The following is a 576,716-nucleotide window of genomic DNA, read 5'->3' as shown; positions in this document are numbered from 1 at the left end:
CTCTGTCTCTTCTCCTCTCATCAATGAGTGGTTTAGACAGGTTGGAAATTAGTATGTGTTTCTGTTATAGAACTCCCAACAGATCCCTCTGTATGAGAACCGGTCAACAAGACTTAAACCATACTGTCTAAATATAAAAACTTGGAGAATTTGAGATGTGGAATCCAAAACTGAAAGTTGAAAACATTTGAAGTGCAAGCACTAGAATGTTGAAACACAAAGCAAGGACCTGGAATCTTTTGATACCTTATTTAAGTAAACTAGGACAGGGAATCGGAGTGCTGGACTTCGAATGGGCCTATCCAGACTGTTCTCAGCCCTGAGATTGAGAGAATATTAAGCAACTTATCTAAAATCACACAGCTTTTCCGTGGAGGAAGAGCTGAGCTTTAAACAAGTCTGCCTGATTCCAAAAGGCATTTTGTTTCCACTATACCAATGTGCTAAGAGCAAGTAGTCCTGGAGGAAAACCAAAGACCCAAAAGAGTGAGTGATAAACAAACATACCCCGAGCGTCCTCAAGGGGGTGGAAATTGCTTCTCCCTGGCCGCAGGAAAGGTGGTCCCAATCCCTAGAGGCTATTTTGAAGGTGGGTAGCTGAAGCTAGTTCCTTTCAGTTCACTTAATCTCTCTGGGCTTCTGTTTGCTCCTCTGGAAGGTGCCAGGTGGGTGCTTGGTGTGTGTGTGGGGGAAATGGGACTTGGAACAGTAATGGTCTCATCTCCAATAGTCTCCAAACTGTGCAGCTTATTTATTTATTTATTTTATTTACGGCTGCGTTGGGTCTTTGTTGCAGTGCGCGGGCTTCTCATTGCGGTGGCTTCTCTTGTTGCGGGGCACGGGCTCTAGGTGCGTGGGCTTCAGTAGTTGTGGCACGTGGGCTCAGTAGTTGTGGTGCATGGGCTTAGTTGCTCCGCGGCATGTGGGATCTTCCCGGACCAGGGCTCGAACCCGTGTCCCCTGCACTGGCAGGCGGATTCTTAACCACTGAGCCACCAGGAAAGTCCCTATTTCTTGATCTTTTAAACTTGATGGGACAAACCATGGGCCTCACATAAATTCCCACTTTCATGTAACATTGCCAGTAGTGTGACATTTTTATCTTTCATGCTGGCAGGAAAAAAATGAAGAGGACCAAGTTCAGACACATGGGCGGGGGCGGTGAGCCTTCTTCTAGTCTCACCCCGCAGAGAATTGTCTCCGGTCTGTTCTCTGGTCTCTTTCTAAGGTCCTGCGGAGAAGAATGAGATCATGTCTGAAAAGGGAACTGAGCTCCTTGGAGCAAGAAGCTAAATAACTCCAATGCCTACAAGTGCCATTATCTGTCTTCCATTTCGAAGCCTGATTCAAGGACCAGATTGAGTTTATCTTTTAAAAGAACTGGTCAGCTCTCAAGTCAAAGAGCTGAGTCCTCTTCTTTTCCTCTTCTGGGTTTTTGAATGGTGTCGAGAGCCCCTCCTGCCATGGCAATGGGAGCTGTGGAAGACTGAACCCGGAAACTTGGGATGGAAAGGACCCTGTGGAGATGGCAGCCTCTGAGGGACAAGAGAGTCGTCATCCTGAAGTAGACGGAAGCTGGTCCTTTGCACCATCCTGACATTGCCCACTGCGGCTAGGATTTTAGGGAGGTGGCGTGACAGGGAGCACAAACGTTGGCTCTGGTGTCGTGCAGCCCTCAGTCTGAATGCCAGTTCTGATACTAACTGGCTGTGTGACACTTGGCAGGCTGATTAACCTCTCTGAGCCTATGTTGTAGGACGGTTGTGTGGATTATATCAGAGGATAAATCATTGGAAGTGCTTGGCACCTATTAGATGCTCAACAAATAGAAGTCATTGTGGCCTGTTTTAAGTGTTAGTTTCTTAGCTCTTGTTCCATGTGCTCCATTGGCTGCTTCTAAAGATGTGGTTTGTCCATTTGGAAGCGTATGGGTGAAAACAAGCTCCTATATGTCAGGCTTACTCAGATCTGGGAGCATGAGGAAAAACCTGCCTGGAATTTTCCTTGTACATGTGGCTCTTCTCTGCTCAAGATGTGATGATAATGGAGGGGAGAGAAATTTGCAGGTAGAGAACTGGGAACTGGAAAACCTGGATTCCCACAGCCCCGGCACGCAGAGAAACTCTGGGCCAGTCATTTCCTCTTGCTGGCTTTGGACATCTGCTCTGTCACATGGGTTCCTGAGGACTGAAACCTTACTGCCGGAGCCTCCTCCCCTGGGGTAATACAAATAGGGTGTTGTCTGCCAAGCCAAGTGCGATCTCTGGATGAATCACCCAGCTCACCATGCCTCTGGGAAGGTTGGGAAAGGACCGCTGTGTGCAAGGGTGAGGAGGGACAAGAACATAGAAAGACAAAGCTGCAAGACGCCGGTGCATCCTCTACCTTGGGCATTTTGCCGAGAGCTGGGCCATTGGCCACCTTTCAACAAATCCCCATGAATCAAGAGAGAGGCTAGAGGGACCTGGGAGCTCACGCCTACCTTTGGACAGGTCACTCCATCTCACTGGGTCCCAAAGTCTGTATCTGTAAAACGAGAGGGTTCAATCCTCTCAACTCTGCCGCTCTGATTATGTGCTCGAATGGGAGGATGCTGCCCTCGGTTCCAAGGGCCCGGGGGCAGCAGCCAGGAGCTCTGAGGTGGGGCTTCTCTGCTGCTAGAAGCCTGCTCAGAGGGAAAGGCAAAACTCATGGCGAACTGAGGTTTTCTTTGCCTCTCTTGTGGTTTTCTTCGCCTCTCTTACAAGCCATGGACGAGAGAAAGAGCTGACAGGGAGAGGAATTCTGCAGGAAGTGGGTGTGGTGCATTGAAGGGAACCCCTCTCCCTTTCTTGTTTAGCATTATTTTATTTTCTCAATAAATATTTATTGAGCACCTACGGTGAATTCGGTACTTGTTCACATCAGTGTACAAAACACATAAATCCATGTCATTGTAAAACGTCTGCTCTAGTGCAGGGAGACAGACAGTAAAAATAAAAGTGGAAAATCACATCTTAACAGTGTTTCTTGCTGATAAGGTCTAGAAGAGACACGGGATCAGGGATGTGACTGTGGGGTTTTGATGGGGGGCAGTGGTTATAGTTAAAATAGTTGCCTTTTGAAGGAAGATTGGAAGGATACTGGCTGGCCACGGGGAGAACATTATTTAGAATATAACTACATATTAATATTCACAAAATGCTCTTTAATAATGATATTCATTAGTGCTACTTGTTTGTTAATAATGAATAAATGAGCCATCCTCTGTTCATTCTTGTTTTGTTATTTTTTTTTCTTTCATAAATGCTTCTGCAGCTTTGTGTGTCCTCGGGTGTCCAACTTTTTTCTCTTTGTCTCACTCTTCTTATGGGTGTCCTTGCTTCTTCCCCGGTCACCTGGGATTTTTCCATCCCGGGTCTTCCTCCTGCCTCGCCCCTCCCCCTCGCCCCTCCCCCCTCGCCCCTCCCCCTCGCCCCCGCTCTGCTCCAGCTCCCTCGCCAGCCTGTCAGTTTCAGTCCGCTGCGGGCAAACCGAGTGGAACAGCCAGGCCGACGCGGGCGAAGAGGAAGGGAAAGCCTTGAGCAGTCAGATCGCATTGCAGGTGCACCCGCCCCGAGTCTGGGCGGAAGTTCCGTTCAGCTCTCGTTTCCAAAGTGTTTGGGGCGCTGGGGACAGCGCTGCCTGGGGGAGGCTCTTCTCCCCTTTCTGATGAAGCGGGCCACCTGGAGGAGAGGCGCTCCACCGCAAGCCCCTGCTTCTTCAAATTGAGAATAAGGGTAATGATACTATTAATCATCATACTAGCTCAGGGTTCTTGTAAAAGTTGAATTTTAAGAGTGGGTGACAGTGTTTTGGCAGGTCCTGTGCTAAAACTCAAGATATCATTCCCCATTCGGGGCTGGAGGCCCTGTGCTGGGTTCCTAGGGGGAGAGCAATGACCAGACCGCCCTGTGGCCTGCAGGAGTTTGTGTTTCCCCATGGGGGAGAGAGATAGGTGTGCCACTCGCTGTAGCAGAATGTAGGCTGTGATAAAGCCACCTGGGAGCTCTGTCCTGGCCTGAGGACTAGTGACCACCCCTTCTTGGTATTGCACTGGAGTAAATGTAACTGTGACCAGTATATGCTCATGTTCTGGTAACGACTGGATTGAAAAGGTGCAATTTAAGGACATGTGTCCATATGGGATGGGACTTCAGTTTCACATAAGGAATCTGGTGACCTGTCATGCCAGGTATCACTCAGAATGCTGAGCCTGGCAGGATGAAGGCAAAAGGGCTGAGGATGTGTTAAGATGCTGGGGTGAAGCCCACTCCCTGCCCAAAGGTCCTCTCCTCACTGATGATCATTACAGATCCCCATATAGCTGGTCCTTCAGACCCCTTGATGAATAGGGTATATTTTTACCTTCTGTTCCAGCAAAACACTTATAGGGAAGCATGTTTGTCATTTGTATTTGTTTCTGAATTACCTACTTGTGCTCTGTACCCATTTTCCATTGCTTTATTTGTATTTTTTTCTTTGTTGGGGCACTTAATATATTATAACTAATACCCCTTTATTGGCTTGCTGCCAGTAGTTTTTCAAGTTTGTCGTATTTTTTCTCATACCTTTTGGGGGTATAGTGGGTGTACAATAAACTGCACATATTTAAAATGTTCAACTTTATGAGTTTTGAAATATGCATAAATCAATGAAACCATCATCACAATCAGATTAACATGCATTTTTATCACCCTCCAAAGAGTTCTTGAGGCCCTTGGTAACCCCTCCTTTCTCTGTCTTCATCCCCAGGCAACCTCTTGATCTCCTTTCTGCTACTATAAATTAGTTTACAATTTCTGGAATCTTATATAAATGGAATTATACAGTATGTGCTCTTTTTCATCTGGCTTCTTTCACTCAGCGTAATGATTTTAAGATTCATCCATGTTGTTTCATGTGTCAAATGTGTTCTTTGTTGCTGTGTAGAAGTCCATTGTATGGATATACCACAATTTGTGTATCCATTCACCTGTTGATGGACATGTGGGTTGTTTCCAGTGTGTGACTATTAAAAATTGAGCTGCTATGATGATTTATGTACAAGTCTTTGCATGTCGAGTAGGATTTTGACAGCTAGAGATGAAAACATATTTCAGACAGAAGGAGTACATGACCACAGAGAGACGAAGACAGGATGTGGACAGGGAACGGGGTGGTAGCAGTTTGGGGTAGCTGGCATGCAGGATATGCACTCAGAGGGCGAGGGGAGAAGAGAGCAGGTTGGGGTCGGATCTCAAAGGGCTTTGGAGTGTATGCCTTGGGCTTTATTTCATTCTATACACAATGAGGAGCCATGGAAGTTTTTCTTTTTCTTTTTTTATTGAAATATGGTTGTTTTACAGTATTGTGTTAATTTCTGCTGTACAGCAAAGTGATTCAGTTATACATATATATACATTCTTTTTTTAATATTCTTTTCCATTATGGTTTATTATTATTATTTTTAACATCTTTATTGGAGTATAACTGCTTTACAATGTTGTGTTAGTTTCTGCTGTATATATTATTATTATTTTTTTAAGACAGGACAGACACAATTGGAATTCCAACCCTGTTCAGATTAACGTCCCCTCAATTCATATTTTGCTGAATAGTTAAGCTAAATGGTCAGTTTGCTTTTTTATTTTTTTGGCCATGCCGCATGGCATGTGGGATCTTAGTTCCCCAACCAGGGATTGAACCCCTGCCCCCTGCAGTGGAAGCACGGAGTCTTAACCACTGGACCGCCGGGGAAGTCCCGGTCAGTTTGCTTTTAATGTTAGCTTTGGGAAACATTTACTTAAGCTGAAGTTCGGAGCTAGCCAGTAGCAGAGTCTCAACATCATGGAGGGAAAGGAAAGCCCTCGTCTCCTATGTTCCCCACTTGTATAATAAAATAATTGTAATGAACTCTTCCTTGTCCAAGTATCCCTTAAGTAGTGGAATGTATATACTCTAAACGTTGGTAAAATGTAAAAATGGATTTCTGGTAAATAAATTCTAATTTCTTATTAACTTCTATTAAAAAATTGGAGCTGTATTATGTAGAAAAATGCCGCCTTATAAAAATCATCCTTATAAAGTGAATGAGTCAGGGTCCCAACAGGAAAAAGGCAGCACCCTCGAAATGGGATAAGTCAAAGGGACTTAAAGAAAAAGAGCTCCTTACATAGGTGTGGGGCTGTAGAGCGGCTGCAAGAGACAGTGACATAATCAGAAATGACAAGTGGAGAGAGTGTTACCGGAGCCTGAAGGGAGAGCTGTGTAGAGTAGGCCTTCCTTTGTGGAGGGACACATTCAGCTCGAGATGACCAGAAAAATAAACATCTTGACCACATTCTCATCTTTGCCAATGGCTAACCCCAGCTAGCAGCCAGAGATCATGGTAAGCCTTCGATACGGTCCATGCAAGTAGAAAGTAGGATGGAGAAGGGTGAGAACTTTTGGGAGGTGTGTGAAGTCAACTTCTGTTACATTTGCCTCCCCCCTCCCCCACCCCCATCCTGACCCACTCTCCATCCTTCACTCTGCTTTGTGCCTCAGGGTCACCCATGCCCTCTGGTTTCTGGTTAAATTTGGCCAACAGGGTGCACCACCTGGAAGAATGGCAGGCTGTTTATTTCCCTGGCTTCTTCCTAGCTGCATTGCTATGGCTGGCTGTGTCCCTGTACCAAAGGCCACAGTTCCTATTAGGGAGCATCTCTTTATATAGCTACTTTCCTGCAGGCAACCCATACTTCCTCTTCTCCTTTTGGCTCCAGGAATGGCAATGGGTTCCCACTGTTGGTAGCCCTGGGGTACCATGCCATCCCTGGTTAGTTTCTTCTAATCCTAATGACTCCTTTATAAAATAGTTGCTTCTTTCTTTCTCTTCTTTTACCTGGCTTGAGTTGCCATTCATTTCCTGCCGGGACTCTGACTGATAAAAAGTCAAAAACACGTAAAATTCCACCTGGCCGTCTTGGTATGTGAGGTGATTCTGTGCACCTGGGTGAACTAACAAGGCGCCTGGAACAGCTGGCCCATTCCACTATCTCTCCGGGCCACTGGGGGCCTCAACTCTCCCTACAGATTGTACTAGAGCCCCAGGGACTCTCCCACGTCTGCCTCCTGCACCTGACTGCTCCATCTCACTTGATCACTGTTGGGAACCCTTCACTTCAGGCCTGATTCTTCCACACCCAGCCCTGTGCTTCCTTGCATAGGACTAGAGACCCTCAGGTCCCCTTTGCTTCATGCTTGTCGTCTCCTCCAGCCCAATCCAACTCGTGTTGTGCGGAGCCGAGAGCTTTCCTTGCAAGACAGGGGAAGGCAGGCCATATTTTAAAATAAGACTTGTTATTACAGTTTCCCGGATCAGTGTACCAGCTGATAGGCACGTAAATTGCATTGGCCATGTTGACTAAAGATCATAGAAGAGGAATAGTGGGGGGAATTCCCTGGTGGTCCAGTGGTTAGGAGCCGGCGCTGTCACTGCCAGGGCCGCGGGTTCGATCCCTGGTCGGGGAACTAAAATCCCATAAGTCGTGCAGTGAGGCCAAAAAAAAAAAAAGGGAGGAATACTGGGTCAGTGGTTGCATACCTGTTCTAATTTATCTTTTGACAGGTGGCTCTATCTCTAATTCCCAGTCTACTTTTCTTAATTGTGCTGACATGTTCTTTGCTGCAGAGTTTTTGTTCCCCTTGGAATCAATCAGCTTGCTTCTCACCCCATCTCTCCTCACCCAGGGCCCCCCGATATTCCTTGTCTGGGTTAGGCTTCTGGTAGAGTTGCACAACGAACAGTTTCTTTTGTGATCCCTGGTTTTCATCAATTGATGGAGGGGTTAGGAAAGGCCAGATGTTGATTTTTTTTTTTTTTTGGCTGTGCCACGGGGCTTGTGGGACCTTAGTTCCCCGACCAGGGATCTAACCCAGGCCCCGGCAGTGAAAGCGCCAAGTCCTAACCCCTGGACTGCCAGGGAATTCTCGAGATGTTGCTTTAATATTAGTGAGTTCATAGTCCTTGTGAGGCCGGGTACCTGGTTACACGAAAAATACAAACAACAATAATAAAAATGTTAAAGCTATTTGAACCTGAAAATGAGTGTAAAACAGAAGTATGTTTATTTATTCAACAGATATTTATTGAATACCTACTATGTGCCAGGCGTTGTTCTGGGTACCAGGGAGTGAATAGTGCCCATGAAGCCTTTATTGCCAGCCTAACGGTGCTAGTAATAGGCTGGTATCCATAGGCATAATGAGATATTAATGGCTTATTAATGCATTAGTAAGTCCACTAACCAATTAAGTCATTAATTAAATTAGGGACCGTTTAGCACATACAGTGGAGGTTTATTACGTTCGGTAAGATTAACTCTGAGGAATGTCGGTCTATTGCTGCAGTTTATTTAGAACCCCAGCACCTGTTGGATCTGCAATCTAGCATGTTACCATGAAACCTGTATTGTTAGGAAGACAGGCTTTGTAGTAAGAGAAGCTGGTCCTCAGAGCTTGACTCCGCACTCATTACCTGTGTGATTATGGGCAAGTGAAGTAGCCACTCTCTGCCTTAGTCCCATTGCTGGTCCAAGGGAAATGACTGGAGTATCCACATCCTAGGTAGATTCTTCCCATATGGTATTTGATTATGTGCACAGTCTTATGACCCTATGGTCTCTCCTTGAGTTATAGTTATTTTTGTACACTTTGCATCTCCTCTATCAGATTGCATGTACCTTGTCTTAATCCCTTTGAGCTGCTACAACAGAATACTATCAACTGGGTGGCTTATAAAAAAGAGAAATTTATTTCTCACTGTTCTGGAGGCTGAGAAGTCCAAAATCAAGTTTTCAGCAGACTCAGCATCTGGTGAGAGCCCACTTTCTGGTTCACAGACGGCAGTCTTCTTGCTGTGTCTTCACACGGCACAAGGGGAGAGGGAGTTCTCTGGGGTCTCTTATAAGGACACTAATCCCATTCTTGAGGGCTCCACCTTCATGACATAATCACCTCTCAAAGACACCACCCCCTAATACCATCACATTGAGAGGTAGGTTTCAACATATGAATCTTGGAGAGACACAAACATTCAGTCCAGAACATACCTCTAGGGCAACTGTATTTTTCATGGTGCTTAACATAGGTGCTTGACTGGTGATTATTGAAAAATGTGAAATAGTTACTAACACTTACCAAGTGCTTACCACCTGTTAGGTGGCACTGTCCTGACCCTTGACGTATGGAAAGCCCTATGAAGTAAGAGCTACTATTTATTACAGTTTTACAGTTGAGAGAATGGAGGTACAGAGAGTGTTAAGGAACTTGACTAAGATTATAGAGATAGTAAAAAGCAGCGTCAGAATTTGAACCCAGGAATTTGGTTCTAAAGCCCACGTGCTAACTACTGCACTAAACTGTCTCCCAGAGAGGTCTTTAATGGAGTCCTGTACTAGGGCAACAGGGTACAGACATAGGGATCGATAAAGATGGCTACACAGGACCTCACATTCTCCACATGGGGGAGGGGCCCAACTTCCTTGTGTCACTAAGGCATTTCATTCATTTGGCTCCAGGGCAGGTTCAGTGGCCGACATCTGCATTTGAAGAAGTTGCTACTGATTCCTTAGAGGAGATTCTTTTGTTCTTCTTCCAGTCTGCAGATCTACCCAGTCTCTCTTACAGTCTCCCCCATGCTTTAGAAAAAATTCAGAGCTTAAATTACACAATGGAACAGAGTGAGTCAAACTAACTGAATATGTGCCCATGATCTTCTAAGTTCTTGTCAACTTCTGCTCCAATCCCGGGAGGCTCGCCAGCTCGAGAGGCAGTGGTCTAAGACTATGAGCTGGAGCCCAGATACTTGGCCTTCTCTGTGGCTCTTTTTTCACTAGCCAAGGGCTGTGCACAAGGACTTCAACCTCTCTGAGCTTCATTATCTATTTGTATAATGGAAAGACCTTTCCCAGCTTGGCACTTCTGATTTCATGTCATTTCTGTCCTACTTGCCTGACTGTATTCCCCAAACATTTATTTGGAGACTATGTCCTAAGCACAGCTTAGTATAAGTGAGATATAATTTTTCACCTTAAAGAACTCCTGGTCTGGTGGATCTAGAGAATTGATATGCTGAGAAGGGGATAATGAGGCACCAGAATAAGCTGAGGTGCCAGTTAAGAATGCAGATTCCTGGGCCCCACCTCCAACGTATTGAATTAGAATCTCTGGTTCTTATTGCACAATCAGGTGGAGAACGCTTGCTGTGCTGCTGCATTTGGATGATGGTGGTGATGGACCACAGATGGAATGCCCAGCAAGAGGTAAACGCCCCACAGAGGATGGCATTCATCCCTGTACCACCTTCATGTTCTTTGCCATAACTGTGTGAGCCTGCTCTATTATTTACTTAATAATTTTCTTTAAATTTATTCATTTAAAGATCTGAAATATATTTACTGAAAATGAAAACTTTATGCCAGAAATGTAGATGGTAAGCAAATACTGCTTCATAATAGAAGGCAACTGTAGAGGGAGCACAGTGGAAAAAAAAAAAAAGGTTATGCAATGCCAGCTAGATACTGCTAAGGGCTATAGCCCACAGTGTCCCAGTTAAAGTGGGAAATTAGCAAGAGTCGGAGAGGTGGGCACTTATGCTCAGAAACAGAAGCCTAGTCACTGAAACGGAGGTCAGTTTCATGTCGTTAATGCTAAACACTTCAATATTGAATAAGAAGAGAGATTTTCAAATTGATTTTCTTGAACTTCCTTCAGAAAACATCTTACATAAAGAACAGTGTGTAAAACAGATAAAAAGTAACAACAACAAAACAAAAAACAAAGCAGCTGCTCCGAAAAAAGCCAGGGTAGGGGCCCATTCCCTACTATGTCAGAGCCCAAAGCAGTCAGTCTGCACTTTGAGAAACAGTGGCTTTTGGGAACCAGGGGCTCCTGGAGGCCTTGCTGAGTAAGCAAAGTTTGAGGACTTGGGCACAGTGACAGGATTCTGCAGTCTTTGTGGCAGCAGGAGGGGCATGAGGTAGATGAGGGAGAATCTGTAAAGAGGTTGCCATACCTGTAGTGAGGAGAGGGTTATGAGATTTCTGACCTAGGAGTGAGGCTATTTTATTTTCCTGTGCTAGTTTCTTTAAGTCTAAGGAGACGACAGGACAGTGGTCTCTTGGACTAGAGCAAATAGTTGGGTTTGCCCTTTGGGTCAGGTGGGACAAAGAAATCCAGGCATGGTGGTTAAGAAAGCTGAATCTGTATTTCAGAGTATTTGTAAAGGAAAGAGTTCCTGGAATTTGGGGTTATCTCTGGCCTGGCTCCTGTTCCTTCACTGTGGTAAATCAGGAAATCATCCAAGCCCAGAAAGAAACATCACATGATCATTCTCAACACATCTTGGGAATCTTTTTTTTTTTTTTTTTTTCCGGTTACTTTTTTTTTTTTTTTTTAATTTTATTTATTTATTTATTTATTTATTTATGGCTGTGTTGGGTCTTCGTTTCTGTGCGAGGGCTTTCTCTAGTTGCGGCAAGTGGGGGCCACTCTTCATCGCAGTGTGCGGGTCTCTCACCATCGCGACCTCTCTCGTTGCGGAGCACAGGCTCCAGACGCGCAGGCTCAGCAATTGTGGCTCACGGGCCCAGTTGCTCTGCGGCACGTGGGATCCTCCCAGACCAGGGCTCGAACCCGCGTCCCCTGCATTGGCAGGCAGATTCCCAACCACTGCGCCACCAGGGAAGGCCCACCGGGAATCTTTTATGACAACTAATGGGAAGCCTTTTTGACTCTGGGAAAACATCTAGGGTGAATCAGTGTGGTCAGTTTTGGAGGAAAACCAGAGTTAGACTAAGTTGTAATTCTCACCATGAGAAGTTTAGGCAACTCTCATGGATACGGTGGCATCCCACCCAGATCCCCTTTTTGGGGCTGATGCTCCAACCCTGGTCACTAGGAACACTGGCTTCGAAGGGCTCAGAATTGTGTCTTTCGCTGAGATTTGCTCTGGCAGCAAGAAACTGCATCATCCAAGGTTCCATCCTCCCCAGGGAGCGGCCTGCCCCATGACTGGCTAATACCGGGATACAAAGGCCGGGTCCCTTGCCTTCAAGTTGGGACAACCCTGAAGGGCCTTCTTAGCTCCAGAGCCCTCTGTAGGATTGATTCAGGTTTTAGTTGCCATCTCATCTTGCGTTAGCTCCCATCTTCCTGTATTCTTGGTGACATCATGATATGAAACCAGACAATGGAATTAAATAATATTAAGTTTCCAGGAAAGTGGAATCTCCTGAGGAATAAGGATGTCTCCATGAAACAAAACTGCTCAGAGATGCAGAACCTCTCCCTTAAGCCTCCTGTATAGGGTGGCTCTTCCTTGGGGACAAATAATAAAGTCTAAGTCAATACAGGTAACACCTGAATGTGTAATGCACACACACACACACACACACACACACACATAGTTCAGATATAAAAGTAGCATCCCCATGACTAGGTGTTCATCTGTGTGTACATCTGTTCCAGACCCGGTTTATATTCCGCCCCGATTTGCTCAGCCTCACCTACCCTCTAGTTCTTGGCTGTCTGATCAATGAAGAACCCCAGCTGCTTCCTCTGTCACCTCATCTCCTAATACTGCCATCTGTCTCAGCCTCCCCTGAGCGAGGGCCAGACTTTGGCAAGGCCTCCATAGCGTCTGCTGTAGCGGTAGCCACAGCGGCTCCAGTGCCCAGGGATGGCCCGACGCACCTACAGAAGCTTTGGTTTTAGGGGAAGTCCCAGATCCCCACATGAGATTCGGTTTTCCTGGAGGAGCTGGATAACATAACCTGCAAGTTTGGGGGGTTGTGATGTCCCATTGGCTGAGACAGGAGACAGGAAGGAACAACGAATAGATGACTCCTTTCTTCTCCCCCTCCTGGACTGTTCCAGGTACCCTGACTCCATATGGTCTTTCTGGAGACTTCCGGTGTGTCTGAGCAGCTGGCTGTCTTGTTTTGTGACGCTGCAGCCAGCTTGGTAATTACCACTCCACATTTGTCTCCATCCTTCCCTGCCTCTCTTCCCTCTCCCCCCTCACCCTGGTGGCCCTGGGATTGCATCGCTGGTAATGTGTTTGCACCTAAGATTTGATGCAGACCGCTTTCTCGGGGACCCGAGGTAAGGCAGTGTCTGAAAGCTTTCCTGTGCATTTAAATGAATATGTTATATTTCAGTACTGTGTTTAGCATCCAGCTATGAAAGGAAGTACCAACACGCGCTTAACAACTGAGCTGAACGCGTGTGTCACAATTGAATGTGTGTGTTAACATCTGAACAATTGTGGGAAAAGGCTAAATTGGTATCCAGAGCTGTAGGGTCAATCCATGTTAAAGTTGGTGTATTAGTTATCTATTGCTGCATTACAAGTCACTCCAAAATACAGCGGCTGAAAACAGCGAATATTTATTATCTGACAGTTCTAAGTGGGTCAGGAATCTGGGAGCAGCTTAGCCAGCAGTTCTGGCTCAAGGTCCCTCACGAGGCTGCAGTCAAGTTGTCAGCTGGGGCTCCAGGTTCAACTGGAGGAGACTCTGCTTTCACACTCACTCACGTGGCTGTCGGCAGGCCTCAGGGCCTGGCCACGTGCGCCTCTCCATGGGGCTGCCTCAAGCGCAGCCCCCAAAGGAAGCCATAGTCTTTTTATAACTGAATCTTGGAACTGGCATACCATCATTTCTGCCATACTCTATTCATTAGAAGTGAGTCAATATATACAGCCCACACTCAAGGGGAGGGGATTACACAAAAGTGTGAATACCGAGGGTGGGAATGATGGGGGGTTATTTTAGAGGCTACCACATGGGTATACTATTCCAATGGTAACTTATACCAACTGTCTCTGCTAAGTCTCGGAGAAATCCCCTCCTGTCTTATCCCAAGAGCTTCTTGGATTTATTCTAGAAATCATTCTGATTGAGCTGAATAATTTCGGCTGTTTGTGTTTCCAGTTGTGTGGGAGCTGAAAATCTGTGTTGGTGATGGTATTTCGGTAAAGGCTGGGAGAAGCGTGGCATTCATGTGGGAGCAAAGATGAACAGAGCCCTGGAATGCCACAAGGACAAGTCATCCTCAAGTGTCCTGGGAGTGAAACCACGGGCCTGAGCAATGAGTACTGGACTCTGCAAGCTGCATGACCAATCTCGCCTTTGTGTTTGGGAAGCAGAAAATTTAATGCAGCACCTCTCACCAAGACCTACTGTCTCAGTATTGCCATGGGTACCATCAGGGATGCACAGATGAGTTAAGACAAGCTCTGTCCTCACAGAATTTATTTATATGAGCTTAGAGCTCAGAGGCGGAGGTCAAGGCTACTCGCATAAATTTGGAAAGCATCAAGCGATAGGAACACTATAGAGGAGTGAGTGTAGATAGAGCCCAAAGAGGTTGAAGATAGCACCCGGGGCACTCCAATACTTAGTGACTGGTGAGAGGTGGGGCCACCAGCATAGAAGAATGGGAGGTCTCATCTTATTTGTCCCTAAGCAACATTTGACCCAGCCAGATCAGTGGTTGGTTTGGTTAGTTCCTGGTTATAAGAGTGCCTTTGGGGGCTTCCCCGGTGGCACAGTGGTTGGGAGTCCTCCTGCCTGTGCGGGGGACACGGGTTCGAGCCCTGGTCCGGGAGGATCCCACATGCTGCGGAGCAACTAGGCCTGCGCGCCTAGAGCCCGTGCTCCTCAGTGAGAGAGGCCACCGCAATAAGCCCGCGCACCCCAGCAAAGAGTAGCCCCCGCTCGCCGCAACTAGAGAAAGTTCGTGCACAGCAACGAAGACCCAGCGCAGCCCAAAATAAATAAATAAAAATAAATAAATTTATTTTAAAAAAAGACTCTTAAAAAAAAAAAAAAAAAAGACCACGTCTGGATCCTCCTGCAGCCAACTCCAGACTCCCAGACCCCCCGGTTCAGAATAAACACGGAATAAGGGAGCTCTCAGCAGCAGTTTTTTTAAAAATAGGCTTTATTTTTCAGAGCAGTTTTAGGTTCAAGGCAAAACTGAGCAGAAAGTACAGAGAGTTCCCACGGACTGCCCCTCCTGCCGCCCCCTGCATGCCTCCCCCATTACCAACACCCCCATCAGAGTGGCACATCTGTTATAATTGATGAAAGTACATTGACACGTCATTATCACTCAAGGTCCAGTGAGTTACATTAGGGTTCATTAGGTGTTGTACGTTCTGTGGGCTTGGAAGAATGTCTAATGACATGTATCCACCGTTATAGTATCATACAGAGTACTTTCACTGCCCTAAAAATCCTCTGTTCAGCAGTGGTTTTTAAAACCTCTTTTTAAGAGCAAAGTGGAAGGGCTTGGGGAAGTAGAGGAGCACCACCCTGCTTGTGGCTTCTAGAATTATCCCAGATGTGGTCCTCAGTCTCACAAAGAACACTTTGAGTGACCGCTGTCTACTGGAGCGGAGTTCCCAGCTGCCACTGCTGCCCCTGGACCCTGGATCCAGTAGCTGTGGCTTCAATCTTGCTCACACTCACCCTTGTTTTTTTGTTCCATTGATAGCACGTGGGGATGTTTATTGGCTTTTGAGTCAAGCTATCCATGTTTAAATGTTTTCTAAAAAGCATGTTATCTATCAATGCTATGAGTTGGAGCAGAAAGATCCACCAAATTTTGAACTTATTGCATCATCTTGACTGCAAGTTTCTGTAAGGTCTTTTTTTGGAGCTAGATTTGCTTTCTTTTGGGTATGAATGATCCCCAAATCTCAGATCCCAAGAGTTGAGCCTGATAACAGGCACAGGAAGTCTGGATTTTATTTAGGTTATACCAGAGGCAGGTGACCCTTATGGGTGAGAGAATATTGATTCTTGATTGTGAAATAAGAAAAATAATATTTTGTTTTGCATTGAGTTTCAGTGAAATCATAATGTGATAGTGCTTTATAAATAATGTGATAGTCAAATGCCCTGTGAATTACAGTTGTTACTAAAGAAGGGTCATCAACAGGGAGGGGGCTCTTTGCATAGATTTGCTTCACAGAAACCTAGCGTACTCATTCTAGTTTCTTCAAGCAAAGTGCAGTAAGCAGAACCGTGGGTTTAAAAAATGCACGTTCATTTCTCATTCATCCTTCCCCTTAGGGTCTAGTGCTGTAACCAGATATGGACCCAAGGCCATGCCAAAATGAAGGGGAAACATCTGGCCAATTTAATCAATTCAATAAATGCATCCTTTCAAATTGGTCCAGAAATTTGGAGCCCAGACCTCTAGGTAAATGTCTGGCTAAATTTTTGGATTCAACTGATGTTTTGGGGTTGTGTAGACACTACTTAAGAGATCAAGGGTCAAGCAGCAAATGGAGAGTCTAATTGGGATTAAAACTTGGAGTCCTTGCATTGAGGGAGGCTCAGCTCACTACCTGATTCCTAGGTGGTGCCACTGTTGGATGGAAGCTGGGGAGAGAGAGATGAGACCTGCAAGGGGCACATCCAGTTCCTTCTTCTGGGCATTAGTCAGGGAACTCCTTTCCTTTTGGTCCCTGCCCTCTGACTCTTCCCAGCTCCATTTTACATGTCACGAGTGATGGATCACTTCCTAGGGATGCCCTTTCCTTAATGCACCATTCTCTGGGGAACTGTTCTTTCCTGCTCTTCTCCATGGAAGTCTCCATTTTGGTCAAGGCCACCCTGGGGGAGCTCAGCCTATCGAGACCAATCTCTTCTCTTTTCCAGAATCACTTTATGACTGAGACCAAAGACAGGCTCACAGGCCTCACACAGCAGGAAGGAAGCTCAGGAAATAGAAGCCAGGATGATTAGGGGAAAACTAAGAAAGGCAGGGGGAAAATGAAGAGACTTCCCCATAGCATATTATCTCTATTATGATTATTATTATCATCTGAATCTCTCATGGCAATTTATTCCTTTTGACCTCTGAAATCTAATGAGATAGTGGATGCAAACCTCCTAGCATTGGACGTGACACAAGTTGGCGCTCTTCTTCCAGGTGTGTCTTCTTCCAGGATTCTCTGCATTGCTCACAGTGCCTCGAAGGAAGCCGATGCTGGATTCAGTCTCTTGACTGAATAAAGAAGCTTCATTCTATTTGACATACCAGCAAACAAGCTGTTCAAAAACGGTTCTCAGTTAAGAGCACTCTTTGCCGAGGAAGGGAAACCATGGCCGCTCACGTCACTGCATGGAAGGGTAACATGGGGCTGGATGTCTGCAAAGACAAGCATAGCCCTTTTCTCCTCGCCTGGAAATCCAGGTGGATGTAGCCTTCCTGGATTTTTCAGTGAGTGGTGACAGCTGCTCCCTGCATTACATCTCCATCCACCTACCTCTGCCCCTAATCAGTTGCCCTAAAAAATTTCACTCAGAGATCTCATAATACCTAGTGGCTAAGCAAGATCCTGACCCCTTTTTCAGAAAGCTGCCTCTCCAGACCTGCTTCCTGCCACTCCAGGGCCTGAGATATAAAAGACCTGAAGCTCATGCAGTTGAAAAGACTTACCCAAGTCAACCAATCAACAAAGAAGCACAGGGACTTCCCTGGAAGCACAGGGGTTAAGAATCCACCTGCCAATGCAGGGGACATGGGTTCAAGCCCTGGTCCGGGAAGATTCCACATGCCGCGGAGCAACTAAGCCACTGCGCCACAACTATTGAGCCTGCGCTCTAGAGCCCGCGAGCCACAACTACTGAGCCCGTGTGCCGCAACTACTGAAGCCCACGTGCCTAGAGCCCATGCTCCGCAACACGAGAAGCCACAGCAATGAGAAGCCCGTGCACCGCAGCAAAGAGTAGCCCCTGCTCGCCGAAACTAGAGAAAGCCCGTGCGCAGCAACGAAGACCCAATGCAGCCATAAATAAATAAATAGATAAATAAATAAATTTATTTAAAAAAAAACAGAGAAACACAGCTGCAGTCAGAATCCAGGGCTCCAGACTCTCCATCCAGTGCTCTTCCCATTTTACCTAACCTAGTGCCCCTCTTCTTTTCAAAATATGTAACCCACAAGAGGTTCCATTTCCTTTTGTTCTTAGATGACTGTCTATTAAAAAGGGAATGAATTAAATTAACTTCTAACAAACTCAGCATAAATGACATCTCCCAGAGATATGGCCACTTTTCAAGGTCCCCTCAACATGGTAGGTATCTCAGGTGCTACACCAGGTTGGACAGGGGAGTGTCTTTTGAGGAGGAGAATTCTTCCTGAGGGGCGAGAAGAAGCTGTGGGACAGCTGGGAAGATGGCCAGGGATCTGCGGTAGGTGGATGGGTTCCAGAATTGAGAGCCCGGCTCACTTATCAGCAGGCCGCCAGGCAAGGGTGTGTCAGAGTTTTTGCTTCATCATAGTTTAGGCTGAATAGCCCTCTCCCCTCAGCTAATCTGCAGTAGTTTGATCTATTTATTGCAAGTGCAGGTCCCAGAACTGACCTGCTTGAACATTATTATTATTATTTTTTTAATTTTTATAGCTACTTTATTTTATTTATATTTATTTTTGGCTGTGTTGGGTCTTCGGTTCGTGCGAGGACTTTCTCTAGTTGCGGCAAGCTGGGGCCACTCTTCATCGCGGTGCGCGGGCCTTTCACTATCGCGGCCCCTCCCGTTGCGGAGCACAGGCTCCAGATGCGCAGGCTCAGTAGTTGTGGCTCACGGGCCCAGCTGCTCCGTGGCATGTGGGATCTTCCCAGACCAGGGCTCGAACCCGTGTGCCCTGCATTAGCAGGCAGATTCTCAACCGCTGCGCCACCCGGGAAGCCCTTGAACATTATTTTTGATCATTCCTTGGGTCCCATCTCTGGAGGTAGAAAGGCCTTGTACAGACCACATTAAGGTGGGACAGGAAGAGCTTTGGAAACAGACAGCCCTTGGTTCCCATTCTGGTTCTCCTGACCTGCCAGCTAGATTAGCTTAATAGGGATAATGATACCTGTCTTGCCGGGTTGTTGTGGGATTACATGTTCTGTATGTACATACTAGGTGTTTCATAAATGATAGCTATTATTGTCATGAATATTGTTAACTATGTAATCTTGGGCAAGTTACTTAACCTCTCTGAGCTTCTCCTCTGCAAATTAGGGATATTTTTAATTTTAACGTAGTCAAATTTATCAGCCTTTTGAGGTATGAAGATTCAAGCTTCCTATTACTTTTTTTTTTATAAGTTGGTTTATTTATTTATTTATTTTTGGCTGTGTTGGGTCTTTGTTGCTTCGCGCAGGCTTTCTCTAGTTGCGGGGAGCAGGGGCTACTCTTTGTTGTGATGCCCGGGCTTCTCATTGCGATGGCTTCTCTTGTTGTGGAGCACGGGCTCTAGGCACGCGAGCTTCAGTAGTTGTGGCACGTGGGCTCTAGAGCGCAGGCTCAGTAGTTGTGGCGCATGGGCTGAGTTGCTCCATGGCATGTGGGATCTTCCCGGCCCAGGGCTCAAACCCGTGTCCCCTGCATTAGCAGGCAGATTCTTAAACACTGTGCCACCAGGGAAGTCCCCCTATTACTTTTATATTGCTGTGTACCTTTCTTGTCTCAAAAGTTTTTTATAGACATTAGCATCACATTGTAATCCAGAGTTTTACTTGCATGCTTCCTGTGATGACTATGAAATATCCAGTGTTTGTTCTGGAACCGGATGTGCCTGTGTGTCCTGTATTCTATGGGAACCATGCCCAATAGGTTCACATCATGTCTATGAAATAGGTGTGCTAGAATTATTGCATTTTATAGATTAGGAAGTTGCCTCACAGTGGTTATGTTTTTTGCTTATGGCAGACGTGTTAACTTCTGCCTTGCATCCTTTGACTACAAAAGGGCGAGAAAGCTAAATACTCATTCTCCCAGCCTCCTTTGCAGCTAGAAGTGGTCATCTGACAGTACTGGCCAATGAGACCTAAATGAGAATCTCTGGATGCTTCAGGGAAAACCCTTGTTTTCTTAATAAAATGGACTACAGTGACATCCCTTCTCCTTTCTATCTTTCTTGAATGCAGATGTGATACCTGGAGCAGGTGCAGCTATCCTGAGACCATTAGACGACAGAAAGCCAGCAAACTAAGGATGGCAGAATGGAAAGATAGACCTGGAATTCCTGGTGGCATCACTGAGGTCTAAACCCGTAGAAATAACCATCTACCTCTAGGTGCCTAACACTCTAAAGTGAAAAGCTATATGGACATCTTGTGGGGGGAGTTGTGAGAACCCTCCTTAAGCCAAGAGAGGGTCGCAGAACTTCTTGGCTCTGTCTCAGGGCAGACAGTAAGGGGCAGCTGAGCATACGAGCAAGTTTGCTTTCTTTGCCTTACTGAGAGTTTTGAATGCATTTCTAGGACAAGCTCCACAGAGGGCCCTGCTATGAGCTGTCCGCTAGGGTGGTGCTGATATTGGATATTGTGTAGCCTAGCTAGTGCGAAACCTGGGCGCTGTATCTGCAGCTGCCACAGCATGGCAGCAGCCAGGAGAGGACAAGGGATGTGTGTGTGTGTGTGTGTGTGTGTGTGTGTGTGTGTGTGTTTCTCTCTACCATTCCAGTGATTCGTCCCTGACAACTGGGAGAATTCACTGCCCATGGCATTTCCAAATATTCTTCACTACAAAGAAAGAACAGGAATCTGGTGGGGACGGAGGGCTAAGGGCTCTCGTGGGGCCCCAGGTCAACTGTGAGAGAGCCCGACTTATTTTCCAGCCCGTTTGGTTCAATGTGGGATACCACAGGGGGTCTAGGAAGACTGATCACGTGGTTTCATTCTGATTTTCAGGTAGGCGATGAATAAAATTCTGAAGTATCTCAAGGAACTGTCCCACCAAGGGCTTTCTGGGGCACACGCTCCTGAAAGTACATCTGGATGCCAGGGATGGCCTTCAGGCTTTGATTTTTCTTTTCAGGACCCCAAGGATTGGACCTTTTGCTCATCTTTTTCCTGTCCCGTCTTGTCACAACCTTACCAAACAGGACATAGTACATATTTTTCCCCCCTTACTTCTCATCCCTCAGTAAATGCACAATCCTAAGGATTTTTTTTTTTCTGATAATAACTACAGAGAAACTGACTTGGATAAAAACAAAACAAAAACAAACAGGTCAGTTGCTAAGTTACGTGAAGTCTTAGAAGCTTTTGAGAAATAGCTGGTACTGATCTTGGTTGAAATCTAAATGGGACTTCTTTTGACTCTACTTAACCCCTTTCTGACCCTTTCACTGACCCATCTCTTGGATTTCTTTTTCATCCCTTGAATTCTCTTTTGATTCATTGGACTGGTGCTTCTGTATCTCCCAACCTCCTTCTCATTCAGCCTTGCCCTGTAGGAAGGGGGCATTCTACATTATAGAAAGTGTGAGTTTCTGAGGATGATCTTAGATGGCTTTTGGGAAGAGGAATATGCTTGGTCCTTATCTCCTCACCCTGGGCTCTTTCTTGGAGTCCCATACCATGCTTATAAATGGATGTATCTTTTTCTTTGGGAGTCCATGACCTATGCTTGGTAACTTAAAGAGAGAGTCTTAAATAGCTATACATCTGGATTTAATTGTTTCCCTTTTTTCCCTCCCTTTCCAAATCACCAAACTTTGCCCATCTTTCAATTTCCCATCCAAGTTCCATCTTTTCTGTGAAGGCATTCCAAGAACTCCAGCACAGAAGAACAGCTCCTTTTGGCACTTAGAGTCAGGATATGCAAGATCACTTGATTAACACTAAATCGCTTGTCTATTACATTGCTCCCAGCCAGAATGTCTCTCTACCTAGTTAAGAATTCACAGATGCCCCTCAGGTAATTGAATTAACAGAACTTTGAAACATTCTGTATACCAGCACTACAAATCTTGAGATGAATAAAGAAGGATTTCATTGTGATTTAGGTACACTCTCCAGACTTCCGGTGCTCACTCACCCTTTTTTCCGTCTGTCTCCAAGGTGCTGTCTACTAATCCATTTGCTCTCTCCTTATCAGTCTTCCACTTGCTTCACTTGACCCTTGGGTCTTAGATTCTCTTGTAGCCACCAAGTTATGTGTTATTATATCTTTCTACAGATCCACTTTCCTCAAAGGCAGGACTCTATTTCCTTTCAAGGGTGGGCTCCCTAACCACTGGGCTTTCTTTACAGAGCTCATTTCTCTGGCACACAGACAAATTGTACTCCACCAGATATCTGTGGGGTGATCTTCCAGTCACAGACTGTTTGGGAACTTCACCTTTGTAGAACTCCAGATTGAACAAAAGCTTCATTAGTGGGTGATTATCCACCTTACAAAGGATTCCTTTAGATAGCAAATTCCCAGAATGGGCTTAAAATAGGTTTAATTTAATCCCAGTCCAATTCTACACCTCGTTCAATAACACGCTGATTGTTAAAGATGAGGTACAGTTCTGCTTATTTATAGACTAATTGCTTGTTTGTCCTTTTAAACCCCCTACTTCTTACCTAGTAGATCACACTTCTGTTTTCAAAGTCTTCAAGACTCACTTCTGTGGGAAGGCTATTTTCTGATAAAAAGGAGTGCCTTGGGGGAGGCCCAGCTAAGTCCCATTGTCACTGTTGCCCATGATCAAACAGAGGAAATTACCTCCACCAAAGACCCCCCCAAGACACACAGCCTCTCCCATCTCTCTTTTCAGATTCTCTATCTCTGTCTGTCTATCTCTGTCTCTGTTTATGTATCTCTCAGCATAGCCAATCAGCAATTTTAAAGTTCACTATTGATTTTAGTCTGGGTCTCCGATTCCCCACTACCAAGGTAGTGTTCACCCCACATATGGCGTTTGAGATAGAGAAAGACTATGGTCTCATTGCCTATATCCACTAGCAAAACTAGATGAAGGAACTTTTCCTCCCTTCTGCTGAAACTTTACCTGAAATTCCACAATAGATACCACTGCATATTCCAGTGCACATGACCTGTGGTTCTCATGCTGTGGTTGTGTCTATAGCATTCTGGCTAATCTGGTGGGAAATGAAGGTAATTTGAAGAAAAAACTCAGCTTGTCTATACAAGTGTTGCTTGAGTGTTTCACTTATCAGCTGGATGTATCGGATGAGGGTCTATCCATAGGGGTTTGTTAAGAGCTGTTTCAAAGGATGGTTTAACAAATCGTTGCCATAGCCTCCTAACTGGTCTTCATAAAGTTTTATCTCTCTTTTTCATGAAAATTTCTCCTTTTTAACTGTGCACCTCAAACTTTAATGTGCATATGAATCATCTGGGGAGGTTGTTAAAATGCAGATTCTGGGACTTCCCTGGCAGTCCAGTGGTTAAGACGCTGCACTTCTACTGTTAAGGGACACGGGTTAGATCCCTGGTTGGGGAACTAAGATCCAGCATGCCGGTGGCTTGGCCAAAAAAAAAAAAAAAAACAAACGGATTCTGATTTAGTACATTTGGGATGGGAATTGAGATTTGTGGGGGTTTTTGTTTTGTTTTTTTATTTCTAACAAGCTCCCATGTGATCTTGATGATGCCAGTTTGTGGACCACACTTTGAGTGGCAAGGCTCTATAAACTGCTAGAGTGAACATTCTGAATGTGAACCTGACCATGTCACTTTCCTACTTGAAATCCATTAATAACCCCCATCACTTCCAAGGTTAAATCCAAAATCCTTAGATGGCATACAAGCGTCTTTAACTTCAGCTCCTTGCCTATCTCTCCAGCTTTATCTGTCACTTGTGTTGTTTCCAGAACTAGTCAAGCTCCTCCTCACTTTGGCACAGGTTATAGACCCCACTGACCTAGCAGACTTCCACCCACCCTTCTAGATTCATCTCAGTTACTGGCTCCAGGAATCCTCATCTGTCATCTCGAGGTCTCTGTGCTCCCTCAGTGCTCCCCAAGTACCTGCTGTGTACTTCAACTACATATTGCATGCCTGGAAAGTTTTGTCTATGTTTCTTTCTCCCCATTAGACAGTCAGTTACTGTGGGAGCATCAGTTATATTCCCTTAATCTCAGACTCTCCATACCCTGGCACAGTGCTTGGCACACTTAATAAATATTTGAGTGGATGTATAGAAATGAGCTCGTAGTTTTGTCTTCTTGTTCCCTACATGGTACTTGCTCAGTCAGGGTCAACCTGTCTCTGATTCTTGTCTGCCAAGCACTCATTCTCGGAAATCCTTGTTCAACCTTCTATCTGGGGGAGATGAATCTGATGCCTAGGAGTCATGTCTAATTCCATGGTCTGAACATTAGCAGCAGTTAATTCATTGCTGTTGTTTGGAAAATGCTAATTAATCAACATGATTTGTCTGGTGCTCAAGGGAAAAAGTCAAACTGCTTTAAAAGCAGCATTTACCTCAGGTAACTGAGTTCTGTTAACTAAGGCAGTAGGTCTCATCCCAGGCTGCCCATTGGAACCACTTGGGGATCTTTCAAAAAATACTGATGCCTTGGCCCAGCCCCCAGGAATTCTGATTTAATTGGTCTGAATTGCTCTGGAGGTAGGGTCTGGCATCAGTATTTTAAAGAACTACCACTGAAATCACTGTACCAAGTTAAGCATCATAACTCTTTTCTTGATAAGGAGTTAACATTTATCTGATGGATTATCCAACTATTGTTCCTCCTAAGAAACTTTTTTTTTTTTTTTTTTTTTTTTAAAGCACTGTGAACACTTGCATGACCAAGATCAGGTTTAATTATTATTATTATTTTTTAATTATTTAATTATTTATTTATTTTTGGCTGTGTTGGGTCTTCGTTTCTGTGCGAGGGCTTCCTCTAGTTGCGGCAAGCGGGGGCCACTCTTCATCGCGGTGCGCGGGCCTCTCACTATCGCGGCCCCTCTTGTTGCGGAGCACAGGCTCCAGACGCGCAGGCTCAGTAGTTGTGGCTCACGGGCCTAGCTGCTCTGCGGCATGTGGGAGCCTCCCAGACCAGGGCTCGAACCTGTGTCCCCTGCATTGGCAGGCAGACTCTCAACCACTGCGCCACCAAGGAAGCCCCCTGAGAAACTCTTGATTTAAATTTCTTCCTGACATAATTAGCAAAAGTGATAAAGTTCTTATTTCAACTTATTCAGTAGCTCTCACTTAGTTATGCTCTATGCAGTCTATAATTTTACTAAGAGGCCTTTTGAATTAAAACCCTTTCTTATCAACTCTAACTGGGTTTGAATCAGAAAGAAGGGAAATCAGCTTCGGGTTGTTTTACATCAGCTCTGGAGGTGTTCACTGCTTATCTCTCGAATGGACACAGGTAAGGGAGGAGTTCAGGTGAGGGCAGGGGTACAACTTTTAAGCTTTGCCTGGCTCAGTTTGGATGGGGTGATTTCTCTGAAGCATTTTGCAGTCTTAGAGACACCAGATATGATTTTGGAATTAACTATAATTTTGAAAAATAGCTGCTAATGATATTCCTCCCTTGGCACAGAGAATTGACAATAGTGCTTATAAAACATTACCATGGAACCTTGCAGAATCAGAGGTGCTTTCATAGGGGGTCTGGTTTCTCTTCAGAGGGGATGGATTTTAATGGGGTCAGGTCTGGGAAGGTCCCCTTTACCCCCTGCTTTCCTCAGTTGGCATATATAGGTCAACAGGGTCCTGGGAGCTACCATCCCATAAAGGGGCGTTTGAAGGAGATCCATAAACAGCAGCTGAGAGCACTCTTGCATGTTTCCTAAGGCTGTAATGCTTTCCAGCAACAAACCCATTGGTACAAAGGCTCAGTGTGAGGGAGAGGACATAGGCTGGTAAACTCTTGGTCAACAATTGGCAGTTTAAAGTCACTCCTAGTGCCTAGTCTGGTTCCAAGGAGGGTTAGCTTTTAGGCTCATACATATTCCCAGAAGATTTCCCGCCTCTGACTTATAAAGGTGACTCCTGAATAAGATCAAGAGTTTTAAAGTGGTTTTGACTCAGGCTGGTAACACCTTGATAATCCCAGAAAGAAAGTTGAGAATTTTTTTTTCCTGGAAAATTTATAGGAAAACTTTAAATGTAACCTCACTAGATATAATTTCCTTGAAGGTAGGGGGCTATTTTGTTCTTTTTTTGTATTCTTCTCTCTACCCCTTCCCCACATTGCCTTGTATATTATGGATACGCATAAATGATAGTAAATAAATACAGCTAAAATTTTTGAGCATTTATTATATGCCAAGTGCTTTGTATACACCCTCTGATTAAATCTTCCCAGTCACTCTGAGAGGTAAGTAATATTATCATCCATTTTACAGATGAGACTATTGAGCCTCAGTGAAGTTAAATAACCCCAAGGCCATACAACTAGTGAGTGACAGAAAGAAGATTCAGCCTGGATTTTATGTTTATAAAACATTTGCTCTTAATTCACCTGGTGTATCTTAAATGATCCTGGGAATATCTCAGTTAGAGTCATGGGGTGGGGGAGGTGATTTGTGGAAATGCAGATTTCTGGGCTCTACTCCCACGAAATGCTGATTCGGTTGGTTTGGTGTGAGGCCCGGGAATCGTCAGTCCCGTGCTTGTTGAATTGCTTGGCACACCAACCCGGCTCTCTTGATGAGAAGGCATCCATGTCTTTGTCTCATGTGACTGTTGGCAGGACACCCCAAATGGTTCAAACCTTGCAAGCCCAGACTTTCCTTAGCAACATTAAGCCCTCTACACAGCAAGAAGAGTCCTTGTGTAATGCAAACACATTTCACCTCAGTCTCTTATAAGACAAGTAGCTTCACCTGTTTGCTGAAGTGGGCCCCCCATCTCACTCACATCGGTATTAATGTATAAATCACATACAATGAGTGAAAGCTCTTGGAACATATCAAGAAGTTCCTCAGTACCTCTATCACTGTAAATTGTGCTCTTGTACGTTTTTTTCAAGTGTGGCATTTCCGTCAGCCTTAAATGTTAATTCTGCGTCGCTTTATAAAGGTGTTGGTTCAGATTCTCAGGTAATGTGAGCTTCTTCCTTCCTGTGAGTTCTAGAATGTGACTTAAGGAAGAATCTTAGACTAGGAGCAATGGAAGGAAACTCTGGATCCTTTCCTGACCTCCCACCTGCCCTGTGCCTGCTGGAGGGGAATGGCTGTACTTGTCTGCTCCATTAGGGGGCGCTCACCCTCTCCAGAGCCTGTGGAGCCTGTGGGTACCATTGGTTGACAACTCTAGTTAGGCTTTAAAAAAAAATACATACATACATACATATATATATATAAATATATACACACACACACACACATATATATATATATATATATATATATATATATAAATTCAAACCGTGAAATGTATCATACACATAAAAGTGTATAAAATGTGTTGTGTACTGTTGAAGAATAAGAGTAGAACGAACACTTGTGTATATCCCTTACCAGGTTAAGGCATAAAACATGATCAGACCCCAAAGCTTGGCCTGTGCACCTCTCCAATTAATTCCCTGCCTTCCTTCCTCCCAGCGGGGTCTTCCTTCCGGAGTTTTGGTGTTAACCATTTCTTGATTTTCTTTATATGTTACCATTTACATGTGAGTCAAGCTCTTTCTATTATAGAGTCTCAAGACAGAGGTCACTAGCACGAACTCAGGAGCCAAACTTCCTGAATTCTCATCTCACTTGTGCAACACTGGGAAGGTGAGTTATCTTCTCTCTGCCTTGGTTTCCTTATCTGTGAGATCAGAGGAGTAATAGTTTCTGCTTTAAAGGGTCGTGAGAAGTAAATACATTTATGTTGCAAGCCTTTATAACAGGACCTGTTAGATAATAAATATTATGAGAATGTCATTGTTTGTTTACTTTAAGCTGATGTCTACCTTCCTGTACATCAGTGCTTCTCAGTCATCTGTGGTAAAGGACGTAAAAAAATTCCAGGACTTCCCTGGTGGCGCAGTGGTCAAGAATCTGTCTGCCAGTGCAGGGGATATGGGTTCGAGCCCTGGTCCGGGAAGATTCCCACATGTGGCCAAGCAACTAAGCCCGTGTGCCACAACTACTGAGCCTGTGCTCTAGAGCCCGTGAGCCACAACTACAGAGCCCGTGTGCCACAACTACTGAAGCCCACACGCCTAGAGCCCGTGCTCCGCAACAAGAGAAGCCACTGCAATAACTCCCACGCACCACAACAAAGAGTAGCCCCTGCTCACCACAACTAGAGAAAGCCCGCTCGCAGCAACGAAGACTCAACACAGCCAAAAATAAAATAAATAAATTTATATAAAATAAATTCCAATCCATTGTGGACTGATAATTTTGTAAAATATAATAACATTGAATAACTGGAAAAATGGAATAAAAAACCCAAACATGCAAAATTCAAACTCCAATTTTTTATTATTAGAGTCAACAGAAATAAAATTACTATGTCAAATTGCTATAAGTGTTTTTAAATGATTACTTGCAATTTCTGTACTTACTTGTCATGAACTGGTAGCACACAACTTGTGGACGGCCACCAGCTCAGACACAATCCAAGGTGCTCTGTTCCAGATCTCTGCCCACTGATTTCTGCCTAGTCCTGCAAGAGGCCCATTCCTTGTGCAGGAAGCAAGTTCTGGCAGCCTTTCATCGTATGGTCCACAGAATGTTGTTTTTTTTCTTTCCTTTTTTATTTTTCATTTGTATTTTTAAAAATCGAAGTAGAGTTGATTTACAGTGTTTCAGGTGTACAACAAAGTGATTCAGTTATACATATAAATATATCTATTCACTTTCAGATTTTTTCCATTACAAGTTATTATGAAAAATTGAATATAGTTCCCTGTGCTATACCGTAGGTCCTTGTTATCTATTATCTTGCTTATCTATTTTACATATAGTGGCATGTATCTGTTAATCCCCAATTCCTAATTAATCCCTTCCAACATTGTTTTTCTTATAGCTGGCTTTCACCTGCAAGAAACAAAAACGATTTTAAAGTAAACAAACATACTTAATAAGTGCAGATTATCACCAGAGACCACAGTTTTCTTCTTTTTTTTAAGTCAAGGTATAACTTCCGGTGTTAAGGAAATTTCCCCATAAAGACAAGCAGCTATAGGAGAAGTACAGAGCTACATTCTGAGTTTTCTGACTCAGGAATAAGACAAGAGCAAATTTTTAGTTTTCTGCATCTTGAATTTGATTGTAAACTCTTTGAAGCCGCCTGTGTCCTTTTCCTCCCCTCTCCCCTGTTGTGCCTTAAGTCCTTGTGGACACAGTGGGCATTCACAACACAGCTCTTAAGAGACTCATGAATGCTATGACATTGAACCCTGGGAGCTTGCCAGCATTCTACCATTTTTGGCTATAAGAAGGCAATTTCATATGGTCCAAAGGCAATTTCATCTGGGGCCTCTCCCTGCAGATCTATTGAGTAATCCTTTCCGGGGAATGGAATCTTCCCATTTCTAGGAGCTCAGAGAAGTGTTGAGTCCTGGGTAGGGAAGCACGGCCTCATCTGGCCTCTGCAGCCGAGCTTTTCACAGCTGCTGCCCAAACCCAAGTCCAAGGACCAGCCCTCCCCCATCCCAGGTATCTGTCAAGTAAGAGTCTGTTTCAGCTTTCACAATGGATAAATCCTGTCTGACGTGTGAACAGTTAAAGGAAAATTACTCATGACACTTGTTAGAGATGGTAAGGAAGGCTTTGTTCAGAGGGACTACCAGAGTGGGGTTTTACAGTAGGATAGAGAGATGGGGCCCAACTCTGAAAACAAGAAGGAAAAGTGGAGATTTCTAGCCAAGGAGCAGGGTAGGGGTCCGTGGATGGGAAATTACTAAGAGGAAACATTGGGAAGAGCTGCATTCTTGCTAAACTGACCCAACAGGATTCTTTCTGAAGGCAGGCCCAGGGGAGCTGATACCACTCAGGGGGGTGTTGGTGGGGATGAGGAAATGTGATCAGATATTGAGGGTGAAGATTCACTCTAAACTCACTTAGCAGCATTCTTGCTAAAACTGGAATCTACAAGGACAGAGGTAGAAGCCCAAGGCTGAGCCTAGCTGAGCAGAGAGCTCAGAGAAGCCTGGTTAAAGCTGGTCAGAGAGAGACTCTTTGTCTGAACGTAACCGTGTAACCGTGTTGATTGAAGTCAGGGGTCCAGGGTTCTTTCCCAAGCTCCAAGCTCCATTGTGAATTTCAGCTCGAGCTGTCCTGTCTCCTAAATACAATATTTCTATAGCCACCCCAATACATCTACACTTGACTAAAATCAAGATTTAAATTGGACAGCAGTTCAGAGCTTCTTCTGAGCTAGAAAAATCTGACATATATGTATGTGTGTGTATATATATATATGTATGTATATATATATATATAATATATTTATTTATTTATTTATTTATTTATTTGAGCAGAGAGAGGTTTATTGCAGGGCCAAGCAAGGAGAACTGGTGGCTCATGCCCAAAATCTGATATTTATTTTTAAACTATTAATGTTCACATAAGACTAGGGGTCAGAGGCTCTGTCCATCTGTTGAGAAAATAACTGTTCTTATTTCTAGCAATTGATCAGTTCGGGAGTGGGGGGCAGTGGGTAAAAATCACAAAGGCTGTTTGAATTTCAGTCAAAAATCGTCAATCTATTTACCGTGGATTAACATGGGTGTTTTCCGGAAGGCCCCAAGAGATGAATTTTCATCATCATCCCATCTGAAAGAAGGGACATGTCAGTTTCTGCCTGCCAAAATCTGCCTTACAAAATTCATGCCTGCCACTGGCCCTCAAACTGCAGGACAAGCCACCAGAAGCTGTCCCAGGTTACTGATCCTGTGATCAGAGATGGGGGCCTGAGAGCCCGAGCAGGGCCACTCGATGGGAACCTCAGCCTCTCTCCTTTGTGGGCCTTCTGCACACACATGAGACTTGCACACATGTAGACACAAACACAGAGGTCACCCACAAACATGTACAGACCCACACTCACACCAGGTGCACTGCCACCTACCCCACTGCTAGCAGGAAGGGAGTATGAACAGAAAGACGGTTAAATCCAATCTCAGCTTAATTGGCAGACAATTCTCAAATGGAGTAAAAGTCTGGGCAGTGGAAGATCTGAATCTACGGTAGCTATGTGACTTTGGGGCAGTTACTTCACCTCTCTGGGTCTTAGCTTTTCCATCTGTAAAAGGTGAGTGTTGAAATAGCACAGTAGTTCTCAGACTTTCACTTGGGGCAGAATCACCTGGAAGGCTTATTAAAACAGAATGCTGGGCCTCACCCCAGAGTTTTCGACTTAGTCTGTGTGGGATGGGGCTCCATAATTTGCATTTCTAACAAGTTTCTAGGTGATACTGGTCGGGGGACCACACTTTGAGAAGCATAGGAGTAGAGGAACTCTCTTGTTTTTATTAGGTCTGAAATTCTTCAACTCCCGGGCAGACGTCGGGACTAAATATAACTCTAAGTTGTTGTGGTTCTCAACAAAGGCTGATTTCGCCCTGCAGGGGCCATTTGGCAAGGTCTAGAGACATTTTTGATGGTCTCGAATTAGGGCGTGTTGTTCCCAGCATCTAGTAAGTAGATACTAGATCCCAGAGATGCTGTTAAACATCCTACAGTGCACAGGACAGTCCCCACCACAAAGAATCACCTGGTTTAGAATATCACTATGGCTGAGGCTCAGAAACCCCACTCTAAGTGATCTCATTCAGCTGGGTTTGAATTTGTATAAGAACGGTAGACATTGGAATACACTGCGTGGTAAGATTGATGTTGACTTCTCATTTCTGGGAAGGAAACGGTCCACAAAAACTACCCGACATTCTCTGAGCTAGAGTTTGCTCCTTGCTTCTGGACCTCACTCAAGGCTGAGCAGGACAGTTTTGACTCTCAGGAAGCTTGCAGATCTCAGATCCCAGGGAAGCCGCCCAACAAAGCACAAGGGCTGGCTCCCAGCAGGGCATATTCCCAAAGCAACATCCATCCAGGATCCGGCAAGCCTTGCCCTGGATTAGGACAGCACTAGGTGTTGATTGCATTGTGTTCCCTTTCTCTGCTTCCAATTCACAGGCTAGAGAATGAGGGCAGCCCTTGTGGGTTCTGATTTAGGGACATATCAAGTCCCTAAATTTGCAGAATATCATAAGCCAGAAAGACTGTGTGTGTGTGTGTGTGTGTGTGTGTGTGTGTGTGTGTGTGTGGTGAGAACCACATATTCAAACCATTCCCTATTTCTGCACCTCATCCTGCCAATTACAATCTGCTTGGTGGTGTGAAACTGACAGCCGGCAGCAGTGATGGAGACAGGAGAACGATGAACAAGGGCTTTGTGCATTCTCAGCTTTAGAGAGAATGTTCAGTGGGGCGGACAGGCACGTAACTGGCAGGCTTAGGAATCAGTAAAAACCAAGAACTGGAAGTCCTAATTTATCGTCTCTTTCAATACAAGGCTAGACACAGGCTATTTAATATAATGCATTGTTTACAAGTGGAGGAGAGTGGAAGTTATTGATGCATTACAAATGCAGGCAAATGCATCTCATAAGCCAATGGGTAGGTAATAACAATTGCAGAAGACTAAATTTGACTTTAATCCCCTGAAGAATGGCATGCATACAGCTTAAAATGATAAAAGCTGGAGGGGGTCTGGGGAGAGGGAAAGAGGGAGGGAGGAGACCAAGGGAGACTGAGGGAGACAGAAGGAGACAGAGGGGCGGAGAGACAGAGAGAGACAGAAAAAGATAGAGGAATGAGAGCTGATTTTCTCCTGGGATTATGCATTTCTCAATTAGGAAATAGAATGGAAACTGAAAGAAAAGATTTTTTTAAACCTTGTTTTGATAAACAAGCATCACGCTTGGCAGGGTGTTTTCGGTAGCAGTTCTGGTGTCGTGGTCAAGCAGCTTGGTCACTTGCCAATCCCTTGGATAATCCCAAAAGCAGAAATAGAAAACAAGTCTTCTTTTGATTAGTGCATGTAGGCTGTTCCGTGTCCCCTTCCCAGGGTCGTTCGCACCATGGCCACATTGGCTGGGTGTAAACAAGCTTGCCCAGCCTTTGTGGTTAAAATTCCCCACTGTTGACACCTAGTGCCCGATGCTTTGGACATAACAGGTGTCGCGTGAACATTGGCTGAGTGGACATGGGGTGATGCAGACACCCACAAAGAAACGATGTAGCTGGACTTCAGATTTCAGAGTCTCAGCAGGGAAAGTGGCTTTGGAGTAAGCAAAATAGTGTCTATTTCCCACCCAAGCTGAAATCTCCTCTGCAATATTATTGACAAAGGGGTCCAAATTCTGAGTGAAAAAGCACATGATAGTGGGCTGAGGTAGCCCACTCCTTCACTGAATGGGATTAAGAGCAGTCAATGTTTATTGGGTGCTTACCACGTGGCAGTCACTGTGCTAAAACCTCCATGTGGTGTATCTCTATGCTCATCTCCAACTTAGGAGGTAGTAAGCAACATTTCTTTTTAAAGATGTGGAAATTGAGGCATGGAGAGTTTTCACAGCTGGTGCTGGTGGAGAAAGCTGACTCTGTAGGGCATCCTCGTAACGAGTGAGGATGTCCTTCCCATGTTGACCTGAAGCTTGCTTCCCATTCCCATCCAGGGTCCCCGTGGGCTGGTGTGCCCAGTGCTGGATTTCCATTATCAACATAGTTCACATTTGCTTGGTTTATGGATGTGTTTGCAGTGTACCATCTGCCTTTTCTGGTGATCCAGTGGCAAACAGAGGGAGAAAGAAGATTGGCACTGGAAGATCTTTCTATGACAGCTTTCTGAGTGTGACAGCCAAGTGCATCCAGCCTGGGTCATGGAGCACAGAGAGTCCCTGGTCATCACCGCAAGAAGCCACTATTTGTGGATCACTCGGAGAGAAACAAATGAACTTATTCTGGAGAACAAACAGTGGTCTCTGACCCCATATGTGTGCGTAAGCTGGTTGAATCCTAAGGGGAGCCAGTAATGTCACCTCTCTAGGCGAACCCCAATCTGGTAGGCCCTGAGTAAACATTTGCTGACTATCTGATCTGACAGTATTCCAGCTGATGGTCATGCCGCCAGCCTGTGTCCTCAGAAGGGCTAAGCCTGGAGAAAGAAAACATTTTTTATTTGGGAGAATGATCTTGACCATTTGTCTATGACTTTGGGTAATTAGACCTCACAGTCTGGGATCCTATTCCCTTGCAGCTGGCTTGTATTTTTGTGCTTGGTGTTTGCCCTTGAGGTGCCCTTGGGTGTTTGCCCTTGAGGCACGATGGGGGTCTTTGCTTGCCCCTGGTTTCCTATGGGAACCTGTGGACAAGCCACTTCCTCTCTCTGGGATATGTAAGCCTTCCCTGGATGTTTCAAAAAGAGAAGCTAAACTATTCCATGATTGGCATGCCCCAACCATTTTGATTATTTCCTTTTCTTTCTGAGAGCCAGTTCTTCCTCTTTTTTTAAAAAAATTTTTATTGGAGTATAGTTCATTTACAATGCTGTGTTAGTTTCTGCTGTACAGCAAAGTGAATCAGTTATACATCTACATCTACATCTACAGTTATACATCTATCCACTCTTTTTTAGATTCATTTCCCATATAGGTCATTACAGAGTATTGAGTAGAGTCCCCTGTGCTATTGACATATACACACTACTATACATAAAAAAGATAACTAATACGGACCTACTGTAGAGCCAGTTCTTCTAATGGCATCTTTTTGCAGTCAAACAGGTTTGAAAAGTTGGAGGAATCTTTGTCCTTGCTCCTGACTCTCACACATCCAACCAACCGCCCATCCTAGTGACTTTATCTCGGAAGTGTCTCCTAGGCCAGGTCAGGTCTTCATGATTGCTCATTTGAGCAATGGCAGGAACCTCCGAAATGGTTTTCTTGCCCCCAGCTCTCAATCTGCTTAGCTCCTGCACAGGCAGAGAGAACTTGCAAACGCAGCGTTTACTGGTGATGATTAGCAGAACACCTTTTACCGAGGAATGGTGAGGGAGGTGCGATGGAGCTATGTGACAGTATTGTTGTGTGCTATGGGATGCAGACATCATGGTCACTGCCATCATTTAATGAGCACCTACTACGTGCCAGACACTGCTTCACATGCTAGTCATACATAATTTCTAATCTTTTTTAGCAGCCTTGTGGTATTGTTGCCTGTATTATCATCTCTCTTTTGCAGATAGACAGCTGGGGTTCCGGAGAGAGCCGGAGCTACAAAGTTGGTACGTGGCAGGGCCAGGAATCGAATCCATCTTTCCGGCTTTAAAGCCCATCCCTCTTCCCCCTCCCCTTTTGCCACATCACTGTCGTTCCAGAAACAGAGTCAGAGGTGGAAAAAGGAAACAAATGCGGAATCATCTGCAAAGTTATTGACAAAAAAGGGTAAGGACTTTATTTTAAGAATTTATTTTCATTAGGATTTCATGTGGGATTTATTTTCACTTCAGCTGCCATGTGGTCATGAATATATACCTTATTTAAAGTTGATATCGTCAACAGTTATAAAATTGGTAATGTGGGGACTTCAGAGATCTCTCTTTAAAAGTGAAAATATGTGTACGTATATCTTTTATCCCTTTTGGGTAATTGGCTCCTCCTAATTCCTCATTCCTACTCAGTTCGGTGAGCAGAGTATTTTCAGAATGGAGAGCGGTGGGCAGGGTGTGGGGAGCCCCAGCTGGACGGAGGTCCGAGAGGCAGAATGGTACCCAGCGCTGCTTCTGGGGTCACTGGCTCCAAACGAGAGAATAATGCTGCTGTGTGATTTGTCATGGGCGACTGTGTGCCATGCATTTGTCTATAGCCATAAGAGTCTGCTCCCCTTGAGGGTAAAACAATAAGACATAACGTTTTTAATTTTGCAGAGCTGAAAAGCCTTTTAGGAGGGTTGTCCAGAGAGCCAAGAAAAAGCATCAGTGATTTTTTTTTTTTTTTTTGCTCTGAATGTTCAAATCCCGGTAGCTGAATATCACGACTTTCCTATATTCCCAATGCCTAGATATTCTTTATAGGTTGTTAAGATCACGTGCAGCTAATTTAAGTCATTTGGAAATCATTTCAGGTACAGGGCCAGATATTTGGGGGAATATTAAAAATTCTCACTTGGAAATGAATTTTTATGTCATATTTTAAAATAATTGTGGTAAACTCTACATCACATAAATCCCACCATTTCAACCACTTTATTTAATGCAGTGGCATTAAGTACATTCACCTTGTTGTGCAAACATCACCACCATCCATCTCCAGAACTCTTTTCTTCTTCTCAAACTGAAACTCTGTACCGTTTAAACACTAACTCCCCATTCCTCCTTTCCCAGCCGCCAGCAGCCCTATTCGACATTCTTTCTCTATGAATTTGACTACTTAGGTACCACATATAATTGGAATCCTACAGTGTTTGTCCTTTTGTGACTGGCTTATTTCACTGAGCATAATGTCCTCAAGGTTCATCCATGTTGCATCATGTGTCAGAATTTCATTTCTTTTTAAGGCTGAATAATATTCCATTGTATGGATAGGCCACATTTTTTATCCATTTATCTATTGATGGGCACTGGTTGCTTCCACCTGGAAATGGCTTTTACAACAATGTTTTAATTGAGAACTCATAGAGACGCTCTTTTAAGCTTGCTTTATGAGACCATCAGATACATTTTGATAAAAATACTGTTTTATAGACTCAGCATCCAAACATTTCCTTTAGGTTTGTAGTCAGGTTGCTCGGATTTATATCTAAACCAAATCAGGGGCAAAATATTCTGTCATTTGGATACATTTCATTGCCAGGTATAGATTCTGCCTACGGTAACCCACCCTCAACCAAACCTTAGAAAGTAAAAGTGTATAAAGGCAAAAAAATATGATTATTTTTTAAAGCTCATGTATCCTTGAAACTTTGATGGTCTTAATTGAGTCCTTGATACAATTACAGTGTTTTACTAGAGTCAGAATGCAAGGAGAACCCACTTTAGTTGGAGGCAAATTTGGCAGGTTTGTTCTAACATAACAGAGGATGTGAAATGGTTAAAGAATCAAATCTAGGGTTGCAGGCAGGGAGAGTGTGCCAGAAGTAGCAAGCCAGCAATGTTTTTGCAGAGGTGGGGAAGAGAAACATTTCTATTTGGATTTGTAAATTATTATTCCTGTCAAAAGGAGCAAGCTTATAAATGCCCTATCTTCCTCTAGGATTTTCGGGCAACCCAGAGGTTTCAGAGATATTCAGGGAGAGGTAGAAAGCCACGGTCATGTAGGAGAAAAAGCCAGTCCCAAGGTGACAAATGACTGGCAAATAGACATTCAACAGAGAGTGCTGGGAGAAAAGCAAGCACTCTTCTGTAACTACAATAGATGAAGACTCTTTTGAAAATCTGAAGCTAAGAGACAGACATTTTCTGAAATTAGTGATAATGACACTGATATCAGGGAGTAACCATTCTGGCACAGAATGGCATGGAACAAGAACAGCCTGGGACACAGAGGATCAGTGGAACCTGGATTACATGAGAATAAAATAAATCCCCACAGGACCAGACAAAGACAATTCCCCGCCACCTCTGACTACATCTTTCCACCAGTTCCCCAAAGAGGGGAGATTAGAAGTTAACATCAGAACCTGCTGTACATTTCTTATTGTTGTCAGTTGTATAATTATGTTTAAGTTAACTGTACATTAAACTGTATGTAGCTCTCATTCCACAGGGCAGATTCCAATCAATCTCTTTGTCGTCTTCATAACGCCCTGAGTTAGCCTCTTCAGGTGTTCTTGTAGATTGATTTGTGGACCAGTTGGAACCTTCTGACTTCTGCAGGTGAGATTCTGGTCCAAGTATTGTCCTTATGGAAGATGGATTTAGCCTGGAGTATTCCTATCTGCGTGCGCTGACCTTGCCAGGCCACTGTTTATGGAAATGACAATTTAGCTGCAGTTTCCTGCCTCAATAGATTTCTGTGGTCTACCTTTTTTTTTCCCAGCTCTTTCTTTTTTTTTTTTTTTAAATATTTATTTATTTATTTGGCTGCGCCGGGTCTTAGTTGCAGCATGAGGGATCTTTGTTGCTGCATGAGGGATCTTTAGCTGTGGCATGTGAACTCTTAGTTGTGGCATGCATGTGGGATCTAGTTCCTTGACCAGTGATTGAACCCAGGCCCCCTGCATTGGGAGCACGGAGCCTTAGCCACAGGACCACCAGGGAAATCCCTCCATCTCTTTCTTGATGCTCCTAAAGATCTCCAGAGATGCAACGCAGGAGTGGGGAGGCATATACTGGATCAAGAACTGAGTTCCTCAAATGGTTTTGCTCTTGAATAGGAAATAAGAAGGGGAAAGGCCAGGTGGGCTAGTAATTGCCACACTGACTCTGGGAAGTGGGTAGAGGCCATTTGAAATGATAATGCAGCAGCCTGAACTCGGGGCAGAGGACATCTACAGCTGGCTGCCAGTGAGCCACTCCCTCTTGAGGTACAACCCTTAAAGCTTATTAAAGCAATTAGTCTTTTGAGTTGTCTAAATCTTCCTCCCCAACACCTGTTTACACACCCTGGTGCAGAGCGGTTGCTCAGCTAAGGTAACTGGTCCCTTCGGCAGGGCTGTCCTGTGCCAGCCCATGTTCTCCTGGGTCACTGCCTCAGAAGCCAGCATTCCTTGGTGGTTTCCATATACTGAATCACTTAAAATTATGTTTCTCCCCAAATTATTATTATTTTTTTATGGGGAGGATCAGGGGTGGGAAAAAGGAAGATGGATGAGGGTAGGCTCATTTTCCCTAAAGTAAGAACTAGCTGCCTTTTATTTTTAGTTGATTGCTCCGGGGCCTGGCTTCTGGGACAAAATACGGTTTTCGTCCATCAAGCTCTGAGTCACCGTTGGTTGATCACCTCAGATGGGACCTCTTCCTTAGCCTCTGTTTTGACATCTGTTGATTGGAAAATTCCAGGTCCTTTTTCTGTATACGTCATAGGGATATAGAACAACCAATAAGGCTGTGTTCTATACAACCAGTATTTGGGGGGAAAGAGTCTAAACTCAATTTTCTGTGACGTTTTTCATAGATGCAAATGGCAACTTGAGAACATTTACACCTCGGCACCCTCTATTACATGTGACAGAACTACAGTACAGGACTTGACAAAGGTCCTAGGGAGCTTCGTGGCAGGCTGGCTCTAGGACTCAAAGCCTCCAATTCTGAAATCATGCCCCCACCCCATTATACTTTGCTCTTTCCCCATTGCCTTTGTTTAACGTACCTTGTCAATTCTGAAATCCTAGACCTTTAGGCTCCCGTGTGCATCGCTCAAAAACGATTCTATGTAGATTTGAATGTAATTAAACTTGCTTTTCCTTAACAATGTGGTAAGATTGACATTTTTAGCAGCTTAAGTCCTTTTTTTTCTCCCCTGACAGATTATTTTCTTTATTCAGAGAAAGCTTGCATTCTATTTTGAATGCTGGGAAAAAGCAGGTTTTTTTTTTTTTTTTTCATTTGGAGTTTGAGGCAATTAGAGCTACAGATTAATTTCTCACATTAAGAAGAATGTTTTGTCTTTGGATCCGCACCTGCTCAACCCCCATTTCTAGAGATTTGTAGGTGGTAGTACTAAAGAGGGAGAGGAAATACTTAGCAGGGTCAGAGGGAATCACTAATGGCTAATCAATAATGGTGGAGTACTTCAAAACTCTACAGAGACGTTGCATAGTGTTGTGGAAAATGATGGAGCTTAGTTGTGGTTTCACTTGTGTGGGGTTACCGGAAAGAGCCAGAACTGACCATCAAGCAGCAAACATCTCCACCTATATGTCTTTTAGTCCCTTCAAACTCAACAACAAATTCATGTGTGCCCCTTACCTCTCTGTGCTATCCCCCAAACTTGCTTCTCCTCTTGTATTTCCAGTCTTTGTTTTCTTTTTAAAAAAATTTATTTATTTATGGTTTATTTGGCTGCGTCGGGTCTTAATTGCAGCACACAGGATCTTTGTTGTGGCACACAGGCTTCTCTCTAGTTGTGGCATGGGCTCCAGAGCGCGCAGGCTTAGTTGCTCCGCGGTACGTGGGATCTTAGTTCCCCAACCAGGGATCGAACCCACGTCCCCCTCATTGGAAGGCGGATTCTTAACCACTGGACCACCAGGGAAGTCCCCAGAATGTTCTTTTCTGTATCGACCTCTGTCACACCCCAGCTCACACCTAGCACCCCCAAGCATTCTCCTCTTCATTTTGTCCCCAAACTTTCTCTCCCCCTTAACCCCTGGTTAAACTCCACACTCCCTTTTGCCACCACGATAACTTCTACTTTGGGACACAAGCGTTGCCTCGCTGCTATCCCTGGTTTACCTGCCTTTTGGCTCTACCAGAGGTGAACTCTTTGAGGGCCAGGACTAGGTGGCTTTCATCTTTAGAGCCAGAGCTTTGCCTGGCACACAGGGAGCTCAGTCACTAAGTGTGAGTACACGCACGAACTCATCAGAGGGAATAAAGGCTGAGAGGCACTTTGTAAACCTCAAAGTGCAGCAAAGATGGAAGCATATTACCACTATTTAATAAAACTGAAAAATCTAGACAGTCTTCAAATTTTACTTCCCTATGAACATCTATCTTGATGTTCCCCAAGACAGAATCAATGACTCCTTTCTTGGGACTCTCTCAGTAGGCTGTGTTTGGCACTTTTTCCAGATTGCTTTATGCAGATTACCATTTCATGCACCTGTCTCCCTCACTGGCTGGAAAAGTCCTTTAGGAGAGGGATGTGACACCTTCAACCCCAGGGATCCTGGCTTGGACCCACCTCAGCGTTTTGACCATTAATATTAGTGGATTTCCTGCCCTCCTTTCTCCCCGGGGCAATATCTTTATCTGAAACTATCTTCTTTCCTTCCTTGGTCTCAGAGGAAGAAGGCAAACCTATTCTATTCTCCTGTGCCCTTGGGAGTTGAAGATGTAGGTAGATCTAGAGCTTTCTTTAATCACGGACAGCTCGTGTGTCCACAAGTCGGATAAAAACAGAGGCCACTTTGCCTCTCTGGAGAGGCCTTTATGCACATGACTTTCTTAGCAAAAAGAATGAAGAGAAACCAGGGACCAGGACTGGGGAGGAGCAGGACAGAAAAGAGATCCTGGGCTGTGTTGAGGAACGGACTTGGCTGGCACAGACCTCCTGAGTAGCCGCGGGAACTGGGCCAGGACCTGCTGGTGTCTGTGCAGAGCCAGAAGCACCCTTGATGGAGAAGGGGCTGGGCCTGGGATTGCCTGGACTTAATCAGATTGTGCAAAGCCTTGTAGGAGCAGCCTCCAAGCTGACCTCTGTGTCTAGCCTGAGATTCGGTGCTTGCCTGAGATGAACACGAATAGTGTTACCCTGTTTATTGGTCCCGCCTGCCCGTGATGGGGAGGCTGCTGTTTTCCTCAAGATGGAGGCCTGTGTGAGGACTGTGAACGGATGACCGGCCCAGGGAGGAGGCTGGGGGAAGCGGAAGGGCCAGGGCTTCAGCCACAAACAAAGCCCGAAGCCTTGGGGATGGCAGATGGAGTTGGCCAGCGTGGTACGGATTCACAGGATTCTGGGGGAGAAGAGAATCATAGGGATCACACAGTGTATCCTTTAAGGTACAAGCACCCTTAAGACGAGGCCCGGAGAGGTTAAGTGACTTGCCCAAAGTCATTCTGATAAGCAGAGCTTTAACGAGATTGCAGGTCTCACAGCTGACAGGCTAGTGCTCTGTCCACGCTACCACAGATTGGGCATCTGGGTACCACAGATTGGGCATGGAGGTCAAACCAAGGACAGTCTTTCATCCTCAAGACCTGGGAGCCCATGGATGGGTCAGGAGAGCAGCTGGTTTGGACCAAGGAGATATGAAGATGGGGCGGAGAGTGGGGCGTGACATCTCTCAGCGGCCCTTCTCTCCAGTGATAGATCTTATCTGTTTTATCCAGCAGCTTATTAGCTCAGTTCTACTATGACTTGCTAATTGTCTACTCAGGATGAATAAGGCTGATTTACTCCTTTCCTCTCCCCTTCCCTTCTCCTTCTTTCCCTCCCTCCCCCTCCCTCCCTCCCCCCTCCCTTCCATCCTTCCATCCATCCTTCCTTCCTTCCTGTGTTCTCCCTTCCTCCCTGTCTCTCTCCTTCTTTCCCTCCTTCTTTCTTTCCTGAGCACCACGCTCGCATCAGACATTGTGTACTGTTGATCACAGGTGGAAAAGATCAGTTTCTGTCCTACGTGAACACACAACACAATATAGAAGGGAAGAGATGGGCAGTGGTTGGGTCCTGATGGGGGATTAATCTTTGACCTGAGGGCTCCTGTACATGGAAATAATAAAAGAGAACTTCTAAGATAACTCTGGAAATAAAACAAAATGCTCTTAAAGGCAACCCTCACAATTTGATGTGAGAATCACTCACATATGATTTAATCACATATATGTTTCCCTCTCTTCCCTGACACCTCCATGAATTTATTTATTCATATTTGACCTTCATTGACCTTTCACCTACATCCATGCATTTTTACAAACAACAAGTAAGCTGAAGGACCACACACACAGATACACGGTTACGGAGTGACAGCCCTACACAAATACACAGCCCTCCACCAATATTCATGGGCATAAATGTATACAAGTGTCAGCTTAGGTAGGGACATGTACACACAGATACAAGCAGAACTACATAAATATACATACATACATACAGGAAGAAAGCTGTATTAGCATTTGCTTAACAGTGTCGTGGTTGAGAAAAAGCAGGCCAACGAGAAAAACAACAACACAACAAATTTGAAGAAAGGTGGCCAGGTTTCAAATGATTTACAACTCTGATTTCCTCGATCTCACAGCAGCGCTCATTTGGAGAAAACGCTTTGGAAAAAGCTGGGATCCTTTTAAAAGAAGCAGTAGGAATCTGGTTTGTTCTCTCAGAGGAGAGGAACCCAGTGTGTGCACAGCTTTACCTGGGCTCCCTCAGCACCTGGTGCATGTCTCACTAGAAACCTGTTCTCTGCTGTCACCACCGGCTTCCTGATTTGCTTCTTCTACTAGACTGTGTTTCTTAAGGCACCCGCTGTCATAGGCATCTTGGTGTTCTGAGCCCCTAGCACGAAACCTGCTTCATAGAAGAGGCTCAATAAATATTTGTTGACTAATCAACATGAGAAACCAAAAGAAAATGTGATACACACACACACACACACACACAATGGAACACTATTCAGCCATAGAAAGGAGGGACTTCCCTGGTGGTCCAGTGGGTAGGACTCTGCGCTTCCAATGCAGGGGGCCCGGGTTCCATCCCTGGTCAGGGAAGTAGATCCGCATGCATGCCGCAACTAAGAAGTCTGCATGCCGCAGCGAAGATCCTGCGTGCCGCAACTGAGACCCGGAGCAGCCAAAATAAATAAATATTAAAAAAAAAAAAAAAAAAAAAGGAAAGGCTGGCATTTGTGACAACGTGGATGGACCTTGAGGGTATTATGCTAAGTGAAGTAAGTCAGACAGAGAAAGACATATACTGTATGATCTCACTTATTTGTGGGATCTAAAAAAGCCAAACTCATAAAACAGAGATCAGATTTATGGTTGCCAGAGGTAGGGGGTGGGGGAATTTGGTGAAGGTAGTCAAAAGGCACAAACTTCCACTTATGAGATAAATAATTCCTGGGGATATAAGGTTTGGCATGTTGACTGTAGTTAATAATACTGTATTATAGGGACTTCCCTGGTGGTCCAGTGGTAAAGAATCCGCCTTCCAATGCAGGGGACGCGGGTTCCATCCCTGGTCGGGGAACTGAGATCCCACATGCTGTGGGGCAACTAGGCAGGCGCACCACAACTACTGAGCTTGCACGCCTCAACTAGAGAAACAGTGTGCCGCAACTACAGAGCCCATGTGCCACAACTAGAGAGAAGCCCACATGCCACAACGAAAAGCCCGTGTGCCACAGTGAAAGATCCCACGTGCCTCAACGAAGATCCCATGTGCCACAACTAAGACCCGACGCAGCCATAAAATGCCATGAACAATTTGCCTCTTACTGGGTTGGAAGTAATATTTCTAAGGTCCCTGCAAGCACTAAGATCTATGGATTTCTTTCCCTCCTTAACTACCATGATTGTTGTAAAAATCAAATGGTACAAATACAGGCTGAACATATATTACATTTATTTCATCATGACTTGGTTAAGGAACAGTATAAAAATAAAAGAGAAGGAATTTTATTAAAATCTTTATAAGCACTATCCCAAGTGTACTGCTCTAATATGTGCTATTATCCTATATTATCCCCTTTAAAATGGATTTTCCCCTACAAACCTGCATAAATTTTGCTTTATAGCCATTTGCCTTCTATTATCTATATATCATTAAAACTTTATTGCTTTAATACAAAATTGTACACTCCTTCTGATTATAACCAAGCAAAATTATGTGTTCACATGGACAAAAGCCAGAAGAGAATAAGCCTTGAGTGAGAATAGCGAGACTCAGGGTAGTTCTTTTTTTTCTCCTTTAAATGTTCCTTGAATGCTATTATCTAACATTTATACAAGACTATAATTTCCTATTGATTCGATTTGAAAACAATTTTTTTCTCTAACTAAGAAGAGTTTAAAACCCAGCAGAGCAACCCAGAGAGCACTGACCCATTCTGGGTGCTGTTGGGTCTCAGTGAAGCAGGCTGAGGGGTGCCCTTGCATGTGCTTCACGTGCTAGAGGATGCAGAAAGGACTTACCTGCCCCAGGTGTCCCAGCCTCCGGGGTCCAGGATTTCAGCTTCAGAAGGGCCTCAGAACTCCCTGGAACTGACCTAATTTGGGGAAAGCATTGGGCAGGGAGGGCTAGGCAGGCTCAGTGGTCAGTCACTGCCATCAAGGCTCCTTTGCACCCCTGTTTATGTCCCTTATTGGCTCTGCAGACCTGATACTATCATTTTGCCATTCTCCCCCATTCCCCCTCCCCCCCCCAAAAAAAAAAGGTTTTGGCTCTGCAGACCTGATATTATCATTTTGCCATTCTCCCCCATTTCCCCCCCCCCCCCCCAAAAAAAGGTTTAACACAAACAGCAAAGAATTCAGTTCAGTCCTGGCTCTGCCACTAACTGTTAGCACGTCCTCTCAGAAAATTACTTAACTTCTCAGGGTCCCAGTTTCTTGCACAGAAAAATGGAGTTGTTAACTAGGTGATCTCTAAGACCTTTTCATTTTGGGTATGCCAAAACTCTATGATTCTAAGAATGAGAAAAAGACAGTCATGCATTTTGTTCACCAGGCAGAGCTTTGGGGCTCAATCCAAGAATACTCTGGTTGTGGAGACCAGAGAGGTCCCAAACCCAGAAACTCGATTTAGGCACCAATCCAATCAAATCAACAGGACCTTAGTATTAAAGACAGCATTACTAGATAAACTTAGACTTAGCAATTAAAAGATAATTCTATTATTAATTCACAAAGCAAGGAACTTCCAACTTGTTATGCAAATACACAGCACAAGGCATCCAACACACGGGTTTGCAAAGACAGGAAGGCAAGGCCCTCACCTGGAGGTTGGGAAGGGGTAGAGGGAGTTGGTGGATATTGGGCAATTTTAAGGCAAAGTTCCAGAAATCCAATTCAAAAGCAGACTTACTGGTGCATGCTATGGTGCGAATGTGTTGCCCCAAATTCATATGTTGAAATCCTAACCCCCAGGGTGATGGGTTTTGGAGGTGGGGCCTTTGGGAGTGATGAGGTCATAAGGGTGGAGTGCTCACGAATGGGATTGATACCCTTGTGTAAGAGGCCCCAGAGAGCTCCCTTGCCCCTTCCAGCACGAGGACTCAGTGAGAAAATTCTGAGGAGGCTGGTTTTCACAGGACACCAAATCTGCCAGCACCTTGATCTTGAACTTTCCAGCGTCCAGAACCGTGAGAAATAAATTTCTGTTGTTTATAAGCCTCCCAGTTTATGGTATTTTGTTAAAGCAGCCTGAACGCACTAAATCCAGTTCTGCACTCAGCTTGAACTAGGGGCTCTAACAAGTCATCAGACTGAGATTGTTCTGTCTCTCTGTCTCCCAATCCTGGTTCCTCCATGCAGGTTTCACTCCGAGGCAGCCCCTCCTCTCAAGGATAATTCTATAAAATCTATAAGCTTAAAATCAGGAAACATTATTCACATTTTTATGATCATGTAAGTATTGTTCAGTGATGTTCAAAGCACCACACGTGGGTTTATTCTCTGTGGCTGTGATGTCATCCCCCGTTTTCTCTCAGCGGAGATTGTGCCTAACATTTAGTTCAAACAGATAGTTAATTTTTCACACTCCACTACTTGTCTTTATTATATACTCACTTTTTTCAAACTTTAAATCCTATGTCTATTGTTGTTGTTATTATATTGTATATTATTATATGTTCTTTCTCTTTTCCTGCATACTTTTACAATCTCTTCATTCTTGGTATTCTGAAATTTCATAATGCCATGTCTAGGTAGGGGTTTCTTTTTTCATCCTTTGAGCCTTCACTCAGGGGCTCACTTTTAAATCTAAAGACTTGTGCCTTTCTTCAGCTTTGGTATGTTCTCTTATATTATGTCCTTCATAATTTCTTCCCTCCTGCTTTATTTGCTATCTCTTTCCAGAACACTTGTTAATCTGCTGTTGAACCTCCTGGGTTGATCTTCTCACTCTTAAAATTGCTCTTATATTTTTCAAATATATATATATATATATATTCTTTCTATACTCTGGGAGATACTCTCAAATTTACCTTTCAATCATTCTATTGCACTTTAAAAATCTCAGCAACCATATAGCCAGATTTTTGAATTCTCAGAGCTCTTTCTTATTCTTTCATGGCTCGTTTATTCATAGAATGTAATTCTTGGTTCTACAGATTTTGTTTTGCTTGTGTTTTTAGCTCTCTTCTGTGCCCTGAATTTTTTGGGGGGGGGGGGTGTTGTCATTTTTTTCTGCTTGAGTTTTTTCATTCACATTGCAAATATTTGTTGACATTTAATACCAAAGCAATAGAGACTGAATTGGGAGTCTGAGCAGAGAAATGGGATTGTGACCACCAGGCTTTTGAAAGGGGCAGGTGGGGAGCAGGCTGCTGTGCTGGGGGACGTGTACACGGAATTAAACGGAGGACTCTGCCCTGTGGTGACACTGCTTAGTAGGTGCCCTAATTTCCCCCCAGACAGTGTTTAAAGTCGAGAATAACTTTAAAAAAAATTAAGAACAACTGAATTTTTGGCAGGGGAGAAATGCCTGGTTGTGGCCATCCTGCTCCCTGAAGTAGGTAGGGAAGGGTTGGGGTTAGGGTCACATATCTAATAGGCAGGCCCTCACTTGCTCCTGGAGTTCTAAGCGCTAGTTCTCACTCCTGTGCTCATGTCACCTGCTGTCTCAGAATCTAGAGTCTTTCAGGTCATGCAGGTCCCTTCATCACATTCTAGGAGGACGCTTCCTTTGTTTCCTTTCCTTGGTCACCATTCTTCCATCTGCCTTACGTCTTCCAGCAATTTATTAAAGCTCTGAACCTACTGTTGGCTCAATTCTTGGTCCTTGTGGGTTTATACCTTTGAAATTATTTTACCATCTTTTCCACAGGATCTTGAGAGGGGCAGAGTTACCCCTGTGTGCTTGGCACCACACCCTGAAAGGTCCAACTTTACACTGATGTTAATTTTGCGTAGAGATGATGCTCTCGGTTTTCTATTGATTATGGATGTGAAGAGACTTCGAGTTTACTTTCAGATGCTCTAAGGCTGGAAGGAAACTTGGGCTTTAATAAATACATCCCATCCACCTCTTACTTTCTGTATCAGTCATGGTTCAATCCGAGAAGCATGACCACTAGGTATTTATTTATTTATTATAGGAATTTGACCTCACACAATTGTGGGAGGTGACTAAAAGTTCTCTCCATGGCTGTTGTCTTTGATCCTGGGATTTGAGTTCTGCAGAGTGGGCAGGAGAGATACATGTAACGCAGGGGAGAGTCAGGACAAGATGGAACCCAGAAGCATGAGCTGGAGCCCACGAGGATGGACTAAAATCTGTGTCTGTTCTTGCTGCCTTTGACCTTGATGGTGTGGATGTTCCGCTGAAGAAGCTGGTGCCCTTCATCACAGAGGTCAACACACATGTAGTCAGGACACAGAGAAGCTGAATGAGGATCTGAGGAAGACAGAGAAGCTTCAGAACTGACCTCTGCCCACACCAACAAGCTGATTCAGCAGATAAACTTCTTGGTCCCCTGCACCGACCCGCCCAGCCTAAGAACAAATATGGAAGCTTCTTTAGTGCCACCCTCCCAATTCTGCAGACCTGCCCCAGTTGGGAACTTACAGGGTAAGGAATTTTAGGAACCAGTTCCGTTTTGTCAAGTTGACACACTGCAAAGCCACCACACTTTCAGATTCGAAAAATTCTGCTCAGAGAGAGGATGTGAATTATTCAAAGCTCAATAACTTTTTTTAGTGGTAGAACTTGGACTAGAAACAGGTCTCTTGATTATCAATTCAAATACCTTTTAAAAAGTTTCCCCCCTTATTATAGATATCATACATTCTTATTAAAAAATTAAAGAACAGAAAAATTGGGTAAGATAAAAGATCACCCATAGTTCCATCATTTAAACTCAATCATTGTTAATATTTTAGTGTATTTCCTTTTATTCTTTTTCCTTGCATATCGGCCTGTATTTCCAGAATTACACTATACATACATATATAAATATTTTCTTATGCATTAAAATCTTTATCACCATCATAAAAAATAATTTATTTAACTATCTGTCTAAAAATAGACATTAAGGATATTTCTAATTTTCTTGCTACTACAAATAATACTGAGTATACAAAAAATGCTGAGTATTCTTGTTTATATATACTTTTATTCCCATGTTATCATTATGAGAGAATCTTAAAACTGAAAGCAAATACCCTGATATTGCTTTCATCATAGATTATACCAATTTACCGGAATACTTGTCTTCCTAAACATTTGACAGCATTGGATGTCATCTTTTAAATATCTTTGTTATCAAATTTTACCTTGTCATTGTTTCAATTTGTATTGCTTTGGTTACTTGAGAGGGTGAAAATTTCACCTGAGTTTTTAAAGCATTTGTATTTAATTTTGGTGAATTGTTTGTCTATCCACTTGTCAATTGAGGATCTTAATTTTTTGTATTGTCTTTTACTATATTAAATATATTAACTCCTTGTTATTTTGTTACAGATATATATTTTTTTTCCTGAGTAATTTGGTGCTCTTAGTCATAACCATACGAGAACAATGGGCCCCTGGGAACAGAAGCACAGCCATGTGGAGGGTAGGGAACAAGCTGACATTTAGAAATATTCTGGTCAAGAGTTCTGATTGGTGTTTGTTGAGGCTGCTGTTGTGAAGCCCAGATGAGTCATTAGGGGTCAAAGGTAACCCCTGAGCAGATTAGCAAGGCCAGGGGGGGACCAGGGAGAGTACAGAGGGTGGTGAAGGGTACAGGCTCTGGAGTGCCCTTAAAATCAGGAAAAGTGTCTGGTGAAGTGTATGTGATGGGAACAGTTGGAGAAAGTGACTCTGACATCTTAAAGTTTATAGGCAAGGGCTGTCCTCAGACTTTGGAGAGAGCTTATTTGAAAAAGCTCAGATGACAGATGGATGCAATTCCATTCCCTAGGATGAAGGAAGCTGCTCAGAAACAAAATTATGACAACTGCATATAAGAGGATCCTAAAAATTTAAACTTGGAGGAAGCAGCCAAAATATTTTGGTTTTCAATGTATGGAGAGCAGTGGGAAATATGTTTGGATAGGGATTTTATTCTTGGATGACCAAGGAATTCTCTACACATTGAATGGGAATTTGTATCCTCATCTACATAGCTTGTATATATCACATAGCTTGTATATATCACATAGCTCATATATATTGCAAATACATCTTTTAAGACATAAAACATAAATGATTAAGGTGAGGGTATTCCCTTACCCTATCTGAAGAAGGCTTTATTTGTTTTGGAGAGGACTGTTGAGGAAAGAGGTTCTGACCAGATTTGAAGTATTTGAGAAGTAGACAGGATAAGAAAGGGGATTTTACTAAATGTAGCTGTAGACTATGTAAATTTCCTTTAATGTTCCAATAGAAATGAGTAAATAGTGGTATCCCGTCTTGTTTTTTTATTGTCTGTTGAACCGTACCTTTCAGTAAAGAGCTCCAAAACTGAACCATCTGTGTCGCAGTTCATAAAGGTTGTGTCTTTTTTCAAGACACTTTTGGGACTTATTTTTAGAAAAAGAAAAAAAAGCAAATTCCAAAAGTTTTCATTATATATGTTAAATAGGATTAGAAAGACAAATTATTGTTTTATCTTGAGATGAAAAACATGGAGATTAATCTGAATTTTGCCTGTAACCTCGTTGTATAGAAAAGTAAGGTGCGATAGTATACAGCTTTGTACTCTTTTTTTAAATGTATATATTTGGCTGTGCCGGGTCTTTGTTGCGGTGTGCAGGATCTTTTATTTGCGGCATGTAGGATCTGACCAGGGATCAAACGCAAGCCCCCTGCGTTGGGAGCGCAGAGTCTTAACCGCTGGACCTCCAAGGAAGTCCCTATAGTTTTTTTTTTTTTAACATCTTTATTGGAGTATAATTGCTTTACAATGCTGTGTTAGTTTCTGCTGGATAACAAAGTGAATCAGCTATACATATACATATATCCCCATATCTCCTCCCCCTTGCGTCTCCCTCCCTCCCTCCTCATCCCACCCCTCTAGGTGGTCACAAAGCACCGAGTTGATCGAGTTGATCTCCCTGTGCTACGTGGCTGCTTCCCACTAGCTATCTATTTTACATTTGGTAGTGTATATAAGTCCATGCCACTCTCACTTCGTCCCAGCTTACCCTTCCCCCTCCCCGTGTCCTGAAGTCCATTCTCTACTTCTGCATCTTTACGCCTGTCCTGCCCCTAGGTTCTTCAGAATGATTTTCTTTTTTTTTGTTTTTTAGATTCCATATATATGTGTTAGCATATGGTACTTGCTTTTCTCCTTCTGACTTACTTCACTCTGTATGACAGACTCTAGGTCCATCCACCTCACTACAAATAACTCTTGAAGGGCTTTGCGTATTCGCTTATTTGCGCCTCATTTCATTTCATAAAGAGTTTGAGCCTTCCTGTCTTTGCCCTGCTGCTTCCTTTGCTGGGAATAATTCCCTTCCTTCTCTTCTCCATCTGGTGAACTCCTACACATAATCCACGAGCCAACTCACTTATCACCTGGTCTATGAAACCTTCCCCAGTTCACCTGAGGAGAATGAACTCCACCCTTCCTAATGTATGGCTGTAGCATTGGATTGTTAATGGCTTCTACTAGATTACAAACGCTCTGAGGTCTCATTTATCTCTACATCCCCAGCATCTAGCATAGAGCCTGCAGAGTACATGAGGGACTGAAGCACAAAGCACAGGTGAATGGATGGTCTCTTTCTCTGTGTTTCAATGTGGAGGGACTTAGAGGAGTAACACTCTGGCCTCCCCTCGCCCTGCCCCCTCCCTCACGCCTCCTGTGGGAGGACGATGACTCCTCTGATAGGCTTGGGCTCCTCCGTCAGCCTATTTTGCAGGCAATCTGCCTTGACTGGGTGGAGAATTTTAATTCTGGGGTGAAGTACGAGGAAGTTCAGTGTGGCCCTGAATCTGAACCAGCTGCTATCTGTAATAAGTCTGATGAATTGATCTGCATCTGGCTGACTCCCCGTGTCTCTCACCATTGGTTACTGACTCAGGAGCGGAAGAGATGCGTTATCTATTGCTCCCCAGCTAAGCCCCCAACATCTGCCATTTGTACAGTGCTTTACAGTTTACAAAGCACTTCCATATCCATTATTTCAAGGGCTGTAAACGAGGTAACGAAGGGCTATGGGAGTTTTGGGGAGGAGTGTTAATTTCAGTTGGGGAAACCTCGTGGAGCTGCCTGTTCGTGAGGCTAGTTCAGCACAGATGTTGGGCTGGAAGGTTCCTGAACTCTGCCCCTCCCAAGCCCTTACAAAAAGAAGGGAACCGGCAGAGGGCATTAGCCCATTTCCAGAATTTGCCTCATCCGACATCTAGCTTGCTTTTCTGGTCCACCGCCTACCTAGTGCATCTGCCCCTGATTTCTTACTTCTATTGGTTATGTACTGGCATTTCTGATTCTTACCTCAGGAAGTCCTGGCTTTGTCAACCTCTTTGGACATGCTATTGTGACATGACCTGGCATCCTCTGCGGGTCAGGACCTGAGGATAACTCTGGATCATGCTCTGTGACTAACGTTCCTTTCCCCTATCACACCCTCCCAAAACACACCATAAATCAGCTGACGCCAGACACCTTTGTGCTCTAATAGACTATCATCTTTGGACTTAATAACCTTAAGGCAACTGGGTCCCTTTGCTCAGTCACAGCAAAGGCTTCATGACATCAGAGGTATTGTCACACCTGAGGCGCACACCGGGTGACTTTGTAGTCACCCTCAGTTTTCCTTAGGATATGGGTCCACCAATAGACACTGCATTGATGTGAATGTGCTAAAAGGTATTCTGGAACAAACAGCTTCCATAAAATTGCCAAATTCTAATTGACATTGTTTTTCCAAGTGTTAGAGTACAAATTGAATTTCAAGGCAAAGGGGAAAAATTAGAATTGGAAGTCAAGAAAGGGAATTTGCTAGCAGAAATGAAGCAAGTCAATCTAATTTCGAAGGCTGTCCTGAATCAAGGGTAAAATAATAAACAGCGTTTGTGAAAAAAGAGAATCTAATATTTTTATAAGGAGTTCAACATCTAAGGGATGATAAATGGCACTTGAGAGGAAATGCTGCATTAGATAAATTCTGTCTTGACACCGAACCCTTTTACATGCCTGTAGAGCTGGTCTTGTACATCTGTTGTAGCCCACATACCAGTCTGTCCCTGGTAGTAACTGAAGGGTTATTTTGCTGAGAAAAAAATCTGTTTGACTTAGAAGCTAGGAGAAAGGAGAGGGAAGCTCAGAGACTGGAATCCAAATGAGTAATAGAAAAATTTCAAATGCCACCACGATGGGGAAAAGATGAACAAGTCTGTGATCATTGACACCTCTTCTTACATTCAATTCTGTTCTATATGATCTTCCCCCCCAAATTCTTAGCCGGGATTAACATCATTTAGGTCTATTTGGAATCATGATAGAGAATGTGACAAAGGAAATGTAATCAGTGGAACGCACTGTTGGGTGAAATTACCTATGGAGATACAAACCTGTGGAGATGGGACACTGGTGGTCCTGAGTATCTGTAGCCCTTCCCTGATAACGGGTGCTGATGGGGCAGAAAGGATGAGGAGGGAGGGACTGAGGCCCAAGACGGGAGTGTATAGGTTTGGGTGGGTAGGGAGTAAGGGGCACATACATGTGCTATATGTGTGTGCACACTTACGCACGTGAGCACGTGTAGAGTGAAAATCAGAACCTGAAAGGTGGGGTGAGCTGGTGCGTCAGGTGATGTTCTGGCCAGTAGTTTCTGCTGCAGCATCTCCTTTCTTTGCTTCATGATTCAGCTTCCTTTGTTGGTGATTCCCCTTATTCATTAAAGCTTCAGAAGAGATGTATAAAGCAATGCAGTCTTTAGAAGTGCCACTTGCTGTTATCAATTAATGATCAGTAATGGCTGCTCAACAAACAGGCATTTATGATGAGTACCTCAGTGTGAGAAGTTGGACAAAATGATCTCTTGGGGTCTTCCCCGTGGATGTAATCGATCTAATCAAACCTTTAGACTGAGTTGGAGCACAGAATGGAGCGCTTATCCCCTGTTTTGAACTGTTTTGGAGGAACACATCTTATCTCCCCAAATGGGGGGGCAGAGACAGTTACTTTTTATCCATCTCCATAGCAGAATGGAGCACATAGTAGGTAGTCAGTAAACACTAACTGACTAATTTAAGATCTTGTAACTCCAGATGTTTATAATACCAGGACACTTAAAGTTGGGTCAGGTCAACGAAGGACTTTAAATACTAATCTTTCAGGGCCATTATAAAATGGATTGAGTGTACTCCTCCGGGAAGCTCCACAGACAACATCTACTGCTTTAGATCTAGAAGCCATTTTATTTGTCTTGTTGTTAGAATGGACTTAAGTAAATGAATAGGTCTTTTTTCTCAACTCTGATTCTGTATTGGTCTCAACCCTGACAATGTATGATACAGAAATGTGCCTTTGTCCCTAATAAAGGGAGTTTCTTGAGTTAGAGATACTAATCAGTTTTAGCAGATTTTAGAGATGTGTGACCCAGCATTAAAATTTTTAATAATTGGGACTATGGAAGACATCTTGGTACAGAAGGCAGAGTGAAACTGGATCCCAGAATCTTCCTCCCACGATACCTAATGAACAAAAACATTCAAAAGTAAAAGCTAAATAAAACACCAAAAATTAAAAAAAAATTACTAGCAGTATTTAAACAAGAAAAAGTGTATCATCTGATACCACAAACATGCAAATATTACAGCTAAGGGAGGAGGTTCTGGCATAGAACCTAACCTTGAAGCTGTACAGTTGGCCTTCTATATACATGGGTTCCACATCCACAGATTCAAGTAACCATGGATCAAGAACATTACTTAAAAAATTCTGGAAAAGTTTAAAACACAAAACTTGAATTTGCTGTACCAGCAACTATTTGCATGGCATTTATATTGCATTAGGTATTATAAGTAATCTACAGATGATTTAAAGTTTATAAGAGGATGTGTATAGGTTATATGCAAATACTATGCCATTCAACATAAGGGATTTGAGCATCCTGGGATTTTGGTATCCGTGGGCGTCCTGGAGTCAATTCCCCACAATTCCCCACAGTTCCCGAGGGGAAACTCTATACATCCTCCCGAAGGTGATGCTATAAATCGAAACATGCTCAAATCTGGAGATAGTCGAATTGAGGGGGCGTCTTTATACTATTACTGGGATCAGGGAAATGGAGAGAGAGAGGAAGTGAGCAAAAAGGCTCAGTCTAACCATTAGGGATACATCCCAAAACAAAACAGGCAAAAAGTTCTGCCCTCATGGAGCTTACAGTGTGGAGGAGAAAAATGCAACAAATAAAACAAATAAGTATTTTATGGTGTTCTAGAAGGTGATAAATGCTACGGAGAAAACCAGGGCAAAGAAGGGGATGACAGTGTGGGAGCTGAGGGATGCCATTTTCAATAGGGTGATGAGGGAAGGCATCATGGAGAAGGTGATGTTTGAGTGAATCCTGGAAGGACATAAGGAAGCCAGCTATGCAAATAATTACAGAGAGCACATTCCATGCAGAGGGAGTAGCAGGTGCAAAGACTGAGGTCGGAGGCTGCATGGCTTGTTTAAGAAACAGCAAGGAGACCAGCATGCCTGAAAGTGAATGAACAAGGGAAAGCATAGCAGGAACTGGGGTTAGAGAGGTAATAAGCAGCTGGATGAAGGAGGGTTCAATTTTATCCAATTCTTTTTCTGCACCTGTGAAATGATTATGTGAGTTTTCTCCTTTGATTTCTTAATGTAGAGGATTATGTTTTTATACTTGTCTATGTTAAATGTCCTTACCTTCCTGGGCTAAGCTAAATTTGATCATGATATGTGACATTTTTATAATCTAAATTTAGTTTGGTAATTTTTTTCCAGGACGTTTGCATCTATGTTCTTGAGTGGGTCTGGCCTGTAATTTTATTTTTAATACTGCCAAAGTCATACTTGCCCTCATGGAATAAGTTAGAAAGTGTTCCCTCATTTCTCACAGAAATTATTAGCTTGGATTTACTCCTGTGTTTATCAATTTCCTTGTTTTCATTTCCTTGCATCTCACACCTCCCTCCTAGGGTTATTTTCTTTCTTCCTAGAATACATATTTTAGGGGTCCCTTTAGTAAAACACTGTTGTTATGAAGTATCACACTTTTATTTATTTGAAAATGTCTTAATTTCACTTTCATTTTTGAAAGATAGTTTTGCTGGGTGTACAGTCCTCAGTTGACAGTTATTTTTCTCTCAGCACTTTGAAGATAGTATCAAACTTTAAATATGACACGATTCCAATTTTGTAAACAGACTGGGGGTAAACACACAAACAGTCAAGAACATAGCATCCACATGATTGAAGTCATCTGTCTGTCCCTCCTCAATCCTACTACCTTACCTCCCCAACCAGAAGGCAACTCTCTTGAATCTTGTGTTTACCATTCCCTTACTTTTTAAAAAAAGTTGTAGAACTAAGATCAAACAACTATGAGAATTATGGTGACAGAACAGAATATAGGTATTACTACATATATTTCCACTGGAAAGAAAAATAATATAGCCAACAAAAGTAAGAAGATGAAAGGAAATATGAGAATGCCATTTTCCTTAACTTTCATTAGAGACAGTATTGCTTTTGTCTAAAATTAAAACAAATATAGATCTTAAATGAAACGACTCCAACATCTTTTTTCCTTTAACTTTTTTCCTTATGATTTCATAAAATATCCCTAGTGGTGAAAAATATTTATCTAAACTTCAGCAATTCCTTACGTTTCACTTTATTTTCTGTTCTTTCTGTAAAATGAAAGTAAAATGAAATGTAATGCTTTTTAATAAAAATAGAACTTATGATCCTATTTTTATGAAAATATTTCTTCCATTTAGTTTATATATGATGGAGAGCTGCCTGGAATGACGTGGACTTTCATATTAATAATGATTTATTTCATGTAGTGGTGTTTGGGTTAAAATATAACCTTATCTTTGTATGTTCTATGAATTCTTTGCTACTTGTATGTGTCATTAAAAAAGTCATTTTAAAAAAAAATGCAGCATCAGCAACTTCACAGGGCATTGCAGATTTAGACAAACTCCTCCTCCTCGTCTACTCCTGTACTCATGGCCTTAACCCTCAGCTTCACTTCTTTTCTTACTTTGGAGACGAGTCATTGTACGCAGTTAATTATATCTGTAGAATTTCATATCCTCCGGGTTCTGCCCTGCAGCGTTGCTATAGACAGACTGTTTGTGACCCTGGAAATTCATATGTTGAAATCTTGACCCCCAATGTGATGGTGTTATTTGTTGGGGCCTGTGGGAGGTGATTAGGTCACGAGAGTGGTACCCTCATGAATGGAATTAATGCGCTTTATAAAAGAGACTCCAGAGAAATCCCTCACCCCTCCCGTCATGTGAGGACACAGTGGCTGGCTATGAACAAGGAAGTGGGCTCTCACCAGACACTGAATCTGCCGGTACCTTGATCTTGGACTTCCCAGCCTCCAGAATAGAGAAATAAATGTCTGTTGTTCGCAGGCCACCCAATCTGTGGTATTTTTGTTATAGTAGCCTGAATGGACGGACGCAGGTGTCTAGTCTGCCCTAAGCTGGCCTTCTGGCTGCCATTTTCTTAATGTTGGAGTTTTACATTGTTTCTGCTGAGGTTGGTGATTTTAACCTGCCATCATTGTTCTTCTACATAAATCTTTGTTCATAACTTTGATTAGATCTTGGAATAAAATCTTAGAAGTAGGGTCAAAGCATATGACTTTTTTTTTAAATGCTCATGATTTTATATAGGCAAATTGATTTTCAGAAAGGCTATACTGGGGGCAGAGTCAAGATGGCATACTAGGAGGAGGAGGAATTAGCATCTCCTCACAATTAGGGCACCTACAGGCACCCGTGGGGGACCACGGGTGGAACCCCCAGTGACCAGGTAGGACGTGGCATGTGGGGGGAGTGAGGGGGGAGGAGAAGTGGAGGCGGGACAGGACTGGCACCACTGACTGGCAGCTGGGGGAGGGGAAGGGATCCCACGCCCGAAGGGGGAAGTTGGGGGACGATTGGGAGGGCAGAGGATCAAAAGGGAGCGTGGCCAGGTTTCCCCTGCCCGCTTGGGCCCCCAGGAACCTGCTGAGATCCCAGGTCTGATCCTCAGCCCACCTAGACCCCCTCCAGCCACGTGGGTCCTAAGGGAGTGGGAGGGAGGGAAGGGGGAGCAAAAGTAAAGGCTGGACCTACGGGAACAGCACTCCTGAGGGGCGGCTGGGGGAGGGGAGGAGTTCCTACACCCAGCAGGACCCACCCTCGGTTAGCGGTCCAGTGGGGATGGGGGAGACCCTGGGGGTGATGGGGGAGGGGCACGAAGGAACAGAAGGGAATGCGGCCAGTGCTTTCCCTGTCCACTTAGGCACTGGGGAGCCTGTTGGGCCCCCAGGCCTAATCCTGTGCCCTTGGAACCTCCCTCCTGCTGTGCAAAACCCAAGCCCCACCCCTACACGCCCACCCAGGGCCCCACCTCTACACTTGGAGACCCCCTCTGAGACCCCCTCCAAGTTGCTTGGCCTAAACCCCACCCACACACCCTCACTCAGGGCCCCACCTCCAAACTCCAGAACTCCACACTCCAGAGACCCTCCTTTCGGCTTGCTGCCTCTCTCCTTCCACGCAGGTCCTAAGCTGAGGCCCCGCCCCATGCTCAAATGTCACCCCCCCACCCTCCTAGGTCCCGCCCAACCCTAAACCCCGCCCCTGCCTAAGTTCCACCCCTGCCTGAACTCCACCTCCATAGCCAAGGCTTTTTTTTTTTTTTTTCTTTTTTCCTCTTTTAGATTGGGGTTCTGTTTTACCTTGTTGATTCATTGTTGTTGATTCTTTTATATTTTTATTTTTCCTAATAAATCTTGTATTTTTCTAATTTTATTTTATTCTTTATATTTTGTTACTGTTCTCTCCTTTTGGCTTGTCCCCCCGCCCCTTTTTTTTCTTCTTTTTTCTGTTTTGGTTTTATTTTACCTTGCTGCAGTTGTTTCAACTGTACTTTTATTTTTCCTAATATATTTTTTATCTTTCTAATTTTATTTTGTTTTTTATTCTTTGATACTGTACTGTTCCTTTTTTCTTTCTTTCTTTCTTTTCTTTCTTTCTTTTTTTTTTTACCATGCCATGAAGTTTGCAGGATCTTTGTTCCCAGGCTGGAAGTTGGACCTGAGCTCCTGTGGTGGGAGCTCCGAGTCCAAACCACTGGACTAACAGAGAACCTCAGACTCCAGGGAAAATTAATCACAGTGAGGCCTCCCGGAGGTCCTCATCTCAGCACCAAGACCCGGCTGTATCCAACAGCCTGCAAACTCCAGTGCTGGATGTCTCAGGTCAAACAACCAGTAAGACAGGAATAAAGCACCACACATCAAAAAAAAAAAAAAAAAAGAAATGACAAAAAAATATGTTACAGACCAAGGAGCAAGGTAAAAACCTACAAGACCAAATAAATGAAGATGAAATAAGCAAACTACCTGAAAAAGAATTCAGAGTAATGATAGTAAAGATGATCCAAAATCTCAGAAACAGAAAGGAGAAAATACAAGAAACATTTAACAAGGATCTAGAAGAACTAAAGAGCAAACAAACAGTGATGAACAGCACAATTACTGAAATTAAAAGTACTCTAGAAGGAATCAATAGCAGAATAACTGAGGCAGAAGAACAGATAAGTGAGCTGGAAGATAAAATGGTGGAAATAACTGCCAGGGAGCAGAATAAAGAAAAAAGAGTGAAAAGAATTGAGGACAGTCTCAGAGACCTCTGGGACAACATTACACACACCAATATTCGAACTATAGGGGTCCCAGAAGAAGAAGAGAAAAAGAAAGGGTCTGAGAAAATATTTGAAGAGATTATAGTCGAAAACTTCCCTAACATGGGAAATGAAATAGTCAATCAAGTCCAGGAAGCACAGAGAGTCCCATACAGGAAAAACCCAAAGAGAAGCACACCAAGACATATATTAATCAAACTATCAAAAATTAAATACAAAGAAAAAATATTAAAAGCAGCAAGGGAAAAATAACAAATAACATACAAGGGAATCCCCATAAGGTTAACAGCTGATTTTTCAAGCCAAAAACTCTGCAAGCCAGCAGAAACTCTGCAAGCCAGAAGGGAGAGGCAGGACATATTTAAAGTGATGAAAGGGAAAAATTTACAACCAAGGTTACTCTACCCAGCAAGGATCTCATTCAGATTCAACAGAGAACTAAAAATCATTACAGACAAGCAAAAGTTAAGAGAACTCAGCACCACCAAACCAGCTTTACAACAAGTGCTAAAGGAACTTCTCTAGGCAGGAAACACAAGAGAAGGAAAAGACTTACAAAAACAAACCCAAAACAATTAAGAAAATGGTAATAGGAACATACATATTGATAATTACCTTAGATGTAAATGGATTAAATGCTCCAACCAAAAGACATAGACTGGCTGAATGGATACAAAAACAAGACCTGTATATATGTTGTCTACAGAGACCCACTTCAGACCTAGGGACACATACAGACTGAAAGTGAGGGGATGGAAAAAGATATTCCATGAAAATGGAAACCAGAAGAAAGCTGGAGTAGTAATTCTCATATCAGACAAAATAGACTTTAAAATAAAGACTATTACAAGAGACAAAGAAGGACACTACATAATGATCAAGGGATCAATCCAAGAAGAAGATATAACTATTGTAAATATTTATGCACCCAACATAGGAGCACCTCAATATATAAGGCAAATGTGAACAGCCATAAAAGGGGAAATTGACAGTAACACAATAATAGTAGGGGACTTTAACACCCCACTTTCACCAATGGACAGATCATCCAAAATGAAAATAAATAAGGAAACACAAGCTTTAAATGACACATTAAATAAGATGGAGTTAATTGATATTTATAGGACATTCCATCCAAAAACAACAGAATATGCACTTCTCAAGTGGTCATGGAACATTCTCCAGGATAAACCATATCTTGGGTCACTAATCAAACCTTGGTAAATTTAGGGAAATTGAAATCATGTCAAGTATCTTTTCTGACCACAACACTATGAGACTAGTTATCAATTACAGGAAAAAATCTGTAAAAAATACAAACACATGGAGACTAAACAATACACTACTAAATAAACAAGAGATCCCTGAAGAAATCAAAGAGGAAATAAAAAAATACCTAGAAACAAATGACAATGAAAACACAACAACCCAAAACCTATGGGATGCAGCAAAAGCAGTTCTAAGAGGGAAGTTTATAGCAATACAATCCTACCTCAAGAAACAGGAAAAATCTCAAATAAAAAACCTAACCTTATACCTAAAGCAATTAGAGAAAGAAGAACAAACAAAACCCAAAGTTAGTAGAAGGAAGGAAATCATAAAGATCAGATCAGAAATAAAAGAAATGAAGGAAACAATAGCAAAGATCAATAAAACTAACAGCTGGTTCTTTGAGAGGATAAACAAAATTGATAAACCATTAGCCAGACTCATCAAGGAAAGAAGGGAGAAGACTCAAATCAACAGAATTAGAAATGAGAAAGGAGAAGTAACAACTGCCACTGCAGAAATACAAAGGATCATGAGAGATTACTACAAGCAACTATATGCCAATAAAATGGACAACCTGGAAGAAATGGACAAATTCTTAGAAAAGCACAACCTTCTGAGACTGAACCAGGAAGAAATAGAAAATATAAACAGACCAATCACAAGCACTGAAATTGAAACTGTGATTAAAAATCTTCCAACAAACAAAAGCCCAGGACCAGATGGCTTCACAGGCGAATTCTATCAATCATTTACAGAAGAGCTAACACCCATCCTTCTCAAACTCTTCCAAAATATAGCAGAGGGAGGAACACAGCCAAATTCATTCTATGAGGCCACCATCACCCTGATACCAAAACCAGACAAAGATGTCACAAAAAGAGAAAACTACAGGCCAATACCTCTGATGAACATAGATGCAAAAATCCTCAACAAAATACTAGCAAACAGAATCCAACAGCACATTAAAAGGATCATACACCATGATCAAGTGGGGTTTATCCCAGGAAAGCAAGGATTCTTCAATATATGAAAATAAATCAGTGTGATAAACCATATTAACAAATTGAAGGAGAAAAACCATATGATCATTTCAATAGATGCAGAAAAAGCTTTTGGCAAAATTCAACGCCCATTTATGATAAAAACCTTCCACAGAGTAGGCATAGAGGGAACTTACCTCAACATAATAAAGGCCATATATGACAAACCCACAGCCAACATCATTCTCAATGGTGAAAAACTGAAACCATTTCCACTAAGATCAGGAACAAGGCAAGGTTGTCCACTCTCACCACTATTATTCAACATAGTTCTGGAAGTTTTGCCACAACAGTCAGAGAAGAAAAAGAAATAAAAGGAATCCAAATCGGAAAAGAAGACGTAAAGCTCTCACTGTTTGCAGATGACATGATACTATACATAGAGAATCCTAAAGATGCTACCAGAAAACTACTAGAGCTAATCAATGAATTTGGTAAAGTAGCAGGATACAAAATTGATACACAGAAATCTCTTGCATTCCTATACACTAATGATGACAAATCTGAAAGAGAAATTAAGGAAAGACTCCCATTTACCATTGCAACAAAAAGAATAAAATACCTAGGAATAAACCTACCTAAGGAGACAAAAGACCTATATGCAGAAAACTATAAGACACTGATGAAAGAAATTAAAGATGATACAAACAGATGGAGAGATATACCATGTTCTTGGGTTGGAATCAACATTGTGAAAATGACACTACACACTACTACCCAAAGCAATCTGCAGATTCATTGTAATCCCTATCAAACTACCAATGGCATTTTTCACAGAACTAGAACAAAAAATCACACAATTTGTACAGAAACACAAAAGACCCCGAACAGGCAAAGCAATCTTGAGAAAGAATAACAGAGCTGGAGGAATCAGGCTCCCAGACTTCAGTCTATACTACAAAGCTACAGTAATCAAGACAGTACTGGCACAAAAATAGAAATAAAGATCAATGGAACAGAATAGAAAGCCCAGAGAAAAACCCATGCACATGGTCACCTTATCTTTGATAAAGGAGGCAAGAGTATACAATGGAGGAAAGACAGCCTCTTCAATAAGTGGTGCTAGGAAAACTGGACAGCTACATGTAAAAGAATGAAACTAGAACACTTCCTATCACCATACAAAAAAATAAACTCAAAATGGATTGAAGACCTAAATGTAAGGCCAGACATGGTAAAACTCTTAGAGGAAAACATAGGCAGAATACTCTATGACATAAATCACAGCAAGATCCTTTTTGACCCACCTCCTAGAGAAATGGAAATAAAGACAAAAATAAACAAATGGGACCTAATGAAACTTTAAAGCCTTTGCACAGCAAAGGAAAACATAAACAAGACGAAAAGACAACCCTCAGAATGGGAGAAAATATTTGCAAATGAAGCAACTGACAAAGGATTAATCTCCAAAATATACAAGCAGTTCGTGCAGCTCAGTATCAAAAAAACAAACAACCCAATCCCAAAATGGGCAGAAGACCTAAACAGACATTTCTCCAAAGAAGATATACAGATTGCCAACAAACACATGAAAAGATGCTCAACATCACTAATCATTAGAGAAATGCAAATCAAAACTACAATAAGGTATCACCTCACACAGGTGAGAATGGCCATCATCAAAAAATCTACAAACAATAAATGCTGGAGAGGGTGTGGAGAAAAGGGAACCCTCTTGCACTGTTGGTGGGAATGTAAATGGATACAGCCACTATGGAGAACAGTGTGGAGGTTCCTTAAAAAGCTAAAAATAGAACTACCATATGACCCAGCAATCCCACTCCTGTGCATATACCCTGAGAAAACCATAATTCAAAAAGAGACATGTACCACAATGTTCATTGCAGCTCTATTTACAATAGCCAGGACATGGAAGCAACCTAAGTGTCCATCAACAGATGAATGGATAAAGAAGATGTGGCACATATATACAATGGAATATTACTCAGCCATAAAAAGAAATGAAATAGAGTTATTTGTAGTGAGGTGGATGGACCTAGAGTCTGTCATAAGGAGTGAAGCAAGTCAGAAAGAGAAAAACAAATACCGTATGCTAACACATACATATGGAAACTAAAAAAAAAAAAAAGGTTCTGATGAATGTAGGGGCAGGACAGCAATAAAGACACAGATGTAGAGAATGGACTTGAGGACACGGGGAAGGGGAAGGGTAAGCTGGGACGAATTGAGAGAGTGGCATGGACTTATATACACTACCAAATGTAAAATAGATAGCTAGTGGGAAGCAGCCGCATAGCACAGGGAGATCAGCTCAGTGCTTTGTGACCACCTAGAGAGGTGGGAATAGGGAGGGTGGGAGGGAGATGCAAGAGGGAGGGGATATGAGGATATATGTATGCATATAGCTGATTCACTTTGTTATACAGCAGAAACTAACACACCATTGTAAAGCAGTTATACTCCAATAAAGATGTTTTAAAAAAATAAAGGCTATACTTTTTGATGCTTTCACTAGAGGTATTTATAGAAGTGCCTCTTCCATAATAACTCTCTTACCAACAGGAATCATTTTTTTGTTTGACATCTGTGCCCATTTGATAAGCAAACGTGATATTTAATTGCTGTTTTAATTAGCATTTTTATTATTAGTGAGGTTGAATGTTTTTCATATGAGGATCGAAGTTTTCACATTTCCGTGTAATTTTATAAGTGGGCAGACAACACCATCATATTTATTTTCTAGAACTGTAATTTGGGTGAGAGTGTTGCAAGTGGGTGGCTGGCGGAGCCTGATGTCAGGAGTACCAAAAGGAGACCTCGGTGATTGTCTGCTGATGGATGATGAGGGCCTAAACCAGGCAGGGAAGCAGGAGATCTGAAATCATTCCATCTCCACCTCTGACTTTTCAGGCTTCCCAATTCCCTGTTACATTTTCCACTTTGAAAAATTAGCACAGCAGTAATGCTTTGACCCAATTAATCTCACGATGCTCCCAATCTATTTAAATTTGGGGAGAGATTTTATAATTCTCATGAGAGGTCCATTTCTTCACTTCCCAGCTAGAGAATCAGTAATTCAGAAAGGAGTTTGTCTGCAAGATGATGAATTTTGTCCCCCTATGATTCCTACACTGGGAAAATGGAAAGGGATTCTGTGGATCCAAACACACTGAAGAAATACATTGATCTGCTACTGGCTTTTGCTAGTATTGGTTAGTCTCTTGGCTTTGACTTTAAAGTCCTTACATGTTACACTTTCAAAACAGAGAAATGAAACATACATAGTCAGGTTTTAGCCAGAGCAAACCCTGATGAAAAAAATGACCAGCCCTCTGTAATTCTGAGCTGAATTGTAAATCTTTGTTCTCTGCAGACTTCAGATAAAAGGATTCATGTGGGTTGGTAGATAGGGTGGTTTTAATTTGGATCAACTGGACTTACTGCTGGATTTTACACCAGCCATGCTGAGAGGCAGGGTCTTTGTTTTCAGCAGTTATCAAACTAAGCCTAATTAAACTTGCTTGGCTTTGATGTGCTGTAATGTTTTCCATAATTTTATATTCTGAACCATTTTCATAAGTCCTTGTTTGAAATCAAGGATAGACTATGGATTCATTTTACATCTGCCATGCCGTGATTTCGTATGTATCTAATCAGGTTTTAAGATGCTTACTCTGGGTTGTTAGACTTCAACATTCTTCTTCTTGTGTTTTTGCAATTTGGATGCTTGGAATTGTTTTTAAATAAAATATGCTAATATATTAAATACAATAGATATATGTGGAAGCAAAGTGCAAAGACTTTCAATCCTACCAATTAAATAAAGATCTTAAACCATAGAATACACTCTTCCATCTTGTAAAATGCAATTGATTTCCCTTTTTGTTGTGTTGTTTCTTAAGGGGACTCTTTTTTTAAAAAAAAAACTCATTTGGCCCAGTTGACTCCATGTATATTTCTTTTGTGTAGATGAGTTAAACAAGGTACTTCATTGTCTGTTTTGTATTCACATGTTGTTCATTACCCACTTAGTGGGGCTGCCATTAGATCTCTCTTGCTTTATGGGTGCTAGCATAGAAGATTGAGTGTTTTTTAGAGAGAATTTTTCTTCACCATCAAATAGAAATAATTTAAAAACACATTTACTTCATTCAGCTAGTACCCTACTTGGGGTTCTTGTTAGCCTCTGTGTTCTTTGCTGCCTTTAAAAAGGGACTAGCTGTTTTTGTTATTTTACCCTAATTTCCTGTGGCTTTTAGCCTGTCAGTTGGAATGGGCAAAGGCTACAAAACCTGATCAATTATGTGGCATGAATTCCTCCTTAAGCCCACATGTGAAGGGGACTTTGATATGAAGACCCTTTTAAGCATTTCTGAACAAAGTAATGCCTCTCTCTTTGAGATTTGAGAAGTATTATTTTTATCTGTTTCAATAAAAAAATCAGGAAAACTTGGAGCTAAATTATTATCAATGTTAGAAAAACTTTGTATTGCTGGGCACACTTTGATAATATTTTTGTGTTGAAGTATAATACACATAGAGAAAAGGCATGTATTGTAGGCCCACAGCTCAATGTATTTTCATAAATTGAGCATACCTGTTTAACCAGTACTCAGATGAAGAAAGAGAACATCACCAGCACCCCAGAACATCCCCCCATGCTCCTAACCAGTCATTGCTCCCCCAACCCACCCATGAGTAACCACTTTCCTGACATCTAACAACACAGCTTGGTTCTGCCTGCTTTTGTGCATTACGTATTCAATACATGAATTATACAGTATGCACCCTTCAATGTCTGCCTTTTTTCATTCAACACTATGTGTGTAAGATTCATCAGAATTGTTGAGTGTAGGTGTAGATGTTCATTCTCATTGCTTTGTGGTTTTCTACTGTATGACTATACCACAATTTATTTATCTATTTTCCTGTTGAAGGACAGTTTTACATGGTGGGAGTGAGGGTGAGAAGGCACAGGAAGAGGGGTCAAATGACTGCACGTTTAATATCCTGTACCAGTACCCCATTAGCAGGAATTGTAAGTGAGCTAAATAGATTTGGTTCTACCCTTTAAGTGCTTGTTCATTCTATATAGTAAATACCTTGAGGACCTGGACCAGCTTTGTTTATCTTCCTCCTCCCCACTAACTCAGCGCCTCCTACAACGGCACTCCAGTGAAAGCTAATAGGGTTCAAAACAGCTTGCCCAAATGGGGAAATAATAAAATGCAATTAAGAGGATGTAAAACATGCGACATGAAAAAAATAGTGCAGCATATATACAATGGAATATTACTCAGCCATGAAAAGAAACAAGACTGAGTTATTTGTAGTGAAGTGGATGGACTTAGAGTCTGTCAAACAGAGTGAAGTAAGTCAGAAAGAGAAAAACAAATACTGTATGCTAACACATATATATGGAATCTAAAAAAAAAAAAAATGGTCCTGAAGAACCTAGGGGCAGGGCAGGAATAAAGATGCAGATGTGGAGAATGGACTTAAGGACATGGGGAGGGGGAAGGGTAAGCTGGGACCAAGTGAGAGAGTGGCATGGACATATATACACTACCAAATGTAAAATAGATGGCTAGTGGGAAGCAGCTGCATAGCACAGGGAGATCAGCTCGGTGCTTTGTGACCACCTAGAGGGGTGGGATAGGGAGGGTGGGAGGGAGGGAGATGCAAGAGGGAGGAGCTATGGGGATATACGTATATGTATAGCTGATTCACTTTGTTATACAGCAGAAACTAACACAGCATTGTAAAGCAATTATACTCCAATAGAGATGTTAAAAAAAAAAAAAGAAAAAGAAAAAAATAGTGCAGGACCTTCCAGAAGGAGAGCCTGCTAAAGGATAGAGAAAACGGAAGAAGCTATGACATAAAACAGCATAAAACAAACTTACTTATCTTGCTATCACATAAATGAGCCTAATTAAATAGACTTTGCAGGGCTCTACTAAATCCTCTGATAAAATGTATAAATAAAACAGTGCTTTGGTTTGCTGTTTTCTTGTTCGCTGCTGCACAGTAACTTCCCCTGGTCCCCCATCTTTGATCTTTTAAATGTGTGTTATTCAAGTCACATGATTTTTTTTTTTCGATCCTTAAAGTAACAACTGAACGGAAGAAACCAACAATTGTATAAAGTTGATGTTCATCACAGCAATGTAAATGTTTGGTATTTCAGTCAGTTTTGCTTTTCTAGTTTGCTTTTTGCCTCAGGCTTTACTGTGGATTCTACAAATTCTAGGGTTTTTTGTTTTTGTTTTTGTTTTTGTAAAACACATGATAACTTCTATTCTTTTTTTCATTTCTTTTATTGACTTGATTGAAGTTGCTCCACAATCTCAATAATCAGTACACTAATACATGAATAATTGTTGCCGTGTCCCAGCAAGTGGTAGTAAGATAATTGTAGAGCTAATACCAGTGCAATACATAAATTATTCATTAAAGCATATAGTGCCTATTTCAGCGTATTGCTGCACTCTGCTAGCAAAAGCATCAAATGCTTTATTGGAGTCTCTCATTTTGATTAGAAAAAATTAAGATGGCCCATTCTTTCTGACAATTTTTACATCTTATTCTCTTTGCATTTTTTTTCTGGTAAAATATTTATTAAAAAACTGTAGTCTATAGAGAATAATCAAACACTGGAAAACACCAGTAAACAACACTGAGTAGTATTCAAATAATGTAGTATTTGGCTATTCTAGTAAATTTAACAGTACTACACAGAATCATGTGTTGGCACTGCCAATTTAAGAACTTAGTTTGCTTCCAAAACTTATTTCTTAGAATATCACTTGTAGGATTTATATAATGTGCCCTATGTATTCAAACTTGGTAATAGTCATTTTGTTTGCAAGCACGATCTACTGTTAGTAGGAGACTGGTCCCATGAGCACACACTTATAACAGGGCAACTCTGGGCAGACTGATGACAACTGTGACCATTTTCCTTCTACATATCCTGTCCCGGTTCCCAAAAATGTCAACCTGATCGTGTGCTCTACCTGTCAGCACTTCCTGCTCTTGCTTTTAACTTGGTGTCAGTGGATTGCTTCAAACCAGCACCTTCCTGTCTGATGATGGTTAAGCATTAATTCTCACAGGAGAAATCCCATTTTCTTGACTTTTTTGACTGACTTTTCCTCAGACTCAGAAAAAGGGCCTTAATATACTCTCAGGAAGGAGCTCTTCCTCAAGGCAGGCAGGCGCACTGGCTGGGCCTTAGAATGACACCTTAGTATTTAGAGCGCTGGGACGCTTCTGAGCACAGTGGAACCTCTCTTGGGAGTGGTCCTCCAGCCCGGCTCCTTTGGACTCTGAGTTCCATGGAGAGGTGGGGCTGAAGGAAGAACACAGGGGAATGTCTTCACTGTAAGCTCTGTAGCATAGTAAGTTCTATAACACTGCAGGACCAGTGGTGGGAGGCGGGGCTGGCATTTTATGAGCATCAGGAGACAGTACACATGGTATTGACGTTCATACTCTCTTAGTGAGCCCCAGGGGTAGAGGCAGAAGGGAGACGTTAACTTCATGTGGGCTTGTGAGTAGCTATGTCTGGGAGGCGGGTATCTCTACTGGATCAGAAAAGTATGAAAATTGGGAGAACTCCCTAACACCATACACAAAAATAAACTCAAAATGTATTGGAGAACTAAATGTAAGACTGGACACTATAAAACTCTTGAGGAAAACATAGGAAGAACACTCTTGGACATAAATCACAGCAAGATCTTTTTTGATCCACCTCCTAGAATAATGGAAATAAAAACAAAAATAAACAAATGGGACCTAATGAAACTTCAAAGCTTTTGCACAGCAAAGGAAACCATAAAACAAGATGAAAAGACAACCCTCAGAATGGGAGAAAATACTTGCAAACAAATCATCGGACAAAGGATTAATCTCCAAAATCTATAAACAGCTCATGCAGCTAAATATTAAAAAAACAAACAACCCAATCCAAAAATGGGCAGAAGACTTAAATAGACATTTCTCCAAAGAAGACATACAGATGGCCAAGAAGCACATGAAAAGCTGCTCAACATCACTAATTATTAGAGAAATGCAAATCAAAACTACAATGAGGTATCACCTCACACCAGTTAGAATGGGCATCATCAGAAAATCTACAAACAACAAATGCTGGAGAGGGTGTGGAGAAAAGGGAACCCTCTTGCACTGCTGGTGGGAATGTAAAATGATTCAGCCACTATGGAGAACATTTTGGAGGTTCCTTAAAAAACTAAAAATAGAATTACCATATGACCCAGCAATCCCACTACTGGGCATATACCCAGAGAAAACCATAATTCAAAAAGACACATGCACCCCAATGTTCATTGCAGCACTATTTACAATAGCCAGGTCATGGAAGCAACCTAAATGCCCATGCACAGACGAATGGATAAAGAAGATGTGGCACATATATACAATGGAATATTACTCAGCCATAAAAAGGAACGAAATTGGGTCATTTGTAGATACGTGGATGCATCTAGAGTCTGTCATACAGAGTGAAGTAAGTCAGAAAGTGAAAAACAAATATCGTATATTAACGCATATATGTGGAACCTAGAAAATGGTACAGATGAACCAGTTTGCAGGGCAGAAATTGAGACACAGAAGTAGAGAAAAAAACATATGGACACCAAGGGGGGAAAGCGGCAGGGGGTGGTGGTGATGTGATGAATTGGGAGATTGGGATTGACATGTATACACTGATGTGTATAAAATGGATGACAAGAGCCTGCTATATAAAAAAATAAATTAAATTAAATTAAAAAAAAAAAAAAGACTCTGCACTCCCAATGCAGGGGGCCCGGGTTCGATCCCTGGTCAGGGAACTAGCTCCTGCATGCCACAACTAAGAGCCCATATGTCACAACAAAGAACAACACAAAACAAAAAAAAGAGTTGCTGCCTCTCAAGAATTATGCCAAACAGTCCACCATGTTTTACCTTTGTATATAATTTTTTGGCTATAAGAGTCTGTTCAGAGCACAAGGCACCGTCTGTACCTTCTGACTTCATTAGAACAGTTACCAGAGATGCTGTACATAGTGTAAGCAAGATGATGGAGAACTACTTTCAGGAGTGGTAGGATGATCCCCTCATACAAGGCAGTGTATGAGTAGTCATGTTGAAATCTTGTGAACGGGGCTTCCCTGGTGGCGCAGTGGTTGAGAATCTGCCTGCCAATGCAGGGGACACGGGTTCGAGCCCTGGTCCGGGAAGATCCCACGTGCCGCGGAGCAACTAGGCCCGTGAGCCACAACTACTGAGCCTGAGCGTCTGGAGCCTGTGCTCCGCAACAAGAGAGGCCGCGATAGTGAGAAGTCCGCGCACCGCGATGAAGAGTGGCCCCCGCTTGCCGCAACTAGAGAAAGCCCTCGCACAGAAATTAAGACCCAACACAGCCATAAATAAATTTTAAAAAAAAAAAATAAATAAAGGCAGAAATCTTGTGAATGGTTTAATTTCCTTAAGCAGTTTCTCATAGGCACTCATCAATATTTTTCCCTCCGCATTAATCCTTCAGGCTTCATCAGCCTGAAGAGAAAATGACCTGTGGAGGTGACACATTATAAGCCAAGGTATTCAGTAGTAAATGACTCAAGCCATTCATATTCATATTACTGTAGACAAGCATACAGGTCTAAGTACTAAGCAAACATTTCACCAGTGCATATGTAACTCACACACGGAAGGAGGCATGAGAGAGTAAAGCAGTTAAACCCCATGGGGCAACGGGTGGCTGCTTTTAACTCTAGTTGCAGTGAGGCAAGAGGCTGGGCGCGGTGAGTGAGGGAAGTTTCATGGTGGAGACAGGGCATAATCGCAGGAAGAATGGCTGCTGCGTGATGGGGGAGTCTTTCAGGCTGCACTTGGAATTAAAAGCCATTACACCATCTAAGGACGTGCAGAGGCTGTGCAGAGTGAGGGCTGGTAGTAGAGTCCTTCGGCGTTGAAGGGGAATTACCTCCATAGCATTTTCTACATTTCTTGGTTTTGTGAAAGGCAAACAGGGACAGAAATCACTAGAGCAATAAAAATGCTCTTAATGTTTTTGAGGCACAAATCAGGTAGAGTGAATTTAGAGCAGTTGCAACTAGATGGCAACTAGGAGCACTTTGAAACCAGAAGGCGAATGGACTATTATAAAACCTGCAGGGAAAGCAGGCAGCAAGACACATCTATCCCCCAGACGCCCAAGCCAGACCCGGAGTCACTATTCACTCCTTCAGTTTCCTCCTCTCGCCCTCAAGTGAGTTGTTTCTAGGTTTTTTCTCTGAAGAACTATGTTGCTATGGATATTATATACATATTTCCTGGTGCATTTGTGCAAGAATTTCTATAAGATGATGCCAAATTGTTTTCAAAAGTGAATGGGCTGACATAAAAACCAGACACAATGCATGAATCTTGAATTAGGGGGAAAAAAATGTAAAAGACATATTTGGGACAATTGGGAAATTTTGAATACAGAATGAGTATTGGGTGATACTGTGGAATTATTGTTAATTTTAAAAATATGAATGGTATTGGAGTTATGTTTGAAAATGTCCTTTCCTTATCCTTTTTTAAAATAAATTTATTTATTTATTTATTTTTGGCTGCGTTGGGTCTTTGTTGCTGTGCATGGGCTTTCTCTAGTTGCGGCAAGCAGGGCTACTCTTCATTGTGGTGTGCAGGCTTCTCATCGCGGTGGCTTCTCTTGTTGTGGAGCATGGGCTCTAGGCACGTGGGCTTCAGTAGTTGTGGCACACGGGTTCAGTAGTTGTGGCTCACAGGCTCTAAAGCACAGGCTCAGTAGTTATGGTGCGTGGGCTTAGTTGCTCCGTGGCATGTGGGATCCTCCCGGACCAGGGCTCGAACCCGTGTCCCCTGCCTTGGCAGGCTGATTCTCAACAACTGCACCACCAGGGAAGCCCCCTTTTCCTATTCTTTAAGAATATTTAGGAGTGAAGTGACAAGATAGCTATGGTTCATTTTCTTTTCTTTAAAAAAATTTTGTTTTAATTGAAGTATAGCTGATTTACAATGTTGTGCTCATTTCTGCTGTACAGCAAAGTGACTCAGTTATACACATGTATACTTTTTTTTTAATATTCTTTTCCATTATGGCTTACCACAGGATACTGAATATAGTTCCCTGTGCTATACCTTAGGACCTTGTTGTTTATCCAAATGGTTCATTTTCAAGTGGCTCAGCAAAACAGTGTATATATGGAAAGAGACAAAGAGAGAAGAGAGAAAATAGAGGAGAGAAAGAGAGAGAGAGAGATTGAGGGAGGGGAGGAAGCAAATGTGGCAAAATGTTGGTGGACCATTTACATATGCTTACTGATACAGCCACTATGGAGAACAGTATGGAGGTTCCTTAAAAAACTACAAATAGAACTACCATACGACCCAGCAATCCCACTACTGGGCATATACCCTGAGAAAACCATAGGTCAAAAAGTGTCATGTACCACAATGTTCATTGCAGCTCTATTTACAATAGCCAGGACACGGAAGCAACCTAAATGTCCATCGACAGATGAATGGATAAAGAAGATGTGGCACATATATACAATGGAATATTACTCAGCCATAAAAAGAAATGAAATGGAGGTATTTGTAATGAGGTGGATGGAGTTAGAGTCTGTCATACAGAGTGAAGTAAGTCAGAAAGAGAAAAACAAATACAGTATGCTAACACATATATACGGAATCTAAGGAAAAAAAAAAAAAAAAAAGGCCATGAAGAACCTAGTGGCAAGACGGGAATAAAGACACAGACCTACTAGAGAATGGACTTGAGGATATGGGGAGGGGGTGGGGTGAGATGTGACAGGGTAAGAGAGTGTCATGGACATATATACACTACCAAATGTAAAATAGATAGCTAGTGGGAAGCAGCCGCATAGCACAGGAAGATCAGCTCGGTGCTTTGTGACCACCTAGAGGGGGTGGGATAGGGAGGGTGGGAGGGAGGGAGATGCAAGAGGGAAGAGAAATGGGAACATATTGTATATGTATAACTGATTCACTTTGTTATAAAGCAGAAGCTAACAAAAAATAAATAAATAAATAAAAGGTTGTGAGAAGAAAAGGAAAAACATGTTTGAAACAGGGTCCAGTTAGGAAAACAGAAACCACTCTAGGTATTTCAAACAGTGGGATGTTAATACAAGGAATTGGTTCCAAAGGCATTGGAAGGGGTGGAAGAGCAAAAGGAAGGAGGTGGGACTGGAGGACCAAAAGGGTCAGTGAGACCCAGAGATCAGAAGATGCGGGTGCCCTGGAGCTCAGCCCGCAAGCCAGTGCTGGCTGCGGTGAGACATTCTTGCCGTTGGTTCCAGATCCACGGACGAGGCACGACCTCGAGCAGAGCTGGAACTGCTGAAAGCAGTACTGCCTGTGCCCAGGCTGCTGCCATGCAGATCACCTCCTCTCCACCGTCACCACAGCTTCATTAGTAACTGCCCGCAAGGGCCAGAGCCAGAAGCAGAAAGCTGCCCTCTTCCTCCTGGCTTTTGCTCTCCACCACCATTCTACTACCTGCTGTTTTCTGGTTGCTCTTTCTTGTGCTTCGGGCTCCATTTCATCCTTGTCATCAGGACCACTGTGTCCCTGCCTGTCCTCTTCTCACTAAACACACTGCTCCCAGGGTGACCTTATCACAGCACCATTCCTTTCTTTCTTTTTTAATTTTCATTGGAGTCTAGTTGATTTACAATGTTGTGTTAGTCTCAGGTGTACAGCAAAGTGAATCAATTATACATATACATAGATCCACTCTTTTTTTTTTAGATTTTTTTCCATATAGGCTATTACAGAGTACTGAGTAGAGTTCCCTGTGCTACACAGCAGGTTCTTATTAGTTATCTCTTTTACATACACTAGTGTGTATATGTCAATCCCAATCTCCTAATTTATCCCTCCCCCACCCCCCCTTTATCCCCTGGTAACCATAAGTTTGTTTTCTACATCCTTGGCTCTACTTCCGTTTTGTAAATAAGTTCATTTGTACCCTTTTTTTTAGATTCCACATATAAGCAATATCATATGATATTTGTCTTTCTGTGTCTGGCTTACTTCACTCAGTATGACAATCTCTAGGTCCTTCCATGTTGTAAATGCACAGCGCCATTTCTAATAGCAAAAACACGATTCTGAAATGACTCAGGGGTTCAACAGTACAGCACTGGATAAATATAAGTTATTCTTTAGGTGGAATACTATGCACCATTTGGTGAAAACGGCACTGTACATCTGTTGACATTGAGAGATGTTTATGGTATTGCTTAGTTAATAAACCATGTTATAATATTGCACATATAATGTGGTCTCATTTGTGTAAAAAATAAATATAAGTGACACTTGAATGAATGTTCACCAAAATATTAACAATCTTTATCTCTGGGTGGCAGAATTCTGTGTGATTTAAGCATTATTTCTGCATGTCAATAGTTGCTAGTTTTTCTACAAGGAACATGTATTTCTAGTGGAATGAAAAAGAAATATACATGGTATAAAAAAAATCCTCTTAGGATATGAATCACAGTCAGCCAGTTGACTGCATAAAACTCTGCAATAAATATTCAACCAATCATTTCAGGTGCAGTCAGCTCCGCTCAGGGAAGGAGCCCATGCTCAGTTACCTCCCAGTCTTTAAAGACAGATTTTTTAAAATTCTGATAGAAGTCCACTTCTTTTTTTTTTTTTTCTTTTTTTCCTGGAAACTTGTACTACAGAAAAATAATAAACAGATAAGGAATGATCAGCCCTTAAATATAGCATTATTTCATTGTTGCAATTATTGTAAGGGCCAACCTCACTGCAGAGTGTGGGATGCATTCAACCCACGGGAAGGCACAAGACACCAAAGCTCTCACTTTGAACTGCTTGTCCTGCCCCTGGACATATGGAACAGGTACCAGAGTTTAAGCACTTAGATGAATGTTCTTGAAGCTGTGTGTTCAATGATGTTATTTTTATTCAAAGCCTTTTTGGGGAAGTCTTTTTTTGATCAGTAATAATGGCGGTCATTTGGTTAAGCATGGGCTCTGTGTGACTTTTCTATATGTGTTTTCTAATTTTAACCATCCTGTGAGATTGGTGACGATCTGATTTTACTGAGAAGGAGACAGGCTCAGAGAGGTCAAGCCACTTGCTCAAGGTCAATTAGTAAGTGACAAAACAGATTTCAGAACCTTTCTTCCTGGCTTCAAATCAGGTGTGGAAACTTGTCCAAGCTGTGTCTAGATCCACCAATCTACAATCTATCCTATATCTTTATGGCCAACCATGTTTTGACCTAAAACATTAGTGCCCAGTTTAATCACCTGCTTTATTCTCCATGTTCTGCTCAGAAAGACCTCAGCGTTGAAGAGTTGCCACCAGAGGTAATAATTAAAAGAATGTACATCAGGGGATTTCCCTGTCAGTCCACTGGTTAGGACACCACGCTTTCACTGCAGGGGGCATGGATTCCATCCCTGGTGGCGGAACTAAGATCCCGCAAGCTGCACAGCGCAGCCAAAAAAAAAGAATGTACATCAGGTTCTGAAGACCTGAATCTTTGAAGAAGCATCCCCAAAATGAAACGAAGAACAGCCAATCATCAGAACTGCTGTTTAACCTGCTAAGAAATAGCTGTGAAGAGCATCGCCTATTTGAACAAGTAATTCCAAGTCTTCTTGTGAAAGACAATTTGTTGTTTTCTTTAACACTTTATCACTTTTGAAACTAACATGACATTGTAAATCAACTATACTTCAATTTAAAAAAATCCCCCCACCCTCCCCCGCCAATTCTATCACTTTGAGAGTCTGAATGGAGTTTTTTAAAAACCCACAGCTTTGAGTCAGAGACATTAGACTCTGTCCCTTAGCAGCTGTGTGATCTTGGGCTTGTCACTTACCCTTTTTGAGTCTCAATTTCACCATCTTTGAAGCAGGTCTTATACCAACTTCATTAAGTTGTTTCAAGGATTAGTACTGGGACACCCAGTCTTTCTCACCTGCCTTTGGAGTCATTCTTCATGGAGCACGAGTGCTGAGAGGTCCTCCTACTCTAAAGTAGTTTTAACCATCTATGGCTGATTAAATCACAGAGGTAGCATATTTTAACGTAAGTTTTATATACGAAATGAGGCACCAAGTTAACAGCCCAGGAAAACAGAAGGCTTATGTTCTTCCACATAATAAACTGTGAAGAAATGAGTCGGGCCAGCTTTTCAGCCCCTCCAGGAGCACGGTGTGCCTGGAAAACACCACGGACACGCAGTCTTCTTTATGATACGGTGTTGCTCTGACTGAGGAATGGAATGCTCCGGATCATCCAGAAATTTGCTTGAACCTGTAGCTAAACTCTCAAATAGCCAGGTCTGTTCAGTTCAGCACTTGCACAGGAATTTTATTAGGTGCCAGACACTGGGTTTTAAAGGTTCAGAAATAAATAAGACCACTGTCCCCACCAGAGTCCTCAATATGGGGGAATGACAGAGGCACAGGCAGATCCCTTTAATTGTCCTTGGCAGAGCCAGGAGAGAAGATTGCCCAGGATGTGCTGTGAGCCCAGAGAGATGTTTAACTGATTTGCATACAAGGAGTGGGGTTGACAAAGATCAATGTTATCAACAGCAATCGGGCTTCAAGAATATAACACAGACATAAGACAGGGAGCAAAGACTCCTAATTTCTCCAGAGAGTTAGCCCCATCCCCATAGCTACCTCCCACATGGGTGTCAAAGGAGCTGCTCAGCCAACACAGGGCAAGGGCACAGCTCTGGGAATCTGAGGAGGAGAATAAGTGCTTCACTTCTTCTGCAGCATCTGCTATAAGACAGACCCTGAAGGGGAAAAGTGAGCAACGCATGGCCTGCCTTCCAGAAGCTTACAGTCTAGTGGAGTGGGTTAGTTCCCTAGAGCTGCCGTGACAAATTACGAGCTGGATGGCTTAAAAGCACAGAAATGTATTCCCTCACAGTTCTGGATGCTAGAAGTCCAACAAGGTATCTGTAGGGTCGTGCTCCCTCTGAAGCTCTAGGGAGATCCTTCTTGCCCCTTCTTAGCTTCCGGGTGTGGCCAGCAATCCTTGGCGTTCCTTGGCTCGAGCTGCATCACTCCAATCTGCCTCCATTGGTCCATGGCTTTCTCTCCCTGTGTCTTCATGGCATCTTCCCAGGAGCACACTAGTCCTATTGGATCAAGAGCCCATCCTACTCCAATGTGACTTCGTCATATCTAATTACATCTGCAAAAACCCTATTTCCAAAGAAAGCCACATTCGGAGGTGCTGGAGATTAGGACCTCAATAAATTCTTTGGGGGCCCTCAATTCAACCTTTAACAGGGAGGTAAGGTGAACGCACAAGTATGAGGGTGTGTCATCACTCCTCCAGAGCCCTGCCTCTTCCCTCCCTCTCTGTGCCCCTTCCCCAGCTTCTGTGTGCCCGCAGGTGTTCTGCTTACATTTTCAGAGCTCCCTGCCCTGCCTGGGAGTTCACATCCCCCAGAGCAGCCCTAAGCCCCTTGGTCCAAGAGGAACAAACTCAGGTGTAATTTAGACTCCACTGGAGATTGGAGGCTGAGACTGGGACTTGCTTGCAACTACACCTTGTGTGGCTTCTTCTCCTTCCCACTCCCAACTCCCCATCCCCTTCCTTAATAAACCAAGTGCAGCTGAGTCCTCACCTAGGGGTCTGCTTCTGGGGAACCCAACCTATGACAACAAATAAGTGTAACACTAGGCAGAATAGAGCCAGGCCAGGCAAAGTGCTGAGGGGCTTCAGGGGAAGGAGGGAAAGAGCATGTTTGGATGAAGGAATCAGGAGATTGGCTGGTAAATGGGATTAATAATGCCTAAATTACAGGGCTGGTCTGAGGAGCAAATGAGCAAAACATATGTAAAGACCTTCCCAGCACATAGTAGCTGCTCAACTAATGTTAGTTCCAGTTCTCCTTCTTTTCAAAGGAAGGATGTTGTGGATGGGCCTGGAGTGGCACAAGAGTTTGGCAGGTGGAGGAAGAAGGAGCATGGAAGGGAGTGTGTGCTTTTTTAGAAGGGAAGCAGCCTACTTTGAAGTGAGCATGGCATCCCCACCCCCTAGCATTTGGAAGAGCCACTGAACAGTTTCCAGTGACCTCTCCAAATGCATTTCTCTGGTTGGATCTGGGTAGCCAGGGAGTTGGGGGGTAGGGGTTTTCCTCTATTTTTAGGGGGGACGGTTCCCCAAGGATGTACTATTAAGATCCACCCTGTTGTGTGGTGTAGAGACGGAAAGGCCTGGGATCCTGCCCTACTCAATAATGCTGCTTATCTCTTGGGTTTGTGTCTTGCATCAGTGAAATGAGGTGGTGGGGCTACTTGCCTTCTCTCATGTTCTGAGATCTTCAGTGAACTCTGCTCTCTCGACTGAGCTGGACTTTGATGTGCTTAGTAGAAATATTGCCCTGTATAGTCCTTTTGTCTAGTGGAGAGCACTGTATCACCTTTTGAAAAATTATTATGTTTCATCAAGTGTGTCGTCCAACTTTTACTCTATTTCCCCCTACCCCCACCTTTTGGCACCTCCTTGCCCTCCTCTTTAACCTCCTCCTCCAGCTGGAACCAAGAAGAATCATTTAGAATTGCCAATCATCGGTTGATTACTCTTTAAGGTGAAGGAATTTAGGTTAATTTGTTACCTATTCTAGACATTTGAAAGTAAAACCTTCTGACTCTGTGTGCCTCCTCTTAAAGGGATTTAAAGAATCCACAAGCAGGCAGGAACTTCCTTTATTTTTAATTCAGGAGATTTGCCATTATTTCTAAAATCACCCTTTGATGCTCATCAGAGAAACCTGGGGTTACACCAGGCTGAAGCCTACTGGGACGGCTGCAGCTGGGAGAGGCGGGATGGGCTGATCCACCCCCTCTCCTCTGTGTGGAGGAGGCAAGTTGCTGCACCTTTGATGGTCTGCAGCCCAGACACCTGCCAGTGGGGGAACAAGTGCTGGGGCGGTAGAACCCAGCTCCCATCTTGCTTGGGCCTGAGGTGGCTGGCCGCCCTCTCCCTCTGAAGCCTCCCTGGCCTAAGCCCTGCTCCTGTCTGAGCTCAGGGGCAGACCCCAGCCTTTTTCACCACCTCTCCACTCTCTGATTCCAAGAATGCAGACAGAGCCTTTCTGGATTCTCTCTCCCTCTCTATGCAACTAAAGCTGGGAAAAAGTTCTCTCCATTTCTGGGGAGGCCACCCATATAGCCTCCGGGTCCCAAGTTTCTGCTGCCCCAAGCCCAGTGCCACTCAGGACACCACGGAGAGGAAGCAGAGAGCAGCTGACTCTGCTGTTTAAGGACATCTCAGGTAAGAGGGAGGCCAAGGGAGGTACAGAAACAGCCTCAGTTCTGGGCACCTGGGAGACCACACTGCCTGAGCTGAATCCTGTACCTTGTATGAAAAAAATGTCCTCAGTATTGATGCTGACTGTAGTGGCCATAAAATAAGGAGATAACAATTATAAAAATATGTGCTGGCTGGAAGAATAATCCTCCTCATGGCCATTTACATTACTATCATTCAGGTTACACCAAAGTGCCCATAGAACATAATAATACTTAGGTATATATAATTTTTTTCCTGGAATCGGATAACTTATTTGTTTGTTTTATCTTTACTGAAGTATAGTTGATGTACAATATTATATGTTACAGGTGTCAATATAGTGATTCAAAATTTTTAAAGGTTATACTCCATTTATAATTATAATAAAATATTGGCTATATTCCCCGTGTTGAACAATATACCCTTCTAGCTTATTTTATACCTAATAGTTTGTACCTCTTAAGCCCCTACCCCTATCTTGCCCCTCTCCCCCTTCCCTCTCCCCACTGGTAACCGCTAGTTTGTTATCTGTATCTGCAAGTCTGCTTCTTTTTTGTTATATTCACTATTTTGTTGTATTTTTTAGATTCCACTTATAAATGATGACATACTTATCTTTGCCTTTCTCTGAGTTATTTCACTTAGCATAATACCCTCCAGGTCCATCCATGTTGTTGTAAATGGCAAAATTTCGTTCTTTTTTACAGCTGAGTAGTATTCCATTGTGTGTGTGTGTGTGTGTGTGTGTGTGTGTGTGTGTGTGTCTGTATAGTCATCTGTTGATGGACACTTAGGTTGCTTCCATATTTTGGCAATTATAAATAATGCTGCTATGAACATTAGGTGCATGTATGTTTTCAAAGTAGTGTTTTTTTTGTTTTGTTTTTTCAAGTATATACCCAGGAATGGAATCACTGGGTCATATGGTAGTTCTCTTTTTAGTTTTTAAGGAACGTCCATACTGTTTTCTATAGTGGCTGCACCAATTTACATTCCCACCAACAGTGTACGAGGGTTCCCTTTTTTCCACATCCTTGCCAGCATATGTTGTTTGTGTCATTCTGACAGGTGTGAGGTGATATCTCATTGTGGTTTTAATTTGCATTTCTCTGATGATTAACAATGTTGAGCATCTTTTTGTGTGCCTGTGGCCATCTGTATGTCTTCTTTGGAAAAATGTCTATTCATATCTTCTGCTCATTTTTTAATCAGGTCGTTTGTTTTTTTTTGATGTTGAGTTGTATGAGCTGTTTATATATGTTGGATATTAACCCCTTACTGGTCATGTCATTTGCAAATATTTTCTCCCATTCAGTAGGTTCTTTCTGTTTTGTCGATTTCCTTTGTTGTGCAAAAGCTCTTAAGTTTAATTAGGTCCCATGTGCTTATGTTTGCTTTTATTTCCTTTGCTTTAGGAGACAGATCCAGAAAAATATTGCTACAATTTACATCAAAGAGTGTTCCACTTATGTTTTTCTCTAGGAGTTTTATGTTTTCTGGTCTTACATTTAGGTCTTTAATCCATTTTGAGTTTATTTTTGTATATGATGTTAGAGAACGTTCTAATTTCATTCTTTTGCATGTAGCTGTCCAGTTTTCCCAGCACCACTTATTGAAGAGACTATCTTTCCTCCAATGTATATTCTTCCCTCCTTTGTCATAGGTTAATTGACCATAAGTGCATGGGTTTATTTCTGGGCTTTCTATCTTGTTCCATTGATCTATGTTTCTGTTTTCATGCCAGTAGTATACTGTTTTGATTACTATAGTTTTTTACCAGAGTCTGAAGTCAGGAAGCATGATTCCTTCAACTCTTCTTTTTCAAGATTGTTTTGGCTATTCGTAGTCTTTTGTTTTTCCATACAAATTTTAAAATTATTTGTTCCAGTTCTGTGAAAAATGCCCTTGGTATTTTGATGCGGATTGCATTGAATCTGTAGATTGCCTTGTGTAGTATAGTCATTTTAACAATATTAATTCTTCCAACCCATGAACACTGTATATCTTTCCATCTGTTTGTGTCATCTCCAGTTTATTTCATTAATGTGTTACAGTTTTCTGAGTACAGGTCTTTTTCCTCTTTAGGTAGGTTTATTCCTATTTATATATTTATATTTTAAATATTATTTATATAAATTTCCTATTTATATATATATTTTAAGTGTTTGGATTAATATGATTTACACTTAACTCTGTAAACATACTCAGCTTTCTGTTGCCATTCAACCTTTTCTCCTAGCTTCATTGAAATATAATTTACATACAACAACAGTCCTTCAAGATATAGAGCATCTTCATCACCCAAAAATTGTTCCTCCTGCTGCTTTGTAGGCAAGCCCCTTCCCCAGTCTCTGGCCCAAGACAACAATGATCTGCTTCTGTCACAATAATTTACCTTTTCTAGAATTTTGTATACTTAGAATCATACCGTTTTTAGTTTTGGTGTCTCATTTATTTTATTTAGTAGAAACTTTTTGAGACTCATCCATGTTGTAGGATTTAATAATATTTCTTTTTTACAGTAAGTCCCCTACATATGAATCTTCAAGTTGCAAACTTTCAAAGACGTGAACTTGTGTTCATCAATGTCAGGCTTGAGTGACATTGCAGCCTGCCCTCCATCTTCTATTGCTGACCATCCTTCAGCTCTACCATCTCCCACCTCCTCTCCCTCCTCCAGTCAGTAACTCTTCTTGCCTGTTCACTCGATGCCAGCCCCTGTATGTCAGCTGTTGTCTGTACTACTGTACTTTCCAAGGTACTGTACTGTAAGGTTAAAAATGTTTTCTATTTTTGTGTTTGTTTGTTTTTTATGTATTATTTGTGTGAAAAGTATTATACACCTATTACAGTATAGTACTATATAGCCGATTGTGTTAGTCGGATACCTAGGCTAACTTTGTTGGACTTACGAACAAATTGGACTAATGAATGTGCTCTTGGAATGGAACTCATTCGTATGTAGGGGGCTTACAGTATTTCTAAGTAATAGTCCATTTTATGGATGTATCACAATGTATTTAATCCGTTTATCAGTTGGTGGATATTTGGGTTGCTTCCAGTTTGGGGGCAATGCACATAATACCTGAGCGATGCACATAATACATGTACATGTCTTTGTGTGAGTATATGTTTTCACTTCCGTTGGGTAAATACAGGGCGACTTCATGGGTGTGCACCATGGGCATCGGCCCTCAGAAGGGCCCTGCACTTGGTTTAGTGTTCCGCTTTGCTGTCTTGAGCAGTTGTACCCTTTTGCATCCCCACCAGCAACTTACGAGAGTTCCAGTTGCTCTGCATCTTCATCAGTTTCTGCTGCTGCTTTCTACCATAGTCATCTGTTCAAACCTTTAAAACTAGAGGAGGAGTTAGTATGTTGCAAGGGTCTTATTGCTCATCCATGAACAACTCCCGCCCTCCATCTCACCTTTGGACTTGGGCTTCCATGAGTTCATAAGACACTAAATAAACTGGTGGGGATAGGAATAGCAGAATTCACAGAATCATGAAGTTTTACAGTCATGGTCCTCTCTTTGTTCTCACGCTGACATTGTTATTATGTTGTCTAATATCAGCAGTTGTACATTGGGAATTTAGGCACAGGAATGTTTTCCAAGCAAATAGACCGAGAGAATTACATTGCTTTTTACCTGTGATCAGCAGCAACTTTGGAAAAAGTTATTTGAGTTTTCCTATAAGGATAATGTATGTTTGCCATATGGCTGTGGCCTTTTAATTTGATAAATAAACAAAGAGTTAAGCAGATAGCCCCTTTTCAAGTACAAGTTCTCCAACAATGGAGTCAGCACCAGACTATGTTTATTACATTCTTTGTGTCAGAAGCTTATTCATTAAGAATAAAGACTTCCCCAAATTCAGATGCTTCACATATAATTCTTTACCCTTATCTGAAAGTCAGCTATCCTGCTCCAGAAGAAAGTAGATTGATCTGACGTCCTGTGCTCTTCAAAAAGCACATTTGCTGCAGTCACAGCCACACTGTGATTTTGTAAGTATTTCCATAAAGCAACAAAAATATAATTTATAAAATGAGTTGCTTCTTCATAAGAAAAGATGAACCCCTACATTTTTCTCTATTTTCTGTGATTTCTTAAAATACCATAATAGAAATACTTCAGTTCTTTAAGTGTCACTCTGGCTTGCACTTTTGGACACATTTTAAGTGCAGCAAAGCTGTCGCAAAATAACAGTGAATGAACTTAATAGACCCACATACAGAAAATGTAATTCACTGAGGCAGAAAAAGAAAAAAGAAGAAATGGAGAGATCTATCACTTTCATGGATAGGAAGACTGAAGATGTTTGTTTTCCCCAGGTTATGACATAAAAATAAAAAGATTCCAATCAAAAACCCCTAAGGATTTGGGGGAGCAATTGAAAAACTTATTCAAAAAGCTGCCAACAAGAATGAATAGGGAGAAGAACCAAAACAATTTTGAAGAAGAATAATAACAAAGGAATACTTACCTTATTAAATGTCAAAATATTTTATAGAAAGTGCTTGGTCTTATGGAGAAAGCTCTGTTTTTTGTTTATCTGACCATGCAGGGTTTAATAAAGACAATAATAAATATTTGAGCAGAAATGTGGGGAAATAGGTATATATTTTTCTACTTTTGAACATTTCAATAAGGGAAAACTGAACAATTGCTTGTTCTGGTTGGGCTGAGGGTTTTTCCCACAAGGGTCAAATTCATTCCAATACTATCCTTGTGTGGATAGCATCCTTTCCTTTAGGATGGTCTCCACTGATTGCCTGAAAGTGACATGGACCTTTTAATGTTAATAAAGGGGCTTAGTATCTTTCCATTAGTGCATTCCTTATAATGCAAAGATGTTCCGATTGGTTCCAAGAGCAGATGTATACTGAGAGCATTTAAATGATTGAAAAATAAGTGTATTGTTGATACCTAGATTAACAGACAGACTTGGTGAATCACAAGAGCTGCATCCATAAGCATCCTTCATAATTTCTGGCTACTCATTTTCATATTAACTGGAATGAATTTCTTTTTAAATATATAAGATGGAAGATGAGAGGGGAAAATTGACTTATTGATAGAAGGGAAACAATCCTCCCCCCTCAAAGAATTAGGTAGCTTTTTAATTTAAAGTTCCAGTAGATGAATAATGTTGATATTTCCCAGGAGTGACCTTGATTGGAATTTCCCGTCAGTCTGAGGTAGCCAGGAAAAGACAGAGGTGCATTTTTCATAGCTCCATACTGGCCACTCTCATCCCTCCTCACTTTCCGTCTCGTCGTGCTGGCCGGGTCCGGGGTTCAGTGCTCTGAACAAGGGTGAAGATAAGGAGTGACAGCTTGCCCTGGGCAAGAGTGACTCAGCAGTCTGACTTCTGGTGTAGGATATTAATGCAGCTGGACATACACTTGGTGGAAATATTTATTTTTAGAACTATCCATAACATCTTCCCGAATCCAGATCTTCAGATCTCGCTCTGGGTCTCCCACCAGTCACTGGACCCCAATGTCATTTCCAGGCGCTGTTCTGCAGAAAACGCTAGGCTGGCTTCCTCCTATTCAGCCTGCCAGGTGATCTGTACATAATCAGGTGTATATAAGAATGCATATTTATTCATTTGACATTTATTTAACACACCTCTTCCGAGGTGGTTATCACAATATCTTGGTCAGGCTCTATCTCATTACCCCTGAACAACAAAATATTATTGGAGCACTTTCTGCCTAGGAAGGTCTGAGAAGGTTCCTGAGAGGCTGTGAAGTTTGGGTAGAATGTGGAAAGGTAATAGGAATTTACAGATAGATACAAGGGCAAGATTATCCTTGGTCAGGGATAAGCTCTTCCTTTCCCATGGCACTGATGCTGATCTGTTCCACATTGATATCTCCAGCCCTGATGTCTCATCGTATTTCAGATCTGTACCTCCTGCTGCCTATGGGACATCAGTTCATAAGCCAGAAATCTGGGAATCATCCTAAATTCCTTTATATATCTAATCTCTTATATCCAAGTCACAAAGACTTGTTTATTCTACCTGTTAAAGATTTTCTCAAATCCATCCCCACTTCTCCACCTGTATTGCCACTAACTTCATCTGGAAACCGTCATCATGTCTTGCCTGGAGTATATTAACAGTCACCTAACTGGCCTTCTAATTCTCGTCGTGTGTCCTTTCAACCTGACGAAGTGAGGGAAAAGGCCCATCTCTTGAGCATGTGCTGTGCCACCCTCGGGAGCCTGTGCTTGCTTACTGACTGAGCTGCAGCTTTCAACACTCTCTGTTCACAACATCCTCTCTGGCCATCCCGAATTACCTGCAGGTCCCCAAATATGACTTGTGTTTTAATACGTTGCACTGTGGCATAGGTCCCCATTAAACGGAATGGTCTTGGCCTTGTGATCTGAAAATTCCCATCCTCTCTTCCACATTCTGTCCCAACTTCACAACTTCTCAGGAACCTTCCAGGGCAGAAAGTGCTCCAATAACACTTTTCTGTTTGAGGCTAATGAGATGGAGCTAGAGGGGGCACGCTTGCACCCTGGAAAGCAGACTCTGTCTCCTCTTTGCTGTCCTACGGAAGGCTGGCAGTGAAGGTGGTCTTTGGTTAAGTTAAACGAGCACCTGAAAATTTATTTGCCAACCCTGGGGTCCCCATGTCCCTGCTGTGATCCACCTTGGGGCAACATGGCCTTAAGTGTCATGCATGACCCAAAGATATGAATATTGTTGGGTTTTGCCGAAGGTAGGAGACAAAGTTACATAACACACTTACAGCTACATTATTTTGTAATTATTATTTTGAGCTGATTCCAAAATGAACTTTGACTTTATTTTTTGGTATCCTGTGTATTCCGGGAAGGAATAGTGCCCATTTCCCGGTGTCCAGTGTGGGATAAAGGAGCCCAGGGAGGGTCTTCCTGTCTCCAACTCAGCACAGCTACTGTAACACTTAGACTTTGTATTTGTTCCCATATCAGTTTGCCTGTATTCCCTGAGAATACGGGAATTGCATTGGTTTTTCTAGCCTATGAACACTGCCTGGCACATGGTGGGTGCTCAATAAACCTTGTCTTATTATACAACTGTAATAAAATAATATAGTTTCTCTTACTCCATCACCCATAGCCTTCATTATGTTGCTCTTGATATTAATGTGTCCCTGAGGTGAAAATCATGACAATTTCTCTTGGGTTTTTAACACCTACACATTACTTAGGTATCATGTCATCATAACATCTCAGAAGAGACACAAGAAGAAAATAGTGCTCGCGTTTGTTTGGCCATTAGTTGATGTTGTAGTTACAAGGGAAAGCCACCAGATGGCTTAAGGAAATGAGTTTATTTCCGATTGAGATTTTAGCCGAGAAACCTAGGACCAAGAAGTAAAGCATGATTGGAGGGAACTCAAAAGGCTCTCTGTAGTGAACCCCAAATAACCCACAAACCCTCACTTACCAGTGTCACCACCTGACTTCAGAAATGGGTTTGTAGAGGCTTTGCAACCTTCAGAATGAAAAACACCAAACTGTGTATCATCCTTCCAGCGTCTACATGCTTTAAGAATTACAGAACAGTTAACTGAAATTCAATTTAATTCCACAAATATTTATTGAGTGCCTAAGTCCCAATTACACCTTCTGAGAGGCTTATTGAAGCATATGACACAGAAAGCACAGCTTACTCAAGACGGAAAATGTGCAGGAGACTAGAAGTAGAAATGGATGTCTTTTTCTCTTTGTGTACACTAGTGCTGGTTACAGTTTCAAGGAGAAATGCTGGCAGAAGATAATTGTGACCTAGAAAATTTTTGCATATTATCTGTAGGCAGAATAGGTAAAAGACAAAACAAACAAAGCAAAACAAAACTTTAGATGACCACAGTATTTCTAAATCAACGCGTATTTTATATGGTATTTGTATATGAGAATCAGAGTTGAAATTGTTAGAGTAGATTGAAACATTTTAATGAAGTAATTTAAAAATAAACCTATATATAAAAAGATCTGGGATGATGTATACCAATGGTAGAATATGTTCAAGTGACTCTTTTATACTCTAGATGTTCTGTACTGTGTGAAGTTTTTGGAACAAGCACGTGTTTATTTATAATTTGGGAATGTAAAGAATGAAATATAAACCTAGTTAAAGAGAATTGCATTCATTTATTTGACAAATATACTATGCGGCAGGCACTGTGAAAGAAGCATAGCTTCAAGATAGAGTATGGGGACTTCCCTGGTGGCGCAGTGGTTAAGAATCTGCCTGCCAGCGCAGGGGACACGGGTTTGAGCCCTGGTCTGGGAAGAGCCCACATGCCACTGAACAACTAAGCCCACGAGCCACAACTACTGAGCCCGCACGCCTAGAGCTGGTGCTCCACAACAAGAGAAGCCACCGCAATGAGAAGCCTGTGCACCACAACGAAGAGTAGCCCCCGCTCTCTGGAACTAGAGAAAACCCATGCACAGCAATGAAGACCCAACGCAGCCAAAAATAAATAAATTAATTAATTAATTTTTTAAAAAGCTATGAAAGATATAGTCATGAATTAGAGATCCTAATTTCTATTTATACTCACATTGAGATAGTTAACCTTTTTTTTTTTTTAAGATTTATTTATTGATTGATTGATTGATTGCTATGTTGGGTCTTCATTTCTGTGCTAGGGCTTTCTCTAGTTGCGGCAAGCGGGGGCCACTCTTCAGCGCGGTGCACGGGCCTCTCACTATTATGACCTCTCTTGTTGCGGAGCACAGGCTCCAGACGCGCAGGCTCAGTAGTTGTGGCTCACGGGCCTGATTGCTCCGCGGCATGTGGGATCTTCCCAGACCAGGGCGCGAACCCGTGTCCCCTGCATTAGCAGGCAGATTCTCAACCACTGCGCCACCAGGGAAACCCGAGATAGTTAACCTTTTGAGACTATTTAAAAATTATGTCAATCTTCAATTCCTGCTTTTTAATATATTAAATATATTTAAATAAATAAAATAAACATTTAAAAATATTTTTAAATGCTTGCTTTTTAAAACATATTAAAAGGGCTCTTCAGAAATATTCAATATCAAATCATTTTTAAACTTCTGAACAAATTTGAGGTAGGTATAAAGGAATTCAGCAAAGATTTCTGAGGACACACACATCTTATAATTATTGTTTAGCAATTTAAAAATATTTATTTGCTAATGAGAATTGAATAAAAGAAGCCCAATAAATAGGAAACCATTCCCTTTACAAACATAACCTAAAATTGGACAATTAACCATTGAAAGCACTGATTTCTTCTGAAGGTGCAGAACGAACATTTTCTTTCTTTGATAAAGCAATTTTATCTTCTTATTCAGGTTTTGAATAAACCAAAGGAGATAAAAATCTAACTTAATGAGGTAACCCAGTATTTGAGATTAAAAGAAAAAAATTGAACTGGCTAAGATAGTTCACTTACCTTTTCTTTTTACCAATCTAGAATTTATCTTTGCTGTAATCATTTTTTTTGTTAAATAAACTGTTTACTTTCTGATTAAAAAAGTGATACATGTACAGTCTAGAAAATTTAAAAATAGAAAAGTATAAAAGAAAAAATAAAAATTACCCACAGTCCGATTACAGAGAGAAAACCGCTGTTGGCATTTGGGTTACAGGCACACCTCGGAGATACTGCGGGTGGGGTTCAGACCACCCAATAAAGCAGATATCTCAATAAAATGAGTTGCATGAATTTTTTGGTTTCCCAGTGCATATAAAAGTTATATTTACACAATATTGTAGTCTACTGAGTGTGCAATAGCATTATGTCTAAAAAAGCAGTGTACGTATCTTGATTAAAAATATAACTATACCCCAATTAAAAAAAAAACACCCTGTACCCATTAAGTAATCACTCCCCATTTTCCCCTGCCCCCGACCCTGATCAACTGTAATCTGCTTTCTGTCTCTGTTTTCCCAAATCTATGAATTTGCCTATTCTGGATATATCATATAAAAGAAATCGTGCAATAAAAAAAATATTGCTAAAAAATTCTAAACATTATCTGAGCCTTTAGTGAATTGATATCTTTTTGCTGGTGGAAGGTCTTGTCTGGACGTTGACGCTGCGGACTGATCAGGGTGGTGGCTGCCGAAGGCTGGGTGGCCGTGGCGATTTCATGAAATAATACAGCAATGAATTGCCACATTGATCGACTCTTCCTTTCACAAACGATTTCTCTGTAGCGTGCACTGCTGTTTGATAGCATTTTACCCACAGTAGAACTTTCAAAACTGGAGTCAATCCTCTCAAACCCTGCCACTGCCTTATCAACTAAGTTTATGTCATATGTTAAATCCTTTGTCGTCATTTCAATAATCGATTAAGTTGCCGTCTTATATGGGTGCAGTTCGTGGTGCCTCAAAACAATTACAATAAAGATCACTGATCACAGATCAACAGGACAAATATAATAATAATGAAAACATTTTAAATATTGTGAGAATTACCAAAGTGCGACACAGAGATACGAAGAGGAGCAAATGCTGTTGGATGCACGATGTCACAAACCTTCGATCTGTAAAAAAAAAGGCAATACCTGCAAAGTACAATAAAGTGGAAGACAGTAAAATGAGGTATGCCTGTATTTTCTTTCGTTCTTTTTTCCTATGACTCTAAATATGACATATATGTAACTGGATGTTGAGGGAAATCTCACTTGTTTCCCTGGAGCTGGCAAACAGGACCCAAAGCTTAGGACAGAGAGCCATCAAGACCCTATGGTAGAAAGAGATCTTCAAACAGTTGGGTTCTAACTGCTCATCCAGAGCTTATTAAGGATGACCAAACCTTTCCAGTGTATATAAGCAAAAGGCTGATAGAGGGTGAGGGAGAGGCATCAGAGTCTAGAAAGGTCTGTCCCATGGGGAGGACTCCACTATCCCTCCCTCCAAAGCTAAAAGGAGTATCAGCACTTTCCCCCTGGGGAAATGATGCTGACACCCTGTCCTTGTAGACCTGCCCTGTACTTCTCCTAGCAGGGAGAAGGAGAATGGAGAGGTGGCCGAGTTGAGAGAGGCGTGGTCTGTCTGTTTGGCAAGGAGAGAATGGATGAGCTCCTATGGGACTAAAGGACAGCTTGGAAGGCAGCTTAGCTTGATTCAACTTGTCTCTACAACACCCAAGAGGGTCTCCTAGTGGCCAGGGAGTCCTAGCAGCCACACATCGAGGACTGTACCTCCAGGCCAGGAGCTGGAGAGCATTTCCTGGCCATGGAGCTCCCACGCAAGATGCCATGCCGTGAAGATGCTCCCTTGAGCATTTAATCAGAGTGTCCGAGCGACACTGCTCCCCAGGGACTTCTGTGCCAGTGGGCGTGAACCCGAGAAGCCAGTAGAGAAACCTCAGGATAAACACAGTGCGGTCCACTTGAGGAAGGTGTGTCCCGTTTCCCCCATCCTTCTTCCCAGTCCCCAATCCTAAAAGAACTTGATCCCAGAAAAAAAGGGAGAAGATAGAAGAATGAAAAGTGGATCCCTCGCCGCCTTCATGTCTTTTGGGAGGGAAGCCGTGTTTGTTCTGGGCTGAGAGTGAGAAAGGGAGTGAGTATTAAGGAGACGTGAGTGAAGTCTCTAAGTATGAACCAAGTGGACTGAGGTTTTAACAACTGGAAATGAGCAGAAAGCTCAGGGAACCCTGCAGGCGTCAGACAGGGCTGGGAGGGAAGAGCTGGGCTAAGACATTATGACGTAGTCTATGTCTTCTCCTTTACACTTCAGTTTTCCTCAAGGAACTATATTACTTCTACCATTAGGAAGCAAAGAAAGTTAACCATGCTTATATCCCCTCAGTTCAGACCAATCAATGAGTTATAAAGCAGTCTTATTATTTTTTTCTAAGTAAAATAATACACTATAAAAGGATTGCAGAAGAAAATTAAAATTGCCTATATTTTTGCCATCCAGAGATAACTACTGTTAACACCCCAGTGTATATTCATCCAGACTTTAAAAAAGCACTCTCAAAAAGGATAGAAAATAAAAGGCAGAGCAGCAGAGGTGTCTGGGTTATAGTCATGAGTGAGTAATAATTAAAAAGACAAACAAACCCAGGTTGTAAAAATGCACTTTAGAATCTATTAGGAGATAAGAAGTTCTAATTTTGTTGAATTCTGGTGAGGGCCGGTATAAAGTTACCTTGGGTGGCACTACAGGTAGCTAACATTTTAAAATATGATAAACTAGATGGATTAAATAAAATTTGTCCCCAGCCTTTTAATTTTAAGCATTAAATTCTCTGGGTTTCTTGAATGACAGTGGAACTGGAAAGTCAGCAATTTAGTCATGGGTCAGAAAGGAAAGAAAAAACTAATTCTTTTTTTTTTTTAATTTTTATTGGAGTATAGTTGATTTACAAAGTTGTGACAAATTATTTTCGTGCACAAACACAGAACAAAACAAATTTGCAATTATCACATGGTTACTGTAGGGCGTGTCTGAAAATGTTACTGCAAGCAAGGAACAGAGAAGTAGAAATTAACTGAATAGTACCCATGACTAATTAAAGCTTTATAAAATGCTAAAAAAAAGTTCTCTCTTACACACACACACTTAAAAATAATAAAACTCTAAAATGACTGTATTTTGTTAAAATAACATGTTGAAGAAAAAATATGTACTGTACCCTGGGTCAAAAGTGTCTCCAAGAAAGATAGGTTTAACTGACTGAATTATCTTCATACAAGTAATTAACTGAATTATTGTTGATAACGAATAGTCAAATAAATAAGTTATTTGATAATTAAGCTTTAAAAAGCCTATGTAAATCAGCTTTAAATTAGATAACACTCCACCATTCACTATCTCTTCATTTAACATACACTTACTCTCTGTGTGGCTAGAAGTGTTGTTTTCTGGACTATGAACCAGACAGTCAAGTTTATCAAACCTGGACAACTTGGCAATATCCCCTTTAGATTCTGGATGAACTTGATGAACTACCCATCAACAGACAGGTCTGCCTAATGCCCTCTCAGCTTAAAAAGTTGGTGACTCAATGCATTTCGAGAAGTTGTGACTTGTCTCCCCTCCCCCTTCAACTTCACAGATGACAAAAACTAAGAGACATTATATAACTAGTCAAAGGCCACAGAACTAGTTAATCCAAAACTAGTATTATAATGCAGCACTCCTCTTTTGTACTCACTCACTTGGCTATTTATTCATTTAATCTTCAAATGTTTATTGTCTCTCCAGTGGTGGTCCAGGCTTCACGGCTCGTCATGTCCCATAACAAAGAGAAATAATAATAATAGCTATTAGGCATTAGGCACTATATTAGGTACTTTCACTTGGATTATCTTGTTTAATGGTCATATAATCTTAGCAAGCACTTAGAGAAGAAAAGATAACGTTGATAAATTACAGTATCCTTAAAAAACCTTCTGGAGGGTCAGGGTTGGGGGAGGTAAGTAGGCAGAGCACAGAGGATTTTTAGGGCAGTGAAAATACTGTGAGTGATATTATAGTCATAGTTATATGTCATTATACATTTGTCCAAATCCATAGACTGTACAACACCAAGAGTGAACCCTAAGGTAAACTACAGACTTTGTGTGATTATGAGGTGCTAATGTAAAAATCCTTGGTAAAAAAATGTACTATTCTGGAGAGTGATGTTGATAATAGGAGAGTAGTCTATGCTTGTGTGGAAACAGAGGGTGTATGGGGAATCTTTGTACCTCTCAATTTTGTTGTAAACTTAAACTGCTCTTTAAAAAGTAAGTCTTACAAAAAACATCCCAAAGAGATATCCTGGCTATTCACAATAGCCAGGACACAGAAACAACCGAAGTTTCCACCAGTGGATGAATGGATAAAGAAAATAGGGCATATACACACAATGGAATGTTATCCAGCCTTTAAAAAGAGAGAAATCCTTCCATTTACTACAACATGGATGAGCCTGGAGGACAATATGCTAAGTTAAATAAGTCAGTCATAGAAAGACAAATACTGCATGATTCCACTTATATGAGGTACCTAAAATAGTCAAACTCATAGAAGCACAGAATAGAATGCTGGTTTCCAGGGGTTGAGAGGTGGGGGAAATGAGATGTTCAATGTGTGTAAACTTTCGGTGATGCAAGAGGAATAAGTTCTAGAAATCTGCTGTACAACATAATGCCTAGGGCTAACAAGGTGTTATTGTGCACTTAAAAATTTATTGAGGGTGGATCTCATGTTGTGTTCTTACCACACAAAAACAAAACAAAACAAAATAAGACAAAACAAAGAGACATAAGAAATTTTTGGAGGTGACGGAAATGTCTGTTACCTTGATTGTGCTGCTGGTTTTACAGCTGTTTGCATGTGTCCAAACTCATCAAATTTATCCATTAAATACGTGCAGCTTTTGATATCAGTTATTCCTTGGTAAAGCTATTAAAACAAACAAACAAACAAACAAGCAAACATACAAAAAAATTCTACCTGCATCCTTTGGGTGACTCTGGTGTGTGTGTGTGTATGCATGCATGTGTGTGTGTGTGTGTGTGTATGAAGCAGTTTAATTCATATACTAACTGGAGAACACTTAGATAACAAAGTAAGAGATAAGTCCTATTTGCAATTAGGACCCATCAGACATCGAGGAGAAGTGGTAAGGACTTCTGGAGGGAATTACGCAGTTGGTTCAAGAGATGCTATGATTGATTCATGCATTCATTCAACCAACATTGGCTGAATGCTGACTGTGACCTTGACAGGCACTAGGATACAACAAAAAGCAAAAAATGGACACAATCGCTGCCTTCCTAGAGCTCACAGCCCTAGTGGAGGAGGACAATTTTCCAACAGTCACCCAAATAAACGTGTATAATAATCATAGCTAATATTTACTCAGGGCTTCTTATGTGTCAGACATGATTTCAGCCACTTTTCCTGTATTAACTTATTTAATCATCACAAAGAAAAAACAAAAACAAAATTAAAAAAAACCTGTGAGTTAGGTACTACTATTATTATCCCCAATTATATTTAAATTATATGGAGGAAAGATTTGTGGTGATATGAGATCATTCCTTGGGGAAACTAACCTGGCCTGTGGGTCGACCCCAGGAAGACTGAGAAAAGATTGTCAAAGGCTGCCCTACCTTGTGTCCAAGGTGGGCAGGGTACTCACCAAGAGGTAGGAAAGTGCTGGAAGTGTATTGGTTTGGGACATAGGTGAATTGTTGGCTGAAGGCGAGAGAGTGAAAATGAACATTTATTAAGTACTTACTACTTCTTACACGCCGAAGTCTGTGCAGTACTGAACCCTGCCCCTGAATTGTTCTCTGACCCAACTTGAGGGTTCTGATCCTGAGTTCCGTAAAGGCCGGGGGTGGGGGGGGAATGGCGACGGTTCAGAGATGAAGTGCATCAGGTTACCCGTAGGGGAATCTAATTAAAACGAGGTGACCCCTGAGCCCTGGGGAGTGGCAGCTGCATAGGGTTGGCAGTGTCAGATGCTCTGATGGTGGCAGCAGGAGAGTGGCATCTGTGGTGGCAGAAGGGAGGACACCGGTGGCAGCTGAGGTGAACTCACAAATCACCTGGGACCCTGCCAGGGAAAAAGCTCGAAGTTACTGCTTATTGGATGCTCCCAAAGGCCATCACGGTTTGGGGAGGTGTGAGTTACACACCTGAAGGTTTCCCTGCTTATTCTCTTACAGCATCTTTGACGCTTTCTGGTTTCCAAGCATTCAGATTGTTACTGCCTGTGTTGTCTGCTCAGCACTGATGCCACTCAAAAGTTTACGAGTCCCCCATGGGAATCATTTCCATCTTCAAAAATTGAGCTGTTGCTTCATGTGCTTCACCCCCTCTGCAGCTTTTGATCCTTTTCAAGATGTGCTTGGTGTAGGAAGGTGAACTACTGAAAATTAGGGCTTAATTTAATTTGACATAAAACAAACACACATGGATTAACATGTTTTTAAAGATCCAGTTATAATTCCTAAGAATGATGGATTATTACAAAGAGAAGTTTTGAATTATCTTGATTCCAGAATCCAGATTTTGAGGGTCCAACGAATACAGATGCCATTGGATACACCGTATTTCCTGCTCTCTGCGTGACTTCTGGTATGTTCCAAATCTCTTTAGATTCAGCAGTGATAGCTGTAGACAAATTAACACTGAGCTTAGTTTTAGTTTTGGATTCAGTGTGCTACGTGAAGTGGGTGAAAGCAGTTGAAAATGTCGTTAGATTTCAAACACAAGAGGCGTGTTTATGGAGGGCTAGGACAATGGGTGTACGTATCGGCCAGAACAGTGGTTCTCCAAGTTTGGTGCCTGGACCAAGTTTCAGCATTCCCTGAGAATTTATTAAAAATGCTAAGTCTCAGGCCTCTCCCAAAACTACTGAGCCCGACATTCGGGGTAGGGACAGCAGGCTGTGTTTTAACAAGCCCTCCAGGTGATTCTGGTATATGTTGAAGTTTGAGAACCACTAAGCTATTCAAAACCATAGCAGCTTAAATAAAATCCAAGTTCATTTCTCGCTCATGTACTAGCCTATGAATAAGCCATCTAGGGGTGAAATGGCAGCTCCATGATGCCGGGGACCTAGGGTCACTCCACCTGGTCACTCTATTACTCTCACAATGCGGCATCCATCACTCGGTTTGCAGTGGTTACTCCAGGCTACCTCTCATACCTGCGTTCCAGCTAGCAGGAGAAGAGTCAGAAGGAGAGCGTGGCCTGGGGATTATCACTTACTGTGGCTGTCACTTTTGTGGCTTGAGGTGCGACAGCAAAACTAGCAGGACTTTCTTTTTCCTTCTTCACAATTTTACGGGCAGAAGATTCGTTCTTACCGAAGATCTTTGCAACCTCAGCATACGAGTTTTTTCCTTGCTTTGTTAAGTCGAGAACTTTCACCTTTTCACTTAAAGGAAGTACTTTATGGCTTCTCTTTGGCACATCTGAATTGCCAACATCACTAGTCTTGCCCTTTGGGGCCATTAAGTAAAATAAGGGTTACTTGAACTCAAGCACTGAGATACCTTGACAGTTGATCTAATAACGGAGTCGGCTACTAAGTACCTAACAGATGGGATACGCTGGACAAAGTGATGATACACGTCCCTGGGGGATGGAGAGGGATGGCGAGAGAGTTCATCGTGCTACTCAGTACAGCACACAATTTTACATGTATGAATTGTTTATTTCTGGAATTTTCCATTTAATATTTTCAGACCGCGATTGACTTCAGGAAATCGAAACCTTGGAAACTGAAACTGTGAATAAGGGGGGGGAACGACCGTATTGTTATTAATGTTATTTCTATTTTTCCTCTTAAAACTCAGTAAAATAATCTCTGCAGTAAATTAGCATACTTAAGACAGCTCTGAATCTTCTATAGATAGACCATAAATAAGGCCATGTGGTTTTAACTCTGCCAGTGTAAAGTGGCGTATTAAGCTTTCTATTATTCATTTATAAGGGTGTCTCTGCCTACTTAAGTGGATTTTTATAAAAAGACCAAAAAAGCCTTATCTCACTTTGAGTCCACCAGAGCGTCCCTGCAGTTATTCATGGTTCGATAAAGAATGGAGACACAGCTGATATGCCTCTTGGAGGGGACAAAGCCTCACCCTTTGCATCATTTGTCCTTGAATTCATTTTCCACACCTGTGACAGCTCTTTTTTCAGCCCTGGAGCATGGCCCCCCATATCCACGACCTGCAACCCTAGAGGTTGAGGAGCTGTTGTCCTTCTCGAAAAGCCCCAAAGCCCTTTGTGTCCAGGGCTCTGCTGTGGAGAAGAGTGAGCACCCCTGGTCTGCCGTTTGGTGCCAGGGCTGGGATGTCTCCCTACTGCACTGAGGCCCTTGGAGTCCTGGAAAGGCTGGACTCTTCCACCCGGTTGGTGTCTTGCATATGGCGTGAGTTCAAGGGTATTTACTAAACAAGGGAGGGTTTCAGCAGAATCTGCATGTAGGGGCATTGCAAAAAGCACATTTAAAGCAATACATCAAAAAAAATCATTTAACATATGTAACTGAGAAGCAGGTATGTTCTCAATAACTTAGCTAAATGTCATACCCCTACCTTATATAACAAGTCATTTCCCAATTCTTACTAACTGAAAATGTCTTCATATATTATCTGACTTTTCAGAGAGTATGTTTTTCTTCCTTAGTGTTTTTTTTTTTTTTAGTAACCCTGACACATAGTTTTATGAAAGAAAATTAATTAGCAAAATAACTTGGCACTGAAGTTTCTAAGTTTATTAAAGTTTTCAGTAGGTAACTAGGCTCATTTTATCAGTGATGTATACAACTTACTATTAGGATGGAGCTTAGAAATTGAGGGGTGGCACAATTTGATAAATTCTCTGGAGAGACACCTTTCCTTGCCCTCCTCTTTGTTGAGCACTAGTCTCCAAACCCTCAGATTCTTCCCCAGTCCGTGAAGATGTTTCTAAGACCCCCATCCCCACGTGCATCCGAGGGTGGGAGGAGGGAAGACCTCTCATGCCTTAAATCATGTCTTTTACTCTTTATAGTCTACCTGGGGAGAGGCGGCTTGGAACAATGTGCGGTTAGGAAAGCTGAGAGGGGAGGACAAGATGGAGCCCATGGGAAAAAGAGCAAAACTACTTATTAGGGGCTGATCTTTATGCAACGGGGGTGGTAACGGCTGGAGGGAGGACAGGGATGTCTATTGATGGAGTGACTGCTCTGTGTCAGGAGCGATCACACACGTTACCTCAGTGGTACTTGGATGTCAAGGGTTAGCAGGATTGGACCAAATATTTTGGTTTTCCACGTTCTATTTTGCCAGATGAGGGCCTTAGAAGAACAACTGCTATCTCATCACCACCATAGGAGAAGGAAGGACTTTTCGACACCAGAAAAGTCAGGGTATATTATTGTGGACTAAAAGATAGCTTTTCAAATTGAATGAATATATGTTGCTTATCAAAAACTTAAGACACTATCTTTTTTCTTGTACTTTGCCATTTAGTGGTAGATTGGTACCGTACAAGGTTTCATTTGCGCACGTGGTATCCCAGGAAGCAGGCAGCATCCCTACTCCTAGGCAGGGCAGCTACCCCTCTGCATGCTTCCATAAACCCCATGTAATGAGGCCGAAATTTAAACAATGACTCAGATGTACAGAAAATGTTAACTGCCCTGTTTTCTATAACTGATCTCATCTTGCTCTTATTGTTTCTAATGATGGAGGAAAACACTTGATCTTGACAAATAAAAGTGTCTTCTTGGCGTCTTTCAGTTTTAAATAGCCTATTCGGGTAACTGGTCAGTCTTTCGGGATTCTCTCCAGGGCTTTCCCTACTCCTTTCAAGGTGCCATCTGGGTACTGGAAGAGCTACGTGTGCTCCTGGTCTTGTGGTCTTCCACTGAGGTGTTTCTCAGCCTTGGCACCTGTCCTGAGCATGTGCATTGGTGTAGCTTGGACTCCTGGCCACCGGGCTCCTGCTCGGCTGAGACACAGCTCTTCCTGTCCATCCTTTGGGCATTAGGCTGGCTCCTGCTCCCAATAACTGAGGACCTTGCTGTTGCGCCTGGTCACACGTTGCAGCACTTGGGTCTCCTTACTCTAACTCCAGGCTTTATCAGGGTCATGGGTTCTCTCTGTCCTTCCACACCCCTGCCCCTCATGGGAGACCTGGCAATGCCCTCCTTCTTTCCCCACACCCAACACAATTGTGCAGGATCCTGTGAGGCTGCCCTCTGGTCTGCCAGCCTTGGCCCTGCCCTCAGTCACTGCTCCTCTGCACACACACAGCATTGCATGCCTTGCTGAAGGCAAGAGCCTTCGAGAATTTATAGTCTCTTTAGACCATGGCTTTCAAACTTCTTTTGACCAGGAGCTACACTAAGAAATATATTTTAAGTTTAGACACAGTGTATGTACAACACACACGTGTATGTAAGAGAAATAAAAAATACCCCCAATTATGTAGATCCTTCCTACTTGTGGATGCACTCTGATATTTCTTATCTAGTCTAAGTCATTAAAAAACACATTGTTCCAATCTACTACACTGATATATTTTTCTTTTTTTTAATCTTTGTTTATTTATTTATTTGTTTGGCTGCACCAGGTCTTAGTTGGGCACATGGGGTCTTTAGTTGTGGCATGTGGGATATAGTTCCCCGACCAGGGATCGAACCTAGGCTCCCTGCATTGGGAGCGTGGAGTCCCAGACACTGGACCACCGGGGAAGTCCCAAGACTGATTTCTTTATGCCCCGATGGCTCACTGTCCTAGGATATGCCCCAGGAAGTGAAGCACTGGCTCCCAAATCTTCAGATTCTTCCCCAGTCCATTTAGAGGTTTCTAAGAGTCCATCCCCAAATTCATCCCAGGGTGGGAGAATAAGATAAAGTTGTTTGATCTTCTTTCTCATCTCTTAAGTCATGGCCTTTACCCTTTCTAGTCTAGGGTTTATTTTAAGGCCAGTCCTCTAGCTTTGGTTCTTATTATGTAAAATCAGTTGTGGGAGTTCCAAGAAAATCCTTTCAACTCTGATAAGCCCTGTTTTCAAGAATATTGTCTCCTTATCTCACCATGAATTTTAAAAACACTTTAAAAGAAACAACAAGAATTTTTTTGTCTAGTGGTTTCTGTGGGTCAGGAATCTGGAGGCAGATTAGCTGGGTGGCTCTGGCTCAGAGCCTCTTATAAGGTTGCAGACAAGATAACACCTGAAAGCTTTACTGGGTCTGGAGAATCTGCTTCTAAGATTGCTTACTCACCTGGCCGTTGGCAGGAGACCTCCATTCCTCACCATGTGGGCTTCTCCATTGGGCTGATTGAGAATCTTCATGATGTGACAGCTTGCTTCCCCCAGAGGGAGTGATCCAAAAGTGAGCAAGAAGGAAGCTGCCTTGCCTTCTATGGTTTAGTCTCAGAGGTCACACACCATCACTTCTGTCTTATTCAATAGAAACAAACACTAAGTCCGATGAAAATGTCAGGGGAGGGAAACTGGACCTTTAAAAGAATTTGTGGGAGAGCGGAGTCAAGATGGCGGTGTGGGAAGAAACCGGGTTAGCGTCTCCCGGCAACTAGGGCGCCTGCCGGCTGCTGATGGGGGACCCTGACGCCCAAGGAGATGGGAGGAACCCCCAAGTGAACTGGTAGGATATGGGGGGACAGAGGGGAGAGGAGAAGTGGAGGCCAGACAGGATCGGTGCTCAACATAGTTTTGGAAGTCCTAGCCATGGCAATCAGAGAAATAAAAGGAATACAAATTGGAAAAGAAGAAGTAAAACTGTCACTGTCTGCAGATGACATGATACTATACATAGAAAATCCTAAATATGCCACCAGAAAACGACTAGAACTAATCAATGAATTTGGTAAGGTTGCAGGATACAAAATTAATGTACAGAAATCTCTGGCATTCCTATACACCAACAACAAAAAATCAGAAAGAGAAATTAAGGAAACAATCCCATTTACCATTGCAACAAAAAGAATAAAATACCTAGGAATAAACCTGCCTAAGGAGGCGAAAGACTTGTACTCAGAAAACTATAAAACACTGATGAAAGAAATCAAAGATGACATAAACAGATGGAGAAATATACCATGTTCTTGTATTGGAAGAATCAATATTGTGAAAGTGACTATACTACCCAAAGCAATCTACAGATTCAATGCAATCCCTATCAAATTACCAATGGCATTTTTTACAGAACTAGAACAAAAAATCTTAAATTTTGTATGGAGACACAAAAGACCCTGAATAGCCAAAGCAGTCTTGAAGGAAAAAAGCAGAACTGGAGGAATCAGACTCCCTGACTTCAGACTACATTACAAAGCTACAGTCATCAAGACAATATGGTACTTGCACAAAAACAGAAATATATATCAATGGTACAGGAGAGAATGCCCAGAGATAAACCCACTCACATATGGTCACCTAATTTATGGCAAGGGAGGCAAGAACATACAATAGAGAAAGGACAGCCTCTTCAATAAGTGGTGCTAGGAAAACTGGACAGCTACATGTACAAGAATGAAATTAGAACACCACTTAACACCATACACAAAAATAAACTCCAAATGGATTAAAGAGCTAAAAGTAAGACCAGACACTATAAAACTCCTAGAGGAAAACATAGGAAAAACATTCTTTGACATAAACCACAGCAAGATCTTTTTTGACCCACATCCTAGAGTAAGGGAAATAAAAACAAAAATAAACAAATGGGACTTAATTAAACTTAAAAGCTTTTGCACAGCAAAGGAAGCCATAAACAAGACAAAAAGACAACCCTCAGAATGGGAGAAAATATTTGCAAATGAAACAATAGACAAAGGACTAATCTCCAAAATATACAAACAGCTCATGGAACTCAATATCAAAAAAACAAACAATCCAATTAAAAAATGGGTGGAAGACCTAAATAGACATTTGACCAAGGAAAACATACAGATGGCCAAGAGGCACATGAAAAGATGCTCAACATCACTAATTATTAGAGAAATGCACATCAAAACTACAATGAGGTATCACCTCACGCTAGTCAGAATGGTCATCATCAAAAAATCTTGAAACAATAAATGCTGGAGAGGGTGTGGTGAAAAGGGAACCCTCCTGCACTGTTGGTACGAATGTAAATTGATACAGCCACTATGGAAAACAGTACGGAGGTTCCTTAAAAAAGTAAAAATAGAACTACCATATGACCCAGCAATCCCACTATTGGGCATATACCCTGAGAAAACTATAATTCAAAAAGACACATATACCACAATGTTCATTGCAGCACTATTTACAATAGCTAGGACATGGAAGCAACCTAAGTGTCCATCGACAGATGAATGGATAAAGAAGATGTGGCACAGATATACAATGGAATATTACTCAACCATAAAAAGAAACAAAACTGAACTATTTGTAGTGAGGTGGATGGACCTAGAGTTTGTCATACGGAGTGAAGTAAGTCAGAAAGTGAAAAACAAATACCGTATGCTAACACATATATATGGAATCTAAAAACAAAAAAAGGTTATGATGAACCTAGTGGCAGGACAGGAATAAAGATGCAGACGTAGAGAATGGATTGAAGACACGGGGAGGGGGAAGGGTAAGCTGGGACGACGTGAGAGAGTGGCATGGACATATATACACTACCAAATGTAAAACAGATAGCTAGTGGGAAGCAGCTGCATAGCACAGGGAAATCAGCTCGGTGCTTTGCGACCACCTAGAGGGGTGGGATAGGGAGGGTGGGAGGGAGGCTCAAGAGGGACGGGATATGGGGACATATGTATGCATAGGGCTGATTCACTTTGGTGTACAGCAGAAACTAACACAGTATTGTGAAGCAATTATACTCCAATAAAGATCTATTAAAAAAAAACAATTTGTGGACGTATTTGAAACCTCCATAATAATTAGTATATCTTTTCAGATAACTAACAACACAAGATAGTACAGGCTATGTGCTACCCGAGTGATGCAAGTGGTGAGTGCTATGGGGCAACCTAGGCTCAATGAATAACCCTGTTTCCTTGTGCAATCAGGGAAGGTTGCACAGACAAGATGAGTCGTGAATTGAATGGTGAAGAATAAGGTCGGAAAACCAGAGAGAATCAGGCAGGCATTCCAGTTGGTATAGACAGAGTGAAGAAAAGACACTGCCCTGCTCAGTGCTCTATTTCTGGATCGTTACATAATAGAAGAAATAAACTTCTATTTTGTTTAAACTGATGTATTTTGGGTCTTTGTTATACCAAAGAGGATGCTTAGACTGCATCCTAAAGAACATACATTGTTAGAATCTGTTGGAAAATCAGAGCATAATCACAAAAATAACACTTCAGAGCAGTGCGTGCCCAATGGGGAATATGGACAAAAAAAGACTCTCTCAGTGTGGAGAAGCTCAGAAGGTTTAGGAGATTCTGAAGAAAACGAAACCTTAGTGATGAAAATGGCATCACTGAAGGCAGGAATATTAATTCTCTCCTAAACCAAGCAACCAAGCAACCAACCAGCCAACCAAGTAACCAACCTCAATGTAACTTTTCTCTCAACTATTCTGGTAAATGAGATAAGAAACCCCTGTTTTATGAAAAAAGGTATTTTTTCTTTTAAAAATTAAAAAAAAAATTATAATAAAAGTAACACAGCCATGGGAATACTTGAGAACACTGGAATAATATGTACCATTTCAAACCAGAAGTTTAAAGAAAGTGAAAACCAGTCAACCATTACCATGAACAACAACAAAACTGCAAACATTTTTTCTAGTCTTTCTTCAGTGGGGGTGCAAGGGGAGGTGTATGCACTATTATATGTGTACTACATACTACACATATACATACTGTAGCTTTGTTGTGGTTTCTTAACATTATGTAAGTACTTCTCCTTGATATGAAAAATTCTTTGGTTTGTGTGTGTGTGTGTGTGTGTGTGTGTGTGTCACGTGGGATCTTAGTTCCCCGACCAGGGATGGAACCGGCGCCTAGTGCACTGGAAGCGCAGGGTCTTAACCACTGGACTGCTGGGGAAGTCCCCAAATTCTTCAGTTCTTAATTTCATACAATCAACCACAAAACACAGAAAAAGAAAACACAGACTATTTCCTTTGACAGAAGAACGATCTTACGACCTAGAAGGGACACCTTGTAAAGCTTTCAGGAAAGGCCTGTAGAACCTACTTCGTATAATCTCATAGCAAAACCAAATAAATCGGAAGTAAAACCCGAGGCACACTACCCAGACAGAGCCCGTATTACAAAACAAACACTTTGACCGAGGTTTTAATGTTACCTGTCTGGCCATATTCTACAATACAGTAGGTCTAATCCTCCTGTCCTCAGGTTACAATCCAGACCACATGAGCACAAAGAGGTAACTAAACAACATAGAGAGGTAACTAAATCCACCGGGGAGGCTGGCTCAAAGCCTTCTCATTTCTCTGGGTGCTAATCTGAAGTTCCTTCCTTCATGAGACTATCCGCCCACTTTGGCAGAACATTCGTGTAAAACCAAAATTTCACATATGCAACTCCCAAGTCACCCATCTGCCTCCACCCACCTTATTTTTGGGGTTGAAAATCTGTCACAGGAGCAAATGTTACGTCCCATGATTTGAGAGCCAAGAATGATCCAATAGAACCCTTAAGTTCACCTCAACTGCGTTAATGGGTTATCAGTGCCTTGTTCCTATTTTTCCCCTTTGTGTTTATCAGTATATTATTTCCATGTGTGTGTGCATATATATATGTATATATAAAACATTATATTGAATTATCTTCCCTATTCTTAACTTTTTGAAAATTGTGCTTAGTTTTCACTTTGGATAATCATCTTTTTGATAATTTATCATCATAATGGCTCCAGTGGAAACAGATATAGTTACTAGTTTGTAAGGCAGGTAGTCGTACAGTTTACTGGGCACACCGAGCAATTGTTAAGGAGATTGTGAAATGCGAACGAACTTTAAAGTCAAAAGCCGGGCATTATTTTTTTGGCCCCTGCCGCTTCACGTACTCTATACCGCCATTAGTACACTTGTCTTCCGCCCGGGAACTTTGCACCGAAGGGGAGCAAGGAAAACTCGCAGGTGCGTCCCCGGACCCGGCCCCACGCCAGGGCGAGAACACGCCCTCGGTCCGGGCCCGCCCGGCCCGAGGCTGAGGTAATCACTCGATTCCGGTGCGGGGGCAGCACAGCCGGCCGCGCACGTGCCCCCGCTGACCCGCCCGCCCGCCGGCCAGTGCACCCGGCTCCCGCCGCCCCGCGCCGGCCGCCCACTCCGCAGCGGCGCCTCGGCTCCCGACCGCGCCGGTCCGCCCGGCGGCCCCTAGGCCAGCCACCCGCCCATGCTCGCCGCCACCAGGACGGCCCACCAGCTCTTCCAGAGCCTCTTCTCCGTCCGGAGAATGGGTAACTCCGCCTCCAACATCGTCAGCCCTCAGGCGGCCCTGCCGGGCCGGAAGGAGGCGATCGCCGTAGCGGGTAAGGACGCGGGCACGCACCGAGGGCGCGGTCGTCGCCGCTATGCACGCGCATCCTCTGGCCGCCGGAAGGGAGCCGGGGGCCAGCTTCGGGAGGGTCGGCAGCCGGGGTTCTGCGCAGGCGCGGAGAGCGCTGGCAGGGGAGGGGGCCAGGGTTAGCTACTCTTTCTTTGTTTGGGTTCTCACCAGCTAAAACAACGCGAAACGCGTTGACTGGACCTACTACGGTGGTGTAATTCACCTACAGTGCAAATACCCCGGCGGCTTCAAACTTGGGGCGGGAAAAGCACTGACCCAATTTTCGCCCTTTCCCACGGTGTGCATCCCCTTTCTTTTTGGCACCGGCCGCTGGGATGCTGGCCACTTGCATCGTTGCTGCGGCGTTGTGTTGTCACTGGAAGCAATGGAATGGTACAGAACGATGAATACTGCAGTTTTGAAATTGTTTCTCACTTCACTGTTCTGGTTGTAGGAATTATCCTTAGGCTACCATTATCCTCCAGGACTGCCTGGTTTCCCCCAGTTGGCAGGAGCTGCCCCTGCCCCTGTGCTCCCGGGTTTGCCTGTGTGTGTCAGCCACGCAGAAGAGCTGTGCTTCCCAAACTTAAAAATAATTTTCTAATCTCATACCAATACTTCTGGAGAATATAATAAAATATGATAAAAATGGAATGCTAGAAACTACTCTAAAAGTTTCGAAAGCATAACTCTAATTTATGTCCCAGCCCCTTAGAAGGTCGCAGATAGCACGTGTCCACCAACCTGAGGACCATACTTTGAGAAGTATTACCTTGGTGCATTGCTTCTCATAGTGTAGTCCCAATGATATCTTTTAAATACGCCCTTCCGGTGATACTAATGCACTCGGTAGTTTGTAAACGGCTGCCTTAGAGGTGTTGGAGGATTAAGCGGTGATTAATCTTTTACATATGGCTCGATGCCAAGATAAATCCTGCATTTACAGTTTTCTAGGGATTCTTCCATCTTTCTTTTCCTTAAAGAATTGTTGAGTATATATAGGAGGAGGTCGTTCTGAGGGTCTGTGTATCATACACAATACTCAGTATGAGAATGGAGAAGGTAGAGGTTTTTGGATTTGAGGCAGTTTAGGAACTGGTGCTGTGTGACCTGTTTCTCATTCACCTACATTAGCAGTTCTATTTCCTGTGCCCCACATCACTTCACTCCCAACTCATTGATAGCCTTAAAAAGCTTATTTTTGACTCAAATTCAGAGAATGAGTTTTGAAAAAAAAAAATCCCGATTATCTTTAACTCTGTCTCTAAATTACATAACCCCATTATCTAAACTTTATCTTGAAAGAGAATTCTCTTTTAACAAACAAGGATTCATAAATGGATATTTAAAGGCAATACTTCTCAACGCTGAACTTTCCCAACTTGTATGAAACTTCCTCTTTACACGCTACAGTGTCTGTGGTATGTCCTCCTAGACATCTAAAAACAAACAAACCAAAAACTCCTGATCAGATTTCCAAACTGGTTCAAGGTTAAAACTGACCACAATTTAGTTCTCCTTTATCTTAACCAAAGTCTTCCCACTCAATTCTTTAGTATATAAATGACACTTTTGGTAAAAGATTAACATGACAGAAACAAGCCAACGATTTCTTTTTCTATCCATCTAGTAACTCTGACTGCAAAACCTCAGGACTTGGTGCTTGTCCAGGCTCTTCTGCCTTTTTATATAGCCATGCATACATTGCTGTATCTGGACCAGTGAACTGTTTTTTTTGGTGTAGGGCCAAGCCTATAAGGCACATGTCCTTTTTGTTCAGCTGTTGTAACTTCCACCCCCACAAATACTTAAATTTTAGATTGTGGCCTTTCCTATCTCTACCCCTGGTACTGCTGCCTTGACAGGTTGCCGAAGGTTCTGATTGGCCCAAGAAATGGGCAGTGTTACCTCTTTGGTGGGTTTTCAGTGGCTGTAAGATAGAAGCTTAGGGACTTAATAATATTGTTTTGAAAGTTAAATTCATCTCTACTCCAACCTCCAATCTGTTTAACAGCTTTTCACCTTTCTATATTACCTCTGTTTATGTCTGTTGTTATTTGCACCCTACCCTAAGTTAATTTATAAAGGTAACATGGTTTCAAGAAAAATACTAATGATATTTTTATTTTATTCTAGAACAGGATGCACTAATTTAAAAAATTCATATGGAAAAATAAGCAGGAATAGTTAATGGTAACTGTAAAAGAAGAACAAAGAGGGACACCTAGCCCTTGCACATAGTAAAAGTGAAGCTTAATAATTTAAACAGTGTGGGACTGGTCCATGAATAGATAGGTCGATAGAAAGATCAGAAATTCTTAAATATGTATGAGAATGTAGCATATGATACAGGTGACCTCTCAAATCAGTGGGGAAAAGATGGAATATTCAATAAATGGTTATGGGACAGCTGAGTAGCCATATGGAAAACAAACAAACAAAAAACCAAAAAAACCCCCACCAAAGTTGGATCTGTACTTCACGTCTTAAACCAGGAAAAGTTCCAAAAGATATATGTTGATAATAGCTCACTCTTATTGAGTGTTTACTATATGCCGGACACTGTAGTAATTGATTTACATTTACTAATACGTTTAATCTTCACAACAACCTGAGGAGGTGGTAACTGTTATTATCCCCACTTGTAGGTGTGGAAACTGAGGCCTATAGAGTTTAGGTGACTTATACAAGGTCATATAGCTAATAAGTAGTGGATCTGGGATATGAATATAGGCAGTTTGCCGCTAGGGTTTGTGATCTTAACTACTATATGTACTGTTTTTTCATTTAGTTAAATGTACAAAATGAAATAATTTAAGGATGAGCAAGGGAGAATTCCTTTAGAAAGGAAAGCCTTTCTAACCATGACTTGAAAATCAGAAGACTTAAAAAACTGATAAATTAGATCACAACAAAATAAAAATCTTCTGCAGGCAAAAATTACCGCAAGCAAATTCAAAAGACAAACTGGGGTAAATATTTGCAACTCATATCGTAGGTGAAGGACTAATCTCCCTAATATATAAGAAGCTTCTAGAAGATAATAAGAAAACACCAACATCCATTAGAAAAATAGACAAAGGTTATGAGCAGTTTACAGAAAAGGAAGTATAATTGGCTCTTAAACATATAAAAAGATGCTCAGCTTCATTCATAATGAGAATGCAAGTACCATTTTTCATTCTTCAGACTGGCAAAAATCCAGAAATTTGATGATCTACTTTGTTGGTAAATCCTTAAGGAAGAAGACACTCTTGTACATAGCTGGCAAGAATGTAAATTGGCTCAACTCTTATGGAAGGCAATTTGGCCATATCTGTCAAAAATTTAAATGCGTATACCTTTTGACCGAGGAATTCAATTCCTGGGAATTTATCCTACAGATATACTTGCATTCGTGCCAAATGATGACTGTACCAGGTTATTCACTGCAGCTTTGCTTGCAGTAGTCAAAGACTGGAAACAACCCAAACGCCCATCAATAGGGGCTAGTTAAATAAATTATGGTTCGTCCTCACAATGAAATATGCAGCTGTAAAAAAGAACATGGAATATCTATATGAATGGGTATGGAGAGATTGCCAAGATATAGTGTTAGGTGAAAAATGCAAGGTCAGAACAGTGTTATATGTTAACTTTTGTGTGAACAGGGAGGAAAGTAATAATATTTATGCACAAAGAAACTTTGGAAGGATAGATAAGAAAGTAATGGCCACGGAGAGGGCAATGCAGTGAGCTGATGGTGGAGGGGAGACACAGCTGGGAGATTTGACTCCGTGCTTTTTTTTTAACTTTTCGTTCTTATAATGTGACTGCATTATTGAATTAAGTAACTCCACTTTGAAGATGATCTCTTTCTGCTGTTTTTAGTCTAATTGACCACCTTTCTATCATCTTTTTTCATCCCTATTTCAAGTTCTTTTTTTTCCTTTTTAAATTTTGCTCTCTTTTTCATGTCAAGTTCTGTTTTTCTTCCCCAACTTGCTTTTGTAATCAAAATCCACATTTTGGCCTGATTTAAAAATCTAAATTTAGAGGGTGAAATTGGAATAAGTTAATCCAAATCATTTTACATTTCATAAATATTCATTTTTATTGAAGTGTCAATTGTGGTGGCATCATTTATACAAAGAAAAGATCCTTGGGGACAAATTCCTTCCACTATTATGTAGAAGGCATTATGTGTATTTCTTTTATTTTGAGTGATGTACATAGACTTTTAAAAGAAAATCATAGAAAACAAATTTCCTTTTAGAAAAATTTTCACCAGTGTGTGATTAACTTCTAAATTGTAGGACACAGAGCTATTATCTCTCCTCTTTGCATCCTGTCTAAAGCTCTTTATTTTACCCTCTGTTTCAGAATCCTCAGTACTTCCCTGAAGTCCCTGGGATAAGGGTATTCCATATCTCCCACCATCTGACCGTTACCTTCCCAGCCTTTTTTCCTACTGTGCCCCTATAGAACCCCATCTTCTGGCTAGCATGTGCTTCAGTGTTTTGCCTCTGGAAACGTTCATGTGATTTTACCCAAGTGGGTTCCACACTCTAATCTTTTCATTTAGTCATTCATTAAATGTTTATTAAATGCCTGCTTGGGTAAAATATTGTGTTTTCCATATATCCTTATCCTGCTCTTCCTCAAAACTTGCCCTGCTTGAATTCCATTTCTGTTATAAACCCATCCTTTTCCTCTCCAACCTAAGCAATCCCTTTCTTCTCTACTAGACAAATAATTTTGAACTATTTTATGAATCCTTCTATCAGATCTTGCGTTGCTACTGAGGTGCTTTTTTGCTACCCAAGTTATTAAATCTCTGTCGTATTGTAGTAGGGGCGGGGTGGGTGTGCAGCCGTTATCATGAGCCCTTTAGCGCATCAGTTAGAGGTCCCGCTCCGCCAACAGTCGGCCTGCCAGTGGTCCTCAAGGCAGACAGTGCAGTGAGAGGCCGATCGTGGCCGTTTCCCCGGAGCCCTCCAGGCCCTCCGGCCTCGGGGCTGGCGGGTGAGCTGGGGGCTCGGGGACAGGCTGAGGGCTATGTCCCGCAGAGCCCCAGAGCCCTCGCCACGGCTGCCTGCTGGCCGGGCCCAGGCCTTGAGGCAGCAGCGAGCCTCTCCCCCGTCCCCACCTCTGCCACCTAACGGGGGTGGCTGTCTGCATGGGTGGCAGCCCACGGAGGCCTCAGCCACTGGAGTATACGGACACTGCCATCCAGGTAACCGCTTCAGCCAGCTTCAGTCTCTCTGTTCAAGTTTCAAAAATTGGTCCAGCTGAGATCAGTTGTCTACCCCTAGGAGGTGGCCAGAGGTCAGGGTTAAGTTGCAAGGACATTGCACGGCATTACTTCAGGTCCACCTCTGTGGTGGGGCTATTCTCAAAGAAGGGCAGTTGTTGTGAGCTGGGAATTCACCTGATGGGTATTTGCTACAAGAGGTATTACGTTGATCCTACACAAATGATTTTCTCCAGTTTAAATGCAAAGCCTGAGGGCCGGCTGGATCCTGGGCGCCTTGCCTCCTCAGTGATGACGGCTGGGCAGGGTCTGGGGACCTGGCCCTGAGGGCGACGCCAGCTGAGATCTGCCTCTTTAGCCTGGCCTGGGCACTGGCAGGAGGACCCAGACTGGGTGCTGGGCGAACGCTCCCGGGCAGGGTAACCGGCCCGCGCAGGGACCCCCTCCTCTTAGCCAGGGCCTGGGCCTCGGAGGGCGGAAGTTGGGCCTTGGGACCTTGCCCTCTCTTGTCAGGGCAGAGAATAACATTTGTTTTGGTGAAGGTTTACAGGAATGTTGTGACCTGACGTGACCCAACCTCAGGAACAAAGGATCTGACACCAAGAAGTTTGCAACAGCTAACCACGCGCCTCCCTCACCTTTCCTATAAAAGGGCTTTGCTGAAAGCGTTCCGGGAGTTCGGGGTTTCTAAAGCATGGGCCGCCTGTCTCCTTGCATGGCCCTGCAGTAAACCTTTCTCTGCTCCAAACTCTGACGTTTTGGTATCGTTTGGCCTCATTGTGCGTCGGGCACACAGACTTGTGTTTGATGACATTATCTCCCCGTCTGAGTGTGAGCTCCCCGGAGGGATGTCTGTCCAGAGTGGGGAGCCGTGTTTCACTCCTCAAAGGGTGGGGCTGGACCGTGTTTGATACTTATTTTATCCTGTACTCTGGAGCGCTTCACAAAGGGTCCTGCCTGCCTGCATCAGACACTCAGTAATGTTTTGTGGATATTGGGGGAGAGTGTGGTTAATGCCTGAAAACAAAGACCAAAAAGGTGGTTTTTTTATGTGACCATCGTGTGACCAATGGTGACACAGAGAAGCTAGCAAAAACATAATATGTTTTATCTATGGGATACATATTCTGAATTTTTTTTCCACTGGTGGTGGTGGATTTGTGCTGATTTCAGAATTGCCTCTCAGTCACTCTTGTGACCAGTGGTAAACTTTTCGACTGGCCAGGATGGATGATGGGAAGCCCCTTGTCTTCAGTCTCTGAGCAGGGACGTGCTAGGGACCTGCAGCGGCGGTGGGGAAAAGGGTGGCATGCGCAGCGCAGCCCCTGGGGGGTCCCGTCCTGCTCCCCTCTGGTTCAGGGGACACAGCGAGCCCCTGTATCCGCTGGGGAGGGAGGAGAGTGACGACAGCTGGGTGAGGAACGGGAAGCTGGTTGGGTGAGGAGACTCAGCCTGTGACATGGGTCCCAAGAGAGCCAGCAGCCTCCAGGCCCTCAGCAAGGACCAGAGTGAAGGCCTCTTTGCCGAGCTTGGTCTGGCCCCTTCACAGACCCCAGTGGCCTGGGAGCCATCACCCCTGCTGCCTTGGCAGATGACCAGGCCCCTTCCCATACTACAGCAGCTGGCTGTAGCCCCTGCCATCCTGTGCCAGCCCGGATCTCAAACTCCGGCACTGTACGAAAGACTGAATTCTGCAGAAGATGGTTTCAGGGTGTCAATGTGAGGAAGAAAAGTTGTGGATCTTCTACATCCTATTCTTTCATCTTTCTTCCCTCATAAATCTGTAGTTTGTCTGAGAGCATCAGAATATCTAATGTTTTATGAAATAGTAGCATTAGAGTACAAACTACTTCAGGGCAGGATTTTGTCTTATTCCTTGTGTCTGGAACACAGTAGGTTGACAATAAATATTTGCTGAATGACTGTAGCATATTATGTTGTGAGTTCTTTGATGGGCAGGCCCCTCAAAGCCATACCTGTGTTATGATACAGAATAGATAGTCAATAGCTGTTTGAATGGGTTCTAGGTACTTTCTCCATAAGCACCTTAGCTGTAGACATCTTTGCTGCAAGCATTTTTTGCTGCAGAACTAATTGGCAGTTTTGCTGTGAAAGATAAAATAACTGGTTGACAATTTTTGGTTTGACAGTTTGGTTTTAACTGGTTGAAATGCGTTAGCATTTCTTCCACTTAGTGACATTATTGATGGCTTTACTGAGCTGACAGATGACAGTGATTTGCCCCAAGAGTAGGTTTTTTAGTTTGAAACACACTGCATTGGAGGAGGAAGAGGCTGAGGACCTCAGAGGTGCAGAGTTGAACCCACGTTTCCCATAGAACTTTGGAACCTCTATCAACGGACGTGTGACAACATGCTAAGAACACACAACAGAGTAGAGACTTTCACAAGGAAACACAGAGCTCAGTTACAAATACGCATCCTAGTGTTTGGAAACTGATACCTCTCTTAATGAAGGAAGAAATTTTAGGGAAAATTTGTCTGATGCTGAACAAGGAAATGAATCAACAAGCAAGAATAAAGTATAGAACGCAATGAATGAAAGACTTGGAAGACGAGTTTTCAGGTACAACCCACAAAGTAAAATCAGTTATCTGGGCAGTATCGCCATGATTCTACACTGCTCATGTTTTATTACGTCCTTTTTAATGTCCCTCTTTTATTTTTCATTATTTTATCTTTCAGGGCAAAATTGCCTTATGTCCAATTAGTTAACCCAGTGGAAATGTTTGTGGCAAAAATGCATCAGGCAGCGTTGTCTCTGGCAAGAATGCTTATGATGAAAGCACTAGACACGGGTTGAGTAATGGAGAGGAGAATAGCACATTGAAGAAGACAGGAAGGGTGGGAGCCTGGGGACTTGGGATTGCCACTGTTTGCTGGTTTCCGTGTTAATAGTTTTTCCTATCATACCAGAAAACCGTATTACCTAGATAGCATTTCAACAGCCAAATGGAAATGTATGTGATAAGGAGTGGGCCATATTTGAAGAATTGGGCATCAGTCCACCCTTGGTACGTGATGGCAGCCTCCTTAGCTGTCACTTCTTCCTTCCCGGAGTTCAGAGCACCAGCCCAGGCTCGGCTGCGCAGAGCTGAGTTTTCTCCATGCTGCCCAGACCTTTGGTTACGTCAGATTTCTAGTAGGCCGTGGGTTTGTCATCATGGGGTAGTTCAGTCATTTTAGCTTGTGTCTATCTCCTCACCAACTTTTTTTTTTTTTTAATTTTTATTTATTTATTTTATATATGGCTGCGTTGGGTCTTCGTTTCTGTACGAGGGCTTTCTCTAATTGCGGCAAGTGGGGGCCACTCTTCATCGCGGTGCGCGGGCCTCTCACTATCGCGGCCTCTCTTGTTGCGGAGCACAGGCTCCAGACGCGCAGGCTCAGTAATTGTGGCTCACGGGCCCAGCTGCTCCGCGGCATGTGGGATCTTCCCAGACCAGGGCTCGAACCCGTGTCCCCTGCATTGGCAGGCAGATTCTCAACCACTGCGCCACCAGGGAAGCCCCTCCTCACCAACTTTTAAGCTAAGAGATGGTGAGAGGTTGGGAGAGTCTGACATCTGCCTTGTCTTTGAATAAGTGGAATTGGCATTTGCTGGCATCACCCCTGTCGTTGCCTGCATTTTACTGCTCTACTCTTTGTACCGTCTTCTCCTGGCTGGCTGGCTAGCTTCTTCCCAACCACTCTCATCTGTGCATAGCTCCTGAAAGCTAGATCTCATCTTGCAAAAGTTCCGCTTCCCATTTCCAAATTCTTAGAGGATATGTATGTCCTGCCATAACCCCAAACTCAGTTCTAAGACCAAACTTACCATTTTCCCTTCAAAACACTGGATACATATTTTAATTTCCCCATTTCTGTCGTGGCACTACTCTCCCCCAAACCTTAGCCACATTCATCTTCGATCCTTGCCTCTGTATTTAAACTGGTCCTCTTCCAGTAAGTCTTGATTGTTCCTTGCGTTCTGTATTAGTCAGGGTTTTCCAGAGAAACAGAACAATATATATATAGTATGAGGGACTGGAGCACATGATTATGGAGGCTGAAAAGTCCAAGATCTGCTGTCTGCAAGCTGGAGGCCCAGGAGAACTGGTGATGTAATTCAGTCCAACCCTGAAAGCTGAGAACCAGGGGAGCCAATGGTGTAAGTTCCAGTCTGAGTCCTAAAGCCCGAGAACAAGGAGCATCCGATGGCAGGAGAAGATGGATGTTCCAGCTCAGACAGAGAGAGTGAATTCACCCTTCTTCCGCCTTTTAGTTCTAATCCGATTGGATTGAATGAGCACCGCCCCCCCCCCCCCCATATTGGTGGGATCATCTTCTTTACTCAGTGTACCAACTCAAATGCTAATCTCTTCCGGAAGCACCTTCACAATGCACACGGAGGTAATGTTTTACCAGCTATCTGGGCATCCTTTAGCCCAGTCAGCTTGGCACAGAAAACTAACCATCACACTTTCCTTGTTCGCTGCTTTCAGTCTTCCCAGTCTGTCGTGAGCACCACTACGAGGCATCTGTTTAAACCTCAGATTTCTGTCACTGCTAAGAAAATAGCGGTAACTGTGTGATCTGGGTGATGACTTTCTTCATCCTGGGGTTAGACACATTCTTTGACTTGCTGCTAATCTCAGTGTTCCTGATCTCTGCTTCCACCGCTGAGGCTGACTCCTACTCTTAGTACCTTCCTCTGGGAAGCTTGCTTTTTTCCTCACAGCCCATCTCAATCTTCCTGGACCTTTCAAGGCTAATCTCAGTTCTTCCCCTTCCATGCTGCCTTTTTGGGGACTGTTTCAGCATAGATTGCTCTTAGAACTGGAGGTGGAGCTAGGGCTTTGAGGCCCTGTTTTACACTTTCATTCCAATGTGTCTTCTTTGGGACGTAAAGGTTGAGTTCCTTTAATGTATTTGGAGCTCAGAGATTGCCATTGTACTCCCTTGCTTTTCCTGAACTTCTAACCTGGTTATGGTGCCCTGTGCGCATGACCAGAGCTCTTGGATTACAATGGTCAGGCTGCTTGGTCTTCTGGTAACTTCCTCTCTGGATGTCCTATCAAAGCGTTCTTCCCATTTGGTGAGATACTTGACTACTTTGATCATGATGCTGTTAAAATAAGCTGAGGCATATTAAAACTTTTAAGAGTCTATTTGAGCAAAAACTGATTCGAATTGGGCAGCATCCAATCTAGCTGAGAGAAAGGGGCTCTGAGGAGCTGTACAAAATGAAAGATCTTTATAGCCAGAAGGAAGCGGGAACAAGGAAGTTGTACTAGGCAGGGTGGTCATGGCAAGCTTACTTTTCTCTAGGGGATGGCAGGAGGTCTGTCAGGCAGATTCAACTAGTGCTCATGAGGCGATTCCTGATTGGTTCTTAAACCATTTCTCTCTCATTTCTGGGAGACCCCAAACTGTAGCCAAGGTAAATCTTGGTTTGGTGACGTGGGGCTTAGCATAAGTGACTTTATTTGGGGTCTATTTTTTGTTTTTTTGTTTTTAAACAATGCCAAATGCTTGATTTTACCTTGACCAGAGACTGCCATAGCCTCTGAACCAGCTGGGACCTCTTCTGTAAGCTGGATCGCTTCTAAAATGTTGAATAAGGTTATTGCCCTTCACAGAGAAGGACATGGTTCCTTACATTGCTGTAGGACTTCTGTACCATTTCATGAGAGCATATCTACAGAGTTTCTCAGCAGGGTATATTTCTCATCCACTAGCTTGTTGAATAAGTGTGGTAAATTTACATTATAATAGAGCAAAGACTGGTAATAGTGAAACTGGAAGAAATGTAGAGTTACAATATGTTTTGATGACTATATTATCATTATATTTTTAAAAAATGAGGAATAAAATTCAGAAACATTGAATGTCTTCCCAGAGCATGTATATAAAATGAATTCTTTTGAAAATATTACCATGGTAAGGTAATAACGTTAGTGTTGAATTTTCCTCTGGAACTTTTTCATATTTTAGCTTTAATTTTTTTTTTTTTAATTTGTAGTTTACTCTTAGGTAATTTATAGTTTGCTTAGGTCAAACGCAATGTGAAAAATTAAAAAGCATTGTTCACACGAGGCCAAAAATTATTCTTTGGCCAACTGAAGAGAATTTGATATTTTAACAGACGTACTGCAGTTAGCAGATGAAAAGAAAACCACATTAGGGTTTGCCGAATGAATCAGCCAGCTTTCCAATAGAGTCCCGGAGAAAACACTGCACGGCTGCAAACCTCCATTTCCTCATCTCTTCTTAAGAACCAATTCTCGAAGAGCTACGTCATCTAGCAGGAAGCCCAATGTAACAACTCCTGCTTGGTCCCTGGGGTTCCTGGCCCACCACTTAGCATTCCTCGCACACCGAGCTGTGTGCATTGGCACGAAGCAGCCACACGGAGCTGCCCGCTCCCCCCACCGAGGCTGCAGCCGGCCTGATAACAGCCCTGCTCACCAGCTCACCAGGGTCTCTCCCTGACAACCGGAGGCAGGTTGCCGGGAAACCACATCCCTCCAAGAGGAGACCCTGCACCCAACTGCCTCTGCATGTAAAAGAGGTTGGAGGAGCCCCTTGCAGATAACTTTATTTTCAGAAATTTAAAAAAATATATATTTTTTTCTTTTTCAGGATTATGCTCATCCTAAGAAGTGCTGTGGATTTATTTTGATAAATGGAATAAAAGGGAATAATTATTTTCTGATTAGGTGTTGGATGAGTAAGATTATATAGCTGTTTGCTGCAGTAGTTTGGGGGAAACATATAGGAATAAGCTATATAAATTTAAATATGAAGTTCCAGGGGCAAGATATGAACCAGGGGATTTATACGAATATGATGGAACTTAAGCTTTAACTATTTTGGTTCATTGAAAGCCCGATGATTATTTATTTCAGAATAAGGAGATTGATTAAAGAGCTGAAACCTAGGTTTCTTTTTCTGTGTATGTTTGCTTTGGAACTTGTAGGATGGTTGATAAACTAAATTGATATAATTAATAAAATGAAGATTCTCTACTGTATACTCTCTTAGAAAGGAACCAAAGGGTCTTTGCTCTCAGCCTCTGGTTTCTCTTCCCAGGAAGTCTGGTAATAGGCTATTCTCGCTGGTCCTACCCCCAGTCTTGACATGGCTTCTCTTTGCTTCAGGGCCTTTTTTACTTAAACGTTAAATTTTTATTCATATTTTTGCTCAAAGTTTGATCTGTAAGTTTTTAATCATTTTTATCCTCTTCTCCCAACTTCCCAAGTAACCACTGTCCAAAACCAAGAGAGCATTCTTCAGTGCCTTTCTCTATATCCATAAAATGATATGTAAACACTCACATTATTTATTGTTGGTATTTTATAAAAATGAATCAACTTATATTCTCTGTATCTCACTTTTCTCACTTAATAGTACATTATGGAAATATCACCAAGTCACCTGGTATATCTTAACATATTCTTTTTAACAATATTAATAGGCTTAATTTTTTGGAGCAGTTTAAGGTTTACAGAGAAATTGAGTGAAAAGTACAGAGAGTTCCCATATACACATGCCCCTCCTCCCCAAGTTTCCCCTGTTGTTAACATTTTGCTTTAGATGGTACATGTTACAATTGATGAGCCAATATCAATACATAATTATTAAGTAGTCCATACTTTACATTAGGGTTCATTCTGTGTGTTTTGACAAAATGACAGGTATCCGCCATTACAGTATCATACAGAATAGTTTCACTGACCTAAAAATCCGCGTGTTCCACCTAGTCTTCCCTCCTCCCTGATGAACCCCTGGCAACCGCTGATCTTTTTACTGTTTCCGTAATTTTGCCTTTTCAAAAATATCATATAGTTGGAATCATATAGTATGCAGCCTTTTCAGGTTGGCTTCTTTCACTTAGCAGTAAGCATTTAGGGTTCCTCCATATCTTGATAGCTCATTTCTTTTCAGTGCTGAATAATACTCCGTTGTATGGATTTATCACATTTTGTTTATCCATTCACCAGTTGAAGAGCATCTTGGTTGCTTCCAAGTTTTGGCAGTTATGAATAAAGTTACTGTAAACATTCTTATATAGGTTTTTGTGTGAACATAAGTTTTTAACTCCTTTGGGTGAATACCACGGAGCACAATTGCTGGATCATGTGGTAAGAGTATGGTTAGTTTTGTAAGAAACTGCCAAACTGTGTTCCAAAGTGGACCATTTCACATTCTCATCAGCAGTGAATAAGATTCCTGTTGATTCACATCCTTGTCAGTATTTGGTTTAGTCAGTGTTTTAAATTTTAGCCATTCTAAAGGTATGAAGTGGTATTTCATTGTTGTTTTAATTTGCAATTCCTTAATGACATATGATGGACATCTTTGCACATGCTTATTTATCATCTGTATATCTTCTTTGGTGAAGTATCCGTTTATGTCTTTTGCCTACTTTTTAATTGGATTTTTAATTTTCTTATTGTTGAGTTTTAAGAGTTCTTTTTATATTTTGGATAGCAGTCCTTTACCAGATATGAATTTTGCAAATATTTTCTTCCAGACTGTGGCCTGTCTTCTTATACTCTTGATAGTGTCTTTTGCAGAGAAGACATTTTAAATTTTAATGAAGCCCAGCTTATCAGTTTTTTCTTTCATGGATCACATTTTTGGTGTAGTATCTAAAAATTCATTTCCAAGTCTAAGGTCACTGGTATTGTCTCATGTTACTTTCTAGAAGCTTTATAGATTTGCATTTTAAATTTTGAGTTAATTTTTGTGAAAGGTGTAAGGTCTGGGTCTAGATTATTATTATTATTATTTTTTTGCATGCGAACATACAGTTGTTCAAGCACCATTTTCAAAAGACTATCTTTGTTCCATTGCATTGGCTTTCCTCCCTTGTCAAAGGTCAGTTGACTATATTTGTGATTGTTTCTGGGCTCTTTATTCTATTCTGTTGATCCATTTGTCTGTTCTTTCACCATTACCACACTGTCTTGATTATGGTAGTGTTATGGCAAGTCTTGAAGTTGGGTAGGATCAGTCCTCTGTCATTGTTCTTCTTCAATATTGTGTTGGCAGCTCTGACTCTTTTGCCTCCATATGAACTTTAGAATCATTTTGTCCATATCCACGAAATAACTTGCTGGGATTTTGATTGGGATAGTGTTGAATCTATAGATCAAGTTGGGAAGACGTGACATCTTGGCAATATTGAGTCTTCCTATCCATGTGCATGGAATATCTCTACATTTATTTAGATATTCTTTGATTTCTTTCATCAGAATTTTGTAGTTTTCCCCATATAGATCTTGTACATATTTTGTTAGATTTAAACCTCAGTATTTAATTTCCTTTAGTGCTAATGTAAATGGTATTATGTTTTTAAATTTCAAATTCCAGTTGTTCATTGTTGGCATATAAGACAACATTTAACTTTAGTATATTAACCTTATGTCCTGTAACCTTACTATAATTGCTTATTAATTCTAGGAGGTTTTTTTTTTTCAATTCATTGTGATTTTCTACATAGACAATCATGTTATCTGCAAACAAAGGCATCTTTATTTCTTTTTTCCCAATCTGTTTACCTTTTATTTCCTTGTCTTATTGCATTAGCTAGTACTTCCAGTATGATGTTGAATAGCAGTGGTGAGAGAGGACATCCTTGCCTTGTTCCTGATCTTAGTGGTAAAGCATCTAGTTTCTCACCATTAATTATCATGTTAATGTAGGTTTTTTGTACATGTTCTTTACCAGGTTGGGGAAGTTCCCCACTATGCTTAGTTCGCTGAAATTTAATATGTTGTTTTTAATGGTTGCATAATGGCTCATGGTATGTATGTACCACAGCTTATTAAAATAAACAAAGCTAATCTTTTTATCAGTTATTAAGGGTTTGGCTCCAGTAGCGCTGTAGATATGTTTATTAATCATGGTATGTGATATACGTACTGTAAGCACTTATGAATACCTTCCCTGTAAATCTAGCCAAAGGAGATAAAGTCGGTGCCAGGTTATGCAGTGCCTCAAAGTAAGGAGTTTGGATCAGAATGGAAAATGGGAAAAATGTAGGTTCTGTGGTGATGCATACTCTGGGGGGAAATCAGAGGTTCAGACACGCAGATGCTTACAGTCTGTCTATGAAGTATAAGCATCCTATGGGTCTTGGATGCTTGCTAGTACAATTTGGATTGGTTTCTAGATACAGCTGGGCAGCCAGGTTGTGGAATTGTTTATTCTGAGAACTTAAAGGTCAGTTTGCATCTAGAGTTACAACCTGGGTACATTTAATGAACTGGACTACAAAGTTTTATACCTTTACTATAAACCAGGGGTTGGCAGAATATGATCTGTGGGTCAAATTTGGCCTATAGTCTGTTTTTTTAAAAATTAAACTTTTTATTTTGAGATAATTATAGATTCACGTACAGTTGTAAAAAATAATACAGAGAGATTCTGTGTAGCTTTTACCCAGTTTCCCCAATGGTAACATCTTGGAAATCTGTTGTGCACAATTAAGATATTGACAATGATAGAGTCAATATACAGAACAGTTTTGTAACCACAAGGATCCCCTGTGTTGCCCCTTTATAGCCACTCCCACCTCCTTCCTTCCCTCCCCACCCCCCATCCCTAATACCTGGCAACCACTAATCTATTCTCCATGTCTATAATTTTATCATATCAAGAATGTTATATAAATGGAATCATACAACATATAACTTTTGGGGTGGCTTTTTTCAGTCAACATAATTCCCTGGAGATTTGTTGAAGTTGTTGCACGTGTCAGTGTCAATACTTTGTTCCCTTTTATTGCAGAGTAGTATCCCAGGGTATGAATGTACCACAGTTTGTGTAACCATTCACTCACTGAAAGACATCTGGATTGTTTCCAGTTTTTGGCTATTATGAATAAATCTGTTACGAACATTTGTGTACAGTTTTTTTATGTGAACATAGTTTTCATTTCTCTGCGATCAAGGCCCAAGAGTGCAATTGCTGGATCATACGGTAGTCACATGTTTAGTTTTATAAGAAAATGCCAGAATATTTTCCAGAGTGGTTGTACCATTTTACATTCCTATCAGCAGTGTCTGAGTGATTCAGTCTCTTCATCCTTGCCAGCATTTGATGTTGTCACCATTTTTTATTTTAGCCATTCTGATAGGTGTGTAGTGATATCTCATCATGGTTAAAATTTTTATTTCCCTCAAGGCTAGTGATGTTGAACACCTTTTCAGGCGCTTTCATGTCATTTGTGTATCCTCTTCAACGAAATGTCTTTGGTAAAATGTTAGACATTTCTATTCGGATTATTTGCCCTTTTACTGCTCATTTTTTAAAGTTCTTTATATATTCTAAGTATTAGTTCTTTGTCAGATACGTGGCTTGCAAATATTTTCTCCTAGCCTGTAGCTTATTTTTTAATCTTCTTAGTAGAGCCTTTGCAGAGTAAAAGTTTTCAATTTTGATGAGTTCCAATTTATCAGTTCTTCCTTTTATGGATCGTGCTTTTTTTAAGCCTAAGAACTCTTTGCCTAGCCTGAGTCCAAAGATTTTCTCCTATTTTTTTCTGAAAGTTTTATGGTTTTACATTTTACATGTGAGACTGTGATCCATTTTGAGTTAATTTTTGTTTAAAGTTTGAGATATAGTTCGAGGTTCCTTTTTGTTTTTTTTGGCCTATGGATATCCAATTGCTGAAGCACCGTGTTTTGAAATCCTGTGTTCCAAACCTTAGGGGAAAAGCCTTCAGTCCTTCATTGTTAAGTGTGACGTTAGCTGTAGATTTTTTGCAAATGCTCATTATTGTAATTCCCCTCTATTCCTAACTTGCTGAGAGTTTTATTATAAATGAGTCTTCCACCACCCGTTTTTGTAAATAAATTTTTATTGGGACACAGGCATGCCTATTGGTTCGTCTGCTGTCTATGTCTGCTTTCACAGTACAATACCGGAACTGAGTATTTGTGACAGGGATCATGTGACCCTCAAAGCCTAAAATATCTATTATCTGGCCTTTTATAGAAAAGGTTTTCTGACTGCTGATGTAGTTTCACGACATCTTCCTTTTGGTTCCTCCTATCTCTTGATATTGTAAGATGGTTACAAACTCTTAATTACTCTACACATGCATCTTCCATTGCCCAAAACTTAGACCCTGAGTTGTTGGCAGTGCCCACCTCAAAAGAAAGCAGAGTATGGATGTGTGTAGATCTGGCTGACTTCCAAAGGGCTCCCCTACTGTAACATGTCTGTATTTCTATCAGCAGTAGTATTTTGGGTAGTTCTTATCTGGTAACTACTGTTAGCTCCTTACCTTGACCATCCACCTGAACAAATTACTTGCGTTGCACTGGCCCTTCTTTCCTGCCCAGATTCCCTGACTCTTACTGTATGTTGTCTGCATTGCTGTGTTTGAGAATGTTTACACGATGGGATGAATCATGACTTCAGTGATCTCTAAAGGGTCCAGTGGAGCGTGGCATTCTAAACTCAGTGACTCTTTCCATTGTAGGTACATATTTATTATGTTCGTTTTTCTAAGGGAGTTTTAAAGTTTTGACAAGTTGTTGCTTTGGTTGAAAATGAGGACCTGGATAAACGATGACCTGAGTCCTTAAGTTAGGAGATAAGCGAATATGTTCCTTTGATCACTGAAAGGTAAACCACTGTGGTTTTGCACTTATTGATTATTAATCCTGCATCTCTGCATACACATTTTGGTCAATTTCCTTCACCTACTCTCTCTAGAACATGCCTTGACCAATAATATCAATACCTCTGTTTTTTCTCTTCACCAAGCTTCCTTTTACCTATTACCACCTCTGCCCTCAGCAGTGTCTTCTCTTACGCCCCAACACATTTGACCCTCATCTCTTAGAACCTTGAGCATTTTTTTCTTTACTATTCATTGGGTTTGCAGTCTTATTCTTTGAAGACATCTTATATTGTTGTCTTATTGTTTAACTTTATAATACTGATTTAACTTTATATATTTCTCTATAACAGTATTTTAAGTTTAGTGAGGGCTTATTTACTTATTCATATAAGTAGTATACAAATTTGTTTAAGTAGTTTATTTGTAAAGCTCTATACCTGTGCATGTTTATGTTACACATTAATTATTAGTTAAATGAATGAAAGAATGATTGAGCTAATATTCTGTGTAGTATTAAGTTTGCAAGTTGTCTGTTCAATAAAATCCTTTTAGTATGGTACAGGTCAATAGATAGTAATATTAATGAATCTCAATAAATGGATGTTCTGTTTTTAACTTACCTTCCAGCACAAACTATCCATCTTTAGAAATTTGATTATGACCGCTTGTGAGGACCCAGTGGCTGACTTTCATAATAGTTGTTAGAGGAGATCCGAGCTCTTAGCTGCTACACTGTGATTTGTGTTTAATATTTATGGCAGAGAAGTGTCTCTGCAAATATGTGAAAATATTGGTGGGTGAAGGAAATGGTTCCCAGTGTGACAGAGGAAATATCTTAAAAAGACCTGAAGTCATCTCCACTTTTCCCAAGGTTGTGTTTACATAAAAAAGGCATTGTATTATGTTCTAGAATCAAGAGATGATTTTATGATTTAACAAGTTCCACTAAGAGCTTTTGTAAGGTTATCAGTACCAGCATAACTACTACAGAGTTCACATAGCAATTTTAGTCTCTGGATTTATTGAGCTTGCGGCATTCCTTTAGTATCATTCATATTTTTCTGCCAAGGGTACCACTTTCCTCTCTTGACTTAATCCCAAGATATGGAAACTCATTTACGCTGCAGCGTATGGTGCTGGGAAATGAACGCCTGTTTATTATCTCTCTCTACAGGACCGTTCATGACCATAGGTAGATGTTTGCCACCTCGCTATCAATAGGCAGTATTCAGAAATGTATTGTTTAGTGAGGGGCGAGTTGGTTGGGTGGAAAGCACAGGCATTTAACTTTCGGACAGTGACTCTGAACTTCACTTCATGTGCTTACCAGCTGTGTGACCTTGAACAGATTTGCCCCAGTTTTCTCATTTGTAAAACGGAAACAGCGGCACCTGCCTCAAATGGATGTTCCTGGGAATAGATGAGGTCATGGGGAAAGAGCCAGTGTGCTGGCCGGCTCTCGACAGATGCGCAGAATGCTTCGTTCGCAGTAGGATGTTCCAGTGGGGACGTTTAGGGAACAGCTTCCTGCTGTGTCGCTGCCCCTGTCCTGTAACAGTGGCTGTTGGCTGTCTTATCCGCATGCTCACCAGAAGAGCTGCGGTGTGGGTCAGGGAGGCTACCCCGGCCACAGGCCCGTCGTGACCCCAGACTCGACTTCATTTCCTTTCCTGGGCCAGCCTTCCTTCCAGAAGGATGGGCGCTGGATCCACCTGTGAGGCAGGGAGGTTGATCACTACTTAAGGCCATACACCTCTCAGAGGACTTTGGGTGGCCAGCACGGGCGTGCGTGTACCCAGCCTCCACCCCCCACTCCCTGGAGATGCATCCTTCCTGACTGCCCGCTCCGGCCTCTCACAGGTGACCTGCTTTCTGGTCGACGAGCTCCCTGTCAGTAGAAGCGTTCGAGCAGAGCCTGGGTGATCCATTTATTTATTTATTTATTTGGCTGCACCGCACAGCATGTGGGATCTTAATTCCCCGACCAGGGGTCCAACCCATGCCCCCTGCCTTGGAAGTGCAGAGTCTTAACCACTGGACCACCAGGGAAGTTTTTTTTGTTTTTTTGTTTTTTTTGAAGTACAGTTGATTTACAATGTTGTATTAGCTTCTGGTGTACGGCGTGGGTGACTCTTTATTGGGGTGTTTGTGGAGCCCTTGGCAGCAGTGGCGGCTGCGGTTGTTGCTGTTAGAGTGCCTCCCAGCTCTGTGTTCCCTCTTGCAGAGGCCAGCGCCTTTCCCCAGGGTGTCTGCACACAGCTGCTCCGAAGTGCGCAGCGTCAGCAGGAGAGAGAAGAGGAACTTGGGATGGAGTGTGGTGGAATCCCAACACTTAAGAGCAGAGGAAGAAGAGCCACTAGGGATACATTGAAAAGGTTGTTAGAGAAGAGAAAGGAGTACTCAAGAAACCGAGAGGGCAGAGACTATGGAGAAGACAGGATCGTCAGCCGTAACCACTGGCTTTGCTGGGAGTGGGGACGGGAGGGCAGGAGCTGGGGACTGGGGTTCGGTGGTCAGGAAGTGGAGACTAGAACGGATTCCATCTTCTCTTTCAGCAAGGTTGGCTGGAGTGGAAAGGAAATAGGGCAACAGTTAAGTTCAAAAGGGAGGTAGTTTTAAAAGATAGGAGTGACTCAAGAATGCATACATTCTTAAGGGGGAAGATATGGGAGGATGTTAGAGAAACGATGTCCACTTAAATTTGTGCCGCTTTTTGTCATTTTACATGTGGCTTCTTATCTGCTTGACGACCACTCCTCTTTTGTTCTTTTATTTCATGGTTATTTTCCTGCTTCCTCTTCCTTCCTTACTCCCTCCATCCCCCCCTCTTTCCCCCTCTTTTCCTCTCCTCCTCTCTCCCCTTGTGAGGTTTGTCTGTTAATGGATTGCTTACAATCCTGTCCTTTTGGGTTTCGTGAGTACCACGAGGGGTCTGGGGGTGGTGCCTTCTTATTGTCCATTTAGGAAGAAACTCCTGTTGGCCATTGGGCCCAGCCATCCATCTGCAGCTTTGTGTTAATCCTTCCTAATGCTCTTTACCTTGTAACTGCATGATTTACATGTATCAAGCCACGTCTCAGGGCATTGTATTCGCCCTGTGTTGTTACTAAGTTTTTCACTTTCATGCTTAGTTCTTTGAAGGTTTTGGGATGCAAGCCCAACCAGTTTTTATCAAGAACAGTGGCACAGGAAATGAAACACACAGAATAGTTTTTTGATTTAGAATTGATACAAGGCCATTGTGGGAAAAGTTAGTTACCACTTTCCAGTAAGTATTTTGTAACTGTCCTCTTTGGAGGGGGAGAGGTGAGCAATGAAGATGTCTCTGCAGTTTCGTTACTTCCTCTCTGTTCCTCTCCTCCCCCTCTCCCTTTCCTCCTTCTCCCCTCCCTCCCTCCTCCTTCCTTCTCCTCCTCCTCTTGTCAGCCAGCATGATATTGAGTGTAATAAGCCATGTTGGAGACAGCAGTGGAAGCCATAACATGAGAGATGCTGGGTATGGGCAGTCTTTGTAGGCATATGCTACGTACACCTGGTGCCCTGGGTGAGAGTGATAGGGTGGGTGCTGTATGCTCACCAGGGGTCATCTCCCCCTGCACCCTTGTCTAGGAGCTGCTTCAGCCCCCTTCACAGGGCTCCTGCCAGAGCTAGACTGTCTACTGTGACTGCCCTGTCACTGCTGGTTCCCTGGGGTAGGATCTGACCTTCCCAGGGCTTGGGTGCCTCTCTTCTAGGGACAGGAGGTGGAAACTGCAATTAAGGAGCTGACCGGGAAGCCCACCCTGCCACAGGGCCCTGGGAGGCTGTAGATTTGCTTCTCCACGGCCTCACCCACAGACTTTGAGCATTTCCCTCCAGGCATGTGGCATGTATACATTTAGGTTTTGAGAACCAGATGAGTGGTAGAACCTGGTTCAGCAATCTGGTCTGGTTCTTCTTCTTCTTTTTTTTTTTTTTCTAGAAAAATAAAGCTCTCTATTAAAGTAGCATCACCAGTTAGAGCATTCCTGGCTAGAAGAGATGATATTTGCAGAGATCCAAGCTCCTGGTATAAACTGACAGCTTTGTTGTTAAGCCCAACTATTATCGAGTATTGCATCATAAAAGCTTGACCCTTTCTTTTTTCCTACTTCAAGGAAAACTTTTACTAGTCTTCTATATTTTGCATTTCTGAAGTTAATAATCACAGGGTTTATGGCTTATACAGCGACTCCCACGAGCCAGCTAAAGCTTTTCTCGTATGGCCACTTTTGTTCTGCTCACCAAATCCAAGGTGAGAAGCCACTGCAGCCCCTCGGAGTGACCACTGAAGGTAGGCTCATGCTTTTGGGGTTTTGGCTATGCCACTAATGCGCTGTGTAACTTTGGGCAATTTACTTACCTTCTCTGGCCGCAGATTGGCTTATCTATAAAAAGGGCTTGGAAGCAAAGTTCCTGGAGGTTCTTTTCTATTCATGCAAAGACTTACAGTGCTTTCTTTGCATTATGCTTACGATTTCCTCTCTTACCTTCAGAATTAATCTCCTTCCTCAGAAGCTTATTAACTCCAGCTCTGGGCCCTGCATCTTTCTTGCATATTGCATAGTTGTACTTGCATTTTGCCCCTTTTCTCTTCTGTTCTTTTTTCCCCTTGAGGAAAAGGCAGAGAAAGGGAGAGAAAATGGAGCCATGCAACATGGTTGCAAATACAGTTACAATGTTTCCTGATGGCCTCTTTCTCAATCTAGAGGAAGTTACTTTGGCAACTGTGAATCCATCTCTCTGCCTCCAAACTAACTTTATCCTTCCTTATTTTATTTTGGTGGGACAGCTTCTTACAGAGTAAAAAAATCTATATATCTGGTTTTATTCTTGAAAATTCTTAGAGACCAACCTTTTTTCCTATATCTGAATATTTGAAAGTATAGTTGAAGCAAACCCACGGGAGTTTAGAAGTAGAAGTACACCGTGGTTTTCTTAATGAGCAAAGTCCTTCCCACACAGACTGAATGTGGACCTTGTTCTTTGCAGACTGTTGGTCCTGTAGTCGCCTGTAACTCTGTCTCCTAAATGTGAAATTTGTCTACAGTTTTTCCTTCCAAAGTCTAGTGCCCTCTAATTACTGTGGCCAGGTCTTTTGCAGTGCCCATGTGGCCAGCCCTTGTCCTATAAACTGTCAGTCTGGAAAGAGAAGTAGTTAATGGGCTGCAGAGGCAGGTTGAGGTTGGGTGCTGGGGAAATGCTTGGGCAAGATGTCACAACACAGATCGAAGCAGAAGTAGCGCTGGGGCAGGATAGGGCCAGGTCAACACTGCAGGAGGTGGCAGACCTAGGTAGGGCTGTGCACAGATCCAGTCTGAGGGCAGTCCCAGATCACCGTCAGGAAGGGGTTGATCAGGAGGCATCACCGGGGCTAGTCTGAATGAGACCATGTGTAGGGGTCCTCCTTTGAAGCTGCTGGCACCCCTTTGGTGGTCTGAATCTCGCCTAGCTGACTGTATAACTACTTGCATTTGGGGGCCTCCTCCTCTTGACTCAAACCTCAGTTCCAAACCACAGAAGTCCAAAGCCATCCTTAAGAGTCCTCTAAATTCTGTAGTGTGTGTGGGATGCTTGTGTTGTCTTGGTTACCTCTGCCTCCCGGTTCCTGCATCCCCAGGTACTCTCTCTTTTTCACACCGAATTGACCGCTTTAGCATTATATCTATGGAACCCCACATAGCACAGGTGAGGATGTTGCAGACTTTACTGAAGGTTGGGGCAGAAGCGCTGGAGGAGGGTCTGACTGCACAGGGCAGAGCCAAGGGGTGAAAACCCTGTGCACAGTCCAGCTCCCCAGCACCTTTGGCCAGCCCTCCAGGCTGCTTCCCGACGCAGGGCCAAGCCTACACCTTTCTGGTTCCTCTCGCTTCCCCCACTGCTCATTCCTCACTTCTTTTTTTCTCTTTTTATTAAGATTTTTTTGATGGGGACCATTTTTGAAGTCTTTATTGAATTTGTTACAATACTGCTTCTGTTTTGTGTTTTGGTTTTTTGGCTGCAAGGCATGTGGGATCTTAGCTCTCTGACTAGGGAGCGAACCCGCACCCCCTGCATTGGAAGGCGAAGTCTTAACCACTGGACCACCAGGGAAGTCCCTCATTCCTCACTTCTTTCAGCCTCTTTCTAAGAAAATGTAAATCTTCTCACACGGAACAGATCTAGCGCTTCTCTGTGACATGGGTTCCAGCTAATATCCAGATCTAAGGGTCTCACCTTCTCTTTCAAAAACCATATCACGTTGTTTTCTCAGAGACCAAGGACTTTTCCTGCGTTGATCTGGGATTAAATTTTGTAGTATTGGAGCTTCAACTGGCTGCCAAATGAAGTAGATTTGAGACTGTGGAGAGGGGATGGTAAAGAGCGATTGGGTCTAGAGGGCCCTTCTTCCCACTGAGGGGTATTTGTGAACCTCTTAGTCTTGTGTACATTTTATCAGTCTCCCCACCTCCCTCTGGACAGTAACATCTTTGAAGGCAAGGACTGTTTCCGCTTCATTACCTTATTGCTGTGTTGCCAGCAAGGTGCCTTGAACATAGTAGGTATTCAGTAAATACTTACTGAGCAAATAGATGGGTCAGTGTGGTGCTAATGGATGATTTAAAAAGTTAATAATTTCTTCTCTTAAGGAGTTTATAGTTCAGTCAGGAAGACAAAGATAGCATAGATGAGAATAGTTAAGCCAGGAACCTTGTGGCACTGATGCGAGAGTGAATTTTTTAAGAATTTGGAAGTGCTTACTGTTATTTACATTCTTCGTTGTATATATTGTATTTATTTATTTTTAAAAAAATTGTTTATCAAAACAAGTTTTAGGGCGAAGAAGTAACCTTTCAGATTTTTAAAAAGTAACTCGAGTAGAAAAAAATAATTTATATTGCTGATTAGAAAAAAAATAACAAATATATAGCTACCTGCCCTAGTTTAGCTCAATTTAAATTAAAAATAATTAAAGCACAAATAGAAAGCTTTTTAGAAACAATATTTTGTGTCTATCTTGATATTAAGGGAAATTTGTATTTTATTTTATTTTATTTTTTATTTTTTTTTAACATCTTTATTGGAGTATAGTTGCTTTACAATGGTGTGTTAGTTTCTGCTTTATAACAAAGTGAATCAGTTATACATATACATATGTTCCCATAGCTCTTCCCTCTTGCATCTCCCTCCCTCCCACCCTCCCTATCCCACCCCTCTAGGTGGTCACAAAGCACCAGATGAGCTGATCTCCCTGTGCTATGCGGCTGCTTCCCCCTAGCTATCTATTTTACGTTTGGTAGTGTATATATGTCCATGCCACTCTCTCACTTTGTCCCAGCTTACCCTTCCCCCTCCGCATAGCCTCAAGTCCATTCTCTAGTAGGTCTGTGTCTTTATTCCCGTCTTGCCACTAGGTTCTTCATGACCTTTTTTTTTTTCCTTAGATTCCATATATATGTGTTAGCATACTGTATTTGTTTTTCTCTTTCTGACTTACTTCACTCTGTATGACAGACTCTAAGTCCATCCACCTCACTACAAATAACTCAATTTCGTTTCTTTTTATGGCTGAGTAATAATAAAAAGAAAATTCAGACTCCTATCCAACTTATCACTAATTCAGACACATTTTTTTTTCCAGATTAAAAACAGAAATGTAAATGCATATTTCCAGGGATTTTTAAAGTGCACCAAAGATTATGAATTTCATCTTAGCATCAGCAAATGACGATCGAGTTTTAATAAGGTATTTTGAACTTAGTACATCTAAAACTCAGGTTAGTTTTGTTTTCTGGCTAATTATTCTAATGGGGAGATATTTCCATGGAGGTATTCGGATAAAATATTGTTTTGGGGTGTGTGACACGTTTCCTTGTATTTTTAAAATCTCTTGGGTATTTTAAGGGAAATTTAATCCATCTAATTTTGATCTAAAGATAATTTACTCACAATAATGGAGAAATATTTGATATCCAGAGAAATCTATTGATACTATTAAAGCTTTTCTCCTGGGAAATAAGAAATCATATTTTTTCAAGAGTAAATCACAAACCTACAATGTTGAATTTTTCTACTTTTTAAATGAAGCCTGAGTTTAGCATCAAATCAGTCAGTACAGATCAGTTATTTTTGTTCTTAATTTTTTTAGTCTTTCTTTTTCCATGCATAGAACATTTTCTTCAAGGAGGTTTTCTTTTTTTCTTATTCTGACAATTTTATCTGCTATCTTATTTTTTTTTCAAGCAACGCTTTTGGAAGATTTAAGGTAATAAAACAATTTTGATGTCTGTGGATGACTGGTGTCTGTGTTCAGGATATTTCAGACCTGTCAGAAGCTTGGAAATGCCATTTGAATGTGTTTCTTAATTTTAATTTTAAAACACTTTGGGAACTAGATACCAGTCCTAAATGCATATTTTGAATTTAAAGAAGGAGGTTTAGGGCAAGGTACAGCCAAATTTCCTACTCTTGAAAGACCTGAAATCCATTTACAAATAAAAAAAAAAGAGGTCATGATGTCACTGTTACGTTTGGAAGTGAAATGTGGAAGAACTTGGACCGTGTCAGAGTGTGAGAGGGTCTTCGGTGGCAGCCCAAGAACCTGGGGCAGGGTCTGGTGTTTCAGCCACCTGGCCGCTCTGAGACGCTGCTTCTCCAACACCTCTGCCTTCTCTCTGGGCTTGTCCTCACATCCAGGGGTGACTTCTCCTGGTCCCCTATGGATGGTGGTGTCCCCAGCTCTGCTCTTTCCGGGATAGGCTTTGCACCTCTGACTTGGGCCTTAGCCCTGTTTCCCTTCTCCACTGGAAGCCCCTGGCCGGAAGTCTGGGTGGGGGGCCCAGCTCTTCCTCCACAGCCCTCTGCTGCCCTCTGCTGCCCACGGCAAATGGCAATTAAGCCCCCAGGCCCAGCTGGCCCATGGGCTCTGATGCCTGGGCCATTGCAGTAGTCTCCTGGCCTCTCTCCTTTAGTTCAGCAAACAAATCATAGCCAGATAAATCTTCCTGAAATATCATTTTGCATGAGAATCAGCTCAATTGTAGTGGTTAAGTTCATAGACTGGAGACAGACTGCCTGGGTTCAGTTCCAGCTCTGCCATTTATTTATTTATTTATTTTTAAAAAAATTTATTTTATTTATTTATTTTGGCCGCATTGGGTCTTCGTTGCTGTGCGTGGGCTTTCTCTAGTTGCGGCGAGCGGGGGCTGCTCTTCGTTGCGGTGTGCGGGCTTCTCATTGCGGTGGCTTCTCTTGTTGTGGAGCACGGGCTCTAGGTGCGCGAGCTTCAGTAGTTGTGGCTCGTGGGCTCTAGAGCGCAGGCTCAGTAGTTGTGGCGCACGGGCTTAGTTGTTCCGCAGCATGTGGGATCTTCCCGGACCAGGGCTCGAACCCATGTCCCCTGCACTGGCAGGCAGATTCTTAGCCACTGCGCCACCAGGGAAGTCCCTCTGCCATTTATTAACTATGTGACTTTGGTCAAGTTGTATGACCTTGGGCAAGTTAGTTAAGCTCTGTATGGCTCAGTTTCTTAGCCTGAAAAATGGGTTGATAATACCCTTATGAGGTAGTATTATTATTATGAGGATTAAATGAAATAAAATGAGAAGTGTTTAGAACAGTGTCTGGCATATAGTAAATGCTAAATAAATATTAATTATTGTTATCATCCCCTCTATCCCCCCTTCTAAGATTTACTGTAGACCAACATTTTCCACAATGTGGGACTCCTAACACAGGGTGATATTAAATGGTTCAAGGGTATGGCAGTAAATGACACTGAACCACGGTGAGAAAACTATTACTTTTTTCAACTATCCTGATTGTATCAAGGTGAAAGTGTCAGTTTGGTGTTTGAATGTTGACTGTTTCTGACCCTTCTCCAGCACTTGTTAATCTTTCTTCTTAAAAGAGATAGGCCTCCAGCTTAGGGACAGCTTCAGGCTTCCGCAATTTAATAACACCCATTTTTACAGTATTTAGTATGTCTCGCAAATAATGCTGGTTTTCATTGTCTAGTTGTATTATAAAGTCTCCTTTAGGAATGAATCTAGGTAAAATAAGCGAGTTTAAAGAATGTTAGGCCAATAATGCACAAGTCATGCTATAATTTTAAATATGGCAGAAATCATAAACGTGGTGCCCAGATGCCTGAGGTTTGAGGAAACACCATGAGAGGGCACAGGCTTCGGGCTTCATGGCTGTCAGGACCCTTTCTGTTCTCACGGGCCTCTGTTTCAGCCAGACTGCCTCACCGATTGCTGACGCGTCTCGCTCATTCCCGCCTTTGGGTTTTTCCTCAACACTGCCCTCCAGGTTCCACTTTTCTGATTATCATTCATCCTGCAAAGGTTAGTTAAAACTAACCTCCTCCGTAAGGCCTCCCCAACACCTCACTCCCCGTCTCTCTCCTTCCTCCAGACTTCATCACGTTCATTGCCTGTTCCAGGTATTGGGCAGTCATTTTTTGATGTGTGATATCTGTTACGTCCATGTGCATCTTCTGTTTCTGCAACTGGAAGAAAGGGGCTGAGAGCTCCTTCAGGGTGGGGACAGTGTCTTGGTCAGTCTCCCCTTTGGGGCCTAATACCGTGTCTTGGATGCAGAAAATGTTGCTAAACATGTGAATTGTTCCGTATTGAGGTATCATTTATATACCATAAAATTCACCTGTGCTGAGTGTACAGTTTGATGATTTTTAATAAATTGATACAGTGGTGAAACAGTCAATGCAGTTCAGGTGAAAACACTTCCATTAGCCCCCAAAGTTCTCTCCCGCCCGTTTGCCGTCAATCCCCTCTCCTACCCCAGACCCGCACCGCAAACGATCTGCTTTCTGTTTCTGTAGGTTGAAACGTTCTGTCTTTTAAATGTGTTCCACAGACATGGAGTCATGCTATGTGTAGTCTTGTCTGGCTTCTTTCCCGCAGTACAGTGTTTCTGAGGTTCATCCGTGTTGTTGCGTGTGTTAGTAATTTGTGCCTTTCTATTGTGTGGTAGTGAAAGGTAGACCGCATTTTGTTTATCCGTTCCCCACATGGTGGACTTTTGGATTGTTTCCAGTTTTTGTCTGTTAAGAATAATTCTCCAGTGAATATTCATGTGCAGGTCTTTGTGTGGACGTATGTTTTCTCACCCATAGACTTAGGGGTGGAAATTGCTGGTTCCTGTGGTGAGTATAAGTAGAACTCTTAAAGGAACTGTGAGGCTGTTTACCATTGTACGTTCCCATCACAGCGTATGAGGTTTCGGTTTCCAGCATCCTTACCAGCACCTGCTGTAATCTTTTCCCCCTTAGCCTTTCTAGTGGGTGAGGGAGGATGAATCAAGGATGACTCTTGGATTTTCAGTGAGCAACTGAGCGTTTGGTATTGTCATTTAATGGAGGCTGAGAGAGGAATGAACTTTTCTGAGAAAAATCAAGATTTCTGTTTTGGCCAAGTGGACTTTGAGGTGCCTATTAACCATTCAGAGGGATTGTTAAGTAGGTAGTGGGATGTATGAGGCCACCTGTGTTCATTGGGTCTTCCTGAGTTCCTTAAGTAATGGAACCTGGAATAGTTGCTTCAGTTTTCTGTACTCTAGATATGTGTCTGATGGTCTGGACAAGTCACATAACTTCTTTTGATGTCAGTTTTCTCATCTGTAAAGTAAAATAACACCTGTCTTCCTCCAAAGGTTGGATGAGTGAATGAATTAAGGAATGTGAAAGTGCTTATTATCATGATTATTATTATTAATGCATGATTACCTTTTGTTTATTTCATTTTTGTGTTCATGGTGGCTTCTAACCCCATAGTTTGTACATAAGCAAGTGCTCAGTAAATACTGACTTAATTAATCAATGAATGCAGGTAACAACTAAGTGTGTAATGTTAGAGAAGGGAGAGAGAGGAGAAATAAGAAAGAAGGAGAAAGAGAGAGGGCAGGAGAGAGGAAAGAGAGAGTGGTTATAATTTGGATTGGCTTTAGGAAGGATGGCCATCACAATTTCACATTCGAACTTTGTAGAAAGGCAATTTATCTTTTATATCATGACACCAGGAAGGAACATGGAAGAGTTAGGATTTGGGGAGATGTTTAAATAATATTTATCACGTAAAGTGTAATATTTTGTAAGTGTCTTATCTTCATACTAGACTTTAAGCTTCTTGAGGGCTGGGGTGATTTGTGATGTGCCTCTGGATTCCCCAGAGTGTTAGCTTACTTCTTCAAGCATAACGTGAACACAACAAATGTGTATAAAATGATTGAGTATACTTTTTAAACTTCTCTCTTCATTCTAACTAGAGTAAAATGTATTTGACTTTTTGTTGGTGGGTAGATGACCCTTCAGCACGTTCTTTCTTTCCCGTGTCTGTAGGATGTTGTGGACATAATTCTCTCATAGCTGATGGATGACCTGAAATTTTACATACCAGCTGTTTACATACCAGCCCCATGACGGCAGGGGCTCCATGTCCTCAGCACACGCCTGGCACGTAGTCATTGTTCAGATAATGCTTGAGAGAGTTAGTCCTGAGTGGATGACTGTATTCAAGACTTAATGAATAGCTGGGAAAGAAGACCAGATTCATGCTCTTTGGGGTTTCAGATTATAGATCTAAAGATATAAATCTAGGGAGCAAAGGGAAGTAGGTAAATGGTCCAGTAACTCAGTTTTCTATCTTGTGGACAAGGTAGATATAATCTCGATATGGTTAGGCTGTAGCTCCCCATGACTGTCTTACATTTCAGATGACAACATTAGCTCATACTGTAAATATTCTGAGAGGGCTACAACCTTAGAAGTTATTGTTACCTTAGCTCATTAGGGAGTATTTTCCCAGATTGGCTTAAAGTAAAGGATTTTAAATTTTTTTTTAAGAAAAACTTCTTTGTCAAACAAAATCTGTGTGAACCCCATATACACACATCACAAAAGCAGAACTACTCTGGTCGATGCAGGCGTGATGCCCTGGAACCTTGCCTGTTTATCTTTTCTTTGTCCTCTGTGAAAGCCCTGCAGCATCTCCAAGGATCCCTGCAAGGAAGTTTGAAAAACCACAGGTTTAGAGGAAGTCTGTGCATTTTGACCCCCTGTTTCTTCTGCTACCCTCAATATACTTCTGCTGAGTCTGTAGAAAGACTTAACCATGCTACTATCTGCAACCACTAACTTGTAGGTTAGATAAAACTTCTGACAATCAGTCCCTTCTGACTGTACATTCTATCTGAGAGCTTGAATCAGTAGAAGATTTTGAGGCCACCAGTGAATCAGATAAACAGTACACACATGATCAATATCTCGTGTGGGTGCAGAGAGTAGTGTCCTATTTAAGTGGGTAGCTGGGAGAGGGAACCACAAGGAGGTGGAGGAGAGGCAGGGATTAAAGGGTTGAGTCAGATCATGGGTTAGCACTGAGAAGGCCTTGGTAAGACCTCTGGGATCAGACTGCATGGGAAGAGCTAATGTATAGTGTTTCCTTTATGTAAGGGGCTGAAAGGGTTTTTGAGGGTTTACCATGGGGTATAATCATTTACAACACTCAGAAATACTGGAAAGATGGACTGCACCGTTTTTGCTTATCAAGATATAATTCACATACCATAAAATTCACCATTCTATAGTATATAATTCAGTGGTTTTTAGTCTATTTACTAGGTTGTGCAACCATCACCACTAATTCCACAACATGTTCATCGCTCCAAGAGGAAACCTTGTACCTATGAGCAGCCACTCGCTGTTCTTCTCGCTGCCCAGCCCCTGGCAACCACTAGTCTTGTGTCTATGGATTTGTCTATTCTGGACCTTTCATATAAATAGAAGCATACAATATGTGCACTTTTGTGTCTGGCTTCTTTCACTTAGCATAAATTTTTCAAAGATCATCCATGTTATAGCATGTAATAGTGCTTCATCCCTTTTTATTGCTGAATAATATTCCATTGTATGGATAGAACACATTTTGTTTACCTATTCAACAGTTGATGGACACTTGGATTGTTTTCACTTTTTGGCTATTATGAATAATGCTGCTATGAACATTTGTGTACAAGTTTTTGTGTAGAAATATGTTTTGATCCACTGTGACAATCTCTGTCTTTTATTGGTGCATGTAGATTATTGATGTGCAAAGTGATTATTGATATAGTTGGATAAATATCTACCATATTTGTTACTATTTTCTATTTGTTGCCTTGTTTTGTGTTCCTGTTTTTGTCTTCTATTCTTTTTCCTGCCTTTTGTGGTTTTAATTGAGCATTTTGTATGATTCAGTTTTCTTGCCTTTATCAGTATATCCGTTATACAACTAGTCCAAATCCACTTTCAAATAACATCATACTCCTTCATGGGTAGTGCAAATACCTTATAATAACAAAATAATCCTAAATCCTCCTTCCTGTCTCTTGAATCATTGCTGTCATTCATTTCACTTATATTGTACATTAGCATACATCAGCATATATACATATATGTATATACATAAGCATATATAATTGAGTACATTATTGCTATTATTTTGAACTGTTATCTGTTAGATCAGTTAAAAATAAGAACAATATAAGTTTTTATTTGACCTTCACTTGTTCCTTCTTCAGTGCTCTTCCTTTCTTTATGTAGATCCAAATTTCTAATCATGAAAGGTGTTGTTTTTGGTTTTGTCAGATGCGATATAAGTGGTTTCTGTCCTTTATTAATATAGTATATTACCTTGATTGATTTTTCTCTGTTGAACCAACCTTGTATTCCTGGTATAATCCTTTTTATGTGTTGCTACATTCAGTTTGTTAGTATTTTGTTCAGAATTTTTCATCTGTATTCATAAGGGATATTGGTCTGTAGTTCTCTTGCAGCATCTTTGTCTGATTTTCTGTATTGTTTTTCTATTCTCTATTTCATTTATTTCCACTCTAGTCTTTATTGTTTCTTCATTGGTTATTTAGGAGCATTATTTAATTTCCATATATTTGTGATTTTCCCAATCTTCTTTTCCTGTTATTGGTTTCTACTTTTATTCCACTGTGGTTGGAGAATTACTTTGTATGATTTCAGTTCCTTTAAATTTATTGAGGCTCGTTTTATGGCCTAACATATTGTTTGTCCTGAAGAGTGTTCTGTGTGCATTTGAGAAGAATGTACATTCTGTTGCTGTTGAGGACAGTACTGTATAGATGTCTGTTAGTTCTAGTTACTTTACAGTGTTGTTCAAGTCTTTTATTTCCTTGCTGAATATCTATCTAGTTATTTTATCCATTATTCAGTTGTGTACTTAAGTCTCTGACTCTTTTTGGAGAATTGTCTATTTGTTGAATTGTCTATTTCTTTAATTATTTCATTTTTTGCTTTATGCATTTTGGGGCTCTTAAGTGTATTTATGTTTATAATGGTTGTATCTTCTTGATTAACTGACCCTTTTTATCATTATAATTGTCCTTATTTTTCTCTAGTAATAATTTTTGTCTTAACATTTATTCTATCTGATCTTAGTATAACCACTCCAGCTTTCTTTTGGTTGCTATTTGTTTGGTATATATTTTTCCATCCTTTTACTTTCAACCTATTTGTTTCTTTAAATCTAAAGTGTGTCTCTTATAGAGAGCATATAGTTGGATCATTTCCTTTTATTCATTCTGCCAGTCTCTGTCTTTTAATTGGAGACTTTAGTTTATTTAAATTTAATTAAATACTAATAAGGTTGGGTTTACTTCTGCCATTTTGCAATTTTCTATATGTCTTTGTCTTTTTTGTTTCTTTGTTCTTCCATTACTGCTTTCTTTTGTGTTAAATAATATTTTTCCATGGTAACAATTTAATTCCCTTGTTGTTTTCTTAGTGATTGCTTTGGGCATTACAGTTAACATCTTAATTTATAACAGTCTAATTCAGATTAATACCAACTTAATTTCAGTAGTATATAAAAACTTTGCTCCTTTGTAGCTCTGTTCCATCCCTCCTTTATTCTCTTGTTACAAATGACATCTTCATACATTATGTGCCCATCAACATAGACTTATAATTATTGCTTTATGCTGTTGTCTTTCAAATCGGATAAAAGAAAAAAAAAGTTACAAGCAAAAAATATATTTCTACTGTCTTTAACATTTGCTTCTGTGGTTACCTTTACTTGCGCTCTTTATTTCTTCATGTGGATTTGAGTTGCTGTCTAATCTCCTTTCTTTGCAGCCTGAAGGAAAAGTTCCTTTAGTATTTCTTGTAGGGCAGATCTGCTGGTGATAAACTCTGTTTTTGTTTATCCGGGAATGTCTTAATGTCTCCTTGATTTTTGAAGGAGAGTTTTGCTGACAGAATTCTTGGTGGGTGGTTTTTTCCTTTCAGCACTTTGAATGTGTCATCCCACTGCCTTCTGGCCTCCATGGTTTTCAGTGAGCAGTCAGCTGTTACTCTTATGGAGGCTTCCTTGTACTTGAGTCACTTCCAGCTGCTTTCAAGATTCTCTCTTTGTCTTTAGCTTTCAACAGTTTGATTAGAAATCGCATATCCACCGTTACCCTGCCCATCAGTCCCTATCTGAAAGGATAGTATGGAACACTTTATCGTTAGTACTTTAATCTGACCCTTATGATATCTCTGTAGCATTTCTCTCATCTATCAACTTTATGATTTAGTAGCATGTGGTTTTGTTTTTCATTATTATATTTCATAGTTTTATAGAACTTCAGAGTGATATTTATGTGACTGATCCCCATAATTCATTCACCTAACAGACTTGTTGAGCCCCTGAATATGAAGGGCTCCATGCAAGACTTTCAGTTTTCTTAGGTAGGTGACAAATGGTCCTGCCTGTGAGGATGACACATTTGATTGGTAGAGGACACATACTCAACAAATTATTATACAGTTAGCATGAAGGTGTACCAAGTATAAACAGAGTGTTTTGGGAGCGCAGAGGAGGAAATTACTGATTTTTATATTTGATAGAAGAGCAAACGAAGGATTATATAGATCAAGCAATTTAAGACCTTGAGGTTACCTAAGTTAGAAGGACTGAGCCAAGGACTAGAACCTACTATTCTGGGTTCTTCCTATGAAACCATGTATAGAGTTTGGCTATTCTGTATTTTCAAGCATCAGAGGTAAAAATGATTTCTTAAGTGAAATATCAGAAAATGATTTGGTAGATGTCAGTGCTGTTGGTGCCCAGATTTGGATACCATACCCAAGTTTCCAGTTTTCAAATATATTATTTGATCCACAAAGGACAGGTACATGTGTGAAGCACAGACCGGCTGTTTTGCTTCAAAAGATGTGCATGCTACAAATAAAAATAAACAGTATTTATTTATACTTATTAATTGTACAAGTATGAATTTAGTTAACAAGTGGCTGTGTTGAAACTTGATTTCAAAATATGAAAAGATGCTTAATTTTACTCAGTCCACTCTTTTTTTCCCTTTTAATTGTGTTTTGAAAATAATTCTTTCCCCCCTTCATCTCCAGTAAAATTTTGGATAAGTACAGTTTATATTAGAGTTTCCTTGAGCATAGGAATTGCTGATCAGTCAGAACTCTGCTCTTTTCCCTTAGGATAAAGCATGACTTATTTGGGCATACAGTTTTAATTTCAGTCTGCATGCCTCCTTTTCTGTTCTCCCATGATTCTTTGCCGCAGGGCAAGGGAAAGCAAGCCTTATAAAAAGAAATACAGTATGTGGTGCTTATTAAAGTTACATACATCTCTTCTCACAGGAGAATTTTAATTTACTGCAGGTTGTGCATATGTCGCATATGGACATTTCTAGGGAACAGATTCCTTATCGCTGAACAGCGAATGGCTTCTAGTACTCCATTATTGCTCCGGGAACATGTTAGTAATGATGATGAAAGGTAGGCTACCATGAAATCCGTAAGGTGATTTGGCAGAAGTCGATGCTGTTGGTGCCAGGATTTGGGTACCGTACCACAGTTTCCTGTTTTCAGATGTATTAATCGATCCGCAAAGGACATCTTTTGGAGACAAGAATTCCGACAGGCTGGCACAGGCTGGACCTCCGCCAAGACTGCTCGGAAGGTTGCCATACTGGGAGCAAAAGAGTGAGAGGGAGAAAGAGAGAGAGGGAAGGGGGAGAGAGGCAGAGGGAGAGCTGAGGAAAGAAAAAAGGCAAGACTTGGCACAGCACAGTCAAATCAGCTTCTTTTGTCTGCTTTCTCGGCTTGAGCTTCAGGAAAGAAAACCGTCCTGGGGTACAGAAAACTCAGAACTTTTGGGTGTTCAAACTTAGAAGGCTTTTTAAGTCTCTTGGGCTATTTGAAAGTGTTGGCACATACAATGACGTTTAGTCACCAGTATTAAGGGAAATAAAAGCCTTTTTCAAAATGAAGCTTCCACAGTGTCCATGCATTTGGGAAATACTGTATTTGATTTTTTGGCATGTATGAGATTATACTATGAGAGACAGGATTGACAATATAGAAGATGGCAAAGGCAAATTTCTAATTAGAGAGACTTAATTTTCTACAAAATAAACTTTGTTCATCAGTACAAACCTGCTTTCAAATCCAATCAGACCTCCTTCGGAATGTGTTCAGAACGTAAGTTTTTAGATTTTATTTTATTTCGTTTTTTCCCATTTGTAGACATTCACTTTTTAAGGACCCTTTCTAAGATTTTATCAACACAGCCAGGAAGTCAGAGTCAAAGTTGTTTTATCCATGTGTTTAAGAAAACGTTTTCTTAAAGCAACAGCTTTTATTTCTGCTGCTTCATGCTGTCCTAACTACATCCCCCAGCAATGAGTGACAACACCGAAGACCAGAAAGGCAAGCTGAAGACACCAGACTTCGCTTGAAGGGCAAACAAGAAATGTGAGCTTGGTCATTATTTTTGTGTGTGTCTTTGCTCTGAACCAGTTTTTGGAGGTGGGTGGGGAGGTGGGTGGGGAGGTGTATGTGTCTAAAAGATGTGTGCGATTAGGGAATTCTCATTGTGAGAAGGAAATGATGAAAGGTAATTTTTATGATGTTGGCAGAAATGGCTGGGAATGGCAGAGAATAGCAATTTAAATCTTTGGGATAAGAAGTAGTGAGCTGTGTTTGCAATACTTGGAGAAAAATTCTATTGTTTTTAGCTGATTAGATTGTATAATTAAACGATGACTATAGCCTGCCTCTCTCAAAATGTTTTAAGTAGAAGGAAAATCTAGAAAGTTCATCAATTTTCTTTCCAATACTACCTGGTGTTTTACTTAGGTATATGCCTGATATCTAATTTCTCAACAATAAATACTTCCTATTAGGCCTGGTTATGGTTGGATTGTGATAGTTCTGCTCTTAAAAATCAGCATTATTATAGGAGAGGTTCACTGTAAGGCACGTACTTTTGTCGACCACCCTCATTGTCAGTGAGGATTCTGTTTCTAAAGAAGAGAGTTTGAGTGGTAGGATTAGGTTCTGACTTCCTGTAATAATATATTTTCTTTTACATTTTATATACTAAAAGAATACAGGAAATTCATATATATTCACATAAGCACTAATCATTTTGGGCAGTATAAAACACTGCTTCAGGATCCATGCTTTTGTTTTGAGTATGTAATCATGGATCTGTGAATCCTTTGAGAAAAGAATTTATTTTGTTGTTTATAGCTTGATATTACTGTACGCCTTAGACAATGAATTGTTTTAAATGGTTTTTATGCTATTTTCATGACAACATCAGCAGTTCTGAGGATGGCATTTAGTATATAAATACGATTTTAAAATATGTGAAATTCATTACAGGTGTTTGCATAGTCCAGCTTAAGTAGTTCCTTCAACTTTTTTACTAATCAACATTTTGATCTTCATTTTATTGAAATCACTGGATGTTCATTTGGGTTGCCAAAATGACAACCTTTGTTTTCTAAGCTTCTTTATACACCACCTCGCTGATGCTCTAAAATGGACGCCAAGACATAAAAGACATGCTGATAGGCACTGGAAGGGATGTTTGCGTGGCTATGGTCTTCCCTTTTGAACTGATCACAGGATCATTCACGCCTACACTAAAAACCAACGATATAGGAAACAAAAGGAAAGTTCAGTAAATAAGTTTAAATTAGAGCTACATTTTAATACAGACCGTCTTATTACCGATTTATATTTACTTTCATTTACTTCTTAAACGTTTGACATAACCCCTGGTCATTTAGGTTTGCTAAATGTATAACTTCTTTTGTTTATTTAAGACTATTTTCCCTTTAAGGTAAAAGAATTATTTGTTAGAAGTTATTTCATAACTTCTTTACAGCGAACTCAGTAAGAACAAACTTATATCCAGACTATTTTATGTCCAGCTATTTTCTAACAGTATAATTAAAAATTAGTGAATTGAAAAACAAAGATATCAGAACATACCTTAAAAATAATAAATTTTTCGCTACTCGTAAAGTTACATGTTATAGTGTTTATTAGACTTAAGATTTGATAATAGATATTAGCTGTTATACCCAGTAAAGTTTCTTACTAATATATTCTCTGTGGCCTACTTGTTATATATCTTAAAGTGAAAAAAGTCCTGTATTAAGATGCTCCGTGTTAATTGGATATAATAGAGACTCTTTGTATAACCTTTTTTCAAAGGTGTGTTTAAGAAGTGGTGTTGATTACATTGTCAACACGTGCATTTAAAGTTTAATGTAATGTATTCTTCTTTACATTTAGACCTTTCATTTTACAAACACGTTGACATTTAGGTTATAAATTATTTCCAGATTAGTATTAATATTTCAAATCTTATTTTAAAGTGTGTAAATACTAGTGATATGATTGTAAGTGAACTCTATCTCAGCGTTTATTTGTTGTAGTTTGTATTATATCATATTTTGAAGTAGAATTATTAAGACAGAAATAGATTAATATTTAACTGCTTCTTGATGCCTATTATTAAGTCCCATTTAGATATACCTGAACATACAAGTGCATAATGCTGTAAACTAATGCAAACCTCTCAGGGGGCTTTAGTCCAACATTTTATAATTATTCACTCATTTATTCATTTATTGAACAAATGTTTATTGAGTACCCACTCAAGTATGCTAATATTTTATTGATTTTGGGTAACAGGGAAGGAAGCCACATACATGGTTGGAAGAGAGAATAGATTTCAAATAGAGCCACAAAAGCCTAGGGAGAGAAGAGCACTACTGTAATGAGATTTATTTCACTAGGTTAAAGTATGTTCACGTTTGTCGTACAATATACGTAGTGTCGTGTTTGTTGTAAAACAATCAGGAGATTAGTGGTAGGTAGTCTGTACAGCTGTGAGAATTCTGTTTTACAATTATTTAGGTTTTTGCACCTTATTGACCAGAAACCTTCAGTTGTTCAAGTCTTTGATGGACGTGTAAAATAAGCAATTCAAATGTTGAGAGGAAGAAATTAAATAGGGAAGATTGAACCACCGGTCACATGCTAGAATTTTATATATGTCCAAGCAGGTGTCATTGAACCTTTGAAGATGTAGCTACAACATAAATAATAGTCGCTTCTTTATGAGGGATTTTTTCCCTTTCCTTTGTTTTCTTTTGTGAGAAAGAGGAAGAAGAGGAGGCCAACCCCACATCCGTAAGCCAGCATGGTCCTTAGAAAGTAAGTTTGCTAGAGGGCGGTGTACTTTAAATGGACCAATCAGTTCACGTTCTGTGTTCTCTAGTGTTTCGTTTTGTTTCAGTTTTTTCCTAAGCTTTGTTCACTAACATAAAGACTCATAGGCATAAAACATCTCGTGACTCTAGACATAGGGGAATATTTAACTTAGTGGTCTAACTTTATGCCACGCAGTTGGTCTCCAGTATGAAGAGAAGGTATAGGTTCATATTCTGAAGAGGAGATAAAAGTCCCATGAGCCAGGGAGCTGAGCTTGGAGGCGTTTGTGGTGGCCACGACCTGTGTCAGGGCTGGTGGCCGATGGAATGGAGATGAGAAATGTTTCAGCTGCAGGTGTGCGCTGCTGAAGTCATTCCGCGAGTGTTCCCAAAGGCGCTCTGAGCCGGGCACCATGTGGGATGTAGGGGATACAAAGATAGACTCTCTCTGCCCGTAAGGGATTCATGGTCTAGTTGTGGGGAGGGGGGAGATCAGAATAACTGACAACTGTATAGCCCTTCACAGTTTACCAAAGGCTCTCACCCGTTATCTCGTTTAATCCTGGCAACAATGCCCGGCACAGGAGCCGGTACGTAATGGCCGCCCCAGAAGGATTCATGGAAGGAATAAGCCAGGTTGTGAACCAGTTAATTGTCTTCTTGAGTCTTATTTGATTAAGAGAATTCTTCCCCTTCATGCTTTTATCTTGAGTCTGTGTTGCTGGTTACAGGTTTAGGGGGGTGAAGTGTAGGGCTGCATTCTTCGTGACCAAGTTAGAATCCCTGTGTTTGCCACTGCGGACAATACAGAACAAGGACTTGACTGGTCACAGCGGCCCTGACCAGTCCTTCCGAACAGCCCTTCCCTCCGTCAGCCCTCCATCGTCTCTCACTCTCCCGCTCCTAGTTTCCCCGAAGCTCCCAGAACCGTAACTTAGGCCTTGGTGGAGTGGCCTCAGCATGGAACAGACCAGCGTGAGTGTGGGAAGAAGGCTGGGGGCACTGCTGAGTGGCTGGCTTCAGTCCTGTCACTAACTTTACTAGGCGAGTGAGGGTGGATGTGGGGTCTTGGGGTTAGACTGGAATATCAGAAACGGCCAGCTTCGAGGGTGTGTGAGACATGATGAAGGGTTGCTGAGGCCAGTTCATGTTGAACAGCATCTTTCCAGGTCTTTCTCCAGGGGTGTTTTGAGGCCCAGGAGAGGGAGGGGCAGGTCAGGACCATTGTGAACAAGTGTGTACTGCAGGGGTGTGCCCTGTGCCTTGGTCGGCCAGAGGAAGGTACTAAGTCATTGCAGGTGTGAGCAGTAGCCCTGGAGAGAATGGGCATGGGTTGAGTCCAAGCTTGGAGTTGGAATAGCAGGAATGGTAGAAGGTCTGAGGGTTTGGGGTGGGGAGGGCAGCATTCCAGCATTTGATGTTGGGGTCCAGCTGGGGTAGGAGATGTGATTGGAAGAGCTCCAGAGAACATGGTGAAATAGGGAGAGGTGAGTATATAGAAATTCTGGTAAAGTGAAAGAAAAGGTTCAGAGAATACTGAAGTTAGTAGTTTATTCTGCAACCCAACAGGTTGTGACTAATAATAATAATACCAACTGCAGATCCTCTCTTAGTTTGGTCATTGGTTGTGTTAAGGTTATTTTATTTCTTTAAAAGCAAGGGTAGAGAAGGAAAAAGTTTACCTGTTTGTGTTCTGTATTCCACAAGGTTATAAGAATTTAAATTCTCTCTTCTATTTTACAGTTACGAATCTCTTGGTCCTGTATAATCAGAATACCCCTAATGTGTGGATCTTGACGTTTTATGGAAAATATTTTGGTATTATAGTTCGGCTTTTGAGGAATTAGCCCCTCTGTAGTGATGCCATCCTTTTCATCCCATATGTCAAAACCATTTATATCTCTTTTTTCATTAGACACTGTAAGTGATTTTCCCCTACTTGAGAAGATCAAATTGTTCTCAGACTCAGGACTGCTTTATCCTGGTGCCTTTGAAACAGTCCTTTACCGTCATGGCTTAGAGGGAATGGGGTTCGGAGTCTCACCAGCCTCAGGTTGAAGTATGACTCCATTTTATACTTGTTGAACTTTGGTCAAGGTATATAAATTCAGCTTCTTCATGTATAAAACAGGGATCATGCTACCTTCCTCAAAGGCTGTTGGGAGGAGAGATAAGGAAATATATGCAAAGCTCTTAGTATAATATCTGGTACATAGTAAGTACTCAGTAAATGCTAGATATTGTTATTTTTTAAAATTGTGGTAAAAATACGTAACATAAAATTTACCATCTTAACTATCTTTAAGTGTTCAGTTTGGTGGCATTAAGTATATTCATTTGTTTTTTTTGGTGCTGTCACCACCATAATCCATCCACAGAAATATTTTCCTCTTACAAAACTGATACTCTGTACCTATTAAACAACAACTTCCTGTTCTCCCTCCTCCTAGGTCCCTGGCAACCCCCATTTTACTTTCTGTCTCTATGAATTTGACTTCTTTAGGTACTGCATGTAAGTGGTATCATACTGTATTTGTGACTGGATATTTCACTTAGCATAATGTCCTCAAGGTTCATTCATGCTGTGGCACGTTGTCAGAATGTCCTTCCTTTTTAAGGCTGAATAATATTCCATTGTATATATATACCACATTCTGTTTACCTGTTCGTTTGTCGATGGACACTTGGGTTGTTTCCACCTTTGGCTATTATGAATAGTGCTGCTTTGAGTGTGGGTGTACAAATATCTGTATGAGTCTCTGCTTTCAATTCTTTTGGGTATATACCCAGAAGTGGAATTGCTGGGTCAATAGGCAGTATTAGTCCTCACAGCAGTTGATGCTTTTGAAAAGCTTATTGTAAACTGAAATGCTGTAAGTTGAATTAGAATTTCCAGCATAGATAATGGTAAAATATTAGACTTGACTTAAGAGCTCATGACGTCTAACTTTTTGTGGAAATAACCCAAACGCCACATTCGTCATCTGTAAATTATTTTATAGTATGGAGTTTTGCATGGTGCGTTAATCAGGACAATGCTCTAATGACTCACATAAAATAGTATTTGTACATTATCATGGAATAAAAAGTCATATTTCATTTTTAACACAAAGTATTAACATTACCATTAATGCATTCTTACCATTTCTTTTTTTTTTTAATCGAAGTATAGTTGATTTACAATGTTGTGTTAGTTTTTGGTGTACAGCAAAGTGATTCAGTTATACCTATATATATCTATTCTTTTTCAGATTATTTTCCATTATAAGTTATTACAAGATATTGAATATCATTCCCTGTGCTATACAGTAGGACCTTGTTGTTGCATTCTTGCCATTTCTTTTTAGAAATCTTTCTTTAGCCATTCTTTTAGGACAGGTCTGCTGGAAACAAGTCTCTTGGTTTTCCTTCATCTGAGAACGTCTTATGTCCCTTTTTTCCTGAAGGATATTTTTGCTGGATATAGAATTCTGGGCTAATAGGTTCCCCCCCCCCCCCCCAGCACTTGAAAAATGTTGTGCCACTTCCTTCTGATTCTGTGGTTTCTGATGAGAAACTGCTGTCATTCCAGTTGTTTTCCCTTCTAGGTAAAATGTTTCCCTCTCTCTACTTTCACAGTCTTTCGCTTTGTCTCTGATTTTCAAAGAGTTTGATTATGATGTGTCTTGGCATGGATTTCTTTGGATTTATCCCACGGTTCACTCAGCTTCTTGGATATGTAGGTTTATGTCTTTTGCCAGATTTTTAAGGTTTTCAGCCATAATTTCTTTGAGTCCATTTTTAGGCCTGCCTTCTTTCTCCTTTCCTTCCTGGACTTGGATGATACGAATGATAGATTTTTTTGGTTATGGTCCTACAGGTGCTTGACACTGATCATTTTTTTTTTTCAGTCTGTTCTTTCTTTATTGTTCATATTGGGTAATTTCTATTGTTCCTGTCTTCAGGTTCACTGATTCTTTCCTCTGTCACTCTCATTCTGTGATTGAGCCTATCTAGTGAGTTTTAATTTGTATTTTATCTGCCATTTCTTCGCTGAGACCTTCTATTTTTTCATTTGTTTAATGTGCTTGTTGAAACAGTTTTATGATAGCTGCTTTAAAATCCTTGTCGGATAATTCCAGCATCTGTGTCATTTTGGTGCTGGCATCAGTAATTGTCTTTTTGCCATTTGGGTTGAGATTTTCCTTGTTCTTGGTATGATGAGTGATTGTGATTATATCCTGGATGTTTGGGGTGTTACGTTATAAGACTGTGGATCTTGCTTAAGTCTTCTGTTTTAATAGAACTCCTCTGAGTCTCTGACAGCAGGGAAGAGGAGGCACTCCCTCATTACTGCGAGGTTGGGGAGGAAGTCCAGGTTCCTCATTGGCCTTTATTTACAGCCTGGGTGGGAGGGGTACCTTGTTAACTGCTAGTGGTGTTGAAGTTCAGGTTCCCCTAGGTGATACTGTTATTTATATCTTTTTGTACTTGGTAAAATAACCTGAACAGTCCCTGAGCTGTGTATTCCTTAAATTTAGCTTATATTGTTGGTGCTACTTATATTTGATAATTTATTTAATGATATTTAAATTCTCAAATTAAAGACTAGGTCCTCTCTAATCACTAGCTTCCCTAAGATTGGTATGTGTTTACCATGAGCACACCGAATAAAAGATTTTATGTGAAGAAACAAGATTATAGTTTCCAGTTTATTAACTTTGAAAATTTATCTTTAAAAGGAGGGAAAAGCCTGCCTGTGCAAGGTTTCCATTTTTCCTGTTAATAACATGCTAGATTTTATCAGACTTCTGTAACTTATTTTTAGAAGAGGTCAATATATTAGAAATAGAATAAATGGATATGACTGGTGGCTTTAAAAATTTCAGTGGTAAAGTATTTCATTTCATTTACTAACTTAACACCTGTGGTTTCGGGTAGATGATGCAGATCTTGAGGATGATGCATTTGTCTTTAGAAAAATAGATTTTTAGGGTTCTTAATGGTCACCTGAGGTAGAGTAATGACAGTACTGAAGCCCAGGACTAGATCACTTACTAAGTAGGTGATCTTGGGAAAATCTCCAGAACTATAAAGGTTGACTTTTCTTCTCAGAAAAATGGATGTCATAATACCTAAATCAAAAGGTTGTTAAGAATATTAAATGAGGCAATATGCCTGAAAGCAATTTAACTGATAGATATTACACAAATATGAAAGATAGTTATCTAGTCAAGCTACTTCAAGCATGTGACTGATGGGTAAAGATAATGTACCTGATTCTGTATGATTTCTAGCTCTGTGTGCCAGTAGACCATGGGTTACACATATATTTTTAAAATGCTTTAAAAAGTTTTAATTATGAAAACCTTTCGAACACACAGTTAAGTATTTAACAAAAAGAATACCCATGCACTCATTATCCAGAACTAGCAAATGCCATATTTATTTGCTTCAGGTTCTTTTTTTTTTTTAAAGAGAATGAAACCTTAGGGATATAAGTAAAACCTTATTCTCTCATCCCTGAAATGGGTGTAGAACATTTCCATGTACATTTTTGTAGTATTATTGAATACATATATACTAAATAATGTACGAGAAATATAGTTATATATATATAGCCATAAACAATGTAACTTGTTTTACATAATTTAAAATGTATATAAATGATTTTATACTGTTGCTATCCTTTTGCAAATGAAATTGGATATTTTTGAGATTTATCCATGTTGCTACTGTAGGTCTGATGCTGCAGAGTATTTCGTTTTAGTTTATCCATTCTTCTGTTGATGGACATTTAATTTTTTGCCTTGTGCTGACTGTGCTATAACCGCCAACTGGCACATGCCTTTTACACATATTTGTGATCTCTAGGGGAATTACCTAGAAATGGAGCTGAGTTGCCAAATATGTCAACTTTACTCAGTATTGCCAAGTTACTCTTCAAAGCATTCATACCAGGTAACATCCCTGCACTAGGGCATCAAAGTTCTCATATCTCTATATCACCAATACTTGGCGGTATCAGACTTTGAAAATTTTATCAATCTAATGTACAAGAAATATATTGCTGTTACTTTTGTTTGTGTTGCTGATTACTTATGAGATCGAGCATCTTTTTATGCTGACAGTCTAGATTTCCTTTTCTGTACATTCTCTCTTCATACCCTTTGTACATTTTTGTTTTGAGCTGTTTTATTCTTATTAATTTGTAGTCTATTTCATATACCTTTTGGGGGGTACATTTTATATACCAAAGTATATACCAATCCTTTATTATATGGGTTAAAAATATCTTCTCAATGTTTGGCTTGATTTTTAATTTTCCTTATGGTGACTTTTTAAAAAATAATTAATTAATTAATTAATTAATTTTTGTCCGCATTGGGTCTTTGTTGCTGCGTGTGGGCTTTCTCTAGTTGCTGCGAGCAGGGCTACCGTTTCTTGTGGTGCGCAGGCTTCTCACTGCGGTAGCTTCTCTTGTTGCGGAGCACGGGCTCTAGGTGCACGGGCTTCAGTAGTTGTGGCGCACGGGCTTAGTTGCTCCGCAGCACGTGGGATCTTCCCGGACCAGGGCTCAAACCCATGTCCCCTGCATTGGCAGGCGGATTCTTAACCGCTGCGCCACCAGAGAAGTCCCTATGGTGACTTTTGAAGTAAACTATTGGTATATGTTTGAAAAATTGGAATGCTTTCAGTTTTCATTTTCAAAGATGATTTTAATGATAATATTTACACCCCTTGCTTTTGGACATGGCAGAGAGGGCTAGTGGGACTAATGTCCCTTTGAATGTTCCAGAATTTTATCCCTTTAATTAATATTTAGAGGATAAAGTTTTTATTTGTGGTGTAGATTTTTGGTCAGTGGAAATCTTTGGGCAGATTCCCAGTTCCTCAGCTCCAGTTCTTGAATTAGTGACTGCTGGGAAGTTTTATTTTGCTGTTTGCAGAGCCTCCTGAGCCCGCCGGTAAGATGGGCACGTTCCTGTTGCATCAGCAGCATCACCAAAGAGGAGCTCTCAGACCCTTAGAGAGAATGTTCTGTTGATCTGCTTACACTGATTTCTATACAGTGAATAATCTCGGTGCAATAAGCACTTTCTCCTTTCCCTCACCAGTCCTCTTGCTAACAAAATAACTTAATTGAGAAATTCAAACTGTTGGGGCAAGGGAGATTGAGTTGTGGCTGAGGCTCCTTGTGTATCTTTTGTGGTGCAATCAAGTAGCACTTATTCCCCAACTTTCCATAGCCACCCCGCCTAAACAAAACCCACCTAATCTCCCAAATCGCTTTGCAAAACAAAAGAACACACAGAAGGTCCAGAAACCGGGAGGACTGAGGCGGATGGTGAGTGTCGTGTGTGTGTGTGACACGCCCTCTCCTTTCCCTGCTCCTTGCGATTTACATGGAGCTGTTTGGAGATTATGTGTCTGTTTTAAAATCTGCTTGTGAAAGTGTGCTCCCAGGGCAAGCTTGGTTGTTCAGGCCATGTGGCACCGCTGTCTGTCGGATGGTGGTTCATCCATAACTGAGGGTAAAGTTCTAGGTAGAAGTTAACAGCAATACTGCACTTGCAAATCCAGACCTTAAGGCAAGCATCCCGACCTGGACTTTTCAGCCTTGCTTTTTTTTTTTTTTTTTTTTTTTTTCCTTCCAGTTTTATTGAGATATAATTGACACTGTATCAGTTTAAGGTATACAGCATAATGATGTAACTTACACACACCATGAGATGATTACCGCAGTAGGTTTAGTGAACGTCTACGATCTCATACAGATACAACATCAAAGAGATAGAAAAAATATTTTTCCCTTGCGATAAGAAGTCTTAGGATTTACTCTCTCAACACCTTTAATGTGTGACATACAAGTGGCGTTAATTATATTTAGCATGTTGTACATCACAGCCCCAGTACTTACTTATAACTGGAAGTTTGGGCCTTTTGACCGCCTTCATCCTGTCCCCCTCTCCCCATCATCCCCCCACACCCACAAATCTGATCTCTGTTTCTGTGATTGATTGTTTTTGAAGTATAATTGACCTACAACACTATGTTAGTTTCTGGTGTACAACACAGTGATTCAGTATTTCTATACATTTTAAAGTGATCACCACCAGACTCACCTTTCTTAAGGGCAGTGGCCACGTGCTTTGCTCAATGCATGTTTGCCTTATTACACTTGTGAGCTATTTAGTGCAGTGAATGAGCCTCCCAACAGCACAGAGGGAAGCCAGCTACATGTCCTCTCGTTGGCTAAGCTTTGACATTTCTTCCTTCTCCCACTTACTGAATTCTTCCCTGGAATCAGCATTTGACACCAGTCACCATCTCTGTGTCACTTCTCCACTGTTTAGAAGTTTGGGGAAAACTTTAATAAAGAATATGTGAAAATAACGACTATCTTTTGTTCAGTTAGAAACTTTGTTTTCTCTACATCTACAGCCTGTTACTGCAACGGTGTGAGACACACACACACAGTACACACAGCACACCCATTTCAGGCGTGCAAATTGAGGCTCAGAGAGGTGAGGTGCAGTGCCTGGCCTAGTTAATGACAACACTAGGGCTCAATCAGGTCTTCTGCCTCCAAATCCCTTGTTCATTCCATTATTTGGCATTTGTTCACTCTGTGATGGGGTCACTAGGCGGAGAGTAAGCTGCTACTATTGTGGTAGCTCTTCCATATACCACTTGGGGCTGTGTACTGAGGTTAGTCCTCTGCCCTTCATTCATTCATTCATTCATTCAAGCACTCAATTCATCATTCATTTAATATCTGAGTGTCTGTGAGAGCTAAGCGATGAGGATACAGTAATGGATAAAACAGAAACAACACCCTCTGCCCTCATGGAGCCTGTAGTAAAGTGGTGAAGAAAGACCACAGACAAGTCAATTCAATCAAGTGTAATGATGGGTATGACAGGAGAAGAGGGTCCTGTTTAAAAAGTCTTCTTTCCCTCTTCAAATAAAGGGAGAATAATTAATATCCATGTACTTTAAAGAACATGGACCTCTTCAGATGTGAGACTCTTCTGCCTTTTTAAAATATGACATCGAGTATGGAGCCATAAGATAAACAAAGACGTCAGAATTTTAGAATCCTAGAGGTCATTTAGTTTGCCTCCTTGTAGCCAAACCAATGGGAATCTCCTTTCTTAGCCTCCTGAGAAGCAGATCCTAGACTCTCTAGGCTGTAGTTTCCCATGCTAGACAGCACCTAGCACAGAGGTGAATGATGAATTATTCTGTGTGTCTCTGGCTCAGAACCTTCTCCACACTTAATCTCCATCTAGATTCCTTTTAATGCTTCGGAATCACAGATCAGTGTAGATGAACTTTGTTTGGCTATTTCTGGGATATGTGTTAGGAAAAGAAAAAAAAAAAAAACAACCACGAAAACGCAACTTGCAGTTTAAATAAAGAAAAATGAGTTTTACTTCCAAGAGAGCTTATGCCATTTTCTTAATGCTTATTCTTCTTTGGAGAGCTCATTATTGAACAGAGCGTGACAGTAGTTTACTGAGGTGCATGTGTCGTGTCCGGGCCAGGGGATGAGTTAGAGCACTGATAAAGGCCAGAGCAGTGGGCAGAACTGTACCTGAATTACCCCCAGATAGTTGCCAAGCTATTCTGCTTTTTTAAAGACCTCCAGAGAGCATCCCTAATCGACTCTAGTTTCCCTTTTCTGTGTTTAATAACCTTCGCTGTCAGGAACGTCTTCCTCCTGTTTAACCCAGTTTTCCCTTGCCACAGTTCAATCCCATTTCTCTTGTTGTCCTTGGTGGCGAAAGAATAGCAGGTCGTTATCTTCTCCATAGTATCCTTAATGTTCTTGAAGGGCCTGGGGAAGTTTTCCCTAAGTGGGCACTTCTCCCAGTGAAATAAACATACTCCTGTTTCCCCTCCCTGACCCCCCTTCTCTGGGGTCTTATTTGGAAGTATAATCTCTGACATGTTGCTCTGAAGTGTCTGGTCCAAAGAGTCACATCAGGCCTGTCTTGAGACATCCGTCGATTCCGTCTTTACTCAAAGAGCAAGATCCTTGTCACCTCCTGGGCTATGCGTTCATTCGACGTGGCTGCGGTCTGTTGTCCCCCCTCCAGATGTGAGGTGTGAAGGGGGCAGAGGCTGAAGGGGACGTGACGAGGAGTTCCCCTCTCTGACTTACACCTAGAGGGAGGGACCAGAATGCTTCTTGCCCCTCCTGGTCCTTCTGATAGTCTATCGATTGTGCCTGCTGGTTTCTCTTTTCCACAAAAATGTTTTATTCTGATTGACATTTTGGTACATTTTGGATTTCCGTTGGCCTCATCCCGAGAACAATATGGCACATCAGTAAAGTTGGCATTATCCTGTTACCCGTGCTCTCCTCACTCTTGATTCAGTTTTACAGATGCCGCAAGGGAAGTTGGAACATAAACTTTGCTATGTAAGTGATGAGTGAAGGTGTCTTTCCCATCAGATTCTGTACAGTCCTCATGAGGGGGTGAGATTGATTTTGTATCTCCCCAGCACTCAGCAGAAATGCCCGACGCGTTTTAAACAGACTTCGTGACTCTTGGTTGGTTGTCAAATGAGTTACTGGGAAATTGCCTTCATTTTGTGTTTTTAGGTTTCTGTCTCCTCACCCCTTCTACCTAAACATAAAAGCAGCTCCAAGCCTTCGCCCGGCTGCCGGTGCAGGCAGCCTCCCACCTCGGCTGCCAGGCTTTTAGCAGATGAAATAAAAATCTATTTATAGCTGGTCTCTGATGGATTTCCTCCCTACCTGTGGTAGTGCTCCATCAGCAGGTGTACTGAACAGATGGAGAGGGGTTTTCATTTTTTTCAGTTCAATTAGATCAACTCTCTGGGTTCAGACCAGTACACTCCCTTCCTCACTTAGTTTCTTCTTCTTGGCATTAAAATTGTTGAGCATGGCAAAACACGAATTAAGACCAGGAAGTAAAACGCATATAGCGCCTGCCTTTCAGATAAATACTTCGGCAGAGAGACCGCATTTGACATCAGATGAAAAATCAGTTTTAACCCCTTTCTTCCTAGTGCTCAACTTTATCGTTATTTAAGTTAATATTTGGAGTGCTAAAATGCTGGAGTATAAACGCTTTCTTTTTTCTTACGATGTACTTTTAGCATTTGAACTTAACACATTTTGAAATATACTGTTTTTGAGGTAACACTTTGTCTCTGATAGTTCAGTGGATATTACAGAGAATTTTAATGAGAAGCTGAAGTCGCTGATTTCATGAAGCTCATTTGATATTTTATGTCATTGACAGTTGACTTGTCCAGGATAGTTAGTGATCCCATGGTAACATGCAGTCCCAAACCAGCCTGAATGTGACCTTACCTAGCTCTGGGTTTTACCGTCACCAGTCCGTGAAAGATAGGTCACCACAGTTTCTGGCTTCAACATATCCGTAAGTCCCTTCTACTTACCACGCTGGCCCCTGGTACGTTGTATCATCTCTTGTTCCAAGGATCCTAGATTTCAGTTCATTCCTGGCTCTCAGATGTAAGGCCGGCCTGACTGCCTTGTTCACAGACTTTACTGAGCTCCTGCCCGGGGCTGTGACGTTGCCTGCAACGAGGACCACGTGTCTGCCCCGCTTTGCTCCCTCAGCGCCATCAAAATGATGTAGTTAATATCCATTGGAAGCTGGGTTTGAAGCAAGCAAAATTTGGCCTATTTCAGTGTATTTTTTGTTCAGATTCTAATAGAAGCAGGTTCTCCCTCTCCCCCTCTCCCCCGCCCTCCATTTTATTTTACTCAATTCTTAATTATTTCTGGATGAGTTTTTCAAGGATATGCATTATCCAAATGTGTGGCTCATTCTCTAGGCTCTCTCCCATTTTACTGCTCACTAAGATTCATATCGGAGGGTGTCTGGAGCCAAAAAGAAATTCAAATAAGTCATTCTCATTGTTGGCTAGAAGTGAGGTGAACAGTTTAGATAGGAGAACTGATATGAACACGAGCCACCACTTCTCACCCGCATCATTGTCTGATGCGTCCATCTGAAGAGTCCCTTTAGTTGTGTTAATATGCGCTCATATTTGGATGATAACTGAAATGTTATCTAGCAAAACCACTTCTCTGATCCTTCCACATCCTTTGCAGAATCTGTGTCAAATGACTGTCTTGGTTTTCACAGTAAAGATCTCACTTTCTCCCTGGCTGGCTGACCCATGCAATCTTTGGTTATTCTGTTGAGCTGTGCTGCTGTGATCTTTCTTCCTATACTTTCACCTGCTGATACTCCTTTTACCTCTTGGGGTCATACAGAACAGAATCTAATTCCGACACATGGCAGCCTTTCACATCTTTGAAAAGTGTCCCTCTGTATGCAACCATTTATATATGACATGATTTAGTTACATGGCTTTCCTCTAACCTGCTCCGGCTCAGCTACCTCTTTATTATGGAGTGTCCTCAGGAGAGCGACATCTTACCCAGGTGCAGTCTGACAAGTGCCGAGAGATCCGGACCATCGCTGTGCTCGTTAGAGGTTAAGCGAGTCTGATGGCTTCCTATTTGCTTGATTTGACTCAGTAGAGCCTCTTATTCCCCCAGCAGGACAACGGGGTCTCTGCCATACCCAGGGACAGGCGGGATGTTTCTGCTCTGTGACAGATTCACTTTGATCATTTGGGCCTGGCTTCAGTCATTCCTTGGTACCCACTCTGTGGCCGTGTGATTATGGTGCATGAGTGTATGGCGAATGGTGTCGGATGGGTGCTGAATGACAAATTTGGGGCCGTCGTGAATGCTGATGTGGCCTGTGAATGTGACTCACCCACCTCCCCGCTGGCTCCTTCCCTCACTGCAGTGCCGCACCACTGCCTGTTTCCTCTCCCACAGGACCTCTAATCTTGTCTCCTTTTAAAGACGTTGCGAAAGCCCAAACAGTAGGATGCTAGGCTCTCAAAGTATATAAAATAGATCCCCAGATTGACTCCATTTATGATTTTTCCATCTTTTCTCCTGTAGTGAGTAGTGTCGTCATAGGGAGGGACCATCAGACAGGTTTTGGGGGGATTTTTCTTCATAGCATTAATGTGCCATGGCTTATTTCCAAGGGGAAGGGTATGTGGTTGGGTTGGAAGTGTCTGAATGTGGGAACGCTCGGTGTCCCCAGAAGTACCTGGCACGTGGTAGTCACTCAGTATGTATTTGTTGAATGAATGAATGCAGGAGCTTTGGTTCCACGCTGTTGCCGCCATTGTTTCAAAAGCTGTTGTGCCACAAGAGTGGCAGAGTTTCCTCATTCGGGGCCTCCTGATGGGTCCCCACCTAATGACTGCACTTGGGTGGCTGTAGCATAAGGGTCTCTCAAATCTCTACTAATATGTCAAACCCCTAAGCTGTCTTAGGTGAAGCCATCTCGCTCTTAGACAAATAGTTGCCTCATGTAGATTCAGTCATACTTAATGTACATCAAATAATATTCCTTCAACAGATATTTTTTGAGTATTTACCGTGTGCCAGAGCTGGGGGGTACAGTGGAGAGCAAAATATTCAGATCTCTGTCCTCAATATAGTGGGAAAACAGACCAAATGTATATTATGTATGTGTCTGTGTGTGTGTGTAATGTATCACTACAAACTGTAAAGGCCAAGTGCAGGGTGCTGTGAGGACATTTTATTTATTAAGCTACTACTATGTGCCAGGCATTTTGCTAAGTACTAAGATTAGACAGAGCAAGTATGTAAAAAAGAAAGAGAAATTTAATTAGATGTAGTTTGTCATCAGGAACTCAAAACCTAGCTGCAGAGAAATATAAACAATTATGATACCATGTGAGATGTCCTATGAGAACTATTATGAGCAAAGAGTTACCCAAACACAGAGGTAGGAGTGACCACTTCTGTTCTGCAGTCAAATTGACATTTGAATTGGATCTTAGATGATGCGTAGAATTGCATCAAGTGTAGAAACCAGAAGGAAACATTCCAGTCAGGAAGCAGAAGCAAAGACACAGAGACAAAACTACTTGGGGTATCAGGTCTAACACACAGTCCTGTGTGGCTAGAGTATACATTGATGGGTGGAGTTCTAGAAAGAGATGGTGTAGTTTGTTGAAGACCTTGCTGTACAAAGTTGGGATCCTTGCCGTGGAGGCAACGTCAGATGCAGAGGACGTAAAAGAACACTATGTGAAATGTTATAATTTGAAAATCTTAGGTTAAATGGATGATTTACTAAGAAAATAGAAATTACCAAAATTGCCTTTGGAATAGGTAGAAGAGCATAAGTAGATCAAGAACAAGGAAAGAAATTGAGAAAGCCATTAAGAAATTAGGCTCTAATGTGCCATTGGGATCTCACGTGGTTTTAAAAGCAAAGTGTATGAACAGAGAAGGCCTGGGTTATTTAAAATCTTCGAGAACACAGAGAAAGAAGGGAAACGTCTCTGTTCATGTTATTAGACTGGTATAATCTGTTAAGGGCAGTTAAAATAAAAGCCCCAATGAGATAGTAGCAGTTTTTAAAGAGAACTTCTTTTAGTTCCTCTGTGGAGCCGGTGCTGTGCTCATGCACTGGGTGTTTCACACACGTCATCGCATTTAAGCCTCACATTAGTGAGGTGCATAGTCTGTGATTAAAGAGGGGAAACTGAGATTTAGTGAGTGCTCCCTGCCTCTGAGTGTACAGCTTCTTACACCTAACGTTGTGTTGGTTGTCGTTTTTTTCTTGGTCAGATTTGCCAGAAATTTTTCTGCTTTATTTTTCTTCTCGAAGACTCAGTTCTCAGTTTCATTTATTCATCCTAATAGATTTTTTCTTTCTCGTTTGCATTTTGACTGTTCTAGAGAACAGTCAAAATTCATTAGTCAGTTCTGACACCTAAGTCCCAGCTTTTATCCACGATCCTAGACTGCCCCTTAATTTAAAAGAATAATTCACCACAATTAGGTAAAGTTTACTTCAGAAACACAAAGAGAGTTCCATATTAGGATAGCTAGCATTTTAATGGATCACATTAATTTGATAGAGAAGAAACTCTGTATGATCTTCCTGGTAGTTTCTCAAAGCCATTCGATTTAATTCAGCATCTACTTTTTCCTTAAAAAAAGAAACAACAGCTCTTTGTAAGTGAGATATAGAAAGTGACTTCTCTCACATGATAGAGAGTATCTACAAAGAGCCATTAGCAGTGCCATTTATTTGTTGGTGAAAAAAAGCATTCTTACTAAAGTCACGACAAGATAAAATGCCTGCTATCACCATAGTTATTCCACCATGTTTTAGAAATTGTAGCCAGTGCCATTAAACAGTATAAAGAAATAAATACAAATATTGGAAAGGAAACAAAAACATTATTTTCAGATATAACCATCTGGAAAGCTCATGCAAAGATATTTATTGAGCATCTATTTTTTTTATTTTTTATTTTTTTATTTTTAAAACTATTTTTGGCCACACCACACGGCATGTGGGTCCACCATGTGCTAAGCTCCCTGTCTTGCAAAACTTATGATGTATTGGGGAGGACATTTAATTAAACATACAATTCCAATATAGTGTTTTAAATTCCACAATGGAGAAGACACAGAGTACTATGGGAACTATCCTGTAGCTGGGGTTATCTGTGCCTTGGGGGATTGGGGAAGTTTTTCTGTTCTTCAAACTTGCCAAGTTTATTCCTGCCTTTCACTCCTGCCATTCCCTCTATCTAAAAACTCTTTGCCTTGAACTTTTATGGTGGTCCCTTTGAATCACCCAGGTCTCAGCTCAGGTGTCTTCTTCTCAGAGAGGTCACTCCCGACCACCCCGTCTAAAAGCAGCCCCTCAACCACACCAGTCACTCTTTCACATCAGTCTGCTTTATTTTATTCACAACAGGGTCATCCCCTGCAGTGGTCTCATCTCTTTGGTACTTGTTTATTTCATTTTCCACTCCCAGCACCTAGGATGTAGGAACATCACAAGAGTGTAGGTACCTTGTTGGTCTTGTTCACTGTTGTAGCTTCAGAATGGAGAAGTGTATCTTCACCTAGTATTTAGCTTACTAAATATTTGCTGAGTGAATGTGCAGGAAGAGAGCAGGTGTCGACAGCAGATGGCAATTGGCCAAGAGGACAGGGCCTGGGCCAAGTGGGGCTCTGGATGTGCTATGGACTGAATATTTGTGTCCTTCCAAAAGTCATATGTTGAAGCTGAATTCCCAATGTGGTGGGATTAGGAGGTGGTGCCTTCGGGAGGTGACTGGGTCGTGAGGTCGAGGCCTCTCCCCATGCTGTGAGGTCGGGAGGGATGCCATGGGCTGGGTTCCAGGGTTGGGTGGCCTGTCGGCTGGCCTTAACAGGGCCCCAGGTGGACTCCCTGACTGGGTGGGGTGCTGACTGTGTTCTGCAGTCAGGTGGGGTCACTAGTTAGACTCTGTAGTCACCTCTGATTGCACGAGGTCGCAGGCTGTGTATCACAGGGCGGTATCACTGGTTGGACTTCGTGATTGCGCAGGGCTACGGGTTGGGTTCTGCAGTGTTCCTGTTTGGGTAGGGTATCGGGTTGTGCTCCTTGCTGGCTGGTGCCGCTGGCTGGACTCTGTCTTTAGGCAGGGCTGCAGCAGGGCTCTGCGGTCGGAAGGGGCCTCAGGCTGTGCTGTGCAATCAGGTGGGGGTGCAGGCTGTGTCCCAGTGTTGGGTGGGTAGCAGGCTGGACTTGGAGATCAGGGAGATTGCTGGCCATGTTCTGCTGTTGGGCGAGGTCACTGGCTGGGCTTTGTGGTGGGGAGGGGCCTTAGCTGTATCCTTCAGCTGGGTGGCTCTAGGGACTGTGCTCCATGGTCAAGTGGGGCCCCTGTCCAGGCTCCTTAGTCCAGTAGGGCCACAGGCTATGCTTCCCGATGGTGCATTGGCTGGGCTCCCTGCCCGGTAAGGCTGTAAGCTGTGTTAGGCGGTTGAGTAGGTCCGTAGGCTGAGTGAGCTCTGCTGCAGGGCAGGGCAGAGTCACTGTTCAGGCTCCCTGGTTATGCGAGGCCAGAGGCTATACTTAACAATTGGGTGGGGCTGCTGCATTCTTTCCCCGCCTCACTGGGGCTGTCGGGTGGGCTCCGCGGCTGCCTAGGTTCTCTGCCCGGGCTTCCTGGTTGGGTGAGAACGGAGGCTGTGTCAGCAGTTGGGCAGGGCTGCAAATCGGCTCCCCTGCCTGGGCGGGGCCGTAGAACAGGCTCCGTAGCCAGTCCAGCCTATGGTCTGGTGACCCAAGTCAGGTACAACTGCCAAGCAAGCTCCCTGGCCAGATGGGACCATGGCCTGGCCCTGCAGATGGGCAGAGCCGCTGGTTGAGATGTCTGGTTGGGTGCCTCTGTGAGTAGGAATGTGGTCTCCCATGATATGAGGGCTGATGGCACCATCTCTCTCTGGTCTCCAGTGGTCAAGCCCTGCAGATTACCCCAATGATCCCCCAAGAGGTGAGACCCAAGTGGGCCTCCCAGGAAGTGTCCTCCAATGCTGGGGGAGCTGGATGTCCACCTTGGGCTCTCTTTTTACCCCTGGAGAAAACTCTAGGCCCAGGGAGCCCTCTGGGTGTGGTGGTGTGCCAGCCAGGGGGAGGGACAATGTGGTTAGAGTGTAGCTGCACCTCCTACTCTTATTTATTTTTTTAAATTAATTAATTAACTTATTTTTGGCTGCATTGGGTCTTCGTTGCTGCGCGTGGGCTTTCTCTAGTTGTGGCGAGGGGGGGCTACTCTTCATTGTGGTGCACGGGCTTCTCATAGCGGTGGCTTCTCTTGTTGCGGAGCACAGGCTCTAGGCACGTGGGCTTCAGTATTTGTGGCACATGGGCTCAGTAGTTGTGGCTCATGAGCTCTAGAGCGCAGGCTCAGTAGTTGTGGCGCATGGACTTAGTTGCTCTGTGGCATGTGGGATCTTCCCGGACCAGGGCTTGAACCCATGTCCCCTGCATTGGCAGGCAGATTCTTAACCACTGCGTCACCAGGGAAGCCCCCTCCTACTCTTCTAACGTGGTCCTTCTTGGACTCTGTGGTCCAGGGGGTGCTTCAGCCTCACCCCTGGGCGCTGGGATTTTCATAATGGTGTCTTGTCTATGGTTAGTTGCTAGCTGGTCTTCTTGTGAGGGAGACTGAAGTCAGGAACAACCTGTATCTCCTTCTTGATGATGTTACTCCAGTTTTGTTTATTTGTTTTACGTGGGATAGACTTGAGCTGGTTTTAGTGCTGAGCAAGAGGTTGAGGTTGAAGATACAGAAGAGGGGATGGAGGGATAGTCTTTGGAGAACTGGGATACAGAGCACAGGGATTAGCCTGAAGGAAATGCAGAAACAGCTCTCCCCTGTAATGGGAGGGTAGGAAGAGGGAATTGGTGCAGAAAGTGAGGTTTATAGGCTTGGTAAAAGGAAGTGGGAAAGTCTTCTTCTTTGTGATGATGTTATCTTCTAAGAGTGAATGGGAGGTGGGAGGGTTGGGTTTGAGTAAAGTAGTGCACAGGCCATTAGAAAGAGAGATCTGACTAGGAAAACATGGAAGTTAGCTGGGTACTCAGTTAAAGGTGGAAGGCCATGAATTTATAGTGACAACAATCTGTGGGTTCAGGTGATTCTCCCTAGAAGCGCCTAGCTGCCCATGTATATGCATGTTTTTTAAAAATTGTTTTTTGTTATTTTACTGAGATATAATAAAACATATTATAAAATTCACATATTATAAAATTCTCCATTTTATACAATTCTGTGATTTCTTAGTATATTCACAAAGTTGTGCAGCTATCACCAGTATCTAATTACAGAACATTTTTATATCCTGGAAAGCAACTGTGTACCCCTTAGCTGTCATTCCTCATTCTCTGCTCCCCTCAACCCTTGGCAACAACTAGCCTTCCTGTGTCTTTGGATTTGTTTTTTCTCGACTTTTCATTGAAATGGAATCATAAAGTAAGTGGCCTTTGGTATCTGGTTGCTTTTGCTTAGCATAATGTTTTCAAGGGTCATTCATGTTGCAGCATTTATCAGTACTTCATTCCTTTTTATGGCTGGATCATATTCCATTGAATGGATATACCACAGTTTATTTATCCATTCATCAGTGGATGGACATTTGGATCGTGTCCACTTTTTGGCTATCATGAATAGTGCTGTTGCGAAGATCCATGGACAAGTTGTTACATGGACATATATATTTTCAATTCTCTTGGGACTATAATTTGGAGTAGAATTGCTAAGCCACATGGCAACCTATGTTTAATTTTTTGAGGACCTTCTAAGGTCCTCACAGCAGCTGCACCATTTTACATTCCCGCCAGTAACGTACAAGGGTTCCAATTTCTCTACAGCCTTGCCAACACTTGTTACTGTCTATCTTTTTTATTATAGCCATCTTAGTGGGTGTGAAGTGATATTTCATTTCAAGTGCATGTTGAAGGTGAGCACTTGGATCAACCCATGGTTGGGATTTTTCTAGAAGACTCCATGGAAAAAGAAAGGCTTCATGCTTGAGAGTGATGGCAAGTGGATGGTTGAAGTGATGGGCCAGGGAGCGAATTATAGAAATGTGCAGGACTTATGGGAAGGAAACTATAAAACTTCACTAAAGAGTGTAAAGGATGCCTTAAATTAATAAAAGGCTCAATATTGTAAAGATGTCAATTCTCTCAAAATGAAATATAATTCCAGCAAAACTGCCAATGAAAATTTTTTGAAGGTTTTACTAAAATAGTTATAAAGTTTAACTGGAACAATAAATGCATGAGAATACCCAAGATATATTTGTAGAAAAAATATGTATTTGGAGGAAAAAAAGGAACAATAATGACGACTTATATACCAGATATTAAAACATATTATAAAGTTAGTGAGCAATGTGGTTTTAGCAATGGAATAAGCCAATGGTTAGATGGAAAAGAAGAGGAGATCCAAGTTCATATGGGGATTTATTATAAGACAAAGATGACATTGCATCATCAGAAGTGAAAGGATGGTTGATTTCATAAATGGTGTTGGGGCACTATATTAAAAAGGTAAAGTTATGCCCCTATCTCACACATTATAGCCAAATAAATTAGAGATAGATTAAAATTTATGAGAAAAAATGTATCCATTACATAAGAAGATGTATCCAGAACATTAGAAGAGAAACTTCAGCAGTTGTGTGGGGGTTACAGTTTGTGGAATGGTCGGAGGACCAGAGACACAGAGAAGGTCATGTGAGGACCCACAGGGAAGAGGGCCACGTGAAGACACATAGGGAAGATGGACCATTCAGAGACACTCAGGAAAGGGCCATGTGAAGACAGGGAGGATGGACCATGCAGAGACACACAGGAAGGAGGCCACGTGAAGACACATAGGGAAGATGGACCATGCGGAGACACAATGGAAGGAGGCCATGTGGGGATGGAGGCACAGATTGGCGTGATGCAGCTACAAACTGGGGAGCGCCAAGGATTGCCAGGAGCCACCAGAAGCTAGGAAATCACAAAGGAAGGATCCTTGCCTACAGCCTTCAGGAGAAGCACGGCCCTGCTGATACCTTGATTGTGAACTTCGGGCCTCCGGAACTGCGAGAGAATAAATGTGTTTGTTTAAGCCACCAAATTTGTGGTAATTTGTTACTGCAGCCCTAGGAAACGAATGCAGTGACTATCAGATTTGGTTTGACGGAGGGAGTAGTCAGAAACATTACTGAGTTTTCTAAAAGATTAATACCAGAAGCTGTGTTTGATTATTCAGTCCTCCTAAGGAGGACTGATGAATTTGAAGAGTCTGGACTGGTCCCAGAGGGGCAGGAACCTTGTCTTAGTCACCACTTGTTTCCTCAGCATTTAGAACGGTTAGAACAGAACATAGCTGACACTCAATGACTCTTTAATGAATGAATTAATAAATGGAAGATATGCAAAAATACAGTGCATCAATTTTTAAAACAATGAAGACACTGATTTAAAAAAAAAAATGAGGCTGTGGTGGGACAGTAGGGCCAGAATAGCTGTAGTTCCCATAGATCCTTCACCTTTCTTTAATCTGTGACCCACGGTGACAATAGAAGGAGGAGGTGTCAGTTCAGACGTGGAGCCGCTGCTGTGACCCAGTGCAGCTGAAGTAGTAACCTGGATCTCTGCTGCCATGGCACATGGCTTAAAGCCGTGTGTCCGAGAAGGAAAGAACCATCCTCGCAACCAATGACATTAAAGCCCAAGTTAGATTATAGTATTAATGTACCAAATAATAGTTCATTAATTTCATCTATTGAGTAAAAATGTATTCAGTTGACAAGCAGTTACTGAGCACTTACTGTCTGAGTACTGTGCTAGGCTCTAGGGTACAGAGATCAAAGCTATAGTCCCTGCCCTTAGGTATCTACTGTTTGTTGGGGGCTAGAGGCCAGACAACTAAACACATAATTTTGATAGAGTGTGATAACATGTCATTGTTATAAGCCTGGGATGCCACAGGAGCCTAGAGCAAGGTGTGCCAAGGTGCAACTAGGCATCTTAGACTTCAAAAAAGATTAAGTTCTATTTGGGCTGTATATGAGGGAAAGGCTTGGACATTGGCAAAACAGTTGGTTCATTTGCCTCATGGAATAATACGAGAGGTGCTGAAAACACACACCTGCCCCAAAGAGCTCTGGCCGAATAATGCCTGAAATTGTACCTTGGGCAATTATTTTTTTGTCTTAGGCTTTCCAGGAGTCCTCTTTCAGAACACGGATTCCTCTGTAGGACTTTGTGAGGTATTCTAACCAGGCATTCCTGCTTTGTTGGGAACTGATTTCCCAAGTTGGTTTTCAAGGGAAGAGCCAGTGACAAAGGATGGAACACAGTGAGTCTAGAGAAAAGGATGAGTCTAGAAAAAGGATGGAGAAGAGGGCTCCCTGGACCCAGAGAGAGCACTGGGCATTTCAGGATTTAAGAACTGCCAGGGAAGAGAGGAGAGAGCGCCTGGAAGGGGCACCAAAGAGAGTCTGGAAAATCCATAGCCTTCCCTTGGGCTGGGTCTGCCTGGCACTATTTCCCAGCACTCTGGACAGCTGCAGTGTGCATGGAATGGAGAGCGTGGGCTGTTCTGTCCTGTGTGTAAGTGTGAACACATGGCTCTTCTCTTTGGGAATGGAGAAAGAGACTGGCTTTCTGTAAATGTGAGCTTCTATATTCTGGGTATTAGAATGAATCTTAGTTATTGGAATCATGTCTTTTATTAATCCAAGAAAGTGTCTTGTATATATGGATAGCCAAGTAATTTGACAGTGCCGACGTGAATAGAATCAATACCTGTACTCACCCAGTTGTCTTAAGATCGAACAAATACATTTCAGGGTTTTTGGTCGTAGTTGTGACTGTTACTTGCTGGTATTAAAATATTTTAATTTTTGATACCTTGGACTCTCTTTGCTCTGATGAACCAGCTAGAAATGGTGTCAGAAGAAACCTATTTTTTTCCTCTTTTTCAGTTGTGAATGAATCTCTGATTGCTGTGATAAAAGAAAAATCTTGGCTCCCAACTTCCTTGCTTGAATGAACATGAATGTAACATTCCATCTTGATCAGGAGAACCAAAGGCTGAATGTAAACAAACACATGCGAGCACTTCACTCAGGGGAGATGTTTAATTTTCACCAGTCAGGAAAGATGCAGACACCAAATTATAGGTGTTTACAGAATTTTAGTGAAAGTTTCTGGTGATTTTATTTTTACTGGGTTTTAACTGTCCCCCGGGGCTAAGTTGGTTGGCAGATTTGAGCTTTAACTTTAGCTTTTCTTATTCCTCACTCCTGCGTTGGAGTAATGTTTTTATTTCTTTGCCTATATAGCCTTGGCAGGTATAATCTGCCACTGCTGCACATCCTTGATTATAGGAAAGACTTTAGAAATAGTGACTCTTTTGTTCATTTATTCAGCAAACACAGACTGAGTATAAGTTATGTGTAGTGAACTATGGGAAATGCTAAGGGGAAACAAAAGTATGTAAATCCTGGGTCCAACAATGTATAAAGGACCCTGGATGACATAAATAATCACAGAAGACATATCTTCACCTCAAGTGATTTATAATCTCATGGAGGAAATACTATAGGCCTTAATGTCTCTTCTTTCTTCAGAGACCTTCAGCAGCTCTCCGTTTTCCCCACAATCAAGTCCAGACTCTTCCACCCCGTACTCAAAGTTCTCTACAACCTCACCCCAAACCGTCTTGATATCCTCACCTCCTACCGCACCTCCCCATACCCTGTGCTTGATCTTTCTGCCCTTTCCCCAGATTCTACGCTCTTCCCTGCTCTTGTGCCTTTGAACCTTCTATTTTCTTTGCTTAGACTGCCCTTTTTTATTTTCACTAGCTGGTGAACTTCTACACATTCTTTCAAATAGCTCCTCTTGTGAAACTCGTATCTAATTCCCCTCTCTCCCTCCAATGGCAGGGTTGGTCTCTGGGCTTGTGCTAGGACATCTGGGCTGTAGGATCACTTTTTGTAGAAGTCTTTGGCGCCTAGAATATCGGAAGGCAATGATCCTCGGCTTTCCTGGCTCATCCCAGCCTAATTTGGCCCCCTCCAGGAGAATATCAGTCTTTATGAAGGCAGGTTCTAGAGACCCTTGAGGAGAATCCCCCTATTCCTAAGACCCCTTGAATCCCCTGTGGATGTGGAGGACCCGGAGTGTGCCTTGTAGCTCTTGTACATTTGTGTAGGCCCTTGTTCTGCTTCGTTGTAGTTCATGGTTTGTGTCTACGCAAGCATTCTATAAGAGCAGATAGTGAATTACAGCTCTTAACTTCATGGCGATCCATTATCCTGGATGTTATTTCAGGTGTGTTTTAGTATCGCTGTATAATTTGTCCATAAAATGCATGTTCTCATAATAAAATAGGAATGGTGTCTGTTGAAGGAAAAGGATTTCTGATGAACAAGATGATGACAGGACACTATTGGAGCCTGTTATTTAAGTCCTTGTTGGTCACCTTCATTCACGTCTAGAGGAGGGAGTGAAGGCCATTTGGCTAATTGTGCTTTCTGTTGCAACCTCAGAGAATGGTGATTCATCCTGTACTTGGGAGTGGTCTGCAGGGGGCTGAATGATTGAAGTGTAGAGTGACTCTAGCATAGAAAAACAGGCATGGCAAGGTATTTTCATATGTATTTGGTTCTCTGATAAGCACTCAGGTTACTGAGATGATTAATACAAAGCCTTGCCCTTTTGGAGAGAAAAACATTCAAATAAATGTGTGAAAAAGGTGTTGAGTGCTCTCATAGAGGCTTGTGCTTGATTGTTGGAGAGTATGGAGCTGTCAGTGAAGAACAGCCTTAGGGTAGAACAGGAGATGGCGTTGAGGGGAGGACTTCCCAGAATTTGGGCCTTGAGTAGAATACTGAGAACAGTAGAGCCTTGCAATAATCTCTCTGCGTAGTGGACGAAGGGACTGTCTCGGTCAGAGTCCTGGCAGAAATACAGTCAAGGTGGATAATTGGAGAAAGCTGAATGAAGGTAGTATTTACAAATGTGTGGGCAAGATGATTAAAAGCAATCAACAAGGGATGGTAGAGCCCCCAGGAGCTAGCAACAACTTTACCGCTCCTAGACCCAGAGGGGCAAGAGGAGGGAGCAATTAAGAGGATGGAACTGGGGTTGTTGGAGAGGATCACCCTACAGGAATGTGCCCTTCAGTGCCCTTCAGGAGAGGAACATGGCCACTGCCAAATTCTGGCCTGGCAGGGAGAGACAGCCAGGGGAATACACTCCCAGCAAATCTCTATGCTGTCCAATCTCCCAGCAATGTCTCCCATTGGCTAAACTCAACTAGAAGCCACCAATCAAGGGAGCCCATTGATGCATAGTTGGTACAGCACATGAACAGGGTAGAGAAGAATGGAGAGTGGTTCTGGAAGAGCAAACAATATCCAGCAGAGGAACTTATTTGGCACAAATGAAAATAACATTCAGCAACATTGATGGCTCTGCTCACAATTGACACCATGAATTTGTTGTTGTACCAAATAGGAAGGAGATGGACTTTTCAGTGAGCAAGGTGAGCTTTCTCGTCAATTGGAAGAGATTTGCACTAAGACCTGTAATCTGCCTGTTGGTTTCTGACCCTAGCACTATGGAATGTGTACAGAGGGATAGTGACACAAAGGGTTAAGGACCCACCTCTCTATGTATAGCTCAATCACACCAGAAATGCATCTACAACTTTTTGGATGCTTATATGTTTTAGTCAGTACTACCTCAGTTCAGTTCAGTTCAATTCAATTAAATTCAATCCAAAACATTTGCTCGACGTCTATAATTTCCTTGAAACCGTGCTAGATCTGCTCAGGACACCAAAATGAGAAGGCATAGAACCTTTCTTCAGGGAGTTAGACTACAGTAGGAGAGATGATTATGTAAACAAATTATATAAATAAAGCATGAGGAATATAAAACAGGACAGTAGAACTCTCTCAACTGATTTCTACCTAAAAGACTCACTGTATTAATTTATAAGGCTTATTCTCTCTTAAACTATTGTGGCTGATGTATTGCTAGACTGAATGCTTTCGGTTGGGTGTCTGTGTCTTCATGTATCTGTACACTTCTGTAATTTGTGTGCTTTACCAAGAGTCTGCTGTGTTTGTTCCCAAACTTTTTTATGTCACTTGTGCTTGTTACTATGTTTATGCAATTTAATTATATATTAGGCAAACCAACAAAATATAAGTGCCAAAAAAGAAGGTTTAGTTTGCGTTAAAATTAAATCAAACATTTTGGGAAAAGTTAATAAAAACTAGGCACTTTAAAAAATGCCATTGAAATAGGTATGGGTAGGATAGCCCCTCGTCTCCTGAACCTGGCAGCGAGACGAACCTGGCCCCTCGTCTCCTGAACCTGGCAGCGAGGATCTCTTGACACAGATAAGTTTGTTGATGATGAGCATGATTAAGATAGTATCTTCTTGGGTTTCTAGATTTTTCTGTGAGGTAGGAGTGGGCAGTGACATGAGGGGGTGGGGGCTTGGGGAGGGTGAAGAAGGTTTGAAATAGATAATGTAGACTGTGGGAGAGGGAGCTCATTGGAGACATATGGAAAGGTGGCACTGATGGTCCGCCTGAGGCTGGAGACCATCGCATTGTCCTGGCACCAACCTAAGTGACCATGTGACCTCCTCCAGCAGTGGCCAGGAGCTGGTGTAGAAGTGGAAAAATAGATGCTTGTAGCCATCCAGGTGTGGGGTCTTGTGGGGCAGTTGTGGCAGAAGTTTAAAGGGAAAAGATGGTTGGACGTCAGGGCAAAGAGTGATGGAAGCCTTTCGTTGGGAGGTGCCATCTTCTAGTAACTCTCAAAAATGACGAACACAAAGGCGTAGAGGAGGGGCACCTGCTCTGTGTTCTCTAGGCTTTTTAGGAGACATGGACTTATCCCCTGGGCAGCACACAGGTGTGTCTACAGGAAAGGGAATGAGCATTGTTCAAAAACAGCTGGCCCACAGCTGTTATCATGGCCAAACTGGGAGCGTCTGCGGTGTACCCAGCACACTGTTGTTGGTGGTGTAAACAAACATGTTAAGGGCAAGGTTATTGCCAAGATGTTAATGTACGAGTTAAGCATATTAAGCACCTTCAGAGCCAAGACAGCGTCGTGAAATGCTTGAAGGAAAATGACCAGAAAAAGAAGGAAACCCAAGAGAAAGATACCTGGGTTCGACTAAAACACCAGCCTCCTCCGTCCAGAGAAGCACGGCTTGTGAGAACCGATGGAGGAGAGCCTGAACTGCTGGAACCTGTTCCTCATGAATGCCTAGCATGATAGGTGTGCATTAAAAAAGACTTCTGAAAAAAAGTGATTTAAAAGATGAATTGTGATGTATATAGTCTTCTTAGGAATGAAGTGGATCCAGAGGATACAGTGAGGCCAAGGGGATGGAAGTCTTGATGAGGTTAGAGAGCACGTGTGATGAGAGGGGATGTTCTGTGAGGCTGTGGTCCGAGGATGGTTCACTGGCGCTTGGGATTGCAGGGATGGAGGACTTTCCGGCTTGGGTGTCGCTGGGGCGCCATGGGTGATGTAACTGAAGCAGCGGTAAAGGTCAGTGGAACTGAAGTCATCTAGGAATGTAGAGGCAAGGGACTTACAATTCATTCTTTGGAGACAATTGAGAGCACCTCAAATGATGCCAGGATTTGGGGTGGAAGGGTGGATGGGGAAACAGTTGGCAAAGCCATTGACAGTAGTGGGAGCAGTTCCAAGGAAGCCAGTAGGGAAGAGGCATGGACCCCAAAGGGTTTTTCACTAAGGAGGGGAATGATGGTTTCACACTTCTGATCTCTACGTGAAAAATCAGGTCTCTTCTTCTATAAGTGAAAAACTTATGCCTGTAATTGGGCAAGGTATCTGCTCCCCTTTGAGCAGGCATCGGCCTGATATATGCGTGCATCTTAACAGAAAATCCGGAAGTGACTTTCGTGCCATATTTGGAACTAAGGCTCACTTCTTGCTCCTGTGATTCTACTTTGATATTAAATAAGTTTTCCTTTATAAGACATCAGTCAGTAAATAGAACAGAATGTATGGTTAAATAATTAAAATTACTTTCATCATTACAGTTGTAATATGCCTTGCCATTTCAAACCAAATATCCACTTAGCATTCCTGAAATTTTGCAAGAGATCTATTATTCAAGGGTGCAGAGATGATTTTTTTGGTTGAGTTAAACATTTTTATGGATTAGATATGAAGTAAAAATAATTGAATTAAATTGGACGGCATGAATAATTCATGACGTGTAATTTCACATCAGTTCTAGCGTAAAAATAAGGCTCTTGGTTTATGTGCTGGGAAAATGTATTTTATTATTTAGAAAGGTAGTGAACATTTATTATTTTGGAAGATAATTCACTTTATGATTAAATAGAGATATTAAATTGTAAGATTGAAAGAAAGCATACAATTCGAACTAAGGCTTTGATGCAAGTCACCACTTCCATCTACTTGACAAAACACTAGTTGCTATGTGTTGGTTGTTAGTGATTTCAGAAGATCTGCCTCCATAGCCTTCTAGATCTTAAGGATAAGTCCAGTAATCATGCCAGAACATTCTAGGGAGTGTAAAGGCTGCCAGGTGTTTCCTTTGAAGAGCAGAGCACAACTTTCTGGCTAGGTTTGTCTTCTGGGGCTGGGCCCTCAGACCCTTGACTACATGGGAGACGTCCCTCTCCTTCGTCCTGCTTCCCTAGTTGCAGGCTGAGCACCTCTCCTTTTCTGGTTACACTTTAAACCCTTGCCAGGGGAGAGCATGCAGTTGGGCCACTGGGCTGGCTCCTGCTGTGGGTAGAGAGCTGGCCTTTTGCGATTTGAATCTGGTACTGCTTGGGGACAGCTTGTTAGAAAACCTGACTGTGGGAACCGTCATTCCCCTTAACGCGGAAAGTCATTAGTTAACGGCATCACTCATTCATTCAAACACATTTGCTGTGTGCGTACTCTGTGTGTAGCCCAGGATACTGGGACATCTGGGTGAACAAAGCTTGGGGAGTTCCTCACAGGGTTGGACGGGGTCGTATTGTGGGGCTGGGGGCCAGGAGTAGGGAGGCACAGATAGAAGTTTCAATAGAAAAGTGAACCTGGATAGTCCAGCACTTGGCCTGAGCCTTGAAGGGGAGTAAGGAGTTAGCTAAGAAGAAGGAGAAGGGAGCAAAGTGGGGACATCCCAGGAGTGGGAATAACCTGCACAGTGGTACCGGGGAGAGAGGGGATCGGTCTGGACCTGCTGGTGGTTGCTGGAGGGAAGTAGCCTGGGGTGGGGTGGGGTTGGGTGGGAGATGAGGCTGGAGAACTTCAGGGCCGGGTCATGAAGGACCTCAGCTACCAGGCTAACGAGCTTGAACTTGGTTCTGAAGGCCAAGGGGGAGCCATTGAGTGACACTGAATGATAGATACATTCTGTGGGCTTCAAAGTCATCTGAAAGACTCTAATGAAAGTTCTTCCTCCTAAACATTTTTGGCTGTTCAAAATATCATTTGGTCCACAAGGTATTATATTTTATAATAGATGATGTGGTATCTGCCATGATTTAATGATGACCAGATGTTCATTCCCAGAAACTGATACCAATAAGTGTCATTATTTATAGCAATGTCCCATCCTCTATTAGGTTACTAGAGCTTTTTGGCCATTTTTATAGTAAGACAGCCATTATCTCCTTCAAAAGGCCTTTGCCACAACTTGTATGATTTGAGATTAATCAAAGGGTCTGGTTTCCTACAGAACTTGGCCAAATTTGGAGGAAGCCTCTGTATTTATATATCTTTAAAAGGAAAGAAAGGAAAATCCTTGAAATCATGCTACTTCCATACTAAGAGGACTATCCCCTACGTAGGAATCCCAGGTTCCTGTAATTAATAAATTAACAAATACTGCTGTGAGTGGAGCTGTGTCTTAGGTTGAAGTTGCTGAAGCCAGACAAAACAGAGGAAAATGACAGACAGAATGGGCTCCATTGCCCAGTGTTTTAGTCACTTTTTCTTTTTTAAATAACTGCATTGTTTTTGTTAAATGATGCATGCTTACTCTGAATGAAGTCAAATAGCACCCCAAAATGCAAAGAAAGTAAAAATCACTGAAAAATCCATTCCCTAGAGATAACCACAGATGATACGTTGGTGAATGTGACTTCCAGACATTGATCTAGGATTCATAGTGTTGTGTTCTTAGTCACTCACAGTTTGTAAATCCCAGCGTGCTTTGTCCCCTCTGTAGAATATCCATTGTGATTTTCTAGATTTTTTTTTTAAACTCCTCAACTTCAAAATGGAAAACTATTTTCCGTTTTGTTTCTTCTCTTTACAGTGCTTGGCTTGTTTTATAAACAAAGAAATAATACACACACACACACACACACACACACACACACAGAGTATGATGACAGGGAAGGATAAACGGAATTGTTTGTAATTATCCTTGATTTGGATAACCCACTTTAAAAAATTTATTTATTTATTTATTTAATTTATTTTTGGCTGTGTTGGGTCTTCGTTGCTGTGCGCAGGCTTTCTTTAGTTGCAGCAAGCGGGACTACTCTTTGTTGCGGTGCATGGGCTTCTCATCGCGGTGGCTTTTCTTGTTGCAGAGCACGGGCTCTAGGCTTGCGGGCTTCAGTAGCTGTGGCTTGTGGGCTCTAGAGTGCAGGCTCAGTAGTTGTGGCACACGGGCTTAGTTGCTCGGCGGCATGTGGGATCTTCCCGGACCAGGGCTCGAACCTGTGTCCCCTGAATTGTCAGGCGGATTCTTAACCACTGCGCCACCAGGGAGGCCCCAACCCACTTTTTTATTGTGGTTAAATATACATAATATAAAATTTACTGTTTAAAACATTTTAAGTGTACAGTTCAGTGGCACTAAGTATGTTCACAATGTTGTACAGCCATCACCACTATCCATTTCTAGAACCTTTTCATCATCCCAAGTGGAAACTATGGCCATTAAACAATAACTCCCCATTTCCCCCTCCCCTGAACCCCTGGTAACCTCTGTGTTACTTTCTGTCTCTATGAATTTGCCTATTCTAAGTCAAATAGGCAAATAAGAATCAGTGTTTGTAAGTGGAATCATGCAGTGTTTGTCCTTTTGTTTTATTTCATTTAGCATAATGTCTTCAAGGTTCATCCATGTTTTAGGATGTAACAGAATTTTATTCTGAATAATATTCCTTTGTATGTATATACCACATTTCATTGGATAACCAACCCACTTTTTGAATTTGGTTTAGAGTTCACGCTTGTGCTTAGTGGACCTTTACCAGGGTAAATTTGTTTCACAAGAGTAGATGTCACTAGATGTCACCCGGAAGGCATGGCCAGAGGGTGATATATTAAATGCTATTCTTAGGGAGCCTTCCTGAAGCTTACTATTTAGCATTAAAACAATCAATGCAAATTTGATACTGGGTTTGAGGACACTTGTTATATTTATTGGTAAAAGAGAATTGAGTAAATTAGCAAGTATTTTAGCTAACTTGATTAAAATTCAAAAGGTTGTTAAGTAGAAGAAATACATAATTTAAAAATGTCAGAGTTAGAAATTCAGATATGAAAACTGAATATTATTATCTTTATGGTGTTGTAGAAATTCAAATCTTACTTAATGTCAGATTTCTTTAAATCCATTTAATCCATTCAGGAGGAACGGATTTTTATTGCCCACATGTGGAATGATTTCTCTTTGCATGTGGGCATGCTGCCAGCCTAGTCTTTTCATCTAGGGCAGTGTCCCTCAAACTGGAGTGAGTCATGGACCCTTCCGTGGACTGAGGTGCGGTGGGGAAGAGGAGGAAAGCAGATATATTCTTCCTCTTGATGCATTCTTCAGGAGATCTTTGAGGCATTTCTATTTTAATTCCAATGATAGTAAAACCTTAACATAAACGTATTCAGGATCATGTGGCATTACTGGATTTGCTGTTTCTGATTTTTACTATCTTTTAGTATATCCATCCGTGACTTGTATTAATTTATAATTCTTCTGAGGCATAGCTCTTGAGGCTGGTGTGGTTCCCTTAGCTAGTAGCTGAGCCTTGAAAACTCAGCATTCACCTCTCGGCTTGGCTTTGTTGTCTGTACAGGTATATTTTATGAGGGAAATTCCGCCTCTGGTGATATTCCAAATTTAGGTCAGTCTCCAGAATGGGAAGGGGGTTACTGTATCTTATCTTTTTCCTTTAGACAGTGCTAAAGACCCACTGAAAAGTTCTTTGCTCTCCAACTCTTCCTGTTTATCAGAGATACTGTTCACCACCTCACTTATTCATCCAGCAAATATTTATTAAATGTTCCCTATGCAATGGACATGTTGTAACAAATCAAATCAAAAGCTTGTTATGTTAATTATATTTACATTTATTTTTTTCCAGGACAGGAGTTGAGCAAGACATTCAGGGCTCCTTGGTAAACTTCCATATGCCTTTACTGTCAGCCCTTCTTAGGCAGCAACAATGTATTACATGTGCTTTTTCTAAGTCTTAATTTTCTCATTAGTTTGCAGGGGCCTTCCACACCCCCAGGGGGAGAAGACTGCATTGTAACATCCCAGTTCTATTCTGCGCAACCAGAGGGGCTTTGCGGCTAATTGGCGGGTTCCATCAACCAGAACGTCCTGTGCTTCTAGATTCTGGCTGCCTGAGACTGTACCTGTAAACAGACAGTCAGACACGAATTTGCTGCAGGTTCTTTCCTGCCGTGGACACGCCTTGGCGTTACAGTTACTCTGTCGTTGTTTTAGCGTGATGCTGGCTCGGCATGGCCTGGTGGAGGCACAGATGTAGAGCGCAGCCAGCACGGCTTTGGCGTGAACAGGCTGCCTCCCCGGGGAACACTTACTTGGCCTTAAAAGAATTAAAATATACGTCTTCCACGGTAGTTGAGAAAATTAAAGGAAATAATGTATGCGTAAAATGATGAGGTGAAGAAATGGCTGTGGCAGTAACTCAGCACAATCATTTTCCTTTGTTTGCCCGCAAGCCGCTGCCTGTTCCCCCGCCTTGAGCACCAAGGAGCAGGACTTGGGGGAGGAGAGAGAGAAAGACCAGCTGAGATTTTTATCACAGAATTAGAACACAGAGTTCACTGGGTAGGACTGTGCACGTCGGAAGGGGTAGAAGTGCCGTTATTTGGAGATTTTAGGTTTTTCTCCCACCGTGCCCCCATTTTTGAGTCCCAGGAAGCTCAAGAAAAGCAAAGACACTGGCTATTAGGAAAAAATAAAGACCCTCTGTATTTGTAAATGGCAGAGTTGAATCTGTGTCCATACCTGCCCTTACCTGTGAAGGCAGCGCACACCTGGCTAGCTCACAGTCACCGGTGACAAATGTCCATTCCACTCTCCACATCTCCCGTTTCTTTATTTCGTTATCTCGCTAGTGACCCATACATATGTGTAACCCATGACATAGAATATGTAGTTGCAATGTGGATTGTAAAGCATGTGTATCCCCATTGGTCCATGCCCCAGCAGCACTCACCTCCCTCAGGAGAAGCCGGGTGACGGGAATGTTGGAGGGTGCCTTTCTGGTCATCACAATGCCTGGGGATGGCTACTGACTTTATCGGGGATGCAGGACATTCAGCAGAGGGCAGGACAGCCCCCCGCACGAGAGAACCATCCTGCCCCAAATGCCACAGCACGCCCTCTGAAAAACACTGTGTGTTTACAGTGTGGGAAGACTCCTCAGCCACTCTGTGAACTAGAGACTGTTTATAATTCTATCACAAAGGATAACACATTGTCAGGGGAAGTGAGAGAGCCTGTGCCTCGACTGATGTATTACTTGGGTGACAATAGATTGACTACATCTTAATCTCTGCTGTGAAATTCTAGAGATGTTAATTCTGACCTATATGGGAATATTATTTCAGATTTTAGGGCGTTGCTCTCACTGTTCTGTTAATATAGATATGGGTGAAATAAGGGTTGTTGCTGTTTGGATTTCTTCCCCCCAGACATTCTTTCATTGGGAAGCCATTAGATAAAAATTGGGTAGGCTTTGTGGACAAGGCATTTGACCAGAAAAATAATCTTAGCGTCACCGTGAACACATACAGAGACGGCACACACAAAGAAACTTTGGAAGGCTCTTTTGATACGACATAGGGAAACCGACAGTGCCAATAATAGCACAGGGCTATATCTCTCACAGTGCTTTTGAAGGCATAGAAAGCAAATGACAATTCCAGCAGTAGCTAAGATATATTTTGCAGTGGCTGGAAAGAAAGTGGCATTCTTATAGGAGTCCAGGAAATTGTCTTTGAGCTTTCGAAGGCACACAGAAAGCTAATGACACCTCAGAGGAATAGCGTTCTCAGGTTTCAGATGCCACAGATGCCAGCGATGCTAAAGCCAGAATATAAACCCTTTCTTATAGGGCCTTTAAGAATCCTCAGTGTGCTTTTATTAGCAGGCTGAGTGTGTATATAGAAATGTTAATGGTCTGTGGAGCAAACTCAGCTTGTTTTTGCAAACTACAGAACTGTAAGAGTTATCCGAAAGGACACCCATTCTCCTTCCTTCCTTTGTTCCTTTGTTTCTTATTTGTTTCTTTCTCTATATAATAATAGAGCACCTATCATGTGCTGGGTGCCTTGGATACAAAGGTGAATCCAACGTGGATTTCTCTCTGCAGAAGCTTGCCATCTAATATGGGAGAAATATGTGTGTTAATATCTACCACGCAAGGTAGAAGGCGATAATGATGCAAATAAAGCACAAATTAAATGGAAGTTTAACCACAGAAGAAATTACTTCTGGCTGATAGGATCAAAGAAAGTGACAGAGAGGAAAGAGTGGAAATGGTATTCAGCTGTTTTCAAGCATACATAGGATTTGGGCAGGTAGCAGTTAGCTCGCAGGGAGAAAGAAGAGGGTGTTGTAAGGGAGGGCACCCCAACCGGTGGAAGACCACTGCAGAGGTTTGGGCAGGCGTGGTGTGAAATGGGCGGCAGCTAAGGGTTAGGAGGGTCCTGGCATATACTTCTGACCATTCAGAGAAGGAGCCTGTATTTGCTGTTATTAATGAATGATTTGGAGTTCTGGTTCTCACATTTTGATGTGCCATAGAAATTCCTATGGAACTTGTTAAAAATTCCAGTGCCCGGGGGTCCCTCTGCACCTCACCGCTTAGAAGAGCTCAGGGATCCTGCCATCCCTCCTGCCGTGGCCAGCGTGGGCCCCGCAGCCAGCCGCTGGAGCCCCTTGCAGTGTGTGTCACCGAGCTGGGACACAGCACTGGGATGCCAGAGCAGGAGGGAAGTGGAAATTACTTTTTTTTAAGAAGTGTAATCCCCCAATCTCCTCTTAAGCAATTACAGTAACGTCTCATATTTTATTTAATTTTCTTTTAATGGAAAAACCAGTTATACTAAATGAAAGCAAATGACTGGTAAAGAAGATCTGAATGATGCCTATAAGCCTTTTATATGATTTTTTTTTATTGAGGTTTTTGGTCTCCTAATTGATGAATAAAGGGAAGATGGGGAACACTGGCATGTGTTATGTTCTGTCAGGGTTCAGAGAGAGTGGAATTATTCCCACCTTGCCAATAAAATTCTCAAGGTTGATTGCTGTTTTTAATTGACCTGAGCAGTGCTTTTCAGTGAAGTGACACTGGTCCTGAGCATTCTGTAAGTAGGGAATTGTACCTGAGGAGGTGAAGTGTCCTTCTTCACAAATAAATCTGGGCTTTCAGATTGCTTATTTGATGTCAGTGATGGCAGATCATGCTCCACTGCGGTCCTCCCAGGCCACTGTCTGATGTTTTTGTCAGAGGGTACCCTGTAGCATCTTTGGCCCTGATTGGGCCTCTTGCCCCCAAGCCCAGGGTGTGGCTGTCATGGTGTATGTTGTGTGACCCACCCGAGTATGGAGAGCATTCTGCCAGCCAGTGAGCCCTGCACTCACGTCTGAAACACCGAGGGCTGCTGTTCCGATAGCTTGAGTTAGAAATCCTCCGCTCCTCAGCCTGTTCCAGCCCACCTCGCCCTGCTGACATGTCCAGACAAGGCACTTCCCTGTACATGTAAAAGCCCAACCACAATCCTGTGAGTATGTAATAGTAATAAGCATACTACTTACTGTTTACCGAGTGCCTGTTGTTTGTCACAGACTGTGCTAGGGTCAGAAAGGTTTAATGGTTTACCCAGAGTCAGAAAGTAAATAGGTGGCAGAGTCAGTCCACTAAGACATGGCTTTTGACTCCCAGTCTGGATGAATCCCACCCTTAGGGGAACGAGGCCTTGGCCATTTACTCTCTGCCACGTGGGCTAGGATGCCGGAAGTCTCCACAGCAGGCCTGGCCTCACATAAATTGTACTTAAAACAGGCGGAATGTGGGATCCTGCCTTGGAGCTGAGTCCTACAGGCGTGCTGTTTAAAAGCGTAGAACCGTCCGGCTCTCAGGGAAGCAAAGCCATACTGGCTGTTTATATTCTGAGAAGATACCCATGATCCCTGGGTCTGTGTCAGCAAGACCTACGTTTTGAATCCTGTTTTTCACGGACTGTGTGGGGAGGGGGCGAGGGTGGTTGGAGGGGAGGGGATTACTGTTGATTGAGCACCAGCTGCCTGGGGCCGAGTGCTGTACATTCCGACCCGGCTCAGCGTGGCCTCACGACCACTGTATAAGATTCGCAGTATTCACACGTTTTAGAAATGAGCCCTGGCTTCGGGGCTCCCCACTCAGGGAGGCGCTTCACTTGGTCCACAGCCAGGCCCCGCTTTGCTTGCTCTGGTACTTCAATGCCAAGGTCCTGGCCATGGGCATGACTGGGTCCTAGGTTTCTCCCCTCTGACCCTCCAGGAAAGATGTGTTAGAGACACACTGTACCAGGGTCAACCGGCCTAGGTTCAGACCTGGGCTTCACTGTTTACTAACCATTCGGCCCTGAACCTATGCAAACCTTAGTTTTATTATCTCTAAAGGAGGAAAAAATACCTAAGTTATAGAATTATCATTAGGCTTCAGTGAGAAAATTGATGTGAAGTAGGATGCCCACAGTCTGGCACATGGTGAGTGCTCAAGAAATGGTGATGGCAGTTATAACTGTGATTCCTTGAGGCTGAGAATATATATCCTGACCCATAAATCCACCTCTTTGGATCCTGTCTGCAAAGAGCATATGTGATGATAAATTATAAAATGTCTTTCCCACGCCATCTGGTTTCCTGCGTTCACTCTTGTACTCTCTCTACCTTCCCGTTGTTTGGTTACAGGTGAGTTTCACAGACGGCCAGATGCAAATCTGTAGCTGTTACCATACAAGAAAACTGGCAAAAGAATAGCTTGCCACTTCCTGGTGGTCACGAGTTGGAAAACCCAATACAACGCTTTAAATTTTTCAGCATCTCCTGTGTAGTCAGCGTTCAAACTGGAGGTAAATTCTTTTCATGGCCAGATAGTTGGTACAAAAAGGGAGTTAAGAATTTTTTTTTTAATTTTTATATAATTTTTAAAGGTTACTTTTCATTTACAGTTATTACAAACTACTGGCTGTAGTCCCCATGTTGTATAAATCATCCTTGAGCCGATCTTATACCCAATGATTTGTACCTCCCACTCCTCCACCCCTAGATTGCCCTCCCCTCCCCACTGGTAACCACTAGTTTGTTCTATCTATGAGTCTGCTTCTCAACAAGGGAATTTTAATCGTTACCTGTGCTGGCCTTGCTCTCAAATACCGGTGACATTGTGACATATCCATGCCTGTGTCACACACTCCAAGTCACTTTCAGGGGTCCTCTGGTTCGAGGACCCTTTTCTAAGAGGCTCATTTTTTTGCACAATCTCTGGTCTAAATTTACACTCGGCCCACGGTCATTTCCTGGACAGCGGGTTAGAACTCTGAAGCCGGTGGTCCAGAAAGGGCCCGCTGCTTTAGAGAGGGTCTGAGTGAAGTGCGGAGGAGGGAAGGCTTTTTCTGTGGCAGAACAGAGCAGCAAAACCAAGTGTTTGGTTGAAATATGTCTGTGATGAACCCACTTTAATTTTTGTTTAAAAATGTCATTACATTTTCTGTTCAAATGTTTTATAAGCTGTATTCTGACTACAATGGAGGCTTTCTAAGAAATCAATCCCAAAGAACTCTTGCTGGAATATTCTGTATCCAAGGCAGGCTATAAAAGTTAGAGCTGTTGCTAAGGGAACCAACGGAGGAATTTAAATGTGTAAATCTCGCTATTATATTTAAATTTCATGTAACATCTGGCCCGAGCTTTACTTTGAGGTGAAGAGGAAAACGAAGTAGGAATTATAACAGACAAAGACTAACGAGATGGGCACCATCATTTTTTTAGAACTCTCTACCTTTTGTGTTTATATTTTACTCTTTTAATAAACAATTCTGTTTTTCTTTTTAAAAAGGGCCTAGATATGCTCTCCCTGGAGAGGTACCCTGCCTTTCAGGCCAAGGCCCTCAACGAAGGCAGTTTCTGTTGCTGGGGGTTGCTTACCTTCAGAGAGAGGCAAAGTGATGAGGAAGAAGTAGTTCTCCTGTGCTTTTACCATTGAAGCCGAAATCTCTAGAGTGACAGAAGAAATTCCACAGTTTACTTGCTGTAATTTTTTTCTTTTTTTTTCGCCAGTTCCATTCTACCTAAAATGGTCTTTTGGACTCTTAAAATACTAAATAGAAAGAAGTAATTTTCTTGTGCTGAAAAATAGAGCAATTCCAACAGGTAATATTAATGATTAGTAATACTGAGTTATGACTAATATGCCGGGTATTATCCAGTTGACCCTTGGACAACGCGGGGCTTAGGGGTGCTGACCCTCTATGCGGTTGAATATCCATGTATGACTTTACAGACGGCCCTCCACATCTGCAGTTCCACATCTGTGGATCCAACCAAGCAAACGCGGACCGTGTAGTACTGTATTTCTATTTATTTTTTAATTTATTATTTTTTAAAATTTATTAATTTTATTTTATTTATTTATTTTTGGCTGCATTGGTCTTTGTTGCTGTGCGCGGGCTTTCTCTAGTTGTGGCGAGCGGGGGCTACTCTTCGTTGCGGTGTGCGGGCTTCTCGTTGCGGTGGCTTCTCTTGTTGCGGAGCACGGGCTCTAGAGCATAGGCTCAGTAGTTGTGGCACGCGGGCTCAGTAGTTGTGGCTCGCAGGCTCTAGAGTGCAGGCTCAGTAGTTGTGGCACATGGACTTAGTTGCTCCGCGGCATGTGGGATCTTCCTGGACCAGGGCTCGAACCTGTGTCCCCTGCATTGGCAGGCGGATTCTTAACCACTGCGCCACCAGGGAAGTCCCCTGTAGTTCTGTTTAGTGGAAAAAGTCCATGTATAAGGGGACCAGCACAGTTCAAACCCGTATTAGGAATTTAATATATATTATTGCACTTAAATTTATACTATGATAAGACAGAGGTATGATTCATGATCCCAAGCATATAAAATGCACACCAGCTGAACAGAAGATGACAGCAATGTTCTCCACATCTGTGTGCCCCTATGCTAAAAAATATTTAGACTGAACCATATGAAATTGCTGTTTTGTGAGTAGAAAGTGTCAAATATCGGCAATTTCATGTGGTTCAACACAGCACGCGTTTCCTTGGGTTATATCTGACGTTTCACAGGCATAAAAAACGTGGGGTTTTCCACAAATGTATAACCACGCAGGAAAGAAAAAACTCTTAAAGATTCTATCTGATAATCACGGATCTGAAGAGCTAGACAGTTCCCAGGGTTTGTGTGGTGGCCCTGCCTGGCTTTACAGAAGTGGGGTCCCGGGAGGTAAGGAGACTTGCCTGCTGTCAGGGGTGAGTTGGTGCCGAGTGTGAGGCTGGGATGCGGGCCCATGCAGAGTCTGTAACACCTGCTCAGCCTTCCCCTATTGATTCTTAATTACAGGCCATCAAAGCTAACATTGCCAGTGATGTCTCTAACTTAGAAGTAAACTCCCTGTGGTTGGTTGTACCAGGCACAGGGTTCTAGGCAGTAGGCTGTCCTGTGGCGCAGAAACGAGTGCGGGGGAGGGAGTTCGACATCCTGTGTGGAGGTGACGGAGGATGTCAGCTGACGGTCAGGTGAGGAGGGGGCAGCTAGCCCGGAGCAGGGCCTGTGGGTGCCCTTCTGGGAGCGCCAGCGGGATGGACGGCGTGCACATGAGTGACCAGTGGTGTGTGTTAGCCTGAGAGGAAATCCGCTCCCATCTCAAATCCTTGTTGTACACTGAAGAGGGTACACACTTAACAACCAAACGCGTCCTCTTTGCTGGGATTCCGGGTATCTCAGTAAATCATCAGTGGTGTCTTCTTCATTTTGGCGCCAGCTTTAGGAGATAGAATTTCTGCCTTTACTTCCCACTTTTACTCAAAAGTATATTTTTTAAAAATTCGTTTTCCATACTTGTGTGTAAAGAAATTGTTTTATGGTTTTGTTCAATTTAGGACGTTCGAGGTGCCTGCCATTTTTCATGGCAGTCATCTGAAAGATCCTTTTGACATTCAGAAGTCAAGTGCCTTCTCTGAGAGCCAAAAAAAATACATACTTGGAATCAGCATTAAAAAAAAAAATCCTGTGCCTGTTTCATTATAAGAGGATGGTGGTATACTGGGAAATGAAAGAATTCAGTGAAAACTCATCTTATCGTAAGTGAGTTAAGCCATTAGAAAGAATTGACCGTCAGCTTAATAGGAATTAGTCATGTGACATTGGAGCTAACAGTTAATGCAGCAGTTTTCAATCTTTTATAAAGTGGGAAAACTCTTCTCAATGGACATCTTGGAACCTTATGCTTAACACAGACAGAAGCAGAGTGGCGATTGCAGAGGAGGAGGGAGACCAGAGTCTGGGCAGTGCAGCCCGCCCCTCTCTTCCTTAGGTGATCTCCTCCTCAGAAACTTGCACACCATTGTGCTAATGCATTCATTACCTAGATACAGTAATCCCGTAAGTAAGCCTAAGTGTTATAATTTTCTAGGCATGTTTTTATACATCATTTTATATGACTCTGGAGAACAGACAGCGAAGGCCGTCTTATCCCCGTTGTCCCCATTTTTCGTAAAAGGAAATTGATGATCAGAGAGGTTAGTAACAGGTCCAGGGCCAGACAGCTAATATGTAAGGCAGCAGCGTGTGGAATGTAGTTCTTCTGACTCTTAGTTTAGGGCTCATTTCACTGAATCATATAGGGTTGTACGTGGGCGAAATAAAAATGTGGGCTTTTCTGAATTGGTTAAACTCTTTCTAGAATGTTCTGTTCAGTGGTGGATGGTAAACAGAGGATGCTGAGACTGGGGCGACTGGGCTATAGCCCTTCTCATTGTAGATAGAAGGAAAAGATTGTAAAAATGGACCTCGCTTTGAGAGTTCATTCATTGGCGTGAACTGCTTTCAGTAAGTGCACGAGATGCTCAGCAAGGAGGGGTTTGAGGCCTGAAGGCTCGGGAGCCGTCACACAGGGTATGAAAGTCACAGCGAAGGGAGAGAGAGAAGGCAGCCAGGCTTGCACTTCCCGTAGCCCCAGAGATGAGCATTCCTGGCTGAGGGAACACATGCAGCCCACCAATTTTCAAGATACAGCCTTTGTTCCTTTTTCAGGATAAAAATTAAAGGCTGCTTTCATGTTTCCACTTCTCAAATATGTCAGTTTTTTCAATGACAGTCTTTCATTCAATATAGTAGGTAATCTGAACTGTAAGAATATTGTCTATCTCCCCATGGGACCAAATTAAGCTATTTGCCTTTTGAATGGAATAAAAGGCTCTAAAAATATTTTTGTTCCCCTCCTGAATCATTTTTGGAAAGAGAGGTTGCTCGCCATTGATCTATTTCATAATATTATCTGGGTAAAAGCCACTTTGCCGAAAACACACCTACCTGAATGGAACGATGCTAGCATAGAATTCAGCCCAAAGGGTGGAAAATTTAGCGAGAGAGATTTGGGTTCAACCTGACAGCAGCAGCAGCAGCAGCAAAGTCCCCACAACAACAGAGCTAGTCACCAGGAGCAGGTGGCCTTGTGGTCCCAGGCTTCCCATCCCCGGAAACGCGCAGAGGATGCACGCTGCATCCACAGTCCTGGATCAGTGGCGCGTTAGACCGCTCCGTTCTGTTGCGATCCGAGATTCTGTTATTTTAAAGGTTTTCATTGTGCTATCACTTCAGAATGAGTGCTTTGACTTTCTTGCATTTGAGTAGATGAGGCTGAAGGTTACTTAGGTTTGAGTTTCTTATGTTTCATGAGTTTCTCACTTTTGGAATTTTCTCAGAAATAATCTGAGAACATTATGATGTTAATTGGACCAGGTTTGCTAATATATTTTAAGAGCATGTAATCCGCGAATTAAAAAAAAAAATTGATCTGAATATTGGATCATAAAACAATAGTCTATATACTCTTTATTTTAAAAATATCATTTTTAAGTCTTGGAATGACACTGGTGTGGATAAATTTGTCCTCCTTGTAAAAAGTAGAGAGGCGCTGCTGAAAGTTGTGTAAAGTGCCCGTATTTTCTACTGATTTGCATAGGTTTTCAGAGACTTTCTATTTTTATTTTTGATTCATTTTCAGATTTCAAGTAGTTTTCCTAAATGTTTAGTTTTGCCTTTATCAGCTTTAGTCCTTAATGGTCTGTAATAAATTCATGTTTCAACGTACTAAGGGCACAGTATTACAAACAACAACAAAAAAAGAACAAACAAAAAGCCCCTAAGTGAACTCTTTTGTAATATATGTAATTTTTCAATTTATCTATTTTTTAGTTTGGATTTTCTTGCAGCAGAGGTAGAGAGCACTTATTCTGCCGTAAGTCACTGATCCACAGGAAGAATGAATCAAGGTCTACTAAGTAAAGAGAAATTTAATTTCTTTAAGAGAGAAGAGCATTCTACTTCTTTGCCTTAAAAAATAAGAACAGGGAACATAAAACTCTATTTAATAAATGCTAGAGATTAAAATTAAGAGAGATTGAGGATGAAAATAAAGAGGAAAGAGAGGGATCACAGAGAGAAACACGTATACACACACACACACACAGAGAAACAAAGGTAAAAATGAAGACCTAGAGTGAGAGTCAGAGACAAAATGGAACAGACACTGAAAGATGAACGTACAGGGACATATACAAGGCTGGTAACCTGGAATCCTTCTTGGAGGCCAGGCAGGCAATGGTGTAACATAACGAGAGGTGTGGCAAATGCGGGGAATTGTGGAGAGCCTGTCCTGCCTAAAGACACTCAAATCCAACAAAACAAAACATTAGGAAATCCTTCTGTCCCCTGCTGGCCACCAGGTTAGACCCCTGGGTTATGAACACCCGCAGAAATGAGAGCTAACATTTACTGAGGGCCTACTCTGTGCCAGGCCTTATTTCATGTGCCTTACTTTTAATGACTATCATCCTCCTAACATCCTTTGGAGGCACATGCTACTGCCGTTATTCCCATTTCAAAGGTGAGGAAAGTGAGGCACAAAGAGGTTGGGGACTTACACAGCTCGTACGCAGAGGAGCTAAAGTTTGAACTCAAGGAGTCCGGCTACAGAAAGGGTTGTGTACACAAAGGAAAATCCACATAGACAGAGACGTGCAATGACACTCATATAGGCCCAGCCATCAGCCCTGTGCCTTCACCCAGCCTCATAGAAGTGCAGACTTGGAAATGGCAGAGACAAAGAAAGCATCTCGGAGAACACGCAGGAACCTTCGAGCTAGGTTTTCATGGAATAACATCCCAACCTTCTGACTTTTGCCATGCACATAACTTGTATCATGATTTTAAAGTGGTAGGTACGGCTGTATACCTCTTAAAGGTATACAGATAAGTGGGGCCAGGGTAAAGGAGTCACCCCCAGCAAATGCCTGCCTTTTAAACAATTTTTATTTTTTTATTTTATTTTTTGGCTGCGCAATGTGGCGTGTGGAATCGTAGTTCCCTGACCAGGGATCGAACCTGTGCCCCCTGTGGTGGAAGCGTGGCGACTTAACCACTGGACCGTCAGGGAAGTCCCACTGCTTTTTTTTTTTTTTTTTAATTTTCTTTCTTTCTTTCTTTTTGGCTGCGTTGGGTCTTCGTTTCTGTGTGAGGGCTTTCTCTAGTTGCGGCAAGCGGGGGCCACTCTTCATCGCGGTGCGCGGGCCTCTCACTGTCGCGGCCTCTCTTTTTGCAGAGCACAGGCTCCAGATGCGCAGGCTCAGTAGTTGTGGCTCACGGGCCCAGCTGCTCCGCGGCATGTGGGATCTTCCCAGACCAGGGCTCGAACCCGTGTCCCCTGCCTTGGCAGGCAGATTCTCAACCACTGCACCACCAGGGAAGCCCCCCTTGCTTTTTAAATTTAAAAAAAAATGTTTTTGATTTGTTTGCCTGTTTTGACTGAGTTTGTTAGAGATGATAAAAACTCGGCAGCGTTTTTTTTTTTTTGCCAGGTGAAAATGGCGTTCTAGAGGATCATCATGGTTGTGTTGTACCCAGCATGTGGTACACACTCAATAAGTGTTGAATAATCAAATCACAACGTTTAGCAGTTCTTTGACCACAGCCGCCCTCACAATTTTCAGGATGTATTTACATGCGCTATTTACTAATTATCGCAGAAACTTCTTGAGGTAAGCAAGGTAGATGTTGTTATTCCCATTTTACAGATGAGGAAACCAAGACCCTAAGGGCCAAGAGACTTGACCAAGGCTCACAGCTGGGGAGTGATGTAGCTGGTACCCAAGGGCTCTGCCTCTAAATCCAGGTTCTTTTCACGAGGCTGCACTGCTCTTCAATGATTTAAACTGAAAGCCATGGATAAATCTCGAGGAAAAAGTGTTTTCTTCTAGAGTTGTAGCATTTCTGAAAAATGTGAAGCTCTGATTTTTTTCCCTCTGTCTTGGAAGGCGGAATAATAAATATCTGAAGTGTTTAAATTTCCTTAACCCCCTTCAGCCTTTAACCCCCTTTTATTTACTTTTATTTTTTTAAAAAATCTGATTTTATTTTTTATTTTTATCACTATTTTTTATTTTATTTTATTTATTTATTTATTTTTGGTTGTGGTGGGTCTTCATTGCTGCGTGCCAGCAACGAGTGGGGCTACGCTTCATCGCAGTGCACGGGCTACACTTCATCGCGGTCGCTTCTCTTGTTGTGAAGCACGGGCTCTAGGCACGCGGGCTTCAGTAGTTGTGGCACGTGGGCTCAGTAGTTGTGGCTCGCGGGCTCTAGAGCGCAGGCTCAGTAGTTGTGGTGCACGAGCTTAGTTGCTCCGCGGCATGTATGATCTTCCCGGACCAGGGCTCGAACCCGTGTCCCCTGCATTGGCAGGCAGATTCTCAACCACTGTGCCACCAGGGAAGTCCCCTTTAACTGCTTTTAAGAGGATGTTTAGGACGATGATCTCTCTATTTATTTTAAATGTCTCTCTTTTTATTCCTCTGCAACTGAAAGAGAACATTGAATATGATGTTTTCATGCTGTAGATTTTTCCTAGGCTGTTTGATAAGATTTGTTTTATAAAGGTTCACCACCAAAATCAATTGTAGTAATAGCCACAAGAGTTTTAAAGTGATATGGACCAATGCAAATTTTTCTATTGCACAGTTTTGAAATTATGTTGAGTAGGTGTTGGAAAGCAGCATTATTTTAAGACTATGTTCTTATTTTTCAAAATCTTAATTGAAAATTAAACATCATTGGGAACAAAGGAGATATTTACCTTCTTTTTCCTGACCCTCACTCTGCTCTTTTATTTGTTCATCTCTCCTGCAAATTCAGAGAACATTGTTATTTGGAGAGGTGAGTATCATACTGGGACATGCTTCAACGCCCCCCCAACTCCCTAAATCAAGGAATTAAGCATTATTTTATCAAAAGACTGATATGAAAGGAAGATTCCCTTTGCCGTAATTTTATTTTGTCCTCTCCTTTCAGGGGAGAGAGGGGCTGCAGCGTGCTTACTTTTTTTTGCTACATCTCCTGTGCATACATATCTATCCCCATATTATCTGAGACCAACTGAAGAGGGAACGTTTAGAAAAAAGAGAGGAAAGCTAATACAAGTTGAAAGTAAGATGCTTGCATCTTAATTTTAAGAGAACACAGAAAGCCAAATGCTTTCAGAAAAGGGCCCCTTCATGGAGTAATTTGCCTGGTATGGCATCAGTTTGTTGTATAATTTCAGCCCTGTTACTATGGAAACCTGCTTTAGTGTAGCAGTGATTGTTAATCAGGATTTGTCGTTATTCCCCTTTCATCAAGAGGCTCTATATCCTTATGGATTAAATCACAGTTCTCATTGACAATGGCATAGATCAAACATTATTGCCACACATAAAACCCTGGGCCGCTCCCTGTCATTTCCCCCCATTACCGGGAGCCTGCATGCCAGCTGAAGTGTAACTTTTACAAGGGAATCAAGGCTCCTCTTGGCTCCTCTGCTATCTGCCCTCATGACAGAATGCCAAGTAGCTGAGGAAGAGGGCTACTTTCATTTAAACTCACCCTGTGTCGACGGGAAAGGCAAGCACCGCGTCATGTCTTTGCAAACCCGAGTCTGCAGACATGCAGACCCAGGCAGGAAGTTGTTTCAGGGTGACCACCGACTTCTCCAGTCGTTTTCCCGTGTTTGCACATCGTCAGGCACTTAACTGAACTCTTCTTCTTGGAGCAGCCCGCTTTCCCTTTCGTTGCCATTGATTTTCTAGAGTCCTAGCTGCGGCCTTGCTCTAGGAAAACTGTGTCAGGATGGGGAGGCCAAGCTGCTACCCCAGTTACTATGGCTATTCTGTGGTAAACACCGGAGAACCCCATGAGGCTGTGGCATGACCTCTGCCCTTCCCACTGTGGAGAGTTGGGCAATGACATTATCTGGATGGGGAAGTTCACAGCGCTAAGGTAGAGTGCCTGACTTAGGAGTGCCAGGTGGCTCCCATCCCTGGGCAAGTCAGCTTGCAGGAATATGGGAATGACAGAGCTCTAGCTACCCGTTGTTCTGGTTTCAGAGCCCTCACCAGCCACTGTGTGCCTTCTGATTGCTAATTGATTTGTTTGGGAGCAAGAACCTTTCAACGGTGCTGGTTCACACATAGCCCCTGGAGCCAGTCTGCCTGGGTTCCATTTCTGGCCCTCCCATTTACTAGCTGTGTGGCCTCGGTAAGCTTTTTAACCTCTCTGAGCTTCCGTGTGTAAAATGAGGATAATAACAGCACCTCCCCCATGGTCGTGAGGATTAAATAAGCTAATGTTTGCAAGGCGCTCAGACTAGCGGCTGGCACGTCATGAGTGCTGAATAGATGTTTGTACATAAATGGAAAAGAAACAACATTGTGCTTATGTGTATTCAAAATATATTCCAGATCAGATTATCCAAATATTAGTAAGGTGTTGAAAACAGGGCTCCCCTCCCCCTCTCCACTCATCCCCCACTTCCCGCGCCCTGCTTTCTCTCTTTCATCTCTGCAATGTGCCCAACCCCCAAGTATAATTCTGATTGGCTAAATTAATTCTGCAGCATCCTGCTGTGAATAATTATGTTGATCCAGTATGTATTCTGATGCCTTTTTTTTCCCCTTAGCCTAAATTATAATGTGACAATTGCAGCTCACAGCTGGCTCATCAGAGGTGGGCAGTTTGGGAATTGGCGCATCTGAATATGCTTCTCTGTTAACCCTCTGCCTTGATTGCTTAAGACAAGACATATGTAAACCCCATGATTATTGCCATTTGTTTGGACTTTGCAAAGGCTCTGCCTTCAAACATAAAGCTGCTAGGTTTGTTTTGGGGGAGGGGGCATATAGACGTCCCCTCCCTCTTTCCCCTCCCCCCCTTTCCCTTTCAGACAATAAATAGCTGTCAGGCTTATGTCAAGGATGAAATTATAGGTGCACATGAGGCCTTGATTACATTGTTTTGGAGAGATTGCTATTAGCATACTGAAATGAAGTCTAATTTTTCACTGACGGAGCTGAGTCAAAACTCAAGTGACAGAGGCAGGGCAGACAGTGTGAGAGAAGAAAGATCCAGTCTGAGCTCCTGTTCCACATGGGGGGGGGGGCTTCTCCTTATGGGACCAAACAATAAACACAAAATAGTTAATATGAAAAACATCTCGTTGGAAAAGTAAGGCTGACTGATCAAGGACGAAATAAGACATTTGGGTTAGATAAGGTTCTCTGTGAAATTACCGTGTGTGATTTTCAAGTGTATTTAATCCATTTTAAGGCAGCGTTGAGATTATCCAGTCAGCCTGTGTGTTAGCTGAAGAATGTACCGTCTTGATTTTTTATTTTGCTTGCTGCCCGCGTAATTCATTTCCTCCTGCTACAGTCCCCATGCACGCATCCTCTGAACACGAACGCTTATGAGCACCCGATCTGCAGGGTGAGTGCCCTTGCTGTACTTTTGCCATTTTTATCCATTCTGATGATGTGAACACGAGGCTTGTTCGTTTTCAAAATCCTTTATTTAAAGAAAAGTTCTTTGCGTGTGGTTTCCCTGAGATGTTTGAAGGACTGGTGCCTCATCTGAGGGTCGATTAATAATTATATGTGTTTTGTTATCACTGTCTCTGCTCACTGTGGTGCAAATTTTTTTTTTCTGTTTTATTTATTTGTTTTGAATTTTTGGGTTTTATTTATTTTTATACAGCAGGTTCTTATTAGTTATCTATTTTATACACATCAGTGTATACATGTCAATCCCAATCTCCCAATTCATCCCACCACCACTACCCCCCCTCCACCACTTTCCCCCCTTGGTATCCATACGTTTGTTCTCTACGTCTGTGTCTCTGTTTCTGCCCTGCAAACCAGTTCCTCTGTACCATTTTTCTGGGTTCCCACTGTGGTGCAAATTTAAAAATCACACACACACATATAAACCATGTGCATGTATGTGTGTGCATATAAAGATTGTGGCATTGTAACTGGAAAGGTTATTCCATACCGTTGTTTCATTATTACTGTTATTAAAGGGAAAGAAATGGAGATTTAGTGTGGATGGGAGAAAGAAGAGGGTGTTCTTCAATTTGAAATCCTGTAACAGCGGAGAAAATGTGTAGACAGACCGAATTTTTATTTATTTGGAATATGTATTTTAAGTGCCCATCAACTGCAAGACACTGCGCTGTAATTCTTACTTGGGGTTCAGAGGTGGATTAGAAATGGTTCCTGCGGTTCCGGAACATGTGGTCTAGACGGGGGAGAATGCTTTTGCCCACATAGCTCTAGTGGAGCCAAGAATAGTGGGGCTGGAGAGGAAGAACTGAGGTTTGCTTTGCTACCTACTGTTCAGGCGATGCCAAAGTAAATTGAAGAAGAGGAGGAATCAATGAAAGTTTAATGGAGGAGATTGTATTAGAAGTACGGGGGGAATTTTAAATAGAGAAACGGAAGAAAAACCTCCCAAGCAGAGTGAAACATGTAAACTGGTGAGAGGTCTGGTTTGGCTGGAGGTTCCCACCCTGGCTATGCTTTTGCGTCACTGGAGAGCTAGTAATACTGCCAGAACATGGATGGACCTAGAGATGATCATACTAAGTGAAGTAAGTCAGACAGAGAAAGACAAATATCACATGATATCGCTTATATGTGGAATCTAAAATATGACACAAATGAATTTATTTACAAAACAGAAATAGACTCACAGGCGTAGAAAACAAACTTATGGTTACCAAAGGGGGAAGGGGGGGCAGGGATAACTTGGGAATTTTGGATTAACAGATATACGCTATTATATATAAAATAGATAGACAAGGGGACTTACCTGGTGGTCCAGTGGTTAAGACTTTGCCTCCCAACGCTGGGGGTGTGGGTTCCATCCCTGGTCAGGGAGCTAAGATCCTACGTGCCTCGCGGCCAAAAAAACCAAAACATGAAACAGAAGCAATATTGTAACAAATTCAATAAAGACTTTAAAAATGGTCCACACCAAAAAAAAAAAATAGACAACTAGAACCTACTGTATAGCACAGGGAACTATATTCAATATCTTGTAATAACCTATAATGGAAAAGAATCTTAAAAAGAATATATGTATGTAAAAAAAAAAAGACTGCTGCCTGAAATCTATAGAGACAGAAATCTAGAAAGTAGATTAGAGGCTGCCTAGGGCAGGGGGAGCTGGGGGAAATAATAATGGATATGGGGGTTCTTTTCGGGGTGATGAAAATGTCCAAAAATGGTTGGATGGTTGCACAAATCATTAAAAAAAATCGAATTGTGTACTTTAAATGGATCAATTGTATAGTATGTGAATTTAGGCTCACTAAAGTTGTTATAAAAAATAACTGCAGCCTGGTTCCCATGCTGGACCAATGAGCTCAGAAACTCGGGCGTGGCGGGTCCTCAGATGACTGTGTCAGGTCCCCCTGGGCTGCAGCGTAGGGTAGACAGAGGAGCTAGCCACTGGGGATGCAGGCTGGAAGGCTGGGTGGGCTTATCTTAGAGAGCCTTGCAGGTCCTGCTGAAAGGTTTGTGTTTCTACCAGCCAAAAGGAACCATTGACAGTTTTGAAGTAGGGCCTTGGTGCCTTTAGACTGTTCTTTAAAAAGCCGCTCACAGGTATGTGGAGGATGGTTTCTGGAAGCTGGGAAGCCAGCTGAGGCTATTTTAGCTTGCCAGCAGAGAAGCACAGCAGCCCTCACCTGAGCGAGGTGGGAGAGAGGCTCTGAGGGATACGCAGTTTTCCAGGCTGTGTTTCTGGAGGGACTGGGGAACCAGGCCAGACAAGGAGGTGGAGGTGCAGGGAGGTGCAGGGAGGGGCAGGTTTGCAAGAGAGGACACGCAGAGCTTTACACATGCCGGACTCGAGGGAACAGCTGTCCATCCACAGCAAATGCTCCGCAAAGAGTTGGAAATATGGCTGTGACCCCAGAGAAGAGGCTGGTCACAGAGAGTTGGGAGTCTGCAGACAGGGGCCTTGGACCATCTGCTTCCACAGTGACTCACTCACCTGGCTGTGGGCAGGAGGACCCAGCCCCTCACCACGGAGGCCTCGCCCTTGGCTGCCTGCGTGTCCTCACAGCGTGGCAGCTGGCTTCCCCCAGAGCGAGCCACCCACGATCCAACAAGCAACCGAACGAGGCAGAAGTAAGTCACAGCGTCTTTAGTGACCTGGTCTTGGAAGTGACGCTCCATCGTTTCTGCAGGATGCTGTTGTTCACACAGACCAACTGTGATGCGGGGTCGGAGGGGACTGCAGGAGGTGTGAGAACCAGGGGCCGCTGGGAGCCCCCCTGGTCTGGCTACCGCACCCCGATTCCCTGACAGTTGTAAAAGGAACAGCGTGGTCACTGACACTGAAAGCTGTGTGACGAGAAGGTCCCTCAGGTGTCAGGCAGGTACAAGCTCAGTGCAAGGAAGCCTGTGCTTCTTGGGGGCACCCCTATGTGCAGAGGCGGGAAAATAAAATGAACAGGGCCCTGTCTCTCTGGACTGTCACTCCTGGGAGTTTATTGTCCCCCAACTCTGAAGGGCCAGCAGGGCGGAGCAGAGATTCCGGACCCCAACAGTTGTCCCCAGTGGCCGGCCATGATGCACAGCTCCAAACGGAAGAAAAATAACTTTGGAGAGACTGGAAAAGGAAGTAAGTTCTTCCATTGTCTGAAGTATTGCCACCAGTACCTGTCCGTTTTGCCACATTGCGAAGTGACTGCCACTAAAAACGCTGCCATAGCGGCTGCCAGGAAAGGCTGAGTGAGTGATCCCAGGCCGACGTCAGATCTAAGCCTGGTGAACTAGGGTGGGAGTGGACAGAATGAATCTTTTCAGCTCTATGGCATGTTCAGTTTTATCCCATGAAGCTGGAAAGGAGAAGTCTTTTTAGAATAAGGGTTACAGATTTATTTCCGGGGACATAGGGATGAGATGAGCCTTCTTAAATGGTGTGGCCTCTGATCCTTTAAAATGTATGTGAAAACTTAGCCCTAGTGAAATTCACCTTATTTTTTTTTTTTCTACTTTCTATACATGTTTATTCTACTTCAAGTAACAAAGCTACGAAGTTCCATGTTGAAGTTCACCCTCTTTTAATTTTGGGGTCAGGGCCGAAGAGTTTGTTCCTATTCAGAAATGAAAAGTGTTGCTTTTAAAATTAACAATAGGAATTTGTTTGTATTTAAAAAGTAGTGGGGGTCTTCCCTGGTGGCGCAGTGGTTGAGAATCTGCCTGCCAATGCAGGGGACACGGGTTCGAGCCCTGGTCTGGGAAGATCCCACATGCCGCGGAGCAACTAGGCCCGTGAGCCACAACTACTGAGCCTGCGCGTCTGGAGCCTGTGCTCCGCAACAAGAGAGGCCGCGATAGTGAGAGGCCCGCACACCGCGACGAAGAGTGGCCCCCGCTTGCCGCAACTAGAGAAAGCCCTCACACAGAAACGAAGACCCAACACAGTCAAAAATAAATAAATAAATAAATAAACTCCAATCTCTAAAAAAAAAAAAGGTTGTTAAAAAGTAGTGGGGACTTCCCTGGTGGCGCAGTGGTTAAGATTCCGCCTGCCAATGCAGGGGACACGGGTTCGAGCCCTGGTCCGGAAAGATCCCACATGCTATGGAGCAACTAAGCCCGTGCGCCACAACTACTGAGCCCACGTGCCTCAACTATTGAAGCCCGCACACCTAGAGCCCGTGTTCCGCAACAAGAGAAGCCACCGCGATGAGAAGCCCGCGCACCGCAATGAAGAGTAGCCCCCGCTCGCCGCAACTAGAGAAAGCCCGCACACAGCAATGAAGACCCAACACAGACATAAATAAATAAATAAAAATTAAAAAAAAAATAGTTGTAGATGGAAAAGGGAGAAAGATAAGAGTGGGTCTCAGAGAGAGGGGACTCGGCGCAGTGAGGAGCCGGGGGCGGGGGCGGCCAGGAGTGCGTTCATCTTCGGTAAATGGTTGTTTACGCCACCTCTGTCCTGTCTGCCTTCCTAGACCCCCAGGTCCCCTTTGGTCCCTCTCCTCAACGAAAGGAGGTCTCACCTTCACTGCCACATGAACACCTCTCTAGTACTCGCTAATTTCCATTTTTTATAAAGAGACAGGAAGGCTCAGAAACTTTGAGTAGGCTAACATTTTAATACCATTGTTTGGTTTTCATTGTGATGTAGCTATGTGAGACCTGCTTTCTGTTTCTGGTCGTGGAGAGGAATTCTCTTTGGAAGATAAATGTGTATACATCTCAAAAGTGGTTTACGTGACAGCTATCACATAAATAATATTACAGCTGGCAGAAATCATGAAGGTGGCAGTGAAATGACTGAAATTTAGGAAACACCACCTTAGATCCTGTTAGTTTGGCTTCATTCGTTGAGTCACAAACAGGTTGTCCCAGGCGGCTCCAGCTGCCACAACAAAATAACACAGAATGGGAGTCTTAAACACCAAACATTGATTCCTCACAGTTCTGGAGGCTGGGAATTCCAAGGTCAGGGTGCTGGCATGGTCTGGTTCTTGGTGATGGCCATCTTCTGGTTTGCAGACGGCTACCTTCTCACTGTGTCCTCACATGGTGCAGAGTGAGCGCTGGTCTCCTCCTCTTTAGAAGACACTCATCCCATCCTGGGGGGCCCCACCCTTAGGGCCTCATCTAAGCCAAATCACCTCCCAAAGGCCGTACCAACTAATACCATCACACTGGGGGCTGGGGCTTCAACATATGAATTTTGGGGGAACGCAAACATTCAGTTTATAGGACGGGGGTTGCGGTATCTTTGTGTCATGGGAAATGGCACTCTGTAAGAAGCACTGGGGTTGGTGTCATCACATCTTAAGTGTGTGGCTACTGACAGATCATTCAGCCTCACTTTCCATGTCTCTAAAATGGTATCACAACACCTGTTCAGGACTGTTTTGAGGCACAAATGAAGTAACACTTGTGCAGGTTGCATCACTTAAGGCTGGTAAAATGCCCCTCTATTAAACTTGGTTTTTTTCATATATGCAAGATGACTGTTAGAATAAGCTATTTTATATTTTTAGAGAAGTTTGGAAAATATTTTAAAATACATTTTAGATCTAAAATCTAAATCTAAGATGCATTATGGAGTGATATCAAATTGCCATATTTTAGTTTTGTCTTCTTGATTTTCAGATGATACTACTGATACCCAGATCTAACTCCTTTTCGTGTAACTTAAGAAGGAGTTATGGACTCCCTTCCTCTCCCTCCCCCTGGCTTTTTCTATGGTTTGCTTTTCATTCTGGCCAATCATGTTCCCTTCCCCCTCAGTCTTTAACTTTATTAAACTAGGAATTTACTCACGCTTGCTCACTTGTTTTATTTTTATGTTGGAGAAGCAGTGAGTCCGGGATTGGGGCGTTCCTAAAATGTGTTTGTGTGCAACCTGGGCTGCTGTGGCCCGGGAGCGGGCAGGCCACCCTTCCTCTGCTCTGCGGAGGGCGACGGTTGGACGCTGGTCTGCACCAGTAAATGGTGTCACTCCTTTCTTCCAGCTCGGTTGCCTTTGAGTTCCCACCCTGTGCTGAGAGAGGGGAGGGATGAAGGCAGAGAGACGGACCCGGGCGCAAGCTCAGGGCAGTTTCTCTGCTAGTATCTGGCTGCCCCTCGGGAGATGCAGCAACAGCCTCTGCAGTGCTCACGAGGTGGGGGAGCCCCAGACCACCACATAGCTGGGACTGCCAGGTATTTCTGGAACCCAGTGGGCGAAGGTGACAGGGCAGGGTCTCCCAGGAGACCTCAGTCTGTAACAGCAGTTTTGTTGATGGACAGACAGGCAGGCTGTTAAAACTGAGCCCATAGTATTCATGATTGTTTCTCATGAGTTGGGGATTTTTTTTTTTTTTTTTTTTGGTAAGGAGAGCAGTTTAAAAGAAAACACTGAGTTTTTTGCCACCTTTCTCTGTTATTTAACTCAGCCCATTGGTAAGTGCTGTATTTTTCTACTGAATGTAGTTAAACCACTATGGGAGGCTTTCCCACTCTTGGATTATGATTACTCTGCTAGGCTGGGGAAAGAGTACCCTAACGATAGAGGAATGCTTTAATACAAACGTTCAGTTTGGTACTGTGGGAATGTCGAGAGCCAACGGAAATGCAGAAAAGCTCTCTGAGTGAGTAATCGGCAAAGAGGGAAAAATGGAGCTCGATGTGGCTTTTAGGATGTCCCCGGCTTCTCAAAGCTCTATTCAAATCCAAGTGAGAGGATGACACAGAGATGTTGTTAATTACATCTGTGAAGGAAGTGAAACAGTGCAACCAGCTCAGAGCAAAGACCAAAGCAACTTCAGAGAGAAAATCAGTCTTTCATATTTGTACAAATATGTGTACTTCAATGATAATTACCATAGTCATTGTTAACTATTGCTACACTATATTAATTATCTATTCAATGATAATTAAATACAGAATTCTAAACATCATCCCCAAACAAATTACCTTTTATCAATTGAAACAAACCAATTAAAAATTTCAAAATGCAACCATGTAATCAACAGCTTAATACATGTTAATTATGACCAAAATTTCAATTAATGCGTTAATATATGACCTCAAATCTCTGGGAACAAACAACAAAAAAAGCAGCCTCATATAGCAATTATGGCCCAGTTTGACTGACAGATATCTGTGAGTTTGTTTTTGTGTCTGGCTTGGTAATTTGACTTATATCAAAAAAACCCGCCTGTTCCCTGCTCTATTCTGAAGCCACTGCATAAAAAGCTCGCAGGGTTGGAAAACACAGCTTTCTTCTCTTCAGCCCCTGCATCCTGTCTTCCTGGCACTTGCACTGTCAGTTGTGTCTTTAGAGCATCGTTTCAGCTGCCCCAGGAACCCGCGGAGGGGGTGGCACAGGCTGTGATCTCTTCATTTTGCAGATGAGTAAGGTGTGGAACGGACAGGTTCATGGCACTACCTGAACATGCTGGTGTAGGTGGTGTCAGCGAGCCCTAGCTAGCGTGTTCACGTGTGAGATTGCAGGGCAGAGGGGGGACAAGACGTGGCTGGGAATGCATCGCATGCTGTTTGTTCCTGTTGGGAGCCGCCGTGAGGAAGGTTAGAAGAGGTAGGAATCACGCATGGCAGCTTGTGAGGGTGTCAGGAAGGGCCTCGTGGTAGAGGCTGGTGGATGGAAAGTGTTTGGACAGGAACAGATCGGGAGTGGAGAACATCCCACCAGAAGGAAGGATTGGGTCAGGATACAAGTTTGACTGGAGCTTACAATCGTTGGAAGAAAAGCGGTGATGAGATAAGTGTGCCTGGGAAGATGAACATATCAATCTTATTTCTTTTTCTGCATGTGCCACTTGATGAGAAGGCCTGAAGTCAAGGATGAGGTCACTTAAAATGTTACCTGGCCTAGGGACTTCCTTGGTGGCACAGTGGTTGAGAATCTGCCTGCCAATGCAGGGCACACGGGTTCGAGCCCTGGTCCGGGAAGATCCCACATGCCGTGGAGCAGCTAAGCCCGTGCACCACAACTACTGAGCCTGCGCTCTAGAGCCCGCGAGCAACAACTACTGAGCCCACGTGCCACAACTACTGAAGCCTGCGCGCCTAGAGCCCGAGCTCTGCAACAAGAGAAGCCAGTGCAATGAGAAGCCCGCGCACCGCAACGAAGAGTAGCCCCCGCTCGCCGCAACTAGAGAAAGCTTGTGCACAGACATGAAGACCCAACGTCGAAGACCCAATGCAGCCAAAATTAAATAAACAAATAAATAAATTTATTAAAAAAAAAAAAGTTTACCTGGCCTTTTTATCTGACTTAAAATGTGTTAACACAACTACACAGCATCAGTGTCCCATCATTTGCCCCCTATTTCCTTGGTTTCTTATGACCAATTTATTGTGAGACTATGTTTTATTCAAAAGAAATCTGGGGGTGCTTCTAAAATAGTTCTTTTAGTATGTACATACTTCCACTCTGAAACATGGCTCACTTAACCGCACTGGCAATCTTATTATGTGAAGTTAAATTGTGAGCATATTTTTTTGTGTATTGAAGTGGAAAATCCCCCTGGAAATTCAGCAAATTGGACTTTAGCTTGAATAGGATAGATGAAGAATAGAACTCAGTATATGTAAATAAATGTATATTTGTGTGTGTATAAAATGTTATATACATACACATACACAAACACATATGCATACATATGTGTATGTAAATAAAAGAAATAAAATTGGATTGAGTCATAAAAGTATAAATATGTCAAATATAAAATCTATTAGAGAAGGAGTTTGTTTTTATGACTCAGAAGGGAGGTGTAATAAAGAAGTATTTTTAAGACCAAGAACTAGTGTGTGTCAATTTCTTTTTGCTCAGTTCCTCATCTTTTTGACAGGAAGATGAGTCACTGGATTTGAATCATAAGGCTGTAAAGAATGCTGGGGCGAACTTATTTCAGGCTGGATATTTGAGTGGATTGGGGAATCATCAAAACAAATATTTCTCTTCAGTTTTTCAGATTCTGTGCATCTCCTGCTGGGTACAGAAGTATCTTTAAAATAATTAATAAAGAGATCATGCCATCTGTACATTCTATAGGAGGTTGTTAATAATGAGTGGAGGAGCATGAACGCCCACTTTCATAGCAGCATTATGCATTGTGGCCAAAAGGTGGCAATGCCCAGGTGTCCGTTGAACAGATCTGTACATACGATGGTATATTATTCAGTCTGAAAAAGGAGGGACATATTGATGTACGCTACAACATGGATGAACCGTGAGGACATTATGCTCAGTGAAATAAGCCAGTCACAGAAGGATAGATATTAGATGATTCTCCTTTTATATGAGGTACCCAGAGGAGTCAAATCCATAGAGACAGAAAGTAGAACGAGGGTTGCCAGGGGCTGGGAGGAAGGAGGAATGGGGTGTTATTGTTTATTGGGTACAGGGTTTCAGTTGTGAAGATGAGAAAGTTCTGGTGATGGTTGCACAATAGTGTGAAAGTACTGAATGTCACTGCGCTGCACACTTAAAAGTGGTTAAGATGGTACATTTTATGTTATGTGTAATTTACCACAATTGAAAAAGTGAGTGGAACATTTTATTCAGGACCTGAGAAAGCGGAAGCCTGAGAAGGTGGCGTGGCTAGATGGTTGTCTGGGATGGAAGACACTGGGTCTTTCTTCCAATGAAATCATTCTTTTCACTATGTCTTCCACTTTCATTTCCCTCCTAATAACTCATCCTGGCTTTCACCTCTTCATTTACCCAAACGATCTTACTCCCTCACGTTTAGTCTTCTTTACCCTCAGTGAACACGCACACCAGTATCTTTCTTCTGCTTCAGTCTCCTAGTCTCTTTTTCCCTTCTTAAGGCATGAGACCAACAGTTGGGTAGACATCTAGTGATGATTCTTTTGGCTGAAAGTTACGGTTTTGATGTTGGTCACTTCCCAAAGCGACAGCAGCTGGTAGCACCGGTGAGGATATTGCCCACGGTCAGAGAAGCACACGAAATGCATTGGCTGCTTTTCCATTACTGAAAAAGTATGGCAACATCCTTGTCGCTAAGCATCCTTGCTAAACATGCTTCTGGAAGAAGCAAGTGAAACAGACTTAGAAAAAATTCGAGAAAGGGCATGAAATTGGTTTTTGAATCTTGTATTCTCAATCGCAATCTAAAATTCATTTTTTTTAGGCTCAAGGGTTTAGGATGTTTCTTGTTGATGTCACTAATGAAAAATTAGGTTTAACACCATACAGAAGGAACACAGCAGTGTTGTTTTTTTTGTTTTGTTTTAATGATTTATTTATTTATTTATTTTTATTTTTGGCTGTGTTGGGTCCTCGTTTCTGTGCGAGGGCTTTCTCTAGTTGCGGCAAGCGGGGGCCACTCTTCATCGCGGTGCGCGGGCCTCCCACTATCGCGGCCTCTCTTGTTGCGCAGCACAGGCTCCAGACGCGCAGGCTCAGTAGTTGTGGCTCACGGGCCCAGTTGCTCCGCGGCATGTGGGATCCTCCCAGACCAGGGCTCGAACCCATGTCCCCTGCATTGGTAGGCAGGCTCTCAACCACTGCGCCACCAGAGAAGCCCAGCAATGGTGTTTTGACCATTTTCTTGTGGGTAGTCGATGCCTTGTAGTCAAAGTTTAAATCAAAACTACTATGGTTTTGGCCTAAGAAATCTGTACTTTCAGAGATAGTCATGGAGGAGACGAAATAATAGTCTGGGATCCTCAACGCATATTATATGTTTTATTTGGTGAAAGTAGAATGCAAGGAAGGATAAGACCTGATCTTGAGGAATGAGAAATGGTCAGAGCCCACTCATTAATTAAATCTGTATGGGTGGGGACACATGGTTTCCAACCTTGCAGAGGAGTAGCTGTGTTACCAAGGTCACAGTAGATGTGACCACCCAATTAAAAGCACTAGTTACCAAGATGCTACCAAAATGTGCTTCAGTAAGACGTAAACCTCAAGGCTATGTTTGTGTTTTATAGGAACAATAAATTCCCATTTTAAATAGAACAGTTTCACTTCTTGTGAAAGAATGTTAAAGCATGGGTCGGACTTATTAACTGTTTGAAGGTCATCTTAAGAAGATTACTTGTGTATTGAAAAGGTTTTTAATTTTTTTCTTGGAAATAGTGATCTATTGTTTCGATGGAAATTGGATCCATGGTCTTTAAAAGCTCTGTAATGTTGACTCACAAAAGCTTAATATTACCTATTTAAATATCGCAGGTACTGTAAAACTTAATGTGAAAGTTAATTTTCATAGAGTTTGATTCTTATATGTATATATGTATCGGTACTATCTTAAATTCATATTTTGAGAGAAAAAGTTAATTTTATGATTAATAGAATCATTGAAAAGATCTTTTTTATCCCAAGCTTGCCAAAGAGCCCTATATTTAAAGAATTATACCCACACTGGATGCAGTTTAATGACAAAAGGACTTCTGTTGGTAGGGATATTGGTGATGAAATTCTGAAACTATCATGTGTTTGTTTAGGAGAGAGCAAATGAGTAAATGTACTGATGTGCTGGAAACCAGAATTTCTGCTGCAGATGAGGGAGGGACACAAATATGGAGAAGGGGGAATGTAAGGAAGGGTCTCATGGTATTGGATTTGAGTTGAAAGTATCAGTATGAACTCTTGTTAGACAGACAGACAGACAGACAGACAGACAGACACACACACACACACACACACACACACACACACACACAGCTGTAGCTACTGAAAGAGCCTAGAAACCGTGTCATGCCAGTAGTAATGAGCAACTCTAATGCCTGGGTCTTGGTTTCTAAATCCATATTCCACTGAAAGAAACCACGGGAGAGAATGCAAGCCTGAGACATTTGGTTGTGCCAGAAGCAAGAAAGTGCTAAAAGACTAGTGAGGTCATGTCAAGGGACCAGCTGAAAGGGACACTCAGGAGCCAAACTTGGCACCGTTTCAGTATCCAAAAATTTTTTCATGGTCCTGGATTCTAACACATTACATTTGTAAAAAACAAACCCATGAGTTAGCAGTGATGAGAGAGGAGCAGGAAGGTGGGAGTAGGGAGAAGCTCTACTTAGAGGGGAAGGTTAGCTAACAAATATAGAAGGGATTATGGAATTGCAAAAATCATCATTTTGTAACACCAGTGTCATCACTGACTCAGGATGGATACTAACGCTGCTGCAAGAAAGGTCGCTGATGTTGAAGAACAGCGTGTTCTCCTGTCCTCCACGGAGCACTGAAGTGGAGAGACTGGCTGTCAGCACCTTGACCAGATGGTCGGGCTTGACATCGCGCATAGCGAGAGCCCTGACGTGATGGAGTGGGGGGTACACGACTGCCGCAGGACTGGCCTGGACCCCTTTAACAATTTAATGTCCTGAAGGACAGAGGGAAGTGCAGGAGCTGTTTTCGATCAGGGAGACTGAAGAGAGAGAACAGCCAACAGCAGTGAATGAAACTTGGTTGGATTCTGGATCAAACAAACAAAATAGCTATAAAGGACATTTTTGAGGCAACTGGGGAAATTTGAGTATGAACTTTATATTGGATGATGATAGTGAGTGAATGTTCACTCTTTAAAAGTTGTGGTTAGATGGGAGAAGGTCCTTGTTTTTGAAGGATGACTGTTGAAGTAAATAGGGTGAAATTTCATGATGTCTTAAGCCCAATTTTGGATAGTTTAGCAAAAGGAAAACGTGTATATATTCATATCAGAGAGAGAGAGAGAGAGAGAGAGAGACAGAGACAGAGAGAGACAGAGCGGGGCAGGGGGAGAGAGGAGGTTTGCCAGGATGTGAATAGCTGATGAATCTGGGTGAGGCTATGTGAGTGTTTAATGTACTATTGTTTCAGCATTTCTAGTTCTGTTACTAATGGTGTGACCCGGGGGGCCTTAGTCTTCTTGACTATAATCATTGGTTGGTCTAGTTGATATCTCAGTTGGTTCAAGGAATTAAGATAGCATCATGACACTTTCAAAGAATTTTTAAAAAGATCACTGTGGCAGAAATAGGGATTGGGGGCAGGGATGATAAGGAGGGCTTGGGAGGAGAGTCGTGGGAGATGGCTTCAGAGAGAGGCGGCGCTAGGTGGTTAGGGGTCTGTAAGCCATCTCAGAAGCTCCAACTTAATTATAAGGCAAGTAAAAGTTCATGTAGGGTGTGTGTTTTTTCACTTCAGAAATTTGAGAGCAATTCTCTAATATCACCAAATATTAGAGTCAGTGTCAAATTTCCCTCACATTTTCTTCAAATCAGGATCTAAAGAAGGTTCATGCACTACAATGGGTGAGCAAGTCTTTCTCTCTCCCGTTCCCTCTCTCCCTCCCTCCTTTTTAATAACAGCTTTATTGAGATATAATTCACATACAGTTCACCTATTTAAAGTGTACAATAGTGGTTTTTAGTATAGTCACACAGTTGTGCAACCATCACCATGGTCAGTTTTAGAACATTTTTCATCACCCCCAAAAGAAACCCTGTACCTGTCAACAGTCATTCCTCATTCCCTCTCAAATCTCCCCCAGCCCTAGGCAAACGCCAGTCTACTTTCTGTCACTATGGATTTGTTTTCTGTGGGCATTTCATATAAATGAAATCATATAATACGTGGTCTTTCGGCTTCTTTCACTTAGCATACATTTTCACAGCTTGTCCATGCAGTAGCATATTTCAGTGCTTCGCTCCTTCTTATTGCTGAGTGATATTCCTTTGTACGGATATACTGCATTTTATTTATCCACTCATCAGTTGATGGACATTTGGGTTGTTTCTACTTTTCGTGTATTATGAATAATACTGCTGCAGTCATTCATGTACAGGTTTTTGTGTCTTAAAGTTGTTTTAATTTCTCTTGGGTAAATATCTCAGAATGGAATTGCTGGGTTATGTGGTAGCTATGTTTATTAAACTTTTTGAGGCATTGCCGGACTGTTTTTTTTTTTAAGTCTGCTTACCCCTGCACCATTTTACAGTCCCACCAGCAGCGTGTTCCATCAGCAGAGGGGTCCAATTTCTCCACACCCTCCCCCAACATTTATTATTATCTGTCTTTTTTTTAAAAGCCATCTGGTGGGTGTGAAGTGGTACCTCTCTGCAGTTTTGATTTGCATTTCGCCGATGGTCCCTTGGAGGGTTTTAAGTGGTGGAGTGACATTATCTGATATGGAAATTAGAATGTTCACTCTCACTGCGTTGTAGAAGATGGGTTAGAGGGGTAGAGGAGATAAGCAGGTGAAGCAAGCCAGGAGACAGACCAAGCTAGTGAAAATGAGGACGGTGGGAAGTGCATGGATTACAGGGCTAAGAAGTACAGGAATTTGGGATTGGTTGGATGTGGGGCTGGGGAATGCTTGTAACTGGATTCTCCTGCCTGGGCAACCGGGTGGAGTGAGATGGCGTCCGCTGATGGCAGGCACAGAGCATGGTGGAGAGGGGAAAGCGGTGGATGGCTTGAGTTTGAGGTGACGGTGGTTACTGTCGGGAGGGCAGATCAGGAGCGCTCTCTGGGCTGGACATGTGTACTTGGGAATTGTTGTTTATCAGAAGTAACTCAAGACTTGGGAGTGGATGAGATTGTGAGAATGAGAAGGGGCCAGGGTTTGGACCGAGTGTGTTGTTCTAGAAACACAGAAGGGAAGGGAAGAAACATTTCAAGATGGAGCGAGTGGTCAGTACCCTTCAATGGTCGAATAAAAGAAATAACGATTAGGGCCTTCCCCAGCGGTCCAATGGTTAAGACTCCGCCTTCCAATGCAAGGGACGTGGGTTCTATCCCTGGTCGGGGAACTAAGATCCTACAAGCTGCAGGGTGCAGCCAAAATAAAAAAAAAAAAAAGAAATGACAATTAAGAATCCACTGGATTTAGCACCAAGAAAGTTGGTGGGTGTTATTTGAGTGATTAAGGAGAGGGAAGGTGAGGAGTGGCCTGGGGTGTTAGTGTAACCACAGCAGGGAGTGTAGTGAGACAATCCCTTTGGAGAACTTGGCTTTGAATGAAGGAAAAACAGAAGCTGCAGCTGGAAAGAGGTGAGTTAGTTTCTTTTTAAGTTGGGGTTTGTTGGAGAATCAGTTGATAAGCTGATGGGAAGAATCTAGCAATGAGGGAGCCGCTGAAGATACAGGAGAGAGAAGGCACCATCCACTGAGATGGGCCCAAGGGAAGGGAAGGGGGTGGGTGGCGTCCAGCACCCAGGTGTTCTGAGGCAGCAGGAAGGTGCCTTTCATTGTCACAGTTTAACCAGCAACCACAAGTGTTTTGCTTTGGCATACATGTAGGCTATACTGGTCATATAAACTACTAAGTGTTTCAAATGGTGGGTTCTGAGTATGCTGAAAGCTACTGTCTTGACAACTCAGATTAGCTGATTTCCTCTGGTGAAGCAGGTGAATCTCCTATACAAACTAGCTCCATAATCTCAGTGCAACACTATTTAACTAAATCCTTTTTATAAAAATGGAAGCTGAATAGATGCTCTTCATTAGAAATTGAAATGAAATCTAAAATATGCACTCAAATAGGAGTTTTTCTTTTTTCTACCCCAAAATATTTGTTCTGCCTGGAGCATTTCAAATGAATTTGACAAAATTTGTGATGTATCTACTATATGGTTGAGGAAGTGCAAGGGAAACTGGAGGTGTGAGACCCTTTCCTTACCCTCAAGGAGGGGAGATGTGGAAAGGAGAGCAAGGCATTGTCTGTGCCAGGTCCCAGTCCTTGATGCTGGAGCACAGCAGTGACAAGGACAGGATGCCTGCCTTCAGAGGTCCATAGCATTCTAATGGGAGGGAGGGAGGGAGGAAGGGAAAGAGAGAGGAGGAGAAGGGGAGAGGGAGAGATACAATTATGGCTTGGCAACACAGCATCTATCAAAATTCATTATTCATTTAATTAATATTGAGTGTCCACTCTGTTCCAGGTGCTGTTGTATAAGTACTGGGAATCCAGCAGGGAATAAAAGATAAAAAATTCTGCCACCATGGATTTTATATTCATCTGGGATGGGGGCACCAGACTACAAACATTAGGCAAATTACGTATTATGTTGGAAGGTTATAAAACAAGGAAAACCTAAAATCATAAGAGTGGGATTGTGTTGCGGTATAGTTGGGGGGTGGTACAGTTTTAAATAGGATGGTCAGATGAGAAGACGAGGCATTTGAGCAAAGACTTGAAGGTAGTAGGAGAGAGTGTCATGCGGCTATGTAGGGGAAGGACATTCTAGTCATAGAGAATGTCAGTGCAAAGGTCCTGAGGCAGGATTATGCCCAGTATGTTCAGGGAACAGTCAGAAGGCCAGTGTGCCTAGAGAGAGTGAGGGAAAGGTAGAGTAGTGGGAGATGAGTTCAAAGAGGAGATGCAAGGAGTTGGGTGGGGGAGGGATGGGGCCTGGTTATGTTGGTTACTGAAGGCCATTGTAAGGATTTTGGTGTCCACTCTGAGATAGGAACTTACTGGAGGGTTTGACCCAAGGAGTGACAGGATATGACTCAATGGCTTAAAAACATCCCCCTGGCTATTGTATTGAGAATTTACTGAACTAGAGATGGCAGAGGTGGTATCAGGGTGACCAGCTGGGAGACTAGAGCAGTCATCCTGGTGAGAGGTGATGGTGGCTTGGGCTGCTGAGGCGAGTACTGGTTGGATTCTGGATTTATTGTGAAGGTACAGCCAATGGGATTTTTTGACAGATTGGTTGTGGGGTTGAGACCCAAGGGAGGAGTCAGGAATGACCCTTGGTTGGTCGCCTGATCCAGCGGAAGGAGAGTGGTGGTATTAATGAGTGAGGATGGCTACCGACCTGGAGGTTTGGGTGGAGGATCGGGCCTGTAAGTTTCCGATGTCTGTTAGAGACCTAAGTGAGGATGCTGAGCCAGGGGTGTGGACTGAGTAGTCAGCCCGTGGGGACGAGGAGTTCAAGGCAAGGTCTGAGCCATAGATACAGACGTGGGGCACACTCCCACCCCTGCAGGCAGGGGGATGTGTCAGTTGCACATGGAACACACACCCTACAGGAAAGGAGTATTAGAAGGATGACAGAGTCAGCTCTTTAGTCCTTTTCCTCCTACTACATCACCAGGTCAGAGACAGTTTCAGGCTGGCACGGGGTCGGATGACCTCTCCATCCTTTCCAGGTCTCAGATGGAAGGATCAGGGAAGGGGCGCCAAACCTTCTGTCCTGGGGTGTGTGTGGAGGGACCTTAACTCATTTCTAGAGCCTAGTGATGCTTTCCCCCTTCTAAAAACTGCATAGAAGCGCTATTCTCACTCAATACAGAATACAGTGACAGAACTGCCTTTCCTTCAATTTGTTGAAATTTGTTCCAGGATAACATCTCTGTCAAAGCTTTCTAGTAAGTAGATTTGTGTGTGTATATGCTGGTGGGGAGACGGGAGAGAGGTTGCCTCGTGTAAGGCAGAGTTTAATTGGCATTATCTCTTAAAATCTTATTTCCAGAAAAAATCTTGTAAACATGCTGTTTGGATTTAAATGACGGGTGGACCATATTTGAAGAAGAGGTACACTGAGAGAAAACTGCCTCCAAATACTTAACTTTTTTTTTTTTTTTTTTTTTAGGAGATACAGTCCTAATTTGGAGGATATTAATTCTTAATGGACATTTCGTTGTTAAATTTGGTAGAAAATGCATATAAAGTTTCCCTTGGTTTTCCCCAGGAAGACACCTTTATGACTTGAAATCTTTTAAAACCCTTAGAGACACTAGTCACTATAATGCTGAGCAGAGTGTTGAAATCAACTGCTTTTCTTTTCATTCTTTGCACTTTGTCAGTTGAAAATGTGCGAAGAAGTCCATTTGAAATTCTCTTTGGGCCACTTAATTCAGCTTCATTACAGTGGAAGTGGGATAAAAATAATATCAAACAAACCCAATAGGTGACTAGAAATACAGCTGGAGTGAATCAATGGCTTTATTTTTCCATGTCATGAATTCTGCCAGAGAAGGTCCTTTTTAGCTAAAACTGTAGACCACCTTTTACCTGTGCAGGGTTAGTTAGAGTGGAGGGGCAAATAGATTTTAGTTGTTAAAAGTGTGACTCCAAGAAGTCACTTGAATTCCAAATAAATAAATTTATAAATTCACTTACGTTCTAGAATAAATGGAAGTAATTATGACTGCATTAGTGCAGCATTAATTAACATTGCTAATTCTTTGTATGCAATTATGTCAAATAATAACACTCATAAAATGTAAATATCAAATGAATAAGAGAGGCGCCGCCCTTCTCTTTTTAACGCCACCGTATTACAGCGTCAGATTATGAACGCGAAATATCATCAAGCTTCCAGACACCTACTTTCTAAACACAGGCTGTGTGAATTCTAATGAAAACATGAATTCTGCGGTATAAATTTTCTCTGCCGCCTGGTTCAATGAGGGGCTTCCCAGAGCATTGCTGAGAATATTTATATAATTAAATATCATCTGTTTCCCCATTTAATTCCTGGTGTCTTTTTCCCCCCCTGGCTGTTTTTTCACTGTTTCCTTGGGCAGGAATGGCCGCAGCTCTGATGGATTATCTTCATTAGCTACTTGGGGTGATGAGTCCCCGAGTAACGCTGAACTTGATTTACCGTGTGCGAAAGCCGAACCTCTTGTGGAAGCTCTAAGTAGGGCAGGTTTTATGCAGCCTTAAACTGGGGTATTTGAAGAAGAGAAAAAAAATAAAGTTGTTCTTTTAGGAAACAGTTTTGGGATGTACTTTGGTCTCCTGGGAGAGCCTCCTTTTACGTGATATCAATAGACTGCTGATGTTGAAAATACTTTTTGATAAAGAAAAGGTGAATGAAGAGCATCATGTGCTACCGAGGAGAACACAGGGGGCCTGGGCTCTGAATCTGGGGGTGCTGCGGACACGAGACACAGATTCTTGGGTCTTGGGAAGCAGGGGAACTGGACTGGAGACTCTAAGGCCCCTTCCGGCAAGAACCCGGCTCCTGGGCAGGTCACCCAATCTCTCTAAGCCTCAGGCTCCGCATCGTGAAAATGGGGACACACCACTCATTGCAAGTTACTTGTTAGAGGATTGTCGTGAGGATTAAATAGGAGAACGTGCTGAGAGCAGCTGCACAGCGCCCGGCCTCCAGACAGAGGAGTGGTCTGCCGTGGAACAGGGCCCCAGTTATTCCTGTAGCTCTGAGCCAAAGCTCTCATTCAGTTTACATTTTTGGAAAGGGTGCTGGCAGAATTAGGCTTTGGGGGTGTGGTGTGTGATCTTGAGTGCGTCCTGCTATCATTATGGGTATTTAAACACCCATGGGTGCCAACATTGCTTCTCCTTTAATTCATAGGTGTCTGCTTTCTGTGAGGGCCCGGGTTCTGCTGCGAGGCCCCTGCTGCTGGGCTGGGCATGTGCTGGGTGGAGGGATGGGCAGCTGCCAGCGGCCAGCTCCCTGGAAGGGGACGGAGGGGCTTCTATTGTGGGCCTTGTCCCCCTGTGGTGAAGGGGCATCTGGAAGGGAAATCTGTAGTGAGGATGGTTGGCCTTAAGTACCAAGTGCAAGATAAGACAGACCAAGAGAACAATTTCCTTTTATACCCCCAGGCCTGGACCCAGCAGCCTTAATCTCCCCTGTGGGTTGAGAATACAAGGTATATTCTAGCACGTGAATAATCCATTCCTAAGCCTGAGGCTTCCATTGCTCTAGGAAGAGTTGCTCTCTTGGCACTGCTGCCATCTCATTGGCTGCAGGATGTTCCCGTTATTTCCATGGTTGTGCCCTGCGCTTCTTTCCCCAGAGACCTTGGAGAAGGGGAGGGAGATGGAAAGCAATGGCCTGGAGGTGGGATTTTGGGCGCGGGGGGAGGCGGGGCGGGCACAGGGGCTTCTGAAGAACAGAAAAGACGGAATGCAGAATTCAGTAGCCTCCTTGGTCAAGGCCACTTGTAAATGGCAGTAGTGCAAATGGCAAGAAAGATCTCCAGAGAGCCTGGCTGGAACCTGTGTGCGAGCACATGTATACACAGATGCACCCATAAAGTGAAGGTAATAATAGCAGCAAGGGTGGCTTATATTTATTGACCAAGTTCTATGTTTTAGACATTGTTCTAAGTACTTTATATACACCATCTCATTTACTTCTCACAACTCTCTGTGGGTAGGTACTAACATCATTCCCATTTGTAGATGGGGAAAGTGAGGCTCAGAGAGGTGTAGTGACTTGCCCAAGGTCACACAGGTCGGGAACCAGGATTCAAAGGCAGGCACTCTGAGTGGAGCTCTCACTCTCTTAACCACGACTGAAGTGCGAGTCATGAGAGTTCACAGTGTCATGGTGCCTTAGAACCAGGAGACTGGTGTGCTAAGAACCTAGGCTGAATCTTTAGGTGTTACTTAATTTCTCCAATGTAATTTCAGTTTTTTCTTGGATACAATAGTACCCACTTTACAGGGCTGCTGGGAGAAAGAAGCGAGGTCAGGTGTAGGAAACTGCTTAGTATCCTTTTAAGCAACTGCAAATGCTTGTGCCATTTAAATTGTCATGAGGCTGATGATCCTTGAACCGCAGCTGGTTATCCTGCCCTTTACCTTGGGGGGTGAGGTGTTAATGCCTTACGTAGCTGGAGAGACAAATCAGATAAAGCCAGTACGTACCTGGAAGTTGGAAGAAGTGTGAAATCAGTATGGCATTGGGTAGAAACAAAATTCTGTCGCATCCTAGTGTACTCTGAGATCAAAGGACCATCTATTTATTGATAGGAGTGAGACACAGGATGCATAATGTGGGAGCCAGAGGCGTCATCAAGGGGGAAGGTGGGCCTGGGTAAGAACCTTCAGCACATTTCCTGGGGTCTGTGTGCAGCCCTCCTGCCTGCTGTGTGGCCTGCCTGGATCTTGGACGTCTGCAGAGCCCAGAGACTTACTTCCAAGTGGAACCCTGGATGCATGTTAAGGTCACCTGGGGCTGGTATCCGTGTTGCTCCCAGTCTCCTTGCCCCCTAATTGAATCAGGCCCTCTGCCGGAGACACTGGGTCAACCTCGTGTGCTCCTAGGGTTGAGAAGCCCTGGCTGTATACACCTAACCTATGTGAAGAGGACAGGGTTACGCAGAGAAGTCAGTCTCATAATAGCTGCAAAAGAGCGGCAGAGCCAAATTCCTTAACTCCTGGTTATCAAGCCTTTTCCATTCTCCCCTTTCTTCTTCTCTCCTCTCCATCCTCTTCCAGCATCGCCCTTGCCCCTAAGCCCCCCTCTCTCACGCTAGGAATTAAAATGTTTTGTCTGGAAATAAGCAGACTTAACAAACACGGCCGGGGCTCCTGCTGCAGCTGCGTTCAGTGTATTTGGATGCCAGCAATGCCAGCTTTCACATGGAGATTGGTGTCCAAAGGCACCTGATATCTCTGTGTCCATTTCCATTGTGCTGAACATCACGTGGAAACCAATCAAATAAAGATCTTGGGAATGAAATATTCAACATACGATGTTATTAACATATAAAAGACTTATGGGCAAATCACTTTTAAGTATGACAAGGCTTCAAAATGTGTTTCATTTGAGTACAGGGAGAAGGATTTTGGGGGGGTTGTTTATCAGCAGTGCCATGAGGAAGGCTTATTTCTTCCCTTTAAATCTGGGTGAATATGCATGTGTGCGCTGCATGATAATAACAATCACACAGCCAGGAGATTAGCTGAGCTTGTGCTCTAGTGATTCTCTCATGCAAATGCAGAGTGCGAAGAGCGGGCAGGGGAGGTGCGTGCAGCACCCTGTGCTTATCTACTCCCAACCTTCGTGTTGTGCCCTAGGTGTGTGTCAGCGACATCTGAACGTGGAGCCTGGGCAAAGTTAAAAGCCTACATAGCTGGAACCTTGCATGAATGCTGACCCACTTTCTTTTATTGTGAGACGTACAAACAGAAAGAGTACATGAAATTTAATGAGTAATTATGGCTACCCATGGAACTACCCCATCCCCCCAAGGAAGAGAACATTGCCAGTGCCCTAGAAGAGCCCCCTATGTCCCCTGGTGTTGTTTAAGAAAACTGGGCATATAGAACGGGCACATAGGTGGCCAGGAATGGAAAAACTCTGTTAGGACTTGGCAATGCCACTTCTTGACCGAAAGATAGGTCCTTTCTTTTCTTTAGAGGATCTTTAGGAGGCAGTAGGAAGTCTGGAACCCAGCTGTGAGTTTGAATCTCATCTTTGTGACCTTGGGCAAGACACTTATCCTCCATGTGCCTTAGTTTTCCTGTCTGTAAAATGGGGATAATAAAAGTGCCTATTTCACAGAATTGATGTGAGGATCAAGTGTGTTAATACATGTAAAATGCCTAAAACAGTGTCAGGTACATATATATTTATAGCTACTGCTATTACTCCTTTTGTTAATAGTCTTGGTTCTATATATTTGTGTAATTTTATGGGAATTCTCAGTCTGGCAAATAATATCAACGTATGTAGATTGCTGTGTTATTCTGGTCTATCCACATCACTGGGGTGATATCATCCCAAGCCAGCTCAGATGTCACTGGGTAGGCCTCAGGCATGTGCATTGTTTCTCCCTCCACTCCCATGCAGAACATTGCAGCTTGGCACAAAAATAATTTCTAAGAGAATTCTAGAGCATGAATGTGATTGTTGGGAAATAGGGAGGAAAAAACTAGATATTGATTGAATAGCTAAACGGTGCCATTTAACCCTAGAGAAAAAAATCCCTGTAAGATAAGGTACTTTTAGTTCATTTTACAATTAGGAAAATGAAATTCAGAGAAATGAAGCAACTTGCTGAACCACATAGCTAGGAAGTGGTTCAGCTGGGATTCGGACACGCGTCTATTTTCAGAGACTTAGGGGGCCTGAAGCTCACTCAGTCCAATCTCCCACCCATGCAGGAATACTTTCTTCCACATCCCTGCAAAGTGATAATCCAGACTTTGCTTGAACAAATCATAAATTTAGAAGAGCATGACATCTTGACTATGCTAAGTATGTATCAGTACACCTGATTTATTGTTTCCAGTCACAGGAAAGGCTAATTGACTTCAAGGCATGTATAGATATTCACGATCAAAAGATGTACAAATTATTTGCTATTAATTACTATGTGGTATGGGCAGGATGTGAGGTAGAACCGAATACAGGGAATATTGTAAGTATACTTTTGCATTTGTATGATTTTTCTCATAACCTTCTCTCATGGTGGCAGGAGATAGCTCTCTTATCTGGATGCTCAAATTGAGACATCAGCCGTAACAACCTACTAGGGCTTCAAAGTGCTGTAGAGAAGACAGTGGTGGAATCCTGAGTCTTTGTGGCTATCGCTGGGGACTGATGTATTCCCTCACTTCTTTATTAGTCTGACTGTCCAACGGAAGAATTTATACAATAGGAAAACTGGCAAGAACCTTATCATATTCATCAACGTGCATTACTATGTAAATCACAGCTCTTTGCCTCAACCGTGGGATGTTAGCAGAAAGATTGATTTAGCTGTGTGTGTACCCTCTGATTTTCATCCATTTCTCAGTTTCCTGTGTTGGTGCCACTTTAGTTTATGAGAGTTTGCTTAATTCAGAAATACCCTATATGAAAATAACTGAAAATGGATCATGAACCTCAGTGTAAAACATAAAACCATCAAATTTCTTGAAGGAAACATTGGAGAAGATCTGTGTGACCTTGAGTTAGGCAAATATTGCTAATTCTTAGGACACAAAAATCACAAACTATAAAAAAAAAAAAAACCCAAATGCTAAATTGGACTTCATAAAAAGAAATGTGTTCTTCAAAAGAAATTAAGAAAATGAAAAGATAAATCTTGCACATATTTATTCCTAATCACTTCATTTTGTTTGAGGCTGTTATAAGTGATACCTTAAAATTTTTTCACTTTCTAACTTCTCATTGTTAGTACATAAAAATTAACTTGATTTTTATGTATTGATCTTGTATCCTGAGGCCTGTTAAACTCACTTACTAGTTCTAGTAACTTTTTTGCCTATTCCTTGGTATTTTCTATGTAGTCTATCCAGTCTTCTGTGAATAATGATTTCTTCCTTTCCAATCTAAATGCATTTTATTTCTTTTTCTTACCTTATTGCACTGGTTAGGACCTCCAGCAGATGTTGAATAGGAATGGTAGAGTGGATAGCCTCACCTGGTTTTAGATCTTAGGGGAAAATTATTCACCATTAAGAATGATGCTGGCTGTTTGCTTGCTAGCCTCTAGCTAGGTTTTCTGCCATATACTTTTACTTCAGGCATCTCAATGGAGACATTGTAGCCTCCTAACTGACTTTTCCCTGATATCTTTAACATTCTGCTGAAGGGTAGTGAAAGGGAAAGGCTGGACCACATGTAGTCTAGTTAGAAAAAGCTGCTACTTGGGAGTCAGTTTTAATTTGTTTTAGAAATATTTGATCTTTCTTTCCCATGGACCAGTGCAGGCAAACTCCCCTCGGTGTGTCCTTGTTCTTTTCTCCCTCTTCTCACTAGCCCTGAAAAAACTTTGAGAGCTAACATTTTATGAGTGTTATTCCAATTTAAACCTTAGTTTTTGAAAATAGAACTTAAAGAAAATGAACAGTTCTCTACATTTCCTTATATTTGTAATAAGAATTCCTATCAACTTTTAACCCTCTAGTTTCTGTGAGAGAAAACAAGGGCCTTATATATCTTTGTTGATAATACCATCAAGTAACTGGTATTAATGAGCAAAACTGTAAGAAGAAATATACTTTTTTAAAAAAATTAATTAATTAATTCATTTTTGGCTGCGCTGGACCCTTATTGCTGCGCACTGGCTTTCTCAAGTTGCGGCGAGCGGGAGCTACTCTTCATTGTGGTGCGCGGGCTTCTCATTGCGGTGGCTTCTCTTGTTGTGGAGCATGGGCTCTAGGCACATGGGCTCAGTAGTTGCGGCACATGGGCTTAGTTGCTCCGTGGCATGTGGGATCTTCCCGGACCAGGGCTCGAACCCGTGTCCCCTGAGTTGGCAGGTGGATTCTTAACCACTGCGCCACCAGGGAAGCCCCAAGAAATATACTTTCTAATTTGTCAGTGTTGTTCTTCCCCCAGTGACTAGATTGCTGCACATTTGACAACACTGGCAGCAACAGCAAACTACTGCTATGGAATCACCCAGTTAATTAAATAAAGATTATATTACTGGGAGAAGCTAAATCATCAGCTCAACCACGTGAAAACACTTTTAAAATAATCTTAAAAACGTCTTTGCAATTTGTTTAGCTTGTAGTAGAATTTGTGCAAAGTATCAATCATTGGAATAGCATTATAGTTCTGTTAGCAACTACTTGAAATCAGAAAGTATTTTATCTATTGTTTAGATTTTGCCAAAGCATTTCTTTTATAATGTTATTAGGTGTTGATGTGATTCTTATGGGAAGAGACAACACGGTATCTGAAGTCTGAAGTAGGCAACGGAATCAGAGGAATTTAGGTTATGGGATGGGGGTATATAGATAATGTCCCAAATATAATGATAGTAATAGTAGTAGTGGTGGTGCAGTAGTAGTAATAATAAAAATAATAATAAAGTTGAGAAACTCCCTCCCAGATTTCCACCTGGACTGGGGAGTACCCTCCAAGGTGGGTGGGGTCAGAGGGATGGAAGTACAGCAGAGCTAGGGACATACATTCTTCCCATGCTAGTGTCTGAGAAGGTGACAGGGACAAAGGCAGTGGGACCTGGGAGGAGGGGTGGCTGGAGTGACAGTCACCCTGCATGGGAGATGATGCTGGGCTACTGAAGGAGCTCATGGGTTTCAGAATAGCAAAGGAATGACATTTTAGGAGTGCTCAGAAGGTGTTGGTTGAGGTTGGAGGGACAGAATAGGCAAGAAGTGGGGCTAGGTGGAAGGCCACAGCTGCTGGACTCATTTCTGGGGTGGACTTTGAAGCCCGAGCAAAAGAGTTCGATTTTGGTCATTTGGTGGGGGTGGGGGGATGGGGAAAGAGGCAAGAGACAAGGATAACACGAAGCTTGTAGCTTGGATCACTGGTTGGATGGTAAAGTATTAACTAAGAGGCAGGGGTTAGGGAGGGTGCCAATTAAAGAACCACTTGATGGAGGGAATAGAGGATGGGCTAAAACTCGGGCTAAGGAGGCAAAAGAAATAGGCCAATTTGGTACTGGGAATGGACGTTAGAATGGACTTCTGGAAGAGAAGCTAGGGCCATGGTGTTACTTGACAGGAAGAACTGGTTCACCAGAGAGGGGAAACCAAGGAGCCTTGGAGGAATAGAGTTGTATTCTACTCAGAGGCAAAGGTATCAAGCAGCAAGAGACTCTGGATGTCTGCACTCACCTTCTCCTTAAGTGGAATCTTTTGCTCATTAATCAGGCCATACATTTCAAGCACCTATTTCCTGTGCCAGGCATAGTTGCTTTGTTACAAAGATGAATAAAAGAGTCTCCATGGTATGTGTGAGAAGGGGACAGACTGAACAGCTAATTACAAATAGAATATACCAAGTGGAAATTACCCCAACAAAGGTAGGAATAAAGGGAGCTGACATTTGAGTTGGGTCTCTAAAGAGCTTGGAAGGTGAAGGGGAGAGAGGAAGGGGAAAGAAGAACATTCTAGGCAGAAATAAAGAGTATAGAAAGGCCTTTTAAAAGAGCGTACTACTTATGCAAATAGATGAGCGTGGAGGGAGAGTTACTTTTTTCTCTCAGCAAACTCTGTCCCTCATGAGCCCTTTTTCTACGCAGAGTCTTCCTTGATACAAACTGTTTTATTTAAAATATTAGTACCTTTGGTTTATGCATATGGTTTTCAGCTTTTCAGAGAGAAGGTGGTAAAATGCCAGGGCACCTCTTGAGCTGAAGGGTCTCTGTGCTTGACTATATGTCGTCTTTGTTCTCTGGCCTGTGAGAGATTAAACATGGTACCAGCAATGCCACACCTGGTACTTTGAAATCAAGAAGTCACTCTGGTGAAGAATCTGAGGGTATAGTTTAGACAAGTTGAAATGGCCACTGTCATAGCTTAACTTGGTCCAGCAAAGAGAGGGGTCATTGTCAGTAGTTGGTGTCGCCTTGTTTCTACACTGGGCCAAGTAGTCTCTTTCCGTCCCTGCACTTGAAAGAGTCACCCCTCGGCTGGTTCCAGGCATTGCCCACAAATGGAGGCTACAACTGCTCTCCAGCATCTCCCTGACACCTCAGACTGAGCCCTCCTTGGGCCCCATGCCCAGGAATCTTTCCGCTTGTCTCTTTTCTGGGCTTGCAGCCAGGCTCAACTTTTCAAGATGCTGTCTTCCAAATCCTGCCTTGATTAACTCAATCTGCAGCCCCTTCTTTGTCACTGTTTTCTTGTCACTCTTTTAGTTTTTCCTGCAGTCATCTGTGTTCATAGTCTGTCCCATTTTAGGCATTTGCATTTGCAAATGACTACATTTCCATCTAGCTCACAGGAGGCGGCTTCTGTCTACTGCAGAAAGAGGCACACCTGGACCGCGCAGAAAGCTGAGGCGCTGGGCGAGTCGTCCCAGGTGCTGCGGGTCTGATTGCCTGGGCTCAGCATCCGAGCCGAAGAGGAGTAGTCTGGGCAGATTTCCAAGACAGGCGCTAGGATGGAGGACTCCCAGCCCCATGGTCGTCGACAGAAGATTTCATTTCGGGGAAAGGAGTTAGAAGCAGCTGGAGCCCTCTGCACATTACTAAGAGGGATTTGGGTACTTGTTAACGGACATATTGGTGAGGGTGTGGAGAGGTGGAAGTAGAGAGCTTGTGCCCAACCCTGTAAGAGGGGAGAGGGTGTGAGGGAATGCAGATGGCGGAGCTTATGGTGGCAGCTAGAAAAGGGAAAGCAGGCCAAGTAGTCCCAAGTAGTGCATGGGGCGTATGCGTGAGAAAAGAGATGACTAGGAGTGGACTCAGGATGGAGGAAACCCGGATTGACCAGTAGCAACCGATGTGTTCGGCGTTCATGCAGCCATTCTTTCCCACGGCGCTTCCTTCTTGGATCTTATGACCTTGTCCTGGATCTCCTCTTGCCCCCGCTGATTGCTTCTTCTCCGGGCACCTTACCAGCTCACCTCCCCCTCTTGCTCCCTTTCTTGAACTCAGACCCCAGCCCGAAGTCCTGCATTCTTCTCTGTCTTTCAGGCCCCCCATCACCTATGCTCCTAGCTTCAATTAATACCTTTGTGGCCACAGACGCCCAAATCTGTGTCTGCATTCTTGACCTCTCGTTTAATCCTGCTCCCAATCTGCATTGCTTATTGGACATTTCCACTGGCTGCCCCACTGTCATCTCCGACTCAGTGTGCTGTACTCAGACATCTAATGGGAGGAGTCCAATTAAGTGACCTCTAATATCTCTTCCAGTTCTCAATTTCTGTGGCTTATGTCAAAAAACAAAGTCATCACCTTCACCTCTTTAAATAGCATTTTCTTCTGTTTTCTGGTTTCTGTCAGTAGAGCTAGCGTCCCCAGACTGGTAGACTGATGTTTTCTCTCTCTTCACTGCCTTGTTGATCTTGCATCTAGCTCTTCCCCTTGGGTCCACGTGGTCGCTACCAATTCTGAGCTTTTTCCTAAACATCTGATCTCTGACTCACCTGGTCTTCTGTGATCCACCCTGTTAGCCCCAGCGCCCGTCAACACTGTTTCCACCATCCATGTGACTGGGTCTTGTTTCCTATTTAGCCCTTGGTCCTGCAGCTTTTCCGTACTTATCTGGCTATACTCCAGCCACGCCAGAGTGCCTTCCACACTGCAGAAACAGGCCCTTCTCCTCAGTACGCATGAGATGATGCCACGATGGTCACAGCTCACTTCCTCCTGGAAAGCTTCCCAGCCTATATTGATCATCCCATTTTTTCCTTTGTTATTCTAGAACTGATGATTTCTACTACACAATTTAACATGAACAATATATGTTCATTGTTTTCTATTTCAAGTATATTGGTCCTATTTCTCTAACTTGAACATACACTATTATCAAATCAAATCACAGTGATCATTTTTCTTGTCGTCGCCCAAATGCCGAGAATGTGAAATAGGCTCAACAAATGTTGGTTAGTTGACAAGTGATCACTGAGATTCTGGGTTGAAGAAAAATTTTAGTCTAATGAGCTTAAAACTCTGGGTGGGAAGTCTGGTGGAATATACCCACCGTTTGGGGATGGTTAAAATGACTGTCTTGAATCTCTCTTCCCCTTTCTCTCCTACATTTCTCCCATATTCCTGCCAATGGCAGTTAATCTCTTTGTCATCAATCTCATGTCCTTCCCACTCAGATTAGTAGATATAATTAGTAGATACTAATTAGTAGAGTAGTATCCTGTAAACCAAATGTTTACAGGATACAGTCTAACTCTTTGTTATGGTATTTAAAACCTTCCACGATCTGGCTTCTGCCTTCCCACTTTCTCCAGCCCGACCTCATACTTCTTGCCCAGCCGTACTTCACGGTGACCCAGCCTCCACGTGGTCTCATCACTGTGCACACGTGGCATCCTCTGCCTGGAACGTTGGTAGCCCCTTTCTTCACCTGGCTTAATGCCTCTCCCTTTCAGGACTCATCTCTGGCAGGCATTCCTTCCAGAATTTTTCCATGACTCCATCTCCTCTGGGTTAGGTGCTACAGTAGTACCCTGGTGTGGTCCAATTTCACTCTGCGTATATTTCTATCAAATGTGTACCACATTGTGTTATACTAGTTGGTATACTGACTTATCTCCCTAATAGTCCTAAAGCTTCTGGCTGGTAGGGATAGTGTCTCATTAATATTTGTATCCCCAGCACCTAGCGTGGAACCTGATTTATTGAAAAAACTGTTGAATGAATATCTGTTTTAGCTTTTTATGTTGAAGATGTTTGGTACCGTTTAGATCCAGTCCTTGTACTTAGATAAGCATCGTAACTGACGATTGAAGGTCCTTCAAACTGGTGATGTACTCAAGGAGGCATTTTGCTTTCCCCTTTAGTCTAGGTAGACAAAACTCTGTTTTGTATTTTTAATATTTACTTCTGGACTTATCACTCTATCAAGTTTATTTATATTTGATTCATTCCTTACAACTGCTGTAGCAGAATGGGATAAGGCAGCAGCATTTCTTCCGTTCCATTTTGTCTCTTATCAGCATTTTGTTCTTCACGTATAGCTTTGCCTGAGTCATCAGTATTGGGCTAATGGACTGGAAAGGCACAAGTTGAATGGTAATTACTTACTCTGTTGCTGATAGGCCAGATGAGAATAGGACTTATTAGATCTGTAATAATGGAAATCTGTGTTTAATGCAGATCTTTTAAGCAGTTTGAAACGATCTCAAATCCATCTCTCTTTGCCATATGTTAAAATGTCACATTATGGTTTTAAAATTCAGGAAGAGAACTGAAGTTTCAGAAGAAGGCTGCCTGTGGAAAAGTTCTCAAATCTGTCCTTTCTAAAATCAGAAGGATTTGTTCATCTCAAAGCGAGCCTCCACAGAGACCAGCCCTGTCTGAGCAGCCCCCCAGGGCAGGGCGGTTCCCGGAAGCAGACGGCCTCAGTTCACTGAGGACCTAGGGACAGACAGGGTGGAGGGGAAGCAGATTTAGAGGCTCCTGGGTGGTGCCTGGGGGCCCTCCTAGAGGCATAAGGCTTGACTTCAGAGAATGTACCCAAGTCAAGAGTTCCTTAGCCTCAGTGCTCAAGGTGGGCCCCAGATCTGAATGCTCACACTTGTGTCATTAGCCTATCTCCTGTTTCAGCTGTGGAAAACTTGAGCATTTCTACCAGTACTGATTTCTTCTTTCTCCCTCTCATGTGAAGAATAAAGACAAGAAGACGTCTGACCCAAGAAACTGCCGCGACAGGTGCTTAGAAATCATAGTCCGTCCTCTTCATTTTGCAGACCCAGAGACCAGATCAGTGACGGCAAACGGCTCACCTGAGGGCCTGGGCTATTAACGCCGCAACAGGGTGGAGGCAGAGTCTAGCCCCTGCCCAGAGGTCCTGCTGTCACTTTTATTTTATTGTCTTTTATAAATTTATTTATTTTATTTATTATTTTTGGCTGCGTCGGGTCTTCGTTGCTGCATGCAGGCTTTCTCTAGTTGCAGCGAGCAGGGGCTACTCTAAGTTGCGGTGCGCGGGCTTCTCATTGTGGTGGCTTCTGTTTGTTGCGGAGCACGGGCTCTAGGCGCGTGGGCTCAGTAATGGTGGCTCGTGGGCTCTAGAGCGCAGGCTCAGTAGTTGTGGAGCACGGGCTTAGTGGCTCTGTAGCATGTGGGATCTTCCCGGACCAGGGCTCGATCCTGTCTCCTGCATTGGCGGGCGGATTCTTAACCACTGCACCACCAGGGAAGCCACTGCCATCACTTTTAGAAATATGTTCCAACAGGGCCTTTGGACCAGCCCAGCAGCTGTGTTTTCAAGTTATTTCCACTAAACTGTATCCTTCTTCTTGACTGGGAAATGGCCCTGCGTAATTTAGCTTCCTCTCTTAGAATAGAGTCTTGTCTGGAGACTTATGAATGGGGGCTGTAACCTCACCGTATTTCATAAATGAAGCAGGGTCTTAAAGGCGTTATTGTTTCTCAACAGAGACCTTAGGAGTGAGAAATGGTTCTGCAGACTGGTCCGGTTTATCATGTGCTGCTTTTCTCTTTGGTTCAGTGAGTCTCATGCCTCTTTGCAAATGGTAGATGTCCTGAGTGGTATCATTATGCTGTTGGAGAACTTGGTGCTGGTAAATTGCAACAAGCATCTATCTCTTCTGGTTTTGAAAACTTCACAGCATTCTCAGACAAAGACAGGTTGATGCTGATTCGTTGGTGAGGGATTGCTTTGGATCCTGTGACTCTAAATTACTATGTACTTCAACAGCTTGATAGACTTGATGTAACTGGTAAGGTACTCTGATGGATATAGTGGGGGATAAAAAATAGGATTTTCTGAACTCAAGGTGCTCGTACATACTATATTTACTTGTGTACTTTTCTTTTTATTCTTGAATTTTGATACTTTTTGTTGAAAAGTTTTTTTGAGTTCAGTGAGCTTGCTAGGTGCACATTGCTTTACAATTTTTAGCAACTCCTGCTTTGGGAGAAAATGGTCACATTTTAGTACTTACTCTAATGGCTGTAGAAATAATGGTGTGATGTGATATATCAGCATTGACTTAAAAGTTGCTCGAGTGTATTTGCCCCGTGTTTTGGTGACACGTGCACAATTAGGGAAATTTGAGGTCTTTTTTGGTAACAAAGTTCTCAGCTTATATCTGGTATTTGTTGATGAACTTTTTCCAGCAGTAATCTATGAACAGCCCTGAAATTTCTTAAAACCAGTCTTGGAAAGAAGAAAAGCTATGGATACCTTGGATGCATAGTTGAAAGTTCATGTTACCTGCATAGTATCTTCCTCATTTGTGAGGAGGTCTGTCTATGGCTGAGGTCGATGAGGGTTTTGAAGAACTAGAGGGAGTCTTCTGGGTGCCCAGCTGAGAAAACAGAAATAAAGAGGCAAAGAGACTTCTCCAGAATCACTTAGAACTAGGTCCAGAACCTGGGTCTCCTCACCTCTGGGCCTGTGTCCTTTCCACCACTTCACCCACTTCTTCTATTCCAGAAACATAAACAAATATTTTACATCTGATCACCTCCTAATGAGTACATCTATTCCCGAGACTGGCAAACTTTGTGATTCTATCAGAGCAAGCAATCTTATTTGTAAAGAGGCTGGCTAATTATCCATGACATTTTAACTGTCTGCCTTGTCCTTGAGCTAAGAGTGTGAAAATCAGAAGACTCAGGGGTGTATATACTTAGTTTAACACACTCTGACAGTAAAAACGAATCTGAGCTGTTCAACAACAATAACATTCCAAGCAGGAAAGTAATTTTAAAAACCTGTTAACTGCATTATTGCTAATTTGGTATCACAGGAACTACCAGAGTTGTAAGTATAGCAATGAAGATATGATAGACATATTTTGTCTAAGAAAAATGAAAAAAAACATACATTCACTTTGCATAGACATCGATGACAGTAATGGTCATTTTAGTAACTCAGGTTTTGTTTCTTCAGCTGAAATTCAAAGTAACCCAGGGGGATAAGAAGGCTATTATGTTGAAGGATTGGGAGCTCTTGATTTTATCAAGGATTGGAACTAAGTTGAGATACTGCGGGAGGTTTGACTAGGTAAAGCGGTAGGGGAGATGCCTGCTGTCTGTGATTTGAGGAGAGCAGGATGGCACCAGGATCTGTACCCAGTGCTCAGACGTGCTGCCCAATGAAAAGATTCCTCCATGTAGGCTTCTGTTTCCTGGTAATTCCGCTTTCTGTTTTTAGTAGAAGGACACATCTCTTAGTACTTACCCCTGGTTGCAGGTTTCTGGATGTTCTGTTGATTTAGGGACATTAGAAAGCGTTAAAATCCCTTCTCCATCCCAAGCTCTGCCTTGGCCATATCCAGTTCACTTTTATGTCTGTGGTGAGTCTGTGCCCCACCCTTTGTCCATTTGTCATGGCTGCCCCCCAGGTCAGCGGTATCTTTGGTTAATTGAAAAAAATATATTATTTTTAACTCTATAGTATTTTTATTCTATAAAATGATTATTATTTTTTGCCTGTATAGTAATGTGATGATAAGACAGGATCACCATTTATTTTTAAAAATATAGCAACATTTTCAAGTTTGAATCAATCAAATCTTGTAGGAGCTGCAAACGTTTAGATCTGCACACTGAATAGATAGCAAGGACAGAAGCCCAGGTGTTCCACCTGGGCCTGAAGCCCCCCTGGAACCTGTCCGGGACTGGTTTCCAGCATCATTTCCTCTCCCCAGGGCTCACTCCTACCCAGCCACACTGCAGGCTGTCTTTTGAACATGTCACGACTGTTACCCTCACAAGGTCTTTCCAGGAACATTCTTCCCGCAGATATTTGCTTGACTCACTCATTTCACTCAGGTTCACTCTCTAACTGGGGGACTCTTGGCTCTGGGAGATGGTCTCTTCACCCTTCTGGTAAAGGGATAGGGCTGAGTGGTGTCTATGGTTACTTTCAGCTCACACAGCCCCTCATTTATAATCACAACGCTCGCTGCATCTGTGCACTTCAGTCATTCTGAAAAGAAAGAAGGTTTTGTCTGGTCTTGGCATATCTATTTTTGTTGAATGGCTGCTTTCTGCCTGGTTCTGGTATGTTCTTGTCTCGCTTTCTTCTGTGTGGACATTCCTGGTTTCTAGTCCAGGCCCGAATATGCCACCCAGCTGATGGGACACGTTAGTTAGTAACATGGGCTTGTTAAATCCTGGTTTCTCATACATGTAATGGAGCTGATGCCGACTTTGTGGGTGGACGTGAGATATTGGCAGTAGAGCCCTTGGCACAAGGCCTGGTTCCTAGCCAATGCCTGCCTCGTTCCCTGTCCCCTCCCCCAAGGAAAGGTTTCTCTATGCAGAAATATGAACCCCTAAGTTGTGTACATTTAATATGTTTGTTTGGTTCATATCAGATACTGTTTGAAATTATTTTGTAGCTTCCTTCTGTTGAATGCATTGAACAAACGGACAGGAAACCAGATGTTTTCAGAAGACATAGGATCAAGAGTTGTGCTAACTTGCTCTGCATGCTTCTTTAACACTTCCAAAAATTGCTGGGTTTTCGAGCCTGTCACATCCCTTCTCTTTAGCTGACTTCCTGAACTCAGTCTCTTGTTTGTGACCTCTACGTTTCCATGCTAGTCTTCCTCTATGGGCTTCGCTATCAAACTCACAGTTAATCCAGTAAATATTTATTGAACAGTAGGTGCTGTCCTAGGTACTGGGGATAAGTGAGAATAAGATGGATAATATCGACACCCCCAATAAACTCCATGCAGATGGGAGGAAGGCAGAACATAAACAGAAAGCAAATATACAATTTCTTACAGTGCTAGATGTTACAAAGTAAAATAATGCAGGAGAAGGTATGAGCAGAGAGCAGAGGGGATGCTCTTGTAGAAAGGCTGGTCAGGGAAGGCCTCTCTGTAGAGGTTGGATTTGAGTAGAAACCTGAGTGAAATGAGTGAGTCAAGCAAATATCTGCGGGAAGAATGTTCCTGGAAAGACCTTGTGAGGGTAACAGTCGTGACATGTTCAAAAGACAGCCTGCAGTGTGGCTGGGTAGGAGTGAGCCCTGGGGAGAGGAAATGATGCTGGAAACCAGTCCCGGACAGGTTCCAGGGGGGCTTCAGGCCCAGGTAAAGACTGAAATGTATCCTAGACATGATGACTAGCCTCCAGAGACTTTGAAGCTGGGGATGATGTGATTGTATTTACATTTTTTTAAGCTGAGATATAACATTGTGTGAGTTTAAAGTGTACAGTGTGTTGATTTGATATATTATTGTAATTAGCTAACAACTCTATCATGTCACGTAATTATTATTTTGTGGTGAGAACAATTAAAATCTACTCTCTTGGCAACTTTGAAGTTTATAGCACCGTATTGTTGACTATAATCTCTATACTGAGCGTTAGATCTCCAGGACTTATTTATCTCCTAGTTGCAAGGCTGTACCCTTAAATAACATTTCTCCAATTCCTCCACCCCGAGCCCCTGATAACCACCAGTTCTACTCTCTGTTTTTATGGCTCAGCTTTTTTAGATTTCACATATAAATGATATCAAAATTGTATTTACGTTTAAGACAATTACTGTCTTAGTCAGTTTGAGCTGCTGTAATAAACTACCGTAGACTGGGTGGCTTAAATAACAGACATTTATTCTCCTAGTTCTGGAGGCTGGGAAGTCCAGGATCAGGTGCGGGCAGATTCAGTTCCTGGTGAAGATCTCTTCTTGGCTTACAGATAGCCACCTACCTTTTCATTGTGTCCTCACATGGAAAAGAGAGAGTAAGCTCTGGACTCTTTTCCTCTTCTTATAAGGACACTAATCCCATCACAGGGCCCCCACCCTCATGATCTCATCTAAACCTACTTACCTCCCAAAGGGCCCACCTCCAAGTGCCATCATACTGGGGATTAAGTTTTCAACATATGAATTTGGCGGGGGTGGGGAACAAACATTCAGTCTATAACAACTACAAGGTTTGCTCAGTAGAGTATAGACTGGGTGGGAGAGCCCACAGAGAGGGCAAGAGTGGAATTGGCAGGCGTTTTTCTAGCAGAGGAAATTAGATGAACTAGTTGGGTAGTGACGGAGCTGATGAGATGTGGTCATTAAGCCGGTGGGACTTCCTGATGTCAGATAGAGATGGTCTTTCTAGAGCATCAGTGCCCTGGAGGCCTTGCTTCTCTCCTGTGCATCATGCTTTTGCATGGGAATGGCCTTTTCTCCGTGCCCATCTGTCTTGGTCTGACAACGTGATTAGTGTGCATTTTGTGTGGGTGTGGGTAGGGGAGATTAACGTAAGAAAATACTTTCTCTGCTCCTCAAAATATAGATATGTAGGTGAAATGCAGTGTTGCGGTGGGGAGAGGAGATACAGTTCTCTTGGCCCATGACCCCATCTACAACTTCACAGCTGTTTTCTCAGCCCCTACTCCAATTCCAGGTGATCCTTCATATGATGTAGAGAATTCCATAAGAACATCCAAAGTGAGAGGCAGAGATGCAGTCTGTCAAGACCACGGATACAAACAAAGCTATGTGGATTAGTTACCTATTGTTGTAATAAATTATCCCCAAACTTAGTAGCTTAGAACAACACACATCTATTATCACACAGTTTCTGTGGGTCGGGAATGTAGACGCAGCTTTGCTGCATCTTCTGCTTCAGGGTCTCTCACAAGGCTGCACTCAAGATATTGGCCAAAATTGAGATCTTGTCTGAAGGCTCAACCAGGGATGGATCTGCCTTCAAGCTCACTTATGTGACGTTTGGCAGGATCTGATTCCTCAAGGGTTGTTGGGCTGAGGGCCTCAGTCCCTTGCTGGATGGAGGCTGCCCTCAGCACCTTGCTGTGTTGGTCTCTCCAGCCTGGCAGCTTGCTTCAACAAAGCATGCAATAGAGAGATAGTCTTCTAGCAAGATGGGAATCACAGTCTTCTGTAACTTAATCACAGAAATGATATCTCCTCAATGTTGCTGTATTCTATTAGTTAGAAGCAAGTTACTCAGGGAGAAGGGATTACATAAAGCCGTGAAGACCAAGAGGTGAGGATATTTGGGGGCCATCCTAGAGGCTGCCTGCAACAGCTGTATATTGTGGCTTCACTCAGTATATTAGAGCGGAAAGGACCTTAGAGATCATCCTGGACCCTCCTCATTTTTTATAGGTGAGGAACCTGAAACTCAAAGAGGTGAAGTGACTTACCCAAGGCCACAGCGACTCCGAGGTAGAGCTGGGACTTCTGACTTTCAACCCAATGAACTATAAGTGGGCAGATTGTGGCTTTTAAGTTTGCAGTTTCAGCCTCAAGAAGTTTTATCCTTCTGTGCATTTTAAATGCACTGCCACTGCATGGTGACCCCAGGCCTGGATCTGAATGGGATGTAAATGGCCTACCTTGGACTTTGTTTGAAACTCAAGACATAGATGCTCTGCCTAAGCTTATCCAGCTTAATTCCTGTGTTTTCTATGCTTTTTCTCCCCTTTACATCAACATGTCTAAACTATATAACATAGTTTAGAGGGAGTCTTTAAAACAACATGCTCCATGATCCAATTAGCCATCTCACCTGTTTTTAACATTTCTCTTATAGTCTCATTTAATGCTGTAGACCATCATGTTGAGAACCCTCAATTCTATAGTTTATCTTGAATCTTAACTCTGTGTTTGCACTTAGCTCTTGAGGCTGCTTGGCTCTCTAAACTTGGCACTGTGTTGGCCCCTTGAGTCTTGGCTGTGAGTGTGTCATTTTAGGCTGTTGTCACACTAGGATGTAGGAGGCCATGGAGACAGGTTAGTTATGCTCAGGACTAGGATTGCATGAGAACTAACGGAAGACACCTGAGGCATGTCACCTGGAACTTGCAGGGTGAAACGTGAGTGATCGGTCAGGAAGTGGGAGGTTCAGAAAATGGCTGTGGTGCTCCCTGGGATCTACTGATGAGAGCCAGGATCCTACAATGAAGAAGTCAGAGCAGTGCTTGGGAGTCTATTGAAGCATTAGTCACAGCAGACCAAAAGTCTGGGAGCTCGACACAGCAGCAATCAAGGCAGAAATGGTTTAAAGTACAGAAGTTCAGATTGAGCAAAATAACCATGCTGATGAGCAGAGAGCAAGAGCCAGGCCAATTCATAGCAGGGGTATTTGTCCCTCGGCTTTTTTCCCTTTTCTTTACTTTTTATTCTTCAGTGGAAGCTCAGACATAGATGTAGAGGCCTTGTGTCTTTTCTGCTAAGTGGAGAGGAGGAAGGTGTGGCATCAGAGGAGGCAAAACTGAGCCTGGTGCTGTTGGAATTGGTAGTGTTATTGGTGTTGGTGTTGGTGTTGGTGGTGATGGTGGTAGAGGTGGTATTGGTGGTGGTGCTGGTGGTGTTGGTGTTGGTGGTGATGGTGGTGGAGGTGGTATTGGTGGTGGTGGTGGTGGTGGTGGTGGTGGAGGTGGTATTGGTGGTGGTGCTGGTGGTGATGGTGGTGGAGGTGGTATTGGTGGTGGTGCTGGTGGTGATGGTGGTGGAGGTGATGGTGTTAGAGTTGGTATTGGTGGTGCTGGTGGAGTTTCAGTTTCCTCACTACTCTCTGAAATGATTCCCAACCTCTAGGTCCCACCACTCCCTCCTTAGAGATTTATAGACTACAAACCTCTTTCCATGAAGTAGAAGGAATCAGTTTCCTGTCCCTGGGAACAGCACACCTTGATAACTATGTTCTCTCTAGATGTGGAAGGTTTGCTTACTATGTTATATTTAGTGAAAATAGCAGAAAAGCCCTTATCTCTTGCCAGGCTGGGATTAAATGGCTTGGTTTACATTGGATTCTAGGGTTTTTTTTTTTTTAATACTTCCCTCCCCTTGCCAGTTCTTTTAGAAACTGGCGAGAAAATCTTTAAAGATGAAGACATAATTAAAGAAGTATTGGAATCCTTAGATTTGTCTGCTGCTTTAAGCTTACCATGTCCATCTTCCCATACGTTTTCACCTGACCCACTTAACAACCTTGGTCAGCAGGTAGAGCAGGCATGGCTCAAATGTGATGGATGAAGAGATCTAGATTCAGAAAAGTTAGGTGATATGTCAAAGGACATACACAGCTGTAGGCCATACAAATCATAATTGTATGCAGCCAAGATTCCTACCTAGGTCTTCCCCCTCCAAATCCCATGCTCAAATCACATAGAAAATAGCCAGAGTTTATCACCCAGCCTATGAACGAAGAGAAAGCAAGGATGAACCAAGGGAAAGACAGTAAATGATGTTGAATAAAACATGAGAATAACAGTTTGCATACATAGCCTTATGATTTTTATTGCAGGGCTAAGACCTGATTTTTAACTGTTCTTTCCTTGTGCCTTCTGCTTTTTCTAAATATTCCCGACATTTACCATGAAATCCTCTACCTGAAGGCTGCTGTTCTCTCCTGCATGGCCCCTGTTCCCCTCTCATCTCTGGAGATTGGCTGTGCCCTTAGTGCATGGGAATCCCCCTGTGGACAGTTGGTGATTGAGGGGGTACAGCTGGCTGCAAGGGCCGGTTCATCAGAATGCATCATGACCGGGGCCTGCCAGTTATTAGAATTCATTATAAACTATTCAGAGTCCCAGGAATCTCATTTAGTTCTCACTCAGCAGCTGGAACATGCTACCAGCTGTGGATCTAGGGTATCCCCCAAGGACTTTACCTAAGCGTGGGGGACAAATAGGTCAAATGATCTGACGATGACTGGGTGAGGGTAAAGCAGGAAAGCCTGTTTCTACCTTAGAATAGATGTTTTGCAGATGCCACTGAAGGAATTAATTAGAGCTGTGGGCACAGTTTAGCCCTTGGCCTCTGATGGACCAAGGAACACTCCAGAGTGTCCTTGGAGGTTATTGGAGAGAGGGAACAGAGAAGGGAGAGAAGTAAACAAAGGGAGAGTGAAGAGAGTTGTACATGCTACCTTTTCCATCAAGATCTGGCCCCTGATTGCCTTCTCTGTTTCAGCTGCTGTGACACTTTTCACTGAATCCTAGATGATGGCCTGAACTGACCATTCACTTATTCCTCTGGACCTTTGGGCCCTCTGTTCTCTCAATTTCAGACATTTCCTTTCTTCCCCTGTCTTGCACTTGTGGAAACCTGCTCTTTCAAGGCTCAACCCCAGCAGGCCAGGTACTTTCATGTGGATTTTCCCCTCACAATTCCAGACATGATTCCCTCTGATTTTTTTCAAGTAAGGAAATTGAAGCTCAGAGGGGTTATGTGACTTGCTCAAAGGCACGGTTCTGGTGGGGAGTGGAGTCCTCCGGCCATGGCTTTTCCGCATAATACTGCACTTGTGTCTTACTGGTGCTCCCCTTCTTCTTGATATAATCCTGTACTGGCCCTGACTCAGTGGCGAGGTTAGCCACTTTTGACTTCTGTGCTCCTGGCCCTTCATCATGTAGCCCTTTTCCTGTATATCTACCTCTTCACTAAAGAAGGGTAAAAACCACGACCTCACATGTGGTCCTCGGGTGCTCTGCCTCTTAGAGCTTTGCTCTAGGGCAAGGGTTGGAAAACTTTCCTATGAAGGTGCGAATGGCAAATATTATAGGGTTTGCAGGCCTTACAGTCTCTGTCACAACTACTCCTCTCTGCTATTGCAGAGTGAAAGCAGCCATAGACGACAAACAGATGAATGAGTGTGGTTGTGTGCCAATAAAACTTTATTTAATGACATTCAGTTTTGAATTTCATATAATTTGCATGTGTCACAAAAATTTTTTCTTCTTGATTGTTTTTCAGTCATTAAAAAAATATAAAAACTACTCTTGGTTCATGGGTCACCCCAAAACACGTGGCAGGCTTTGGCTGGTGGGCCTTAGTTTGCCAACTCTTGTTCTAGAACTAATTGGGTAGCAGTCGTTTACATTTTGGTAATATTGTCACTGTGTCGGTTCTCCCGGAAGCACTGACAGTATAAGCCTTTAACTTCAGGTGAAAGGTTTTGTCACCTCTTAAAGGGATTTTGGGCAGCTGTGGCTATGATGGTGGTGGGGTGGGAGAGGTGATGCCAGGGGAATACCTGCCTCCACGTAAAAGAAGGTCAGTCCTGCTGTGCTCCTGTGTCTCCTCAGTGAAAATGGTAGATTTAAATCCTATATGTCGTTTATCTTTGAGCTTGGTATAGAGAAAAAGGTCTTGCTTTGGTTTTTGTAAAATTACCAGGCTTAGATCTTTTTGTGTGAGCTGTCATCAGTCATTGTGATTGTTGATCTTGTAAATTCATGCTTTTTAGTGCTGGCAGAAGGATTGCTTTTGTTTCTGAACAATTTCATGCAGTGTTTCTTTCAATAGGGACTTGCATTGAATTTCAACTTTAGCTATAGTTTTCATCTCAACTGGATTTTCAAGACATGGGCAACTGCCGTTATGCTACAGAGGAGTGCTTTGGAATCCTTTTGGTGTCAAAATAAAAAAAAATCATCACCAAGACCAATGTCAAGTGGCTTCCTCTAGGAGTTCTATGGTTTCAGGTCTTACATTCAAATCTTTAATGCATTTTGAGTTGATCTTTGTGTATGGTGTAAAATAAGGGTCCTGTATCATTCTTTTGCATGTGGCTGTCCAGTTTTTCCAATACCATTTACTGAAGATACTATCCTTTACCTAGTATATATGCTTGACTCCTTTGTTATAAATTATTTGACCACATATGTGTGGGTTTATTTCTGGGCTCTTTATTCTGTTTCATTGACCTATGTGTCTGTTTTTAATGCCAATATCATACTGTGTTGATTATTAGAGCTTTTTAATGTAGTTCAAAATCAGGACATGTGATGTCTCCAGCTTTGTTCTTCTTATTCAACATTGCTTTGGTTGTTTAGTCTTTTGTGGTTTCCATACAAATTTTAGGATTGTTTATTCTATTTGTGTGAAAAATGCCTTTAGAATTTTGCGAGAATTGCATTGAATCTGTAGATTGCTTTGGGTAGTATGGACATTTTAGCAATATTAATTCTTCCATTTCATGATCATGAAATATCTTTCCATTGATTTGTGTCTTCTTCAGTTTCTTTCATCAATATCTTAAAGTTTTCAGTGTATGGATTTTGTTTTGGCTATTTTAAGTCTTTTGATTTTCCATATAAATTTTAGAATTAACTTGTCAATTTCTACAAAAGCTTCCTGAGGTTTTCATCAGCATCATGTTGAACTATAGATTAATTTGGGGAGAATCGACATCTTAAGGATACCAAGTCTTTCAATCCACAACCGTGGTCTAGTTCTCCATTTATTTAGATATTATTTAATTCTCTCACTGTTTCATGGTACAGGTGTTATACATATTTTGTTAAAAATCTACCTAAGTATTTCACGTTATTAGATGCTATTGTAAATAATATTACTTTTTTCATTCTATTTATTTGTTGCAACTATATAGAAATAGTTTATTTTTGATATTGTCCTAGTATTCTATGATCTTGATAAACTTAATTATTAATACAAAGAAGTTTCTTGATAGATACCTTGGGATTTTTTATTTACACAATCACGTTGTTAGCATATACAGATAGTTTTTTCTTTTTTTTTCCTTTTGGTATGCTAGGTGTAGGTTGCTTGTAGATATTCTTTATCAAATTCTCTTCCTAGTTTACTGAGAATTAAAAAAAATCATGAATAGGTGCTGAATTGTGTCAAGTGCTTTTTTAGCTTCTGTTGAGATGATCATTTTTTTTCCTGTTTGTTAATATGATGAATTACATTGATTGCATTTTTTTGAATGTTAAAACAACTTTCAATTCCTTGGATGAACCCCATTTGCCATGATTATTATACTTTTAAAATATAGTCCTGAACTAAATGTTTATTAAACGTATTTATTATTTTTGAGCCTATGTTCATAAAGGGAAATTTGTCTATAGTTTTCTTTTTTTATTAAGTTTTTTCATTAATCAATTTATTTATTTATTTATTTATTTAGGCTGCACCAGGTCTGCCTTGTGGCACGCGGGCTTCTCTAGTTTTGGTGTGCGGGCTCTAGGGTGTGTGGGCTCAGTAGTTGTGGCACGTGGGCTTAGTTGCGGTACGTGGGATCTTAGTTCCCTGACCAGGGATCGAACGTGGGCCCCCTGCATTGGGAGCACAGAGTCTTAACCACTGGACCACCTGGGAAGTCCCTGTCTATAGTTTTCTGTGTCTTTGTCTGGTTTTGTTATCAGGGTAATGCTGGACTCATAAAATCAGCTGTGAAAGTTCCCTTCTCCTCTATTTCTTTTTAAATTTTTTAACCATTAAAAAAAAAATTGAAGTATAGTTAATTTACAATGTTCTGTTAGTTTCAGGTGTACCTTCTCCTCTATTTTTGAAGGAATTTACGTAGGATTGGTATTGTCTCTTCTTTAAATGTATCTAGAATTTCCCAGTGAAACTATATGAGCCTGGAGTTTTCTATTTCAGATTTTTCCATTTCTTTTGTCAGTTTTGGTAATTTCTAGCTTTCGAGGTATGTTACTAATTTATTGCCTCTTAGCTCTGAATACATCATTCTGAATATGCTCTGTGATAAACAAAGGAATTTCTGTAGTATTTTTCCTTTACTGTGAGCGTGGTGTTAAGCTGTTTCAGTAGAGGGCGCTGGGGAGACTTTGTGGAAGGAGGGAGCCTCTCCTGCTGTTTCTGGTGTGGCCTGGGTTGGCGGGCTGTGTGTGTGGGCCTCTAGTGGCGCCTGCCTCAGCCACCGGCCCAGAACTCAGTCCCTCTGTGACTTTATAGTCTTGGCCTGGTGATAACTTTTCTGCAACCCTCTTGACAAGGAAACCAGAGCCTCTGTGCTGTCCACGTACTCTGAGTCCCTGCAGATGATCTGAGGCTCCTGCGTGCCCAGGATCCCATTGTGCACTCACGCCACTGGGTTCTGATCGCTTACATTCTGAAAGGTAGCCTGTTGTTTGCCCTGTATCTCCAGATAAGCTCTGGCCTACAAACCCGTGAACTTCTCTGCTATCCAGTGGCTTAACTGCACCTTCTCCAAGGAAGTTTGAATCCTTCCAAGTCTGTCCTTCCTTAGGTATGTTCAGTCCTCAGGTAGCATAGAGTTTCCTTAGATTATATAGTTACTTTTTAATTATGGTTAATATTCTCTATGTTAGACTTCCACTGTTTGACCTACTGTGTGGTTTCCATCTCCTGATTGGACCCAGACCGCTACACAGGAATTTCTTGTAAGCACTACTTGGGTTGAGACATTTTGTGATCTGTGGATTTTGTCCTCATTTCAAGAAGGGTAGGAGATATTGCTATGTATTTAACTGGTATTTTTCCTCCTCCCCTCACTCACCTCATCCCCCCCATGTGCTTTAATCTGAGATTTAACTAAAGTGACAGGTGGGGGAGACCAAGTGTGTGGTGAGTAATATTTCTGTAAGAACTGAAATTCAACAAACAATGAGCCAGGAACATGGTTTCCTATGTCACTGAAATGACTAGCTCAAGCTTGACCCTTCCCGTGTCTCATGGTGGTTAGCAGAGATGTTTGGAATTTCTTTTTTATTTTTTGGCTGCACCACACAGCACGTGGGATCCTAGTTCCCCAACCAGGGATTGAACCCGCACCCTCTGCATTGGAAGCGTGGAGTCTTAACCACTGGACCACCAGGGAAGTCCCTGGAATTTCTTAATGCACAGTAAGGATCCTTCTATTTTGCTGCTTGGAATAGAGGTACTATGACCTTAAACTGCTATGGATGAAGTGTCCAAGGCTAATTAAAAACCAGGTTTAATATCAGCAACAATTTTCATTTTTAGCTTTTATTTTGATTCCCATAGAAAAGGGGAAAAACTGTGTTTCTTATAGGTACTACTATGGGTAAAAATAATCCAGCTGTCTTCTTACTTCCATCTAGTCAAAGAAAAAAGCCCCCCAACTCAAGCAAACAACCAATCAAACAACCAAGCAAAACCCCATCAAAATACAGAAGATTTTCTCCATTGCAGTTAAGGCCTTTGGCATGAATTTAACTTTAGCTTCCCTGGGAATTTTGGAAAAACGTTTTTTTTCATTGTTTTTTTAAGCCCTATGAGGCAAAGGTATAACTTCCCCAAACAAAACAGCAGGAAAAGCAACTAACAATCCTCTGGATGATGCAAACGAATAAAGATTGCCTGAATTATTGCAGAAGTGCTGAAAGCCTTATTCTGGTATTTTATACACTATTCCTAGACTTTAGTGGTTTAGGAACACCTGTTTTAGCAATCCCAGCACACTAGAGAACAAGTTGGTGGAAAAATAAAATTACATAGAGGTAGTCTCCAAGTTAGAAATAGATCATCTTCCAGGGGTTGATTTGTAAATCAGTTAGACTGGAAATACCTTTTTCCTTTATAAAGGTGAAAGTTCTATATAGCTTTATAAAAGATGGTTTGAGTTCCTGCCGTATAATCAGTAGTTGTCCTTTGCTAAAACTTACGTTATTTCCCCTTTATTAGAACATGTTATTAGTTATCTACTGCTATATAATCAATTATCCCCAAAGGTAGCAGCTTAAAAGAACAATCATTTATTATCTCACAGTGTTTTTGGGGGGGGCTGGTGGGTAGGGAATCGGGGTGTGGCTTAGCTGGGTGGCCCTGAAGCCGGGCCCCATGAAGCTGGAATCAAGATGTCAGCTGTGTTGCGTCTTCTGAAGACTCAACTTCAGGAGGATCTGTGCTCTAGCTCGCAGAGGCCTGCCAACAAGTGAGCTTGAGAGCAATCCTTTCCCAGTTGAGCCTTCAGATGAGACTACAGCCCCAGCCAGCACCTTGATTCCAACTTGTAGGAGACCCTGAGCCAGAACTACCCAGCTTTACATCCTCAGCTGTGATGAGACCACTGAATTTAAATTGTACTTAGCATTTGAGCAGTGAGATTTCCTCCTCTTTTGGGAGAAAAAAAGTCTCCTTTCTACAATGATGAATAAAGTGGAGATTTCTTTCTATGGTCAAGTTAGTAGCTGGACAGGTTGGGGAAGTAGGGAAATGTTTTCTTTTGTCCAGATGTAGCTTACAGCCAACTTGGCTGGTGTGAAAGCGTGTGTTCTTAGTGTTGCAGGGTAGAACTTAGAATATATTTTCGCTCTGAGACAGTATCTCATAAACGGTGGTTAGAATCCTAGAAAGAGTTATATTTGAGACTCATTATAGGTTGAGTAGGCCCTTGTGGGCTAGCTCACCACCATTTATAACAGCATGTTCATGAGAAAATGGATTCTATATCCCAGATGTCCATCTCTTAAACATGCTTTTGAAATGTGACTCATTTTAAAGTTGGGGACTTGCCTGTATTTCATTAGCTCCTCTCCAGCTACCTTCCACACAATAGTTTACATTTTGAGTTATCAGCCTTTTGGGAAGATAAAGTGGCAGAAAATAGAGATGACTATAATTTACTCTTAGCACTAAGAGCCTGGCAGACCTATCAAGGCATAATTTTACACAAAATCAGGTTTTCTGCAGGGCCTGCACTGAAGTCCCTTTATAGTTGAGTTATACCAGGTCACAGTCATCTCCTTTTGTAGAATTCTAGGGTCTTAATCAGGTCCCTCCACAATCACTCGATAAGATTTAGTACATGAGAATGTACTAAAATGAGAAATATTCTTGGCCTGCTTTATATCCCCACCACCCGCAACCCATATCTCTACGAAGCTGATGGCCTTCCAGCTGGGAGAGACCATCATTCAGGCCCTGGGTGGGCTCAGTGGAAGGCTGCTTGCCTTGGCCTCCCACGTGCTTGATATTTTCAGACACGACTCTCATTTTATTCAGCAATGCTCCAGTCAGTCATTAGAGAATTCATCTCGGAATCAGCCCGTCACTTGAATATCCAAGGATATGCTTGAGCCCATATTCAAGGACGATTACCCAACAGGCTGTGCTCTGCCCTCTCTAGTCCCTGTCCCTCCATTAAGTCAGGTGACCAAAAGCATGCTTGAAGAGCCACCCTGTCTCCACTGAGCTTCCCTGAGTTAAGATGTTCAGTTTTATGTCACTCTTTCATGGTGGACAAGTATAGAAAACATCATAAAATGACTTTCTGTGTCATTTGTAGAACTGTACTTGAAGATTTTGTCCATCATATTTCCTAATATGAATATGCACTGGGTTGTCAGATGTCCCTTAATCAGCCATGTGACCAAACCTGCTCTCTCAGGACGCCAGTCCTTGGGGGACATCTTCAAAGTGGACTAGCTACCTGTGCTGTTGCTCTAGTAAGAGCCGGATTCAAGAAAATTTCACTGGCTTTTTGGAAATCAGTGGAAGGTTTCATAGTAAAAACCTGATTTATCTTTTTTTTTTTTGAGGGAAATATAGGATGTTTCAACTGCTTTTAAAATTATGAATGGTGAGCATAATTCCTGTTCAGTAAATCTAAAATAGTTTTTCAAATACCCTTTTCTTCTGTTGTGGAGAAAAGTTACAAGGGAGAGAGAAACAGAAAGGATGAGGGACAGGAGGGACAGAGAAATAATTAAAATACATACCAAATTCCAGAAAGGCAAAGTACTGCTGATATACCAGTCTGCTTTCCTCCCTCCCTCCCTCCCTGCTTTCTTCCCTTCCTCCCTCCCTTTATCTTTCTCTCTCTGCCTCCTTCCCTCCCTCGTCCCCTCCCTCTCTCTTCTTTGCTGTAAAATAAAGTCAAACCTAGAAATACCTTTTATTTTTAGGTAAATAATATTTTAATACCATCTAAAATTTGTAATGGTTGATCCTCTTAAAATCCTTTTCCTTTTGAAAGGAGGACAATTAACATACTGCTTGGAGAAGGCAGATCAATTTCAGAGAGGAAATGGAGTGATAACTCTGTCTTGAGGCCTTTTAAGATACTATGAACTACCCAGAATTTTAAAGCCTGGTAACAGTTCTGCTGCTTTGAGATACAAGTGGAATCATCTTGGGTGTTTGTCCTGAGCCTGGATAAAATGTAAGCATCAGGCTGATCTGAGCCCAGGGGCTGCTTGCCCACCACTGGCCACTCCTGTGTCTCAGCAATGCCCTCAGCCCTGGGAAGAGGCTCTCAGGCCGCAGGGGTAATCACGGGGTAGCAAAGACTGGGGACATTTAAAATGTTTTTTATTTCTATTTTCAAGAAAGTAATGCATCACATGGAACAAAATTCAAAAGTTAAAAATAAAATATTAAAAAAAGAAATTGTAGCATATTATACACATTACCTTGCCTGTTGATTTTTCCCCCCAATTAACAATGCATCTTGTAGATAGTTCTATGTCTTTACCTGTAGAGTTACCTCATTCTTTATAATGGTGCATATTGTTCCACATTATAGACTATTTTATGTAAAAGGTTGGTACCAGTCTCTTTACAAACAATCCTGAAATGACTATCTTTGCACATGAACAAAATGTATTGTAGGAGCTAATCGGTGATGGATCTTGTTAATGGTCAGTGTTAATGTTCCATCTCCTTATCAATATTTTATTCCCCTCAGACTCTTCTGTCTCTTTCTCCTTACCACCACCAACAGTAATAACTTAATAAATTGAAAATGTATTGATTTAAATGGAAGCCAAATTGACATCCATGTTTATATCCATGACTGTTCCTCTTTCTTTCTAATTAAAGTCCCGTATTTAGCTGTATCTCCTTCATTTCTAATGTCAAAAGATAATTGAGACAAGTTCCCTGTAAGGCTTGTAACAACATATTCCATTTTTGATTAGGAGCTTCCACTTAGAAATAAAGTCATAATTCGTTTTCATGAAAGAACAGTCACGGAAAGCAGATAGGTCTGGCCTTACCCTGGTGCCAGCCTGCGTGGTGCGTTGAGGAGGATCTTGTGGGGGGAAAGACTGGTGTTGGTCTGGGACAGATTGCAAGGGGAGGTCTGGCCCGTCAGGCTCAGCTGAGCAGAGGGCCCCATCATTTATCACTGTCACGGGGGTGGAGACGGGGGTAGGGGAGTCACTGGACCATTCCTGCCCATCGGCGGCCTGATAGCAGACGCGCTTCACTCAACCTCCAGGCAGATGCTGTGCCATCAAGGGGCTCCTTCCTGCTGGAGGCCGCTGACCCGGTCACAAGGAAGGAGGAAGCAGACCACTGCTTGCTACGGCGCTTTGCTCAAGCCCTGCGCCGCTTCCTCTCAGGGTGTGTATACAGTGTGTGTAAGAGCGTAATCAGTGGTCTTAGAGGCATACACGGAGGCTCCAAAGTGTTACTAGACACTGATGATGGGATGAGAGCATACCTCTGTGGGGCTCATGCTTTAATTACATTTCCAGGACTTGGATGCTCTGCACGGCGCTGATCATTTTCATACGGGCAAACGCTGTCGTAGACGTGGAGGGGACTAAAGCAGCCCAAGCCGGGGACACCAAGTCTCTGAAGGGCAACGGCTTTTACAACAATACTAAAAAGTATGATCTCTGTGTGATCCTTTATAGATACATTTAACATTCATCTTCAAAATCTAAAATATGTTTTAGGATCAATAGGAAACGTACCTTAGAAATCATTTTGGTGTACAGCCACCTTTATTTATTTACTTATTTATTTATTTTTGGCTGTGCTGGGTCTTTGTTGCTGCGCCTGGGCTTTCTCTAGTTGCGGCGAGCGGGGGCTACTCTTCGTTGCAGTGCGCGGGCTTCTCATTGCGGTGGCTTCTCTTGTTGCGGAGCACAGGCTCTAGGCGCGCGGGCTTCAGTAGTTGTGGCTGGCGGGCTCTAGAGCGCAGGCTCAGTAGTTGTGGCACACGGGCTTAGTTGCTCCGCGGCACGTGGAATCTTCCCTTACCAGGGCTCCAACCCGTGTCCCCTGCACTGGCAGGCGGATTCGTAACCACTGCGCCACCAGGTAAGTCCCTACAGCCACAGTTTTTAACACAACTGTTTTCAACACTGTTATTCACGGAGATGTCACATTCATCAAGCTGACATGTGGATTTTAATCCTTCAAGTAACCTTATTTTAAATGGAATTTCTCATCTCAAGACTGTCTAATTTTGGTAGTCATTAGGAATTACATGTGTTAAGAGGAGGCAGGGAGATTTCATAAAAGTCAGGTGGAAATTTTTCCATCAATTAATATTATATACTTATCACAGATGCCTAAATTAGACATGGTTCTTAAATGTGGTAATTAATAACAGTATTACACGAGTGAAAATGGAATTCTAAAAATGAAATGAATGATGACGGAATGCTTTTCTTGGGATAATGCAGTGTGAATCGGGAACTCATGCTCGTCTGATAATCATGGGGTAACAGGGGTACCCTGTGTTAAAGAGCTGTAGGCAGTGCCGCTAACACAGGAGCCTCCGTAGGTGTACCTGGTCAGCAGCTCTGACAAGTGCGGCAGGCGCATTGCTGGTCAGTGAAGGATGAAGAGAAGGCAGGCGCTGTCTTACTATCTTACTGTATGACCGACAGTAAGCCCGGTGCCTGGCACATAAGCGATGTTCAATCATTGTTTTCTGAACTGTGATGTTATTTGGATGGAATATGGATCCCTGTGCCTGGACTTGCTGGAGCAGCTATGTCCCCGCAAGTCCCTCTGTCAGCCTCCTTTCCTCCTTCCCCCACACGCCTGCCAATGGGTTCATAAGCTCCGGAGCCCTGCGCATCTCGGCAACAGTGCCCTCGTCAGGGGATTTAATAGGGCAGTCATGCAGCTGGGTCGAGTTGGTCCTGAAGTCCCTGAGCGTCTCCAGAGCTCTTCACCCAGGGGGCCTTGTGTTAAGGAACAAGCGAGAGTTCAAGGTACTCAAAACCCTGGAAAGAAAAGGGTCCTTATGCGACCAAGCAGGAAGTGATCTGCTCATCGGTTTTTCTCACTTAAGAGAGTTTCAGTGGTTTCTCTTGCTCTGTCTCCTTCTCAAAGAAAACAGAGGAATGGGACTAAAAGGAAAACGTTTAGATTTGTACAACTTGAAAATATACCTAATAGGATCTAGATTTCCTCTTTTTTCTTGCTATTCTCCACTTAACTCTATATTATTACTATTTTCTGACGCCGTGGAAGAAACCTTTTTATGATCATACTTTTAAAATTATGAGGTAATATTGCATCTGAGGACTGTGCCACAATTTACTTCATTATCCCCCTTTTGTTGGGCCATATAGGTTTTTTACGGATTTTCACTATTATAAACAATTCTGCTATAAACATCTTTGGAAACCTTTGCCTCCCTTCTGATTATTTCCGAAGGTAGAAATAATTTAAAAGCTTTTGACATTCTTGATGCATATTGCCAGACTACTTTCCAAATAGATTGTAGCATTCCCACTTCTATGAACAGTATATGAGAAAGCCCGTGTCTCTACACCCTCACTGGTACTTGGCGTTGGTTTTGTAATTTTGCCATTTTCACGAATTAAAAATAGTATCTCATTGTGTGGTTGAGCATCTACTCATGTATGTGTTTGTTATTGACATTTAATTTTTTATGTGTAATCTGTCTTCCTATCATTCTCCACTTTGTCTCTGGCCGTGGAATCACTGTCTTTTACAGAATCATGGAAGCCTGCTTGGGAACGTACAGAAATAATTCTGACACTGGTTTCTAGGGCATCTGGTCTACCTCCTGGCCTCTCATTGTGGGCATCCCTGTGGTCACTCTGCTTTACTCTCCTGTGCCGTCTTGTGGGGACACAGCAGGATCATTCTGGGCCAGTTTTTCTTAGGAACAGGAAAGGGCTGATGTCTGAGGCCTTGTGCACTTGGCGTTGCTGTTCCGGGATTAGAGTCACACTTGTGGTCTTGTGCCCTGAGCAGACCTCAGAAAACACAGCAGGCACATCACAGAAAGTAAAAATGTCCTCTGCTTGCATAATGCTTTATTTTTAAAACATACTGTCATCCTCAGCTCACTCTTCTGGCCAGAAATCTCCTCTTAGGCTTTCTCTCAATAAGTTTGTTGATTAGATGGATCTCCTTGAGTGTAGGGTCTATGGAGTTTATCTTTCTTCCCACAGCAGCTAGTACCTGGCACGTACTAAACACGTAACTGCTAGTGGGTCTGAGCCGTAATAAGCTCCACCGTTTGGAGCTGATGCCTCACCAAACGTGTCCTCACTGGGGCTGAGCCCAGCCTTGCTCTGCCCTGTCCTGCACCGTCACTGTGCCATTCGGGCTCTGCTGCAGGGGGACCCCGGAGGTGCAGGGCTGCCTGAGCCCGAGGAATCACCACCTTCACTGGCCAAGAGCCGGTCTTCAGTTTGTTGTTCCTGGAGCAAAGGGAAAAGGCATTAACTGGAGGAAGGACAGCGGCTGGGGCATAAGGATAAAATCCTCAATGACAGGTGAATTTTTGTTTCCGTGCTACAATCTAAGATGTTCTCATCTGATCTTCCTGCCTTTTCCATCACGTGTTTTTTGCTTTTAGGGCGGCTCCCACTTAGATACACGGTCACCGGCCACCATGGGAGGCAGACAGTGCGGGCTGGCCCTGCGCTCCCCCTGCAGCCCTGGGGGAGCGCTCGCCTCTGGGTGTTCCCAGCAGGGGGGCACCTTCGGCTCACTCCCGCCATTGCCTTTGCTGGGGGCGCCTCTCCAGCCGCTCCTAGCCACGACTCCCCCTGCCTCTAGTCGCCTGCCTCACCAATCGGTAGGAAGGACTCCAGCTTCCTTGGACACAGGATGGGTGGAGAGCAGAGGTCGGCCCTCCCCGTAACTTGCCCACCGCCATGGAACTTCCCCCCTCCCCCTCCTCACATACAGAGTACGCCCTGGATTAACGTTCACCTTAAAACCCCATAGCCAAAGTAACAGGCGCTGTAAGGAACAAAAATATGATAGAAGCGCAGTGCCTCTGGGCAGAGGGGGCCGCAAGCATCATCACCTGACCTCTCCCGGTGCACCTGCCCTGTATCTGGGTGACTGGGCTTCAGCTGCATCCTCCGGACTCCTGCTGCCCTTTCTTTACAAATCAACAGTCGTCAGTTCATCCTTACAGCGCTGTGAAGGGCACCTTGGCAGGACCGGGGCCCAGGATGCTTAGTCAGTGTGATCAAAGGACCCTCTGCTGGAGACAGAGCCTCGGCCAAGGCTCGGGCTTGTGGGCCAGATATGAACCCGCCTTAGTTCCAGTCTGACTTGTCCTTGAGACACCAGGGATTTGGGATCTAGAGAAAGAGCCACAAGGAAACAGACAAGGGGAGGGGCTGTGAGACCATGCTTGGTTTTGGGGCCTGACAGGTCTGTGTTACCTTATTCGTGAAATAAATGCACTCTTACTCCAGCCCCAGACTGAACCTAATCGCCACCGATGAGCTTCATGGCGGCGTGAATGACTGATAGTAACACAGGACGAGTATGCGTTGGGTTTTGTGGGGTGACTAACACGACGGGGGGGCAGGCACCACTAGATGGTCTGCAGCTCTGAGGCTTCAGTCCGATATACAGCTGTTCCAGTCCTGGGATGATTCTGCGCCCAGCAGTGGACCCGGACTCCCAGGACAGCAGCAGCAGTTCCTGGGATCTCCAATTAGGTGGTGTCGCCATGGTCACCCAGACTGGAGGGGTTTGGCCCTACAGGAGAATCCTGAGGATCTGGGGGCCCACCCTCCAGTCCTCCACTTCCCTGCCATTTACCTGTAAGTCCCCCCGACAACCTTACCCAGAAGATAGGAATTTTAGCTCTCAGCTTGAGCACAGGACGTGGTGCTAATCACCGGTTGGTTTATGTCTGCATTTGCATTACTGCAGGTGCATTATTGAACTGTTTTATTGTATTTTTCTGAAGGAAGAAAACAGTCATAAAGTCTGAAGTGCATTAGACATTCATAAAACAAAACAAAACAAGAAACAGCGTCAGCATCATCTTCTAAAGCTTTTGAAGTGCCCCCCAAATCCCCTTCAGAATCTCTCCGATAGTTGACTTTGACCCAATCGTGCTCTAATTAACCTCGCTGCTCCTCGAGCACTGGGCTTTCAAGATAAATGGAAATCTGTTCCTCGTCCTCACATGCCCTTGACTGAGGACACGTCATGGCCATCAGTAGAGGTTGTCCTCCTGGAGCGTGGGGCTTTAGAACAGGCTCGCACGGAGCCCAGCCGGCCAGATGGGCGGTATCCAGCCTGCTGTGGCCAGGCAGCAGCTGTCCCTGTCACAGACCCCCTCCTGTTTCTGTGTCATGCTCTGCTGGTAATCAATAGTTAGTGCCCAATCAATGAGTGACTTTTCTGTTTAGTCAGTTTGATTGTTTCTGTGGTGAAATGTGCCACCAATTTTGAAAAAAAAAATTACAAATGCTGATTAGGTTCCCAGGTGAGTCTCCCCACCCCCCAGTCTTATTTGACCTTTAGAATATGTTTAAAGTGTCTCTGGTTCTTTGGCCCCCAAGTCCTGTACTTGCCTCAACAGAGTTTCAATGGGAAAATGCCCTCGGTTTGCAGGACTAGCACTGCCATTGCTTGGTTTTTAACAACTCCCCGTTCTTTCCTCATGGAATGGAAGGTAGCAGTCAGATTTCCCTCCATTCTTTTATCCGTAAAGCTGTATAGAGTTTTGGAGATTTTCAAAGCATCTTTTTAAAAATTGCAATGTATTATGTAGAAATGAGAAAGAAAATGGCTTTTCTTTGTACCATCTTTCTGTTTTATTCACTTAGACCAGGAATAACAAAGTGATTTCATCACACATGCCCCCCCGAAGGAATAAGAGACCCTGTGGGGTGCTAAGTTGAGAAAAGATTTTGTGGTCATATTTGGGGATCATGAAAGTCTGCTGTGATTGATTAATGATGTCTGCCACGGGCATGAAGGTGGAGGAGAAGTAAATACGTGCCATGTATTTGTCATTCCTGACTCAGATCTTGTGAAAAACAAAGTTCACGTGTAGATGGTAATACTAGCCTGACAGTTAAGTAATGTGTACTGCATGCCAGGCGCCGTTCTAAGTGCTTTGCATATATTAACTCATTTGATTCTCACAGCAACCCACAAAGTAGGTACAAATGAGGAAACGGAGGCACAGCGAGGCTAAGTTGCTAAGCCAAGGTCGTACAGCTAGGAAGTGGAAGGGCAGAGATTCAGGGTCAGGCAGTTTTGTTCCTTAGCCCTGGATACTGTGCTGTCTCTCCTTGGCTAATGCTGTGTCTTTGCTGTCCAGGGACTGAGGTAAGGCTCAGCTCTGGTTCAGGAGAAAATACAAAATCAAGTTAACAGGGCGTGTTATCTTTGGGCCTCAGGCTCTAGAATGAAAGATAAGACAGAGTCCCGGGTAACTTTGGCACTGAAGAGAGAGTTGCATGTGAATCCTCCTTCCTCTCTGGGTAGCATTTCCAATCTCTCCACATCCATTTTCTCAGATGAGAGTAGGTGGATGGGAAGGGAAGAGGAGTGGCGTTTAAGGACTAGAACAGAGGAGTTCCTTGATCTCCAGGCCACCTGGCTGGGGAGACTCTGAGTGGCCATTTTCAGTGATCATTTTTGTGTGAGGGACACATGTACATATAAAGAGAGATATATGTTTAGCGTATCAAATAATATATCTTTCATAATGGCTGAAGAGAGACTTTTTAGTAGTTTGTTTTCCTTCGTTAATTTAGCAACTATTTATTGAACACCTATGCTGGGTCCCACAGTGTGCTGTAATTGTGGAAACAGTGAACCAATATGAGCCCTGCCTTCTCTGAGCTTGTAGTCTACTTGCTGGAATAATGACTAAGTGTAATGTGCAGCTCTGACTGTAGTAGAGGTAATGAGGGACTGAGGTGGCCAGACCATGTGGGTTTTTGAAGCTGCATTAAGGAGTTCTGACTTTAGCCTAAGAGTGGAAAGCCATGGAAAGTGGGGGAGAGGGTCGGGGACTTTGTGTTACATAATCAGAGTTAGACATATATACACTACCAAATGTAAAATAGATAGCTAGTGGGAAGCAGCTGCATAGCACAGGGAGATCAGCTCGGTGCTTTGTGACCACCTAGAGGGGTGGGATAGGGAGGGTGGGAGGGAGGGAGATGCAAGAGGGAAGAGATATGGGAACATATGTATATGTATAACTGATTCACTTTGTTATAAAGCAGAAACTAACACACCATTGTAAAGCAATTATACTCCATAAAGATGTTTGAAAAAAAAAAAACTACTTAAAAAAAAAAAAGATAATTGTGGCGACACTGAGAAGAATGAATTAGAAAGGGGATGTGGAAGAGCTAGAGGTGCTTGTAGGAGTCCAGGCAAAGAGGCCGTAAGAGTTGGGACTAGGGTGGTTTGGATGGTGAAGGGAAGAAGTGGAAGGATTCTAAAGGTATCTGGAAGGCAGAATTAGCCAGATTTGGTGATAGATTAGATATGGGTAGCAGGGAGAGAGAATGGCCAAGGATGCCTAGAAAGTAGGAGGATGGTGGTCCTATTCCCAGGGGTAGGGATGCTGGAAGAGGGTCAGGTTTGGAGTGGAAGGATATCCTGCTGCATTGGAGGTGCTTTTGAGCTGTCCCAGAGGAGATGTCAAATAGGCCACACTCTTTATGGTAAGTGTGTAGTGTTTCGACTGGACTATACTTAAGTCCTGATGGACTGTCCTGGGAAACTAAGTACTGCAGAAAAAATGTTAGAAATCTATAATTTTGTTGACTTTAAAAATCCAAACAAACATATTTTCATCTAGGAAATAAGACTCTGACAATGACAAAGACAATTGATAGAGATAAATATCTTGCATAATCTTCCTAGGTATTTTTGTTTTTGCATATTTCTCTGCCAGTCTTTTCCCATAAGCATTCATATTTTTGTTAGTTGTTATTATAGTCTACATTCAGCGTGTAATAGGATTGTTTTCACTTACTGTTATCCCAAATATTTTTTCACATTCAATATATCTCTCAAATTCTATATTTAAAATGTTGCATGATATTCCATGCTTGTGATAAATCATGAATTATAATTTTCTAAGCTATTTCTCTGTTTCTGGATATTTAGTTGCTTTAAAGATTTCTTTATTGCCAGTAATACTTTAATAAATATTTTTATGTCTACCACCTTTTTTTTTTTTTCTCTTGCATTTTTCCTTAGATTAAATTTTTATGAGCGGGATTAGTGGGTTAGGGTTTGAAAGGGTTTACACCTCTTGATATGTGTAAAGGCAAACGTTTTAAAACCTCCGACAGGGGCTTCGGGGTCCTAACTGCAGAACAGAGCTGTGGCCTCCACGTGGAGCCCCGTCACATTCCTTTGGATTCAGTAACCAGTGGTCCTAACCATACGTGAGCACTGGCCAAGGCCCCAGGGCCACCTGTGACCTCTTGCATCTGCTGGTGGTGCCAGTTAGAGCCTCGAGGCTGTGAGGCTTGTTCTCTGGTTCAGCCTGGCTCCTCGCCTTCTCCCAGCTATTCTGTTCTTCAGGTAGTGCCACCATCCCTCAAGAGTCCGGGGAAGCCGCTGAACTGACGGTACCCTGAAGGGATCGTCTAGCTAGGCTGAGCCTCGTAAGCCTGCAGGTTCTAACATACTTGCAGTGGTGCCGCGGAGGCTGCCTAGGGTCCCCATGGATTTGGGTGGGGTTCTCAAGACCTTCCATGACCCGGTGCCTGCCTCCCAATCCATCCTGAAGCGCCATTGCTTCTCAGCATGTCTCCTCTACTGCGCCCAGACTAGACTCTAGTCTGGCCCAGGATGCTGCCTTGGTTGCACCTCCTCCTGGCTCTCACTCGAGTTGCTCCCTCACCCTCTGCCTTTCCAAACCCTGCTCCTCCTTTTAGACTCGACACTAGTTGCAATTCCTCCAGGCCCTGGCTCTGCCTTGCAGCTTGCTGTCCCTCTGCTGCAAACTCTTACAGAACCTTTAGTCCCCACTCCAGGACTTAGCACACAATGGTAAGCTTTCCGGTAAAGTTCGCTCTTGAAATTTTTTACCTCTTGAAGATAATTGTATACTCCTCGAGGGCAAGGACCATGTCAGTCTTCCCCTCTAAACGCCTCAGAGCCTAGCTTTGGTGCTGAGCCCTGTGCCAGAGCTCAATAAATCGAATGTGACCCATGAAATCAAAATATAAGTGCACCATGATGCAGTGTCAAAGTGTTTTAGCCATTCTTTTCTTATGTATTTTCAACATAAATGCCCATATTCAAACATTCCTGAGGATCTTCTTAGACTACTCGTAGATGGACCATGCTCAGATCTTCTCTATCTGGTTGCAGTTTGGGGGTTATAAAAATAAGTTAATGTTGGAAAACAAGCTGGTCACTTTTTTTTTTTTTTTTTTTTAAGATTTTTAGAAATTTCATGTAATGTCTGAAACATTTATATTAACATATTTCCATACATATTTCCATACAAATACAAATATAAGATTTTTAGAAATTTCATGTAATGTCTGAAACATTTATATTAACGTATTTCCATACATATTTCCATACAAATACAAATATAAGATTTTTAGAAATTTCATGTAATGTCTGAAACATTTATATTAACATATTTCCATACAAATAACCCAATGAAAGTTTAGTATTAGTTGTTTTATTTTTTTATACTGCAGGTTCTTATTAGGCATCAGTTTTATACACATCAGTGTATACATGTCAATCCCAATCGCCCAATTCAGCACACCACCATCCCCCAAACTGGTCACTTTTTATTTCGAAGTCCTTGATACGCACTCGGGTGGGAAGGATGATTGGTGGAGGTGACGAGGGTGGATGACGAGTAGTAAGAAGCACTGGAATGAAAGTCTGTCTGGTCTTTAAAAGGCAAGCGTCTCTGGCCCCTGGAACAGTGCTTGACTTATGAAATGATGTCTTCTGCTATTCCGGTTCTTGAAAAATTGGTCCCAGGCTTACCCTGCTGTCTTTACAGCTCACTTTACTTCTGATCATCAGGAGTCCTCAGGGGAAGCCACCTCAGTGCGCCCTGGAGTCCCGAGCTCTCCTTGTTCTCCAGGGTACGGCCCGGCACACAGGGGACCCTCTGGCCGGGAGTCAGGAGCTTCCAGGCTGGGCTGGCTCTGCTGCCCCCCCCGCCCCCCCCCCCGCCCCCGCTCTGCTGCACGGCTCTGCACGTGCTTGGGTGTGGGCGCGCTCACTTGTAAAATGACATGCCTGAATCAGGCCATCTCTAGGCTCCTTTGTAACTGAGATTAAAAACAAAATAGTTGAAACTCTCTTAAGAGGGTGAGCTTGGGTACCGTTGCTAACTAAACATGAGAACTAGGCTCTCTGACACATTTAATGACATGTGTTAGTATGTGTGTAGAACTTTACACTTAACTTGCATTTCTTTCTTTCTTTCTCTTCTTTTTTTTTTTTTTTTTTCTAGCCAAACATCATGTCAATGGCAACAGAACAGTTGAACCTTTCCCAGAGGGAACACAGATGGCTCTATTTGGTAAGATAACAACTCTGAAAGAAAACCCAAATTGTGTGCAAAGCCTAGTGCCAAGTTTCTGAGTTTTAGCAAGTGTCCTCAGGGCTTCAAAATCTGGGCTCTTCTAGATATTTACAAGTTGTTGCAGCCAAAAAACTATCAAGTTCTTAGTATATCTGGGATCAGAAAAGCTCATTCTATAGAATTTAGTATGCTTTCCTTTCTCACTTTGCAAATCAAATATCAAACTGTGTATTTACTATTTCTTATGTCCACACTGTGAATTAACCTGATAATTTAGGAGTTGAGTTTTTCTTTCTCAGGAAGGATTTTTTTTCTATATATATGTATATCTTTATTAAAGCTGGGATTCAAGGAGTTTTGAGATGTTATTCCACAAAAATCAATAATCAATCTAATTGAATGGTCTCTTTCTCTTCCATTATGAATTGAGCATATTCCTTTTGTTTGTTTGTTTGTTTCTTCTGGTTCCTTCCCCTTAGCCTTTAGACAGATTCTATGATCTCTTTCATCCTAAAAACCTGAATTCCCCTTTCTTCATGCCCCCCTCCAGCTTCCATCTTCCCCTGGTCCTGATGGAAGCCTCCTACAAGGGTTTTTGATGTAAAACTGCTTTAGGCATTCAAGTGTCTTTGAGCCAGAAATTAGCCTCCTGACAACACTGTCTCTAAATTAGCATATTCAGGATAAAATGTTTCCCTAATCCCAGAGTTAGTCATCACTGATGATTAACAGTTGGAGAGTTATGAAACAGGGACCCACTTCTGCCTAGGTGTTTGTAAATCTTGCTCTGTATGGGCCGTCACCTTTTAAAATGTACTGGTCAGTGATTAGGAGTTATTATGTTCAGAAATTTAAATGGAGAATTTGGTTTTTGAAGAAAAAAAGCATCGGTGGTCACTATAAGATGTCTGCTAACTATTTGATTTGTTAACTTTCCTCTGAGAAATTATGTTCAGATGATGCCATTTTACCTAAGTTGTAGGCCTAGCACAGTGTCTGTTACCAGGGGACAACAAATGTCACATCAATGTTCAAGGGTTCTTTTGATGATTTTTTTTTGTCTTTCAGATTTGTGAACCCCTAGAAACTAGGTTCCATGTCATACTGGGAAATGTAAAATGAGACTGACCTGTCATAGATTTCCCCCTGTCGTGGTATTGGAGGAAAGCCTCCTTCCCAAAGGACTGATGACATCGTTTGCCACAGAATTGGAAATATCAGTGAATAAAGCTCCGTGGCGAGATTATTATTACTATTATTTTGTCAAAGATTTGGTTTAGAGTGGCTTTCCTAAAAATCCTAACCCAAGGCCTTTATTGTTTGACTCTGGGCAAGCGACTCCCCCCTCCAAGCCTCAGTTTTCTCACCTGTAGAATGGGAAGGCTGACGGGGTGCTCTGAGACCCTTCCCTTGGCTTCTGCATCTTCCATACTTGGGGCTGAAGGCTCATCTGGCCTCAGGCAGCCCTGGGAAGCCCACTGTGAATGGCCAAGGGGTGTGGTTTTAAAAGAAATGAATTCTGTGCATAATTTCTACCAGTGCAGAACTATACAGATGATAAAATAGAATATCTCTTGACATCTAAGGAATTTTGCCTTATTAGAACTGCTGTTTGGCTCTTCCAGATACTTAAATGAAGGCCTCTGTTTTCATTAAGTGCATGCAAGCATTTTATATTTGTGTTTTCAAAACTGTCCTCACTTGATATGGCTTGTCCACCTGGCCTGCAGTGGAGTGAGGGAGTGGATGGGTTTTGGGGTGAGCTTCTGTCATTTGGGTTGTTTATAGCTGTACTGAAAAAGTCAAACTAAGTGCACCTCTTTGACGTATCTTGGGCATTTAATCCTCTCAGCACCTTGTAAGGCTGGTAGGATTACATAATCCCCTTCTCAGAGAGCTCACATGATTTATCACAGGTCCCTCAGCCAGAGATGGTGGAGCTTGAATTTGAGCCCAGGTCTAACTGACCGGAAGTCCGTGCTCTTTTTACCATGTCCCCTGACTCTTGGCCTGGTTACAGGAGTCCTGGGAGAGTCTGGTAGAGTCAGAAATGCCTTTCAGCTGGATCCATGCACAAAAGCATGATTTCCAGCCGAGCCAATTTAGCAAATTGATTTGTGAATTTCTATGCATTCCCAGAGTGCTCTGAAGGACTCTCGAGACACAGCTTTTGCCAGGAAAATACTGCTTGGAGTGACGTCTCCTACTATTTATCGTTTTCCCCCATTTGATTTTAGTAGCAGGTATTAATGTGCAGGAGAATGTCTTACATTGACTTGACTGTGAGATCACCAAAGCAACAGTGGCACTTTCTACTTGTCCAGACTCATTCTTCAGCCTGGGAAGTCAGTATTTCATGCCAAAGGAGTATCACCAGTTTCAATTTCATTATCTATTGGTTAATCATTTGAATGTACCTTACAGAATGCTGTCTGAATAGAAACTTTTAAATTTAATCCACTCTGAAAGTGGCCACTGAACGAATGGCCATTAGCATTGAGCTTAGGGTGGATGATATAAGGAAGGGTAGAGTGAGGGTCAAGGGCAGGCTCCATTCTGAAAAATGTATGAATGTGTTATTATACCAAGTGACCAGAGAATATATAGACGGCTCCTTAAAAGCTCTTTCTGGCATGTAATCTTCACAGATTATTTTTAAAACAAAAAGACGTTCATTTTTTCAGGTTTTCTTTCATGGCCCAGTCAGTTTTATCCCTGCCTTGTTTTCCTGTGATCACGGTTCTTCAGCCTTTCTGTTGCCCTTTTCTCTCCTCTGCACTTTAGGACAATGGTAATGAGGGTAATAGGCCTGCTGTCCCGGTGGGCTTCTACTCGTCTGTGTGTGATGCTCTCTTTCAAGTCAGTGGGAGCCCCTTTTTTACAGGCCGGAGAAGCGGAACCGAACATGTTGCAATTACTGAATGTCTTTGTTCCGGGTGGCTGAGTGCCCTATGTCCGCCGTCCCTCTAATCCCACCACAGCCCTGTGAAGTGGGCATCACTGTGCTCTTTTAGAGACGGAGAAACTGAGGCACCCAAAGATGAAAGCAATATGGTCAAGTAGAGGGAATGCTTTCTCTCTCCGGCACGAGGACATCCACGTGACACTTGCCAGCATGCCGTGCCTGACCTAGAAAGGTCCTCTCCGGCTTGAGATAACTTCAGGACGGTGACATCCTGTTGGCGGAGGGTCCCTCCGTCCTCGCAGGGAGCAAGCCTCCGGCCTCTCTGTGGTGGTCGTTCTTAAGCACGGAGCAGCTATTCACTTTATTAAAAGTACTCCATAGTCAGGAAGATTTATCATTTCCAAGTAAAATAGACATTTATTAATTGAGGAGAGTGCAGAGAAGTCAGGGGTTGGGGGCTCCAGTCTTAATTGGTGAAGATTTTTAGTACAGTTTGAAAAAATGAAATACAGTTTTTTAAAACTTTCGAGTTCAGTACTTGACCATAATAACACTTATCATCCAAACTAGGATACTTTTGAGAGTGAAAAGGGTGCTGGTAAAAATTATGTTAAAATAATGAGGTACACACCTGGAGGACTTCAGGCACATGGGATATAATGTCGCCCTCTAATGAGAGTGTATATTATAAGACATTGTGTCAAGAATAATAAATACACATTGAGTAAAGTTGAAATTGAAAAATAATGAACTTAGAGATATAAAATGAAATAAACAAATGAAAAAATTCCAATGCAGTAGACTTACATTATGTACCGTATAGCATCAACACCAGTAGTTACACAACTTCCAGGATGTTACTCAGTAAATATTGTTATATTCTTTCTGAATGACTTGAAATGAACAGTTAATTCATATTTATGAAACCTGGCTGGTAGCACTTCAATAAGAGATGGGGAATTATCTGATTATACCCTTGCAATTCTAATATTGTACTAATACTGTCCAGTGATGTAGGGTAATGAACTCTCCATCAGTAGAGGTATTCAAATGAGAGATCGTTCCTACCCAGTTGGGAAGTGGAAGTAAATAGCCTTTAAGATCCTTTCTTCTCAGTTAATGAGAATTTTCTCTGTTTCAGAGTGTTAAACCTTTTTGGAAAAATTACTCCTAACTCTAAATTCTTTGATCGTATCATTTAGAAACCCATATCCAGGCTGTTTAGTGAGAGGTAAAATTCTGCAGTGAGAAGCTGTAGTGGTCAGGAATTGGTGGGTACCAAGCAACCACGGCAGAGGTACCTCTGCGAATTCTTAGGGTCGCGGTAGGGTTTAGGCTCCTACTAGCCTGACAGCGATGGCTCTGGGAACGCAAACCACTGCAAAACCTGTTCTCTGTGTCAGGTTCTCTTGGGCTCTTCAAACAAGAGGGAGCAAAAGACAATCCAAGACATCATGAAAGTGTGCTATGATCTTGTTACACTTCTCTGTTTTGAGCCAGGGGGCCAAGAATTCGCTAGACTCTTTCCTGACTAGCTGTGTGGAAGGACTGACTGATCCCAGAGCAGAGGCCAGTGGCTGTCAGAGGCCCATAGGCAGGTCTCACGCTGGGGGACTCACCTTCTGTACCCCAAGGGAGAAGAGATCAGTGTCTGTAAGATGAACCAATCATAAGATATTTCCCCCCCCCCCGACTTGAATTAGAGGCGAATTAGAAACAGCCACAATTACTTTGTCTGCCAGCCAAGAAAACAGCATTGAAAGCAGCAGGCAATACGTCCGACTTCAATGGAAAATATATTGGTGTCTCATTGGCTAGGATCCAACATTATGTTGGTAAATAATCAAATCCCGGTGTGGCATATTTCTCCCTGAACCTTGACTGAAAACTATTGAAGACCATTCTGTGAGCTGTGGAGCTGCAGTCACTCATTCTAGGAAAAAGGCCAGAAAGAATGACTTTGAAATGTGTTTGTAATTAACTAAACAGTCTAAATTCACAAGATCGTTAGAACAGCAGGATGCTCACTGGCGCGAACTTCTTAAGTGAGGAGGCATTTGGGGAAACAAAAATAGGCCTTCCTTGCATGGTGATCTGAAGCACCTTTAAGGGACAGCAACAGGTCATCTGGAGACATGTTGCAGGACACATTTTATTTTATGTACCTCTTTTGCGTGTGTGATGATCACATTTCCTTTTTGAGTATGGAAAGGTCTGATGATAATATAGGCAAAGGGGAAGAGACTTTCCAGAGCCTGTGTTGAAAATTCCTTTTGGTTTGTGTGGCACTGCACGGGATGGCCCTGGTCCTGCTCGAGAAGGCACAGGCGTGGTGTTGGAGAGGGTGTCCTGGAGTGGAGAGGGTGACAGCGTGGCAGCAGGAGTGCGGGAGGGGATTTCTGTGCCAAGAGAGAGGAACTGCGCCCCTAGTAGGAAGGAGTGGGTCAAATAGTGTCTGACAAAGTAACACTTGTCTGGAGAGCACGTATCCATCAACCTCAACTACGTGGAATGCTTGTAAGAACCAGAAAGTAAGCACGCCCTGCCCACCAAAAGTTGCGGAGAAGTCCCCAGAGAATTCAGAATTCACTGAGGTCTTTGGAGTCAGATAGATCCTGGTGCGTGACTTGAGACAAGTTTCTTGGGCCTTGCTATAAAATGAAATAAGGGAAAATTAAAATATATATAAGAAATGGCAAAATAACATACATTAGAATTAGGTGAATATTAGACCAAAGAAAAATATGAGAAGTAAATATGCAAAGAGGGCATGCTATAATACTATATAATTTATAAAAATTGGCCACAAATGTGGCTCTGTATTTCCTAGCAGCAACGTGAAGATCAGTTGGTTGTATGATTGGTTTCAGTTTTTTAGAATTGTGGTAAAATATATATAACATAAAGTTTACCATTTTAACCATTTTTAAGTGCACAGTTCAGTGCACTTAAAAAGTGCATTCACATTGTTATGCAACCATCACCACCATCCGTCTCCTGAACTTTTTGTCTTTCCAAACTGAAATTCTATACCTATTAAATAATAACACTCAATTTCCCCTCCCCACAGACCCTGCAGCCACCGTTTGACTTTCCTTCTTTATGAGTTTGACTACTCTAGGTACCTCGTATAAGCAGAATCCTACACTATTTGTCCTTTTGTGACTGGCTTATTTCACTTAGCATAATGGCCTCAAGGTTCATCCAGGCTGTGGCATGTGTCAGAATTTCCTTCCTTCTTAAGGCTGAGTAATATTCCTTTGAGTGCACATACCATATTTAGTTTATCTATTCACCTGTCAACGGACACTTGAGTTGCTTCCACATTTTGGCTATTGTGAATAATACCATTATGAACATGAGTGTACAAATATCTCTTTGAGACCCTGCTTTCAGTTCTTTTGGCAAATACATCCCGAAGTAGAATTGCTGGATCATATGATAATTCCCTGTTTCTTTTTTTGAGGGACCCCTGCATACCATTTTCCACAAAGACTGAACCATTTTGCATTCCCATCAGCAAAGCACAGGGTTCCAATTTCTCCACATTCTTGACAACCCTTGTTATTTTTATTTGTTAATAGCCAGCCTAATGGGTGTGAAGTGGTGATTTTCAGTTTTACTTAATGATCCTGAAAATCTACATGATTGGGGGAACCGTAAAATTTCTTGATTCTAGAACCAGAAAGAAATTTCTTTCAGGGTACTTATAAGGAGGACACTGTGATGTAAGACAGTCAGCAGTACTGCTGACAGCACCCTCAGCGTGAGCACTGAGAGGAGATTCATGAGCCCTCGGTCGCACCACTCTTGTCTTTGGGCTCCTGACGTCCACCAGGAACAATTCTGTCCACCTTCCCCCACGGGTGCCACAGTGTGCTTCCCTGGCTTAACCCAGAAAAGAGTTACTTGTATTGTATCTAAAACAATCGATGGACTAGATAACTTTTAGGGAATTTTCTATCAATATTATTTCTTTCAGTGGAGTTTTAAAAAATATTTATTTTTTCATTCTTTATTGTGAAAAATTTCAACCATACATAAACGTAGACTAATATAGTGAAGCCTCACTAACTCAGCTTCAGCAGTTATCACTCAGGGCTAATGTGTTTCATCTCTAGTCCCATTCACTCTCTCTTCTTCATCCCAGGTTATTTCAAAGTAAATCTCAGATATCAGATCATTTCATCCAGGAATACTTTGGCACATACTTCTTTTTAAGAGCAGTTTTTAAGAAAACATACCACAACGCCATTGTCACACCTAAAAAAATAGTTCCTTAGTATCATCAAATATCCCATGAGTCCATATTTCCACTATCGTCTCATAAATGTTTTTTCAAACCACCTGTTTGAATCAAGGTCCAAATAGAGTCCATACACTGCAATGGGTTGATATAAATAGTCTCTTTTAATCTCTAGGTTCACCTCTCTCTCTCTCTTTTTTTAAAAAATAAATTTATTTATTTATTTATTTTTGGCTGTGTTGGGTCTTCGTTGCTTTCTCTAGTCTTGGCAAGTGGGGACTACTTTTTGTTGCGGTGCATGGGTTTCTCATTGTGGTGGCTTCTCTTGTTGAGGAGCACGGGCTCTAGGCACACGGGCTTCAGTAGTTGTGGCATGCGGGCTCAGTAATTGTAGCTTGCAGGCTCTAGAGTGCAGGCTCAGTAGTTGTGGTGCATGAGCTTAGTTGCTCCGCGGCCTGTGTGATCTTCCCGGACCAGGGCCCAAACCCGTGTCCCCTGCATTGGCAGGCGGATTCTTAATCACTGCCCCACCAGGGAAGTCCCTCTCTCTCTCGCTCTCTCTATATTTTTCCTTATAATTTATTTGTTTAAGAAACTAGATCATTTATTCTGTACCGTCTCCTTCAGTCTGGATTGAATGAACATACTTGAAAAGCCTCTGTATTTTCTACAAATTGGGAGTTAGAGGCCTGATCCGAATCTATAGGTGGGGTGTGTAAGCCGTCCAGGAGACATTTAATAACTGGTTCTCTTTCTTTTGGTGAAGTTAGCAGCCCCTAATGATCGTTGCCTTGACCTATTATTTTATTAGAAGCTGCAAGATGGTGACATTTAAATTCTTGCATTTCCCTTTATTTATGAACTGGAATATTTCTAAAAAGAGAAGTTTCTCTTTATCAACTATTTGGTTACCTTGACCTCCAGTTGATTAGGAAAGCAGCTTTGTTTTTTTCCTGGGTTTACCGTTTTGCTCCGTGTATCTGAGCATGGGTTAAATGTATATTCATGAGTCAGAAGCATATATAAGTATAGTTGCTTAAGTGATGGAAACCTCTTTAATTTGACTGAATGACCATTTTCACTTGGGCATTTAATCAAATTGTTGAAATTTGTAACCATTTGGTCAAACGTTTGAAAATAGAGTCACAGTAGACAGATTGCCTCTACAGATTTGGGTAAAACAAAGAAATAGGCACATAGTCAGGTGACAGAAGGTTATGTCTCCAGCAAAGCTGGATCTAAGGGGCAGACATCTTCTCTCCTGTTCTCGCCCCAGATCTTGTGACCAGGGGACGTGCTCCCGTGCACACTCCAGTCTTGAACCTCAGCAGCCCAGGGTGAAAAAGCAACTCCAGAGAGGGCCTGAGGGCTGGGGGCCGGCTTGCTTCTGGATGTGGCATGCTTTCAGAGTATCAAAATGATGAAAATGGCTAAGCAGCCAAGAAATCACGAAGCCTCAGGAATGCTGCCCACTGCAAAGACGTAACAGCTGGGCTCTCTCACCTGGAGCTCTTTCTCATGCTTTTGGCTTAATATTGTGAATGCGTAGGAGGGTAGCAGGAGACATGTTTATCAGAGTGCGTTTTCTCTGCTTTCCAGTTTTCACAGACAGAATAGGTAAAACTATCTGTGGTTCTCACTGCCAAACATTGTGGAATTCAAGATGGGAAACTATTTACTGGCTCACTTATGTTTTTCTCTCATTTTATTTTCATTATTTATTACTTCATGTGTTTTTGTTTGTTTGTTTGTTTTTGGTAAGTTGTCTCAAATTCTTTTGGAATGATGCAGTGTATAAATAAAGTAAATAAAAGTAAAGTAATTCCTATGAATGCAATTTCTTACGTCCAATACAACGTATAGTTTTTTTAAGGAAATCAAAATGAAACAGTGCCAGTTCTGTTTTTGCCAGGGATAACTGGAAATGTTAGCACTGAAACCCTAGGAAATGAGATTCAGTTGAAGTGACATGTTTGATCCATGCTGAGAAACGATCGTTTAGCTTGGCAGGCCTTTGGCCAAAATAGTGTGAGCAATGATGAGAGCCCCTGTGAACTTTTCCTAAATTCTTGTGTCTGGAGGAACAGCAAAACCCCCGGTGTCCATATACACCAGGAGCTATTCCACAAAATACCTTTCATTTTCCCCTTGTGTCATCAGTGCCCCAAGACTTAGATAAAGATCGTAGTTGACCAAGACCAAGTTTCCTTGTTGAGCCCAGTGACACTGGGACCAACAGTGGTGCTTGCCAGATGGATATCCTTCTGGTGTACATCCCACCATATATCCTTCCAAGTCTCAGCTGTGATCCCAAGACTCATGATAATATGGAAAGAATTAACTGATAGCTCATGGTAGACCTTATCATGAACAAATGTGGCTTTCCAGATGTGGCTTTCCACAGTCATGCCTACTCAGGAATCAGTGCTGTTTTGTTTGTGGGAAAAAGACATTTTATTTTTTTAGCCACATCTCTGGTCTCCCCTAAAACCCCCTGTGCAGTCCATTGAATCTCGAATGCCTTTCTATGTGATGACCCTTTTCCATTTTCTTAATTTCCATAAGATGGTCACTTGTCAGGTCAAGATGAAAATGTCTCCATGTGGAAGGCTGCATTCATCTTGCTTCTGACCACCCATGTGTCCATTTAGTACTTGGGAGAATTTCTTGTCACCCTCTTTTCCACCAGGCTTCCTTTTGTTGGTGTATGACCTTTGTCTAGGTGGCAGTGACATTTGCATTGGGAAGAGCGGAAGAGTTTGTATTCACCTCGTAGGGAACATTAAGGGAGGGTGGATTTGGGGCGGGCCATCTGGGGAAATTTCAGGAATATGATGGCACTAGGAGCTTGGAGTGAGAACTGCCAGTGGCCTGTCAGGAATGCAGGGGAACTGCTTCCTAGCCTTCCTTTCTTCTGGCTGAATAACTCGCGATTGGCAAGTATGTCCTTTGGCGAGGCCTTACCTTAATAGCTTTGTAGTAGAAGTGTGCAAAGGTGACCTCAGGACGGAGAAGGCCCTGTAGGCACAGGTTCAGCATCCGGCCTTGCTTTCCCACATGGAAAAAATGAGCTGGATTCCCAAGCAAATAGTACGTGCTTTATTCCTGGTGCCAATACAGAGGCCTTCAGTGACCCACACCAACATCTGGAAACAGGTGCACCAGCTGAATGGCAAATAGCTCTCCAATTGCTGTTAATGCATTGGTAACTGGACTGAAATTTCATCCCTGTTTTTTTTTCTTCTATGTAGGACATTTTAAATCTACCTAGTAATGAAGTGGCTGTAAAAACAATGCCACCACCAACAGCCAACTTTTACATTTGGGTAGTAAATTTCATATTATAAAGTGTTTTCATATATATAATTTAATTTTTTTCTTTGTGTTTAATTCTGAGAAGACTGAGGCTCAGAGAGATTAAGCGCCTGTCCCAAGGTCAGGCTACTTAGTTAATGGTAGAACTAGGTCTAGCGCTCAACTAATTTATTCACTTACTCATCACATGATTTATTGTAGCAGGAGACAAACAGAAAAAATACCTCCCTTCAAGGAACTTACACTCTAGTAGGGTAGGACAGAAAACAAGATAAATAGGTAAAATATTTGTTGTGGGATGTCAGATGTGGGATGTGCTATTGATTAAAATAAAGCAGGGGAGGAGAAGAGGAAATGCCTGGTTGGGGGTGGGGTGAGGGATTGCAATTTAAAATAAGACAGTCAGGGAGGCATGAATGAAATGGTAGTCTTTAATCAAAGACCTAAAAGAGGCGCGGGAGGTTACTATACCGAGATCTGTGGGAAAAAACATTCTAGGCAGAAGGACTACAAGTGCAAAGGCCCTGAGGCAGGGGTGTGCCTGACATGAGGCCTGTGTGCTGCAGTGTAACAAGCAAGGAGGGAGCAGTAGTAGCTGAGGCCAGAGATGAAGAGGGAGTTAAATCATGAAGGGCCTTTGGTAACTGTGGGGACTTTGACTTTGACTTTGCATGCCAAGGGGAGCCTTTACAGGATTTGGGGCAGAGGAGTAACGTCATATGACCTATTTTTTAAAAGAATCACTTTTGCTGCTGTGTTGAAGATAGAATGTTTAGGATGGTGAGAAAAAAAGCAGGGATGCCATTTAGGAGAGTGTTGCCTCCTAGCCTAGTACTTCTGGCTTGAACACACACTGTCTTTAATTAATAATAATAATAATAATAATAATAATAATAATAATGATGATGATGATGATAAAGCTTAACTTGCACTTGTGTATCTTTCTTAAATGCTATATCTTTAGACTTTTAGAATTTTTCTATCCCCATATATTAAACATTTAAATGGTCCTTTAACCTGATACATTAGCTAAAAACAGATACAAATCCTTTGTAGAGAATATTTAGATATTATTGCTCTACTTATAGATCCATATTACTTGCATTTCTAGATGGAATGGATTGAATTAAACCATTCAGAATCATGTTGAATGTGTGCATTGGATTGCATTCAAAATGGGTTGTTCCACAATACATTGAACAGTTTGTTTATTTATTTATTTATTTATTTATTTTAATTTTTGGCTGTGTTGGGTCTTCGTTTCTGTTTCTGTGCTAGGGCTTTCTCTACTTGCGGCAAGCGGGGGCCACTCTTCATCGCGGTGCGCGGGCCTCTCACTGTCGCGGCCTCTCTTGTTGTGGAGCACAGGCTCCAGACGCGCAGGCTCAGTAATTGTGGCTCACGGGCCCAGTTGCTCCGCGGCACGTGGGATCTTCCCAGACCAGGGCTCGAACCCATGTCCCCTGCATTGGCAGACGGATTCTCAACCACTGCACCACCAGGGAAGCCCCACTGAACAGTTTAGAAGCACTTCAAATTGTACTTCTGGTATATGCAAAGTGTGCAAGGGAGCGCAGGTCAAGGGACTGTGGTGATGTGATTTAAAATGTGAAATCAATGCTTAAGACTAAAAACTTATCAACGAAATAAATCAGCATTTACATAAATCTCTTAACTCTTCCATCTCCCAAAGCTCTTGGGATGGAATGTCAGATATTTGTTATCAGCTGAATTTGGGTTTAAATTGTAAGTCAGCAGATTTCTGAAATTGAGTAAGTTTCTGAACCTCCAGCTGATAATAATTTTATCTCTAGACAAAACATTTTTTAAAAATTCAGCTGTCTGAAGGGACTGGAGAGCACCCAAATGTTGGATCTCTGGGCAGCACCTGGAGGGAACACAGTTCTTGAAATAAGGGAAACAAGCTTGGGAAGCACCACATTTAACCAGCCTTTTCCCTGAGGGCACTTCCTAGTTCACAGTTGCTTATTTAAAAGAGAGAGAGAGAGAGCGCAAATAGAAAGTGGCTAGCGTACTAGGCTGAAGAAGCAGGGGTTGAGTCTAAGGGCTGCTAGAGTAGCTGTAAATCAATGGGAAACATTCTGTAAGGAAGGAGCAATAGAGGGGGGGAGCCCCAAACTCTCTGTACCAAGTCCCCTCAAACCTGTGGCTGGCTCTGTGCATGTACAGGGTGAGACTCCAAGGAAACCTTGGAGAAAGCAACCGCTAAAAGGCTGAGATTTCAGCAGGTGCTTGGTTTTATGAGAACGCTGGAGTTCAGGTCCTACTAAGTTAGAGAGAATTGTAAACACTTTAGGCTTTTCCTTGGAACTCTAGGAAGGCCATGTCTTAGGAGTAAACCCAGGATAAAGGGTTACATCTTAGGGCTAAGGGGAAAAAGCAAAATAAACCCATTCTTGTAAAATCTAACACTGAGCTTCCACAGGATCAAGATGACCCAGATTTAATTGCTTGCCAGGAAAAAAGTCAACATTTTTTGGAGAAAAGTTACAAAATTTAGCACATATCATCCACAGTGTTTAATATGCAATAAAATTATCAGACATGAAGAAACAACAACAAAAAAGATTAATAGTTAAAGAAAAAAAGTCAATAGACGCAGGCCCAGAGAAGAGTCAGATGTTGAAATTAGCAGACAAGGACTTAAAACAGATATTATAAGTACGTTAAACAATTTACAGGAAAAGATGGACAGAATGAGGTAATAGAGTAATATAAACTATACTAGAGAAATGTAAACTATAAAAAAAGAAATAGAATTTCTAGGACTGAAAAATATAGCATCTGAAATTTTTTTAAAAAAGCTATTATTGGATGATCTTAACAGAAAGGACCTTACATTAGAAAACTGATCAGTGAACTTGAAGACAGGTCAATAGAAATTATTCAAACAGAAGGACAGGGAGAAAAAATATTTTTTTAAAAAATGAAGAGAGCCTTGGTGATTATGAGACAATGTCAGTTGGTCTGATATATGTGTCGTTGGAGTATCAGAAGGAGCCCAGAGAGAGATACTGGGCAGAAATATATATTTGAGGAAATAATAATTTTAAATTTGATGAAATGTTATTGGGAGGTAATCAAGATGAATACCAAATATGGAGGGTCAAAGGCAGGGCTCAAATCAGGACCAAGGAATAAAGAGTTTTGAGTGGGCATAAAGATTAAATAAACATAGATGACTATACAACAGGGAAGGTCCATTTTGCTCAAAGACCACCGCTGTTTCCACTTCCCACTCCAACTCCTTTTAGAAGGCATTGTTCCTTCTCCTCTGGTTCCATGGTGACAATGTGTTGAGATGGACTTAGACCTAAGTTCAAACCCTAGCTCTGTTTCTCACGAGCAAATCATTACAATCTGCATCCTGGGATCATCATTTATTAAACGAGAATAGTGGTAACTTTCTCACAAGGCAGGTCTCAGTGGGATAGGGCGTGTACATCTTATAGGGTCGTGCTGGTCATATAGTCGGCACTCAACAGATAGTAATTTCTTTCTTCTGCTAAACCTTTTCTCATTGTGGTTAGCTGGCATCACTACCCACCCAGTTAGCTGGGTTAAGGAAATTATAGTTTATCTTAAGAGCAACAAGAACCATAGAGATGATAGGACCATGGTTGGATTTTAGAGAGATCACTCAGGCTTCAGTGAGAAGAATGGATTAGTATGATGTGTGATAAGATTTGAAAAGACCAAATTGGAGGCTATTGCACACACCCCCTCTTTACATCCTTCCCAAACAGCTGTATTATCTCCTTTTCTGTCACAAGAGACCCTGCTTTGTGCATTAAAACCATAGCCTCAGTCATTACCAGCAAAAATAAAATCTGGTTCCCCTTTCCTCAAGGGCAGGGATGCTCTTCAAAGGGTGAGGGATGATGGTGGCCTGGACCAGAGTGAAGGCAATGAACATGAAGCCCAGTGGACAGATCCAAGAGTCCCCCTGCTAATCTGTCATCGTCTTTCTATCATCTTCCTAGGGGATTGGATTACATCCCTGACAGAGATGCTTCTCAAAGTATAGATATGACCACATCATTCCTTTGCTGGGAAATCTTTGTTTTAGAAGGGTAATCTCCACTCCTTAGTTTAGCATTTAAGACCTTGTAGAACCTATTTCCGATCTATTCAACTAGCCTTTTTTTTTTTCTTTTTAAATACAACTTCTCACCCAGCTGTGGGGGGCCTCATCCTAGTTTTCTAACCACTTCCCACACTTTCACACCTTCAGCTGAAACCCTGCTCATCTTGGAAGCCTCAGCAACTTTTCCTCAATCTTTCCCCACAACTCCTCTTTGTGCCTTTGTTCATCAGATAAGATTTACCACCTTGCGTTATGAGTAGATATTGAATTGGTTATCTCCCACTGTCTGCCTGCTTTTTGATGATGGGAACTGTGTCTTATTGTCTTTGGGTTACCAGGGCTGAGTCTCAAATATAGGCCCTTAGTATACATATTTGTTAGATGAATCAATGGATACTACTCTGCACATCTGCAGTGGAAGTGGGAGAAACTTTTTTATATTCTGTTATTTAATTTACACAGAGTTGAGTAAGAGATGTAGAGAGAGACTTTCAGAGGAGGTCTCAGGGGACTTGTGGAAGCTTTTGAGGGATTTAGCAGTCAATGGCCCAGTGCATTTTATAGAGGATGGTTTTTCTCCTCAGTGGTGTACACGTGTCACCAGCCCAGTTTTCTGGATACCTGCTGGATGAATGACATTCAGGGGGCTCCGAGAGGAGGTGGAGAGGACGGAGGTGCTAGGCAAAAGGAACTAATGTTTATTGACTGTCTGTTGAATGCCAGGCAGTGCTGAAAGGAAGATATTTTCAAGGCAGAAAAAATGGTTGAGAGATAGGAAAGTGAAAGAGGAAGCAATATATCCATGCCAGAAAGAAAAAAATGTAAATGACAGTGGGGCATGCCAGAGGAAAGATGCAAGTTTCCAAATTCCTCAGATTCACTGGACCAGTAGCCTAGGGTATAGTCTATGATGCCATTAGAATTGCCTTGTTGTGTCTGGACCCTGTGGATCTTGCCATGAGATTTGGTGTAAGCTAGTGGCCGAGATTCACAGCTTCTGCTACAACAGAAGTCTTCTGGTAACACAAAAGCCTTGGTTTTCACTAACTGCCCTCCCAGCTATACCATACCATTCCTTCTTGATGAAATGGAATGATCCAGGCTGACCTTAGCTTCCCTATGTTTTTCTGCTTCTCCGGAAAGGTAAGAAGCAGGTCATATTGTACATTGTGGTTGCAGATTATTTGGGGGACCTTTCAGGAAGACTTCTTCATCTGGGATTTCTTTTCCGCCTCCACATGTCCTACATTTTCTCTTAGGAGTCAGCTGGAACTGAAGGCATTCTGCTGTGTTAATCAACACCCACTGGCAAATGTCATGGTCATTTGTTCACTGAAATTCCATCAATCTCTTACCCAATGTAGAAGGGAAAACAAAATTGCAAGTACCTAGAGAAGGCAGGGCCCATGAACAGATATATGTAGGAGATAGAGAAATACTAAAGGATGCTTCCTAGGAAAACTGAATGCTATTTTTTTTCTTAAGGCTTTCTTTTCTTTGCCCCAGGAGAGCTGTTGAACGTATTTGTCAGGCCCTGATAAAACGCACAGCTCACTCTAAGCCAGCTTTGTCTTCAGCCTCACGTTCCCGTCCTCGGGAGGAGTTTGCTTCTCCTGCATTGAGGTGCTGCTGTCTGTCAGTCATCGGTCATCCTCTAGTCCAGCTAGCAGCCACTTGCTTTCCAGCAGCTACGAGAACTGTGCTGCTTCCAGTGAGCTGGCTTGGTGAAGCCGGGGCTTTCACAGCGCTGGCGTGGCCACGGTCATCCTGTCCGGCGAACCCACAGCTTCATCAGCCCATACTTGGGGAGCGGTGTGGCTCCGCTGTCCTTGAAGGGGTCCAGACCCACTGGGCACACTCTGAGGAGAGCCGATAGTGAGTGGATTCAGAAATATGTGTAGTGAGGAGCAAATGAAGAAGCTTGTAATCAGCTTACAAGAGCTGTCTTCAGATGATCAAAGGGCTGACAGGTTGTCACGAGGAAGAGGGGCTATGTATGTCCTGTATGACCTTGAGGGAGAGGATCAGAACAAAGGAGGGAAAACTCTAGGGTTTTGGCTCAGTGTAGGAAAGAGCTTCCTAATCGTCACTAGATCTGCAGAGGTGGACTGGCCTGCTTCAAGGTTGAGGGCAGTTCAACCATTTGCCATGATGCTTTTAATACTAGCAGGGCATTTAAGCGAGATGAGAGGTCAGGTCCCTTACAACCTTGGAATTCTGGTTCTTGAATCCTCTTGGTGAATAAAGACCTACTACTCTTCAGAGGCTATTCCTAGGGTAGAGGGTGAAACACAACAACATGTATAAAGAACTTGGAGCTGCATTAATCACAGTACAGAGGCACAGTGGAGCATATGTGTCTATATGGGCATGTTTTAAATTTGGGAAGAGACTGCGAAGAATACTTAATAAAATTAAGGCAGCATTAGGAATTGATGTGGACAGAAGGTAATTGTCACTAAACACTGAAAATATCAATCGGATTCTGATTGCTGTATGGTTTCTTTTCTAGCAGAAGGTATTTAAAAATTTTGTAGTTTTCAAGTAAGTTGTGATAAGGAAAGCATCTTGTTGAATTATTTAATATGATGTAGGTTTGCTAAAAAGCAAAGCTAACATAGGAAGTGTATTGCGACTTCATTTACATTTCTACCTCCTGTATTCATCTTCTTTGGGAGAGTCATGGTGTTTTAGAGCTGAAAATTATCTTCAAATCCCCCTTCTCCTGCCCCCTTCTCTGCTGGACAGCTGACCAGCAGTGATTTACCCCAAGCCATGCACAGCCAGGGTCTGTGAATGTGTGTCTGTGGCCAGAGCCTGGCCGCCTCTTGTCTGTCTCAGGTCTTCTGAGTTGCCTTTCTAGAATTCAGCCAAGCACGGTCCCCATCTCTGCCCAGGTTCCACCTTCTGATAAAGGGCTCACACCTGTCCGATTGTGGCTGGAATTTGGGTTTCAGTTTCTTGCCCTGGTGGGAGCTCTCATCTGGACCAGATGTGACATCATCAGAGTCATAACATCTGGATGTCATCCCTGTGCCTTTAAAGAGGACAAGGAGCCACAGAAAGGAGTGCCTTGAGAACGTGTTGGGAGTAGTGCACTGTGCCTTTGCTGTTGACTCTCCGTATACTTTATTTATATACAGTAAAATCCCATTACAGAAAATGTAATTCCAGCAGAGTGCTCCATAAAATCATGCTGTTTTCACGAGATCCACATGAACTGCCTCTTATTTACCAGGTGCCACTGAATTCTCTGTAATGGATAAAGTGATGCAACAGAATCACCCTTCAATCCTGCATCTGTAATCAGCAGGCTCTTAACTCAGGCTGCTCCACAGTGTCCCACGCAGACCAGCTCCTGACATTGTTGCTAGGGGTGCAGCATGGCGCAGTGGAAAGAACATTGGCTTTGAATCCCAGGCATGCCTGAGTCGGAATCCTAGGTCTGCCTTGGTTCCGTGTCTTTGGGCAAGTGACCTAACCTCTCTGAATCTCCATTTTCTGATCCTTCAAGTGGGGCTAATGCCATCTTCCTGGTAGGGTTATTGAGAGATTCCACGTGCACACAGATACTCGTACAACATGTGGCTCCCAGCCACACTTGAAAAAGGTAAACTCCTTTGTACCTTTCCCTTCCCTTTCTTCCTTTTTCTTCTTATAATGTAAAGGATACCAGGTTATGTACTGTTTGTAGGAAAAATTTTATTTGCTCACCGATCACAGTCACAAAGTCACATTTAAAGTTGAGGAGAAGAAGAAAAGAGGAAAACAGTTTTCAATTCTTATTATTATTCTCTCCAGAGAGCCCTCAGACCATTCAATGACCAAGCTGGATGTTAGAAGTAACTTAGTTCTACTCATTTTTTCAGATGACACATTGAGGCTTAAGACACCCCTGTGAGCGGTCAAGAGGCACATAACTCGCAGTACGTTCTTTGTGGGTCTGGAGTGACAAAGACTTGGCTGGTGACATTGGGCAGGAAGGAGGCAGTGAGAAGGCAGGAATGTGAAGGGCCGTTAAGCTTTGAAAAAAGTGATGGGCTGAGAAGTAGCTGTTAGAGAAGGGAGGTCTGAGTTGAGTGGTGGTAACCAGAGAGTTATATGCTCAGGAAATGGGGAGACTGGCTCAGAGAAGTTCTGAGAGCTCTGGCAGAATCCAGAGAGGCTGTATATGAGACCATGAGGCTCTCTGTTTCATTTGAGAGTGGAGGGGATGGCTCTCGGGTTCTCCCACAGGACAGTGTGACGTCTCAGAGACCAAGGGTGACAGGAGAAGCAGCTCTGACCTTGGGTGGACTGAGAGAGGGAGTGTTGAGTGTGTGCACGTGTATGTTGGGAGGGAGAAGGTGGAGCAAGCAGGGAAGGTGAGAGAAGAGAATGGAAATGAACACTTATTGAGTACCTACTGTATGCTTGACACTTTTTCTGTGTTATTCATGAAATCCTTTCAGTGACTCTGTGATTAGTAGTATTTCTATTCCTAGTTTATACATGAGGAAACTAAGACTTAAAGAGTATAGGGCTACAGCACAAGAATCTAGCCAATATTTTACAATAACTGTAAATGGATTATAACCTTTAAAAATTGTGAATCACTGTATTGTACACCTATAACCTATATAATATTGTACATCAACTATACTTCAATTAAAAAAAAAAAGTAAAGAAAAAAGAGTATCAGGAGCTTCCCTGAGGCTGAATAGGTAATAAGTGTTTGAGTGTATAGGCCTGGCTCAAACTGACCGCCTTCGGTGCTTCTGAACCCATGTCTCCAACAGCTCAGGAATTTGGCAGAGCAAGGAAACAAGTGAAATGAGAACTTTTTTTTTCTTTGTTCAGCACTACATTTTCCCTCCATATAATCATCGGGTTTCCACTTCAGAAGCCTCAGGAAGATCTGAGCTCTCCATAAACTGGCACTATGGTTTCTAGGAGTACCTCCATTATAAAGTCCACCATAATTATAAAAGATGGTCCATTCAATTTTCAAAGAATTCCAGTTCAATTCATTAGACACCACCCCCGCCCCCTGCCCCATGCAGCCTAATACGGCAAGGTGCCATGATAGGTGATAGAAGGAAAACCAGGTCCAGAGAGGCGGGCCCTGTGTTCTTAGTTCATGGTGCAGGGAGCCAGCAGTCATCCCATCAGGCAGACCATGTAAACGGCCGAGTGCAGAGGCTTGGACATGCCTTGGGGTTCCAAGAAGAGACACTTTATGTCTGAATGGCGTTCTGGAAAGACTTAGGGAGAAGGTGATATCTGAAATTACTCAGGGCGGGTCGGCAGGGTTTCCAAAGGTGGAGGTGGGTGGAAGATGCAGAGCGTGAGCGGATAACGTGACGGCCAGCGAGGGTGGAATGGCACAGAGTGTTCTGGTTTGGCTGAGGAAAGGGTATAGATGTTAGAACTTTAATAACCACCTTAATCGTGTTGGTTATAACACACGCGCATTAGAGAAAATTTGGAAAATATATAAAAACACAAAAGGGAGCAACCAGAGGCAACTATTATTCTAATATTTTATTGCATTTCCTTCCAGACTGTGTATCTATCAATCTGTGTGAACATTTAAAAAAAACTTCTTTTTGATTATGACAATTGGAATACATACTTCTTGTGCAGAAATTTGGAAAATACTGGAAGACTATAAAGAAGAAAATAAAAGTCACCTGTAATCTTACTCAGAGTTAATAACCACTATTAACATTTTGATTTATCCCTTGAGTCTGTTTGTCAAAGTGTAAACAGACTAAACAAAACATGAATGTATTCTTCATACAGTTTAATATTTTGCTTTTTCCCCCTTAACATTATTTTGGATATTTTTACATGTAATCAGATAATCTTAGAAAAATGGATACATAGTACTGTACTCCAGATTACGGGTGGACCGTCATTTATTAAATACTTTCTCTACTTTTGAATGTTTAGGTTGTTTTAAATTTTTTATTATTATAAATAATGCTGTTAAAATATTTCTGGAAAATCAATATTTGCCAATTGAAAAATTTTTCCTACAACTGCTTCATAGGAGTGGAATCATAGGATTAAAAGGTGTTATTAATGCTTAAGACTCTTGCATGTTACCTACTCATGGTTTTTTTTTCTTTTTTTAAAAATTTATTTATTTATTTTTGACTGTGTTGGGTCTTCGTTTCTGTACGAGGGCTTTCTTTAGTTGAGGCGAGCGGGGGCCACTCTTCATCGCGGTGCGCGGGCCTCTCACTGTCGCGGCCTCTCTTGTTGCGGAGCACAGGCTCCAGATGCGCAGGCTCAGTGGTTGTGGCTCATGGGCCCAGTTGCTCCGCGGCATGTGGGATCTTCCCAGACCAGGGCTCGAACCCGTGTCCCCTGCATTGGCAGGCAGATTCTCAACCACTGCGCCACCAGGGAAGCCCCCTACTCATGGTTTTAAAGAAGACAAAGGACACGTTGGAAAGTGTCTGTGACGGAGATTGACCTGAAAGCAATGGGTGGGAGTCAGGGAGCAAAGCTGAGGTGGGAGGACAGTTGAAGAGGCAGCAACTGGCCGGAAGCAGGCTGGTGATGGGAAAGGGATGAGAATATGAGGGACAGATAACAGGACACCAGGAGACTGTTGAGGCTGAGACACATAAAAGGGAAGAAAAATGGTGATTCTCACCTTTCCTGTTAAGGGTCTGGGAAAATTCCAGTGTAATTAAAACAGAGACATCAGATGAAGATGCTGGCTTGGTTGGTTAATTAGGTATTAGATGTTTTGAATTCAAGGTGTCAGGGAGCCTTCCAGGTGGAGATACCCAGCAGGGAGTTGGAAATGCGTCTTTCTAAAGCTTTCTTAGGTGGATGGTCAGGGGTTAGACCTATGGGTTAAGAGCCATTTCCAAATAGAGGATATGTGGTTTGAACTATATAGAAAAAGGCTGCTTTAAATGCAGAAAAAGGAAAGTGTACCTTACAGCAAGTTAAAACGGGCAAGGTGACTTTGTGAGCTTGAGCTGTCAAACTGCAAACGAGTTGGGGAGGAGGGGTAGTATGTGATCTCAGAAGTGGGATGGCTGTGTCACACTCACTCTCCCGTCTACCTTTCCGGGATCCTAGTCGTGGAGGTAACCCTGGAAATGATTGCGAACGTGGCTGTGTTCTGAGTAAAGTCTAAAAGTAGGGAAAAGAGCTGGAAGAGAGGGAATATTTGGACAAAATGTGAAAGGAACATGGGTGACTGCACACGTACTGTTGAAAGCCCAGCCTCCCTTTCGGTTTGCAGTCTGACGGGATGGAGCACTCTTCCTAACCCACCTGATGTCTGAAGGCTGTTACTCAGTGACACCCGTCGCAGGCAGAGCGGGAGAAGGGGGCGTGCTAGGGAGCAGAGCATGGAATGTACTAGGGAGCAGAACTTGTTCTAGCCAGTTTATGCAGAGTCCTGAGGCAGGGAAGTAAGACTGCCTTCAAATGTGCCAAAGTTGTAGTGATCAGCTTCTCATTTATTTTTAGAAAAACAGCATTTCAAAAATCACAGATCTTTACTCATCAGGTCAAAAATTGCAGTGTGAATGCAAAGGGCTTTTTGAAAATTTTGAAGTTTCTTTAAAGTTCTTTCTGAAGATTTCAGCTGAGTATCATAAATGCTAAGGGAAAATAAAGTAATTCCCAAAAGTATTAAAAAATCCCATAGCCACAGATAATATTCATGAGAAATGACTGGTAAAAAGTTTGAGTATAAATGCAGGAATCTTAAAGGTAACTCTAAATTTTAAAAAATCCAGCAGGAGTTTGGAAAATTTTTATCAAGTAACAAGTTTTAACGATTGTAGTCTGCAGACCGTTGGCATCAGTATCACCTTGGGATGAAATATTCTTTAAAGAACGATTTGGTTATATTCTGTAAAAGACACCTCTTATGCTCCAGGGCTCTGGTTCACCCGTCTCTTGCAGTAGGCCATAAAATAAGTCTCAACAGATTTCAAAAGAACACAATAAAGACCATGTTCTCTAAGTACAATGCATCAAAATGAAAAGCTAGTGTAAGAAACAGGCCATATATTAGGAAACTAAATTGTACACCCTTAACTAATCCTTGAGTTAAAAGGAAGTAACTTGGAAATTATAAAATATTTTAAAAAGAATGATGAGGAAAGTACTGCATATTTAAATATGTGGGATGTATTTAAAGCAAAACTTAGAGGAAAATATATAGCCTTAAATACATTTATCAAAAAACAAGAACACTTGAAAATTAAATAAGCTAAGTATTCATATCAAGAAAGTAGGAAAGGAACAGACTAAAAGTAAACTGTACAACAGGATAACCATAAAGAAAGAGCAGACATAGAAAACAAACCAAAAAAAAAAAGAGGATCAGTGAAAGCCAAGATTTGTTCTGTGATGAAAACGTCTAAAAACAGAAATAGAAATAGGAAAACTTGAATAAACACATAACAATGAGACAGTTAGTTTTTCCTAATCCCTGCCTTCTCCTCTCCAAAGACACAAGGTGTAGGTGGTTGAGAAAGTTTTACTGTAACTCCAAGGAACAAATAAATTTTTCTAATGCAACATTACATAGGAGAAAAAAAAAGAAGAAAAGAAATGTTAACCGGTCCATTTTATGAGGCCAATATAACCTTGATTCTAATTCTGGACAAGATAGTATAAGGAAATAAAATTACGACGTATTTTCCTTATGAACATAAATGAAAAAAATTGAAATAACATATTAGGAAAAGTAATTCTTCAATATTAAAATGCATCATGAGTAGGTAAAGTTTACCGAAGGATGGTTCAGAAAAATTTATAAATGTAATATATTACTTTAAGAGATTACAGGATTTGGAAACCCTGTGATCATCTCAAAAGAATGCAAGCATTGTTAACACTCAAATCTCATTCATGGCAAAAAGCTCTTTCTTTACTACTAGGAATGGAAGGAAACTTTCCTAACCTGAAAAAAGAGTATCTGCTGAAAACCTACAGCTAACCTCATCCTTCTTGGAGCATTCTCTCTAACATTAGGATGAGACAAGGCTTCCCACCATCACCCCTGTTTTTCAGCATTGTGTGGAAGGTCCTAGCCAATGCAGTAAAATGAGATAAAAGAAGAAGAATAAGAATTGGACAGGGAGATATAAAACTGTTAAAATAGGTTAGAATCATCCTTGTCTCTCTGTTTCTCTCAAACCCTGCTTCCGACCTGTCAGGAAATCCTCTTGGTTCTACAAAAAGTATCCCAAATCTGATGCTGACTTGTGACTTCCCCAGCTATTCCCAGGTCTGACCCACCAGTATCTCTCACTCGGGCTATAGCAGTAGTTTCCTGAGCATTCCCTGCTTCTGAGGTTAGTCCACTCCAGTCTGTTCTCAGCAGAGAACAGCCAGAGTGAACCCTGTAAAACATGAGTTATGTCATTCCCCTCTCCTGCCCAGAACTCAGCCATGGCTATTCATTTCCCTCAGAGTAAAATCCAAAGTCCTTACAGTAGCCCCCGAGGCCCTACACGAGCCGGCTTACCTGATCTATGTCCCGCTGCTTGCCCCTGCTCGCTCCACCCAAGCCATCCTGGCTTCTTTCCTGCCACTTAAGCATAGCAGGCATGTTCTTGGTGCCTTTGTAGTGATGCTTTTCTCTGCCTGGAACACTGCGTACCCCAGATAACTGAATGGGTGACCTCCTTACTGCCTTCAAGTCTTTATTGAAGTCACCATCTCTTTGAGGTCCACCCCAAGACCTTATTTAATATTGCACCTTCCCCAGCACTCCTGATCCCTCTGACTCTGTTCTACTTTTCTTTTCTTTTTCTTTTTTTTTCTTTTTCTTTTTTTAATAGCTCTTTACCTCTTACTTGCTATATCGTGTGCTTATTTATTATTTTTAGTGTATATTATTTGTCTTTTGCCACTAGAGTGTAAGCTCTGTAAGAGGTTAGGATCTTTGTTTTGTTCACTCATGTATTCCATGTGCCGAGAGCACTTCTTGGCACATGGTAGGCAATGAATAAATATTTATTGAATACGTGAATGAAGGGCAGTGTGTTATTAGTGCAGGAACAGACAATGAATGGAATATAACAGATAGCCCAGAAACAGGATCACTCATAATGATGTAGGATAGAGATGACATTAGAGATAAGTAAGGAAGTAATAGATTATTTAATAAATAATAATTTATTTTGGATACTTGGCTATCCATATAGAAAAAAGTAAATTGAATTCCTACTTCATAACGTACACAAAAAATTATTTCCAGATGGATTAGCAACCTAAAGTGAAGATCAAAACTTTAAAAGTTCTGAAAATATAGGATACTGTCTTTATGACTTTAATGTATAGAAAGAGTTCTTATGCATTATATACAAAAAGCACAAATTATAAAGGAAAATATAGAGAAATTTAACTACAATTAAAATTTTAAATACTTGCACGACAGTAGGCATCATAAATGAAGGTAAAAGGCACATCAGATACAAGATGATATCTGCAAACATAAAATTGACAAAAGAATTAGTGTTCTGAATATATAAAAACTCCAACAAATCAACAAGAAAAATATAATAAGCTAATAGGAAAATGGACAAAAGAAGTTTACAAAAGAGAAAACATGAATGGCCAGTATACAATATGAAAAGATGTTTAACCTTACTGGTAATTAGCCAAGTATATGTTAAAATCACAATGAGGTAAAATTCTGAAACATCTCATTGGCTAAAATTTATATAACTTGTAACACCAAATGTTTTCAAGGCCCAAGAGAGATCTCCTACACTGCTTGTGGGTCAGTTCCACCTGGCAAGCTCTTTTTGCTTGCTTGTCCCTGGACGCAAGGAGCCAGAGTGCCTAGGCGACAGCAGCAGCATATAATTCAGTGGACTCTTGCTGTGTCCCCTGATGAACCTGTACCCTTTTGGGGACCAGGACCTCTAACTCTACCTACAGAGCCAAGAGTTCTGGGACAGGAAGTACAAAGTCTCCCAATGGGTCATTAGGAATGATGGTAAGTGGAGCCAATCCTGTTTTCACCCCTTTTTTCTAATACATGTATTTTTCTTTTTTGGGACACAGTACCCCAGTATCTTTGGGGTCATTGATTCCCTGCATATTTAGTGTTCCGAAAGTTAGCACTGTACCGTCACAGAGAATTGTCCCTGAACTGGTGCTGCAACTGTGCCTCGGGGATGTTCCAGTGCTTAATCAGAACGGCAGCTTCTGGGTGGTGTGGTATATAATAAGATAGGTGGAAACTGTAGTCATGGGTTCATTGCTGCATCTTTTGTGCTGTAAACCGGGTCTCCTGGTCTGAAACAGTGTTATATGTAACAGTAGTTGGCTGAGATTCTGAAAGCAGGAGAGTGAAACCCACACTTGGAATATGTCTGTTACTGTGAGAACAAACCACCGGCCCTTTCAGCATGGAAGGAACCCAGGGTTTCCCCTTTGCCACCTAGTGGTTGGTTGTTCCCCTTGAGAAATGGTGCTGTACCAGGTGCTTGGAGATGATATTTGGTGATGGCAATAGTGCATAAAACTTGGTAAGTGGGAGTCCACTGTTGTGCCAATGTTGACTCCATCTCTGCCACCATGGCCACTTTGTTCCTGTGCCCATCATGCCAGTACTGGGGTGGCCAATGGAACAGGCTGACCAGGCTGACCAACAAAGCCAGGTCACTTTGTCAGCTTTGTTGTTTAGTGCCTCTTTCTTGGTGGGTGCCCGCTGACTGGCTTTAACATGTGATGCAGATATCTTCATAGCACATACTCACTCCTAGGTCCATCCACATGTTTCTACCTCAGATTTCCTTGTTCCTGATCTTTCAGTATTTTTGTTTCTGGATTCTCACTAGCCAGCCAAGCCATTTTCTAAAGGCTTGATTTCTAAAGTTGGGCTATTTTCCTTCCACATGAAGTGGGTAACTGGTGCACTGTTTGAAGGTCACCAGTTGGAAGGATTTTCCTTTATCACTATTTATTATGGCCACTCCTGAGTGAGACTACATTGTGGCTGCTATGAATTTTTGGCTTGCATCTGTACATAGTAAGCCAACCATTTATAAACCAAAATCCAACCTTTTTCTTGTCCTTCAGCTGGTTGTATAGCATCCCCTTACATCCATAGGTGTGAACTGAGGGAGTGGTTTTGGTGCAACCCTGGTGGACGCTGTGGGAGTCTGGCTACTTATTCCTACAAGACCACTTGGTCCTGCTTATGTATGATTCCAGACGCACAGCTTCTATCTTGTGATGGATTGCTGTTGCACTCTTTTGACATTATGATTTGGTGGGTCTTACAAGACTTAGATTTTGGTGGGCAGTTTTAGCCACATGGTCTCATAGCTGGGCACTCTGCAGTAAGTATCACTAGTACCCAAGTGATGGTCTTGAGGTACCTATTCTCATTTAAAGAAATGAGCCTTCTTGGAGAAATGGCTGATTCCAGACATGGGGTAGGAAATATACAAGCCTGGAACATCCTGTCATACCAGATAGCTAGGAAGCAATAAGAGACTATTGAGAGTATTTCAAAAGGGACTCAGGAGACAATTTGAAGAGGCTCTCCCTAGCCAAAGATATGACAGGTAGAGCTTACAAGAGAGAGGTAATTGAAAGGGTGAAACATATCAAATATGTTTAAATAAATGCGTTTATAATGATGTTTTAAAAACTAGTTGGTCGGACTTCCCTGGTGGCACAGTGGTTAAGAATCCGCCTGCCAATGTAGGGCACACAGGTTCAAGCCCTGGTCTGGGAAGATCCCACATGCCGCGGAGCAACTAAGCCTGTGTGCTACAACTACTGAACCTGCACTCTAGAGCCCATGAGCCACAACTACTGAGCCCGCATGCCACAACTACTGAAGCCTGTGCACCTAGAGCCCATGCTCCACAGCAAGAGAAGCCACTGCAATGAGAAGCCTGTGCACTGCAACAAAGAGTAGCCCCCGCTCGCTGTAACTAGAGATAGCCTGCGCACAGCAACAAAGACCCCATGCAGCCATAAATAAATTAAAAAAATCTTTAAAAAAAAACCGAATTGGTCAACCTTGGAGTGGGCAAGTTCATCATCTTGAAGACTGCTAAGTAAATGGACATACTCCAACATTTATCTTCCCTTTATTTTATGAACTGTACCACTGAGTAACAAAATAATAGTTGAGGGGAAGCTTTTCACTATAAAGGTATTTCAACTAATGAATGAAAAAGAAGTGAGAGAATTGAAAATCACCATTTTGCAGCTCTCAAGGAATTAACACATCTAAGCATTGAGCATCAGTAGATGCTAACATCACAAAAAGAGAGACGGCCAGACATTATGTGCTTCCTGATCAAAGAACATAGAAACCAGTCTGTAAAGACTGGAAGAAGTGTTTGCTCCTTCAAATGCACAGACCGTAGAATGTATATATGTATAACTGAATCACTTTGCTGTACAGCAGAAATTAACACAACATTGTAAGTCAACTATACTTCAATAAAATAAAATTTTGAAAAATGCACAGACACTAATGCAAGGCTACATGGATCATGAAGAATCAGGCAAACATGACACCGCCAAAAGAAATGAATACAGCTCCAAAGGCAAAGAAACGGAGATCTGTGCTTTGCCTGACAACAAATTCAAAATAATCACCTTAAAGAAATTGAATGAAATGCAAGAGAACACAGGTAGACAACTAAACAAAATCAAGAAAATGATGCATGAATAAAGTGAAAAGTTCAATAAAGAAATAAAACCATAAAAAGAGCTAAACAGAATTATTGGAGCTGAAGAATACAATGGAATGTTGAAGTTCAGTAGGGAACTTCAACAACAGATTTGTTCATGTAGAAGAATGAATCAGTGAACGCAAAGACAAATCATTTGAAATTAGCTAGTTAGAGGAACAAAAAGGACAAAGAATGAAAAAGAGTGAAGAAAGCTTATGCGAATTATGTGATACCCTCAAGTGTTTGAAAATTTCTATCATGGGAGTCCTAGAAGGAGAAGAGAGAGAGAAAGGGGTGAAAAGATTATTTAAAGAAATAATAGCTGAAAACTTCGCAAGTCTTGGGAGTGATAATGACATGCAAGTATAGGAAGCTCAAAGGACCCCAAGCAGGATCAACCCAAAGAACATTACTCTGAGATACATTGTAATTAAAATGTTAAAAGTCAAAGGCAAGGATAGAATTTTGAAAGCAGCAAGAGAAAAATGACTTGTCCTATGCAAGGGGATCTCCATGAGGCTATCAGTGGATTTCTCTGCAGAAACCTTGCAGACCAGTAGATGGTGGGATGGTATATTCAAAGTGCTGAAAGAAAAAACTGCCAGATAAGAATACTATACCAAACAAAACTGTCCTTCAGAAATGAAGAGTTAAAGACATTCCCAGATAAACAAAAGCTATGGGAGTTCATCACCACTAGACCTGCCTTACAAGAAATGTTAAGAGAGTTCTTCAAGTCGAAATGAAAGGATGCTAAGTAAACAACGTGAAAATATATAAAAGTATAAAACTGACTGGCAAAGGTAAAAATGCAGTCAAATGCAGAACACCCTAATTCTGTAATGGAGGTGTGTAAATCACTTTAACTCTAGTAGAAAAGTTAAAAACCAATAATATTAAAAATAACTATAGCTGTAGTAACTTATTACCAGATGAACAATATAAAAAAATGTAAAGTGTGACATCAATAGCATAAAATGTGAAGCAAAGAGAAGTAAAAGTATAGAGTTTTTGTACATAATCGAAGCTAAGTTATCAGCTTAAAATAGACTATTATATCTATAAGATGTTTAATGTAAGCCTTATGGTAACCACAAAGGAAAAAACCTATAGTAGTTACACAAAAGACAAAGGTATTAAAGAATACCATTACAAAAGACAAATTATGAAGGAAGACAGTAAGAGAGGAAAAAGAAAAAAGGAAGTAAAAAAAAAGGCAGTCAGAAAATAATGAGTAAAATGGCAATAGAAAGTTCTTACCTATCAATAATTACTTTAAACATAGATGAACTAAATTCTTCATTCAAAAGACACATAGTGGCTGAATGGATTAAAAAAAAAACAGTATTCAACAATATGCTGCCTATAAGAGACTCACACTAGCTTTAAGTACACAAATAGGTAGAAAGCAAAGAGATGGAAAAAGATACTCCATGCAAATGGTAACCAACAGATAACAGGAGTGACTATACTTATATCAGATAAAATAAACTTTCGTTCAAAATTGGTCACAAGAGACAAAGAAGGTGACTACACAGTGGCAAAGGGATTAATTCATCAAGAGGATATAACAATTGTAAATATGTTTATACAGCATTGGAACATCTAAATATTTAAGGCAAATATTAACAGAACTGAAGGGAGAAATAGGCAGCAATAAAATAATAGTAGGAGACTTCAATACTCCTCTTTTAACATCCGGTAGATCACCCAGACAGAAAATTAATAAGAAAACAGAAGATCTGAATAACACTAGAAACTAAGTATAACTGACAAGACATATACAGAATATTCCATCCAACAGCACCAGAATACACATTCTTTGCAAGCACACATGGAATATTCTCCAGGGTCGATTATATATTGGGCCACAAAGCAAGCCTTAACAAATTTAAGAAAACTGAAATCACATCTAGTATGTTTTCCAAACACAACAGTATGAAAGTGGAAATAAATAACAGGAGGAAAACTGAAATATTCAAAAGTAGTGGAAATCAAACTGTACACTCCTGAGTTAAAGAAGAAATCAAAAGGGAATTCAAGAAAGTATTTTGAGACAAATGAAAATGAAAACACAAATACCAAAACTTATAGGATGCAGTTAAAACATTCCCAAGAGGGAAGCTTATAGTGATAAATGCATACATTGAAGAAAAAGAAATATCTCAAATAAACAACCTTACTTTACACCTTAAGGATTTAGAAAAAAATAATCTAAGCCCAAAGTTACCAGAAGGAAGGAAATAATAAAGATCACAGCAGAAGTAAATGAAATCAAGACTAGAAAGAAAACTGAAAAAAATCATTGAACTTAAGAGTTGGTTTTTTGAAAAAGATAAACAGAATTGATAAACCTTTAGCTAGACTAACCAAGAATAAAGGAGAGAGGGCTCAAATAAACAAAACTATAAATGAGACATTACAACTGATAGCACAGAAATACAAAGGATCATAAAAGACTGCTGTGAAAAAGTATACACCAACAAATTGGATAACCTAGAAGAAATGGATAAGTGCCTAGAAACATACAACCTACCAAGACTGAATCATGAAGACAGAAAATCTGAGCAAACCAATTAAGGAGACTGAGATAGTAATAAAAAAACCTACCCCTTCAGAAAGACCCAGGACCAGATATCTTCACTGGCAAATTCTGCCAAACATTTAAAGAAGAATTAACGCTAGTCCTCAAACTCTTCCAAAAAAACTGAAGAGGAGGAGACAGTCTCAAACTAATTTTATGAGGCCATCATTACCCTGATATAAAAGCCAGATAAAGATGCTACAAGAGAAGAAAACTGTAAGCCAGGATCACTGAATAATGTAGATGCAAAAATTCTCAACAAAATATTAGCAAACCAAATTCAACAGCATATTAGAAGGATCACACACCATGATCAAGCAGGATTTATCCCTGGGATGCAAGGATGGGTCAACAGCTGCAAATCAGTAAATGAGATATATCACATTAATAGAATGAAGGATAAAAATCATGACTCTCAATAGATGCAGAGAAATCGTTTGCCAAAATTCAACACCCTTTCATGACAAAAGCTCTCAAACAAATTTGAGAGGTATAGGAGAAACATACTTCAATGTAATAAAGGCCAAATATGACAGACCCACAGAAAATGTCATAGTCAGAGGTGAAAAGCTGAAAGCTTTTCTGTTGGGATCAGCAACAAGACACTCTCTATACTCCTATTCAACATAATACTGGAAATCTGATCCAGGGCAATTAGGCAAGAAATGGAAATTAAAGGTATCCTATCATAAAGGAAGAAGTAAAATTGTCTGTCGATGACATGATCTTATATATAGAATACCCTAAAGACTTCACCAAAAAACTGTTAAAAGTTATCAATGAATTCAGTAAAGTTACAGTAATGCAACATATGAAAATCAGTTGCATTTCCATACAGTAAAAATGAAATATCTGAAAGAGAAATAGAGAAAACAATCTCACTCACAACAGCATCAAAAGCAATAAAATAATCAGGAATAAATTTACCCAAAGAAGTGACAAATATTTATACTGTAACCTATAAGACATTGATGAAAGAAATTGAAGAAGACACAAATAAGAGGAGAGATATCTCATGTTCATGGATTGGAAAGATTAATATTGTTAAAATGTCCATACTACCCAAGGCCATTCTATAGATTAAATGTAATTCCACATCAAACCCAATATCAAAATTCCAATGGCATTTTTTACAGAAATAGAAAAAATAATCCTAAAATTTGTATGGAACCAAAAAAGATCCCAAAGAGCCAAATCAATTTTGAGAAAGAAGAACAAAGCTGAAGGCATCACACTTCCTGATTTCAAATTATACTACGAAACTATAGTCATCAAAACAATATGTTACTGCAATAAAAACAGACACATAGACCAATGAAATAGAATAGAATAGAATAGAATAGAGAGCCCGAAAATAAACTCATGCATATATGGTCAACTAACACTTGACAATGGAGCCAAGAATACTCAGTGGGGAAAAGTCTATTAAATAAATGATGTTGAGAGAAATGGATATTCACATACAAAAAAATGGACCCCTATCTCACACCACTCACAAAAATTAACTTGAAATGAATTGAAGACTTGAATGTAAAGATCTGAGACCATAGAACTCCTAGAAGGAAACATAGAGAAAAAAAACTCCTTGACATTGGCCTTGGCAATGATATTTTGGATATGACACCAAAAGCACAAGCAGCAAAGTGAAAATAAACAAGTGACATTACATCAAACTAAAAAGCTTATGCACAGCCACAGAAACAGCAGAATGAAGAAGCAATGGAATGGAGAAAATATTTGCAAACCATGTATCAGATAAGGGGTTAATATCCAAAATATATAGGGAACTCATACAATTCAATAACCCCCCCTCAAAAAAAAACCTCCAAATTATCTGATTGAAAATGGCAGAGGACCTGAATAGACATTTTTCTAAGAAGACTTACAAATGGTCAAGTACATGAAAAGATGCTCAACATCACTGATCATCAGGGAAATGCAAATCAAACCCACAATGAGATATCACTTCACATCTGTTAGAATGGCTACTGCTGAAAAGGCAAAAGATAACAAGGATGGCAAGGATGTGGAGAAAAGAGAACCCTAGTGCACTGTTGGTGGGAATGTAAATTGGTAAAGCCATTATGGAAAACAGAATGGAGGTTCCTCAGAAATTAGAAATAGAACTACTGAATAATCAAGCAATCCCACTTCTGGGTATATATCCAAAGGAAATGAAATCAGTATCTCGAAGAGATATCTGCACTCCCCTGTTCATTCCAGCATTATCAGCCATAGCCAAGAGATGGAAACAACCTAAGTGGCTATTAACAGACTAATGGATAAAGATGGTGTGCTATTGATGTGTATATAAATATGTATATGTATGTGTGTGTGTGTATACACACACACACACACACACACACATATAAACATAATGTAATATTAGCCATAAAAAACAAAGGAATTCTGTCATTTGTGACAATGTGGGTAGACCTTTAGGGCATTATCCTAAATGAAATAAGTCATACAGAGAAAGACAAATTCTGTATAATTTCACTTACATTGGAAGCTAAAAAAACAGACAAATTCATAGAACAGAGAGTAGAATGGTGGTTTCCAGAGGTTGTTGGGGGAATTGTTTACAAACTTCCAGTTATAAGATGAGTAAGTTCTGGGGATCTAATATTCATCATGGTGACTATAGTTAATGATACTGTACTTTATAGTTGACAGTGGCTAAGAGAGTAGATTTTAAATATTCTCACTACAAAACATTGTAATTGTGTGAGGTGATAAATGTGTTAACTAACCTTATTGTTTTAATTATTTCACAGTATATATGTGTGTCAAATATGTGATGACGTTATAAATGTCATATGTCAATTATATACCAATAAAGCTGGAAAAAAACTTTTAAAAAGTTAAAAAAATTACATAGTACCACCTATAGTTTTGCCAAAGGATGAAACCTGAGGTTGATCACGCCTCTGGATCCAGCAGCAAATTTGCAGGAAATATTGAGGATAGAGGAACAAGTTGAATTGCACCACAAGAATGCAATTGGCAAAATCCACGCTGTGGGAAATTCTGCAGGTCAAGTGGCTCATGTTTTCTTCAATAGAGAAATTAAAAGGAAAAGAATGGGGGAACCTGTCAATTGAAAGAACTTTAAAGACATAATCAGATTTTTAAAAATGAGCAAGACCGAAGTATAGTATCAGGATGGATAACTTGAGTGATAAAAATATAAAGAAGCATAAGGAAGTGAATACTATAAAATTCAGACAGTGGTTAGTTTTGGGGGGAGGAAGGGAGTTGTGACTGGGGTGTAATACAGGGAGGGATGTCTCGGGTGGGTGGCAAAGTTCTAAATCTTGACCTGGGTGGTGGTTAGTAGGCCATCTGAGTAATAATAGACATTGAATTTTGCATCTGTTTTGTGTGGTTTTTCTGTATCTGTTTTACTTTATAATAAAAGGTTAAAATATAAAATATTTTAAATAAAATAGTGCACACTACATCTTCTTTGATGATATTCATGTTGTTTACTAGACTACTGTAAATTCTGAGAAATTCTGCCATTAATAAACCTTGCTTTGTTTAAACACACACACACTCGAAGCCAAATAAAAGAATGCTTAGGTTATACTGGAAGCCACTAGATAAAACATCTGATTGCTTCAAGGAGGAGTTTTATTCTTAGAGCTACTGCTTATCCTAAGTTAAGTACCTTTCTAAAAATTTTGACATTGGTTATATAACAGTTCCCTGGAGGATTATTTCAGCCACACATGGCCCCCCTTGGAGACCTTTGTCCAGCTGGAGCTAGTTCATTCTCCCTGCTATCAGAGGTCTTATCTTGATCCTTATTAAACATAAAAGGGGGTTAAATATCTCTCTACCTGCAATAAATTTTTGTTTGGTCATTTTAAGTTTTATATCACGAGGATGTAGTGAAGACGTAAAAGATACAGACTCTGGGGCTGTCTGTGTGGTACTGTAGACAATGGTCAGGATAGGCTGGTTGCTAAAATAGCTCGTTATATACCATGTGTGGAGAATACTGAAGGCGTGCAGTACTCTTCGGTACCGTCACTGTTAGTCGCTGTGAGATACAGAAATATTTTATTCGGTGAACTCCTCATACTTCTGAACTTCAGGGGCTACGGTGCCTCAGCTTGGCACACCGCACGGCTCCTGGATGCCTTTGTGGCCTTTTATGTTCAGTAATGCTGCCCAGCTCCTTTTCTACCTGTCCTTCTCCAGATGCCCTGTCATCATTCCTGTGATGGTTAATTTTATGTGTCGACTTGACTTGGCTAAGGGATGCCCAGAAAGCTGGTGAAACGTCATTTCTGGGTGTGTCTGTGAGCGTTTCTGGAAGAGATTAGCATATGAGTCAGTACACTGAGTAGATCAACCTCACCAGTGCGGGTGGGCATCGTCCAGTCCACTGAGGGTCTGCACAGAACCAAATGGCAGAGGGAGGGTGAATTCACTCTCTTTGCTTGAGCTGGGACACCCATCTCCTCCTGTCCTTGAGCGTCAGTGCTCCTGGTTATCAGGCCTTCAGACTTAGACTGGGATTCACATCATTGGTTCTCAGGCTTTCAGGTTTGGACTAGAATTATAGTACCACCTTTCCTGGGCCTCCAGCTTGCAGACTCATGGGACTCCTCAGCCTCCGTAACTGTGGGAGCCAATTCATCATAATGAATCTCTCTGTATATATATATTTGTATAAATCCTGTTGGTTCTGTTTCTTTGGAGAACACTGAATAATATGATTCCTCATCCCAGGAATGCAGGGAAGTAAAATGAGCAGTGAATCCTTGTTTCAGAGACTTGAGGATAGTCAATTTTTATAAATACTCAGTAAATATTTAGTTATATTCACTAGCAGCAAACAATTCACTTGTAAACAGGAAAAATGGTATCTAGTGGTGTGTAACTTGAACAATGCATATGCTTATGTTTTTCCTTGAATTTTTTTCTTTCCCTTAAAAAATGTATGTATTTTTTGTTCTTAAAGTAATGTAAGGACTTCCCTGGTGGCGCAGTGGTTAAGAATCCACCTGCCAATGCAGGGGACACGGGATCGAACCCTGTTCCAGGAAGATCCCTCATGCCACGGAGCAACCCAGCCCGTGCACCACAACTACTGAGCTCACGTGCCACAACTAGTGAAGCCCGCGTGCCTAGAGCCCATGCTCTGCAACAAGAGAAGCCACCGCAATGAGAAGCCTGTGCACCACAATGAAGAGTAGCCCCCGCTCACCTCAACTAGAGAAAGCCCGCACGCAGCAATGAAGACCCAACACAGCCAAAAAAAAAAAAAAAAATTCCTGGCTTCTGAAAAAATAAATAAAATAAAGTAATGTAAATCTATTACATACAAACTTGAAAAATGAAAAAAATATTTGTATATTCTCACTGCTATAATATAATCATGATTATGATTTTATATATTTCTTTCTAGTCTATTTTGGTATGAATTTTTTTCATAGTTTTGTAATAAAAACATGCATATAACTGTGATTTTCCCTTTTAAATTTAGCCTTAGGTAATTATGATATAATTATATACATATTTCCATATTGCATTGTTATCACAATAGTAATTTTTTTACTGCATTAAACTTCATCATTTGGCTCCATCATATTTTTTAACTGTTAACCTACTTTTGGTTAGTATGTTTCCCATCACAGTTGAGCAAATATATTTTTTATAATGTATAACATCGTGCACATTTCTTTTTGGTTGTTGCTCTGAATTCTTAAAGTAGTATATTAACAAGTGTCAAGAATTTCAGTAAACTTCTATCTAATTTTTCTTTTAGCTCTGTCATCGAATCTAGCAAATCTAGTGATTGTTAAAGTAGGAGGAATATATTAATTTGCCAACTGTTGTTCTACCCACGATCTTAATTATATATGACTTAATAAAGCCATGTAAAACTTGAGTGAGGCAGAAATCTTGTTTACATCTAGGAATTGACCACAGAATAGCAGTTGTGGACAGTTTAGAAACTCATGGTAGAAAAATGAAGATTCTTTATTTGGAGCCCAGGAAAAGTAATGCAGCATTTTAGATGTGTGTAAGTACGTGCATCCTTGGGAGATGGTTCTTAGTTTTCATCATATGTTCAGAGGAATCCAATAACTAACCACTGGTGTGAGCACGATGTTTGCTAGGTGAATGGAATGCCATTTTTGTGAGTTTCTTTATTTGTTGTTCCCTCTTTCCCTGCCTTCCCCTGTCTCTCTTTCCTTATTCATGATGTTCAGTACTCGAACTCAGAAAAAGGTTCTTTTTGGTGAGCACCGATTTATCCCATGAAAGTTTCTAATGACTTCAAAAATGTAAAAAAACTGAACACATGTGAAATCGTTAATCAAATACTGTGTCAATCTGTTTTGATTTGGGGAAGTTTTCCCATTTAAATCAGTAATTTAGTGTTACCTTCCTTTGTTAGAATTTTTAAAGAAAGCACGACCAGGATGCTGATCATTAAATAAATTTCTACTATTCCTACAACTTACTATGTTTTGACAAGTCCGTAATGAACTGAGTGTGGAAATCATTCATCAAATGCAGTTATTCTTTTGCTGTGTTATTTCAAAAGGTATAGCTTTACTAACTCCACTAAAATTTGAGGCTTTCGAAGTTTTTGCACAACTAAAGCAAAGAGACATTCTGTGAAAATAACCTTAAATAAAATTCTTTTTAGATGTTAAAAACTCTACTTCTTTAAAGGATAAAATCTTAGTCATTTTTGATTACCAGATGACAGGAACAACTTCTCTTTTCTAGTGTAACAGGGCTTCTGATATGCAATGACCACCTTGTTTTTGATAAAGGACTAATCAGTATCATATTTTTTCTTAGGAATGGGCTGTTTCTGGGGAGCTGAAAGGAAATTCTGGACCCTGAAAGGAGTATATTCAACTCAAGTTGGTTATGCAGGAGGCTACACTCCCAATCCTACTTATGAAGAAGTCTGCTCAGGTAGGAAGAATTTGCTGTATCATATAAGGAACAAGGACGGACTTGTCCCTGTTGGCGGATGACAGGATCTTTAAAACGGAAATAATTTTTTTGTGTGTTTTCTCAGTCTTCTCTTGCCCATTTCTATAAATATACTTGCTGGCCTTTCACTTCATATTTTTAGAAGATAATAGCCTTCCTACGGAATGTGTCATTTAGCTTTTGTTGCAGAAAAATCACCCTGAAACTTAATCGCTAAAGCAATCATTTGTTACCTTATGATTCTGTGGGTCAGCAATTTAGACTAAGCTCAGCCTGGTGGTTCTTCTACTGGTTTCATCTGGGTTCATTCATGTGATTCCAGTCAACTGGTGGGTTGCCTGGGGGCTAGTTGGTCTTTGATGGCTTCGCTCATACATCTGGCAGTGGCTGCTGGCTGTCACTTCCTCTTGCCTGGGGTGATGGGGATGATGGAACGTATGTCTTCACACACTGGCCTGGGTGAATTCACGTGATGGTGGATGCAGAGATTAGGAGCAGTTAAGAGAGGACAAGCACCATTCTGCTAGTACTTTTCAAGTCTCTGAGTCACATTTACTATTGGTCCCATTGGCCAAAGCAGGTCACATGGTGTAGCCCAGAATCTGTGTGGGAGGGACTTCCCAAAGGCAGGTGTACAGGGAGATGTGAAGAAATTGGGACCATCACCACATCAGTCTATCACCTGGGACAAATATGTCATATACCAGACTTGTTTTCTTGAGGGAAAGACACTAAAAATCAGGCTATAATGAAGGGATTGGCAAACTGTGGCTTGCAGGCTAAATCCTGCCTGCTGCCTGTTTATATAAAGTTGTTTTTTTTTAAACACAGACATGACTATTTATTTATGTTATCTGTGAATGTTTTCATGCCACACTTGCAGTTGAGTGGATGCATCTGAGACAGTATGGCCTGTGAAACCTAAAATGTTTATGACCCGGCCCTTTACAGAAAAATATTTGCTGACCGGGATAGGCAGTTGCCTCCATGGCAAATTCTAGCTCAATTACCAGATAACCTTTCTGGAATTTGTTTTGTTTTGTTATTTCTGGCCTTCAAGGATTTCCTTTTACCTTTCTGCCAGCTCTGGTCGCATTTAAAACACATTATTTTTCTCTTAAAATTTTTTTTTCTTTTTAAATATAAAAATGGTATATATTTAAGGTGTACAGCATGATACTTTGATATACATAGTGAAACGATTACTAATAGTCAAGCTAATTAACATACCCATCTCCTCATGTACTTTTTTTGTGTGGTGAGAGCACCTTTGATCTACTCTCTTAGCAAATTCCAAGTATACAATACAGTATTATTACGTACAGTCACCATGCTGTACCTTGTATCTCTACAGCTAATTCATCTTACATAAATAAACGTTTGTACCCTTTGACCAACATCTCCCCATTTCCCTGGGAACCACCATTCTACTCTCTGCTTCTGTGAGTTCAATTTTTTTAGACTCCACTTATAAGTGAGACCGTGCAGTATTTTTTTTCTGTGTCTAGTTTATTTCACTTAGCATAGCGTCCTACAGGCTCACTCATGTTGTTGCAAATGGCAGGATTTCCTTCATTTTTTTAGGCTGAATAGTGTTCCGTTGTGTATGTGCCACATCTTCTTTATCCCATCATTGATGGACATTTAGGTTGTTTCATACCTTGGCTATTGTGAATAATGCTGCAGTGCACATGGGAGCACAGGTGTCTCTTTAAGATACGGATTTCACTTCCTTTGTGTGTATACCCAGAAGAGAGGTTGCTGGATCGTATGATGGTTCTGTTTTGAATTTCTTCAGGCACATCCATACTGTAAAACACATTTTTTTTTTAAAATTTTATTTATTTATTTATTTTTGGCTGTGTTGGGTCTTCGTTTCTGTGCGAGGGCTTTCTCTAGTTGCGGCAAGCGGGGGCCACTCTTCATCATGGTGCGTGGGCCTCTCACTGTCGCGGCCTCTCTTGTTGCAGAGCACAGGCTCCAGACGCGCAGGCTCAGTAATTGTGGCTCACGGGCCCAGTTGCTCCGCGGCATGTGGGATCTTCCCAGACCAGGGCTCGAACCCGTGTCCCCTGCATTAGCAGGCAGATTCTCAACCACTGCGCCACCAGGGAAGCCCAAAACACATTTTTTAAAAGAATATTTTATTTACTATCTTAAGAGTTCTTAATAGGAGAGTTTATCTAATATACAGTCCACCACATTGACAGAAATGGGATTTTTGAAAAATATGTAAATAGTTTTATCGTTTAAAAATAAAGGTTTGCATTGGTGTTATTTGTGGAGGGCCCTCTCAGCTCTTTGAGGGCACTGCGAATGTAGGCGGGGGGGGAATTGGAGTTTGGGAGTTTGTTCGATAATGAGCATGTCGATTTGTTTGCTACAATATGAATTCTGATTTTGAAATGAAATTTGAACTGTGCAACAATGAAAATATCATGAAAATATACATATTCTTCTTTTTCTTGCTTCTGGAGAAGAAATGAAATATTCTGATCGGTGTTGAGAATGTGGAATATCGAACAAATACGTTAATGGTTAATCCATTTTTTTCCTCTGCTTCTGTTTCAAAATTAAACAAATGCTTATGCAGAACTATAAATAGAGAGATTCAGATGAACCCTGGAGATTACCCAGGTGTATCCTCTTAAGTCTTAGGAATGGAAATGAATAGATTCCTTCCTGTAATTGCAGACATGACTTAATAGCCTAAGAGAAAAAGTTGCTAAGAAAACCTCCAGATATCTACTGCTTATACTGTTACTGTCTACCAGCAAAATGTTAATCATCAATTAGAATATCGTGGTTGCTGGTTTGCTCAGACTCTCTCCAATTCAGTTCTTCACCGTAACAAGAACAACATGATAATTGGCCTTTGTTGAACTCCTACTATGTGCCAGACACTGTAACAAGCACTTTTTGCATCTTTGCTTTTTTCCATCTAATCTTTCAAACAGCCCCATGAAGGGCCTCAGTTTCTGCTTTTTTACAGGGGGAGTGTTGAGGCTCAGAGAGAATAACTAACTTACCCAAGGTCATATCTCCCGATCTCATTAGCTCTCAGCTCAAAACTTATGCCATTGACTGTGGTGTAAGTCACCCAGCTGTCATCACGGCCCAGCCATTCTCCATCCACCTATTTATGCTTCCCTCCTCCACACATTCTCTTTCATGTATACTTTTGAATCTATCGGTGTGCTTTTTAATGATTACTGTAAGGAAAATACCAAGCAGTTTTTTTGGGTCTTTCTGATGTTTACAAGGAAAAAGGAAAAAACCCTTTTAAGATACAGTTCATGCAGACATCTGGTGCGTTAGAGGCCTGTAGCAACAGTGAAGTACAGAAACCACGGAGGTTGGTAAAGAACTCTCTATTTGATGTGAACACTACCTGCTAAGTTAGCGGTGGCATCCGGAAGCATGGTTGTCATGGAAACTTGTTCCTGATTGGAAAAAGATAGTTATAGGGTCTTATCCAGACTCAGAAGGAGAGATGATTTCTTTCCCCAGGCTTTTTTTTTTGTTCTGATCATGAAAGGGAAAAACAAAAAGGCAGAGAGAAGCTGTGATAGAAAGATCTCTCTAGCACAGAAGTGGTGGAGCCTTCAGATCCCTGGGAATAGCGGGGAAGGAGAACAAACAAGGTCCCCAGCTAATTAAAGATTTTTGACCATGGAGAGGGATGGGGGAGACAGAAAGCAGGTTATACTGGCTAGGCCTCCCTACTGGGGCCTCGGGTGCTCAAAGCCTTGTTGAACAAGTCAGCCCTGGAGGGGTCTGCCTTGCAAGAAAGAAAAACCCAGGCTCTGCTAAGATGTATAATCGTTGCTGAGGTTTCATGTGAGAGAAATACTAGTCTATGCTCCAGTATTTGCATTAATTTCCAAATTGCTTACTCTTGTGTTTGCAATTAAGCTTATAAAACTTTGGTCCCAACCAGGAGTCTTTTGTAAAGGTATTCCTTTCTTCCTTCCTTCTTGCCTTCCTTCAAGAAAAGAAGCCCAAGGACCTGGATTGTGTGGCAACTGCCTTCTCTCACGGAGCAGGACGCCTGAGCCTGAGGTGCCATTGGGTTTTTTGGGGGCACGTGCCAGAATTATAGGGCTAGCACTCAGGAAGGGGTTCTCAAAACCCACTGGGCTAGCTTTACCACTCCCTTCTACCCTGACCGATCATCTGGGAGATGCTTCCAGAGTCAGACTTGTGTCAGAGCTTCCACAAGTATTGTCTTGGTGAACAGATTGGTGATCACAAGCCATGGAACCAGAACCATTGGCTGAAGTTGGTCATGCCTGCTTGCTAGTGGGTATGCATGTGAATGTGAAAGCAGGTGTGTGTCCAGACAGGCTGCATATTAATGTCTGAATGGTGTTTCTGTGTGGCTACAGATGGGCCAGCGATTGGAGTTGTGCTTAGGCACGTGGAAAAGACACATGACTTCTAGTAACAGCCAGGAGAGGAGGTGGCCCCCACGGTGACATTTATTAACGGCTCACCAAGGGGTCTGTTACATGCTGGGTGATCTGTGTGAGTCTAGAGCCTAACACATGTAGAAGACCCATGGGGAAAACAGTTCCTCAAGCATTTGCAAAGTTGCCTTTTGGGAATGAAGTATAAAATAAGCCTGTAATGCATCAGAGCCAAGATAGGCAATCACTTAGAAGAGAGCTTGGCTTCTGGGTCTTTGGGACCTCAGAGTAACCTGACGGAATGCCCTGACGTATGTGAAAGGAAAAGAAGAGAACCTTAGCAGGGAGGCTGGTCAGCCAGGTCCGCCAGGCCGGCCTGGGAAAGGGGAGGTCCTGCTGGCCCCCCACGGGTTGCTCTGTAAGGTTTGGCTGCTGGACAGACTCCCAGAGCCTGACACCATGACACTTTTAAGTTCTATCACTAACTCGTCTTGTTCTGATACACACTCTGTAGAAACTTCTCGTCTTTTGTCCTCCTGTGGAGGTTATTTACAGGAAGAGAATGCAAGGAGACCAGGTCAGCCAGACAGTTCTACTTCTCGTTTCAAATTCAATGAAATGCTATTCTGAGATGTATATCTCAGTCTATTGTGAGTTTAGTCTACACAGGTCATTCTCTCCATATTCAGTTAACCTTGGGTTACATTCAGTGTAGAAATGGAACTTGACCTTCAGAGCTGGGAGTCAGAAGCCTGACTGCCATGATTTTCCAAAGGCTGTGATTGCCTCCTTGCATTTCCCTAGAGTCTCCGCGTCCCTCACATGTCCATCCTTTCATTTAAACCTGTTTTAAAAGTGACCACCCTCCTATAATAGGCACTTAAACTTCCTTTCCTCAGATTCATCAATTAGTGCTGGAGCCCCAGACTGAGAAACTTGCATCTCTCAGGTATTTTAGGCCTGAATTCTGAGTCCTCTGAGAGCTGCCCACCACCAGCTCCTGCACCAAGAACCCAGTCTCAGCTTGCATGCAGGGTCGCGCTGCTCACAGCCACTGTTCGGCTGTTTCTCGTTGTGCCTCAGATCTGTCTCTAAGACACGGGCTGAGAAGTAATTTAAGTCTTAGTGGCCATCATTCTGTTCCTGAAATGATTTCCAAGGATTCATTCATTCACATGGTATTCCTTAACAGCTCAGTGTATATGCCTGGCACTGGAGAACCCATAAAAACCTGGAAGGGAACAGCCAGGAAGAGCCTAAATTTCGTGTAGGCTTTCCTGATGAATTAAATTCACCATTGATTGGGAATGTACTGCATGCAAGACATTGTACTAGGTTCTTCATATCGTTGTATGTGATAGCAAGTTGAAAAATGCTAGTACCTGTCTTCCAGAATTCTTTCTCTATAGTTAAATGAAAGCTTGATCTTTCACATTTAAAGAGTTGTGCTGACCCTGGCTTTAGACACATACACACACACACACACACACACACACACACACACACACACACACTCACACAAACCACACATTTGTTATGCAAACCAACTGATTAACTGGCATGCTGTTGCTCTCCTACGTTCATTTTAGAAGTAATTGAGCTATTCAGTTTCTTGAATACCCTGATAGAGAATTATTCTTACATTTTATAATAACGACTACACAGATGAAAATATGAAAAGACATTCTGCAATGGATAAGCATTCTGGGTTAATTTCAGTGCATTAGCCTAATACACAAATAACCCCATTTCTGGCAAGAAAACCCAGGATGTTCATTCACTGGGTAATATCTTTTCGTATTTTGCTTACAGATGTTCAGAACAATTCCATGTTTATCAGTCTATTCAAAAGCTTTTAGAAATCTGCACAGCCAAGTGGCACCAAAACCAGAAGCATGAAAGAGACTGTACAACTTTCTCTCATAAGAGAGATTTATACAGTCACCATGGAAAATCTTGAGGCCCAGACGCTTTTCTTTATCAACAGAATACTCTGGTGGATTTTCATGCAACGTGTTCGGTAGAAGTCTCGAGCAGGAGCCAGGGCCTGGGAGGAGCAGAGGGTGGGAGGCTCCTGTCACCTTCCGGTGGTGTCCATGCCAAGGCTGTACCACTCTTTGGACTCAGCTGCCTCTCTTGTAAAATGGGGGCAGTGCTGCTTTATGAAGCCCATAGGTTTGTGGTCAGGTTCTTATTTGAAAATAAAATTATTTCATATTGGGAGTAGGAAATCCAGGACATAAGCTTTCTATCACTCTAGCTCTTGTGTATATTAAAGATAGAAGTGATGGGTCAGGAAGCATCGCTTGGCAGGGGCCTGGGCTCAGCCCACAGAATGTGCACGTGGCGCAGCAAGCAGAAGCCGTTTTCTTCTTTTCCTCTTCTGTGTTCTCAGTAGGTCATATCCACCCCCCTCTCCAAATGCAAATCCTTATTTCCTCGATGCTTCAGAGCTCTAACAAAGCATTGAATAATTTCCCCACTAATATAAAAAAAACTCAATATACTTTTTTAGTTTGACAATTTCTGAAGTGTTTGGGTGGATGTGCATGTCTATGTATCTTGCTTGAGATTAATGACCCCATTCTTTTTCAAAGTAGTGATGAGTTCTGTTATTAGCAGATTTTACCAAGCAATGTAAAACTCTTTCTAAATTCCTTGCAGACTACATTAAATCTCTCTTTAGTGCATAGTAAGTCTTATTGTACTCTTTTCAATGTCAGTCAAGGTAAATTACTAAGTTATTGACATATCCCTGAAAATGCCAGAATTCTGGTGTTCAGTTCTTGCTATAAGCAATTTGATCACTTTTTGCTCCTCTTATATTAGACATAAAATTAACCTTGAACTTGTAGCAGGCAGGGTGAAAATGCTTACCTCTCTCAAACCACCAGGCAGAAAGCAAGCCCGGAGGTCAGGGGTCCTGTGACTCCTAGTTATAACCTGGGTTCTAGGATCAAGTACAACTTCTCCACGCATCATGCCCTTTTAAGTGAGGATGGCGATCAAGAATTCAGAGTGGAGGTGGCTGTTGAGTTTGAATTAAGATTTTGAGAGATCAATTATCATTTCAGTTAGGCTGGAATTTTTTTTTTAATTGAGTACTGGGGTTTTAAAATAGTTCTTCTGTCCGCTGGATGCTCTCAGTGCTGTGTGCTGTAGCCGGGAGCCGAGCTGAGGGTGTGACAGCAGAGCGTGCTGGAGCCTCTCTTGTTAACCAATGTGCTGGCATCTCTCGTTTCTCCTGACCTCGGAACCAGAAAGGAAGTCATTCGACCAGCAGGTGTTGTTGCCTTGCCCTCTTTCAGAGCTTCTGCAGGTCTGGTTTCCAGCCTGGGCTGCGGGCCGTGGGGCCTGCAGAGTTGGGAACAGTCTGCAAATTGATTTGTCCACCAGGCAGGTCCTGAAGGTCTGAGAAACCATCTCGCTCACAGCTACTTCGGATTTTCAGTCTGTAAGGGAGATGACATTGTGCAAATGAAAGACACATTCATGCAGTCTTACTGAACTCAGAGCAGCTTTTGGTCTTCACCAGTATGCCCTTCATCCCTGGATTCTAGAACCCCAGAACGCCTGTACTTGTGCAGAGGCCTGACAAAATCACGTGATCTCTCGTGCTCACACAGCCGTTGAACCACCATGCTGATGGGTTGTCCAAAGTTCCCAAAGCTGAAACAAAATAGACATGTGTGCCCTTTGCTAGAGATATTTTGAGTTTGCTACAATAATTCAATACAGCATTAGACATCACAGAGGAGGAAGAAGATATTTCTATAGCTTCAAAGGGCTGACAGCTGGCAAACACCAAAACATGAGGCAGCACAAGACCTCCCTCCTCAGGTGGTGAAGGAAGCATTCATGCCTTTCCTTCCCTGTCGGGTTTAGCAGCCAAAGACTCCAGTATGTCAGTGTCTGTTGTTTGTCATTTAAGAGAAGAGGTGGCAAATGAATTTTGATTCTTTGTGGAGTCTCTGAAGATATTGCACGTTTAGTATATTCTTCATATGTCCTTGATGTTTTCATTTTCTCTAGGTTGTTTAGCTGTTCCATCACCTCTCTCCTTGAGCAACTTAATTCACTGCTGGGAACAGGTGTAGTGGTCAAAGATCAACAGACTTGACAGACTCTAAGAAGTTAAATGTGTCAATATTTCAGCATATCTGATGGTAAAATTCGAATAGTCCAATTAAATGAAAAGGAACAATAATAAAAACATTCTTTATACTCATCCAGTGCTAGAAATAAGTTGTTCTTTCATTGTTTCGGGATTATATTCTCAAGGATTTAGGAGGGAGGTGAAGAGGACTTTGCTATAGCAAGCAGTTCTTAAAACATAACTGCAAAAGCAATTGATGAATGTGCCTACACTGTTATTTTCAAATCACATATAATGGAGCCATAATATAGTATGAGAAAAAAACCTTATAGCGGGTTGAGCATCTCTAGGAATTTTATGTGACACTTTGGGTCTTAATTACTTCATAATGACTGGCAATTTTTAAAGCCTGAGAATTAGTTTTCGTTCTTTCTTTTTCCTTTACTCCTTTCTTTCTTTCTTTCTCTTTCTTTCTTGTCTAAGTTACATTAAAAATAAATATCTGGGTCAATTGCTGTCCCATCTGCCAAGTTGAAGCTGCAGGGGACTCGTATGAAAACACAGTCACCCATCATGTGAGCGAATCACCCAGCAGGAACGGAGCAGCTTCGGAAGAGGTCACTGCTGTGTGCCAGGCCTGCCTCAGATTTGCTGGGGCCTCATCAGCATGCGAATCAGTCACAGGCCACTGAGTCCTCTCAGCTGTGGGCCAGGCTTTGCTTAATAAATCCTGGGCTCTGATGCGTGGAATTGCAGGGTCTGTCGGGGGGCGCCGAGGGACAGAGCTGACCTCAGCCTCTTCAGGCTTTGCACATGGGAGCCAGTGCCCCGTCTCTGGGGCAGAAGCTTTCTGAGGAGGATGCCTGCCCACAACAGGGTCGGGCCGTCTTACTTGTAGCTGTCTCCTTCCTCTTCTTCTTGTCATATTCTCTCCCCACTTCTCCGTCCCTTCCCTGTGTTTCTTCTTCTTTCCTGTGGTTAAGGATACATTGCTTTTCTACTCCAGTACTATTATAATTACAGTAGTCCTAGAAAATCACAAGAACTGGTGACTTACATGTTGCCCATCTTAGGTTTAGAACAGTTTATAACACAAAACTCTCAACAGATATTATTATAATAGTAGCTTATGTTAATTGCTAGTTTATAAAATCTACAAAACATTTCCAGAGGCTGAGCTTTGTCACAGGCCTGTGAAATAGGGCAGCGTTGTTGCCTCCACTTACAAGGGTGCCTCTGGAGCAGAAAGTTACTTGGAGTGTCACCCACTAGTTAGAGGTCCCAGCCGTCTCTTCTGATGGCATTTCTTTTGAAGAAAACAGAGTTTGTATTTCAGACTGTGTCCTTCTAAGCTTTTTCTTTAAGCATTTCCAATAACTGCATTTTCACATGCCTTTCTTGAGCATTTTAGGATACTTCAAAAGATATTAAATTAAGCAATGAAGTTCTTGTAGGAATAAACTAGATTTTAGAGAATGGTTTATTAAAAAATGTCTGGTGGTCTGAAACTATTTAGATGAACTTGACCTATAGAAACATGGATAACACGGATTTCTTTTTCTTTTCATTGGATGTATCTTAGAGGTCATCTGTTTCAGTAAGTCTTGAAACTTTTGGTAAGCATTAGAATGTTTTCATCAGATAAAGATTTTGCACAGAAGTCTATTATTAAAACACAGTGTCCAAGGTACTCTGATTAGTAGAGGGGGCTCCCCCTACCCTGTCCTTGTTCTTCAGGCCAAGGAGGTGCTTCCTTGGGGCTAAGTCTAGAAAGCAGTTGAGGACCAGGGACAACTTCACCCTGGGCTGAAACATACATTGAAAAGGAGAAGACCACCTGACCACATTACGCACTAAAGGAGAAGACCTCCCGACCACATTACACACTAAAGGAGAAGACCTCCCGACCACATTACGCACTAGGGAGAAGACCTCCCGACCACATCACACACTAGGAAGAAGACCTCCCGACCACATCACGCACTAAAGGAGAAGACCTCCCGACCACATCACGCACTAAAGGAGAAGACCTCCCGACCACATCACGCACTAAAGGAGAAGACCTCCCGACCACATTACGCACTAGGGAGAAGACCTCCCGACCACATTACGCACTAGGGAGAAGACCTCCCGACCACATCACACACTAGGGAGAAGACCTCCCGACCACATTACACACTAAAGGAGAAGACCTCCCGACCACACTACACACTTAAGGAGAAGACCTTCCCAACTGCTTCATACACTAAAGGAGAAGACCTCCCGACCATGTCATACACTTAAGGAGAAGACCTCCCGACCACGTCATACACTTAAGGAGAAGACCTCCGGACCACGTCATACACTAAAGGAGAAGACCTCCCGACCACACTACACACTTAAGGAGAAGACCTCCCGACCACGTCATACACTTAAGGAGAAGACCTCCGGACCACGTCATACACTAAAGGAGAAGACCTCCCGACCACACTACACACTTAAGGAGAAGACCTCCCGACCACGTCATACGCTTAAGGAGAAGACCTCCCGACCACGTCATACACTAAAGGAGAAGACCTCCCGACCACGTCATACACTTAAGGAGAACACCTCCCGACCACGTCATACACTAAAGGAGAACACCTCCCGACCACGTCATACACTTAAGGAGAACACCTCCCGACCACGTCATACACTAAAGGAGAACACCTCCCGACCACACTACACACTTAAGGGGAAGATCTCCTGACCACGTCATACACTAAAGGAGAGCTCCCCTCTCTGACCACATTCCACACTTGTGCCTGCTTTAAGGCTGCATACTGGAAGTTACAATGTCCCCAGGATTATCAGGGAGACCATCCAGAGATAAAGTGCTGAAAGGCATGAGAATGGGGCCTTGTATTCTCTACCTTCTCAGAGATACACCCAGGCGCCAAGATGTACCCAGGAGCCCTAAGCATAAGCGTTTTTGTGTGAGTCCTGGGTCTCCCATCAGAGGCCCAGAGCCTCCAGTTTCTCCTAATCACTTGTCTCTGTCCATTTTGTTTCAGCTCTGTGCCTTGAGCATATTTATTTTAAAGCCCTCCCTCCCCTCCTCCTTTCTGGAGGTAAGGAACTGTTGGCTACTGTCATACCCAGGCCCTGTCCCTGAACCTGCCTTGCTGCTGAAGGGTGGGTTGACAAAAAGTCATAGGTGCCTGAACTTGCGTATCTTTGTGCAGAAGAAAAAAAACCTGTCACCTTGTTTAAGGCCTGTTGAGTTGTGTTTGGTAGTTTGAAAATGCTCCAGGGAAAACCATCTGTCCACCTTGGAGAGTCAGCTTACATAATGGCTAAGCCGCATACTGGGGGTGCAGGTGGGGTCGGCATGGGAAGAAGCTATCTGTTTTTGGCTCTTCAATAACATTTTTTAATTAATAAACTTTATGTTTAGAGGAGTTTTAGGTTCGCAGCAAAATTAAGAGGAAGGTACAGAGATTTCCCATATACCCTCTGCCCCCGTCCCATGGTCTCCCCTACTATTACCATCCCCACCAGATGGTACATTTGTTACAGTTGATGACCCTACATTGACACATCAGTATCACCCAGACTCCATAGTTTGCATTACGGTTCACTCTTGGTGTTGTTCATTTTATGAGTTTGGACAAATGTACGGTGACACATATCACACATAGTATATCTTATCTTCCATTCTCTGACTTTGCCTTTGCAAACTGTGACTGCTACTGTCCTGGGTTTTTCTCTTTGGGTTTGTAGCTTTGCTCTGCTCCCTGGTGTTCCTGATATTGGCGCTTTAGGCTCTGCCTGCCTCACTCATGGTTCCGCTTTGTTATACTCAGGTAACCTCAACACAGAAATTCCAGAAAGGGGTCCTGGACCTGTTTCCCTGAGATGCTGTAAGATACAGAAGTTCCAGAAAAGAAAAATATAACCTCGTTATTTCCGTTTGTTTCCAAATTTGGATTGGAGACAAACACTGCCCAGACAAAGTGGACACGATAACTGTAAGATCTGTCAGAATAAATGGCAAGGAAATGGGAGAAATCAGCGACTGTGTGTAGGCGAGTCACTGATGAATGAGGCTCACTCTGTAACTTGGACCAGTTGCAGCAGAATGAAAGCTCCGCTTCTAAGTGAAGAATCACACATGACAAACAAGCAAAAACTACTGAGTGCCACCGTGCCTGGGCCAGTTGTACGGGGCACAGAATTCTGGTTAGTGATGAAAGTGGAGTGAAAAAGCTGCATGTAGCCCAAGATCCATGGAATAGAGAACCAGCAATGTTTCCTTTGCTCCTTAGGGCGGAGGAGGGGAGAGGGAGAACACCTCACAGCGCTAGCTGCACAAGCACGTACGTGAGACAGCTCCTATGTCGACAGGCACAGATGTGCTGGTCACGTAGCCTGAACTTAGGGCAACAGATGGACGATTCATTGCATGAATTGGATAGCCAGGGACCTCAGTGCCTGCTGGGAAACCCAAGGACGCATCAGCTTGACCTAATGACACCACACTTGGGCAGAGGTAGAACCAGGGTGCCCACCGTTTAAAAGGGAAGTGAGTAGCCATTTGCACTGGTGGGGAGAAGAACAAATGAAATTCAGTAGGAATAAAGGAAATCCCATCATCGGTGTGTATGTTTATAAAGCGTTTTTTGTACGAGGACTTATTGTCTTTCATTTGTCTTTGCAAGACCTGACCTTTTCATGTCAGTTCCGAATGTTGTAATCATATGACATTCAGAGCCCTGGAAGGGGAAATAATATTTGGGTATTTGATATATATGCAAACTATATTTGAAATAAATTTTCTTAACACTGAATTTTTACTCTAAGCACAAAGTGAAAAATAACTTTCTTGAAAAGAATTACAGAATGTGATTCGGTTTTCAAAATACAGTATAAGATGTAGAAAAGATGAAGCCTTCATTTAAAAACCAAATAGTATTGAACTAAAACAAAAAATAATTCTGTGTGACTCCTTTTATGTCACTTTAATTGTGTACACAGTAGCTGTAGTCAGCTCTGATGGTACTAACCTTTTCATTTGATGATAAAATGAATGAATTGGCACATTTTTAAGCTGCTACACACTCAGCACTTTTATATACATTTAGTAGGTGTGCACACTCATGTTAGGGTCTCCGCTGAAGGCATTTAAAAACTCATCACCTACTCTGCGAAGGTCCCTGTGCCAGATACAGTGGGAGGCAGGAGAGATTAGTTGTTGTTTTCATGAAGGTGCACATACATTGTAATAGGGAAGACCCTTTGTATTCTGTTACAAGGTAATCACTAAAGAGATGTTGCCTATAAGCTTAAATTATACATAATGGCCCATGTCTGGGAACCCTGCCTCCCAGGTAATGAGCATTCAGCTAAAATACCTGTGTTTAGCTCCCAGGAAACCTCCTGAGCAGGCCCACCTGTGAAGGACTGCAGGGAGGAGGAAATGAACACATCCCCTCCGGAGGCTGATGGGAACCAGGAAGTGTTTGACTTTATTCCCTCTGATTTTAGTAGAAAAGAAACCTGCATTCAGGCAAGATGTTTCTTTGGGACCTGAGTCCACCATCTTCTTGGTCTGCTGGCTTTCCGAATAGAGTCCTGTTCCTCTCTATTGACCTGTCGTGCAGCAAGCAGTATGAGCTTGGACTCGGTAACACCATTACTTTTTTAGAAAACAGACTTCAAACTTAGGGATAACTTCAAAGTTTTGACTAAAGAGCTACTCTTCTAGAAGCCAATCCTCTATTAAAATTCACCCTCAAACTATATCTATACCTAGAGTATACTGTTTGCCCTCAGACTATACCTGTGTCATTAAGTCTCTGCTAAACTGGGCTTCCCTCATGTCCAGTAGCTTATGAGAACTCCAGCTGTTAGCCTGTGGCAGCTCACCTTGTGTAATAGTATGCCACTTCCTTAATTGTCCAAAAAATCTTATCGTAGAATGAAACTATTATCAATTATATGCACCTAGTTTAAAATAATTGTAAGATATATTTGATTCTAAGGGTTTTTTTTCCCCCAGAAACTCAGCATTGAATCTTTTTCAAAGTTTTCCATTCTGCAACGTTTCCAGATACATTTTAACTTGTTTGTTGGAACTCTGGCTGTCTGGGCTAGAGCCGGAGTTGCCAGGCAAAGCTGCTGCAGGTTGGGCCCAGGTGGGTGCAGCAGGGAGCTGGCTGTCGGGCTGGGCCTGAGCTGCTTGGACAAGCAGGAGTGAACAGGTGGGTAGGCCTAAGGGCATGGCTGGACTGCTCAGGGTGAAGAGGGAGAAGGGCAGGTGGGGTGAAGGATACCTTCTCGAATACATGGTTACTGAGCTTAGATGACTGATCAGTGAGAAACCTTTAGCCTCGATGGATGGGCCAGGGGTACAATCTTGTATATCAAGTCCAAGGAAATAAAATAACCTGGAATAAAGTCAGAGGCCAAAGGAGAGCATCCTAGGAAGTCAGTTAAATGGATAGATAGGCCGGTGTGTTGAAGAGATTGAAGCGAGAGCCAAACAGGGGAAGTAGGGGTCAAGTCGGCCCTCAGAGGGAGAGAAAGCTTTAAACCCATCTCTGAGTGTGTGCTGCCACTGAGCCGGTGTGAGGGGTGCGTGGGTGAGTCAGGGCAGCTGCTAGGATTAGGTCATGACAAACTGAGGGTTTTGCCTTTGATTCAGGAAAACAAGAGATGGAGTACCATTGCTCACTTTTCACCTGTGGCTGATTTGATGCCGAGTCTGAATATCCTGCTGGTGTTTACCCAGTTAAGTCCTGCATGTAGGAGAGGCCAGTCTATACTCCAGAATCAGACCTGAGCTCAGGTGCCAAGTGGCTGGCTGGCGGACACTTGGCCAAACACAAGGTGGTGGGGAGAGAAGAGAGAGACAAAGGGTACAGGCTGGTCTGGAGCAGCCACATGGAGTCAAGGTCGATTCTTGACTCCGGGAAGATCACGGTGCACACTGGATGGTGATTTGGACAGAACAGGGGCATCACTGGGGTCTTCTAGGCAGGCATCAGCTCAGGGCCCTTCCTCTCAGCCAGGTCTGTAGGCTCACTGAAAGGTCCCGAGGTCGTCACGAACTGTGATGACTGCTGGAACGAGTGACCCATGGCTCAACCAAATTGGCAGAGCTGGAAGGGCCTTTGGAATCATCTCTTTTTACACAGTGGGAAGTAGAAACTCCAGAAGGTTAATGACTTACCACTGTCAGACAGCTGGCCTGCTGGCCTATAGCAGGGACTTGGTCAGGACCCTGGTCATTTTTTTTTTTTTTTTAATATACTAAATTTTTAGAAACAGTTCTATTGTGATATAATTGACATATGGTAGACTATACATATTTAAAGTATACATTTTGATAAGTTTTAACATTTGTAGACACTGTAAAACCAACTCCACAATCAATATTGAACATATCCATCACCCTCAAAGTTTTCTCATACACCTTTGTAATTCCTCTTTCCTGCCTTCCTTATCCCCCCTTGCCCCCTGCCACCAGCACCCTAACCCCCATGCCCAGGCAACCTCTGATCTGCTTCCTCAAATTTCTAGATAAATTTGCATTTTGTAGAATTTTATATGGAATCAGACACACATGATTATCATACTTGTCTGGCTTCCTTTATTCAACACAGTCGTTTTGAGATTCGGTGGTTTTTGTATTTATCAAGGGTTTGTTCCTTTGCATTGCTGAATAGTATTCCATTGTGTAGATATACCATCAGTTCACCTGTTGGTTAATATTTGGATTGTTTTCAGTTTGGCTATTACAGATAACACTGCCATAAACATTCATGTCTAAGTCTTTGTGTGGACATATACCCTTATTTCTTTTGGATAAATACCTAGAAATGGAATGACTCAGTCACATGGTAGGTATATGTTTAACTTTTTAAAACATTGCCAAGCTGTTTTCCAAAGTGGTTGTACCATTTTACATTCCTTCTGGTTATGTGTGAGAGTTCCAGTTCCTCCACATTTTCACCAACACTTCGTATGGTCAGTCTTTTCAATTTGAGTCATTCTAATAGATGTGCATTGATACAGCTTTGTGCTTTTCACATGCATTTCTCTAATGACTAAATGATATTGAGTATTTTTTAAGGTTCTTGCCATCTGTATATCTTTCATAAAATTGTCTATTCAAATCTTTCATACATTTTTATTGGATTATTTTCTAATTTTAGAGTTTTGAGAGTTCTTTATATATTATGTTTACAGGTCCTTTATCAGATATATGATTTGTGGATGTTTTCTCTGAGTCTGTGGCTTGTCTTTGCATTCTTTTAACAGTATCTTTTGAAGAGTAGAAGTTTTCAGTTTTGATGAGAGCCAATTTATCAATTTATTATTTTGTGGATCGTCCTCTTAGATATGACATCATATCTAAGAAATCTTTGCCTAATCCACATTCACAAAGATTTTCCTATATTTTTTTCTAAAAGTTGTATAGTTTGACATGTACATTTAGGTCTGTTATCCATTTAGAATTAATTTTTGTTTATGGTGCAAGAACCCCACAGTCTTCACATATGTGCAATATAGTAAAAGGCATGTGGTCTCTTTATCCACACATGGTTATAGGAATCTTCTACCAACACCATCATGTTTAAATGCAAAGGTTAACCATACATTAAACATGTACGACACTCAAAAAACACCCCACTAAAATACATTGCCCAGTTTTCATAATACATTTAATGAAAGAATAATAAGGTCATTAAGGGCAATCAGTGTTTTGTTATATTCTTGATTATATTCTTGATTATATATATTTCTTGATATGAACATAGTTGGGGTAAGAAGTAAGCTTCTTCCCTTTTAATGGGGACCAACATAGTCCTGGACTCAAGTTTAAAACCTTGACAGCAGCAATGATTACCCATTGTTTACCCACCACCCCCTCCTGTTGTGGTGATTATGGCACTTTAGAATTCCTGGAGAGGATGCAGTGCTTAATCACGTAATTATGTCCCAAACAACGTGGGCACTCTCTCTGCCATTCATAGGAACAGTGCAAAGAGAAGTTTGTTTGGGTTCTTATTGTGAAGACCCAGCGGGAGGAGAGGCCGCAGTGGCTGAAGAGAGCAGCTCATAGACAGGGAAAGAGTTGATTTGGAGACTAAATAGGGCCATGTAAGGATATTGGGGGTTTTGTCTGTGCTTGTCAGGTACTTATGAGAGGAGGAGGAGTTTTTAGCACCATTCCATCGACCTTAGTATATAAGTGTATGACTCAGGTTCCACGACACAGGATTGGAGCCGGTCATTTCATCTCTGGGGATTCTTTATGGGCCCTAGTGTTCTGCCTTCCACTGTGCTCCTGACCCCAGGGATGTACTTTCTTTCTGAAAAGCAGTAGAGGCATACAGAAAGGGGCATTGGAATAGAAGTCAGCAGATGGAGGCGTTTGTGTTCTGACAGTCCCTTACATCTACTGGGGGACCAGGAGTAAGGCGTTTAGCGTCTCCTAACACCAGTTTCCTTATCTGCCAAACAAGGAGAAGAGTACCTTTTAGTGGCCTCATGGGCACGCTGGGAGAATGTGCTCTCTATGTGTACAGCATTACTGTTAGTGGGTGGGCCATGCATTCTTTCATCCTTTCATACAGAAAAAAATTACTTGCACATTTTTTTTCTGGAGGCACCATGAGAACTGGCCTTCCCTCCTCCAGGAACCTTCCCTCACCCCAGGCCCAGGCCCCAAGGCTAGATCAGCTCTCCCTCCATGTCCCCGTCCCCCTTAGCATATTTCCCTCGTTGCACTTACCCTATCACAATGACCGTTTTTCTCCATGCCTGGAACAGGAGTTTCTTTAAGGGCCAAGACCTCTAATTTATCTTTATAACCCTAGTGCCATTTAATAAATGTTTGTTGAATAAGCAACTAAATGGGTAAATCTGAAGATGAGCAGGACATTCCTGTGTTAAAGGAGTTCATCTTGGATGAATGGAGGAGATGGACGTGTATATGAGTACTTGCCTTCCACTGTTCCAACTACAACAAGCAATTCATTTATTCATTTTTAAACCAAATGGGACCACTTCATTCTCATCTAACAGAATAGCTTCTATTGGCACTCTAGACATTCGGGGGGAGAGTATGTGACTGACAGATGTTTTCTAGAAAGAGTAGAAGAGACAAGGGGAGACACTATTCTTTCATTCCAGTCGTCACTCGTCTGTAATATTTCATGTCTGTGGCATCTCCCCCTCCACTCCCTAGATTAGGTTGCCCCACGCCCACGCCCACGCCGCCCCCCCCCCCGCACTGTACATTCTCACAACACCATCCTTCTCTTTTCTGACAAATTATTTGTTTACTATGTACCTCGGCAGCTGTCTTATTCACTACCCTAGCCTCATCATCTAGAGCAGTGCCCAGCAAATAGTAAGATCTCTGCAAATTGCTGTTGAATAATTAAATACATGTGCAAACAAGTTCTGCACCGTAAAGAATTTAAAAAAACAACCCTGACCTCAAACATTTTAAGGCCATGAGTTGTTCTTTCAGCATCATGGGCTTTCAGTATGGCTCTGTGACCCAGTATCCTTCTGAGCAAGACTACGGGCTGATCTTCTCAACAGGTTACACTAAGCCATTCAGTGGATCTCCAGATACCTCGCTGAGCTGACCTAGTGCATAGAATTATTTCATGTTGTCCTCCTGGAATCCAAGTACAGCTTAGCTTCTTTTCGTTATCACACAACTTTATAACAGAAACCTTTTCCCACCTCTTGGGACCCTTATCTTTAGCTTTCTGGAAAAGATGCAGCTTGGAATGCAATGGCACAGGCAGAGAAGGCAAACCCCACACGCATTTGCAGGTGCTCTGTGTTTCCTCGCATGGTCATTTGTCTTCAGGTTTGAATGTTTCTCCATCGCCTTTATTGGCAGCTGAAAATAGAGTTCTTGCCAGTGTAGATGCATTGTTACCACAAAATGCAATTTGCTGCCACACGTTGTGTTCAGATAATGGGAAAGAGTAGAATTCATCTAAACAATTGTGCTCAAAGCAGTGATACCACAGAGTGAGCCATGCTTGGTTTTTCTGAATCATTTATATGGTTTCATTGTAAGATATCCCTTTGTCAACTATTTTTCAGTGGGAAAATAAAGGCTCAAAGGAATTTCTTTTCTTAAAGAAACAGAACTTAGAGCAGAATCAGAAATATGTCATGTTATATAACCATTTATGAAAAAAGAAACATGTTACCAATGATGACAAGATCACTTTTGTCAAGTTGGAACAGCATTGTTAATTCTTTGAGTTTTCTGGATGCATCAGGCATAGACTTGTGTGGACCACGTGGAAGTGTTACCTGTGGGGAAGCAGGGATACAGTGACAGAAGCATGGAATTTGGAGGCAGAAGACTAGGCTATCAGCTTTGTTGCTCCCACTTGGTCTTTATGCGATCGTGGAAAAATTATCCTCTCACCTACCTTGTGGGTTTGTTATGAGTGTCAAAGAAGATAATGCAGATGTGTAGAGTATTGTTTGAACAGTGAAGGAAAGAAATTTTTTCATTCCTGTAGAAGTAATACATTCTTGTGTGAACTGGAAAACTTGACATTCAAGTTTCACATTGGAGGTTTGGTCTTTCTTTAATTAGATATTATTAGATGGGAATATATGTATATATGTACCTGATTCACTTTGTTATAAAGCAGAAACTAACACACCATTGTAAAGCAATTATACTCCAATAAAGATGTTAAAAAATTAGTTATTATCAGAAAAAATTGTTTTGTTATGTATCTATCTTTGGTAGTTTTACTTGTATAGCAGATTCTAAGTAATAAAACATCTGCCTATCAATAGCTATTTTTGCTTCAAGATAATTCACTGAGCTGCAAAATTCTATATAAAAGGCAACATGATATCCTTTGGTAGAGGGCTATGCTTCTATTTGTTTTCCATAGAAAAGACAGCAAGTATGTCTCTCTTTTTTTTTTGAAGAAGAAGACACATAAAAAATAATGTATAACTTACCTGTTGCCTTATTCATGTAATGGAAACTTTAGCCCAAGTTTAATTATAAAAAAATGGTAAAGCGAATTTTGCTAATTAAAGACTGGAAGTTTGAGCGTATCCCAAGCAGGATCCTCCTATGGATGGCTAGAGGAGGGAGGGGATGGCCCAGGGGCTAGCATAGGGTCACTCAAACCACGTCAGACCAACTTTACTTCCAAACACTTGTGAGGGACGCTGTACAGGGAATCAAGTGTCATAAGGGTGGGTGTATTGCAAATTCTCTGATTTTATGAGCATCTTTATGGAATATTGACACAATGTATGTCATTAGCTCATTCAGGTGTGACTCCATGAAGAAATTAGGAAAGGTTGATTCCATGATCTTTGGGCTTTTTCTTCGGAAGGAAAGAACTGTTCAGTTAGGCTGAAGGTATTGCAGTACGGGAATCTGTGCAGCAGAAGATGGGCATCCAAACATTATAGAAAGCCAGGCGTCTTTCCCCACCCCTTGGCTTCACCATCACTGGAACCTTGAGTTGGCAGAGATCTCATTTCATCCTTGGAAGAGGGCTTTATTTTATTTTGAACCCCCAGCTGCCTGGAGCAGTAAATAACTTAAAGCTTATTTATGAGCTCTCTCTCTCTTTTTCTATTCCATAGAAGAATAAAAGGTTTTATATAAAGAACTCAAAACTCAATAATAAGGAAACAAACAACTTTAAAAAAAGTGGGCAAAATATTTGAATAGACATGTCACCAAAGAAGACATACAGATGGCATATAAAAACATCTAAAGATTCTCAAAATCATTAGTTTTTAGGGAAATGCAAATTAAAACCACACTGAGCTACCATTATAACCTATTAGAATGAATAAGTTAAAATACTGACAGTACCAAGTACTAGAGAGGATGCAGAGTGACTGGACCTCTCATACATTGCTGGTGGGAATGTAAATGGTACAACCACTTTGGAAAGCCATTTAGAAGTTTCTCATAAATGTACTGCTGGTTCACAATGTAAATGTAAATGTACATTATGAACCAGAAGTCTCACTCCTGAGTATTCACCCAAAAGAAATGAAAACTTATATTTATACAATAACCTATACAGGAATGTTTATAGCAGCTTTATTCATAATAGTCCCAAATGAGAAACAACTCAAATGCCCATAACAGGTGAATAGGTGAATAAATTGTGGTACATCCATTCAATGGAATACTACTCAGCAGTAAAAAGGAATAAATCACTGATACACACAACAACATGGATGCTGAGTAAAAGAAACTCAGTTATGTTCACTCAGTTATGCTGAGTGAAAGAAACCAGACAAAAAAGAGTGCACACTGTATGATTCAATTTATATAAAACTCTAGAAAATACAAACTAATCTGTTGTAACAGAAATGGTTGCATGGGGATGGGGCCAGTGAGGGGTAAGAGGGAAGAATTAGAAAGGTGAACAGGGAAACATCTGGGAGTGATGCTGAACTAAGTTCATTGTCTAGATTGTGGTGATGGTTTTAAGAGTGGATACATATGTTAACACTTCTCATGTACATTTTAAAAATGTGCAATGAACTGTATGTCAATTGTAGTGACCTGTTTCATATATTTTAATTCCCCAAAATTAAAATTAGTTTATCACCAAGTCATCTCTATAGAAGAATTTTGGCTATTAATGCAGAAATAATTGTAGAATTAGAAAGATCACCATTTTGCAATCTCTAATGAAATACAGGCCTACCTCTTTTTATTGCTCTTTACTTTATTGTGTTTCGAAGATACTGCATTTTTTTAAAACAATTTGAAGATTTGCGGCAACCCTGCGTCAAGCAAGTCTGTGGGTGACATTTTTCCAACAGCATTTACTTACTTCGTGTCTCTGTCACATTTTGGTAATTCTCACAATATTTCAAACTTTTTCATTATTATTATATTGTTATGGTGATCTATCTTTGATATTACTATTGCAGAAAGATTACAACTCGCTGAAGGCTCAGATTATGATTAGCATTTTTTAGCAATAAAGTATTTTTAAAATAAGGTGTGTACATTATTTTTTAGACATAATGCTATTGCACACTTAATAGACTATAGTATAGTGTAAATGTAACTTTCATGTGTACTGGGAAACAAAAAAATTTTTATGACTCACTTTATTGTGATATTCGCTTTATTGCATTGGTCTGCAACTGAACCCGCAGTACCTCAGAGGTATACCTGTAGTTTCTTTAGGCAGTGCTCACCCTGCTGAAACCATTAGGATAAATGTTGCTGGGAACAGGTTAGATGGCTGTCGCCACCTGAATCCACTGATCAACCTTAGCATCACTAAAAATAGAACAGCCACACATCATTATACATCTCCTGTAAGATGAAATACATAGCACCGTCTTGAAGAATTCTTGCTAAAATAGTTGAATTTAAATAAAGTCAAAACCTTAGATCCAACATCCAGTTAATGGGAAATAAAGGGGATAGAGAAACACCTTGCATGACACATACCTTGAGGAAGCAGTAGGGCATATCTGGAATGTAGGATATGCTGAGGACAGCTGCCCTGGTTTCTTAAATATGCCCATAAGTTACAAAAGCATTGCCGATTACATAACATTTAAGAGACCTATCAAGTAGGATGTGTGGATCATGGATGGAAATTGATTTGAAAACAAAACAACCACTTGAAAAAGACTTTTTTGGGCAGTAGTCAGGGAAATTTGAATATGGACTGGGAATTAGATGATGCTAAGGGGTGACTTAATTTTGCTAGATGAGAGTATTGCAGTTTTTGCAGGTATGAACAGAAATATCCTTGTTTTAGCAATTATATATGAAAGTATTTAGGTGTAAAATGGTGCAGGAAATTTGCTTTAACATACTACAGAGTAAAGGAAAAAGGAAGGAAGAAAAAAAGAAATTGATGAAGTAAGTATGTTAAAATGTTGGTAATTTTTGCATCCAGAGGGTAGGTGGGCAGGTTGGGTTTATTTTACTGTTATTTTTCTTTTGTGTATGTTTGAAAACTTTCATAATAAAAATTCTTTATAACTATCTTTCTAGGAATTATGAAGACTATAAAATATAAGTAAACAGACACATAATTTTAGGAATAGATTACTGTGTGTTTTACATGCAAGAAACACCTGCCCATAAATTCAATTAAAAATGGTTTTATCTCCATTAAAAATTTCAGATCTATCAACTGTCTGTTTGCATTACAAAGGGGATTGTTCCTTATAAAATAGTTTACCATGGAATTCCATTACATGATTTAATTTCTGTGAGTCATCTTTTCTAAATCCTCACAACTTAACTATTCTCTTTCTTCAGTCTCTTCTATTTTCCAGTCAAGCATGCTGAATCCTTTCATGGCTCCAAAGCTTTATGAAAGCTTGCTTCCCCTATCTGAAATGACTTTTCTTCACTTAAAGCTTATTGTATTTATCAGGGTTCCCCAGAGAAACAGAACCAATAGGGTGGTGGTCTGTCTGTCTATCTATCTATCTATCTATCTATGTATCATCGATCTAAGGAATTTATTATAAGGCATTGGCTCATAGGATTATGATCACTAAGAAGTTCTAAGATTTTCAGTCGGCAGACTGGGTACCCAGGAGAGCTAATGGTGTGAGTTCTAGTCCAAAAGCTGGTAGACTTAAGACCCAGGAGGAATGTGTAGACATTCTTCAAGTCCCAGCTTGAAGGCAGTCAGACAGGAGGGGTTCCCTCTTACTTAATCTTTTTGTTTACTCAGGTCTTCAATTGATTGGTTGATGCTGACCCACCTTAGCGAGGGCAATCTACTTTACTCAGTCTACTGATTCACATGTTAACATCATCCCGAAACACCCTTATGGATACACCCATGTTTGAACAATTATCTGGGCACCCTGTGACCCATTCAAGTTGACACAAAATTAACTGTCACACTTATTCATGCTTTAAGACCTAGCTCAAATACAAATTCTGTAGTAAAGCCTCCACATGTCTGTTTTGTATAGACTTACAAGCCTGTATTTTACTCTAAGCTGTAAGTTCCTTAATGCAGAGGTTGTGTCTTATTTGTCTTCCAATCGCTAGAGACTAGTCTAGGACCTGGCATAGAACAGGTATCAAATAAGTGTCTGCTGAGTAAATTAATACATGAGTGATTGCATCTGCAGTAGATTTGGGAGAAACTCTACAAGTTAGAAAGTACCAAATTTTAATGTTCTAAGGTTAAATATGACTCTAGTAAGATTCATATGGGTTTTAGGATTGATATAAGTAACCATGAAGGATGATGGTCTATTCAAAAGTAGACTAAATAAAAGCAAAATAATCAGTTCATTCTTAAAAACAATTCATGTATAGGTTTGAGATTATAGATATGAACAAGTTATTTATTACTCAACAGAATCTATTTACATTTTGTTTTAGTCTAAGTTTTAGTGAATTATTTTATCAAATTTTATATGAACTCCCAACAAACAAAAGTCCAGGACCTGAAGGCTTCACAGGCAAATTCTATCAAACATTTAGAGAAGAGCTAACACCCATCTTTCTGAAACTGTTCCAAAAAATTACAGAGGAAGGAATACTCCCAAACTCATTCTATGAGGCCACCATCACCCTGATACCAAAACCAGACAAAGATACCACAAAAAAAGAAAATTACAGACCAATATCACTGATGAACAAAATCAGTGCAAAAATCCTCAACAAAATACTAGCAATCCGAATCCAACAATACATTAAAAGGATAGTACACCAGGATCAAGTGGGATTTATCGCAGGGATGCAAGGATTTTTCGGTATCTGCAAATCAGTGTGATACACCACATCAACATATTGCAGAAAAAAAACCATATGATCATCCCAATAGATGCAGAAAAGCTTTTGACAAAATTCAGCACCCATTTATGATAAAAACTCTCCAGAAAGTGGGCATAGAGAGGACATACCTCAACATAATAAAGCCCATATATGACAAACCAGCAGCTAACATCATACTCAATGGTGAAAAGCTGAAAGCATTTCCTCTAAGATCAGGAACAAGACAAGCATGTCCACTCTTGCCACTTTTATTCAACATAGTTTTGGAAGTCCTAGCTACAGGAATCAGAGAAGAAAAAAAAAAAAATAAAAGGAATCCAAATTGGAAAAGAAGAAGCTAAACTGTCACTGTTTGCAGATGACATGATACTATACATAGAAGATCCTAAAGATGCTACCAGAAAACTGCTAGAGCTCATCAATGAACTTGGTAAAGTCTCAGGTTACAAAATTAATACACAGAAATCTGTTGCATTTCTATACACCACCACCAAAAGATCAGAAAGAGAAATTCAAGGAACAATCCCATTTACCATCACATCAAAAAGAATAAAATACCTAGGAATAAGGAGACAAGAAACCTGTACTCCAAAAACTATAAGATGCTGATGAAAGAAATTGAAGACGACACTAACAGATGGAAAGATATACCATGTTTGTGGACTGGAAGAATCAATATTGTCAAAATGACTATATTACCCAAGGGAATCTACAGAGTCAGTGCAATCCCTATCAAATTACCAGTGGCATTGTTCACAGAACTAGAACAAAAAATCTTAAAATTTGTGAGGAGACACAAATGACCCCGAATAGCCAAAGCAATCTTGAGAAAGAAAAACGGAGCTGGAGGAATCAGGCTCCCTGATTTCAGACTGTACTACAAAGCTGTAGTCATTGGGACTTCCCTGGTGGTGCAGTGGTTAAGAATCTGCCTGCCAATGCAGGGGACACGGGTTCGAGCTCTGGTCTGGGAAGATCCTACATGCCGCAGAGCAACTAAGCCCATGTGCCACAACTACTGAGCCCGTGTGCCGCAACTACTGAAGCCCGCGCACCTCAACTACTGAAGCCCGCGCACCTAGAGCCTGTGCTCCGCAACAAGAGAAGCCACCGTGATGAGAAGCCCTCACAGTGCAACAAAGGGTAGCCCCTACTCGCAGCAACTAGAGAAAGCCCACGTGCAGCAATGAAGACCCGACGCAGCCAAAAATAAATTTTAAAATTAAAAAATAAATAAATAATTAAAAAAAAAACTATAGTCATCAAAACAATATGGTACTGGCCTCAAAAATAGAAATGTAGCTCAATGGAACAGGATACCAAGCCCAGAAATAAACCCACACACCTACGGCCAATTAATTTACGACAAAGGAGGCAAGACCACACAATGGTGGAAAGACAGTTTCTTTAACAAATGGTGCTGGGAAAACTGAGCAGCTACATGTAAAAAAATGAAATTAGATCATTGTTTAACACCATACACAATAATAAGCTCAAAATGGATTAAAGACCTAAATATGAGACTGGATACTATAAAACTCCTGGAGGAAAACATAGGCAGGACACTCTCTGACATAAATCGCAGCAATAATCTTTTTTGATCCATCTCCCAGAATAATGGAAATAAAAACAAAAATAAACAAATGGGACCTAATTAAACTCAAAAGTTTTTGCACAGCAAAGGAAACCATAAACAAAACAAAAAGACATCCCACAGATTGGGAGAAAATATTTGCAAATGATGTGACCGATGAGGGATTAGTCTCCAAAATTTACAAACAGCTCATGAGGCTTAATATCATCAAAACAAACAACCCAATCAAAAAATGGGCAGAAGACCTAAATAGACACTTCTCCAAAGAAGACATACAGATGGCCAAGAAGCACATGAAAAGCTGCTCAACATCACTAATTATTAGAGAAATGCAAATCAAAACTACAATGAGATATCACCTCACACCAGTCAAAACGGCTATCAAAAAATCCACAAACAATAAATGCTGGAGAGGGTGTGGAGAAAAGGGAACCCTCCTACACTGTTGGTGGGAATGTAAATTGATACAGCCACTATGGAGAACAGTATGGAAGTTCCTTAAAAAATTAAAAATAGAGCTACCAGATGACCCTGCAATCCCACTCCTGGGCATATATCCAGAGAAAAACATGGTCCCAAAGGATATGTGCACCCCAGTGTTCATTACAGCACTGCTTACAGTGCTTAGCCAAGACATGGAAGCAACCTAAATGTCCATCAACAGAGGAATGGATAAAGAAGGTGTGGTATATATATATACATATATATATATATATATATATATATATATATATATATATATATATACACACACACAATGGAATACTACTCAGCCATTAAAAAGAATGAAAGAATGCCATTTTGCCATTTGCAGCCACATGGATGGACCTAGAGTTTGTCATACTGAGTGAAGTAAGAAAGACAGGAGAAAGAGAAATACCGTGTGATATCCCTTATATGCGGAATCTAAAAAGAAATGATACAAATGAACCTATTTACAAAACAGAAACAGACTCACAGACTTAGAGAATGAACTTGCGGTTACCAGGGGGGAAGGGATAGTCAGGGAGTTTGGGATTGACATGTACACACTGCTGTATTTAAAATGGATAACCAACAAGGACCTACTCTGTAGCACAGGGAACTCTGCTCAATGTTATGTGGCAGCCTGGATGGGAGGGGAGTTTGGGGGAGAATGGGTACATGTGTATGTGTGGCTGAGTCCCTTTGCTGTGCACCTGAAACTATCGCAACACTGTTAATCGGCTATACGCCAATATAAAATGAAAAGTTTAAAAAAATTTTATATGAACATGGTTAAAAATCAAAATAAAATGAAAATAAAATATAAAGTAAATCAAAATAAAAATCAAAGCAATATTCCTTTTCCTTATTCTACTCTACCTTAAATCCTGCTCTGCAGAAGTCTGTACTTTATTTTGGCTGTTTCTTCTACTCCATGGGTTAAAATAGTACATTTATACAGGCACACCTTGCTTTATTGCACTTTGCTTTATTGTGCTTCATGGATACTGCATTTTTTACAAATAGAATGTTTGTGGCAACCCTGCGTCAAGCAAGTCTGTTGGCGCCATTTTTCCAACAGCTTTTGCTCACATTGTGTCTCTGTGTCACAATTTGGTAATTCTTGCAATATTTCAGACTTTTTCATTATTATTACATTTGCTGTGGTGATTTGTGATCAGTGATCTTTGATGTTACTGTTGTAATTGTTCTGGGGCACCATGAACTGTGCCCATACAAGATGGCAAACTTAATCAATAAATGTTGTGTGTGTTCTGACTGCTTCACCAACCAAACAATCCCTCTCTCTCTCCCTGTCTTCGGGCCTCCCTATTCTCTGAGACACAACAATATTGAAATTAGGCCAATTAATAATGGTACAGTGACCTTTAAATGTTAAAGTGAAAGGAAGAGGCAACGGATGAGGCACACTTCACTGTGGTCTTACTTTAAGCAATTGTCACGGCCACCCAGCCTCCAGCACCCACCTCCCTGATCAGCCAGCAGCATCAGCATCGAGGCGAGACCCTCCACCAGCAAAAAGATTAAGATGCACTGAAGGCTCAGATGATGGTTAGGGTTCTTTAGGAACAAAGTATTTTTAAATTAAGGTGTGTACATTGTTTTTTCAGGCAATGCTATTGCCCACTTAATAGTTAATTATTGCACACTTAATACTGCTGTTTCTTAATTTACCCATTTTAGATATTAATTCTACCCCCCAGTAGTTGTACAGCATTGGGTAAGTTATCTAACTTTGCAGTGCCTCATTTTCAAGTTTTGTAAAAGGAAGAAGATAATATTATTTCATGTCACAACATTTCTGTAAGGACTAAATGTTACTAAATGTAAAGTACTTGTTATGTAATAAGAATCATGTAACTTTTAGCTGTAATGATGATAACAATGATAATTAATATTATCAGCATCAATAATAGATGGAAACAGCCTTCTTATACCACCTTCCCCCTTCCCACCATCTCATCTTCCCTCATTCTTCCTATATAGCTATATCATAATTTTTCAGTAAATCAACAGACACTTATATTATTATGACTATGTCAGTTTATTCTCAACGGAAGTAGATAATAAAACTGTGTACGTTAGGGTCCGTTTGCACATAACACAAACTATTGAAATTACTTTAAGCACAACCTGATAAAGAGGGTTGGGGGCTGAAAGTATGATCCCAGAGCCAACAGCTGGACTAACAGCTTCCTGTCTGCGGATGAACCTGCATGAGCCTTGTGAGAGGAATCTGCTGGGCAGGAGGTGAAGGCTGGAGAGGGCAGCGCCCTGCAGGAGACTGGTGAGGGGGGCTCAGGGGGACCTGGCAGAGGAGACCGTTCTTCCTCTAGTGTCCCTCCCGCGCTCCCTAGTGACGAGGCTTAACATCATGGCATCTGGCAAAGCAGGATATTTACAGAGCCCACCTTCTTTATCACAGAGTGGGAAGGAAGGACAGATTTGGAACCGAGGGGTAATGACTTAATAACTGCTACATCTATTAAACCCAGGAGCCTTCTAACATACTATTACGGTTCAATTCCAAATGCTAAGTCAAAGGCTTAGGTGCCTGTGTTGGGGGATGGGGAGCATGTTAGCTGTTTTCAAATAAAGACCTGTCGCATGAAGTAGAATGTCATTATTGTGTGTTGCTCAGAGGGAACAACTAGTGAAAGGTACAGGGAGGCATATTTTGGCAGATTCCCTGAGGAACTCAGACACTTATCTCCAAATGTTACAGTTATCCTGACACTAAGAATGAGGAAACACAGGCTACGGTGATTCTCTGTGAAGTTGTGAGGGTTCAACCAGGGTAGGAGGTGGAGCCAGACTATCCCCAAGGTCTGTTCCGATCTGGAGAAGGCATGAACTTTTCAGGAGTACCTCTGTTACTAAAGTGAGGCGGGCCTGTATGTCTATCCATAACTACCCCCACTTATTTATCTATCTGTGCATTATCCATCCATCTGTCCATCCATCCCTCCTCTTCTGAGTTGTTTAAAACTCAGTGAAGTTATTTCACTCAGTCAAAACTCATTTGGGCCAACATTTATTGGTTTGCTTCTTAGGGCTGTTACATTAATATTGGAATTAATCGACATTACATATAAATGCATTATTTTCATTTGGTTTAACTAGTGGAATAATTTTTAATTGCTGTCTTTCTATTCCAGGTGTCCTTTTTCTAAAAGTGTCCTGTAATATGCCAAAAAGACAGGAGTAATCTCAGCAGAATATTACTGTTACCAGAATAAAACCACAAACACCCAAAGCACTAAAATGAGAAAACACAACATATTATACAATAAACCGAGTGACTCCAAGGTAAATTCCACACTGAAGTTTCAGAAATGTAGCCTACAGTTGTCTAAGCAGAGGAGCTGCAACCAACGAGGTCGTTGTTGTCTCCCAGGCCTTATTTCCTTAGTTCAAGCCTGGTCTGAGAGAGTTAATAGCGTGATTTTACTGTTTGAAATTGGATGTGTTTTCTTTTCTGACATGTGGGACTTTTAAAGAGTTGGAGAGCTATGACAGATGAAATCAGGAAAAGCTTTACCTTGGTAGGGCCTCTTTGTTGCTGAGTGGTGAAATAAGTAGTAATAATGATAATAGTAATAGCAGTGAGGGGCAGAATTAGTATTCAAACCCAGACATTTTGATTCCAGAGTCCCTGCTACTACCGTGCTATGGCATCTCCTAATACGGTGGAAAATGTGCACGTGTGGGTGATGTGGGAAGTTTGGAGTCGGTCAGCTGTGTTGTTTGCAAGCTGTGTAACACTGAGCTGGAATCTTGGTTTGATTCATGAAGAACGTAGGGCCCAGAGAATAAAGTGAATTGCCCAGCATCACACAGCCAGAGTTGCACATCTAGGATTAGAAATTAGATCTCTTAATTCACAACCTAGAACTTGGGTTCTGTTTTTGACCTACTTTTTCATTTTGTTGCATAGAAAATCATTCAGATAATTGCTCAGGAAAATCAAATCCCCCTGCTGCAAACCTGTTCTCGGAGTTCAGCCCCTTCTGGCTGGCAGATACGGGCAGTGTTTCTTTGTTGGTGCCTGTCCAGCCTCTCTGTCCGTGTCTTGGTCAGTGCAGCCACCATGTCTGTGGAGGAGATAGGAACGTGTGGAGGGTGCCCTCCGCCTTGGTGCTTACGGATGGGCCTTTTTCTAATCGCTCACCCAAAGTAGCGGTCCCTGACTATGCTTCATGCAGCAGCTGTTGGGGGCTCAACGGCTGGGGGCAGAGTCGCAGTGAGTGCACGCCACCCCATCCCGACAGCGAGAGTTGGTTAATCATATACAATCCGCCAACAGTGGGCCGCCTTGTAATTGTTACAGGGCCCTTTCAATTTCTTGCAATTTCCTTTGTCTCAGCAGTTTTGGTCGCATCCTGAAAACTGTCAGGCTTCCTTGTTTCTGTAAGGACCTGACAATTCCGGCCTCACAATGCAGCTTAAATTGGACCAGCTGCTGCCTCAATGCAGCAGTCTGCCCATCTCTAAGACATTAAGCCCAAAATTATTTCGAAAATGGAAGCCTTTGACTTGCTCTGGATTAATGTGATTAAGCAGGGCTTGCTTTAATTTGTAGCCATCTCTTCCTTTATTAATAACATTTCATCAATTGGAGCAGCACGTCTGTATGCGAGACAACAGAAAGTTAGGTTGATTGCAATTTGTAAGAAAAGTCTTTCATGTTTCAGTAGCAACTGATACGAGGCTTGGGTTGTGGGCAGATTTAGATCTGCTTGTTATTCTTAATTTTTTATGGAAACCTAATAAGCAAATGAGCCCTCCCTCCTTCTCTCCCTTTGTCCCGATGCCCCTGAGGTCTACATTTGATTTACAGCTCCCTTTAGGTAATAAAGGAAGGATCTTTTTTTCATCTGAATTGTATCAGCTGGTGAAATCTGCAAGAAATATCCTTCAGGGTTAAGAAAGGTAGAATTAAAAGGGATTTGAGTTTTTTCTCTGTGTAATTGAAAATGTATAACCAGTATGATGATTAAAAATAATCTGTTAGCTTTGCTAAATAACAAAGTATATACCTCATTACTTGAGACCTAGATTTTTATAATAACAGTGGTGGGTGATAGTAGAAGAAATTAAGGGCAATGTTTTAAAGATGTCTTTAATAATTTTTTTAAGCTCAATGAAATTATTCTTGTAAAATGTATCCTGGCCAACTTAAGATGGTCTGAATTCTAGGTCGCATTTCTTGTCCCTATAGTATAATTTAGCTATTCGAAAGTGTAGTTCAAGTATTTTTCTGAGGTTAAGTTTGATCTTCCTTCTATGTTATCAGAGCCAGGGAACCCAGGTGTCTGGGAGTCAGCAAACCTGGAGTTACTCCATTTTTTTCTCGCCAAAAAGCTGTGTTATGTTGGGAAAGTGACTCAACCTCCTTGTGCCTAAGTTTTCTCATATATGAAATTAGGAAATTGAGGAGGAGGCTTTCTAAAATCCTGTCTAGTCCTATTACTCTATAGATCCAATTTCTAAGGTTCCTTCCCCTATTTAAAAAATAGGATTTACTGAGTCTGATTCCAGTGTAGTCTTTCCCCTTTACAAAGTGTAAAGTATAAATGACCAAATTTACTGATATTTGTGTCAAATATGGTAATTTCTGGAAGTCAAAGAGCCTCAGATAACTCAGTATCATTGCATGTACTTTTTTTTAAATAAATTTATTTATTTTATTTATTTTGGGCTGTGTTGGGTCTTTGTTGCTGTGCGGGGGCTTTCTCTAGTTGCGGCGAACGGGGGCTACTCTTCGTTGCGGTGCGCGGGCTTCTCATTGCGGTGGCTTCTCTTGCTGTGGAGCACGGGCTCTAGGCATGCAGGCTTCAGTAGTTGTGGCTCGCGGGCTCTAGAGCGTAGGCTCAGTAGTTGTGGTGCACAACCTTAGTTGCCCCGCGGCAGGTGGGATCTTCCCAGACCAGGGCTCGAACCCGTGTCCCCTGCATTGGCAGGTGGATTCTTAACCATTGTGCCAACAGGGAAGCCCCTGCATGTACTTTTAATTACTTTTTTTAATTACTTTTTTTAAAATCTAAACCCCCAGATGTGTTCCTTCCCTGTGGTTTTCATTTCTTACACACATACGTCCAGGTTCTTGTGCCTTAGTCTGGTTTCATTTGAAGGTATATATCTAAAACAATCTTTATTTTAAAAAACTTTAAAAATGTAAGAGGATTTAATACCTAGAGTCATCTTTCTTGTAAATGAATGGTCATCTTATTTGTACTTCTTTGGCTACTTACTGAGATAAATTTTGTTTGCATCAAGAACTCTTTAGATGGGCAATAAAAACTGTGTCAAGGAGTAATACATATTATGCTAGGGCCAAGTTCTAAACCCTTTTGCCATTTTTCCCTCTTATTTTGCCCAATATTTTGCTATCCCTTGTAGCTCAGATGTTCACTGTCTCCTTTAATACTTAGCTATCAATTGAATCACTCATTTGCTTATTCTTTAGATCTCACTTCCAGAAATGCTTTGTAGTAGTGCCCTGGACTGAAGGAGGCTGGGCCTGTGAGCCGGGTTCAGCAGTGGCCTTGGTCTTAGAAGATGTGCTCAGAGCCCCAAAGGAATTCCACAGCACCCCTGCTTTTTGGCCTGGTTATGCTGCTATCTATGGGATTAGACTACCGGCTATAACAAATAAACCCCCCAAATATACAGTGGCTCAGACACAGTGCAGATTTACTTCTTGTTCATGTAACAGCTGACAGTGGGCCTTCCTGGTCAGTGGGCAGCTTTCCTCATGTGGTGATTCAGGGAGCCAGACAGCTTCCTGTCATTTTGTGGCTCTGTTGTCCCCTCTGACCCTGTTGCCATCCACACCTATCAGATGGGCAGAGAGCGCGTGGAGAGGGCACCCCTGCGGCTGAGAGGCCATGGCTCAGAAATGGGACACATCACTCCTACTCACGTTCTTCGTAGAACTCGATCACGTGGACACACTGACTGCCAGGAAATGCCGTGAAGGTGGTGGGCTTGTGAAGACAAGGAAGTACGTTTCTGGTGAAGAGCCTGCAGAATCTGCTGCAGTCCTGAGTTACTTTCAGCTCTACCTTCCTGCACTTTTACGGGAACTCCTGGAAGGAAGTGCTGAAATGGTTATCACTTGTGAGTGCAGCTCTTTGTGGAGACTTAGACGTCTCAGGTGGTCTTTTTAAGTTGACTTCAAAGGACCTAAGCATCTCCAAACCCTCTTCTGACTAGTTTGACTTCTGGCTTGGTCTTTGAACTTTATTTGAGCTCTGAGTCTTACTGGTGCCATTTGGGTAACAAACAGGGCAGTTATGGTGGCCTTGTTGAGCATGTTTAGTAACCAGAACAGATTTTTGCCTTAAAGTAGAATTAAACATTTTTTTCCGGTGGTGGTTGAGGTTTTTTGTTTTTTAAACATAGGGCATTTAGGCCATTTATATGGGGATCCTGCTGTTGTTTTTCTTCTTATTTCCTACCATAATTTTTTCTAGGCTCTGCTACTAAATGGCTACATGATCTTGGGTATCTTTTTGAGCCACTGTGTCTTCATTAGTAAAAGTGGGGATACTAATTCTCACCTTGATGGATGGGGTGATGATTAAAGAGTGCATTACATGTCTTCCATATAAACCACTCAGTGTAACGCTGTTAAAAGAATTAATTAATATAAAACAGCTGTCTTTCCAGACGTGTGATGGGTAAAAATAGGAAAGAGTATGAGCATTCATTTAGAAATACACACCTTTAGAGGTTGAAGAGATCAGTCACATCAAAGCTACTTCCCACTGAGAACTCAGTTTAAGCATCTCCTCTTTTGGGCAACCTCCCCTGACTTCACAAGTCTGGGCTCAGTGCCTCCCCCCTGTGCTCTTACCCCAGCCTGTACATGCCCTCCTATTGAGCACTTGTCCACTCTATCGTTACTGAGGTTTACCTCTCTGACTCTCCCACTACATCAAATGCTTTCTATTTTCTGCTGTATCTCTGGGTCTACCAAAGTTGAAACACACAAATTGCCACTTTTTTAGTAAAAAAAATAAAAGGTTGGATATTAGCAATTTCATATGGTTGAACCTAACACATAGGAGGCATGAGATATTTTGTTGGCTGTTGAGTGATGTGTGACACCTGAACGTGGGATCCGTACTACTTTTGAGTCTCATGCTATATTTAGCATCTATTGTGCTATTGTTGACATACAGGCTAATATATGATATCGTCCTTACTGTGTTTCTTTAGCTTTTTCAAGTACTGTCTGTGACTTAGCTTCTCAGGTGAACAAGTTCCTTTCTTTAAGGACAAGCTAGCATTTGGTTTATGGTGTATCTCCCAAAATGCCAAATAGTTGTGGACAAATGGTTGGCACTTAATGTTTTTGGATTTGTCTTGAAATTGCTTGATTTAAATTAGAGTTAAAGAATATAAGACTCCTAATTGAGAAATGTTGAGTGGTTTAACCATAATCCCAGAGTCTTTGACAGAACTAGCATTTGCACTCAGTGGCTAGTCTATTTCCATGATGGCACAGTTTGCCTTAGACTTGTTAAGAATGTCAGGATGATTTGACAGTATGTTTTCTTGCTCTAGGCTTTTTGTGTGTGTGTCATCAAGTTTCATGGGAAGAAACACCAAATTTGGAATCAGACCTGGTTTCAGATCCAGTTATGCCATTTATAGATGTGTGACCTTGGCACAGAAGATTAACTTTTTGCTATTTCGTTTGCTTCATTTGTAAAATGCCTGTTTCACACCATTGTTGTGAGGATTTAATGAGATCCAATATGTGGATTATTTAGGATACTTTTGGTGGCAAATAACAGAAATCTCAACTAAAATTGGCTTAAAAATAGGAACATGTACTCTCTCATAACTAGAAGTCAAGAAGTTCCAGGGTAATTGATTCAGTGGCTCAAAAACAAAATCATCAAGAATTTAGGTTCTTCCCGTCTTTCTACTCTGCCATTCTGAGCTTTGGCAGCGTCCCTCATTGGTCCTGGGTGGCTGCCAGAATTTCATGCATCAAGTCCTCAATTTCAGGATCCACTGTCAAGAAAAGGGGGTTAATGCTCCATTTTTGTGTCCTTTTTGTAAGAAGGAGAAGAAGAGTTTCCTAGAAGTGCTTCAGAAGACATCCCCTTAAATCTCTTTAGCTAGAATTGTTTCACGTGCCTGTGCCTAGACCAGTCACTGAAAAGAGGAATGCAATGGCCATAAGGAGTTAGAACAGTCAAAACTTACACCTGGTAAGTCAGAGGGGCCCAGCCTGCCCACAATTTCCTGACTGCCTGGCTCCTGAACTGACTTGGTATTCGATAAGCAAGACGTGGATGGTTGTTGGATAGACGGCAAACAGTGTGTGCAATACCATGGGCCAGTGCTTGGCCAACCATGAAATATACGATGTAAGTGCAAGTTCAGGATTATAATATTTAACTGGGTGGTTACTGGTGTGTATTTAAAACCCAGATGTGTTCCTTCCCTGTGGTTTTCATTTCATACACACGTAAGTCAAGGTTCTTGTTCCTCAGTCCTGTTTCATTTGAAGGTATATGTCTAAAAATAATCCCTATAAAAAATAGAACTTTAAGAATGTAACGGAATTTTAATACTTAGGGACATCAATTTGGACAAAATGTGTGCTTTCTGGGATTTTGCAATAAGAATAAACAAGCAGCTGTATAGGTGTTTAGACATTCCATTCAATTACATACAAAAGTAAACACAAAATAAAAATAAGATAAAACCTTTGTTATGAAGACTGGGCTCATAAGAGAAGTGTTGCCATAAGATGCTCAAATTTCTCTTACTCATTGTTGTAAACTTGGTATAAGATACCGTTGGCTAATGGGAGAATGGCAGATTTTTAAAACACGTTTCTAAGTACTTCTATGTACATTTTTACTTTCTGAAAAAAGGAAGCCATAAAAAAATCATGACTTTGTTTTACTGCAAAACAACTGTAAAACCAAACCTATAAATCAGACCTATAACTCATACAAGTTAACCCTCTTTGTCAGTCTTTCCCATCACTGAAGAATAAATTATGTGCATTGTTAAAACACACGCATGTTATACAAAAATTCTTTCAACACTTGTTGAGTGCCATCCTATGGTACTTGTCAGCGTGGGTGCTCTGAGGGGTACAGAGGTCCTTATGACATAACCGTATTGTAATTCAAGAAGCTCATCATCTAGTAGAGCAGAGAAGATAATTCTAATTTAAGGTAGAAAGTGCTCAGGGGCCCCAGAACAGATCCAGGTAGACAGCTCTGAGAACTCGGAAGAGCAAGAGGTACTTTCTGGCTGGGACTCAGAAAGGTGTCATGCAGGAGCTGACAGTGGGCAGATTAAGAGGCCGGGAAAGAAGGTGAGTCCAGATTGAAGTCCCCGAGTGTGTGTGTGAGGAAAGTGTTAGGAAAGGGTGGCCCTTGAGTAGAAGTGGAGGGAAAGGCTGGCAGGAAAGGAAGATTGAGGAAAGCTCATATGGCTCACATGCAGCATAAACCTAATAGTCTGGCATTGACTAATTCCCCACAGATACTAAAATGTGTTTTAAAATCGTCAAAGGATAATAAAAGTCCATCAGTTGTCTTCAGTTTTCCCAAGTTTTTCCGTGAACCCCAGCCTAGTCAGGCTCCCACAGGCCTGTGTGTTTAGAACTCAGTTTAAGGAGCGTCCATTGACCATCTGCTGCATAGAAGGCACAGAACTTGGATGCTTGGGGTTCAAAGGCAAAGTGTGACTCAGCTCCTGCCCTTATGAAGACTGGGCCCCAGGGCTTTCCCATCAGCTAATCCCAGGCTCCGCCACCCCCGACCTCTAGGGTTCGTCTGAAACCTCTCCCTTCAAGAAACAGGCTAATTCTTTTACCTTGTTACATGGGGAGTAGGAAACAGCTACACTCTCTGGGGATAAGTCATCCAGCCAAACAGTTCAGGGGGACCAGAGCTGCAGAGAACAAGAAGACGTGGAAAGCCACCCGGGCGTGCGGCCTTGGTCAGCCCGTAGCTGGCTTCTTCCCAGTCACTTCTACTGATAGAGTCCTCCGTCCTGTTACCAAGTCCAGGCTTGTACTGCTTGCGGCACGACAGGCCAGTAAATCAAGAGACGAGGTGTTGGAGCAAGGAATTCGACTTTATTTGGAAAGCCAGCAGACCGCGATGATGCTGGACTAGTGTCCCAAAGAACCATCTTACCCAAGTTAGAGTTCAGGCTTCTTTTACTAAAAGGGGAGTGGGTGTGGCTGGTTGTTGCAGACGTCTTGGTGTCAGAATCTTTTGTTTTTGCATCTCTCAACCTCGGTCAGGTCACGATGTTCCTGTAAACCTTCAACAAGACAAATATTATTCTCTGTTCAGCAACTTTTAATCACTATGTGAATGGAAAATTGTTATACCTTTAAAGATCAGAGCCTTGAGAACAGGGCTATCCTGTATATTTCAGGTTATAGGCAACATTCTTAACTTGTAGCAAAAGCAATAGAATACAAAGGTTAAAGTAAAAGAAACAGTTCTAACGTGGAGTCAGATTTGTTCTTCCCTATTACAATGTCATCTAGGGAAGTAAGCAACAGGAAAGTCAAGTGGAACTGGGTGTTAAATTCTACTCACCAGGGGAGTTCCCTGGTGGCCTAGTGGTTAGGATTTTGGGCTTTCACTGCTGTCGCCCGGGTTCAGTCCCTGGTCGGGGAACTGAGATCTCACAAGCCACACAGCGCGGCCAAAAGAAAAAATAAAAATTCTACTCACCAATGTCAGCAGAGCCCCAGAACCTAGAACAATGCAGGCAGTGCCAAGCCCCCCCACCCCGGGTTCTGTGGGGAGGTTTTAGACCATCTATATAGGACATTGTAGGAAATTGAAAATGCTTTATACCAGCGTTAGACAGAGGGGGTTAGAGTTGAGAGAGAGGATTTCTTGGGAGGAGTTGCTGGAGAATGAGGCATCCTCCCCTACCCAATACCTAAGGAAAGCCCGTAAAGTGGATACTTTATTGTTACCTCAAGCCAAGCGAAGGCGGCCTCCAGGAGAGTACCTCCAGGGAGAATTTCACATCTGCTCCCGGAATCTGGGAAATGTAAGGATTGGTGTGTAATTGCTGCCCGTGGAAGGTAAAGGCTAATAAGGCTGCGGCAGGAGCTGCCTGGCCGGCGATGGAAAGAAGACACAGCCAGCCTGGGGTCTAGTGGTGCTCTCTCCATGGTGGGGCAAAGGTATGTGCTGTCCAGAATTGGACCCCGTGCTAAGGAGGCAGCCTGGGATCTTTTCCAAAGTATCTCTCGCATGAGGACCACGTGGAGGGGCCAGCGGACTCCCACAAAGAAAAACTATGGGGCAGACTGCTGGAAGCCCAGAGGTTAGGGAGCAGGTAGGGCAGCTGTGAGTAGCCAGCTGGAGCAGACGGAGAGAGGCCCTGCCCACCTCCAGAGAACAGTGGCCCGAGGTTCTCAGAGGGAGGATCCCCCAGAAACCCACAAAATTACCCAGTGAGGAAAAGAAGCCTTAATTATCCATCTACCACATATAGAGACAACCACAATAGCAGATGTATTAATTTCCTAGGGCCGCCATAACAAAGTACGTCGACTGGCTGGCTTAAACAACAAAAGGCAAAAGGGAATCATGTTTCACTTCGTAGCAGAGACCCTCCAAGAGTCACTGAACAACCTCCAAGCCACCTTTTGGGTTTTATTATTTACAAAGCTTCTGAAGAGTAGCTTTTAATAGAATAGGGAAAAAGAGGTTTGAATCATGGCCTCTGTAATGAAAATGATTATTTTCAGTTCTAGATTGACACGGTATAACTTAAAAAAATTTAGTCGACTAGTAATTAACTCGTGTGCTTGTATGCATAATTAAAGTGAAATGCCTAGCAGAGGTGTTTGGGATAACTTGCTCTTAAATGAAAAATACAAGTTAATATCCATAGTTTCTTTTAATAAAAACAGATATAAGGCTGATGTTCTAGGGATATTATAGGTGTTCCTTTTTAAATAAAATTAAATATATGACCCCTGAAAGGGATTATATAAAGTGAATTTAAATTACAAAGCCTAATAATAAAAGGAACCCATCACTCAAGTTTAAGAACTAGAACTTTACCAATAACGTGGATGACTTTAGCATGCCCCTGCCCTTGCCCCCCATTGCACCCCCAGGCCTTCTTTTTAGCATTGCCCACTGTCTGAACAATGGTGTTTATTGTTCCTTCGCTTTTCTTGGTAGTTTTGCCACAAGCTTGTGTATCCAAAAGCAATATATTATTTAGTTTTGCCTGTTTGGACCATTTTATAAGTGGTCTCGTACTGTATGGATTCTTGCATGAATTATTTTTCTCAGTCAACAGTTTGTTCCTGAGATTCGTCCATATTGAGCCACACAGCTATAGTTCCTCACTGTTTTTCTGCTGATGGTATGTCATTGTATGGCCATGCTGTAATTTATTTTTTCCTTTTCCTATAGATGGCCATTAGGTTGTTTATATTATTTTCCTATTGTAAACAGTGCTGCTTTGTACATCCTTGCATGTCTCCAGGTACCTGTGTGTAAGAGTATCTCTAGGTTCCTTCTGGAATTTTGAATTGTAGAGAACCATAGTTTTTGATTTCCAAAAAGTAGGATGGGCCTATTTCAAGGTATAAAATTTTTGCCGATTCTGTGAGTATGAAATGGCGTCTTGTGATTTTAATTTGCATTTTGATTACTAATGCGATAGAAGTAATTTTCGTATGTTTGTTGACTAATTGTATTTCTCTTCTGTGAAATGCCTATTTAGATCTTTTGCTAATTATCCTATTGAGATTTTTGGCTTTTTCCTTCTTGATTTTAAGGAATTCTTTATATATTTTGGATGCTAATCCTTTGACAGTTATATGTATAACAAATGTTTTTCTTGCCTTTGATGGCTTTTCTTTTAAAAATTCTTTATTGTGTCTTTTGTTGAGAAGTTCTTAATTTTAATGTGGTGGAATTTATTTATCTTTTTCTTCATGGTTTGTGCATTTTGCATCTTGCGTAGATTAACCCAGGATTAACCCAGGATCCCCTCTGTTGGCTTCTAAAAGATAATAAAGGAGTTTTGCCTTTTACATTAAAAGTTTTAATGTAAATAGAATTGTTTTTTGTTTATTTTGCAAGGATCTGAATTTAGTTTTGTTTTTATGAATAGTCAAGTGTTCGAGGGATCTATAATGTAACCTCTGTCATGTAGTAAGTTTTCATACTTGCATGGGTCTCTTTCTGGGCTCATTGTTTTATTCCTTAGCTCTATTTTTCTGTCACTGCACCAATGCACTGTCTTAATTATTAATTACATCATTGGTAAGACAAGTCTTTTCAGCTAGTTTTTGAGGAGAGTCTTGGCTATCCTTAGCTCTTTGTTGAACTTTCATGAGAAATTCCTGGTCATGATTTTGATTACATTTTGAGATAAACCTAAGTTAGCCATGAAGTTTTAGTTTTTTAATATATTGCTGGGTTCACTTTGCTGTTAATTTTGGTTTGGAGTTTGCATCTTGGTTCATGAATGAGATTGGCCTATAATTTTTAGTTTTTTTATACTGTCCTTGTCTACTTTTAGTATCAAGTTATACCAACCTCACAGAATGTGTTAGGCAGTGTTCACCCTTTTTCTACTATTTTAAGAGTTTGTATAACGTTTGGATAATCTGTTTCTTGACTATTCTATGGAATTTACCTGTAAAGCCCTCCAGACCTCATGCTTCCCTTTTGGTAGGATTTTTTTTTAAACTAACAATCCAGATTTTTAAATGGCTGTTGAAGAGAATTCAGTCTTTTTCTTTGTGGGTCAGTTTTGGAAAGTTACCTTTTCTAAGCAGTTTATTAGTATGGGGTTATTATAATGTTTTTCTCATCTTTTTAATGTTTGCTACATCAGTAGTTAGGGTCCCATTTTATTTATAATAGAATTTATTTGTGCTTTCTCTTTTTTCTTGATCAATTTTTGGCTTTGTGATCCTTTCTATTAAATGTTTATTTCATGTTTCATTAGCTTATGCTTCCCTCTTTTACTTCCTTTCTTCAAATATCTTTGTATTATTCTGTAGTTCTCTTTTTGACTTGTTACTTTGTTCATTGATATTTTTACTTTTTGCTCCTTCCTTGTAATATAATTGAATTAAAATGATAAATATCCATCAAAGAACCACTTTTGCTGCCTCTCAATAGTTTTGAAAGTAGTGTTTTCTTTATAATTTGGTTTTAAGTATTTAAAATTTTTTATTGTGATTCTTCTTTTTGAATTATTTATTTTCAAAATTACTTTTTGATACTGATATCTATTAGGTCAAAAAAACATTTGTAACCCTTATACATTGCTGGAGGGAAGGGAAAATGGTGCAGGGAAAATGGTCCCTTTGGAATATAGTCTGGCAGTTCATCAAAAGGTTAAACATAGAGCTACTATATAATCCAGCAGTCCTACTCCTAGATATATACTCAAGAGAAATGACAATGTATGTCCACACAAAAGCTTATGCATGAATGTTTATAGCAGCAGTATTTGGCTATTTATAATAGCAAAAAGTGGAAGCAACTCAAATGCCCATCAGTTGGTGAATGCATAAATAAAATGTGTTATATACATATAATGGAATATTAATTGGCAATAAAAAAGAATGAAATACTGATACTTGCAACAACATGGCTGACCTTGAAAACATTATCCCAAGTGAAAGAAGCTAGTCACAGAAGACCACATAGTATATGACTCCATGTATTTGAAATGTCCAGAATATAGAAATCTAGAGAGAGAGGAATAAACAGATTAGTGGATTCCTAGGATTGGAGGGGATGGAGGGTTGGGAGGATAAGAGTTAAAGGGTATGGAGTTTCTTTTTAGCATCATGAAAATGCTTTGAAATTGATTGTGGTGATGGGTGCCCAACTCTGTGAATATACTAAAACACATTGCATTGTACGCTTTAAATGGTTGAATTGTACAGTATGTGGATTTTTATCTCAATAAAACTGTTACCAAAGAAGGAAGCATTTTCTACTGAAATCACCAATAAATTATAATAGCTCTTAACTAGCGTTTAAATTTGTATGTGCCAATTCTCATTATCTCTCCTCTCTCTCCATCTCTCCCCTTCCTCCTCCTCCTCCTCTCATTGGAAATGTTAAATAACAAAGTGTAACTTATTTATCAAAAAGGATAAACTTAATGGAAATTAATGAGGAACACTGACATGAACACAGTTTTCCAATTTCCACCCCCATGGACGATCGTATACTAAGAGACTGCGATGGTGCAACCTTGAGAATCTGGTGGTGCTGACTGAGTAGCACAAAGGCTTAGACTATATGATTTTGAGAAAGCAGAATCTTGAAACAGTACAAGTGCAGAGAACATAGGAGCAAGTAGGCTGTATGTAACACACCTTAGAAAATGCTGTAGATGAGAAACAGTCTTTAAGAGACGATTTCTGGCATGTGCCACCGGGGAACATGGTATCAAATCTACACAATGACTGGATTGTGTGGAGTGGCTCCTCTGTGGAGGGTTTTACTTTATTCTCTGTGCCAGAAACCCTGACCCCCCCGCCCGTCTGTGAAGTAGGAGCCTGCTTTATAAAGGGGCACTGATCAAGAAGATGGCCATTATCGAGCTGGGAGCCAAACATCTGAAGCTTATAACCAAGCACAATGGCCAAGGCTTCTTATCCACGTTTCTAATTATATTTTTTCCTGCTTTTAGATAAAGGGACAAAGAAATCTGGGACTGACTTTTCAGGTTTTTCAGGCTGCTCTGAAGCATTCCTTTTTAAGGTAGAGGGATGCAGTTTTGTTTAATAGCAGTGCTGTGAACGGGGTGTGTTCTCCAAGACTGTCCTCTTGTGTACAATAGCATGTGGATGTCAGAGATGCATTAGGAGATAAAATAATTCATTTGTTCTTTCTAATGAATAGTAATAATTTATAATTTGTACTAATCAAAAACCTTTCATCCACAAAAACCAATAGGCTTTACAAACATTATCCTCTCACCAACCTCTGAAGTAAGTGTCTGGCAAGTACAATTATCCCTAATTTGCAGAAGGGCCAGGGTACAGAACATAGTGCAGAAATAGTTATTGATGTATCTTCAGCTTGAAATTTGTATTTTGAAAGTCACTTTGAACTTATTTTCATTAGTTGTCTTGGTGGTCAAGGAATATAATTTATACTAACCTACGTAATGGATATCTACCAGGGTGAAAACTATAAAATCCATGTATCCAGATGTTTTTCGATATTAGCAAACTTAGAGAAGCGCGTACTTTCCAGCCGCTTGGGGGATAGGTGTTCATTCTGTGTCCCATTGGTGTCTAGTCCAGTCGCCTCCGCAGCCCAGTTGTGTCTTCGTGATGTGAGGCAGCCATGGTTGGCAGCACCTGAGGCTCCAGTTAGAATGAATACAGGAGAAATGTCTTATCCACTGCTTTTCTCGGATGATAATTAGTTAATTAGGAAAATTGGTTAAAGGGAGGGTGAATCATTTTTTTAAAAAAGGTTTACAGAAACCTAAAATTCTTTCTTAGCTAAACGTACCTTGTGGCACCCTTTAGATTCTGGGTCCCTGTCTTCCTTTGGTGGCGGGTCCTCTCCCAGGAGTGCCTGCTTGTCTCTTTTCCCTAGGACAGTAGGGGTGGGGAAGAGTTCACACTCTGGGGCTAGACTCTTCAGTCTGTATTGCGAGTCTGCCTACTGCTGGTGTTGTGATCTTGGTCGTGCCATCTAACCCCTGTGCCTAATTGTCCTCATCTTTAAAATGGGTATATTAACAGTACCTCCTTATTGGCTTGTCAGGAGGATTAAATAATATATGTAAACCGCTTAGTACCATGCCTCATACAGAGCAAGCTATAAGTGTCCGCCATTGTTATTATCAATGATTTCTGATTTTGCCTTCTTTAAAATCAAGTGAGAACTTAAAGACAAGTGTGAAGCAATCTGAGCACAGCATTTAACCGGATTTTAATGCTTTCCTTCCCAATCTTCTTTTTCTTTTTCTCTTTAATTATGGTAAAATAAATATAACATAAAATTCACCAACTTAATTATTTTTAAGTTTACAGTTCAGCAGTATTCATTCACATTGTTGTGCAACCATCACCACCATCCATCTTCAGGACTCTTTTCATCTTGCAAACCTGAAACTCTGTACCCATTGAACAACAACTCTCCATTCCTCACTTCCCCCTGCCCCAAAAGCCACCCTTCACAATCTTATGTAGTAGTTGTGCCCACACCCAATTTGTTGTATTTTTTTTTTGGCCGTGCCACACAGCTTGTGGGATCTTAGTTCCCCGACCAGGGATTGAACTTGGCCCCTCGGCAGTGAGAGCACGGAGCCCTAACCACTGGACCGCCAGGGAATTCCCATAATTTGTTGTATTTTTGAACAACTTCCTTTTATTGAGTTTCCTAAAGCATTCAACTTAATTCTTAACAGAAATGACTCTATTTTCTTCTATATGTGATATTTAATGAAGTTTTGTAATTACAGTTTAAGGTACAATTGGTCTAAACAGGGTTGGGAACAAAGGCAACTAACTTGGTAAGTGTATCCCTAAACTGGTGGGAGCAGAAGGGCATGTGTGCCAGAGAGAGCGGGGGGTGTTCTGGTGCTCTGGGCATTGGCACCATGTTTGCCGGAAGGAATGGTGTGGATGAGTCAGTCTGAGCCGTTTGATTGGTTTCCCTTCTCTGCACTATGGTGCTTGTCCGTTTTCATCATCTGAAAAACACTCCTCCTCAGCTCTGTGTATCTAAATTGCACCCAGTTTTCAATGTCCAGTTCAGCTGCACCTCCTCTGAGACCTCCCCTGTTCTCTTCCCTTCCAGACTCGGGAAGCTTACCTGTACTTCTCCAGTGGCACCTCGTACCTTCTATCTTGTGTTAGCGTTTGCAGGAGTCCCCCAGGAGCAGGCCCTGTATCACATGTCTGTGGATTTCTCACATCTTCATTTTGTGCTGTGCGTGTAGCCATGACTCAGGCTTATGGTTATTGAGTTACTGCCTTACTGGGATGGGATGGAGAGAATGAGAAGAGGGAACTAAGTCCTGGAGCATTTTATGGTTAACACAGCCCGAGCACTGTGTGCGTGTGTGTGTGTGTGTGTGTGTGTGTGTGTGTGTGTGTGTGTAAAACCCTTCCAGTGTGCCTTTCTGGCTTGACTGTAACTACTTTGCAGGCGAGGAAGCTGAGACTCAGGGAAGTTATGTAATTCATTCAATTCAACTAGTCTGACTGCACTGGCATTGCCGTTGGCACAGTGTCTCAGTGCTTCATTGTTGAAACCATTTGGTTTGTTCCATAAGGCACATTTCTGGGCACCTAAAGTAATTACTGGCTGTTGCCAAAGACCTGCTAATCAAGGCTAAAAGATTTCCAATATCAATCAAATTCCAGCCAAAGTTGGATGTATAGGCAGCTATCATTTCGTTGTTACCCTTAGCCCCATGTTTATGTGAAAGAACTTGAGGTTGTGGAGCCTTGGCTTAAACCTACTGTGCTTTGCCACCTACTGAGTGACCTTAATTCAGCAAATAATTTGACCTCATTGAGTCTCGGTTTTCTCATTTGTAAAATGGACATACGATACATGGAGTTACTCTGAAGACTTAATAGATACCTAATGCATATGAAAGTGTTTCCTGATCTATAAAAGTATTGCCATCATCATCCCACACTTACTGAGTAACAATTCATCTGAAGGTATAAAAAGCCCAGTGCAGAGTTTGTGTTAATGTGGAACAAGCTCCCTTAAGTCCCAAATTAGGACTCTAGTATTAGTTATTATAGGATCCCCTTTGGGACATATGCCCTTTTAATGTGATGTGCTTGGTATTAGTGTCCTGGACTGATCCATTTTTTTGCTCAAGGCCTTGATTCCCTTCATAGGTTAAAATAACTACAGGCAAAGGCATGTGGTCTAGATAAATGCTCCCCATTTTTGTTTTGGATTGCCTGGATGTCTGACAAGTATGAAGTTGCCTCTCAATGAGAGAGGCCTAGGGGTCAAGGGACGCGATTGTAGAGCTTAGTATTAAGAGCACTGGAGTCACGCTCTCCTCTGAGAAGTCTTCCCTGACTCTTCAAGGCTGGCCTTGGTGCTCCTCCCATGTGCTCCTGTGTACCTGAGCACACCCCACTCCTAGCAGTAACTGCTTTATCCTGTACATTCCATTTTACATGTTCCTCTGCCCTCCTGGCCTATGTGCTCCTCTGGCCAGGATCGGTCTTATTCATTATTGTATTAGCTGCACCCAAGAGAGCACCCAGAGCCCATGCTAGCTTCTCCACAAACACTTGTTGAGGGAATCCCATCTCTGGTGGTCCTATTTCAAGCCCCATCCAGAACTGGAAATGAGGCAGGAGATATGGTAAGTTGTGTTGCCATTTTGGTTATACCGATGTATTAACTGAATTAATCAGACCACTGTTTCGCAACCTTTCAAAAATTATAGCCACCCTAGGGAGCCTTTTTAGCCATTTCTTTTTTTTTTTTTTTTTGAACATCTTTATTGGAGTATAATTGCTTTACAATGGTGTGTTAGTTTCTGCTTTATAACAAAGTGAATCAGCTATACATATACATATATCCCCATATCTCCTCCCTCTTGCGTCTCCCTCCCACCCTCCCTATCCCACCCCTCTAGGTGATCACAAAGCACTGAGCTGATCTCCCTGTACTATGCGGCTGCTTCCCACTAGCTAGCTATTTTATATTTGGTAGTGTATATATGTCAGTGCTACTCTCTCACTTCATCCCACCTTCCCCTTCCCGCTCCCCCTCCCCGTGTCCTCAAGTCCATTCTCTACATCTGCGTCTTTATTCCTGTCCTGCCCCTAGGTTCTTCAGAACCATTTTTTTTTCTTTTCAGATTCCATATGTATGTGTTAGCATATGGTATTTGTTTTTCTCTTCCTGACTTACTTCACTCTGTATGACAGACTCTAGGTCCATCCACCTCACTACAGATAGTTCAATTTCATTTCTTTTTATGGCTGAGTAATATTCCATTGTATATATGTGCCACATCTTCTTTATCCATTCATCTAAGTGTCTTGATGGACACTTAGGTTGCTTCCATGTACTGGCTATTGGAAATAGTGCTACAATGAACATTGTGGTATGTGTCTCTTTTTGAATTATGGTTTTCTCAGAATATATGCCCAGTAGTGGGATTGCTGGGTCATATGGTAGTCTTTAGTTTTTTAAGTAACCTCCATACTGTTCTCGATAGTGGCTGTATCAATTTACATTCCCACCAACAGTGCAAGAGGGTTTCCTTTCCTCCACTCCCTCTCAAGCATTTACTGTTTGTAGATTTTTTGATGATGGCCATTCTGACTGGTGTGAGGTGATATCTCATTGTAGTTTTGATTTGCATTTCTCTAATGATTAGTGATGTTGAGCATCCTTTCATGTGTTTGTTGGCAATCTATATATCTTCTTTGGAGAAATGTCTATTTAGGTCTTCTGCCCATTTTTGGATTGGCTTGTTTGTTTTTTTGATATTGAGCTGCATGAGCTGCTTGCATATTTTGGAGATTAATCATTTGTCAGTTGCTTCATTTGCAAATATTTTCTCCCATTCTGAGGGTCGACTTTTCATCTTGTTTATGGTTTCCTTTGCTGTGCAAAAGCTTTGAAGTTTCATTAGGTCCCATTTGTTTATTTTTGTTTTTATTTCCATTACTCTAGGAGGTGGATCAAAAAGGATCTTGCTGTAATTTATGTCATAGAGTGTTCTGCCTATGTGTTCCTCTAAGAGTTTGATAGTGTCTGGCCTTACATTTAGGTCTTTAATCATTTAAAGCTTGTGTTTCTGTATTTATTTTCATTTTGGATGATCTGTCCATTGGTGAAGGTGGGGTGTTAAAGTCTTCTACTATGATTGTGTTACTGTCGATTTCCTCTGTTATGGCTGTCAGCATTTGCCTTATGTTTTGAGGTGCTCCTGTGTTGGGTGCATAAATATTTACAATTGTTATATCTTCTTCTTGGATTGATCCATTGCTCATTATGTAGTGTCGTTCTTTATCTCTTGTAATAGTCTTTATTTTAAAGTCTATTTTGTCTGATATGAGAATTGCTACTCCAGCTTTCTTTTGATTTCCATTTTCATGGAATATCTTTTTCCATCCCCTCACTTTCAGTCTGTATGTGTCCCTAGGTCTGAAGTGGGTGTCTTGTAGACAGCATATATACGGGTCTTGTTTTTGTATCCATTCAGCCAGTCTATGTCTTTTGGTTGGAGCATTTAATCCATTTACATTTAAGGTAGCTTACTGATATGTGTGTTCCTATTACCATTTTCTTAATTGTTTTCAGTTTGTTACTGTAGGTCTTTTCCTTCTCTTGTGTTTCCTACCTAGAGAAGTTCCTTTAGCATTTATTGTAAAGCTGGTTTGGTGGTGCTGAATTCTCTTAGCTTTTGCTTGTCTGTAAAGGTTTTAATTTCTCTGTCAAATCTGAATGACATCCTTGCTGGGTAGAGTAATCTTGGTTTTAGGTTTTTCTCTTTCATCACTTTAAGTATGTCCTGCCACTCCCTTCTGGCTTGCAGAGTTTCTGCTGAAAGATCAGCTGTTAACCTTATGGGGATTCCCTTGTATGTTATTTGTTGTTTTTTCCCTTGCTGCTTTTAATATTTTTTCTGTGTATTTAATTTTTGATAGTTTGATTAATATGTGTCTTGGCGTGTTTCTCCTTGGCTTTATCCTGTATGAGATTCTCTGTGCTTCCTGAACTTGATTGACCATTTCCTTTCCCATATTAGGGAAGTTTTCAACTGTAATCTCTTCAAATATTTTCTCAGTCCCTTTCTTTTTCTCTTCTTCTTCTGGGACCCCTATAATTCGAATGTTGTTGCGTTTAATGTTGTCCCAGAGGTCTCTGAGACTGTTCTCAATTCTTTTCATTCTTTTTTCTTTATTCTGCTCTGCAGTAGTTATTTCCTCTATTTTATCTTCCAGGTCACTTATCCGTTTTCTGCCTCAGTTATTCTGCTATTGATTCCTTCTAGAGAATTTTTAATTTCATTTATTGTGTTGTTCATCATTGTTTGTTTGTTCTTTAGTTCTTCTAGGTCCTTGTTAAACGTTTCTTGTATTTTCTCCATTCTATTTCCACGATTTTTGATCATCTTTACTATCACTACTCTGAATTCTTTTTCAGGTAGACTGCCTATTTCCTCTTCATTTGTTTGGTCTGGTGGGTTTTTACCTTGCTCCTTCATCTGCTGTGTATTTCTCTGTCTTCTCATTTTGCTTAACTTACTGTGTTTGGGGTCTCCTTTCTGCAGGCTGCAGGCTCGTAGTTCCTGTTGTTTTTGGTGTCTGCCCCCAGTGGGTAAGGTTGGTTTAGTGGGTTGTGTAGGCTTCCTGGTGGAGAGGACTGGTGCCTGTGTTCTGGTGGATGAGGCTGGATCTTGTCTTTCCGGTGGGCAGGACCGCATCTGGTGGGGTTTTTTGGGGTGTCTGTGAACTTATTATGATTTTCGGCAGCCTCTCTGCCAATGGGTGGGGCTGTGTTCCTGTCTTGCTAGTTGTTTGGCATGGGGTGTCCAGCACTGTAGCTTGCTGGTCGTTGAGTGGAACTGGATCTTAGCATTGAGATGGAGATCTCTGAGAGAGCTTTTGCTGTTTGATATTATATGGGATTGGGAGGTCTCTGGTGGACCAATGTCCTGAACTCGGGTCTCCCACCTCAGAGGCTCAGGCCTAACACCCGGCTGGAGCACCAAGACTCTGTCAGCCACCTGGCTCAGAAGAAAAGGGAGAAAAAAAAAAGAAAGAAAAAATAAATAAATAAAATAAAATAAAGTTATTAAAATAAAAAATTTAAAAAATTATTAAAAATAAAAAAGTAATTAAAAAAAGAAAGAAAGCAAGAGCAACCAAACCAAAAAACAAATCCACAATGATAACAAGTGCTAAAAACTATACTAAAAAAACAAAAATAGACAGACAGAACCCTAGGACAAATGGTAAAAGCAAGGCCATACAGACAAAATCACACAAAGAAGCATACACATACACACTCACAAAAGGAGAAAAAGGAAAAAATATATATATATATAAACGGAAGAGAGCAACCAAATCAGTTAACAAATCTACCAATGATAATAAGCTCTGAATACTAAACTAAGATAAACATAAAACCAGAAAAAAATTAGATGCAGAAAGCAAACCCCAAGTCTACAGTTGATCCCAAAGTCCACCGCATCAATTTTGCGATGATTCATTGTCTATTCAAGTATTCCACAGATGCAGGGTACATCACGTTGATTGTGGAGATTTAATCCGCTGCTCCTGAGGCTGCTGGGAGAGATTTCCCTTTCGCTTCTTTGTTTTCACAGCTCCCGGGGTTCAACTTTGGATTTGGCCCTGCTTCTGCTTGTAGTTCACCTGAGGGCATCTGTTCCCCACCCAGACAGGACGGGGTTCAAGTAGCAGCTGATTAGGGGGCTCTGGCTCACTCAGGCCGCGGGGAGGGAGGGGTACGGAATGCGGGGTGAGCCTGTGGTGGCAGAGGCTGGCATGACGTTGCAACAGCCTGAGGCGCACCGTGTGTTCTCCCTGGGACGTTGTCCCTGGATCACGGGACCCTGGCAGTGGCGGGCTGCACAGGCTCCTGGAGGGGAGGTGTGGGTAGTGACCTGTGCTCGCACACAGGTGAAGGCCTTTCTTCTAAGGTGAAGAACAAGATGAGGAGACCCACTCTTGCCACTTTTATTCAAAATTGTATTGGAAGTCCGAACCAGAGCAATCAGACAAGAAAAACAAATAAAAGGAATCCAAGTTAGAAAGGAAGAAGTAAACTGTCACTATTTGTAAATGACATGCTCTTATATATAGAAAATCCTAAAGACTCCCTCAAAAAACTGTTAGAACTGATAAATGAATTCAGTCAAATTGCAAGATAAAAAAATGAATACAGAAAAAGTGTTGCATTTCTATACACTAATAACAAACTATCAGAAACAGAAATAAAGAAAACAATCCCACGTACCATTGCATCAAAAAGAATAAAATACCTAGAAACAAATTTAACCAAGGAAGTGAAAGACTTGTATGTTGAAAACTATAAGATATTAATGAAAAAATTCAAGAAGACACATAAAATAGATAAATGGGAAGATATTTCATGCCTGTGGATTGGAAGAAACAAAATTGTTTAACTGTCCGTACTGCCCAAAGCAATCTGCAGATTCAGTGCAATCCCTATCAAAATTCCAATGGCATTTTTCAAAGAAATAGAACAAATCATCCTAAAATTTGTATGGAAGCACAAAAAAAAAAAAAAAAACAAAACACCTTGAATACCCACAGCAATCTTGAGAAAGAAGGGAAAAGCTGGAAGCATTATGATTTCTGATTTCAAACTGTATTACAAAGCTATAGCCATTAAAACAGTATGGTATTGGGCTTCCCTGGTGGCACAGTGGTTGAGAGTCTGCCTGCCAATGCAGGGGACATGGGTTCGAGCCCTGGTCTGGGAAGATCCCACATGCCGCGGAGCAACTAGGCCCGTGAGCCACAGTTGCTGAGCCTGCGCGTCTGGAGCCTGTGCTCCGCAACAAGAGAGGCCACGACAGTGAGAGGCCCGTGCACCGCGATCAAGAGTGGCCCCTGCTCGCCGCAACTAGAGAAAGCCCACGCACAGAAACGAAGACCCAACATAGCCATAAATAAATAAATTAATTAATTAATTAAAAACAAAAAACAAAAAAAACAGTATGGTATTGACATAAAAACATACACATAGATCAATTGACCAGAACAGAGAGCTCAGAAATAAACCCACACATATATGGTCAATTAATTTATGACAATGGAGCCAAGAATGTACAGTGGGGAAAGGATGGTCTCTTCAATAAATGGTGTGTTGGGGAAACTGTACAGCCACAAGCAAAAGAATGAACCTGGACCACTGTCTTATACCATACCCATAAATAAACTCAAAATGGATTGAAGACTTGAACATAACATCTGAAATCATAAAAGTCCTGGAAGTAAACATAGGGGAAAAGCTTCTTGACATCAATTTTGGAAAAGATTTTTTGAATCTGATACCAAAATCAAAAGCAACAAAAGAAAAAAATAAGTGGGAATCCACCATACTCAAAAGCTTCTGCACAACAAAGGAAACCATCAACAAAATAAAAAGTCAACCTACTGAATGGGAGAAAATATTTACAAACCATGTATCTGATAAGTGGCTAATATCCAAAACATATTAAAAAACTCTTACAACTCAATGGCATGAAAACAAACAATGTGATTAAAAAATGCTCAGAAGATTTGAATAGACATTTTTCCAAAGAAGACATACAGATGGCCAACAGGTACATGAAAAGATGCTTAATATCCTTAATCATCAGGAAAATACAAATCAAAACCACAGTGAGATACTACCTCACACCTGTTAGAATGACTATTATCAAAAAGATAAGAAATACAAGTGTTGGCGAGGATGTGGGAAAAGGGAATCCTTGTGCACTGTTCGTGTGAATGTAAATTGTGCAGCCACTATGAAAAACAGTATGAAGTTTCCTCAAAAAATTAAAAATAGACCTACCATATGATCCAGCGATTCCACTCCTGGCTATTTATCTGAAGAAAATGATAACAGGAGTTGAAAAAGATACATGACCCTCCTATTTGTTGCAGCATTATTTACAATAGATATAGGAACAACCTAAATGTCCACTGATGGATGAGTGGATAAAGAAAATGTGGTAGACATATACAATAGAATATTATTCAGCCATTAAAAAGAATATAATCTTGCCATTTGCGACAACATAGGTGGACCTTGAGGGCATTATACTAAGTGAAATAAGTCAGAGAAAGACAAATACCATATGATATCCCTTATATGTGGAATCTAAAACAAAAACAAAAACAAAACAAAACAACAACCAAAAAAACACCAACAAACAAAATAAGCTCATAGATACAGAGAACAGAATGGTAGTGGCTGCCAGAGGTGGAGGTGGGGTGTGAGAGAAGTGGGTGAAGGGGGTCAATGGTAAACAGAAAAGAAAGAATATTAAAATTTATATACATTTCTAAAACCTTCTAGTGACCAATTATGAATCAATAGTTTTAACTGATATTTTATAATAGTGATACCAAATGCAGAAAGACATGAGGTAATATTTAAAGCCATTGCAGGAAAAATCATGTGTTTTGAACATATTTGACAATGTATTGAAAGGATTTTAATGTTTATTTATTCTTAAAGAGAAAGTTATACAGATCTAGTGTTTGGTGAGAAAGAGAGGGAGAGCAGGAGAGCGGGCGCCAAGGGAAAGCAGTACATTCAAGCAGGTAGAGTTATCAGTTTCAATATAAATATCAAAGTGTATGTCTCATGCACTTTCCTCTGAGGAAAAAAAGCAACTGTAATGTGGTGTGTGTGCAAAATGAATAGGCAATTATTATCTTTGGGTGACTTAAAGTAGCTCTTCTGGAAATTCTGCATAAGCAGTGGGAGTTAGCAATGTTGAGCTTCGTATAGGGGTGCCTTTTCTCATCCATGTTATTATGAGTTGAGTGTAGTTTTAGAATATGGAAAAATTACCTGACTTGATTTTAAAAATGCCTTCTGTTGTCATGATTTCAGGGGTTCTCTATCTGTCTTTTCACTCTGATTTGGAACACTTTTAGAAAACCTTGGCAGCTTACCCAAAGAAACCTATCTTTTCTTGGAGAGCAGTCCATATTGTTCTGTTTGTATTAACCCAGATCCTGAATGTTTGAAAGCTTCTGGCTTTGCATAGTGAAGTTCTGTTATGACGGCATATCCTTAGTAGTGTTACCCAATGCAAGTTTGTATGCCTGACACACAGTGAGGCCAAAAAAACTGGAATGTCTAAGTCTGGAGCAGAGGTAGATTTATTGCAGGGCCGTGCAAGGAGAATGGGGGCTTGTGCCCTCAAAACCCTGAATTCCCTGAAGGGTTTCAGCAAAGCATTTTTAAACGCAAGGTGTGTGTGGGGGCGTGTGGCTGGTTGTTGCAGACTTCTTCCTGTGGAATCCTTTGTTCTTGCAGCCGTCCACATGGGTCAGGTCATGATGTTCCTGTAAATTTCCAACAAGACACATGTTATTCTCTGTTCTGCCACTTTCAATCTCTATGTGAATGGAAAAGTGTTACACCTTTAAAGGTCAGACCCTTGAGAATGGGCTATCCTGTATATTTCAGGCTATAGGCAACATTCTTAATTTGTAGCAAAAGCAATAGAATACAAAGGTTAAAGTAAAAGAAGCAGTTCTAACATGGAGTCAGATTTGTTCTTCTCTATTACAATAGTATATGGATATGGAAAGACTAGTTGTGATATCATAGAGTTGATTACTACCACTCAGTTCCTTTATGTCTGTTATTTAGGGCTTTCAACCATACTCCAAGATTGATGGGACAGGTGTTAGTTCCCTCATTTTACAGGTGAGGAACTTGTGACTAGGAAAGGTTAACTGGCTGTCTGGCAGATTATGCCCTCAAGTTCAGGTCTTCTGACTTCGGAGTCAAGGCCCAGTTAACTACCCCACAATATCCTACACCTTCAGCCTTCTCAAGAGTCATTGTGGAGAAGTGAGTAGACCCCAAAAGGTACAGCCTGGACCTGTGAGTAGGAAGAGGTAGATTTGACTCAATAAAGACAGGACATTCCAACAACCTCATGGACTACTTCATGAAATCCTGTACAACCTATCACTTGAAATGGTCATTTGGATATTGCAATGGGGTAAAACACAATATAGCATTTAGCTAGGTGACCTTTTGTGTCCCTTAAAATTCTGAGACTTTGTTAAAACAAAATCTACTGTCTGGTTTCCTCTCCCTTGTTATAGCCACGTATATCAAATGCCCAGTTTCACGATTCCCTTTCCTAGCTTTCCATCAGAAGTACCTGTCAAGCTTTGTGAGGATACATATGACCAGGCCTGACCCCAGACCTCCTGTATCAGAATTCCAGCGTGGGGCGGAGTGGGAGGTGTGAGAGTATTTTTCCAAAAGTTGCACAAGTGATTCTAAGATGTAGGGTTGTGAACCACTCTTCTTGTGTAGCCCACTAATTACAAGGTACAAGCAGGCCTCATTTTGGATTTTTTGGTATAATTTGTCAGCATCAAGGAGTCATAGCTTCTCAGTGTGCAATACCGTTTTTAATAGTAATCAGGCCATTTAATAACACTGTGTTTGTTCTCTCAGCTGCGAGGATACCATGGTCTCCACTTGGCAGGTTAGTTTTGCTGATATCTCATTATGCCTGCCTATCTCATGGTGGGGTGGGAGTTGGTGCTGGTCTAGGAAATAGACATTGATCAACCCAACCACATAGGTCCTTTCATGTTCTGGAAAAAACAGTTCAAAGGGTGTGAGGGCCAGCCTCAATGACCAGCAGGTTGGATAGAGAAACTAGTGAGCCGCTCACTCCTAGACTAGTTACCTACTAGTTAGCTTTGTAGTAGTAAGAAACGTCCAGTAGCATGAAGAATTAATGGTTGTAGGGTATTGTTTTCCTGAGGAATTTTCTTGATAAAGTACTTCACCGTGTTTACAGCACTCCTCTGAGAGAATAATCACTGAAGGATAAGACACCCCCCCCCCCACCGTGTCTCCCCATGGTGGACCAGAAAAAAATTACAGTTGCTCTAACAGTATTTTTTTCTACTTTTCAATCAATAGGATGCTTTTTAAAGCTTACGTTTTCTCTTTGGACACTTTAAGTGACGATGAGACAAAAGAAAAAAAAAAGCCAAGATAAAATGACAGTATAGACACTCCTCAAATCCTATAATGAACTCCACAGGGCATCCAATTTTGATGTATTAGGATTTTTTTTTATAATGAGTACATTGTTGGAAATCACATTTTCTATCTGCAGGAGCTGGAGATGAAACTGAGCTGACATCTTACCTCTTTGTAGTTAATTAGCAAGAGGAAAGTAGTGGTTTGAATCTTGTATGGGAAAGGGTGGTACTAGTCATCCACCTTTCCCCTTCAAACACCTGGATCTTTTTCTGTGCTTTTTGATTTGGTTTAACGGTTTGGTCTTGTTGGCTGGAAAAGATGAGGGAAATTGAAGAACAGTTATTATTTAATGAAAAAATAACTATAGCTCACTTCTCCCCTCCATCTTGACTGTAGGATAAATAAAATAGAGCAGGTCTTTTTCCTCCAAAGAGCAGTTCTTTACCTGTACTCACACCGTAAGCAGTACTGGCGCTGCAAGAGTCTTTTGTTGTCACCGTATTAACATTTGCCACCTTCGAATCCCTAGCACTTAGCACAAGTACTGGAACTTAGTAAGCATTCAGGAAATATTTATGAATTAATGAGTAAATAAAACATCGTGTTGACCCATATAGTAAGGTGTTCAAATTGCATTAATTGTGTCTAATCCCTTTCTCCAGGTAGTAGCTACGTCTGTTCGAAGATGTATGCTGAGGTTTACATAGAACTCAACGGTTAGGGACAGAGGCAGAGCAGGGCATAGAGGTATGTCTCCATTTAGGGCACTGGTCCTCTGTCAGGTGGGCACGTCTGGGGCTGGCACGGACGCTCATCCAGATGAAGGCTAAGTAAGTGGCAGAAACACTTAGCACAAGACTCCTCTGATCTGAATGTGTTTATTAATGTCACATCATGTGCCTGGTCCTGGGGGATGACAGAGAAGAGCCACTTTCCTGATTCCTCCTCTCAAGGAGCCCGCTTTGTACGTGGGAAGGCTAAGCAAGCACTTGAAAACAGCCAGCACCCAAGTGTTACACTGTGTGTGGCTGATCCCAAGTGCAGTTAAGAGTCCAGGGGGCTGGGTCAGTGGTGCTTGGTGGAGAAAGATCCGTTTTTTGAGTCCCCTCTGTGTGCTAATTGCTGGGCCCTCTCGGCTACATCCATCATCTCTCTTCATCACAGCGACCCGGTGAGGGACCTCAGGGGACCTGACCCAGTCGAGGAGCCTGAATCTGAGCGCAGTAGATCTGCCGGCATCCCGCCTGCGGTGCTCTCCCCCGTGCATCATGCCTCTTCTCAAGGTCCCGTCCTCAGGCAGGGCTGCCTGGAGGAAGCAGCACCTACGGGGACCTTGACAGTAGGAGAGGGCTTGGGTTGCAGGTGGCTGGAGGGAGGGCACTGCAGGCTGTATGCGGGCGGGGCAAGAGGGGCTGGGGGCTGATGTGGGGCTGTGGAGTGTCTGGGTCAGGGAGATGGCGTGGGGAGATGAGGTTGGCATACTCCAGCTGTGGAGAGAGAGGAACTCCGGAGGGCAGAGGACAAGTGTGGGCAGCAGGGACGGGGGTGCGGTGCGCTCTGGCCAAGCCCAGTGCGGAAGCCCCGGCCCCGTGCCCCCCAGCCTGGTGGAGCCCGGCCGTCTGGCTCTCGATGGGCAACCTGTTGACTGTGAGGTGTGGCCCAGGGCTGGGCCTTGACCTAGAGAGGGGCGGGCAGGCCTCGAGGTCTCTCACTGCCCTGCGGAGACAGCAGAAGCCCGGCTCACGGCAGAGGGGCACCCATTTGGTGCAGCTTCTGCCCGGGGACCGGGTGCTGTCTCCACGGCCTCCCGCCCTCCGCCCCCGCCATTGCAGCAGCAAGGGCCCCAGCCCCGGCAGGTGTGCACGGTCTCCGTCTCTCTCTGCTTTTGTCTTCTGCGTCCCCACCAAGCCCCCTCCCAGAAGGCAGGCTTCCGCCGCCCTGGCTTCCGCTCTTCCTCACACGCTGGGACCACGCAGGTCTCGGCTGCTCGGCTGGGTGGCCCTGGGGTCCCCCCCTAGACGAGCCCACCCCCAGGAGCCCCTCGTGGGCTCAAGCTGCCCTTGGTGCAGGCGGCCCTGCTCCTTCTCCTTCTGGAAATCTCCTGGCCTCGGATTTGCCCACCCGTTGGGGAGGAGCCAGCACTTTATAGAGAGTTTGGAGTGTAGCTCTCACCTCCCGTCTCGCTGGCTCCGCTCAGCGCGCTCGCTGTGGGGTGCTGACCGCCCACCACTGCTGCCCGCCAACCTGCAGTCGCTTGGCTCTGACCAGAGGGAGGTGGCCTCCCGGTGTCCCAGCCCAGGGCGCAGTGGAGGCTTCTGTTCATCTCAGTTCGGCAGCTCCGTGCTGTCTCCTGGCTACACCGACTCTGAGGGACAGAGGTTCTCGTAGGAAGGACAGTGTCGACAGCCACAGGGTGGTAGGACACAGCTTCTCCAGGGAGGCAAGATCCCAGCCCCAGCTTCTCCTGGAGCCCTGCTTCTGGAGGTTTCTTTTTACCCAAATTAAGCACCCTCTCATTAAACCCCTGTCCTTTTATTTCTGATTCTAAAGTGGGGACTCACGCTTGAAAAACACAGTGTTTCTCCACCACCCTACACTTCATCGAAAGAGTGACAATCTGGGTCCTTTATGGTGTGGACGAAGGCCGGACCACAGTCCCCATTGGGGCCGGAAGGCGCCGGCTGGGAATGCACCTCAGCACCCGAGTCAGTGGTTGTAGACACTCGACTGATATTTCTATCAGTCGAATGGATAAATAAAATCAGAATTATCCACTTACAGAGATATGTGTTTTCTCCTGCAGTTTAGTCCTTATGGGGAGGGGTCCGTGCTAAGGAAACATAAAAGGGTGACAACAATAGAAGCGTCACATTTGTGTATAGAGAGCTGGCATTTTCCCCAGAACTTTCCCACATATGACCTCGTTTAATCTTTGTGACTCTTCTGTCACAGAGGTTATTTTTTATTCCTATCTGAAATAGTAGGAGACCCTGGATCACAGTCGAAAAAAGTGTTAAACTACTTGTTAGAACTATGGCTTAAGTTACGTCTAGTGATGTTAATTCTCATCTTTTCCCACTCCATCACAGCTGAGTAGAGTATAATTCTAATAATTCAGCTTATAATAAGACATAGAGACTTAGACTCCTGTGTGCCAGGCACGGTTCTGACTCCCCATTTTGCAGGTGAGGAAACCGAGGCATCAAGTGGTAAAGTAGATAAAGGGCCTTTGATAGTGGGTGTGGGCCCCCTAGGTAAGGCGTGGCTCATAGCCAAGGAGCTGTGATTTGAACCAGCGTTTTCGTCCCTCCCTGGCCCTGCCCGGGTCACGCGGCTGCCAAGTAGCAGAGCCAGAGCACAGCCCAGGCAGCCTGGCCCGAGTATGTGCTTCTCACCAGAGCACAGCACTGCCCCCTGCTCTCGTCCCCCTGCCTTCCTGTCTCACCAGCTCCTGGCCTCTTGTCCGGTCTCATCTGCTGGGTAGGCCACCTCCCTAGTTTCTCTTCTCCTCCCCAGCCCACCGGTAGTAAAAACTAATCATGCTGACCTGGAAGAGTTGAAGATCGCATTTTCCCCATGGGATGGATGGAACGCTGTCACACAGCGTTGACTTAAAGAATTGGCTGATTTGTCTTGGGGTTCTCTTTAAAAACACCTGGTTCTACGGATGACTTGGCTTCCACAAAGCTCTAGCTGACTCTAGATGTGTGATTTTTCTGCCCCCAGAACACTGCCATGTGTGTCTTCTGGGATGTTTTGTCTTGTAAGGAATGACTGACCATAGCCTACCCCTCTGTGTTCCTTCACCTCCCTCTGGGGTCATGAGATAAAGTGACACGGGGGAAATGCTCAGAGAAGACATTCATCCTTTGCGTTTTTCCTTTCAGGGTATTTTTGAATGACAGTGTTAAAGCACCTATAACACTGCTGTGAACTGTTAACAAGCACATTTGCACATCACATCTATCATGCTATTTGCACGATGTTATGTGAAGAAACAGCTCAAAGTATTTTTAAGATATAGCCTTTTATCTTTGGAAGCACCAGAAACTATTTGCAGATTGGTCTTGGGAATCAAATTAGCCTAACACATCGGTGAGTTCCTGGAGGTGCGGGCATTTCTCTGAGTGGTTCCTGGCCCCTTAATCCTTCTGATCATTTGCACTGTGTATTTTTATACAGGCTCTTGTACTTTGGAGAAATAAAATAAAGAAACTTAAAGGTGAGTTTGACAAGGGCTTCTCCACACTGTTTGTCAATGCAGATGGGTCCTGAATTTTAATGGTAGTAGTTTCTTTTAAACAACCAAACCTCTTTAAACCTCTCCACAAATAATGTCAGTGCACAGATTATGTCTAAAAGTGTTTGCTGGTGAGTGGAAGTCTTTCCTGACCCCATACTGCAACCATGAAAGAAGAGCCTAATCCTGGAAAATAGTCTTGACAGCCTGGATGTCAGTTACCTCCACAGCTGTGTTTTCTCATCTGGGCCACTGCCTGTGTGATATTTTGCTGTCACTTGATGACTTCGGGTGTCTACATTCAGGGGCCCAACTTGGGGTCATAGAACGAGCCAGACCTTGCACCTCCAGTTGAAACCTGGTCAGCTGCCGCTTACCGGCTGTGGGATGTTTATGTGAAAAAACTTGTGGAGAGGCCTTGGTTTCCTCACCTGTAAAATGGGGATGGCATCCCTGTTGTAAAATTGTTGTGAGCAACATCTGTGTGCCCATGTTCATAGCAGCTTTATTCACAATAGCCAAAAGGTGGAAGCAGCCCAAGTGTCCATTGACAGATAAATGGATAAACCAAATGGGGCACATGCAAACAATGGAATGTTATTCAGCCTTAAAAAAGAAGGAAATTCTGACACGTGCTTCAACGTGGGTGAATCTTGAGGACATTCTGCTGATGAAATAAGCCAGTCACAACAGGACAAATACAATATGATTCCACTGACATGAGGTACCTAGAGGAGTCAAATTCACAGAGACAGAAGTAGATTGGCAGTCACCTGGGGCTGGGGGAAGGTAAAATTGGGGAGTTAGTGTTTAGCGGATATGAAGTTTCAATTTTGCAAGATTAAAAAAAGTTCTGGAGATGGAAGATGGTGATGGTAGTACAATGATGTGACTGTACTTAATGCCACTGAATTGTACACTTAAAAATAGTTAAGCTGGTAAGTTTTATGTTTTGTGTATTTTACCTCAGTAGAGAAAAATTGGGGAAAAAAATTAATGAGCATTGAAGAACACCCAGTAGGTAAAGTGCCTGCCATATTATCAGTGTTCAGTAACTAGCAGCAGCTTTTACGAGGGTTTGGGATTATAACTAATGGTTGTGTGATATCTCATCATGCGGCTGTACCATAATTTGTTTCTTTTTTGTTTGACTTTTGGATTTCTTATAGTACTCCACCATTGTAGCAATGATGGAATGAATTTTCGTATTTGTGTATGTCTTTTCTATTATTTGGGGTTTATATCTTTGAGGTGGATTTCCTGGGTCACTTAATCAAGGTGAATTAATCTTAGTCTTTGGGGCTCTTGCTTCTTATGCCCATGGGGTTTCAGAAGGGTGCTGTCGTTTTCAGTGTCACCACCCAAGTAAGGGTGCCAGCCTCACAGTGTCCTCATCAGCACTAGGCACAATTTTAAGCAGTTTTACAAAATGAAATGAGTAAGAGATGGTGTTTTAATGTTTAATATACATTTGTTTGCTTTTATTTGATCACTGAAAATGTTGAGAACTTTTCATGCCTGGATCTATATTTATTTTTTCCAATGTGTATTGCCTGTTTACATCTTTTGCCTATATTTCTAGTGTGGTTTCAATGCTTTTCTTATCAAATGTTTTTTTGTCATGTTTGTGACACGTTGTTGCCATTTTTAATATTCAGACAGTCTTACTAGTTATGTAGTTAAATCATTCATTTAAACATTTCAGAACACAAAATTGTAAGATTTTAAAGTAGATCAAAAATGGTTTTGCAATAACATGGTTATTATACTTAATGAATCTTCTTCCCATAATTCCCTTATCATTCTTTTCATACCTATTAGCATAAAATCTGTTTAGATGTTAACTTACATGACTATAGTATTTGAATTAAAATTATGTAGGCTGACCAATTGAGAATAAAATATTAATAACCCAATATAAAGAACAAAAATTAGAGAAAATAAAAAATTAAAATTATTAATAAGCATGACATTTTTTACCTCACTAATAATTAAATTCATTAAAAATAAAATGATAGGATACTATCTTCCATCTATAAATTTGGTAGGGATTTAACAACATTGTGATGGTGACTGAGGCTGACCCTCAGATATGCTGCCAATGGGGAGAGAAAATTGGGTCAACTTTAATGAATAGCAGTTTAGCACAAGGTATCAAGTATCTTTAAAATGTTCATAAACATTGATTTAGAAAATTCCCTTATATAACTAAGGCTAGAGGCAGCCTCAAAATGTAGAAAAAATATTTACATTCATAGATAAAAATAGGATTCAATACAAATGCCCAATGACAGGGAATGATTGAATAAGTAATAGTACGGCCATCTTTGGAGTGTTATATAGTCATTATAAATGGTATTTCCTAAAAATTTCAGTGATATGGGAAAACACTCACGATATGCTAGTAAGTGGAAAAAGCATGATGCAGTGATTACAATAAAACAAATTGTGTGTCACAGTGCGAGTTTGTGTGTGTTTTGTGTGTGTATGTATTTCGTACGTATCTAGAAAGAAGTGCGTAACAAGTATTGATAGTACTTATGTGGTAAGCGTATGGGTGATTTTTATTTTCTTTTCTATATTTCTGCACATTTTTTAAGCTTTGTATTGTTTGCAAATCATCGTTTCTACAATCAGAAATTTTAACTGCTAAGGAAGACTAAAGATAATAAGTAGATCTCTCTCCTTTTCTGGATTCATGTTCCCTTTGCTCTCTTCGCTTTGATATATTGGACAGAACCCTGGACAAGAAGTCAGAAGGTGTTTTTTCAGGTTATGGTCCAGAAATTTGCTAGCTCTGTGACCTTGGGAAAATCTAACTCATATGTACCTGTTTGCCAGTTTGTAAAATGGGGATTTCTGCCTTCCTGCGTGTACAATTGGAGGGTTGTAAGAATTAAGGTGAGATTACCAACATAGGGGAAAACACTTTTGCAAACTAACATGCAAGTTCAAAGGATTCCCCAGACCACTGGGAGGTCTGATAATTTGTTAGAAGGACCCACGCAAGTCGAGAGCTGTTATCCTCACAGTTATAGCTGATTACAGGAAAAGGATACAGATCAAAATCAGCTAAAGGAAGCGTCACATAGGCGGAGTCTGGAAGGGTTCCAGTGCAAAGCCTCTGTGTCATCTCCCATGCAGTCAGGATGTGTTACCCTCCTGGCCTCTATGTGTGACAATACGCAGAGTATTGCCAACCAGGAAGCTCTCCCAAGCTTTGGTGTCCAGAATTTTTAATTGGGCCTTCATTACATAGGTATGATTGATTGATTGTCCACATGGTTGAACTCAGGCTCTCGGTCAACCGATACTGTGTTACCCAAAGCCTCCACCCTCAGTCACATGGCTGGTCTTTCCGACATGGCAGCCTCTACCCTAGGACTGTTGGCAGCCCTACCCTGGGATTCAGTGTGGCTAGCCCCACCCTAAGAGCATAGGCGTGGCCTCTCTAAATTAGGACACTCCTATCAGGTATGACCTAGATTACCTACCAGAGCTAAGGCAGAGGCCAGCTACCTGTTTGGGCAAGGCTAAATTCTTTACTACACACAAGGTGACTGAAAGAGATGGAAAACAAATTTAAACATAGAGGTGATGTTAGTATGGAGGGGTCTATTATTTACCGTGTTCTAACACCGTAAAATAAGAGAGGGCATGAATTCCACAGGTACAAGTGGTACTGCAAGTACCCGCTTCCCTGATCCTTAGAACCTGGGGGACCACCTTTGAGAAGGGAGTGTGCTAACAGCGGGGGCCGCAGAGAGGCTTTTGCTACAGTAGTTGTTTACCACAGAGACGAATTAGGCTGAGAAAACACTTAACTGTCCTGCTGGGTGTATGAACCTGACCCTCGCCTCAGTGTTAACAGCACAGCAAATATGTCTCTCTGTTAACGAATTTATCTAATGTGAACGAGTTATAAGCCTGTTTTTTTCTTGGGTTTCTCTATCTGGCACCATCTCCCTCTGTAGTGCAGCTGAGCTTACTACGCACAGAGAAGGGGGGGGTTGATAAAAATAAATTGGCTCGTTCCCCTTTGCAGAGTTTCAAATCTCTAGCACCATGTCAGGTTGGATCCATAAGGCTTTGTAAGAGTGAGATTAGAAAAATGAAAACCCGAGTTTATTTTCTCATGGAATTAAAAAAAAATTAGAGCACAATGAAGAGAAATCATCACCCTCAGGAAACTTGCTCGAGGACAACCGTGTGCTTTTATGGAAAAAGAACCAGCGACAGAGGCTTAGGATGAAAGCATTAAAGTACAATTGTGCTCCCAGCCTGCCTTCAGAGGGAAGAATTTCAGCCTTTGTCTAGTGGTTTTTTGGAAACAAATAACTTGTCATAAATTGATGTTGTCAGTAAATTTGGGTTGTACGTTCTGTTTCTTTCAAGGCAAAACTGGCCACGCAGAAGTAGTCCGAGTGGTATACCAGCCAGAACGCATCAGCTTTGAGGAGCTGCTCAAGGTCTTCTGGGAGAATCATGACCCGACCCAAGGTAGATGAGTGAGCCAGTATTTAATTATCTTACTAATTACAGCTGAGATAATTAGTGTTTGAGCTGCATGGAAGAGATGAACCTTGAAATCACACAGGAGCTCAAGAATATGATTGCAGACATTTATTGACAGAGAAGGGGAGGGGCTGGGGAGAAAGAGGGCGAGAGAATAAAGGCACAGCCACTGTCTGCGCCCCTCCCCCCTTTACAGCTGTCAGGGGTGGGAAAATTCCCACAGAGAAAGACACCAGACAATAGAGATTCGTTCACCTTTGATTATTGCATTATTCCTCCTTAATGCAGTCTTTTGTCTACAAAATTAAAGTGTCTTTCTAGCAGCTCCAAAGTTTTCCTGATTTATGGTTCCTTTATTTCCCTGAATTTATTTAGCCTTTCTCATCTTTTGACATTATCAGCCTTTTTTTTTTTTTTTTTTTCTTTTAAATGTCTGTGGGTGATTTAAAAAAAAAGAGAGAACATAAAGGTAAAATGCAGTATTCAGTGGTTCTACAATGCTTGGGTTATTTAAATATTTCATTTGTCTTCTTTGGAATTTATTATATGGAGATATTAATATATTTGGGCTGTAAACAATGGTGGTCAGGAATTTTATTTGAATGCACACACAAGCAAAAATCTCATGTTGGCAAATATCATTGTAATATTCAATAATGGAGTAATTTCCAGATTTCATCTTAACAGCCTTACAAGCACTGCTTTGCCAGTGTGATGATCTGATATTATGAGGCTTATGAACTGAAAAGTCCTGTATATTCGATGTGATTTTCATTTAGCAATCGGTCTATTTAACGGAAATATTTTCCCTTTGGTGTCAGATTTTGGGGGAGTGGGTACGCCATGTTGGCTATTTCCTGATGAATGGATGTGTTTTTCCAAATGTGCATTGTGCTTTGGGGTGGGACCTTACCAAGACCCCAGCAGCATAGGTTGGTGAGTCCTGAGTTCTGGTTCCACCTAATGCCAGGGTGGTTTGCCAGAGGGCAAAGGTCAGAGCTAAGGCAAGAACAGCAAAATGATCGATGAGCCAGGGTCAGGCAGGTCCAGGATCCAGGTACATCCAGCAGGGTGGGTAAAGGCCGGGAAGGAGGCCAGGAGCAGGCTCTCCATGACAGTGAAGTCTGGTTGACATGGGGGGATGAGTCCCTGGTGGGGGAGCAGTGAGGTATGGGGCAGGGGAGGTAGAGGACTGATAGGGCAAGAGTACTATCATCAGAACGTTCTGATGCCACCCCCGTTTGGACTACTGGACTGTCACATCATATGAGAACGGCAAGCCTAATGGCTTAGACACGCATGGCTCAAAGGGAAACTGGTGAGCATCATAAATAAGGGTAGTGACGGCCAGGAACTCATGCCGGGAAGCCTTTGGTCCAGATGGAGCAGCCATTCAGCCTCTTGGCTGTCAAAGCCGAGGGTCAGGCAGGATGCTGAGGGCTCCAAAGTTCTACGTGGAGACACCTATCAGGAGCCCAGGCAAGCCTGAAGTCATGGAGGAGACAGGCTCCCCGCAGGCCCACAAGGCTGGGTATGTGGCCTTGGCCTGGCCACCCGTAATGCCATGTCCCGATACAACCACCTTATGCTCGGCCCCCGCAAAATTTCAAAGAGGGTGAAGTCTGTCATCCACTTCTCTCTCCTTACTTCTCTTAATGTCTTACCCATTTTATCACATCTTTACTGGCACACCTCAGTTATTAGGTCACTAGTTCTGGCCCCTGAATCTCAGGGGAATTCCCTCTTCAAAAGAACTTTAGGAGAACCTCTTGTTCTCCCCATCCCGTGGGTCAGATTTGTCTCAACTTTGCCTGAGTCCTCTTTGAAATTCTTGGTTTACTATCTGTATTAATCTGCTAAGGCTGCCATCATAAAGTATCACAGACTGGGTGGCTTAAACAACAGAAATTCATTTTCTCACAGTCCTGGAGGCTGGGAGTCTGAGTTGAAGGCATTGGCAGGGTTGGTTTCATCTTGGCTTGTCGATGGCTGTCTTTTCCTCATACAGTCTTCCCTCTGTGTGTGTCTGTGTCCTGACCTCCTCTTTGTATAAGAACACCAGTCAAACTGGATTAGGGCCCACCCAAATTACTTCATTTAATCTTAATCTTTAAAGGCTCTATCTCCAAATGAAGTTACACTCTGAAGTATTGGAGGTTAGGGCTTCAACATGTGAAGTGTGGGGAGAGGTGGGACACCCTTTAGCCCATAACACTGTCCAATAATGTAATAGGTTGATGTGCTGTTCTTCCAGAGGTATTTTTTTTTTCTAACAGGGTGTTCATAGGCTCATAGGCTGGAAGAGACTTTAGAGGTCATCTGGTTCAACTCCAGCTTCAGTTCTATGAGTCAGAAGATGAAGTTGGTAATGATGGAATGATGGGGGTCACAGACAATGGGACTGGAATGTCGAGTGACCTATTTTTTACACTGATATTTTGGACAAATTATACATGTAGGAGGAGAGTTTTTCTACCCTTGTGTATATTTGTTTCTGCTTAGAATAGTGCTTCATGTAATATATACAGTCACACATATTAAATCACAAGATTTCTGATCTTCCTGCATTATTATTAGAATTACTTTTTTAGATAGTTCAGTGTAATGGGCCATGGTAACAATCTTCTTCTGCCTTGTAGGGTTTCCTAGGACCCTTCTGGAAATAGGGCCAATGGAGTGATCATATGATCCAGGCCTGATCAATCAGTATCTTTTCCTATTGTCAACAATGTTTGATCCAAAGAACAGGCATGTGACCCAAGCAGAACCAGCTAGAGTCCTTCCCTGGGACTGTCGTATGTTCTCAGTTTGTTGCGGCTGCCGGGGTGGGTGCTCTGTATGGGGAATGACGTGCCCACCAGAGAAGCGAGGGAGGAAGATGAGCAGAGACGCTGAGAGATGAGAGATGCGAGGAGAAAACCCTCAGGAGGCTCTGAGGCCCTGGGACTCCTCATTCCTGCAGCTCCTCCTGCAATTCTGAGAGCTCGCCTGTGAGCTCTTCAAGCTAGGACAGCTACTAGGTATTCCCTTCCTTTTTTTAACTTGAGCTACTTTGTTGGCTTTCTATTACTTCCAACAACAACAAAAACCCTAACTAATCCACTTACTCAATTTAAACAATGAGCATTATGCTCGATCATTATATTCAGTAACTGTTAGTTAACCATGTTCATCTGGCTCCATAAATCAGAGGTCTAAAGCCATTTGAATGGTTTTATCATTGACTCAGACACCGAGGGGCGGACACTAGAAATTGTTTCTTCAAGACCTGTTGGTGGTTTGATTGGAGGTTTCTTGGTAATTCAGAATTAGGATTTAGGATTTGGGACATATGGCCTGAGAACATATCAGATGCCTTTTCAATATTTCTGAAGTATTGTGAAAGGCAAGCATTCATTAATGACATTTATCTTGTGTCTGCTCTTTTTGCCAGGTATTCTGCTAAGTGGTGCTAGATCACTAAGTGGTCTGGAATAAGCAGCAGTAGCCAACATTTTGGTTAACACACAGGGAAGATACATTTCTATAGGAAGAAAATAGTTAAATCCCAATAAACTGAGATCAAATGAGCATTCACATAAATGTGTATAAGATCACAGACCAAAATGTTAACCTGAAATAGTTAAAACAAGTATTGGTTAACGCTGGGAGATTAAAAGCAAAAATGTAAGTTCATAAGAAGTCTGGTATCAATGGATTTAATATTTCCAGGGAACTCTGAAGGTCTAAAACGTGTAATCATGTAATTTTTCTGAGGTAAGAATTTGAAGTCCACTTGCTAAAGGATGGGCATGCAGCAGGAGATAGCTGAGCTGCAGGTGAACTTGGCCATCTGAACACAACTTCTTAATTCTCTACCTGAAGTCACATGGTGACTCTTATCACATTTCACAGTGAAAAGTGGCCCAGAAAAGAAAAGCACCCAGTAGAGCAGGTGGGGGAAGTAGAGGCGTGTAAGACTGATTACTCTTACTCAGAAAATGGACGTTTGTAAGGACAGAAGCATGTTGGCTTTGGTGGAGACTCTGGTCTGTGAAGCAATAGTCCATTGTAGGTTCTTTTCAGAAACAAGAGTAAGTGATTCCTCCACCTGCATGAAGAATGCTCTTACCTGTACCAGAATTACTTATCAACAAACAGACAAAACTTAAGTAAAAGTTGAGATGGCATTGATCTTTGATGTGATGATAGGCCCACCCCGGACACACACGATTCTCAACAGCAATAGGCCTCAAGAGAAATGTATTTTAATTAGCATGTTGAAAGGCTTTACTGCCTTGTTTATAAAGTTAGGAAGGATTTGCAGGGGCCACTAAAAATCTTTAGTTATAATTTACTTCATTTTGTGGGAGAAGCAATCTCCTAGAGTGGTATTAGCAAATGCGGGCTTCTTGCTAATGACAAGGGTCTAATATAGTAGAAACAGCAAGGATTGAAGCTTAAGTTCCCTTTCAATTAAATCAGATCTTCACGGTATAGACCAGACAGAGAAAATCCTGCACGTTCTTCCCTGCTTGAGGGTACTAAAGCAGCTCTCACGGCATCTGTCCCAGTGGAAAGGAGGAAATCCCCGTGGTCTGCCATTTTGAAGGGAGCAGAGCTGGTAAGAGCTATCAGAAAGTGTGGGCTTGGGCTTCCCTGGTGGCGCAGTGGTTGAGAATCTGCCTGCCAATGCAGGGGACACGGGTTCGAGCCCTGGTCTGGGAAGATCCCACAAGCCGCGGAGCAACTAGGCCCGTGAGCCACAATTACTGAGCCTGCGCATCTGGAGCCCGTGCTCCGCAACAAGAGAGGCCGCGATAGTGAGAGGCCCGCGCACCGCGATGAAGAGTGGCCCCCGCTCTCCGCAACTGGAGAAAGCCCTCGCACAGAAACGAAGACCCAACACAGCCATAAATAAATAAATAAATAAATTTAAAAATGGTCCACATCAAAAAAATCTTTAAAAGAGAAAGTGTGGGCTTTTAACGATATAGGGGGCCCAAGACCCGTGATTCCACAGCCAACAGGCAGTGAGTCTTGAGAGGGGGCTGCTCAATGGATTAGCTTCGGGTGAAGTTTACAGATGACCGGCCAGTAAATGGAATAGTCTTTTTGCTGAATTTACCACGAAACCCCTGCTTTTGCCGAAGCATTCAGATACCACTGTTAAAGCTAATACGTCCTGTTCTGGCTTTGTCTCACTCATGGGACAAATAGAGTTCCTCCAGGCTCCTTCCTGACTGTGTGGTCCCCAAACTCCCCCGGTCTCCGGACAACACGGCAGAGCCCGACAGTTAGATTTGGGTTCTGGCACCAGATGGACCCCTTCCCAACCTCACGACCTTGACCAAGATACTTACTCCGTCTGAAACTCTGTTTTCTCATCTACAAAAAAGGGATAGTGATATCTATCCTGCGTACTTCTTGGGTTGTCATAAGAATGAAATGAAATTATGTGAAAATCACTTGAAAACGTCAAGAACCATGTAGGTGGCCGCTTCGTAGTTGTGTTCTTCTCAACAGAACAATACAACTTCACCAGTTTTATTTAGTTATTTTTATATCCTTGATTTCTGTGGGAAAATATCTACCCTCTGCTTACTAAAGGGTGAGGCTTCTACCCACAAAGGTTCTTTTGTACTTCCTGCTAGTTGAAAAGATTTCAGCATTGTCCGTGTTCTCGTTCTGTGATGAAACTGCTGGCGGTGATGGTGATGAGGTTGGTGGGCAGAAACCGCCTCGTGTTTGCTGCTGGCCCAGTGCTCAGAAGAACCACATAAGATCCCAGCCTCTCATGCTTGCTCTGTAGCCCTGTGCCTAGCATGCTCTGTGCATGAATTCCATCGTTTCGGTCCTTCTCTTCCTGCCGGAGGAGGCAGGGCCCAGACCCTGTACCTTGAGCCAAGCCACAAGCACACAAGTGCACAATGTGGAGACTCAGCTTTGCCTGACTTGATCCCATAAACCTGACTTCTCGATTCCAACCTCTTTCACTCTCCTCGATCCTGGGGAAAGGACAGCACCATTTATGAAGCACCCCTTACGGGCCAGTCTTAGAGGTAGATGCTTTATACCTATCATTTCATTTAACCCTTACCATAATCTCATGAATTGGGGTTCACTGTCTTCGCTTAACAGAAGAGGAGAAATGAGGTTCCAGAAGACTGACAGTCTTGCTTGATGTTGTTGGCAATATTTGGACACAGCTCTGACTAAAGCCCAAATCTGTTTTCTTTCCCCTACACCAGAGGGGTCCATGCTTCTTGACTAGGAGGACCTCTTCTAAAGATAAACATTTTTCAGGATCCCCCATGTGATATAGTTGTGCCCTTAGTAACCTTTTTAAAGCAAATATATGAAAATGCTACTGCAAATTTAATCACTTTAAACTGAATGCCTGTTTTATTAACTAGCACAATGTCACATAGCTCTGGAAAATGGAAATGCCCACATGCATAATGCATTCCACAGCCTCTAGGCCATGCCTGCTGCACAGTTGGATTTGTGGACCTCTAGTAGTAGCTCCCGGCCTTCCCAGGGGCTGGGGCCGCAGGTGGGGAACTGCTCTGGTGAGTGGTGGCCTTTCTGCAGAGGCCTTCTGGCTGTGACTGCGAGCTGACCCCAATATCAGTTTCCCTAGTTTTGAAGGATTGGAATTTTAGCTGGATGTGCAACCACCAATAAAGACTAAATTTCCCAGACTCCTTATGACTAAGTATAGCCACATGTCTGAATTCTGACTACCAGAGCATGAGTACCAGTGATGGTGTCAAATTCTGGGTTCGGTACACTTAGAGGAAAGGCCATTCTCCTCTTCTTTCTTCCTTCCTGCAAGTTACTTGTGGATGCAGTGATGAACCGTCTTAGACCAAAGGGGTGGAGGCCTCACCCTTGTAACTGAGGAGCTACAGGATCGAAGGCTCCAGAGTCAGTATCCCAGGCTGGACTCTTTAGGCAAGAACTTCTTTAAGCTATTGTTATTTTGGTTCATTTTAGGCCTTCTTTTCTTTTTCTTTTTCTTTTTTTTTTTCTTACAACAGCTGAACTAATCCTTACTAAAATAGCCTTCAACTGTAAGCTGGTGATGAACTCCCACTCACTCCTCTGAAGAGCTTAATTAAAATGCTTCCTTAATTAAAACAGCTTTAATCAAATCTGTTAAGAGTATGGACTCTGGGGTTAGAGGATATGGCTTTAACCAGGCCTGCCACGTACTAGCCATGTGGCCTGGGGAGGTTATGTCACTCACCGCCTCCTTTCTCTCTGTCTCTGCCTGACCACTGGGTCGTGGCTCTCATTACTCTCATCTGGCTGTCACAGTCGCCTCCTGACTGGCCTTGCCCCTTTCCCAATCCAGTACCCATAATGATCCGCCAAAAATACGAAACAAAAGTATGTCCCTCTCCTGCCTTTCCTTTGGGCTGATACACACTCTTTACCGTGGCAGCCTGGCCTGGGATCAGCTGACTGGCGCCTCCTGCTCCGGCCTCAGGCCCTGCCGCCCCTCCCCCTCCACACCCTCACCCACTGCATGTCTGCATCGTGGCCTTCATTCACCCCATTCCTGGAAGACACAAGCGCTCCCTTGCTGGGCCCATACCTACGGCTCCATCTGCCCACAGCTGTTGGCGTGATTGGCTCCTTCCTTTCCTTCAGCTTAAAGAGTCATGTCCTCAGAGAAGCCTTCGCTGACCTGCCCTAACTGAAGGAGGCTCTCCAGCCCTCCTCCCGGCTTTTGCCATCACTGCTCTCTCTTTTCTTCCTAACACTTATCACAGGGTGGACTGATTTGTCTGTTTATTGTTTATTAACTGTCTCCTCTTCTAGAAAGTAAGCTTCATATGAAATATTTTTTCATTGAACAAATGAATGAACGAACCTCAGTTTTCCCATCTGTAAAACGGTTCCTCTCCCATCAGCGTCCATCAAGATGTAGGAAGGAATGTAGTCTGTTGTGCAGAGCCCAGTGCCAGGCACAGAATAAGCATGTCATCTATAATAGCCACCATCCTCATCCTGCCCATGTAAGAGCCATTTCACCAGCTCCCATTTGTTGGCCTTGCTCTCTCTTGAACCCCAGTATTCCTCCATTTTTTTCCCCTCTCATTTTCCCCATCTTATGCTTTGAATACGCTTGATCATTTCCTGTGCTTGGTTCACACCCTTTATCCTCAATCAACTGCTCAGCATCCCTTTCCCTCCCACACCCACCCTCCACCCTCCCACGGGGAGCTCCCGGTTGCCCTCAGAAGCTTCATCTGGCTGTCCCCATGGGCCACACTGTCTCTGGTGTTGGTTTCATGGAGCCCTAGGACCACACACCCTGGCTTGCTGCCTCACCCTCAGAGCCAAGAGTAGGGGATTAATGTGGTTCCTCAGCCCGTGGTGGAGACTAGAGACCCCAAGGACTCTTCTCCATTCAGTGTCCGTGGACCGCACATCCCCCCCGCCAGCACAGCCCCACACTCACTGTGCAGAATCGCTCGAGGTGCGCGGTTCCCAGAGAATCTGCGGTGGGGCTGGTCCGCGCCAACTTTAGCAGGTTTGCTTCATAGCCTCTTTCCAGGTGCACCATAGAGAAGCCAGTGCCTGGTGCTGTCTATCGGGGAATATTAATTGGAGAGAGAAAAATCCTCTTTTCCTTCTGTTTCTCATCAAGTTGGCAATTAAGTGCTGGTGTTCATATATTTGAACTGCCAAATTAATATCTGAACTTCGTTGTGCTGACCCTTTTAAGTTGGTCTTTTAAAATAAGTCACCAGTTTTGAAGGACTATCCTTTTTTTAGCCCACGTACAAGGAATCTATCATCTGCAAATAATTAGACAGTGGGAATTATATTGTATTGCTAATGAGCAGATGTGCATACTTATAGTGGAGGAACAGCTGCACACATACAAAATGCAAAAAAGACCCAAACCCAGCATTATGAATTCTGAAAGAGATTTCATTCTTTTAAGAATTTCAGAAACAGGAAAAAAAAGAAACAAAGAATTTAACTGATATTTTTCTTTATTAATTGTTCTTTCAGTCGTACTTTTCCTTGCATAACATTATCATATATGTACACAGTATCTTTGCTATTTGCAAATGTGCTATTTGCACTTTCAAATCCCTCTCTCATATAATACTATAGAGCTTATATTTAACATTTTTCCTCTGCCTTTCTAGTGCTTTAAGGGTTTGGTGCCTCCAGACTCAATGACAGACTCCTACCGGGTATTTACTCTGGGCTGAGCATGATGCTAGGTTCTTATGTGCATGTGATCCCATTTGATCCTTAAAGTAACCTGTGAGTAGGTGGTCTTAAACCCATTTTACAGATGAACAGATAGGCCCAGAGAGGTGAAGTGATTTTCCATGAGCCAGTTAGTACTTTATTGTCAGAGCTGGGATTTGGACCTAAGAGTTCAACTTCAAACCTTGTGTTATTTCCATTGTGTGGTATGTGGTCCTACATTGTTACAAGATGCTATCAGCCAACAGAAAACACAACCACACCGTAACTGGAAACAGCAGCACATTATCCAATGAAGAGTATCTGTCCTAACAAGCTTCTTGTAATACATATTACAATTTTATAATCTGTTAAGGATTTTCAAGATTAAGAAGTTCAAATAGGCTTTTTTTTAGGCTATAAATCAAAATTTATTTGTAATGGATAGTGTGGTAGCAGAGGTTAGGAATGCTAATATCTTTTGGCAGCCTATACCAAGGGCAGGTATCCAAGAATTTCTTTTGAAAGATGTGATTAGGGTCAGTAAGTTCAAACAGGCTTTTGAAAACTTTCAGCCAGGAAGAATTCCACATATTTGAGATAGGAGAGTTTAGGTCATTTAAACTTTGCTGATCAATTCCTGAAATAATATAAAATCAATAAGAAGAAATGAAGTCAGAGGAATTACATTACTTCACATAAAAGAGTATTAAATTAGATAAGAGAAAAAAATCAGAGCTGATAACATTGGCAGGAACTAGAATTTCCAGGTTCTTAAATGGCAGGCTAGGCTATTCAGATCAACTTCTCATCAAAAGCAACTCAAAATGTTGGATAAGGTATAAAAACATATTAAAAGCATCACATCAAAATCCCGACAAAATGATTAGTAATTACCATGTAAAATTGAAGGGAACAGAGGAATCCAGACTGGTAAGCAGAGGACTAAAACACCTTTGCTCTAGGGAATTTGCCAATTCCAGAAGAGTTGAGTCTTAAGGACCTTATTAAGCATATGGAGACTGTGACCAATGCAATTAAAGCACTCGATCTAATGGACACATATAAAACACTGTACCCTACACCTTTTAATCACACATGGAAATGTACTAAGCCATAGAGTCTCAATATGTTGCAGAGGGACTAAAATCATAGAGATTATGTTTCTCTTATCATAATGTGGTTATGCTGGAAATCAATAGCAAAAAGATATGTAGAAAATCCTTTTATGTTAGAATAGAAGAAATTTTCTAATTATCTTATGGATCAAAGATAAGCCATAATGGAAATCAGAAAATATTTTGAACTGACTGGTAATTAAAATACTACACTTCAAAACTTATAGGGCATGGCTAAAGCCGTTCTTAGAAGGAAATACAGAGCCTTAAATTCTTACATTAGAGGTGGTGCAAGACAGAGCTCAGCATCCATCTCAAGAACTTAGAAAGTCCACACAACATAAACCAAACAATGAGGAAGAAAGAAATAATGAAGAACAGAAGTAAATGGAATAGGAAATAAAAAAGTAGTAGAGAGGATTAAGGAAGCCAGAAATTGATATTTCAAAATGGCTAATAAAATTGATAAAGCATTGGTTAGTTGATCAAGGAAAAAATGAGGTCACAAATACCCATTATTGGGAAGAAAAAATGGGCTATCACTGCAGATAGGCAACTTTACGTCAATACATTTGAAAAGTTAGATAATTAGATAAGACAGAGTGCTTAAAAATATAACAAAACTGGGAATTCCCTGGCAGTCCAGTGGGTAGGAGTCGGTGCTTTCACTACCGTGGCCTGTGTTCAATTCCTGATTGAGGAACTAAGATCCTGCAAGCTTTGTGGCATGGCCAAAAACAAAACGAAACAAAACAAAACTGAATAGACCTATAATCATTAAGAAATTGAATCAGTATTTTAAAAGCTTCTCATAAAAATAACTCAGCTGCAGTTTTTTTGTTGTGTTATTTTTGTGGATCTTTAAAGCTGATTCTGATGTTTATTTGGAAAGGCAAAAGTTTAAGAAAAGCAGAGACACTCTTGCATAAGAACAAGAGGATGGGAGGATTCGTTCTTCCAGATATCAAGATTTATTATAAAGCACATACTACCCAAAGCAATCTACAGATTAAATGCAATCCCTATCAAAATACCTATGATATTTTTCACAGATCTAGAACAAATAATCTTAAAATTTATATGGAAGCACAAAAGACCCCAAATTGCCAGAGCAAGCAATCTGGAGAAAAAAGAACAAACCTGGAGGTATCGTGGTCCCTGACTTCAGACTGTAACACAAAACTACAGGAGTCAAAGCAGCATGGTGCTGGCACAAAAATAGACACATAGTTAAATGGAACAGGATAGAGAGCCCAGAATAAAGCCACGCACCTATGGTCAATTAAGCTGTGAAAAAGGAGACAAGAATGTAGAATGGAGAAAAGACAGTCTTCAGTAAGTGGTGCTGGGAACACTGGACAGCTACATGTAGAGCAATGAGATTAGAACACTCCCTAACAACACATACAAAAATAAACTCAAAATGGATTAAAGACCTAAATGTAAGACCTGAAACCATATAACTCCTAGAAGAGAGCATAGGCAGAACACTCTTTGACATAAATTGTAGCAATTTTTTTTGATCTGTCTCCTAAGGCAAAAGAAATAAAAGCAAAAATAAACAAATGGAACCTAATTAAACTTAAAAGCTTTTGCACAGTAGAGGAAACCATTGACAGAATGAAGAGACAACCTACTGAATGGGAGAAAATATTTGCAAATGATTTGACTGATAAGGGGTTAATATCTAAAATATGTAAACAGCTCATACAACTCAATATTGATAAACAAACAATCCAATTAAAAAATAAGCAGAAGACCTGAATAGACATTTTTCCAAAGAAGGTATACAGGTAACTAACAGGCACATGAAAGATACACAACATTGCTAATTGTTAGAGAAATGCAAATCAAAACTGCAGTGAGGTGCCACCTCACACCTGTCAGAATGACTAACATCAAAAAGTCTACACATAAATGTTGGCTAGGATGTGGAGAAAAGGGAACCCTTGTACACTGTTGATGGGAATGTAAAGTGGTGCAGCCACTATGGAAAACAGTATGGAAGTTCCTCAAAAAACTAAAAATAGAACTACCATATGATCCAGCAATTCCACTCTTGTATGTATATCTGAAAAAAATGAAAACACTAACTCAAAAAGATACATGCACCCCAGTGTTCATAGCAATGTTATTTACAATAGCTAAGATACAGAAGCAACCCAAGTGTTCATCAACAGATGAATGGTTAGAGAAGTTGTGGTGTATATATATACAATGGAATATTACTCAGCCATAAAAATGATATTCTTCCATTTGCAACAATATAGATGGACCTAGAGGGTATTTTATGCTTAGTGAAATAAGTCAGACAGAGAAAGACAAATATTCCATGTTTTCACCTATGTGTGGAATCTAAAAAATAACACAAACAAATGTATATAACAAAACAAAAACAGACTCACAGATATAGAGAACAAACTAGTGCTTACCAGTGGGGAGAGGGGAGGAGGGGGGCAAGATAGGGGTACGGGATTGAGAGTACAAACTACTATGTATAAAATAAATAAGCAATGAGGATATATTGTACAGTACAGGGCAATATAGTGATTATTTTGTAATTTTATTTTTTTTAACTTTGGAAAGTTGATATTTCATTTTTAAAAATTTTTTATTAAAGTATAGTTGATTTACAAAGTTGTGTTAGTTTCAGGTGTACAGCAAGTGATTCAGTTATACATATACATATATCCACTCTTTTTTTTTTTTTTTTGAATGTTGTCTTTTTTTTTTTTTTTAATTAATTTATTTATTTATTTATGGCTGTGTTGGGTCTTCGTTTCTGTGCGAGGGCTTTCTCTAGTTGTGGCAAGCGGGGGCCACTCTTCATCGCGGTGCGCGGGCCTCTCACTGTCACGGCCTCTCTTGTTGCGGAGCACAGGCTCCAGATGCGCAGGCTCAGTAGTTGTGGCTCACGGGCCCAGTTGCTCCGCGGCATGTGGGATCTTCCCAGACCAGGGCTCAAACCCGTGTCCCCTGCATTGGCAGGCAGATTCTCAACCACTGCGCCACCAGGGAAGCCCTATCCACTCTTTTTAAGATTCTTTTCCCTATAGGTCACTACAGAGAATTGAGTAGAGTTCCCTGAGGTGGGCAGTAAGGTGGCTTGAATGAGAGCAAAACTAGATGAATAGCTTGAAGTCTTAGGTTAGTTTCCCTAGATGCAGAGCCTGAGACAGGGATTTAGTACATGTGATTTATTGAGGAAAAAGAAAAGAACCTGTAAGGGAGTGAGGAAAGTAGGGTAGGGAAGGGGAAGAAGCTGAGCAAGGATGGGACCTCAGGTAGCCTGACCTTGGCCTGCTCCACAGCGGAGCCGGGAGAGGGGAATTATGGAGGTGTGGTCATATGACTTGTTTCACTCAATGAGATATGAGTGAAAGTATGGCTTGGAACTTCTGGGAAGTCTCTTTAAAGATAGAAGAAGTAGGAAGAAGTGTCCTTCTATTTTTCCTTTTTCTAATCTACAACTTGGATGTGACGGTTGTAGCACCAGAAGGCATCTTATGTCCTTGAGAATGAGAGCCATCTGCTAAGGATAGTTGTGTAGAAAGAAGAAATCTGAGTCCCTGGTGACCATGTGCCACCCGACCACCACTAGATCACCTAACTCAGTACCTTTCACTTAAAGTGAAAAAGAAATATAATTCTGTCTTGTTTAAGCCACTGTTACCTTTGTTCTCTGTTAACCTGATTGCAGTGCCTAAGTGGTATGGTGAGATGGGGCTGTACCAATTTTTGAGAGATATGAGGCTTTCTGAGAGATATGGTAAGATATTCTAGTCACCAGGAAACATGTTGTGATAACAACTTTAATGCTTCTTTTTTTCCTGCCCAAGCTATTAAATAAGACGGAAAAAAGGTGCTTTTCTTGCCTTCTCCATAAAATTGAGAACTTTCTCTCTTTCAGACTATATGCATGTTGATTTTAATTTGTGCTTATGTTCTTCTCTTCTTTGTGGACTTGCAATGTGTAGCTTAAAATGCTATTTTACCAAAAACGGAAAAAAAAGGTATTGTGTTCTCTAATGCAAATCTCTTAAATTTGGGAGTAAAAAGTGAAACCAAACTGGTAACCAATGAAATAAGCAGATGCAAATGAAAATATGAATACCAAAGACCTCTGATACTCTTTTATAACTGTTGGTTTCCACATATCCTAGAGCTTTCACTTTTCACATGTTGCTTCATTTAGCTGCTTTGAATATGTAGGCTTTTATAAGCAATGATATCAAAAGATGTAGTTCATTAATATACAGCAGTGGGTCTCAATTTTGCCCCCTAGGGGACATTTGGCAATGTATGGAGATATTTTTGGTTGTCACAACAGGGTGGATTCTGCTGGCATCAGTGGATAAAATCAAGGGATACTGCTACACATCCAACAATGCGTAGGACTGCCCCTCACAACAAAGAATTACCCAGGCCAAGATGTCAATAGGGCCAAAGTTAAGAAACCCTGATAGGGAATCCTTGGTAGTCATCCTTTTATTTTAACAGTTCAGATGCCCAACGATGTCTTTAAAATCACTTAAATTTCATTTCTAGTATATTAATTAATTTCTTAGCTTTTTCTTCCCTCTTTAAAATAGCCCAAGTACTCTTGCCTCCCTCAAATGACCTAGTTAACACTTTCCCTTGCTGATGCTTTATCATCTCCTGGTATGCAAAAGAGTGGCTGAGGTTTATGCTTAACCAAAATCACATGGAAGCAAATTTCAATGTAATTTCCTGGGGTGCCGGAGCTCATGTTCTTCTACTCCACCCTCTTGTCTCCATCCTATTCCTGGGGTGCCTGGATTAAAAAATCAGGAATTGAACACATTTTTATTCTAAATCCAATGGCTACTTGGAAGGAAATTTTACTTTACTTGCCTTCACTTTACTTTTCAAAGGCATCTTACTTCAGTGAATATTAATATGCAGAATAACTGATTAATGTACTGGCTTTCATAACATTTAAAGGAATAATAAACAAGTCGAAACTCTAAGTCTAGTGTGAAAAATATGAAAATGAGTATGTTTCATAGCAGGGAGTTGCAGCATTATATCACCTTTCTGCATCTGTCACCTTTCTGCATGATGTTCACTCTGCTCTGAGAATGGAAAATCTGAAAAACGATGCCCTTAGGCTTTGTTCACGGGAAGAAGGGTGAAATACTAGGCTTGCAGTACTGGGAACAATGATAGGATTATGTAGTGAAATGACCCACTATTGCAAGGAACTACCAGTTCATTTATTCAACCTACACAAGCAGAGACAGCCAGGAAACATTTGTTAAGCAGCCCTGAATTAGGGCTCTGCAGAAGATCCAGGTGTTCGTACTAGCTTTATCATCACACACCATGAAGTATCGACTCTAGATCAGGGAGGAGGCTGTGGAAAGGGAAAGAAAAACGTTACTGAAGGATTTTACAGAAAACAAAGGTAAAGCTAGGTGACTGCCTGGCTTAAGGCATAAAGGAGACTCAAATGAAACATGGATTACTACAAAATTGAAAGCTTGGGTTGCTAGAAGAATGGTCCAGTCAATGGATAGAGATGAGAATGGTGGGGGACAATGAAAGATAATGAGGTCAAGTTGAGAATCCAGGGACGATGGAGCCTAGATATGTAAACGTCTAACGGGAATGTGGCTCTACATGGCTGATGCCTGGAAGAGAACTTGAATCACAAATTCAGACTTGTAAGTTCACAGCATAGAGAAGGAAGTTTCATTGGAGGACACATGGAAGGGAGGATGATGGACAGAGACCGAGCCCAGGAACATCTGTAGTAAGGAGGATGGTGGGGGGGAAATGGAAAAGCAAATAGACATAAAGTGGTCAAGAAATAGTGAAATTCTGAGGTGAGTACAGTGTTACAAGGCCAAGGGAAAAAGCATTTAAGGAGGGAAGGCGCTGTGAACACTGTTGGATCAGAGTGATTGAGAAGAATGAAGATAAAAGGGTAAAAAAATAGATAAAATTATTTTTTTTGATTAATCACGGTGATTTAAAAATTTTTGTCACCATCCAGATGCTGTTCATATAAATTTTTAATCTGAATTATTTTACTGAAATAAATTTACAGAGTCCATTTGTTAACAGAATAGAACAAAACAAAAAATACACCCAAAACCTCCACAAAAACCTTAAGGGAATTTTTTCAGTCTGTCTGTCTGTGTCCCCATACCCATTATTTTAACTATAAATGGTTTTTTTAAATTAGGGTGAGAAGATATTTGGAAAATATTTAGCTCAAAGCCTTCTGTTTATGATCAAGAAGGAGTAATAGGGACTGGATTTACTCTCCCACTTGAAATAACTAAAAAAATCAGACAAAACAATGAAACAATGGTTCTCACACGTTAGACATAAGAAAAACAAACAAGTCCTACAAATGCCCTACCTTATTTCCTGGAGAAAGTTTCTAGGCTGCAAAGCAAGGAGGAGGAACCCAGGCCAAGTCTCCCAGTCTCCATGGGTTCAGGAGATGGCACTGGGAGTCCAGGGATGCGCTGAGGAAGGTGGAATTCACAGAACAGAAGAAGGGAGGAGAGAAACACTCAGAGAGTGGGTTCTCTGGGGATCTGCAAAGGGTTCTCTTGAGTAATTGTCTGAGTACTGACCGGCATATGTGTGATTAAACAACCTGAGGCCAGAAAAAGGATCACCTTGAAGAATTAGAGGGAACAATTCCCAGAGCTCACACAGGGTTGGGAATACTGCCCATTCTCATTACCTAGAATGGAAAATATAAAAACTCATTGAACATCAGGGAGAGTACTTCTGAAGGCTTTACCTCATTAGTGGGGCAATTAATGTAGATTAAAAGTTTTTCTGGTCCAAAGTAACAATGCTTGAAAGCAAGAATCAAAAGGATATGTTATTTTTGCAAAGTAACTTAATCTCTCAGAACAAACTATATGAATACATATGTAGGAATAACAAAATATCCAGCACCCGACAAGATAAAATTCACAATTTCTGGCATTCAACAAGCATGCAAATAAGCAAGAAAATGCTATCTTTAGTGAGAAAAATCAATTAATTGAAAATGATATAAACTTGATGCAGATAATGACACTAGCACAGGTTTTAAAGCCATTAAAACTATTCAGTATGTTTAAGAAGCTAGAGGGAAGATTGAACATGTGAAGTAGAAAGACAAACAATAAAAAAAAGACCCAGTCCATCTTCAAGAAATGAATACTACAATGCCTGAGATTAAAAAATTGAATAATGTCAGAAAAAAATCCAAATTTGATAAAGACTATAAAACCACTGATCCACGAAGCTAAATGAACACCAAACACAAGAAACATGAAGAAAAACATCACAACACATCATAATCAAATCAGTAAGATAAGTGATAAACAGAAAATTTTAAAAGCAGCCACAGGAAAAGAAGATAATTTCATACAGAAGAACAAAGATAGGAAGATGGCAGATTTCTCATCAGCAGCAATGCCAGCTAGGAGACGGTGGAGCAATATCTTTAAGTACTGAAAGAAAAAGAATTGTCATACTAGAATTCTTTGCTTGGTGAATACATCTTTCAAAAATAAAGCAAAAGTATTTTTTCAGATGTACAAAAGCTGGATTGAATTCATCACCAGCAGACCCAAGCTAGAAGGAAATGTTAAAGGAAGCCCTTCAAACAGAAAGAAAGAAGATGATGCCATTGGGAAATCTGGATCTCCACAAGGAATAAAGAGTACTAGAAATGTTAACTACATGTTAACTAAATATAAAGATTTTTAAAGTTTTAAATATCTTTAAAAGATAAACCACTGCTTAAAGCAAAAATAATAAGTGTATTTTGAGGGTTATAAGATATGTAGAAGTAAAATGTTAGGCAAAAATAGCACAAAGTCAAAATATAGATCAATGGAACAGGATAGAAAGCCCAGAGATAAACCCATGCAGCTCTGGTCACCTAAGGTCACCTAATCTATGACAAAGGAGGCCAGAATATACCTGGCCAGAATGGAGCAAAGACAGCCTCTTCAATAAATGGTGCTGGGAAAACTGGGCAGCTACATGTAAAAGAAGGAAATTAGAACACTCCCTAACACCATATACAAAAATAAACTCAAAATGGATTAGAGACCTATATGTAAGGTGAGACAGTATAAAACTCTTAGAGGAAAACATAGGCAGAACACTCATTGACATAAATCGCAGCAAGATCTTTTTTGACCCACCTCCTAGAGTAATGAGAATAAAAACAAAAGTAAACATATGAGACCTAATTAAACTTAAAAGCTTTTGCACAGCAAAGGAAACCATAAACAAGACCAAAGACGACCCTCAGAATGGGAGAAAATATTTGCAAATGAAGCAACTGACAAAGGATTAATCTCCAAAATATACAAACAGCTCATGCAGCTCAATATCAGAAAAACAAACAACCCAGTCCAAAAATCGGCGGAAGACTTAAATAGACATTTCTCCAAAGAAAACATACAGATGGCCAACAAACACATGAAAAGATGCTCAACACCACTAATTATTAGAGAAATGCAAATCAAAACTACACTGAGATATCACCTCACACCTGTCAGAATGGCCATCATCACAAAATCTACAAACAATAAATGCTGGAGAGGGTGTGGAGAAAAGGGAACCCTCTCGCACTGTTGATGGGAATGTAAATTGATACGGCCACTATGGAGAACAGTATGGAGGTTCCTTAAAAAACTAAAAGTAGAGCTACCATGTGACCTAGCAATCCCACTACTGGGCATACACCCAGAGAAAACCATAATTCAAAAAGAGTCATGCACCCCAGTGTTCACTGCAGCACTATTTACAGTAGCCAGGACATGGAAACAACCTAAATGTCCATCAGCAGAGGAATGGATAAAGAAGATGTGGTACATATATACAATGGAATATTACTCAGCCATAAAAAGGAACGAAATTGGGTCATTTGTAGAGATGTGGATGGACCTAGAGACTGTCATACAGAGTGAAGTAAGTCAGAAAGAGAAAAACAAATATCATATATTAATGCATATATGTGGAATCTGAAAAAACTGGTATAGACAATCTTGTTTACAAAGCAGAAATAGAGACACTGAGGTAGAGAACTAACGTATGGATACCGAGGGGGAAGGGGGATAGGATGAATTGGGAGATTGGGATTGACATATATACACTATTGATACTATGTGTAAAATAGATAACTAATGAGAACCTACTATATAGCACAGGGAACTCTACTTAGTGCTCTGTGGTGACCTAAATGGGAAGGAAATGCAAAAAAGAGGGGATCTATGTATACGTATAGCTGATTCACTTTGCTGTACAGTAGAAACTAACACAACATTGTAAAGCAACTATACTCCAATAAAAATGTAAAAAAAAAAAGAAAGAAAGTAACAGAGGCAGTACAAAGATGTGGTTAAGAGCAGAGTCCTGGAACCAGACTATGGAGAAATAAAAAATAAAAGCACACAATATATACTATTAAAAAAAATAGCTCAAAGTCTGGGAGGAGAGACTACAAAGTGGAAGAAGGATAGTGTTTTCCAAACATGGCGCTGGAACAATTGCATTTGCAGCAAACAACTACAAACTACCGCCACCACAAGAAAACCAAAACAGCTTTGATCCATATCTCGCACCATATACAAAACATAAGATGAATCATAGCCCTAAATTTAAAACCTGAAACTATAAAACATCTAGAGGGAAATATAGGAGAAAATCTTTGTGACTTGGGTTAGGTAAAGATTTTTTTTGATACAACACCAAAAACATGATCCATAAAAGAAAACACTGATAATTTGGACTTCATCAAAATTAATTTGTGCTCTTTGAAAGTCATTGTTAAGAGAATGAAAGACAAGCCACAGATTGGGAGAAAATATTTTCAAGTATATATCTGATAAGATATTTGTATCCAGAATATATAAAGAACTCAAAATTCAATAATAAGAGGCAATACAATTTAAAAATGGGAAAAAATTGAACACTTTACCGGAGAAGGTGTACAAATGGCAAATTATCACATGAAAAGATGCTCAACATTATTAGACATTAAGAAGTTCAAATTAAAACCACAATAAGATACCATTACACATATTTTGACAATGGCTAAAATTAAAAGTACTGACCATGACAAGTGTTTGTGTAGATATGACAACTGAGCTTTCATACATTGCTGGTAGGTAATGTAAACTGTTACAAACACTTTGGGAAAAGTTTGGCAGTTTCTTAAAAAGGTAAACATAAATGTACCAGCCATTCCACTCCCAGGTATTTATCCAGGAGAAATGAAAGCATATGTGCATACAAAAACCTGTACATGAATAATCACAGTAGCTTTATTTTAATAGCAAGAGGCTGCAAAGAACCCAAATATCCATCACCAGGTCAGTGAATAAACAAATTTGGCACATCCAATCAGTGGAACACTGCTCAGCAATAAAAGGAAGCAACTGTTGCTACATACAACAGCATGGTTGAGTTACCAAAAATGAGTACACGCGACGTGATTCCAATTGTGTAAAACTGTAGAAAAATACAGATGACAGAATGAAGATCAGTGTTTGCCTGGGGCTTTAGGATGGGGGCTGGGAGTGGTGAGAAGGGGAGATTTAAAAGGGGTATGAGGAAATTTTGTAAGTGTTCATTATCTTGATTGTGGTGATGGTTTCATGGCGTATACACGTGTCAAAACCGATCAAATTATACAGTTTAAATATATACCATTTATGGTTTGTCAATTATACCTTAATAAAACTGGTTTTAAAAGGATCTAACCCAAATCCTTACTGATGCTGAACTGAGGCCAGAGAGGTTAAGAGGCATGGATTCTAGATGGATCCATGTTCATCCTAGTGATCACAGCTTGCCTCTCTGCATTCATATCTGTTTGTTGATACATTCTAGACATTTCCTGAGACTGAGATCAGGCTCAGTGGTCTGTGTTTTAGCTGAATCTCTAGCAAGGTTCCTGAACTCAGCTAGATGCTTAGTAGCTCATTTCTTGACAGGAATTTTTATATTCTTAAGTAGTATGTTGAAAACTTCTCCTGCTTGAATTTCTGCATTAGAAGTCACAAGGGGATGGGGGAGATATGTTTACTGAGCTCCTATGTAAGATACCTAGCAAACCTGTGAGGTACGTATCACCATCCCCACTTTTCCAAATGAGGACACTGAAGCTTAGACGGGTCTAGTACCTTGGCTGAGGTTACACAGCAAACGCAGAGATGGAATTAGAATCCAGAACCATCTCATGGCAAAACTCATGCCAGTTTCCCTGCTTCATGCAGCAGACCATAATCAGGATCCATTTTTTCCTGGCGACTGGCTGTAGAAGAGAAGAATATAGATTCATCCTGGTGGGAGTCACCCGGTCTCTGTAGCCAACATGGATAGTCCTCTAATGAGATTGCTCCTTTGAAGTTCCCTAACACAGAGTCAGTAATTTCAGACCATTAGGAATATGTCCTTCCTTGCCCTGATGTTCATTATCAGCTGGTGACTCCTGAAATTTCTTAATTACCTCACAACAGCTCACAGTGTGAACTTCCCTTTAAAATTTCCATGTGCAGGCCTATTTCTCATCTCTCTAGTCTGAATATATAAAACAGGACTAGTACCCAAAGATGAGCCAAAGTTTAGAGGGCCACTGAGCAGGTGAGAACTCATCCATCTTTTCGCTTCATTATAGGTTAAGCATTTCTCTGTTTTCCAGCATTTTCTCTGGCTCCACTGAGAGGGAAATCTTAGAGGAGTCTCATGATGGTTTGTCCCTTTCAAATCTTATTTGGAGAAGGTGGATGGAGAAATCTCAAACAGTTGGTGGATGCCAAGAGGGCAGTTCTTTTCAAGAATGCCCCAAAGCCCAGTCCTTATTAATCAGTTTAGAGAGTGTTATGGAAGAATTTTAAGCACAAGATGTTGTTTCTGAGCTGGTTATTCTCTTTTCACCCCCTACAGCAAGTCTATTGCTTACTTTCCTGGGATGTGAAGACAGCCAAATAACATCAATAATTTATCCTCCTAGTTTTTCCAAAGCCAAGTGGAAGGCACAGTGAACTTTGCAACACATATTGAATCAATGTGAAAGAGAGCTCTGGATTCGTGATGATTATGCTCACCCAGGGTTCCATGGAATTCTGTGGCTCCCTTGAAACTGATCTTTCCATACGTCCCTGGTCCCCCGTGTGTCCTGTCAAGACACCCATGCGGCCTCGTGCTTAACCGACTGGCTTCATTCCCTTCCAGGACAATTGGCAGAACCCAGGCTCATCTCCTCACAGCCCTCAGCATAGACCAAGCTTCTTCTTATTTCTGGGTCTTGGGCTGGGATGCTCCACTCCCCACCAGATGCACCGCACACGCACACTTTGTTCCGTTGTCTTCGATTGTTTTGCTGTAACTTCTTGTGCATCAGTCTTGAAAAGAGAAAGAGCTTCCGTGTCAGGTAGATCTAGGTTTAACTCATAAGATGGCATTCACCGTACTAGGATGGGGACCTAGTTGAAAAATGGGACCGTCTTATTTCTGAATCCCAGTATCTAGTACCTTGCCTTATTCAGGGAAAGACGGATGAATGAGTGGAAGGAAGAAAAGAAGGCAGGAAGTCAGAAAGAAGGGCTTTAAAAACTTCATTTTTCAATAATTTTTAATTGTTTTTGTTTCTTTCTACCACCCACTCTGCAAGTCTTTCTTTCCCCCTTTTTAGTAATCCAGTGGGTGTGAGCTTGAGAGATACAAGATAATGTTAACAAGCTTGATTTTCCTCAAACTTCAGATCAGAGACCAAGCGTGAAGACATTGCATTTGAAAGCGCTTCATGGGTAGGAGCAGGGGAGGGAGAATTCACTCAAAGAATTCTTCCCCTTTCTTGGGTTTGTTTTCCATGGAAATGAAGAACTGGGATGGACATGAGCAGAGTTAAAATTTAACTAGGAAGGTAATTCTGTTAAAAAAAAATGTAATAAACTAAAAGTTTAGTTAAAAACTGAACAGTACATTTCTACACACATAAAATGAATTCTGACCCTCTCTTTGGATTGTTTATCTGTGAGACCCCTGCTGTGTGAGTATCTGAGAAATTAATATAAATAACGCTTTTCTGGGGGAAAAGGGTCACTCCTAAAGTATCTTGTGTGACGTCATTCGTTATTTTTATTTCAAACTAGTTGTTCTGAACTATTCTAAGATTTTGAAAAGTTGTAAAAATGAAAGTATTTAACCCCTACATAATTTTTTATAGTCAACAAAGCACTTTACAGATTCCATCTCATTTGCTCCTCAAACAAACCTATAGCTTAGGCCCATATAATCCTTGTTCTACAGAAGAGGTTTGAAGCTCAGAAAGATTAGGAAATTTGCATAAAACATGTCAGTGGCAGAGTCCGACTTAAAAACAAGCTCTTGCAGCTCTAAGTCCTAGGCTTCTGACAAGAGATTTAGTAAACAGGTTTTCCTCACATGTGAATTACTGTTTTGCGTTCATTATGTAAACCAATAGAGGTTGAAAGAAATGGTGAAAAGTTTAATGATGCTAAACATCTATAAATGCAATGTATTAAAAATAATGAGAAGAGAAAAGCCCTAGTTCTATAGGTTTCTCAGTCTTTTGAGCTTCAAATCGTATTTCCCAGTGAACCATCTGCTTTCAAATTTGAAGCTTCTATCCACTTAATAAGCCCCTTCATTAGTGAACCGAAAGGTACATGCATTGGAATTAACCAAATACGCACACGTGTACGTGGATATAGATGTATGGTTTTGACTTAAGATATTATACCTTCTCCTCAGGATGAACTGTGATGGAAAAATGCAATCAAAATAACGTTATCCTTGAGTAGACCAGAGAGTTAATGCCTAGTCCAGTGTCACTCAAGACTCAAAGAAATCCAAACACAGGCTTTCATATTTTCTCTCCATCCCCTAGTGTATCTCTTTAACACTTTCTTGTCTTCCTTCCTGGCCAGTCAGGGGTTTAGCCAGAGTGACCAGGAAGAGAGGGTATTGTTTCTGACATGAAGAACTTTTAGTTTTATTAGAACATCCAAGAAGGGATGTGATTAGAAGGTTGAAGCTGTAAATTCAAAACTGAGAGACTTCTGCCCACAGATGTGACTGTTAACTGTGTGAATAGCTCCCATCTTTCCAATGGACGGTTAGTTTGGGTTCGTACAGTGGGAGAGGTGCAGTGAGTCTGGGGTAGGGCTGTGGGTAATGCCCACGAAGTTACTCGTCTTTAAAGCTGTCCACAGTGTGTTGGGGACAGCCCAGACCTGCACAGGAAGACAGCGACAACAGTGGGAGGAGCCACATCAGGATTACAGTGTTCCAGTGAACAGGCGATCAAGTTAGAATGTAGGATCGAGGGATCATGGCTTCAGGGAAGGGCCCATAGATCCCCATCCCCGATTACAGTAGTAGTATGAACTCTAATTGTATAAATAATGCATGGATTATTTTTTTATAGAAATTCATTACCTTATATACTTGCCCAGCATGACAGCCATGTGCATCTTTTCTGCCCAACCACACAATTTTGTGAAGTCTTCCAGATGTTTCTACCCCTTAGGTTGTCATGTCACTGCAAGAGCAGCTCTAAAAAATCGATGTAAACTTAAGGGTTTCATTGTGTAATCCTTATACCGGATGCTTCGTGAAAATATGATCTGTGAAAGGGCCCACTGTTAAACCATATCCTTGGAGTGATTCTTAATTATTCCCACTCTGTTTTCTAAAAAGCCAATTTTTATCTGTAAGCAACAATTTTCCATGATCCTATGATAATTCAGAGACCTCCAAGTAAACACACAGATATTATTGTCTTCAGTGTACAAGGTGTATGTAATCTTAGTAAAACTTATTGAAAAATATAAATAAATCATACCTGCAGGTTCTCTTTTACTCACATGCTAATTTCTCTTTTAAAAAAAGAAAACTTAAACAGATTTACACAACTGCACATGGAGACAGTGTTTTTCGGCATCTTGTTCTGAATGGAGAGGGGTCTGACTTTACTGAAAATCAGCCATCCGGCAATATTTTTTCTTCGTGGAGAATGTTTCAGAAGGAACAATGATGCAGCCATCTTGCCATTATGCAAATGGATGTTAGGACAAAAGGATGGGAAGTAGTCACACGGGAAAAGCCCTACTTGTAAGGGAAGGAGGGAAAATTGAAAACAAAGAACATTCTGGAATGTGTATTTTTCCAGTCTCTTACCCTTCACTAGAATGTGAGCTCTGTGAAGGCAGGGTTCTCTTTCATTCATTGCTATATCCTCAGCATCTGAAAAAGTACTCAGCATGTATTAGGTTCTTAATAAATAATATTTATAATAATACATACTGTATACTGTAGATAATACTTACAATATATATTGTACACCATAAGACTACTACTATAATACTTAAATGAATATATAACTTAGAAAGAAATGAAATAGATATCCTGATTTGGTATTAATCGATGCTTATTGGAGGCATGGGCTGGTTTATTTTTATTATATAATATTGAATTAATATTTTGATGTGATTATTGGTATTGGCTCTTTAAGCCGCTTAGTTCCTGGTCCCCATGTGACCTTTGTGCATTGAGGAGAGGAGGGGGCTCTGAAGGTGGGAGAATGGCGTTTCTAGGAAGTCAGCTAAGCTGGGGGCTCGAAAATATGGAACTGTTTGTTTTGGAAAGTTGCATCTTTTACTGGAGGAGTTTGGGGGCACTTGTTAAAACTGAAACTGATGCTTGAATGATGCAGTAAACATGTGTGAAGTTCATTTTACAACAACATGGGGATCTATAGGGGATCTATGGCAGGCCTGTGGCTGTTTAACTTGGGGACTCTATCATTCAGTTAGAAATTGACCAGCATCTACACTTCAGCTGCTGTGACTGGGTGGAAAGTACGCTGGGCTGATTTTAAGTGCTAGGTTTTTCTTTGATTAGGTGCATGACCTTAGGCAAACTCTTTAAACTCACTGAGCATCAGTCACTTTGTCATTTATTAGGCATCTCCTGTGTGCGAAGCACTAGGCCAGGCACTTCCACGTATATTATTCCATTTCCTTATCTGCCAGTCGAGGGACGGTAACACCTGCCACACAGAATGTCTCATTAGGATCCAAGGAGACAGTGTGTATCACAGTGCTTTGCAAGCGATACATGGTTATGGCTTAAATATCTGCATAGAAAAATGCATATTTGCAGAGCATCTACTGCGATGCAAGGCCTGTGATAAATTTACCTTAAGTTCAAAGATATTTGTTACAATTAAAATAGGCAGGGGCTTCCCTGGTGGCACAGTGGTTGAGAGTCTGCCTGCTAATGCAGGGGACACGGGTTCGAGCCCTGGTCTGGGAAGATCCCACATGCCTCAGAGCAACTAGGCCCGTGAGCCACAACTACTGAGCCTGCGCGTCTGGAGCCTGTGCTCCGCAACAAGAGAGGCCGCGACAGTGAGAGGCCCGCGCACCACGATGAAGAGTGGCCCCCGCTTGCCGCAACTAGAGAAAGCCCTCGCACAGAGACAAAGACCCAACACAGCCAAAAATAAATAAATAAATTTTAAAAAGGTAGCAACAATTAAGACAGAGAAATAGGGGTAGATATAAACTGAATAATTTTTTTAAAAAAGTTAAAAAAAAATAGGCAAAGCAAAACCAGGTACGTTGCATGCTTGTTTAAGGAGAGTGGTGTCAGGATGCAGTTAAAACAAGCACTTAGCAGGACATGAGTCATGGAGAATGTGTGGCACTGGCCTCGTTGCCCAGGCCACCCCAGTAATCCTCTGCTTTCTGCTTTCCCAGGCTTGCGCCAAGGCAACGACCATGGCTCTCAGTACCGCTCTGCCATCTACCCGACCTCTGCTGAGCACATGGAGACATCCCTGAGGTCCAAAGAGGACTACCAGAAGGTAGGGTCCCCTCTCTCTCCCGGACCCCACCTGTGGAGGGAGAGTCTGGTTCTTGGCACCTGGCACTGTGTTCTGTTTTCACATGTTTTGGAAATTTCTGTCAGCCTGTTGGAATAGAGCCTTTCTGCTCCATAGAAGAATAGGCCCTTATGCCATTTCTCTTTAAAGTCAGCTCCTCCAGATGAATATACAGCTTAACATATAATCTCTCTTGCTCTCTGAGTCTCTCTCTTTTTTTTTCTCTGCCTGTCTTAATCTGCTCAGGCTGCCATAACAAAGTACTACAGACTGGGGCGGCGGGGCGGGGAGGCTTAAACAACGGAAATCTATTGTCTCACAGTTGAGGAGGCTGGGAGTTTAAAATCACGGTGTTGGCAGGGCTGGATCCTTTGGAGGCTGTGAGGGCAGGATCTGCTCCAGGCCTCTCTCCTGGGCTTTTAGACGGCCGTCTTCTCCCTGTGTCTTCACATCATCTGCCTTCTAGGTGTGCCTGTTTCTGTGTCCAAATGAACACCTTTATGACAACTCCAGTCATATTAGATTGGGGCCTTACCTAATGACCATGTTTAACTTGATTATCTCTGTTAAAGACCCTATCTCTGGGAGGGAGGGAGACGCAAGAGGGAGGAGATATGGGGATATACGTATATGTATAGCTGATTCACTTTGTTATACAGCAGAAACTAACACACCATTGTAAAGCAATTATACTCCAATAAAGATGTTAAAAAAAAAAAAAACCAAACCCTATCTCCAGATAAGTTCACATTCTGAGTTCCTGGTAGTTGGAATTCCAACATCTTTTTGGGGACACAGAATTCAACCCATAGTGCTCTCTCTCTTGCTTGTAACAGTAGATTGAATTATAATAAAAATACTTCTCAGAAATATAGACATTACATCATCAAATAATTATTTTTCACCATTAACTTGTATTACATTTAAAAAATCTCCTCTGATAGAGATTTAGTTCTTTTAAAAATAACTTGAGTTGCTTTAAATTTTAGAACTTAGTGATAATGTTTAAATTTTAATTATCTTTATATTTTCTAGAGAGTTGGATCCACATTTAACAGTAGAGCCAGGAGCTATGGTAATGCTGATCTATTTTAGAATTATGTAAAAAGTCTGCTACGCAGCCTTTCTCAGGAATGTGTGGGTTCTCCACCTATCCCCGTGGTGGCAGAGGTGGTAGTGAGGAGGGGGCAGGGACAAGAGTACATCTATTGAGAAAAAGGAGCAGGACATGCAACTCATGGTCAGTTCAACTCCAAAAAGCAGAGAGGGCTAACGGAGATGCTGATAGGACCCCATTTATTCCTTAGCACGTCCCCTCCCTCCCTCCAAGGCTGTGAAGACTGCTTGGATGATAATAGTAGGCAGCCTCGAGGATGGCCCTCAGTGGTTGCTGCCCACGTGGAATCCCCTATCCCTGAGTGTGGACTGGATTTAATGACTCCCTCTGAATGAATGACAGAAGCAATGGGATGTTACCTTTGTGATGAGTTCATTACGAGATTGTGGCTTCCATCCTGGGGGCCCTTTCTGTCTCACTGCCTCTTGGATCACTTGCCCTGGGGGAAGCCAGCTGTCATGTTGTGGGGCAGCCCTGTGTAAAGGCATACATGGCAAAGGGACCAAGGCCTCCAAGAGCCACATGCGTGAGCTTGGAAGCCCCTCAACCCCAGTCAAACCTTTAGTTGATACTGCAGCCCCAGTTTGATAATTTGCTCACATTGGACCTCAAGCCAGAGGCACCCAGCTGAACCGTGCTGCAGCAACTGCAAGAAAATAAACGTTTTGAGCTCATTTAAGCCTGTTTGTATTTCCATTCTAAAAAGCTTTTAAGTATAAATTATCCTTTCTCAGATCTCTTTTTATGATGACTTTTCTTTTTTTAAGTTTTTTAAATTAAAAAAATGTTTCCATTATAGTTTATCACAGGATATTGAATATAGTTCCCTGTGCTATGTAATAGGACTTTGTTGTTTATCCAGTCTATATATAATAGTTCGCATCTGCTAGTCCCAAACTCCCAATCCATCCTTCCCCCACCCCCCCGTCTCCCTTGGCAACCACAAGCCTGTTCTCTATGTCTGTGAGTCTGTATCTATTTCATAGATAAATTCATTTGTGCTATATTTGAGATTCCACATGTAACTGATATCTTATGGTATTTGCCTTTCTCTTTCTGACTTACTTCGCTTAGTATGATAATCTCTAGGTCCATCCATGTAGCTGCAAATGGCATTATTTCATTCTTTTTTTATGGCTGAGGAGTATTCCTTTGTATATATGTACCACATCTTCTTTATCCATTCCTCTGTCAATGGACATTTAGGTTGTTTCCAGGTCTTGGCTATTGTAAATAGTGCTGCTGTGAACATGGGGGTGCATGTATATGATGACTTTTCTTTCTCTTTTTTTTTTTTTGAATTTTATTTATTTATTTTTTATGCAGCAGGTTCTTATTCGTTATCACTTTTATACATATTAGTGTATATTTGTCAATCCCAATCTCCCAGTTTATCCCACCACCACCCCTCCCCCATGATGACTTTTCTGAGAATGGTAGGCTTACCTGGGCATGGGTGCTGGCACTTCAGCTTGTGACCTCCAGCCTTGAATTGCCTCAACTGGTATGTCAGCTGCATAAGTTTTTATCAGATGCCTGACACTTAGAAAGCCATGTATCATATTTACCTCAGGCAGACACATAAGGATGAGAGACCTCTGTCACAGAACTCTAGGCCAGAAGTGATGGGAACTTTGTCTAGGATGGTGGAAGTATGAATGGAATGAAGGAATATTTAGGAAGGAGAACTAATAGAACTTGGGCCTGGATTGGAAGTGGAGACTAGATGAGGGGGAGGAGTCCAGGGTGACTTAGGTTTCTGGCTAGTGATGTTTTATATGAAGGTTTGGAGGAGCAGAGGCAGGTTTGTGGGGAGGGTGAGTTAAGTTTGGAAGGGTGGTGTTTAAGGTACCCCTGATATGTGCATCCACGTGGCTATTAGGAGGAGACGTGGGCTGTTCCCACCTTGCAGGGAGGGTTGTTGTGACTATTAACTGGGTTAATGCTTGTAAAGCACAGGGCGTAGCACATAGTAAGTGCTCAACAAATGGTAGCCGTTATTGCTATTGGGATTATCAACTTATATTTGGTAAATGAAGCCTTAGTTGCTGAAACGATCACTTAGAAAAATGATAAGTGATGAGAAGAGGAGGCTTAGGACCTGAGGAACACCAGCATTGGAGAGATGGGTAGGGAAGTGCCTACACCAGACAAGATGCTGTGGCAGGCTCCAAAGAGAACTGGCCCCATGCAAAACCTGAAAAGTTAGTTCTGTTTGATTTAATCTCTTTATATTTAATTATAAAGGCTGTGTTAGTAAGTAATAGTAAAAGTTACATATGATTAATGCTATATATCGATTTCCTAATGTAATGATTTACAGTCTCTTAAGGTACAAACAGTATAATACTTAGAGACTCTGGAAGGATATTAATTTCCCTGCAGAATATCTCAAAATGAGTTGATATTCTGGTGTTCACAATGAAAATTTTAAGTTCACAAGGTCAGTGCCTTCCACGTGATGATGAAGAGGCTAACTTACACCTAATTTTCTGGTTTCTACCCCAATATAGTTTCTTATCCTGAGCTTTGAGTGGAACCCGCATTGGTCTTTGATAACAGATACACATATGAAGTAAAATTTAGATATTAAATATCATTTGTTTTCATAATTTCTCCATTATTTTTGTAGATTTGGGGAATGTTAATCTTATATTCTAGACAGTTGTTCTAACCTAGTGCTTTTTGGGTGCTCTGTACCTAAGCATATGGGAATTAAATACATTCCTGCGTATACACGTATACGTATTTTTTGCTTGACTTCTAAAGGTAGGGTCTATTTTTAAAATAAAGATTGGGGCTTTCTTGTGCCCCCAGCATCCAGATATCCATTGTTATTAACATAATCACATAGAACTGCTTTATCACCAACTCAGAGAACAAATACTGTCACGACTCTTTTATACATAAATAAAAACTGGCCCTGGATTCCACTGATAGGTGAGTAGAAAGTCCAGTATTTCTCTCCTGGCAAACTGACTAAAACCCATAGTCTTGACTCTAGACCAGAGCCTCCGTACAGCTCTCTACCCAATGGCAGTGGTCTCTCCTGCAGCGTCCGGCAGGAGCCACTAGCCACATAGGGATGTTGAGCACTTGAAATGTGGCTCATGCAACTGAAGAACCGAACGTTTTATTTCTTTTAACTGATTTAATTGTGTATTCACATAGCCACATGAGGCCAGCGGCAGCCTGATGCGACAGCACAGCAGTGTAAGGGGTGGGGCGGTGTGTGTGTTGCAGGGGGCGGGGCGTCAGTCTGACTCCCGGGCTGGCAGACCCAGGGTTACAAGCCCTCTGCTCCTGGGCTGGCTCATTGCGAGAGCTCAGGGCTGCTCGGCCGTCGGAGGTGCCGCCTCAGGAACTGCTCTCTCCTCTCCTCTCTGGAGAGGCACAGCATGAGGGTCAAGCGCTCTTCCTCCAGCCACCGCTGGACAGAGCTGAGGACTGAGAGCCATGGCCCTGGGGACCCGTGGCTGAGCTCTGTCAAGTGCAGAGATCTCTTCCTCTCCTGACACAGCCAGTGCCCAAGGGTCCCCACCCGGAAGCTCCAGGTCAGGATTTATCCTTCTGTCCCACCTTGAGCAGTGAGAACTACTGTCCTTTGCCCCCTTTCCCTATCTATGCCATGAGGGGTCAAGCCATTTTCCTTTTCAGGAACCAAAGAACAAGGTGTCTCATGGTGTCACCTACCTTGTTGAGCACTGGCACACAGGTGACCCCTGTGATTTTTGTCTTAGTCTGGGTCCTGTAGGAAGGAGAGCCCGTGAAAAAGGCTTGTATGTGAGGACTTTACTGGCTGCCACGGAGCAGGAGTGAGGGGCAGGGGAGTGGAAGAGAAGAGGAAAGAGAAGCAATGTAAGCTGGCCGCTGCCCTCGGTGATGGGGTGTCTGGTCCTTATGAAATGACGGGTCCTTCCCGGGGAAGAAGGGAAGCATCTGTCCGTTGGATGCCACCCCCCCGTGGGTTCACTCCGCACTTCTGGGCTGCACACCTGTGGGCTCAGGATACTGTGTCCCCGGGGCAGGAGGCAAGAGGCACATGGCACGGGTGTGAGTGAGACCCTGCATGAGGCTCCTCAGAGTCCGTGCAGAGCTGGCCGCTGCAGCAGGGACTGCAGGAGAGAAAGGCGAGGCCGAGGGGATCTGAGCTGGTGCACGAGAGGCGGCTGATGCGACGACGTACAAAGGGTCCTTCACCCACCCCTGCCCGGCCCACGCCAGCCAAGTGACTACAGTGTCTCCAGGATGATTTACTATGATTTAGTGACTTTCTGGCTCCTCTGTTAGAGCAGAGAATGAAAAACACGAGTCTAATTTTAGCAGGCATCCTGCTACAATCGTGGAATTACATAATATACAGTTATGTATGTATAGAGTTGATATATCTATATGTACATATAATAATGACGTTGATGATAATAGAACAGCAACAGTACTGAGTACTTACTACATGCTAATTACTGTTTTAAGTACTTTATACAAATGGAGCCATTTCTATATCTCTGACTATATGTATCAGTATACATACATAGATATAATGGATATGTTTAGATATAGGTGTGAATATATCTCTCTGTATCTTTATGTAAAATCGTATGCATTCATGTATTTCTTGTTTCTAGTTTTGAATCTTGTATCAATTTCTAACTGTCCATGCAATTGTTATAATTGATAAATACATACCAAAAGAAGAAAAAGAAATCAGCAATTCTCAGTGCTGGTGGGAGGCAGTGTAATTAGCTTTTACACCATAAAGAAGTTGATCTGTCCTTTGACATTTACCTTAAAGAGTAACGTGGTTTTTACTAGGTCACTCACTAAGTAGGGAAAGAGTCTCAGATTGATATCTATCACAAGTTGCCTTCACAGGTGAGTGAAGGAGAGGAAGAAGTTGGGAGGTGACTCCTAGAATTGGCTTCCTGGGTTTTCTCTCCAGGATAACCTTGAACAGATTCCTGAAGCAACAGGGGTCTTTAATCTGGGAGAGTCATTCTTAACAATACTGGATGAGGGTCTAGGACTCCGTAATCTACCTCATTGCAAACATTCGGGTTAAACCTCGGGGAGGTTCTGCAGATGGCTTTCCATCGTTTTATATGTACTGTTTTCTCTGGTAAGAGTTGGCATTTCTGGCGCTGTCACCACATCCTGGGAATTCATCTTGTTTGAGCCCTGGCGGGACCCCTCTGTACTAACTATAACACTGACTGAAGTTACTAATTTAATAGTCTTCACTGGTTTGCCCCCAGTGACCCCCTAGTAACCAGCTTCTTCAGCAACTTCTTTATGCCACGTGAAGTTGAGAGTGACAGTATTACTTACCACGGAACAGCCATTTGAACATAAAATTAGCTGATTTTATCACAGGGACCAATTGTTGAGCTAATTAGATGTGCGGTACTGCTGATGAGCCAGAAACCCGAAGTGATTTTCCATCTAAACTGTGGTTTTCTGCAGAGTTGGCTGGGTTGTAGATACCAGGCTCACCAACAACCCTAGGAAAGGAAGAAAGGCTGAAGAAGTTTGCTAATTTTCATTCAGATTAGAGGAGGCTGGAGAATCTTATAGAGGAGGATCAGAGTGAAACTTCAACTTCACGCTGGGTTCCTTGACCTTGAAAGGGTGGGATTCTGTTCACAGAATCTGACAGCTGCTTCACATCTTTGGCGAGCTGCAGCCTTTGCACAAAATGTGAGGTCTTCTTGCCTTTGGACAAAGACTTCGTAATCTTTTGTTAACAGCATTTTCATATTTTTTCCTCAGAGTTTCACGGTGGAATTCTTTGCTTATGGTATTAATTAGAGGAGACAATTAGATGTATTATTAATTGTCTTTGGATCATGAGATATAGACAGTTTACCTCTCAAGTGAACCTATGATGACATTTTCTAATATTCTAAATTGAATAGTGGCCTGTGGCAGGGAGGGAGGTTGTTCACTTATGATTTTTATGTCCTGAAAATTTGACTCTTCCTCATTTAGGAATTAAATCTTTTGATCACCAATAGATTATGTTACCTGAAATTTGATAGAGAATTAATAAATCTAAAGATTGTTCTGGCCACATGGCCTACTTCCTTCCCAACTCCTCAAAGCTTCATGAACAGGAAGCACAAGCTTTCCTCTGGATAACCTCTTTGGGTGAATGTTAAATTACCCACCATGTGTCAGATATAAATCAGTGCCCTAACATCTGCCTCTGTCTCTCAGCACCCCACCTATCCATCCATCCATCCATATCTTCAGCATAGCTATAGTCTCTATTTGCCATATTTCAATTATCTAGCAATCTGTCACTGTACTCTATACAGTGTCATTTTTTTTAAAAAGTACCCAAGTGAAAGATAAAAAACAATATGCAATGATTGGATTACAACAAGTATTTTTTAGAATTGCTTCAGCTTTGATTATTTACTTTGATTAGTGGCTGCCGACATTCCATGGCATTCGCCACGTCCTTTCAGTCTCTGTCTAGGTGGCCACATTGCCTCCTTCCCTTCTATGTATCTAATCTCCCTCTGCCTCTCTCTTACAAGGACCCATGTGATTACATTTAGGGCCCACTGGATAATCCAAGATAATCTCCCCATCTCAAGGCCCTTAATTTAATCACAGCCATACAAAGTAACGTTCGCATGTTCCAGGAATCAGGGCACCAGGGGGCACCATTATTCAGCCTACCACAGTCTGCGGATCTGGTTTCCATCCTACCACGGCACTGTCACATGTCCAACCTCAAATAGGCTGAAACTGGGAGCTCTTCTTTCCTGGGCTGCTCACCCAGTGGGTGCCCATCTGGCTTCCTCTGGACTCCAGGGCCATCCACAGAACACGCTCAGTATCCCAGAGAGGACAGGGCTTGCTCTCCTCTCTCTTGGGGTCTGTATCTAGTTTTGAAGGGAGGTACAAATTTTCGTAAGCTTATCCCCCTTTCAAACATCTCTACCTTCAAAAAAGATCCACCTTCATCCCCATCCTGCTTACCAAAATAAAGTAGCGTACTAAAAATAACAGCAGGAAAAAACCCCTAAGAGCTAGATTTGGGGGAGAAAATTATGCGTGTGAGTGAGTAATCAAAATAATGTTTGAGTGGCTGGGGAGGGTGTTCTGGTACTCTCCTGGTGACTTACTACCCGTGGATCCCTGACTTCCACTTCCGGTCTTCATTTTTAAATTACCTGCGTGTGGATAGCAAAATTTCCTCGTAGGCTTGTTATAAGAATTAAATAATATTTTCTATATATGTAAAATACCTCTTGTTATGGACCGAAAAAATATATATATACCTACTATAGCTAGCCTGTAGTATCCACCCAATATGCATTAATCGAAGCTGAGCCCCTTCAGTCTTCCAATCAAGAAAGTAGTTCTAATTATGCCAACTCAACTGAGAGAAATTAAATATAATTGATAAATATCCAGTTATGCTATAATCATCATAATATAACTGGACCTGATAATTCCCTACCAGGAGGTACAGATCGTTTGTGTTTCCTTGTAAGCATCTGTAGGCTGAAAATTTGAAAATTGGTCCTTCCTTCCTTACCTTCCCCCCATCTTCCTCAGTAAATTAATACATTAATTACCTTATCAAATATTAATTGTGTACTAATTAGCTGCCAGACTCGCATTATAGTTGTTTCAAACACAGCTATCTGAAGAAGGATCTCATGAAGTTTCTTGTAATAAACTGTGCTACACATGGTCACAAAAGCCCATTTGTCACAAATGCTCTTTCCTGTAGACCATTTGCTGGGAACTATCCTGACATTAAGTGGGCTGTTTGGGGGCTCCTGGTCATCCTTGTTTCCCCCAAGACCTGGTTCTGTGCTTGGCACCTAGCAGATTGTCAGCAAATATTTGTTGACCCAAACGAAAAAGATGTAGCAGAATAAAGAAGCCCACTGTTACCCCTTGTTACAGACTGGATATTTGTGTCCTCCCAAAATTCATATGTTGAAGCCCTAACTCTCAGTGTGATGGCATTAGGAGCTGGGGCCTTTGGGAGGTGTTTAGGGTTAGATGAGGTTATGAGGGTGGAGCCCCCATGATGGGATTAGTGTCCTTGTAAGAAGAGACACCAGAACCCACTCCCCCCCCTCCCCCCTCTCTCCCTCTCTCCCTCTCTCCCCCCAACGAGCACACAGAGAAGACATCACATGAGCACACAGTGAGATGGTGGCCGTCATGAAAAGAGTCCTCACAATGAAACCTACCCTGCTGGCACCTCCCTGCCTCCAGAACTGTGAGAAATAATTGTCTTTTGTTTAAAGCCACCCAGTCTGTGGTACTTTGTTATGGCAGCCCGTGCTGACTAAGATACCAGGGAGGGGTGGGGAGAACCATAGCCGTGTGTGAGAGCACCTGGGGCCCTGCTCTGCCCTTACTGACCCTGACCTTGCACAAGTCTTTACAGCTCTACTTTCCTGTGTATAAAATGGGGAACATAAGAACAACAAAAATTTTTATAAATCTTAACAATTTCCAGTGCTTTGTCCCGTATCATATGAGTGGTAAGCCTCACCCCACGCAGGGAAGTAGTTCAGGGTCTGTCCTCCTACCTCCTGCCTTAGGAAGAAACCGAAGCTCAGATGGACTTCATTCATGTTTCCAAGATGACCCTGGTAATACATTTAGACAGAGTCATCTGACTCTGAATTCCATATGCTTTCCTCACACACTGTCCTCGGTAATCTGTCAAGCATTTTATGAATATCACGGTTTAATGGGGTGACTCCAGAGACAAGGCTGTTGGCAATGACTTCATCCTGCTTTTCTGGGGGCCCTCAAATCTCAAACCATTGTGGAAATATAGGATCTGAGAACCTTCCTTTCGGTCATGAATAGAGAAAATGGCAGGATTATTCCTGTTTCTTTGTTTACAGGGAAATGGGTAGGTTGCATTCTAGAAATATCCCTTCTCAATCTGTTGTGTTCTCTGTGCTCCGATGTGAAAACCAACGACAGCACTAAAAGACTCACCAACACCAAAAATCATTTATTTGCATCAAAGCCCCCTGAGTAGACGTGGCTAAATGTCAGCTGATATTTTATGGTTTGGGGATTAACCAGCTCTTCCTCGTCGTCTTCTTTTTTTAAAAATTTGTGCTATTGTTTAAAGCATGGAATTATGATTTTTAAATGTCCGTGGAAAAGCCCTGAATAATTCACTCACCTACTTTAGTCAAAGAGAAAAATCCCCCTTTGTCTGCCCAGCGGTAAAGATGAAATTCCTCTTACACCCCTCTTGTAGCTTTGGTTGTCATTACAGGTATTATTATGAACTCTAAATAAGAACTTGTGAAATAAATGTTTTTATAATGCCCCTTTCTGGGAGGCAGGCCTCTATATTTCTATGTATGCAGCCATACAGACAGATAAATCTTTTAGTTGCATCTGGGTGATTATTTTCCTTTCCACTTATTACTGTGTGCTAGACTCCCCTTGTATGAGTACAGATTGCCCTTTCTTGCACTGTATTTAGAAATATCTGCATTACCCCTGGGCATTTGTTCATTAATAGGGGGTGGGGAGAGAAAAAGCTTGTAATAATGGGCTTTACGTATTATTAAACTGTGTGCATTAACATTTGGGTCCGAATGAAAAATCTGGTTTGTGTTACTGCCCTCTGGTGGTTGTAGTCTGTTGATGCAGTGGCAGGGAAGTGCGGCCCTGGGGTGGAGCTCTGCCTCTGGGGGCTGCGTCCGGGAGCTCTGCAGACTAGGGCATTGCTGAGCCATCAGTCTTTGACTCACAGTCACTGCTTTTCATCCAAGTGCACGGCAAGCACCCTAGGCTTCCACTTACCGGCCAGAATAATGATACAAGAAGGCATTCTTGTGAGGACCACGGAGACATTTTCATTTTAGGGGAGGGGAGGTATACACACAAAATAACCCTGACCCGCGTAGGGTGACATTTGAGTGAATTCAAATTCTCCATGGGCCGCACTCCTCCTCATCCTTCAAGGCCAGCGTGGGAAAATTCAGTGGCTCCCTATGTGTGACATATGTACCACTTGTGGTACCCGAGGTGACTTTAGGGTGTATCCAGATGAGCATTTTCAATGTTAATAGTTATGTGTGAATACTTTAATATGTTTTAGGAACAATGCAGTGAGTGAGTGAAGCCCACGATTCCCTGGGCGTTATTGCTTAGGTGATGCCCAGGAGATGGGGCCCACACACAGCTGCTTTCTTTGCAGTGATAACGGCACTGGGTTGATGAGCCATTGGCTGGTGGGGCAAAAGCCCCATGGAGGTGGGGGGACGACTCGGGGCCACAGCAGCTCAGCCACCTCTCTAAGCCTGGGGTTCCTGATTTGTTAAATAGGATCATAATGGCTCCTTCTTAGGGTGCTATAGCATTATAAGGTACGGTGTACATGTCAGGCATCTGTCACAGAGTAGGTGCCCTCATCTCCTCACACTAGGGACACTTCTCCGAGCCTTCCTCCCTGTTCGCATCCTGCTTTGCTTGCCACACGCATTCCACCCTTCATCGGCCCCTTGTAAGAGTTTCTGTGTTCTTCTCCCTCTAGATTGTAGGTGGGGCCTGCCCTGTGGAGTGAGCCCATGCGGCTCTGTGCACAAAGCAGGCTCTCTCCACGTGCTTGTGGCAGGAATTAAGTGCAAAATCATTCTAAGTGACGTTTCCCGTCCTCGGACACATTCAGTACATTTCATCTGTCAGATGAGGACAGGGCCTATACGTGGTCCCTCCTGTCTCCCTGGTTCATGTGGTCTCATAACCGGGACCGGATTAGGTCCCTGTCCATTTGCTGCAAACAGGGGGAGAAAAGGTCTGCAGTGTCTAGTGCCTGCCAGCGCTAATATCGCTCTTATCTTACCAACTGATATATATAGGTTTATGGTCTGCGCCTGCGTGCACATGCTCTACTTGTTAATTTCAGCGGCAGGTAAACGGAAGGCAGTGGGAACATTTTAGATACAGTATTTCAGCTAGGATAGGATCTATTCTGGAGACAACACAAGAGCCTTTGTTGCTCAAGCAGGTAGATTTATAAGGCTTGCCCTGGTTTAGTCTATATAAAATGGCCTTAGGAGTGGTCCAATCAGAGAAATAACCGGGGCGGGGGTGGGGGGGAGGGGAGTAGGAGCCCTTACAGTTCAGGGGCAACCGGAGTGAAACAGGGTTTGTTGTCTGCCTGTGAAATTCCCATGGATTTTGTCTCAGCTCCGTGTGGCTCTAAGTTTCTCCGATTGCCCTCCACAGAGCTTCCCAGCCTGTTCCTAAATGACTGCAGAACGCCCGCTTGCATGTCCGCAATGGAGGCGATGTTCATTTAAGGCTTCGAGAAATCAGAGCTTTCACGATTGCCATGAAAGCCAGAGAGCCACAAGCACCTCAGTAGCGGAGATGAAAGGACATGTGTGTGCATGTGTGTTTGGAACTTAAAGGACAGGGAGAAAAAGAAAAGAGATGTTACCGCTTTGCACTTCCTTCAAAATATGCCTGACTCCCTCTGGTGGGACCATTTAACTCCAAATGCGTCCCCCCCATCCCCCTCGGCCCCTGCCACACGCTCCCCGCTCCCACGACATTCATCTTGGCTTCTGTGACATCTGTTCTGGGCACTGCGGAGCCGTCTTCTCGTTGCCATGGCAGCCGGTGGAGAGAGCCCGCCCATTGGCTGCCAGCGGAGAGGAGAAAAAAAGGCCCGCAGTGTCAGGGGTCGTGTGCCTAGTGCCCGCCTGCCACTGTTTTCAGTCAGCTGCTGGCTTGGCCACATTAACAGAGCACGGGGCAGCGGGCAGAGGCCCGCAGGGACCGCCCGCCACAGCTGTGGACATTGCCGGGGGAATGGGGGCCCCCGAGGTCAATGTCATTAGTTTCTCCCTCAAGTGTGAAGTGTGTGAAGGACAAAAGCAGCGCCCGTCAAGAAGAGTGGGCTGCCTTTTCCTTCACCTTGAACTGCTCTGAGCTCTCTTCTCTTTTGTAGCGTTTGGATTGAAATTCGTAGGATGACCCTTTCTACTCCCAGCCGTCCCCATAGTGAGAGGGCCTGGGCCCAAGTTAAGCTGTCAGAATAAAAGCCTCTATCAGATTCCGTTTACCTTGACCATTACCCTGTCACTCTAAAACGAAAAGAGGACAGCATTCCATTTCAAAATCGACACCCGAACCTGATTGTTTTTAAAATCATTTTCCTCTTGGAGCCACCTCTGAATTTCACGATGTGATTGGAATCATAGCTGCGGGTTATCACAGTTCTGGCCTCAGAGCTGTAGGTCACTCGCATCCTTACCTCATGGCCGAGGGAATCTATGCCTCCCGTGCCTCATCGCACACCTGGCCCATCGGACAGGTAGAGAGAGGTACAGCCGTGAAAGCCTCGCTGGCGGAACCCCAGCTGCCTCTCTTGGGCTCCCTCCTCCGGGTGGGTTTTAGGTCCCCGCCGATGAGTGATGGATGGGGTGTCCTGTGCATCAGCTACACCTGGGGCCTTCAGTCTCCAGGGTCCGGCACCAGTTGGGATTTGGCTGTGGGTGGTGACCTTGCCCCCTGGGCCAACACTGACAGCTCCAGTCAGCATAGTTGAGGCTGGAGAAGGAACTTTCACGAATATTCTCTCATCTGCTCCTCCCACGTGTGGTCCCTGCTTCACAGGAGACTGAAGCCGGTGGTTTCCAGGGTCACACCACTTGTGAATGGGTGAGCCCAGAATGCATACTTCAGTTCCTTGCTTCCAAACTCTGTGCGTGCTTTCTCCGTCTGTCACACGGCCGCAGTGGGCCCCTGGATGTTTAATGCCCCCGCAGACTTATATATGGGGAAGGTAGCCTCTGATGAAGGCCATTCCTCCCATCTCTACTCATGCTTTGTCATGCCTGTTTTACACTTGGTAAGAATGTGTCATTGGTGTTTAATTTGTCGAGATCAGGGGCTAATGGCTTGAGGAATTCTTTTTGTTCCTTGTGGCGGCTGCTTGTGGTTATAATCTGACTGAAAGCACTGTATACATGTACTTTAACTGAGCAAAATGCTCCCGGCTGATGACAAGGAGGGGGTTTGTGCCAGAACCAGTGGGACAAAGTTAAAAATTATTGTCCCCTCTGCTTCCCTCTCTCAGACTTATTTTGGTCCCTTATTTATTTTGGGATGGTTTGGGCTTTATCAGAATAGAAATTGTAGGGGAATTCCCTGGTAGTCCAGTGGTTAGGACTCCAAGCTTCCACTGCAGGGGGCATGGGTTCGATCCCTGGTTGGGGAACTAAGATCCTGCAAGCTGCGCAGCACGGCCAAAAAAAAAAAAAATAGAAATGTACCACAAAATCATGATGGAGAAGGTCTGTGTTATTAACGTCTGCCTCTCTGCCATCTTTGCTCATCCCTTTTGGCCTGAATCTAGAAGTTTGAGGATTTACTCATAAATCTTGGAAAGAACTATGGAACAGGAAAAAAAAAAAAAAGTCCTGTCACTTCCCTGTCTTTTTGTATGATTATAAGAGAGCTACTGCTTCTGCAACTTGGTGTAACCAGGAATGTTACACGTTGCCAGTGGTTCACGTACTAGTCTTTCTATCCGTGTGCTGATCAGGCCAGGAAAGTGAACAAACACTGGATCAGGTTGGAAACGAGGCTGAGAGTCCCCGAGCTTACTCTCAAATCCAGTGTCCTAAGTCACTAGAGGCTATTAAACCTACCAGCAAACTGAGTTCTTCCCTTTCCTCTCTCTTAGACTGGGTACAGCACCCACTTAGGGAAAATTAAGCAAAATTGAGAGCCTTTGCATTTCTAGAAATAGGACCTTAACAAGCATTCAAAAGAATGTGCTTTAGCGGCAAGAATGCTAGAATATTTCACATTGCAACTCAAATGATGCTTTTAGCAAAACTTGAGTGAAGTTACTTTGAGTAATACTTTGCCCCAAAAGATAGGATCAAGTGTATGGAGTAAAAATAGAAGGGGGTAGATTTTGACTTACAAAACCTACAAGCATCTGTTCTTCCGATTGTACTTTCCACTTACCCCCAGCTTTCACTGCTAATCCTCCAATTACCATCCTTGATCAGTATTTATGAGGCCATAAGAAAAAATGTAGTGAGAAACAGGTTTAACAGTGAGTTTTCCAGAGAGAAAGTTAAGTAAAAGCCAGAGAGGTTCCTGGTGTCCCATTTAAATACCTGGAAAAGAAATCGGTCTAAACTCCCTGAATTGGTAAGAAATCTCCATGGCCTGTGATCACAATTTACTAGAGACAGGAATAAGACCACTAGACATCATTACTCCTGCTGCCCACTCTACATCAGAAAAATGGCCAGGCTTCCTTTTTTCCCCATTTTCTTATCTGTAATTTTAGACTCATCTATCTGGAGAAATTTCTCTGAGATATTTAGTTCAACATTATTTAGCCACAGGATGTAGATTAATGGTTGTATAAAATGACCCTTAATTTCCTCACTGATTCTCAGAACGTATAACATAACGATGGTGAGAAACTATAGACTGGGGTTAGAGCTTGATGTTTTCTCAATAGAGATTTATCAGGCACCCACTGTATACCAGGAGGCTAAAATTACAGCATTTGTTTTTAATCTAAACACTAAGCTCTTGACACCTTATGTTCTTTGCATGTTGTATAGAATATCAGTTGCTTACTGGGCAATAAACTCAATGTACAAAATCCTCCAAATGTAGATCTAATGTTTGTTTTATTTAGGCATTCTCATTTCCTTAAGGAAAGCACCAGACCCCTTGTGCCACAAGGATTCATTAACAAGTTTAGAAACATATTTACCAATACGAACACTTTATTACGAGTTAGCAAGATTCAGTAGGAAAGAAAAATAATTGTGGGAGGAAAAAGAACCTGGTTTCAGGGATATCATTGTGCCAAAGACAGTTGAATGAAACTCTGATTTATTATTTTTGTACATATTCACCCAAAGTGTGTTGTTTGGTGTCAGGAATCCACAGAGATTAACACTCAAGCACTTGTGATAGGAAAATGGTATTCAGCAAAGTGCCCTTCTTTCTGCTAAATCAGTTTGTAAAGTGGCCCGAAAAAATGCACACTTTCTTTGTTATGACAGCATGGCTTTGTGTTTCTTTTGTTTTTTTGTTTTTTTTTCATTTTTGGGCACTCTTTATATTAAGCCATTTATTTAATCTTCTTAATAATTCTATAAGGAGAGTACTATTATTATCTCCATTTTGAAGATATGGAAAATGAGGCACAGAGAGGTAAAGCAACCTTCCCGAGGTCAGACTAACAGGTAGCAGTGCCACCCAACCTGGCTTAAAAGTCTATATGGCTTTGTGTTTCTGATGCATGACTAATAGGACGTAAAAGTAGAGGTAAATTAGGAGCCTAGGAAATCAGGGGTTGGGGGTTGATAAAAGGTAAATGAACAGTAGGGATATTCAAAGAGCAGCGGAAGAAAAAGTATCCTTAGGTAGGAGGTAAAGGCAAATAGGATGTGTTGAGGGATCAGGTGGGACTAAGAAAGAAAATCCAGGCCACTGTGTGTACACTGTGTGAAAAAGGAACCTAGGAACATAGACCTGGATAGAGAAATAGAGCAGAAAGTGAAAGGTGGGCCAGAATCAGTGTTTTCCAGTAGAAAGAAACACAACGTATTTTAGGATTGAGAGAACGCCGGGAAGATCACACAGACCAAAAAATGTCTATCTGAGCAGAGTCTTCAGTGCCCAGCCCTGTCCATGTCAATGCCACGAGGTTGTTGAACTAGATTTTGGTGATTGAAAAGAATTTGTATCCCAATCCTATTTACTGTGGAAAAACTGTGAGCCATCACATTGGGAATTATCCAGCCTACTTTACAGAGTTGTGAGGATTATATACGATCACATTTCAATTCAGTTCCCAAGTATTTACCAAGTACCTGCGTGTTGCAGGGGAAGGACGTGCTGGAAATCCATATAAATCAAACTCTAAAAGCGTGTATGCAGGGCTTCCTTGGTGGTGCAGTGGTTGAGAATCTGCCTGCCACTGCAGGGGACACGGGTTCGAGCCCTGGTCTGGGAAGATCCCACATGCCACGGAGCGGCTGGGCCCGTGAGCCACAATTACTGAGCCTGCGCATCTGGAGCCTGTGCTCCGCAACAAGAGAGGCCGCGACAGTGAGAGGCCCGCGCACCGCGATGAAGAGTGGCCCCCGCTTGCCGCAGCTAGAGAAAGCCCTCGCACAGAAACGAAGACCCAACACAGCCCCACAAAAATAATAAATAAATACATAAATAATATTTTTTAAAAAATCTATAAAAGCATGTCTGTAAGAAGAATACATGTGTATGGATAACTGAATCACTTTGCTGTACAGCTGAAACATTGTGAATCAACTATACTTCAATTAAAAAATAAATAAATAAAATCTAAAAGCACATCTGCCTGACAGCTCAGAGCCTGGGAGAGCATTCTGCATCAGCTTGGCTGCATTTATTGGCTGAGTCTCCAGTTAGCTTCAGGTAGAGAGCAAGGCTCATAATGTAATAAAAATACTATTTTTTCCAGGAAAAAAAAGGCAGAGAAGAAAGCCAGCTAGTAGTGCTGGTGTGGAAAAGGCTTTCAAATGTGAAATTACTTATCCAACTAATGATATAGCTGTTTAAAAGCCAAACTAGAAGTTGACTGTTTGTAGGGCTCTATGAATTCTGGAGTCCCACCCAGACCTACTGAATTAGAATCTTCAGGGGTGGAGCCAAGAATTGTGAAGTTTTTAAAACCCCCCAAGTGATTTTGATGCGCAGCTAGGTTTGGGAAGCTTAGTATAGTGGATGAGTCCTTAGTCTTGGGCGTCCTTAGTCCTTAGTTCTCTGACTTAGGGCTTAGTCTTGGGTGTTTGAGCCTGGATGACTCACTGAACCAGTCAGCTTCAATTTCCTAACCTACAAAATGGATCTAATCACGTGTACCTGGGAAGTTTTATCGTATAGAATAAATGAGCCGGCACGTACCAAGCCCCTGGTTTGCAGGAGGGCTTGATCAGTTGTAATCGTCTTCTCTGCTCTGGGGCATCCCGGCACCTTGTCCTCAGTGTATACTGAGATCTTGAGTTACGTCAGCAATTGGCATTAGAGGCAAACGACATGCTCAAGAGATTCGACCCTGAACACTCACGTGTTGATGAGGAAGGGCTGGGCCAAGACAGTTGCTGACTGAGGTATGTTGATGACTCATTTTCCACCATTGCATTTCCCCCCTGATGTAAGCTACTCGCTCCCCCCGCCCCGGGTGCCCTCCATCCCACGAGGTGCTCTGCACACAGCTTTCTGTCCCACTTTCCTGTGCCATGTGAGTTGGCTGGATCTGCTCAACTCAAGGAATTAAAAATGGCTTGTTAGTAATCAGCTGCACCAAAGCAAACAGCTCTTTTTGTTCTTGAGCTCTGTTCTCTAGTGTTTGAGATTTTAGGCGATTTCGTGTCCATTGTTCTTACAGGCGTGACCTTGAGCAGCGATTCTCAGACTTTTTGGCCTCAGGACCTCTTTAAACTCTTAAAAATTATTGAAGGCCCCAACGAACTTCTGTTTTTGAGGGTTGTATCTATTGATATCTACCATATGAGAAATTAACACTGAGGTTTTGAAAACACAAGCACACATTCCATTAGCCATCAGAGTGATGATGTCATCACGCTTCATGTAGCTTCTGGAAAATTCCACCTCCACTTGTGAGAGAATGGGAGTGAAAGAAGGAAATATATCTTAGTATTATCATGAAATAGTATTTGGCCTTGTGGACCCTGGAAAAAATCTTGGGGTCGGGAGGTGCTCAGGGGTCCCTTGGCCACTCTGAACTGTTGATGGTGAGTACTCAGGGTATGTTTTGTCTCAGAGAAGCACAGAAATGAAAGCAGAGGACACTGAACCACTCACCGATACAGCTGGGAAGGCAGCTTCAGGAAGGCCTCAGAGCCCAGTTGCCAAACTGAGCTTATGATGTAGAGCTTCAACCAGTGGGCTTGCCGTGTGTCTCAGGTTAGTGGCTTAGGGCCCAGGCTCAAGTGAAAGGTGGCTGGGTTCCGGTCCCAGCTGTGCTCCTTGTGACCTTGGGCAAATTTCTTAGCTTCTGTGGCCTCAGCGTCCTCACATGTAAAATGTGGATCATAAAAATACTTACCTCATAGGCTTGCTGAGAAAATTAAACAAGATAATGTATGGAAAGGGACAGGCATCTTGTACAAGCATCCAATGAATATTAGCCATAACTGCACTCCCATAGAACCCCCCAACTTGTTCATCCCTTTTATATTGCTCTTTTAGCTTCACAACAATGACTTCTTGGAGGTGTACGTTTGTAATAGGTAACGGCCACCACTCCTGGGAATTACTGCAGCTTTTCCCCAGCTCTTATCATCTCAGTTGCTCCTCTTTCTGACAACACCCAGGCTGGCTCAGCAACCGAGCCATGCGAGGGGATTCCAGGCTGCACGGTGAATGCCGTCTCTCTCTGCCTTCCCATCAGGCTGCCGTCTCTCTCTGCCTTCCCATCAGGCTTCCCAAGAGCTAAAATCAGATATGATGAGTTTACATGTCAGACCCAACAACCCATGCTGTACATCATGCTGGCGTGATCAGTGTTTTCAAGGTGGTATGAAACTCGTAATGAGCCAACGAATAGTATTATTACAGCTGAATAAACTGAAGCATGATTTATGATGCTTAAAATTTGTTTGTAGCATATGTTTGTCTTTTCTTTTTTACCCCTAAGTGGAATGTGTGTTTCTGTAGCACCATCCATGTTGCCAGTTGCATTCCAGACCACTTTTTAATTGTCTACTAATCAGTTCATGGGAGAGCTCAGCGATGGTAGGTGACCCAGTTTTCCTTATTTGACAAATGTAAATGTAACGCTTCGTTCCTTGTGGGGGGAGGTCCCTGGTGGCCCTCACATACAAGTCAACAGATTTCTGCTGCAAAAAATGTTAATATTGTTTTTAAACACTATAGGTGAATATGAAGACTTTACTGACAAACAAAAGATTTTAAAGTGATATCCTATAAATAACTAGTGTGATGTATCCAACCAAATGAGATAATCTCCAAGCCAACTCAGACCCTGTTCAGCACATATGTGGGTATCAATAATGAATCAAGAAATGAATTCATCCTCAGTCTTTCTGAGTGTCTCTCTGGGAGACACCTCTTGTGGCTCTGTTGGTCGGACCCAAAGGTCTTTGAAGATAACACTCTATAGTCCCAAATGGCAGCATCATGCCTAGAACTGACATGTGATCGTTATCTCTAAGCCGTGGGATTGGAGCTTCTTCTTGCTCTTGCTAGGGAGGTAGCCTGTATCACCTAAAATGTATTGGCTTTGGATGGGAAGACCTGGGTTCTCATCCTGTCCCTTGTACCTACAGTGTGATTGAGGCCAGTGCCTTTGTCTCTCTGGTCGTCCTTCTTCCCATGTTTTAACAACCATCCCCTCTAATGCTGGTCTAGGGAGTGGTGGCTGGTTCCCTCCACCCTCAGGCATGCAAAGCCAGCCATGTCCAATGGGCTTGAGGGGAGGAGAAAGTTGCAAAAAGTGAGAATCAAAAATCGTTAAGCAGCTAGACGAGCTGACCACAGTGATTTTGAGTGAATCTGGAACTTGGAATCTCAGGTTTCCAAGGCAGGGAAGCTCAGTTGAGCAACATATTCTCCATTCCTGTGTGAAGTGGTGTACTTCAGAGACCTCAGGTCCACTCTTGGGCCTGTGAATGACTGGCATGGACAGACTTCTTTTTCCTTAGTATATCAGTTATCTATCACAGAGTGACAAACCACCCCAAAACTTGGTAGTTTAAAGCAAAAAATGGTTTTCTATTTTTCATGACTCTGTGATTTGGCTTTTGTTGATATTTTGCCTGGGCTCATTCATGTGACTATGTTTAGTTGGTGGCTGGGCTCAGTTGGGGCAACTGGGATGTCTGGACCTCTTTCTACTTACAGGGACTTTCCTTCTCCAGGAGGTTAGCCCAGGTTGGGCTGCCTCACAGGGTGATGGCAGCATGCTAAGCCCTGGTGTGCAGGTGCTAACCAAGCCTCTGCTGACTTTGCTGATCTTCCATTGGCTAAAGCACATCACGTGTTCAAGCCCAAAGTTGGTGGGGGGGGGGACTGCCCAAGAGTGTGGGTATCAGTAGGTGTGAGTCATTGAGGCTATTAGTGTGCATTCTATCCCCTCCCTCTTAACCTCAGTCTTTTGATCAGTAGGATGGGAATGGGTTACTAAGAATGGGTTGTATAGAGGGCCAGACTGGGAGTCAAGAGATGTGTTTTTTTATGTCCAGTCTATTTCTAAGTATGTGTGTGATCATAGGCTCCATTTTCCTCAGGAGTAAAGAGGAAGTCTTGAACCAAATGTGCCAAGGGCCCACCTCTTAAAACACACACACACACACACACACACACACACACACACACACACTCCCTTTTCCACCTCCCATGCAATGTGGAAATCAAATGTTCTTGGAAGTATCTTGAAAGTGGTACAGAGCTATACAAATGTAATTTATTATTACAAATAATATTTATGGAGAATTCTGGTAAACGTATTTTCAAAAAACTTGTGATGAGATTGTAAACCTTTCTATGAAAATATAGCAGAATTAAAAGAAGCACCTTATTCAGAGTCCCATTTCTCTTCTGGTGTGTTTGTTTGTTTGTTTTGTTTTTTTATAAATTTATTTATTTATTTATTTATGGCTGTGTTGGGTCTTCGTTTCTGTACGAGGGCTTTCTCCAGTTGAGGCGAGCAGGGGCCACTCTTCATCGCGGTGCGCAGGCCTCTCACTCTCGCGGCCCCTCCCGTTGCGGAGCACAGGCTCCAGACGCGCAGGCTCAGCAGTTGTGGCTCACGGGCCCAGCTGCTCTGCGGCATGTGGGATCCCCCCAGACCAGGGCTCGAACCCGCGTCCCTTGCATTGGCAGGCGGACTCCCAACCACTGCGCCACCAGGGAAGCCCTCTTCTGGTGTTTTAAGTTCACTCTATAGAAGTTTGGCAAGTCAAGGTGTGTTTGTATAAAGTTAAACAGAATAGAGGGGGACTAAAAGGTCAAATCCACCATTGGGTTGGAGCCTTTGTTCAGAACAGAGGTGTTTAGCTAATTCAGGTTTTCCTTTGCTCTAACCATTTGCCAGCCTACTCTGACACAGGGTCATAATTCAGCCCTTCTCTCCTGTCTTCCTCGAGTTTTGTTTATTTGCTTGGTTCGTTGTGTTGTGTTTGGTTCTATATGTGTGTGTGCATTAGGGCAGCTCCAGCGTCACCTCTTACTCAGTGTTCCAAGTTTGCAGAGCCCCGTAAGGGGACCAGGGCATCCGTGGACCCTTTGCTTCTCATATGGCGGGCAAAGACTGAGTGACCCAGTAAATGTAGTCTCTTCCCCACCCATCGCTTTGTTCATTCTCTGAAGACTCGTCCTGACAAGATGGGACTAAAGATTCAGAATCAGTTCTCACCTCTGCATGGATGACTTTACACTCAGCATAAACTTTATATTCCTTCTTGTGGCTTTAAAGGTCTTTCCTCCTATGGCTGCTGAGTCCCCACTTTCCTTCGCCCAACTCCCTTCCGGATTCTGCTGACCCTCCACCCCAGCAGGCGTCCACTGCATTCCAGCCCTATGCAATCATGCACTGTTGTGAAAATAAAGGAAGACCACCAACTGTGAACGAGCAACGGATATTCCTTCTGAATTTACTGTAGCGATGGAGGGGGTCGGCCACCATCATTTGTGTTTGGCAGAGACTCAAAGGCAAGCAGGAGTGGGAAGGCTTTAGGTGGAATAAAGGGAAGGCTTCAGATGTGCCCTGCTTGGAGGCTGTGGGCATGGGGACGCTGCTGGTGGGCTAACTAGTAGTGGGATATCCTACGTGGTTACTTAGGGGGGCATATTTGGCTTTCTCTGGTTAGTCCTAAGTTGGAAGTGGAGGCAAAAACTCATGAAGCTATCAGTTATTAACCAAGTCCTGGCTCTTTGGGGCCAGTTGCTACAGGGGTTATTGTTTGGCTTCCTGGGCTGGTTGCAGCAGGTTGTGGACCAGAGTTCTCTTTTCATAGATGGTCTGCACACTGTCCAGCTGTATATTCTGTCTCTCAGCATTCCCCCAACTGAAGGTGCTGGGGTGCTGTTCCTTGTTCTCTTTCCTCACAACCTCTTTCCTGACTCTGTAACTCTGGCTTAAGTCCCCCTCCTATGTGTTTTCATAGCACTGCATTTTTATCATAACACATATTCCCTTTTATTACAATCGTTACTGGTTTGTTTCCTCTTTCAGTCCAATAACTCCTTTAGGGCAGGGATTCTGTCTCGTTCACCTTTGTATCTCCAGTCCCTAGCACAGTCAGCTTATAGTAAATATAAATGTTAATTAAACAAATGATCGACAAATATTGAACACAGCCCAATTTACCTCCCACTTTCCAACTTCTGGTCCACTTTTCCCACTGTTTCATGGATATTTTCAACTGGATACCCCACTTGCATCTCAAAAGTAACATGTCTGCAACCAAACTTTTGATCTTTCTCCCAAGCCAATTCCTCCTCAGGACACCCCCATTCATTAATTCCTACCATTCTCCTAAACACTCTCCCTTGTCCCTTACAGCTATCAGTCACCAGTGGGTCTCCTTCATCTTTATCTTTTCATTTCTGTCCATTCCTTTTCATTCCCATCTCAACCCTGGTTCTGGCTTGGACTGTTACCTCAGCCTCCGACTGGTCCCTGGGTTCCAGTCTCTGTATTGTTCCAAAGTTCCACTTTGGTTATGCTTCTCTCTTGTGGAAAACACTTCTGCTGCCTCATACTTCAGAGCCTGGCATTCAGAGCTCTGTACAATATGATCTTAAATGATTCCATCCACCATAGTGCTCACTACTCCTCAACACATACCTGACTTTCTGATTAGCTTGTCCTAATTATCATTTCTAGGACCTCCCTTCCCTTCCCTCCTCTATGCTGCCTTTACCGTCACAGCCTAAATGAATGACTAAACATTCCCTGCATCTTTCTGATGGCAGTTCTATATCCTGCCCTATATCGCAGTTATCAAAGCAGATGTTTTCTCTCTCTTACTGGGCTAAGCTCATTGAAACACCCACCCTGACCAGTCTTTGCCTTGTATACAGAGTAAGCACAGAATAAATAGTTGTTGAATGAATCAATGATGCATCTCATCTGTGCATCTAGAAGAGCCCTCACATAAAATTAGTTCATCCGTAGATTGATTTGGGATTGATTAATTTAAACCTACAGTTGAGAGTTCCTTGTAACTCATGGGATCATATAGACAAAGTATCAGAGTAATTGCGTATCTGAACTATCAGCATTTACTCGGTCCTTCCTTTCATAGTGCTTGTAAATTGCTTTGTATTTGTGTAAGTGCTATGGCCCTCTCCCCAGGAGATTTCTCTTTTTGAGGTCTATACCAGCACCATAGCCAAATGTCTATCTTCCCAAGTTGTATCCAGAGATAATTGGTTTCTCTTTAATAGAAGTTCAGTTCATACCACCAAGGCATGTAAAATACTGATTTCCTTACTCATTAACACTTTGCAGTTATATGCTGTCCTGGAAAGAGGGATTGGTTGGCAGAATTTGGGACCAATAGGTAGCTGGGATCTGAGAGGTAGTAGGGGAGAGAAGGCCTCTTGAAGCAGAGGAATGCATAACAAAAGGCCAGCATGGTGGAAAAGAAGGAGATGGCTGCACTGTGGCTTGCACTATCTGAACAAACCGAATAGAATGCCAGCCTAAGAAAGTGGAATGAAAAGAATGCCTACGAGGCATAGAGGGAACTTTCCTCAACATAATAAAGGCCATACATGACAAACGCACAGCCAACATCGTCCTCAATGGTGAAAAACTGAAACCATTTCCACTAAGATCAGGAACAAGACAAGGTTGCCCACTCTCACCACTATTATTCAACATAGTTTTGGAAGTTTTAGCCACAGCAATCAGAGAAGAAAAAGAAATAAAAGGAATCCAAATGAGAAAAGAAGAAGTAAAGCTGTCACTGTTTGCAGATGACATGATACTATACATAGAGAATCCTAAAGATGCTACCAGAAAACTACTAGAGCTGATCAATGAATTTGGTAAAGTAGCAGGATACAAAATTAATGCACAGAAATCTCTTGCATTCCTATACACTAATGATGAAAAATCTGAAAGTGAAATGAAGAAAACACTCCCATTTACCACTGCAACAAAAAGAATAAAATATCTAGGAATAAACCTACCTAAGGAGACAAAAGACCTGTATGCAGAAAATTATAAGACACTGATGAAAGAAATAAAAGATGATACAAATAGATGGAGAGATATACCATGTTCTTGGATTGGAAGAATCAACATTGTGAAAATGACTATACTACCCAAAGCAATCTACAGATTCAATGCAATCCCTATCAAACTACAACTGGCATTTTTCACAGAACCAGAACAAAAACTTTCACAATTTGTATGGAAACACAAAAGACCCCAAATAGCCAAAGCAATCTTGAGAAAGAAAAACAGAGCTGGAGGAATCAGGCTCCCTGACATCAGACTATACTACAAAGCTACAGTAATCAAGACAGTATGGTACTGGCACCAAAACAGAAATGCAGATCAATGGAACAGGATAGAAAGCCCAGAGATAAACCCACGCACATATGGTCACCTTATCTTTGATAAAGGAGGCAAGAATATACAATGGAGAAAAGACAGCCTCTTCAGTAAGTGGTACTGGGAAAACTGGACAGCTACATGTAAAAGAATGGAATTAGAACACTCCCTAACACCATACACAAAAGTAAACTCAAAATGGATTAAAGACCTAAATGTAAGGCCAAACACTATCAAACTCTTAGAGGAAAACATAGGCAGAACACTCTATGACATAAATCACAGCAAGATCCCTTTTGACCCACCTCCTAGAGAAATGGAAATAAAAACAAAAATAAACAAATGGGACCTAATGAAACTTAAAAGCCTTTGCACAGCAAAGGAAATCATAAACAAGACGAAAAGACAACTCTCAGAATGGAAGAAAATATTTGCAAATGAAGCAACTGACAAAGGATTAATCTCCAAAATTTACAAGCAGCTCATGTAGCTCAATATCAAAAAAACAAACAACCCAATCCAAAAATGGGCAGAAGACCTAAATAGACATTTCTCCAAAGAAGATATACAGATTGCCAACAAACACATGAAAGAATGCTCAACATCATTAATCATTAGAGAAATGCAAATCAAAACTACAATGAGATATCATCTCTCAACAGTCAGAATGGCCATGATCAAAAAATCTACAAACAATGAATGCTGGAGAGGGTGTGGAGAAAAGGGAACCCTCTTGCACTGTTGGTGGGAATGTAAATTGATACAGCCACTATGGAGAACAGTATGGAGGTTCCTTAAAAAACTAAAAATAGAACTACCATATGACCCAGCAATCCCACTACTGGGCATATACCCTGAGAAAACCATAATTCAAAAAGAGTCATGTACCACAATGTTCATTGCAGGTCTATTTACAATAGCCAGGACATAGAAGCAACCTAAGTGTCCATCAACAGATGAATGGATAAAGAAGGTGTGGCATATATATACAATGGAATATTACTCAGCCATAAAAAGAAACAAAATTGAGTTATTTGTAGTGAGGTGGGTGGACCTAGAGTCTGTCATACAGAGTGATGTAAGTCAGAAACAGAAAAACAAATACCGTATGCTAACACACATATATGGAATATATATTAAAAAAAAGTTCTGAAGAACCTAGGGGCAAGACAGGAATAAAGACACAGACCTACTAGAGAATGGACTTGAGGACATGGGGCAGGGGAAGGGTAAGCTGGGACAAAGTGAGAGTGGCATGGACATATATACACTACCAAACATAAAATAGATAGCTAGTGGGAAGCAGCCGCATAGCACAGGGAGATCAGCTCGGTGCTTTGTGACCACCTAGAGGGGTGGGATAGGGAGGGTGGGAGGGAGGGAGATGCAAGGGAGAAGAGATATGGGGATATATGTATATGTATAACTGATTCACTTTGTTATAAAGCAGAAACTAACACACCATTGTAAAGCAATTATACTCCAATAAAGATGTTAAAAAAAAAAAGAATGCCTATGAAATCTGAATAATCATACGCAATACATGTTAGTTTGTTTTTTTTTTTTAATTAATTTATTTATTTTTGGGTGTGTTGGGTTTTCGTTTCTGTGTGAGGGCTTTCTCTAGTTGCAGCGAGCGAGGGCCACTCTTCATCGTGGTGCGCGGGCCTCTCACCGTCGCGGCCTCTTGTTGCGGAGCACAGGCTCCAGACGCGCAGGCTCAGTAGTTGTGGCTCACGGGCCCATTTGCTCCGCAGCATGTGGGATCTTCCCAGACCAGGGCTTGAACCCGTGTCCCCTGCATTGGCAGGCAGATTCTCAACCACTGTGCCACCAAGGAAGCCCCATCTGTTAGTTTTAAAACATGATTAGATAATGAAAATTGTACATGGTAATCATAAATTAAAACAATTACAAATAAAACAGAATACACTTATTGCTTAAATTGCTGAAGTTTATATTTAGAAATTGCTTTTGGTGGCATCAATATTTGCACTGCCAGCGGATTCACCTTTGCTGCCACAGGTTGCAAGGCACCATTTCAGATGGGTTTAATAACATGCACAGTTATTGCATCCTCTGATGCAATGAAATGTTTCTCTGATCCGCTGTGCTCGTCCCCATTCTCCTTGGTTGCATCATCATATGCTTTTATACATACTGTTCCCTCTGCCTAGAATAACTTTATCCCTTCTCCATGTTTTTTTTCATTCTTCAAGATTTAATTGAAACCCAACTCTTCAGCAGTGCCACCTCTAACTCCCTTTGACGTTGCCTTCTCCTCTGCAACCACATGACCTCCTGCACATTTGCACCCATGACCGTGGTGATGTACCCTTGAGCGTGTGTGTCTCTCTCTCCCTCTGACTCCTCGACGATAAGGAGGCCTTGCCTTAGTTGCTTTTGTAAACTCCCACCACGCTATGCCTAGCACAGGGCCTGACACTTACTGGAATCAGCAAGTGTTTATTGAATGAAATTGGACTAATACAGGATTGGGACTCTGTTTAGTTAGAGGACAGCTGTCCTCCATTTCTGCTCACTTGACCCTCTAGCCCCACTGCCCTTAATGTCTGTGGAGGCTCACTCCTGAGTTTTCCGTGTGAGGCCCTTGAACACGAGAATGTTAGAGCCCAGGCGGATCAAGGGGCTCTTCTCATATAACCCCCTTGTCTTAGTCTGTTCAGGCAGCTTTAACAAAATACCACAGGCTAGGCGGCTCACCAGCCACAGACATTTACTGCTCACAGCTCTGGAAGTCCAAGGTCAAGTAGCAACATGCTCAGACTCACCTTGGGCCCCCTTCCAGGTGGCAGGCTGCTCACGTGTCCTCACGTGGTGGAAGTGGTGAGGGAGCTCTGTCAGCCCTCTTCTGTAAGGGCGCTGGTAATCACATTCCTCCTCACCTCCGGAGGCTCCACCCGCTAACACCATCCCCTTCGGGGTTAGGTTTCCAATATATGAACTTGGGGGTGGAGACAAATATTCAGACCCTTGGAACCCCCATTTTATAGGTACAAACCCCATTAGGTGAAGGGACTAAAGGAAGGTCACAGGTTCCCTTCAAGTTGCCATTTAAGCTTTTGACTTTGTTAAACAAGCTGCCATAGGAAAATTGGAGACCTAGCTTTTCATTTTAGACTTTATGTTAACTAGCTGTACGATTGGGGCACTTCCTCTCTTTTTAAAAAAATCCTTAGTCACAAACCAGTGACTTGTGAGTGGAATTTGGTCTGTAGTCTTCTTTTTTTCTTTTTTTTTTTTAATCTTGAATTTTAATGCTTTTCAAAAGGCATCTGCTTTGCAGTTGGCTGTAGTCTCTGTACTTCCCCGTTGCTCCAGACCAGCACTGTCCCATAGAAATATAATGTAAATCACAAACTGAGTTACATAGGTAATTTAAAGTTTTCTAGCATCCCCATTAAAAGCATTAAGAAGAAACCAGAGAAATTAACTTTAATAGTTTATTTAACCCAATATATCCAAAGTATTTTCATGTCAACATATAATTAATATAAAGCTTATTAGTGAGCTATTTACATTTTTTTCTTCTTCTATGCCTTTGAAAAACTTTGTATTTTCTACTTACAGCGCCTCTCCATTTGAACTAGCCACATACTGAGTGTTCAGTTGCCACCTGTGTCCAATGGTTGCAGAACTGGACAGTCCAGTTCTAGATCCTTCTCACTTAACTCATTTACTGTCCTTACTGCCTCTGAAGGCATTTGAACCTGAAAGCCCTGGATGAGAGGTTCATATAAGTTTCTTTCTGCTTTGACATCCTGTCATTCTCTTGTCAGGGTGAATTTCTCAGTTAAATTAGTCCAGAACCTCCATAGTTGTGTCACCAAATTAGAACTCAGCAGCAGCTAGTGTTTGAGCCGGAACCAGAAAGAGCCTGTCAGCTTTGCAGGGTCGGAGTTTTGGCCCCGAGCTGAGTGGGCTTGTAGCTGGTTCCTCCTTTGTTCTGGCCCAGGCACGGCGGCCTGTTGCCATGGTGGGCAGCCCCGCTGGGCTGAGCAGCCCCGAGAGCAAGCCCCAGCATCTCACCCCCTGTAGCAGCGCCCACAGAGGCCTCTGCCTCCCCCCACAGCAAGAAGCTTCCCTCACGTGTGCCTTCTGTGGATCTCTGCTGGCTCCAAAGCTCACGTCAGACCCTCTTAGCCATTTGCTGTAGTCAGCCTGGCGGGGAAGGGCTAAGTGGGAGCTTCCGGAGCCCGCAGAAGCCTTCTCACTGCCCCTCCTGCCGCTGGCTCCCAACAAGGTGACAAAGAATGTGTTTTTTAAACCACCGCACAAAACTATTATTTCCTGTGAATTCTATGAATTTCCAGCTCCAGAATTGGCTGGAAAGAGAACCTCTTTTAAGCTGCCCAAGCAGGAGAAGGCTGTGAATCAGAAGACATCTTGCCAAAGGCAACTGGAGATGCTTCACTGGAAGTTTATCTCTTAGTAGTGACACTCTATTTCCAAGCTCATCCATTCAAGTGAAAAACAGTATGCTTTTCCTCCCTGTGCTAATCTGTACCCAGAACACTTCGTAATGAATGATGTTTTTTTTTTTTTCCTTCTAAACAACAGAGAGACTTCTATTTGTAAAGATGATCACTATGAAAAAGTCAAAGGTGTCTGTTCAAACCTGGTACTTGTAAAATATCTTTATAAGGAAGGGTTCTAGATGATTAAACTACTTCTGCATTAAGACAGTACAACCTATAAGAACACTTGTGATATGGATTCAAACATTGTTTTACATGATTAGATGTCGGTAAGGCCATGCTTCTTAAGCTTGCATCTATGTAGGAATCACCTGGGGATCTTGTTAAAATGAATGCAGATGTGGATTCAGTAGGTCTGGGATGGGGCCTGAGATTGGGCATTTTTAACCAGCTCCCAGGTGAGACCCAGGTTTCAAGGCTATAAGGACTTTGTCTGGACCTTGGCTGAACGGTTCAAGAGAAGAGAATCCGATTATGTGGCTGTTGGTTTTGCTGGGAGAGAGACAAGAACTGAGCTGACTTGGGAAGCTGTGACTTGAATGTTTGTGAGCTAAATCGCTAAGATTCAGTAAAATAGCAGTAAATGAGGGGGTTTAGAGAAGGGAGAAGGGGAGCCACACCGAATATCTTCCTGTTTCCTAATTCATTATTAGGAGTCCACTATTTTGTTTGCTGGTAGTGATGACCAGGAAAATACTCAGCTGAACCAAGTTCTATCCCAGTCGGACAAGATGGAGATCTTGCAGAGTTAATTTAATGAATTTTTTCTGGATCCTAAAATTGTTGTTATATATAAGAACATGTAGATTAAAAGAACATGTAAAATTGTGTGTGTGTGTGTTTATACGTACCCCATGACAAATGTTTTTGCTATTATGTAAGTGAGAAAAATCTTGTGTTTGGAATGAGTTCCATGTTGTGCTTTGGGACCACAAGTTCAGCTTGGGGCAGGGCAGGTGGGTTGGAGAAGGGGAAGGGGCAGGAGGGCGGGATGGAGCCATCATTCCCAGACAGTTCGTAGCATATTACTTTAATTTTGGTTAAAGCCCGATCTGAGAGCTGGCTTATCAACGTGCAGGAGATTGCAGTTGCAATTTGCTGGTTAGTCTCTGTTCTTTTAATGCTTTCCTGAAGTGCCATTTTATCTCAGTAAAATGCTCCCTAAAAATACTCAAATATTTTTAGTTGGAGAGTACAAATCAGATTGAGCTGCACATTTCCCTGGTGAGCAAAAGGGATGAGTTTGTGTTCATTAACTCAAGGCCATCTGGTGCAGACACGCAGCAGTCTGCGAATCAAACGTGCATCAAACTCCAGGGATCAGAACCCGCGCCAGACCCAGTGTTTTGGAGAGTCAACAACCAGGGGGAGTAAAAGGGCTCAACTCCCTTTTTCCTTATTTTAAAAATCAGCTCCGCCTTGCAAAATATCAGAGCCACATCGCCTCCTCTTCATTGCCCATCTGAGCCGTCTTTGGAGGGTGCTTCTGCAGTCGAGGTCGTTACCTTCCCCATCTCCCTTTGGGTGGGAGGAGGAGAACGAGAGCCTTAGTATCCCTCCCTCCACTTTGGGCCAGAACCTCGGCCTGCGCGTGCGCCCACACTCACACTCCTTCTCACTGCGAGACAAAATGCGGAAGCGCAGCGATGCTCAAGGTAGTTGGGAGAACTGCCCCTTGCAAATAGCCCATTCCTGGAGGAGAGAGCACATGCTTCTTGCAGCCTTACTAATAAAAAGCCACTCAGCAGCAGCCAGCTTTCTGTTTAAGCGTGCTCACCGAAATATCAATAAAGGAAGTAAATTGCTCCACTGATTTGTTACTGATGCCACCAGACCCCTGAATGGAGTGTTTGGAGAACACTTTCCTCCCATCTGTGTTTCCCGTATTGGAAACTGGGTCCATGTGTTAAAACGAGCGGTCAGTGTCTCCAGCAGAGCAGCACAGATGACTTTCCTGTGATCAGATGCAATCTTCTGGGTAGGGTCTGTTCTTTAATACTTTCCCAAGTACCACCTTTCCAGCTCTGCAGCTCTTTTTCAGGCACCCGTGCGTGTTTGACCGAAGAAGATTAAGTAGAGGGGCTGCCCATCCGGAAGGTATGACTAGCGACTCTTCCTCTGTCAGTCTCTGCATCGGCCAGTGCCCTCCCTTCTACGTTCTAAGATGCCAAGCAGGTGACAGAGTTCCATTTGGGAAATTCTTTTGAATCCCACACAGGACAATAATAAAAAGAAATAAGTAAGCAGCTATTTTCCCATGTCCTGTGACATGTCTTAGGAAACTGCATTTCAAAAATCATAAAGAAAAATGATGAGACAGAAGACTTTATTTTTTTCATGGGAATGCTTATATCAGCTTTATTAATTTGAACCATTTTCCAGTCTCTCAATTTTGCTCATATGGTGATTGGTTTATGGAGAATTTCCAAAATAATTAGTGAATACGCATGTCTATTGTGTATTTTCAGTTACATAAACCCACTTTCTGAGGCACCTTCAACCTAAACATCTTTGTCACCTCCTCAGCCCCAGCACAGACAACCTCTCCCTTGGGGTTTCTGACATACTCAGGCGGAGGTTTATCACACTGTGTGTCTTTTTTTTTTTTTTTTAGGGTTTAAAAATTATTATTATTTTATTTTTTAACACCTTTATTGGAGTATAATTGCTTTACAACGTTGTGTTAGTTTCCACTGTATAACAAAGTGAATCTGCTATACGTATACATATATCCCCATATCCCCTCCCTCTTGCGTCTCCCTCCACCCTCCCTATCCCACCCCTCTAGGTGGTCACAAAGCACAGAGCTGATCTCCCTGTGCTATGCAGCTGCTTCCCACTAGCTATCTATTTTACATTTGGTAGAGTATATATGTCAGTGCTACTCTCTCACTTCGTCCCAGCTTACCCTTTCCCCCCTCACACCATGTCCTCAAGTCCATTCTCTATGTCTGCATCTTTATTCCTGTCCTGCTCCTAGGTTCATGAGAACCATTTTTTTTATATTCCATATATATGTGTTAGCATAGGGTATTTGTTTTTCTCTTTCTGACTTACTTCACTCTGTATGACAGACTCTAAGTCCATCCACCTCACTGCAAATGATTCAATTTTGCTTCCTTTTATGGCTGAGTAATATTCCATTGTATATATGTTGCCACATCTTCTTTATCCATTCATCTGTCGATGGACACTTAAGTTGGTTCCATGTCCTAGCTATTGTGAATAGAGCTGCAATGAACATTGTGGTACATGTCTCTTTTTGAATTATGGTTTTCTCAGGGTATATGTCCAGCAGTGGGATTGCTGGGTCATATGGTAGTTCTAGTTTTAGTTTTTTAAGGAACCTCCATACTGTTCTCCATAGTGGCTGTATCAGTTTACGTTCCCACCAACAGTGCAAGAGGGTTCCCTTTTTTCTCCACACCCTCTCCAGCATTTATTGTTCGTAGATTTTTTGATGATGGCCATTCTGACCAGTGTGAGGTGATACCTCATTGTGGTTTTGATTGGCATTTCTCTAATGATTAGTGATGTTGAGCATCCTTTCATGTGTTTGTTGGCAATCTGTATATCTTCTTTGGAGAAATGTCTATTTAGGTCTTCTGCCCATTTTTGGATTGCGTTGTTTGTTTTTTTGATATTGAGCTGCATGAGCTGCTTGTATATTTTGGAGATTAATCCTTTGTCATGGATGCAAACAACTTTATATTAATGGAAAGCAGGAAACCCATGTGTAAGAAAATTTGCCCAAGTTCTGTGAGGAAAGCTAAAACTAATTCTTTTTTTCTTTTCAATGGGTTAACTTTTAGAAGTATGTATTGTTCAGTGCAGTGCATTGCAATGCTTCTTATTACAGCCTTACCAGCCCCAGGTCTTGTCATTGTTTTTGATGTTTGCTGATATGATAAGCATAAAACCACACCTTATTTTGTTTTGCAAATCTTTGGTTAGCACCAGAGTTTAAATTTATTGGCTTTTTTAAAGCCCCGAATAAAGGTTTTCTTGTACTTAGGAAAGCTCATCTTCTAAAATGCAGAGAAGCTAGCTCAAGGTCCCGTTAAGACATTAATTGAATTATAATGTGTTTCCTTTGGACTTGATCTCTAAGTCGGTGGAATCCACATTGTCTGCAAGATCCAAGTGTAGAGCACATCTTTGAGAACACACAAGTGAGGATGAGCGAGAGAATCAGATGAGTTTTTAAGTTTTCCAGAGGAATAAAATTTAGTTTTAATTGTTTATTGCACAACTAAGGTATGTTTATTGTGGAAAACACAGATAAGCAAAAAGAAGAGAATAAAAATTACCTTTAATAATCATATTTTTAAACATTTTGGTATATATGTTCTGTTCCTTTCTCTATGGGAATAAATGCCTTAAACGATAGAATCTTAGTATACATTCTGTTTTGTTACACGTGTTTTCACTGATCAGTATTTCATGAATATTTTTTATACCATTACATGTTATTTTCCTATATATTTTTTTTTGGCTACATAGTTTCCACTGAATGGATATACCACAATTTATTTAACCAATCCAGTACTGTTGGACATTTCACAATCATAAACACTGCTGTGGTGAGCATACTTGTAGTGAAATCTTTTTGTGCATCCATGATTATTTCCCTGGATAAGTACCGGAAGGGGAATTGCTGCATATATGGGCATGCAGACTTTTGTAGCTTTTGACACATGTGTGTCAACAGCACCATGTCCTTTTTGTACTATGGCAGTGTTACAGAAGAAAAGTATTCATGACGTTTGTTGAAGGGGGCCATGGTGGAGGTATAGGGACCACTGCAATGAGGTCTTGCAGTGGGAAAGAGACTGGACTCAACTCCGAATACAGCATGAGCAAATGGGAATTTATAGTCAGGGAACAGAGTGGGGATCAGTGGATGGAAAATTACTGAGAGGAAACATCAGGGGCGAGGGAGGTTCTGGATAAACCAACCTAACAAGATTCTTGCTGAAGGCAAGTCAGGTGATCAGACATCACCTGGGGGATGAGGAACCTGATCAGGTGTCATGGGTGATCACGTATTGAGATTGGGAGGTTCTGTTAAACTGACTTAGCAGGAGTCTTGCTAAAGCTGGGTGATGCAGAGATGAACATAGATGTCCGAAAGTCAGGCCTGGTTGGAAAAGAGCTCAGGGGAGTCTGAGTAGAGTTTGGTCAATGAGAGAGTCTGTGTCAGCATTTAGCATGCTCTCTGGTAACGTCTTGTTTATTGCCCTCCTTGTAAATCTTTATTAGTTTTAGGGCAGGACCGTAGGTACCTTGTTCATCAAGCTACAGCACTGAGATACCCTCCCGGCCCCCAGCACCACCTCTGCCTACCCAGCATCGTTCCTGGCACAGAGCTAATGGCAACTTGCATGGAAGTGCTGAGTATTAATGCACATTTGAAAAGAGGCAATGGCCAAGGATGGATGGAGAGGGAGGGGTGAGAAAGTCATTGTCGGAGACTCCTGGGTTTGGTACAAGCTTTATCAGATAGATGTGGGATCTGCCAAATCCGCCGTCAGTTCTTTGATGCTCAGTTTCCTAACAAACGTAAATGAGGTAATTTTAAAAAGATGATCTGTCTGAGGGCATTTCCAGATCTGCAAATTTATGAGTCTTTGATTGTGAGTCATGTGTAAGGGATAGAAAAAGCTGGCTTGAGTCGGGTGAGAAAGATACTGCATTGAAGCTGGAGAAGTTTACCTAAGGGATGAAGTCCTTTAGAACAAAAGTGACAGCAGAAGGGCCTGGGCTGCAGCAGGACAGTCATACTTTGGGCTATCAGGGTGACTTGGAAAGAGGTAGCATCTGAAAGTTGACTGGCTAGAGGCCAGTTTCAGGCTCCCGATGGGCTCCTTCAGAAGGTAGATGATTGGTGGTCCTGGGTGAGGACTTCCAGAAGCAGGTAATGGTCAGAGGTCTAGCCAGGCAGATGGCCTACATCGGGGAGACCCAACAGTCACAGAAACCCAATTTCTTAGAGATCTGGAGATGACAAGGCCTGGCCTTTTCCCCTAGGAACTGGGATCTTGGCAACAGGAAAACTGGTAAGCCAGGCTAGAAATGAGTTTTGAAGAAAGGCACGTTCAAAATGGTCAGGGTGGGACCAGCAGCCTAGACTGCTGAGCTGTTGACCTGAAGCTCCTTAACTTACCTGGGGAGCTGAGATTAAGTGGTCCCAGCTGTGAAGCTTGAGTGATTAGAGCCAGGAAATCCAGACATTCCCTACTCTTAACTCTTTAGTTGGCAACCTGATCTCTTGGCTTTTTTCTAGATGCTGCAGAGTTTAAAGCATTCTGAACATTCTTAAAAATTGATCCCTGTTGGAATTTTTTTAAACTTTTTTTCATCTTTCTATTGTGAAATAAAACAGGTACAGAAAGCAATACTAAACAAATCCATAGCTTAGTGAATTTTTATAAGGCAGACACTCTTGTTCCCATGAAACTCTGCCAGCCACCCTAGAAGCCCCTCCATTGTCCCTCACAATCAGATCCCCTACCCGTCTCAATTTTTATGGCGATCAGTCTCTTGCATTTCTCTGTAGATTTGTCACATTAGTGTGCATTCCTCACTATTAGTTTTTACTATATATATATATAATTGAAGTATAGTTGATGTACAATATTATATAAGTTTCAGGTGTACAGTATTGTGATTCACAATATTTAAAGGTTATACTCCATTTATAGTTATTATAAAATATTGGCTATAATCCCTCTGTGGTACGATATTTCCTTGTAGCTTATTTTATACATAATGGTTTGTACATTTTAATCCCCTACCCCTATATTGCCCCTCCCCTTTTCCTTCTCCCCACTGGTAACCCCTAGTTTGTTCTCTATATCTGTGAGTCTCTTTCTTTTTCGTTATATTCACTAGTTTGTTGTACTTTTTAGATTCCACATATAAGTGACGTCATACAGTATTTGTCTTCCTCTGTCTGACTTACTTCACTCAGCGTAATACCCTCCAGGTCCATCCATGTTGTTGCAAATGGCAAAATTTCATTTTTGTTTATGGCTGTGTAGTATTCCATTGTGTGTGTGTGTGTGTGTGTGTGTGTGTGTGTGTGTCTCACATCTTCTTCGTCCATTCAAGTGTTGATGGACAGTTAGGTTGCTTCCATATCTTAGCTGTTGTAAATAATGCTGCTAACAACATTGGGGTGCATGTATCTTTCTGAATTAGTGTTTTTGTTTTTTTCAGATATATACCCTGCAGTGGAATTGCTGGGTCATATGGTAGTTCTATTTTTATTTTTAATGAGAAACCTCCACACTGTTTTCCACATTCAACACTGCTATTTTTTAGTCTTGCCCGTTAAAAAAAGATACATATTTGAAGTCTCTTTTAAAAGCTGCAGCATCCCCTCCATCCCTTTCTTTTCCTTACACTTTTTCTGTGGAAGGACCCAGGAATTCTTAATCTGCAGAGTCCCACAGCTTCTATACTTGTGGTGCAGTTCAACATTTCCCTCTGTCTTTTATATTTCCTGCACCCTGGCAGCTGCTTCCAGAGGCTTGACCAGACTCTGGTTCAATCTCTTTGGCAAGGTGATGATGTTTTTCATCAGGAAGCCCATAACATGTGGTTTTCACTTTTTCATGTTAACACTCAGTGATGCTCAATGTCTCGACCCGCCACTTCACTGAGGGCTGCAAAATGGTGTCGTTCTCACTCTATAATTTTGTTTTTATATTAGCTGGGATAATTTTTTAAGGAGAAGCTTCCATTTTTCTACTACTTGGTCACCCAGTGGTACAGTTCTTACAGGAAATGCCAAATAAATATTCAATGCATTTATATATCCAGTTTTCAAGATAATAAATTAGCTTCCTGTCATCTTTAAAATGTAACCAATTAGTTCTTTTAAAATAGTATTATGAACTCATGGATTTACACATATTTGATGGGTTTCAATCCACTGCCAGTTGGAGCTTCTTCAGTTGGCTCCTGGGTCCCTTTGACATGACCTTAGGAAGTTTCTGATCTTCCTTACTATCTGGTACATGAAGATACTCCAGGCTCATGTTGTGTATTTCCTGCCCCAGACTTGGAATCAGCCATTTCTCCAAGAAGCCTGGTTTCTGTTAATGGGAAAAGGTATTTCAAGACCACAATCTGGATATTTTGGATGCTTATTCCTACTGGGCTGGTCCTTATTTCTAGCTTTTTCAGCAGACATAGCATACACATGTGTATGTAATATGTGTGTGATCAAATATTCTGAGTTCAAAGTATTTCAGACTCAGATTCAAAACTATAGAGTTTTTACCTAACGACTTTTATATTGCATTTGTATCTCCTTTATTGCAAACCAAGAATCCTGGTTCTTAAAAAAGCAGAATTAGAACATCTCATAATTATTACAAAAGTCTCCGAATAACAATAATAACAGTACTACCACCATCAATTATGATTACTGAAAATAGCTAAATTTTTAAATCTCCAAATTCTCTTCCCTTCCCCCAACTTTTCTGGTCGTATTTGTGTGATCAGATAGCCAATATATACTGTAGTCTATCCCTTTTAACCCTCATTTAGTTTTAGTTCTGTAGGTAAATATGTATTTAACACTCACTATCCTTATGTTGATGCCAATTTAGTTATTTTGCTCCTCTGAAGCTAATTCTTTAGTAGATTCCTTAGTAAGTTTTCATTTCATGGAAACAGTATTCTCTGAATTTGTTTATGTTGATAACAATTTGTGCTCTTCGTACATGAAGTAAGTTTTGCTGGGTGTAAAATCCTTAACTCACTTTTTTTCCTTTAAATATCATAAATATGGGTATCAAAAGTAAAATAGTACAGTTTCTTCTAGCATAAAGTATTATTATCAAAAAGCATGTGATAATCTAGTTTTCTTTCCCTTATACGTTATGTATTATAAAGTTATTTTTCTTTATCTTTAAAGTCCAATAATTTTACTAAGTCATGTCTTGATGTTAATAGTTCTGGGTTGAGAGTTTCAAGTATGTGGTGTGCTCTTTCAATGTGTAGTTTCAAATCTTTTTAAAAAAGAATTTCAGGAAAATTGTCTTGAATCATACATTTTAATATTTTTCTATTCCCATGCCTTGGTTTTCTTTTTTAGAGACTGACTCCTATTCTCCACTGGTTGGATCTTCATTTCCTATCTTCAGTATTTGTCCCTTTCTTGAGATCATTTTTTATCTTTTTCTTCATTTCTTTTTGATTTTGAAAATTTTTATCCTTTTTACCTTTCATTTCCCTTATGTATTAGTTGTTTTATGTATTAGTTTTGTGTTCCTTCTAGATTACTTTTCATTTCTAAAATAATTTTTTATTGTTATTTCAGATCTTACATCATTTTCTGAAGGCCTTTAGCTGCTTTTGAAATAAGGTGCTACAATTTTGATAGTTTTCTGAGCCTATCTCTCTGGTATGTCTTCATTATCTGTAGAGATGCTCTTCTGCTCCTAATTCTTTCTTTCTTTATTTTTTTGTTTTTTGATAATAGCTTTGTATGAAGTTTTACCTACATACATACCACTACAGAGAGGCTCTTCTCCAAATTCCCCCACCAAACCTAAGAGGAGGGTAATCTCAGATGGGGGCTCTTGTGCAAAATGTAAATTTTTATATGAATTTGCTTATCCTGAATTTTTAGGAGGAAGATTGGTTTATTTAGCTTTTCTAACTTAACGGTATTTCCTCTTCTGTTGTTTCACATAGTGTTAAAAAAATATGGCAGCTTTCTTTCTGAGATTTCCTGTTTACGTTTTGATTTCACTCCCAGCAGTGGACTCGCTGGAGGAGTTCACTGAGAGTTCGTAGGGACCAAGCAGCTCCAGCCTCTTCACTTCAGACCTTCAAACATTAAGTCCTTCCGTGTCCCTACTATTAGAGTGAGCAAAACTGCCCCCAGTTTTAGCTGCTGTTCTCAGTTATGTGTGCTTTCCAGTGGATTCCTGTTGGATAGTTTGGTGTTTTGTTCTCAAGTCCATCACATGCCCTGTTGCTTCCCTCTCCTTTCTCTAGCACAGATAGATACCAATGACACACACGTCTTGTGGCTATTGGTAGTTTTGTCCCTTGGCTTGTCTTTTGGAGGTTCATGGGGATACCTTGTCACTTAGTTTTATGGTAAGCATTGTCTGTGCATTTTTGATTTTGCATTTAGTTTCTCTGTATGCTTTTTCTGTGAGGCATTGGGAGGACATCACTGCCGCTGCCCTCTTCCTAGAATCCCCCAGCAGGGTTTTAAGCTGATGAAGACAGAGCTCACGGTTGAGTCTCCAGCAGCACTTCACACATTGTCCTGTGTAAAACATGAACCTGATATATGTTCGTGGAATGAAATGAAACTGTCTACCTCTGGATTAGGATCCCAGCCCACCCACAGTGCTTTTGGTAACACATCCTATTTCCAAAGAGGCTTGCTGTTCATTGGGACGCCAGGGACACAGGGTCTGTGTCTGGTGCTGGGGGAGTTCACCCTCTAGTGGGAGGACAATGTCTCCCTGCTGCCTGTTACATGGAGATAATGAGCTGCAAATGTCAAATTGGCTTTTGGAGTTCACAGCCTGCCACTTTGAACCATGACCAGGGTGGAAAGCAGCTGGGCAAGCTTGTGACTCCCAGTGCCTTTGTCTATTAAAGCACTTTATATAGCAATAACTTATCTGCTTCTTTGCTTGGGTCCCTAATTAAAGCTGTTTTCAACCCAATAAACAGCCAGACCCCGGCTAATAGAGTTGGACAACTCCTCGGTGGCCTCTGCCTGTGTCCTCTTAGGCTCCGCGGTCCAGGATTAAGTTCCTGCACCTTCAGCAGGGCCACCCCCTGAAACATTTAATGAGAAGAGTATTGTCTCTTGGAGACATAATTATGAGAGACGATGCAGTCTTCTCTGAGATAACAGGTCTTTTGCAATACAATGTGTTGGGGGAAGATTCAGCCCAAGTCAGTGACTGCCTTAGCTGTCATGACTCCTGTTAATAGTGCCACGTTTCTGCTTGGCCGAAGGGCCCTGGCGTCTGCACCGAAGTTCATTAACCTTTTGTCTGAGAGACTTGTGCTTGGGACTTGTGGCTCTATGTCTTTTTTTACCGCTTTTCAGGCTGTAACTACAAGTTGGTGGTTGTGGCTGTAGACACAACTGAGGAATAGGTAGCTTCCCCTTTGAATCTCCCGTTACTGTATGACCCTTATGTTCTAGATGTTGGGGGCACATGAGCCTAGTTTTGCATTCTATTAGGATTCCTGAAGACTAGAAACTCTGGATGCAAATAAAACTACTGCTGGGAGACACATTTGAGGACTCCAGTTTTTTTTTCTGTCTTCTCAGGAGCCCACCTGTCTTCCTCAGAAGTTACATGCGAAAGATTTTCATTTGGCAATTAGTTTAAATGTACATGGGAAATCATGTATCTAAAGTAACTCCTAAGAGAATCACTTTGTGAAGTAAACATGACTTTGGGAATGTGAAAAATGTCTCCCTAATTTATCTGTCTTAAAATTTCAACTTTTTAATATCATATTGTCATCTATCAAGGCAAAGCTGTGTTTTATTCTTTTTTTTTCTTCCCACTTCCTCCCCTTTATTTCCTGGGAAGTGAATTAGTTTCCTTCACATGAGATAGATGACTTCATCTCCTATGTCATTGTTTCACTGTGCTCGAATCTTTTGTTTGTGAGCAAACAGAGGAAAAATCTTGGACTCGGAGTGAGAGAGCCTAGTGTTCCCATCCAGCTTTGTCCTAACTTGCTCTGAGACATCAACAAGCTAGTTAACCTCTCTGAGCCTTAGTTTATTCCCCTATAAAATGGGTATAAAAAATCCTCACGTGACTTTGTTGCTGTTGGATTAACTGTAATAATATATGTAAAGCACTTGGTACCTGGCACAATATTGATGCCTCCCAAATAATCGTCCTTATTTGGGAACTCTCCTGCCAATGAAAAAGTGACCTCTTGCCCATGAGAAATAGTTTGTGATAACTTGTTCTCACTCCCCCTGCCCACCACGGGTGGAGCTTCATCCCTGTACTGTTGAGGATGTGTTTCTCTGTACAAATACATCTATAGCCACTAAAACAAATCAGAAATACCCATTCACAGTGATACATAAGCGAAGAAACCCAAGCCAAACACGTGGGTGTGGATCCTTAGCAATGTGGGAGGTGGCATGGGGGCGGAGTCACGGTGACATCTCTTGTTTCCGCTCCCACTTCTGAGTTTTTCATGCCTCAGCTGTTTTCTCTTCATACACGTGATGGGCTCTTCTTTACAGACACGACTCTTTGCCAAGCAGTCCCCCATAGACTCAGAGAAGCCCCTTCTCTCTCCTCCCACCACCATTGTGTTCCAAGGGGAGGGTGGTCTCAGATGGGGGCCCTTTTGCAAAATATTGCTTGAGAGACTGGAAAATCACGCTCATGCATGCTGGTCCTGATTTCTCTCCTGGCCTCCCGTCCCTTCGTTTTCCCCTCCTGTTCAGTTTTTAACGCAGTTCCCTCCACCAACCTAAGCTGTCCCTGATACCACCCCACCCCTCCTGGTCCCCAGCGCTTTTGTTCTTTGGTCCCTGCCTCCACCCCAGTACACTCAGCTTCACTGCTGCCTAAATGTCATTTTTGAAACAACAGAAGGACATGCTGTTTTTGCAGCATCTCGGGGAAAAATTTTTTTTTGATCCATTTGGTGTTAAGAGCATTCACAAGAAATGTATTCAGGGACCCTCGCCAGCCTCTTTCACTGGCGTGGTTCACATTTGGTGGTTGGTGATATAACAAGCACAACATTTTTCCTCCAGAAATGTCCATTCTCCTATCATCTGTATCTCTCTTCCTTAGATTTCTTTGTCTTTTGGCTAAATCTGTATTTGAAGCACCGCAGTTCCTGATTAATTTTCAAGCTGGGGAGCCATCCTGATCCCTTCTCAGGGTCTTGAACCAGGTTCTTGGGAAAACTGGGAACATGGCCAAGTCCGGCTTGCTTCTCTGGGCCGTAATGGAGGGGAAGGCTTGAGACACTTTGCCCCATCTTGACCCACAGGACCAATGCAGAGCGTAAAAGGAATCTGTCAGGCTCCTGTGTCAGGACCTCTCTTCCAGAAGGAAACAGTGCATCTCCTCCGAAAAGTAGGAACTTGAGTTCCCTTTGTTCTTTATCTGTCCGTCCTCCAGGCCCCATCGGTGATGATGTAGCGTCACACCTTATTATTCCCCTCAGGTGGAAAGTTCTTGAGGGCAGGATCCACGCCTGACACATCTTCGTGTCCTTCGGTGCCTGGAACTGGGCCTTGTAGGTGGCCCGTGGGTGCTGACAGCAAGAACATACACCCCCAGCCACTCAACCTCGTGTGTGACGAGGAAGCGGGGAGCAGAGCTCACCCTCCCCAGGCTTCTTCCCGGCAATGCTCTACTGGAGAAAGGGCGCGCACGGGCTCAGAGCATTATTTTGAAACCCAGAGACCCTTTGCTCATTGCTGAAGGTCCAGATGAGCCATTAAGTTATGAACTGGAATTTTAAGGAGATGTTGTTCTGGCCAGAACACCTGACTGCCACACAGTGAGCAGATCACCCCTACCCGTTTGAGTAATTCACAGCCACTGAGACTGTGGCGCTCTGGATTTAGTGGCTGTCATCCACGGACACCCAGAGTGGGAGGTTTGCTGCCTTTCGGGGTCATCAAGGCCGACTCCTCAAGACTGGAGCGCACCAGAGGACCCTTAGTGCAAGAGTGGTTTGAGAGCTATTGTTAAGTCTCCAAGTCTTACCTGGCAGATCTCCATCCCAGCTCCTTTCGCGGGGCTCCTGTCCACTTTGGGCACCCCAGGAGAGAACTGCAGGGCGCCTACACCAGGTACTTCCCTACTGGCTTTCTAGTCATCGTACGAATTTGGAGGAAATGAGAAATAGTTCAGTTTTCACACACACACACACACCCACCAAGAGTTCTTGTCCTAATGACTTGTTTTGACATTCCACTTGATAGGAGTCTTGACAGTTTGAGGTTTGCAGCCTGAGTGACCTTCTTTAAAAGGACCCTGTGTCTTCCCTGACTTTGAATAGGGCTTCGTTGATGGGTAAGTCTGGGCAGAGTTCAGACCCTCTGCAGATGGGCACACCAGACAGCATCCGCACCGCCTAGAATCCAATCGAAGTGCGCAGTAGACACGACCTCCCTCCAACTTTGGGGCAACTCCCTGGATGTAGAAACGCTTGTGTTGTCCATTTCACGTGTGTAGGTCTTTCCTAACTGTGAATCCTAGTCCTTTCTTCCCGAAATATCATGGAATTGATCCTGTCTTAAAAATCAGCTTGGAGGTGGGCTCCTTATGTAACGTTGCTCTTGGCATCTCTCCGTTGAAGAACATGTTTGAGCTTCTCTTCATCCGCTTTTTCCTCACCTTTAAATTCCTCATGGAGGCTGAGCTTTGCCAAACAGACAGCTCTGGAGCAAAATTAGAAGCTTTTCCCTGGGCCAGCTTCTAAGGGCCTTCCTGGTTTTCTAAGAAGCAACCAAAAAAAGAAGAAAGAAAGAAAAAAAGAAGAAGTAGAGACTGCAAGAAGCAAACTTTCAGCTAATTATCATCTTTTTTCCCCTCTGAGCTCAGAGTACTGTTCTTAATTTCCTGACCAGCTTGCGCCCCTCCCCCGCTCCCTCTGAGCATCTGTGTTGGTTTCAAATTGAACTGCATACCTGCTGCTCTGAATTTCCAACATACCATACCAGTTGGTTTGCCAAACAGTGAACTGCCAGCCATCTGCCATCCAAAGTCAGAATTTACATTGTTTCATCTTAAAATAACGCCTCCGGAATAGCAAGCCACTCTGTGCATCAGGTTTTAAAGTTGACAATCAGCCAGAATTAAAAACAAATACCAAATGGGCATAAAAAAAGAACATGGTGGGGAGTTGGGGAGGGGGGGCTGGCATTTGACAGAGAGTTTATTTTTCAGCATTTTTACCTGATTTTCCACCAAAATAGCCATGCCATTTAATTTTATCTGCAACAGCAGGAACTACTTATAGACTGAGAGCGTTAACTTTTTACTCGCCTGGCTCTACACGAACAGGATCAGGACTGCAGGGCTGGGGCCGTCGTCCGCATCTCAGGGAGGGCGGATGTCTTCATATCCCCCAGGTGTAGGAGAGGAAGACCTGTCTTAACCTCTTCTCGTGGGGCTTCCTGGTTGCTCAGACGAGAAAGCTAAGATGCATGAAGCCTGGTCCAGGGCCACACGCTAGTTAATGGTGAGCCCAGGACTCCTGGCTCCAGGCCTGTCCTCCCACCCCTCACCCCCCAACTGCCTTGACCTGTCAGTGTGGATGTGGGGTTCCCTCCACACCCTGCTAGCTCTTGCCTGTAGCAACCCCTTTGTGCCTTATTCCCCTGCTCCTTCAGGACAGACAGGAGAGAAGGGGTTTCTGCGGGACTGGGAACCCCTGGCGACCTGTGATGGTGGCCTTGTGGCAGAGCGACCACTGAATCTGGGTAGCTTTCCAGAGCAGATGGGATCGCAGGAGATTTTTTTTTTAAAAGAGAGAAAGAAAAGAGGTTTCATGTTTCTTTTAGGGAAGCTGTTCCGGGCGAAGGCAGCTTGGGGAAAAGTGTGAAGTTATGAGTGGGCAGAGGAAGCAAAGGGCTCTAAATTTATACCAAAGCCACCTGCCTACAGTTTGGAGCCCTGTGCCACTGGCCTGCCGGCGAGGAGGGCTTGTACCTGAGCCTGGGCTGGGCGGGGCGCTGGGCGAGCCCCGCGCCAGCCTCATGCAGCCCCTGTAGAACTCTCCCGGGGCCGACCTCGGACATTCTGGGGTCCCCTCATGCAGCCCCTGTGGAACTCTCCCGGGGCCGACCTCGGACATTCTGGGGTCCCCTCGTGCAGCCCCTGTGGAATTCTCCCAGGGCCAACCTCGGACATTCTGGGGTCCCCTCGTGCAGCCCCTGTGGAGCTCTCCCGGGGCCGACCTCGGACATTCCGGGGTCCCGGCGAGCCTCATGTTCAGCCCGGTCTTGCTGTGAGTGTCAGAGGCGGGGGCTGTGGTCGTAGCTGCGCGTAGGTTTGCTTCGGGGCCAGATGGTGGCATCTCCTCCTGGAAGCCATCTCTCAACCCTGGCCAGACCCTGGGCCCATCTTCCGTGTTCCCACGGCCCCTGCCTCTAGCTCTGACCGACCTGCCCCATGAGCCATCTCTGTTGCTGGCCCTGGCTGTCCTTCCCGCTAGGCTCCTTGTGATCCGGGCCGTCTCCCCCATCTTTTGGGTCCTGCACACCATTGGTATGTGTTCCACTCACGCTCACTTAGCGAGTGAATCAGTGCTTTGCTGGGATAATGCAGAACTTAACGGGTTGTGCTGACCGCTGGACTCAGCCCCATAGTATTTCTGCAGTGAAAGCTACTTTTGACTTACCCGAATTCTTCCAATTTTGTTGTGTGTCAATTAGCATTGTGGTTACTAGCTACACGTTACTGAGAGTACTCAGGGGCCAGTCACTGCACGAGGTACCCTATATATGTTCTTATCTACTGTGACAATTCAATTTATTAATAACACTCGGATAACTAAGATGAGAGGGGCCTTGTGAGGAAGGTCCGAGAAAGCGGTTCCATTTAGCCTGGGATGAAAACACTGAAGTGAGAAGTGTGAAGGCTGCATAAAAAAAAAAAAAGATTCCAACGACAGGCTGTCCTTGGAGGGGGGATAGGGTGTGCTGTCTTACTCCCGGGCTCAGGAGCAATGAGGCAGATGCTAGGCCATCAGGAAGGATTTCCAAGCGAGTGGAGCCGCCCATCAGCAGAATTTCCTGCCTACAAAGGAGTGAACACCCTGCCCAGGAAGATCAGGCAGCAGCAGAATGACCGTTTGCCACGAAGCCATAGAAAGAGTGTCTCACTGATATGGAGCTTGGTACACGTGTGCCCTAAAACGTCCATTCCGACTCCCAAATTCCTTAGTTCTGTCTTCTTAGCTTAGAGCATAAAACAATGACGATTGTGATGATACATTTTTAAAGCTTAAAATAGTCTTAACTCCTTTTTACAGAATGAGTCATTTTAAGGCCTCCTCCCTACTCCTTGCCTTGAAAGTCTAATCAGAAGAAGCCCAATTTTTTAAAAACTTAAAATTTAAAAACAAGATCTAAATGCAGCCCTATCATTTGATTTCTTAAAAGGTGTTTTCCTTTGCAAAATCAGAAGGTGAGGGAGTGACCGCTCCAGGGACTGGAGACGCTGGTGTGCAGGCGTCGTGGCGGGAAGGCTGTAGGTCCCGCTCAGCGGAGGGTTGAAGAGGTACTGCTCAGTCCGAAGCCACTGTAACAGGGCCTCCCCTGCGATGGCTTCTGGGGATGGAACCCTCTAGATGCAAGTTTAAAACTAGCTATCTGCACAAATGCTATTTGCCAAATGCACTGTTTTGTGATACAAGATAAAAGCTCTTTTCTAAAGCAGTTGTGAGACAGTTTGTATCTGACCCTGGGTTAGAGTCGTTACTAAGGGAACCACAGAGAGAGAGAGAGCTGATATTTAAATGAGCTGACATCTCAAGATTCCCTTGGGCAGGAGGCATGTTTCTCCTCTTAGAAAGAACAGAACATGACTGTCTTCCATGTAGTGGAAGGATTCGTGGTGTTTGCTGCCCACAGGTGCTTGTACCTGTCTGTTGCTGCTTTCCCCCTCTGCCTGGGAGATGGAACTGTCAGCTCTGAAGGGCCTTCCAGCTGATCTGATAGCCAGGAAAGCAAAGCAAGGCTTCCCCTCCAGTGGTCTCTGAGCAGCTTAGTAAGATGGTAGAATTCTTGTGGTTATAGGACACAGCTATGCCAACAAGGGACCGCATCCCACAGGTGTGTGGAAGCAACGGGCATGAAGTTCAAAGCCAAAAGGGCAAGTGTCAGAATCCAAGCTCAGGATTCTTAGTGAGTTTGAGATGAACTCTGCATTCAGTTCTGGGGGAGAAACAGTTACATTAAGTAGTGACTGAGTAATTAAGGATGAATAGTTAAGGTAAAGATGATAATAGTTTAATACTACTTTATCTTAAATATTAAAAACTAAAGTGGTGTTTTAAATACTGTTGAAATGTGGGTCTTTTTGTAATTTTTTTTTTTTTGAGAAAGAAAATTAGGTTCTTCCTCTCAGCTAAGAAATCGTCTATTGTAGACAGACTCTTACATGGATACAGCACGATTATAACACTCCTGCCACCTAATGATGGAGTGCCTTAATTGCAGACCAAGTACCCAAAGAAATGAGCAAACACTAATTTCAAAACTAAAGTACAGCAAACCCAATGCCACCTATGGAGACCGCTCTTACATGCAGTGTATAATTTATTGTCAGATGCAGTTAAGAGGGGGTCATCTTTTAATATTTGCTTGCCTTTGGTTTGTGGTACTTCATGTTCTCAAAGTCCGTCAGAAACAAAGGCAATGTAAAAGAATTATGGGAATTCACAGTATATCAAAATTTGGTTTTGGAATGAAAGCTGTCATTAAAAATGGGGTCTAGATTAAAGTAATTATTAATATGTGCTAGGTTATGGTCATCAATAGTCATCCTATTTGTGCATTATTGATAGGTCAATCATTTCTTCAAGTTAATTAAGGCCCATTATAAATAAATAAATGTTTTTAAAAACAGTCATAGGAAGAAAAACACATACATGAGAATTATTCATCAGGTTTCCAGGTTTAAAATCATCATTATATAACTTGTAGCAGATACAGGAGGAACAGCCATTTGTACATTCTCCTATGTGGTTATGAAACCATGAGTTCATCCTGAAGTATCCACACAGGCAGAGTTCCATCATCTCATCCCTGATGGATATTTGGCACAAATGTTCTGTTCTTGCTGAAGAAGAAACTTGATGTTGAGCCCTCAGTAAGTGGTAGACAGGGACACCTTTATAAACTTTTGTTTTGTCATTATTTTTGCCTTCTGGTTTAATAACAACCAACATTGGTATCACGTTCCGCAGCTTCAAAATGCTCTCACATGTCATTTTCATTCTCTACCACTAGATAATTAGTGCCTTTCTTTTACAACTGAGGTGACCATTATGTTCATAGAAATCAAATGACTCGCCCAAGATCACATAGCCAGTCAGTAGCAAAGGCAGGGTGTAAATCTGGATTTTCTGGCTCTAAATTTCATGTTCCTTCTACTCTCTGGCACAGCTTCCCAAGAGAAGATAAGAATCGTTCTCAAGATGGAATTCTTTGTTTCTGTTACATATGGTGGCAGAGCGTCCATGTGGCCGGTCAAGACATAGCAAGTTAGGCAGAGGATCAGCCAATGTCTGAGGCTTCTAAGGAAGGACATGTCACACTGAAACTGTTAGATATGCTCTTCTTTTAATGAAATGTCAGTTCTCATTAATTCATTTATCTACCCAACAATATTACTGTAAGAGTAGCAACCATATTGCCTGCACTGCCAGCACAGAGAATGATGGCCTGGCCCCGTGGCCTGGAGGGACCCACATTGTGATGACCTGTAAATGCCTCTCCCTTGTCCTGAACCCTTTTTCTCTTCACCTGCCATCTCCAGTCCATGTTATGTACCTGGACTACCAGGGTAATGTCCTTGTTTGTCATGGTCAACAGCAAGGAGGGAAACATATTAAAAATGCCTTGAGACTCACAAGGTCTTGTAGGTCAGCCTGTGGATTGGTGCATGGATCTGTTCTCCTGCCAAATGTGCCAGGGTTGCCGCGGAGACAAAAAAGCAGCTGTATTTTGTTCTGAGACGTGCTATCACATGCTCGTCGGCACACGCGCCGGCTAGTCATTAGAACACGTGTCTTAAGTATGATCCAAGTCTCCTCTCCATAATTCTACTCCTTTCCTGACTTTGATCCTTCCTACAAATGAAGATTTCTTTTTCACCATCCTGTGTTGTATCAACCTGGGCGTATCTTAGTCCCCTGGGGACGCTGCCAAGCCATGCTTACCCACTGTACCCCCTCTGCAACCCTGGCTATGAAACAGAACTCTCTGTGTCATGAGGGGTGATTGATTAAACTGAATTCATTGGTTATTTTAGGGTGTATTATTTTGGGACAAGATCAGGAAGGAGATAAATACCAGAAGGTACTTGAACGTCAGAAAGGAGGTCATTTGCCATCTCAACCTTTAGAGGTGGTGCAGATTTAAGACTGGGGAAGCCCATCTATTACGGGAGAAGTCCTCTTCTGTGGCTCTTCTTCATGTTGGACACGGAAAGAGTGTCACCAGCTCCCACACCTCATCTGGCCCGCACCTTGTTCCCCAATTTCCCTGACCCCTCCCATGATGAATTTGAGATTGACACAGGCCTTCCCCAGATGGTCCCTACACTTTGGGAATGGCACGGCTGTTTGTCAGGTTCTCGGCTTTTGCCTGGGCGAAAGTACACAGCAGCAGAGAGCCATATTCTTACCAGTTGGGAAGGGAGAAGAGGCCGGTCCCCTGGCCAACATAGAGCTTGGACTCCTTTGCGTGGCAGGCGAGGCCATACACAGTTCGCCAGACTCCCTGTCCCCTGCCAGCCCCCTTTCACTGTACCATGAGCTTCTTTGCTTTGATACCTCTGGCCTCTGCCCACAGGATCTCCTCTGCTTTGGAGGGCGCTGCGAGCTACTGTCACGCAGGCTGTGGACCCCACCGCCTCTCACCTCCAGCGCTGCTCCAGGCCTTCTCGCCGGGTGTCGCTGGCCCTGCTAGGCAGTGGCTGCCATCTGAGCCAGAGGAGTCCAATTAAGAATTAAGAAATAGACTATTACAGTCGCAGGCCTCATTGAGCCGGAAGTGTTTAGAGTAATTTTCCAAATGAACTCCATGGAGATTATTTTCACCGTGCTTGCAAATCAGATAGATTCCTCACGCATCTGTAGTGCTTTGTAGTTAGAAGATGGCCGTACCTCTACCACTTGAGTTTATTTTGCTCCCTACAAGAATGTTATGAGGTAAGTAGGGCAAATGCTATTTTCCCTATTTCTAGATAACTAAACTGAATCGCAGAGAATCTGACTTAAATACAGCCACTCTGTTCCAGGTGACATGGGTCACTCCCACCTGGGTCTCTCTCTGGATGGGAACAGAGGGAGGAAGGCTACAGTTAGACAAAGCGAAGATAGGAACAACCATGGTGAATACAACTTGAGTGGTGGGAATCAGACTACAGGCTCTACAGTGATTGGCAGGAAAGGTTGGTATAGTCAGGGAATAATAATTAAAATTTTTGTGGGCTTAAAAGTTGAGGTAGAAATCTAAAACTGGCTTAGAAACTCCAATAAAGTTAAAAATAGGATTTCCTATAAAGGTTTAACTCTGTTGCAAGCCCTGTGCTGAGTGAGTGTTTACAAACACGATCTTATTTCGTCCCCCATCCGGCCCATGAGACTGTTCCTATTGTTGAGGCGCAGGGGCAGGACAGACGCGGTTTATGGACCTCTGGGGACACCAGGAGAGCGGGCAGGTGGCGGGGGGCTGTGGGGATCAAGTGGGAAGTGGTGAGGATGGGCCAGATTAAGATGGGACCTCAGAGCCAGCCGACGCACTTGGACGTGATGGGGTGGGCCGTGCAGCCTCTGGAGGGTTTTGAGCAGGTGCGGGACCTGAGAAGGGGCTGGATGTAAAGACCACTGAAGCGAAGCCTTGGCTGTGGGGTCCGTGTTGTGGCCACTGGCTTCCAGAATCCAAGAGAAGTCCGTGGACCCGGCCTGAAGGCAGGTGCATGGGTCACCGCCACGTTAACATCCTGAGAGGGGGCGGGGCTTGCCCTCTCCCGGCCACTGCACGGCCCTTTCCTGGCTTATACGCAAACTCGGGGACACCCGTGGAGACGTTTTCCCCTGCCATCAGGCTGATTGATGGAGGAATCAAGCTCCTTCTGTTCGGTGCGGTGAGCTGATGGGCTTTTGTTCTCCAGGCCAAATTCCTAGGATCCTTTTGGTCCCAGAACGCTTCGCCTGTGGAGTTTATAATAAGAAAGTACAGAAGTGAACTCACAGAATATAATTTGGGGATTATGGATAGAGATGATATGGGGGAAAATGGTGATTCTCCTAAATCCAGGGCCTTGTGCTGTGGGATCCGTTGGCTGCCTTGGTGGGAGCAGGCAGACCCTGCATGGCCCTGGGCTGTGTTAGAGATGAGAGTAACCACTAATTATGCGAATCCTGCGTGCCAGGCCCCAGGCTGGGTGCCTTACAGGTGTGCCTCACAGAACTCTCTGAGGAAGGTGTTCTGAGTCCGATCTACAGATCAGTAAATTAAGTTTCAGAAATCTTGTGTAACCTGCCAAGGCCTTACAGCTAGTAAATGACAAGTAAAATCACAGCGTAGGTCTCTCTGTGTCCTTCCCACTGTACGCTGGAGGAAAACACTCACGCAGATGCAGCTGGCTGGACCAAGGGTCTTTGCTTTGAAACGTTCAGAGAGCTTAACCATTTAGTTTCCATTTTCCCCTCAATTTTGCCTTTGCAATCTCTTGTCCATTTGAATAGATAAGAGACTTTTGCATTTGGCTTGTACGGACATATATTTGCTCCTCCTCTTCCTGCTTTTTCCTCTCTTTCTGGCATCTTCCCTCCCTCCCCCCCCCCCCCATCCCCAATACATTTAGAAAAAGTAAGGCCAGCATCAGCTCTGTCGCAACATGACTTATCGTTAGGCTTAACCTGACCAGGAGTTATTGGCACCAGGCACCACAGATGGACGCCCCGGGGTGGATCTTTAGCCCTTGAGGTAGATGAACGAGTCATAGGCGGGGCAGTAGCACAGATGTGTTTGCAGAGCTGAATTCACATGCTTATGTTTCTGTCTTAATGCAGCAGTGGGATGACGTTCTGTGGGGCCGGTGGTTCTATGGGTGCGTCGGTAGGAACAGGCTGTGTTTGAAGGCACAGGGACCGAGAGGGCAGGCGCAGAACCTCGACAGCCGAGCACCGGCGGGGAGTCGAGGATTAACGGGAGATGGCTTAAACCCGGGGCTTTGGGTTTTCCAGAATGGCAACCTAATGGTAAATAAGGCGCCAAGCCCGCATCTGTCCCTTTGCCTGCAGAAGGCCACATCACTAACGGGAACAGAGGGACCCACACGGGTATATCCTGCAGGGACCTGCCACCCTGCGGAGACCAATATCGATCTGCGGGGGCGGGGCAAAGCCAAGTCGAAGGACTTGGTACCAACGCCGGGTGATAGTCTTCCCTGTTCTTGTAACTGTGGTTGGCCAGATTTGGCCACTCTGCAGGAGGGAATCTCCCCTCCCTTCTTTGCCCTGGAATGGAATTGTCAGGTCAGTAGAATCAGCATTATGTTGGAGGTTGCTGTGTGGCTTTTCGGATGGGGTGGCTTCCTACCTAATAATGGTGCCCCCTCCCCCATCAGATGAAGGGCTTTCTTCTGAAGGGCCCTGGAAAGAGTGTGTCCTCCTGGAACCTGACATGATTTCGTTCAGCTTTCCATGAATGACTTTTCTTTCTGGGTTGCAGACTTACATTCCTGATGGTCTAAGCAGCTCATTGTTACTTCGTGGACAGATCATCTATTCCTTTAACTGAATCATTTGGCAAACATTAGTGCAACTCATACACAGAAGATGATGTATTCCTTAGGACGCTGGTGTTTCCGGCGTGTTTTTTGAGGATCCTCATAGCCTTTGCTTCCACAATCCAACCAGAAACAGCAAAAACCACTTGGACTGCTTAGCTGCAAGGTGTCTTTAGAACTGCCCTCCATTTCCAGTCAAGTGTAGATTAAGAAAGTGCCTAATTAGAGGCAGCCTAGCACAAGGTTAATGTCACGGGTTCTGCTGGCATATTGTCAGGGCTTGAATCTCTGCTCTGCCACTTACTATGTGCTCTTCAGCACGACATGCTCCCTCTCTACCCTGCCTCAGTCTTCCAATCTGTAGAATGAGGATAACGAGAGTACCTGCCTCCTAGGGTTTGGTAAATAATAAATAAGTTATCCCATGTAAATCATAGAATAGCACCTGATACATAGTAAGTGCTCAATAAATGTTAGCTATTATTAAGCACCTCAAACCCCAAGGAAACCCTATTTTTAAAGAAGCAGAAGGGGTATGGGGCTCAAGAGGACTGAGTCTAAGCCCAGATTCACACATTGTAAGGCCTCAGGTGAGCCACTCATGCTTCCTAGATGTGACTCAGGCTCCTCATCTGTAAAATGGGGCTGCAAAGTTATGTCCTAACCTATCATGGCAGTTCACATTATGAGGCTGTGTGTGGAAGGACCATGGCAATCCGTTGCACTGAAAGCGATGATCACAAGGATTTTTTTGGGACTAAGTCACAGGTGGACCCAGCCAGAGGGTAAAAACCAAGCCAGTTTGCCTGTGTGATTTTACATTAATTACATGTGACATTCTTGGCTGGCAAAAATCCCAAACCTTAAGGTGGCCTGAATCCCCTTTAAGGAGATTTCTGCCAGCATCTCTGTGGGGCCTCTGATTTGGAGCACAGTTTGACCTATTAGGAGCCAGATCCTTTCCTATTACTAGTAGCCATCTTTTTCCATTAGCAGATATTGATTCTTTGTTTCTTACGGTAGCAGTAACTGGCTTTGTTAGAAGGATAGCCTCTCTGTAGCCATAGCCTTCGGGTGGGTGAGAACGGCTGTCCGGGTGAATGAGGTAAGGAGTGCAGGTAGTTTTACCCAGAAAATGCACTGTGCACTTCCGACCTTCGGATTTGGTATCTGCCCAGCAAGATGTAGCACCGAAATGTCTCACGGAGACGGCTGGGAGCCTGTGAACTGGGGCTGGGGGCAGCAGGCTGCGTGTTTCTTTCAGAATTCTGGGCTGACTGATTTTAGGCTCTGAAATCAGATTTGACCCTCTGCTGGGTCTCTCTGGGCAGCTTTAATTATGGCAAGTTCACAGGGCCAACTCCTGCTGGCAAAACACTTTGTCAAAGGAGGGTCCTGAATGTGGAGGTGCTGGGTGTGAGGGGGCCCTGCGTCTCCCAGGGCCAGCCAGATGGGACCTGCTTTGCACAGACCCCCGGCCCATCCGGATGAAGCTTCCTGGTGGTGCTGGCGCCTGTGGTCCAGGAGGGTCTCGGTGTGAACCTGGGCGGTGGTGGCCGGCTGGGAGCGCTGGCCCCGGCGCGAAGCTTTCATCAGCAGCACCTACCTGCTCGGGGTGAAAGGCTCCAGGTGGCCGGGCCAGCAGATGTCTCTATCAGTGACTGAATGTTGGCAGAGAGACTCTGCTCACTCTTGGGGGCACTGGACATCACAGGAGAGGAAGAGTTGGGGCCTGGGGGCCGGGAGCCCTGGGTTCTAGCCTCCGCTCTGCCAGGAGCTGCCTGCGTGGCTTCTTCCCTCTGGCCCTTGGTTTCTTCACATATGAAAGCTGGCAGGGGGTCTCTCTGGTGCTCGCCCCCATGTTCTGGGCTCTAGGGGACCATAGGGATGAGCAGATATGGAAGAGCAACCACCCAGTGAGAGATTCCAGAAACTAGGGGGGCTGGTAGCTAACCCCCCTGGATTAGTCTCTCAGTCTCTGTGAGCCGGGAGGAGCTTTCCAGCCAGGACGTACACCCCAGGGGCCTTGCTGAGTTGGTGACCCTGATGGGGACAGGGTCAGGATGGGGGTGAGCGGGCTTATAGCATCCATCAGAACATAGACCGGCATCATCTCCTGGGCCAGCTGGAGCCTTGGCATACGGGCTCCTGACATCCTCCTCACCGTCCCCAAGTTCATACTTCCATAGAGAACCACGCGCTAGCTCAGTGGTTCTCAAAGTGTGGGCCCAGTGGCACCCGCATCATCTGGGAACTTGTTGAAAATGCGAATTCTCGGGCCCCACCCCAGACCTACTGACTGACTCAGAAACCCTGGGGGGTGGGCCCAGCAATCTGTTTAACAAGCCCTGCTAGTGGTCCGAGGCAGGCTGAGGTCTGAGAACCACTGCACCAGCACAGCCCCGTAACTTGAGAACCACAGTCTGTCTCTCCCTCTTTTATGTAAAACTATTTTTAATTATTAAGACAAGGCTCCAGCAATACTTGGAAAAATTACTGCAGCCCCACTGCCCCGTCATAGTCACTGTTTTCATCTTTCTGGGCTCCCTTCTGGTCTTTGTTCATCTGGACACATAGTTTTTACACAGATGGCATTGGATAGAGACTTCTTTTTGTAGCACTTCTCTCACTTACACATTATTAGTGCGTTTTCCCCCATCGCTTCATCACCTTCGTACTTGTCATCTTCAGTGACTGCAGAACACTTCCCTTCCGTGACCGGCTTCACACGCTTGACTGCCCTGTCCCCAGACATTTGGCAACTTGCCGCTTTTCACCATTGGAGAAGCCTCCTGCCTGTCCAGGGCGAGGTCAGCTTCTGGGATGTTCCACGTGACCCCCGTCAGCCCAACGTCGACCTCCCTTTAAGTCCTCAACCTGAGGCTATCTGGAAAAGATTGCTTAGTGGAAAAAATAAACCAGAGAGACCCCCTAAATCTGTGGTGATGCATCGTGACTGAAACAGCCCCATCCGCTGAGTTCTGTTAACCGAGCATCTTCTCACTGCGCTCGCAGGTGGTGTCTGCAGAGGGGGGCACGCTGTGGGCATGGGGGCGGGAGCCTCCCCTGCCCCAGTGGGCTGGATGCCCGTGGCCTCACCCTGTGCCAGGCCTGCTGGCGGTCATTTCCTGAGCATCCTGGTCCCCAGCAGGAAGGCCCCTCCTACTCTCTCGTGCTGCCTCCACCTCCCCCCGCCCTACACCTGTGTATCTCTCTCTCCTTCCTTCTCCCAGCCTGGCTCAGCCCGGGGAGAGCCTGAGACACACAGCTTGACCAGCATGGCCCCTAGTTTTGACAAGACCACTGACCATTCTTGGGTCATATAAATAATGCTGTATCTTTTGAAATGATTTCATTGGGGTAAATCCTAGATATGGGCTAAGGGTAATCCATAGGGCATCTTGTGTGTCACTGTCCCTTCCGTTAGTGGCGATATGCATTTGTGCCCTGTCAGTGGCTCTACATTGCTCTTCATGACCTGGCAAACTAGGGTCTTCCTTATTTGGCTCTTGGATCACAAACTCAACTCAGGTGCCTCGAAGGGGCACGCTGGTGACATGAATGTTGATTGGGCCAGACCATGGGAGAGAGAGGGGCTATAATGAACTGAAAAGACACCCAACCGAAACGCCCTCATGTGCAGTGGGGAGAAAAGGTGGGGAGGAAAAGGGAAAGATAAATGACAGAGGATGCACACGGCTCTTCTCTTCAGCCTCACTACCTCACGCAGCCCGCACATTCCAGCCACGCCCAAATGGGCCGCGCTCACTCTGCCTGCTTGGGGTTTGGCTTGGCCTTGTGGCCTTTTCACAAGCTGTTTCCCTGCCTAGACTGTCTCTTCCCCTTTATTCGTGGATGACCCCTACTCTTGATTTAAGACTCAGCCCGCATGGTCTCCTCCTACAGGAAGCTTTCCCTGGTCAAATGCCACGGGTTAGGAGGAGGCTTGACCTCTGGGTGGGCAGCTGGAGAGGGCGCTCCCTGCACTCTGCATGGGGGGACTGCTACCGGGTGCTAGGCCTTAATTCCCTTTGAGAGCACTGCTACAATTCAGTTTTGAAATTTCTTTCTTTAATAATATCGCAAGGGAGCTATGAAGGATGTGATGCTGTGGCCGCCTTTCCTGTGCAGTTTTCCTGGTTAGCCCATAACTGGTGAAATGCCCTGGGTTCTGGACCCTTCCAGGGACAGTCCAGAATAAGAAAATGCACTCACAATTAGCTTACACTCCTTTCCTTTTCTAGACTAAGGATTATGTTTTTTTTAATCTCTGTGTCTCCAGAAGCCAGTAAGCTGGCACACAATAGGTACTTAGTATTTTTTTTGGATGGATGAATGGGTAGATGAATGGATAGATGAATGGATGAATGGATGGATGAATGGATGGATGGATGGATTGATAGATGGGTGGATGGATGGATGGATGAATGGATGGGTGGATGGATGGATGAATGTATGGATGGATAGATGGATGGGTGGATGGGTAGATGGATGGATGGGTGGATGGGTGAGTGTTCTATATCTGGATGCCCCATGGCCCCTGGAGGCACGCTTGGGCAGTGTCTCCCCCAGTGGGTCTCCCCCAAGCCTCTCCCTCACTCATCTTCCCCACCTCTGTCCTCCTCCCCTCCCACTTTGCACTCGCTTCTGCTCATCGTTTTAGATTTACCTTGATTACATTATTTTCTCCCTCCTTCCTTTTCTCTCGGATCCACCCCCTTCCTAACATAAATCAGTCCCTTCCCTACCTTCTCTAGCTGTTTCATCCTGACTAAATAGCCAGGAGGTGCTTTGTTTAGGGCTCATCCCCAGGGCCTCAGGAAGGAAGTGGTCTGAGGGTCAGAGTCCCTGGAACATTTCAGAAGAAGAGCTGGGAGGAAGGGGGCAGTGAGGCTTAGATCCTGGAGTTGGCTCTGTCATACTGGTCCCTCCCCAGGGTGTTTCCACCACCTTTCACGTTGGCGTCAGGCCTCTCCAGAGGCCTGGCTGGTGGGGTGGGAACACACATGTGCCCAGCCCCTGTGGTGGAGGCTCTAGGTTTCGGCCCTCTCTCTGCAGTTGCTGGATTAAACCACCAAGGGGCGCACTTGCCCCACCCGTCCTGTGATGGTAGGGGTGCTAGATTCTCCCCCATCCGCAGTGTCGAAGCAGAGGCAGGGCCGACCCTAAGGGAGCTGATGGGACTCGTGCTTTTCCTTAGAGATCTAGGAACTGTGGCAGGGACCCCTGATGGCAGGGCCATCCCTCGGGGCTGGGAAAATCACCCTGGGTTGGTCTGCTCCCTGCCCCGCCTCAGGCACTGTCACTGTTGTGACCCTAGGGGACCAGAGGTACACCAAGGGCCAACTTGCGGGGGACAGATCACGAATGGGCACCTGGAGAGGTCGAATGTGACTGGAGAATGGTACTGCGAAGCCATTTCGTGCTGTGTGGCGTGGGGTCCTCCTGCCCACTCTACAGGTGAGGAAACTGAGACCCGGTGGGGTTAGGTGGCCTGCAGTGCCCGCTGGGCCGGGGCAAGGACTGTCGTGTGTTACTTGGTTGTGGGTCTTTAGTTTTGCCTCAGCAGGTGGGGCTGCCTCCTTGCCCTCCTCCAGCTGCTTCTCCAGCTCGTCGAGCACTGCCAGCAGCTCAGGAGCCTTTGGCCTTGGAGACAGCTCTGCCCACAGGTATCCCCTGCCCCCTACCACTGTGCTTCTCGCGCTGCGGTCGTTAGGATGCGGGTCCAGGGCCAGAACCTCGTTAATCGTTCTCCCCTGACCCGCACCGGTTTATAGGAGATGCCTGTCACCAGAGTCTCCCTTGAACTGCTTTTTGTGCCGAGACATGGGTAGCAGCTGGCGGACAGGCTCAGCTTGCCCTGGGAGGGAGGCGCACCTTGAGTGCCCTATTTGCAAAACGACCAGCGGCTGTCATTCTACACCTGCCTCTCATTTGGAGACCTGATCTAAAGCTGTAAAGGTGGTGCCAGGAAAGGGCTTTGCCAAAGCGTCTCATGAAAATCTGACCAACAGGCCTTTGGGGTCCACTAGCTACAGCTTCATGTGGCAGACACCTCAGCTCTGTTTTCAGATTTGGCAAGTGGCAGAGGTCTTGACTAGGCTGAAGGTCATTCAAGGGCCAGAATGGCATTCCTGGACCCTTCCTTTAAGTGGATGTACCTGCCCAGTCATGGAGGGACAAGGCCGTGCTTGGAAGAGGCCCAGCTCTGCCTCCAAGTGGCTGGTAGTGGGACTGGAATCACCCCGGCAGCCCCGGCCCGATGCTGCCCCGTCCTGACCCGCCGTAGACCCCGCTCTCCGCTCTGCCAGCACGCCCCCTTGTGGATATCAGCTTCCCACCAGTGTCTTCCTCCTTAGAGCTTCTGCCTTCTCCTGGGGTGCTGGATGGGAGAAGAGAGTTCCCGGACCTTCACTTCTTCTCCCTAGAGCTGGGGCAGCGTCCATGAAAGAAAACTAGTTCAGCCACCTGACCTTCGAGGTGGAATATTCGAGGCCTGGTGATTTGCTCGGGTCCGTGGGACCGGTTACTGGGAGAGTCAGGACTGTCCAGGGAAGGGCGCTGCCATCTGGAGAGCAAGGAGGCTGCGGGGGCAGGGAGGGGGGTTCAGGCTTCAGTAGGACTGCTGGTGTGAGCCTTCGGTCACGGGGAGCTCAGAATGGCAAGTGGGGTGATGGAGGTCCTGTGACAGAAAGAGGCCCCAGTTCATCTCCACAGGTTCCACTTAAAAACAAAATTGAGGTATATTAAGACAATTAAGAATTGTACATGTTGAAGCTGTATAATTTGATGATTTGATATACATATCCAGTGTGAAACGATCACCATGTTTAATCTAATTAATCTCTCTTCAGATAGTTGCAACTATTTTTTTAATGGGGACAAACCTTAAGATCTACCGTCTCAGCAACTTGGCTCAATTTTAAAGTGTAGGGGGTGTGGGGGAGTGTTTTGTGGTCTCTTCTTACTCAGGCGGCTTCTGGGCTCGACTGAAGCAATTTCAGTTTGGTTCTTGTGGCTTAAAAGGTCCCTGAAACACTTCAGTGAAATTATAGCTCCTTAATTTAGCTGCCTGTCAGTTATTTTTTTTCCAGGTGGTTTAAGGTTGACAGTGAGTTTGACATTTGTAAAAATGTTTTGGAAAGCATATCAGAGGCCTTGAACTCAAAAAGAATATAAAGTACATTATTCGGAGAAGTGCGATTGGAATTATTCTTCTGGCCACTCCAAGTCCCGTCTCTCTTCTTTCAGCGGTCTTTGAAGACAAAGCCCAGTGATGGGTTGTGAAATTGTAGGCTACTTCTGAGCCTGGCTGCCTTTGTGAATTTCCTTCCGGCTCCCTGTCACCCTCATTTTAGTGACTTCTGCTTTGTTTGCGCACAGCTAAGGAGAAAGCACTTCTATTTTGTTGGTCAGAGCGTTGTAGGATGTTAGAGATGGAAAGAACTTTAGGGACCTTCTTCACCTGCTCACCCCCACTCTTTTCCCAAGGGCTCGGAGGGCATGGGATGTGACCAAGTTCACGTGACAGATGCCTGCTGAGCTGAGATTCACCCCCAGATCAATGACTCTGGACCACGCTTGCTCCACGAAGCTACACATTAAAATGCTAACCGTGACATTTACCTGCCGCTTTTAGGACAGTTTACGCGCCCAGAGCTTGTACCTTAAGTTAGAATATGCCTGGCATATTGGGCTGTGTCACCCTGGAGAACTGTGTGACTACACCGTCTGTGCCCTTATGGATGGAGAGAAGTAGTAGAGCCTGCCTTGAACTTGGAGACTCTCCCTCTACCCCAGCCTGCTTGCTCTGCCTCCTTCCCGTCAGTTCAGAAACATTGCCAGGCACCCACCCTGCCAGCGCTTGGAATCCAGAGAATGAAAATTCAGAATTCCTCCCCTCCAAATAATGACAGTTTAACGTGGGAATCATCGCAGTGCCGGTCAGCGTGGAGCTTCTCCACACAGCCCCCTGGCAGAACTGCCTTCTTCGTCTAGGTGGGAAGGCAAAGGGTTTTCAGGCCAGAGGTCCTCAACGCTGGCCGCTCAGTGGGCTCACCTGTGGAGTTTAAAAAACTCCTCCTGCCCACCCCTCAACCCCATTCTGATGGTTAACTCCAATCTGAGGTAGGGCCCAGGCATGAGAAGTTTTTTTTTTTTTTTAGAAGCTTCCAGATGTTTCCAGGATGCAGCCAGGATTAAGAACTGCTAGGTAGAAGGACTCACATTTGAGTCTTATTTGGGAACTGTTAAAAAATAAAGTCAAGGCCTTCCCTGGTGGCACAGTGGTTAAGAATCTGCCTGCCAATGCAGAGGACACAGGTTCGAGCCCTGGTCCGGGAAGATCCCACATGCTGCGGAGCAACTAATCCCGTGCGCCACAACTACTGAGCCCGAGCTCTAGAGCCTGCGAGTCACAACTACAGAGCCCACATGCCACAACTACTGAAGCCCGCGCGCCTAGAGCCCACACACCACAACAAAGAGTAGCCCCCGCTCGCCACAACTAGAGAAAGCCTGTGCACAGCAACAAAGACCCAATGCAGCCATAAATAAATAAATAAATAAATAAATAAATAAATAAATAAATTTATTAAAAAATAAAAAATAAAGTGTGAGTTGTTAAAGGCAATAAGGAAGATGTTATTCGAGGGGGGCCTCTACCATGGGCTTTGCCGTAGGGGAGAGCCGGGGCTTAACTCCCAGACAACAGGACGAGGGGGGACTTCCCGCCATGGAGCAGGGTGGGGCTGAGGGGATGGAGATTACTGAGAGGACCTATCGGGGTAAAGCAGCCTAACTGGATTCTTGCTGAAGGCAGGCCGGGGTGATCAGACATCACCTGGGACACCCCATCAGTTAGGGTTATCCGACATGGAGGGCGAGGGTTCTGGTTAAACTGACAGAGCAGGATTCTTGCTACGACTGGACAATGTGGAGACCAACACAGAGGCCCTGAGGTCAGGCCCTGGTTGAGAGAGTTCAGAGGAGCCTGAATAGAGTTTGGTCAAGGAGAGAACCTGTCGCAACGGTGGGAGGCACGTTGCCGTGGAGGTTGTGCCTGGGGGTGGGCAGAGAGAGGGGTGGGAGACGTGACAGGACGGGCTGGACCTTTATGACTGGGGTGGGGTGGGGCAGGGGGTGAGGCGATCAAGTCTGTGATTCTAAAGGATTATTCTCTTGTCGGGAGATTAGGGGGGTGCATTCAGTGTGAGGCGTGTGGCAGCTGAGGTCCTCACTGGACAATCCAGGAGGGCATTTCCAGGAGGCACTGAAATAAAGGTCGGAAGCGGGGCGTGCTGGCAGAGGAGATACAAAGGTAGGAGTTGTTAGCATGTCAAGACTGGTTAAACGGTTTCTGCAGCCAAGGGAGTGAATTGTGAATTTTCTCACCCACCCAGGGGAAGGTGTCCTATAAAATCAGGTCAAGGGCTGAACATCAGCAGTTGTGGAGAGAGCAAAAAAAAGAGGCGCTTGCAAAGGTGACTGAGAGTAAATAGTGACAGAGGAGAACAATGGGGTATCTTGGAAGCCAGGAGAGGAAGGGGGGACTTCTGGAGACAGTGCCCCTCCCTTTGTTGTAACCCATTCCTTAATGGCCCCGTCTGTGGGAATTTCAGGGAGGGTGGGAGGGACAGACTGTCACATGTCAACTCTTAAAATTTCAGAGCAAAGGCATCATGCAGGTGTACATGTCTGTATTGTTTCCTACTTATTAAAAGTAATGATAAACTAATGGATATTGAGTTTCCTTTAATTTTCGTATGTTCCATGAGATAAGTATTATCGTCTCCAGTTTGCAAATGGAGAAGTCAGAGCTCAGAGAGATGAAATAACTCCCCAAAGTGGAAGAGACTGTCTCGGTCTGTCTGACTGCAGACTCTCCCGCTGTCTCATGTGATTTTTGCACCAGTTACTTTTCTCTGATTAGACTTTAGGAAGATGTTGAAGGCAGCTAAGGAACTGGGGCAGGGAGGGTCATGGTGATGAAACACGTATACCTAAAGCAGGAAAGGAAAAGACTTCTGTAGGATAATGTTCATTCTGTTTCCCTTGCCCACAACCAGACACTTTTGCCTGAAGTTCAAGGCCATTCCCTAGTAGCCCCCATGCGCATACTAACAGCCTGGGTGTCCGACTCTCCCACGCCTGCTCCCGTGCTCTGCTCACTTTGTCCTTCCTGCCGCAAGCCCAGCTCACCTGCCACCTCTGCTGTGTCCCCTGCTTAGATCCAGTCCCTCTCGCTTCTATATTCCCAAGATTCCCAGCTGGGCCACTTTCAGAATTTCCCAGAGTCTGTGTGACTTGGGGATACTCTATGCCCATGTTGGGTGTCATGCCCAGTTGGGGTCTTGCTGTGAGGAAACGAAGGGGAGGGGGCGTGTCCAGGTTGAGTGGAGGGGGTCCTGGCGTGGTCTTGTGTTGGCAGCCTGTCGTTTCCTTGTGCAAAAGCGGGGGCCTGGCAGTTGTCTGGTGAACGGGTCCATCAAGGGTAGGTGAGCAGCAGCTAGTCTGGCGAGCTGTCAGCTCTGATTAGGCACATCCGTTAGGGCTCCCTGCCCTTTGGATCTCTCAGCCCAGCTCCTGCCCCTTCTGCCACCCACCCCCGGAGGCCGTCGGCATCCTGGCGGGCACTGGTGACGTCACAGAGGACAAAATGAAAACTGCCAGTTAAACCACATCCTTATACGGCTGATCATTGTCACACGATGCTGTGGGAAACTTTTAGATATTTACCAAGGCAAAGTAATAATTACAACAATAAAATGCCACCTTCCATTTGTTTAGAGAATTATGGCTGTCGTATTGTTTTTGTACATTTTATCTTACTTGAGTCTCCCAAGAGGTGTGGACACACGTTAACTCCATTTTAAGTTGAAAAAATGAAGGATATAAAATTACATTTTAAAAACAACACGAGATGCTGTTTTTAAAGGTGAATTCTACCCATTCTTAAATGGAGCTCATGTTCTGGGGCTTCAGAAAACAAAAACAGAGTGAAGTAGTTCTGGAACTTACTTATCAATATTCTGAGTTCATAGGAGTCAGCTTTTATAAAAATATTAACTTAATTCTGCATTGACTTTTATTTCCCCCTTCAACCTTTAATCAACCCAGCCTGACCCATTTAGATAAGAACTTGATTCGTCATCGTTGTGACAGCAGGAAACCCAGGTTCCAGTCCTGCTCTGACACAGAGGAGGCTTTAGGTCCTTAGCAACTTCAGTTCCAATTTCTTCGTCTGAAAATGGGCATCATTCTTTAGATTGGCCCTGTCTGGGGCAAGGCACTAGACTGTCTATGAGGTGTCTTGTACACTGCCTGGAACCCAGCAGACAGTTGTAGGTATCTGTGGCATTCTGGGTGGTTAAACCAAGATCATATCTTTAATGAAAACTCTATTAAAATATTTTTCATCACTCACTGATAATTCTGTGCACATTTTACTAGTAGTAAATCCAATGACTGTGTCAAAGAGGATTTGCTAGAGGTCACGTAAAGCCAGCAGTGACGTGACAGAGATGAGGATGCTGAGGCCAGAAGAGGTGGGTGATTCCCAGAGTCACACCTCCTGCCGTCTGACCCCTGATGAGCCAGGCTCAGAAGCCCGTTCTCCCTCCACCCACCACACCTAACACGTCTGTCACCCGCTGTCCCAGCCTGCCCTGCCCTTGAGTCCAAGAAGAGTAATTCGTGGCCTCATTTGTCTGTGGCTTCACGTGTCCCACGTAAAAGGAAGTGATGGAGCAGTGAGTGGGCAGATGGTGACAGCTTTTAAAATACTGCGTTCCACTTCCTAGGGACTTGGGTCACTGGCCTGGTTTTGCCACAGGGCTGGTCATGCAGTGAACATTTCCTAATCTATAGAAACCTCTGAAACATTTCTCTACATTTCTAAAAGTTGGTGTTTTAGACTCAGTTTTCAGACTTTCGTATTTAAAAGAATTCACTGCATGAACGTAGGGTGCTCAGAAAACAAGGTGAATCACAACCTCTCCTCCTGGCTGTGCAGTGGCAGGTTCACCTCTGTGAAGGTAAGGAGGCCGAGGATGGTCCTTCTGTGTGATGATAACAGTTGCCCGAGGCCGTCACAGTGAGGGAGGGGTCATGAGGCTGGCCACAGCTCAGTGGACGGATGTCTGTCTCCTTCCCTTGTAAATTTCATCAGGCTGACGCCAGGGCTTCCTTCCACGATGAATGATGCTTATACCTCCTGAATCTGTCTGAATTGTGAGTGTGAAGGGATCGTAGAGGCTGACTCCTTCCGTTTACAGCCCAGGAAGCGGCCGGCCAGAGAGGGAAGGAGGCTGCCCTGAGACCACACGGCTGGTCAGAGTCAGAGCCGGGCACTGAGTCCAGCCCAGTGTCCCTCCCTTCTGGACCCTCCCACCTCCAACCTGCTCTCGGTCCTGAGCCCCACATACCACTCTCATCTCCCGCTTCCTTCCTCTCTCTGGGTCTGGCCATGATGCTCTTTTTGTTATCAGTAAATGTGCTCAGTAGCCAAGTGTACACTGTAATTAAAAATTAATCTGGTGGCTAAGCGTGTCACTGTGAATACACATCAGCCTTTAATCAGCAGTGTGGCCAGCAGCCATCACTGTACCCCTCGGCCTCAGCTTTTCATCTGTGATGTACGGAGGGTCAAATCAACTGACCTCAGGGGAACATTCCTCATGCTGAAGAAGTGTTCTGTAGTTTCTGAGCAGAGTTATACAACGAGAACGGAACCGACCTCAGCTGCCCGTAGCTACCCCTGAGTCCCGGGAGAAGGGATGGGGGGACGATGCAGAGCCCCTCCATTCTTTCTGTCCAGGGTATGAGGAGGCGTCAGAGTCCCTTCTGCTTTTAGAGTGGATGCGACACCAGCTTGAGGTGTGTGTCCTTGCCACTGGGCGCATTTTTACACCATTTTTCCAACTAACCTGCCATAATGGAGTTTTCAGACTTGAATCCAAAGTTATTACAGCAAATCCTGCTCTGTCCCTAAGAGGTGTTTCTTGGCTTTTGGTGGCAGTGGGCCTTGTGGTCTAGGCAGAAGGTCTAGGCACAGTCATTCCGTGCCTGGCACACGTCACCATGACGCATGAAGCACTCCTGGGTGCTGTGTGAACAGTGCTGTGACAAGACACAGAACGCTTAGTTATACATGCACAGAGGGTATATGGAAATACTCTGTGCGTTTGGTTACAGCACGGGAGTGATAAAAACTCGGGACCAGCCAGCATGCAGCTGTCCTGTATGGTTGATGACCTGCCCCAGGCAGCGTGACTCCCTAGCTCTCTGGTTAGCCCGTGCTTAGCAAGCATGTGCGGCGGCGCACTGACAGGTGAGCGTGCCGGTATTGAATCGAGACGGTTTGGAGACTGGCCCCTGGGCATCACGTGTGCCTCTCTACTTGGTCACTATGCGGGCTTCGGGCATTTACATGAATCAGGCTGGCACGAAGACGCCCCAGGGGCAGTCACGTGGTCTGCAGGCAGCGTGATGGGTGCACAGCCACACAGCTGGCCCCTGGGTCTGGTGTGGCGTAAGCTTTCTGCCATCAGTGGTAAAGTCAACGGCAGGTGGGAGAGACCCCGAGACCGCGTGCCCAGTGTTAGTGGTTGAGTTTCTAGGGAGCTGATATGAACTGTTAGCTAGATGGCATCTGTGTCTTGTGTATTTATAATAACATTTAAATATTTTACCAGTCTCTTCATCTTCCTTGTTACGATGAGTTTTTCCTCATTGACCTTTCCAAAACCAAAAGCGACCATTCAATGTTTTCATTGTAGAGAAACCAAAGTTAACGCTCTGTATCTGTATTTTGGGCGGCCAGAACCCTGTGGTCCCCAAAGATAATAGCTTGCATTTTCAGAGAAGCCGTCCCAAAGTATCGGACCCATAACCAACACAGGGGTTCAACAATAAATAGAGCTCCCCACTCTATCTATCCCATCCCTTCTTTACCCAGGCCAAAAAGGGGGATTAACGTTGTATTAACTACAAAAATTTGCTTATCACAGTAGGATTCACAAAATGGTTATGTAAGTTTTCTCATTTGAATAGCACATTTTTAGTTCTTAAATCCCTTTTATAAATATCATCTCATCTCTTCTCTGAGCAGCCTTGTTAACGGCGCAGAATTCTCACATCCGTGTTATGGATGGGGAAACCAAGGCTCAGAAGGGCTGTGGGACTTACCCGAAGTCACAGCTCTGGGAGACAGAGCCGATTCCACGGCCAGCTCATTTTCCACCCCTCCCACTGCTCTCAATAATAAACTAGGACCTCTTCTTTCAAATGGCATCAGTTACTTTCTAAATAATGTGGACTGAAGTACAAATGTGGGTTGGCTCATCCAATATCTATCTAATATTGGAGTGGTTATTTGTCAGAATTGGATCCAGAGTCCCTTTCAATATTGTCCATGCTTATTGACTGTAAATCAATGATCTGCAATTACAGACTCAATTCAATTCCTACACGGACTGAGTGGCTACCATGTTTAAGACACTGCCTTTAAGCCTGGAATGGGTGGGAGGGTGGTGGGACTAATGAAAAGGATTTCAGCTCAGTCTCTGCTATCCAGCTGCCTTACATTCAAGTGGCAGAAACTAACACACACACACACACAGCCACCTAGAACAGTGTGATCAGTGTGACATCAAGGGTAAGCTCAGGGTGCTCTAGGAACACACCTAAGGGAGCATTGAATTCTAACCCAGGGAACCAGGAAGGCCCTCCAGAGGAAGCATGCTCCAGAGGAATGTGCCTGGAAAGATGAGTAGGATTTCAACCAGGTGTGGAAGTGTGTGTGTGTGTGTGTGTGCATGCACACATGCATGCATGCACCTGCACACGTATTTGCAAAGGGCTGTGATGGGTAAGGGAGGAGGAGTAACCTAACCAGGTGTGATTCTGGGAAGTCAGCGTGTCCACGGGGGCAGAACCACGGGATGTATGTAGAATGGGGGTGGGGAGTGGAGGGGTTGAAATTGTAAAGTTTGGTTGAGGCTGAAATGTGGAGGAAACATTTAGCCATATTTTTGAGCGGAGGGATGACATGGCCAAGGATGTGTTTTAGGAAGAGCAATCTGACCGTGGTGAGGTGAAGAGGGCAAGGGAGGCAGGTGCTGGGGGCTGAGGCCAGTGTGAAGGCTCTTGCAGGTCTTGGCAGAGCACGGGCGAGCATCTCAACCGGGGCCGAGAACGGTCATTGCCGCCACTCCTCTATTTGTAATGAAATGTTGAAAATGTCTGCATGTCCGCTGACCCTGGGTCCACCCTGCCTACCGACATAGCCTTTCGGCAGAGGACAATTTGAATCCCTCCCTGATCCAGCGAAAAAGCATTTGACTACTTTTGAGAGTGTTTCTCAGCCTCTTTTTGCCTTGTATCCCCCCAAATGCCAAAGACTTGAGGTTGTAGATGCCCGATCTTCTGTGGGTCTCAGAGGCATATAATCTGTAGTAAGACTGTAAAGCAGTGCTCCCAAGCACACCACAAAAGCTGGAATCAGAAGTTGCATTTCACCAAGATTCCTGTTTCTGTCCATCTTCACGGGCCCTCCAAGTGGGGTCCAGCTCACATGGGCTGCACCTTGTCCACTGTGGATTGTGGTTTCTGCTGGAATAGCCCCCTTGTACTGCCGCTCACTCCCCACCCCCTTCCCACAGTCCCTTGGCTGCACCTTTCAGCTCCCAGGCTGGGTGTCCCCCTCCGAGGCCGGATCCTCCACCTTCTTTTCCTGCAGGGTGTTGGTTTTTCCGCTCGCTAACTGGGACCGTTGGCCCCAACCACCGGTTGAATTACAGGGACAAGCAGGAGATGGTGTTGTTATTGAGGGTCCCGTCCTTGGTACAAGTACTAGGCCTCCCCGGGGAGATGACGCACACGCTCAGCCGGGGCCGCTGTCTTTCAGACCCATCTGTCCTTCACCTGGGAAGTCCTCTCCCCTCCCCACCACTTTTCTCTCTACACATAGAGTGGCAAGGGCTCTGAAAGAAGATGCAGTGCTTCAATGGGAGAAGATGCCACTTTTCAATAACTTCTCACGTTCCTTTATTTGGAGTTTCAGTGCGATAAGAGGCTTTATCACTAAAGGAAAATACTATTTGGAGGAAAAGCAGATAAGCATTCTAGCGCAACTGGGATTAGTTTTTGAAGTTTATGCATTGAGTACTCACATTGTGATCCCCTGAAAGAGCGACCTGGCTGCTAAACCTTTGGGGAATGACTGTTGGTCATTTCAGATTCCCTAGAGTGATGGACTTCAGGTGTGGGGTGAAGCTAATTTGGGGATTATAACTTTCTAGATGGTGGTGTGTTTCTGACTGTTGTATGACCTTGTCTCTTTACCCAAAGAAACTGCCATCAGAAGGGTTCCATGACCAGTACCCCCAGGTAGAACCTCGAGGTTGTTCAGTGAATGGCATTGCCCAAGCCTAGGGAATTGCGGATCCAGAGTGTGGCCCTGAAACTCAGGTTCCAACCCCTATGCTGCCAGCACGCCCTGTTTAGTGGGGTCGCCATTGCTTGAGGAGTTGTGTGACATTTTTCTTCATAGCACCACTTCCATCCTAGATGACTGGCTTGGGAACTTTGGGCAGCCTCCCCATCAAAGTAGCCCAACGGAGATGAGACCTCTTGAGCAAAGCCTTCTCTGACCCTCCCAGCCCAAGTTATTCAGCTGGATGTCGTGCTTTGAGGAGTGACCTTGTGTTCTGATGCCCCAGTCGGCATCTAAACAGTGAATGCCTAGAGCATCCGCCATGTGCCAGCTTCTATGCTTTTATACCAAGAAATTGGTATAAGGGCTGCTGTCCATCCCCAGATGGCTTGGAGACTATGTCCTATTCATCCACGGAGTCAAATTTGTGGTTTTACTTTACCAGCCATGTAGGACTCTGTGATGTGCATGTGTGGTGTGTGTATTCCTCCTTTGTCTCCTGGCTTGACCTTCCCTTAGAATGTCGATTTTCCCTGGTCCTGGTTTATTTTTGTAAGCCACCTCTAATGCTTGGGGAATAAAGTGGAGGTACAAACAAACAAATGGACACATATTTAAAAGCTACTCACCTTTGAATCCTACGCCTCCAAGGTGCTAACATTGACCCTGGTACTTTGTGAGAGTTTAACAAATGTTGCTTGAATTGAGCTCGTTTGAAATAAAAGCAACCAGAGGACAAACCTGTTGACCTGCAGAGAGTCCATGGGACTGGGCGGGGGGTGCGAGGAGAGGTGAGAACAGCCCAGGTGGGCAGCGCACTGGGTTGAGTGCCATGGAGCGCGTACGCCATGTCCCCAGAGGACAGGGTCCCATCTTTGGCGAGTCTTCATCAAGGTGGTAGCTAAGGGGGGGCCTGACACATAATGGGTAACCTCTGAGTTTGAATTGGAGACTCTCTGCCAGTGAAAATTATTTTTTCTTCTACCGACTTCATGTTCTCTTGCTTTGGATTTCTGTTATTCCACATTGAATATGAAGATGTTTCTGGAGTACTGGATATCTGGATGGAATATAAATGCAAAAGCTTTCTTTGAAGACCATTGTTTTCTCATAGTCTTTAGGACTTTTTAATCCTGTTGTTCTAAATTATCACAAGTGAAAAAAGCAGAAGCAAAGAAGCGAGCCCATTATAACAACTTGGTGAAAAGCAGAAGTGGGCAGAGACCCTCTGTTCTCTCTCACGTTGATGTGGAAAGCCTTGAACTTGGGCTGTAGCATCAACATTACAAAAGATAGCGTGGATTCAGCACAAAGTAAAGAAGATTGGCTCTTACTCTGTGGTTTTAATCAGAGAAAATCAACAAATGTGTAATTTTGTGTAAAAATCCACTTTGGAGTCTATTAAAATTTAGGTGTCCCCTGTCTAGTTGCCTGTCCACAGTGATAATTTTCATCAACCCCTAACTGGTCTCCACTGACCTTCCCAGCTTTAAGAAACTAAGTTCCTTTCACTCCATCCAGGGATCCCTCATAAAATTTCTGGCAACTGGTAAGCCAGTCAGCCTCTATTTACACAGTTCTAGGGCAACTCATTCCACCGTCAGAGACCTCTGGATGAGGGGTTTTTTCTTTGTAACGAAGTGGCTACTTTCTGCCTTTATGGGATCCCACCTGCCGGTCCTGGTCTCGGGTTTAGAGCAGGACAGAGCTGGTCTTCTCCCCTTTTCCAAAAGAGAACTTTCTTTGAGGCCAACAGTGAAGTTCCCCTGGAGCCTCCTTGTTGGGAGCTGAGCACCCTTTTCTCCTTTAAAGGCCCCTCAGAAGATCCTTGGCCACTGGGGTTGCTTTGGCCCCGAGAAGCTCCGACTTGTCCCTGCGAAGCTAAGAGCCGGGTACCCAGGCCCGGACGGGGAGTTCTGCTGGGATGGCGCTGTTGCCGCTGCATACTTGCAGGGAGATGCTGCCTGCTGCCAGCAAGTCCTCCACCAGCTGTTTAGCCAAAAATAAGTTCTCAGCTGCTGAGGGCTGATCTTTCCGCTCCCCTTCTTCTCGGAAGCTGAGAGTCCAGCGGTCTGCCAGCTGGAACTGGGAGATTGGGGATGTTTTTTTCAATTCAGCTGAAAGGAAAAGCAGGATGAGGTTTTTCCTTTCTTTTTTAACCTTATTATGTCAAAGGAGTTGTTTTTAAGGGGGAAAAAATACCACCATTGCTTCTGAATTCGCTTTTAAAATAGCGCTCAAAATGCTAGGGTTGCACGGGGCCTCTCCCCGTTCCCTGGGAGAAGCCCCTGTCGAGAGAGCCGGATGTGCCTTCCGCTGGGGTGGAGGGCCGGCTCTGAGAGAAAGCCTGAGGACTGAGTTCAGCTCAGCAGATCTGCTGCCAACCTTGGGAGTGATGAACTGCCTATTTGCGCAGAGGCTGTGAGCAGCTGCCCAAACGGTGGAATTTTCCAAGGGCTGCAAAACTTTAAAGTGGGCACTTGAAGTCATTCCTTTATTTAGCAAATAAGTATTAGCATCTGCTGGGTGCCAGATCCTGTGCTGGGGCTGCAGAGAGGAATAGAAGACAGTCCCTCTCCTCACGTCTCTCACTGTCTAGGGAAGAAACGTGCAAGAGAACAGTCGAGTGTGGCATTACTGTGACAGGTGGTCTCCAGGCGTCCCCGTAGTGTTGCAATAGACTCCACTTTGGAGTCTATTAAAATTTAGGTAAATCTTTGTGGAGGTGGGGCTGGTGGTGTGAAGGTTATATAGATTATCACCGTCGTTGTGGTAGCTAATAAACCACAGAGGGTGTGCAACATGTATGAAGGAACAATGTGAAGTTCTGCTTCCAATGGTCTTGGTGGGTGATCCAGAACTTGTCACGAAGGAGGTGATATTTGAGCTGCTTTGGAACAATAAGGTGGACGGTGGGAGCAAAGACTCTCCTGACAGGAGGAGAGTAACGTGCAAAGGCCTGAGGATTAAAACTGGATATTTAGGAACCAGGAGCAATTCAGGTGTATCTGAGGCAGTGCGTGCGTGTGCGTGCGTGTGTGTGTGTGTGTGTGTGCGTGCGTGTGTGTGTGTGTGTGTGTGTAGGGTGGAGGGGTGATAGACTGCCTTCCTTCCTAGAGGGGGCATCTTTGAGGAACTCTCAAGTAGCAGGGACCACGTCAGACTGGCACGTTCTGCGATCACTCTGGAGGAAGTGTTGGGGGCTGGGCTGGCTGGGTGGGCCTCGGGGCGGGAGATGGGTGATGGGTGAAAACTGACGAGAGAGAGCCTGGATTAAGGCAGTGGTGGAGAGAACGGAAGAGAGGAGATAAATTTAAGAAACAAGCCAGAGGTAAGATTAGGAGGACTTCATGACCTATTCAGTCTGTGTGGGGAGTCGTGGTTATAAACGGTGTGTGGATGAGGGCTTTAGCGTTAAGGTTCCCCCTTGGGTGGCTGGCATTGGAACTGAGAAAGGGAAAACAGGAGTGGGAACAGATGTGGGAGAACGGAGAGAATTATGTTATCGTGCTGACTTTGAATAGTGCACGTGCTTTTGGGGGCCGTGGCCCGGAGGCAGTAGTGACCTGGTTGGGAGATGCAGGAGATGAGCGCTCTCGTCAGCCTTTCAGGGCAACCACGATACTGACGTGGCGGCAGAAACGAAAGGGTAAGGGACAGTGTTGAAAAGGAAGGCTGGACCCTCGCATGTACGGTCAATTGATTTTTGGCAAGAGTGTCCAGACCATTCAATGGGGAAAGGACAGTCTTTTCAACAAACGGTGCTGGGAAAACTGGATATCCAGTTTTGTGACTGAATGTAAGGGTAAAAGAATGAAGTTCCCTTACACTGCATATAAAAATTAACTCCAAATGAATCAAAGACCTAACATTCAGAGCTAAAACTATAAAACTCTTAGAAGAAAACAGAGAGGAAAATCTTCATTGGATTTTCAGTGGATTTAGTGCAGATCTACATTGGATTTGGCAATGATTTCTTGGACGTCACAACAAAAGCACAGGCAACAAAAGAAAAATAAATTGGACTTCATCAAGATTTAAAACTTTTGTGCATCAAAAGACACAATCAAGAAAGTGAAAAGACAACCTACAGCATGGGAAAGAATATCTGCAAATTATATATCTGATAAGGGATTAATATCCAGAATATATTTTTTTAAAAAAACTTCTACGACTCAACAGCAACAAAACAACTCAATTAAAAATGGGCAAAGGACTTGAATAGACATTTCTCCAGAGAAGATATCCAAATGGCCAATAAGCATATGAAAAGATGCTCAAATCATTAGTCATTAGGGAAATGCACATACCACAATGAGATACCACTTCACACCCATTAGGATGGCTATTGTCAAAAAATCAGAAAACAGCAGGTATTGGCAAGGATGTGGAGAAATTGGAACCCTCTCGCATTGCTGGTAGAAATGTAAAATGGTGCAGCCACTGGGGAAAACAGTTTGGTGGTTCCTCAAAAAGTTAAATGTAGAATTAGTATGTGATCTATTCCACTCCTAGATATATGCCCAAAAGAATGAAAGTAGGGACTCAAACAGATATTTGTACACACATTTTCATAGCAGCATCATTCACATAACCAAAAAGTGGAAACAACCCAAATGTCCATCAACAGATAAATAGATAAACAAAATGTGGTATATACATACAATGGAATATTATTGAGCCTTAAAAAGTAATGAAATGCTAATACATGCTACCACATAGATGAACCTTGAAAATATGCTGAGTGAAATAAGCTAGACATTATGTTACGTGAAGTAATCCAGTGCATGATTCCACTTATATGAGCCAGAATAGGCAAATTCATGGGGACAGAAAGTGGGTAGAGGTTACCAGGGGCTGGGAAAGGGGGAAATGGGGAGTTATTGTTTAAAGGGTACAGAGTTCCTGTTTGGGAAGATGGAAAGGTTATGGAAATGGCCAGTGGTGATTGTTATACAATAATGTGAATGTTCTTAATGTATTGAACACTTGAAGATGCTTAATATGGTGAATATTATGTATATTTTACCATTTAAAAAAAGAAAGTAAGGCAGGACAGGCCCCGAACTTGGGAAGCTCTTTGCTTCGGCTCCCGGAGTCTCCCATCTGAGTGCATTTGGCTGAGGGTCGCTGCCCACTCCCTGCACCATCCTCGCCTCCCGGCGCTGTGCTGTGGGTTCACGCCCCACCATGCCTGGGCGTTGGGCTGAGAGGGAGCTGCTCCCAAGCTGGGGGAAGCTCTAGTGAGGTGACCTCTCCTGGAGGGTCCTGGCTCCCACTCCAGCCCCTGCCTGGGATGGGAGACAGCCCTGCCAGGCGCCTCGCACTGAGGGCAGTGCCAGCAGGCTTCAGCCTCTACAGTTACTGGCTGCTTTCTTCCTCTGCTCACAGCTTCCGAGCACCCACAGTTTTCCCCGGAGAGGAAAGCCCTGAGTCGGTCATCATTCCAAAGCAGCGAACCCTCAGGACCCCGCGTGCACTGTCCCACACCCGTGACGCTCCCTGGCGGCAGCTGGAAGCGCAGGCACCCAGATCATCCTTCCCGAAGCCGGCTCCTTGCTCACGGGGCGGGTGGGAGCGGGACGGAGGGGTGGGGAAGCAGACCAGCCGCAGAAACACCGTGCCCACAGAGGCGGGAAGAGCCCCTTTCACAGAGGCTTTAGTTGTGGGTCACCAAGCTCTTTTTTAAATTTTTTTTATTTTTGGCGGTGTTGGGTCTTCGTTGCTGCATGCAGGCTTTCTCTAGTTGCGGCAAGCGGGGTCCACTCTTCATCGCGGTGCGCGGGCCTCTCACTATCGCGGCCTCTCTTGTTGCGGAGCACAGGCTCTAGACGCGCAGGCTCAGTAGTTGTGGCGCACGGGCCTAGTTGCTCCGCGGCATGTGGGATCTTCCCGGACCAGGGCTCGAACCCGTGTCCCCTGCATTGGCAGGCAGATTCTCAACCACTGCACCACCAGGGAAGCCCCACCAAGCTCTTTTAAAAAGTATAGCAAAGTGTTACTTTGGGGTGGTATTTGTAGTTACTTTGCTTTGCAACACAGAGTCAGTAGGGAATTTTCCAGACTTGAGGTTTAAACCCAGAGTTGTATTTTCCCTGCACTGCATGGCCCCGACACTGGGGGAGAGCTTGTGCCCTCCTCCCATTTGGGATACGTTGTTTCTGGGAAATCAGAGAGACCACCATGCCTACCTTGGCCCCTGAACCCACGGCCCAAGCGTGGACCTCCAAGTTACAGAGTAGCTTCAAGTACTGTTTCCAAAAACCACAAGAGAAAACAGCTTCTGAGCGACCAAAAGAAAAGTCACCAAGTCCCTGCAGTCAAGCCAGGGCCCTCTACCCCGCAGGGCTCTGGTGTTAGGCCTCCACACGTATAAAGCCAGAGTTTCTCCTTTACCAGCCCTTGCAAGTTAGAAGCCGCCCATTCAGATGTCTCGGGACTGCTTTGAGGAAGGCCCTCCGAAGGCACCAGTGAAGCTTCTGGAAGCTTGGCAGCCTGAGCAGAAAGAAACAGCAGCCAGCAGACCAGGGGAAGCCGATGTGAAAATTCCAGAAGGAAGGTGCCTCGCTGTTTGACATCCTGGGAGAAAAATGACGTTGACCAGCCAACAAGAAGTCCCCCTGTGCCGTGCGAGGAGGTGGGACGATGCCTTACACGCTTCAGCAGGCTAACCGTGCAGCAGCTGCAGGGAACCAGCCTCTAATAAATGACAGACACTTAAAGACACGGTGGGCAGGGGAGTTACATACCTCACTTTGGAGAACTTGTTTATGAAAAGTGATAATATTAAAGGTTTTAATTTCACCTCACTGAAGTCAACTTTGTTTACCTGGAAGCAGATGCTTCAGAGGACCCGACCCCAGACCACGTCATCCTCTCGTGCTCGTTCCAACTTTCGGCTCACCTCCGACCCCTTGATGCGGGGGGGACGTCTGGCTGCCCGCGGGGCCAGGAAAGCGGAGTGTCACTGCCCTTTCTCCACAGACAGCGAGGCAGGGACCCTGGCGTGGGAGTCTCGGGCTCCCAGCTCCAGGGGAGAATTGCCCCGGAAGTTTTCCTGAATGCCTTTCTCCTGGGCCCCTGTGACAAGCGACGGTCACGCCCGGTGCCGAGGAGGGAAGGGCATCGCTGTTCCTCCCGCCCTGCCCGCGAGGAAGTGATGAGAGGCGCGGGATTTCATCGCACCCCTTCCGAACTGGCATGGGCTTCAGAGTGAACAGTTGGCATTTCTGCGGGGACAGGCGGCGTGCTCCCTGCAACAGGCCATCGGGGTGGGGCTGCTCCCCTCCGTCACCTACGGGCTGCCACCAGCAGCTGTTCCCGACAGGTGCTCGGGCTCTCCGCGGCAGATGGTGACCAAGACGGACCTGTTGGCAGGACTTGCCGCACGCCGCCCTCTCACCACACGCTGATGTGTGTACAAACACACGCCTGAGCGCGCGGCTTTGTTCTAGAGGGCCCAGCTTGGGGTTCGGGTGACACCAGAGGGCTCATTCCAGGGAACACTCCTGGTCCCCGGGGGCCCCCCTTCAGTCGGAGACCCCTCAGTGTTCGGCCACCACGCGGGACGTGGCCTGTGCCCGCCCCCAGGCGCTGCCTTCTCCCTCCTGCGTGTGGCAGCCGCGTGTCTCCTCACTGGGGTATTTGCCCAGGGTTCTACCTGCTTCCCCAGGGCGCCCAGTGAGGCTTTGGGCTCAGCCTGGATGAGGCCCACGAAGGCCAAGCTGCGGTGGCCACGGCACAGGACTCCAGAGCAGGGGCTGTGCCCCGCTTTGCTCCTGCCATCTGTATCCCAGAGTGTGGTCCTACGGACATAGGATTGGGGACGCCTATGGGGGTCCCAAATGCACCAGGAGCCTCGTCTTCGTAAAATAGCAGGACACGTCTGTGCCCCGGTGCTGGGGACGGGACCCGGCAGCTCACCGTCAGGAGGGAGCCGGAGCGGTGAGCGGTGGGCGCTTCCAAGGGCCCCTTAGCGTCTGAGCGAGAGCCGCCCTCTAACAGACCCGCCCCCGGCCCCGCCCCATGCCCCCCGAGGAGCAGGGCCTCACCAGGGCCGGCACCAGCGTCGCTGCCCGCAGCCTCCAGGAGCCCCCCTGCCCCGTGTTTGGGCTGCTCTTTCCAAACAGCTAACCAGCCAAGGCAACCAGATGAGGGTGACATCTGGCTTGAGACTGTTGCCAAGTCACTACTGTTCCATCCCTGACAGGAAGGAGGTGAGCTCTTTGTGCCAGATTCTTAAAGAGAGAGAGAGAGAGAATAAAAACGTGTGTTCCGTACCCCGCATTTCTTTCTTCTCTTTACCCTGACACCTCAGCTGCCACTTTTCTTTCGCTGGAACTTGGACGCCAAGGACCCAATATCCATAACTATTTAGAGCAGACTTTTACCACCTGATGGCGATCAGGGCACTGGAGTGAATGATGTGAACGGGGCTGGAGTGGCGCGATTTGAAGGTGAGCTCTGAGGGAAATACACACACACACACACACACACACACACACGCTCATACACGTGTACAGGACGCATCAGGGGCAGAGAGTGACAGAGAGGAGCTATTCACAGTGTTTTCCGTGGTTAAGGCTCTCAGCAGCGAGTGCATTTCTAGTGAACTGAAAAGAATCAAAATAATATAATAGAAATGAAGGCCCATGTTCCCTGCGTTTTCGCGGTATGGAGAAGAAATGTTAATGATTTTCACTGTATCCGGTTCTTTGTGGAGTGACAGGAACAGCCTGGTGCCTAGGCCAGGCTGGAACTAGAAGCAAGACCCATCCATTTGTGTGGGGCAGGGATAGCACAGAGGGACTGTATGAGCTCAGCCAGGGCAGCTAGAGAAAGTCCAGCTGGCAGGCTGAGTGTGGTACCCAACAGTCATGGCAGCTTGTTAGCTGTGTGACCTTGGGCAAGTTCCTTAACCTCTCTGAGCCTCTGTCATCCATCTGGAAAATGAGATGTTTTGTGAATTTCCAACAAACACCTCTACAAGGTGATATTGTCATTTTTATTTTAGAGATGAGAAAATTGAAGTACAGACAGGATAGGTGACCTGGCCATGGTCATGCAGGTAAGTGGGGTAGCCTAACAGGAAGAGAAAGCACAGAAAGGGGAGAGGCGGCGCTGGGGGGCCCAAGAGCAGGCAGTCTAGAACTTACCTCAGGAACATCAGGCAGCAGATGTGAGGCAGCACAGCCCAGGGTGTGTTGGCCCTGTCCCCTCTGCACTGGCAACGATACCTCGCTTACTTACCTTCAAGGCACCCACTTTTCCCTCTTGGCATAAATCAAGCCGATATCTTACTCCCAAACAAAAAAAATGTGTTATTTTTCACATGTGAGCTGTGTCTCCCCTGTTCCGTGCTTGTTCCTTTGATTTCTATGAAGCGTAGTGGGGGTTTTCTTTATCCCTCTGAAACATGTTGTTTGGACCTACTTTTGTGGCGAACTGAGAACACCTAGAAATACGTACAGTTCAAGGAACCAAGGTGAGATTTGTGCTGAGGACGGCCTTGAGTCTTGCCTTGTCAGATGTGACATTTTCTTTGTGTCGTTTGTGAATGTGACAGAGTTATGTATTTCACAATGTGGAGGTTGACGAAGCACCCCCAGCCTTTCTTCAGCTCCCCTTGGCTCCTGGTCAGGGTTGGGGATAGATTTGAGGGTCATGACGTCAGTCAGCAGGTCCAGATGTGGAGCTATAGCAACGGTTGAGGCAAAGGTTGGTGATGGCCCAGCCTGAGAAGTGTCACTGAGGATGGGGTGGACTCGTGCACCATTCAGATTGAAGTGTCAAGGTTTGCTTGATGAATATGATTTGCTGGGAGACATCAGCGAGGAGAGAGTTGACAATGGCAGTGAGATGTATGGCTTGGGGACTAGGTGGCTGGTTGTGTCGTGTACAAAGAGAGGGAGCAGGAGAAGACGAACAGCTTTGGGAGAGGAAGAAGAATGGCTCCAGTTTGGGCTGTGCCGTGTCTGAAGCTCTGGGAGGGTGCGTGGTAGGATTCAGTAAGGAAGTAAAGAGAAGGGTCTGGATCCCAGGAAATATGGAGAGTGAGTCATTCTTGGTCTAAACAGCACAATACCCGGAGTGTAGGATGGTTTGTATTTTTATCAAAATTCTTACTTGTTCATTGCATTTCTATTTTATGCCTATTCTGCCTCCTATGGTGATTGCATTCTGAATCCAGATCAGATATCAGTACTGGGAGTTTCGTCACAGATCCCTTAAATCTTTAAGCTGCTCTGGCAATGCAGAGATTTTCTGAGTGGATTAATAGGATTGTAAAGAAGAGCCAGTAGACATAAAATTCTTTCTCAGAAGCAGTGGACACACTGACAAGCTTTGTTTCAGGGGTGATCCTGAGATCAGCAGCACAGCAGAAAATCTGTGTTGTCACAAGCAGGGAACTAGTTTAATGACAGGAATCAAAAGCCAGAGATAAATGGCCACAGCTCTGGGAGGAGAAGTATCAAAACGGAGGTTCTCAGGATCACTAACCCGGACCAGTCTTAATTGACATCCTTATAGTGATATTCAAAGGGGAATATGTAATAAAAACATTCAAGTTTTTAGATGAAGTTAATTTTTTTCCATCATGTTGAAAACAGATAATATAAATATTCCACTGTGGGCAAGGTATATTGTCAGTGGACCTGAAATACTTTTTAGGTAAAAGGCAGCCACAGTGAGCGGTTAAGAACCAGGGGCTCAGGGGTCGGTCTGCCTGGGTTCGAATCCTGGCCCCCCACCTCCCTGTGCTGAGTCAGAGGGGCTGTCACGAGGATGGCACACATGATGCACGCAGGGCAGTGCCTGGCACAGAGTAAGGGCTCAAGGGACGTCAGCTCTCGGCTCCTCTTCACCCCTGCTGCTCTCCCTGCACACACATTCTCTTCCTTGCCTGCCAGAAACACGGGATTTTCACTGGGGTCTTAATCGACTTCAGTCAAGATATTTCTTCATAGAGAAAATCAGAGGGAAAGAGATTATCCCCCGAGGACTGTGTCCAGGTTCTCCCCCAGGAGCACTGCCAGTGTCCTGCACGGCTGTGCAGCTGCGACACCCAGCGCTCGTGCGTGGACCAAGCCCCAGGACTCTGGTGCAGCAAGTCGGGTCCCCAGGCAGCCTCCGAAGTACCGAAAATCTGCATGGCATGTAAAACATGAAGTCACTCATTGGATGTGTCTGGGAAAACAGGAAAGGGTGAAATGAGGCTTCAGTTAGTAGGCTCTGGTTTTCTGACCTTCTCTGGGTGTTAATCCCTGCCACTTCCCTCAGTGGGACATTCCAAGGGCTCAAAAAGATCATAACATCTTAAAAAATAACTAACACCATATGAGCAGGGCTGCTGGAATGGAATATGTAATCTCATCTGTTCCTCAAAACAGCACTGAGAGGGAGGTCACTTATCCCCATTTTGCAGAAGAGATGGCCAGGCCTCAAGGTCACGTGGTTTGGTAGAGCCAGGAATAGAATTCAGACCCGTCTTGTCACTAACATCTATACAAACATGATCTACTTGAGAACCCCTGAGATACTGTAAGGAAGTTTTGATACTTGGGGATACAAAGTACTGCTTTAACTATATAGCGCCGTTGTCTTCATTGTCTTACCTCCGGGTTACATGGGCTCAGATCGCCTTCACCGGAAAACGTGCCGGTTATATGGTGGCGTTACCACATTGAAGTTGTATAATTAGCTTATGTTCCTGCCATCTTCTCTTGAGAGAGTTCCAGTTCTCCCACTGGTTCTGAGCCTTGAAGAAAATTTAAATTATGCTTTGGCAAAGAACACCCATAGCCTATTTCAGATTCCTTCTTTTTTATGTTCCCATTTCTTTTCTCCCTTCTTCTCTCCCTTCCTTTCTTCTTTCAAAAAAAAAAAAAAAACCCTGACTGTACTTCACTGCTAAGAAGCTTAAACAACCTGAATAGAGAGTCTTCATTAATCCAGACCCCTCCGTCTTATCTCCACTTGGGTGTCATTTGTTCCTTTGTGATTGTATTAGCAATTAGAAGAAATGAAGAGGCAAGAGTCCTCCAGTGATGCCTGCTTAGAAGTTGAGATGCAGCTGAAACTAGGAAGCAGCGCAGGTTCGTCACCTACACAGCTCCTAGACCGCACACTGAGAGTATCACAGGGAACAGCCTTTTGTGGGCCATCCTCCCATTGACTTGCACTGTGTCAGCTTTAAGCCTTAGAGGAAACCAACAAAAGCTTCTTTTCTTTCTTTATTTAGCATCATCATATATTCTCTACCATGTGAGGCTGGAAGTGAAAGCATTAAAGCAAAATAGATCTTAAATGCATTTTCTCTTAGAGATTTTATTTTACTTCATAGTCCTATTTTTAGTTTCCTTTGATAATAAAAAATTCCAATCATTTCATTCTTAGCCCTAGACAATACAGTGCAAGGTTATACATATTGCAGCCCCAGGAAGAATTTCTGCTTGCAAGCTGGCCAGCCTGTTTGCAGTTGACAGATGTAACCTGCTCCAGGGCAGAGGAAGTCTCAAGGGAGGTTTTAATTTCTTAATATTGAAATGAGCACAACTTTTATTGTCTTAATCAGTGAATAAAAAAACAATAAAGTTGCTAAGTCTCATTTTTTAAACTCAGTGTAAGAGGATTTTAAGAAATCACAATTGCCTTTTAAGTTACTGTTGAAAGTTAATTTTCTCTGTGTTCGAGAAGATTCTTCCAGTGGTTCTGCAGATAGACAGTTGTACTGCAATTACGTGAAACATTTTTCTGAGCTGCTCTGTGGAGACCCCTCCTCGGCAGGGAAAGGGTGTGTGCTAAGATGTGCAGAGTTGGTGTACTTTTGTCTTTGAAGAGAACATGACTTGGCTTTCATCACATTTCATGAGCTCAGAATACAGAAGCATTCATTTCAAATTGCAGCAGAAATCTTTTAATGCAAAGTGCATTCTTTCACAATATATGCTACTTTAGGCAAGGGACTATATGAAGAATACTTCTGACTATAAATAAAGAAAGGATTTTCTAATGAGAATTAGTGGCCTCTATAAAGTCATAATAAACATGTTTCAACTGTTTGTCTGAACAAATAATTAATTTTATACACAAAAAGCTGATGTATTACATGCAGTCATTCTTATGTATTTCTCAATTTAATCCAACTTAAGACCACGTTTCTTAAAAACTAAAGTTCACCAATTTCTGGGACCATATGCTAGTCAATTCTGGTTCCCTGGTACCTTGTATGGTGCCTTCATAGGGACACAATAAATGTTTCTTGAACTAAATTGAAAAAGAAAATTGCTTAAGGTGCTATATGTGTGTGTGTGTGTGTGTGTGTGTGTGTGTGTGTGTGTGTAGAGAGAGATACAGACATTATATACAATATAAAATATGAAACAATATGTTACAGATGTGGAGCCAAGATGCTCATGGGAAACATAGAGTTTCAGGGTAGGGGTTGTGCCTTTGAAATCAAAATGCAACTTTAGAATATATATTCTCAAAACTCAAGAATAACAACAAGTAAATCAATTTAAAAATGGGTAAAAGATCTGAACAGACACTTCACAACAGAAGATATACAGAAGGCAAATAAGAACATTAAAAGATGCTTGACATTATTAGTCATTAGGGAAATGCCAGTTACAACCACACTGAAAGACTGCTACACACCAGTTAGAAGGGCTAAATTAAAAAATAATGGCAATACCGGGTGCCGACAAGATGCGCGCAGTAGGAACTCTCAAACATTGCTGGTGGGAATGCAAAACGCTCCGGAACTTTCTTATCAAGTTCAATGTACATTTGTCACATGCCCCAGCAGTCCCACTCCTAGGGTTTTGCCTAAGAGAATTAAGACTTAGTTCAGACAAGCCCGATACCTGAATGTTCAGAGCAGCTTTATTCATAACAGCCCCAAACTGGAAACAACCCAGATGTCCTTCAGTTGATGAAAGGATGGCCAGACCGCAGTATGTATATACCCGAGAAAGCCCTGCTCTCTCACCTCTGGCTGACCTCAAAGCCCTGCACAGGTAGGGGAATTCCCTGGTGGTCCAGTGGTTAGGACTTGGTGCTTTCACTGCCGGGGGGCCCGGGTTAGGGTTAGGGTTAGGGTTATGGCTAGGCCCAGGTTCAATCCCTGGTCAGTGAACTAAGATCCCACAAGCCCTGCCGTGCAGCCAAAAAAACCCAAAAAGCCCTGCACAAGTAAAGAGAGAGAGAAAAGGCAGAGTTAAAAACCACTGTAGCATTGAAGCTGTGTTTGCTCCAACACACAGAGGGCCAAAGGGTAGAAGTTTCGTTGCTTCCCGACACGTAAGGAACCCTGTGCCCAATCATTAGCTGACCAAGCAGAGACACCAGTGACACACATGAAAGGGAGCACACACTTTACAGAACTAGTCCAAGAAGTCAGCGAACAAATGAACAGCAGCTACAGCAACAAACTGAGGGAGAGGGTAGTCTGATTTTCAGTTACCACTATATTATTTAAGATGCCCAGTTTTCAAGAAGAAATTATGGGACAAACAAAGAAACACGGAAGTAAGACTTACTAGACAAAGACTTTAAATCAGCTATTGTAAATACACTCAAAGAACTAAAGGGAACCACGACTGAAGAATGAAAGGAAAATCTGAGAACAGTGCTTACCGACAAAGAATATCAATAAGGAGATAGAAATTGTATTAAAAAAGAGAGCTAAATAGAAATTGCAGAATTAAATATAACTAAATAGAAATTCAAAGGTACAATAACTTAAGCAGAAACAAAATCACTAAAGGTGCTGAGTTGGTGGAAGAAAGAACAAAGTTAGGTTACTTGGAATCAGAATTGTCCAGTCTGAGCAGTGGAAATGAAAAAAAATAGTCACAACTCTGAGACTATTCTAAAAACCACTGAAGTGTCAACTTCAAAAGGCTGAACTTTATGGTATGTGGACTATATCTCAATAAGATAGTTATCTGAAAAAAAAGAAGCACAGTTTAGAAAAGGCTCTGGAACACATGGCTCAGAGAGACAACATGGGTAACAGAAGGGTGACGTCCTAGTTGAATCCTCTCGTTTTACCGTTGGGGAAACGGAGGCGCAGACCCAGACAGGTGAAACAAGCTGCCTAGTGCTTGAGGTGTGATGACAGGAACTCTTTACCCGTTTTACAGTCATGGTGACCAGCCAGCCCAACTGACCGCAGACTTCCCTAGTTCTAACACTGACAGCCCCGCATCCTGAGAAGCCCCTGGTCCTGGGCAAATCAGGATGGTTCAGTTCACGCTGGGACAAATATTCTTTCCTGTGGCTCTGAATCCCTTAAATTCATACGCAAATGAGAGATGGTGGTACTCAGGAAAGTTCCTTTGCCTTGCTGAACTCAATGTTCTAAACTTAAGCAGCTGGCATTTTGCTTTAAGTTCTTTTCTATTCAACCTTTCAGAATGAAGGATCTTTCCTTTTAAAGATAAATCTGCATTTCATCCACAAGGTGAAAGCCAGTGTCCTTGGCTTCCTTGAAAAGTGACAAGTGGATTCTTTTGTATACTAAACGCTAAGGATATAACAGAAACAGAGGTTGTCGTTAATTGATTTCAGATATGAAAAAGCAGATGATAACCCCTTAGAGATATATTCAGAGGAGAGGGGGAGAGATCCATTTCCTGTAAAACTAAAAGCCATGAAAGGAAAACTTGTATAGGAAAAGTCACTTGAATTCCATTTCAAAACCAGCAGACCTCAAAGGCAAGGGAAAGCAGCAGTCCTTGAACGTGTGACGGATGTCGGTCCCCTCGTGGCTGGCGGAGACGCTGCCGAAGCCAGAGCAAATGGGCAGTGGCACGTTTCAGCCACACAGCTCTGCGCCTCTCCCCCTGGCCTGCAGCTGGGGTGCCCAGCTCAGCCCCCCTCCTTTCCAGGCCAGGGCTGCCACCCAGCCCAGCCTGACACGGGGCTCCTCCTCTCAAGGCACTCAGTAGAAAATGAGGAAGGACCCAGTTCCTCTTGCCCCCAGGAAATGGTGCTTGGAAGTTATAAGGTATGGGGAGGTGAAGGACGACAACTGAGTCGTGGAAAAATGAGCAATAGCCACCTCCTTCCCATCGTCCCCACCTTGGCTCACTTTGCCTTAAAGCCGTGGCCGCGGCCAAGCAGATGGAACTGAGAGGCATCTGCCGGCTTTGCCTTCCTCTAATCCTGTAGAGTGTGTCCACGTGTCCCTGTGATTGCAGGGCAGCGGATGGACAGAAAGTGTGTAGCTGGGTTACCTTAAATGGGAGCAAACAGAAAAATAGGCCATAAACTTGATGCCTCCAAAGGCCTCTCCCCCCATCCGCTTTCATCTCTTCCTGCTGTTCAGCTGAGCCCCTTTCAGCTTTCGCCCGCTCCCCATCCAGGCCCTTCAGCACCCCTCAAATATGCCTCATGACCCCCGCCCTCCGGGTACTCGGAGCAGACCCATCACTGCCCTCACAGCCACCGTCGTGAGATTCCCACATCAGCATCCACCTCCTTCAGGAGCCCTCTTCCCAGCTGGACTGGTCTTTCCTTCCTCCACAGCCTCAATGGAGTCTGCACCTCCAGTGTTCCAGCACATTCCCTCTGCCTTCACGTGCAGGTATGACCTGTCTCCTCTAGCTGAATTCTGACCTCCTGATGTTGGACAGTGGTCCTCTGCACTCCCCAGCCTGTGGGCCTGGCTCCCATTTTGCCACCTGTCAGCCATCACTCCGCACCCTCAGGCCATCCCATCCTCATCATGTGACCCGACTCCCTGCCTAAACCATAAACTCCTTGAACGCAGGGAACTTTTCTTCCTCAGTCCGGCCTCACAAGCACCTGCTACGTGTGATTGCTCGCATGCCCGTCATTATTCCTACTTTAGCGATTGCTTTATTCACCTCTCTATCCCTAATGTCTAGCACAGTACATGGCGCCTAGCAAATGCCCCACCATGGTTGCTGAAATTAGTTAATTAAGTCAAATTGGAGAGTTAAAAAAAACTTATTTGCGGGTAAGTTGCACGACTGGCTCACGTGAGCAGTGCCTGCCTTCCCGGATCTTTCAGCATCACACCCCGCACCAGGGAAAACCCGGGTCTGTAATAGAGGAGATAGAGTATTCCGTGTGGGGACTTGCTCCAGATTGTCACTGCCTCACAGCAGGGCCAGCTGGGAGCAGTGCCGCTGCTGTGGCAGAGGGGAAGCACGGAGCTCATGCTGGTGCCGGACGGTTTCTTTCCAGGAGGAACGTGAGTCCCTTCCTCTCACATCCTGGTGATCAGAGCAAGTCACACGGGCAACCTGACATCAAGAGGGAGGGCAAGGGATGCTGGTGACCATGAACGCAGCCTTCCATGCTTGTCTGCTAGAGCACAGTTTCTCAAATCCATGCACGTGGATCGCCTGGAGACGGTTTTAAAACTCAGATCCGGATTCAGTAGGTCCGGGAAGGGGGCCAGATTTTGCATTTCGAACAAGCTGCTGGCCCATCGTCCGCACTCTGAGGACCAGGGGGAAAGCTTCAAATCCTTACTGGACAAACCAAACTCCTTCCCTGTCCCCTTCTCTGCAGAGACAGAACTCGGCTCGTAGCTCTATCATTTTGTGTTGCAAACCAAGAAAAACCTCTTTGCCAGTCAGCAGACACTTGTGGTTTACCTCACAGGCAAGGGGGACACAGAGGAATAAATAATGAAAGTCATTAATAGCTCAACACAACTGCAGAGTCTGGGGAGGGATAGAGCACAGGATGCTGCAGCTGTTCTAAGAAGCCAGAATCCTTCCATCCAGAGGCCACCATTTGCATAAGCAGGTTTGGTAAATGGACCAAATTAGACCTAATTGTGTCACCTCTCTGTCTCCTGTGCCTCCCATGGTTTCACGGAGCTGGGAAGGGTCAGTGCAGCTCTGACTGGGCCTCATAGAAGCTTCAGCCCCATCGAGCACCCTCCTCGTCCGTGTCACGTCTCTGTGTCAGGATCTCCTGCTCGCCCTTGCAAGGGCTGACGGCCACTGAGGCGTTGCAGGGGGTGGTGCTCATGGGCCCAGCGCCTGGAGCTCCTGTTGTCCCAGGGTCCTCCCTGGCACCGGAGGCGGGCAGCCTGTCCACCGCCTCCTTGTGGCTGAAGCTGAACCACTGTGGGCAGTGGCAAACCTGCTCCCCACGCAACTGCAGTTGCATGGTGCTGAGCTGCCAACACACGTGCCTCTGCTCAGCTCAGAAGAGATGCTGTTTTTCTTTCGAGTGGTTTTATTTAAAAGCCATGCCAGTCACTTTATATCCTTTCTCCGAAGTTTTGATTGATGGCAATCTGGTCGGCCAGAAGCTGCCAATGGAATAAAACTGCTGACTTGGGCATTGGCATTGGCTGAGCTTATTAAACCTGCACGGGTGTGTGGGGTGTGTGTGTGTGTGCACGCATGCACGCGCAGGATGGAAACATAGCACGGAATTCGATGGAGTTAGATCTGGAACGAACTGAAGGGCCCTCAGTTCAGAAGGGCAAAGTAGGAACCAAGGAGGGGCTGTGCCTGTATATGCTCCCTGCTGCCACTAGAGGGCAGAGTGCAGGCCAGCATCAGGGTCTCTTGGGTCCTGCCGGGAGCCTTTTCCTCTAAAGGAGAGCTGGTTGGCCTTCGGGGCAGCAGTCTCAGGTTGATCTGTTAAAAGCCAAACCAAACCCTAATTTCCTGTGGGCTCAGTATCATAAACTGGATTTCAGTTCTAGGACACTACTTTCTTACCATTAAAATATCTTTAAAAAATGATCATAAAATAAAATGAAACACACTTACACTTTACAAATAATTACATAAAAACCGAACACTTAAGGTAAGGCTAATTTCTTTTGGTGGGTGGAGGAGACGGGGTTTGATCAGACTTAATGAGGGTTTAAAAAATATGCATCTGATGAGGGTTGAACTCATCAGGTACCTTCTCCCTTCCTGATGACTTTCTCATTGTCAACAGAGCCATTTCTCATTGGGCCTTCAAACTGCCTTGAAAATGCTCATTGCCCGTTGGACATGCCGCCGGCATGTTCCAGCGCCCTAAGAAGGGGGGGTGGGCAGTTGCCGTGATGACTTTTTGTGTCCAAAGGTTCTGAATACAGGGCCCACGGGTGGACTCCAAAGGGTCATAAGATACTTTGAAATTATAAGCAAATATTTGATCATGAGTTTATGTGGGAAGAATGTCCATAGTGTTTATCAGATCCTCGAGGGAATCCATGACCCGCCCCCCAAGATGTTAAGATCCACTCTCATGAATTGGGGTTTATTTTTATGATGATATATTTTCTAAAAAGAGAAGGTGTCCATAGGTCACTCCATCTAACATGGGAGTTGAATGTATATCACTTGGCATTCTCATGTGCACTTGTATTCACATACGTGTGAGGACACACTCACATGCAAATGTGTGCATACATCCTCACCCACACACGTGTGTACACACACGTGTGCCAGTGTCTCTAGAGCCACCCCCCTCACCCCTCCCTGTCCTGCTCTGTAGAGTTCCAGCTCAAGGTTCCTGGTGGGTTCATACTGACCTTCTGTACCTCAGACACGTGTGTGGCAGGACAGGGCAGACTCAGCTCCCTGGGGTCTCACCCATCCTGTATTTCCAAATTCCAGGGACAGTATGTATGTGGGAAGGAGCATGAAATCCAGAGCCAGACAGATCTGGATTCTTATCCCAGACCCACCACCAACTCTCCAGGCACATGAATTTGAGCGTGATTCTTAACCTCTTTGAGTTTCCTTGTGGGTGGAGTCAGAATAACTATTCCCCCACCCCTACAGGATTCCTAGCATGATGAAATGAGAAAATGAAAGACAGGGCGTCCTAAGCTTGCGTCTGCCCCTTTGGAGGGCCCTGCAAGCCCCTCCTCTGACATCCATCAGAAAATCAATGTGGAGCCTAGCATTTAACATGCAAACTCTGCTTTCCTGACACTTCGAGTAGGTCTTCTGCCATCTCTTGGAATCAGGTGATACTTGGAAAGTTTGTGGAACTCAGTATTTTGTGGGGGGTCATTTATCCCTCAGAGTGGATGAGAGGCAGGCAATGCCAGCTGTCTATCAGGGGGCCTTAGAGGAGCTCTCTGATTGGCCCTCCGTCTTTACAATGCAGTCATTGATAGGTGGCATCAGTTGAGGTGGGACAAGATAAAGAATAACCGAACCACACGTTTGCAGCAAGTCTTTTTACTGTTGAACTCCTTTTGCACTTCCTTGGAGGAGATTAACGTTAAAACAGCAGGCAACTGATAAAAACAAGCCAGGAAGGATCTGTGTAACTGTCATGGGGTGGGCTTGTCATGCAGCAAGCTGTGTTATTTGACAGCTAAAAAAAAGCGATGAGAAGCAACCAAGTGTCCATTGATGGATGAAGGGGTAAACAAAATGGGATACATACATACAACAGAATATTATTCAGCCTTGAAAAGGAAGGAAATTCTGACACAGGCTACAACATGGATGAACCTCAAGGACATTATGCTGAGTGAAAGAAGCCAGTCACAGAAGGACAAACACTTTAGGATTCCATTTATGAGTACCTAAAATAGTCAGATTTACAGAGACAAAAAGTAAAATGGTGGGTATGAGGAACAGTGGGGAGGGAGGAATGGGGAGTTGTTATTTAATGGGGACAGAATTTTAGTTTTGCAAGATAAAAAGTTCTGGAGACTAGTCACGCAACAATGTGAATGTACAAAACACTACTGAACTGAATACCTGAAAATGGTTAAGATGGAGAATTTGAAGTTTATGTGCATTTTCCCACAATTTTAAAGAAAGTCAGTGAGATGACCAAGAAATATGTCACATGTTTTGAGTTCCAGGGATGTGAGCAGGGTGGGGAGAGTATGATCCGAATATAGGTGTCTAGGTCTCTTTTGGATCTTTTGAAATAGTGACCTGTCCCTCCCTAAGGGGAGGGTAGCTCCTTCATCTGGCCACGGTGGTCGTGTAGCAGTGCTGGAAATAGTCAGGGGACGGGTTCTCGTCCTGTCACTGATGAGTGGCTCTGGGCAAGCCTCCTCTCTGCCTGCGCCCTGGTGTCCTGCGCTGAGACATGAGAGGATAATTCTCCCCTCTTCAGTCAGTGAAAGCCTCGCGTGGACTACGGCGCGTGCGCAGGCCCTTTGGAGACACCGCAGTTCAGGGCGAACACGAGGACTGGGGATTGGGGCCGCTTCTCTGCCCTGATGCGCCTCTCGCCCTACCTGTTGGTGCTCCAGCGCGGCCTGCACTGCTGTGGTCTCCAGGGTGGCCTCAGAGTCTGTCGTTTCCACGCAATACGCTGAGTATCCCTGGGCACCTGGAGGATCTCAGCGACGCTAACAGTGAGCTTGTTAGCGGGTTGCAGTAAGCAGAAAGGTCACGTGTTCATTAATTTTATTAAAAGAAAGGCTTCCTGCCGGCAGCCCTGGAAGGGTGGGTTGGGCCCAGGACACTCCCGCTGGCAGAACATCTGTAAGGGAACGGCCTGGCCACCTCCTCCACAGGCTGGGGCTGGAGACACCGCTTGGGAGCTGGGAGCTCTGCCCCAGCTTATTGACCCCCCACCTCTTTTTCCTGCTCCACAGAGATGGGCTGTGCAGCTGTAGAAGTAGGGCGTGCCCGCGGGTGGAGATGGAGGCCTGCCTAAGGAGGGCAAGATGGTAGGCTCCTTTCCCCCAGGGTGGGCATTGATGGGAAAGTAGGTCAGGACTACCACGTAGTCAGAATGTGGCAGGATGCTCTGCGCCATCTTGGACTCTCATCATAGCACATTGAGGGAAGTATTGTGCCCATTTTACAGATAGAAAAGCTGCTTCCGGGAAGAAAATGGTAAGAGAATAAAGGCATAGGAGGCTTCCTGGGGCCATCTAAGAAAAGGGTGAGGTAAGAGTCTGTGAGAAAAGCATCTGATCAGTTCCACTAGGCACCCCTCCCACAAGAGATCCTGAGCCAGGTGTCACACTGATGTGCGTTATTTCACGTTAGACCCCACTTACTTCCTTCTTAAAAATCAGCAAAAAAAAGTAAAAATAAAAATAAAATGCAACAAACAAGGAGCTCTAGATAACTGTTTTGGCGTCAACAAGAGTGGAAGGTAGAAAAATGAGGGCCGGGGGTGGGGGGCAGTTAGGCCCGGTAGCTCCTGCTCGGGGGCTGGTCCTGGTGAGGAACCGAGCAGAGCAAGCGGGCGTGGAGGGCTGCCTTTCTGAGTGGCAGTGGGTGAACAGCCCTGGAGCCTGGAGTGACGAAGGATGAGTTGGGCCTGGGGTTTGACCAGCGAGAGAGGGTGTTTCCTGGAGGCATGTGACGGGGGTTTGGGCCATCTGCGGGGGTCACTTTGACCTCACGCTCTGCACTCCGTTTCAAAGGTGGCTCTGTAGAGTCTGAAGGAAGAACACAGAGTCTCCTGGGGCGACGTCAGCCCGGTCTGGAGGCAGGGCCCGCTAGCCTGGGGGCCCCCAGGGATGCATCCTGAGAGGTTGGCTGTGCTTGAGGCCAGAGCGTTTGCTGCAGCTGCTTTCAGCTCTTTATCTGCCATGATTTTCCTATGGGCAGCCCACTCTCATGGGTACAGCTTCCTTTTTATAAGATACCAGGAACCTCTGTGGGTGATGTGATTCATCATTTCTATAATCAGGACTGGCCTGTCATCGGTGTGGTCCCTGTCGTGGACGATGGGGGAGGCCACACGTGTTCCAGCTCTCCTGACACTCCCTTCCCTCTCACGCGAGTGGGCAGGTGAGCGGGAATGATGCGAGGATTGGGGTAGCCTTCCATCTGCCCTAATTCATGAAGGAAGAGTAAGCTACAAACAACGACACAGCTGTTATCAGTCACAAATTACTTATGACACCCCCAGTAACTGATTGGGGACCTGGCGTACGGAGATGCTGTAGGAGAAGGGTCTGGAGACTGAGGTGCACCCATCAACACCAGCACAGCTTGGGCATGAGGCCAGATTGACCACTGGACTTCGGGGGCCAGAGGGACCATCTATAACCCGGTCTTCATCGCCCACCTCCTGCTGCTCCGCCATCACCTCAGTCACCCCCGCCCCCAAAGAGTGAAAGGGCTTTTTCAGGAGCTGCAGGTGATGCTGAGGCCATCCTTCTGTGGAAGATGATTGGCCGTCTCTCCACGGACACGGCCGCTGCAACGCATGGTCTAAAGAGTAAACCCATCCTGGGGAACTGGCCGAGAGTCTGTGACAAGGAAAGTGACGGACAGACTCAGCTTCCTGGTCCCCGAGCTCCTCCTCGCTGCTCCTTCCCAGGTCCCCAAGGAGGTGCTTTGGCTTGAGGCAGCAGCAGGGACACAGGTGGAAACCCGAAGGTTAAGAGGAGCGCCAGGAGATCCCCAAGACTCGTTCACTCATTTCTTATATTGATACATTAAGCACTGAGATGAGGTAGAGAAACAAGACAGTCCATACTGTCAAGGAGCACACGGTCCAGCAGCACGTGTAATGCCAGAGGGGAGTGGAAGTGGATAATTACGATGCGACGTCTCAAGCGCCATAAGGGGTGGTAGTGTCGTGGGAGCCTAGAAGATGGAGTAACTTCAGCCCTAATGAATCAGGAAAGGTTTTATACAGGTGGGGACGTTTGACCTGTGTCCTGAGAGGTGGGTAGGAGTTTGTGCCATAGAGAAGAGGGAACATTCTAAGGAGGTCGTGTGCAAGGGAATGGAATGTTCAGGAAATATGTAGGGGTCAACACGGCCCAAGAAAATAGTACACAGAGAAGGAAAGAAAAGAGCTAGAAAATGGGGAGGGAGTGAGGCTGAGGAGGTGGGGTGGGACCCAGCAGGAAGAGGGAAGGGCCTGCAGGTTCTCCCAGGGATCAGGGTTTAAGGAGGAGCTCTTACCAGCATCCGGCTCTCCCAGCAGCTCTAGGGTGTGTATGTGTGTGTGTGTGTGTCCCTCCGGATGCCAGTGAGGAAGCAGAGGGCCGGGGCTCTGGGAAGGAGGGAAATAGAGACAAGATAGGGTTTTCGTTCTCCCACTTCCTCTGTTTTACATCCAGTTTCTTTTGGGCGCTTTTGTCCCCTTTCCCCAGTTTCAGAGCGAGGTTGAGGACAGCCCCGTGCTAAGTGAGGCCTCAGCCTGGAGGCTGCTGGCCCAGTGCACGGGGGCGACGTCCACCGCAGAGCAGACGTGGCCAGAATGTCCCAGCCTAATGGGAAGTGCAAGAGGGCAGCGTGTGGGTCTGTCTCCTGCGGGTTTTCATCGCTTTTTAGTCTCGGTTTTTCCTGCCATCTGGTGGTGGAGCCTGGTACTGCACGCCCCCTCCCCACACCTCCCTTCCCGCTGCTCCCAGAAGGATGCTGCCCTGGGGTGGTCGTGGGCAGGGGTCGCTCGGAGCCGGCGTGAGAGGGGGAGGGGAGCCGGGAAATAGCGCCCACTGGCGCCGGCCTCCCTGCCTCGGGGAAAAGAAGCTTCTGGAGACGGCGGCTGCGGCCTCCAGGGCCTCGGGAAGGCCGTCCTTGTTCGTACCAGGAGGATGGCCGTTTGTGAGGGAGACAGATGCGGGCAGGCGGGAGGGCGGCGAGTGGGGAGGAGGCCCGCGGAGAGGACTCGCCGGGATGAGGTCAATCCCGACCCGAAGTCTGACCAGACAGTTAACCAGTCCCGGGTCCTCGTGCTCACGCAGGTTCTGGTTCCGGAAAACATTCCTGGCACTAAACGCCATGTTCATCGCGGTTCATCACAGAAACAGAAAGTGTTGGAGATATTTTAAGCGGGGCGGGTTTCACAAAGGGAATTTGGTGCTTCCAGAATCATTTGAAAGGCTGTTGGAGTGAAGGTCAGGGAACAGCACCTCTGGATTTCAGGGTGCCCGGAAGTTACAGAAGTGGCTGGAAATCATTGCGATGGCTTTGACTGCCCGCAGCACGGGAGTGAATGATTCTCAGGGGCAGCTGTCAGAGCCCCAGGTCTGCTCTCTGCCGTGCTCGTGCCCGTCCCCACAGCTGCACCTGGCCGATAACAGCTTCTCCGTGGATTTACCCGCCAGCTGTCACGTGCCCTTCTCCCGTCAGTGGGATCTAAACCGGGGCGCGGCTGGCGGTGAGATGTGGCAAATGCAGTTTCCCAGCTTGCAGCCAATGCAATAGCAGGGCGAGCCGAGGATGTCAGGGGCCAAGACGCAGTATCGGACACAGACTTTTAAATATGGACGATAATAACAGCATCAATACTTCCTTCAGACGGCTGCTGTGAGGCTGAAGTTAACCCAGAGCGTGGCATGTGGTAAGCCCTCGATAATTGCTCGCTTACAAAAAACTGTCAAAACTGAAGTCAGAATGGCTCCCCATTCTCCTTTCTAACCCTTGTAAGGAAACTGGCCGCCTCTGAGCTGCGGGGTCCAACCCGCCCGCCTTAGTGAGGATCCTTCCTTTACCCCTCCTGGGCCTGTCTGGCGTCAGATCCGCAGTCAACCTCATTCTGGCTCAGAGGGCTGGGAGGAGATTCAGGAAGAAGGTGAAGGTTCTCAGGGAAAATCAGTGACTCGTGCTGAGTATTAAATTGGATTCCCTGTGCTGTGCCGATTTGAGGACTTCATCTTAAATGGACCGACGACGGTCAGAGCCTGGTCAGTTCCGTCATGAAAACACAAGTTGGGGCTCAGCCGCGCACCCCTGTCCAAAATGGAATCAGTGAACCCGGGTCGAGTCTCTGCGGCCTTGCACTCAGATACCCCGAGCAGCCTGTACCGGGAAAGAATTAGGGCACAGCTGAAACCCAAAAGGGAAAGGAAACGGGCTAAGATCCACGGGGAACAGTGACTAGTTCTTCATCCGTCTCCTGCCCCAAATAGCTCCGCTCTCCTCCCCCACTGGTGTTTACATGTGTTCCTTGCCTGGCAGCAGATGCCACCGGGCCTTAAACTGGGTCACAGCGGGCGGTGAGGAGCCGACCAGGCCCTCAGGCCACGTCCTCCCCTGCCCTCACTCCCCAGAGGCTCCAGGCTGGAGTGGCAGAGCCCGGACCCCAGGTGGCCCCTGCCCTCCAGGGCATCCTGGCAGGGTCCCTGCTGCCCAGAGCCACAGCCGGCGAGGGGGATCCTGCGTCCAGCCTGTGAGGGGGCAGAGGGGTCGGCGCTGGGTGCGGCTGCAGCCTCCCCGCCCCCTCCTGCCCTGCCATCCCCTCTCACCGCGGCCGGGCGCGCATCCCCTCAGGGACCCCAGCCGCCCCCGGGCAGCCGGGAAGCCACACGGCCCTGCTGCTTCCCCTGGAAACAGGGTGGCTTCACACAGACCCACAGGGCCCAAACCAGGGCTCCCGACACCCACGGGGGCAGAGGTGGTGTGGAGGGTAGAGCATAACTTACAGTCAGAACCAAACCCAATCAAACCCAACCCGGATTTCAGACCCCAGCGCCCTGGGGCCCACGAAGGGAGATGGTTGCCCAGAATAACCCAGCAGGGAAGCGGCCGAGCCCGGGCCCCGAGGACCACTGCACCCCCCAGCCACGTGTCTCCCCTCCCGTCCTGACCTCCTGGCCCTCCTCCTTCCCAGGATCCCTGCGCTTCGGGTCCTGATGGCGCCTTTCCCTCCACAGGTTCTGTCAGAGCACGGCTTTGGCCTGATCACCACCGACATCCGGGAGGGACAGACTTTCTGCTACGCGGAGGATTACCACCAGCAGTACCTGAGCAAGATCCCCAACGGGTACTGCGGCCTTGGGGGCACCGGAGTGTCCTGCCCGCTGGGTATTAAAAAGTAATTTCTTCCCACATGGTCAGCCCTTGAGGTCACAGCAAAAATGCTTCCAACAAATCGGGCAGTTCTTTTGTGGTTCATTCACATCAGTTGCTTTTTGAAGTACACAAAGGCATTCATAAAAATCTGGTTTATTGAGGTATAATTTACAGGAAGTGCAGTGGCAGGTTGATAACGTGTAATTTAATCTTCTAATAAGTTATGGTGGGAGGAGAGGTGTGAAATCTTTTGGATCATTTGGTGTCTGAATGAGAATAGTGAATAATTAGTGTTCACCCTTCTTGTGCCTGGGTGCCTGCCATGGATGCTAGAGAACCAAGCTGGGAGGTTGTCGGAGGAGATAGGGCATCCTTTATCTGTGCCCTGTCTCACCTCGCAAGCCCTCCTGCCCTCCGGTGCCTTCAAATCTGCAAACATTTGTAGCCACAATGAGTCGTTCACTGAAATACTTTGCTCAGCTGATCCTATATTTGTGTAAAGGGCTTTCTCACTCTTTTCGGCCCTCCTCGTGGCAGAGAAAAGATGTGAGTTAGCTTGATGAATTTTAACGCTTTGCTCACAGCTATGAGAAATGCTTGTTCTAATAAAAGTCTACAGTCTAATAATACAAACTGTCTGATATCTCATCTGTCTGTTACTTGTTTAGGTAGGATATTTCTAAGTATTGTAAGATAAATTTTAGAGCTCTCAAAGAGCTTGTGAGGGAAAAAGTCTTAAGAATCATTTTCCCCCAAATGGGAAATCTGATTGAAATCTTTAGAAAACAGGTCCACCTCTAGCTCCTTGCAACTTTAGTAATAATAGCTGTTTTCAACACGCCTATTACAACCATCACATCAGGGGCTATTCTAGAGAACAGACACATGGAATCCCTGCCCTTAAGAGTCTTTATATTCAAGACCAGGGGTGGGGGAAGTACACAATAAACAAGTAAACCCATGAATAAGTAAGATAATTGCTGGTCCTGAGAAATGATAGGAAGATGGTGAATAGGGTAAGATGTTAAGTTGTGTCTGGGTGCTGTGGAGTTGTATTCAGAGCTGTGTTAGCCACGCTGGTCAGGGGAGGTGGTGACACGTAAGTTGAGAACCGAATGATCTGAATGATGCAAAGGAGAAACGGACACACGAGTTGGGAGAGGAGAGCGGAGCTCTGGGGGCAGGAGATGGACTAAGAAATAAGACATGGTTCCCCCTGGATATAGCCCATTTCTTTCTTTTCCCTCTTGGAATTCTGCTGTGCCCTAAACACATCAAGAATACTTAAGTGGAGTAGCTATCCCTAATCACTGTCGGCATCCCCACTGTGGTGCTTGAAGGAAAAGCTTTCCAACTACAAGGACCAGGAAGTATAAATGGCCCAAGACAGGGGGGATTTTGTGGTGTTTGAGAAACAGAAAGGCCAGTGGGGCTGGAATAGTGTGAAAGAGGAAGGTATTGGGGAGAAGTATCTCAGAGAGGTAGGAAGAGCCAGACCATGCAGAGTCTTCTAAGGACATGTTAATAGGATTAAAAAATTTTATTCTGATTTATCCCTCCCCCACCCCCTTTCCCTTTGGTAACCGTTAAGTTTGTTCTCTATGTCTGTGAGTCTGTTTCTGTTTTGTAAATAAGTTCATTTGTGTCATATTTTAGATTCCGCATGTAAGTGATATCATATGGTATTTGTCTTTCTCTTTCTGATTTACTTCACTTAGTATGGTCATTTCTAGGCCCATCCATGCTGTTGCAAATGGCATTATTTCATTTTTTTATGGCTGAGTAATATTTATATATATATATATATACATATATATATATATATATATATATATATACACACACACACACACACACACACACACACAGACCCCCCCACACACATCTTCTTTATCTATTCATCAGTTGATGGACATTTAGGTCGCTTCCATGTCTTGGCTATTGTGAATAGTGCTGCTATGAACATAGGGGTGCATGCATCTTTTCAAATTAGAGATTTCTCCAGACATATGCCCAGGAGTGGGATTGCAGGGTCACATGGTAGTTCTATTTTTAGTTTTTCAAGGAACCTCCATACTGTTTTCCATAGTGGCTGTATCAATTTACACTCCCACCAGCAGTGTGGGAGGCTTCCCTTTTCTCCACACCCTCTCCAGCGTTTGTTATTTGTAAACTTTTTAATGATGGCCATTCTGACTGGTGTGAGGTCATACCCCATTGTAGTTTTGATTTGCATTTCTCTAAGAATTAGTGATGTTGAGCGTCATTTCACGTGCCTGTTGGCCATCTGTATGTCTTCTTTGGAGACGTATCTATTTAGGTCTTCTGCCCATTTTTTGATTGGACCGACAAGGGCGTAATTTCCAAAATACACAAATAGCTCATACAACTCAATAACAACAACAACAACAAAACCAGTAAGCCGTGTGTTTCTTTCGCACCTCATCTCTAGGACATTTCTACGTCAGTGATTTCCTGATCCTGGATCTCAGCACTGTTACTCATGGTCTCTGAGAGCCAAAAGCAGCATTTACTGGGGCTCTGAACCAGGTAGAAGCAAAGGAAGGTAAAGAACAAGGACCTTTCTAGGGACCAAGTCTGCAGGTCTCAGGGATGAGCTTACAAATGAAGGGGAATCGAGGAGCTGGAATGTTTCTCATTGCAGGAGCAAAAGAAATGGAAAATGAAAGAAGCTGTGGAAGATACCTGCTTGTGAGAGAGGAAGAGAATAGGCCTTCTGTTTCAGAGATCCTTGGCATACCCCCGCCCCTGTGGAAAGACGCTCCATCCAAACCTTTGGAGAGGCCGCAAGCTGAAGTTGGTGACCTGCCTCTGAGTCCCAGGGGAACCATAGGCCTTTGAGTGGATCCCAGGTATATTTTAAGCGCTCCTATAAGTATATGATTATTTCAGGCACAGCTATTTCGTATGAGAATCCCTCCTTGCAACCTGCACCTCACCTTGACCTTACTCCACAAACTGAGAAGGACACTTGGTTGTGAGGCAATGCAGTGTTTAATCACGGGGATAATAGAAACATCACAAAATACAGTAACAAGGTGGCCCAGGGTGATAGAAGCAAACTGTCCCCGGAGTCCGGTTCATGCTTGTAGGGCCTTTTTAACAGCTTGGTCTCCTTCTCAATCCATGACAGATAACTAGACACCTTCGTGTATACTCCAGGCAGTTTCTTCCGGCCACAGCCCACTCCCCAGCTGACAATGCCCAGCTGGTACCATTTGCTTGTGCTGGGTTTTTTCTGGCAAACCAGAGGCCCCCCACTGTCACCCTAGGAGAGAAGAGTTGTTTGGGAGTGGAAGGGATGGTGGCAAGTTGCTCTTACAGCCTATTGAAGGGTGGGCGCCTGGCACGAGGCACAAAGCACTTATGGTGTCATTGGAGGACGGGTGGATGTTTCTACTTTTGGTTCGGCTCTCCAACAACATGCCTATACTCCCAGCTCTGTGACTATCAGAAAAGGGAGCGAACAGTTTGGTCAAAAGCAATGGTGATGAATGACAATTTGGTCAAAAAATAAATCTCCATCGTCACCATCATCATCATCATCCAGTGACATGCATTCATTCTGATATACCAAGGAGTGGTTTTCTAATCCGTTTTGCCTCTAAGCACTTCTTTGTTTTTCAGAATTCTTTCAGTTTCCCCAGAAAGACCTCATTTTGCTCTTTCTGTGTTGTTCACGATAGCAAAAAGTAAAAACTGAAACCCAAAAGCCATTATGCTTTATACTAGGTCATTGGTTGAAGACAGCAGGCATACAGACTGTATATACAGAATGCAAAAAGTACAAAAATTGTGTCAAAATGTTAGATTGTGGTTCAAAACATCAAATTTTAAACAATTTACAAATTTTAAAGCATCATGAAAGAGATTGCCAAATAAGCACAGGTGGAGCAGACATCATTGACATGAAAATGAAGGAATGCACTACCTTTCATGCCCCCAAACCTTTTGGACCATTTAAAATTTTCTATTAAAGAATAATGTATCTTCAAAAAAAAAAGAGAAGAATGTATCTTCATCAAAAAATCAGAAAACTGGGATATGGAAAAAGAACATGAAGAATACCCATAATTATATAAGTAAATTTATATATAAGCGCACACACACGATTGTGTATAAGAAGAATTTTCAGGTAAGATACAGTTAACATTGTTTCTCTGGGGAGTGAACAGGAGAACAATTGTAAGAGGTAAACTTCCTCTTCACTGTACACCCCTCTATACCCCTGGAATTTTCTTTACTGTGTACTGAAATAAATAAGTGAAATAAACAGCATTTCTAATTTCAACCATGCAGAGGCAACTCTTTAGCCAAATGTAACTTTCCACATCCTCATGTATGCAAATACGTACACGTCATTATTATTTTACAGAAATAGGATCAGGCGGTACATAGTGTCTCACAGCTTACAAAGATCTATTTTTGAAAATATTAAGTAACGCATAGAAGAGTCAGAAAGAAGCACCATTTAATAATATGCCAAAAATCTAAATACAAAACAGACAACAACGCCCCCCAAATAGGATATGGGTTTATTTGGTTTTTTTTAAACCAGATTGTTATCATGAACAAATTGCTGTGCCCATCAGCTTCCTTTGAACCAAACTGTTCTTCATCCAGTTCTTTGAAGTCATTGGAAATTCCCATGACCTTTCTTTAAAATGAAGAATTACACTCGCTTCTCTAAGGATGAGGGGATCTATGTGAAAGATGTACAGTTAAGAATTTAAATTTCTGGAGCCAAACAGACCTTGGTTCAGATCCCAGGGTGAATACTTAGTTGAGAGAATGTGAAATTTTTCTTCAGCATTTTGAGGCTCGTTTTGGTGCTGGTGATGACTGTACCTTTCCTGCAGGACCACGGTGTGAAGGTAAGCAAATGACACCTATAAAGCACTATGCCTGGCCCTAATATAGAGCAAGCCTGTACTCACTGGCAGCTCCCACCATTTTTGTGGTTGGTAAACCAGGCACATCTGGGCGGGGCCGTGCTGGGCTGCTGGATTTGGAGCCCTGTCTCTATTGGAACCCAAAAGATGGCTCTCACCCCTGAAGTCAGCGCGCCTTGGTTGGAACTCGGGGTCTGTAATTTACCTTGTTGGTGTGTCCTCCGCAAGGCTGTCAGCTTTCCTGGTCCTCCTATTCCCATCTAAAATAGACCTGCTTCCTAGAGCTAGTTTGACGTATTTGTGGAAGCAGTTTGTATGCTACTGAGCACTGAACAGATGTAAGAGATGATGATGGAGAAAACAATATTCGTAGTGTTTACCATGACCCTCCTCTGCGCCATGCTCCTCTAAATGCTTTTGTGCATTGACTCATTTTATCTTCACAGCAGTCCTAAGAGGACTCTTAGTAGTCCCATTTTACAGATGGGGAAATCTGAAAAGGCACAGGCACAGAGGGGACTCCAGGCAGGGAGTAGAGGAGCTGGGAGGGAAGCTAAGGGAGCCCGCAGCCCTAACCGCTGGCCTGCACGGCCTGCCTTTGGTTACAGAGCATCCCTCCCAAATTCACGTCCACCTGGAACCTCAGAATTCGACCTTACTTGGAAATACGATCTGTGCAGATGTAATTAGTTCCATTAAGATGAAGTCCTACGGGATTAGCATGGGCCCTACTCCAATAACTGGTATCCCTATAAGAAGAGAGAGCAGAGGAGACACACGCATACAGGGGGGAAGGCCTGTGAAGATGGAGGCACCGATTGGAGGGCTGCACCTACAGGCTAAGGAGCGCCCAGGGTTGCCCGCAACCATCAGAAGCCAGAAAAGGCAAGGAAGGACCCCCCCCTAGACCCTCCAGAGGGAGCGTAGCCCTGCCGATGCCTTGATTTTGGACTTCTGGCCTCTGGGAGAGAACACGTTTCTGTTGTTTTAATCCACCTCCTATCCAGAGGAGAAAGAGGGCAGCCAGGTAGCCTGGCACTGTTGGCCAGCTTTCTGGGGCAGCCCCTCTGCAGGCCATGGAGAGGCTATGTTACCTGGCAGGTGTCCTTCCCACCTTGAAGGTCCCCGGCGCACAGCATGCTCTTGGTGAGCAGAGGCATCGTGTGGAAGCACGTTTCCCACTCGATCAGCTGGATGTTGACTTTCCGCAGCGCTGTTTCCGTACTTCGCTTAGGAACTGACCCAAAGAAGAAGCAGATGGGGAGAGGACCCTGAGCTCAACGTGGTCCCTTTGGAGGACCCACCCACATCATGTCTTTTCACCTCAACAACAAGGGAACTGTTCTGTGGCCCCGGCAATGACCCAAATTTGGACTGGGTGAGGAGGGGGTAGGAGGGGTGTCCGGGAGACTCTTGAGCCCACCCTCTGTGAATCAAGAGCTCCTAGGACTGGGTCTGTACTGGATTTCAGCCTCAGTGAACCATTTTCTCACCCTGCCGAGGGTGCCAGGTTCCAGCTAGGGTCCTAAAAAGGAGTTTCATTCAAATCCATGAGGATGTAAAGAGAACCCACGATGACAAGTTCTGTCCTGGGACCCACGGCACAAAAAGATGGGCTTGAAGCTCGTGTCGGGGTCCTTGAGGAGTTCACTGCCTGTGGGCTCTAGCTGAGCCCAACTCCTAGAATGTCCACTTCCGAAGATGGGGGTGTGTTCCTCTTTGTATGTTGCTGAATCCCCGGAGCCTACAACACTGCCTGAATCATAGAGGAGTTTCAAAGAAAATGAGGTAAATGAAGCATGAGGAACTCTAAGTTGAGAAGGTGGCCTTGTTTTTGAAGCTCTCGAAAAGCTTCTAAGAGCAATTCCCAAGGAGGAATCTAACACAGCTCTGAGTTTTGGGACCACGTGGGAATCCATGTAGAGCCATTTGGGTGCCTCCTTGGAAGGGCAGCACCGAGTGGAATGTGACTTTTCCTGCTCTGTTGATTATGGGGAAAGTCACGTTCACCAAGAAGGAAGACAAGAGGACACCATTCTGTGGGCTGGCTGGGCAAACCGGCAGGAGTAGGTTACAGGTTGACTCTAGAAGGACAAATTTACGTTCGGTTTATCCCCTCCTTGGCCTGGATCTGTGGTTTTCAGAGATTTTAGCCACAGAGCCCTTTATCACAGGGGGCGGAACTGGCCCCATCAATTGGAACGGAGCTGCTCTGACTGACACTGGCGTGGACTTCCAGGAGCCCAGCCCCTTTTCCCATTGGTATGTCCCTCCACCTTCCTCCAGGTCACCCTGAAGACTGAACACTTCTGCCTGGCTTTACCCTGAGGCCCTGTTTAGGGTTCCTGTTTCACAATGTGGACCTAAAGCTTGCTCCACGCGCCCAGGGAGGATGTGGCTCCCACGTGGACTGGGCAACAGGGTCATCGTGGGACTTCAACTGAGAACCGGAAGCGCCCAGGTGCACGAGGCAGACCTCCTAAGGCCAGCAGAGCCTCCAGACTTTGCTTCTCATTGCAAACCTCAGCCAAGGTGCCACCCCCACTCCCCGCTGGGCTATAGTAACTTACTAGTAGTGCCCCATCCAGTCACCCAGCAGTTTCTCCATCTCCCTGTGTCAGTGACCTCTGAAAGGCAGATGGGTACCTTCTTGACACCCAAGTTCAGTGGGGATTTGAGCAACAGCAAAGCTATGTCATTAATGTAGAACCAGCTGTCAAAATAATAGTGAGTAATTAGCTCGTCCACTTTTATCTTTGTCAAGTTCTCGGTGTCAGGATTTCCTTTACCATGTACGACCTCCAAGGTAGATCTTGTTCCAAAACAAAAGAAAGAGAAACTAGGTAAGTGGTGGGAGGATGAAAGGTGAGCCTTAGGGGAAAATAACGGCACTCGTGTGAGACTGCGATCCTGAGAGCATCTGCGGCTCTGCACTTGACACTGAGCGCCCAGCCTGCCCTCTGGCCAACCAGCTCTTGCCCTGATGGCTTTTCGCTTGGGCAAATTCACTTGTAAATTTCATCAACAAATGTCTTGGAAGCCATACTATGGCATGAGTCATTGAGGGACTTGACCTTGATTTGCAAGAAAAGCTGACTGGCTATATCACAGACACCTTGGAAGTTTTGCAGAACTATTTTGTAGACAGGGACTCAGACAGCACCTTCCGTCATGCAGCCAGGCCTGGCACCACCCTGCCCTCGGGGCCTAATCCTTCTCTGATTTCCCCAACTCCGTGATCTCTGTCAGCCCACTCTCTCCCTGAGTGAGAGCAAATGCTTAGGAAAGGACTCTCCAGGAGTTTGGGCCAGGACTACATGCACTTAGCAAAATGCTGAGAAGCCCAAGGAACATTTGCTCTGCAGTGTACGTCCCACACAGCAAGCTGTGCAACACCCTAGGAGGAGAACGGTTTCTTTCCACCTGCAAAGTGTGATATTTAACACAGGTGTCTGCCTCCTGGTATTTTGTTTTATGGCTGATGAACGTGAATAATAGGCATGTCGGGGCAAATATTCTACCACACTGGTTTGAAAAACAAATTCTATCTGCAACACTTACTTATTTTTGTTTTTGAAGCAATGGGCTGCGGTTAGAACCCACCACTCACTGAGGATCGATCCCCCACAGAGATGATTCCCACTGTCAAGGATACGCATCTGCCATGGGAAATCTACAGTGTCTGCAGGTACCCCGCCTATGATATCCGAAGCTTCTGACTTCTCAGAACTGTTTATTCTTTGGCCACATTTCACTAAGAGCAGAAAGAAGGAAGAGGGAGGAGAGACCCAGAGCCCAACAGTCAAGGTTGGTTGGCTTGGAAGACACTTAAGTATGATGCCCCTTTCTCACCCCCCCAGCACACAGACAGCAGTGGCTCAACCAGTTTACTACCAGGTGGGAGATCCATCAAACAAAAACAATACCCTCCATGCCTACCAAGGGCACCGCAATTATGAGATTGTACTTTTGGGTGCCTTCACCATAGTTGTGCTTCTTGGAAGGGTGTCCGTCTGAGGGCCTGTGGGGAGGGGCACACAGCCACAAGCCCTGGGGCCGGATCTTGCTCTTGCACCCTAGTAGGGAAGCCCAAGGGAAATTGCCCAGCCCCTCCTTTCCCAACTGATTCCTTTCCTGCATTTTTAATTGTGATTTATGGCACCACTGTGTTTCACCCAATTTTAATTCTAAAGGTAATCCCAATTGCACCTTGAGAGAAATTAAAATTTTGGCATTTCCTATGTGATAGGATTGTTTTGACAGCTTCTAATGGGTTTCCAACATCACCTGAGTAATGGGAAACAATAAACATCATAAAATCTAAAATGTTGAATGCTTACTATTTGCCAGGCACCATTCTGTTTTGTCTAAATTAATTAATTTAATTCTCGTACAAACCTCACAAGATAGTTGAAATTATCATCATCTCATTTTAAAGGGTAGGCCACAAAGGCAAGTTTAAGATTAGGACAACTGGCCAAGACCAACAGCTAATAAGTGACTAAGCTAAGATTTGAACCTAGGCAGTCTGGCTCTGGAGTCTGTCCTCATAACCACTGGGCAAACTGCCTAAGTGTTAACCATACTTATACCCGGGGAGAAAAGTCCATGACGTTCATAATATTTCACAGAAGAGTCTAATCTGAGAGGTGTATCTATTCAAACCGTCTCTGCAGCACACATGGTGCCATCACCACACAACCTCGCCGCTATGTGTGTCCCCACCACACGTCACCGTCAATCACACCGCTCATCACTACGCGTTTTACCGCCACCTTTGCACGTCGGCACCACCACTGCTGCCTGTCATCTCTGCCTTTGGGTTTCTCTCCTCCGACTTCCCTGGCCCTTCAGCTCCCCGGAAGTGCCCTGCTGCTTCCTACCTTGGGGCTCTTCCCCGTGCTCCTGCCAGAAAGAGAGGCTCCTCCCTCATCTGTCTCGCTCCTCTCTGCCTGTTTAATTCCTGTGTATCCCTCATATCTTAGCTCCTTCCTTGCCTTTTAAGATTACACCAGCTGCCCTCAGTATAACTTTCTTACTCAACACCCCACCTTCCCCGCAGGACACTAACAACGGTGACGAAGCATTTGTGAAACTGTTAAAGTCTACTTCCCCCGCTAAATTGTAATCTCTATGAGGGATTCCCATTGCTCCTGTCAAGGAAGACCACACATTGTAAGGAACCTGCAGCCCAATCTCAGATGAAAAGGTTGAATTTTCAGAGCCAACAAGGGAATCTTGGACTTAATATACAATAAAACAATGTTGGATCTCTGGAAAATTTTTTAAATACTTAATTAAAATAATAATTTGTGAAAATTTAAACAAAATTACCAATGATTAGTAGTCAAATTGGATTAATAATTAAAAAGCCCCATATATTAATCTTTTTGCTATATAATGATAGCCACTTACTGAGCACCTACCATGAGTCAGCCTCTGAGTTGTGTGTGTGAGAGACACTTAATAATGCCAGCAAACCTCTGAGCTATGGTTTATTATCCCCATTTCACAGATGAAGAAACAATCTTGGAGAGTTCACGTGATTGCTCAAGACCATTCAGCTTACAAGAGACAGATGGGGATTTTTCGGCCAGGTATGTCTGGTTCTAAAGCCCAGTTGTTTATTCATCTTGCTCGTAGCTTGCATGGTATGTCTATATTTTGACAAATCATCCACTCAATTCTTTGAGAATCTTATTTGGCTAAAATGATGGTATGCGGTTTGGATGATTTCTCTCTAAGGCGAACATCAAACTGGTTGAGATATTATATCTAAAGCATTGATCATTGACTGTATCCTGGAAGGGAGGCTTTCTGAGTGAGGTGGGAAGAAGGTTTCACCTGGAGAGCTATCTGATTGGTGGGCAGTGGCAGTCTGCCATCCTCTGTGTAGAACAAGATGTTCAAAAGAGAACAAAGAGAAAGAGAAAGCAAGATCTGTTAGCAGTTTCTGCTGACGGTTCGGAGGTGTTGGAGCAGCAGTAGGATACCAAGCCAAGCTGGTACTAACAGATGCCTTTAAAACTTAAATGGGTAAAAAGTCGTCTTACACTTGGGGAAAAAAGTGCATGATAACGCATGACACAAAACTGAGCAAGAACTAATATTTAATAGATTACAGAATAGAGATTGAAAACTATCTGATCACATCTGAATCCTGGGCATGAACCATCAGTACTGAACTCAACAAGGACTAGAAATAAAGTCTTGCAACTCCAGTCAAAAAAACTAATAGATCCCAAACTCGAGGTTGTGAGAGGAGCTTTGACTTGGAAGTTTTTCATATGAAAATATCAACCACAAGATGCTGATGAGATGACCTGACCGATAAGCCCTCCACTTCCTAGACTGTAGCATTTGATGGTCGTTGGTCTGGGGGCTCGAGGTGTAAGAATAGCGTTAACAAATGGAGCGTGTTCAGAGGTGAGTAACTAGCATATTGGGAAGCCTTATTATAGGGAACATAAAAGGACGGGCCTTCAGACTTCTGCAGGGTTTTCTTAAAGACGTGGTATCAGACTTGCTCAGATCCAGTGTCAGTGGGTGAAAAGCATATGTTGGCATGAAAAGATCTTACAGTATAAAAATTCTGCCGTACTTTTACATTCCACTTTGTTGGACGTTACACAGAATTGAGGGTGACCTGGACAATCTGGGGCCTGTGGTTAATTTAGGGGAGTCCCTGGGAGTCCAGGGAATTTGTATATTTTTCAATATAAAAATGCACTTCATTGAATTCTCTATAGTGGAATAGGCTACCTCTAGGTTCTTCAATTTTCTCACCTTAAAATGAGGGGACTCAATAAGATCATCTCTAAGGTTTTTCCCAGTTCTAAAATACTCTACTTTTACAGTTTAAAATGACGAGGGGGAAACATTTTTACTTAAATCACATTAATATAAAACATAACTATTTTTATTAAAATTCTTATATATAAACACTGAAGCAAACTTTAGCTTCCTTATTCTGAATTTTTCCTTAAGAGGTATGTGATTTTCAGTACAACAGTTTAAATGCTGTATTGATATTGATGTCAGGCTGCCAGTGGTCATGCAGACTGAAACGTGAATGTATTTATGTGAAAAGTCTTATGCAAGTCCAAAAATTCTTCTATATTTTTACATGCTCAATGGCTCAACTTTGTTGAAAATTAGAATTGGGGCTGGCCTGGAAAAATAAGAGACCCATGGTTGTGAATCTTATGAGAGTTCCTGGGAGCCTAAGGGGTTTATATAGTCTGTAGATAAAAAACCAAATGAAGTCTTGGGTCTGCCAGCACTACAGAGCAAACTCCTGGTGGGGGAGTTCGGAGATCTTCCCTTGCAAATCCCACTGGAATGAAATCACTGCAGACTGTAGATTTTTGCCAAGTGACTGGTTGATCCAGACCCAGAGATGTGACCAAACAAATTAAGACAGGGAGGTCTCATCTCAGCTTTTTAGTTGAGTGTTTTCTCTTTGCCTGCACCATCAGGGTGTCTCAGAAATTCTTTTTGCCCCAAAAGACCCTTTCAATATATTGGTCACCATGAGAGAAAGAGAAGCATGACTGGAGAAACCACTCAAGTCTGCAGAAGGCACTGGTTTTAGCCTGGCAATTTCCTAGCTGGCAGGGCAGCTGGTGAAGAGGGAAGGAGTGAGATTGGGAGTCAGAAGTTCTGAGTTGGCCCTGTTGGCTAGCTGTGTGACTTGGAGCCACTGATTTAACCTCTCTGTGCCTCAATATCCTCATCTTTAATACAAAGATAAGTATTAACACAGTCTAATGCCTATTTTTTCATGTCACATCGATTTAGAAGGATGACATTTGGTTTCATTCTAGTTTGGACCAAGGAGAAAGAAGTCTGAGTTTTGCCCAGGACTTTTGGTTCAATCTGGGGTCATCTCTGGGCAACATTTCAGTGGGAGGAAGTACCTGCTGGTCGTCTTCCTGCATCAGTGGCCATTCCTTCTCATACTTTTCTGCCAAATCCACCTCCTCTTCCAAAACTCACGGCTTAACCCTCAGACCACTTCTTTCTCTATGCACTTTGGCTAGAGTATCTCATCCTAGCCAGACTTCAAATATCGTCTTTATATAGGTGCTCTCACGTTTACCCTCTCAGGCCTCTCCACTGAGCTCCCAACCCATTAACCAGCTGCCCTACTCAGTATCTCACAAGAACGTCTGAGAGGTGCCTCAAACTTGACGTGGCCCAAACTGAACTGTGGAACCTGACCCCACTCCACATCTTTCTTGTAAGCCTTCCACAGTTCTATGGATGGTACCACACCCGTCTGTTTGCCCAGGCAAGAGTTATCCTTGACGTCTCCTCTTTCCCTCACTCCCCACGAGCAGTGCATCAGTCAGTTCCATCAACTTTACCAAACAATGTCCTTCGCCAGCCATCCTCTCCATCCGCCCTGCTATAAACCCATCCAGGCCGTCATCCTGTCCTGCCCGCTAACTCGTCCCCCTCCTTCCACTCTTGCATCCCCACTCCTACACAGTCTATCCTCTGAAGCAGCCAGAGTGTTTTCTCAAGCACCTCTCATTTCTCACTCTCTGATGGCTTCCCACTGTAACCAGAATAAAATCCAGAGTCCTCACTGTGCCTTTACGAGCCCGTCTTTCTCCAGTGGCCCCTTCCCATTCACTCTGCCCCAACGTTACTGGCCTGTCTGCCTCTAAAACATACCCCGCGCACTCAGTCTCAGGGCCTTTGCACTTGCTGTCACTTCTGCTTGGAAATACGTCTCCTTCTCATCAGGTGGGTCTCAACCCAAGTCTTGTCATCTCAGGAAGGCTTTCCATGACCACCCCTTAGAACAGTCTCAACTCCCACCTGCAGACCTCCCATTGCGTTAGCCTGTTTCATCTGCTTCATACCGTTTAACGGGAACTGGAATTAACTTACTTATTTATTCATTTCTATGTTTAATACTTCCCTCCCCTCGCTAGATAGCAAAACTGCTTAAGGGTAGGAATTGAATATGTCATTCTCTGACATAAAACATCTCTCTCCTAAAACAGCTCCCAGCACGTGATAGAGGTTTGATATCTGTCAACCAGCAAATTGACAGCATAGCACAAGACGCCATAAATTCTCCGGACTCAGGGGGATGAATGCATAGTAGGTATTAAGACGCTGCCTTCCTTACAGTTATATTATTTATGTTTTGCATTAGACCAGTTAGGCTCCAAATGATCCTTCAGGATGTTTTCAAAGAGAAAGCAGCAGAGAAATTCCTTTTTCTGATGACACAGGGCCTTAAAGCTGCAGGACACGGCTAGTTAACATCTCCAGATGGACAGCTAGTTACCCCTCTCAAACGGTTTACTTTACATTGGCCCTTCACTCTGGAAAACTCTGGTACCTAACGTAGATGTGAAATACACAAACACACACACATACACACGCACACACGGCTTCTCCACATGTAACTTTAAAGTTGGGAGTGCGTGGGGAGCAATGATCTGAAGGTCTGGTCCAGGGGCCCCGGCATCAGATTCACTGGAGGGGCCTTGTTAAAAGTGCAGTTCCTCAGATCCCACCCAGTACTACAGAATCAGCATCCTAGAACTTGACCTTTTGAACAAGCTCCCCAAGTGATTCTCCCGGCCACCGAGGAGAGAGAGCCCCGGAGAGGCCCAGACCCGAGAACACCATGAGAGACCTACGTGCCAGGCCGCTGTGAGACCAGGGCAGCAGCAGGGCGACTGGCAACAGAAGCACCGCTCTTCCGTCCCTCCGTCCTGTCATCGGCCCTGGTCTTTACTCAAGTCGATGGAGGAGCTTCAGGCGAGACTGCGCATATTCAATTCAGAAGGACCGAGTCAGGGCCTCGCTCTCCGTGCCTGCAGTCTCACAGCCCAGCCTGATGCCCAGGTCACAATAGGGCACTGGGTGGAGCTAGCACAGTCCAGACGAGGCAGCCAGGGGGCCTCCTGGACCAGGACCTGATGATTCCACGAGTCAGCCCTCTGGGACGTGGAGGCCAGTGTGGAAGCGGGGGCAGAGGCAGTGGGGCGGGAGGGCTCCACACCAGTTGGGCTCCTGCAGATCAGGGCATCTCAGACCCACTAATGCATCAGGAAAAAAGAGCTGAAGGCCCTCCTCAGGAGAAGGGACCTGAGGCTGCTGGTCCAAACAAGTCAGGTGATACAGCAGAGCGAGCACAGACTCAGAGTCCTCCAGCAGAGAGCTCACATCACCAGTGGGATCTGAACTTTGAGCCTCAGTTTCCTCATCTGTAAAATGGGGATAATCATAATATTTCCATCAATATATTGTTGGATTAGTGAGATAGTGCGTGTATCTAGGACCTGGCAAATACCAAGCCCACGATTTTAATTCTCTACTAATTTCATGTCTTCCAGAAAAGGAAGGCACATTGACCAGCCGTTTCTATGAGTAAGACGTGCGTAAAGTACAGAACCCATGCATAGATGGGCTGCAGGGTGGCTTTTGTTCATATATTTCATTCATTTGTTCGTCCACTAGGTGACCTAGCACTTTACAGAGCATTTTCTATACGCCAGGCTTGGAGAATGATGCAGAGATAAACAATATTTGTTCTCTGTCTCCTAGAATCTGGGAGAGACATGTGAGCAGAGACACCACCTTAATACACTGGGGCAAGTGTATCACTGGGAGCTGCAGAGGGGCACCCAACCCAGTGTGGGAGGAGCACAGGTGTGTGGTGGGTGGGGAAAGAGGCCACCAGGGAAGATTCTCTAGAGGAAGAAATAAGCCCTGTCTGGGCTGAGTCAATCCACTGAGAGAGATGATGTTAGGGAAGGGCCAGAAGGCATATGTTACGGGTTGAATGGTGTCCTCCCCAAATTCATCTGTTGAAGTCTTAACCTCTAGTACCTCAACATGTGACCTTATTTGGAAACAGGGTCATTGCTGATGTAATTAATTAAGATGAGGTCATACTGGAGCAGGGTTGCCCCAGTCCATTGTGACTGGTGTCCTTACAAGAAGGGAAAATTTGGATACATAAACGCACACAGGGAGAGCGCCATGTGGAGATTGGAGTTATGCTGCCACAAGGCAAGGAACTGCCAGAAGCTGGGCGAGAGGTCTAGAACAGATCCCTCCCTTCCGAGGGGGCACGGCCCTGCCAACACCTTGATTTTGGACTTCTGGCCTGCAGAACTCCAGACAATAACTTTCTGTTGTTCTGAATGACCCAGTTTGTGGCACTTTGTTATGGCAGCCCTAGGGAACTAATACAGCATTCTAGATGGGCAGAAAATGTGTGCAAAGGTATGGGAACTGTAGGAAGTTTTAAGTTAAACCATATAGAGTTCCTGGTTTAGTAGCTCAAAAATGGTGTAATACTGGCAAATTCGAATAGTTCAAACTAAAATGTTGAGTTGGAATAATGTGCAAGATTGAGCAGTAGACAGGCCAATTTATTAGATAAAGTTCGACTCTGAATACAGTCTTCCCCACTATACAGCCACAGAAATATTCTCATGAGAAATCACCATGGACGCGACAGGTGTGTGGAGAACAAGTATTATTACTAAAGATTGGCAAGAGCTGTAGGTGTACATGTTTGCCAAAATTCTATACATAATGGACTTCCATTTTAGGGAAAATGACTGTGGGACTTTTTCTTTCCCTAGCTCTTTTAAGGCTTTACAATTTATTTTTAAAGCTCTTGGGGATATCCTATCGGAATAAGCAAAAAGCAGATGAAATATTAGAAAGTTAGTTCGTGTTATTGGATGTGGAGTTTTAACATAACAAGCATTTACTACCCATCTCATAGCTATAAGCAAAGCATTAGAATTCATCAACCTAACATATCTTTTCTCTGCCAGGAGGAGGCCTGAAATGGGAGACACGGCCTCCTTATCTCTGTTCTTTAGAAAACAACACGAATTTGAGCTCAGCAGAGAGAAACATTTCATTGCAGCTATAAGTGTTTGCAAACTTTGGGGCCCTGGAGGGCACGTGTTCACATGAGGTGGAACAGGGCATAGATAAAGAATTCCCAAGGTTACCAGGCTTAACCACGTGGCTTCCATGGCTGGCCCCAGAGTTCTGAACAGGATAACACAGCATATGCATGATCTTCATTCAGATCCCAAAGAATCCCCAAGTCTCCCAGCACATATGTGCATGAATTCACATTTTTATCAAAATACCATTGCATGAAGACACATGTCCACACCAAGACCCGTACACAATGTTTATGGTGTTTTTTATCCATAAGTACTAAAAACTAACACCCTACATGTCTGTCAGTTGAGTGGATAGCCAGTGGTCCATCCAGACAACAGCAATAGTCCTCAGCAATAGAAAGGAGCAGACCGCTGACTGCAGACCACATGCTATAACCATGAACGGCCAGGGCCTTCTGCTGAGTTGAAGAAGCTGGATAACTGCTACCTTCAGTATGATGCACAGACAGGCAGAGACAGCACATCAGTTGTCGCCAGGGGCTGGGACTTGGGGAAGGGGATGGGTTCCAAGGGGCACCGGGGAACTGTCTGGGGTGGTGAAAGGTTCTGTGTCTTGACTGTGGTGGTGGTTACACTTGTCGGAATTCACGGAACCACACCCCTTAAAAAGGCAATTTACTAAATTTAAATTATATGTCAAAAACCAGACTTCTAAAAAATGCCTTTGTGCACTTCAAAAAGCCACTGTGAACCACAAAAGAATTGCCTGCTTTATTGAAAGTGTTTTTGTTGTGATCTCAAGGGCTGACCACATGGGGAGAGATTCCTTTTTAATTCTGGCTTAGTCTGCTCAGGCTGCCATAACAAAATACCATAGACTGCTGGCTTACGCAACAAAAATTTATTTTCTCACAGTTCTGGAGGCTGAAAGTCCAAGATCAAGGTGACAGCCTACCCGGTTCCCCGTGAGGCCTCTCTTCCCGGTTTGCAGAACGCTGCCTTTTCACTGTGTCCTCTTACGGCCTCAGTGCAGGTTCACAGAGGGAGAGAGACCACTCTGCTATGCCTTCGTGTAAGGACACTAATCCTATAGGATCAGGGCCCCAGGCTATGACCTCATTTAACCTTAATTTCTTCCTTAGTGGCCCCATCAACAAATACAGTCACACTGGGGGATAGGGTTCCAACATGTGAATTCTGGGTCCATAATAAATGGACCTGTCCAGCGGGCAGGACACTCCGGTGCCCCCAAGGCCGCAGTACCCGTTGGGGATCTTGCTCAGGTACTGCTGGTGGTAATCCTCCGCGTAGCAGAAAGTCTGTCCCTCCCGGATGTCGGTGGTGATCAGGCCAAAGCCGTGCTCTGACAGAACCTGTGGAGGGAAAGGCGCCATCAGGACCCGAAGCGCAGGGATCCTGGGAAGGAGGAGGGCCAGGAGGTCAGGACGGGAGGGGAGACACGTGGCTGGGGGGTGCAGTGGTCCTCGGGGCCCGGGCTCGGCCGCTTCCCTGCTGGGTTATTCTGGGCAACCATCTCCCTTCGTGGGCCCCAGGGCGCTGGGGTCTGAAATCCGGGTTGGGTTTGATTGGGTTTGGTTCTGACTGTAAGTTATGCTCTACCCTCCACACCACCTCTGCCCCCGTGGGTGTCGGGAGCCCTGGTTTGGGCCCTGTGGGTCTGTGTGAAGCCACCCTGTTTCCAGGGGAAGCAGCAGGGCCGTGTGGCTTCCCGGCTGCCCGGGGGCGGCTGGGGTCCCTGAGGGGATGCGCGCCCGGCCGCGGTGAGAGGGGATGGCAGGGCAGGAGGGGGCGGGGAGGCTGCAGCCGCACCCAGCGCCGACCCCTCTGCCCCCTCACAGGCTGGACGCAGGATCCCCCTCGCCGGCTGTGGCTCTGGGCAGCAGGGACCCTGCCAGGATGCCCTGGAGGGCAGGGGCCACCTGGGGTCCGGGCTCTGCCACTCCAGCCTGGAGCCTCTGGGGAGTGAGGGCAGGGGAGGACGTGGCCTGAGGGCCTGGTCGGCTCCTCACCGCCCGCTGTGACCCAGTTTAAGGCCCGGTGGCATCTGCTGCCAGGCAAGGAACACATGTAAACACCAGTGGGGGAGGAGAGCGGAGCTATTTGGGGCAGGAGACGGATGAAGAACTAGTCACTGTTCCCCGTGGATCTTAGCCCGTTTCCTTTCCCTTTTGGGTTTCAGCTGTGCCCTAATTCTTTCCCGGTACAGGCTGCTCGGGGTATCTGAGTGCAAGGCCGCAGAGACTCGACCCGGGTTCACTGATTCCATTTTGGACAGGGGTGCACGGTGGGACCTCGGACTCGTGTCCCCAGTAAGGGAGGTGCTGTCTGCTGACGGCCCGCTGGCTCATGGGGATGGAGTCCTCACCTTTGCCAGGAAGGGTGGGTGGGTCTAGTCTTTGAGTCCAGCGTGAATCCACGGCCTGACCTTGTGCTGAGCCCTGTCGTGACTTTCTGAATGTCCATCCAGCCCACTGAGGTGGAAGCAAGGAGGCTGATGGCCTCAAAACCTTAGGCCCGGGGTGTTTAGGAAGACGACCTTGAGCAGGGGGAGTCGAGAGGGTCCCAGAAGGAAATCAAATTCCACTCGGCAAGTTGAAATGAAGCTACTTTCATGAAGGGACAGAGAGCTGTGGGCATCGATCGTGAAGTGTCCCAGTGAAGGAGGGCATTTCAGAGACTGGCCACAGCCTTCAGCCACAGGGACAAGGGCAGAAAGTCTAGCCGCTGGAATCCAGTGAGAACGGCAGGTACGGAGGAGAGATCTCGGCAGGAACTGGGTCAAGGAGGGACCCTGCCACTGGCAGCACAGTGGCCCCAGCCAGAAGGGCCAGGGAAGAAATACCCCAACCCCTCCCCTTCCTACCTCGTGCCTGCGGGTGCCTCCCATTGCCCAGGGCAAGCCACGTGACATTTAGGGTCCCCCAGGTGACCAGTCCTCAGGAGCCAGCCTCCCGGGACGCAGGGAAGGACAGCCAGGGCATTTGTCGTGGTAAAACGGGGACAAATGGAAAATCACTGCACAGCATCGTCTAGTGCTCCCTCCCAGAGAATAGAATTGAAAGCTGTGAGCCATTCTATCTCAAGATAGCCAGCTGCCCAGTAAGGCTTTTCATGGTGATGTGTTGGTCTCAGCCTATTGATAGCCCGGCTGTCAGCTAGGAACGCTGGTGGCACTCGTCCAGACCATATTACTTGCAGCCAGCCCCCGCGGATATCTCCCCCAGTGTGTGGCTGGACCAGCCTTTGTGGTTCGTATTAGGATTGCAGGATGTGCTTCAGCAAAAACCATCAGGGAACTTTGAGGAACAAGATTTATTCCTCACAGGTCCTGGAGGGTACACAGCACACCTGAGGGGCCACACAGCCAGGTTGCAGGGAGAGAGAGAGAGAGAGGTAACAGACCCGGGGATCTGCTTTTATTAGGGTTGAAGGTAAGGTGTCTAGGGTCTCACGAGTTCATTCTTTATTGACTAATTTAAAGCACGCGACCAGGAATTAGGGTGCAGGAAGGAAGAAATAGGTCACTCACGCAGTTATGTAGGTTACCCGGGGCTTTCTGGAAAAGGGACCTTCATGGGTGAGGACCTTCACAAGCCTGATTCCTTATCTGGTTGTTTTGCTAGTGGCTGTGTCATACAGCTGGCAATATGTTTATTCAGGATGGATGTCTTTCAAAATGGATGACTCAGCAACCAAAAACTTAAAATGTCAAGCACTTAAGTTACACATATATAATATACTGTGCTTAGGACTTTGCAGGTGTTATCTCTCTTAATGCTCATAGTGACTATTTGAGGGATTGCTCGTCTATTTTCCACATTTAGTTTATCAGTGTGCCGGATATTGTATCTTGATGTTTAGCCCCATCTCTGCCTTTCTAAACTGTCCCAAGAATTGTAGTTGCTGAAAGCTGGTCACGTTTCTCAGAGTCCCAACAGGCTTCAAATTTAGATTCTCAGGCGAGTTTTAGGAGGCAGAAGACAGAAGCATTGTCTGCCCTTAGCACTGTACACAGGCATGCAGATTTCAGCAGAAGACGGTTGTGAGGTTTTGCCATTAACTTTGGATGTCCTCTGGCAAATTGTTACTCTAATGCTGAAGAGAATAATAAGATCATTAGCAGTGAGTTCCTATGATTCCTGAGGCTTACAGAGCTTCTCAAAGCAAGCAACTGTTTTTCCTGGTCTTTGCACTCAAACCCTTTTAATGGTTCTGTAAGCATCCATCTCTATGTACTATATCCCTTTCAGTTTGAGATACATAGAGTATTTTCTGTTTTCCTGATAGAATCCTGACTGATACAGTTATTTGGTATTGAAGGTGGTTTCAGGAAATACAACTGCAAAGATGGGAATCAAAGATTTCTTGTCAGGCTTGATTTGATTTGAAGGCAGTAATGACCTCGTCACTGGTGGAAAATGCGATTCTGGGAGTCCAGGGTATGCAGTGTCAAAACAGTCTCTCAAATTATTACCTGTCATTCTTTGAATCCTATTAAAGGAGAACAAGTGGTTTTTGCAATAGAATTTTCTGGTGGAAGAGATAAGTACAATGGCTACTGTCACCGAATGCAATGGAAAGTTTACCAGAAAAACAGCAACAATAATATTGGAGTTTTACATTTTCAACCCAAAGGCATCATCTAAGGCCCAGAGAAGTTTCTACAACTGCCCTAAAAGAATCTCTCATCTACTGTATTAAAAATCAGGCCCAGAGTTCTTCCTGCAGGTAGCAGAATGACTACATAACTTGAATTCACAACTTCTTTAGGTGCTTACATGAAAGGTGATTAATTGGAAAAGAAGGTGACCAAGAAAATTGCAATGGAATATTTGGATGGATTAAGATGAATTAGTGTACTTTAAAACCTCAAATCCCGGGACTTCCCTGGCCGTCCAGTGGTTGGGACTTCGCCTTCCAAGGCAGGGGGTGCGGGTTCGATCCCTGGTCGGGGAACTAAGATCCCCACATGCTGCACGGTGCGGCCAAAAATAAATAAAATAAAATAAAACCTCAAATCCCACTGAGCTTCCGTTCCTATTAGAAGCAGCCCTTCTACCCCTTTCTGGGAAGGCTAGTCTCCGTTTCCATGAAGACTTTATAATGACTTAACTGAAATACTTTCCCAGGGGATGCTGATTCTCCCCATAACCCACCCCTACCACCTCTCAGGGCAGTCGGAACCATAAGTAGAGCCATCACAATAGACTTCATAGGGGATCAGTTCATCTGACCCGGCAGAAGATATTATACACATTAGAAGAACTGCGACATTCTGCTAATGTACGTTTGTAGACACCGGAGGATTATGTGGGAGAAGAGATTCTAAAGGAGTTAAGCAAAGGATAAAGTAAAATGTGATTTGGCCAAATTTATCAATTTGGGTGCGCTTAAGAGAAAATCTGTGTTCAAATGAATTATCTGGAGCAGCTAGCAATGGCTCTGTTTGTTTAGTTGACAGACTAAAACCCTGGACAAAAATAAATGGCCTACATTAAATGGAATTCTTCTGTAGAACATAAAAGAAGGAATACAAAATCTTGGATAGGAATGTCAGAATGGATTTATTAAGTGTGACCTGCTCACCCATGCCCTAACTCCATCCCTTAAATGAGTCCTGGGGACACCATGTTAAATTAGGCATTGCAAAGTACATTTCCATAAGCAACATCAGCATCCTTGAAAGACCCTGTTGTGGCCGTCGTCTGTAGGCTGAGGATGATGTAACACGTAACCTATCTTGTGGGAGGTTGATTACACTTGACTTCTTCCCTTGTGGAGTAAGCAGTAATTTTTCATCATAGAAATAGGCATTTATTCTGTATATGGATGTGTCTGCCTTGTTCACAAAGCTTCTGCCACCCCACTAAATGCCTAGTTACTCATCATATGGTTTTCCACTGGGCACAACTTCTGATCAACTGGTTATAATGCAACAGAAGTGAGGCCACATGTTCGTGCCCGTGGGATTCACTGCTCTTATCATGTATCCCAGCACCCGGAAGCAGCACGCCTGCCAGAAAAGAGGAATGGCCTGCTGAAGTTTCTGTAACTGAGTCTGTTGAGATCTAACAACTTACGAGGTTGAAGTGCTCTTTTACAAAGTATGGTGCATCTCAAGGGCCAGTATTCAATATAATGTGCTGATTCTCCCATGACCAGAAAACATGGGTTTGTAAATCAAGGGTTAGAAAAGCAACTGGAATAGTAATTGATTCCAATTACTATTCACCTAATGATCTGCTCTAAAAGTATTTTGCTTCTTATCACAACTTTGAGCTGTGAAGGTTTACAAGTCTTAGTTCCTAAGGGAGGAATGCATTTATTGAGAAACACAATGGATCTATCGACCTGAGAGTTGAGACTCCATCCTGGCTGCTTGGAGCTCATCAAGCCATTGAACCAAAAGGCAAAGAAGGAGTTAATGTGTTGACTGAGATGATTGATGCTTCTTTTTTTTTAAAGACTTATTATTTATTTATGTATTTATTTACTTTATTTTTGGCTGCATCGGGTCTTAGTTGCGGCATGCGGGATCTTTCGTTGTGGCGCACGGGCTCTTCGTTGTAGTGTGCGGGCTTCACTCTAGTTGTGGCGCACAGTCTCCAGGGCACATGGGCTCTATAGTTTGCGGCACGCGGGCTCTAGTTAAGGCATGCAAGCTCATTAGTTGTGGCACGTGGGCTTAGTTGTCCCGCGTCATGTGGGATCTTTAGTTCCCTGACCAGGGATCGAACCCGCGTCCCCTGCATTGTAAGGCAGATTCTTTACCACTGGACCAACAGGGAAGTCCCTGATTGACGTTTATTATCGAGAGAATAGAGCTATGCTGCAAATAGAGTTTGAACAAGGAGGAATATGTCTGGGGGGGGGGGGGGGGGTCCATGTAATCCTCTGGGGATGCTGTTAGTATTTCATTATCCATAGGGAGAAATTAATGGAAAAGTATAGTAACCCAATCTAGGCAAACCACCAAGAGCTCAGAAATGAAAGTTTAGGTCACCCCACCAAGTAAAGAACCACGATCAGCTGAGCTTCATTCAAGTTGGAAGAAGGAATGTACAAATACCAACCTCAGAATCAGCTGTAGACTTGAGAAGTATAGTAGCTATCCAGAAGCATTTTCTCCATTACATTTTTGATTGATATATTTCATGAAAGAAGCCTTGCTTTGCCTTCCTTTTTTTTTAGTGATTCCTCTGAGAGGGAATGCAAGAAACTAAATCTGAGGGGGAAGACTGCTTTCATAATCTCAAGTGTAAACCATGAATAGGCTTTTCTGATAAAAGCTTTAAAGCCTGAAGAGATAAGAAAGGCAAGCATGTATTCCTTTAAACATTTCAATAAATTTGCAAAAATATTCAGCAACTATGCACATATTGTTTGTATACTTAAAAATGCAACAATTTTCATGCTTCCAATATTTTTTCCTGAGTGTTTTAAGGATATTTTGTTCTAGACGATTCAAAAGTAAGACTTACACACACACATAATATATATAACAGGAATTCTCCATATGATTAGCATTGTGGACAATCCTAACAGTGTCAAACAATGAGAAGCCAAACCTGATCACATCTGTATCGTAAGGAGAGCCTGGAGAATCACCTGTGTCTTTGTTTTCTGCTCAGTGCTTCTGGTAAGTTCAGCAGACGTACAGCCATGACTTGTTTCCAAACATCCAGACCCCCTCACTGGCTCACCACAATTACACGAGTGCTAAGTTCTAAGTATTCAAAGAAAGACTGCAGGTGTCGCTTTACTTCCCTCTGGTCCCTTTACCAAACCCCTACATCACTTATGACATTACTTGTTAATATTCCGCATTCCAAAATGAAAAATGCAGGTACACAAGTTTGCTAAATTTCACTTAACCAAATAAATTTAAAAATAGATAAAATACTTAAGTTCCTGCAACACAAAACTTGGTTTTCATATTCATTAGAACATTTTAGAATTACTCAAACACGAGAATTGAAAATGTGTGTGCTATTTGGAAGAGAACTACTGAATTTATTCTCCAGAAGAAAAAGCACACCTGAAGCATCACATTACAGGAACACCTGAAACACGCTGACAAGTTCTTACCTTCTAAACTTCAACGAAAGCTGCTTGCACAAACTATTTAAAGAATATCTGCCCCTATTAAACAAGCCAGATACCTGATGTATTAAGGAAGTCAGAAGCTGAGTCACTTCATTTCTTTCTGTTGCCTCCAGTTGCTAGAATACTGGCCACTCACATAAATATGTTTAATATATCCATGTAGATTCCCAGCATCGAATTGATGGGATCATATTTTTGAACTGCATACACTGGTACTACTTCTGCACGCTTGATTACCTTCTGTGTACCATACAGAAGAAACATGCTGAAAAGAACTAATCCACCATAAACTGCCACTGGGTACAGAGTGGCGCCAGCCACAGTGGTAGGTGAAAGAAACACAGATCCTAGTGAGGACACAAAGACGACACCCAGGCCCACGCCCAGGGGTGCTCCCATGTTCAAAAACTTCTCACTGGGCGCACATATGGCCACAGTGGAGAGGCCTCCCACAACGCCAGCTGTGTACCACGCAGCTCTGACGAGAAGAGGCCCCCCTAATATCGTCAGAGGAGCCACCACTGCACCCATCACCCCAGAATGTAGTAACCAAGCAAGATGCTTTGGGCCTGGGCTCTGGTCATATGATATCGACTGTACCAGCATCCCAGCTCCAATCATGGCTGCAACTGTTGCACCAATTGTCACCCAAGAGCCTCTCATCATGAAGTCACGAGGGCACGAGTTCTGCTCCCTGCCAGGGCAGACAAAGCTGTTATGCCAATACTTCCTGCTAAGTACACATAGGTGGAATGAATTCTATCCTTCACATACTGAGGCCGAATTACAGCTTTTTCAGTAGCTCCAATCTCATTAGACATTCCCAAGCCATAGTAGCACAAACCTCCAAGGCCAACAGTAGCCCCTCCAGCAATAAACCATCTTCCCATCTGATCAATTCTAAGTATTTTTTCCAATGATGGTTCCAAAGCTGCCTCCTTGAGTTCTTGGCTAGTTTTCCCACGCCGAATTCCAATTCTTGTCTAGGTGGCATATCCCCTGCTGGGTGTTAAGAGCCATCGAATTTTTGTGATGGAATTCTTCACAACAGGGGAGGCCTTGGTGAAAGCTGGGTGGAAAACCCGGGAAGGTAGTGTCCGGAGATCTGAAGCAGATCTGAAATGCTCAGTCCCTGGTCAACTCAAGCGCGCAGTTCCCCTTACGGGCCGGCGAAACGCAACTGCACCCACCAACTGTACCCTCCACCCACCTCTTACTGATAAAGCATTTTTTAAATCTGCTTTACGTGAATGATAGTTTGGTGTAGACAATTTAAATATGGTATTATTCCAATATCTTTTGGCTTCCATTGTTGCTGTTGAGAAGTCTGTCAATTCAGTGTTCCTTTATAAGTACACTCTCTCTTGCATGTGCTGATTTGGAGATTTTCTCTCTCTGTTGTTTTGCCATTTCACTAAAATGTGCTTAGAGATATATTTCTATAAATTCTGCTTGGGATTTTTGGTTTCCTGAACTGGAAGATTCATATCTTTCATCAGTTATGGAAAATACTTGGTCATTAATTTATTGGACATTTCCTTTTCTCCGTTATTTCTGTTTGTCTCCTTCTAAAACCCCAGTAGTCATATGTTAGACCTTTTCAATCTACCCTCCTTATTTCTTAACTTCCCTTTCACATTTCTCATGTCTTCTTTTAGCATTTTGGGTAATTTGTTCAGATTCATCTACTGGTTTACTGATTATATTTCTTATTTCTATAAAGTCTGTTTGATTCTTTTTCAATTCTGCCTGGTCATCTTTGACATTATTTTGCTTTCAGTGTCAAGTTTTCAGTTCCCTCTTTTTTGAAATATAATTGTTTATATTTATTATCTAGTAACTTATATGGCTGAAGTCTTTAGATGTATAATCTTCTATTCTTCCTGCACTTTCTCATGATGGCTGTTTCCTATATGAGTTTAGCAATTTTACATTTTGGAGTCATGTTTTGCTGAACTTAATCTATGGGACTATGTAGGGAACTATGATTAGAGTTGCCAGAATTAGGAGAAAAACAACAACAGGATACCTAGTTAAATTTGAATTTCAGGTAAACAACTAATATATTTTGTATAAGTATTTCTCAAATACGTTATGCTGCATATTTATACTAAAACTTTTTTCATTGTTTATTTGAAATTCAAATTTAATTCTATGACATGTATTTTATCTGGCAGCCCTACCTATGCTGGAGATACATGTCTCTAGAGAAGATTTGTTCTTCTTTCTTGAATCTCTTGAGAGATTAAATTAAATTAAATTAAATTTTCAGTTTGGTGTTTTTGATCTATGTACATGGTTAACTTTGAACTCTAGACACTTTTGAGGGTAGGGTCATGTTTGCCATTTCTCTAAGGAGAGTTCTTCCCCCTTCTGTTGCTGAGACTAAAACAAAGAATAGTCTCCTTTCATCAGAGGATTTTTTCTCTGAGCCCACACTTTCTCTGAGGCTATAACCCATTAAGTGTCCATTCTTTGTGAATGGTTCTCAGTTCCTACAACCTACCCTCCAAGAGCTCAAGCCCTTGTTCCCTACATCAAGAGTCCCCAACTCCCCAGGCCACAGACCAGTGCCGGTCCTTGGCCCGTTAGGAACCGGGCTGCACAGCAGGAGGTGAGCGGCCGGCAAGTGAGTGAATCTTTATCTGTATTTACAGCCTCTCTCCATGGCTCGCATTACCTCCTGAGCTCTGCCTCCTGTCAGATCAGCGGCAGCATTAGATTCTCATAGGAGCGCGAACCCCACTGTGAACTGCGCATGTGAGGGATCTAGGCTGCACATTCCTTATGAGAATCTAATGCCTGATGATCTGAGGTGGAGCTGAGGCAGTGATGCTAGCGCTGGGGAGCGGCTGCAAATACAGATTATCATTAGCAGAGAGGTTTGACTGCACAGAGACCATAATAAGTCAATTGCTTGCAGACTCATATCAAAACTCTATCAGTTGACTTCCCTGGTGGCACAGTGGTTAAGAATCCGCCTGCCAATGCAGGGGACACGGGTTCGAGCCCTGGTCTGGGAAGATCCCACATGCCTCAGAGCAACTAAGCCCATGCGCCACAACTACTGAGCCTGTGCTCTAGAGCCCGCAAACCACAACTACTGAAGCCCACATGCCTAGACACCGTGCTCGGCAGCAAGAGAAGCCACCGCAATGAGAAGCCTGTGCACTGCAACGAAGAGTAGACCCCGCTTGCTGCAACTATAGAAAGCCCGCGCACAGCAACGAAGATCCAACGCAGCCAAAAATTAAAAAAATTTTTTTAAATTTAAAAAACCCATCAGTGAGTGGCAAGTGAAAACAAGTTCAGGGCTCCCACTGATTCTGCATTATGATGAGTGGTATAATTATTTCGTTATATATTACAATGTAATAATAGAACTAAAGTGCACAATAAATGTAATGCGCTTGAATCATCCCAAAACCATACCCCCTCTGGTCCGTGGAAAAATTGTCTTCCACAAAACTGGTCCCTGGTGCCAAAAAGTTTGGTGACGACTTCCCTACATGACCATTAAAACCCAAGAGTCTGGATTTATACCTCTTGTTGGCTTTTTAGTCTGCATAACAACTCTGGACTCTTACTTCTGTTTTGATTTTGATTCCCTAAACATTTCCTTTCCTGTAGGCTCAGGATTTTAAAGGAGCTTCTGGCCTTCTCCTCATCCTACTCCCACATCCTTGTCTGGCCAGCCTGGTGCCTTGGGAAAGGAGCAGAATAACTGATGACTATGCTTGGTTGGGGAATCACTGTCTCAGAGTTATCTCAGGATGGTGGTCTACATGAGCTTCATCCGATGGTAAACAGTTGGGGAGATGCGATTATAAAACAGCCCAGGAAGGAAGAATCCTAACTTTCTTTCTACAATGCTTCTGGGTACTAAAAAAAAATTACCATCATTCTCATGTTTTGAGATTCTTCTGTGTTCCAGGTTTCTACTAAGGACTTTACATGTGTAATCTCCTTTAATTTAATCCACATAACTTATTTGAGGGCGGCATTACTGTCATGCTACAGATGAGAAAAGGTTCAGAAGAAGAAGGTGAAGGAGCTAGGTCAGAATCACAAAGCTAGAGTAGTGAGGCCAAAATTCAGACCTGAGTCTTCCAAAGCATCATGCTGTCTAGCCCAGGGAAACCTAAATGTGGGCTTTCTGTGGGTTCAAAAGGGAAGGCACATACCATACGTAGGTGGCAGGAGCCAGGGGTCTAAACTCAGGCAGAACTCTGAGCTAGTGAACAGCCAGCCCAGGGACACTTCCCCATCGAAAGTTAGTGGGATGACTCCACCCAAGAGAATAGACTGTGAGCTCCTTGACCACAGGGGTCTTGACTGTCTTGTCAACCACCATATCGCCATCACTTAGAACAGCACACGGTAGCCTGGATGTGTACGATGAATGAATACAGTGTGTTGTCTACACAGATGGCAGGCAGGGGAAGGGAAACTTTGTACTGATTTTCCAATACTGGGTGCATAGTCGCAACTAGTAGCCAACCTTTGGATATGGTTAACCTCAGAGGAGAGAGTAGGTGTAGAGCGGATACTTTTCAGTACAAAGGCAGTGGGAACACACTTGGTGTAGAGCCCACGGCTTCACAAACCTTGTGCACTAACCCACTAAGCTACAAGCTACCCAGCCCAGACAATATGTTGAGGAGACCTGATGTAAATTAAGACAACGCGTCAGGAACTTACAGAGTTCTTGAGAAGCAATGTGCAGCCGTCAGAACGCACCACCGATGTATGACTGAGCCTCCACAGAGGTGTTTCCGAGAGATCTGGATACTCACTTGCCATGGGAACTCACCTTCCTGGACTCCAAACAGTTCATGAACTTGTACCAATGTTGAGTTTGAAAACTTGGGTCTGTAGCCACATGGAGCTTCATCTGAAAGGGAAAAGAAAGAGCCATTCGCACATGAGAAGCACTGAGAAATCCTTCTTATCCCGTATTCCCAGCATCTTCCCAGCGAAGACCGGTGATGGAGCTGAGTGAAGTGAGGTGGTGCAGGGGGGATAGACCTCAGACAACACCAGCCAAACACACCTCCTTTACCGTCTGTCCCTCACATTCAGGAAGAGCTGTGAGATCTGGGGAGGTCAGGGTGGAGATCCATCAGAAGCTGTGAAGGTGTTGGTGGCAACGGAGAAGTGCCAAAGATGTGCCGGGTCCATTCAGGAAACAGGAACCATGCAGGACTGGAACAGGGCAAGCTTAATATCAAGAATTATAAACTACAACAGAGGAGTAACTACAAAGGGTCAAGAGGACTCCAAGAATACCTCAGGGTTAGGGAAGAAAGGAAGGACCAAACCTGGCGGGGGAGCCCCTCCGCAAGGTTGGGATTCACAACTCACTTTGCAGCCCAAGAGAAGGCAGACGTTTGCTAGTCCCCATTACTACACATGCAGGAAACACCCCTCCAGGGTACAGCTGGGCTAGAGCATCCTTCCTGGGTGCAGGTGGACTGATGGCTGGGGGGCAGGTGCATGGAGGGAGCTGAGGTATGCTATTTACTAACTGTTTTTGTAAAAAGCTATTTAGATATTAGGGATAGTAATTCTTTATCTGAAAAAATATTGTAATTACTTTACCCAATTTGTCAATTTCTTTTGTCTTGACATTCAGGAAATTAAAATGTGTTGCTGGGTCGAAACTTTTCCTTTATAAATTTTCCCTTAGGTGCTTAGAAAGTCATTCCCTTTGCTAAAAAAATTATTAGAGGAGTTTCTCTTTAAGGAGTCTGCCCATGCCCATCTGTCATGGTTGCCTTTGACATGGCATAAGAACATCAGTAATCTCTGGAGTCCCTCCGTAGCCAAATCAGCTGTATCACTTGCTCTAATCCTTCTCATCCAATACTTCATAGGAAGAGTTTACCCAGTGGCCTTCTTCGGTTGATTCAGGGTGGATATTTCTTATCTCATTCCTTGCCCCTGCTTTTCATATTGTCTCTGAATTTTGGAATACAGACTTGAAATATTACTCAGCCATAAAAAAGAACAAAATAATGCCATTGGCAGCAACATGGATGGACCTAGAGATTGTCATACTGAGTGAAGTAAGTCAGACACAGAAAGACAAATATCATATGATATCGCTTATATGTGGACTCTAAAAGAAGGGGGGTATACATGAACTTATTTACAAAGCAGAAGTAGCGTCACAGATGTAGAAAACAAACCTATGGTTACCAGGGGATAAGAGGGGCAGGGATAAACTGGGAGATTGGGATTGACATACACACAAGTCTATATGAAAGAGATAACTAATAAGAACCTGCTGTGTAGCACAGGGAACTCTACTCAATACTCTGTAATGGCCTATATGGGAAAAGAATCTAAAAAAATAGAAGAGTGGATATATGTATATGTATAACTGATTCACTTTGCTGTACAGCAGAAACTAACACAACATTGTAAATCAACTAGACTCCAATAAAAAAATTTTTTTAAACTGCAAAAATAAATAAATTAGGGCTTCCCTGGTGGCGCAGTGGTTGAGAATCTGCCTGCTAATGCAGGGGACACGGGTTCGAGCCCTGGTCTGGGAAGATCCCACATGCCGTGGAGCAACTGGGCCCGGGAGCCACAATGCTGAGCCTGCGCGTCTGGAGCCTGTGCTCCGCAACAAGAGAGGCCGCGATAGTGAGAGGCCCGCGCACCGCGATGAAGAGTGGCCCCCGCTTGCCGCAACTAGAGAAACCCCTCGCACAGAAACGAAGACCCAACATAGCAATCAATCAATCAATCAATCAATCTTTAAAAAAATAAAAAATTAATTAATTAATTAATTAATTTAATTAAATACATAAATCAGTTTGAAGGGTCCCTTTCGCTCACCTTTGCCCTTGACCTCCTTCTCTCCTCCCCACCATCTCCCCCACCTCCTCAGAGTCTCTCACATTCTCAGGTGAGCACACACATACGGATACACACCCGTCAGGTGCTCCCAAGGTCGCTTTGGGTGAATACATGGCAGTATTTCAGCGCAGCTCTTCCAGATACCCCAGGCTTGCTTCAGGTTGGCTTCTTACACTGACACTCTGTGGCAGGCATTCTTCTGTGTACTCTGGCCGCCTCACATACAGCATCTGAGACAAATGTTTGTTCTTATCTTAGGAGATTTAAAGTAAATCAGAATTCAGTGCTTGAATCCTTCATCCAGGCTTTATTTCAGTCCTCTGAGTTTGTTGCCACCACGTTTAGGAACATGTCAGGTAACTGGTTGCAATGGCTGAATTAATGTATTTTGCTCAAATCACTAATGAGAGCTCTACAACTAGGAGCATGTGAACAAATGATCAACATTCGCTTCCTGTCTAATGCTGACAAAATGTTTAAAATGAAATGAAAAGAGTTGGCTGAGTACACTGAGCTTATGACAATAAATTAGGAGATATTTATTTTAGGAGATGTCACTTTCCAGAAACTGGCACTGTCATTTTTTTTTTTTTTTTTTTTTTTTTGCTCCTCCTCCGCTGTCAGAGTATTGTACTTAAAGTCAGTTGTTCTTAACGTTTCTCTTTTCCCTCAGTTCATCCCCGGGTGAGTGCGGGGATACAAGGAACATAAATTAGCTCTGGCCCATCTTGCCCGCAGACCTTCTCTCCCCCACCCCGGAGCTGTCACTTCTTCCACACAGCCCCTGCCACCCCGACATTCCCCCGCACCCAGACCCTGACCCCGGGCAGATTCGGGCCTGGCCGCCATCTTCTCCTGTCTTGGCTTCAGTTCAGCATCTCTTTTTAGGCCCTTGGCGATGGTCTTCTCACTATCGTCCTGGGCTCTGGTACCTCACTCTCTTCTTGCTCCACCTTGTACCTTGCACGCGGCTGTCTCAGTTCTCTTTCCATCACCTCAACATGACCTTGCTCATTTCCTTCTCAGCACCCTGGGATGGCCCCTTCCAATGACCCTAAACACAGCAAAGTCCCAATCCTCGGCATGACACGTAGACCCTCAGTGATCTGGCGTGATCCACCTACGTTTCCGGCCTCACTTCCCGCTACTCCCCAAAGCCTTGGCTGTGCTGTGAGTCATCCTTGATTATTTTCACATCTGGGGCCACAATGACCTTCTTCTTTGCCTTCATGCCTTTGCAGTTCTTTTCTCTTTGCCTTAGATACATCCTTTATCCACCTGGGAAACTATGTAGCCTTCAACAGTTATTTTCTGCTCTGTGGTCCCAAAGCACCTTGAAAATGCTTCAAAAGGGCACTGACCACATTGTGTTAATTACCTGTTGACATGTCTCCCTGACTGGACTATAAATATGTGGTGGATATAAGCCATATCTTGCCATCTTTGCGTTGCTAATATTTAGCACAGTCTTTGAACGTGTTAAGAATTCAATAGATGTTTGTTGAATAAATGAGTGAACAAAAATGCTATACATTTCCTAAATGTTTTGAGCACTTTATAATTTCAGCTTATACAACCTTTTGGAGGAATTCTGTACAAGGGTTCACTACCCATGATTTTGTTTAGTATTTTCTGTTATTTATCTCAATCTTAGCTTTTTAGATCTTCAAGTTGTGCTCTGGACATCTGGTTTAGGGAATCGAATCAGAAAGTCTTAGTTTGGTAGCCATGAACCTTGGAAACATCCTGTACTCTCTCTCTTGAACTGGTTAAACTTGGAATAGTGGTGAAGATCTATCAATTATTCATTCATTCCTTCATTTAAGAAATACTTATTGAAAAGCAACTAGATATATGTATGACCTTAGTAGCAAATTTGGGCTTCAAACCCAGGTCTACTCATTTCTAGTTCAATGCTAGTCCTTCCACATAGACTAGCCATCAAATCTAGCCCAGCCTCTTCTTCAAGGAGCCTAGAGACCTGGTCATTACAAGAGTAACAGCTAACACTTTCTGTGGACTAGACACTGTTCTAAGTCCTTTATATTATACATATTAACTCCTTTAATTCTCACTCGTGAGTTGGGTTCTATATATTATTATCTTCATTTCACAGAAGAAGTAACTGAGGCACAGAGAGGTAAAGTAACTTTCTCACGGCCACACAGCTAGTAAGCGCTAGAACCAGGAATTGAAGCCAGGCATTCTGGTTCTAGAATCACTGAAAATTGGCCTTCAGTACACAGTTCTGGCCACTGTAGCACTTGGGATTCTTGTTTCAGGGTTGCTTCTCAGGACACAGCCCTTCGTACTGAAATATGCAACCTCTCTATTCTAACATACACTTTATATATCTTCCTCACACTAGACTCCATGAGAACTCATTGTTACTTTTCTGCCTTACGAGCATAAAATCCTAGGAGACTTTGCCATCAAGGATTTCCATTGGCTGTGCATTTTCCATGATGCATCAGCCTGAAACCCATCCCCAATTGTTTTCAGGCCCCGGAATGCATCTCTATTCCACTTCCCTTATGCAAATGCTCATTTATCATGGCTCCACCACCATTCTGCTGGATTACTCGGCCTCTTTGTTAATATATTTAGATATTTTCAGGAAAACTCAGTAGTTTCAAATAAAATTGGGTTTGTGGTTTGAGTTTTAAGATGTAATATTCCTGTTGCTTTGTTGGAACTGTAAAATAACTGTAAAATAATTTGGAGGAAAGATGGCTTATAAATACATTCATACATACTCACTCACACAATATACTCACGCAGCAAACTGAGGATATTCAGACTATGGCCTTATAATTTTATCAGAATGAAAGAAGACACTGAGAAATAATATACACAGCCTATTCTAGAGTTCCTCACGGTGCAGAATACTGTAAACAAAGTGAAAAGAAATCCACAGAATCCCACTGCTATCCACAGATCAGAGGGCAAGAGCCTGTGGCCCAGGCAAGAGAAGGCAAGGACAGGGAGCTGCTTCTTTTGAGCTACTTGACCTCTCCTGGAACAGTCTAGAGATGACAACCAACCATATGATACTTCCTTCACCCACCTTTGACATGGCTTTTTTTTTTTTTGGCTGCACCATGGGGCATGTGGGATCTTAGTTCCCCGGCCAGGGATCGAACCCGAGCCTCGTGCAGTGGAAGCATGGAGTCTTAACCACTGGACCGCCAGGGAAGTCCCTGGCATGTCTTCTTAATGGTCAGCGGCAACTAAGCTTCACAGCAGGTACTAGAGCTATCTTTGCAGAGAAAAAATACATTCCAACTCCGGAAGTAAGAAAGGCATTGAGTTCCAAGAAGATTACCACAAAAAGGAAAGAACTTCCTGAAATCCAAGGCTACCCCTACACATGAAAAGATTTTATCTGAGCTGTTGGAACTTCACCCCCTGCCCTGGCCCCCTTCAGAGGGAAAGCATCCAATAAAATATCTCCAGATCTAGACTGGTCGTGATCCCAAGTCCCTCACCACTCTCTTCAGGCAGACTGAACAGATATTATAAATTATCAATATCCAGCCCTCTGGGTAAAGAGAAAAGATTATGGAAAGGCTTATATAAAAAGGGAAAGGCAGTAATGAGTTTCTATCTATACAGTATAAGGTGGAAGGCAGGTCTGCTGCAACTGGCCCCAAGTTAAAAGCAAACCAGCAAGAATATATAAACACCATGCAAAAGGGCTTCCCTGGTGGCGCAGTGGTTAAGAATCTGCCTGCCAATGCAGGGGACAAGGGTTCAAGCCCTGGTCTGGGAGGATCCCATATGCCGTAGAGCAGCTGGGCCCATGAGCCACAACTACTGAAGCCCGCACGCCTGGAGCCCATGCTCCGCAACAAGAGAAGCCACCGCAGTGAGAGGCCCGCGCACCGCAGGGAGTGGCCCCCGCTCGCCGCAACTGGAGAAAGCCTGCACGCAGCAACGAAGACCCAACGCAGCCATAAATAAATAAATAAATTTTTTAAAACCATGCAAAAATATTACAAAAAAAGAGAAACAGAATGTACAAAATACACATGAATAATATATTTGTTTAGCTATTACCAGGAGGGAAGAAACAGGTTAGAGGTGTATCATGCAAGGACATTAAAGAAAACGTGGAACACTATGAAATAAGAGAAAAGGACGAAGTAAAAAGGAACTAGCAGAGACAAAGAAAAAATAAAGACACATAATAGCATTGAAAAATTAAAACCAGTTAGATGGACTAGGAAATTTGGACCAACTTTCTTGCTGAGGATAAATAAAAGTGTTAAAATATCACTTGCTTGAAAGCACTAGACAGCAAAGTTAGTGAAGAGTTATGGGCCAATATTCAGGAAGAGAAACAAATTTGTGGGCACCATTTGTGGAGAGTCATCTGACAGGCTGGGCGGTACTTCTGACAGCCTTGCAGAGTGAGGAGGGGGACCCCAGGACCCATCAATGGCAAGGGACCTCATGAATTCCGTGGCTTTAGTTAGGAGTTTAATGGTCTGCACCCTAGAAATAAGGGTGCATCAGAAGTAAGCCAGGCTGCAAGTAAGTGTACATGTGGAATAATAACCACAAATTTCATCCCTCAAGAGCTGCTATAACATACTAGGCAGTAATATATGGTGCAGAAGCTTCACATACATGACACATGACAATTTGAGTATCATGGATGTGAGGGACAGAGGTGAAGAAGAAAACGTTTTTGGAGTGTATTTTTAACTGTTAACATAATTACATAGATAATAAGTAACAGAGGTAATCTTATTCAACTTCCCCAAAACACACACACACACACACACACACACACACACACACACATGCACACAAAACCGGAGAGAGAAATGGAAAAGAAATGTGGAGGAGATGCCACAAATAGTGTGATGCTGGATTCAAACTTCAATGTATCAGTAATAAATTAAATTGAATTGAATTAAATTAAACGTGTTTAAAAAACAAAACTATATTCTTTGCCTTTTGTTATTGTTTTTGGCTTGAAATCTATTTTTTTCTGATATGAGTACCCTCACTTTCCTTTTGTTTCCACTTGCATGAAATATCCTTTTCTGTCTCTTCACTTTCAGCCTTTGAGCTGAAATGAGTCTCCTATAGGCGGCACATAGTTGGATCTTGGTTTTATTTTCATTCATCCCACTACTCTGTGATTTTTGATTGGTGAATTCAATCCATTTATATTTGGAGTGTTTATTGATATGTAAGGACTGACTACTGTCATCTTATTGTTTGCCTTCTGGTTATTTTGTATCTTCATTCTTTTTCCCTCGTTTCTATCTACCTTTGTAAAGTGGTAGTTTTCCATGGTGATTTGCTCAGTCTCCCCTTTTTTTATGCTTTGGGATTCTACTTTTGGGACTTTTGCTTTGTGATTACCATGTGGCTTACATAAAACATCTCTTAGATAAAACAGTCCTTTTTATGCTGATAGCTCCTAATCTTCATTTGCCTATAAAGTTTCCACTCTTTTACTCCTTGACTTTTATATTTTTGATGTCACAATTTACCTTTTTTTGTCCTGTGAATTCGTTGAGAAATGTTAGTACCTATAGTTATGTTTAATGCTTTTTTCCTTTAGCCCTTATACTATAAGTGGTTAACAACCATTCTCATATAGAGTTAGAGTTTTCTAATTCAGACTATTTTTCACCTTTGCTAGAGTATTGTGTGCTTTCATTTACTTTTATGTCACTAAGTAGCATCTCTTTATTTCAGCACAAAGAACCTTTAGCATTTCTTGCAAGGCGGGTCAAATGGTGGTGAACTCCCTTAGCCTTTGTTTTTCTGGGAAAACCTTTATTTCACCTTCATATCTAAAGGATAACTTTGGCAGATAAAGTATTCTTTGCTGGCATATTTTATCTTACGACACTTCGACTATGTCACTTCACTCTCTCCGGGCCTGTAGAGTTTCTTCTGAGAAATCCACTGATAACCTAATGGGGGTTCTTTACAGTTACTTTCTTTAAAAAAAAGAAAAAAAGTTAATCTTGAACTCTACCTTATATTGTATACAAAATTTGAAACCAAACGAATTGTAAATCTAAATGTAAAAGATGAAAATAAAACTTTTTGGAAATAACATACGATAATATCAACTTGGGATGGGGAAATGTAAATTTAAGAAGTAAAATCATAAACATTTAGGAATAATAACAGCTAACAAATTTTTGGTATTTACAGTGTCTGGCACTGTCCTCTGAGCTTTGTGCATATTTAACCCTCACAATAACCCTAATATGGCCATTTTACAGATGGGGAAACTGAAATGCAGAGTATTTAGAAACTCCTTCTAAGGTCCCATAGCAAGTACTTGGAGGAAAAGTAATTAGAAAGCAGACAGTCTAATTTCAGAGCTTACACTCTGCTACAGGTCTGATTGTGTTTATAATTTTGGAATGAAGAGGTCCTTCTAAGACATCAAATAAAAGCCAAGAACCATAAGTAAAAATATTGCTGAACTTCTAACATAAATTTAAGATTTGTTTAGTCCAAAATAGAATTGGAAGAGTATTAAAGAATTAGGAGAAAAGATTTTGTAGCACACATAAGAGACAAAGGGCTAATATCATTAAAATCAAAAAGGTTCTGCCAATTGACTTACGATACCCACTCAAATAGAAATGATGGGAAAACTATACAAACAGGTCATTCTCAAAAGGATAAATAGAAAATGTTACTTATTTATAAGGCTGGGAGTTAGGGTAAAGGGTAGCCTTGTGGGCAGATACATTTCAGAAATACTGGATTAAATAAAATTAAACCACTTTCTCACTGTGAGATTTCTCGGAACCTTTAACATGTGGATATCCACCGTGACTCCAAGGAAAAGTACTGAAAAGAGCATTTCCAAATTTTGTCTAATCTTAGAGCTTTTTTGCTATGCAGTTTCTAACAGAACGTGCTTTGGAAACTGCTGTGTTAACTCGTTTGCTCCCCACAATAGCCCTTTAAACTTTTCCCACTTTATGAGATTACATAGTCTAATAAGGTGCTCCAAATTAATAAGACCCTTATTCTACCACAACTCTGCTGCTTCTCCCAGAGTATTGAGCCCAGAAAGATCCTTAATGTGTTTACAAGGAGGGCAGTGGAGACTGGAGAAGCAAAAGCATTTGCTAATTGTTGCTCCAAGTCCCCTGTTCTTCCAGAACTCTGGGTCCAGACACTGGGGGGTCATTTTAACTGGCATGTTCACTGAGCCCAATACATCTTCTTCGATTAATCAACTGTACTCTCCTCATTTCCTGAGCCATTTGCTCTGACTTAGCACCCCCTTGGGCCTCTAAATCAACTCTATAGGAGCCAGGTAAGAGGTTGCAGGCTTCTCCCCATCCTCCACTCTGGCTTAGACTGGCACAGACCTGGAGCTTCCTGGGCACGTCCCTTGAGCGCCATGAGCAGTGGAATTAGAAGCTGCAGCATTTTCTTTTCATTCCAGTCCAGAATTTCCCAACCTGGGCCTCTAGCCAAAGCTGACAAAATGCCAGCTGCAGCTGCTTCAGTGGGGGCCATCACAAATGCATGGCAGAGCTGGTCCTGGGTGACATCACAGTAAGCCCAGGGTTAGAGAGGAAGCAGGGGACAAAGGGCAGCCTGGCTCAGTGGCGTCCGCACAGCCCAATCCTCCCCTGTCTGCATTCTCTCTGCAGCGGGGACTAAAGGGGCACCGTATCAGGCACTCTTGTCTGTACCCACCCCTCCCAGCATAACTCTGAGCCTCTTGAAGAGCCATGTGTTCTAGTGTCTGCTTGGGCGTTAAAGAGCTTTGGGTCTTTGGGTGAGTTGTCGTATTCTCTGGAACCAGATCTCAAAGCCTGCTATGACTTGTTAGGAGACTTGGACTTTATTATGAGGTTAATGGGGAGAGCAGTGGAATCAAAGCAGGTCATACAGACACATGTGCATTAAAAGATTACTCTGGGAGATTATTTTAAAGAGGATAAAACTAGAAAAGAGACTGTCATTTAGGAAGTGGCTCCAATAATACAGATGAAAGATGGTGATGGCCTCAAGTAGGAAAGAGGACAGGTAGTTTGCCAAGGCTGCCATAACAAAGTACCACAGTCTAGGCAACTTAACAGAAATTTCCCAGTTCTGGAGGATGAGAAGTCCCAGCTCAAGGTGCCAGCAGTGTTGGTTTCCTCTGAGGGCCACAGTGGAAGGCTCTGTTCCAGGCCTTTCCCCTTGGCTTCCAGACGGCCACCTCTTGCTGCCTCTTCACATGGTCATCTCTCTGTGCAGGGTACACTCCTGGTGTCTCTTCCTCTTTTTTTTAAGTTTTGTTTTGTTTTGTTTTTTTGATGTGGACCATTTTAAAAGTTTTTATTGAATTTGTTACAATATTGCTTCTGTTTTATGTTCTGGTTTTTTTGGTTGCGAGGCATGTGGGATCTTAGTTTCCTGACCAGGGATCAAATCCACACCCCCTGCATTGGAAGGCGAAGTCTTTACCACTGGACCTACAGGGAAGTCCCTCTTCCTCTTCTTATAAGGATGCCAATCATATTGGATTAGGGCCCCACCCTGAGGACCTCATTTTAACTTAATCAACTCTTTAAAGATCCTATTTCCAAATATGGTTACATTCTGAGGTACTGAGCATTGGGACTTCAACATGAGAATTTTAAGGGAGACACAATTCAGCCCAAAACAGTGGAGTTACCAAGAAACAGATGTAATTGAGAGAGACAGAGGAGGCTGAATATAGAAGTACTGTGATTATTAAGCTACACAGGGTGAGTAGGCAGATACACATACAGTTCTGAAGGTTTGGGGGTAGAAGTAGACACTGGAAAGCCATCAGTCTGTTGAGATCACAGGATTGGATGAGCTTGTCCACAGAGAATGTGTGGACAGAACAGCAAAAAGGGCCTCGGGCTGAGCCTGGAAGAACTGCCGACATTTATGACCATGTCCAGGAAGCAGAGCTGGAAAAGGAGGCTGGAAATTACCAGAAGTGCTGGAGGAAAATCAGGAGCTGGTGTTGGTGTGGAAAATGGTACTAGAATGTTCCAAAGAGGAGCAATGCCTCCTGATTAAGGGAAATCCCTCCCTGTGTCCTCTAAATCTCTCAATCCTGCTGAAACTGATAGGTGTTGTTTCCGGGGCTCTCTGAAGAGCCCGGTCCTTTATGTCTCAGTGCAGAAAGAATTCAGCGAGAGTCAAAGTGATAGATAAGCAGTGATTTATTAGAATAGGACGCTTGTGAGGCTTACAAGCGGGTGGGCGAGAAGGTGCCGCGCCCTGAGAACTTAGTGGGCTACAGTTTTGTAATCAAAGGAAAAGTGGGGAGGGTGAAAAGACCACCTTCTTCCTCATTCTTGAGTAGACATCACGCGTCCATCATCAGCTCCTCCTGCAGATTGGGCAGGGGAGTTTTCTTGTCCCTACCTGGTCAAGCTAGGACTGTCATGGCACTATGGAAAAATTATTTCAGGTCTTTCACTTTGAAATGTCACCTTTCCATAAAGTACTGTTTTTTATGTGTGCAGAGAGCATGTCCTAGGGATCATTGACTTACTGAGCTCACTGGGCAGGATGTGGGTCCCATGCCACCATTGTTTTATTGTTTTGGGGCTTCTCTCATGCTTCTGCTGCATGGGTTTTGTTGCTAAGCAGGCCTGCTTGGTTTTGCGGTTAAGCAAACCTGCTTTCTTGAGTGATCATTAACTTACAGGGATCTCCCATACTTTTTTCTTTACTTACAATCCCCTAGTGGGATTAACTATTTAATTGCCTAATTTGTCCCTTTACTCTGTCCCTATCACTCCCACAGGCGCGGGAATCTGATGCTATCAATCACATACTCAACCCCCGCCCCTCTTCACCCTCTTCCACATCTTCCTCACCTCTCTGTTTTAGTCATCCCCATCTTAAAACCTTCTAAATAAACGAGAGCCCCCCCCAAAATGCCCTCCCTCTGCTCTGACCCCCCTTCCTCTCCACCCATACCCCGTCTCTTCTCGTTCACAACATCCCCTGTTGTCCAAAGAATGACTGTTTGGAGGATTGAGTGAAGGATGTACACACTGTTATCTACATGCGAAGGGAACACTCCTGCTTTCCTCTACTCCCACAAAACTTCTGACACCAGGCACTTCCCTGGGGGTCCAGTGGTTAAGACTCCACGCTTCCACTGCAGGCGGCACGGGTTCGATCCCTGTTCAGGGAACTAAGTGCGAGCCGTGCACCGATGGGCGGGGGAAGGAGTCAGGAAGCGCCTGACACCCGATGTGTGGGTTTTTCCACGCCGAGCTCTTCTCCAATTTCCGGTGGGCACTGACGGGGTGCCCTACAGTTTAACTCAATTCTGACGCTGCCCGCCTGAGGTCCGTGCAGACCCCACGGGTCACCGGCTCAGCCCCACAAGACCACCCTCACTTCAGATGCCGACTGGAAGCCTAGGTTGTCACCTAGACTTCTAACCAACTGGCTATAGATCAGGGGCTCCCACGACCCCCTCCTCAGGTTTGCTAATTTGCTAGAATGGCTCACAGAATTCAGGAAAGTGCTGTATTTACTACTACCAGTTTGTTAAAAGGAGCCAACTCAGGCACAGCCAGACGGAGGAGATGTGCAGGGCAGGGTGTGGGGGAGGGGTGCAGAGCGGCCGTGCCCCTTCCAAGCGTGCCATCCCCCGTTCCGCGTGCTCACCAACCCGGACGCGCTCAGAACCCTTTCAGTTGGGGTTTTATGGCGGCTTCATTACACAGCCATAATCGGTTAAATCACTTGTCATTGGTGATTAACTCAACCTCCAGCCCCTCTCGCCTCCCCCAGAGCTCAGGGGGTGGGGCTGAAAGGTCCAACCCTCTCATCAGGGGGTTGGTCACCCTGGCAACCAGCCCCCATCCTTGGGGCTTTTCAAAAGTCACCTCGTTAACACAAACTCAGGTGGGGTCGAAAGGGGCTCCTTATGAACAACAGAAGACACTCCTTTCACCTTCATCACTTCCGTGGTGAGCGCCGGGCGGTGGGGATGCGTGGGCACGCCGTCGTACCAGGCGTCTGCCTCCCTGAGTGACTTGCCCTGGCTTGTAAGATAGAGTCAGACTTCCACGGTCGCTGTTCCGCAAACGGCTGTAAATGGAGAAACGATGACGTTACGGGTGGGCCGTGGAGGCACCGAGGCACGTGATGGAAATGCACGTGCGTCTTGCCTCCCGCTGGCTTTGCAGCTCCACGGGGCGGTGACGATTTGTCCTGCCCAGATGGAAAAGCCCCAGGGACACCCTCGGCTTATCCTTAGATCGTAGACCTGCAGTCACTTGAGTCCCAAACCAGGTTTCAGTTTAGGAATTAGAGCCTCCAAGCCCTCATCACGCTCGGGGGGGCGCTGAGCCTGACTCTAAATCAAACCTCCCCCGGGCCTGGGTCGGGTTAGGGCCTGGGCGGGGTTAGGGCCTGGGTCCGGTTAGGGCCTGGGTCGGGTTAGGGCCTGGGTCGGGTTAGGGCCTGGGTCCGGTTAGGGCCTGGGTCGGGTTAGGGCCTGGGTCCGGTTAGGGCCTGGGTCGGGTTAGGGCCTGGGTCCGGTTAGGGCCTGGGTCGGGTTAGGGCCTGGGTCCGGTTAGGGCCTGGGTCGGGTTAGGGCCTGGGCCGGGTTACGGCCTGGGCGGGGTTAGGGCCTGGGTCGGGTTAGGGCCTGGGTCCGGTTAGGGCCTGGGTCGGGTTAGGGCCTGGGTCCGGTTAGGGCCTGGGTCGGGTTAGGGCCTGGGCCGGGTTACGGCCTGGGCGGGGTTAGGGCCTGGGTCGGGGTAGGGCCTGGGCCGGGGTAGGGCCTGGGTCTCCCCTCACCTCTGGCTCTGCTCACCCTCCCCCTGCTCAAGCTGCTCTTTTGCTCCTGCCAGGGATCAAAGTCAGGGGAAGGTGTGTAACAGGGAAGAGCCAAATCAGACTACATGTTGGATCTGTTTCTTTTCCTTTAACCTTTGCTTTCCACTGCTTTTGTTCACTAAAAGGATACTGTCTATACATAATGGCCAGCCTCAGGGAACCCTGCCCCTCCGCCTGAACGTTAAACCAAAGTGCCTTTGTTCAGGGAAACACCCGGACCCTGTCCACCTGTGGATGGCTGCAAGAAAGAAGAAATGAACACATCCCCTGTCTTCCCTGGCGGCTCAGTGGTTAAGAATCCGCCCGCCAGCAAGGGAAACCATAAACAAGATGAAAAGACAACCCTCAGAATGGGAGAAAATATTTGCAGATGAAGCAACTGACAAAGGATTAATTTCCAAAATATACAAGCAGCTCATGCAGCTCAATATCAAAAAAACAAACAACCCAATCCAAAAATGGGCAGAAGACCTAAATAGACATTTCTCCAAAGAAGATATATAGATTGCCAACAAACACATGAAAGGATGCTCAACATCACTAATCATTAGAGAAATGCAAATCAAAACTACAATGAGGTATCACCTCACTGGTCAGAATGGCCATCATCAAAAAGTCTACAAACAATAAATGCTGGAGAGGGTGTGGAGAAAAGGGAACCCTCTTGCACTGTTGGTGGGAATGTAAACTGATACAGCCACTATGGAGAACAGTATGGAGGTTCCTTAAAAAACTAAAAATAGAACTACCATACGACCCAGCAATCCCACTACTGGGCATATACCCTGAGAAAACCATAATTCAAAAAGAGTCATGTACCACAATGTTCACTGCAGCTCTATTTACAATAGCCAGGACATGGAAGCAACCTAAGTGTCCATCGACAGATGAATGGATAAAGAAGATGTGGCACATATATACAATGGAATATTACTCAGCCATAAAAAGAAACGAAATTGAGTTATTTGTAGTGAGGTGGATGGACCTAGAGTCTGTCATACAGAGTGAAGTAAGTCAGAAAGAGAAAAACAAATACCGTATGCTAACACATATATATGGAATCTAAAAAAAAAAAAAAACGGTTATGAAGAACCTAGGGGCAGGTCAGGAATAAATACACAGATGTAGAGAATGGACTTGAGGACGCGGGGAGGGGGAAGGGTAAGCTGGGACGAAGTGAGAGAGTGGCATGGACATATATACACTACCAAATGTAAAATAGATAGCTAGTGGGAAGCAGCCGCATAGCACAGGGAGATCAGCTCGGTGCTTAGTGACCACCTAGAGGGGGTGGGATAGGGAGGGTGGGAAGGAGACTCAAGAAGGAAGAGATATGGGGATATATGTATATGAATAGCTGATTCACTTTGTTATAAAGCAGAAACTAACATACGATTGTAAAGCAAATATACTCCAATAAAGATGTTTAAAAAAAGAAAAAAAAAAGAATCCGCCTGCCAGTGCAGGGGACACGGGTTCGAGCCCTGGTCCGGGAAGATCCCACATGCCACGGAACAACTAAGCCCGTGCGCCACAACTACTGAGCCTGCGCTCTAGAGCCCGCGAGCCACAGCTACTGAGCCCGCGCGCCTAGAGCCCGTGCTCCGCAACAAGAGAAGCCACCGCAATGAGAAGCCCGCGGGGCCGGGCGCGACCCTGGCCTTGCTCTCTCCCTTCCATCCCGCCAGGGCTGAGCCTGAGGGGCTGAGGGCCAGAGGCCTGGACGATCCCACGAATCAGCTTATGGGCCACTCCAGTCTGACTGGAGTCAGACTCCAGTCCCCAGCTTCCCAGGGATCCCAGGAAGCCCTCTACCTTTGGCCTAACTGACATTTCTCCAGGTGCTCCAGAAGGCTCTGTCCTGGAATAATCTGGAAGCAGCTGTTAAAGTGCTGAGACCTGGCTCCCTGCCCTCCCCAATCCACTGGATCAGAGTCTGAAGGGTGAAGCCTGGAAATCAACACTGGGGTCACCAGCTAAAATACAGGATGCCAGGTACACTTGAATTTCAGGTAAACAATGATTTTTTTTTTTAGTATAAGAATGTCTCAAACATTGCATGGGGTACATGTGTACTAAAAATATTTGTTCTTTATCTGAAATTCAAAATCAGTTGGGCAACCTGTATTTTTTTAACTCTTTTTAAAAATATATTTATTTATTACTTATTTGGTTGCGCTGGTTCTTAATTGCGGCAGGCGGGCTCCTTATTTGTGGCACACGAGCTCTTTAGTTGTGGCATGCATGTGGGATCGATTTCCCTGACCAGGGATCAAACCCGGGCTCCTGGCATTGGGAGCTCGGAGTCTTAACCACTGCGCCACCAGGGAGGTCCCAGGCAACCTGTATTTTTATTTGCTAAATCTGGCAACCCGAATCTGTACCAAACAAGCTCCCCGGGCTGCACACCAAAGTTAGAGCTCTGCCGGCTAGGACTGTGGAAAATAAAGTCACCTCGATAAAGCCACCCTGGGGAATTCTGGAGCGTCAGGCAGGCAGTGTCCCTGTGCAACCTATGTCACCATGTACCTGCTTTCCTCTTTGGATTTCTATAGATTCCTTACATTCCTAAAGTTTCTCTCCATACTCGGGCCATGTTTGCCCAGTTCCAGGGAGAGCCATTGCCATTGGAGTCTACAGGAATGGCGGCCTCTGGGGCTGTGCACGGTGGCTCTGGCCCCGCTGGTCGGTCCCTCCACCAGCTCAGACATGGTGTGATCCACTGTTACTGTGAAGAAGCTCAGCCAAAAAATGTGGGGCAGCGAATGAGTGCTTCGCAATAGACAGGGCTCACGTCATGTCAATAGGAAGGACACAGACCCAGAAGGAATGCATCTTCCTAGAGATGAGACAGAGATGATTCTGTCCAGATACTTTCATAGAAAATGGGCAGCAGTTTAGGGTGGACGTGCCCATCAATCATCCTCTATTCTCCCGATCAGACATGGGGCCCAGGCTCCTCCTTCCCTCCACACCCCACCCCCAGAACCCGAGCAAAGAAAGCCGCCAGCATTCAGGGTGTGGGTAACACGTCCAAGGGAGGGAGAGCGCTGAGTCCAAAGGAAGAGCGGAGGGAAAACTCAGAGCTTCTCGGGGCAAAACCGGGGCCAGGTGATGCAATGTGCTTGGGGACATTTCCCTATGCCAGTAGAGAAAGGCTTAGCCCTTGATCAAGGCCAAGGCCCATGAGGTATTATTCAGAACAGGTGGGGAAAGCTGCACACCAGGCCTTGGCCCACCACTCAGGGTTGAACACCTGGACGCTGCTTTCTCCCGATCTTGGAGAAAGTGTAAGTCACACGTCCTGGAATTTCTCCTCCCAGAAGGTAGCTGGAGCCACAGCCTTGGTGTAGTAAAGAGGGCCCACCACCCAAATCATATGATCTTGTCTTGAGCTTCACAGCAACTTTACTGTGAGCATTATTTTTCCTTTTCTGCAGAGGAGAAAACCGAGGACGTGAGGCTGGGCAGAGTAGACAAAGCAAGTCTAGAAAATGACCAGCGGTCACTTTGGGAGCTGAATTAGCACATGATTCACTTCTAACCATTGGGCCTGGCCAGTGGCCAGGAAGGCGTTACTAAGGGTGCTTGGGTAGAGTCCACCCAAGTCTGTGCACTAAAAGTGTCCAAAAAAAACCCGCTATATAGTAAGGTCCAGATCCCATGGCTAAGCCGCTGACATAAGGGGAAGACTTGGGCTGGGCACTTGCATCTCTGAGTCTGATCTTTCCATCTTTAGAAATGGACAGGGGCCTATCTGGAGATTTGGGGGCCACGTGGAATAAACCCAGACAGGGTGGGAGCAGGGATTGTTGCCTGCTGGGCTGAGTATGCGGGGAGGCCAGGGCCTCTGAACCCAGCCTTCGGGTCCGCGCCTGCGGCCCAGATCAGAGGCCTGAGCAGAGAACCTGGCACCTGGCCTGACGGCCGTTCAGGCTGCGCAGGCCTCCGGGCCTCCTGGCCCACCTCCCTGTTCCCAAGGATCGCACCCGGCAGCCCCTCGCGCAGGCCTTCTGTGCACGTTCACAGGGGACCCCTGACAGAACAGGCCCTGTGGAAGAGCAGGCATCTGAGCCTTAAGAAACACGGGGTGTGAGGGGGCCACAGCAAGTTGCCCACTGAGGACTCGTGAAGCGCAGGCCGTGCCCAGGTTAGGAAGGGAACCTCAGCCAAGGAGGCGTCAGGGATGGGGCCCATCTCGGAGCAGAACGGCCAGAAGAGAAGCCTGCATGACTCAGTCTGCGTTCTCAGACCCCCAGCGCATTGTGACATCACCGGCAGGGCTGGCTGTAAGGGGGAGGCCCCGTCAGAGTCATTCCCCTCTGCCCCGGCTTCCGTCACCTCCCAGGCCAACAGTCATGCCCAGGGCCATGCTCCTGTGGTCCCTTTTGCTGCTCATGACCCAGGCCAGGGACGCACATCTGGGTAAGCGGACGCCTGCCCGGGCCCGAGTGGCTCTCCAGGCGGGGCTGGGCGCGACCCTGGCCCTGCTCTCTCCCTTCCATCCCGCCGGGGCTGAGCCTGAGGGGCCCAGGGACAGAGGCCTGGACGATCCCATGAATCAGCTAATGGGCCACTAAGAGGCCGGCTCACAGGAGTTGTGGCTTCCTGTTCCCCACACACCCCTCCTGGAAACCACTTCCCTTGCCCCAGCCCCAAGTTCAACCTGTCTGACCTTAAGTTTTGGTTTTGAAACCCGAGACTTTATCCTTGAATGAATAGTGGAGCGCAGCGAAGCACGGGCCCAGAATGAGCTGAGCATCGGTCCGGAAACTCAGATGCTGAGCAGGTGCCCAGGACATCCATGTGCATGGGAGGTGGGGTGGGGGTGGGCCGGGGGTACCTGTGCTCCACGGCAGCTCCTCGCAGCTCCTGATGGGTTGTTTCTCTCTCGTGGGGGGTGGCAGGTGGCTGAAGTGGAAAGGAAGCTGTTACGGGTCAGGTACTTTCCCCCGTTAGATGCCCACACTACCCCAGTGGGCTCTCCACTCCTGGCCCCACACGTGGGTAAGGAGCTCCGCACCTCAGGGAGGGTGAGGATTGGTCCAGAGCCTCGCAGCAGGGAAATGGGGGAGCGGGGACTGGCCCCAGTGTGACTCCAGGGCCCGCATTTCCCTCCCTGCCCTCGGCCTCGTGGAAAGAACACAGCCCATGTCCCCGGCTTCCCTCATTCCGGCCCGGGCTTGGCCACACGGAGTGGGTGGGGGCTGGTGCGTGGTGTGGGCAGAGAATCGGCAAAGCTGGCCTCTCTGCGAGCAGGTCCAAGTACCCCCGATGGCTTGCATCTCTGCTTACCGTTTTGGCACTGCCTCCGTCACTGCTTAGGGCTTTGTGTTCCAGCGTTAGTCTATATGTCTGCATGGTTCCACGCTGGTGATGTGGGTTGTTCTCAAGACCAAGGAAAGGGGGCCCTTGGTGCAAGGTGACATGAGAAATTCTGACAGCTAATGTGGCTTGAGGGTTTACTCTGTGTTGGGCACTTCAACACCCGTTATCTGTTCTGTACATCTGTGCATCTGTTCTGTAGGGTAAGTATTATCTTCTGCCTATTTGGGGAATAAAGAAAGGGATGATAAACAAGAATAAGTCGTTTACCCTAAATCATTCAGCAGATAAGCAACAGAGCCAGGATTCAGACTCAGGCTTTGCGACTCCAGAGCATATAATGGTGCCCAGACACATGGTAAGACTATATGTGTTTGGTAAATAAAGGAGGAAGTGCAGACCCAAAAGTCCTGGAAAGAGCCTCTATATGTTACTGACAGCTGAAGGCTATGGACACATATTGATACATTTTCACTCCATTTTTTTTTTTTAACTAAAAATAACCACCACTGGGTCCCTCCAACCCATACTACAAAGTCCTCAAAACCTCTGTTGAGTGGGTATTTGGAAAAGTAGCCTCTAGAAAGAGAGAGGAGGGGGTCTTGGGCTCGTTAGAATCAAGCTCATTCTTTGTTCCAGAACAAGACCACATTCAAGTCAGAAAATACTAAGAGTGTCTCCTCCTCCTCGGGGTGAGGGGTTGGATCTGAACTCGGTCCAGAAGGCAGGTTTCTCTTCCAAACAGGCAGCTGCAGCCTTTGTTCTCAGCCTTCCAGGAAACAGAGCTGCTCTGCCTGGAACAGAATGTTCTAACCTAGAATAGCTCAGGGCTTCCTGTAGGTTCAGGCCCTCTCTGGGCCACCCTTCTGGTTTCCTGTGTGTATTAGTTTCCTCTTGCTGCTGTAACAAACTACCACAAACTCAGTGACTTAAACAACACAAACTTCTTATCTTACAGTTCTGTAGGACAGAACTCCCACGTGGGTCTCCCTGGGCTAAGATCAGGGTGTCAGCAGGACTGCGTTCCTATCGGAAGCTCTAGGGAAGAGCCTGTTAACTTGCCTTTTCCAGCTTCTAGAGATCATCCGTATACCTTGGCTTGTGGCCCCTTCCTCCATCGTCAAAGCCAGCAATATTGCATCTCTCAGTGCCTTTCTTCTGCAGTCACATCTCTCTTCTTCTGCTTCCCTCTACCACTTTTAAGGACCCATGTGATTACATTGGGTCCACTCAGATTATCCAGGACAATCTCCCCATTTTAAGGTCAGCTGATTAGCAACCTTAATTCCATCTGCAAAGTCCCCTTTGCCTTGTAAGGTAACATATTCACGAATTCCAGGGCATGGTCCATTAGGACGTGGACATTTTTTGGCAACAGAGGCATTATTCTACCAGTCACTCCAGGTTGGCCCTGGCCAAGTATTTTCCTCTGATTTCTCTCAGATGAGAGCAGAAACAAGCTCGGCAAAGTGACTTGCCTGTCTGGAAAGGAGACAGAGCCAACACTTCCAAACACGTTCCAACAGATGTGAAGCATCTGTTGGCTTACTCGTGTTTCTAAGGGTGCTTTACTGGGCCAGCCTCAGTTTCCCCATCTCTAGAATGGGTATAATGATAGCTACCTATGGGTCTTCTATGGATATTGACTAAGTATTTCATCGTTTCCCTTCCTTTCTCTTCCATTCTACCAGAATGCGGTGAAAGACCCGTTTTTGAGAGAGGAGCTCAGTTTTCCAGAATCATAGGAGGAATGGAGGCTGAGGTGGGTGAGTTTCCATGGCAGGTGAGTATTCAATCAAGAAATGAACATTTCTGCGGTGGCACCATCATCAACGAGTGGTGGATTGTCTCGGCGGCTCACTGCTTTCACTCTGAGATCTCGTAAGTACCGAGTCCATCCCCTTGCTTCTGACAGTGTGCCCCCCTCCCTGGGGAAGCCCCACACGCCCTAGGGAGGAGGAGGCTGTGAACCCAAGGCCGGCTCCACTGTGCCCTCTGTGTTGTCACCCAGAACCAGTAACTGCGGCTTCCCTGAGGTCACAAACTGTCCTCTCCAGGGACATCTGTGGCTTGGTGGAGCCAAAGGGCTTGGTCTGTCTACCTCTCCTAGGACGTTCAAGTCCTTTTAGGAGGAAATCCTCCTAATTCTGGAGGTCTGGGTTCCTGGGCCATCCGACAACCTACCTCCCTCCTCCTTATAGAGTTTTCTCTGCACTCCAGGAGACTGGTGGAAAATAGAGCATTTACTGATTCCTAATCGTGTGCCAGCGACCTGCTAAGAAACTACATGCATTAACTTATTTAATCATACAAACAACCCTGAGGCAGGTAGAATGAATAACCCCCTTTTAACTCATTCGATCTTACAGAAACCCTGAGGCAGGTAAAATGAGCATCCTTATTTTATGGAGGAGGAAACTGAGGTCCAATAAGGTTAGCTGACTCACCCAAGGTACACACCTAGTAGACAGAAACAGGATTTAAATCCGGTTCCAGCACTTGTGCTTTTCCACTCCACCACCTCAAGAAAGTTTGAAGATCCACAGAAAGATGAACTTTAAAGGGTTAATCAAAAACCTGGGGAAAGTTTCACCCTGGGGTAACCAAGGAAACTTGTTGCATCTGCTCCCATGGGATACTTAAGGACTGGCTGTTGGAAAGTTCCTGGCCATTCTGCCTGGAGGGAAATTCCTGAATTATTACTGCAGATTCTTTCTGCTTCATCAATGGCAGGTCTGGATTAAATTCTGTTCCTGATTCTTGCATAGGTCTTCAGGTGCATATGTGCAAGAGTTTATTCCTAGGAGAGAAGATATAGAATCATAGGACTTGTGCATCTTCAAGTTTATTAGAAAATCCAAATGATTTTCCAAAGTGGTTGCACCTATTTAAATTTCCGCCAGCAGTTTATAAGTGTTAAAATCATCGCCAATACTTGCTACTTTTTCAGAATTTTTAATTTTTGCTTTTCTGGTGAAAAGCATGAAATACTACTATAATTGTAGTCTTAATTTGCATTTTTCTTACTACTGCTAAGTTGATATTTGCAAGTTTATTGGTATATTTTCTCTTTTGTAAAGTCTGTTTGAGCTTTGACAATTTTTTTTTTAATTTGTAGACTCTCTTTATACATTCTGAATGTTAAACTTTGGTCAGTTGTGTATGTTGCAAACAAAAAAATTCTGTTCCTGAGTCTCTAAATTGCTGGTAGACAAATTGATGTGATAATCCCTTCCTATCTGAGGGCTAGTTTGATCTGTGCCAAGTGGTCTTTTATGGGCTCTTTGGGGGCCCAAATCTAAGTCCTGTCTTTGCCCCGTGAGGCGGGAGTATCTCATTCGCATCTCTGGGATGATTCTGGAGCAGCCACGGAGCTACGGTTGGCCACAGTGGCTGTTTCAACCTCCTTCTCTACCTTTTTCAAATGCTCACATCTTCTGAGCAACAGCCCCAGTAGGACAAATCCAAGAGGCCCCTACAGCTATGTGGGATTTAGGGTTTTCAGGCACAGCAGATTCTGTGCACCTTGTGACTTTCCTTCCCCTCCTATTTCTCCGTCTCTGGTTCCCCGCCACCAGGCCAACAGAACTGAGAGTCGTGCTGGGAACCAATAGTTTAAGCAGCCCATCTCTGGAAATAAAGGGGGTCACAAGCATAATTCTGCACAAGGACTTTCAGAAACTCAACATGGACAATGATATCTCCTTGCTGCTGTTGGACACGCCCATCACATTCAGCGAACTGAAAGAACCCATCTGCATGCCCACAGAGCCTGGCCTCTCTAGGTGGCACAAATGCTGGGTGGCAGGATGGGGGCAGACCCAAACTGGTAAGTAACGGCTCAGCATCTCTTGGGAGCACCTGGGGGAAGAGCCACATCACGGGTGTCTGAGGATGGGCCAGTAAACCTAAAGGAGAGGGGTGAGAGGGTGAAAGGGGAGAGGGCTGAGGAAGGAGGGAGGAGAGAGGAGCTTGCATCGGAGCAAATCCCTGCACACCAGGAACGCACAGAGGCCTGATCTCAGCCTCTTCCAAGTGCGAAGGAAACATCCCCCAAGGCCCCGAGCTGAGATGCCGGGTGTGGTCCTATCCCGCCATCACATGGCAGTCTTGTTTGTTTCATTGAATATAAACCCTCCAGTTGGCCAGGGGCTCTCTGCTTTGCTCTCTCACATCTCCCTGATTCACTCATTGATGTTTCCCACCTGGTTCCTACAGGCATTCAAGACGCCTGCCCTGGCCTAGACTTTAGATGGTCCTGGAGTGTTGCCCAGCCATTCTTAGAAATGAATCTGTTGTTGTTACTTGTTGTTACATTGTTACTTGGCCAAAATAGGAGGAACTGGACTGGGGTAATAAAGGGATTATGAAAGCCCTGCTGGACTGTTCCCAAAGAAAACTCAACAAAATTGGTAGGGGAGGCACGGGAATAGCACAGCGCTAGCTCAGGCCTGAACAAGACTCCAGGTCCTCAGGGATGCTTTGCAACGACCTGGGGTCTAAGAGGTGGTAGGTATTTCAGGAGTTTGGTAACTAGAGGGCAACTGGTGTAACACTGATTCAGGGCTCTGGGCAAGACTCAAAATCTAGAAGTGAGGAGAGGCAGGTGGGTGCCTGCACGATTAAAAATACTCAGTGTGGAGAAGTGTTTTGAAATCTCCATGTGGTCAGAGTTAATGAGATGGAGAGAAGTCCAAACAAATTCCTGGAAGCTGGCAGTCCAGGAAGGGCCTTGGCAAACCCCCTGTAAAGACTCTCAACCAACCTAGCTTTGTCTGGGGGACCTGAAAGCTTCTTTCACTGGGAGTGCAAACCCAGTTTCAGCGGCCCTGTGTTAGACGTGTCACACTCACATAACAGAAAGTAGCGAGAGGCAAATATGCTGAAGAGGCAGGATTATGCTGAGAATCGATCGAAAGCCAGTTCTAAGAAGTCAAGTCTGTAGCGCTGTTGGAGCCAAGATGGAAGTCTTCTTGGAGGCAGGAATATGATTTTGAATGGGAGGGATAATTCAAGTAGGCGGGGACTTGTTTGGAAGAGCCTGGGGTGGTGGAGTGAGTAAATTGCAAGGGATTACTGGAAGGACATGGAGAGTGAGGGTCTGTAAAAATGTGAAAAAAAGGTGGATGTGTGGCTGGCGGGACACTGGGCAGGTTGGTCTCGGGCACGTCAGCTGCATTATCGGCACTGGGGCTCCTGTCCAGTGACTTTCCTAAAGGGCCTTCTCTATGGGTCAGGTCTCAAACAGCCTATGGAAACAGAGCTGCTGAAAGTGCCCATGACCATCATGGATTGGGAGAAGTGTTTAAAGGAATTTCCAAGACTTACCAAAAATATGCTGTGTGCCGGATACGAGAATGAGACCTACGATGCTTGCCAGGTAACTGGGATGTAGCCCCTCCGTCCCCTCGGGCTGCCAAGGTAAAGGCATCCTCTCTCCATGGGGAATAGACAGTAAGAGTTTGGAAAATGTGTGGGAATCAGGCTTAGATATGGGAATGAGGACATGGATTCAGGAATACTTACTGTCAGGTCCTTGGAATATCAGTGCTTCCCTGGAAGTCAGTATGCAGCAACCCTGCATAGATATTTCTGGTCTTCTCCAGGTAGGGCCCCAAGACTTTTTCCATTTCTGAGACTTCTTTAAAAAACAAAAAGCCGGGCTTCCCTGGTGGCGCAGTGGTTGAGAGTCTGCCTGCCAATGCGGGGGACACGGGTTCGAGCCCTGGTCTGGGAAGATCCCACATGCCGCGGAGCAACTGGGCCCGTGAGCCACAATTACTGAGCCTGCGCGTCTGGGCCTGTGCTCCGCAGCAAGAGAGGCCACGATAGTGAGAGGCACGGCGCGCGCGCCGCGATGAAGAGTGGCCCCCGCTTGCCACAACTAGAGAAAGCCCTCGCAGAGAAACGAAGACACAACACAGCCATAAATAAATAAATAAATAAATTTTTAAAAGCCAAGGAAGATTTGAGATCCATACAAGGAATTATTTTACTTCATTAATTTTAGCTACCTTTGTTGAGTGCACTAAACCCTGGGATTCAACCATTGATGAGACATGGTTTCTTGCCTAAAGGAGCCCACAGTCTCCTGAGCAGGCAGTTGGGTAAACAATCATAGTGTATTGGATAATGCATGTGAGTTTCACTGAAGAAAAGTCTGGTAGCTTAGCTTCTCTTTAATAAAATTAACACAAAAATTTAAAAAGAAAAACATGTTTTGATTGATAGTAGAAGAAACAGGGGGAAAACCCCTCATAAGTTAGCTTCCTCTGGCTCTAAGGATGGGAAGGGTACATCTTGGGAAGGATCATTCTGGGAAGCCCACTTAGTCCTACTCATTGGCTGGGCAGTGGATCTGGTCACTGGTATAAAACTGTAAGTGCAGATGTTAAGTGTTCTGCAGAGTGATGAAAAGGCTGTCTCACAGAAGGGCTCTGAGGTGAGAAAGAGTGAACACTAGCAGCAATGGCACCAGGTTTAGAAGGAGTCCCCCACGAGGTGGTGAATATCATGAGGACCACAGAGAGAGACAGAATCAATGTCACACGAGCCCTGTGTTTTCCCCACATTCTGGATAATTTAAAACATTACAAAACAAAACAGAGGATTGGGACTTCTGGTTCTGGGCAAGATGGAGTAGACACATTTCTCTTGATCCCTTCCACTAAATACAGCTAAAAGCACTGGACATTATATTGTGAGACAAAAATAAAGGCTCCAAAATGTGAAGAGAAGATGAAACTGGAAACAAATATCCTAATACTTAAGGAATGACACAGCAGTGAATTCCTTGGGTTTTCTTTCTGCCTCTTATATCCCAGCCTGGATGGTAGTACATTACAGCTCAGCATCTCCTGGGAGCAGCTGGGGGAAAAAACACCATGGGCACAGACAAACTAACAAAACAAAACAAAACAAGATAGCCTTCCTCTCTTTGGACCAGGAAAAGGGCAACCTAGCAAGGTGGAAACTTTTAAACAATAATCATTCTATTCCAGCAAAACACCAGGAAAAGCCCCACAGCGCTCCTACCCCAGCAACCCAGCAACGAGTGGACAATCTCACCTTCCCCCCCTCCCCCTGTCCACTATGGTGGTGTCAGAGGAGGCTGAGTGGAAAGCCAGGACTTTAAGTACAATCTAGTCATAATGAGCCATCCCCTGTCCCCCTCAATGTCAGTGGAGGCCACCTGAGGAGCTTGGGCTCCCACCCAGTGGTAGCCGCACTCCTGCTCCTCCCCTTGGTGTCATCGCTGGCCTGAGTGGCGGGTCAAGACTTCCACCCCAATTCAATGGAAAGGAGTTGGCATCCCCCTTCCCTGACTCCAGTTTCATAAGAGGCCTGTTAAAACAGAAGATTCATATGAGAACCTGAGTCTCATAACCTATTACTCAAGACAGGATCTCTAATAGAATAGAGGGTTTCACTAATATACATGGATTCCATTTATTAATACACAGAGGATAAGGAAAAATAAAGCTAAAAATCTGAGTAAAGAATCTTTTTTAAAAAATTGAGAACCATTAATTCCTAGAATAAATTTCAATTAAAACAAAATGGATCATGCACTTAAATGTAAAACTATAAAATTGTTTAGGAAAAAAAAATAGAAGGTCTTTGGGACATAGAGTAACACCAAAAACACAACTCATAAAAGGAAAAATTGGGGCTTCCCTGGTGGCGCAGTGGTTGAGAGTCTGCCTGGTAATGCAGGGGACACGGGTTCGAGCCGTGGTCTGGGAAGATCCCACATGCCGCGGAGTAGTTGGGCCCGTGAGCCACAATTACTGAGCCTGCGCGTCTGGAGCCTGTGCTCCGCAACGAGAGGCCGCGATAGTGAGAGGCCCGCGCACCGCGATGAAGAGTGGCCCCCGCTTGTCACAACTAGAGAAAGCCCTCGCACAGAAACGAAGACCCAACACAGCCATAAATAAATAAATAAATAAATTTTAAAAAAAAGGAAAAATTGATCAAATGGACCTCATCAAAATTAAAAACTTTTCCTTTATGAAAGACCATATTAAGAGGATGAAAAGACAAGCTACTGATTGGGAGATAATATCCGACAAAGAAACTATACCTAGACTATATAAAGAACTCTTGCAGTCAACTGTAGAAAAACGTACTATCCAATTCAAAAATGGGCAAATGACAGGAACAGACATTTCGCTGAAGAGGATATACAGATGGCAAATAAGAAAATGAAACGATGTTCAACATCATTAGCCATCGAGCAAATGCAAATTAAAACCACAATCAGGTATCACTACACATCTCAGAATGGCTAAAATTAAAAACTAAAAAATAGTAACAACACCAAATGCTGATAAGAATGCAGAGAAACTGGATCACTCATACATTGCTTGGGGGAGTTTAAAATAGTCTAATCACTCTGGAAAACAATTTTGTAGTTTCTTTAAAAACTGAACGTGCTCTTGCCATATAACCCAGCAAATGCCATTCTTGGGCGTTTATTCCAGAGAAATGAAGGCTTGTGTTCACACAGAAACCTGTACAGGAGTGTTTATAGCAGATTTACTCATAATAGACCAAAATTGGAAACAAATGTCCTGTAAGACGTGGATAATTAAATACACTAATAATTAAATACACGGCATCTATTCCATGCAATACCACTCAGCTGTTACAAGAAGCAAACTATTGGTACATGCAACCACGTGAATGTGTCCAGAGACTCATGCTATGTGCAACAAGCTGACCCCCAAAGGTCCCACACTGTGTGATTCCATTTACATAGCATTCTTTATTAAAAAATTTTTATTGGAGTATAGTTGACTTATAATGTTAGTTTCTGCTGTACAGCAAAGTGAATCAGTTATATATATATATATATCTCCACTCTTTTTTAGATTCTTTTCCCATATGGGTCATTACAGAGTATTGAGTAGAGTTCCCTGTGCTATACAGTAGGTCCTTATTTGTTATCTATTTTATATGCAGCAATGTGTATGTGTCAATCCCAATCTCCCAATGTATCCCTCCCCACCACCCCGCTTCCCCCCCGGGTAACCATAAGTTTGTTTTCTACATCTGTGACTCTATTTCTGTTTTGTGCCATTTGTACCGTTTTTTTAGATTCCACATATTATCAATATATGATATTTGTGTTTCTCTGTCTGACTTACTTCACTCAGTATGACAATCTCTAGGTCCATCCATGTTGCTGCAAATGGCATTATTTTGTTATTTTTTATGGCTGAGTAATATTCCATTGTATATATATATATACCACATCTTTATCCACTCCTCTGTCAATGGACATTTACATAACATCCTTGAAATGACAAAATTATAGAAAGGGAGAACAGCTTAGTGGTTGCCAGGGCTTAAGGAGGGTTTAGCGGTAGAAGGAAGTGGATATAGCATTAAAAGGGCAACATGAGGGATCCTCGTGATGATGGACATGTTCTGTGTATTGACTGCATCAATATTAATACCCCAATTGTACTATTGTACTATATGTAGTTCTGCAAGATGGTATCATTGGGGGAAACATGTAAAGGGTACATGGGATCTCTCTGTATTATTTCTTTCAACTGCACATGAATCTACAGTTATATCAAACTTAAAAAACAAAGAGAAGACAAAGCTTCCCAATAGCAATGGTTAAATGAAGATCTCAGATCCTAGCCATGCCACAGACTTAGGGAGTAGCCAGTTCATACTGGAGCAGGAGACAAAGGGCTCCAATATCAATTGAAAAGGGGAAAACAACATTTAATAGTATGATTGGAAAGAGAGAGCATTCCAGGGAGAACTGGGGGAAAATCACAGAGGCTTGAAAAAGTATCTTGTGTTCAGGGAACTTTCAATATTTCAGAAGCCAGTGATAACCAGGGTTGAGTGTGGAGAGGTGAGCAGAGCAGGTCACTAGGGCAGGGTTGCCATGCGTGGGAGACCAGATGTTGTCCCAGGCTGTCGCCCCCACTGCTCACCTTCATCAGTATTCACAACTATCCTTTCAATCTTTTCGATTCATCACCATCCCATATTCAAATGGCCAAAACCAACTGCAGCAACACTTGAAACAAGTGTCATCTTTGATGACATTTTCTGTCCCCTTTGCTTCAATGGCTGGATCTACCATCTGGAGTCTAGGATTTTTGCTCCAATCCCTCCCCTATCAAAATGTACTTTAATGAAAGCTTCTAAAATTAATCATCTATTACTTGAGTACTATAAATAAATGTGCTGTTATCATTTTAAGCCTTTTTTAAGAAAAAAATTGTGAAGTGAAAAGCTTTGCTCTCTGTTTAGAAAGCTTTCTATTGCCGAGAATAAGCTGACAGTGATCCAGGCAAGGAAAATTTTCTGAAATTATATAATATTATCATCACTTAAACCCAGGTAAGCCAGGCAGAAAGCCCCTTAGGGTTTAAAAATAATTGCCCTTAAAAATATAATCACACTTTTAAACTTAGCAAACTTGAATAAAACACATAATCACATAATGAAGGGAAATTATAATTTTATGATGGAAACATTTAAATATGTTCAAAGTAATGGCAATAAGATTATGCTGTCCTTAAAATACAAATTAAAATCAAATCAATTGAATTTTGTGGTTTACTTTTTCCAGCACTTTTCCTCTTCGTAATCCCCTAAGGTTACACTATGAAAAAACAAAGTTCAACTTAAAAAAAATAAGTGACACCGTGCAGCAAACTATAAAATCAAATATGTCCCAAGCTAGCAATGCAATACTTCTTGTGAAGGACCAGCAAGCATCTGAGAAACAGGCATTGCAATGCTGCACAGTTTTCTTATCTTTCTTCTCAACTCCAGCGGAAATTTTGTCTTATTCATGGCTGGATTCCCGGTGCCTAGCACGGTGCTTGGCATGAGGAATACTCAACAAATGTTTGCCAAAGAGATGAACCTTCCAAGGAAGCTGGAAACTGCCTGTCAGTTACAGTAGCCCTAGCGGAGGGGACATCCGAGAGAGACCTTGACGGAGGCTGCCTTGGAGGGGGGTTAAGAGCTGGCAGCCAGGGACTTCCCTGGTGGTCCAGTGGTTAGAACTTCGCCTTCCAGCACAGGGGGTGTGGGTTCAATCCCTGGTAGGGGAGCTAGGACCCACATGCTTCGCGACCAAAGGACCAAGACATAAAGCAGAAGCAATACTGTAACAAATTCAATAAAGACTTTAATAATGGTCCACATCAAAAAAAAAAAAAAAGAGAGAGAGAGAGAGAGCTGGCAGCCAGCTGGGCTGTTGGGCAATTTGGTTATGGGGATGCCAAGCTGACTTGGATATCAACCTGAGCAACTTTCTTTAAAGATCTTATTTTATGGGGGTGGGGAGGGAGCAGTTTTAGGTTCATAGCAAAATTGAGAGGAAGATACAGAGATTTTCCATATACCCCCGTCCTCACACGTGCGTAATCTCCCACACCATCAACGTCCCCATCAGAGCGGTACATGTGTTATAACTGATGAACCTACATTGACACATCACAATGACCCAAAGTCCATAGTTTATGTTAGCGTTCATTCTTGGTGTTGTCCATTCTATGGTCAAGTGTATAATGACATGCGCCATCACGAATACTATCACATAGAGTGTCTTCACAGTCCTGGGCTACTTTCCAGGGTGTTATCTTGAACCCGTCCTCACCCATGACACTTGCCTGAAAATCTTATCTCACTCCATAACATCTTAGACCTCTAGAGCCAGAAGGAAATGTATAAAAGTATTTAATTGCAACTGTTTCACAGATGAGAAAACATGGTTATTTTAATCATCGATCATTCTCTTCACTACCTGAATGGATCCGAAGCCGTGTAATAACTTCATAGCTCTTTCACACATATTCAGTAATTTCATTCTCTCCACTATCCTGTAAGATGGGCTGGGCAGGTCTCACTCTCCCTGTTTAACAGATGAGAAAACAGGGATTTAGAATTTAAGTGGTTTGCCTGAGGTCCAGGAGGTAGTGGGGCCAGGCTGGAAACCAGGTCATCTGCTTCTCACCCAAAATGGACAGAAGTGATCACGCTGTGTAAATAACACAGCAGTGAACTTAGGAGGCTCTGTGGTCAGTATGTTTCTAACCAGACAAGTCTCTGGCTACCAGCCTTAGTCTTTGGAAGAAAGTTCCCCTTAGGTGGGCTGTCATCAGTCCCAAGTCCTTGCTAGCTGAGGCCAGACCCTCCTTTGAGACATCCTTTCTTTCTTTCCAATTGGAAGACAAAAAAAATTAAGACTCTATGTGTGAAAGGACATGAATTTACAGCTGTCCCTCTGGTGTCCCAGCAGTCCGAGAAGGGGATCTCTGTTTCCTAAGTATACAAATAATGTTTGTAATGAGTAAGGCTAAAATAATAATACTAATACATTTCTGGAGCATTTACTACATAGCATTTACCCTATGCCAAGTGATTTATAGATTTTAAAAATGTCATTGCCAGTAACGTTGGGAAGTAGCTGGTATTATCTCCATTTTTTAAAAAATTTTATTTATTTATTTTTGGCTGTGTTGGGTCTTCGTTTCTGTGCGAGGGCTTTCTCTAGTTGCGGCAAGCAGGGGCCACTCCTCATCGCGGTGCGCGGGCCTCTCACTATCATGGCCTCTCTTGTTGCGGAGCACAGGCTCCAGACGCGCAGGCTCAGTAATTGTGGCTCACGGGCCTAGTTGCTCCGCGGCACGCGGGATCCTCCCAGACCAGGGCTCGAACCCATGTCCCCCGCATTGGCAGGCAGACCCTCAACCACTGCGCCACCAGGGAAGCCCTATCTCCATTTTAACGATGCAGAAACTGAGGCTTAGAAGTTACTTGTCTAAGCACAGTTCTCTCCCTGTTATGTAAGGAAATAACAATCAACATATTAATAGGCTTTTTATAACATTCATGCCATGGTAACATGAAGAAAATGATAAGGACAGCACTTATGGAAGGAGCTCTTTGAGTGGCAATCCTATTGATTTGGTTCTTGCCCCATGACCTTGAACTAGAACGCGCACAAAGAAAAGCACACACCCACAAAAACCAGACAAGCGTTAAGGGCAATGTTTTGTACTGGAAAGGGTGGTTTTGGTTTTGGCACCACGCTTGCTGGGTGTCCTTGAGCTCCAACCTCTCTGTTCATTCCGCTCCGTATATCCCTCTGCTTGGCGATGTGTCCCACAGTCAACATAAACTCCCCTTGAACACGCTTTAATCATTATCTTCCCCTGCACTTTACCCGTGTAAACCATACCCCGTGACCTTGGAACTAGGCCTCACCATCCGTGTGCAATGGCACCAGTCACCGGCTCATGTCAGTGTCAACGCGTCCCTCTGCCTCCTGACCGTCTTGAGCCCCGGTTCAGGTCCTCAGCATTCCCATCTCCTCTTAAGTAGTCCCTCCACCTCCTGCCTAATTCCTTTCCAATCCGTTCCCCCCACTCACTCTCCCTGTCAAATTCTTATTCATCCTTCAAACAAAATGCTTTGAAGGCTATCCTGGCAGACCTTTCCCTCGACAGAGTCAATTCCTCCCCGCCCTGCACTGCTTCCATATCTTCTTCCCACTTCTCCTGTTTCATCAAATGCAGTTGATTCTGTTTGTTTGCATTGCTGTCTGCCTCCCTAGACCATCAGATATTGTATCCCAAGTGCCTAACAGTTTTTCCTCCTTGAGGATGTGTTCAGTGGAAGTGAGCAGATCTCTTCTGACTTTCCATTTTCTAATTATAAAATGAGAATCAAAATACCTACCTCACAGAGATGTGAGATGAAGGGGTGGATGAGAAAGAAAAGTCAGGGGACCAACGCTGGGCCTCGTGCATCATGTCCAGAAGGTGTTGACCCTCCTCCTTCCCGTTAGATCCCATTCCCGGTCCTGTTGACGACCGTGGAAAAGGAGGCCATCTCTCCTCTGAGAAAGAAAGATCGCTTGAACAATTATAGCTCCCCAGAGGGAAAGAACATGTGCTTTGGCATCAGGAAGACCTGGTTCCAACTTTGGCCCCAACACCATGTAACCCTGAGCAAGCCCTTCATCCTCCTTAAGCTTCATTTTCCCTGTATTAAAATGGACAAAAGGAAGCCATGCACGTGTGTGCAACACGGTGGGGACTTGGTACATACTTTCTATATAAATAGATAATCATCTGAGTCATAGACCCATGTGATTCGACCCTGGAGGGGTCACACAGTCAGAAAAGCTTAGCTCACTTGCCCCCTGCAAACACCCACAGCAAGGAATTAAAAAGAGACATCCTTCTCCCTCACGCCTCCGGAAGAACATCAAAGGAGACCCAGGTCACATCCACAGCCCTAACAACACTCCTCGCGTCCTCTTTTTCTTCCTTCCCTTTACAGCTCTGTCCAGAGCGTCTGATGTAAGACCCGCAGAACTGGTCCCCGCTCTTCCTCAGCCTGGGCGACAGGTCCTCCGTGTTCCGGCTCCCTCTCTCCGTGCTGTGCATGGAGTTATTTTCTCGCCAGCCCTCCCCCTCCTCCTCCTCCCTCTCTAGTCCTGTCCCAGCCACTGCCCATGCTCCACATACCACGATTCCTGGAGCCGGGCTGAGTGCTGCACATGCCCCGCGTGCGGCCGGGATAGGGTGGGTGTTGATCTGCAATGATGTGATTCCCCTTGGTGGCCTGGAGTCGGGAGGTCCATGAACCCTCTTCCATGAGTGAGCTGAGCTCTGCCTCAGATGGATAGTTTCAAATGGGACTCGCTGCTGATCTGTGTTCTCTGTCCACAGGGTGACAGCGGGGGGCCTCTCGTCTGCACCACAGAATCTGGCAAGAAGTGGTACCAGGTGGGCATCATCAGCTGGGGAAAGAGTTGTGGACGGAAGAACATTCCAGGAATATACACCTTGTTAGAAAACTACCACTCCTGGATCAAGAAGGTGACTGAGTTAGAGGGAAGGCCCTTTAGTGCTGAGAAAATGATAGCCTCTCCCGAACAAAAATCAAAGAGCTCTCAGGCTTCAGAATTCCCAGAGCCAGGCAGCCCCAGATTCTGGCTCCTGCTCTGCCTTCTGCCCTACATGGTGTTTTAAGCTATTTGTCTACAAATAATAAAATAGATGCTATTCGTTAACCAAGGAGAGTGTGTGAGAATGAGCCACCAGCACAGACACTGACTACAGATTAGAGGTAAGGGCGAGGAGCTGAGGCTGCTAGCAGACAGTAGAATCAGAAGCCGGGCAGGCTGGGGCCATGGCTCAGGGGCTGGGCTTTGGGTCCCTGCAATAGTCAGGACTCTTTCCATTGCAGGTGAGTTACCAAGCTCAAACCATCTAAAGCCAAAAAGGGTTGTTTACAGAGGTACATAACAGAAAAACAAAACAAAACAAGAAACAGGAGTGGTATGTTGATGGCCTTCAGGCGTGGCTGAATCCAGGAGCTCAGTAGATGTTAACAGGGATCATTTCTCAAAACGAGCTTCCAAGCAGTGGCTATAATGGCCACTAGTACCTTTAGTTTGTATCCTACCAGCCTAGCAGCTCCAATAGAGAGAGCCCTGTTCTTGATAATTCCAGCAAAAGCCTGTGGTCTTGCTCTCTTGACACACAGGCCCACAGCCCATTGCTGCTCCAATCACTGTGGCCACCAGTGGCACATTTCTAGGCTAGGCCCGAGTCACACGCCCACGCCAGGAACCAGCAAAGGGCCAGCCGTCCAGAACCATGTGCCCTGATTGTGGGTGCAGGTGATGCACCCACACAAAAATCAGGATGCTGGGAACAGATAAAAGGGTCTGGCTACTGGAGATGCCATTTGATGGTGGACATTCTGAGTGACTGACCTCCTGGACAGCCGAATCCCAGGCTCTCAGGAGCTCCCGAAGAAACAAAGAAATAACGTCTAGAGACTATTGCTTTAAGACCATTGGAAGAGCAGGGTTAGAGTGGGAAAAGGGAGAACTAGGAAGTGTTTTCTCTCACAGTCTCTTTCTGAAGAAGGATCACCACTGCTGTAGGTCATGGACGAGCCCAAGCTTTGCATTTCTCCAGTTGCCATTGCATCTCGAGTGGGAGCCCAGGGAATCCAATAAGGGCCAAAACCAGAGGGATGAGGCACATGGCAGCCCCGAGTCATTCAGTGCTTGAGTCGTCTTGAGAGCTCACAGTGTTGCCTGCCATGGGGGATGCAGCTCCCCTCCTCAAGGAGCTTCCTGGCAAATGGTGATACAGCTACGCCCAACCCTTCCACTTGAGTGCTAGAGGGTGTGGGGAATCCTGCAGGGTGCAGGGGGCCATCACCAGGAGCTGGCAGGACCCGGAAGCCTCCTCAGACGGGCTGAACCACGGAGGAGGATCGGCTGAAGGGAAAAGCGAGGTCTTTCCAAGCATGGAAAGAGGGCAAATGAAGGGCAAGCGAGAGAAGAGCGACGTCAGCTTGACTCAAGAATAACCTGCAGTGAGAACTGGTAACAAGCTGAGAGCAGGGAGAAAAGGGAGCAGACCCTTCTCCAAAAGAGGGGAGTCCCAAGACAGAGAATGAAAGTAAGATGATTAAAAAGGGGGGTGGGGCTGAGGAAAAATTAAGGTTGCTCAAGAGAGAGGTGAAAATAAGTTGTCTCAGAATAAACGTAAGCATGGGCACTTTGTTAGTGCTAATGTGGGGAGCTAACATAAAATACCATTTGAAGGATACCTGGGGGAGTGCAATGGTTACTTTTATGTGTTAATTTGGAGGGTGGTTTTGGATGAGATTAACATTTAAATTGGTGAACTTTGAACAAGCAGATTGTCCTCCATAATGTGGGTGGGCCTCATGCAATTAGTTGAAGTCCTGAATAGAACAAAAAGACCAGCCTCCTCAAGCAAGAGGGCATGTCTCCAGCAGACTGCCTGTGGATTTCATCTGCACTTTTGCCTCTCCTGGGTCTCCACCTGCACCTCAGCTCTCCTGGGTGTTGAGCCTGCCAGCCCACACTGCAGATTTGAACTTGCCAATCTCCCTAATCACGTGATCCAATTGCTCATAACAAATACACCCACACAGACACACACACACACACACACCGCCTTACACCTTTCTCTGGAGAACTCTGACTAATACAGATTTTAGGACCAAGAGTGGTTCTAGAGAAACAAAATCTTAAAGATGAATTTTCTGAATTGGTGCTGTGATTTCTAGAATTAGCTCTCTCGTCAGATTAGATTGAAAGACACTAATGACTCTATTTCCAGTAGGAAAAAGCACTGACAGTCCATGAAGTGGCGGGGCAAGAGAGACAAGCGAAGTATCACCACTGGAAACTCCTGATCCAACACTTGTAAGAAGCTAGGATCTGGGTGACCATGTATATGATACTTTCAAACATTTTTTTTCAAACTGATGAGTATGATGAGATTGGCTGGTTGCTTCTAATGTTACTGGACAAAGTGGGGAAAGAAAAGGATGAGCTCAGGGATTCGAATTCCTAGCTCAAGGGCCCCGTAAATGACCTGAAAGCTTCTATGTCTGCCCTGAAGGAGACCCTTACCCGCTGTAGCCACAGGGCTGGGATTGCTGAAAATCAGACCCACAATCTCCCCCTGTGACTGGCTGAATTACAATGCGAGTTGAACTCCCAGCCTCCCAGGGTGTCTCCTGCAAGTTGGAATGGGGGGTGTGTGGGAAGACCCTGATGGAGCTGGGGAACTTGAACCCTAAATTCTGATGCGTCTCCTCTGCAGCAGTCTCTCTGTCCCCAGGAGAAGTGGCCTCTCCACCCCCGCCCATCCCAGGGTATTAACCCTGCGTTACCTGAGGAAAGGGTAATGACCGCCCCTGAGGCAGCTGACAAGCAAGACACTGCTGGTTCTCCTCAGTGTCAACCCCACCACCCCTCTTGGCTTCTAGACCTATGAGCAGACTCAAGTCCCAGCAGCCCCTACAGGTGAGGTACAAAGTGTGACCCGTGAGGAGGTGTACTACCCTCTGAGTGTTCTAACTCCTGCAGATAGAAACCCGGGCCGCACGTGTGGGGATGGGTATTAAGGCTGTGGGATAAATCGTGGCAGGAACGTAAAGTTGGATCAGGCGGCATTTACTGCCACGGGCTCACTAAGCAGGGATTCTGCATCTAACTTTGCATCTTGGGGAGGAAGAAAGGGCTCTAACAGTTTGCTTCGTTGCTTGGCTGAAATATGGCCAAAAGGAGACCCACAGTGAGTGAATTAGAATTGCCAGACCTGCTTTGGTTTAATGTAGAGAAAGGGATTCCATGACTTAGGGAGACTGGAATGTTAGAGTGAGTTTGTCATGTGAAACCTACTCACTCACCCACCCTGGGAAGGTCCAGAAGACATGCCTTTCACCACGACTGTGAGAGAGGAACTTGAGAGGGAAGCCCGGGCATCCCTGGCTCTTCCCTGCGGGCCGGACTTCACAGAGGGCACTGCAGTCACGGAATTGGGAAACGTAGCCACGGTGAGAGTGATTGGATCCGTGGCGGCAGGGACCAGTGGCGGCACTCAAGCCCCGAAGGCAGGGAGGGCGTGGTCCCTGTGATGGACAGCAGGGTCAATGCCGCAATCAGAATGCCCTGAGTCCTGCAGACCGATGGCATTGGCTAGCTCGTCATGGGGTTCCTAGAAGTGAAATAGACAGGAAGCCTACTAATTCTTACTTGTTCTGTGTAAGCAGAAAATAGGTCAAGTGAAAAGAGTCTAACTTGAATCATAAAAACAAGAGTCATGGCTCGTTAATTGTCAGACTTGAGCCACTTTATAGACTCAGAACCCCTTGAATGAAGGACCCCAGTACTCTATGGAATATTTATACTGTTAATCATTCTCCCAGCCTTCCCCGAAAGGACCCACAGGCTTTTGCCAACTGTGCATTGGGAAGAGGAAATAATCAGACCTTTTGGGGACTACTGGACGCTGACTCTGAAGTCACTGGTTCCCTTCTCTGTGGAGTAAGAGAGATTGTGATGGGAAAGGCCAAGTGGAAGCAACTAGAACTGCCCCTACCTAGGAAAAGAGTCAACCACAAAAGCAGCCCTGCATTCCTGGAGGGATTGCAGAGATTAGTGCGATCATCAAGTACTTAAAAACCCAGGGCTGGCGATTCCCACCACATCCCCAATTCAGCTCTCCCATCTGGCCTCGGCAGAAGACAGCCGGGTCTTTGAGAATGACAGAGGATTATTGTAAGATTGCCAAGGTGGCGACTCCGATTCCAGCTGCTGTATCAGATGTGATTTCATTGCTGGAGTAAAGTGACACATCTCTTCCAGTATCTGCTATGTAGCTCTTGATCTTGAAAGAATGCCTTTTTCTGCATTCCTGTCCGTGAGATCCACCAGAAGCAGTTTGTTCTCTGCTGACAAGGCCGGCATTACACCTTTACTGTCCCACCTCAGGTGGATATCAACTGTCCGGGCCTATGTCATAGTTTAGTTCACAGGGCTCTTGATCACAAGACCCCATTCACTTGCACACGATAGTGCACTGGTGCATTACACTGATGACGTAATGCTGACTGGACCTAGTGAGCAAGAAGTAGCACCTGCTCTAGACTTATGGGTAAGACATTTACATGCCTGGGGGTGGGAAATAAACCCAACAAATTTCAGGGGTCTTCTACCTCGGTGAAATTTCTAGGGGTCCAGTGGGGTGGGGCATGTTGAGTTTTTCCTTCTAACCCTGGCAGCAACTTCATTTTGGCCGCGAGGGAGGAAAGGGAGAGAGTGACAGCAGATCAGAAGCCGGGGAAGGAGGCGAGGGGCGCGGCAGCGAGGCGGCGGCGGAGATGGAGTGGATGTGGGGGGAGGGGTAGGTGGGGAAGTGTCCGTGTTTCCTGCCGTCTCTGCCATCCATCATCCTCTCCCGGAGCGGAAATCAATATTCCTCTCTCTTGTTCTCTCCCCAAATGTTCTGAATTTAGAAAAGAAAGAGCAAACCCTGACAAATGCTTATTGTTTTCCAAATATAAATGCCGCACCGCTTCCGCCCCCGCGCAGATGTCACCCCCTCTTCCCGGCTGCCCGGGTGTCGGTGTCGCCGGCCTGGGCGCTCTGCCACGACCGCTGTGGGCGCAGATGGAGCCCATGAAGTGGACTGCTGGCCGCCACTCGAGGTCACCTGGTTGCCTAAGAAGCAGATTCTCGGCAATTTCTCGCAGGAGGAGCATTTGCAGCTCAAAGCTCTGCTGGCATTCTTCCCCCGACCCCTCCCCGCCCCGCACACAGCTCGCTTGTTTGGAAAGTAACTGTGAAACCTTTTACTCCCCCTGTTGCAAAGCACCTTCTGGCCCATCCCTTTGGCCTGTAGAGGTAGCAGGGCAGAGAGGACCACCCCCACTGCTCAGACGCGGAAGCCGAGGCTCAGAGGAGGGAAGGCGTTCACTCGGACTGAACAGTGCCAGGAACTGGGATGGGGGCAGGGGGGTGATGCCGAAAGCTCAGCTTCTCTGTGCACCGGCGCTGAATCAAATCTCGGAGACAGAGCTTTGGGTGAAGTAGGAAAGAAGAGCTTTATTACTTTGCCAGACAAAAGGGGACACAGTGGGCTCCTGCACCGAAAAACTATGTGTCCCCACCCAGGAGGATGTGATGAGTTTTATAACAGTACTTCAAGGGCGGGGTGCTGACAAGATGAGGGGGTGTGCAGGGTCTCAGCTGGTCAGTCTCCTAATCCTGATGAGTTTCTCTGGCCCCTTTAATCTTGCCTCGGGTGGTTTCCTGGCTGCTCCTTCCCTGATTAGCAACTGTTCGAATCTGCCCTTTGGAACTCAGGGAAGGTCATGGAGACTGGAGTCTTGCTTACAAGAAACGGGGGACAAAAAGAGGCCTCCGTGCCCAGGCCCCACTCGGTTTCAGAGGTAGACATGTTGGAGCCCCCAGGACACCCCAGGAGCCCAAGTGGCCTGGGTTCTAATTCCACTGCTCCCTTGCTGCTGAAGTCCGGAATGTCAGATTCCCTGGCCTCCAGGCTCCCAGAGGAGCGGCTCTGAGCAGGCAGAATACACACCATGCAACCCTCCTTGTTAATAAAGGCTGCCATGTGCGTAATGCTTCCTATACGTCAACCGCCCTTGTAAATACTCTTATACATATTAAGATCTTGTTGCTGAAATCTCGGCTTCTGTACACCGATGCCAAATAGAAATACGGAGACAGAATTCAGGAGGAAAGCGAAAGAATAGCTTTATTTCTTTGCCAGGCAAAGAGGGAACACAGCAGGCTAGCACCTCCAAAAACCGTGCCCGCCTTGGAGAGGGTAGCGAGAAGCTTTATAGTAATGGTTCAAAGAAGGCGTGATCAGCTTGTGGACATTTTTCTGATTGGTTGGTGGTGAGATAAGTGGGAGCTAGCATCATCAACCTTCTGCTTCCAACTGGTCTGGGGTCTACATGCTTGTGGGAAGCATACCATCATTAATTGTTAACTTTTCCTACCTGGAGGGGGTATCTGCAAAACAGCTCAAAGATATTGTTGTGTCCGTTGATGGGGAACCAGGACCTTGCCCCAAGGCGGCACTATTGTTTCTCTTGAGGGTCCCTCCCTTGTCTCCCATCCCTTCCCTTCCCTAATTAACAACTGCTTGAATCTGCCCATTGGGACTCAGGGAAGGTCATGGAGGCTGAATGAAGCCTATTTCCTGTAATCAAAGAAATGAGGGACACAGAAAGGCTTTGTGCCCAGGAGCCCCACGGGGCCCTGCTCAGTGTCAATCCCCCTCAATCCTCAGAGTAACCCTATGAAATAGGTACTACCACTGGACCTTGTTTACAGACTGAGGAAACCAAGGCCCAAGGTCACAGGGCTCTGAGGAGGTGGGGCTGTATTCGCACCCAACCAGTCTGGTCTAGATGGAGGTGGACTGAGCCCTTGGGCCACCCTGCCTCTGGACACTCTCCAAGGCAAGGACACTGACCCGCAGGTCTGATACCTGGGTTCAGGTATCACTCACTCTTTGAGGAATTTGGTCAAACTGGTTCAAACTTTGTGTCCTCCTTGGTCAAAGGAATCTCTAGAGAAAGTTCCAGAGTAAAAACCCAGGATTTCTCGTGTGGGCGCATGTAGCGAGAGCACCTCAGGTCTTTATCCTGCATCCTGGAGGAGCAACGGAACAGGGGAGGGGGCTCCTCCTTCCCCTCTAGACTGAGGTTCTTCCACGGGGAACATGGAAGCCATCAGTCAACACGCCACTCAGTCAACACACACTTATTAAGCACCTACAGTGCCCCCAGGTCCGGGCATATCACTGTGATCAGGTCGGCATGGTGAATGTCCCTCTGGAGCTTGCACTGTGGTAGGGAAGCCAGCATTGGACAGGAAATGACAGAGTGACAAATCTCACTGAAGGGAAGCCCAGGGCTCGATGTTGCTAACATGCTACAATTCCTGTAGCATTCCAGAAGTCTCTGTGCTTTAAGCTGCTTGCAGTCTGCAGTCATCTCCTAGAGCAAGGTCAACGATGGAGATGGTTAGCTTGGATTGCTGGGCTGAGCAGGGTAATGGGGACATGAGCAAACCTGTGGACAATGAGAGGACTGAATAATCTACATAAGGAAGGGCACGTGGTCACGTGGAGGAGAGAAGATGAAGATGGGGCGCAGGTGTCTAACCTGGAGACCAGGGCTTCCTGCCGCCTTTAGTGATACCTGGTCCCCTACACTTATTCCACGGACAATACAGGATGACAGGCTTTTTACAATAACGTTCAACCAACATTTGATGAGAACAGAGGAAGTGCTGGCACTTGCTAAACAAAGAACAAGATAGACAAGGTCTCTGAGCTACTCACCATCAAAGCTTTGTGTAACGCAAAAAAAAAAAAAAACCAGGGCTGCCTTGAGGCCAGCCTCAGCTGCTGTTGCATTCGGAATAAATACAGATCCCGGTCCAGAAACTCTGAGGTGCATCAGAGGTCTTTACTGGAAGTTTTCTTGAAGAGATAACACTGGATTCACATCAGAACTTGCCACAAGGCGTCTAGTAGCAGCTCTCTTTCCCAAAATGCACATTTAACAGCAGCTGCTCAAATTCATCCCTCCCCCCTTTCGAATTCCCAGCCTGCCTGGTCTTCGTCCCCACTCCTGCCTGTCCTGTGGGCAAAAGACCTTCCCCACCCTCTTCTCCTCCCGAGTATCTCATCCCCTCTCTTACGCATTTCACTGGAGATTCTTTCATTTCTTTCAAGTCCACTTTTGCACACGTGTCCCTGGCCAACGTCACAAAAGCCAAATACAGCAATCCAGGCTCCCGGTGTGTCTTCCAGGTCTCCTCCTCGTCCTCTCTCTGGTTGGGGTATTCACTCCCTCGTTCTTCAGTCCCCAGTCTCTTCTTTCTCCATCCTCTCTCGATCCATAGCTGGGGGACTCACTCGGTGTCCTGCCTTCCACCAGGAATACGTCCCACCTCTAGCAACCTGATTTGCATTTCTCTCAGCAGAATCAACCAGCTCTTCCTTGATGATTCCAGCAAGTCCAGCCCCTTGGCTGTAGTTTCTCCAGATAGTAGGTAGGGAGAGTGGAAATCTCATTTATCCATTTTCTGCTAAACCTTTTCATTTATCTTTACTCCCAACTCCTAAAACTCAACTGACTACACACACTGTCTTACTCACAAAAAGTACACCACCTTCACTGGACCTGTTTCTGTTATAGGCACCAGCATCATTCTCTTTTGGCCAGACCTGAAACCTTAGAGCTGATGTTCTGCACCTGTGCCCAGGGCGAAGACTCAGACTCATGGATGACCTAATAGAGGGCTGTAAAACTCCTTGAAATTGTATACACTCACAAAACTAAAGACCACATATTGGGACTGAGAGGAAATATTTGCAACACATATGTCACACAGAGGACTTCTATCCAGAATATATAAAGAATCCTTGCAACTCAATTTAAAAATGGGCAAAAGATTTAACAGGAACTTTACAAAAGATTTATGAGTGATCAATAGGCACTTGAAAAGATGCTCAACTTTATTAGTCACCAGAGAAATGCAAATTAAAACCACAAGGAGATACCACTATGTATTCACTAGAACAGCTAAAATTTTAGACTGGTAGTACCAAGTGTTGACAAGGATATAGAGAAACTGGATTTCTCATACAAGGCTGATGGAATTGTAAAATGGTACAAGCCATTAAGAAGACAGTTTGGTAATTTCTTAAAAAGTTTCACATATACCTACCTTATGACCCAGCCATTCAATTTCTACATATTTATCCAAGAGAAATGAAAGCCCACGTTCACACAGAGACTTTGCTTCAGAATGTTTATAGCAGCCTTATTTGTAATAGCAAAAGCTGGAAACAACCCACATGTTTATCATCAACTACTGAAAGGGTAAAAATGGTGTGGTATATCCATGCAGTGGAGCAAACTACTGATGCATGCAACCACAAGGATAAATCTCAAAATCATTATGCTGAGTAAAACAAAGACCAAAAAATGTGCACACTGTATGATTCTACTTGTATAAAATTCTAGAAAATGCAAAGTCATCTATATAGTGACAGAAAGTAGATGATCGGTGGTTGCCTGGGGGTCGGAAGTAAGGGAGAAAGTGGATTTTGAGGGGGCCCACGAAGCCTTTTGGGAAAGATGGAAATATTCAGTATTTTAATTGCAATGACAGCTTCCCAGGTAAAGGCATATGTCATAACTCTCCACAGTTGACGCTTCAGATGTGTACAGCTTGTGTTAAATTAAACCTTAGTAGAGCTGTAAGAAAATGTGACTGCTGGATGCCAGTGTCTCTTCTGTGTCTAGATTAAGAAATCGCCTTCCACGTGCTGTGAAAGCTTGCTTAGAACTCTGACCTTGATTTCACTGTGTAAGATGGGCATCTCCGTGGTCCCCAGAGCCAGTGTTGGAGTCCCATAATGAGAGAACCGGAAGCGCCCTTAAAATGATGAAAAAACCTGACACCCAAAGAGGGAAGTGACTTGCCCAAGGTCACCCTACAACTTCGTGGCAAAGTCAGGCTTTGAGCTCAGGCACCCCGATTCGGTCACTGGTCTACAAGCCCTGGGAGGACACTATGGGGCCAGGAGGTCAGCTGTGGTCACCAGCTCAGGGGTCACACAGCCAGAGCCCAGCACGTGCCAGGCACAGAGAGCCCCGCAGCGAATGAAACGCCCTGTATGGGCGTGAACCCTGTGCCCTGCAGCCTGGCGGCGGTGAGCAGGAAGGGCCGTGGCCTTGGACCCGAGCATTCAGACCGTCTGTGGGGAAGGACAGAGCTTGTGGGTTCTTCTTTTAAATTTTTAACTTCTTGCAAACCAATACTTTCATAAAGCATAATACAATTAAATTACTAGAAAAATGAACCAAAAAATGAACATATAAAATACAAGCTCAAACTTTTATTATTAGATTCAACCCACATAAAATCACTCGTTAAATTGCTCTGAAGGTTTCTAAGCATTTACTCTCCATTTCTGTACTTATGTCTTCATGGACCAGGAACCAGCAGTGGTCTGTGTTCCACCCTTTGAGAAGTATTTCCCTAAAAGATCCAAACTTTAATTACCAAGAAGTCAGGGGCCTCTGGCTTTCTAAAGTCTAGGAGGATCACATTAAAACACTGGTTAAAAAAAAAAAAAAAAAAACACGGGTTAGATTGAAATGTGACACATGAGTCATCATTTGAATTGAGACTGAACAGACTTATATTATTATTAATTGTCTTGAGCAATAAAAACTCACAAAATGCCTAAGCGCCCTCAGGCCCCGGAATAGCTTAATTGGGCAGTATTGCTCTGTGATGTCAAGCACCTGTTTAATTCTGAGTTCTGCAGTTTTACATCAGAACAGGCCCAGGAAGAGGCATTTTCCATCTTCCGTCCCTGGTTCCTGTCTCTGCTTGAGTGCGTGAAGGGGCTACCCCTCCCCATGGAGTATCCTTCCCAGGTGCTGAGCCCAGGTCACCCAGGGGTTCAGATGCTGTGTGAGCAGCTGCCGGCCCAGACGAGGAGAGGAAAGGAAGCCTTGTCTGGGGTTGGGAGAGCGGAGCCAGATCCCTGTCACCCACACCAAGGGGGCAGGCCAGGCTTGGGCTCCCCTGTCCTGAGTTGGCCTTGACAGCCGTGGAGGGTCAGATCCAGAATCACCCTGGCCGAGGCTCAGGGGTTAGGCCCCAGGAACAGGAGCACCTATGCCCCAGGTTCCTGGCCTGTGAAATGGGGGTTTGTCACATGGACTGCCTAGGCCAACGCCGGGCCGTGATGATGCAGTTGAAGTGATGCAAAGCCAGGCCCGGGAAACGCTCAGGAGAACCCAATGCCCGTACCGGCTGAAGCTGAGTGACAAGACCTCAGGTTGGGGTGGGCCCTTAGTGAGTTCTCACTCCTCTCCCCACCCCTCTCTGGCCTGGACTGAGTCCCCTTGAAGTTCTCTGTATCAACCCCCAAGCTGTTCGGCTTGAATGCCACAATTGACAGGGAACTCACCACCCAAGGGCAGCCCTTCTCAGCTCCGCACAGCTTTGACCCGGAGAACACAGTCCCAGGCTGAGCTGCATTGGCCTCCCCGTGGCTCTCACCCCAGCACTGGCTGCAGCTCCTGGGGGCCAGCCCGACTGCCGTGTGCACCCTTGAAGACCAGGCTCCTGGCCTCAGTGAGCCTTGGCTTCTGCAAGCTGCACACCCCAGCTCCCTGTCACACCTCCTGTTTATACTTCTACAATCGGCACCATCCTGTCACTCAGAACACACCCCCAGGTGAGGTGCCTCCCCAGGTGAGACCCACCCCGCCCTGCTGTTATGGGGTCTCTTTGTAGATTTTAAGGTGGGCCTTACTCCTGACCTTTTAGAACTGCAGAATGTGTACAACCTGTCTCAGTGCCCCCAGCTGCCTTGCTTTTCTCTTCTTGACACCACAAAGACCCCTCCCTGAGTCCCGGGGCCTCTTGGTCCTTCTCTTCCTCCTACGGACCCCCATTCAGCAGGAGCCCTGCTCATTCGGGGGCCACACTCAAGACTAAAGCCTTAAGCTCCCACCTTCCCAGCTCTTCCCTTTCATCCTGAGCGATTCAGCCCCAAAGCCCTGATGGGACGTGGAGTGCTGCTGTGTCCTCAGTTCAGGGACAGGAGGGCCGCAGGGTCTCAGGGCTGCGTGGGGACAGCGGGGAGGGCGTCCATGCGACAGGCGGCCGGGCGAGGGGTATGGGAGCCCACGCGGCGGGTAGGGAGGGTGGTCAGAGCCTGGGTGGGGCAACAGCGTGTCCGTGTGGTAGTGTAGGCGACTCGGGAAGTCAGGGTCCAAGCCATCTGGCCCTGGCGAGGGGGCCTGGCATCGAGGAACAGTCTGCAAAATGGCTGGACCAAAATCCTCAAAAGTATCAAGGCCGTCACTTGTCTTTTTCCCTTTTTTCTGGTTAAAATTCTGAATTTTAATGAAACACACTTGTTTTTTTTTAATTATGAGTTTACTTATGAGTTCTCTATGGTCACTATTGCTTTCTGCCATCTTATTCATACCTAATTATAAGTCCAATACCTGGGGGGAAAAAAGTACCAAGGCCGTGATAATCAAAGAAAAACAAAGGAATTGCCCCAGACTGAAGAAGACCAAAGAGAAGTGACAGCTCGGGGCAGCGTGTCATTCTGAATGGATCCTTTTGTTATGAAAGGAGTCATTGGGCCAATTGGTCAGACCTCAGCGGGTCTGAGGACTATGTTGATGGTGGTGTATCAGTGTTAGCCCCCTAGTTATAAAGGAGAGTGTCCTTGTTTGTAGAAACACACACCGATAGAAAATCAGGTCAGCAACTTACTCTCAAATGACCAGGAAGGAAAAGGATTTATTATATAACTGTAATTCCTAATTTTCTGTAAGTTTATAATTGCTTGAAATTTGTTTTTTTAAGAAAAGAGGATTTCAGAGCTGGCACTGAATTAGAGATTACCTGATCCTCAGCTCTATTTATGAGACAAGAACGAAGTTGCAGAAAGGCTAAAGTGACTTGACCAAAGTTACACAGCTAGTAGGTATTGGTTCTGGGACCCAAACCCTCCTTTCAAGTCTTATGGTTGGATCTAGTCTAAGTCCCTCATTTTACAGGTTAAGAAATTGCGGTCCAGGGTCACAAAGAGATTCACCCCAAAATGAGCTGAACAAATTTCAGGTGTCAAGTTAATTGGGACAAATTTGGAGAGTTTCTTAAGTGTCTGAAATTGAACTCTGGGTGCTCTCCTCCTCTGTCCACTTGCACAGAAAGTTCTCCTAGGTGTTGGCCTGAAGCCATTCCTCTCAGAAAGGAAGTCCTCTGCCACTTGCTCGGGGTTTTAAATTTGTTGCCCGGCAAAGCGGTCATAGTGTACATGAGCAACTTTCCCTGCAGGGGCCTCTACAGTTTCTGGGGTTTTCCTCCTAGTCACTGACAGCCTGGGACCTTGCCCTTCCATGTGCCAGCCGTCAGCCAACCAGCTGGCAATTCTGAAGAAGCAGAAAAGCATCCAGAGGCCCTCTAAGGAGGGCACAAGCCCGTGGAGAGAGAAGGTGACATGTGTCTGCTAGGGGACAAGGGCAGGAGGCGGAGTGCTATGAGCTGAACTGTGTCCCCCAAAATGCATATGTTGAAGTTCTAACCCCCAGTACATCGGAATGTGACTGTATTTAGAATTAGGGCCTTTAAAGAGGTGCTTAAGGTAAAATGGGGTCACTAGGGTGGGCCCTGATCCAATATAACTGGTGTCCGTATAAGAAGAGGGGATGAGGACACAGACACACACAGAGGGACAACCATGTGAGGACACAGGGAGAAGACGGCCATCTACAAGCCAGGGAGAGAGGCCTCAGGAGAAACCAACCCTGCTGACACCTTGATCTCAGATGTCCAGCCTCCAGAACTGTGAGAAGATAAATTTCTGTTGCTGAAGCCACGCAGTCTGTGGGACTTTGTTACAGCAGCCTAACAGATTAATACAGCAGGGCTGAGGAACGCCGGAAAACAGACTTTCCTACAGACCACAGGCTCTTTGCACAGATCCCTTCTGCCCACACTGTAATGTCACCTTCCCTCAACAACCCCATCAGGTGACACTCTCCCCATTTGGACCCTAATTGACAAGAGCAGGGAACGGAATGTTCAGTCTGGAGCCAGAAGTCCCAGCACATCCATTCAGGGGCTGTGTGATCTTGGGCAAGTCATTTAACCTTGCTGAGCCCCAGTTTCCTTATATAAAAATAGGATTCATAATTTCTGTTTTTAGTCTTTCATAGAATTGCCAAGATCAAGTGTAGAAACTGATAGAAACTATAAACAGATTATAAATGTGAGGATTGCTATTAATGACAGTAATACTATAGTGTTCATAATTTAAAAAATGTATCTACTGAGCTTCTGTTTCAGTTAGAAAATGCAAACATAATCTCCAGAATTTGCAATCCAGGAGGGAATATGAGAGTTACACACAGAAAGCTGTGTAAAAGTTGGCCCAGAATGAAATACAGTCCACAAAACAGAAATCAATGTTCAGAGAAAGGAAATCATCATGGTCTGGTGTGAATCACTGCTGTTTATTCCTTCATCAAACATTTCTTGGGAGGCTTTGTGTGCCAGCCTGTTCTACCAGGGGGGTAGAACTGTGAACAAGACAGCAAGCCCTCAGAAAGCCTAGGTTCTAGTGGGGGGACAGACACAATAAACAACAGATGTTTCTGAGTATGACAGGTGGAGACAGTGCAGTGAAAGGAAGGAAGGACGGGGGTGAGGGTGGAAAGGCTGTGTCGGTAGAAGGACGGCTGCTTTATGGGGGTGTCTGGGAGGACCTTGCTGACAGCTCACACCTGGAGGGAGTGAGGGCCAGAACCATGCTGCTACACGGGAAGAGAGCATAGTAGATGCTATCAGGTGCCTTTACAAGTATGGATAGGACTCGGGTTTCTGGGGTAAGGCTTTGGAAGTGCAGGAGCCCAGCCAACAGGCTTAGTGCGATTGGCCCGGATGGGGCTGCGATTCCCAGATACAGCCACCAGGTGGCAGAGTGACTTCAGACAAAAAGTCTACCGAAGAGTCCGGGGAGAAACTTCTTTCTTCCCCCAAATGAGGAGTGCTGGCACAGGTTCGCGATCCCCGGAAGACCAGGGGAGCAGCAGAAGGGGAGCTTTGAAGGTTGAGAAGGAAGAGGAGGCTCCTTGCCTGACAGCTGGGTGGAGCTTTCCCGAGCCACTGGATTCCCCATTGTCCCAACGGCGGCCATCCCCGGATTGGCCCCCACAGGTGGGGCTCTGGGCTCAGAGCAGGTAACTGACAGATATTCCTGAGGGAGCCTGGCCCCATGGGGCCCCGCTCAGGACTGGGAGCTGGCGAGTGGCTCCCCTCGCTCTGTGGCTGGCTCACTTCGGGGCCTTCTCCTCCCTCTGCCCTAGCGAGCCAGGAATCTCACCCCACCGCTTACCCCGCGCTGGTCCGCAAAGCCTGGGGCGCCTCCTGAGATGAATGCAGGGTGCCTGGGAAGCAGAAGCCCTGGTCTGGCGCGGAGCGGAGCGCCGCCGCCCGAGCTTGCTCACTCCGCCAGTGTGAGGCTTGCATCCGCAGAAAAAACACGTTTTTCCCCGCCGTGCCCCCCCCCCCCACAGCCCTCCTGGTCATACCTCCATTCATAACTTTTATGGATGATCTACACATGCCAGGCAGGGTGCTGGGGACCCAGGGGTCTGTGAGACAGACCGTTCACAGAGCGGGCTGCAAACTATACCCCAAGGGCTGAATCCAGGCTGCTGCCTGCTTTTGTAAAGTTTTACCGGCGCACAGCCTCCCGCATTTGTGTACATAGTGTCCGCGGCTGCTTTGTGCTATAAAGCAGGGTTGAGTGGCTGCTGCAGAGACCATATGGTCCACGACCCTGAGGCACGTGGTAGCTGGCCCTTTATAGAAAATACTTGCTGACCACCCATCTGGAGGGAGAGACAGGGAAGTGAACAGAGGATCGCGTCACTATAAAGGGAGCTGTGATGGAGGCGGGGCCACGATGGAGGCTGGGCCAGGTGAGAGATGAAGTTGAACGGATGAATGGACTGAGGAATGGATAAAGAAGATGCGGTACGTATATTCAATGGAATATTACTCAGCCATTAAAAAGAACGAAATAATGCCATTTGCATTATTTCATTGCATTTGGATGGACCTGGAGATTATCATACTAAGTGAAATAAGTCAGACAAAGAAAGACAGGTATCATGATATCACTTACATGTGGAATCTAAAAAAAAAAATGATACAAATGAACTTATTTACAAAACATAAACAGACTCACAGACTTAGAGAACGAACTTATGGTTACCAGGGGGAAGTGGGGGGGGGCGAGGGACAGTTTGGGATTGACACGTACACACTGCTATATTTAAAACAGATGAACAACAAGGACCTACTGTATAGCATAGGGAACTCTGCTCAATATTCTTTAATCACCTAAGTGGGAAAAGAATTTGGAAAAGAATAGGTACATGTATATGTATACCTGAATCACTCTGCTGTCCCACCTGAAACTAATACAACATTGTTAATCAACTATGCTCCAATATAAAATAAAAATTTTTTAAACATAGGGCAAAAAAAAAAGAGAGTGCTGTGATGGAGGCGGGGCCATTATGGAGGTGGGGCAAGTGAGAGATGAATTTGAGTGGGAAGCTGGGTCAGGGAGCGTCCAGGTGGGCCTGCCTTTTAGGATAGTAGCCATGGGGAGCAACTGAAGGGTCTTGAGCAGGAGTGACGAGATCCCATCCCAGGAACTACTGTGTGGAAAGTGGAGGAGGGGACAAGAGCAGAGCCAAGGGGCCCAGTAAGAGACTGTGGTGGCTGCTTAGGAGGGAGAAGAGAGAAGAGAGAGGGAGCTGTGGGGATGGAGGAAGAGTCGGTGCTGGCGGGATTTCGAGTGCGAGGGAGGGAGAGGCAGGGTCAGGGCTGAGTCTGTGTCCAGCCTGCATCCCCGAACTCTGGGATTGCACAAGGTTCACCAAGCCATGCCAGATGCTGCGGTGGATGAGCCACTTGGATCACCAAGAGAAGCCCCTCCTTCGAAGGCGGGGAAGCGAGGTTGGAGGTTTTGAGGCAACGTTCGGAATGCCGGCCAGGAGCCTCCTGATGTTAGTTTCTGCTCTGCGCCCCTTTCTGGTTGAGTGCGTGGTGCATGGTATCTTCCAGGAGTTTCCTAACGAGTGACATCAGCATGGACCTCTTAGGATGCCCTGTGGGTGGGACCAGGGCTGTGTGAACTCAGGGAGCCTTGAAAACCCAGCACATCCCGGCCCAAGTCCTCTTGCCAAAAGGGAGAGAAAGGCAGAGGCTGAAGCATGTCTCACACTTTTCCCCCAAGGTTCCCAGGGTGGTGCAGAGGAGCTAACAGATCAGCCCTGGGGGCTGGAGACAAAGGGCTCCACAAGTATGAGGGGTTGCTGAAGCCTCAGGGGTTTTTTAAAAAAAATTCAGGTGCTTTTTGCATTCTGTTCCATCATATATCTTTTGTGTCTTGAAATAGAAGAAATTTTTAAATAACTTACTAACAGTGATGCTCTAAGGAGATGCTTCAGGAGCGTGTTCAGGTTTGTTCTGTAGCTGCTGGTATTTCCGTCTCAGCCAGGTGAGGGTCTGGGGCAGGACGATGAGGACATGACTGCAGCCTGGAGGGAGAGGCAGCTTTTTGTGCTGATATCACAGCAAAGGTATAAGGAGGGACAGCAAGGTGATCAGCCCGAAAGCTCCCTGACAGCAGGGACACACTTTTTTACCCCTGAGTGCCTTGAAACCCCTGACACATAGCCTTTACACGTTGTGACTATGCCTCAGATCAATAGAGAGGATTAAGATAGAATGCCCTGGGCCATGAAGCCGCTGAAGCACCGCCAGCTGCTCCCTTCTCTCTGTAATTTCTCTAAACCGCAATTTTCCTACCTGCAAGGTGGAAGTCATGACCTCTTCCTGCCTAGCTGTCAGTCCTGCTGCAATGCAGTAATGCAAAGGCAAGCACTTTAAAAAGTACAAGGCATTTTAGATATCCAAAGAGCACCATTATCCCATAGAGAAACACTATAGTAAAACCCTACCGTGAGGCCATAAACAGGGCAAGGAGGGGAGAGCTGAGAAATCCAAGCCCCTAAAATGCAAAGTTGGGGTGTGGCAAAATCGATGAATGAATTGGTGAGCCTTGGGTCTGTGGCAATGTATGGCCTGTCCCAGCACAAGCTCTTGTTTGGCGCCACCTGGTGGCAGCTGTCTGCCCTGCCTTAAATATCAAAGATTCTGGGTCCTGGGACTTTGGCAGGGACTTCCAAGACATAGACAGACTCCGGGACTCCCTTAATTGAAGCCACTTTGTTGGCCTTTATGGAGAAAGTTGGGGTGCAGGGACCTATCCTCTACCTCCCCACTTCTGAATCAGGATCACCTGCAGTTTCAGCCCTATCCTCCCAGCCTGCCTATCCATGAGGATGTTTGATGACAACTGTGCTATATCTAAATTCCTGTTACCCTGAGCTTTGGCATCTTGGTTTTTTTCTGTATTAACCTCTTCGGAAGAAACGACTTTCCATTTGATACCTGTGTCTTCCACATGATCTATTTCCCAAAGGAGGTAATATGTGTGCATTTGTGTTTGTGTGTGTGCATGCACACATTTGTATGGGGTGGAGGGACAGCTTGGGGGAAGGATGTTTGCTCAGTTATCCTGTCTTCTATCACATTCAGACGGGTCTCAGTCAATCAACTACTTCCACTGAGACTCCCCCCCCACCAAATCCCACCACCATCAGCCAAAATGGACCAGCCTCCCTCCAGGACTGCTTTGAAATTCCCCACCACTGCCACCTTCCCTTACTGTCTTCTTATTTCAGAGCACACGCAGAAGGTCCTGAAACTGGGGACTTCCCTGGTGGCGCAGTGGTTAAGAATCCACCTGCCAATGCAGGGGACACAGGTTCGATCCCACACGCCACGGAGCAACTAAGCCTGTGCGCCACAACTACTGAGCCTGCGTGCCACAACTACTGAAGCCCACGTGCCTAGAGCCCGTGCTCTGCAACAAGAGAAGCCACCGCAATGAGAAGCCTGCCCACCGCAACGAAGAGTAGCCCCCGCTCACCGCAACTAGAGAAAGCCCGCGCTCAGCAACGAAGACCCAACGCAGCCAAAACTAATTAATTAATTAAAAACTTAAAAAAAAAAAAAAGAAGGTCCTGACACTGGTGGGCTTTGAGCACCATCCAATCTCCCCTTCCTTCTGGGAGGGCAGTGGAAGGATATCCTTTAAAAGCAGTCTGTGCTCAACAAGCGGTAAAGGTCACGCTTCATCGCTGAAGGTCAAAAGGCACAGGAAGCAATCCTGCACATGGGGCTTCTTACCGAGCTCCTTCGCGTCTGTCGGCTTTCCTCACAAGACAATGACTTTGTGAGGCAGAAACACCCATGGCTCTAAAACGCACGCCTTCACTCACTCACTATCTTGTTATGGAATCAGAGGGAGTGCTAAGTGTCTTGCTCTGTGCTGGCAAACACGACAGACAGCGCCCGGTTACTGTCTTGAGGCAGCTCAGCGTCTGGTGGGGAGGCAGCGTCCGCGGCAGCACCGCAGGTCAACGGATGCAGCAGCAGGAGCGCCAGCCACATCAGAGGTGTTCCTGGGGCCACGTGTCCCGGAGGACTGAGGACTGGCTTTCCTGTGATGTGTTTGCCTCGGTAAGCAAGAGGGGCTGAAGGGGACAGCCGAGGTGATGGGTGGACAGCCGAGCGTCTCCTCATCCTGCAGTGGCCCGGAGGCTCCCACCCCATCCTTTTAGGGGGCAAAGCATTGCAGATTGCTTTGTCCTGGGTCAAGTCCCAGACTATCCTCGCTATAAAGCATTCCCCTTTTCTCTCCTTGTGTTTGATGGGAGCCAACAAACCACTTCCAAAAGCGGAATGTTTGCAAAGTCTCCACCTTCCAATGTTCCTGCCCAAAGGGACAGTTAATGAGCAGAGCCATCACACATTTGGAGGACAGCCGTGTGGAGCCACTGGGGGGTGAGACACACTGCAGAAAAGGCTGGAGATTGCTGGGGAAAGGGACTTTCTCCTGTCTTGCAGCAGTCAACCTTAATGTGAATCCTGCAAAGGGAGTTGCTTCACATCTTAGGAGAAAACGTATTGGGAGCTACTGGCCGTGAAGAAGCTCATCCTCCTTTTAGTCTAAAGGCTGGGGACTGTCTGATTTAAACCAGAGATCCCATTTCTAGCTTAGTGATGCCCTAAAGTTGGAACTTTTGAGAAATCCCTTTTTTGGGGAGAGTGAAATCACGGGAATGTTGATAAGGGCAAAGCCCCACAGTGGCTGGAGCGACTCCAGGGAACGTCTTCCTGCTTGTATCCATGGAGCATTGGCTTGAAAAAGCAAAGCTGTCTTGCCACTTTGCAAGAACTGAGCCCAGGAAGCTAGTGACCGAGGCCCACGTGGATCCGTGCCTTCCATCTGCAAAATCTGTGCTTTTCTTTTTCTTCTACATCGGTCATTTTTCAGGCAGAAAACACATTCCTTGGGTGTAGTCTCAAGTTGAAAGTCTTCGAGGGCTTGTTCTGTCCAAATGAATGGAAAAACCAAGTAAAGCCTATCCACTTTGGTAATCCTTGCACTCTGTGGCAAAAGTAGCCTCAATTCGTTGTTAAAGGGCTCATTTTTCCTGCCTAATCATGAAATTCAGGCAATTACCAGGACAAGGACCAAGTTACACTGCTGAGAAGAATTAGGCGTCTTCTCGATAGTGACACTGTAGGGTAAATTCCGTGACAAGAGTGGGGTGGGAGTCTGCCTTGGTGAACCCAAGAATTAATCATGTTGTTTATTAGACTTGTAAGATGTGTGCTGTAAAATCTCACTTAAAATTCCATACGACCCAATGAAGTAGGACCTACTATTTGTCTCCACTTGACAGATGAAGGAAATGAGACATGTAGGGGTTTGGATAATTTGTCCCAGGGCACACAGGACAAGCGGTGGACTTCCCGTCCCAGCCACACCACGAGGTTGCTGAGGACCCCCAGGAAAATTCGAGCCCTGTGTAGCCTGCCAGGTTTGTTCCAAACCGCACGTGGCCTCCAAGCCTAGGGGCCAAGGCCTCCGGCCCTTGCTTCTTGACCTGGGTCGCATGGCCACCCTCTGGCCTGCATGGGGTCTCCTGGAAGGCTTCCTGAGAAAGTGACATTGAAAGTGAGATGGGAGGGAGTTCCCTGGTGGTCTAGTGGTTGGGATTCTGGGCTTTCACTGCTGTGGCCCGGGTTCAATCCCTGGTCAGGGAACTGAGATCCCACAAGCCACGCGGCTTGGCCAAAAGAAAAGAAAAGACAAAATAGGTGAGATGGGAGAGGGACCTAGAGATTATCATATTAAGTGAAGTAAGTCAGACAGGGAAAGACAAATATCACATGATATCACTTATACGTGGAATCTAAAAAATAATACAAATGAATCTATATACAAAACAGAAAAAGACTCACAGACAAACTTATGGTTACCAAAGGGGAAGCTGGCGGCGGGGCGGGGGAGGATAAATTAGGAATATGGGATTAACAGATACACACCACTATAATAAAATAGATAAGCATCAAGGATTTACTGTAGACCTCAGGGAACTATATTCAGTATCTTGTAATAACCTATAGTGGGAAAGAATCTGAAAAAGAATATATATCTATATATAGAGAGAGAGATATTGATATATAACTGAATCACGTTGCTGTACACCTGAAGTTAACACAACATTGTAAATCGATTTAAGAAAAGAGAGAGGGAGACAGAAAGTGAGAGGGGAAGGGATAAGTAGGAGAACAAGACGGAAAGAGCGTTCCAGGCAAAGGGAACAGGACGGTCCAAGACCTCAGCAGGAGGGAATGTCGCAAACCCAGGGGTCTGAAGGAGGGTCAGTGGCTGTGGCGCCAGGGCGCAGGGGCGCGTGCGGGTGAGGCAGCTGCAGAGCTGGGCTGGGCAGAGCACGCAGGACCAAGGATGCCGTGGGACAGAGTCTTGCCCTCCTCTTATGGGTCCGGGGAAGCCACCTGTGGGGTTGAACAGCCCGTGATGTGATGGAATTTGCATTTGGGGGCCCCTGTGGGTATAGCAAGGAGGGGCTGGGAGTGGAGCCACGTGGGCGCCTGTGGATCAGTTGGGCGCTGTGATGTGGTCCAGGGAAAGGTCGATGGCCTGGGAGGGTGGGATGGGAGGAGGTGGGAGGAGCTAGTTCGGAGGCCAAACGCATGGGACTTGATGGTGGGCTGGACAGGGTTGGTGGGGCAAAGGAGGACGATTGACCCTGGGACAATGTGGGTTTGAACTGCCCGGGTCCACTTCTCGGTGGATGTTTTTCAAGAGTAAACGCTACGGCACAACGCAGTCCACGGTTGGTTGAGTGGCGGATACGGAGGATCCTTGGATACCGAGAACCGCATCCCTTGTTGTTCAAGGGTCAACCGTAACCTAGATTTCTGCGGGGAGGAGAAGGCAACCCCTCGAGACAGGGAAGGAGAGTCAGCCGGGCCGCCTCTGACTTCTGCAAACGGATGAGATGCACACACACAGGGGCGCAGGCTCACCTGGCCAGCCTGTGGCCGCTCCTCAGGACAGCCGGGACTTAACACACTAACCCCTTCCTACCCTGAGTGACCTCCTGGGTGTTTTAAAGCAAACCCACGCGCCGGAAAGGCCCAGGCCACTGCTGATGTCGCCACTGACCGCTTCCATCCGAGGCTCGCGGTCAACCTCCGCGACCTCTACCGTCTCCTTGCCCCCGCCCTTACCCCTCCCCCTCCACCACAACCGTGTGCCCAGCAGGAAATAATACCTGCAAAATACAGGCAGACGCGGGGAGCAGAAAAGCTGACATGTTTGGAGAATTCTGGACTCATCAAATTCTGTTGCAGTCTATCTAAAATCCCATCACCCCCTGGTTGTCTCAGCCTTGAAAGGAAAGGCCAAGAATATGCAGAACCGTGCTGGGAGATTGGCTCCCCCTGCAGCGATAGGAAACTCATACCCCCGTGTAACAACTACGTCCATGTTCTGCCCTCTTTTAATCCCCATCCCTGTTCAGTTACTTACCCTCATTATTATCCACTCATTATCCTCATTTACAGGTGAGGAGACTAAGGTCCAAATGATCCCCCGACACTGCCTCCTGGAGATGTCTTGGTTCTTCTCTCCAACCCCTCACCAGCGGGGCCTCTGCATCCTTCCGGCAACTGCCCTGATGCCAGCTGCCTGCCTGGTACTGTGGATGGAGGGTCCCCCTGTCTTCCTGGCGTTTCTCTGATCAGCTGGAGCTGCCTCACTCTGTGCCCCTCCCGCCTACCCTCAGGAAGGAGATCTGGGTTCAGGAACCTTCCCAGACTGGCTTGGCCCTTGGCCGTGAACTTCCCTACTTCCCTCACTATGCCAGGGCCAGAGGGATGGGGCCAGCAGTGAGGCGGGCGTGAGATGACCACTGGACCTCACGGGGCACCTCTGTGGCACAGAGCATTCCCTACTGACCCTCCCTCCCGGGGGTCTGGCTCCTGCTTCCGTGGGTGCCGACCCCCAACCCCTCCAAGGCCTGGGCTCTCTGCTCTCCCAGCTGGGGGAGGGTGAGACCCGCAGCCCCTCGCTCGGAGCGCAATGCGTGTGTGCCGGAGAGACCCTGAGCCTGCAGCCCTTGGCCGGTTGTCAGCACCCTGCTCACTACAGAAAGTCTTGGCAAGGGGGTGGGTGTCTGAAACACTGCACAGGAGGCAGGCCCAGTGTGACACCGGCTCCCTGGGCCAGGCCTTCTGCTGCCCTCGGGGAGGGCAGAGCAAAAGATTTTCAGAGGGAAGAGCATGTTGATAAGAGGTAGATTCATAATCACGGAAGGTTCCAGGCTGGAGGTATCCTTAAGATTATTTAGTCCAATCTTCATATTTTATAGATGAGGAAACCAAGACCAACAGAGAGAAAAAAATTCATTGAATTTGGGGGGAGGAAGCTGATGTTGGATGGTCACGTTCTCACAAACCCAATGTTCTGAACCCCCACCTCCGACTCTTGCACGCGTGTGCCTCTGCAGGGACCGTCCAGAAGGCCGCGTGTTTGGTCTACCCATCTAGACTGGACCCGAGAGAAGCCATCAATCGCCACCCTCCCAAACCTCCCATCCATTCAGTCTTTCTGGAGAAGTCCCGAGGGTCCTACCAAGTCCCGTCTTACCCCCAGACCAGAAGATTCTTACAAGATACGCTCAAGTTCAAGACCATCCTACAGACTTTGGACTATTTGGGTGGGGCCTCCAAACTTCGCTCAGACTAACCTCAACACGTACCTGCAGTTTCAAGAAGAACGTAAGGACAGCTGCTCAGGGCCAGCCTCTGGCCCCTCCGACCCAGGGGTTCAGGTCCCCGGGCGGCCCTGCTCGTTCGCAGCTCTGCAGACCAACCCTGCTGGCTCTGCCTGCCTGGCCACTCTCTTCCCTCCTTCCCCAGCTTTTTGCTGCTATTCATTTTTTTTTAGTGTCATCTGAGATGTCACTCCCTTCCTCTGGAGTCATCCCCCAGAACTAGTCGGGTGCATGTCCTCCAAGCCCCCATAACTATACACACCTCGAAGGTGGCTCCCGGTGCCTCGGTTACTGCCTGCGGACTTGCTTGTGTTCGCTCCCAGACCATCTCCTTCAGAGCCATCATCCTTTCTCCAGCAGCCCCTGGTGGGCACCAGTAGACACGCAGGTGAAGGAACGCGCAAGTGAGTGCGTGAATGCCTGAGGTAGTGCAGGCTAAGGCACAGGGATGGGGACTTGGAGTAAGAGGAGCTTCTCTGGGGTCCAGCCAGGCAGGGGAAGAGGCGGGTCCCCCTCACCGGCTGGAATTTCACGCTGCGGCCTTTCGCTGGTGGCCAAACCAAGGAGAAGAGCCTCGTCTCCTAGTGGTTAATCACAAGCAACAGCTCCCAAAACGCTGGCAAAGAACCGAAACTAAAACCCGGAGAACTAAAAACCTGCCAAGTCCCCTAGCATACCACGGTGGAAATAGATGTTGATCCTTCCTCTATAGCTGGGCCATTTTCAAGGAGAAAAGAGAGCCCAGACATCGGTCTTAGGAGCATGTATTCATCCCCAGGAGGGCTTTGGGGCTCAACAGAGACACAAGGTCCTCCATGAGTGGACCCCAGAACGGGTGAGAGGGCTCAGGTCTGGGAACTCCTGGCCCTGCTGCCTCCGGGGGGTTTTGGGATTCCTGGGATTTCAACGGCCTAAACACAGAAGGATGATCAGTCCTGGAACGGGGACCCTGGGGCTCTGGGAGTGAGCCCTGCTGTGCCCAAATGTGTTGATGTTATGGGCTGGAATAGATCAGAAACTCACGACTGTGCAGCGGGTGCTGTGCGTTAAATAAGATTCAAGTAAACCGCCTGAAATCTCTGAAGACGCCCACCGGGAGTACACAAACCCATCGTCATGCAGCATTTTCCTCTGCCGCTAGGTGGCAGGCGTCCTCGGTTTGCTGCGACTGCCTGGGAGACCGCCGGTTACCAGGGAGGGAGGACGCTGGTTCAGAGGGTAGCTCAGGCCTCAGGCTGCCTGGGCTATGATTCTAGAAGCTCCCTGAGCTGGGGAAGCCTCTGTGGCTACCCCTGAGCCGCCCCTGCTGCGCCAGGAACTTTGTCTCCAGCAGATGCGATATTTACGTTCCTTTCCTGGTTCTCCTGCCTTGACCTTCACTCGAAGCTGGGCTTTCAGTCTGACTTGTGTCCCCGAGTCCCCCAGACCCCAGGGGAAAGAAGTAGTCTCTTTGTCTAAAGCAGACAACGTTCCCCTGTCTCTTTTAGGTCACTTGTCCCAAATCCTACAGAAATCTCCCATGTGACCCTCTTTCCTCCTTTCCCTGTCCCTTGCCCCTCACGTGGCTGCCTGACCCTGTCTATTCGTGGCATGAGCTGTCCTCTCCCGGGGTCCAGAGTCAGCCCTCCCTTTCCCAACAGATCCTGTTGTCAGCATCAGACGTTTCCCGAAGGGTCCCGCAGAATGCTCTGTGTTCAGGCGGGTTTGGGAAACTCCCCCAGCTGCATCTCCACCTTGGGGACATACGACACGTGTTAGCACGGGAGAGGTCTGGAGGGTCCTGCAGAAAAGACTACTGCTGCACCGGGAGGACTCAGCCTTCCCTAGACTTTCGTGACCCTGGAAGGCCTTTCTCCATGTAACACTCGTGAATATCCCACAACTGGCGGAGGCCGCCCTCCGACACCCGTGCACAGAGATGGGGGCTGGCGGGCACAGGGGCTGCTCTTTCTTTCCGGCTCTCCCAGCCCAGTCCTCAGCTCCCCTTCACAAGCCCCTGGCCTTGATGTTGCCCTTGGTTACTTCTTCATATTTCTGGCCCTGATAACTAACACCATGTAAGTATGTGGGGCTTTCTGGAGGGCCCAGAGTTCAAGCCTGAGCGTGCAGTTCCGAATGACAAGTTGAAAGTTGATTTAAGCAGTGCCCAATAATTATGAGACCCACTTAAAATATGTGTGGTTTGAGCGAATGAATGAATGATGGAAGAACAAATGAATTCCCTGAATGAACGATGAGCTGGAATCTGGGATGTCCTTCTGATTTATTTCTGTGTATAAGTGGAGACCATGACGTTCTTCCTTCAGATCCGTGTGTGTGTTTGTGTGAGTGTGTGTGTGTGTGTGTGTGTGTGTGTGCGCAAAAGTCTCTCCTGGTCCAAGGGAGGAACTGTTCCAGGCATCTCTGTGCTGGACACACACACCGTGGTGGCATATTTTAGCAGGTGTCCTGTTCCCTCCAAAGCCCTTGGTCTCTTTGTGCTTTTTCATTTGCCTGCTCACGTCCAGGAGAAGGCCTCCCTGGGACCCTTGGCCACTGCATGTGCCGTTTGCATGTCCTAAGTCTTCCCCGCAATAGGGAGGCTGTGCTCAGGACAGCAGGTGCTGGAGTGTCGTGGAGAGCAAGTCTCGTACCCTACACGCAGGACACGGGGCCGCTGACCTGCCTGGGGGCGAGCCGCGGGCGGAATCAGGATGCAAGCCTCTGGCTCCTCCACGGTAGAGCTTCATCTGGTTCCAGCCCAGCTTCCTGGCAGAACTACAGGGACGCTGTTAAAACCACTGAGGCCCAGGCCCGGGCGAGAGAGGAGCAGAGAAAGGGCCGCCCCGGGGCGTCCAGACAGCCGTGCCTGGATCCTCACGGCCCACACGGGCAAAGGCGAGAGGCGAAGCGCGTCTCAGTCCTGGCAGGACGGCTCGGGAGCGTCCAGAGCACGAGGGGCGGGAACCTGGGAGCCGCTGCTGTCCCCTGTCACAATCGTGCGGCCCTTGTGTCCCCTCTTTGTCCTTTCTGGTGTGGGGCATGCAGCTCACAGGGAGCTGGTACCGTGACTCGCTCTTCTTTGCGCTGTCGCCGTAGGAGATACGCCGTCGGACCAGCAGAGGCTCGTCCTACGAGCCAGGTCTTGACCTTGTCTCACGTGTGTGCTGGACGGGCGTCTGACTCTACGGGAGAGGTGAAGCCCAGATGCTTCATTTTCAATTGCGGTTTTTCTTTTTATTATTTTCAAACAATTATCGATTTACAGAAAGTTGCAGAACGGTGTCCTGCACCCAGTCCTGTGTCCCCTGCACCCAGTTTCCCCAATGAGAAGACCACGTACAACCGCAGGACAACATCAAAGCCAAGACATTGGTACAACCCGCCAAACTTCAGGTTTCACCAGTTTTACACACGCTTGTGTGTGTGTGTGTGTGTAGTTCTGTGCAGTTTTATCTCATGTCTAGATTTGCATGATCACCACCACAATCAAGATACAGAACCGTCCCGTGACCATGCGGCCCCTTCATGCTGCCCCTTGACAGCCTCACCACCACCCCCATTCCCACCCCTGGCAACCCCAATCTATTCTCCACCTCTGTAATTGGGATAGTTCAAGGATGGTGTATAAATGGAATCAGACCGTCGGTAACCCTTGGGGATTGGCTTCTCTATTCAGCATCATTCCCTGGAGATCCTACCAAGTCGTTGCCTGTGTGGATGATAGTTCATTGCTTTAGGCACTGACTAGTGTCCCACGGTGTGGACGTGCCATGGTTTGCTAAATCATCCACCCATTAAGGGACAGCTGAGTTGTTTCCACTTTGGGGCTATTATACATAAAGCTTCTATGAATAGTCACGTACGGGTTTTCATGTGAACATGTTTTCATGTCTCTGGGATTAATGTCCGAGTGTGCGATTGCTGGGTCATTGGTAGTTGCGCGTTCAGTTCTATAAGAAACAACTGCCAAGTTCCTTCCCAGAGTGGCTGCCTGACGTCGTGTTTTACCTTCGTCTGACGCTGCTGTGTGTCCGGGGCTGAGAATCGCTGCTCTGGAAGCCAGACTGAGGCCCCCCACAAGCGGCAGGAGCGGCAGCCAATGGGTCGAGCTCTTCCCCTCCGTCTCCGCAAGGGTAATTCCTGGGGTATCTTCCTGAGTCGTGCCCCAAGGACCAAACGAGCTGTTTCCTCCGCCTTCCTAATGACTTACGTGGGGTCCCCTCAGATATGAGCTCAAGAAGACGTGTCCACACTGGCATCACACGGGCTTCAGTTAGCGCTGGGAAACGGGTCTAAGTGCAGCTGGCTGGGGAGTCTGGCTGAGCTGGCGGCCGGGACAACTGTCTCTTTGACCCCTGCCACTCCTCTCTTGAGGGTTTGGAGTTTTTCTAGAGAATGGCGCCCTGAGTCCCACCCTGGAGCTCCCGCAGAGAACCAAAGTCAAGGCAGTTTCTCCGCCGAGGGGGTGTGACTTCTGTGGGCTCCCTTGTGTGCTCTGGGTACATCCACCACGTCTGTCCCGGCCGGGGGCGGGTAGGCAGACAGGGCAGTGATTGCACCGGGAGGTCGGCAGGGCTTCCTCCGACCCACTTCCGGAAGGCAGGTAAAAAGCATCTGGGTCATGGACTCCAAGGTGCTTCTCAAGCCCCCCCACCCCACCCAAGATAGAGCTCTTGGCCCTACTTAGGGCTGGGGTCAGGGTTAGGGCTAGGGTCAGGGTCAGGGTCAGGGTTAGGGTAGGACTGCCCTCCTCCCACCCTCCGCGAGCTGTCGGGCAACTGTTGCGTGCGTGGCCCTTGCCTGGGGCTCAGGTGCACTGTCCAAAGGATAGTACCCACAGCTCAGAGGCTGCGTCTGCCCAAGAAAACCAAGATGGCAGCATCTCACTCTCCTCTCCTCCCAAAGCCCCCAAACTTCCCCACACAAACCCCATGGCCGCCCCGGTCCCACGCTCACTCCCTCTCCTCCAGAGAGCCCCCCAGTCCTTCTCGGGGCGTCACTGCCCCTCCACGCACACACCCCACCAGCCAGGGGCTATCCAGAGGACAAACCAAAAAAAAAAAAAGAGAGAAACAAAAGCAAACAAAAGAATTCCCCTGACCCCCCAATACACACACACACAAAAGAGCAGGCTTGTGGGAAGAGGAAGCTGCACCAGCACCTACCCCTGGGGGTGGCGGGGGCCAGGCTCCCCCCATTGTTCTCTCCCCAGGCTTGTGATGACAATCCCAGCCCGGACAGGTTGCAGCCCCCCTGCCCTGCGGCCAGCAGCCCCCTCCTTCCCACCTCGGCCCCTGAGAAAGACGCCTCGAAGCAGCTGTCCTAGGCGCAGAAGTGGTTCCCACAGAAGGAGGAAGTAAGGGCTCACACGGGCCGGGCTTTCCCCTGAGGAAGCAGCGGTGGCTTTTCAGTGACAGACTCCTGCAAGGATGAGGGACAGGGCAGGCCAGGGCCCCAGGGGACCAGGCCAGGAGAGGAGCCGACTTGGAGGAAAGGAGGGCATTGTGAGCCCTTGTTTACGGGCGGCGCGGCCCTGACCTTGCTGCTTGTCAACAGGCCCTCGGGCCCCTCCCCTCCCACCAGCCTCACGCATTTTTGTGGAATCAGCCCATTCATAATTTTATTTGGGGGTGGTTGTTTTTTTGCGGCCTCCAGCCCCTCCCCCAACTGGCTCACTTTCAGCATTGTAACCCGGATAGAAAGGCAAGATATCCTTCCCCTTTCCTGGAGCCGGCTTCCTACCCTGGCCTTGCAGGCTCCCGATTCTGTTAACCCTTAGAACAGCCGGAGAACGAGGCTCTCCAACAATGACCCCCCCCCCCACCACAAACACACACACGCAGGATGGTATTTGCTGGGGACAGAAACCCAGGGTTCCCAGGAAGGGCTTGGGAGAAAAGCAGTTTGGGATCGCAGATTTCGCTGCTGGGACGTGGAGAAGGGCTGCAGAGCAGGAGGATGGAGCGATGGGGGCGGGGACCGTCCCGCAAAGGGCTGACGTCTCCCCAGCCACAGGACACGTTTTCAAAGGAACAGTGACAAAGCAGGGGGCGTGCAGGAGGGGCCGCAAGCTGACGAAGGCCAGGACGTCGTGCCTGGAGCGGGGCAGTTAAGTGGAGGTGGGAGATCCGGCCTGGAGAGGACCAGGGAACCATGCTGCGGGTTCCCTGGCTTATCGGGACATCATGGGGCAGAGGGGCAGGTTTACGCGGAGCAACTTAAAGGGCAGAACTTGGACCAGGATGGAAGCTACTGGAGGCCTAGTTCATGTCAACCAAGGAGGCTCCTCATGTTGGAGGTGGGGTGTGCAGCCCTGGGAAAGCCATGAACCTCTCCCTAGAAGCAGAGCCTAGGCATGGGGATGCCAGTAGGTACCCAGGTACCACGGAGACCAGGTGTCATGGGACCGGAAGCCGAGGCTCAGGGCTGCACAGAGATCCCAGGGCAGAGCCAGGACCAGAACCCAGGGCTCTGGACTCCGGGAGTCTGAGCTGAGGCTGGCTGCTTCTGCCGGGGTGAAGCCTTCAGCCGAAAGGTGGTCCCACGGTAGCTTCAAGCTCCTTCTACACCGAGATCAAAACTTGGAGGACGTTTGGCTTCACCCTCTCTGCTTGGTCTTCCTTCCTAGCACCCTGCGTAGTTAGACCCGTTTCTTCCCTGATTTGGTCCCTAGCACCTCACACCTTCTCTCCTTGATCCCCGGCTCCAGCTCAGGAAACCAGGGGCCACCCAGGCTCCCAGCCAGCTTGTTCCCCGCTCTGGAACCACCTCCCTCCTAATTTGCCCCCTCCCACCTGCTGCCCCCATACCCTGTGCCTCCGTGAGGCCCCCGTCTAACTTTGTGCCAGCTCACTTGCCCACAGGGAACCTGCCCTGATGGGTCCTAAGGGCTCTGAGGGGTTTCTGCCTCTGCGGCAGTGTATTATTTGCCCCGCCCCCAGAGTTATCTTATCCCAGAGCTTCTGACTTTTAGGTCTCTACTCTGTAGTTGAAGATCTCACTTCCACTCATGTGTTCGGGGGCCAGGGCAGGTGTATAACTTGTCGACCTCGTGGGGTGGGTGGCCTGAAGCCCACCGTGGTCATGCATGGCCTTTTGGCTAGAGTCTCAGTCGGGCCTGTGTGTAAGGGTAATGATATCTGTGACAGTAACAGAAGTGGGCTGAATGGAGGTCAGGTCCCCTCTGGGGAGAGGCACAGTGCTTTGAGAGCAGTGGCCTAGCTGGGAGTGGGACCGATGTACAGGGTTGGGACATTTAGTGATTACTGATGCCCGGAAAGTCTGCTAATCCTGACCCACCGAGGCCCACCGAAGAAACAGCCTTCCTAGGAAGGCCAAGATCCCTGACGGAGAACCAGCCTCTACCCCCAAACTCCCTTGTACATGTGATGCATGTTTATGCCTGTGTGTATGCGTATGCTTACATGCGTGTTTGTCTGTGTGTATGTGTATGAACGCATGTGTGTGCGCTTGTGCGCATGCGTGTGTGTGCATGTACGTGTCCTCATGCACTGCAAGTGGCCGAGTGCCCCGGATGAGGTGAGGAAAGGATTTGGGCCCAGCGGGAGGGTGGAAGCTGCAGTTCAGGGCACAAGGTTCTTGGCCACCAAGTGGCCCCAGCACAGCAGGCACCCAGTTTTACCCAGGAGCAGGTGGGGACACTCACTTCTGCCCACTGCCCACCCCTTCTTCAAAGGCTTCCTTTCAGCTCCTTGTGGGTCTGTTTGCTCTTCTCCAAGAGGCCCCTGCTTTAGGGTGACAGGGACCAAAAGGATTTGAGAGAGGGGGTGTCTTCTGCCCAGGATCAACACAAGGGTTCCTGAGAAGCCCGTATACACGGCACACCGATCTGGAGCCAAAAGACACGCTCCCGCGAGTTTCTTCGTGTGTTTCTCACAGTGGCATCAGATGTGAAGTGCAAACCTTCCCCATCCTGCAGCCCGGTTGCGAGCACTGGCCATGGGCACGGCAGCCAGAGGGATCAGGGCTGGAATCCTGGCTCAGCCAGTTAACAACTTGGAACTTAGGGCAAAGTCTCTGACCCCCAATTTCCCGAGATGTAGAATGGGGCTCTCAGCGCCTGCTGGGAAAGCTTTGCGGTGATGGAGGAGGTAAAGGACATCAAACGTGAAGCACGG

The 576,716-nt window shown here is 43.8% G+C and overlaps 3 protein-coding genes across 7 annotated transcripts; 2 read left to right on the top strand and 1 right to left on the bottom strand.

Annotated features, from left to right (window-relative positions):
* Positions 1–105,572: 105,572 nt before the first annotated feature.
* On the top strand, positions 105,573–481,022 carry MSRA (methionine sulfoxide reductase A). The gene is made up of 6 exons (XM_059926804.1): positions 105,573–106,019; positions 252,538–252,606; positions 290,278–290,397; positions 356,190–356,294; positions 383,407–383,513; positions 480,251–481,022. Exons 1-6 carry the CDS (start codon positions 105,884–105,886, stop codon positions 480,413–480,415), a joined length of 702 nt encoding a protein of 233 aa, XP_059782787.1. The 5' UTR covers positions 105,573–105,883; the 3' UTR covers positions 480,416–481,022.
* A 1,840-nt stretch (positions 481,023–482,862) lies between these two features.
* Positions 482,863–544,435, top strand: PRSS55 (serine protease 55). 5 transcript variants are annotated; one of them, XM_059926800.1, is made up of 9 exons: positions 482,863–482,955; positions 483,055–483,262; positions 487,589–487,763; positions 488,882–489,109; positions 490,818–490,899; positions 531,060–531,249; positions 532,947–533,197; positions 534,606–534,748; positions 544,092–544,435. In XM_059926800.1, the coding sequence occupies exons 4-9, from the start codon at positions 489,002–489,004 to the stop codon at positions 544,392–544,394; spliced, it is 1,077 nt and encodes a 358-aa protein (XP_059782783.1). In that variant the 5' UTR covers positions 482,863–482,955; positions 483,055–483,262; positions 487,589–487,763; positions 488,882–489,001; the 3' UTR covers positions 544,395–544,435. The 5 variants fall into 5 exon arrangements, with proteins under 5 accessions (XP_059782783.1, XP_059782784.1, XP_059782786.1 ...); XM_059926801.1 differs by lacking the exon at positions 487,589–487,763 and adding an exon at positions 485,221–485,284; XM_059926803.1 differs by lacking the exon at positions 487,589–487,763 and having other exon boundaries at positions 488,882–488,990.
* On the bottom strand, positions 505,273–505,956 carry LOC132367572 (growth hormone-inducible transmembrane protein-like). Its single transcript, XM_059926171.1, has one exon. The coding sequence runs from the start codon at positions 505,954–505,956 to the stop codon at positions 505,468–505,470; it is 489 nt and encodes a 162-aa protein (XP_059782154.1). The 3' UTR covers positions 505,273–505,467.
* Positions 544,436–576,716: the final 32,281 nt, after the last annotated feature.

This window comes from Balaenoptera ricei, chromosome 6 (assembly GCF_028023285.1).
Source record: "Balaenoptera ricei isolate mBalRic1 chromosome 6, mBalRic1.hap2, whole genome shotgun sequence".
In the NCBI taxonomy this organism is placed as follows: domain Eukaryota; kingdom Metazoa; phylum Chordata; class Mammalia; order Artiodactyla; family Balaenopteridae; genus Balaenoptera; species Balaenoptera ricei.
Note: the sequence above shows the minus strand (reverse complement) of the source record. Positions and strands in the feature narration are given on the sequence as shown.

Excerpts from the sequence above, each read along its gene's own strand:
- PRSS55 (XM_059926799.1), top strand. The coding sequence starts at position 489,002 with ATGATATCCGAAGCTTCTGACTTCTCAGAACTGTTTATTCTTTGGCCA. Across the intron at positions 489,110-490,817 it reads CCCAGAGCCCAACAGTCAAG|ATGAAGAAACAATCTTGGAG; the intron begins GTTGGTTGGCTT and ends CCCATTTCACAG. Across the intron at positions 533,198-534,605 it reads ATGGGGGCAGACCCAAACTG|GTCTCAAACAGCCTATGGAA; the intron begins GTAAGTAACGGC and ends TCTATGGGTCAG.
- LOC132367572 (XM_059926171.1), bottom strand. The coding sequence starts at position 505,956 with ATGATTGGAGCTGGGATGCTGGTACAGTCGATATCATATGACCAGAGC.
- MSRA (XM_059926804.1), top strand. The coding sequence starts at position 105,884 with ATGCTCGCCGCCACCAGGACGGCCCACCAGCTCTTCCAGAGCCTCTTC. Across the intron at positions 290,398-356,189 it reads TTATGAAGAAGTCTGCTCAG|GCAAAACTGGCCACGCAGAA; the intron begins GTAGGAAGAATT and ends GTTTCTTTCAAG. Across the intron at positions 356,295-383,406 it reads GAATCATGACCCGACCCAAG|GCTTGCGCCAAGGCAACGAC; the intron begins GTAGATGAGTGA and ends CTGCTTTCCCAG.